Source organism: Somniosus microcephalus, chromosome 15 (genome assembly GCF_052327205.1).
Source record: "Somniosus microcephalus isolate GS21.2 chromosome 15, FLI_Smic_1.0, whole genome shotgun sequence".
NCBI lineage: Eukaryota > Metazoa > Chordata > Chondrichthyes > Squaliformes > Somniosidae > Somniosus > Somniosus microcephalus.
In genome coordinates, this window is record NC_141001.1 from 58,030,992 (window position 1) to 58,602,438 (window position 571,447).

The 571,447-nt window shown below is 46.8% G+C and overlaps 3 protein-coding genes, 194 non-coding genes and 1 pseudogene across 201 annotated transcripts; 197 read left to right on the plus strand and 1 right to left on the minus strand.

Annotated features, from left to right (window-relative positions):
• The first annotated feature begins 20,227 nt into the window (after window positions 1–20,227).
• Window positions 20,228–164,759, plus strand: pik3c2a (phosphatidylinositol-4-phosphate 3-kinase, catalytic subunit type 2 alpha). Of its 4 annotated transcripts, XR_015080987.1 has the most exons (34): window positions 20,228–20,622; window positions 58,472–59,692; window positions 66,922–67,022; window positions 67,764–67,921; window positions 88,700–88,820; window positions 89,919–90,030; window positions 91,716–91,795; window positions 91,878–91,941; window positions 93,180–93,326; window positions 101,806–101,851; window positions 111,118–111,340; window positions 114,936–115,058; window positions 117,285–117,452; window positions 117,608–117,719; window positions 123,232–123,371; window positions 126,139–126,327; window positions 127,396–127,489; window positions 129,380–129,474; window positions 136,275–136,455; window positions 137,218–137,319; window positions 138,947–139,039; window positions 139,553–139,682; window positions 140,576–140,712; window positions 141,566–141,735; window positions 142,571–142,727; window positions 143,720–143,829; window positions 145,930–146,137; window positions 152,892–153,016; window positions 153,108–153,225; window positions 156,195–156,276; window positions 158,487–158,596; window positions 159,333–159,458; window positions 160,077–160,232; window positions 161,362–161,448. XR_015080987.1 is itself a non-coding variant. In XM_086007855.1 (33 exons), the coding sequence occupies exons 2-33, from the start codon at window positions 58,556–58,558 to the stop codon at window positions 161,542–161,544; spliced, it is 5,142 nt and encodes a 1,713-aa protein (XP_085863981.1). In that variant the 5' UTR covers window positions 20,230–20,622; window positions 58,472–58,555; the 3' UTR covers window positions 161,545–164,759. The 4 variants fall into 4 exon arrangements, 3 of the variants coding, with proteins under 3 accessions (XP_085863981.1, XP_085863983.1, XP_085863982.1); XM_086007855.1 differs by lacking the exon at window positions 160,077–160,232 and having other exon boundaries at window positions 20,230–20,622; window positions 161,362–164,759; XM_086007857.1 differs by lacking the exons at window positions 20,228–20,622; window positions 160,077–160,232 and adding an exon at window positions 39,438–39,606 and having other exon boundaries at window positions 161,362–164,759.
• Window positions 164,760–166,005: 1,246 nt separating this feature from the next.
• On the plus strand, window positions 166,006–166,303 carry LOC147106766 (signal recognition particle RNA). Its single transcript, XR_015081211.1, has one exon.
• Window positions 166,304–167,441: 1,138 nt separating this feature from the next.
• LOC147106767 (signal recognition particle RNA) lies at window positions 167,442–167,739 on the plus strand. Its single transcript, XR_015081222.1, has one exon.
• Window positions 167,740–168,877: 1,138 nt separating this feature from the next.
• LOC147106768 (signal recognition particle RNA) lies at window positions 168,878–169,175 on the plus strand. The gene has a single exon (XR_015081233.1).
• Window positions 169,176–170,313: 1,138 nt separating this feature from the next.
• On the plus strand, window positions 170,314–170,617 carry LOC147106769 (signal recognition particle RNA). Its single transcript, XR_015081223.1, has one exon.
• A 1,139-nt stretch (window positions 170,618–171,756) lies between these two features.
• Window positions 171,757–172,054, plus strand: LOC147106770 (signal recognition particle RNA). The gene has a single exon (XR_015081243.1).
• Window positions 172,055–173,192: 1,138 nt separating this feature from the next.
• Window positions 173,193–173,490, plus strand: LOC147106771 (signal recognition particle RNA). The gene has a single exon (XR_015081247.1).
• A 1,138-nt stretch (window positions 173,491–174,628) lies between these two features.
• Window positions 174,629–174,926, plus strand: LOC147106772 (signal recognition particle RNA). Its single transcript, XR_015081248.1, has one exon.
• A 1,138-nt stretch (window positions 174,927–176,064) lies between these two features.
• LOC147106773 (signal recognition particle RNA) lies at window positions 176,065–176,362 on the plus strand. Its single transcript, XR_015081117.1, has one exon.
• Window positions 176,363–177,500: 1,138 nt separating this feature from the next.
• Window positions 177,501–177,798, plus strand: LOC147106774 (signal recognition particle RNA). Its single transcript, XR_015081249.1, has one exon.
• Window positions 177,799–178,936: 1,138 nt separating this feature from the next.
• LOC147106775 (signal recognition particle RNA) lies at window positions 178,937–179,235 on the plus strand. The gene has a single exon (XR_015081202.1).
• Window positions 179,236–180,373: 1,138 nt separating this feature from the next.
• LOC147106776 (signal recognition particle RNA) lies at window positions 180,374–180,671 on the plus strand. The gene has a single exon (XR_015081250.1).
• Window positions 180,672–181,809: 1,138 nt separating this feature from the next.
• On the plus strand, window positions 181,810–182,113 carry LOC147106777 (signal recognition particle RNA). The gene has a single exon (XR_015081224.1).
• A 1,139-nt stretch (window positions 182,114–183,252) lies between these two features.
• Window positions 183,253–183,556, plus strand: LOC147106778 (signal recognition particle RNA). The gene has a single exon (XR_015081225.1).
• Window positions 183,557–184,695: 1,139 nt separating this feature from the next.
• On the plus strand, window positions 184,696–184,993 carry LOC147106779 (signal recognition particle RNA). The gene has a single exon (XR_015081252.1).
• A 1,138-nt stretch (window positions 184,994–186,131) lies between these two features.
• Window positions 186,132–186,429, plus strand: LOC147106780 (signal recognition particle RNA). Its single transcript, XR_015081253.1, has one exon.
• Window positions 186,430–187,567: 1,138 nt separating this feature from the next.
• LOC147106781 (signal recognition particle RNA) lies at window positions 187,568–187,865 on the plus strand. The gene has a single exon (XR_015081254.1).
• A 1,138-nt stretch (window positions 187,866–189,003) lies between these two features.
• On the plus strand, window positions 189,004–189,301 carry LOC147106782 (signal recognition particle RNA). Its single transcript, XR_015081255.1, has one exon.
• Window positions 189,302–190,439: 1,138 nt separating this feature from the next.
• On the plus strand, window positions 190,440–190,737 carry LOC147106783 (signal recognition particle RNA). The gene has a single exon (XR_015081256.1).
• Window positions 190,738–191,875: 1,138 nt separating this feature from the next.
• Window positions 191,876–192,173, plus strand: LOC147106784 (signal recognition particle RNA). The gene has a single exon (XR_015081257.1).
• A 1,138-nt stretch (window positions 192,174–193,311) lies between these two features.
• Window positions 193,312–193,609, plus strand: LOC147106785 (signal recognition particle RNA). The gene has a single exon (XR_015081258.1).
• Window positions 193,610–194,747: 1,138 nt separating this feature from the next.
• On the plus strand, window positions 194,748–195,045 carry LOC147106786 (signal recognition particle RNA). The gene has a single exon (XR_015081259.1).
• A 1,138-nt stretch (window positions 195,046–196,183) lies between these two features.
• On the plus strand, window positions 196,184–196,481 carry LOC147106787 (signal recognition particle RNA). The gene has a single exon (XR_015081260.1).
• Window positions 196,482–197,619: 1,138 nt separating this feature from the next.
• LOC147106788 (signal recognition particle RNA) lies at window positions 197,620–197,917 on the plus strand. The gene has a single exon (XR_015081261.1).
• Window positions 197,918–199,055: 1,138 nt separating this feature from the next.
• LOC147106789 (signal recognition particle RNA) lies at window positions 199,056–199,353 on the plus strand. The gene has a single exon (XR_015081263.1).
• Window positions 199,354–200,491: 1,138 nt separating this feature from the next.
• LOC147106790 (signal recognition particle RNA) lies at window positions 200,492–200,789 on the plus strand. The gene has a single exon (XR_015081143.1).
• A 1,138-nt stretch (window positions 200,790–201,927) lies between these two features.
• LOC147106791 (signal recognition particle RNA) lies at window positions 201,928–202,226 on the plus strand. The gene has a single exon (XR_015081190.1).
• A 1,138-nt stretch (window positions 202,227–203,364) lies between these two features.
• Window positions 203,365–203,663, plus strand: LOC147106792 (signal recognition particle RNA). Its single transcript, XR_015081191.1, has one exon.
• A 1,138-nt stretch (window positions 203,664–204,801) lies between these two features.
• Window positions 204,802–205,099, plus strand: LOC147106793 (signal recognition particle RNA). Its single transcript, XR_015081264.1, has one exon.
• Window positions 205,100–206,237: 1,138 nt separating this feature from the next.
• On the plus strand, window positions 206,238–206,535 carry LOC147106794 (signal recognition particle RNA). Its single transcript, XR_015081265.1, has one exon.
• A 1,138-nt stretch (window positions 206,536–207,673) lies between these two features.
• On the plus strand, window positions 207,674–207,972 carry LOC147106795 (signal recognition particle RNA). Its single transcript, XR_015081196.1, has one exon.
• A 1,138-nt stretch (window positions 207,973–209,110) lies between these two features.
• LOC147106796 (signal recognition particle RNA) lies at window positions 209,111–209,408 on the plus strand. Its single transcript, XR_015081146.1, has one exon.
• A 1,138-nt stretch (window positions 209,409–210,546) lies between these two features.
• Window positions 210,547–210,844, plus strand: LOC147106797 (signal recognition particle RNA). The gene has a single exon (XR_015081147.1).
• A 1,138-nt stretch (window positions 210,845–211,982) lies between these two features.
• Window positions 211,983–212,280, plus strand: LOC147106798 (signal recognition particle RNA). Its single transcript, XR_015081267.1, has one exon.
• Window positions 212,281–213,418: 1,138 nt separating this feature from the next.
• On the plus strand, window positions 213,419–213,716 carry LOC147106799 (signal recognition particle RNA). Its single transcript, XR_015081268.1, has one exon.
• A 1,138-nt stretch (window positions 213,717–214,854) lies between these two features.
• LOC147106800 (signal recognition particle RNA) lies at window positions 214,855–215,152 on the plus strand. The gene has a single exon (XR_015081148.1).
• Window positions 215,153–216,290: 1,138 nt separating this feature from the next.
• LOC147106801 (signal recognition particle RNA) lies at window positions 216,291–216,588 on the plus strand. Its single transcript, XR_015081149.1, has one exon.
• A 1,138-nt stretch (window positions 216,589–217,726) lies between these two features.
• On the plus strand, window positions 217,727–218,024 carry LOC147106802 (signal recognition particle RNA). Its single transcript, XR_015081272.1, has one exon.
• A 1,138-nt stretch (window positions 218,025–219,162) lies between these two features.
• Window positions 219,163–219,460, plus strand: LOC147106803 (signal recognition particle RNA). The gene has a single exon (XR_015081282.1).
• A 1,138-nt stretch (window positions 219,461–220,598) lies between these two features.
• LOC147106804 (signal recognition particle RNA) lies at window positions 220,599–220,896 on the plus strand. The gene has a single exon (XR_015081284.1).
• Window positions 220,897–222,034: 1,138 nt separating this feature from the next.
• LOC147106805 (signal recognition particle RNA) lies at window positions 222,035–222,333 on the plus strand. The gene has a single exon (XR_015081170.1).
• Window positions 222,334–223,481: 1,148 nt separating this feature from the next.
• Window positions 223,482–223,779, plus strand: LOC147106806 (signal recognition particle RNA). The gene has a single exon (XR_015081285.1).
• Window positions 223,780–224,917: 1,138 nt separating this feature from the next.
• On the plus strand, window positions 224,918–225,215 carry LOC147106807 (signal recognition particle RNA). Its single transcript, XR_015081286.1, has one exon.
• Window positions 225,216–226,353: 1,138 nt separating this feature from the next.
• Window positions 226,354–226,651, plus strand: LOC147106808 (signal recognition particle RNA). Its single transcript, XR_015081145.1, has one exon.
• A 1,138-nt stretch (window positions 226,652–227,789) lies between these two features.
• Window positions 227,790–228,087, plus strand: LOC147106809 (signal recognition particle RNA). The gene has a single exon (XR_015081288.1).
• Window positions 228,088–229,225: 1,138 nt separating this feature from the next.
• Window positions 229,226–229,523, plus strand: LOC147106810 (signal recognition particle RNA). Its single transcript, XR_015081290.1, has one exon.
• Window positions 229,524–230,661: 1,138 nt separating this feature from the next.
• On the plus strand, window positions 230,662–230,959 carry LOC147106811 (signal recognition particle RNA). The gene has a single exon (XR_015081291.1).
• A 1,138-nt stretch (window positions 230,960–232,097) lies between these two features.
• On the plus strand, window positions 232,098–232,395 carry LOC147106812 (signal recognition particle RNA). The gene has a single exon (XR_015081292.1).
• Window positions 232,396–233,533: 1,138 nt separating this feature from the next.
• Window positions 233,534–233,831, plus strand: LOC147106813 (signal recognition particle RNA). The gene has a single exon (XR_015081293.1).
• A 1,138-nt stretch (window positions 233,832–234,969) lies between these two features.
• On the plus strand, window positions 234,970–235,267 carry LOC147106814 (signal recognition particle RNA). Its single transcript, XR_015081084.1, has one exon.
• Window positions 235,268–236,405: 1,138 nt separating this feature from the next.
• Window positions 236,406–236,703, plus strand: LOC147106815 (signal recognition particle RNA). The gene has a single exon (XR_015081085.1).
• A 1,138-nt stretch (window positions 236,704–237,841) lies between these two features.
• Window positions 237,842–238,145, plus strand: LOC147106816 (signal recognition particle RNA). The gene has a single exon (XR_015081231.1).
• Window positions 238,146–239,283: 1,138 nt separating this feature from the next.
• Window positions 239,284–239,583, plus strand: LOC147106817 (signal recognition particle RNA). The gene has a single exon (XR_015081229.1).
• Window positions 239,584–240,721: 1,138 nt separating this feature from the next.
• On the plus strand, window positions 240,722–241,019 carry LOC147106818 (signal recognition particle RNA). The gene has a single exon (XR_015081086.1).
• Window positions 241,020–242,157: 1,138 nt separating this feature from the next.
• Window positions 242,158–242,455, plus strand: LOC147106819 (signal recognition particle RNA). Its single transcript, XR_015081087.1, has one exon.
• A 1,138-nt stretch (window positions 242,456–243,593) lies between these two features.
• LOC147106820 (signal recognition particle RNA) lies at window positions 243,594–243,891 on the plus strand. Its single transcript, XR_015081088.1, has one exon.
• Window positions 243,892–245,029: 1,138 nt separating this feature from the next.
• Window positions 245,030–245,333, plus strand: LOC147106821 (signal recognition particle RNA). Its single transcript, XR_015081232.1, has one exon.
• Window positions 245,334–246,471: 1,138 nt separating this feature from the next.
• On the plus strand, window positions 246,472–246,770 carry LOC147106822 (signal recognition particle RNA). Its single transcript, XR_015081228.1, has one exon.
• Window positions 246,771–247,908: 1,138 nt separating this feature from the next.
• LOC147106823 (signal recognition particle RNA) lies at window positions 247,909–248,206 on the plus strand. The gene has a single exon (XR_015081089.1).
• Window positions 248,207–249,336: 1,130 nt separating this feature from the next.
• On the plus strand, window positions 249,337–249,634 carry LOC147106824 (signal recognition particle RNA). The gene has a single exon (XR_015081090.1).
• Window positions 249,635–250,764: 1,130 nt separating this feature from the next.
• LOC147106825 (signal recognition particle RNA) lies at window positions 250,765–251,062 on the plus strand. The gene has a single exon (XR_015081091.1).
• A 1,138-nt stretch (window positions 251,063–252,200) lies between these two features.
• Window positions 252,201–252,498, plus strand: LOC147106826 (signal recognition particle RNA). Its single transcript, XR_015081092.1, has one exon.
• A 1,138-nt stretch (window positions 252,499–253,636) lies between these two features.
• On the plus strand, window positions 253,637–253,934 carry LOC147106827 (signal recognition particle RNA). The gene has a single exon (XR_015081093.1).
• Window positions 253,935–255,072: 1,138 nt separating this feature from the next.
• LOC147106828 (signal recognition particle RNA) lies at window positions 255,073–255,370 on the plus strand. Its single transcript, XR_015081118.1, has one exon.
• A 1,138-nt stretch (window positions 255,371–256,508) lies between these two features.
• Window positions 256,509–256,806, plus strand: LOC147106829 (signal recognition particle RNA). Its single transcript, XR_015081094.1, has one exon.
• A 1,138-nt stretch (window positions 256,807–257,944) lies between these two features.
• LOC147106830 (signal recognition particle RNA) lies at window positions 257,945–258,242 on the plus strand. Its single transcript, XR_015081095.1, has one exon.
• A 1,130-nt stretch (window positions 258,243–259,372) lies between these two features.
• LOC147106831 (signal recognition particle RNA) lies at window positions 259,373–259,670 on the plus strand. Its single transcript, XR_015081096.1, has one exon.
• Window positions 259,671–260,808: 1,138 nt separating this feature from the next.
• Window positions 260,809–261,106, plus strand: LOC147106832 (signal recognition particle RNA). The gene has a single exon (XR_015081097.1).
• Window positions 261,107–262,244: 1,138 nt separating this feature from the next.
• Window positions 262,245–262,542, plus strand: LOC147106833 (signal recognition particle RNA). Its single transcript, XR_015081098.1, has one exon.
• A 1,138-nt stretch (window positions 262,543–263,680) lies between these two features.
• Window positions 263,681–263,978, plus strand: LOC147106834 (signal recognition particle RNA). Its single transcript, XR_015081119.1, has one exon.
• A 1,138-nt stretch (window positions 263,979–265,116) lies between these two features.
• On the plus strand, window positions 265,117–265,414 carry LOC147106835 (signal recognition particle RNA). Its single transcript, XR_015081099.1, has one exon.
• A 1,138-nt stretch (window positions 265,415–266,552) lies between these two features.
• On the plus strand, window positions 266,553–266,851 carry LOC147106836 (signal recognition particle RNA). The gene has a single exon (XR_015081207.1).
• A 1,138-nt stretch (window positions 266,852–267,989) lies between these two features.
• On the plus strand, window positions 267,990–268,287 carry LOC147106837 (signal recognition particle RNA). The gene has a single exon (XR_015081100.1).
• A 1,138-nt stretch (window positions 268,288–269,425) lies between these two features.
• LOC147106838 (signal recognition particle RNA) lies at window positions 269,426–269,723 on the plus strand. Its single transcript, XR_015081120.1, has one exon.
• A 1,138-nt stretch (window positions 269,724–270,861) lies between these two features.
• LOC147106839 (signal recognition particle RNA) lies at window positions 270,862–271,159 on the plus strand. Its single transcript, XR_015081101.1, has one exon.
• A 1,138-nt stretch (window positions 271,160–272,297) lies between these two features.
• LOC147106840 (signal recognition particle RNA) lies at window positions 272,298–272,596 on the plus strand. Its single transcript, XR_015081193.1, has one exon.
• Window positions 272,597–273,734: 1,138 nt separating this feature from the next.
• On the plus strand, window positions 273,735–274,033 carry LOC147106841 (signal recognition particle RNA). Its single transcript, XR_015081194.1, has one exon.
• A 1,138-nt stretch (window positions 274,034–275,171) lies between these two features.
• LOC147106842 (signal recognition particle RNA) lies at window positions 275,172–275,469 on the plus strand. Its single transcript, XR_015081164.1, has one exon.
• Window positions 275,470–276,607: 1,138 nt separating this feature from the next.
• On the plus strand, window positions 276,608–276,906 carry LOC147106843 (signal recognition particle RNA). Its single transcript, XR_015081195.1, has one exon.
• Window positions 276,907–278,044: 1,138 nt separating this feature from the next.
• Window positions 278,045–278,342, plus strand: LOC147106844 (signal recognition particle RNA). Its single transcript, XR_015081121.1, has one exon.
• Window positions 278,343–279,480: 1,138 nt separating this feature from the next.
• On the plus strand, window positions 279,481–279,779 carry LOC147106845 (signal recognition particle RNA). The gene has a single exon (XR_015081192.1).
• A 1,138-nt stretch (window positions 279,780–280,917) lies between these two features.
• LOC147106846 (signal recognition particle RNA) lies at window positions 280,918–281,216 on the plus strand. Its single transcript, XR_015081183.1, has one exon.
• Window positions 281,217–282,340: 1,124 nt separating this feature from the next.
• LOC147106847 (signal recognition particle RNA) lies at window positions 282,341–282,638 on the plus strand. Its single transcript, XR_015081122.1, has one exon.
• Window positions 282,639–283,776: 1,138 nt separating this feature from the next.
• LOC147106848 (signal recognition particle RNA) lies at window positions 283,777–284,075 on the plus strand. Its single transcript, XR_015081152.1, has one exon.
• Window positions 284,076–285,192: 1,117 nt separating this feature from the next.
• LOC147106849 (signal recognition particle RNA) lies at window positions 285,193–285,490 on the plus strand. The gene has a single exon (XR_015081102.1).
• Window positions 285,491–286,628: 1,138 nt separating this feature from the next.
• Window positions 286,629–286,926, plus strand: LOC147106850 (signal recognition particle RNA). Its single transcript, XR_015081103.1, has one exon.
• Window positions 286,927–288,056: 1,130 nt separating this feature from the next.
• LOC147106851 (signal recognition particle RNA) lies at window positions 288,057–288,354 on the plus strand. Its single transcript, XR_015081104.1, has one exon.
• A 1,130-nt stretch (window positions 288,355–289,484) lies between these two features.
• On the plus strand, window positions 289,485–289,782 carry LOC147106852 (signal recognition particle RNA). Its single transcript, XR_015081123.1, has one exon.
• Window positions 289,783–290,920: 1,138 nt separating this feature from the next.
• On the plus strand, window positions 290,921–291,218 carry LOC147106853 (signal recognition particle RNA). The gene has a single exon (XR_015081144.1).
• Window positions 291,219–292,356: 1,138 nt separating this feature from the next.
• Window positions 292,357–292,654, plus strand: LOC147106854 (signal recognition particle RNA). Its single transcript, XR_015081124.1, has one exon.
• Window positions 292,655–293,792: 1,138 nt separating this feature from the next.
• On the plus strand, window positions 293,793–294,091 carry LOC147106855 (signal recognition particle RNA). The gene has a single exon (XR_015081187.1).
• Window positions 294,092–295,229: 1,138 nt separating this feature from the next.
• LOC147106856 (signal recognition particle RNA) lies at window positions 295,230–295,527 on the plus strand. The gene has a single exon (XR_015081125.1).
• Window positions 295,528–296,665: 1,138 nt separating this feature from the next.
• Window positions 296,666–296,964, plus strand: LOC147106857 (signal recognition particle RNA). Its single transcript, XR_015081169.1, has one exon.
• Window positions 296,965–298,102: 1,138 nt separating this feature from the next.
• LOC147106858 (signal recognition particle RNA) lies at window positions 298,103–298,400 on the plus strand. The gene has a single exon (XR_015081105.1).
• Window positions 298,401–299,538: 1,138 nt separating this feature from the next.
• LOC147106859 (signal recognition particle RNA) lies at window positions 299,539–299,836 on the plus strand. Its single transcript, XR_015081126.1, has one exon.
• A 1,138-nt stretch (window positions 299,837–300,974) lies between these two features.
• Window positions 300,975–301,273, plus strand: LOC147106860 (signal recognition particle RNA). The gene has a single exon (XR_015081173.1).
• Window positions 301,274–302,411: 1,138 nt separating this feature from the next.
• Window positions 302,412–302,709, plus strand: LOC147106861 (signal recognition particle RNA). The gene has a single exon (XR_015081114.1).
• A 1,138-nt stretch (window positions 302,710–303,847) lies between these two features.
• On the plus strand, window positions 303,848–304,145 carry LOC147106862 (signal recognition particle RNA). Its single transcript, XR_015081127.1, has one exon.
• A 1,138-nt stretch (window positions 304,146–305,283) lies between these two features.
• On the plus strand, window positions 305,284–305,581 carry LOC147106863 (signal recognition particle RNA). Its single transcript, XR_015081174.1, has one exon.
• Window positions 305,582–306,718: 1,137 nt separating this feature from the next.
• On the plus strand, window positions 306,719–307,000 carry LOC147106864 (signal recognition particle RNA; annotated as a pseudogene).
• Window positions 307,001–308,138: 1,138 nt separating this feature from the next.
• On the plus strand, window positions 308,139–308,436 carry LOC147106865 (signal recognition particle RNA). Its single transcript, XR_015081128.1, has one exon.
• A 1,138-nt stretch (window positions 308,437–309,574) lies between these two features.
• LOC147106866 (signal recognition particle RNA) lies at window positions 309,575–309,873 on the plus strand. Its single transcript, XR_015081218.1, has one exon.
• Window positions 309,874–311,003: 1,130 nt separating this feature from the next.
• On the plus strand, window positions 311,004–311,301 carry LOC147106867 (signal recognition particle RNA). The gene has a single exon (XR_015081151.1).
• Window positions 311,302–312,431: 1,130 nt separating this feature from the next.
• Window positions 312,432–312,729, plus strand: LOC147106868 (signal recognition particle RNA). The gene has a single exon (XR_015081106.1).
• Window positions 312,730–313,859: 1,130 nt separating this feature from the next.
• Window positions 313,860–314,157, plus strand: LOC147106869 (signal recognition particle RNA). The gene has a single exon (XR_015081107.1).
• A 1,138-nt stretch (window positions 314,158–315,295) lies between these two features.
• Window positions 315,296–315,593, plus strand: LOC147106870 (signal recognition particle RNA). The gene has a single exon (XR_015081108.1).
• Window positions 315,594–316,731: 1,138 nt separating this feature from the next.
• On the plus strand, window positions 316,732–317,029 carry LOC147106871 (signal recognition particle RNA). Its single transcript, XR_015081150.1, has one exon.
• A 1,138-nt stretch (window positions 317,030–318,167) lies between these two features.
• LOC147106872 (signal recognition particle RNA) lies at window positions 318,168–318,466 on the plus strand. Its single transcript, XR_015081186.1, has one exon.
• Window positions 318,467–319,604: 1,138 nt separating this feature from the next.
• On the plus strand, window positions 319,605–319,902 carry LOC147106873 (signal recognition particle RNA). Its single transcript, XR_015081109.1, has one exon.
• Window positions 319,903–321,040: 1,138 nt separating this feature from the next.
• On the plus strand, window positions 321,041–321,338 carry LOC147106874 (signal recognition particle RNA). The gene has a single exon (XR_015081110.1).
• A 1,138-nt stretch (window positions 321,339–322,476) lies between these two features.
• On the plus strand, window positions 322,477–322,774 carry LOC147106875 (signal recognition particle RNA). The gene has a single exon (XR_015081201.1).
• A 1,138-nt stretch (window positions 322,775–323,912) lies between these two features.
• LOC147106876 (signal recognition particle RNA) lies at window positions 323,913–324,210 on the plus strand. The gene has a single exon (XR_015081111.1).
• A 1,138-nt stretch (window positions 324,211–325,348) lies between these two features.
• On the plus strand, window positions 325,349–325,647 carry LOC147106877 (signal recognition particle RNA). Its single transcript, XR_015081171.1, has one exon.
• A 1,130-nt stretch (window positions 325,648–326,777) lies between these two features.
• On the plus strand, window positions 326,778–327,075 carry LOC147106878 (signal recognition particle RNA). The gene has a single exon (XR_015081129.1).
• A 1,138-nt stretch (window positions 327,076–328,213) lies between these two features.
• On the plus strand, window positions 328,214–328,511 carry LOC147106879 (signal recognition particle RNA). Its single transcript, XR_015081175.1, has one exon.
• A 1,138-nt stretch (window positions 328,512–329,649) lies between these two features.
• LOC147106880 (signal recognition particle RNA) lies at window positions 329,650–329,947 on the plus strand. The gene has a single exon (XR_015081176.1).
• A 1,138-nt stretch (window positions 329,948–331,085) lies between these two features.
• Window positions 331,086–331,384, plus strand: LOC147106881 (signal recognition particle RNA). The gene has a single exon (XR_015081172.1).
• Window positions 331,385–332,522: 1,138 nt separating this feature from the next.
• On the plus strand, window positions 332,523–332,820 carry LOC147106882 (signal recognition particle RNA). The gene has a single exon (XR_015081130.1).
• A 1,134-nt stretch (window positions 332,821–333,954) lies between these two features.
• Window positions 333,955–334,253, plus strand: LOC147106883 (signal recognition particle RNA). The gene has a single exon (XR_015081212.1).
• A 1,138-nt stretch (window positions 334,254–335,391) lies between these two features.
• On the plus strand, window positions 335,392–335,689 carry LOC147106884 (signal recognition particle RNA). The gene has a single exon (XR_015081163.1).
• Window positions 335,690–336,827: 1,138 nt separating this feature from the next.
• Window positions 336,828–337,125, plus strand: LOC147106885 (signal recognition particle RNA). Its single transcript, XR_015081208.1, has one exon.
• Window positions 337,126–338,263: 1,138 nt separating this feature from the next.
• Window positions 338,264–338,562, plus strand: LOC147106886 (signal recognition particle RNA). Its single transcript, XR_015081214.1, has one exon.
• A 1,138-nt stretch (window positions 338,563–339,700) lies between these two features.
• Window positions 339,701–339,998, plus strand: LOC147106887 (signal recognition particle RNA). Its single transcript, XR_015081162.1, has one exon.
• A 1,138-nt stretch (window positions 339,999–341,136) lies between these two features.
• LOC147106888 (signal recognition particle RNA) lies at window positions 341,137–341,436 on the plus strand. The gene has a single exon (XR_015081244.1).
• A 1,138-nt stretch (window positions 341,437–342,574) lies between these two features.
• Window positions 342,575–342,872, plus strand: LOC147106889 (signal recognition particle RNA). Its single transcript, XR_015081203.1, has one exon.
• A 1,130-nt stretch (window positions 342,873–344,002) lies between these two features.
• On the plus strand, window positions 344,003–344,300 carry LOC147106890 (signal recognition particle RNA). The gene has a single exon (XR_015081237.1).
• A 1,138-nt stretch (window positions 344,301–345,438) lies between these two features.
• LOC147106891 (signal recognition particle RNA) lies at window positions 345,439–345,737 on the plus strand. The gene has a single exon (XR_015081160.1).
• Window positions 345,738–346,865: 1,128 nt separating this feature from the next.
• Window positions 346,866–347,163, plus strand: LOC147106892 (signal recognition particle RNA). The gene has a single exon (XR_015081112.1).
• A 1,138-nt stretch (window positions 347,164–348,301) lies between these two features.
• Window positions 348,302–348,599, plus strand: LOC147106893 (signal recognition particle RNA). Its single transcript, XR_015081154.1, has one exon.
• Window positions 348,600–349,737: 1,138 nt separating this feature from the next.
• Window positions 349,738–350,035, plus strand: LOC147106894 (signal recognition particle RNA). Its single transcript, XR_015081156.1, has one exon.
• A 1,132-nt stretch (window positions 350,036–351,167) lies between these two features.
• LOC147106895 (signal recognition particle RNA) lies at window positions 351,168–351,465 on the plus strand. Its single transcript, XR_015081157.1, has one exon.
• A 1,138-nt stretch (window positions 351,466–352,603) lies between these two features.
• Window positions 352,604–352,902, plus strand: LOC147106896 (signal recognition particle RNA). The gene has a single exon (XR_015081188.1).
• Window positions 352,903–354,032: 1,130 nt separating this feature from the next.
• Window positions 354,033–354,330, plus strand: LOC147106897 (signal recognition particle RNA). The gene has a single exon (XR_015081167.1).
• A 1,130-nt stretch (window positions 354,331–355,460) lies between these two features.
• LOC147106898 (signal recognition particle RNA) lies at window positions 355,461–355,758 on the plus strand. Its single transcript, XR_015081115.1, has one exon.
• Window positions 355,759–356,888: 1,130 nt separating this feature from the next.
• On the plus strand, window positions 356,889–357,187 carry LOC147106899 (signal recognition particle RNA). Its single transcript, XR_015081241.1, has one exon.
• A 1,120-nt stretch (window positions 357,188–358,307) lies between these two features.
• Window positions 358,308–358,597, plus strand: LOC147106900 (signal recognition particle RNA). The gene has a single exon (XR_015081239.1).
• A 1,128-nt stretch (window positions 358,598–359,725) lies between these two features.
• On the plus strand, window positions 359,726–360,024 carry LOC147106901 (signal recognition particle RNA). The gene has a single exon (XR_015081197.1).
• A 1,138-nt stretch (window positions 360,025–361,162) lies between these two features.
• On the plus strand, window positions 361,163–361,460 carry LOC147106902 (signal recognition particle RNA). The gene has a single exon (XR_015081234.1).
• A 1,160-nt stretch (window positions 361,461–362,620) lies between these two features.
• On the plus strand, window positions 362,621–362,918 carry LOC147106903 (signal recognition particle RNA). The gene has a single exon (XR_015081131.1).
• Window positions 362,919–364,057: 1,139 nt separating this feature from the next.
• Window positions 364,058–364,347, plus strand: LOC147106904 (signal recognition particle RNA). Its single transcript, XR_015081236.1, has one exon.
• A 1,138-nt stretch (window positions 364,348–365,485) lies between these two features.
• Window positions 365,486–365,783, plus strand: LOC147106905 (signal recognition particle RNA). The gene has a single exon (XR_015081204.1).
• A 1,130-nt stretch (window positions 365,784–366,913) lies between these two features.
• LOC147106906 (signal recognition particle RNA) lies at window positions 366,914–367,211 on the plus strand. Its single transcript, XR_015081238.1, has one exon.
• Window positions 367,212–368,349: 1,138 nt separating this feature from the next.
• LOC147106907 (signal recognition particle RNA) lies at window positions 368,350–368,648 on the plus strand. Its single transcript, XR_015081161.1, has one exon.
• A 1,128-nt stretch (window positions 368,649–369,776) lies between these two features.
• LOC147106908 (signal recognition particle RNA) lies at window positions 369,777–370,074 on the plus strand. Its single transcript, XR_015081113.1, has one exon.
• Window positions 370,075–371,212: 1,138 nt separating this feature from the next.
• LOC147106909 (signal recognition particle RNA) lies at window positions 371,213–371,510 on the plus strand. The gene has a single exon (XR_015081155.1).
• A 1,138-nt stretch (window positions 371,511–372,648) lies between these two features.
• LOC147106910 (signal recognition particle RNA) lies at window positions 372,649–372,946 on the plus strand. The gene has a single exon (XR_015081158.1).
• Window positions 372,947–374,078: 1,132 nt separating this feature from the next.
• On the plus strand, window positions 374,079–374,376 carry LOC147106911 (signal recognition particle RNA). Its single transcript, XR_015081159.1, has one exon.
• A 1,138-nt stretch (window positions 374,377–375,514) lies between these two features.
• Window positions 375,515–375,813, plus strand: LOC147106912 (signal recognition particle RNA). Its single transcript, XR_015081189.1, has one exon.
• Window positions 375,814–376,943: 1,130 nt separating this feature from the next.
• Window positions 376,944–377,241, plus strand: LOC147106913 (signal recognition particle RNA). Its single transcript, XR_015081168.1, has one exon.
• A 1,130-nt stretch (window positions 377,242–378,371) lies between these two features.
• Window positions 378,372–378,669, plus strand: LOC147106914 (signal recognition particle RNA). The gene has a single exon (XR_015081116.1).
• A 1,130-nt stretch (window positions 378,670–379,799) lies between these two features.
• Window positions 379,800–380,098, plus strand: LOC147106915 (signal recognition particle RNA). The gene has a single exon (XR_015081242.1).
• A 1,120-nt stretch (window positions 380,099–381,218) lies between these two features.
• On the plus strand, window positions 381,219–381,508 carry LOC147106916 (signal recognition particle RNA). The gene has a single exon (XR_015081240.1).
• Window positions 381,509–382,636: 1,128 nt separating this feature from the next.
• Window positions 382,637–382,935, plus strand: LOC147106917 (signal recognition particle RNA). Its single transcript, XR_015081198.1, has one exon.
• A 1,138-nt stretch (window positions 382,936–384,073) lies between these two features.
• LOC147106918 (signal recognition particle RNA) lies at window positions 384,074–384,371 on the plus strand. The gene has a single exon (XR_015081235.1).
• Window positions 384,372–385,531: 1,160 nt separating this feature from the next.
• On the plus strand, window positions 385,532–385,829 carry LOC147106919 (signal recognition particle RNA). The gene has a single exon (XR_015081132.1).
• Window positions 385,830–386,968: 1,139 nt separating this feature from the next.
• Window positions 386,969–387,258, plus strand: LOC147106920 (signal recognition particle RNA). The gene has a single exon (XR_015081227.1).
• A 1,138-nt stretch (window positions 387,259–388,396) lies between these two features.
• On the plus strand, window positions 388,397–388,695 carry LOC147106921 (signal recognition particle RNA). The gene has a single exon (XR_015081205.1).
• A 1,138-nt stretch (window positions 388,696–389,833) lies between these two features.
• Window positions 389,834–390,132, plus strand: LOC147106922 (signal recognition particle RNA). Its single transcript, XR_015081206.1, has one exon.
• A 1,138-nt stretch (window positions 390,133–391,270) lies between these two features.
• On the plus strand, window positions 391,271–391,568 carry LOC147106923 (signal recognition particle RNA). The gene has a single exon (XR_015081133.1).
• Window positions 391,569–392,686: 1,118 nt separating this feature from the next.
• LOC147106924 (signal recognition particle RNA) lies at window positions 392,687–392,985 on the plus strand. The gene has a single exon (XR_015081217.1).
• A 1,138-nt stretch (window positions 392,986–394,123) lies between these two features.
• On the plus strand, window positions 394,124–394,421 carry LOC147106925 (signal recognition particle RNA). Its single transcript, XR_015081220.1, has one exon.
• Window positions 394,422–395,581: 1,160 nt separating this feature from the next.
• On the plus strand, window positions 395,582–395,879 carry LOC147106926 (signal recognition particle RNA). Its single transcript, XR_015081134.1, has one exon.
• Window positions 395,880–397,017: 1,138 nt separating this feature from the next.
• LOC147106927 (signal recognition particle RNA) lies at window positions 397,018–397,316 on the plus strand. The gene has a single exon (XR_015081219.1).
• A 1,138-nt stretch (window positions 397,317–398,454) lies between these two features.
• LOC147106928 (signal recognition particle RNA) lies at window positions 398,455–398,752 on the plus strand. The gene has a single exon (XR_015081135.1).
• A 1,128-nt stretch (window positions 398,753–399,880) lies between these two features.
• LOC147106929 (signal recognition particle RNA) lies at window positions 399,881–400,179 on the plus strand. The gene has a single exon (XR_015081199.1).
• A 1,138-nt stretch (window positions 400,180–401,317) lies between these two features.
• LOC147106930 (signal recognition particle RNA) lies at window positions 401,318–401,615 on the plus strand. The gene has a single exon (XR_015081221.1).
• A 1,160-nt stretch (window positions 401,616–402,775) lies between these two features.
• On the plus strand, window positions 402,776–403,073 carry LOC147106931 (signal recognition particle RNA). Its single transcript, XR_015081136.1, has one exon.
• Window positions 403,074–404,212: 1,139 nt separating this feature from the next.
• LOC147106932 (signal recognition particle RNA) lies at window positions 404,213–404,510 on the plus strand. Its single transcript, XR_015081153.1, has one exon.
• Window positions 404,511–405,648: 1,138 nt separating this feature from the next.
• On the plus strand, window positions 405,649–405,946 carry LOC147106933 (signal recognition particle RNA). Its single transcript, XR_015081137.1, has one exon.
• Window positions 405,947–407,084: 1,138 nt separating this feature from the next.
• LOC147106934 (signal recognition particle RNA) lies at window positions 407,085–407,382 on the plus strand. The gene has a single exon (XR_015081180.1).
• A 1,128-nt stretch (window positions 407,383–408,510) lies between these two features.
• LOC147106935 (signal recognition particle RNA) lies at window positions 408,511–408,809 on the plus strand. Its single transcript, XR_015081226.1, has one exon.
• Window positions 408,810–409,947: 1,138 nt separating this feature from the next.
• On the plus strand, window positions 409,948–410,245 carry LOC147106936 (signal recognition particle RNA). Its single transcript, XR_015081230.1, has one exon.
• A 1,138-nt stretch (window positions 410,246–411,383) lies between these two features.
• LOC147106937 (signal recognition particle RNA) lies at window positions 411,384–411,681 on the plus strand. The gene has a single exon (XR_015081165.1).
• A 1,136-nt stretch (window positions 411,682–412,817) lies between these two features.
• Window positions 412,818–413,116, plus strand: LOC147106938 (signal recognition particle RNA). Its single transcript, XR_015081215.1, has one exon.
• Window positions 413,117–414,246: 1,130 nt separating this feature from the next.
• Window positions 414,247–414,551, plus strand: LOC147106939 (signal recognition particle RNA). Its single transcript, XR_015081216.1, has one exon.
• Window positions 414,552–415,681: 1,130 nt separating this feature from the next.
• Window positions 415,682–415,979, plus strand: LOC147106940 (signal recognition particle RNA). The gene has a single exon (XR_015081177.1).
• Window positions 415,980–417,109: 1,130 nt separating this feature from the next.
• LOC147106941 (signal recognition particle RNA) lies at window positions 417,110–417,408 on the plus strand. Its single transcript, XR_015081178.1, has one exon.
• A 1,138-nt stretch (window positions 417,409–418,546) lies between these two features.
• LOC147106942 (signal recognition particle RNA) lies at window positions 418,547–418,850 on the plus strand. Its single transcript, XR_015081209.1, has one exon.
• Window positions 418,851–419,988: 1,138 nt separating this feature from the next.
• Window positions 419,989–420,287, plus strand: LOC147106943 (signal recognition particle RNA). Its single transcript, XR_015081181.1, has one exon.
• A 1,138-nt stretch (window positions 420,288–421,425) lies between these two features.
• On the plus strand, window positions 421,426–421,724 carry LOC147106944 (signal recognition particle RNA). Its single transcript, XR_015081179.1, has one exon.
• A 1,138-nt stretch (window positions 421,725–422,862) lies between these two features.
• LOC147106945 (signal recognition particle RNA) lies at window positions 422,863–423,166 on the plus strand. Its single transcript, XR_015081210.1, has one exon.
• A 1,138-nt stretch (window positions 423,167–424,304) lies between these two features.
• LOC147106946 (signal recognition particle RNA) lies at window positions 424,305–424,603 on the plus strand. Its single transcript, XR_015081182.1, has one exon.
• A 1,138-nt stretch (window positions 424,604–425,741) lies between these two features.
• Window positions 425,742–426,039, plus strand: LOC147106947 (signal recognition particle RNA). The gene has a single exon (XR_015081138.1).
• Window positions 426,040–427,177: 1,138 nt separating this feature from the next.
• LOC147106948 (signal recognition particle RNA) lies at window positions 427,178–427,475 on the plus strand. The gene has a single exon (XR_015081166.1).
• A 1,138-nt stretch (window positions 427,476–428,613) lies between these two features.
• Window positions 428,614–428,912, plus strand: LOC147106949 (signal recognition particle RNA). The gene has a single exon (XR_015081185.1).
• Window positions 428,913–430,050: 1,138 nt separating this feature from the next.
• Window positions 430,051–430,349, plus strand: LOC147106950 (signal recognition particle RNA). Its single transcript, XR_015081213.1, has one exon.
• Window positions 430,350–431,487: 1,138 nt separating this feature from the next.
• Window positions 431,488–431,785, plus strand: LOC147106951 (signal recognition particle RNA). Its single transcript, XR_015081139.1, has one exon.
• Window positions 431,786–432,923: 1,138 nt separating this feature from the next.
• Window positions 432,924–433,221, plus strand: LOC147106952 (signal recognition particle RNA). The gene has a single exon (XR_015081140.1).
• A 1,138-nt stretch (window positions 433,222–434,359) lies between these two features.
• LOC147106953 (signal recognition particle RNA) lies at window positions 434,360–434,657 on the plus strand. The gene has a single exon (XR_015081141.1).
• Window positions 434,658–435,795: 1,138 nt separating this feature from the next.
• On the plus strand, window positions 435,796–436,093 carry LOC147106954 (signal recognition particle RNA). Its single transcript, XR_015081142.1, has one exon.
• A 1,132-nt stretch (window positions 436,094–437,225) lies between these two features.
• LOC147106955 (signal recognition particle RNA) lies at window positions 437,226–437,527 on the plus strand. Its single transcript, XR_015081245.1, has one exon.
• Window positions 437,528–443,424: 5,897 nt separating this feature from the next.
• Window positions 443,425–443,725, plus strand: LOC147106956 (signal recognition particle RNA). The gene has a single exon (XR_015081246.1).
• A 66,234-nt stretch (window positions 443,726–509,959) lies between these two features.
• Window positions 509,960–510,257, minus strand: LOC147106957 (signal recognition particle RNA). The gene has a single exon (XR_015081200.1).
• A 135-nt stretch (window positions 510,258–510,392) lies between these two features.
• rps13 (ribosomal protein S13) lies at window positions 510,393–518,827 on the plus strand. Its single transcript, XM_086007859.1, has 6 exons — window positions 510,393–510,459; window positions 511,075–511,123; window positions 513,091–513,169; window positions 515,967–516,136; window positions 517,838–517,938; window positions 518,734–518,827. The coding sequence occupies exons 1-6, from the start codon at window positions 510,437–510,439 to the stop codon at window positions 518,765–518,767; spliced, it is 456 nt and encodes a 151-aa protein (XP_085863985.1). The 5' UTR covers window positions 510,393–510,436; the 3' UTR covers window positions 518,768–518,827.
• LOC147106959 (small nucleolar RNA SNORD14) lies at window positions 515,709–515,801 on the plus strand. Its single transcript, XR_015081251.1, has one exon. It is a non-coding gene; the product is annotated as a small nucleolar RNA SNORD14 (small nucleolar RNA).
• Window positions 517,613–517,708, plus strand: LOC147106960 (small nucleolar RNA SNORD14). Its single transcript, XR_015081083.1, has one exon. It is a non-coding gene; the product is annotated as a small nucleolar RNA SNORD14 (small nucleolar RNA).
• LOC147106961 (small nucleolar RNA SNORD14) lies at window positions 518,057–518,152 on the plus strand. The gene has a single exon (XR_015081184.1). It is a non-coding gene; the product is annotated as a small nucleolar RNA SNORD14 (small nucleolar RNA).
• Window positions 518,828–524,046: 5,219 nt separating the features above from the next.
• LOC147106962 (uncharacterized) lies at window positions 524,047–543,287 on the plus strand. Of its 2 annotated transcripts, none has more exons than XM_086007861.1 (3): window positions 524,047–524,212; window positions 529,165–530,054; window positions 540,623–543,287. In XM_086007861.1, the coding sequence occupies exons 1-3, from the start codon at window positions 524,176–524,178 to the stop codon at window positions 540,833–540,835; spliced, it is 1,140 nt and encodes a 379-aa protein (XP_085863987.1). In that variant the 5' UTR covers window positions 524,047–524,175; the 3' UTR covers window positions 540,836–543,287. The 2 variants fall into 2 exon arrangements, with proteins under 2 accessions (XP_085863987.1, XP_085863986.1); XM_086007860.1 differs by lacking the exon at window positions 524,047–524,212 and adding an exon at window positions 524,219–524,817.
• Window positions 543,288–571,447: the final 28,160 nt, after the last annotated feature.

The following is a 571,447-nucleotide window of genomic DNA, read 5'->3' on the forward strand; positions in this document are numbered from 1 at the left end:
AGTCTCAGATTGTTGGGATTGTCTCACTGTTCAGCTGGCTGTGAGACTATAAGGTGTACAAGGCCCTTCCCCACTGCGGGCCAAGAATGGAGAGGTACTCATCAAGGACAGGGAAGCAGTCAGTGCCCGCTGGAAGGAGCACTTCGAAGATCTCCTTAACCACGACTCTGTTTTCGACACGAGTGTCCTCGACTCCATCCCACAGCATGCTACCCGCCACCATCTCCGCAGAACCCCAGCCCAGCATGAGGTTGAAAAGGCCATCCGACAACTGAAGAATAACAAGGCCTCCGGAGCAGATGGAATCCCCACCGAGGCACTAAAGCATGGCGGAGAAGCACTACTGGCGCGAATTCATGAACTCATTTCTCCTCTCTGGAAGGAGGAGAGCATACCAGGGGATCTCAGAGATGCCGTAATTGTGACCATCTTCAAGAAAGGTGACAAGTCCGACTGCGGTAATTACAGAGGAGTTTCCCTGCTATCTGCCACAGGGAAAGTCATCACAAGAATCCTCCTCAATTGCCTTCTCCCAGTGGCCGAAGAGTTCCTCCCAGAGTCTCAATGCAGATTCCGCCCACTAAGGGGCACAATGGACATGATCTTCACTGCACGTCAATTAAAAGAGAAATGCAGGGAACAGCACCAACCACTGTACATGGCCTTCTTTGATCTCACAAAGGCCTTCGACACCGTCAACCATGAGGGATTATGGAGGGTCCTCCTCAAATTCGGCTGCCCTCAAATGTTTGTCACTATCCTCCGCCTCCTACACGACGACATGCAAGCCGTGATCCTGACCGGTTCCACCACAGACCCAATTCACGTACGAACCGGGGTCAAGCAAGGCTGTGTCATCACATCAACGCTCTTCTCGATCTTCCTTGCTGCAATGCTCCATCTCACCCTCCGTAAGCTCCCCACTGGAGTGGAGCTAATTTACAGAACAAATGGGAAACTGTTCAACCTCCGTCGCCTCCAGTCCAGATCCAAGGTCGTCCCATCCTCTGTCATCAAATTACAGTATTGTAAGGGTTCGCAAAAAATCCCCTCAGCCCCGAAGATACTGGAGATATTAATCTACATTGTGGATGGAGACTATGCGTGACTTTAAATTGCCTCTGGGTTGGACAATGTTTTAAAACGTGCCCAGAACCGCAAAAGGCTGCGTTGCAGCACGTGGACAACACCGGAATCGAGGAACTTCGTGGAAAAATTCATACACTTTTTAAGTACATTTTATTAATAAAATTGTTCCCTGGAGTTTGGTAAATTACAAAGGGGTTTAAAAATGGCCGTCAGAAAAGCATAGCCGAGACAATGGGGCTTGGAAAAGCAGCTAGTAGCTCGTAGATGTCTGAAAGTGGGAGGATCAAGCAGTGGCAGTCAGATTCTGTCAATCAAAACGGGAGTTTCCCTTCCCTGCCGACAATCGATGTTTATTTATAAGAAACTGCAGGATATTGACATACCACTTGAGACTGACCACAGGAAAAAGGGCTTCTGTTTAGCTAGTAATCCAACCCATTCAAAGCCCCTTACACACAATAAGACACATCGAAACTCCAGAAAAGGACGTTTGAAAGAGAACAGTTTGGAATGAATGGGTTTTGAATCACCCATTATTCAGGTGTGTCCACTTTGGTTAGCCCAGAAACTCCGGATGTAGGCGGGAACACTTTGGCCCCAGAATGTAGACACATTCAAACCACTCCAAGCTTTATTTGAATCAGCCAATCATGGCCTTTCTTTTGTGTATTCGAACCTTTTCGGCGCGAATTTTGCACACAGACCCTTTCAGCGCCAAACAGCAGGAGCTCGCAGGATATAAAGATGGCTCCTGAGAAGCTAGCTCTCTCTCTTATTTCCTTGGACCACAGGTGAGCAGGTTTCTGACTCCTCAGCAAGGCAATCTAGTAAGGAGTTAAAGGGGGAGTGGTAATTTAAGGGAAATTGCTAAGATTGTTTAATTAACATTGTAGCCATTTATCCCTCATTTTGCCGTCTGTCTTCCCCCATTTAAGCAATTGTACAGTGATTACTAAAATCGTGTGGTGTAGTTTTCTTTAGTTTAAAAAAGTTTGATTTTTCTCACATCCAGACCAGTTGTCCGTTTTAATATATATCATTAATTATAAGTCCTCCAGTCAGAACTGGAAGGGTGGGTTCAGCGATTCGAAACCACTGTTTGGGATTGGTCAGAGTGTAGTAGCAAAAGGCTGCCTGACCAGGTGAATTACTGTAAACCAGGTAAAGGAAGGTAAATTACCATAAACCACAGAAAAGATGCCCCCTACAAATTAACGACTGCGGCAGGACTGGAGGCAGTTCTTGATATGATAAGTGGTCTGGATCTGGAGAAAGCATCAGCTATTGCTTTTCTTGCTTTCAGTCTGTGGGTAGTCCTGCAGATGTTAGCGGCAGCGTGTAAGCTGACCTATTATAGCATAGGTGGCTGGGTTAAGAAGGGTGAGATGAGGAAGCAGGAGCAGGTGACAGAGGCCAAGAATCAGGAGTCCGAGTTGGAAAAATGCCAGGCAGAGATAGAGTGCCTTGTGCAGGAAGCCACTGAGGCCAGAGATAGCGAGATGAGACTGTGGGAAGAGAATGTCCGCCTCATCTCAGTTACAGCAGCTTATAAGCTGGCCTGCGACCAAAGGTTTAGTGAAGCAGATCATGGACCCTGTAGGGCAGAGATAGAAAGCCTTAACATGGCTTTAAAAGGAGCAAGGGGGATGATTTGCCTGATCGGCCCGAAGGCAGGTCAGCCGGATTTTACCAGCAGCCCAAATCAAACCGCCCCACAGGTAACACCCAGGGAAAGGCTGGCTAGGGAATTAGAGATCCCAAGACAGCAGCCCACAGCTCTGGGTTTTGAGGAGCTCTGGCAGCAAGAAGGGGTGGACAATGGGGTGGTAGGAGAACGCCAGCAGGTCCCGCTAGGCAGGCGGAGACCAGGACCAGTGTACCCCCTCCGACAACGGAGGTACGGTCCGCCCGTGAGCGATAATAACCCAGGGGCTGTTCAGCATACTTATCTGGTACCCTATGATACCCAACAGCTCAGAGGCCTGATGAAACATATTCCCATGCTCTCTGAAAAGGGAGACCCCTCAATGCACTTCCAACAAGTAGAACAGGCAGCCGGTGTTAACGGCTGTGATGATGAAGAGAAAGCCAAAATGTTGCTTTTCTCTGGATAGCAAGCTCTATAAGACCCTTTCAGATGAGGCTAAGAGAGGGCAGAAGGGTTTTGAGGACCTAAAGGAGGAAATACTGGAAGCCATGGGTGTGAACAACGGCAATCCGTTCGATCGCATAGGGAAAACCCTGCAGATGGAAGGGGAGACCCCACAGGCATTTGCAGACAGGCTGTGGCCAGTCTACAACAGGGCATGTACAGGGGATAAAATAGGGCACACCTGAACGAGAGGCAGTGGACCCAATGGCTTTGTTGCCTGGTGTCCAATTGCCTACCCCAGATATAAGTAAAAGCTGATACTTGGTTTGACCACCAAGACCCCCTAGTAACCGAAGAGACTAATCCGGCAGCTCACGGTAGCATATAGGAATAGGAGGAAGAGTGAGACCCCCCAGCAAAACGGTAAAGTCCGCGAGGTTAAACCTGGGGCTCAATATAAGAAAGAGTGGCGCCAGGAGGGGAGCCGTCCCTCCCAGAACAAGGTCACTTGTTACAAGTGCGGGGAGGATGGCCACTGGCACAGGGAGTGTAAAAAGCCTGGGAGAGACGATAAAGCCAGGACCCCGCAGCCCCAACTCGGAAGGCAGAGACAGAAACTCCTCCCGATACAGTCGAGTCCATCCTGGAGTCGATAAAATCTTTCCTCCGGGCCCATCAGGGAAAGGTAGCAGCCATCAGTGGTGCTGCAGCCCCCTCGCCCACCTCTGCCTCCCCACAATGACTGGCCAGTATGCTGGCCAAGGAGGGTGCACGCACAGGCACTTTCTGGGACCCATGAGTCCGGGCCAGTGGCAGTGATTACAGGCAGGGATGGGACACAGGGAAAATCAGGTAAATTGTATAAATCTGACAACACAAGTTCAAGTTCACAGCCTGTAAAGACAGGCGCTGTGGCTTGTTTCCAGGGAAAAGTTGTCCAGCCCACAAATTGGGACACTTCCCTGCCCCAGTGGGACCTAAGTTTTGGCCAAAGTTTAAATTTGAACAAGTTATGTGGTACAGAAACAGAGAAACAGCAACCTGAGATTAGAAATCTGCAGGCTGCTGCAAATCCATTCACCGAGACTGCTCGCGCAGGCGCGGTTCCCCAGCCTGTGACCGAAGCGGCTCCTTTTTCAGTTTTCCCACGCAGGCACAGTCATGCGCCTGAGGGGAGAGGTTTCCCAACGCCGGATTTGCGCAGGCGCAGACTCGGAACCCCCAGCGACTCCCTTTCTCTGTCAGGCCGAGTGCGCAGGCGCAATCGGCTGTTTAAAGGTCCCCGCTTCCCAATCTACATGCGCAGGCACAGTAACCTGCTTGGAAGACCCAGCGGTTCTTCCTACCCTTTTCAGCCAAATCGAACGCGCAGGCGCAGTTGCCTGCAGGACACCAGCGGCTCCTCTTCGGTTTTCCCGCGCAGGCGCAGTCGCCTGTTTGAAGACAGAGGCTTCACAGCCTCTGCCGCGGGACTCCGGGGAGGAGATTTGCGCAGGCGCAGTTGCCTGCGGGACAACAGTGGCTCTTTCTCAGTTTTCCCGCGCAGGCGCAATCGCCTGTTTGAAGCCAGAGGCTTCACAGCCTCTGCCGAGGGACTCTGGGGAGGAAGTTTGCGCAGGCGCAGTCGCCTGTTTAAAGGGACAAGCTTCCCAGCCCGCTTCTAGAGTGATTCCCCCTATGGTGTGGGACTCTGGGCAGGGAGGGATAGCAATCCTTCTTGCAGGGGACATAGGGAAGGAGCTAGTACCAGGTTTTGGACCTGGAGAGGAAGTTTTTCAGCCATCAGCAGTGGGTGGTGAGGCAATACCTGTCCCCAGCAGAGGAGTGGGTACGGAAAGGGAGACAAACCCAGAATACTGGCAGGCTGCCAGGTATATTATACAGTCCGGGCTGTTTGCACCAGGGGGAGAAGGTTCCCAGCCAGCTAGGGCTGTGACCCAGGCTCCTGGTCCGCCAGCCAAAGTTTCCCCCACAGAGACACCCCTCAGAAGGTCTCAGTGGATCCACAAGCCCAAGAAAAGATGGTCACCAGAGTACCTGCCACAGAGAGCAATCTCCCGAGCCCAGGAGGAAACCGAACACGGGTGCCCAATCAGCAGCCATAAGCTGCAAGGGACCAGAAGCAGAAGGCAGTCCAGCTTCACTGCAGGCAGCAGTAATCTGCGACAGTGCCAGAGATTAGCCTGGCCATCCGGAGACGGGCGGCATTTGTATTATAGCTTTGGTTTGATTATCATTTTGAATATAGCATGCTTTTAAGGTGAATTTTAAGTTTAGAATTAACATTTTGTAGTTTTGAGTTTAAATTTAAAGTTTAAGTTTACAAGTGTGCCAAATGCTTTTATTTTGGTCCGAGGTCGAGGGATCCGACCATGTCTCCACCTAAGGCAGCAGGTCAGTGAGAGACCAGGCTGCATGTCCTTTTAAGTTTTTACAGGAGAATGGACCAAGGAGCAGCCCTGTTCGCCCAGCCCGAGCTGGACATCGAATGAAGATATGGATACAGAATGTTGGGGAGCACCTTGCCACTGGACGAATCCAGGAGGAGACCCCGCAGCGACCTTCGGGAGAAACCGGACAGGGTCCGGAGGAACTTACCTACTCCTCCTACGCGGAAGAGATGGCCCTAGCTGGGTGGGGCATGGTCCCCAACCCAGCACTATCCTGACCGACTCTCACTTGCGGGAGACCTCGCTATTGAGGAGTCATGGAGGGGAAGCGTGGGCGCCTTGTCAGATAGGGACGCATTCCCCGGAAGTGGGAGGTGATGGCCCGGGAAAGATTGTAAAGGGGAGGGGGAAATCCAAGAGTCGCATGGGTGCGTTCGGGGAAGGGAGGAACTCACCCGGGGCCCACGGGAAAAGTTAGAGTGTAAGTGTGGCTGGGGAGGATGAGTGGGTGGCCGGATCTGGGATCCAAGTTTGAGTGTGGGGCCAGGGAGAGCCGCCACACAGGCACCCATCATTCTCTCCAGCCAGTCAAGGGAAGACGGGAGGGGGAGGGACTGGGAGTCGCGATCACATATTTTCCGGTCTCAGTCTATGAAACAGGAGGGGTACCCCGCCTCCACAAAGGGACAAGGGAACGGCTCGGGGCTGGTGGAGCAGACTGTTCTGTAAAATCCATTCTTCTGTTTTTAAAGGGTTTAAGACCATTCAAGGGGGGGTGGAAGGAACATTTACTGCCTGGGTGGGAGGAGCAATACCCACTTGAATTTCGCGACCCATCATTGGCACGTGATGGTCAGGGTTTATTCAAGCATGTTGTTCAACAAGATTTTTTTTGTATTTTGTTACAGCTCCAAGCTGAGTAGAGACATAGGACCCTCTCCGTGCTTGGGATCATTTTGTGACAACTCCAAGCTGAGCAGAGGCGTAGGACCCTCTCCGTGCTTGGGATCATTGTGATTACTTTGTATAACCAAGATTGCAACATTTTGTAATATGTTATAATGTAACGAGGGATGCAGGGGTATGAGGTCGCTTCGTGTAAATTGATGTATCTGTAGATGCCTACCGTACCATGGTTTTTTCTCAAATTTGAGGGGAATAGACGGGTCGGGGGATCAGTGGTAGGTAGCTATTAGGTAAATACAGGGGATGGTTGTTTGCCGGGGGTCAGAAAATTTTGCTCACTTCTTTGAGTGGATACTGCAAGCAAGTTGGAAGTATCCAAAGGGAGGAATGTAGGGGTTTGCAAAAAATCCCCTCCGGCCCCGAAGATACTGGAGGTATTAATCTACATCGTGAACGGAGACTGTGCGTGACCTTAAATTGCATCTGGGTTGAACAATGTTTTAAAACGTGCCTGGAACCACAAAAGGCTGCGTTGCAGCACGTGGACAACACCGGAATCGAGGAACTTCGTGGAAAAATTTGCACACTTTAAGTACATTTTATTAATAAAATTGTTCCCTGGAGTTTGGTAAATTACAAAGGGGCTTAAAAATGGCCGTCAAAAAAGCATGGCCGAGACAATGGGGCTTGGAAAAGCAGCTAGTAGCTCGTAGATCTCTGTGAAAGTGGAATGATCAAGCAGTGGCAGTCAGATTCTGTCAATCAAAATGGGAGTTTCCCTTCCCTGCTGACAATCGATGTTTATTTACAAGAAACTGCAGGATATTGACATAAGGGATTAAACCACTTGAGACTGACCACAGGACAAAGGGCTTCTGTTTACCTAGTAATCCAACCCATTCAAAGCCCCTTACACACAATAAGACACATCGAAACTCCAGAAAAGGACTATTGAAAGAGAACAGTTTGGAATGAATGGGTTTTGAATCACCCATTATTCAGGTGTGTCCACTTTGGTTAGCCCAGAAACTCCGGATGTAGGTGGGAACACTTTGGCCCCAGAATGTAGACACATTCAAACCACTCCAAGCTTTATTTGAATCAGCCAATCATGGCCTTTCTTTTGTGAATTCGAACCTTTTTTGTGTGAATTTTGCACATAGACCTTTACAGACCCTTTCAGCACCAAACAGCAGGAGCTCGCAGGATATAAAGATAGCTCCTGAGAAGCTATCTCTCTCTCTTATTTCCTTGGACCACAGGTGAGCAGGTTTCTGACTCCTCAGCAAGGCAATCTAGTAAGGAGTTAAAGGGGGGAGTGGTAATTTAAGGGAAATTGCTAAGATTGTTTAATTAACATTGTAGCCATTTATCCCTCATTTTGCCGTCTGTCTTCCCCCATTTAAGCAATTGTACAGTGATTACTAAAATCGTGTGGTGTAGTTTTCTTTAGTTTAATAAAGTTTGATTTTCTCACATCCAGACCAGTTGTCCGTTTTAATATATATTAATTATAAGTCCTCCAGTCAGAACTGGAAGGGTGGGTTTAGCGATTCGAAACTGCTGTTTGGGATTGGTCAGAGTGTAGTAGCAAAAGGCTGCCTGACCAGGTGAATTACCGTAAACCAGGTAAAGGAAGGTAAATTACCGTAAACCACAGAAAAGACACCCACTACAAATCTCCTGCCCTGTTTACTCACAGAATCTCCCGCTCTCTTGGGCTCAAGAGGTTTGGAATATTTTCATTTAAACAGCGAGTGCTGATTTAATAATCAAGGAACTGGTTTTGAAGAATTACTGAGTGGGACAGTGTGTGGAAACTGAATCAACATCAGTAGTATTATAATCATCTACTTAAAGCATTCCAGCAGTCATGTAATTTTAGTTGTGTAATAAGAAAGATAGAACTTGCATTTGTATAGCACCTTTCATGACCAAATACTGCCCACCCAATTATCAAAATTCACGACGAGGCCTTGGACAACGTGAACCACTTTCCATACCTTGGAAGCCTACTGTCAACAAGGGCAGGCATCGATGGCGAAGTCCAACACCGCCTTCAGTGTGCCAGTGCAGCCTTCGGTCGCCTTTGGAAGCGAGTGTTTGAAGACCAGGACCTCAAACCTGGCACCAAGCTAATGGTCTACAGAGCAGTAGTGATACCCGCCCTCCTGTATGCCTCAGAGACATGGACCATGTACAGCAGGCACCTCAATGCACTGGAGAGGTACCACCAACGCTGCCTCCGCAAGATCCTGCAAATCCATCGGCAGGATAGGCGCACCAACGACGGTGTTCTCACTCAGACCAACGTCGGTGTTCTCGCTCAGGCCAACATCCCCAGCATCGAAGCTTTGACCACGCTCGATCAGCTCCGATGGATGGGTCACATTGTCCGCATGCCCGATACTAGACTCCCAAAACAAGCGCTCTACTCTGAGCTCCGACACAGCAAGGGAGCCCAAGGTGGGCAGAGGAAACCCTTCAAGGGCACCCTCAAAACCTCCTTGGAAAAAGTGCAACATCCCCACCGACACCTGGGAATCCCTGGCCCAAGACTGCACAAAGTGGAGGAGAAGCATCCGGGAAGGCGCCAAACACCTCGAGTCTCTTCGCCGGGAGCAAGCGGAAGCCAAGCGCAAGGAGTGCATGTCAACCCAAGCACCCCACCCACCCGCCCCTTCAACCACCGTCTGCCCCATCTGTGACAGAGATTGTAGGTCCCGCATTGAATTCATCAGTCACCTGAGAACTCATTTTTAATGTGGAAGCAAGTCATCCTCAGTGCTGGGGGACTGCCTGAGAAGAGAACTTTCATTTGTATAGCACCTTTCATGACCAAATGATGTCCCAAAACACTTCACAGCCAATTAAATACTTGGAAGTGTAATCACTGTTGTACTGTAAGCAAACCTGGCCACTAATTTACACACAGCAAGGTCCCACAAATAGCAATGAAACATGACTAGATAATCTGATTGAGTGATGTTGGTTGAGGGATAAATATTAGTCAGTGTACTCTTTTGATTTGGTGCACTAAAACAAATAAACTGTAACTAATAAAACTTTAAATAAACCGTAACAACTTAATTTAAAATTGTGTTGGCCGGGGTGATGATGCACTCCAGTCCCCGCGGCGCCCACCGGTCGCGGAAGACCTTGAGTGTGCCAGCGGACACCACGTGCTCCATCTCCTGGGCGCAAACATGGCCACGGAAGAGAGGCAGGCAGTCGGGCCAAATGAACCCCTCGACCGCCCGCTGCCTGGACCAATTGATGGCTTTTTTAGCCAGGCCCAGCAGCAGTCCCACGAGGAGGTCCTCTCCCCTCCACACCGGGTGACCATAGATCAAGAGCGTGGGACTGAAGTGCAGCCAAAAATCGAGGAGCAGCCCCTTCAAGTAGTGAAAGAGGGGCTGCAACCTCTCACACTCGGTATAAATGTGAAACACGGACTCCTCCAGGCCGCATAAAAGACAGGCGGCCTGGGAGTCCGTGAACCTATTTAAAACCATATTGCATGGGACTGCTCCGTGCAACACCCTCCAGGCCAAGTCCCCGATCACGGAAGGAGCCCCGGGAGGGGCGGCTGGTGAGCAGGCCCGGGCGTTGGGCTGAAGATTGTCGGACAGGAGGAATGGTGGAAATGGAATGGCGGCGCACACAGACGCAACGGCTTTGCTTCTCCCAGGACGGTGCTATTTACGTTTAATGTTAATGTTATTTGTACTGGACTCATGGGAGCTTGCAAGATCACATTTCGTTGTTCATGTACTTGTGCATTGTACAATGACAATAAAGTTGAATTATTAAAAAAAAAACTTTTTAAAAAAAACGGGAGGACTCCCGCATAGAGAGCCCTCCATTGGGGACCTCCGGCAGATGGCAAGATGGTATGCCAAGCCGTGTATTAGTCAGTGTACTCTTTTGGTTGGGTGCACTAAAACAAATAAACTGTAACTAATAAAGCTTTTCAGTGTACTCTTTTGATAGGACCAAAAACAAATTGACTGTAAATTGACTGTAAATTAACAAAAGTTCAAATAAAACTTAACAAATCAACTTAAAATTTGGTTGTCCGGGTTGATAACGCACTCCAGCCCCCGTGGCGCCCACCGGCGGACACCGCGTGCTCCATCTCCAGGGCCACCCGGGCACGAACATGGCTGCGGAAGAGAGGCAGGCAATCAGGCTGAACGACCCCCTCGACTGCCCGCTGCCTGGACCAATTAAAGGCTTTTTTGGCCAGGCCAAGGAGCAGTCCTATGAGAAGGTCCTCCAACCTGCCCGCTCCCCTCCGCACCGGGTGACCGTAGATCAAGAGCGTGGGACTGAAGTGCAGCCAAAAATCGAGGAGCAGCCCCTTCAAGTAGTGAAAGAGGGGCTGCAACCTCTCACACTCGGTATAAATGTGAAACACGGACTCCTCCAGGCCGCAAAAAAGACAGGCGGCCTGGGAGTCCGTGAACCTATTTAAAACCATATTGCACGGGACTGCTCCGTGCAACACCCTCCAGGCCAAGTCCCCGATAGAACAAGGGAGGACTCCCGCATAGAGAGCCCTCCATTGGGGACCTCCGGCGGATGGCAAGATGGTACGCCAAGCCGTGTATTAGTCAGTGTACTCTTTTGTTGGGCACTTTAAACAAATTTAACTGTAAATTAAACAAACTTCAAATGAAACTTAAACAAATTAAATTAGAATTTGATTGTCCGGGTTGAAGATGCACTCCAGTCCCCGCGGCGCCCACCGGTCGCGGAAATACTTAAGCGTGTCGGCGGACACCGTGTGCTCCATCTCCAGGGCCACCTGGGCGCAAACATGGCCGCGGAAGAGAGGCAGGCAATTAGGCTGAACGACCCCCTCGACCGCCCGCTGCCTGGACCAATTGATGGCTTTTTTAGCTAGATCCAGGAGCAGGCCCACAAGGAGGTCCTCCAACCTGCCTGCTCCCCTCCGCACCGGGTGACCATAGATCAAGAGCGTGGGACTGAAGTGCAACCAAAAATCGAGGAGCAGCCCCTTCAAGTAGTGAAAGAGGGGCTGCAACCTCTCACACTCCATATATACGTGGAACACGGACTCCTCCAGGCCGCAGAAAATACAGGCGGCCTGGGAGTCCGTGAACCTATTTAAAACCATATTGCACGGGACTGCTCCGTGCAACACCCTCCAGGCCAAGCCCCCGATAGAACAAGGGAGGACTCCCACATAGAGAGCCCTCCATTGGGGACGTCCGGCGGATGGCAAGATGGTACGCCAAGCCGTGTATTAGTCAGTGTACTCTTCTGGTTGGTGCTTAAACAAATTGACTGTAAATTAAACAAACTTCAAATGAAACTTAAACAAATCAAATTAAAATTCTGTTGGCCGGGTTGATGATGCACTCCAGTCCCCGTGGCACCCACCGGTCACGGAAATACTCAAGCGTGCCGGCAGACACCGCGTGCTCCATCTCCAGGGCCACCCAGGCGCGAACATGGCCGCGGAAGAGAGGCAGGCAATTGGGCTGGACGACCCCCTCGACCGCCCGCTGCCTGGACCAATTGATGACTTTCTTGGCCAGGCCCAGGAGCAGTCCTACGAGGAGGTCCTCCAACCTGCCCGTTCCTCTCCGCACCGGGTGACCGTAGATCAAGAGCGTGGGACTGAAGTGCAACCAAAAATCGAGGAGCAGCCCCTTCAAGTAGTGAAAGAGGGGCTGCAACCTCTCACACTCGACATAAATGTGAAACACGGACTCCTCCAGGCCGCAAAAAATGCAGGCGGCCTGGGAGTCTGTGAACCTATTTAAAACCATATTGCACGGGACCGCTCCATGCAACACCCTCCAGGCCAAGTCCCCGATGGAACAAGGGAGGACTCCCGCATAGAGAGCCCTCCATTGGGGACCTCCGGCGGATGGCAAGATGGTACGCCAAGCCGTGTATTAGTCAGTGTACTCTTTTGGTGGGTACTTTAAACAAATTTGACTGTAACTAATAAAACTTTAAATGAAACTAAAACAAATCAAATTAAAATTGTGTTGGCCGGGTTGATGATGCACTCCAGTCCCCGCGGCGCCCACCGGTCATGGTAATACTCAAGCGTGCCGGCGGACACCGCGTGCTCCATCTCCAGGGCCACCCGGGCGCGAACATGGCCGCGGAAGAGAGGCAGGCAATCGGGCTGGACGACCCCCTCGACCGCCCGCTGCCTGGACCAATTGATGGCTTTCTTGGCCAGGCCCAGGAGCAGTCCTACGAGGAGGTCCTCCAACCTGCCCGCTCCCCTCCGCACCGGGTGACCGTAGATCAAGAGCGTGGGACTGAAGTGCAACCAAAAATCGAGGAGCAGCCCCTTCAAATAATGAAAGAGGGGCTGCAACCTCTCACACTCCATATATACGTGGAACACGGACTCCTCCAGGCCGCAGAAAATACAGGCGGCCTGGGAGTCCGTGAACCTATTTAAAACCATATTGCACGGGACCGCTCCATGCAACACCCTCCAGGCCAAGTCCCCGATGGAACAAGGGAGGACTCCCGCGTAGAGAGCCCTCCATTGGGGACCTCCGGCGGATGGCAAGATGGTACGCCAAGCCGTGTATTAGTCAGTGTACTCTTTTGGTGGGTACTTTAAACAAATTTGACTGTAACTAATAAAACTTTAAATGAAACTAAAACAAATCAAATTAAAATTGTGTTGGCCGGGTTGATGATGCACTCCAGTCCCCGCGGCGCCCACCAGTCGTGGTAATACTCAAGCGTGCCGGCGGACACCGCATGCTCCATCTCCAGGGCCACCCGGGCGCGAACATGGCCGTGGAAGAGAGGCAAGCATCTGGCTGGACGACCCCCTCGACCGCCCGCTGCCTGGACCAATTGATGGCTTTTTTAGCCAGGCCCAGGAGCAGGCCCACAAGGAGGTCCTCCAACCTGCCCACTCCCCTCCGCACCGGGTGACCGTAGATCAAGAGCGTGGGACTGAAGTGCAACCAAAAATCGAGGAGCAGCCCCTTCAAATAATGAAAGAGGGGCTGCAACCTCTCACACTCCATATATACGTGGAACACGGACTCCTCCAGGCCGCAGAAAATACAGGCGGCCTGGGAGTCCGTGAACCTATTTAAAACCATATTGCACGGGACCGCTCCATGCAACACCCTCCAGGCCAAGTCCCCGATGGAACAAGGGAGGACTCCCGCATAGAGAGCCCTCCATTGGGGACCTCCGGCGGATGGCAAGATGGTACGCCAAGCCGTGTATTAGTCAGTGTAATGTTAACCCAGTTCCTTAACACTGTTAGGCTCAGTGGCTGCTCTCTGGCAGTTCCCTGCTTATTTTATCACAACTCACGATTAAAGCAAACTGATTAAACTGGGACAGCAGCAGAGACACTAAAAATTAGTCTTGGTAGCCCTGAGTTAGGGAAGAGAATATTCAGCCTGAAACTCTACTCTGAACCATTATCCAGTGGTGTAAATTATACTTGTACATGTGTGAAAACAGGAATGGGTACCTTCATGTTCAGATAGCCTACCCACATGCACTGTTCAGGCTCACACATGAAGAATAGTCACCTGGGCAAGGTACCAGATGTACTCCAGCAATTCAGTGTCTTTAGGAAAGAGGAGAAAATTTAAAAATATGAAAAAAAAGTTCAAAAGCATGGTCAAAAACAGAACGAAGTTGACTTGCTTATGCAATTGGCATAATTTCCAGCATGGAAACAAGGTTCAAGATATCCACTTTCATCCAATGAGGAACAGTGGGATGAACCCTTTGCAATGCATCAATGTACCTAATAACTTGAAAGAATGAGCAGCTTGTCATTACTTAAGGAAAATAATAGATTTAATGCAGAATCGTTTTGTCACTTCATGGTGTTGTGTATGTACCTTTAAGAGAAGAACTGATTCTATACTGCAGTACCGGCAGTGACCACCCCTGTATATAAAGCCATAGCAGGCTTCTGTACTTCAGTCTTGAATTACTCTCTGTTCAGTAAATACCTGTTTTATTCTTCTCCTGCAGTCTGAGTATTATTGATCCTCGGACACTACACTGGCAACGGGCAGGTTTGAACTCACCTGCAGTACTGCATCACCTCACGGGGATCTTTTCCCTTAAGAGAAGCTTCTTGGAGTTCGAAGTCAGAACAGCGGGCGTCGACCGCGGGCAACCGCCCAGGGATCCATCGGAGAGTTGCAGGGGAGGCTGTGGAGAGCTGGGCCTGGCTCCCCAGTCGAGGTGTTCCAGCAAGTCGTGCTGGTAGCAGGTAGTGCGCTGACCCTTCCGGACTGCGGCGGGCTCGGGCTCGATCGAGCGGCTCTGCAAAGGGGCCATGCAGTGTCGTCGGGAGGAAGAGAGAGAGAGAGGGTGGAGCGCACAGGGCGCGGTCGGTGCTCAAGAACAGGGCAGCGTGGAGAGGATAGAACGCGGGGAAGGAAAAGTGAGACACGCCGAAGCCGCGGGTCGCCGCCATTACCCTGTAGAACGCTAGGAGCAGCGTGGCAGCAAGGGGAAGAAGGAAAAGCGTGGGAGGCGCCATTTTATTCCATTGGGGAAGAAGGAAAAGCGCGGGAGGCGCCATTTTATTACATTGGGGAAGAAGAAAAAGCGCGGGAGGCGCCATTTTAAATCACCCAAGATGCCGAAGAGTGGCAGTATCACTGCTTTCAACAACGAGGTAGAAGACTGGACCACGTATGTGGAAAGAATTGAAGTGTACTGCAATGCCAATGAGGTGGCCAATGGAAAAAAGGCGTCGGTATTATTAAATTTGATGGGCGCGAGAACGTACGGCCTATTGCGGAATTTAATTATCCCAGCTAAACCAATGGAGAAAAGTTTTGAAGAGATTGTTAATATCTTACAGGAACATCTAAACCCTACACCACTGCTGATAGCAGAAAGATTCAAGTTCCATAAAAGAAACCAGCACAAAGATGAGAACTCGGTGCAGGCTCGATGGGCCGAAATGGCCTCTATCTGCACTGTGGGGTTTCTGTGATTCTGTGAATGCTGACTATCTTACGGAACTACGCAAGTTATCGAAGCACTGCCAGTTCGGAGCAGGACTGGCAGACACCTTACGGGATAAGTTTGTCTGCGGGCTCCAGCGTAAAGGAACCCAGAAATGACTACTTTCGGAAAAGGACCTGACGCTAGAACAGGCTTTCAGCGTGGCAGTATCCTACGAAGCAGCAGCACGGGGAGCTGCGGAAATACAACAGAAACCACAAGAATATAGCGCTAACGAAATGGCGTATGGAGCAGAAAAGTGCTATCGCTGCGGCAGAACAACCCATGATCAGAAGGACTGCTGGTTTAAGGACAAAGTATGCAGGCAATGCGGGAAAATGGGACATATAGCAAGAGTCTGCAGGTCGGGAAAGAAAACCAACACTACAAGAACTACTAAGGAAAAGTACAAGAAAGTAAAAAAAATGACAGACAGTAGTTCGGAAGATCAGGAGAGTGATAATGACTCCGGGAGCAGGAGACTAAGTTGTCTAAAGTTACACAACATGATTGCAAAGGAGGATCACCAAACCATTTGGGTCACCCTCATGATAGCAGGGTCCCAAGTAAAGATGGAATTGGATACAGGATCAGCCCTAACTGTCATGAATTGACAAGACTATGAGCGGCTATTCTCACACATACCCTTGAAGGACACGTCCATTGTATTGAAGACATACACGGGGCAAAAAGTCTACCCCAGAGGAAAAATAAGGGTGCCAGTTGAATACAACGGCAAGGAAACACAGAAACTGTATCTATACATACTACCGGATAGAGGACCACCACTATTGGGATGTGAATAGATCCGAAAAATACAATTGGATTGGCATTCCATTCAGGCGCTAACTGTGACTGATAAAAAGGATGATGACGTCACACCTGGACGACTGTCAAAAATTCTAACTGACGCGAAAGAGGTGTTCCAACAAGGACTTGGGACTCTAAAAGGAGTAAAGGCAACGATAAAAATCGATGATAACGCAAACCCAAAATTTTTTAAGGCGCGATCCACCCAGCCGTTGAAGCAGAGCTGGAGAGTCTGGAGCATTCAGGTGTGCTGTCCAAGGTGGACTGGAGCGAGTGGGCCACACCCATCATTCCTGTAATGAAGAAATCATTGAGCAGCACGCCTGGGGAACCGAAGAAGGTTCGCATCTGTGGGGACTTCAAGGTAACTGTGAACCCAGTCCTGCACACAGTACAATATCCACTTCCACGGATAGAAGATATTTTCGCCTCACTATCTGGAGGGAAACGCTTTACAAAGATTGATCTGGCCCAAGCGTATCGACAAATGGAGGTGGAAGAAGCATCTAGGAAATACTTCACGATAAACACTCACAAAGGCCTTTACCAGTACAATCGACTGGTATTCGGGGTAGCATCAGCCCCGGCTATTTGGCAGAGGGCGATGGAACAAGTCCTGCAAGGGATCCCGGGGACCCAGTGTTATTTGGACGACATCCTGGTTACGGGCGAAAATGACAGTGAACACCTTGCCAACCTGGAGCAGGTGCTCATGAGATTACAGGAATATGGGCTACGAGCCAACCGCCCCAAATGCGAGTTCTTCAGGAGACAAATCTCGTATTGTGGCCACATGATTGATGAGGAAGGGTTGCATAAGTTGCCGGACAAGATTGAGGCTGTAGTCAAGGCTCCAGCACCGGAAAATGTGTCGCAACTGAGGTCGTTCCTCGGGTTGGTGAACTACTACCATAAGTTCTTGCTGAATTTATCTACAATTCTGCACCCACTGAACGCCCTACTGCAAACTGGAGTAACATGGAAATGGAGTGATGAATGTAAGCGTGCCTTTCAGAAATGTAAATGCCTAATCACTTCAAAAGAAGTATTGGCCCACTACAATCCAACACTACCGATTCGGTTAGCATGTGATGCGTCTCCCTACGGCATCGGAGCGGTGCTGTCACACAAATTCCTTGATGGTTCAGAGAGGCCAATAGCCTTTGCGTCGCGCTCGTTAACCTCAGCTGAGCGTAACTACGCCCAGATTGACAGGGAGGCCCTCAGCCTGGTGTGGGGGGTGAAGAAGTTCAATCACTATCTGCACGGGCAGAAATTCACCCTACTGACTGATCATCAGCCCCTGGTCTCCATTTTTAACCCAAAGAAGGGCGTTCCAGTGATGACGGCGCAACGGCTGCAAAGATGGTCACTTTTTCTAGGGGCACATCAGTACGACATAGAGTACAAGGGTACGAAACAGCATGGAAACGCTGATGGGCTGTCGCGCCTACCGTTGCCTACAGTAGAGGAAGCACCTGCAGTGGACCCTGTTGAGATATTCCATGCGACCATAGTTGAATGTCTACCTGTTACAAACTCAAGTATAGAGAAGGAAACCCGAAATGACCCGACACTCTCTCGGGTCTATGATTTGACGGTGAAGGGATGGCCAGCACATGGCGACTCACTGTTGCCAGCATTCTCGCCAAGGAGAGAACAGCTGTCAGTGTGCCGGGGGACCTTGATGTGTGGATCCCGAGTGGTAATTCCACCCAAGTTGAGAGATAGAGTGCTCAATGAACTTCATGAGGGTCATCTGGGAGGGGTAAAAATGAAGAGCCTAGCCAGGGCGTTTGTGTGGTGGCCGGGAATCGATAAAGAAATCGAGGATATGACCAAGAGATGCACAGGATGCCAGAAGGTCCAAAACACTTCACCACAGGCCCCTCTACATCCATGGGAGTGGCCCTCATCTCCATGGCAACGGGTACACATTGATTTTGCTGGTCCATTTATGGACTCAATGTTCCTAATCGCTGTGGACGCCCATTCGAAATGGCCAGAGGTCATCAAAATATCCTCCACCACCAGAGAAAACTATTGCAGTCCTACGGACCATCTTCGCCAGGAATGGCTTGCCAGAACAGATTTGCTCCGACAATGGGCCACAGTTTGTGTCCGACGATTTCCGGAGGTTTCTGAGGAATAATGGGGTGAAACATTACACATCTGCCCCATATCATCCAACCAAAAATGGATTGGCTGAGAGGTTTGTTCAGACCTTTAAAAAGGCAATAAAGGCAATGCACAATGACGACATACCACTACAACACAAGGTGGATAATTTCTTGTTTGCTTACCGGAATGCGACACATGCAGTCACCAACCAAACTCCAGCCATAATTTTCTTCAACCGAAGGCTAAGATGTCGCCTGGATTTGCTCAAACCAAACATAAGACGAGATGTTGAGGATAAGCAATTCCAGCACATAAATGAGAAGCCAACCAAGAGCTTCAAGATAGGGCAACCAGTCTTGGCCCGCGACTGCCAAACAGAAAAATGGCAGCCAGGAACGATATGCACACAGCAGGGGCCACTAATGTACACAGTGGACGTTGGAGCGAGCATCGTGAGACGCCATGTTGACCAGATTCTAGAGTCACAGGAACAAGCCAAACCCATACCACGAGCAGGTGCACCTGGTAATCAACCCGAAGTACAGATTGCGTCTACCTCAGAAGCAGTGGTATTGGAAGCTGACGAACCAACCAATGACAATGAGCCAGAATCAACACCGCCGCAAGAACAGGATACTCGAGAAAGGCGTTATCCAGTCAGGATCAGGAAGCCTCCTCAAAGACTGAACTTATAAATGATTATTTCAGTTGATGTATATAGTACAGAGAAAATTGTAATTGTAATTAGTTATTATTTAGTTGTTAAATGAATGTTATGTACAGTTTATCTAAAAGGGGAGGAATTGTTGTGTATGTACCTTTAAGAGAAGAACTGATTCTATACTGCAGTACCGGCAGTGACCACCCCTGTATATAAAGCCATAGCAGGCTTCTGTACTTCAGTCTTGAATTACTCTCTGTTCAGTAAATACCTGTTTTATTGTTCTCCTGCAGTCTGAGTATTATTGATCCTCGGACACTACACATGGAATTGGCAATATCCTTTAAAAAGCAGTAAAGTTGCCTTTTTAAATTGGTTATTTTTTTAACCAATTGGGACAATAACATCAAAGGCAAATAACAGTCAGAATCATTGATCAACATAGAAAATTACAATCTTTCTCAGAGGATACAGGTATAGGTGAGGAGAACCGATGTCAATTCGACATTTATAATGATTCTTACCACGTGATTCTAGTTTCACCAGCTTATTGTAATATTTGTTTCAGTCTAGTTAAAATCAATGTTCCTTTTCTTTCCCCTGTGGCCCGCACGCACATTGAGTAACTTCAAATAACATACATACCGAGACTCTTTTATCATTTGATGTCACAGTTTGTGGGTTATACCAAACATACCCCAGATGTCACCGAATACAATGAAATCCATAAATTATGCACTACTCATGTGATCTTATTTATCACTTTATGTATTTACCCTTATTAATTCATGATGAAATGTAGAAATGTCCCTGAAAATATCATTTATGATAAGTGTTAACACTTCCAAAACACATTTCTGGGATTTGAAGTGTGGCCCAATGCTTCAACTGCATAATCTAATTAAAATTCCTTTCTTGGACTATTTGAGGCAATCCTTTGATTTATTTTTTTCAGTTATATTGTCTGGACAGCGCGAAATGACAAACGTGATATACCCAATTTCGAAACCGGTAATGTTGTGACCAGTGATTTTTGTGTTGCACGATCGTAGCCTGAGGTGTGCGGGTATCACCGTAACAATTAGAAACGGTTACGTTGCTGGGCAGATTGCTGCGTTGCGAGCGGAATTCCTCCCATTGTTCAGGCAGGACGCTGCATTACGTTCGGCTCGGCAAAGAATTCCTCCCCTAACTACAGGGGCAGAACTGTGCGTGACCGCGGCATTCGATCGGAATCCTCTCGGCGTTCCCGACAGAACGCCGCGTTCCTCGGGGCTCGATCGGAAAATTCCTTCCATTGTTCTTCGCCGAACGCTGCGCGACGCAGAGATTCGATCTCTGGCCCCCCGCCCCTTTTGGCCTGGGGAACCCACCTGAACTCGGTCGCCCGAACACGGCTCCCCTTGGGGCCCGACGGTGATTTAAAGGCCCCCCCACCTCTTATTCCGCACCCCGCGCCTCGACTTGATTCCCGGAAGTGACGGCCCCCTTGGTGGATACCGGAGACCGCTGGAAGATGGCGGCTCGGCGCTCCGCTGGACTCTGAGGTGAGGGAGGGGGGCAGTCAACAGCTTCGATTTTTAATGTTTTCAAGCCAGTGTCTCTGACAGTACAAGTCCGCCAGCCACGATTACTGCACAGAGGGGTGTGGGCATCCGTGTTGTGGATGGGCATTAACTTTTAAGTGTTTTTTTTTAAATCTATGGAATAATGTAAAGTTCTGGGGCACAGCGACTCTAGGACCGGGTCAGGGCTCGGATTTCTGAGAGCCTTTTAATAAAATAGAAGCAGTTAAAAAGTAATTTGTTCACCACAATTAGGAAGTGTCCTGGGGAATTTAAAGCGCTGGCGCGGCTCTTGTGTTGTGATCCTTGGTGTCTGTATCTTCGTAACGGTTTAGCTCTCGTTGGCATTGATTCTGTGCAGGGGAGCTTTTTTTTTTGTTTCTGAAGTCAGTTTTTTTTTTAATTGTCCAGTTTGATTTAATCTTTCATTTTTTTTAATTCATGACTTAAGCCGAGTAGCTGTATTTGTCATTGTTTTCTTCTCTCTCATGGATTCTAAAGCGGTCTCGACGTTGCACTTATTTTGCTGCTGTCAAGATTATAAAGTCTGAGTTAAATTAGTTTCTCCGCCCCCCCCCTTCCCCAAACGTCAAAGAAGAGGAAATATTTCAGGAATTAGCCCGGATTTTTGTCTGCGCTTTGAATGTTTTGTAGCGTTCCAACTGAAATGTTTCACGAAATTTAGACGGGATGTTTTGAAAAGCTGGAATGTGTCACCAACTTTAACATTTTTTAATTGTAGTTTACCGACGAGCAGGATTACTTGTTGGGGCTTTTTACTGTCTGTTGCCTTAAGGTCGAGGAACCTGATGGAAAGAATTCTGCAAATTGTTTTAGTCGAATATAGTTTTGCTGATAGTTAGGGGGGGATTTACTATTTAAAAATGTTTGTGTAAATACTAAATTGGGACATAGTTACTAGTTAATAATATTTTACACCCTATTATAAACATACTTTTGAAATTGAACTATTTTGGAATCTGGTCTGATGGGTACAGTGGAGAGGTTTCCTGTAATGGGTTATGTAACTGCGAGGGGGTCTACCTCTGAGCTATTGGGTGAGTTTAGTGCAAGGCCCTCTTCTAAAAGCTGAGAGATTTTCAACTCCTGTTTTCTTCATTTACTGAGACTATTGGTGGATTAAACCTTTTATCACCAATACCATGGGAAAAGATCTATAGGGGAGATGAGGAGAATTTTTTCCACTCAGTTGTCGGGATCTGGTATGCTCTACCTGAAAAGGTGGTGGAAGCAGATTCCATAAATAATTTTAAAAGGGAGTTGGACAGGTACTCGAGGAGGAGCTTTCAGGGTTACATGGACAAAAAGCAGGGATGTGGGATTAAGCATGACTGGCTGAATGGTCGCCTTCTGTGCTGTAAGTTTCTGTGATTGCTGAATAAGGGTACTTGGTTTTAGTGAGTTTTTGTTTTTGTTTCTGATTTCTGTGAGAATGTTAATGGTGTAAAAAAAGTGCAAGGTTGGTTCCTCTTCCCATGTATTTTACAACCAAAAACCGTGCATTATTTGTGCTGCTGCTCCTCTTGCATTCCTTTTTATTTGTTCTGATCCTCAAAAAAAAAAAAAAAAAAAAAAAAAAAAAAAAAAAAAAAAAAAATTGTAGCACTTGGGAGTGTTGCAATGTGTCAGCTCTTCTAACTCCTTGCATTTCATGAGGTTCTGCTTTATGGTATCCTTGAAATGCCTGCATTGTCCTTCACAGAACAGTTTCCCTTCCCTCAGTTGAGAATCCTGTAACATCCACAGGAACAACAGCTGTATGCCATAGGTTTTATGAACTTGAACAAATTTGAAATGCATTTGATATTTTGCAAGGTCAGCAGTTTTTTTTGATAACGAGGCAGGCTAAGCAGAAATTTGCAATACTTGAAGAATCTTTTTCCGATTGGCCAAATTTCTAAAACTTGACTTAATTGTTTTGATTTATTTTTCTTTTGCTTTTCTCTTTTTAAATTCCTACCACCCCAGGCCATGCAGCAAGTAAGGTGTTGGGATTTATTTTTAAGGGAAAACTGAAATGTTGGCCATGTGAAATAAAAAAAGAAATAGTTGTTAATACATAGCAGGTATGTCAGCATCTGGAACGAGAGAAGACACGGTAATGCCCCTCCCTATCTCTGTAATCTCCTCCAGCCCCACAACACGCCCCCTCCCCCTGAGATATCTGCGCTCCTCTAATTCTGCCCTCCTTGAGCATCCCTGATTATAATCGCTCAACCATTAATGGCCGTGCGTTCTGTTGCCAAGGCCCGAAGCTATGGAATTCCCTCCCTAAACCTCTCTGCCTCTCTACCTCTTTCCTCCTTTTAAGATGCTCCTTAAAATCTACCTCTTTGACCAAGCTTTTGGTCATCTGCCCTAATTTCTCCTTTATATGACTTGGTGTCAATTTTTTGTCTTATAATATTCCTGTGAAGCACGTTGGGACATTTTACTACATTCAAGGCACTATATAAATACTTGTTGCTACTGCTGCTGGCACCACCTAAAAGGTTCTTGCAGTGTTTTACACATTTTTTTCTCTTTTCAGATGCTGATCATAGAATGTTGCAGCACAGAAATGGGCCATTTGGCTCATGAAGTCTGCTTGTGTTTTGCTCCACATAAACCACCTAGTCTAATCCCACACTCCTGCTCTTCCCATACTCATTAATATTTCTCATCCTCCAACAACTATCCCACAACTCTTTGAACGTGCTTCAACAGTGGACTGACAGACAATTGTGCATTCCAACCATCCTCTGTAAAGAGACTTCTTTCAACCTCTCCTTTCAATTCTCTTTGTGATCATTTCAAATTTGAGCTCTCTTGATGCACCTGCTACATATTTCCAGTATATTTGAATAAAACAGTAGGTCTGGTTCAATAAGCAGCAACAGCACTTCTCCATGACCTTGTGCTGTTGACCATTCTTTCTCATTTGTATTGTGTAACACCAATGCTAATGGCACACACTACCCAACATGCAGATCTCTCGCAGCCACCTGCGATCCAAAAGTAAACTGACTGGAAAGACCTGGTAAAAATGGGTTTTGCTAGCATGGGCCTTGGTGAATTCCAATAAGTTTATTGTTGGATTGCAACTAGCTGCATGAGATCTGTGCATTTGGCGCACAGGTCTTGTCATATGAAAGTGTTTGAGTGTTGGCAGATGCAGGCAACATCAGAGCCTAATCCATTCCATATCCGGCATCCACCAATGTATATATTCTGCACTTTTTGTAAATTGTTGGGCAATTAATATTTTAGATTTTGCCAAGATTTTTTTAAATTTTCAATTACAGTGCACTGCCACTTGATTCCTATGATCTGAATACTATCTCTTTTTATTGTATGTTGTGTTTTCACCCTCTTGCTTTCATTTTTATGAACATGTAATCTTGATTTTTGAGACTCCCAGGAAGTTACCAGTGTACACACAAGAAATATTTGGACTCCAGGGAGCCTGGCTACAGGATAAGCCTTTTCCAAGATGTTGTCTGTTTTTTCTCCCCTGGCCATCCTTGATTGATATCCGTGAATAAGAAGTTTAGTTGATTGCAAAGATCTAGCATTTCTCATTTATACCTTTGCTAATTATTAGCTTCTCTTGCTCTGTGGGAGTGGGTTTCAAATTTAGTGAGGAATCTGACCTGAGGGGGTGGTAGTGGAAGGAATATTCAGTCTGTCCCAGGTGGAGTAAATGCACATCACCTGTAATGCACTTTGGGGCGGGGGTTGACATTCTTTTGTATGCATGTTTTTCAAATTCTGTACGTCGTTACAGTGGAAATAGATAGCATACTATTTAGACGGTGCAGTAAATGTTTTGGTGCAGTTTGTGCAAGATAAACTTAAGGCTAATGAAAATTTGACTAACATTCAGTTCTGTAGTCTGCTGCCTGATATAGGGATTGCTTAATAAAACAGTGGGTAAGGCAGGAGTGAGCAAAGACTCCGGAGCGAGTTATAAAGGTCTTTCTACAAGAATTTCTGTATTCTATATTTGCTGTTGACTATACCTTATATATCTTGCATAATCCAATTGAATTATGAAATTGGTGTACAAATGAAGGAATATGAAACTCTTGGCAATTTGCAGTGGAGTCTACTCACCTGCATGCATTTATAAAAAAAAAAAAAAAAAATCAAAATCCATATGAGTATAGAATTAAATCTAGCTCAAGATGAGTTCTAATGTACTGTAGGCACCATGACTGGAAAAACTTATCTTGTATAAATTTATGGTTTCTCTCTTTAAAAACAACATGCAGTGTTTGAAATGGCAATTTGTATAAGGTACTACATTTTTTGATAGTTTAAAAATGCATTGTTTTAAGATGCATACAATTTATTTTGTTCAGCTGTGCTGACATTTCTGCATTTGCAATATTATTTCCTTATTGAGATTTTAAATTGAATAGTTATTTATGTTTCAAGGAAGAAAACATCTTGGAATTCAGTGCAACAGAAACCAGTAACTTGTTAATTGCTCTGAAGTAATATACTAACAGCCTGCACCTCAATAGCAGGAAGTTTTATTTCATAGATCTACAGTGACAAGGTCCACATTTCAATCCTCTGACTGTTCCTGTTCAGTAGATATACAGAGCACAGTGATAGTTAACATTGGCACTCCCAGTTACTGCTGAGGAAAAAAATGGCTTCATAAAGAGAATTCCAGAAAGCAGGGGTATAGTTCCTGAAAGACTAACCTACGATAGTGGAGAGGAGGGAGGGAGTGAGTGGTTGGTGCAGGTTTCCAGTAGGAGGGGAGGGAGATCTTTGAAATCCACTTACTTTGGTACAAGAAACCAGTGGACATGAGAGATACTAGGTGTGCGGGATCGCAGAGTTCCGGGTTAACTAACTAACAATGACGTGCTGTAGGAATGATTGTGCCTAATGTATGATTTCATATTCAGCTTGATCAAGTTGGCCTACATTAAACCAACCTGAATAATATGAATTAAAAAATTCTGCCAGCGGCCTGAGTAAAGTGCAGCGTTGATTTGAAAACTATTGAACTCTTGGCTTACCAGGTATTTTGAGACATAATAGTGTAAGAATTGTATCTTCTAATGTTGTTTATTCAGTACTCTGAGCACACAAAGACAACCTGATTGTCACAACTATTATAATTTGTTTTGTGTGTCTGGTAAAATGACATAACTAACAGTGGTATAGCCTTAGCTGGGTTCAAATTAACTTAATATTACTGTTTGGTATTTCACACAACTGAGTGGGCGAGAACATGGCAGATGGAATATAATGTGGATAAATGTGAAGTTATCCACTTTGGTAGAAAAAACAGAAAGGCAGAGTATTTCCTAAATGGTGAAAGATTGGGGAATACAGATGCTCAAAGGGACCTGGGTGTCCTTGTACATGAGTCACTAAAAGTGAATGTGCAGGTGCAGCAAGCCATTAGGAAGGCAAATGGTATGCTGGTCTTCATTACAAGAGGATTTGAGTACAGGAGTAAAGAAGTCTTATCCAATTATATAGAGCCTTGGTGATACCACACCAGGAGTACTGTGTACAATTTTGGTCTCCATACCTAAGGAAGGATATACTTGCCATAGAGGGAGTGCAACAAAGGTTCACGAGATTGATTCCTGGGAAGGCGGGACTGTCGTATAAGAAGAGATTGAGTAAACTAGGCCTGTATTCTCTTGAATTCAGAAGAATGAGAGGGGATCTCATTGAAGCATACAAAATTATTACAGGGCTTGATGCTGGGAGAATGTTTCCCTTGGCTGGGGAGCCTAGAACCAGGGGCCACAGCCTCAAGATAAAGGGTAGGCCATTCAGGAATGAGATTAGAAGAAATTTCTTCACACACAGGGTGGTGAATCTCTGGAATTCTCTACCCCAGAGGGCTGTAGAGGCTGTCATTGGGTATATTCAAAACAGAAGTCAATAGATTTCTGACTAGTAAGGGCATCAAGGGATATGGCAATAGGGCTGGTGAATGGAGTTGAGGCAGAAGATCAGCCATGATCTCAGTGAATGGCAGAGTAGGGCCGAATGGCTTACTCCTGCTCCTATTTCTTATGTTCTCAGTTCAGCATTTGGTTTTTTAGAGCACTCCAGTTTGTAAAGCAGCATACCAGATACCATACTGAATTCAAGAGGAGTTGTAATGTATTGTAGGCATCATGGCTGGAAAAATGAATCTCTTAATCTCTTTCCTCCAGAGGTAACTGCATGAACAAAGTTGAATCTTCCTCTATGGTTAGTTATTCCTGTCTCCCTCTGATGTGTTGGTTACATCTCTCTCTGCAACATTAATTATGGCATCAAGTTTATACATTCTGTGAATACTTTGCAACTGTCCTGCATTCCTGATCATCAGGTGTCAGCTTCTGTTTCTCTTTAACTCTTGCTGCGATAGCTAAACTTCTGCCTGAACTGAACTAAATTTGAGTCCTCCAAGTAAACTGCAATCCATTCCTCTGGTTGTCTTTTATAAAAATAAAAAAAAATATAAACTCCGGTAAAACAACCGTCCTCGTATCCTTTTTAAAATTTAAATAAACCTTCAGGCAATTTGACATGTTGATCATTCCTTAAACTTAGAAATCCAATTCCAGTAATAGAAAACCTTTTAATTATCTATTGCAAAACAGATGGATGCCATTAATGGGAGTCAGAGTTTGGCCCTTACTGACAATAGAGTCCATTTTTAAGCTGTTTTTACAAATTGGGCCTCCTTATTTACTGTCAACTGTTCTAAAGTAGACTAGAGGAGAGTGTTTGCTTCAGCCTCTTACCACCTATACTTTATTGGGAATTATAGCAATTTAACAAATCAAGGTTGAATGGTCAGAAGGTTTATTCTTTGACCCTAGGCCAACCTGGCTCCTAGTATTGGAACTTTTAAACATAAACAGGCTTGTGTTTAATCTCTAAATGTTTATTTATAAAGAAAATAGTGGAGTTTTAATCCTGTTTTGCCCTGTCCTATGGGTTTCACTCCTAATTCTTCTTGTAGTGTTCAGTATGTTTTAAGACTTTTGATAAAGCTTTTGGTTGTCATTGTTTTAATTGGAAGATGAGTAGTGCTTTATGCTCCTTCCTTCAGACTGAGTGCTGTATAAGTTGTGTAACAGCAGGAGAGTGAGGTTTTTTTATTGATGCTAAGGTTGTGTAACAGCAGGAGAGTGAGGTTTTTTATTGATGCTAATGGAATGCAAGTGTTGTTGTGGAATTCCTCCTGTGTCTAGTTGGTGGTTTTAAATATTTAAAATGTTGCGGGCAAGTGTCTAATCAATTAGTGGTGACAGTAATTGGATTATGAGGTGGGATTACATTAGTTAGGCAAGATCTGGTTTGTTTGTTTTGGTCTCATTTGTTTCCACTGGTCAGCGAGACAGTAACATAAGGGTACACATTTAAGATAATCGTGAAGAATTAAAGGGCGACTAGAATATGGAATTGTCTGCCGCAGAATCCATAAATTAATTTTTAAGGGAATTGGTTACAGTCTGTTCCTAATTTTAATTTGCATTTTTTTTCCCAAGCAAAACACCCAGCTCCCATGCTGAAATAGCTTAACTTGAAATACTGGATAACTTTTTAAAGCAAAAAACAACTTCAAATTAATAGGAGTAGACTGTGTGGTTGCTCAAGAAAAGAGTGTGCAAGGAGTGAACAACAATGTCGGGTTGGACTGGGTAGCTCGTGGAGGAAAAACTGTTGATGGGCCAAATGGCCTGTTTCTGCATTGTTACTGATTCTGTGCTATGATTTGCAAGTCAGAAGTTCCTTGGTAGCAATTTGATGCAGTATTCCTTTGTTCACATGTATTTTGTTACGCATTTTATGGTAACTTTTTCTATCTCCTGCTTGGTGCCTTCGACCAACACAACAGTTGAAAATGGAAAGCTTGGGAGCGAGTTTGTGTCTTACTGCTCAAACCACCACACACCTTATACTCTTAAATACACAATATATACACGGGAGTACTGCCCCACTTTCTTAAAACCATCCCCAAATCTGAACTTGGGAAGTGATTCCAGCTTCCAAGAGGTAGTCATGAAGTGTTGGCTAGATTTGTCAGTTGTAGAGAAACACTCTCCGCAGCATCCCAGAACTGATTTCAAACTCTGCTTCTGATCATGTTGTCGAGCTTTTTTTCCCCTTCTTTCTGTGATGGTTAGAAGGAGCAATTACAGTGAAGGATGGCATCATTGTTTCTTTTTATTTGTTATCGAGATGTGGGCAACACTGGCCAGGCTGCATTTATTTCCCACTAGATACCCTGAGAAGGTGAGGCTCTTTTCCTTGGGCTGCAGTTCTTGTACTCCCACAACTGTGTTGGAGAGGAAAATCCAGGACCCAGTGACATGGCCAAGGATGATGTGTGACTTGGAGATGATGGTGATCCCATGTTGCATAGAATCTACAGCACAGAAACAGGCCATTCGGTCCAACTGATCTATGCCAGTGTTTCAACTCCACATGAGCCTTCTCCCTAGCCCCCATATGCCTCTGTTCCCTTCTCCCTCATGTATGTATCAAGCTGCTGCTTAAATGCATGAATGCTGTCTGCATCAACCACTCCATACAGCCATTCACTGTGTAGTTATTGTTTCTCTTGTCCTTCTCGATTTGTAAAGGTATGTATGCACCAAATATGAATAGTGCTTTGCAAGACACCACATAACACATTTGTGACTGGCCAGGGTGACTGGTGTGAGTCTTGTGCACTGGTTTCACAAGCTGGGTTTGAAACTGGATGAACCCAGTTGTAAGTGAATAATATTGGCCCAGAAATTCCGATCGCAGGCCTCCTGTGGGCAGAGGGCTATGATCTGGAAAAATCTGCGCCAAGACCGGAGGGCTCCCGGGAGGCGCAGAGTTCCGCTGCTGGGCCTCTCCAAACTGCCGGTGTGCAGGGCCCACGTATCCCAGAGGCGCAGGCGGTTCACAGCATCCCTGGGATCACATGGGCCATGGGGAGCCAATCGGAAGGGAATCTCCCTTCATCTTCTCTTCTTAGGCAGCCCCTCAGAATCGAGGATGATTTGCTTCCACATTAAAAATGAGTTCGCAGGTGACTGAGTCCAATGCGGGACCTACAGTCTCTGTCATAGGTGGGGCAGACGGTGGTTGAACGGGTGGGTGGGGTGCTTGGGTTGACATGCGCTCCTTGCGCTGCCTGCGCTTGGCTTCTGCTTGCTCCCGGTGAAGAAACTCTGTTCGGCGCCTTCCCGGATGCTTTTCCGATCTGTCAAGATCGGAAATGCCGGTTTCCAGCGCATGCGCAGTGCATGCCTGAAACCGGCATTTCCGATGTCCCTATGGGTGAGTACACACCCGTAGGGATTGCAATTTCTGCACCAATGTTAACTTTATCCTCTGCAGCTTGATCAAGCCTTCCAGGCTTATCAGGGGATGGGGACAGTTGGGGAAGAGGCAAAGGGCTTTAGTTGCATCCTATTTTACAAACTGTCCTTCTGCAGGACACTGGTGTTTTCATTAGCTACATTTTAGCAGTGTATTACAGAAGAAAAATCGTACTTGAGCCAATAAGTTTCAATGTTTGCATTTTTTTTCCCCACCACCACCACCACTGACTGACCTTGTGTTCTATAGCTGAAAATACTTGCTTAAGCCAGGGTCCATGTTTAGAAGTACAAGATCTTTAATTCAATTGTTGGCTGTTTTCACAGTTCAGAGGACAGTTTTTTAAATTGAAGTTGTAGTCTCACCCCCACCCAACTGTTAAATTTAACAGAAATCCTTGCGCTAACACTCTGGAAAATTTGGCAGTGTGTAGTATAGGTTTTCCATAGAAGTACCGTTTTTTTTTTAAAAAAAACAACTTGGCTTGGGAGGTTAAATGGAGACCCACTTTTCAACACTAGTGAGCAAATTCAGGCATGAGTATGTGTGTCAGTAAAATGGATGTAGTCCTTACAAATATCTAAAGGATGATTGGGCTTGACCCTGAAATATTTATTTTGGGCACAAGAGGCAGATAAGCAATAAGTTACTTGATTGTAGATTGCTTTGTTCGTCACTTCGGGAGAATGCTGAGGCTTTTTCTGCACAATGGAGCCTTTTATTTGTTTCTGCTCACCAGCTAAAGATTCAATGAGCAAAAGTTGAGGACTTTGCTGCTGGAGCGATCGAAGGAGCTGGCTCGGATTGGTGTGAGGCAATTGAATTCAGATGACCCCCTAGGGGAAAGCTCAGACAGTATTTTCTTGATTCCTGAGAAACCACAACCTATGGTGTGAAAGCAAAATACTGCAGATGCTGGAAATCCGAAATAACAACAGAAAAACTCAGTGTGATCCGATCAGCATGTGTACTATATATGTTTGCTCACCTGGGTGTTACAATTTGTGTCTGCTGCTGGTATCTACTCTGGTTCAGTGGTGTCAGCCATTCTCTTGAGTGGTCTGGTTGCCTTTTTACAGCAGTTGACTCCCACTCCCCTTTTATCTGGTCAGGCAGTAGTGGGATGGGGAAGTGTACCAATGAAAATCTCTTGTGATCGGGACTGGATCTCTGCCACTGTTTGGGATCTGTGTGAAACAACTGCCCATCCCACATTCAAATTGCCTCTCGCCTGCTTAACATGGAGCAGGCTGGGTAAACCACTTCCTTTCAGTAAAGCTTCTACCCAAAACTTACATTCAAATCAAATATGTTCAAAACTCGTTCATGGAAAAATGCCCAAAGTATTCTGAATTGTGATGCTGGGTTGGGAGGAAGTATATCCCTCCTTTCTCTCCCCATTCCACTGTGACTGCAACATTGTGGAAGTTTTAATTACATGGCTGACTTGTGAGCTTCCAACTTGTACAGGGTGTAGATGTGTAGACTGCGTACCCAAGAGCCACTGAGATTTAAAATGTCAAGAGGATTGCTTTTTGCTTTGACTACAAGGTTAACTAAGTTGGACACCCTTGCTGTTGGCTTATTGCTGTTGGCAATTCCATGTCGTCCAAAATGATGGTTCGTGGAAGATTTAAAAATGTTGTGCAATGCAATGATGGGCAACAAACTTGACCAGACAAGAAAATGCTGAATTGGGATTTTCTGTAGTAGTATTTGGAATTCTGGAATGTACGTGCTTGTGAGTTCAGGTCTGCCTCCTGTACAAAGCACTAGAGCAGGAGCAGCAACCTGTAGTTCTAGGGCCATCTGGCTGTTGAAACCCAGGCAACATCATCCTATTTGCACTTGTGTATTTGCTTGCTGATTTGTCCTGTTTGAATTCTGTGGGCCCAGAGCTATGAAAAGTACTGTTTTAGCATACTTACCGTCTAAATCAAAACACATGTCTATCAGCAACTTCAGAGATAATGGAAATGAATGACAACATCGACGTGAACTTTATCTGTTGCCCCGAGGCTCTATAGTACAGACTTGTATGACGCAAAGATAAAAGGTTTAGCCACGCGGTCAATAGAGAGCTGAAATTTACAGTCGTGGGTGGGGGAAATTTATGTTGTAATGTCTGTGCAGATAATACCTGTTGCTTATTGATGGGACTGAGGTTGTCATAGGGCTGAGTACAGGGAAGTGATTACAGGGAAGTTTTGAGTGAGAAATACTGCAAACTTTGAACACTGACGTTTCAAGGGGAAAAATTTGTGTTGTTTTATGTGGCTTCTTAAACTGGTACTTGGTGGTTTTCGTGTTAATTCTGTTCCAGAATATGAGGAAGTGCTTATGATAAAACCATGTCTTGTGGTTCCTGTCCCCGCCCCCCCCCCCCACCCCATTTACTGTTAATCATTTTTGTTTTCCTCCTGCTTTCCCATTTGGTTCACACCCAAACCGGAAGTTTTAACGAGGGGAGCTGTCGTGGAGGAATTGGTGCTAGACTTCTGAGACCCACTTAATGATTTAGCCTGATGAGTAAATAGGAAACATACGAAAAGAAATGATCTCATTTGGGCTGCAGCAGTTAATGAGATGGATCTGCGAGGGTGCTGAATTCACCTCTTTCACCGTGTGTGCTAATTGAGCTGCTTCACCCCATTGGGCACAGTAACTCCCATCAGATAATTCCCCAGTTCCTAACAATACTTTTTTTTTAAACTCCAAGCTGTTTTCAATTTATATTTTCAACACTTGTTATCCTGCTGACTATAAAGGGGCATTCATAATGCAGTTCAAAGAAAAAGCATGTGTAGAAACTTGACATACTCAAGATGAAGAACAGATGATACCATGGTGATATTGGAGGTTGCAGATGTCGCTTGTTGGTATTCTTGTTGCCTGGATGTGCCAGAGGATGAAAACCTGCTTTGGATCCCAGTTTTATATTTGCAGCTTACTGCTGTAAAGTGCCCACAGTGAATGCTTTGTTAGAGTTCAGCACACCAGAATAGAGCCTCTCTTCAGTCTTGCAGCAGCGACTTGAGAATTTTATTTAGCCTTGCATCTTATCAAGTAGCTCAGTGCCAGTGCAGTGCCAGTTCCTGATGCTGAATTCACAGATGGGGCTAGTGATGGCATCACCTGCAGAATTGTGAACGGTGGCTTGTGTATTCAGTACTCTAGTAGGTGTGTTGTAAAACTAATCCTACATGCCAACCTACCACACTTAGAAAAGCTGAGTAATAGCTTCAAAACCGCAAACACTTGGAACAATGGCGTGAGGGCGAGAAGCCCTCAATCAAAGGCCTAAGACAAAGGTCACGACCTCCGAGTTAAATTCCTCTTTATTACATTAGGCTTTCAGGATTTTCATTGTTATTTTTCAGTGAAAACTGAAACCCATTAGCTCCAAGTCAAAAGTCAAAAGAAAATGCAATTGCTGGAAGTCAAACAAAAGTAGGAAATGCTGGGAACACTCAGGAGACCAGTCAACTGTGGAGAGCACAGGCTCTTCAGCACTGCAGACGGGTCTGTACCTGAAATGTAACTACTTTCCACAGATGCTGACTGACCTGTGCGTTTCCAGTATTTTCTGTTTTGTCCCAGTTGCCTCATGTATGATGTACAAAAAGTAATCACAATGACAACACAGTAGCCCATGTACTTTTCATGGAATGTTAGGTGTAGTCGCAGCTTTATTCATCAGTTATATAAAGGGGCTGGTGGAAACTAAAGTGCACAAAATGTAATTTAATTCTTCCTAAAGAGAATTTTTGCAAATAAATCCAAATAGTTTATTCAATCTACTGTAATCAGTATTAGTAGCTCAGTAATGCAACTATAATGGGTAGCAACTGTACAGCAAAACAAACACTTTTTACTTAATGAACCAATGCCCTTGCCATTCTCGGTATGTTGGACGCAACATTCACTTTGGAGCGGTACTTGTGTGTAGCTTTAAAACTCATTCTGCTTCTCCGATGTGCTGCGGGTAGCCCAGGGCAATGTGCAGCAGGATGGTGGTCATGCTCAGTGATCTGGCTGCCAGCATTGTTCTCTTGTCCTTTTGACAGTGGTTCGGGAAGTGGGGGAGGGGTGCGGGGGAGCTGCTGACTTGGTTTATTTTTAGGTTGGAACTACCATGGCAAAGTAGAAGAGAGGAAATAGAGCTCAACATCCATGGATATCTCGTTGGGAACAATGGTGTGACTATTTTGGTGTATCCTTAGAATGTATTTGTATAAGAGTTACTGGAAGTTTATACAGGCAACTTGCATTTCCACAAGTACACTGCTGACACCCTGGTATACTTCTCCACCCCTCCACTGCCTCTGTATTGTTGGACTGCTTTCTGACATTCAGTCTTGGATAAGCTGCAATTTTCTCTGACTAAACATGTGGAGGACCAAAGCTTATTGTCTTTGGCCCCCGCCACAAACTCTGTACCCTTACCACTATCTTGGGTGGAACCAGACTTTTCACAACCTCTGCATCCTATTCGACCCCAAGCTGAGTTTCCAACCCTATATCCTGTCCATTACAAAGACCGCCTAGTTCCACCCATATAATATCACCTGCCTCCACCCCTACCTCAGCCAATCTGCTGCTGAAACCATCATGTATGCCTTTGTTAGCTCCATACTTGACTGTTCTAATGCTCCCCTGGTCATCCTCCCATCCTGTATCCTCCATAAACTTCAGATTATCCAAAACGCAGCCTGTATCCTGTCTTGCTCAGCCCGTCCTCACTGATCTATGTTGGCTCCCAGTCCTCTAATGTTTCAAATTTGAAATTCTAATTGTGTTTAAATCCCTTCGTGGCCTCACTTCCTCAACTCTTCCCATCTCTGTAACCTCTATCATCCCATCTCCCCAGTTCCTCTGACTGGCCTTTTGTGCATCTTCCCCTCCCTTTGCCTGACCATTGTCTGCTGTGCCTTCAGCCACCTAGGCTCACACTTTGGAATTCCTTCCCTAAACCCCTTTGCCTCTCCACCTCCCTCTCCTCCTGCAAGACCTGCCTTAAAACCCACCTCTCCTACCAAACTTGAATTCACCAATCCTAATATCTCCTCCTTTGGCTCAGCATCTATACTTGGATTATGAAGCGCTGTGGGATGTTTTTTCTAAAAGGTGCTGTATAAATGTATTTTTTTAAAATTTCCCCCAGCCACAAAGAATGAACTTGCATTTATATAGTGCCTTTCATGACCTCCTGGATATCCATGGCACTTTACAAACAATTAAGTACTTTAAAATGTTGTCACTTTTTTATATATCAGACATTCTGCTTCAGTGATGTTGGTTGAGGGATAAATGTTGGCCAGGATAGGACAGAACCCCTGTTCTTTGAATCCATTGAGGGCACATGGGAATTCGGTTTAACACCTCATCCAAAAGACGGCACCTCCAACAGTGCAGCACCCCCTCAGCACTGTAGTGAAGTGACAGCCTAGGTTATGTGCTCATGCCTCTGGAGTGGGCCTTGAACCCACGACCTTCTGACTCTTGACACGAGCACTGAGTCAAGACTGATGTCTTTCATACATGCACGTGGCATATCAATGAGAGAATTTCACAGATTTTGCATTGCAATTCATTGTAGTACAAGTTTTATAAGATTTTATAAGGTATTGTGGGCAATTTGAAGTCCTAAAGATCTAGAACATTTAAATAGCCATGCAAGTTGCACGACTGGCCACTGATAGCTGACTGCAAATATGAGCAATTGACAACTATATGTAATGGAGTTGGTACAGAAAATAGGTGCTTTTCTCTCACATTAGAATTGGCATCAGACGTCTCAATTGTTCAGCTAAACTTGTTTCCTTGCATTTAACAAGCACCTATTGTCTTTCTATTCTGGATTTTTCACACCGCACAGGAGTGCCAGCCAAGGTTGATTTTATCTCCCTTTTCAATTAGTGCCATGGGGCTTTTAACGTCCAACTGAAGAAGACCAGGGAATTTTCCTGGTGCCCTGTCCAACGTTTCCCCTCTTAACCAACATAAAACACAAGATTCGAAAAAGCAATAGAAAATGCTGGAAAAACTCAGCAGGCCAGGCAACATCCGTGGAGAGAAAATAGTCAACGTTTCTGGTCAAACTTTTTTTTGCTATTGTAAAACACAGATTCAATGGTTGCTCATCTCATTGTTTGTGTTGCTGTCACAGAATTGCTACTGCATTTGCCTTTGCAACCGTCACAGCACTCCCAACATTAATTCATTGTTTGAACCGCATTTCCCCAATTCTGCTGTGGTTGCAGAATTTAGGCTTTGCGCTGAAACTGAAAGCTGATTTAAGGCAAGAAATGCTTCGGTGAAAGTACCTCACTGAGTACGAGCAGGGTCTTGTCCACTGTTGCTTCCCAGTGTATGGAAGAAAATTTAAATTGAGCAAAAAAAAATCCCAGAATGTTTGTTTTTCCTTTTTTCACTCGAGTTCCTGGAAAATATGCAAAGGAATAGGCTTGTGTTAAATTTTCCTCTCCCTCTGTTTGAATACATTCTCCTGTCATGGTATTATTGAGACATTCCCCTCCCACTGAGTGCACAGAAAGTAAGAGATCCCACACACACAATGTGGTAGAATATTTCCACACAGTGTGAAGTGTTTTGTCTCTGTCACCTCGGGCACTACTGTTGCCTATAGTCGAAGTAGAGATTTCATTTAAGAGGCCAGTAATTCCTCTTTTAGCAATACATAAGTGAAATGGGTGTTACTTTCCACAATATAGTTTGTGTGCCTGTATTGTAGAAGTGAACTTTATTTTCCCATTCCTGCTTTGACGAGCAGCTGATCTTCAAACACTTGAATATTCATACTAGATTTATTTATAGTAATTTTGTTGGCCTATATTGGTAGCTGTATGAGCTATATGAAAAATCACTCAACATTCATTCTGTCCCTTGCATACCTCTGCAGCAGCTTGCAATAACTGTATGTGTGATGGACTGGTGATGTGTGCCAATGGAGCTTTATATCATCCTCTTCACTATGTACATCTTTTGATTACACCTGTCAGAATTGCACAGATTTACCGAAAATAGGCCATCATCTGAAGCCACAACCTCAATTAGTTAGGAGCTGAAGAAAGCTGATCTTTTAGCGATTTGGATGGTGTCAAATTTGATGGAGAAACTGGTACAGGTACACTATCCCTTATCCGAAAGCCTTGGGACCAGCTGAGTTTCGGTTTTCGGAATTTTTCAGATTTCAGAAGGTATTATAAGACTGGAAAATTTGTATTTAATATAAATTTTAAAAGTTCAGGCTACCTCTTGCGACTGTTCCATGTCTCATTCCCCTTCCTGCTTCTCTGGAAAGCCAGATATCGGCTGACTCCTACTAAGCTGGCCTGCAAATCAGGTCGGGTGGGGGGGAGAAAAGAATATTGGACGGGCCACGGGTCGGGTGTGGGGGGGGGGGCGGAGAAAAGAATATCGGACGGGCCGCTGCAGCTATCGGACAGGCCGCTGTATTGTTGGGTTCACTCTCCCGGTACCTCCTTCACACTGTCCTGCTTGGCCTGCAATCTCCTACCCAGGAGGGAACTCTGTGACCCTCTGCCCTGCTCAGCGTAAGTCGTGCACCACTCTGGTCATGTGCGCACGACTTCCGCTGAACAAAAAAACTTTCGGTTTTTAGAGGTTTTCGGTTTTTGGAAGTTCGGATAAAGGATAGTTTACCTGTACTGGATTGCACAGTTTTGTGCATAACTCGATGCCTGATTCCTTTGAAGCTGTACAATGGAACTGTCATGTTCTTCATGCTGGGACTGTGCTTCTTGCACAGTCAGAGTTGATCATGGCTTAAAGGTGTGGGTTATAGTTGATTAAAAAAAATTAAGGTTTATTTTAAGTATTGGACCATGACACGCACAAGGGAGATTTATGTGACTAAATGCTGTTATACAAGCTGCAAAGCAGGAGCATTTTACAGGGCTTTAGTTTAGCTGATGGTGAGTTATGGGATTGTAATTAAATCGCAGGGTTCTTGTGGGTGCCTTAAACCACAGCAATAAAGATGGATTTATGACCGAATGCAAACTTGATTTACAGCCTTAAACTTTTTGCCAGCTAACTCTTTAGCATGGTATACCAAACAATATTTTGGATTCTGGCTATTAGTGTGCATGAGTGCCATTTGGAGTTGGGAGATTGTGTGATGGATGTGAAAAGGTAAAACAGCAGTTTGATATTTGTCCGGAAGAGATGTGATGTTACGTGGTGGGTCCTGCTGTGTTTAAATATTAAAAATAAGTAAAGCTCCGTACATACTTTCTTGTTTTCTCTTGTGGGTTATTGGTTTAAACAATACTTTTAAAAACTATTGTAACACACTATTGGATGTGCTCGTCTCTTGAAGTGGATGGTTAACCCACAGCTTTTTGTCCCTGGGCAGCCACTTCCAGGGCATGTTACATTACTGGTGTCCGGACGGCATATGCTTAACCAAGGGTTGATTTACGAAGCATGTCTTTGATCCTGGCAACAGACTGTTGTACCACACTCTGGATAGCAGTGTGGACCAGATTGTAAGCCTGTGTGTTGATTCATGGAAACACTGTACCTGGATCGATACATCAGCAATAATAGGTCTGTGGCATGTTGACTGACGTGCTTAGCTCTGAATTTGATTTCAAACTGAATTCAAACTGAGGTCAAACTTGGGGTACCTATTTAGTTTGATTTGCAACTCTAGTAGATCAGTTGTTTCTCTTGTAGAGTAATTTAAACCTTTGTTCCACCCCCCCCCCCCCCCCCACTAACCTGTTGAAGTAACCTGTAAGAGGAGTATTCAGTTTGTATCATGAAGTATTAACCAAAGGCTATACAAATTATTTTTGTTGGCCAGCCTCCCACACCTCTCTAATTTAAAAAAAAAATAAAGCACAAAAGAATGAGTAGTGGAGCCGAGTAAAAATGGTGCAAATCAGGCCAATGATGTGTTTGCTGTGCTGTTGGGTTTACAGGAACTGTTACTGGCACTGCACGTCCTCAGGAATTGGGGAATCTGTAATCTCTTGCCAGATAACACAATTGTCTCTATTTAACCTTTAACCGTGTAGAATAAATGAGGGGCCCATATGGTTGGCACAAAAGCCAAACATTCCTCAAGAATTTCCCAACTTTTATGTCAATTTTCCTTATATTCAGTAACCTGTTCTGATTGTGCTTTGTAATAGTTAATGCTCTTGACTTAATTTTTTTTAAAGCTTAAGCAGAATTAGAGACTTTTTAAAGATGGCTTTAGATCAGTGATGGGTACTGGCATTCAACAAACAATACATTATAACCTGATGGCAATCTGCTTACATTGCTTGTGAATGAATGTAGAGATAATTGATTTAATAGATGTTTATTGGAGGGGAAAGAAGAGAAGAAGCTAAGAATTAACTTCGTCTCATGTTGAGGGAAACTGGCTTTCCGAAGAAAGTATCTTGTGTTCATTCCACTCTGCTATTATGTTGCAGCCCTTGTATGCGATTGCAAAATTACTTTAGCTTGGATTTGAGACGACTGGCCTGATTTGTTCAAGTCAGGTCTTTGAGCCGTGTACAACCTTGGAGAAGGCTGCAGCATTGCAACATTATAACCCACAAGTCTAGAATGGTATGTGATTTTTGTTGAAATGTTTATAGCAAGCTACGCTTCTTACTAAGTGATCTTATTTTTCATCCATAAATCCAGCCTTGGGTTTATTTTTGTAGATTATAGAATGTTGAGGCAGTCATTGCTTCATAGGATTTTGTACCTTTTTGGTTTTGGTAGTCTGGAATTGCAGTCCAATCTTGGGTTGCTATTGGCATATTGAAATTTCTATTTTTCAGATGTAATTACTATTATTGAGCCTTTTTAAAAAAAAAAAAAGTGTGCATTTGTATTCTATCTTAGGCAGTCCCTCGGAACTGAGGATGACTTGCTTTCACATTATAAATGAGTTCTCGAGTGACTAATAAGTCCAATGCGGGACCTACAGTCTCTGTCACAGGTGGGGCAGACAGTGGTTGAAGGGGCGGGTGGGTGGGGTGCTTGGGTTGACTTGCGCTTGACTTCGCCGGCGCTTGCTCCCGGCGAAGAGACTCGGTGTTTGGCGCCTTCCCAGATGCTTTTCCTCCACTTTGTGCGGTCTTGTGCCAGGGATTCCCAGGAGTCAGTGGGGATGTTGCACTTTTTCAAGGAGGCTTTGAGGGTGTCCTTGAAGCATTTCCTCTGCCCACCTGGGGCTCTCTTGCCACGTCCGAGCTCCGAGTAGAGCGCTTCTTTTGGGAGTCCCTTATCGGGCATGTGGACAGTGTGACCCGTCCATCGGAGTTGATCGAGCGTGGTCAAAGCTTGGCTGTTGGCCTGAGCAAGAACACTGACGTTGGTGCGCCTATCCTGCCAATGGATTTGCAGGATCTTGCGGAGGCAGCATTGGTGGTACTTCTCCAGTGCTTTGAGATGCCTGCTGTAGTTGGCCTATGTCTGAGTCATACAGGAGGGCGGGTACCACTACTGCTCTGTAGACCATGAGCTTGGTGCTGGGTTTGAAGTCCTGGTCTTCAAACACACTCTTCCTCAGGCGACCGAAGGCTGCACTGGCACACTGGAGGCGGTGTTGGACCATACCTATTTGTTAAATATAAAGTTTGAGATTTCCTACATTACAACAGTGATGACACTTGATGTACTTCACTGCTGTAAAGCACTTTGGGACGTCCTGAGGTTATGGAAGGCGATGTATAAATGCAAGTCTTTTATCTCTTCGCCATTATAGTGACATGTCTGGGAGGGTTGTTTACTGCACTGAAGGACTTGTCCACAGTCTTAAGAACCTATTGCCGTAGGTTATTTTTCATGGCTTGTCAAGATTACTCGGCCCATAGAACAATGTCAGTATTTTTGCAATGGATCAACGTGTAGCCAGCCTCCAGGGGCAATGTACACCTGGCATCACTAACCTACCCAACATTCTGCTGTCACAGTCCAGAAAGCTGCCCATGCAACCTTCTTGCAAACTGCCTGTGACCGGGACTTGTAATATGTACTTGCCTTTTAAACACGCATCATGGTTTTTTTTTTTTTTTTGCTGCCTTTAGTTGGGCACTGTTAGTTCTTTATGCAGGCACATGTGAACTACAATTTTCCTGGAGTATGGAGAGCAAGGTATAAATTAGAGCATTGATTTCTCTTCAGCATTGGAGATATGTAAAGTTATAAATAATTTATTTAAGTAGATGATATTCTGTACCACGCTGTGGGTGCACAAGAGCTGGCTTTTGATTTTCTCTTGGTAAATTCTTATAGCCAGCAAGATAGACATTTCTGTGGCCGCAGACATGACTCCAGGATGGTATGTTGCCTCCCTGGTGCCAGGGTCAAGGATATCACTGAGCGGCTGCAGGACATTCTGAAGGGAGAGGGTGAACAGCCAGAGGTAGTGGTCCATATCGGTACCAATGACATAGGTAGAAAGAATGCAAGCAGAATATAGGGAGCTAGCAAAATTAAAAAGCAGGACCTCCAAGGTAGTAATCTCAGGATTAATCCCAGTGCCACGTGCTAGCAAGAGCAGAAATAGGAGAATAGACCAGATGAATGCATGGCTGGAGAGATGGTGTAGGAGGGAGGGATTTAAATTCCTGAGGCATTGGGACCAATTCTGGGGAAGGTGGGACCTGTACAAGCTGGACGGGTTACACCTTGGCAGAACTGGGACCAATATCCTCGCAGGGGGGTTTGCTAGTGCTGTTGGGAAGGATTTAAACTAGTTTCAGGGGGCTGGGAACCTACGTGTGGGCCCAGAACAAAGAGAAACAAAGCTGGAAGTGCAAGTTAGAAAAGTAGTCAGCAAAACTAGTAGGGAGCAGAAACTAAGGCCAGCAGTAAAGAGGGTCAAAGTGCAGAAAAATATTAAACGGGCAAAGTTGAAGGCACTTTATCTAAATGCACGTAGCATTCGCAAAAAGGTGGATGAATTAATGGCACAAATAGAAGTAAATGGGTATGATGTAATTGCCATTACAGAGACATGGTTGCAAGGTAACCAAAGCTGGGAACTGAATGTTCCAGGGTACTCAATATTTAGGAAGAACAGGAAAAGAAGGTGGCGTAGTACTGTTAATAAGGGATGAGATCGGTACAGTAGACATAAGATCTTGACTCGGCAGATCGTGATGTAGAACTAGAATCAGTTTGGGTGGAGCTAAGAAACAGCAAAAGGCGGAAAACATTGGTGGGAGTAGTGGTAATGTAGGGCTTAATCAATTAAGAGATTAGAAGTGCATGTAACAAGGGCAATACGGTAATCATGGACTTTAATCTACATATTGACTGGGCAAATCAAATTACCAATAAGGGTGTGGAGGACGAATTCTTGGAATGCATGCGAGATGGTTTCCTGGATCAGTATGTGGAGGAACCAACCAGGAAACAGGTTATTCTGGATCTGGTACTGTGTAATGAGAAAGGGCTAATCAATAATCTTGTGGTAAATGGGCCTTTAGGGACAAGTGACCATAATATGATTGAATTTTATGTTAAGTTTGAGAGTGATGTAGTCCAATCTGAAATTTAAGGTCTTCAATCTAAACAGAGGAAACTACAAGGGTATGAGGGACAAGTAGATTGGGAGACTACACTAAAAGGTATGCAGGTGGACATACAATGGCTAACATTCAAGGAAATAATGCATAACTTGCAACAAACATATATTTCTCGAGGGCATAAAAACCTAAAAGGAAAAGTGATCCAACCATGGCTAACAAAAGAAATTAAAGCTAGTATTAAGTCAAAGGAGGAAGCTTATAAAGTTGCCAGAAAAAGCAGTCAGCCTGAGGATTGGGATCTTTTCAGAAATCAGCAAAGGGGGACCAAGAAATTGATAAAGAAAAGGAGAATGGAATATGAGCACAAACTAGCGAAAAATATAAAAACAGATTGTAAAAGCTTCTATAGGTATATGAAAAGGAAAAGACTGGCGAAGGTAAATATAGGTCCTTTACAGTCAGACAGGAGAATTTATAATGGGGAATGAGAAAATGGCAGAGAAATTAAATAAATACTTTGTTTCTGTCTTCACGGAGGAAGATACAAAACAACTCCCAGAAATACGAGCAAACCAAAGGTGTGGTGAGAATGAGGAACTTAGATTATTATTAGTAAAAAAACAGTACTAGCAAAATTAATGGGACTAAAAGTCGATAAATCCCAAGGACCGGATGACCGACATCCTAGGGTTTTGAAAGAGGTGGCCATTAGGATAGTGGACGCATTGGTTGTCATCTTCCAAAATTCTATAGATTCTGGAATGGTTCTTGCAGATTGGAGGATAGAAAATGTAACCCTGCTATTTAAGAAAGGAGGGAGAGAGAAAACGGGGAACTACAGACTTGTTAGATTCCAGCATTTTCCCAACTACTGATGTGAGGCTATTATAAAGGATGCAATAACTGGGCACTTAGAAACTAATAGTAAGATTGGGCAGAGTCAACTTGGACTTATGAAAGGGAAATCCTGTTTGACAAACCCATTGGAGTTCTTTGAGGATGTAACTAGTGGAGTAGACAAAGGGGAACCAGTAGATGTGGTGTACCTGGATTTTCAGAAGGCCTTCGATAAGGTCCCACACAAGAGGTTGGTCAACAAAATTAGGGCACATGTAATTGGGGGTTATGTACTCGCATGGATTGAGAATTGGTTAACACAGAAAATAAAGAGTAGGGAAAAAGCGGGTCTTTTTCAGGATGGTAGGCTGTGACTAGTGGGGTACCGCAAGGACCGGTGCTTGGGCCCCAGCTATTCGCAATCTATATCCATGATTTAGATGAGGGGACTAAATGTAACATTTCCAAATTTGCTGCTGATACAAAGCTAGGTGGCAGTGTCAGTTGTGAAGAGGCTTCAAGGGGATCTCGACAGGCTCAGTGAATGGGCGAGAACATGGCAGATCGAATATAATGTGGATAAATGTGAAGTTAGCCACTTTGGTAGAAAAACAAAGGCAGAGTATTTCCTAAATGGTGAAAGATTGCGGAAATGCAGATGCTCCAAGGGACTTTGGTGTCCTTGTACATGAGTCACTGAAAGTGAATGTGCAGGTGCAGCAAGCCATTAGGAAGGTTGGTCTTCATTACAAGAGGATTTGAGTACAGGAGTAAAGAAGTCTTACTCCAATTATATAGGGCCTTGGTGAGGCCACACCTGGAGTACTGTGTACAATTTTGGTCTCCTTACCTAAGGAAGGATATACTTGCCATAGAGGGAGTGCAACAAAGGTTCACAAGATTGATTCCTGGGAAGGCCGGACTATCGTATGAGAAGAGATTGAGTAAACTAGGCCTGTATTCTCTTGAATTCAGAAGAATGCGAGGGGATCTCATTGAAGCATACAAAATTATTAAAGGGCTTGATGCTGGGAGAATGTTTCCCTTGGCTGGGGAGTCCAGAACCAGGGTCCACAGCCTCAAGATAAAGGATAGGCCATTCAGGACTGAGATGAGAAGAAATTTCTTCACACAGAGGGTGGTGAATCTTTGGAATTCTCTACCCCCAGAGGGCTGTGGAGGCTCAGTCATTGGGTATATTCAAAGCAGAAGTCGATTGCTTTCTGACTAGTAAAGGCATCAAGGGATATGGCGATAGGGCCGGTGAATGGAGTTGAGGCAGAAGATCAGCCATGATCTCATTGAATGACGGAGCAGGCTCGAAGGGCCGAATGGCCTACTCCTGCTCCTATTTCTTATGTTCAAGAGAGTTCATCCAATCAAACTGAGCTGACTTTTAATCCCATCTCGGGTGACAAGTATCACCTGTACTATGCAGTCTCCTTTCCTCTCTTGTCTCCTTACAATTTCAATGCATTTTTAATTTGCAGGAGCTAGTCTTAATTAATTCATTGTAAGGGCTCCCAAGAAATACTTGAATGTACAATAAATGTATTTCTAAGGTTTCAGTTGATCTCGCCAAATTGATCTAGCCATGACTTTGTTTTCATCAGTTCTAGATGGGTACTCTGTGTTTAAATGTTGTGACAGTCAAGGAAACTGTGCTATTGTCATGTTCTGAAGGAAGCACAGTATAACTTTGAAGGTTCCTATTTGTTCTTTGGGCACCCAGCCAGTCATTTCTTCACAAATTCACAAATGTTCTTTCATCTCCCTCCAAAGCATTTTGTTTTCTCTGTGTAAACATGGACCTTGTGATACAGCAAGTTTCCTGTTGCTGTTTAAAGTTGTACTTGAACGTCCACAAATGTTAGGCTATAGTATTGCTGTCTTTGGGTGTTGGAAATTAATTATTTATTCGGAGGAAAAGAGAGCATTTGGTTACTGGAGAATATTAATGAATACAAACATGCAGGTTATTGCAACACAAATGGCAAATATTTTTTCAGTCAGGCAGGGCTTGATAAATACATTGCAGGAAATGGATTTGTGGCTAAGCTACTGGTACAGCAGGTTGGATTATCAAATCATAGCGTGCTAAGGCAAGGTTGAATCTGGGTTCTATCTTGTAATTCCACATGATTAGGTTATGAGGGTGGAGGGGAGAGATTGTCTTTGTTTCAACTGAATCATTTGATGAAGGCATCAAATGAAAATGTATCTTTTTGTTTATTTCCCCTCATCCCTTCCTCTAACACTAAAGGGCCAAGGGTATGATGCTGCGACTCTTACACATTTGTCCTGTTGGCACTGGATTAGACACCATGTGAGGTGGCCAACTCCTAATTTCTTCATGTCTTTGCCACTTTCATTGATTTCTGGTATGTGTTTTGTACCTTTTACAGGTTTATAGTGGAGGACATGCTTCAAACACATAGGCTTTTGCCAATTCAGTGCATAAGTTTGCATGCAGAGCATGATGAATAACTTGTTAATTATATTTCCATTCTTCTGATTGGGGTCCTGTGTCTGCTGCTAGGAATATAAGCGGGCTTTTACATGGGGAAAAGATAGCGTCTGAAACCCAGCTGTGTTGTATGTGGAAGATATTTAAAAATCGAATGCAAATTCTAGATTTTTCTCACAAACGAACTTGTAGTAATGACATTGGCCCGTATTTTCCGATGCCTACGGGTGTGTACGGGCTGTGCATGCCCGTAGGGACATCGGAAATTCCGCTTTCAGGCATGTGAAGCGCAAGTGCTGAAAACCGGCATTTCCGATCTGTCAAGAATCCTCTTGACAGATCAGACCCCTGCCCTGGAGAAGGGCCTCGGCGGGGGGGGGGGGGGCGGAGTTCCGCTTTCTGTCGAACCTCTGCTGAAAGCCTCCTTTTACCAGCATAAGATTTGGGAAAAAGTTTTTTTTAAAATTCAACTCGTTTGTAATTTTTAAATACTTTTTAAAAAAAGGTAAGTTTATTTTTAGCCCCGTTAAATTTAATTTTTAGAAAAAAATTGAAGTTTTTTTTGTTTAAAATATTTAATTTAATGTAATTTTAACTAATTTTAAAAATGTGATTTAAATTTTTTTTTAATTTCATGTTTCTGTCTTTTTGGGGTGATCTCCATTTGTCTATTTGACAGGTCTATCTGTCAAATGTATGAAGGAGGAGTCCCTTCTCCTATTGGCTGGCCTGGTCCACGTGATCCCAGGGACACTTGCGAACTGCCTGCGCCCCTGGGATACATGGGCCCTGCGCATTTCGACTGTGGAGAGGTCCAGGAGCGGAAGTGTCCGGACCTCGGGAGCTTTCGGGTAAGAGCGTAGATTTTTTTTTTTTTTCCCCGATAGGAGGCATCTGCACGCAGGAAGCCTTCTATTGGAAATTCAGGCTATTGGAAAGAAAGAAAGATTTACATTTATATAGCGCCTTTCACAACCACCGGATGTCTCAAATTGGCTGTAAAGCGCTTAAGTACTTTTGGAGTGTAGTCACTGTTGTAATGTTGAAAGTAACCTCCATGCCATTTTAGGCCCGCCAGTAATTCTGTGTCTCAAGCTAAAAATAATAGCTTCTCCTGGAAGGGTGATCTACAAGTGTAAAAAATAAAAAGGGTTATTCTAGTGTAATAGTTATGTGACTGGACGAGTAACCCAGAGGCCTGGACTAATAATCCAGAGAATATAAGTTCAAATCCCACCATGGCAGTTTGAGAATTTAAGGGTTCATTTAATAAAAAATAAAAAAAATCTGGAAATAAAAAGCTAGCATCAGTAAAAATGACACGCTGTTGAATTGTTCTAAAAACCCAACTGGTTCATTAATGTAAAGGGTGTTGAGATACCGCAGCAAACTTGGGAGTCGAGACCAGAGTTGATGGAACACAACTGCTTTAATTTACATCATGGCAAAGAGAGAGCTTGAAAAGCTCGCGCAACCACTTAAATACTCCCCAGACAGGAAGTGCTCCCGGCAGCCTGTCCCTGCGGGAAACAAGTTGCCGGAGGAAAGGGCCCCAGGCTGGGGGCGGCTGCTGCCGGCAGTGCGCCTGCGTAAACTGTCCCTGCCGCCGTGAGCAGATTATGTCCAATAGTGGCGTGTCGCCACAGAGCTCCCCCCAGAATCCGCTTAGGAGGAGTGGACGAGTCGTGACGGTGGTGTAATGGTTCTGCCGGAGCGGCTGAGTGGCCGCCGGTCTAGTTGGTGGGGCGGGGCGGTTTGCCGCCGGCTTGCTGGCGGGACGGCCTCTAGTTGGAGGTCGGGCCACGGGGACCTGTTCCCCTGGTTCTGTGTGTGCTGGTTTGAGTCGGTCGATGGAGACTGTTTCGACCCTGTCGCCGAGTCGCAGCTTGAAGACCTTGTCCCCGGTTTGTAGTACCTCGTATGGTCCGTTGTACGGGGGTCGCAGGGGTCCGCGGTGCGCGTCGTGTTGCATGAAGACGAAGCGTGCCTGCTGTAAGTTTGGCGGGACGTGAGGTGCGAGTTCGCCGTGTCGGTTGACCGGAAGTGGGGCGAACTGTTGAGCGGAAGAGAAAGAGTTGAGCCGCTGCTGTTCGGCCGACCAAGGCGTGGTAGCCTCCGGGAGGAATTCGCCTGGTACGCGCAGCGGTTGTCCGTAGACTAACTCCACTGCTGAGGACTGGAGGTCTTCCTTGACCGCGGTGCGTAGGCCTAGTAGCACCCATGGTAGGCGGTCAGTCCAGGTACTGTCCTGCAGGCTGGCGTGGAGTGAGGCCTTGAGTGACCTGTGGAAGCGTTCACACAGCCCGTTGGCCTGCGGGTGGTACGCCGTGGTTCGGTGGAGCGTCACCCCGAGGTTGCGTGCTGTGGAGCGTCACCCCGCAGTTGCGTGCTGTGGCCGTCCAGAGTTCGGAGGTGGTTATGTCGGCCAGTACACCGAACCTCGCGACCCAGGTGTTAACGAACGCCCTGGCGATGTCGGCTGTGGTGGTGGAGGTCAGCGGCACTGCCTCAGGCCAGCGTGTGTAGCGGTCGACCATCGTGAGGAGATAAGTTTGGCCTTGCGATGGCGGCAGAGGACCGACGATGTCGACGTGTACATGGTCGAAGCGGCGGCTGGGTACCTCGAAGTCTCCCAGGGGTGCTTTTGTGTGCAGCTGTACCTTAGCCCGTTGGCAGGCGAGGCAGGAGGTGGCCCAAGTCCGAACATCTTTGCTGAGGCCGTGCCAGACGAAGCACTGGGAGAGGAGTTTGACGGATGCGCGGGAACCCGGATGGGAGAGCCCGTGGAGCGCGTCGAAGATGTGGCGGCACCAGGTTGCAGGGACGACCGGCCTGGGTTGGCCGAGTGAGACGTCGCAAGTGACTGCCGTGGCTTCGGGCCCGTGCGCGACCTTGCCTAGGCGTATCCCTGGCAGGCTGGTAGCCGCCGAGAGGAGGTCTGGGTCCGTGAGCTGGGCCGCTGCTAGTTGCGCGTAGTCGACCACTAGGTGATTTGCGCAGATGGCGGGACGGGAAAGGCAGTTGGCGACAGCGTTGTCTCTACCGGAGACGTGCTAGATGTCCGTGGTAAACTCGGACACGGCCGCGAGCTGGCGTTGCTGCCTAGCGGACCAGGGTTCGGTGTTCTTGGCCATCGCGTATGTGAGCGGCTTGTGGTCCATGTACGTGGTAAAGGGGCGGCCCTCCAGGAGGAACCTGAAATGGCGGACCGACAGGTGGTGCACGAGGAGCTCGCGGTCGAAAGTGGAGTATTTGACCTCCGGGGGGCGCAGTTGGCGGCTGTAGAAGGCAAGTGGTTGCCACGCGCCATTGACCCACTGCTAGAACACAGCTCCGACCGCATGGTCGGAGGCGTCGGTGGTGAGCGCGACCCGGGCATCGGCCCTCCGGTGCGCGAGCAGGGTGGCGTCGGCGAGCGCGTTTTTGGTGGCGTCTAAGGCGGCTGACATGTCAGCGGTCCAGGCTACGGCTATCTTGCTGGATTTACCTCGGAGGGAGTCATATAGGGGCTTCATGAGGGCTGCAGCTCTGGGGATGAACCTGTTGTAGAAGTTCACCATCCCGAGGAACTCCTGGAGGCCCTTGATGGTTTTGGGGCGGGGGAATTGCTGGACGGCCTGCACCTTGTTGGGCAGGGGGATGGCCCCAGCAGGGGTGATGTGGTGGCCGAGAAAATCGATCTCGGTTAGGTCGAATTGGCACTTCGCCGGGCTGAGGATGAGCCCGTGTTGGGCTAGGCGCCTGAACAGGATGCGAAGGTGTTCCTGTTTGGAGGAGCTGGCCACGAGAATGTCGTCCAGATAGACGAATAGGAAGTTCAGGTCCCGGAGGACTGAGTCCATAAGGCGCTGGAAAGCCTGGGCTGCATTCTTGAGGCCGAAGGGCATCTTCAGGAACTCGAACAGGCCGAATGGGGTGATGACGGCCGTTTTGGGGATGTCCGCAGGGTGTACGGGGACTTGGTGGTAACCGCGCACCAGGTCGACCTTGGAGAAGACGGTTCGTCGGGCCGAGAAGTCCTGGATGTGCGGTATCGGTCGGGGGTGGTGGCGTCGTTGAGGTGGCAGTAGTACCCGCAGGGGCGCCAGCCTCCGCCGGGCTTGGGGGCGATTGTGGAGGGGCGAGGCCCAAGGGCTGCTGGAGCGGCGGATGATGCCGCGTTGCTCCATGGCGGTGAGCTCGGCCCGCGCGATTTCCAGCTTGGCCGGGTTGAGTCTGCGGGCGTGGGCAGAGACCGGGGGGCCGGTGGTGGGGATATAGTGCTCCACACAGTGTTTGGCGGCTTTGGCTGAAAAGGTCGGGTTAGTGAGGGCGGGTAACTCGGCTAGTCGGGCCGAGTAGCCGTCCGTGGCTCTGGCGAGGCAGTAGGTCGTCAGGCCGGCCGAATGGGCCGGGGTGAATGCGCCAGGGATGGGGGCCATAGTGTCGATGCCGACGAGGCGGTGCTTTGGAATGTCGACAAGGAGGCCGTGGGCGCGGAGGAAGTCGGCGCCGATGAGTGGGCAGAGGACCTTGGCTGTGAGGAACTCCCAGCGGTAGCGGCGGCCTGCGAAGTCGAGCGTGACCATGCGGGTGCCGTATGTGCGGATGTCCGAGCCATTGGCTGTGGCCAGCGTGATACGCCGTGCGCCGCGTTGGATTTCGTGGGCGGGGGTGATGCTGTGCTGGGCTCCTGTGTCGCACCGGAATCGGCGGTTGGTGCTGTCGTCGGTGACGTACAGTAGGGGCCCTTTTTGCCCCGCGGCCATCGTGGGGGCCGGTGCGGGGAGGGTTTGAAAGTGCACGGTGGCGTCCCTGCAGGAAACAAGTTGCCGGAGGAAAGGGCCCCCGGCTGGGGGCGGCTGCTGCCGGCAGTGCGCCTGCGTAAACTGCCCCTGCCGCCGTGAGCGGATTATGTCCAATGGTGGCGTGTCGCCACAAGGGATTGCATAGACTAGGCTTGTATTGCCTTGAATATAGAAGATGATAAATTGAGGTGTTTAAGATCATCATTCAAGGATTTGATGGGGTAGATCAAGAGAAACTATTTCCTCTGGTGGAGGAGTCTAGAACAAGGAGGCACAACCTTAAAATTAGAGCTGGGCCGTTCAGGGGTGATGTCAGGAAGCACTTCTTCACACAAAGGGTCGTGGAAATCTGGAACACTCTCTCCCAAAAAGCTATTGAGGCTAGTATCAGTTGTAACAAACCGCTCCAAACATTGAAGAAGGTGGCCCACCACCACATTCTCTGAGCATCTCAGGATGGGCAATGAATGCTGCCCTTAACACACAGCTCATTGTCTATATTTTTGTTTGCAGGGACTCCAATACATAATTTACAGGGTCCCATTGCTTTCATTGAGATTCCAAGCCCAGGTGAATGTTAATTTGTGAATTGAAACCGTTTACAGCATGCACCTACAATAATCTCAGCTGGCAGTGTATTCTAGACTCACGAAAGACAGTCTTGCTCACATCTGCTTCTGAGTCCAGAGACTAACCGTAAGAACAAAAAGTTATAACTATTTATTTAAAATGTTATTTCTATGTAGCTTCAAGAAGGCCGAGAGTGAATTGATAATCAAATAAACCCTTAAACGGTCTGTGCCAGCTGCATACCCCAGCAAGCAAGAAAATACTTTTTTTTAACAAGAAAGCTGCATTTTTTTTTAGCTGCTTTATTTAGTTGCAGATCACTTTGGAGATAAACACTATAGACATTCCTGTAATTTTCGACTCCAGTAACTGTTAAACGTTTCTGCCTCTGGTTCATGTGTAAACAAAAATGGAGAAAGCAAGGTCTGTTTCCTGGTACTCTAGTCCTGCCTTTCAGTTGATTTGGTTGGTTGATGCTGAGAACCATTGATCCTGGTGGGTGGGGGGGGGGGGGGGGGAAAAGTGAATTTTTTAAAATCCTTGTGACATCTGGGTTGAAACATCCACTTTCCACTTAAATCCCTGATGTTTCAGCAATTGAGTGTGTTCAAGTAGACGCAATATGAACCGACCGACCCAACATTGCACGTTACTGAAATCCTACAGACCATGCTGACTCATCGATGACCAATCCCTTTTGATAGGAAACTGGGTCACTTTTATTAATTCTGCTCTCAAGTTGTGAATGGCTATTAATGGAATCCCACAGGAATTCTGATTTTGATCTTTTTTAAATGTCTGAATTCTGGTATTAAACTAATGTTCCCCCTGCCTTGCAACTCCATTGATTTATATTTAATTTGAAATAATTTTGGAATAAAAATTAGCTATTTTAAAAGTTGTATGAAGGTAAGAGTTGAGGTTCCTGTCTCGGCAAATATCAAAATTAGGAGGACATAAAATTAAGGAGCCTCTTCTGCATTTTCCTAAAAATTGCCTGCTGAAACAGTGAATTAGTTTGAGATTTTTGTGACTACTTGATGAATAATACCTGCAACTTTTTATTTGTTCTTTGGATGTGGGGGATGCTGGCAAGACCACATTTATTACCCATCCCTATAATTGATGGCGATCAGTGTTTGCTACAGTTTAGAAATTTAATGTTGTGCAGGTGAAAATGTTTTATGTTGCCAACTTTATTCATAGTGCACATAAGCAGATTTTTATATTTTTTACAAAGGCGATCATGTGTCTACAGCTCCTTTTTTTTATTTGGGGTGTTTCAGTTGGCATCTAATTGCTCAGCTCCATGATGTCTCCATCAGTGCTTTTCTTCAAATGAATATTCAGCCATTTTTTTAATGGACAAAACCAAACTGATTTTTAATCTTGATTAATTTGTAAGTAGTTGAGGTTTTGATGTGGAGACATCTTGATCATATATTAATGCAATGGAAGGATACAGCTTCCCTTTTCTTTCTCCCTTTTTCCCTCTTCTCTCCCTCCCCCAAGTTGCCCCTTGAAGCCCTGGCTGAGGTTCATTAAGTAAATATACACAAAGGGATAGAGTTTCCGCTTTGGGGGCAATCTGAGCACAAATTGCGCGAGTTGTTAGGGTTCAAGTTTCCGCTCAAACTCACTTGTATAATAACAAACGTAAAATCTTCCATGAACCAGCGCAATCGGCAGCGTTTTGGAACGTAACATTCTTTTCCCATTGCATTAAAAAATATTCCTTGATATATTGTAAGAGCGATAACCTGGTGCAGGTTTATTAATATAACTGAAATTGGGTTTATCACAAAAAATAAGTACTTTTTAATAAGGATACCCAGTCCGCTACCTGTGAGTGACCTGATTTTAAATATCTGAAAATGACTCACAAAACCAAACAGAACCATTTACTAGTTTCATTGGTGTACACTAGTCAGTTTCTTAATTTAAATATTAAAAAATATTTAATTTACTTTGGAAAAAATGCCAACTTGTGCCTAAAGCAAAAAAGCTTCATTTGAAGAGCCTCCTCGAAGGACTGCAAACGGGCGCAATTAATGGAAACGCGCTATACTCATTAATTCAATCTGGGAGCATAGCCAGTTTTGTGGGCGGGGCTGACTTTCAGTGCAATGTTTTTTAAACTAGCGCAGAAGATCGCGGTAACATGATTTCCGCTGGGCGTAACTTGCGCTTTAAATTCCTCAATCTTTTATGCTGGTTTGGCCGATTTCAGGCGAATTGCACAGAAAAAAAATGCAACCTTGCAAAAACTCTACCCCACTGTACCTGTGGCCAATGCACAATATGGTTCCAGTACAATCGTTGGAATTGTGTGAAAACTGTTACTTTTTTTAAAGTAACTTTATTGATTTGTGCCAGTAGATTAAAAACTTTTTTTTATTCATTCACGAATGTGGGCATCCCTGCCAAGGCCTTGGGGGGGCCCATCCCTAATTGCCCTTGAAAAGGTGAATCGCCGCCTTGAACAGCTGCAGTCCGTGTGGTGAAGGTACTCCCACAGTGCTGTTATGAGGGAGTGCCAAGATTTTGGCCCAGCGACGATGAAGAAACCGATATATTTCCAGGCCAGAATGATGTCACTTGGAGGTGGTGGTGTATTCATGCACCTGCTGTCCTTGTCCTTCTAGGTGGTAGAGGTTGTGAGTTTGGGAGATGCTGTCTAAGAAGCCTTGGCGAGTTGCTGCAATGCATCTTATAGATGGTACACACTGCAGCTATGGTGCACTGATGGTGGAAGGAGTGACTGTTTAAGAAGGTGGTGGATGGGGTGCCAAACAAGCAGGCTCCTTTGTCCTGGATCATGTCAAGCTTCTTGTGGTGTTGGAGCTGCATTCATCCAGGCAAGTGGAGAGTATTCCACCACACTCCTGACTTGTGCCTTGTAGATGGCTTTGGGGAGTCGGGAGGTGAGCCACTCGCTGCAGAATACCCAACCTCTGACCTCTTTTGGTCACAGTATTTATGTAGCTGGCCCAGTTAAGTTTCTGGTTAGTGGTGACCCCGAGATGTTAATGGTGGGGTCACCAGTCAATTAGTGGAAACAATCTGTTTCTATCAACTGTCCAATTCCTTCATAATTTTAAACAACACTACCAATTTATATCTTGATCGCCTCTGTTCTAATGAAAACTGATGCAGTTATCTATATAACCTACTCTTGAGTTTCGTCAAGGAATGCTGAAAGAACCTTGGGACGACCTAAAGTTTTATTAAACCTTGTTGCGGGTGGTTGGCATGCTGGATAAGAACTGCATTGGAGTGTCAATCTAGATTTGGCCTGAAGTGGGCCTTGAGCCCCGAACCCTCTAACTCAGGTGAGAGTGCTACCAACTGAGCCCAGCTAACATTAGTATGTTCAGGGTTTGCAAAAGCCTCATTTAAACTAAAGTAGTAGTTTTGAGGCTACCTCTGCAAAAAACCTCTGCAATATCAAATGGTGCTTTTAGGACCTAGTGGAAACTCTCAACTGTGTTCCCCATGCCTCCTTTATCACTTTTTGTGTGTTGTGCCATGAGAAATAATGTGCAGTTGCAGATTAGTTTGGGTACATCAGAATGGCAGTCTTCTGTACCCACTTAGTAATTCTAGATATTTGTTTTAACTTCATCTCTACAGACTGTTTGTTTTCTTTTCAGTGTAATTAAATTTTTCTTTAGCTATTTGATTCCAAGCCAGAATACTAGTTAATGACCAGAATGCTGCATTTAACACAACTTCAAAAAGGCTATGAATTAGCTGCATTCTACTAGGAATGATTACAAATATAGCAGGGCCAAAAATGCTGATGGCCCTCAGTTCATACATAGTAAATGCCATTGAGGCGTTGACCACTAACTCTTGATGGGTAAAAATACTGTGTGAATGGTGGTATTTACAAATTTGTTCACTTTATGAAATGACTTGGAAGTTCTTAAATGTGGAAGTTTGTACCTCAGAAATGTCATTATTGAGAACATCCAATTGAAAGAAGGGTCTTGACTTTGAAACATTTCTGAGAGAACCGTATAATGCCTCCTATATATAACTTTGTAATTTGAAGTGCAGTAACTGTTGTATAGCCAAATTACAGCAGCCATTTTGCACACAGCAAAATCCCACATGCAACAATCAGATAAATGGTCAGTTAATCGTTTTTTGGTTTAGGAGCAATGTTTGGGTGTCTTGGTTGGGCTGTCTGTGTAGAGTACCTAAGCCATACTGAGATTACAGTTCTTGGTCTTAAAAATCAATGCTGTTGATGAGGTGTACATCCCATGTCTGAACTATCATCAATGTATGCCAGGGTGTCTTGGTTAGCTTCTGGTGGAACAGAATCAACCTGCCACTGAAACATGACATGCATTCTTCATCCCAACAGGTGTGACAGTGAACATGTAAAGCCTGACAATGCAGGAAACTCAATGTGACCAAGCCATGGCAGTACCTGCCAAAGGCCTTTTTCCAAGTCTAGAGTCATTGGATATTTGGTATGGTCAGCCTCTTGAGGATGGCCTCCACGTGAGGAATAGGGTAGGCATGAGCATTTGTCAGGTCATAGATTATTCACAGAATCACAGAAACCCCACAGTGCAGATAGAGGCCATTTCGGCCCATCGAGCCTGCACTAACACATATCCCACCCGATTCCCCGTAACCCCTACACCAACACATGTCCCACCTTATCCCTGTAACCCCACGTATTTAATCCCCCTAACACTAAGGGTCAATTTATCATAGCCAATCAACCTAACCCGCACATCTTGGACTGTGGGAGGAAACCGGAGAACCCGGAGAAAACCCACGCAAACACGGGGAGAATGTGCAAACTTATTCTTCTAATCTATGCAGAATAATTTATTCAGTATCCAAGATCTCCTGGACTTTGCTGGATATGTATTCCATTATAGTATGGCATAGCGTATGTGCATTGGTGCACTGGATTGGAGTTACCCATGTTTACTCCATGGACAAACTACTTGTAATCTGGCTTGCTTGAGAACAATGACTGAAATCTTAGCAACATCTTCCTAGTTTACGGTTTCTGTGTGGGACATAACTTGAGTTAATAGAATAATCAAATCTGATAAGGGACCTGTTTTTCCCTCAGATTAAAGATCTATAATCTCTTTGCCCTCCTCTGGGGGCAACCATGATGCATAGGTCCATTTTCCTCACCGTTGATTAAGTATATTTGGACAACAGACCTGGTGCTTACATGGTGATTTGGGTACCTCAGCTATATAATGTACCATATTCTGCCTTTCCGACACCATATACAGACTGGCCTTATTACTTGGTTCTACTGCAGACGAGCCTTTTGCTCCCTTCGGGACTGGAGTGTAAATTTAGGTTTCCAATATCTGTGTCATTTATAACGAGCCCCAATGTTGAACAAACTCCTGGTGACTTTATTTCGGCTTCCTAGTTATTGTGGTAGAATAAATGCTTTACCAGATTATGGCTTAGTTAATAGATCATGAAGCAGATTTATTAAATATTAGATGGGTAAATGAACAGAAGCAATAACTTTGTAGATTTACAACAGTTACAGGCTTAACTAACCGCTTTCAGAAACTAGTTAAACCTGATGCGATAAATTGCAGTGTGAAATGAACTGGTAAGCTCCCTTAACTTTAACCTTGCTGATGCAGAGTCTTGCTGACACATTTATTTCTCTCTGGCTTCACATGGACTACTCAATTGGAACAAGACAGATTGAAGTATACTTCAAAGTTTTAAATAAGGTGAAGGAAGTTTAAATTGAAAACGTGCTGTCAATTAATTGTGTATGCAAACAAAGACCACAGATGCATGTATTGAACTGATTGGCTTTGCCCCTTCCTCTAATGTCTGCACAACTTTTCTATTTTGGTGTTTTTTTTTTAAAAAGAAAGAGCTGGGCCATTTTCTGTAAGCAAATCCCTTTCTTTATCCCTGTATAAGAACATAAGAAATAGGAGCAGGAGTAGGCCATATGGTCCCTCAAGCCTGCTCCGCCATTCCAAAAGATTGTGGTTGATCTTCTAACTCAACTCTACTTTCCCACCCTATCCCCATATCCCTTGATTCCGTTAGAGTCCAAAAATCTATCGCCCTGAGTCTTGAATATAATTAACGACTGAGCATCCATAGCCCTTTGGGATAGAGAATTGCAAAGATTCAGAACCCTCTGAGTGAAGAAATTTCTCCTCATCTCAGACCTACATGGCTGACCCCTTATCCTGAGACTATGACCCTTTGCTCTAGACTCTCCAGCCAGAGGAAACGACCTCTCAGCATCTACGATATCAAGCCCGCGTAAGAATTTTGTATGTTTCAATGAGATCACCTCTCATTCTTCTAAACTCCAGAGAATATAGGCCCATTCTGCTTCATCTCTCCTCATAGGACAGCCCTCTTAGCCCAGAAATCAATCTATTGAACCTTTGTTGCATCGCCTCTAAGGCATGTACATCCTTCCTTGGGTAAGGAGATCAAAACTGTACACAGTACTCTAAGCGTGGTCTCACCAAAGCCTTTAAATAATTGCAGCAAGACTTCCTTACTCTTGTACTCCAACCCCTTTGCAATAAAGGCTAATGTGCTATTTGCCTTCCTAATTGCTTGCTGTACCTGCATGTTAACTTTTTGTGAAAGTATGTACTGTGAAAGAAACCAATATCGTGATGCATCTTGAACAAAAAAGTTTTGCTATTGTCACAACCACACACGTGCAGAGGGGTGGGTGCACGCATGCGTCAACTAGTGGGATTGTATATTCTTTCCCAGAAAGCGGTGTCCAAAAACTTTTTTTAAATTGACATGGTTGGCATAACTTTTTGGAATTTATTATCTGAAATGAGGCTGATCTGAGTGTCCTAATCAGCACATCCCTTTTTGAATGCGAATAATGCATGAAATAGGGAGACCTAATGGAAGGTTGGAAGTAAATTTAATGTGGCCCTGATTGCTGGTGAAGAAGGAAGACGGGAAGTTTTTGGGATGAGAGGCTGCTGCAAATGGCTACATTGGTAGCTAATAACAAGAGATTGTTAAATCGGACTGTCTGCCAGAGCTGGACTCTATCTTGATACTCCGGTATGCAACAAGCATTTGAGAAAACAAATTTTATCTCTGTTTTTATTGAAATCTCTGACCCTTGTGCTGCAAAATTGCTTGAAAGAAGTAGTGAAACTAATATGGTATGAAAGTGGTTATTAAATTGGGTAGCTCTAATTGTAGTGTAGGTTAGCTAACTGGTTGTATGGATGGATAGTATTTCTAATTGTTTTCTTTATAATTCCCTTTAGGGCTCTAGCTTCTGATTCCTGGGGATTTCCCAGCTAAGAACCCTTGGATCTGCTCTGATAAATGGGAATCTACCAGTTGACGCCATGGCCCAGATATCCAGTAGAAATGGGTTCAAGCAGTCTGCCCCTGCGACAGTGGGGCACTCTGAGAAGCGAGCTGTTGGCAAAGAAGAAGCCCTGCAAATGGAGGCTGAAGCCTTGGCTAAGTTACAGAAGGAGCGAAGCCAGAGCCTAAAAGAAGATCATCCAGTGAAGCCTGCTAGTGGTGCATGTCCGAAAGCTCCAAGTACCATACAGGAGTACGATCTCATTCACTTCCCAGAGGCAGAGAGTTCAAAGAAACCAGCTGCTGAGGCTCTGTCCGACCTGGATATAGAAAAACTGACTTCAGCTGAACTGGAAAAATTGCTGTTGGACAAAAACTTTGGCCCTAAAAAAATAACCCGACCACACACGTTACCAAATACTCTCGTAAGCCCATCATTCTCTAGCCAGTTTTACAATCGGCCATCTTTCTCTGGGGGACAGTGGACAGGTGGATTACAGAGGTCTATAGTCCAAACGACTGGTTACCATGCAACACCTGTGACATACCCTAAACAGCCTGACCCATTTCAGAATGGCTTTGGTCCTGGACAGTCTTCATACCGACCTTCAGAGCCTGTTTATGTTGGCCTTCGTGCACATCAGTACATGTCCTTCCCACTCCAGCCTGCTGCACCTGTACACCCTGCAGGTGTTCTACCTGTTTATTCAACTGTGTCACCTGAGCTTGCAAAACTATATGATAAAATAGCCAGCACATCTGAATACTTGAAAAATAGTAAGTCGAGCAATGATTTGGAATCAGCCAGCACGATGGTTCCTAAGCTGCCAGTATGTGAAAACTCGAATGACGTTAGCAAATTTGACTGGTTGGATCTTGACCCACTCAGCAAAGTAAGGATCGAAAACCTGGAGCTCTCGCACAGTGCAACAGAGACTGAGCAAAAAGTGTATGCAGGTGCTGCAGCTGGGGATCCTTGGGAGCAAGTGCTGCAAAAGCAGACTCGGTCAGAAAGCAGCCAACCTGATGTGAAGAGTGAGGGGGCATCGTTGAAGCAGCCAAATGGGAAATCTGCATCTGGAGCTTCGGTTACACGGAGTCTATCTCTTAACTTACGGTCCACAAGTTCACAGCTTTCTCGCAGAGTGCAAGGACCGAACACCAAGACTTCACAGGTACGAGGGTTTTATCCTTTCTGATGAAAACTTGCACTGTACCTTGCGTAGTGATCCATCTTTTTGTCCAGTAACTGATGGGCAAACTTGGCTGTTCACTGGACTGTATATTGGAATACATTTTTCAGAGTGCTGTAAGGTACAGGAGCATTCAAACACTGAATTGTGGTGTATCTTGGGTTGGCAGGTTTACAAAAAAATTACTTCTTTTATTTCGCTTCTATTCTGTATGAATTGCAGCATTATGCCTACAGTAGATGCACAGAACCAATTCCTGATGGTGCAGTGTTTGTAACTGCATACCTTGTATTTTGGGACCTGAATAAGTTGTACTTAAACCAGCTTATGGGGGAGGGGAGCGGTTATTTCAAGATGCTGCATATCGTGTGCTCTTGCCTCTTTTTTTTATTCCGCATTCAAGATGCCCAATATTGCACTGTTTTGTGGCTGTTTTCATAGTTGAAACCACTTGATAAACCCCAGAGCGGTTTCAACTTCTGGCATAAAATTGGAGAAACCATTGGTGTGTTTTATTTCCATTTTCAATTTTTTTGACGCCACCCTGTGCCATGCATGGCAGCAATCCCTAGCCTAGAAAATAGACCAGCAATCTACTCCCAGGTCCCTCTAAATGCTGTGGTTGAACTTGTTGCCAGATGCGGCTTGGGATAACTTTTTAAACATGCATTTACTTTCTGTTTGTGTGCGAGAGGTTTGCTTTCTGTGGCAGTATGGGCAAGAAGGTGTGCTTGGAAAGAGCAGATTGTTGTCATAAACATGTGTCTGTGTGTCTCACTCATGAGCTGGCTTTCTTCCATTTCCATTCTTTTGTCTGTGAACCAGCTGACATGCAAACCTGTCATTTTATATTCAGACTCTGCTCTAAAATAACTGAGAGGCCGTGCATGCCTTCACAGCAGGAAATGCCAGCTTGGAAGGTGATTTTGGCTTGCAGCCATTACAGGTCGGCAGTGCAGTAAATAACAGGTTGTTGGCCTGTAAGGGCTTATCCCAATCTGGGGAGGTTCGCAGCGCAGTTGCTGTAAAGTTGTTTCTGGCTTGAGCATGCACAGTTGTCGTGTTTCTAGATTTACCCCATAGTGTAAACGGGGGTGGGGGTGGTGAACCTGGCACAGAAACAGTTCTGCAGTATAAATGGGGTTTACGTTGCTTGGTAGAACTGTGCTTAGGTTGGATTGAAAGGAATATGTTTTACATTCTTTAAGTGTGACCTCTTGCATTTTCTTATGTGACCCCGCCAGAGATGGAATTGAGAAACAGCTCCAGCATTTCCTGACTAATGATACACACATTGTAGTCGACAAACATTCCTTTCAACAAATGTGAGCTCTTGTTCAGCAAGAACATTTCCTGTTTTGTTAAAGTTGCCGGAGTTAACCTCCGAGTGCTCAGGAAAACAGAACAAAAAATGTACTTTTGAAAACCGTTCCAAGCAACTGAATTGTTTTTTTATATTTGTCTTTTTCCACAGTTGATCCAAAGTGTCTAATTTCCTCTCATTAGCATTGATGGCATTCCAGAGCAGCAGCCAGCTGTTTTATTTTTCCCTCTTTGGGTGACGCTGAAGTAGACACCATCAAAACAATGTACGGTTCAATGAAGATCTCTTATTTAACATCTCGAGCCACTAGGGAATATGTTGTGAATTGTCCACCGTGCTGCTTGCAAAGCTGTTCGTTACAAATTTTAAGTTGTTTTACTCCACGCATTTTCCAACTTTATAAATTTGTCCTTAAGGTAACTATTGCTGCTGGGAAACGGAACCCTTTCATTTGTGCATTCTAGTGTCAAAATCAGCCACTACCAGGTTAGTAGGCATAGTGTAGACAGCTGTAGAGTCAAGATATACTCCATTCTACCTCCATCTCAAAGAAATATCTCTCGCATCTGCCTTTCTTGTGTTCTTTCTGACTACTTTACCTGCTAGGTTGTATTCAAACCCAGATCCCAGAGTTAAAAAGGCAATATTATTGTTCACATTGACTCACACCTCTTCAAACAATCTTGAATTGGGAACCTGAGGAACACATGTCAGAATCTTGTACAATTTTCATCCTAGCCTCATTCTGTCTTTATCTAATTTCTATTTTGCACTCTTGCCTTTGTTGGTTTTATCACATTTATAAGTATTGTAAAATCTCCATATAAAGCCCACTGGTAATTAGGGGCATGATATGTTCTGGGTCTACTCAAGTGACCTTGATTTTATAAGGCCCCTGTTTGTCACCTATTTGTTTTGGTGAGTAATGCTTTACCTTGACATAACATCCCATGCTATTTAACTGGATCAAAACCAGGTAAATGTTGTCGAATGTGGCACTGAACAAGTGGTTAAACTATTCACACAGCTTACACCTTGAAGTTCAACTTTTTTGTAAATGAAATGAGTTGACGGCTGATGCCTCCATCAGATAGAACATTCTTCCAGGTATGATCTCGGGGTTATCCTCTTCTGACCAAAAAATCTCCTTCAGCCAAATCTCCAACTCATTTTGTATGACTAAGGGGAAGAAAAGGAAGCCTTATTTGCAATGAACAGAACCTAGAAAAAGGCCCAGCATCTGGCACTGCTTTAAAGACTGTTCATGTGAACATTGAGAATGAGAGAATATCTAACTGAAACACAGTCAGTAAATGTGTTTTCTAAAGCTAATGGTTCTCTGCTTACAATTAATCTGATCTGCTTTTCAAATACCATGTAATGAATAACGTACCATTCTGATGCAACTGTGTTTAACCTGACCTTCCTCTTTAAGGCCAGAAAGCCTCTTAATTTCTATAAATAGGTAAAACTGATGTAATTGCAGTTGTTGGGTGAAATTGGCAGATTTAAATTTCCTGTTCCAGGTCATAAATGAAAACTTTATTTGAAAAAAAAAAAAATTATTTTGACACTCTGAAGTTACACATGCTCCTAGTTTTATATCTAAATAGAAAAGGCTCTCACTTAATCCTTGCCAGCAGTTTCACTACTGATCTTCATCTCTTAACCCCCTAATCACTGTACTTGAAGGATTGGGCAGAAATTCAGTGTGACACTCTCTTCATCTGTTACTACTTGTAAGAATAAATGTGCTCCTCAGACTCCCAATTCCAAGATTGTTAAGAGGTGGGATTGGGTGTCGATGTAAAAGTTGGATGGACTGGTGAGACGTAGTTTCATTCACAAATGGGAATGATGTTGGGATTTGCCAATGTGTGCACTTGTGTTCCTTTTATATAAATACGTACAATATACACATACTGAACTGTGCCATACTAGGAGACCAGATCATGTTTTACCATGTCAGTTTATTCTACTGAGCAGTGATCAGGTACATCTTTCACACCCCTCCTTCCCCAGCCCCAAACACCTGTAATTAGGAAAGCAGAAGAACAGTTAGAACATAACATAAGAAATAGGAGCAGGAATAGGTCACTTGGCCCCTCGAGCCTGCTCTGCCATTCAATAAGATCATGGCTGATCTTGGGCTCAAAGCCACTTCCCTGCCCGCTCCCCATAACCCTTCACTCCCTTATCTTGCAAAAATCTGTCTATCTCCACCTTAAATGTATTTAATGACCCAGCCTCCACAGCTCTCTGGGGCAGAGAATTCCACAGATTTACGACCCTCTGAGAGAAGAAATTCCTCCTCCATCTCTGTTCTAAAAGGGCGACCCTTTATTCTGAAACTATGCCCCGGAGTTCCAGATTTCCCCACTGGAGGAAACATCCTCTCTGCATCGACCTTGTTGAGCCCCCTCAGTATCTTATGTTTCAATAAAATCACACCTCATCCTTCTAAATTCCAATGAGTATAGGCCCAACCTGCTCAACCTTTCCTCCATAAGTCAACCCCCTCATCTCTGGAATTAACCTAGTGAATCATCTCTGAACTGCTTCCAATGCAAGTATATCCTTCCTTAAATAAGGAGACCAAAACTGTATGCAGTACTCAAGGTGCGGTCTCACCAATACCCTGTACAGTTGTAGCAGGTCTTCCCTGCTTTTATATTCCATCCCCCTTGCAATAAAGGCCAACATTCCATTTGCCTTTTTGATTACTTGCTGTACCTGCATGCTAACTTTTTGTGTTTCATGCACAAGGACCCCCAGGTCCTTCTGAACTGTAGCATTTTGTAATCTCTCTCCATTTAAATAATTTGCTTTTTTATTTTTCCTGCCAAAGTGGATAACCTCGCACTTTCCCACATTATACTCCATCTGCCAAATGTTTGCCCCCTCACTTAGCCTGTCTATATCCCTTTGCAGATTATTTGAGTCCTCTGCACAACTTGCTTTCCCACCCATCTTTGTATCATCTGCAAACTTGGCTACATTACACTCGGTCCCTTCATCCAAGTAATTAATTTGGATTGTAAATAGTTGAGGCCCCAGCACCGATCCCTGTGGCACCCCACTAGTTATTGTTTGCCAACTGGAAAATGACCCATTTATCCCAACTCTCTGCTTTCTGTTAGTTAGCCAATTCTCTCTCCATGCTAATATATTACCCACAACTCCGTGAGCTCTTCTCTTATGCAGTAACCTTTTATGTGGCACCTTATCGAATGCCTTCTGGAAATCCAAATACACCACATCCACTGGCTCACCTTTGTCCACCCTGCTTGTTACATCCTCAAAGAACTCCAGCAAATTTGTTAAACATGATTTCCCTTTCATAAAACCATGCTGACTCTGCTTGACTGCATTATGATTTTCCAAATGCCCTGCTACTGCTTCCTTAATGAAGGACTCCAGCATTTTCCCAACGACAGATGTTAGGCTAACTGGTCTATAGTTTCCTGCTTTCTGTCTCCCTCCTTTCTTAAATAGGGGTGTTACATTTGTGGTTTTCCAATCCGCTGGGACCTCGAGAGTCCAGGGAATTTTGGTATATTGCAACCAATGCACCCACTATCTCTGCAGCCACTTCTTTTAAGACCCTGGAATGCAGGCCATCTGGTCCAGGGGACTTGTCGTCTTTTAGTCCCATTATTTTACCAAGTACTATTTCCTTAGTGATAGTGATTGTCTTTAGTTCCCCCCTCCCTGTGGCCCCTTGATTATCCATTATTGGGATGTGTTCTGGGCTGTGATTTTTGTTACTCCCAGTGGTATTTGTTCAGTGTTGTAGAGGCCTGGGGGCATGGTGTGTTTCCTGAAGGGTCCGAAGGGAAGGAAGAAACTCACAAGAAGTGGGATTGTTAGATGCACCAATCACGTGTTGGTCAGCGGCCACTCCTCGGGTAAGGCTTCACCGTATTTGAAGGTAATCTGCGGCGTTTTAAGATTAAAAATTTTTTTTTTTATTGTGGCGTTGCTGTGAATAGTTCAAAGTTGACCTGTCTTATCCCAAACAGTTGCTTGGAATGTTGCTTTATGTTCTGAGGTGCTTTATAACTTAATGTTATAGAGACACGATTCTGTTGTATCCTGCAGTTCTTGAGTTGTGCTGAGCACAGGAAATTTTGCAGCTTAAGTAGGAAACTGAGCACAAATTGTCAACCAAGGCCAGTTTCCTTTTGTGAAAAGTGAATTGTGCTGCAAGTATTGGGTGTGCTAACTGGAATGATAACTGTATAGTTTCATTATAACTGCTGTATATCATGGAAGTCAGATTCTCATTACAGTATTCGAGTTTACCATGGGGGCACCTGAAATTTGACCAATTGTTGGTCTGTGTCTCTAATCTGAACTTTTTTAATAAACAACCCTGGCTGCACTTAACCTCTCCGAGGAAGAGCCAGGATGCTTTTGGACCCGCGCCGACACCACACTGTGTTTTGGAGCAGTCTTGTTCCCTGTTGCTCGTTGTGTAAATGGACTATAAATCCCATGTCCTTTTCTGCCAGTTCAGAAAATTGGACAGTAAAGCTGGCAAGGAGAAGAAAAATTGGCTGCTCTGACCACTTCAACCCTCCATATTCTATTTGCATGTCAGCAGAGGGAGGTTTAGCGTGTGTAACTGAGGCCATTCCTGACTTGAGAGACTTTTGATGTTGACACGTGTGGTAATAGTTGGAAAATATTCTTCTTTTCCCAGCACAAAATAACTGCAATTTCAAACCGGTTATTAATTTGATTTTTCCATTAGAAATATTCATTGTTTTCTTTTCATAATGATTGTGCCATTTACTGAAGTCTCGCTACCTTCTGACATTCAGTGATCACTGGTGGTGGCGGTGGTGCTATTACTTTTTGGAGGGGGAAAAGGTGGTGAAAAGAATGGCTTGCACAGTGAGTCAATAATGTATATCAACAATTTTAATGTTGAGGTTGCTGCTCTGAAATGGGTTTGGTATAATGGAAGCACCATACAGTTGAATAATCTTGAAGCAGAGAAACCCATAACATAACACTGCTATACTGTAAAAGCCATACAATATAACTGAGAATTGTTCTACATTTCAAGTTATTTTAATTGGATTACCACTTCAATTCAGTAGCACATGCAACTAAAATGCATTTTGAAGACTAAACCACAGTGGCATTCTATTGCAATAGCTTTAAGGTTTTGAGAAGTCATTTTAAATAGTAAACTGACCTACTTGGCTTATTCTATTTGTATAACTTTTTTCCATGGGGAAAATCAAATAATGTTTTGGTTCCTCTGTGTATATGATGTCATTTTCCACTTAGAAATCTGCTATGAGTGTACGCTCAGAATATTCTGCAAATGTTGACTAATGCAAATTGAGTGAGTAATAATTAGACCTCCTTGTTTTGCTCCCTCACTTAAAGTACTCTGCATTATTACAGTGTGCTTCAGCATTGCTGTCTGAATTATATTCTTTGCAATGCTTGATTCTTTTATACCAGTCAGTGAGATGCTGCAGAAGTCATTTTTAAAGAAGAAAAGTTAATTTTTAAACCTTTATTGACCTTTTTAAGAAATGTGCATAAACCTTGAGTCATTGTATTGGAGTAAGTTACGGTGTAATTGGATCATTACAAGATTGCAGAAGCACCCGCTGTATAATTCGTATCAAAGTTGTAACTTTTTACTGCAAACTGAAAAAGCACCATGGTTAGTAACTGTGAAAGAACTTTTGTAGTTTTTCCTGTTTTCAGCAGAGCCTGTATACAAAACGTGTTGCTTTTTACATGTGTATGCCCCCAGCCATGTGTTTTGTGTGTGGCTAGGCAACATCCTGCTATGCACTATGCTTGATGTGTTTAATGCATTGAAAATCACTTTTGGTTTAAAACTGTGGTTTTATTACAGGGTGAAAATGGGACCAGTAATGATCTTACAGGAGAAAAACTTCTGGAACAAATCGATTCACAAAATGGGGAGGTGGCAGCTTTTTGGCAAGAAATTATTAAGTAAGACTGGCCAACTGTTTTTGCTACCTCCATCAATTTAATAAATACAAGTATTTTGAATTGGTATTTGAATGCTGTGTATCATCTCAGAAGTGAAAGATTTAAATGGCGATTGGAGAATTGCCCATAAAGTGCCTTTTTAGAAAGGAACCAGAATAAGGTTCCTGTTTCAGGGCAGTCCACACTTGTGAAGAGGTCATTAGCTCTTCCAGTTTATTCCACATGTATAAAACTCCATGAGAAATGTAAACCATGGTGTGCAAGAATGTGAGATTGTAGGAGATACCTACATCAGTTGTAGAGTGCTGAGCAAGATTAGTTGACCTCTTAATACTCAGTTAGCATTGAGATACTATGGGGTAAGGATAGTTGAAATAGCTTTTGTATTGCAGAAATGATACTGCAGACCTTGCAAATGCAACTGTGAAATACGAATGATCTTGGTAGAGATGGCTTGTTGATAAACTTCAACAGATGATTGCTTTTTAGAACAACTTGAAGCATCATTAAGTTTGTAAGTGGAAGTTGAATAAATCTGATGTGTTGAGTTAAATGTAAATGCTCTGGTGCTGTGCTGGATAATCGTGCTTCATATTGCTGTCCGTGCTGTGTTTGATGGCCAAATTTAATATTGGAAACCATGCCAAGAAATTACTGTAGAATATTGGACTTTCCAAATGAATGTCAAGGGAATTTGGAGTTAAATACTTGACTAAACTTCAATGATTTCTGCATTTTTAGGTTACGATCCACATTTCCATACAGTGACCACTCCACAAATCCGGGTTATGTTTTGAGTCCTGTTATGCTTCACCGTGACATGAATGGAGAAAGTGCTAGTGTGAAGGTCTCCATAGAAATTGAAGAGTTTCAACAGCCAGTCACATTCACCTGTGATGGTGAGATATACCATCTACCACTTTTTTCAGTAAACAATGTGAAGTGCACATTGTCCAAAGTATTACATTATAAAATGTGCATTAATTGCATGGCACTTAAAAAGGAATTTTGTGCATAGATGCTGCATTACCCATCGATGTTTGTTTGAAATTAAATATTGGCAAATTGCTTGAATCAGACTGGAGGGGAAGTCGAGGAGCTTTTTGGGTTTGAGTGTAAATAGTCTACAAAGTTTTTGACAAAATACTCTTAATGTTTGTGCAATCAGATAATTAACTTCATACCATTTTAGAATGAAAGATATGGTTTAAACTGCAGTGGCCCAACTCAAACATGTGCAACATTCTGCATTATACAAAATACAAGTCTTGTGGAACATGAATTTATGAAATTGAAAACCACAATAACTCGATCATTTTATCAAATGTGCAAAGCATTTCCAAATGTCCAGACTTTTCTCAGTTGGATGACTAAAGTATGACAATCAAAATAAATCCTGGGAAATGATTTGTGCAGAATGAAACCCATAAAAGAACCAATTTCACAGGCAAATGACCAGCACAAACAAGTGATTATAAATGTGTGGTACTCTGCTGCCTTAATCTTAGCTCTGTTCTAGCCAGAGAACATTAAGTGTCTGCTCATGTAACTTCAAAGCATCGATTGAAAGTGCTTCTGTGCTGCATGTTTTCACGTATTTTTGTTTATGCATGTTAAATTAAAAATGCACATTATAATGTGCATAAATAAAGGCATATAAAATTTATGCTTTGGCCAATAGAAATTATGAATGTGTAAAACTTAACCACACAAGGTGTCTCCACTATCCTGTTTTTGAGTCACTGATCAGGATGGAGTTCAATACAATTTATTAAATCCTGGTTTGGTATAAAGGTCTAGTGTATATGTTTGTGTTTGTCTAACTACTCTGACAGTGTAATAATTAAGGATATAATAAAGAACAAACTTGCGTTTAAAAAACATTTTTCACAATCTCTGGACGTCCCCAAAGTGCTTCACAGCCAATGAAGTACTTTTGCAGTGCAGTCGCTGTTATAATGTAGGTAAATATACGTTTGAATGTGTTTTGTGTAGTACCTTTTACCTTTGGAGAAGAAAAAAAGAGGTGTAGCCGTTAATACTAAAACAGTCTGACAATGTCTCTGCTTAACTTGTGCATTAATAGCAGCTAGGCTGGAGTTACTATGGCAAATTAACTTAAATTCAAAATTTATCCTTTTCAAAAGTGTCGGCTAGCTAGGTAGAAGTATGTGCTGGCTGGTGTGATGGGAGATATTCATAAATAAAGCAGCAATAAAGGATGATTATTTAACATCTGCCAAAATTATCTAGTACAAGTATCTCGTCCAATTTTATTAAATGAGCATCCTTTTTTCCTTCTGAAACTTTAATCAGAATTAAGGAAACCTGATAAGATGAAGTCTTCAACAATTTACAGAAGGGAGAGGTGAACCTGTGAGCGTTCATTTGTCCAGCTATCGACAGATATTGGAAATACTGATGGATAGGAATGGTTTTGAGGATTTAGCATTTATAGAATTTGTTGAACAGGAACATTTGTATAGGTTAATTTGCATAGCTTTCTCATCTACAATATGTTGCTACATGATCATTTTAAATGGCGTATTCAGGTATCGGCATTTAAGCAAAGAAAGGATCTGCACTTTGGGTAAAATGATGGCACACATGTTTCTGTGCAATATCAAAGCTTGCTGGTTTTTAGAGTACATTGATGGCAATAGGATCTGCGTATAGCATAAAATTCTACCCTGTCCTGGTTTCTCGGTTCTTCTCTTTCTCCTCCCTACCCCACCGCTGACTCATTCTGGGCTGCATTTCTTCAAGTGCTGATGGCAGAGTAACTTGTCCAAGCAGCTGTTCTGCGCAGGAGCCTTGATAGACAATGACCGTATGCTATTGAATTGTGGGGCATGAAAGCTGAACATATTCCTGTGCACAAACTGGCACTTGTAGTCTGAGTCACTGGATACCAATCAGAAATTGATGCCAATTGTAATGCTCCTCTGTTGTAGCTGAAATCATCTGACTCGGCACAGATCTTCAGTTAAACCTGGGACCCTTCTGGTCTCTGGCTCAAGTAACACCTAGTGGTGCATTTATCTTTGGGGCCCAACTGTAGTATTATATAAGCATGATGATGATTAAATCTCTAATACACAAAGGGCTAAACTAATATTTTCAACTGAATACAAATGCAAACTTTGTGGTAAAGCGCTTTGCACTTCGGCTTTTTAAAAAAAAAAAAAAACCAAACCATTGTCTGGATTTCTGGTTTATTTTGAGTAGGTAGCATCGGTGTTAAATCAAAGCAGTATTTATTTATTGAACAATTGAGCTGAAAAGACTAGTGTTTAGTGTGTAGCTTTTGATTCCAGATGGGTATTTATTTTAATGCTGCTTTTTTGTAAGAAGTCTGGCATTTTTCTTTTGGTCCATGTTCTATACTTTAATACTTGAAAGTGCTAGCTTAATTTGTATACTGTAAACATTTAACCGACTATATGCACTTCCATAGCAAGACCTGTGTCTGATAATGTACTTACTACAATGCTTGCTTCACGGAACTATAGACAATGGCAGTTCAAGCACTTGATAATCTTAAAGTCAAGCGGGGATTTTTTTTCTATCCTGAAGTTCTGGCTTGCTGTGGGGAAATGATACTTTGGAGCATATTTTCTTTCTTCCCTCCTTCCTAGCTCCCTCTGCATACTTATAATTTCCACTTTTTTATCTTCTCTGAATCTGTGCTGTTCTACTGGCCATTCTGCGGAAGCAACAATAAAACCTATAACCAACTTGTATCCCAACCCTACATGAAGAGAGATCAAAAGCAAAATACTGTGGATGCTGAAAATCTGAAATAAAAACAGAAAATGCTGGAACTACTCAGCAGGTCAGGCAGCATCTGTGGAGAGAGAAGCCGAGTTAACATTTCCGGTCGATGACCTTTCGTCAGAACTGGAAAAGTTAGAGATATAACCAGGTTTTAAGCAAGTGCAAAGGCAGGGAAAGGAGGGAGGGGAAGAAAGAACAAAAGTTAAAGTCTGTGATGGGGTGGAAGGCAGGAGAGATTAAATGACAAATGGTTCGTGTGCACCTGCTGCCTTTTTGTACTTCTAGGTGTTGGAGGTCGTGGGTTTGGGAGGTGCTGTCAAAGAAGCCTTGGTGAGTTGCTGCTTTGCATCCTGTAGATAGTGCACACTGCAGCCATGGTGTGCCGGTGGATGGTGGGTAATAATACTCATGTGGCGAGGGCTTTATCTTCAAAGGTTAAATTGCTGGCGTGATGGACTGCACTGGGGGGAAAAGAATGGCTTAATTTCTATGAAGAAGATTGGGCTGTTTCACTGACATTAGATTCCACTGGTACATGTGGGAAGAGAATGGTACCTGTGTTTAGAATTTGGTACAGCATGTTGTTTTCCATTAATGTAGAATGAAGTTTGGGTACTTTCATCTTTAAAGTAAAAATCCTCTTTTTACCATCTCCTAGGGTGGCTTGCTCCTTGACTTTTGCCAGTGCTGTCATGGAATCCGCTCCATGAAGGGGTTAGTCCCCCAACTCATTGCTTCCTTACTGCAATGTAGTTAAATTCAAGAGTTCAACAGTAAGAGCAAAGATGAACTCAAAGCCCATTGTGGTGCATATCTGATAGCTAATCAAAATTTTTTTAAGTTTATAAAACATTTGACTTGCAGTACCAATCTTCTTAAATATCCATAATAATTTAAATTACAATTATTTGAGGCAGTAATTGGGGTGCTACAATTGATCTGTACCCTTGGGCTAGGAAGAGGAAGAATTAGCAAGAGTTCTTGCTCCTGATTGTGATTCAATGATTCCTGTTGAAATGCCTAAATTTGAATGTTTGGCAAGGTCAAAATTGGGTACTTGTGGAACTGTACCCCAGCAAGAATCAGCCCCTTGGAAGAAAATGGGGAGGCTATTATTGAGCACAGTTTGCATAGTACATCAATGCATTGGAGCAGCAACTTCAATGGAATTGTGGAACTTGGTTGATATAGTTCCGATCTTGGCTAGGCGAGAGGCAGTTAGAAGTGAGAAGGTGCTCTATACAATAAGGAGGAAAATTGATTGGGTTAAACAGCTACTGGAAGGTATATAGGAGAGTGACACTGGCAAATATCAAAGAGTCTGTTGTTCAGGATCAGTCAATTATTGGGATCCCCAAACCATGAGTGGGGGACATTTGTGGAGCTCTATTTTCCCTGTAAAATCATGAACTGGAACTGTCCTTCTAACTACCTTAAGTTGAAAGATTTTTCCATCTCCGTTTTGGAAGTTTAAAAAAAAAAAAATCTGATCAAAATTGTACTCTGGCTAAGAGGTGAACTATTTGCACTTTTTTTTTTGAGGGTAACCTTGCAGCCTATTAAGAATTGATTTTTTTACTGTAAAGCCTGCTTTTTCATTTTAATTAGGATACTTTTTATTCAGTGGTTGATCAGATGTATTGAAGTATATGATCATTGTATAGGATAGCTGCCACTAACCACAAATTTACAAGCTTAATAGCCAGAAATGTGTATAGGCATTCATCCGAGCAGTCCAATCAAAGCTTGAGGCCAGTAACCTAATGGTTATGGGGCTGGTATAGCAACCCAGATGTTGAGAGTTCAAATCCCACTCTGGCAAGTTGTGAAATTTAATTCAATAAATCTGGAAAAATGATTGTCATAAAAGCCCAGCTAAAGAAAAATGAGCTTCTGGTTCATTAATTCTCTTAAAGGAAGGGAACCTGCCACCCCTCCCCAGCCTGGCCTACAGGGGCTCCAGTCCCACAGTAGATGATTGACTCCATGCACTCAAGTAACCAGAGATGGGCGGTAAGTACTGTCTTGCTAGTGTTGCCCACATCCCAAGGAAATTTTTTTTTTTTTTTAAATATCTGCCCTCTTTTCTGTAGTGTGCTAACCTTTTTGTTGTATCCTGTTCGATGTAGCAAAGTGTCATTGTTGGGAACTGATTGAAAGTAGTTCAGAAACATTTTCAATAACTGGTCAGTACAGTATTGTAGTTTTATGCCATTACTTTAGGATCCTGATGTGAAAGACTGCAATCATCCCCCTCCCCCTGCTGCAGTTACAATGGATGTTTTGAGTTTGATATTTGATGTGCAAACGAAGGAGGCACTTTTTTCTTCGCTGTTTGTAATTATTAAGTCACATTGTTACAGCACACGTAGGTCGTTTGGTTCATCAAGTCTGTTCGAGTGTTTTTCTTGTGAGCCATTGAGTCTAATTCCAATCTCCTGCTGAGGAGGGCTGCTGGGTCCTACCCATTCATCTGTTGAATTAACTCACTTGTTATATAATTGAAGTTTTTTTTTCTTCTTTGGTCAGTGCATTGGAATATTGAATTTCTCATTACCAAGGTTCCTGTGTTTGCAGTTAGTACCATTTTTTAAAATCTTAACTCTAGCTCACAACTAACAGTTGAATTTGGAAAAATGGGCTGAAAATAGTTGACCCTTTGACTCCTGGAATGGATCCAGTGGTAACATAACTGGAGTTAATCAGAACTGGCAAATCTTTAACTTGCCAGTGTTCATTGCAGTGCAGAATCCTTCTTGACTCTAGCCTACATCACCCTGGCTTAATATCCATCTCCACAGATCAGTTTAAAAGGACTAGGGATGTTTTGAAGAAGTTCATGAGATTGCAGATCACATTGGAGAATGACTGACTTCATACGCTTGGTCAGTTAACATTGTTGACTTCATGGAGAAGACATTAAGTGAAGATGATATTTCCCCCCCCCCCCCCCCCCACAGGGCAGGAAACTTTTGGAAGGTGAGTCATCATCTGACATTCTCGCTCACCATCTATTGGCTTCTTTGAGCACCATTTCTGGAGCTTGAGATCTTGGAATTGTTTTTTTATCATGTGGAATATTTTTCCTAAAATTTCAAAATTAAACTGAAAAGACTGATCATGTGTTTTTTTTTCAACTTGCGTGTAACTTTCAAAGTACACCGGCTTCAATGGTATAATTTCTACAGAACTAAGAGTCTGAGGCCGCGATTTCACCGACCGGGGTTAGTAGCGCGGTCCCAGCCCGCTGCCTGCTCCATCCCACTCTATTGAAGTGATTTTAATGATGAATGGGCTTGTTAAGCCTGCCCAGTGAGGTTCCCAGCCAATTAAAAGGAAGCAGGTCTGATTTCATTTGATGATGCGTCATCAGACGGTTTCCTTAAAGGGGCCATGTCCAAATTTACTTTGACAGTTGTGCTGTCGGTGTTCTACAGCATTGAGGTGCTGCAAACACTGACGAGCACTGCACAAAGGTGCACGGCTGCACCCAGGCTCTCCCATGACTGTCACAGCACACAGAGGTTCTCTTCCCTTCTAATGGGCGGAAGAGACCTCCCCAGGAGACCAACGCAGCCTGGTTGTGCATTGCACAGGAGGACACAAGCATGGATGTAGTCAGAAGGACTAGGCTGCAGTGGCACAAACCTTTTAATAATCTCAGTAGATCATGAAATGTTACTGCAAAACCACACTCAACCTTATCCTGCTGAGCCACTCATCACATCCCCATCACTCTGCCTTCCCTATCCTTCTCCTGCACATCCTTACTCACACACCAACTTACCTTGCACCTCCACCCATCCCTCTCTATATTATCACTTCCCCATCTCACTAGCCACCCCTCCCACTCATCCTCATCCTAGTCCAATCATACCAACTAACAACACACAAGGGTAGGCACTTGGGTGTTTTAGCCAATGTCCATGTAGAGTTTCTGTTAATGCGTTGTCAAACATTGAAATCTTTATTTTCAACGCTTTTTTTGTGTTTTTGGACAGATTTGTGTGGCTTAGTGAGTTGCAGTGAATGGTGATACATAAGGGTACCCGCCCCCCCCCCCCCCCCCCCCGCCCCGCAATGGTGATGTGTAAAAGGAATGGCTTGGGCATTGTAGGGATGCTTTATGGTGTTGGTGTGGGGTGGGGCCAACCTGGCACATCATGTTGCACACCTAGCTACCACATCAAGTGAAGTAAATGTGGCAGGAATGATGTACGAAGAGGGATTGGGTTGATTGGGCTTGTATTCGCTAGAGTTTAGAAGAATGAGAGGGGATCTCATTGAAACTTCTAAAATTCTAACACAACTAGGCAGGCTTGATGCAGGAAGGATGTTCCCGATGGTGGGGCAGTCCAGAACCAGGGGTCACAGTCTAAGGATAAGGGGTAAGTCATTTAGGACTGAGATGAGGAATTTCTTCACCCAGAGAGTGGTGAACCTGTGGAATTCTCTACCACAGAAGGCAGTTGAGGCCAATTAATTAAATATATTCAAGAAGGAGTTAGATAGATTTCTTAAGGCTAAAGAGATCAAGGGATATCGGGAGAAAGCGGGGACAGGGTACTGAATTTGGATGATCAGCCATGATCTCATTAAATGGCGGAACAGGCTCGAGGGGCCGAATGGCTTACTCCTGCTCCTATCTTCTATGTTTCTATGGCCACGGTGAAGCCATCCCTGGCGTCCTGGGCTGCAATGTGGTCGGGTGCTGATGCCCTGTGTCCTGTGCAGCATCAGTTGATTGCGGAGAAGGTTGGTGTTGGTGCTGCTGGTGTTGGGGCTGATCGTGGTGGGATTCTGAGAGCCAAGGTGTGAGAGTTTCAAGGGCACCGTTGCTGAAGGAATAGCTGGCAGGTGAGGTTGAGATGACAGAATGATCTGTCAATGGTGAAAGAGGTTCGATGAGGTGTGACTGGATAGAGTTTACTCCGAACACTTGCAGCCTGCGTAAAACTCAATCTGTCTTCCAAATGCAGTAAGCAACAGCTATGAAATGGGAGCTTTTATAGACTATTTGCAGCTGCAAGTTCGTAAATCATCCCATGCTGACACAACACCTGACCTCCTTACTTGACGTGATCCCTGAGCAGCGGGGAAGCCGTTGGCGAACTCTCAACCTAAAGGTGAGCTTAAAATAATTTAAGTGCCTGTTAACAAGCTCTTAATAATCTAAGTTGCCTCCCTAGCCAATTGGTGTCGGGTCTGTTCAGCGCTGACGGACCCAATACCTGGGAGACTAGCGTGGAGGTGGCTTGACAGTGGGTTCCCTACCCTGAATCATTTCAAATTTCACAGCTGACCCGTCTCCCATCCTGTCCTCTCCGCGCCGGTAAAATTCTGGCCTGAATGTTAAAGGAATGTATGGAATGAGAATTTGATCTTTGAATTAAACCAGAAATGACGGGGCCCTCAAATGGAAATGCATCATTTGGAAGGAGTTTGAGGCACAGAAAAACCTGAGAATTTTTAAGGCATCTGTTTTGACAGCTCAACATCTTTTAGCATAAATGTGTGTGAGCTAGAATTCAAATACATTTAAAAAAAATAAAGAACGTGCATCTTTTAGACAGTCATTCAAGCTATATAAAATATCAGTATTTGGCTTCCCAATGACTTGGCTAGTTAAGACAGTGAACAGCTGAGCTATTCAGACCAGGAAGGTCCCAGGTATGATCCTTAGTCTCTGCTAAGTTGGCTGATTTCCACTGGGTTGCTACAGTTGGCCTTAGGAACCTTTTAGTTAGGGAGAGGAAATCAACTGGGGTTCTCATCCTGATCATTCCACCATTAGAGTGGCAATAGAACCTGGCACCTCTTGGTCTGTCCAGTGGTATTCTGGCCTCCATCCTCCATGCAAACATTAGCTCATCCAGAACTCTGCTATGCTATCCAAATCCTATAGCACGATGAGTGCCCCAATGCATCAAATATAAAATTCTCGTCCTCTTGTTTAAATTTGTATATGACTTTGCACCTCCCTATCTCTGTAATCTCCTCCAGGCCTGCAACATCAGTTTCTCCAATCCTCCCATACATTCCTGCCCCACCATTGGCCTTCAACTGTCTAGGCCTCGTGCTCCAATATTCCTTCTGCCTCTCCACCTTCTTGTAAGACCTTCCTTAAACCAACCTATACCCCTGCATTGGCTCCGTATTCATATTTCTTTTGCTAGCCCCTCTGTAGCACATTACATAGGATTACATACATAGGATATACAGCAAAGAAACAGGATATTCAGCCCAACCAGTCCATGCCAGCGTTTATGCTCCACTCAAGCCTCCTCCCGTCTTTCCTTACTCAAATCTATCAGTGTAACCCTCTATTCCCATCTCCCTCATATGCTTGTCTAGCCTCCCCTTAAATGCATCTATACTATTCGCTTCAACCACTCCCTGTGGTAGCGAGTTCCACATTCGCGCCACTCTTTGGGTAAAGAAGTTTCTTCTGAATTCCCTGATGGATTTCTTGGTGACTATCTTATATTGATGGCCTCTAGTTATGCGCTTCCCCACAATGGAAACATTCTCTCTGTATCCACACCTTTCATAATTTTAAAGACCTCTATTAGGTCACCCCTCAGCCTTTTTTCAAGAGAAAAGAGACCTAGCCTGTTCATCTTTTCCTGACATGTATAACCTCGCATTTCTGGTTGTAAATCTTCTCTGCACCCTCTCCAGTGCCTCTATATCCTTTTTATAATATAGCGACCAGAACTGCACGCAATACTCCAAGTGTGGTCTAACCAAGGTTCGATACAGGTTTAGCATAACTTCCCTACTTTTCAAATCTATCCCTCTAGAAATAAACCCTAGTGCTTGGTTTGCTTTTTTTTATGGCCTTGCTAACCTGTGGTCCAACGTTTAGTGATTTGTGTATTTGTACTCCTGAGATCCCTTTGTTCCTCTACCCCACCTAGACTCGCATCCTCCAAGTGATGTGACCTCCCTATTCTTCCTACCAAAATGTAATACCTCACATTTATGTGTTGAACTTCATTTGCCAATTATTTGCCCATTCTGCAAGTTTATTAATCTCCTGTAATTTGTTGCAGTCCTCCTTCAGTATTGACTATTCTTCCCCCCCCCCACCCCCCCCCCCCCACCCCTAATTTGGTAGCATCCGCAAATTTAGAAATTGTGTTTTTGATTCTAAAGTCTAAATCGTTAATGTAAATTGTGAACAGCAGTGGTCCCAGCACTGATCCTTGTGGAACACCACTACCCACCTTCTGCCACTGTGAATAGCTACCCTTTACTCCCACTCTCTGCTTTCTGTCTTGAAGCCAGCTAGCAATCCATTCTGCTACTTATCCCCTGACTCCACATTCTCTGACCTTATTCATTAGTCTATTATGGGGCACCTTATCGAAGGCCTTTTTAAAATCTAGATAAATTAAACCTACAGCATTACCATTGTCCACTCTCTCTGTTACCTCTTCAAAAAATTCAATAAGGTTGGTCAAGCAAGATTTTCCCTTTTGAAATCCATGCTGACTATTCATTATTATACTTTTCATTTCTAGATATTCTTCTATTCGCTCCTTTTGTAGGGATTCCATTATTTTTTCCTACCACCGATGTTAAGCTGACTGGTCTATAATTCCCTGGACATGTTCTATCACCCTATAGGTATTACGTTAGCTATCCGCCAGTCCTCTGGCACTGCACTTTTTTCTAAATAATTATTAAATGTGTAGTAATGCCTCTGCTATCTCTTCCCTAGATTCTTTTAAAATGCGTGGATGCAATCCATCCAGACCAGGGGTTTTATCCTGAGTTTGATTAGTTTATTTAATATATCCCCTTTTTAAAAATTTTAAATGCACTTATCTCATGACTAATCTCATCAGGCAATGTCATGTCCACCTGTTATATCTCCCTGATGAATACCGAAGTGAAATAATGATATTTCTGCCTTCTCCCTATCGTTACCTGTGGTATTGTCCTGTCTATCCCTTAATTGCCCTATTCCCATCCTACCACATTGGGATGTTTTTATTTGTTACACAGACGCACGCACGCACACAATTAGTACCTGAATCTGAAGACGTGTGTTGCCTGTAAATGAACTCCTAGTGGGTTATTCTGCATGCATTCTACAGAAATAATTAGTTTCACAAAAATAGGTTACAATTGAATTTGAAAATTCCCTAATCATGTGTACCTGTTTTAATTTCTCTGGTATATTGCAAGGAAATTTCATACTTTGTATCACTTTACTTCATAATACAAACCTACTTGAAAGTGTAGTTGTTTTCAATCTATGACTATTCCTATGTGAGTGTGAAGTGGAAATGCAAGTGTTCTGATGAAACAAGACTGACTTTAAAAAAAAACACAACCCCACAAAGGCTAAGTTGTGTTCTTTTTTTTCAAGCTGAAATCAGTTAGATAATTGCTCCTTGTTCTGCCTTGCAGCTGACTGGCTAAAGTGTGGTATCACTGTGGGTTGGAGTGGCTTGCTCTTTCCCAACCCTTCACCTTTTTCCTTTCACCACCCTGCCACCCCACTGTAGGAAGCATCTGTCCTCTGCTGTGAGCCTCCCTCTGATCTAGAAGTGGTTTCCTCTTTGTGGTTAAGGCTATACACATGCACGCACGCATACCCCTACACCTTTTAGCTTGGGCCAGTTACATCTGTGCCATGATCTTTTCTGTGACTGCAATGATGTGAATGTTTCAAACAGCAATCTTTTAATGTGGACATTGGCTTTCTCCCAACTCTTGTCTTGTTTGCAGCACAAAAACCAATTTCCATGAGCAGACCTGAAACATGCACGCTTATATATATTGTCTTGAGATAGTGCAGCCTTCGATTAACCATTTTTAATGTAATTTCAGCCACTAAAAATTTCTTGTCCAACATGTACTCCTTTCAAAAGGTGGAAAATGCCACACTTGTCATCCCAATGCTTATAGGCTAAAACTAATTATTTATAAATAGAAGCACTATGACACAAAGTTACTGAAAATCAGTTTAAAATATAAAATCAGTCCATAATGGGTTAAAATATCCTTTTCAGAACACACTCCTTGCATGTCGTGATACAGTTTTTCACAGACCTTCACAATGGAAAGTTATATATGGAGGAAGTGCATTTCCAATCCACAAGGTTATGATCCTTGGCAGAAGGGTCAAATAATAGCTGTAATTTTATACCATGGCTTTGAAGTCCATAGGCAGCCTAAACCGTGCAATCCTCAACTTGCAAGGAAAGAGATTTAGTCAGGTTATTACTGTCTTGCAAGCCGGCGGTGGGGTGGGGACGTCGGGGGGGTTGTCTCTCCCTAACATCTGTCTGAGGCTGATCCAAACTGTTCGCCACCTTGGTGTCATATTTGACCCTGAAATGAGCTTCCGACTACATATCCGTGGCATAACTAAGACCGCCTATTTCCACCTCCGTAACATTACCCATCTCCGCCCTTGCCTCAGCTCATCCGCTGCTGAAACCCTCTTGACTTCCAACGCCCTCCTGGCTGGCCTCCCACATTCTACCCTACATAAACTTGCGGTCATCCATAACTTGGCTGCCAGTGTCCTAACTCATGCCAAGTCCCATTCAACCATCACCCCTGTGCTCGCTGACCTACATTGGCTCCCGGTTAAGCAACGCCTCGATTTCAAAATTCTCATCCTTGTTTTCAAAACCTCCATGGCCTCGCCCCTTTAACCTCCTCGAGCCCCACAAGCCCCTCCCCCTGAGATATCTGTGCTTCTCTAATTCTGCCCTCTTGAGCATCCCTGATTATAATCGCTCAACCATTGGTGGCCGTGCCTTCTGTTGCCTAGGCCCTAAGCTCTGGAATTCCCTGCCTAAACCTCTCCGCCTCGCTACCTCTCTTTCCTCCTTTTTAAGATGCTCCTTAAAACCTACCTCTTTGACCAAGCTTTTGGTCACCTGCCCTAATTTATCCATATGTGGCTCAGTGTCAAATTCTTTTGTCTCGTAATAATCCTGTGAAGCGCCTTGAGACGTTTTACTACGTTAAAGGTGCTATATAAATACAAGCTGTTTTGTTTAATTGTAGAAGGGGAATTCCAAATCTTTATGGTTAAGAAAATTACTTGGATGGGATGGGGAAGTGAGAATGGAATTCATATTTCAATATTGGGTACTCCTCATATTTCTTCTTCCCACACCTTACCAGTTGCACTCCTTCACTTCAGATCTCCACAAGTAGGAGCTACACTGCTGAAGTCATTCATAACCCATGGACCAGCAGCTCCACTGGGATACCCACAGACCAACTCCTGTTCCTGCTCACGATGCGGTCTCCTCTACATTGGGGAGACCAAACACAGATTGGGTGACCGCTTTGCGGAACACCTCCGTTCAGTCCGTAAGGGTGACCCCGAGCTTCCGGTCGCCTGTCGTTTTAATTCACCGCTCCATTCCCACTCTGACCTCGCCGTCCTTGGCCTCTTGTATTGTTCCACGGAAGCTCAACGTAAACTCGAGGAACAGCACCTCACCTTCCGATTAGGCACTTTGCAGCCTTCCGGACTCGATATCGAGTTCAACAATTTCAGATCATAACCTCGGCCCCTATTACTTTTTTACTTATTATTTTTTCCACCCCTTTGTTTTGGGTCTTCCTTTCTCCCCCCCCCCCCCTTTCCTTTTGTTTCTCTCGCCCACCTGGCAGCTGTCTCTTACCTGCCAATACACTTCACACCTAATCTCAGCTGCCTTTTGTCTCCACCGGCCTATTACCATCTCGTCTGGTTTCAAATACCTTTTATTGTCTCTTTTTTACTTTTTGTTTGATCGCAGCCCTATTTTATTTTCTTTCCAGTTTTGAAAAAGGGTTTCGACCCGAAACGTCAACTCAAATTTCTCCATGGATGTTGCCTGACCTGAGTTTTTCCAGCATTTTCTGTTGTTATTTCAGATTTCCAGCATCTGCAGTATTTTGCTATCGTCCTGTTCCTAGATGCTGGTTTGGAGGCACAGCAATAATATGTAATATTGTACTTGCATACTTGACTTGGTTTAATTTGACCGCTTTCCCCACCTCCTCAATAGTGCTTGGTCTTTAATGTTTATTCCCCACTTGTGTTTGTCCACAGTGTGGTCTATTTTCAGGTAGTTCATCAAAGCAGTGCTGGTTTTCATAAATGAATGCAAAACTTGTCAGCTTATGGTGGTGCTTTATTTATGGACATTATTTTTAAAAGGTCAGAATTTAAAATCTCATTTTCAGTGATGTAGCTTATATATACAGCTCCTGAGGGGCTATGTTTCCACTGTTTCATTTGTTTTCACAATACGTATCACAGTAGAGCTGTTACAGATTTATTTTAATTAGTGCTGAATATCCATAATGAGGTGCACTGAAAATAATTTCATAGAATAAAGTTCATTGTGTGAGTATATGTAATTTTCACCACTCTCAACCTAATCTTCAATGACAAGTAGGTCACATATTTTCTTTTAATCACTTGGTGTCTTCCATAACTTGCTTCAAAGTGCACTGAACAATGAACCATTGTGCTTAGGAGTTTTTGCTTCTGTAAGAGATTCCAAAATGGGATGTTTTGATACTCAAAACTTTGTAACCCTTTCCATTCATACAGTATTGATGTTAAAGGTTGATAATTTTGCAGTCGGCTGCTTCACTGTATAACTGTGTAATAGGTGCAGTGTGGCGGTCCCAACGGTTGTCTTTTACATTGAGATATATACATAATTCCCTTTAACTTAACTTATTTATGTATGTATATGTATGTATAACTTACCTAACTGTATGTACCTAATTTACTTAATTGTATAACTTACCAGTTAGGGCTGTTGCCTCTTTAACTTACCTGTTGGGCCGTTGCCCCTTTAAGAGGCGACCTAACGCGCTGACGTCACGTATCACGTGACGCATGCGCGTCGGCCGCCGACCTAACGCGCTGACGTCATACGATGCATGCGCACTGGCTGCCGGCCCGATTCAGGCTTCCAAGACGGCCGCCGACATAGCCCGGCCTATCGAGACTTCGGCTGCATCAGCCGGCAAGCGGGAGCGAAGGGATTCTCCGCTCCCGCGGCAAGTACTGGCACAGCCCTGCCTAGTAACCTCAGCCTTAAAGGCCAGCCTCCGTAATGGGGAGATGCACTGACAACGGCGCAGGTCACGTGACCGCCTAAGTGCACGTGAACGTGCTGACGTTATGACGCGGTCACGTGACGTCGGGAATATAGAGCCGAGTGTGAGGAGGTCATGAGGCTCCCCACGGGACTGGGAACGCAGTCCTTGTGGAGTCCCCGCTGGGACAAGGTCTACAACATGGTGCTCCTGCAGTCAGCCATCTTACCTGCTATCTTACTTACCGTAAGACCTACAACATGGAGTTCCTGCAGTCAGCCACCTTACCTGTTACCTTACCTGCTGTAATTATCCTGTGATCTACAATATGGTGCTCTTGCAGTCAGCCATCTTATCTGCTACCTTACCTGCTGTATTATCCTGTTCTGGTAAATAAACAACTTATTTATAGTTCGTTGAAGCTAAACTCTTTTATATAGTGGCGATTTACACGAACCACTGCAGCAGTATGTTTCTTTTGCATGCGAATCTCATTTTGGGAAACCTACTAGAATTAACTAAGAATTCCTTCTGGATCTGGGTTCATGAGATTGTTACAACTGATCTTCAGTAAGATGCTTAATTTTTTTTTAAAGCAAATCTGTTGTTTTTATGGATTTGAGACGCAAATTATTACTGTCTTGGGCATCATGGACTAATTTATCTGAGTGATCTAGTTGAAGTACTGAAGATAATTTACGGCCGCTTGATGTCTTTATTTCAAAATTAATTAATTAATTTGGAGGGCTATAAATAAAAAAAAATAGATGTAGAATTCAGCAAAAGTACCTGGCATGCAATTTACTTGTGTTCATATAATGACAGTAAGTTGGCAGAGTGTCATGTCACTGTGTTTGGATTCAAGCATATACAGCCTGCCAATTTAAACCATGCGAATACCTCACTTATTATGTCACTAGCCAACTGTAGGAAAGGGAGACTAAAGTTTGGACAAAAATGTGCAGGCCTCAAAATGATGTAATTCACCGCACCCAAAATAGGATAGATTTTTAAGAGCTACCCTGTAGATTTTTCAGAAGCAGTTATGGCGTGCATATGTAGAGCTGGCCATAGTCTCCATGTGAATAGAAAGAAAGAACTTGCATTAATATTACACTGTTCAAGACTTCAGGATGTCGGTAAGCGCTTTATAGCCAATTAAATACTTTTTCAAGTGTAGTCATTTTGAAGAAGGCAGCCTGTATTGCTGCAACAACATTACACGTGATTGGCAAAACACAATGGCCCAAAATTTACGGGAGGATGCCTCCAACCTGCAAAAAAAATCTACGAATTTACCTGGTGGTCCGGGAGGTTCGTAGATTCGCGCTCCTGGGCTTCGGGTACCCGCGGGTAGAGGCCCACATATCCCAGCGGCGCACGCGGTTCGCAAGCGCACCTGGGACCACATAGGCCGGCCCAACCAATGAAAGAAGGGGGAATCCCCATGCATAATTTATGTACGGAACTCTCAAGTATGAATGGGGGCCACTTTTTAAAAAAAAAAAAAAAAAAAAAAATATATATAATATATATATACCAACACATGAAATTAAAATTAATCAAAATGCCATTTAATTAAATTTTTTAAACAAATTTAATTTTGAGAATTTTGTTTTAACGGGGCTAAAAAGAAACTTACCTTATTGGACAGTGTTTTCAATGTCTACGCCTGCTTTTACCAGGCGTAAGAATTTCAAGTGCATTCGCTGGGTAGAAGTTGGGCAAATATTGCAACTCTCTGACCGCGGAGGCCCTTTTCCTGGGGTTGCGGATGATCTGTCAAGAGAATTCTTGACCGATCGCAAGTTCCGGGTTTTCGCGCATGCACTTTGTATGCCTAAACACGGAACTTGCGCGGCCCTTACGCAAATTATGGCCCAATGTATTAATCCTTTTGACTGTAACCATGGTGGGCTATCCCTTCTCGCCCTCTGCAGCTTTCAACACAGTTGACAACTTCATTCTCGATTGTCTCTTCCTTGGTCCACTTCTGTGGCTCAGCCCTCACTTGGTTAGGAACAGGAGGAGGCCATTCAGCCCCTCGAGCCTGTTCTGCCATTCAATGTGCTCATGGCTGATCTGTGACCTAACTCCATATACCCACTTTTGGCCCATATCCCTTAATAGCTTTGGTTAACAAAAAGCTATCAATCTCAGATTTAAAATTAACAATTGATCTAACATCAATTGCTGTTTGCGGAAGAGAGTTCCAAACTTCTACCAGCCTTTGTGTGTAGAAGTGTTTCCTAATTTCACTCCTGAAATGTCTGGCTCTAATTTTTAGACTATGCTCCCTAGTCCTATAATCCCCAACCAGCGGAAATAGTTTATCTCTCTCTACCCTATCTGTTCCCCTTAATATCTTAACCTTCGATTAGATCACCCTTAACCTTCTAAATTCTAGAGAATACAACCCTAATTTGTGTAATCTCTCCTCGTAACTTAACCCTTGAAGCCCGGGTATCATTCTGGTAAACCTAAGCTGCACTTCCTCCAAGGCCAAAATATCATTCCTAAGGTGTGGTGCCCAGAACTGCTTGCAGTACTCCAGGTATGGCCTAACCTGCCATTTTGTATAGCTGCAGCATAACTTCTACCCCCTTGTACTCTAGTCCTCTAGATATAAAGGCTAGCATTCCATTAGCCTTTTTGATTATTTTGTGTACCTGTTCATGACATTTTAATGATCTATGTACAGGAAACTCTTTGGTATCCGGCACCGACAGGACCTGGATGGTGCCGGTTAATGATAAAAATTCTGGATAACGGAGAGGTATATCTACCGAGGCTATTTTTAACAAACAAAAATTTAAAAAAATCAAGAAATGTGCAGTATAATTGGGTACTCACCTACAGAATGTTGTTAAATGGATGGTGGAAGATGCTTGATTAAGTACAGTAATGCCAGTTGAGGGTAATCCATAACTCTTTAATTACTTAACAGTAAAACAAAACTTAAACGACTGGTATACTGTAGTTTTTGGAGTGAAAATTGTGCCGGCTAAACGAGAGTTTCCTGTACCTGGACCCCAATTCTCTTTGGACATCCACTGTTTTTAGCTTTTCACCATTTTCCACAGTTTTGCCCATTCACTTAATCTATCAACATCCCTTTGTAATTTTATGCTTTCATCTACACTGCCGACAATGCTGCCTATCTTTGTGTCATCATCAAATTTGGATACATGACTTTTTCTATGTCGTCATCTAAGTCATTAATAAATATTGTGAATAGTTGAGGCCCCAACACCGATCCCTATGGGACACCACTGGTCACATCCTGCTGATTTTGAGTACTTACCCATTATCCCTACTCTCTGTCTCCTGTCGCACAGCCAGTTTCCTAACCAGGTCAATAATTTGCTCTCAATTCCATGAGCTTCTGCCTTGGTTAACAGACTCTTATGTGGGACTTTATCAAATGCCTTCTGGAAGTCCATATAAATAACATCCATAGACATTCCCCTGTCCAATACTTTAGTCAACTCCTCAAAAAGTTGTCAGGTTTGTCAGGCATAACCTACCTTTCACAAATCCATGCTGGCTCTCTGATCAACTGAAAAATTGAGGTGTTCAGTCACCCTATCCTTAATTATAGACTCTAGCAATTTCCCGACACCAGATTTAAGGCTAACTGGTCTATAATTCCCTGGTTTCCCCCTCTCGCCATTCTTAAATAGCGGAGTGACATGTGCAATTTTCCAATCTAAAGGAACGGTTCCTGAATCTAGAGAACTTTGCAGATGCCCCAATGTGCTCATCTACTTCCTTTTTAAAACCCTGGGATGGAAACCATCTGGTCCTGGGGATTTGTCACTCTTTAGTGCCATTATTTTCTTCATTAGTGTTATTTTACTTAAGTTAATTTTATTGAGTCCCTGTCCCCAATCCAATATTAGTTTCTTGGGATTCTCAGCATGCTATCCTCGTCTTCTACTGTAAATACTGACACAAAGTAATTATTCAACATGTCTGCCATTTCCTTATCATTGACAATATCGCCGCTTTCAGTTTTTAAGGGGCCAACATTGCTCCGGACTACCCTCTTTTTCCTAATGTAATTGTAAAATTTCTTCGTATTGATTTTGATATCCATTGCAAGTTTCTTTTCATACTCCCTTTTTGTAGTGCTTACTATCTGTTTTGTGACCCATTGCTGTTCTTTATCTTTCCCATTTGCCAGGATCTGTGCTATTTTTTGCCTCTTTGTATGCTTTTTCTTTTAGTTTTATGTTGTCCCTTACCTCTAGTCATCCATGGCTGCTTTTTTTTTGGCAAGTAGAGCTCTTGACTCTCTGGTATAAACTGGTTCTGTATCACATTAAATTATTTTTGAACATCTCCCACTGATCTTCTGTTGTTTTACCCATTCACAGATTTGCCCAGTTTACTGTGGGCAGTCTCTGCCTCATCCCATTGAAGTCGGCCTTACCTAAATCTAGAATCTCAGCAGCTGTTTTACATTTCTCCCTTTCAAATGCTACGTTGAGCTCTATCATGTTATGATCGCTATTGAATAAATGTTCGCACACAGTTAGGCTGTATGTCTCATTACTAAATCTATTATGGTTTGCCTCTAGGACATATTGTTGTAGATTGCCTCTTCCTTGGTCCACTTCTGTGATTCAACCCTCACCTGGTTCTACTCTTGCCTATCACAGTGCAACCAGCACAGTTACTGCACAAGCTTTTCCTCCTCCCCCATCACTGGTCTCCAGCATTGGTCTCTTTCTCTTAATTTACAAGCCATCTCTTGGTGATATTATTCACCGGTATTGGGTTAGCTTCCATAATGTACAAATTCATTTCCCCTCCTGTTCTACCTCTCCTCTTCCACCCTGGACACCATGAGTATGACCGTGTTATCTGACTGATTATTTGACATCAAGTTGTGCATGATCCTCCTTCAGCTGAACACTGGCAAGACTGAAAGCATCCTTTTTGGCTTCCACCAAAAACTCTGCTCCAAGCCATTGATCCTAGTCCCTTCCCTGGATGCTTACTGTGATCATTAGACATTGGACGCCTTTGCATTCTTGTATAAATGAGAACAGTATCAAGTCCACTTCAATGTCAAGAACCTTCAGCTGGCTTGGCCCCACACTCTGGAGCACCTTTCTAAATGGCCTCTGCCTTGCTCCCTCACTTCCCTTCAGAAGTTTCCTTGAAGCCCATTTCCCTGTTCATGCATTCAGTCACCTTCTCTAACTCTTCTCCCAAAATTGCTTAGTGTTTGGTTTCACCTCTAAGTGCTTTTCGGACACTTTTTATTATGTTAAAGATGTGAAATAAGTGCAGGCTCATCTTGTTTTAAACTCGTTTGATGGAATTTGCAGCATTTGACCCCCTCCATCACATTGCAGTTGAATATAGTTTTGTGCGCTCTGGCAAGGGTGCACGTGCAATTTTTCCTCCAAGATCTACTCAACTTTAAGTGACATTGGTCTTTATTTTTGTAGGTTCTTTAACAAAGTTCTTAACCACAGAATGTTTCAGTAGCTATAAATTTTTGGGCGAAGTTGCACGACTTGATGGAGGCTACACTAGTTGAAATAGATGTTACTGGTTATTCCCATCACCATTAAAATTAAAAGGGAGAAGCAACTTATAATTTTTTTTTCTCTCAAAATGTTGAGACTCAGTTTAAAATCACCATGGAGATTGTACTGCAAGCCAGGAACTAAATTCTGAACTGATTTTGAGCTATTTATTCTGTCTAGTATAAAATTACTAATGCGAATTAAGGTGCAAGTGATTCTTGTACTTCCTCCTTATTGTTTTACACTAATCTTTTAACCTCTTGCTGTTTTTTACAGTGAGCTCCCACGTAGAGCTTATTATAATGCAGGCACTGTGCTGGGCTCATGATGACCTAAATAAGGTCGACATCGGCAGCTACATACTGAAAGTCTGTGGACAGGAGGAAGTCTTGCAGAAGTAAGAAGCTCAAACACTCATTCATACTTCTCCATATTACCATAATTGTGTTACTTTTCATTAGAAATTGAGTATTTACATCAAAATGAAAATATTTTTGTCAGTAAAACACGCTTGTCTGAGTTGCTTTATTTAATCATTTGACTTGGTTAAATTTCTTGGTGTCTGAGTGGTTTTTTGAATGGGTGCAACATTGAGCTGTCATTTTCCAGTATTTGACGTGGGTGTGTTAATTAATTTCAGCAGCTGACCTCCGCTTTTGGCCTCTTTGACTTTAACTAAGAGCTATGAATGTGGTAGGGGACTGGGTGGTAGGTGCTGGAATGGAGTGCTGAAATATGTTGCACGAGCCTCGGAAATGATGCAGCTATTCTTGATTAGGGGCCAGGTTCCGCATGTGAAGATGCAAGTAATTAACTTGTATGTTTTTCTTCAATGAAACTGTAGGCTTGAGAATTATGCACAAGTGCTGGAGAATAAGGGCACAGGATTGCCTTATTCTAGAACAAAATTTTCTTCCATCTATCTGTAGTAGATTAAAATGTTATGCTTAAAATATTGTAGGAAAATTAAGCTAAGTCCCCAAATGAGATAATGATGTGTTTATCTCTATTAAAACTACCGAGATACTTTAAGTTAACATTGGAAAACTTGTGCTCTGCTTAAAAGAATAGCCTAGAATTTGTAGTTGTTCATATAACTACTTATGGCCCTGTCTTTTTGGAAAATTCTGTGATGAAATCCAAGGCTACAATACTGTTTGCAATGGTTTTAAAGGCAATGGACTGCATCGGAGTTCAAAATGGAAAACTGTGTGGAACAAATTAAACTCCAGTATTTAATTTATTATTAATATAGTGAAAAGCTAAGCTGCTCTGGCCCGAAACAACATTCTTTAGATCTCAATTTAACTGCTAAATACTGAGGTCAACTTGCAGACAAAGTGTGGGTACAGCCTGCATTTTAATGTTATGATTGCATGTGCAGCTGTTCTGAAGTAATTATCTTAAGGATGTATCTATTCGCATCTCCAGTATGTTTAAAAAAAAACTGATATATAATTTTAAATGTCTTGACATTTCTTCATGTATCTTTCAGTAAACACTGCTTAGGAAGCCACGAATATATTCAGAATTGCCGTAAATGTGACACTGAGATCAAGCTACAGCTATTAAGCCACAGTACAATATGCAGACTTCTGGCCCGTACGGTGAGCACAATTTATCAGTCCACATTTTTCATTGGACAGTGCATTATGATTTGGAAGTAATGCAGACTCTGAACTCCAACTAGCTTAAACTTTTTTTAGTGTTGCCTCCTGTCCTGACACACACATGCTTGAATATAATGAATTGTCAGTCTCGATCCAGTTTTTTAATGGTCAGTGGATTTCAGCACCAAAAAGCCAATGTACTTGGCCTGTAACAGTGGCTGATTGGGAAATGGAAATGTCACTGATAAGGCACTGAGTCTGTTCTGAATTTGGAACTGAGGAATCTTCTTGGGGGAGAATAGTGCGAGCTTCACTATGCATAAGGCTACGCTACATCTGACCACCTAGTTCCTGATGTTGACCGTGGGTCTTCAAAGTGCAAAAATGTTCTATTGTCCTGTGTTGGTGCATTTCACTTGAGCACAAATTTCACCAAAAAGTGAGGGAAAACTTTGCAAAACTCAAAAGCTTTTCTCTACAGTTGCAAAAAGATAAATCTTTCAAGGTTTTTTTTAAAAAAGCCTATACTTTAGATTAAGTGTTTTAAATTAAGCCTAAACACTCTCCTCCTGCATTGTTTTTTCTTTTTGTACAAATGTCTTTGATTTGATCCAAACATTCTGGGTTTCTAGGCTTTTGTTTAATCTCTACTTGCAGTCAGAGCACCAATAAACTTATGAATTACACAGCAGCAAGAGGCTTTCAAGTCTCAGACTTGCAATTTATTTTTTATTCATTCGTGGGATGTGGACATCACCGGCAAGGCCAGCATTTGTTGCCCATCCCTAATTGCCCTTGAACCGCTACAGCCTGTGTGTGAAGGTACTCCCAGAGTGAGTGTACTTCTTTGTAGTGGTTTGGTACAACTGAGTGGCTTGCCAGGCCATTTCATTGCTGTGGCTTTGGAGTCGCACATGGGCCAGACTGGGTAAGGGCGGCAAATTTCCTTCCCTGAAGTACATTAGTGAACCAGATGGGTTTTTACGACAATTCTGTATTTTTCATGGTCGCCATTACTGATATTAGCTTTTTTTATTCCAGATGTATTTAATTAACTGTATTTAAATTCCTCAGCTGCTATAGTGGGATTTGAAATCATTTCTCCGGATCATTAGTCCGGCTCTCTGGATTACTAGTCCAGTAACATAACCGCTATGCTACCGTACCCGATAGTATTGCTAGTTTGAGTGAAAAGTCCTAACTTGCAGTGCATAGCACTATATTTTCAACTTCATGGTTTGATGTAACATTTGCCACTTGTGGTACATGACTCAGTCACCCCTTTGAATGCTGTTGGACGTTTTGTTCACTTTCCTTAAATTTGCCACATTTTGTTTTTTTGGGGGGCGAGGGGCTGGATCACGCAAATTGATCTTGTTGAAGTCCACTTTTTAACCTTATTTGGCCATTTGATCTATTTAAAAATAGTGTCCAAATTGGCAAATAGATCCCAGTGAGGGTACATGTTTTACTGCCTTGGCTATTCAACTAGTCGACAACAGAGTATTGGAATTTAGCATAAATACCCAGTTATAAACCTAAATGCAAAATTAATTGTAAACTTAATAGAGAGAATATTATGTAAATATTGTTTTTTCATTCTTGAGGATAGGATGAAGCCAACAATTAGCAGTCTTACTGGAAATTAACAATGTATTTACATAAATTTATACCATGAACAGGCAGATGATGATGAGACACCTACAGATCTCCAGAAGTATGTCTGCCAGGTGGAAAAGCCCTTCAAAGAAATTATTACAAGGTAAAATATCCATTCACTTACCTAAATATCATTCGCCATTTTCCTGAATGTCCATTTAAAAATGTATATATTTTTTGCCTAGGCAATGTCTTGCTGAGCTTCTGGAAGTTTATCATAACCGGGAAAAGGCATGCCTTCAGAAAGAAGTAAGTATTAATTTGGTATGCAGAAGGGCTATCTTTTGGCATTTAAAAATATTAGTATACAAGAGATGAACAATGGTGCAGATAGATGACCAAATAAAGTTCAGGATATCAGATCTACATATGTCTTAAGCTAGTTGAATAACAAGGAAATGGAGTGATGTGTCCACCTAATTTTGAGTGTGCACTTTAATGTGGTTATGTAGAAGGCATCCATGGTTTGGAGGTCTGGGAGTGTTTCTATCAATATTTATGGAAGGGAAGGAGTTTGGAATAAAGGCTATTTTCTAATCCAGTTACCTAATGGGAGTAGTCATGGGTTTGCTACCTTCATTATGAAGGGGTAAAAAAAGCAGCCTTGAGGCCTGCTATCACTGACGGCCATTCCAGAACATGTGAAGATTTTCTTGCGTCAAGGATGCTCTGATCTTGACGACAATTTGTAATGCTCCAGATAGGGAGTCCGTATCTGAAGAAATTCTCAAATTAGCTCGAGTATGTAATTCGCTTGGATTGGGCTATTTTCCAAATTATCTGGATCTAGACAGATGATCAAGGCAATGATATCCAGCACTACAATGCTGAGAACTGCAGAGCCATGCACAGAAGGTGGTTTGTTGGCTGAACAGTGTATGATGATGATGTGGAGGTTTCCCAGTAGGCGTCTGATCATAGGTGACTTCCCAGTAGTGGACTTGAACCTAGTAATGAAGGATTCATTATGGTTATACTCAGTGCTTGTCTAAACGATGTGAGAGATTGTCAACTTCGCACTCGGGTCGGGTACTGGGGATTCCAAGATGAAGGAAAACAGGCAAGAATTTATTTCCAGTCACTGCTATTAACAACGTGCTCTGTTCGTATCGGCCATAGTGATGCAAAAGTGTGAGTGTCTATTCGAAGCGAAGGATTTTTTCTTGGATATCATTAAAATTTCTTGTCTTATATTTAAAAGAAAAGCTGACTGTCAGGAGTGCATCAGCCGACTTTAGCTGCATGGTTTATTTCGTATTAACACTTGTGCACGAGGGACATTTCAATGCAGCTGATTTTGTGTGCCATTCGTCTATAGAAAGTAGACCAGCACCTTGGTTATACCTTCACATTGTATTGAAATTAAAATGTGAACATGGCATTCCTAACATTTTCTTGAATTAAACTTTTATCTTTTGCATTTGTGCAGTGTAATATTAGCTTAATCCAAGCATGTACATGTTCCTGTCCTGTTTAATTTTAACCAGGGGAAACAGTACAAAATGGTGGAACATCTTATCCAATCTGTAAAGGACATTTGCAATGCATTGGATGGTGCAGAGACCAAGGCTGTCAGTGATGCTGTAAAGAAACTAAAACGTGCTGTTAATCTACCAAAAAGTAAAACCATTGAGGTAAGCTCATTGCTTTCTGCATGCATTTCTGATTTAATCTACAAATAACACTTCTCCCACAATAAGTTTGCTTTAGTAGCAGATTGGGTATTTTCCCACTGGTTGAAATGTTTATAGTAATGTTTCCTGCAAGTGTTTCATTATTGAATTGGCCAGATTTGTTATCTTTTTTCTTTCCGAGGAATAAAGTTGTGTGGCTATTTCTGTAGGGATTCTAGAGTTCAGCTGAGTGCAGTGTTTGAACAGTGTAGCTTGCATATGGCATTGGGTGGCATTAAAAGGGAAATTAGAGAAGCGTGCAAAAAGGGCACAGCAGTCATCATGGGTGACTTTAATCTACATATAGATTGGGCTAACCAAATTAGTAACAATAATGTGGAGGAGGAATTCCCGGAGTGTTTACGGGATGGTTTCCTGGACCAATATGTCGAGGAACCAACCAGAGATCAGGCCATCTTAGACTGGGTATTATGTAACGAGAGAGGATTAATTAGCAATCTTGTTGTACGAGGCCCCTTGGGTCGGAGCGATCATAATATGATCGAATTCTTCATTAAGATGGAGAATGAAGTATTTGACTCAGAGACTAGGGTCCTGAATTTAAATAAAGGAAACTACGATGGTTTGAGGCGCGAATTGGGTAGGATTGACTGGGGAACGTCACTCAAAGGGTTAACGGTGGATAGGCAATGGCAAACATTCAAAGACCGCATGGATGAACTACAGAATTTGTTTATCCCAGTTTGGCATAAAAATAAAACCAAAAAGGTGACTCAACCGTGGCTAACGAGGGAAATTAGGGATAGCATCAGATCCAAGGAGAGGACATATAAATTGGCCAGAAAAAGCAATAATCCAGAGGATTGGGAGCAGTTTAGGATTCAACAAAGGAGGACAAAGGGATTAATTAAGAAAGGGAAAATAGAATATGAGTAAGTTTTCAGGGAACATAAAAATTGACTGTAAAAGCTTTTATAGATATGTGAAGAGAAAAAGATTGGTGAAGTCAAGCGTAAGACCCTTGCAGTCAGAATCAGGGGAATTTATAATGGGGAACAAAGAAATGGCAGACCCATTAAATACATATTTTTGGTTCTGTCTTCACCAAAGGAGGACACACATAACCTCCCAGAAATGTCAGGGAACATAGGGTCTGATGAAAGGGAGGAACTGAAAGAAATCATTATTTGTAGGGAAATGGTGTTAGAGAAATTGATGGGATTGAAGGCCGATAAATCCCCAGGGCCTGATAATCTACATCCTAGGGTACTTAAGGAAGTGGCCCTAGAAATAGTAGATGCATTGCTGATCATCTTCCAACATTCGATGTAATCTGGAACAGCACCCATGGATTGCAGGGTAGCTAATGTTACCCCACTATTCAAAAAAGGTGGTAGAGAGAAAAACGGGGACTTACAGACTGGTAAGCCTGACATCAGTAGTGGGGAAAATGCTAGAGTCCATTATAAAAGATGTAATAGCAGAGCACTTGGAAAACAGTAACTGGATCGGACAAAGTCAACATGGATTTACAAAAGGTAAATCGTGCTTGACTAATCTACTGGAATTTTTTGAGGATGTAACTAGTGAAATAGATAAGGGAGAACCAGTGGATGTGGTGTATTTGGACTTTCAGAAGGCTTTCGATAAGGTCCCGCATAAGAGATTAGCGTGTAAAGTTAAGGCACATGGGATTGGGGGCAAGGTGTTGGCAGATAGAAAGCAAAGAGTTGGAATAAACGGGTCTTTTTCAGAGTGGCAGGCAGGGATCAATCCTTGGACCCCAGCTATTCACAATATATATTAATGATCCAGACAAGGGAACTAGATGTAACATCTCCAAATTTGCAGACGACACAAAGCTGGGTGGGCGTGTGTGCTGTGAGGAGGATGCCGTGAAACTACAGGATGATTTGGACAGGTTGGGTGATTGGGCAGAAGCATGGCAGATGCAATATAATGTGGATAAATGTGAGGTTATCCACTTTGGTGGCAAAAACAGGAAGGCAGATTATTATCTGAATGGCAATAGATTGGGAGAAGGGGAAGTGCAACGAGACCTGGGTGTCCTTGTGCACCAGTCGCTGAAGGTAAGCATGCAGGTGCAGCAGGCGGTTAAGAAGGCAAATGGTATGTTGGCCTTCATAGCAAGAGGGTTTGAGTACAGGAACAAGGATGTCTTGCTGCAGTTGTACAGGGCCTTGGTGAGACCACATCTTGAGTATTGTGTGCAGTTTTGGTCGCCTTATCTGAGGAAGGATATTCTTGCCATGGAAGGAGTTCAGAGAAGATTCACCAGGCTGATACCTGGGATGGCAGGAATGACGTATGAGGAGGGATTGGGTCGATTGGGCTTGTACTCGCTGGAGTTTAGAAGAATGAGAGGGGATCTCATTGAAACTTATAAAATTCTGGCAGGACTGGACAGACTAGATGCAGGGAGGATGTTCCCGATGGTCGGGGAATCCAGAACCAGGGGTCACAGTCTAAGGATAAGGGGTAGGCCTTTTAGGAGAGAAATGAGGAGGAATTTCTTTACCGAGAGTAGTGAACCTGTGGAATTCTCTACCACAGAAGGCAGTAGAGGCAATTCATTAAATATATTCAAGAAGGAGTTGTATATATTTCTCAAGGCTAAAGGGATCAAGGGGTATGGGGAGAAAGCAGGGACCGGGTACTGAACTTGGATGATCAGCCATGATCGCATTGAATGGCGGAGCAGGCTCGAGGGGCCGAATGGCCTACTCCTCCTATATTCTATCTTTCTATATGTACACATCTGCCTACTGAAAGAGGGCGGGCAGGTAATGGTTCCAAGGACAAAGCAATTCAGGTGGTAGAGCACAACTGCAGTTTTTTTTCTGTTAGCATAATGCTTTGTCTAATCAGGTAAGGTGGCAAATGTTTTTCTATAGTCAGGTGATCATAGTCTGCTTTTTTTTAAAGCACCAATATCATTGATTTTAGCCTTTAATCTTGGGCACACAGTGTTGATTCACAATGGCCTCCCATTATCACTCCTTTAATCACTGAAGTTTTACTCCGTACTTCAACTGAACCTACTTTTCTTCAGGGACGGGACTGCTGTGTGACTCCGGGTGGAGTGTTACATTTTTAACCTTTAGCCTTTTCTGTCCAAAAGAATTATTGGTAGGTAATCCCCATCCTGGTACAATGGTTGTTGATTAGTCATAGCAATCAACCTCTATCATTTGAAGTGAAGCAGTTCCTCTGCAGTATCAGTCTTGTGCAATCAGCAACTGAGACCTTAAAGTTGAAGTGCCACGGCACACAGAATAGTGGTAAGAATTGCGTTGATGGGCTGGCATCACCTGATCACAGTAGCATCACTTGATGTCTGAAGATTGCAGCATTGTTGAGGCAGATGGGATTGCCTTACTGTTTGGACTGTATTGTGAGCACAGTTGAGTTTTTTTTCTCGCAACTTCCCATCGTTCCATCGATATAATTATTAAAAGCATTTCACAGAACAGTAAAGTGCTTTCAGTTCATGTAAAATGTAAATCATGTGGCAAAACAATCCATCCCTATTGAACATGATGGAGGACATCTATTAATCTTCCACTCTAATTTATTACCAGTCAAAGGGAATCCCCCTCTGCTGCTAATTTGAGAAGGGAAAGATTTATGTTAAAAGGAAACCAATCTTGGTTCATTCTATAAATACCAAGCACCCTTGAAATCGATTTCTAATCTAATTAGTAACAGAAGGTTGTGAATCCTCTCTTTCCCTTAATGTAGTTAATAACATATTATTCCCTAAAGCTGACCTCTTTAATTTTAGCTTAGCTATCTAAAGGGATGTTCTAAAGTTTTAGAAACAATAACCAAGGAAAAAATTAACAGGCACTTTGAGAGGTTTAAGCTAATTAAGGAGAGCCAACACGGATTTGTGAAAGGCAGATTGTGTTTGACTAATCTAATTGAAATTTTTGATGAAGTAATAGAGGATTGACTAAGGGAATGCAATGGATGTTGTCTACATGGATTTTTGGAAGGCGTTTGACAAAGTACCACATAGAAGGCTGGTTAACAAAATTGAGGCTCGGAATAGGTGGGTCGGTGGCAGCTTGGATAAGGAATTGGCTTAAGGACAAAAAACAGCGAGTTGTGGTAAATAGCTGTTTTTCCAGACTGGAGGATGGTAGACAGTGGTGTTCCCCAAGGGTCAGTGTTGGAGCCACTGCTTTTTCTGATATATATAAATGATTTGGATATTGGAATACAGTGTAGAATTTCTAAATTTGCCAATGACGCCAAACTTGGGGGTGTGGCAAACAGTGAAGATGCTACCAATCGACTGCAACAGGAAATGGATAGGCTAGCAGAATGGGCAGACAAGTGGCAGATGGAATTTAATATGGAGAAGTGTGAGGTGATGCATTTTGGCAGAAGGAACAGGGAGAGGCAATATACAGTTAATGGCACAGTTTTAAAGAGTGTGCAGGGACAGAGGGACCTGGGAGTTAATGTGCATAGGTCCCTGAAGGTGACCAGACATATTGAGAGAGTGGTTAACGAAGTATATGGGATCTTAGGATTCATAAATAGAGGTATTGAGTACAAAAGTAGAGAAGTTATGCTGAACCTTTATAAAGCGCTGGTTAGGCCACAACTGGAGTATTGCATCCAGTTCTGGTCACCACACTTTAGGAAGGATGTGAAGGCCCTGGAGAGGGTGCAGAGGAGATTTACCTGAATAGTTCTGGGGATGGGAGATCTTAGCTAAAAGGACAGGTTGGAGAAGCTGCATTTGTTTTCATTAGAGCAAAGGAGGTTGAGGGGTGATTTGATAGAGGTGTACAAGATTATGATCGGTTTGGATAGGCTAGACCGAGAAAGGCTGTTCCCACTAGTTGATGGTACAAGGACTAGGGGGACACAGATTTAAGGTTTTGGGCAAGAGATACGGGGGGGGGATGTGAGGAAAAACTTTTTTATGCAGCGAGTGGTGAGGACCTGGAAAAAACTGTTGACTGAAGTGGTGGAAGCGGAGACAATCCATGTTTTCAAGGGGAGACTGGATAGGCACTTGAGGGAAATAAACTTGCAGGGCTACGGAGATAGAGCGGGGGAGTGGGACTGACTGGATTGCTCTGCAGTGAGCTGGTGTGGACTTGATGGGCCGAATGGCCTCCTTCTGGGTCACTATGACTATGACTCTGTTCCTACATCAAAAGATCAGTAGGTTGAGGGACATCTCGGAATTTTAAAGCATGATAGCATTTTGCAGCCCAACAAATTGTTCTCCGTAAGTCTGAATTCAAATACCGGATGACATGAGTTTAAAAATCAAGAAGTTATGAATGAGAAATGAAGTCAGCTAGAACAACTACCAAAAAGTAAGAGTTGGAGAATAAATTACCAGAGGTGACCATTGAAACAAATGGTATAAATGGGTTCAAAAACAGTTGTATATGTTTCTGTAAGAAATATTGAGGGATATAGTGTGGGTTTCTATGGACTGTTTGCAATTTCAGCGTCCTATGTGGCCTCGAGCTGTGTTTCTAACCCCCATATCCTCAGCAGCACAAAGACTGCCTACTTTCACCTCATAACATCACCCGCCCTCTGCTTATCTGCAGCTGAAACCTTTATTCATTCCTTCGTCACTTTCAGACCATTACAGTGCTTTCTTAGCGAGCCTCCATCCTCCATAAACTTCAGCTCATCCAAAGCTCTGCTGCCCATATGCTACCTTGCACCAAATCTTGCATGCTCATGACCTCTGTCCTTGCAGACATATTGAGGCTCCCAGTCCCACAATATCTCGAATTTTGAAATTAATCCTTGTGTTTTTAATTCCGCCAAGGCCTCCCTATCCCTGTGATCATCTCCATCAATGTACTCGAGAACTCTTTCTGTAATGTTGGTCTTTTGCTCACCTGCTTTCTTCTTTATTCTCTTGCACCCACCAAAGCCTCACCACCATTGGTGGGCATGCCTTCAGATGCCTAGACTTCACACTTTGGAATTCCTTCCTTAAATTCCTCTGCCCCTCCACTTCCCTCTTTAAGAGCTTCTGTGGAACCAACTCCCTCCTAATATCTCCTTTGGCGTGGTGAGTGAGTGGCAACATCTTGCAGCCTTTCTCGTCAATTGACTTAATTGTAGAAAAATTCCCCGTACAAATGCTCCCATTTGGGTTATAGTAACCAGAGAATTACCTGCAATGGCTTCTCTTCCTGCTCCCGCAGCGTTACCTCTGATGTTCCCCAAGAATCTATTCTTGGCCCCCCTCCTATTTCTCATCTACATGTTGCCCCTTGGTGACATCATCCGAAAACACAGCGTTTGTTTCCACATGTACGCTGACGACACCCAGCTCTACCTCAATACCTCTTCTCTCAACTCCTCCATGGTGTCTAAATTGTCAGACTGCTTGTCTGACATGAACAAAAATGTTCTCCAATTAAATATTGGGAAGATCGAAGCCATTGTTTTTGGTCCCCGCCAGAAACTCCGTTCCCTAGCCACTGACTCCATGCCTCTCCCTAACATCTGTCTGAGGCTAAACCACACTGTTTGCAACCTTGGTGTCAGACTTGACCCTGAAATGAGCTTCTGACCACATATCCACAGCTTAACAAAGACTGCCTACGTCCACCTCTAACATCGCCCGTTTCTGCCCTTGCCTCACCTCATCCGCTGCTGAAACCCTCATCCATGCCTTTGTTACCTCTAGACTTGACTATTCCAACGCACTCCTGGCTGGCCTCCCACATTCCACCCTACATAAACTTGAGGTCATCCAAAACTCGGCTGCCTGTGTCCTAACTCGCACCAAGTCCCGCTCACCCATCACCCCTGTGCTCGCTGACCTACATTGGCTCCCAGTTAAGCAGCGCCTCTATTTCAAAATTCTCATCCTTGTTTTCAAATCCCTCCATGGCCTCGCCCCTTCCTATCTCTGTAATCTCCTTCAGCCCCGCAACCCCCCCGAGATATCTGCGCTCCTCTCATTCGGCCCTCTTGAGCATCCCTGATTATAATCACTCAATCTTTGGTGGTCGTGCCTTCTGTTGCCTAGGCCCGAAGCTCTGGAATTCCCTCCCTAAACCCCTCTACCACTCTTTCCTCCTTTTAAGACGCACCTTAAAACCTACCTCTTTGACCAAGCTTTTGGTCACCTGCCCTAATTTATCCTTATGTGGATCAGTGTGAAATTTTTTGTCTTTAAAATTCTCCTGTGCAGCACCTTGGGATGTTTTACTACGTTAAAGGCGCTATATAAATACAAGAAGTTGTTGTTGTTTCTCATCAACTGACTTAATTGTAAAAAAATTCCCAGTACAAGTGCTCCCATTTGAGTTATAGTAACCAGAGTACAGTTTTGCTGAATCGTGTTGCAGTCAAGTTGTTTCCTACCTGGAATCTGCTTGCTCTCACCAAAGAAATCTGGCAAAAAGTTCAGAAGGCACATGATTGTTGTCTTTCTTGTTGAAGCCAAATGCAATGCTGCTGGCTGGGTTGCTGCACGTTTAAATCCAAATGATAAGCGATTGATTGTGAATAAACTTACTGAAATATTACCCCTTTTGTCATGGGATTAATTTCTCTTTTTGCTTTGACTGTTTATGCTTTGTGAAGCTGGTGTCCATAATACTGGCTTCATTTTCAGTATTCATTCTACATTTCATGGAATTAAATCCATATTGGATTCAATTCAGAACACAATAGTTGGGTATATGAGCTTAATTGTTGCAATCATTAAATTGGTCATGCCCCATGGGGACTATCAAAGAGCAGTATTTCTGAAATCATTCTAAACATATTAGACAAGAGCAATAGGCAACTGAAGGAAAGTAAAAGGATATTGCCATTTAAAATGAGTTAACTCAAAAAAGAAATGCTGGGTTTTTGCTGTTTTTGGGAATTCTTTGCAAATCTTGGCATTCTGATAAGGATTACAGAATTGAGCTTTTGAGTGGCCTACTGGATAAAGGTATTGTCCAGCATAGCAATGTCATTAAAAGCAGAAGGCCTGGGTTTAATTACCTGTTCTGTGCTGTTAATTCCTCACTCTACCATCAGTGGCAGTGTCTTCAGCCATAAAGGCCACCTCCCCTGAAACTGTCAACCTTTCTGCAGCTCTTTCCCCCCTCCCAGCTTCTAAAGCTGTCTTAAAACTTGCACCTTCGGCCATTTTCCCTATCCACGCTTCTCTGGTCTGATCCTCAATTGTGAAGTCCTTTGGGATTTTTTTTTGCCCTGTTGAAGATATATAAATGCAAGTTGTATCAACTTAAAATGGTTAGTACATGTCAAACAAAGTAATTTACAGGTTGAGATGGATATGATCTTAGGTGACTAATCTGGGTGATTTTTGAAGTGGGGAGAATTTGTCATGCTTTAAATTGTGCAATGATCCCTCCTCTGCTTTTCATTTCACATGTAATAAAAGGACCTATCTCATCCTAACTTTTGAAACCAATTATAATTTGTTCTTTATCTGCAGGTCAAATCAAACGATAGTGGTGATTCATCGAATGATGCAAAGAATGGTACGTCATCTGCCAGGCAAAATTTCCCAATTGTCTGAATTGATTGTTGTGACTGTAAAATATTAAACAATGTTGTGATTTGCTTTGAGTGTCATAGCTGCTGAATTGTTGGAAAGACTATTATGACAGATTTTCTGTCAGCCCTCCCCCTTTCCAAAAAACTGCATTTTTGGTGTATTTTTTGGGCCTTTCTTCACATTATGCTAAACTGTAACACTTCAATATAATGACCAGGAAGTTATACTAAACCTTCATAAATCACTGGTTATAGGCCTCAGCTGGAGTATTGTGTTCAATCCTGGACACCACACTTTAGGAAGGATGTCAAGGCCTTGGAGAGGGTGCAGAGGGGATGTACTAGAATGGTACCAGGGATGAGGGACTAGAGAAGCTAAGATTGGTCTCCTTAGAGCAGAGGTTATGGGGCGATATAATGGAGGTATTCAAGATTGAGGGCCTTTTTTAAAATTCGTTCCAGGGATGTGGGTGTTGCTGGCAAGGCCAGCCTTTATTGCTCTTGAGAAGGTGGTGGTGAATCGCTGCAGTCCCTGTGGTGAAGGTACTCCCAGAGGGCAGTTAGGGAGAGTTTTCCAGGATTTTAACCCAGCAATGATGAAGGAACGGCAACATATTTCCAAGTCAGGATAGTGTGTGATTTGGAGGTGATGGTGTTCCCACGTACCTGCTGCCCTTGTCCTTCTATGTGGTAGAGGTCGCGGGTTTGGGAGGTGCTGTCGAAGAAGCCTTGGCGAGTTGCTGCAGTGCATCTTGCAGGTGGTGCACACTGCAGCCACAGTGCGCTGGTGGTGGAGGGAGTTAATGTTCAAGGTGATGGATGGGGTGCCAATCAAATGGGCTGCTTTGTTCTGGATGGTATCAAGCCTCTTGAGTGTTGTTGGAGCTGCACTCATCCAGGCAGGTGGAGAGTATTCCATCACACTCCTGACTTGTTCTTTGTAGATGGTGGAAAGGCTTTGGGAAGTCGGGAGGCGAGTCACTCGTGCAGAATACCCAACTTCTGACCTTATGATTGAGTAGATAGGGATAACTGTCAGGAGGGTCTGTAACCAGAGGACACAGACTTAAGATAATTGTCAAATTAACCTGGGGAGAAATGAAGACAAAATGTTTAATGCAGCGAGTTATGATCTGCAGTGCACTGCCTGTAAGGGTAGAGGAAGCAGATTCAACAGTAACTTTCAAAAGGGAATTGGATATATACTTGAAAAGGAAAAGTTTGCAGGGCTATGGGGAAAGAGTAGGGGAGTGGGACTAATTCAATAGCTCTTTTTCAAAGAGCCAACATAGGCACGATGGGCTGAATGACCTCCTCTGTGCTATATGATTCTATGAATTGAGTGAGTTACTAATATTCCATTTGGAAAAAAAAGTTATATCTGTACTGACGCCAATGCAATGGAAATTTGGCTTCCAAGGCCAGAGGGTAGAATTTCCGTGCGGTTGCACTTTTTTTGGCTCAATTCGCTCGAAATTATGGAATTCTAAGAGCAAATTATGTTCAGCGCAAATAGAGTTGTCACGATTTTTGCGCTAGCTTAAAAAACTTTGCGCAGTTTTGTTCTTTGAGTTAGAGTTTTAAAACTATTCGTATTACTGACCACTTTTCCACTTATGTGGTGCTAAATTGGTTATCTAAAATTAATTTTGTCCATTATGATTTGTCAAAGTAGCTTGGCACAGAACATCGAGACTGCACTGAAGTTCTAAAGATTAATCATGCACTTCTAGGAGGATGTGAATGTGCAAGTGTTGTAGCTGTACCTGCAGTAGTTGCTGCCTTGCTCCTTTCATGGAATTTGTTCTAATCTGATGCTGTACTGACTGACCAAAGCTAAATTACAACATCAAACATTCATCGCATCACCATTCTTTTAAAAAAATAAATTGTAAAATGCAATAAATGAGGATAAGGTTGCATACGTGTTATAATGGGGTTGGATATTAGCAATTTGTAAATTTATCTTCCTTGGACATTAAATATTAGAATTATTTTCCAGATTCTAGCTAGCCAGATTCAGATGAGAGCACATTTTCAGTCAGCAGAGCTGATATTTGCATGAATTGGAATAAGCTATAAAATTCTGACCCCATAATGGAAAGCATGATTAAAATTCAAATGTTAACATGAGCAAATAAAGGAACTAATCTGGTGCTGACGGGTGGCTTCAGTACCGGAGAACGTAAGTGGGAGGAGCTCCACAATTCCAAGGACATTATGCAGTCCTTCAGGTATGAGCTTGGCTGCTTCAGTGGGTTTAAATCCTGACCTGGATGGGCTGTTTGAACATCCTGACCCAGGGTGTCTTCAGAGAGTCTTTCAAAAGCAAGATTTTTGTTTCTATAATTTTCTGGTTTGCGTGCCACTTTCATTCCAAGCTAATTGCACATCGAGTGCGGTTATTCTAAAGCATATCCATGAAAATAAGCTTGCAATTCAGGCTTTCTGAAGATCAAGGACTCTACTTTGCGATGGTAGTGAGCAGTGATCACAATTCTAGCCATCGTAGACTAAAGGCTCTTCTTGGGATTCCAATCCTCACAGGATAATTTGCATGTTTACACATAAATACATGTTCCTGACATGACTTCCTGTGAATTGCCTTATTGCAATTTGTGAAGACACGTGCAGCTTTAATGTCTATTTTTTGGGGGTATTGATATCTGCTACACTATTTTCACCAACTGCTTGGGATACTGTATTTAGATGTCTGTTTTTCAATTATTGGCTGAGTTGAGTTGTTTTGTAAATTACCTGACCCAAAATAACTATCTTTTTGCTGGGTTAATTGTAAACTACAGATTGAGTTTGGAAGGTTGTTGCATGTACTAACTATCCCTTTGAGAATTGTCCCTGCATAGTTTACCGAACTGAACTGCTTTAAGTGAATTTCATGTTGAAGCAATTCGTAGAGTTTACTGACTGGATTTCTAGACGCAGGCTAATGTATCCCAATAAGTATATAAATTATTACTGAAGTTGTCTTGCCAGTACTGCTGCACCATATCTGTGTTATCAGTTCATCTAATATTTGGCATGGAACACCAGACATTTGCTAGAGCAAATCTGACTTAATTGAAAGCTGATTTTTATGTCTGTTATTTTCCAAGTATTTTATGACTTGCTAAAACTGTGGACCAATTTCCTATTTGAAAGTGGTGAATGGTGAACTATCCCAGAAAATGGTTGCTCACAAGTGAGTTTTAAATGTGCTTACCAAAAGCACACAAAGTAAATGTTGTGTCTTCTAGCGCTCGTAGTGCTTTGTAAAGACGCCTCTGGACTCGGTAGTTTGTAATTATAAACTACAGTTTTATTTGAGTTGTAATGGCTGCCTGCCGCATGGTGCGGGGTGATATTTCCAAGTGCCCTGTGCGGCGCCTGCGCACTACTTTCCCAGCATTGTAGTGCTGCTACACTTGATTTGAGTGTTAGTACACTTGTACAATGTAGTCCCAACATAACTATGTAACATCCCTCTTTCCCAACAAAACTGATTACATCAATTTTTCTATTTTACAATGTTTCCAGTTGAATAACGTTAACAAAATACAGAACGTGAGCTTTCTTTGCTCAATTTATATACAGATATTTGTCCATGTTGTTTTACTGTTCTGTGCGAATTATAATTGTCTTTATAATTATTCGCGATACCGCTCAGGTGGTTGTATGTTACTCCTCCATCTTGTGGACTTAGCTGTAACTATTCCTTTCTGCGGTGTTTTGGTGTGTTCATGTTGCCGGTGCTGTCATGTTTGGCTCTGGAGAGTGCATGTTTGCAGTTGTTTCTGGCGTTATATTGTTTTCCGTGTCTGGTACCCTAACTGCTGTTAATGTTGTCCGCTGTTTGACAGCTTCAGGTGAGGGTCTGATATGGATCCTGTTTCGCCTGTATTGGTTTCCAGGTTCTGTCTCTACCAAGTAAGATCTTGGAGTATCAGCTTTTCCAATAACCTTGGCTGGACTCCATGTTCTCAACAACGGATCTTGTATATGCACTGATTGCCCATTTAGCAGCTCCGGTAGTGGTTTTGCATGCTTGTTATAGTGTGTGCTCCCCGTAGCTTGTGTTTCCATCAGCTTCTGCCGAACTCCCTCTTGGTCCTGGGGAGGATATATCTTTGCTGGTAGAGTTGTTTTGTATTTTCTACCGTTTAGTAGTTCTGCTGGTGATTTCGAGTCTGCTCTCAAAGGTGTCGATCTGATTGCCAGAAGGGCGAGGTCTTGGTCTTCTCCCATCTCCTTGCTTTTAATGAGAGCTCTTTTGACTGTTTGGATCTGTCTTTCAATAAATCCGTGTCCCCTTGGGTAATGTGGGGATGAGGTAATTATTTTAAATCCGTATTTTCCAGCCAGTGCTCTGAATTCGCTGGAGGTGAATTGTGTCCCATTGTCGCAGATGACCTTCTCTGGGATGCCCTGTTCTGCGAATAAGTTTTTCACAATTTTTGTGATTGTTGTGGCTCTCATGTCGTTTATCCTTCTGACAAAAGGAAATTTTGAGTAGTAGTCTGCTACTATGATGTACCACTCCTGGTTGCACAAGAACAGATCTGTTCCGACCGTGTGCCATGGTCTCGGGGGTACTTCCATTTGAATCATCTTCTGCTGTGTTTCGGTATTTCTGGCATATGCAGCATGTGGAGACCATTTGTTCTATGCTTTTGTACATGCCTATCCAGTACACAGCTGATCTGGCTCTTAGTTTACATTTCTCCATCCCCCAAATGGCCTTGGTGTATTAAGCGGAGAAGTTCCGTTTGCATCGTTTTTGGTATTATGATTCTTGAGCCAGCAAGGAGAACACCGTCCTCCACCGAGATGTCGTCTCTGATTGTCCAGCACTGTCGGATTTGGTTTTGGACCTGCTGGATCTTCTCCGGCCACCCCTGTATTACCTGTTGCATGAGTAGTAGCAACTCTTCTTTACCAGTCTCCTCTTGAATTTGGCTAAGCTTTGTGGGAGTAACATTTACGATGTGGTGTATTTTTACTGTCAGGCCCTTCATCTCGTGTTTTTCGTGTGGTGACAATCGAGACAATGCATCTGCCAGTGCCATTTCTTTTCCTGGCCGGTATTTTAATTCGAAGTCGTAACTTTGGAGTCTTAACAGTAACCTTTGCAGTCTTGCTGGGGCCTTGCTTAGGTTTCTCTTGTAAATTTGTTCGAGTGGATGATGGTCACTCTCTACCTCGAATTTTCTTCCGTATAAGTAGGTGTGGAACTTTTCGCATCCGTATACTACTGCCAATAGCTCTCTTTCGATGTTTGCGTATCTTGTCTCTGTTGATGTCAATGCCTTCGATGCGAAAGCTATTGGTTTTTCTTCCTGCACGAGGGCTGCCCCTAGCTCCCTGGTAGAGGCATCTACTTGTAGGGTGACAGTTTTTTTTCTATCGTAATAAGACAGGCTGGTTTCTTTACATAATATTCCTTTTAGGTGTTTGAAGTTCCTCTCATGGGATTCTGACCATTGGTATTCGGTGTCTTCTTTTAGTAATTCTCTTAGGTTCGCTGTGTAGTCTGACATGTTCGGGATGAAAGAGCTCATATATGCTGGACCAAGCCGAGGTAGCTTCTCGGCTCCTCCTTGTCGTTTGGAGGATTCACCTCTGCTATCGCCTCGACCTTTTCGGGATTAGGCTTGACGCCCTCCGGTGTGCAGATCATGCCAAAAAATTTGCATTTCGTACTTTTAATGATGCACTTCTCGGCATTCAGCTTGATGCCAGCCGTTCTGGTGCGTTCCATGGCCTCGTGCAAGTGCACGTCGTGGTCTCTTTCATTTGATCCATAAACTTGGATGTCATCAGCGATTCCAATGGCTCCTTCACAGCCTTTGTATGTTTCATCGATCTTTTGTTGGAAGATGTCTTGGCTGACTTTCAACCCGAATGGCAGCCGCAGGAATTTATAACACCCCAATGGTGTATTAAAAGTCGTCAGGTTAGTTGATTCTTCGTCCAGTTTTACGTTCCAGTAGCCGTTTCTGGCATCCAGTTTGGAGAAGACTTTGGCTCCTGCCAGTGCTGGTGTGATTTCTTCTAATGTTGGTGTGGGGTAGTGGTCCCGCTTTATTGCCTGGTTTAAGTCTTTGGGGTCCAGACAGATTCTGAGCTGCCCGTTCGGCTTTTCCCGTACCACAATCGAGTTTACCCAGTCTGTGGGTTCAGTGACCTTTGCGATTATTTCTTTCTCTTCCATTTCTTTTAGTTCGGTGTATAATTTTTCTTTTAGCTCGATGGGTATTTTTCTTGGAGCGTGGATGACGGGTTTTACCTCTGGATCTATTGTTATATGGTACTTGAACTCCCCGAAGCATCCTACAGTGTCGTCAAAACACTCTGGATACATGTCCATCAAATGTTTCATGTCCATGATTTGTGGACGATTTTCCAGTGGGGTGTTGCTGTTGACTGTGATGTTTTTGTTAGTTCGTGGTTTACCGAGATTAACACCAGCTTCTCGCAGCTGTTTAATCCCAGGATCGCACGTCAGCCGTATGAGTATTCAGCGTTTTCATCTGTTGTTTTGAGGCTTTGTGAGCCCTCGTATCTATGGCTTCTGATATTCCGAGCTTTTCTTTTCCTATTAGTTCTTTTTGCACTTCTGTATGTGCTGATCCCCATATTAGTTGGTCTACCAGCCTTTCTTCTAGTTCCATAAACTTGCATTTGCTGGCTTCGTTTTTTAATCTCGTCAGGAAATTGTCAGCCGCTTCACCAGGTTCCTGTCTTAAGCTTTGGAATTTATACCTGTGTATGCGGTGGTTTGATTTAGGCTCGAGATGGTCACTGAACTTTTCATAAATCTCCGTAGGGTTTGTTTTATCCTCTTCGGATAAACTCCAGCTGTTATAGAGATCTAAGCCTTTTTCTCCCGCCCACAGTAGAATGTAGCTGACTTTTTCCTCATCAGAGGAGCCTTTCAGGAAACTTTTAAATGTAAGCTCGCATTTTTGCTTAAATTTCTGGAAAGCTTCCACGATATCGTCGGCTTCCCAGTTCATGATGGGGAGCATATTCGCAGTCAGTGCATTGGACGCTGCCATGTTAGCTGCCCGTACGATTCGCGGTTAAAATGCTGCAGAGTTTACTTTTAAATTTCTTTCTTCAATCTGATATCGTTTTTATTTGCGTAAGTTTTACTCACTTATACTGCTGCCACCATGTTATGTCTTCTAGCGCTCGTAGTGCTTTGTAAAGATGCCTCTGGACTCGGTAGTTTGCAATTATAAACTACAGTTTTATTTGAGTTGTAATGGCTGCCTGCCGCATGGTGCGGGGTGATATTTCCAAGTGCCCTGTGCAGCGCCTGCGCACTACTTTCCCAGCATCGTAGTGCTGCTACACTTGATTTGAGTGTTAGTACACTTGTACAATGTAGTCCCAACATAACTATGTAACAGTAAACAATAACCTTGCAGTTTAGTTTTCTAATCGGTTCGATTTCCATCTGGTTTTTAACAGGAACTTTGTAAACACTAAATTACAATTGACCTTTAGCTCACCCACTTACTGTAGTGTTTTATGCTATTTATCGCTATTGAACAAACAATAAATACTGGAGGAAATCAAGTTCTTGAGTGCTTGATATACTTTGTTTGGCAATAAACATGATCACACCTGCTTCACTTTACTGTGGGTGAGGCCGTGTTGTGGCAGGATATCTGCAGTCAGTTTGGATCCTGTTTTAACTGAAACAATAATTGGTGTACACCTTGTAGTCGACTTATCTACTTTTGCAGGTTTACAATTCAGTAATAAAGTACATTGCACCCATTGGTATTATCTGCAAGAGACTAGATACCATGGTCCTCACAATTTAAAAAAAAAAAAAAAATTATTTGCCCACCAGGACAGAAGCAGGTTCCTTCAGATTGGTAATATTTTTAAACTTATGTTGTTTTTACCTCCTGGGGAAGGGGTGTGATGAAGGTGACTAGTTTTTGTATTGGGGAATGGAACTTCTTCCAATTTTGTCACTAGTCAGCATTTGAGATCTCCTGGATCAGGCACAACTCTGGTTAGATGCAGAGTAAAGCTCCCTTTATATTTCTGGCCTACTAGTCAATCTCCTAATGTTGCTCACAGAGTAAGACTAAGTGTAGCCTTAAATTGAAGTGAGTTTGGAGGATGGGGTTGTACCAGGCTGTTCATAACCTTGTCACCTGTTGGATCCTGAGCTGAGTTTAGAACCCTGTATCTTCTCCATTGCAAAGACTGCCTACCTCCACTCCTACGTCAGCCCACCTACCACTAAAACTCTCATCCATGCCTTTATCACCTCTAATTCTGTTCTGGCCGGTCTCCCATCTTCTTAACTTCAACTTGTAAAAAATTCTGTTGTCCATATAATATTACACAAGTCTCACCCTTCCATCATCCCTGTCTGTACTGGCTCCCTACCTCACACTGCATTATTTAAAATTCTCATCCTTGTGTTTTAATCCTTCTGTGACATGCCCCTCCCTATCTCTCCAACCTCCTTCAGTCCTACAATCCACCCCCTCCAAGAACACTCAATTCCTCTTGTGCATTCCTCTCCTTTGTTCTACCATTGATGGCCATGCCTTTAGCCACCCAGGTCCTACACTCTAGAATTCCCTTCATAAACCCCTCAGCCTTGCCTTCTTTAAGAACCTGTGTTAAAATTCACCCCTGATCAAGCTTTTGGTCAATCCTCTGAACCCTCCTTAACCTTTTCTCCTTTGGTTCTCCATTTATTTTTCATAGACCTCTGAACCACCTTGGCACATTTGAGTACATTGAAGGTGCTATATAAATGCAGGCTGTTGGTAATTTAGGCAAATTGTGTGTATACCAGAAAAATTATGACATGTTTCAAGTGTGTAGTGATGATAAACCTCAAGAGAATGGGCACTGTTTTGTACTTGAACAGCAAACATTGACTTGCTTACTGGTCCTGGAGGGCAGATGCTCTTTTCTGCTCATAATATAGACTTTAATGATTCTTGTTTATTAATATAATTCAAGCTACCCAGGGATTTATTTCCTTGTTTAGCAAATGATGAGCACAATCAATCGCAAAGGGACAAAAGGATATTGGACTTTTATAAAAAATAAAAAAAAATCCAGATTCATGCAGTATAATTAATATAGTTTATCTGCAAAGTTGTAACGTTTTTTCTTTTTTCAACTTTTTTCCTCCCAAAGCAAAAAATTTTGTAAAATGTTTCTGCACTGCACAAGTTTAAAAAAAAACCCTTTGTACTTCTGATTGCAGGATCTTCACTCGCAGTAAATCCTGTGAAGGCAAGCATCCATGGTCTAACGTTGGCTGTCTATGATCTGCTACATCTGTACCTGACTTCCTTTAGCAGCACCCCAGGTGCTACTGGGAATCTGCCGCAGAGTACAAAGTGTACAAAGGAAGCGCGGACCACCACAGAACACCTGCAGTTTACACTGTTTGCAGCACATAGGATTCCAGGAGCATGGGTCAGCAGGTGGGCATTGAGGGAAGTTTGTAGTACTAACTGTGTCGGCCTTTCAGAAAGTAATTGGCTCTGGCTGTAAAGCAAATGCCAAAAAACAATTAAATGAATGAGTTAAAATAGCAGAAATGCTTCCTTTTAAAAGTGAAAGTGAGACGCAATTAGGTTACCTGCGATGTTGTTCAATTATGTGTACTCTATTTTAATAGAGGAATTTTGACCTAGATTTTGAAATCTCTTCTGTATAATCCCTGCCAAAAAAAACCCAGTCTGTTCAAATCTGGAACAGAAATTTGTCGTAAGAGCCCTGGGTATAGTGCTGGAATTCAGTCTGTTTAAAGTGGGACCTGGTAGAGCTCTGAAATAATTCATGCTATCTTCACAGCTTATGTTTGGTTTCTTCTCGTAGCCTGTTGTGTATTTAAAACTCTAATAACAAATGAAATTAATTTAACCCATCACCGGAAGCGCCATACAGCCTCTACAGTAACTATCAAAACTACAAATGATGAGCATTACAACATTTTAAAGTAGGTTTGCCTTAATATTGTTGTACTAAATATTCTCTCACACTTAAGTGATCTTTTTTGCTTTTATAAATGAGTCTTTCCAGTAATTAAATTTTCTTCCCTCTCCCCATAATCTTATCTCTTTTTTTTTTCCACCTAGCCCAGGAGTTCTACAGGCAGGATAGTGAGTGCAGTACATGTTTCCAGGCCACTTCCAATCAATTCACCCTGTTGTGAGCTGGCCGAGACCAGCCAAGTATGACTCCCATCCAATTTTTGTTCCGAGATATTGGGAGTCGCTATAGCCTTCACTTAGCGCTTCGCCACTTGACAATGCTCACTTTTCAGATCAGAGACTCTGTGAAGCAGGATTTGAACATGGAACTGAGCATTAATGTACCAGCCATGGCCATTTTCTTGTTCAGTTTTACACTTAATGAAGTTCGTTCCCCAATTCGATTTCTAAATGTCTTTTGTAAATGTAAATCAGGTCTTGTAAAAAAAAAAAGACAATTTGCATTTTCATAGTTCTTCATGTTTGGCTGCTTAATTCTCTTCCTCGCTTCCCCTCCTTGGTAAAGGGCTGATCCATGATCAGGGCTCACTGTATTTGTGTGCAGCATTGTTAATGTTTGTCTCCAGTGAAATGCCGTGGGACATTTTACTACGATAAAGGCGCTATATAAATACAAGTTGATTTCTCTTGCTAGGCGTATCAAATGTACAAAATGTAAAATGTTCAATAATTTGAAAAGCTTTTTTTACTGATTCAACAGTTGTGCTACATCTCCATTTTTTGTTAAGCTAACTATGTATTTTTATCACTGTTCTTTCTTTAAAATAAAATCAAGTGCCATTATACCATTGCTGTTTCATAGGTGTTGGGTACAGTAACCTTTGAACAACCAGCACCAAGTTCTGCTATCCTGCTTACCTGCTTTCTGTACACTAGTGTCTTTCTCTTGAGCTTTACAAAATTAAATTCTCCAAAAAATGTGTCTGTTCCAGCGCTGCTAGTATAAAATGATACAAAAAACCATCTGGAGGAGTTGATCTCCCCTGATGCTGTACTGACCTCAATTTGACTGCAGCTGTGATCATCTGTGTTGCTATGAAGCAGAAACTACTGGGTAATATTGCAAGATGTGCAGTGTTACAGTTATAAGTGGGTCTTCTCTGTTTAATATGATTTTCAGTGTTTTATTTTATTCATTTTGCTGCACTAAATCTGTGCCTTCTGTGTTTTCCATTTAAAATAACAAAATCTGCTGCAAAGAAACAATGTAGAGCATTTCTCATTCCTGTTTAGGCAGGTTGTGTTTGACAAAATAAACAATTTCTCTGTGCTGCTTTGAGATGAGGAAAATAACATTTATCTTTAGAGCAGCAAAGATGGAGCTGGGAATTATAAAAAAAAAAAAAAAAATCAATTTCCATTGTTTTATTTGTGACATAAAGCCTGACTTCAACATTTTCCTTTCACATAGTGTCCAGTTTTGCCACCATTAAACAAAAACTGGGAGTCCTAGAATATATAGTGGCTGAAGGGTGTTGAATTTTGGTACTGTGTAAAGAACTGTAGTATCTCAGTATTGAACACCATAGTATTTGGCTCCAGAGTTTATACTTTACTGAATTCAAACACAAGGTGACATTTCCTCAGTGGTGTCCTATAACTTCACCATAAACTTGAAGTGGTCAGACGAATGTTACAAGACACTTCAGCCTTACAGTATTCATGAAACTAACATGTTCAACAACCAATTTTTTGAAGTCCATTCCAAATTATTGGTAGTTGGCTCCTGGCTGCGACCATCACTGTCTTCAAAGCTGTTGTGGAAGTACGATGCTGCCTCCCTTCACCTGAGCTCCCAGCAACTACATCTCTGCTAAAAGCAGTGAGCGGTAAAGGGCTGGGAGCTGTGGAACTAAACTGGTTCGTCATGGCTTTTGTGCCCAAAAGTCAATGTTTCGCCAATGTCTGCATTACTTGGGAGGGGGGGCCTGCGTTCATGGGATGATTTTTGAGGGAAAAAAGTGTGCTCAGAACAGTAGATCTGGCTGTGTCCACTTTGGAAAAAATTGCATCAGATTTCCATTTATCAGTTGCTGCAGTGTACAGGGGTGTGAGATAAAATGCTGCAACAGTTTAGCCCTGAATTTCTCCTGTTTTGTTATAGCACTGCTTTATATTAAACTGCAAAATTGTACCTGAACGATCACCTTGAAGTACAGATTTAGATCTTGTTCCCCCACACCCCTTGCCAAGATGGTATGGGGCTCACCATTCATAAAGCTCCGAAATGCAGAAATTCAACATGTTTGTGGGAAATATTTTTGCAAACTCCTCATTTCAGCTGCACAGTTGGCTGCATTTTCATGATTTGTGTTGGTCAAACCACATTCTGACAGCGCAGTGGAAGAAAAACAGTTTGCTCAAGTATTTCACCGTAACATAAATTCAGACTGGGGCCAGCACTACTTGTACTTCATCCAATTTACACACAAGTGGTTTTCCTATTTAAAATTGCTATCCATGGGAAAGTACATTGGTGTAGACTGTTCGGATCAAAATGTATTTCAGTAATAAATTGCACAATTGCAACAAAAGATGGGGACTAAATACTTTGGGGGTGTGGATGCAGGGCAGGAAAAATGTGATGGAGGTTTCCCACCCCCCCCGCTACCTTTATATATCTCCATGCTACTCGATGCAGAGATCTGGGAGTGGGTCACTTGCCTGTCCTCCAGTCTAGGGAATTGTACCCGTAATGTGTTAATGAGGGGATGGGTGTCAAGTCATGAGAACTTGAAATTAGATTTTTTTTTTTAAAGACTTGCAATGTATCCCATACTAGCTGTTCATACTTGAACAATAGTCAAATGTTTTATGTACTGACCATACCTATAATAAGTTTCTTATTTATGTTGCACTGAAATTGGTGTATTCTTGCATGCACTACATTGAATGCAATACTGTCTAGTTTTTATTTATAATCCTACTGAAAATTTTTGTTTTTCCCTAAAGCTATAACTATCAGAAATGTGCTTCACTTAAATGTAGTTCTGCTGATGATTGGTGCTTGTTTTTTCCTCAGTTTTGAGAAATACTTTCTGATGTGTTCGTTGACGCACAATGGGAAGGATCTTTTTAAACCAGTGCAATCTAAGAAAGTTGGGACGTATCGCAGCTTTTTCTACCGCATCAAATGGGATGAACTGTGAGTATATTCTCTGCTTTTATGTGAACTAAATGGGGTCCTGAAAGTAATTCACCTTGGAATCAAAAGTTAGTAAGAACTTGCTATTTTAGTCAGTTTGTTTACAGGTGCACGCCTGTTGAGTGTTTTGATAAGACTTCTGGAATTGCTTGCAACTTTATGTTTAACTGCTGAAATCTCACAGGATTCCCCTGATAGTCTGGTAGGTAAAAACATTGGCTGGTGTACTGCCAAACTACAAAGAATAGAAAGTTGCAGGTTCAGTTGCTATGTGCTGAGGTGTCTTATTTCAATTAGGGTGCTACAGGTGGCATCTGTGCCCTTGCAGTTTGGGAAGAAGAAATTCGCAATGCTTCCTGTTCATGTTCACTCTCCACCAGCCTCTTGCTAGAAAGTGCATGTTTGTGTGTGTTGGGTGAGTACTGGTTTGGGCTCAGCTGTAACACTGCCTGTGGTTGAATCGTCTGCTGTTGCTGACCGTGCAGGCTCACGCATGAAGAATGACCAGTTGGGTAAGGCACCAGAAGCTCAGGAGCAACATGGTTCCATGGGTGCAACTTATGAGTCAGCACCTCCAGGATAGGTGGGGAGATGGACAGAAAAAAAACAAAAGAAAAAATTATTCCAATTTAGTTCTGTTGATGGCTTGGTGGGTAAGAGGTGACTTGGAACACAAAGGTATCTTCAGAGGTTTAGATAAATCCTGAATATTGTTTACGACAATTTGAAATGCTACTTTAACAGCAACTTTAGTTTTGCTTTGGTCTAAAGGCTCAAATGGTTGCAGGCTGGTGTTGTCGGTATCAAAGCTGCAATAGTATATTCTTTACTATCCATTTTAGGCTTCAACTTGCTACCAATATTCCAAACAGGTATTCATTATTTACTGACCGCTTCCACATTTGCTCAAAAATGTAATAGAACTCTTGAATTGCGAACATGCCTGCAAAGGAGACTATTATTTTACTATTTGTGTAGTTTTAACTCCTAATATCAGGTTTATGTTTTTAAAAATTAGTATGTTTAAATGAGATTTTCTAACGCTTTCATCAAATCATTATGAAATGTCAGTGCAGCTTGATTTCTGATGTCTGCTTTTGGGCGATAAAAGGAGGTGGGAAAGGAAGGCAAGCGAACAGCTTATTGGAAGTGATAACTTTGAAAGGAAAATGAGTGAAGACCGATTCCCTGTGACATAGAAATTAGTTCACTCAAGTTTGGTGCAGACCTAGTGCATTACAATGCTGTCATTGGGATCCATTCAAATTGTTCACTTATGAGTTAATAGAGGATATTTTCTAGTCCCTTTGCGATATTTTGACCTGCTACCCATGGCTTTCTACTTTTTTGTGTTGAAATAATGTCCAGATTTTGAACAGACGAAAGGTTAGAAAGAGCTGCAAATGGAGTTGTTTGTGGGTTTTCTTTTGATCTCTGTGTTACTGGTAGTGTGAGTTTCCACCCACTTCTTCAGTGAGTAACAGTTCAGCTGTTTCCTTTTGAATTGACTGGTCATCTTGCGGGTTTCATCTCCCTGCAGGTCAGGGCAACTTGCAGGGAGGTGCAGCCATGACTGAGTTCAGTGACGCAGGAGTTACTACCATTCATGCTTCGGAAAGAATGCAGAGTTGTGCTCCATGATCGTTAATTTTAATGTTGAAGAGAAGGGCAGAAGTGCTATTTCTCTCAACAATAAAGAGGCAAAAGTACATTTATAACATTCCTGAAAGGCCTGGTAGTTTCCCTAAAAAAAACAAAAAAGAACACATGCTTTGGCACCAGGCTGAAGTGAGACTGCACCTGACGAAAAGTCCAAGCAGTGTGAGACTATTGACTAGAAAGGGTTTGTAGTCTTTACTGCACTTGAGTCGGATCAACTTTCATGTTGATGCTTCTGAAACTTCTTCACATCAACACTCAAATGGTCATATAACAGTAGCTTAAGTCTCCCTATGAAACTGGTCTGTGCCTCATTTTCTTAGGGGATGGAACAAAAATCTTATCTTCCGATCAAGTATTTTTAAGTTAACTGATGTTTAAAATACTTTCCTGATGGAATTAATCAGTAGAGACAATACTGAAAACCTTATGAGATAATTATCATTGTAAGTTTATCTCCAGCTTCCAACTTGACCAATCCAATAGGTTTGCAATGTTTAAATAAGTATTGTCTGCAGTGTTTGTAGTGCAGTACCAACCTTTTTTATTTTTGTTTTCATCTTCCAGAATCAGCTTCCCTGTTCAGATTGCACAATTGCCCCTTGAGTCAATACTAAGTCTTAGTTTGTATGGAGTTCTGAATCCCTCAGCAGCTGGATCACCAGATTCTAACAAGCAACGGAAGGGACCAGAGTACCTTGGTCGAGTTGCTATGCCTCTCTTTGACTTTAATCGGTAAGAACTTTTCTCTTAGTCTCTCTTAAGGAAGTGTTATGCTAAGTTGTGGTCCAGTGTGTGACAATTTGGGGAAGTACCCCATTTCTCTAGGCGTATATTTGACACTCCAGCATTTTCCCTCCCATGTCTTTTTTTTCCTTTTGTCTTACTAGTGTGTTGACAAGTGAAACAAAACTGCTTAGTCTCTGGACATCTATCCTTGTGAATCCAAGTGGTGGGACCATCAACAAAAAAGGGAGCTCGATGGAGAGAATTGTGTTGCAAGTGAGTTTAGTTCTCTGGTCAGTTAATTCCTATTAGAAGGTTCATTCTGCAAGAGATTTAACCTAAAGCTGTTTTTTGTCACATTTTCTGCTCAAAATAGGACTTTTCTATGTAATTCTGTTTCTACTTGCAAATTCAAATTGAGTGATAACTGGAAAAGTTAATTGTACGTTATCACAGGGAGCAAGATATGTTCAGAGACGAGTTTAACTGTTTAAAAGAATGAATTATTGTAACTAAGCCTAGTTTTCTGACTATAGAATGACCAAAACTGGATATGGATGAGACCAATTATGAGGACAAATATCTCCGCTGACCCTAGTCATTGCTGAAAGACTGAGAAATTGTGCTAGGCACCAATCAGCAAGTCACAGATTTCCCATTGCAATAAATGATGGTTCTCACTGCATTCATGGGATAGCATATTTAAACAAAAGTTGGTCAACTTGGCCCAGGCTTTTTTTGCTCAAAACAGCTTTTTTACTGTTGAGTGCTTTTACTGTTGAAACTGAAAACAAAAATCTAATTTGTTTTCTTTTTCTGAATTTACCTAATGAATTGATTTTTATTATATGTGCCTTTTGTATGTTTTCCTTGGACAGGATGACTTTGTGAACCACTAGATTCAGCTGGTGAACCAATATAGATTCAGCTGCAATAACCTACTGGGTGCAGCTTCATTATTCAATAAAAGGGTGCATTGAAAAATGATTGCAATGGGTGAATTTAATTGATTTTTTTTAAATAGTGATGGCTTAAATGTTTATAATGATCAGACATTAGATACATAAATCATTTAAAGAGCAGAAAAGGTCATGAGGCAAATGGTATTCTGGGTTTTACACATGGGTATCTATAAGCGCAAGAAAGTGATCCTCAATTTGTATGAGACATTGGTTAAGCCATATCTGGACTATTGTGTGTAGTTCTGGGCGTCCCATTACTGCAAGGGTATTTTGCTTTGGAAAGGATATTGTGACTATTCACTCTAATAATGCCAGGAATGAGGAATTTATAGTTAGCAAGGAAGGCTCAAAAATGGGGCTTTTCTTCATGAGAGGAGACCTGGGAGGGGAAGGTCTAATAGAGATTTTCAAAATTGAAGTGTTTTGAGAGAGTAAATAGTGAAAGATTGTTTCCACTCGTTCACAAATCGGTAACGAGGAGACACATATTGAGGATTATTGCTGGAAGGGCAAAGGGGATGTTCCTTTTATTGCACCCCCCCCCCCCCCCAAAAAAAAAAAAATAGAGGGGTATTAGAACATGGAATGCTTTACCACAAGTGGCTATTGAGGCAAAGATCTTGGGGAACTGGATAAATATTTGAAAAAGGAAGAATATGAAAAGGATTCTGGGAATTGTAGATGGCTCTAGTTGAACAGCTAGCACCTGCAGATGCCTAAAAAGCTTCTTTCTATGCTTTAAATACTATGATTCTATTATTCAGTACATGATGCTTAGTATTTAAGAGTGGGAATATTTAACATCTATCATCCAAATTAGGGATGTGCAGCTTGCATTTATATAGTGCCTCTAACATAGGAAAACGCCCCAAGGCACTTCACAGGAACGTAATCGGATCAAAATTGTCACCAAGCCAAAGGAGGAGATATTGGGGAGGGGTGGCTAAAAGATTAGTCAAAGAGAGACGTTTTAAGAAGGGATTTGAAGGAAGAGAGTTTTAAGGAGGGAATTCCAGAGCTTGGGGCCTAGACGGTTGATGGCACAGCAGCCATTGGCGGGGTGAGGGACTGGGGTTGTGCAAGAGGCCAGTGTTGAGAAGAAAAGGGTGTAAAAGAAAAGACAGCCATCCGTGGCTAAGTAAAGAAATTTAAGGATAGTATTCGACTAAAAACAAGGGCATATAAGGTAGCCAAATCTAGTGGGAGGATAGAGGATTGGGAAAACTTTAAAAGACAGCAAAAAATAACAAAAAGATTGATTAAGGGAAGATAGATTATGAAAGTAAATTAGCAAAAAATATAAAAACAGATAGTAAGAGTTTTTATAGTTGTATAAAAAGAAAAAGGGTGGCTAAAGTAAATGTTGGTCCCTTAGAGGATGAGACCGGGAAATTAATGGTGGGAAATATGGAGATGGCAAAAACACTGAATATTTTACATCAGTCTTTACAGTAGAAGACACTAAGAATATCCCAACACTGGACAAACAGGGGGCTAAAGGGGGGGGAGGAGCTAAACACGATCAAAATCACTAAGGAAGTGGTACTTGGTAAAATAATGGGACTCGAGGCGGATAAATCACCTGGACCTGATGGCTTACATCCTAGGGTCTTGAGGGAAGTGGCGGTAGAGATTGTGGATGCATTGGTAATAATTTTCCAAAACTCCCTGGACTCGGCAAAGGTCCCGGCAGACTGGAAAACTGCTAATGTAACACCCTTGTTTAAAAAGGGCAGTAGACAGAAGGCTGGAAACTATAGCCTAACATCTGTGGTAGGTAAAATTTTGGAGTCCATTATTAAGGAGACAGTAACAGGACATTTGGATAATCATAATTTAATAGGGCAAAGTCAGCATGGTTTTATGAAGGGGAAGTCATGTTTGACAAATTTGCTGGAGTTCTTTGAGGAAGTAACGTATAGGGTAGATAAAGGGGAACCAGTGGACGTAGTGTATTTAGACTTCCAAAAGGCATTTGACAAGGTGCCACACAAAAGATTACTGCTTAAGATAAAAAATCACGGGATTGGGGGTAATATTCTGGCATGGATAGAGGATTGGCTATCTAACAGAAGGCAGAGAGTTGGGATAAATGGTTCATTCTCAGACTGGCAATCAGTAACTAGTGTTCCGCAGGGGTCAGTGCTGGGTCCCCAACTCTTTACAATCTATATTAATGATTTGGAGGAGGGGACCGAGTGTAACATATCAAAGTTTGCAGATGATACTAAGATGGGAGGGAAAGTAGTGAGTGAGGAGGACATAAAAAACCTGCAAGGGGACATCGACAGGCTAAGTAAGTGGGCAGAGATTTGGCAGGTGGAGTACAATATTGGAAAGTGTAAGGTTATGCACTTTGGCAGGAAAAATCGTAGAGCAAGTTATTATCTTAATGGCAAGAAACTGGAAAGTATTGAAGTACAAAGGGATCTGGGGGTCCTGGTGCACGAAACTCAAAAGGTTAGTATGCAGGTGCAGCAAGTGATTAAGAAGGCCAATGGAATGTTGGCTTTCATTGCTAGGGGGATAGAATATAAAAATAGGGAGGTATTGCTTCAGTTGTACAAGGTATTGGTGAGACCGCACCTGGAATACTGCGTACAGATTTGGTGTCCATACTTAAGAAAGGACATACTTGCTCTCGAGTCAGTACAAAGAAGGTTCACTCGGTTAATCCCGGGGATGAGGGGATGGACATATGAGGAGAGGTTGAGTAGATTGGGACTCTACTCATTGGAGTTCAGAAGAATGAGAGGCGATCTTATTGAAACATATAAGATTGTGAAGGGGTTGGATCGGGTGGATGCGGGGAGGATGTTCCCGATGATGGGTGAAACTAGAACTAGGGGGCATAGTCTTAGAATAAGGGGCTGCTCTTTCAAAACTGAGATGAGGAGGAACTACTTCACTCAGGGTGGTAGGTCCATGGAATATGCTGCCCCAAAAAGCTGTAGAAGCTACATCATTACAATATTTAAAACAGAAATAGACAGTTTCCTAGAAGTAAAGGGAATTAAGGGTTACGGGGAGCGGGCAGGAATTTGGACATGAGTCTAGGTTTGGATTGGTCATGGCCCTGTGGGTAGCGAAGCGGGCCCAGGGGCTGTGTAGCCTGATCCTGCTCCTATTTCGTGTGTCTAATTCTGTTAGATTCAGGAGATGGTTCTGTGATAGTGGATTGGCGGTTAGGATCAGATCAGCCATGATCTTATTGAATGGCGGAGCAGGCTCGAGGGGCCGATTGGCCTACTCCTGCTCATGTTCTTATGTTGGAGCAATGCAAAGAGCATTGGAATAGTTGAGTCTGGAGGTAACAGAAGCATAGATGAGGGTTTCGGCAGTAGATGGATTGCGGTAGGGGCGGAGATGGCGATATTACGGAGATGGAAGTAGGCAGCCTTGATGATGTAGAGGATATGGGGTTGGAAGCTCAGCTCAGGGTCTAAAGGGATACATGGGATGTCATGTTGCAAACAGTCTAATTCAGGGGGCTGGGGAGGGGGATGGACTCCGGCGAAGGAACTGAATTTTGTGGCAGGGCCCGACGATAGTGGCTTAGTTCTTGGAGGAAATTGCAGCTCATCCAGGAATGGATGTTGAAAAAGCCAGAAGCAGTGGAGGGGGAGTTGTGGTGTGAGAGGGCTGTGTACATGTGGAACCTGAAATCATGCCTTCTGATGCTGCCCCTCAGTGATATCAAGTAGATGGGAAATAGAAGAGGACCAAGCATAGATCCTTGAAGCACTCTAGAGGTAACACTGGAGGTGGGAAGAGAAGCCATTGCAGGAGATTCTCTGGCTATGAATGGATAGGCAGGAGTGGGACCAGGTGAGGGAAGTCCCCCTCAGTTGGACAATGGAGGAAAGGTGTTGGAGGTGGATAACATGGTCGCCCGTGTCAAAGGCTGCACGGTGGCATAGTGGTTAGCACTGTTGCCTCACAGCGCCAGGGACCCGGGTTCGAATCCGGCCTCGGGTGACTGTGTGGAGTTTGCACATTCTCCCCGTGTTTGCGTGGGTTTCCTCCGGGTGCTCTGGTTTCCTCCCACAGTCCAAAAGATGTGCGGGTTAGGTTGATTGGCTGTGATAAATTGACCCTTAGTGTTAGGGGGATTAAATACGTGGGGTTACGGGGATCGGGTGGGATATGTGTTGGTGTAGGGGTTACAGGGATCGGGTGGGATATGTCGGTGCAGGCTCGATGGGCCGAAATGGCCTCTATCTGCACTGGGGTTTCTGTGATGAGGAAGACGAGTGCACCATGGTCACAATCACAGCTAGATTAGATTTTTGTCATGATAACTGCATTAAACCAGATGACCGCACTGTAGCCGGGGTCAAATTTTAACTTGAGATGGTTGCCCTAGATTTTGGTAATTGACCTTTTTAAATTGCAACATAGAGTTTCAGAAAGTTGCTTGTATATTTTGCATTATTGTGCACATGTAGCAAGGTTTTGCATTTGGCCTTTTGCGCGCAGTGTTATCTTTCAGACCTTCATACAACTCGGCACAGAATATAGTGGTAGCTGCCTGAGTTGCCTTGGTCGTTAATTTTAAGAGAACTCGCCTAATTAAAGCATCTTTTCATGTTTAATTATACTTTGGGCAAATGTGTTGAAGAGCATGCACTGTCTTCATTTGATGGTTTTCATGGTGGGCCTCTGTAGAAATCCTGGGCAAGATGCATTTTAGGTATTGAATCCCTAACTTTGGACCAGCTAAACATCCACAACTGTTTTTTAATATGCTACTGTTTGTCTGTTTCATGTACAACAGGTAACCCTAGGAAGCAGATTCTAACATTTTTGCTTAATTTTTAATTTAGGTGGACTTTCCATCCTTCACCTTTGATATTGTCTACTGTCCTCCGCAGTCCAGCCGAATGGTCGAGCTTGGGTTTGAATCACTAGATCAAGGTTTCCAGAAACAGCTTCTTGACGTGTTTGCCAAAGATTTGACATTTGAGTAGGTTCTTCCTGTGGACATGTTTCATTTTGATTTTGTTACCATATGTAGGCCCCCATTCAAGGCAACACGTTTAGAAGTTCAGTTTACAAAGGTCGTGTTAATTTAGATATGCAATCTCGTGTTTTGAATAAATGAAGTGCTACAAATAAGTGATCTTCATCTGGTATATCACTTAAGCTGGAAGCTATCAGTTGATTAAATGGAGGTGAAATGGTATCCAGATGTAGTGGCTCAAGTTTCCAAAATGAATTCTTTCATAGTTTTACTTGGCTGATGGTCTCCAGTTCACTTAATGAGGGAAAGGGCAACTTTTTTTTTTACCCTGACCCTGAAAAGATTAATGCAAAGGCCTGCGGATGCTGGAAATCTGAAATAAAAACCGAAAATGCTGGAAATACTCAGCAGGTCAAGCAGCGTTTGTGGAGAGAGAGAAAGAGTTAACGTTTCAGGTCGATGACCCTTCGTCAGAAACGTTAACTCTGTTTCTCTCTCCACCGATGCTGCCTGACCTGAGTATTTCCAGCATTTTCTGTTTTTTATTCCTGAAAAGATTAATCCTGCTTGTAAAAGGCAGAATGTGTGTTAAACTGGCATTCCTCAAAGACCGAGAAAAGTGGGTCGCTCCCCAGAAGGCTGTTGGTAAAAGCGACGTATCACGAAACCATACAGTCCAGAATGTCCCGAGATCAATTCTGCTGAGTTAGCTGCTCCAAACTGGATTGGTTGTAGAACACAAACCAACTCCTGAGCAAGAGGGAGGAAAAGTAGGTGGAGCCGGGGATAAATTCAGTGGATCATTTTCCATTGCGGAGGCCAGATGCTTGTAGCAGAGCTACTGCATATCTATTTCCTTCCTTCCTGCATCTTTGCCAGTAGCTGCCATCGTGTGTGGATGTTGGTAGATTTTTCTAATCAAAATGGTGCCAATGATTGGGCATCATGCCTGTTCTTTACCACCACCATATATGGAAATTCTAATGTGAAGGACTGATTTGGAAATGTACATGGTTATTTAAACTGGCTTAAAATCTGCACAGGTTCCTGCATGCTTAACTATTGACTTTGGTTAGGATTTCTGCTCTGCATTGTATTGATTTAATGCTCCATCTTGCAGTCAGCGACTACAGGTTGAGATAAAAGCTTGATAGAAGACAAAAGAAGATTTTAACGATTTATTTTAAATTTAAATACGAGTTAGATGCTTGCAATGTAGCTCCAAATAATATGTTGCCTAAATTTCTGTTGTGCCAGCAGAATAGTTGCTTAGCCTGGGGTGCCAGCAGCCCTCCAGTAACTTTCTTGAGTAGCAATTCTTCATGCATGTGCCTAGATTAAGTGTGTATGTGTCTATTTGACCATGGGGCAATATCACAGCTGAACCTCACCATGTCCCCTCTCACTTATGTAAGACCGTAGCTCCTCAACTCTGGCTGTGTAATAAGCTAATTCTATGCCAGCCAAGAATCAAACCTGCATCATTTGGTCCATATGACTTAGTGCTGCATCAAACAGTGCCCTTTCCCACCAGGCCATTTAACCAGCACCCAGACAGTAGAGCTGAAGTATACATTGGCAGAGGAGTTGCTGGTACACTTACATTAGACACTTCATGCAGTACAGGGTACTTGGTTACATCCACTTACTGAATTGCAAAATAGTCAGTGTAATGCTTCTATGAAATGTACCAGTAGTCGTCAAATGCCAATGTATGAAATAATTTGTATATTTGACAACAATATTTAAACATTTATAAAACTTTATCAATGGCAAGGCGTCACTTAAGACTCTAGTCTCTTAGAGATATGCATTATGCATTAACCTTTGAGTGCTAGATATGATTACTTGCAATTTGGTCCTTTAACTGCAAGTCCTTGGTGTACTTGTTTAACTGACTCCAGTTTTGACGTGTAACAGGTGGTTCAAGAGCATTTGCTTTCTTGTGAAATTAGCAATACTTTTGGGAATGATCATCTGAACAGAAATGCAAAACATATTTGCAAAGAACAGTGTGAAATTAATTGCTTTTATCTTCTTTCCCTCAACCCTTCAATCAGTGGTGTGGAGATGCCGGAGTTGGACTGGGGTGGACAAATGTAAAAAGTCACACAACACCAGGTTATAGTCCAACAGCTTTATTTGAAATAAAGCTGTTGGACTATAACCTGGTGTTGTGTGACTTTTTACATTTGTCCTTCAATCAGTTACAGCAGCAAACAAGTGTGTACATTCCATTATATTTTACCTGCAATGGGATATTTGGTGCATTTCTGCTGATGCAAATTGAAAGTGTATGAGAAACTTCTTAATCACTGTGTCTGGAATAAATCATGTCTTTGTTTTGAAGCTGAAGTGTTTTTTGGAGTCAGATTTCCCGAGTTATAAATGCCAAGGCTTTCCAGCTGGGCTCGGGTGAGAATCTCAAGCTTGATATAATCTTGCTCCTAAATGTTATGTAGAGACCCCTGCTGGAAAGTGCATGTGTGTGGACATTAATTGAGGACAGGAACAGGGTGGGTTGTGATGGCCTCCACGATCCAGTAGCCTCCTGATAGTTGCTGTCTTAACTCTTGTATGGATAAAGGCCACCTCTGAGAGATACCAGAGAGTGTCTAGTGACTGAGGGATGTAATGCAGCATGCTGACACCTGTGAGTAAATAGGATAACATTTGGAGGGGGATATTGTTTGTATTAGTATCAAGCTAAAATAAGAGAATAGTGCAAGTAATAATGCTAACAAACTCACTTTTTTTTTAAAATCTGCAGACTTTCCAAGGTAGATAAAGAACTTTTGTGGGATAAGAGACGTTACTGTTTTTCCCATAATAACAGCCTTCCTAAGATACTTGCTAGTGTGCCAAGTTGGGACTGGGATACTCTACCAGAGGTCTACTCTCTGCTCCATCAATGGACACCACTCGCTCCTGTCTCTGCCTTGGAACTACTGGATTCTAAGTAAGCTTTCTGACTAATGACTGAATTGAAGTTTTTTTTTTTTTAAACACAACTGCAGTGTAGCCTAGGTTTTTCCTCTGGCCTGCTGCTGGTGAGCAACAGCCAGAGGCCCTGCTTCTGGTGGCTGTGCAGTGCTTCCCAGTCAGAAGTGTGCAACTGAAATACACTATCCGAGATCTTTTCTCTGTTTAATCAGTGTGGACATTGGCTGAGAATATGACTGGGCTCCGTTGTGAAGCCCTCGCTGGTCAAGTCCTCTGCCGGCAATGGCTGCTACTCTAGTGTGAGCCTAGACAATGTGGTCAAGGTACTAAAGGTTCCCCATAGAACTCTATCCCAAAATGACCCAATATATATTATCATATGCCTACTGTCAAAGTGATCCTTTCCCCTTCTCAAATTGTGTCTCTTCCGCAAGATAAGAGAACTTCCTTCATCACTCGGCAAGTTTTCACTGAGTGACGGAACAATACAGACCAAGAAGGTCCCAGGTTTGATCCGTGCTCTGTGTGCCGAGTTAACTGATCTCAGCTGGTGCAGCAGTAGAAGTGCTACAGTTTGTATCCACGCCTTTGTCGAGGACAGGCCAGGACAGCTATTCCTGAATGCTATTCACAACCCATGGTTGGACATGTGAGCATTTAGTGAGGACAGAATCTGGCTCACCTGTGATGACCTTTTAATGGTTCGCCCATGAGCAATGTGCACTTGTGCAAGATACTGGATGGTGACTGTTCTGCATGGAACAGTACCATTCAAAGGAGTGGACATCCTTAATAGAAGGGGAAAAGAAAACTGGCAGGGGAGGAAAAAGAAAAGGCACATGAAATGCACTTTTGTAGCATTTAATTCATGGGATTAAAGTGCTCGAGTCCCATCTAGTGACTTCCTAAACTTATAATCACAGTTGTTTATAGTTGGTTCTATGTATTATCTGCAAGTTTCAATGGTACTGGAAGTTTGAAGAATATAAATTGAATTGGAATTGTAAATGAAAGATGTTGCGAAGTCTCTACTGTATTTTAAAACAGCACGTTTAGAGCTTTTAACCATGGTGGTTCTTTGTAGGTTTGCAGATCAGGAAGTACGAAGTACGGCAGTGAACTGGATTGAAATAATGACTGACGATGAACTGGTTGATTATCTGCCTCAATTTGTAGAGGTATGTTGGTTTGTTTGTAATCTGAAACATTTGGACTCTCCACAATGCAAAATATTATGTATTGAACAACCTTCTGTTTCCTAATGCACATCCTGTTGTATGCAGGTTAATCTGAAAGAAAGAAAGACTTGCATTTATATAGCGCTTTTCACGACCACCGGACGTCTCAAAGTGCTTTACTGTCAATTAAGTACTTTTGGAGTGTAGTCACTGTTGTAATGTGGGAAACGTGGCAGCCAATTTGCGCACAGCAAGCTCCCACAAACAGCAATGTGGTAATGACCAGATAATCTGTTTTTTGTTGTGTTGTGTTGTTTGAGGGATAAATATTGGCCAGGACACCGGGGATAACTCCTTCACTTCTTCAAAATAGTGCCATGGGATCTTTTACGTCCACCTGAGAGCAGACGGGGCCTCGGTTTAACGTCTCATCTGAAAGGCGGCACCTCCGACCGTGCAGCACTCACTCAGCACTGCACTGGAGTGTCAGCCTAGATTTATGCACGCAAGTCCCTGGAGTGGGACTTGAACTTACAACCTTCTGACTCGGAGGCGAGTGTGCTACCCATTGAGCCACAGCTGATACTCGAGGCTTTTTGTGGAGCTTTACAAAACTTCAGAGGAGATGGCACCAACTTGCAATTAACCTGAATTAAAACACAATTCTCAGCAGTGATAATGTTGTGATCCCCTGGCTGGCATAACTTAAATTTGCTCACTACTCTGAGGAACGGGATTACTTGTAGAGCTCCTTGAAAGAATCTTGGACTGACTTATTTAAAATTAACTGTTAGAAGTACTTGCTTTGAATTAGTTTCTCCCCCCCGCCCCCCCCCACATTTTTCTTTTTCCCTTGGTCTCTGTTGAAAGGCATTGGCCTTAGTGTATGGTTCCACAGGTGACACCAGCACTCACTCAGCACTGCACTGGAGTGTCAGCCTAGATTTATGTGCGCAAGTCCCTGGAGTGGCAATTCCTAATACCTAGTCCAAGTGGCAATTCTTGTGTGTGAACCTAAGTAACAAAAATAGACCAGGGATCAAACTTGGCTTCTCCTATTAGGCAGTGAATTTTTCAGCATTTATAAAAAAAAAAAATGAATGTTCATATGTATTTAATTTTCCAAACAGATTTTTTAAACAGACAGCAACACATTGAATTTATTTAGCTTTAAGTATTAAGTCCAATTAAATGGATCTATTGTTCTCAAACACATATATATATATATGAAGAAAATGCACTTTACAATTTTTCCTGTAAGAATTGCTATATTGGAATTCATCATATTTTTCATAATGCATTGAAATCCATAAAGTATTGGGCAAAGAGCACAGATGTCACTCTTGTGCACATTTGTGAGCAAGAACAATTTTGTGTATACAAGGGGATTTGACAAACCATAGTTTAATCTAGTTTTTAAACACTTAAATAATTAAAGGTTCATTTATCTGTGTGTCTATTCTTTGAACCACAGCAAAAGGCAGAACTTGGGTTAATTGATCTGTGTATGTGGTGATGCTGTCCAGTTACTGGTCAAAGTAGATCTGAACTCTGGGTCTATTCTGCTGCTACCAATTATCTAATCTTTTGCTTTTCTTGATTTGATGTACAGTACCTTAGAATTTGAATGTAACAATATTAAAAGCCTGTCAGCTCAAAAAATGTTATCTTGTATTTATTTCTCATTTAAAGTAGAATAGGGCAAAACACCTCACACAAATGACACCCCATTTGTAGAATAATTTATTTTTAAATGATGGACATTTTTGAATTACGGAAATCCTGCCGCTCTCAGTAGGGCTCATGCTGTTTATTTTTTTTATAGAGGTTAGGAATTTGTGTTTGTGAATACAGTGGGATTTACATTGTTGCTACCTGTTTTATTTATAGGCTGTGAAGCACGAGTGTTACCTAGACAATGCCTTAGTGAAATTCCTTTTGTCTCGAGCTCTGGGAAATGTTTGTGTGGCACACCACTTGTACTGGTAAGAAGATAACTTTCAACTATCGACTTTATGCATGTAGTAAATGTTACTTTCTTGGCAGGCTGACTTGGGATAAGTGCATGTTAGAGCTCTGGTACTGGGGTACTTTACTTTCCATTTTCCACCAGTGATTTTTCTCCAGCTGTAGCTAAATAAATAGCGAAGCAATGTACTGACATCAACCTGTTAAATTAATTCTAATGTGTTGAGTATTAATTGGAAATACAAAAATATATTTTTTAATTGAAATGACTAGCTTCTCTGAAGGGCTATTAATGCCACCAAGATCAGTTAGCATCTACTAAAGCAGGAATGACTTGCAAAACACAGCAGGAATGAAAAGATATCAAGGCCAGCATCTAAAAACAAATACCTCTCCACATAGGGATGCAGATGCATAATGGAAAAATCTTGCACCCATTTTGCTTTTGCCTTGGCATGCATGCACAATTCTCGATGTGTGTGGTGTGACTTTAAATTATATGATTTCATGCACATAGTTTTGTAAGTGTTGGTGTTATACTAGGTCAAATGCTGTCTTGATGTTGAGGATAGTTACTCCCAAATCTGTGCCCATTTCCCCCTCAATTCCAATGGTTGAACCTCTCCAATCAGGCTTTAGTCCCTGCTGCAGCACTTAAATGGCCCTAATCAAAGTCACAAATGACATCCTTTGTCACCGGCCATCCTTCTCTACCTCTCTGCAGCCTTTGACACAGTCAACCAAGGAATCCTGCTCTAACACCTCTGTTGTCCAGCTGAGTGGGACTGCCCTGCGCAGTTATCTCAAATCCCCGAAAGATTGATCCTTGGCCCCCTCCTTTTTGATCAAGCTTTTAATCACCCCTCTTAATATCACCTCCTTTGGCTTGATGTCAGGTTTGATAGCTTTACTGGTTAAAGAAGGGATTAACACAATTGTAAGGAAGGATATTAGCTCTGATGATGTGGAATCTATATGGGTAGAATTGAGAAATACCAAGGGGCAGAAAACGTTAATGGGAGTGGTATATAGACCTCCAAACAGTAAGGCGGACGTTGGGGATGGCATTAAAAGGGAAATTAAAGAAGCGTGCAATAAGGGCACAGCAGTCATCATGGGTGACTTTAATCTGCATATAGATTGGGCTAACCAAATTAGTAACAATACTGTGGAGGAGGAATTCCTGGAATGTATACGGGATGGTTTCCTGGACTAATATGTTGAGGAACCAACCAGAGATCAGGCCATCTTAGACTGGGTATTATGTAATGAGAGAGGATTAATTAGCAATCTTGTTGTACGAGGCCCCTTGGGTCGGAGCGATCATAATATGATCGAATTCTTCATTACGATGGAGAATGAAGTAGTTGACTCAGAGACTAGGGTCCTAAATTTAAATAAAGGAAACTACGATGGTCTGAGGTGCGAGTTGGGTAGGATTGATTGGGGAATGTCACTCAAAGGGTTGACGGTGGATAGGCAATGGCAAACATTCAAAGACCACATGGATGAACTACAGAATTTGTTCATCCCAGTTTGGCATAAAAATAAAACAAAAAGGTGACTCAACCGTGGCTAACGAGGGAAATTAGGGATAGCATCACATCCAAGGAGAGGACATATAAATTGGCCAGAAAAAGCAATAATCCTGAGGACTGGGAGCAGTTTAGGATTCAACAAAGGAGGACAAAGGGATTAATTAAGAAGGGGAAAATAGAATACGAGAGTAAGCTTTCAGGGAACATAAAAACTGACTGTAAAAGCTTTTATAGATATGTGAAGAGAAAAAGATTGGTGAAGTCAAGCGTAGGTCCCTTGCAGTCAGAATCGGGGAATTTATAATGGGGAACAAAGAAATGGCAGACCAACTAAATACATATTTTTGGTTCTGTCTTCACAAAGGAGGACACAAATAACCTCCCAGAGATGCTGGGGAACATAAGGTCTGATGAAAGAAATCAGTATTTGTAGGGAAATGGTGTTGGGGAAATTGATGGGACTGAAGGCCGATAAATCCCCAGGCCTGATAATCTACATCCTAGGGTACTTAAGGAAGTGGCCCTAGAAATAGTAGATGCATTGCTGATCATCTTCCAACATTCGATGGAATCTAGAACAGTACCCATGGATTGGAAGATAGCTAATGTTACCCCACTATTCAAAAAAGGTGGTAGAGAGAAAACGGGGAATTACAGACCGGTAAGCCAGACATCGGTAGTGGGGGAAAATGCTAGAGTCCATTATAAAAGATGTAATAGCAGAGCACTTGGAAAACAGTGACCGGTTCGGACAAAGTCAACACGGATTCACAAAAGGTAAATCGTGCTTGACTAATCTACTGGAATTTTTTGATGATGTAACTGGTAAAATAGATAAGGGAGAACCAGTGGATGTGGTGTATCTGGACTTTCAGAAGGCCTTTGATAAGGTCCTGCATAAGAGATTAGCATGTAAAATTAAGGCACATGGGATTGGGGGGCAAGGTATTGACTTGGATAGAGAACTGGTTGGCAGACAGAAAGCAGAGAGTTGGAATAAACGGGTCTTTTTCCAAATGGCAGGCAGTGACTAGTGGGGTACCGTAGGGATCGGTCCTTGGACCCCAGCTATTCACAATATATATAAATGATCTGGACAAGGGAACTAGATGTAATATCTCCAAATTTGCAGACGACACAAAGCTGGGTGGGCGTGTGTGCTGTGAGGAGGATGTCGAGAAACTCCAGGATGATTTGGACGTGATTGGGCAGAAACATGGCAGATGCAATATAACATGGATAAATGTGAGGTTATCCACTTTGGTGGCAAAAACAGGAAGGCAGGTTATTATCTAAATGGCAATAGATTGGGAGAAGGGGAAGTGCAACGAGACCTGGGTGTCCTTGTGCACCAGTCGCTGAAGGTAAGCATGCAGGTGCTGCAAGCAGTTAAGAAGGCAAATGGTATGTTGGCCTTCGTAGCGAGAGGGTTTGAGTACAGGAACAAGAATGTCTTGCTGCAGTTGTACAGGGCCTTGGTGAGACCACATCTTGAGTATTGTGTGCAGTTTTGGTCGCCTTATCTGAGGAAGGATGTTCTTGCCATGGAAGGAGATCAGCAAAGATTCACCAGGCTGATACCTGGGATGGCAGGAATGACGTATGAGGAGAGTTTGGGTCGATTGGGCTTATACTCGCTGGAGTTTAGAAGAATGAAAGGGGATCTCATTGAAACTTATAAAATTCTAACAGGACTGGACAGACTAGATGCAGGAAGGATGTTCCCGATGGTCGAGGAGTCCAGAACCAGGAGACACAGTCTAAGGATAAAGGGTAGGCCATTTAGGACAGAAATGAGGAATTTCTTCACCCAGAGAGTGGTGAACCTGTGGAACTCTCTACCACAGAAGGCGGTGGAGGCCAGTTCATTAAATATATTCAAGAAGGAGTTGGATATATTTCTTAAGGCTAAAGGGATGAAGGGATATGGGGAGAAAGCAGGGACCGGGTACTGAATTTGGATTTTCAGCCATGATCGCATTGAATGGCGGAGCAGGCTCGAAGGGCCTACTCCTGCTCCTATCTTCTATGTTTCTATGTTGATCTGGCGCAGTCACAATGAGTCAAATGGCCTCCTTCTGTGCCATAAACTTCTGATTCTATGGTCCAATTACACTCCTGTGAAGTTCCTTGGAATATTTTACAATGTTCAACAACTTGCATTTATATAGTTTTTTTATTATTTGAAGCTTTGGTTTACCTTAACTGCCCCTTTTAAATAACTTGGAACCATGCAACACTCAAGCTTCCATGGCTGTAGAGCTAAACCTGGTATTGAGTGGAGTGGCTTCTGGTCAGCTTCCTGAAATTAATCTCCTCCTGTTGGTACACATTGCTCCAGACTTGAATTCATACCATCGTCACTCATCACTTAAGTGTGAGCAATTGTCTTTCCAGATGAATTCCAATTATGGGCCAGCAATAAACATACTGCGGCGCTTTCAGAAACTGGCCCAAAGCCAGAAAAGCTGTAAACTGCACAAGGAGATCTGTTGCTGATTGAGCACCAACATAACCAATTGAGTTGCTTTCATGGGCAATAGCCAAAATTGTCTACTGGCCTGATATCAAAGAGCTACAGTTGAATTTGGTTGTCATAATCCATACTTCTAGTGATGATTTGTTTGTAATAATTGATTCATCCTTACTAAACCCCATATGTAGCTGTATGTTCACTCCAGTTGCTTTTATACTGAGCTTGGAGCTCACTGTCAGTGTTGCCAGTTCCTGACAAGTGGGTTTTGCACATTCATTGGCAACTTCAAAGTAATCTTGTGGGATTTGCTAAATCTGGCCACTGCGAAGATATGTTTTTTAATTTTTAACCGGTTCTTCCCAGTGACCCATTAAGTGGATCTGTAAAGTTGAATTTGAGGTTGCTACAATCTGCGCAAAACTCATGCATCAGGACTGGCAGCACCAAAACCTGCTAAGCTCAATATTAAAACTGCTTTAATGATCAGTGGGGCTTGCATGTGTTGATTTGGATTAAGTGCGCTGTACCTTGAATCATAGTCTGTTGTTTCACCATGAGACTGAGCTATGAAATTCTCTTGTGCCGAAACAAAATAAGAGTCACAGAACCAATAATCTGTAGCATATAAATAGGTTTAATTTCACAATTGCAGAGTCCGCAAAGCAAAGACTGTTATTTTCCAACAGTGTATATCTGCTTTTATACTGGCGCTATTGTTTTGGATTCTTGAAGTCGTGAATCCAGTAGCCAGCGCCTGTTGTTTACACTGCTAAATCCAGCTTCCTTATCCCAGTGGCAGACTTGTAACCTCACAAAAGCCAAGACTTCTACCAGAATAAGGAAGCTGGAATAAGTAGTATAAAAGCCAGGAACTGGCTCGTGGATACCAGGCTCCTGGAATCCTAATTAAGATAGCTGCAGTATAAAAGGAGCTTAACTGACGCTTGATAGTGTTGGCCATTTGTCAAATCTGAAAATTCTCAGAAGGAAAAGAAAATACTGTAAGAGCAATTTAAAGCCCATCTGAGACCCAATGTTGCTGGCACTCCCCACCAACTTGATTCCTGATGTGCTGCTCCTCCCCACCTGTTGGTGGTTGCAGCGATCAATAGGAAGAGAAGAAAAGGTTGTGAAAATAAGAAAGTTCAGATAGCGGCAAAATTTACTATGGTAACTAAGGGCCTTTAACGTAGTTATCAATGCAGTGGCACTCCTCTGAACTTTTTCCAGTGTCTCATTCACCCACCGTGCAAGGGGACCAAAGCAAGACACAAAATCCTAGATGAGACCTAATCAAGGTCTTGTACAAGGACAGTTTAGTCTTTTTTTTGTATTGGATTGTCCTAGCAATACATCCAAATACTCTCTTACTAGAGCCTCATTGAGTGGTTGTGAACTTTAAGAGATTCATGTTGAAACGCTGCCATTAATAACAACCTACTGTAAGACTAGGCCCTTTACGGTATCTCGGTCTGACAGTTACTTAGAGTTCGGACCCAAACCAGAATGAAAACAACGAGACAAAGATTGCAGGGTAACTACTTCTTTACTTAAAATCAGTCAAGTTTACAAGCAAGTATAAAATCAAGTTTACATGCAATCATAAGCTTCAACGAGCAAGCATAAGCATACATACATACCAACACCAGTGAGTGACTAGTAGGCCCTTCTTTCTGTGCGACCGGTCAAGGTGCCTGACTCATTGCTGCAGTCCCAAGCATTCCCGAACTGTTTCCTTTATACCCAAAACTTGGCAGGCCTCCCAATGCGTACACGTCCCAGACCACATTGACGATTGTTCAATCATGAGTTTCTCTTAGTTGTAGTCAATGGGCCTCACGGCTGCTTGCGCCATGTCCGAAGGAGTTGCAGAAGTTCCTCATTGTTCAATCAGATTAAAGGTTTGTTTTGCAGAACTCTCGAGGTCCTGTCTGATGAGGTTGCAGAAGTTAACTAAATCTGTAGCCAATGGGCCGCTTATGCCATGTCTAAACGGGTTACAGAAGTTAACTAAATCTGTTTAAAGGTTTGTTTGCAGAACTCTCGAAGCATGCTGGTGCATTAAGTTCAGCCAAGTCACAACGAACAGCAAATTATATCTTGCACTACTGCCTATGCGAATAGAAACATAGAAGATAGGAGCAGGAGTAGGCCATTCCTTATGCCCTCCAGGAACTCCCTGTCAATCCCACAAGATTCTTAGCTAATTCAATAACCTACTGTGTGACATTTGTCGAGCCATTTCAAAAATCCAGGTACATGATGTCAACTGGGCTAGCTACATCCACCACCCTAGCAACTTTGTTAGGTTGATCAGACATGACCTTTTACTGAAGTTATTTTGAGAGTCTCTAATAACCCCATCTGTCAAGATGGCTGTACAGTGCACCTCTAATTCCTTCTAACAACTTGCCTATAACTGACATCAAGCTAATGGGCCTGTAATTTCCTACTTCTGGCTTGTTGCCCTTTTTGAATATTGTCACTCTCCAGTCCATGGGAACAATCCTAGCTGCTAGCAAGCTGTTAAATGCAATTACAAAGAACATATATTTATCATTTGTAAAATTTGAAATACAATACTGAACAGGTGATCATTTTTGAGGTCAGTGATTAGCCTGTTGGCTTTGCAAGTTTATTCAGCAAGTAGCTGAGCAATACCGACTCTCTGCTGTAACTTAGCAGATCAACCGTGCCAACGAGCTGCTTGGGGTTTGCAGTAACATTACCTTCTTGGAGGCTTTGCATTATTGTATCTCAAAAGGCCCTTATTTGATTATTTGATTCCACTCTAATTTTATAGGCTATTGAAAGATGCACTTCATGACCCATATTTTGGGATGCGCTATGAACTCCTTTTGGGTGCCCTGCTGTGTGTATGTGGGAAAGGCTTGCGACAGGAGTTTGAAAAGCAGACCAGACTAGTACGGAAGCTGGGAGTGGTAGCAGAAAAAGTGCGCCAAGCCAGTGGATCAGCAAGGCAGGTATGGCATCAATATCAACAGATCATCAAAATACTGTCTCTGCAGGTGTATTGTGTTGGGTTCACCAGCAGCCCAGGTTATTGCAAAGGTGAGCTGTCGGGCTGCTTTTGCAAATTACAGGCCAATATTTTTTCCTTAAGCCTTATGTTAGACTGTTTGATCATATGCTACAAGTTCACAACCCTGATTTGAGCCAATAAGTGCTGTGCTGCAGGAGAAACAGTTGGCTTTTATGCATTGTTATACTGTATGAGCTGGCCCTTTCAATGAGGAAAAACACTTTCCCTCACCCAAAGCTCTTTAGCTCTTACTTACATTTGGGCTGTAAAAGTGTATCCTTCCTGCACTTGGAAACCTCCCTTTTTTTTCTTTTTGCTGCTAATCCACGTCTTGACCATCTGTACCCTCCCTCCAGGCCCCAGAGACTGTTGGAGTTGTGTTAAATTTGACTGATATTCAGCAACACTGATTTGTTTACAAAAATGCACGACTACTGATGTGTGTACGAAATGGGGAAATCTGCTTTACGCTCGTGCCTTTTGTGAGCAAATGGAGGAAAACATATAGCTGTCTTGGAACGAATGAACTACGCATTATTCATTCTTTTCTAGCCTATGCTCCTGCAACAACAAAATGCACAAAGCCAGTGATGGCATTACATTCATTCAGTGCTCTGCAGCAATATTAATCCCTGCAAACAGCAAAGGGTGATGTAACTGCACATCATTACTAAAATACCAATGGTTTTTGTTTCTTTTTAAGGTTGTCCTTCAGGAGGGCATGGATCGTGTCCAGTCATTCTTCAAAAATAAGTGTCGCCTGCCCCTCAATCCGAGCCTGGTGGCAAAAGAATTGAATGTTAAGGTATGCAGACATCCAAAAACTCCTCAAAACTTCCTTATAATGCAATTTAAACAATGTTTTATGTCCTCCTTATGGACTATTTGTGATGATTCTGGTAGCTGCACAGAAATACTTGCCTGGAATTTGAAGTTTATTTTTAGTCTCAATTACATTCTCTGGCACTTAGTCGTTCAATTGCTATAAGTTTGCTTTTGATCTGTGATCTTATCAGAGTTGGAAGCTACTGAATTGCTTTCAACTTTTTAATTGTGGTCAGGTATTGGCATTTTGATTTACTGTTAAATTTTAAAGCAGAATTTTTAAGACTGTATGAAATAAAAATTCTAAATTTGTCATACAGGAAACTTCCGTTTAACCGGAGGTTATAAGTCCGGAAAGCTCTATCTACCGGCAAATTTCAGGAGCCGTTTCCTATAAGTTTTTTTACTTCTTGTTGCTTTTTCTTTTCCCCAGTCAGGCTCTGCAAGGTCTACCTGAAGCTGTTGCTTAGCTACAGAGACGCTTTTAAGCTGCAGCTGACTGTTTTGAAGCTGTTGCTAAGTGAAATAAAGAATAGATTTGCCTTTCTAATCTAGGCTTTATTAACTTAAAAATCCTGTAGCACATCTTTCAACACCCAGTCCCAACTAAAGGCTGGAAAGAACTGAATTTAAGATGGCCACCACAAATCACATGACATCAACTACCAATGAGATTACAGCATATATCCCAAGGCAGGAAACAAACAACCAATCACAATACTTCTTACTAAACATAAAGAATAATCACCACACTAAGCAACAGGGTTTGTTGATTCACACGGAGCTGAAAAGCTCCGTATGTTTTAACATTAGTGCTGGTTTATACGGCAGTTTTGATGGGACGGCACCAACTCAGTCCTGTCAGTGCCGGATACCAGAAAGTTTCCTGTATTTGGAAAAATTAAGTTTTATTTTAATTCAATGGTACTGTGGGAATCAACTGCTCCTTAAGCGATATCTTACCAGTCAACCACAGTTAAAATCCTACATTCAAACTACACCTTGACATGGATCCCACTGATCTGCACATGCATAACATGATGCGCACTCGTGTGCTGTTTTGTAGGCATTTGGTACAAGTCTTCTGCAACTAATGCATAGGCTTTTACAGTAGATGTTTAACTTGTAGTTACACATTGTGCACTGCAATGTACAAAACCAAACTTGAATGCAGCTCGCCATCTTTTAAAATTTGCAGCATTTAGTGCTGGTTCTCAACACTGTATGCTGCAACACAGTTTGTGTCTGTTCCGTAACTTTCCACCTACCTGTCCACAAGATCATTTTTCCCATTTGTCTTTTAACTAATCTACACCACATGCCATTCCTCAACCTGAAGAGGACCTGTTGCATCTAGCTGCTTGGCTCAGTTGGTAGCAATCTCATCTTGAGTCCATAAGTTGTGGGTTCAAGCCACAATCTCTGCTCTTGCTTCACTCCAGTACTGATCGGGTCCTGCCTTGTTCAAGATGCTGCCTTTCAGATGAGTCCTTTAATTCATGTGGCATTAGCTTTGTGTTCTGCAAAGTCAGAGTCTTGCCTCTAAAGCTTTTGGTTATTAATATGAATTCCTCTTTTCTGATTGTGTGCCTCCTTTTTGTTTATAGGCTTGTTCCTTCTTCAGTTCCAATGCAGTTCCACTGAAGGTAACACTGGTGAATGCTGACCCCCTGGGGGATGAAATCAATGTCATGTTTAAGGTATGTTGATGTTTACAATGGGACATTCTTAATGGAAGGAAAAAGGAAGTTGAGAGATATTGTGGTTGTGGTTTGGATAGCAAGTCCGCTGAAACCAGTGCACCAACAAGATTGCTGCTGTTCCACCCTTCACTAACCAAGGTCATTAATTGCAGTTCCCAACTGTTTTTAAATTATTCTTGCTTCCATATTTTAAGTGCCATGGTACTAGAAGCTCGTTTCTTGTTGGTGTACCTCCATAACCTTCCAATCTCTATCCCATTTACACAAATATTTTTGTGGCCTTTGTATGAAAGCATTATAAAGCTGTATCTCTGCTCCATTTTTATTTCAGTCAGTGCTCATTATCATGTTTTATATGCTATGGCTTCAATACCAGCTTTCTGCTTAATCCAACACACATCTATAAATATCAGTCATCCAGTAATTGAATAATGCTGATCTATAGGCTTGCAATTTTCCTCTGTAAATGAAGAATGCATTGACCCAATGTTTTCCTTTTCTTGCACACAGATTGGGGAAGATTTGCGACAGGACATGCTGGCACTACAAATGATAAAGATTATGGACAAAATCTGGCTTCAGGAAGGGTTGGACTTGCGCATGGTCATCTTCAAATGCATCTCCACAGGGAAGGACAGAGGTATGTCGTATTTGTATGTGCAGTTAACATTGATGTGCAAGCAGGTTGCTTATTTCTTGTGTCAAATTGTATAAAACTGCAACTCACTATTTCTTTACACCTAATTATAGTTGAGATTCTGTGACCAAACCTTTCCCCTAGCCCAGTTGTAGAAGGAAATGAAACTTGGACAAACTTAAATCCTAGTAAAACATAGGAGATTAGAAAAATATAGTGCAGATTTTGCATGTAAATTCTATATCATGCTGTCACTGTTCACTTCAGACAGTTGATGTGTGACGCTGTATCAAATGCACGCCAATCTGCTTGTAGAATTGCGCATTCTTTGGTTGGGTGCAGATTTAGCAGACTAGATTAAACGCTGGACTTTCCTGGTCTGTATAGTTCAGCCACTCACTGGATAAACTCCCTGTAACATTGTGGAGGCCTCATTGAAATTAAAACAAAATTGCGCTTTTTTTATTAATGAAGACTTTGTCCCTTTTAAAGCATTGTCTGAGTGGCTTACTTAATCTGAACCTGAGACTTGCACAACTTCCTCATTTTGTAGATTAGAGAAGCTTAAGCTTCCCCATTTTATATGGAAGGATGGTTAAGTGGGGCCTTGCTGAAGTATGTAAAATACTTAAAAGTTGGCCAGACATTGCAATTAGAGGATGTAAATGGACAGTCGCAAAAAGTAAATTCCAAACAGATATTGGAGGAAAAACTTCTTTGGTTGATCAATTATTCCCAACATTTATAACTAATGAAGTACAGATACAAATTGAGGTTTTTCATGTTTCTATTAAATGGCAAGATAGAGTTAATGAGAGGGATAAGATGTGATGGACTGAGGGACCGTTTCTCATCCTGACTTTTACCTTCTGTTCATTTCCTTTTGTTCTCTGTAGGTATGGTTGAACTTGTACCAGCTTCAGAAACACTTAGAAAAATCCAAGTTGAGTATGGAGTGACTGGCTCGTTCAAGGACAAACCACTAGCTGAATGGCTCAGGAAGTACAATTCCACTGAAGAAGAATATGAGAAGGTGAAGTGCTGCTTTTAGTAGAGAGCTGCCTATTTCCACCTGGCGTTATTTTTTCATTTTTGTGTAGTGCTCAACATATCTCTCGGAAATGTTGTTTCATATACAATTAATTACTTCCAAACCTAGTGATTTATGTAGGTGTAGGCAAAGGCAGCAGCCATTTTGTATCATGGCAAATTCCCCAAGCAGCAATGAGGTGAATAACCTGTTAATCTGTCTCTGATGGTGTTGGTTGAAGGAAAACTTCTGCTATTGTTTGGATAGTGCCATGAGATCTTTGACAGATGATACCTCTGTTTAGCCTCTGATCTGCAGCACAGCACTTCTGTCAATGCAGCGCTCAGTTATGGAGCAATGTTTAGCCTTCTTTTGACTTCAGTTGAACACACCCAAGTTGGGTAGAGTTATCTGCCAGATGGCAGAGTGGCGTTCTTTCTATTCTGTCCCAGCAATGTGCCTTAATTCTTCTACTGTACCATTATTGCCCCAAGCAGAAATTGTGAGTGGCTGCTGAGTGAGATGGCATGTCTGTGCTGACTTATGATCACTTTATATTGTGTTTCCAAAACCACGAGGAGCAGGCTTGAGACTGCTGCAAGCATTTCATGTAAAACCCTGATAACTGGCAGGGAATAAAACGTTCACAGTGTGGGCAAGAGTGGAATGAGTTCTGGCCTTGCCTCGCAACACCACCCAGATCTGTAAGCATTGTTACCATGATGATGTGTGCCTCACTGCATAGTCAGCTATTGTGTTGTGAAGACCTGAACTACAATTTAAAATTTGTGAATTATTCAGTACATGTGCTTGCATAATTCTACAAATTAACTTTCTTAAACCAATGACTCTACAGGCATCTGAAAACTTCATCTATTCATGTGCGGGATGCTGTGTAGCTACCTACGTGCTGGGGATATGTGATCGTCACAATGACAACATCATGCTCAGATCAACTGGCCACATGTTCCATATAGATTTTGGGAAGTTTCTTGGACATGCACAGATGTTTGGAAGTTTTAAAAGGTGAATTTTTTTCAAAATTTTAATCTTAAAAATATATTTTCCAGCTCAGACTTTTGTTAGTTGTTTTACAAAGACCATGAGTATCTGTGAAGGGATTAAAAACTAAAATGAGACTTGAGCAGAAGCCATTGCGCCACAGAATGCATTTACTCTTTAAAGAAGCTTTGCTATCCTCAGTTTTTAGTTTATTCTGAAAATGTAATCTGTTTCTAGCAATCCCCATTGTAACTATATTTCCACTAAAATCTTTTGCATAGTGAGAAAAACCAATGAATAAGCACAAGTTGCAGTTTGTAAGATTGGATTAAGTTTTGCACCCTCTGGAGGTCAAATAAATAAAGTACAGGCCCTTTTGTTGAAGGTTTAGTATTGGTTATTTTCTCTTTTTTAACAGTAAGGGATGTTGGGGATGAAGAATTTATCTATTTCAGGCACCCAGTGCCACCATCAAGCACTACTTGGTCTGGTATCAAGCTGCAGTTGTGGCTCATTGAGAGTGCACATTGTGATGCAGATGAGTAAGGTCTGTGGCTCAATCTGTGGTTTGGGCTGAGTTAGCTAAAGTCAGCTGGGACACTGGATAGAGTTGGTACAATTCATTTTGTTGACATCTGATAGAGGGCGGGCGGGGGGGGTGGGAGAACAAATCAGCCCGGGTTCCCACTCCTGATCAACAGCCAGTGATTATTGCTAGAGTGCACTTGTGTGAATATTTAAGGTAAGATCTGGCTTGGCGATTTTCGCTGTCGGTATATTCAGTGGGACAGTGTTGCACAAAAATACAAAGTTGTAATATTTTGAGAGTGGGGACACATTCTTCTCTTCTTTCCTTCAGAGATCGAGCTCCATTTGTGCTGACCTCCGACATGGCTTATGTGATTAACGGTGGGGAGAAGCCAACCAGCCGCTTTCAGTTGTTTGTAGACTTGTGCTGTCAGTCGTACAATCTCATCCGCAAGCATGCCAACCACTTCCTGAATCTCCTGTCACTGGTAACGCATACTTTGAATGGTTGTCCTTCATTAACTCTGCAAGTGCTGCCCAAGAAATTAGTGAAATAGAGCAGCTAGCTTAAGTTCAGCAATTAAAACAAAATACTGGAGAAGCACAGCAGATCTGTCCGTGTCTGAAAAGAGAACAGACTGGTTCTTGTTTTGGGTGTAGGCTCTACATCAAAACAAAGATAAGCTGGCTCCTTAATGGGATTGAAGAATAAATGAGATGGTTAAAACAATGAGTACGTTGCCTTTTTGACATCTATGGAACCTACAGCCTTGTGGCTCTTAATGCACCTTCTTTTAAAGATCGGTTATCTGAATTCTGTGTTGAGACTTTACTGTAGTACCAGGAAATACTATTACTTCTTGGGCAGTCCCTCAGAACTGAGGATGACTTGCTTCCACACTAAAAATGAGTTCTCCGGTGACTGATGAGTCCAATGCAGAACCTACAGTCTCTGTCACAGGTGGGGCAGACGGTGGTTGAAGGAACGGGTGGGTGGGGTGCTTGGGTTGACGTGCGCTCCTTACGCTGTTTGCGCTTGGCTTCGGCTTGCTCCCGGCTAAGAGACTCTAGGTGTTCAGCGCCTTCCCGGATGCTTCTCCTCCACTTTGTGCGGTCTTGGGCCAGGGATTCCCAGGTGTCGGTGGGAATGTTGCACTTTTTCAAGGAGGCTTTGAGGGTGTCCTTGAAGCGTTTCAAGTGACACCAGGAAATTATACAGTTGAAGGAAAAATGTTTTAAAACTTAAAAACCTGAAAAAATCTACACCTTTTTACCTTTCTGTATTGATCTATAACTACAGTAATTTCTTTTCCTGGTAGTTTGTGTAAGGTTTTGATATGCCTCTATGGTTTCATACCTTTTGCAGACCAACTTCCATGTTGATGTCCTGGTGATTTGTGTTGTGTTCTTTTTACTTTAGTGATAAAGTAGTCAGCATTCCCATTACTGTTTATCATATGTTACTTCTGACCTTTTTCAGATGCTGTCTTCCGGATTACCAGAGCTCACTAATGTGCAGGATCTGAAATATGTCCAAGATGCTCTGCAGCCCCAGACGACTGATGCTGAAGCCACCATCTTTTTCACCAGGTAAAGTCAACTGAAAACGAACTCTCCAAATTAAAGCACAATGAAGCATAACTGACTATATATAAGGAGTTACACACATTGTTGAATACTGAATTCATAAAAGATGGACAGAAATTCAAGCTCCAACTTTTTAAAAACCCAAACAAATCTGCACCTCTTTTTACCTTTATGTAACTATGGTCACTTCTTTTCCTGGTAGTTTGTTTTGTGAGCCCCCGTTGCAATTGGATATGCCTCTGTGGTTTCATACCTTCATTAGACCAGCTTCTGTGTTGATGATCTGGCTGTTTCTCTCTCCACAGATGTTGTCTGACCTGAGAGTTTCCAGCATTTTCTGTTTATATTCCATAACCTCAGTTTGGTCATTAGTGGTCTGGTGTTTTTACAGTCTACTCCTGATAATTCAAAGTCAATTTTTTAACTGCTTAAAAACTTCCAATTTATGCAGTAATTTGAACTAAGTAATGTTATTAACAGCAGTGTGAGAATTTTGATGCTTTTCTATAAAAAAATATAAAGGGGGGAAAACAAGTAAATGATATAATTTGAATGAAGCAACTTCCCATTAAGGAAAACAAAAGCAAAATACTGTGGATGCTGGAAATCTGTAATAATAACTGAAAATGTTGGAAAGCCTCAGCAGGTCAGGCAGCACATGTGGAGAGAGAAACAGTTAATATTTCAGGTTGTTGACCTTTCATCAGAACTGGAAAAAGTTAGAGATGTAACAGGTATTTAAGCAAATACAGAGACAGGGAAAGTGGGGAGGGGAGGAAAGAACAAAAGGGAAGGTCTGTGATAGGTTGGAAGGCAGGAGAGATTAAATGACGAAAGGGATGATGGTGCAAGGCAAAAGGGGATTGGTAATGGGACAAGTAAAGAAACAAAAGATGGGTCTAGAGGAGGTGTAAATGGCAATAGTAGAATTACCAGCAGCTGCTGCCCGAAAAAATGGGGGCAGTAGTTTTGATCTGAAATTATTGAACTCAGTGTTGAGTCCAGAAGGCTGTAAAGTGCCTAATCAAAAGATGAGATGCTGTTCTTCGAGATTCTGTTGAGCTTCATTAGAACAGTCTTCAGAATTCTCATTCCACCTGGACCCCTCCCTCTGGCCTCTTTCCTTCTGGCCTCTTACCCTCTGAGCTGGGGCAGTATGGGTTAATTCTCCCCGTTTAATCACGAGGTTTGGATTTCCATGCAATATCCAAAAAAAACCTCATTTTTGAATAAGAATGAAACTGAAACTTCTGTGTTGAATATGCATCAAATCTGTTTGTCAAAAATAAATTTAAATGGGCTATTTAAGTGTTGTCTGTCCTGCCTTGTAATTGTATATGGCACGTGCGCTCCATTGAGTGGGCCTCAGAGAATCCTGCATTTCCTTCCCCCAATCTCATCACCTGTTCCACTATTGTTGGTGTATGTATCAGCATGTTTCTCTAGCCATGCACGGACTGCTACCATTTGTACTGTGTTTTGTGAGCCCCCGTTGCAATTGGATGGGCCAGTTGTGGGACAGTAAACAGCAGTGAAGTTTAGGGTCAGTGCAATTTTCAATTGATGGGTAGAACTCCTGGAATTGCCCCAGTTTAGACCAGTTGATGCGCAGTTGTATCGACCAAGAAGTGGATTGGATGGGCATTATTTTTTTGAATTAGGGTTGCTATTTGGAGGAGCTCTTGAGGACTTTTTAAGTAATTACAGGCTGCTCTGTTGAGAAGAATGTTGGGAATGGGGTTACTTTTTTTGGAGTTGGTATTGTTACAAATGGAGTTGCAGTCGCCCGGCACCATGGAAGGTGTGGTTGTGGAAAGCTGTCTGGAGTTTGGAGTGGACTTTTTTTGCACGATGTATGTCGATATGATTCCTGCGCCCTGCTCCAATCTTCTTGTGGACGTGGCCGAGAGTAGCAACAATAGTTTGGTCTTGCAAGAGCAACTGGTCTTGGTGCTGCTGCTACCACTACTTTATGTTGGTAGGGGTGAGTTGTGGCGCTCAGCACAAAGTGAATACCTCTGGAATGTAGTAAGCGCTACAGATGTGACCAGCTGTCTCGACTTGAATGCAATATGATAGTTTTTTTTATCTTTTCTACTCCAGGTTGATCGAATCCAGCTTAGGCAGTATGGCTACTAAGTTTAACTTTCTCATTCACAACTTGGCACAGCTACGGTTTTCAGGGTTACCATCTAATGAACAAGCTATCCTTTCATTCTCCCCTAAAACCTATTCTCTAAAACAAGATGGGCGAATCAAAGAAGTGACTGTTTACACATACCAGAAGCGATACAACCCTGACAAATACTATGTAAGTATAAGACGGCTTCTGTAGTGCAATAGATGACCCATAGCTTTCACTTGCCAGTACACCCAGGTGTCCGGTCCAAGCAGTGGGAAACAGCATGCGTGCAGTGAGAGTGTCTAACACACTTAATGTTGTGCTGGTCAAAGTCGCAGTCGTTCCATCTTGGACATTCAGGTGCCGCACGGTTTTTCATTTCTGTGAAACATATAATTTTGTAATCTTGTATCTTAAGGGCAGGTCTAGACTTGAGAGATAGAAGCAAGTTTTGTCATTGGAATTTCCGCACATAGTTTAGAGCATCTGATGTTACACTGCAGGGAGACAGCAGGCGAAGGGAAAGCATTCCTCAGGGAGACAATGGATTGCTCTGGGTTCCACACATCCAAGGCCATTTTAAAGAATGGTTTTTGTAGAGTGTAGTAACAGGTTATTTGTCTGCCATATTGGTCAAGGACCACAGAAGGGAAAACACTTGCGTGTTTATGCATTCAAATGTGCAGCTTAAAAACTGTTGAAACCAAGTGCACTAATACAAGCTGTCAGGCAGGGGAGTAGGGAGACACTGGCAAAAGTACCTGGATACATATAATTGGTTCAGAGGACCAGAGCACTACAGCAAGCTTTCCAGGAAATAGTACTTGTATTCTTTCTCCTGAATTATGTATTGGAACCAACACAAAAGCAGTTGAAAAGTAATTCCTGTTGTTGAAATGATTTGTATCGCTTGAAAAGTCTATATAGGGTGAATAAGAATCTTGAAGTTAATAGTTTTTTTTATTGAAGTTTTTTTCACAGAATAATCCCAATTGACCTAAAGCTGATGCTCATCAAGGTGGTTACTGATGAAGTATTTCTTTGCTTGCTCCCTTTTAGGTTCAGTTCAGAATATTTAAAGGGATATATACTCCAGGATAAAACCCCACATTGACCTTGCCTTCAACTTTGGCAAGAAAATACATCCCATAACTAATTTTGATGAGAAGTTCAAAACATTTCTAAAAACTCAACTCTGAAGTGTCCAGCCTGATCAGGATCCCTACATTTTCCACTTTCGAAGTTGGACATTTAGCCTCTGTTTTCAACATTTCCCCCCCCCCCCCCCCGCCACCCCAACTGCTTGTTTTCATTGAAATAGTGGGGGTGATTGGAGCCATTAAGAAATGTCACCATGTTTCTAAATGTAGTCTCAAGATTATGGTCCTGATGTGGGGGTTGAGCGGGAGCAGGGAGTTTAACTTACGAGTTTAATTTGCAGTGCTGCATTGGCCTATTGATGGATGGGGCCCTACTCTGGAGTATTCCTTCAGCAGTGAACCAGTAAAGACATGCTGTGTATATAATCTCATCAGGTGATAGATTATTTGTATTTTACTGTATTAAAAAGTTTTTTTTAAAACAAACACTGCTACAGATTAAATTATTTACAGAATGCTGCAGATGTTATGTCCTGTAGTTTTAACTGAAAGTGGCTCAAGGAGCTCATGATGTTTTTTTTTAAGTAAATGCATCATGTGGTGTTGTGTTGAGCCACACAAAACAGAAAAGGCTCTGTTTCAACTCTTGATGTGTGCTGACCTGCTAGAGAGGCAGTGAGGGTACTACGACTGAACAGCTAAAGTTTCTCCAGTCTAAGGAATGGAAAGGTTGACATGGACTCTGTAGTGTCCGTGTGTAGATAAAGACACTGAAGACAGGAGTTGGTTCATAGGTATTTACTAAGCGGGGGTGGGGGGGTTCTAAAGGATATACACAATACACAGGCTTATATAGCCCAAGTGGCAATTACCGGCATTACGCACACCTGGGGCTCTTAAAGGCACATACACCACAATTGCTCTTAAAGGCACATACACCACAATTTCTCCCCTTCTAGCTAACTAGTACATCATATTTTAAGTAATTATTAATTACATGTTATATGCAAAATAATATACATTGCTGTATTAATTAATTATAAGTTAGTCTCTCAGGAGGCTTCCTGACTCGGTCCGGATAACGCCTCGGGGGTGTAGTAGTTTCTGGTGGTGTAGGTTCTTCTGGCAAGGCTGATTCGGCTTGAAGGCCAGTATCGGGTTCCAGTATCACCGGATCGGAGGTAGATATGGGTATCTCTACTTCATCGTTAGATGTATAGCGTGGTGGTGTAGGTTGTCCCTTTTCGGATGACTTGATGATTTGGTCAGCATGGTGCCTTATTATGCTTTCTCCGATGTCCACGGTATACATCAGTGGTCCTAGTCGTGTGCAGATAGTTCCAGGCTGCCATTTCTCGGTACGGTAGTCCCGGGCCAAAACCGGTTGGCCTATCTGAAAGGCCCTAGTTGGCCTTTCATTCATGCCCTGAAACTGCCAGTTCTCCACGTCCCTTCGGATGTTGGGCTTGACCAAATCCAGCCGGCATCTTAGGTTTCTATTGTAGAACATCATGGCGGGAGTTTGGTTTGTAACCATACGTGTTGCATTCCTATATGCAAATAAGAAGTTATCCACCTTGTGCTGAAGTTTTATGTCTTCATTACCCATGGCCTTTATGGCCTTCTTAAAGGTCTGGACAAACCTTTCAGCCAATCCATTGGTGGCGGGATGGTATGGGGCGGACGTGTAGTGCTTTACCCCATTGTTCTTTAAGAACTTTCTGAATTCTTCGGACACAAATTGCGGTCCATTATCAGAACATCTCTGTTCTGGCAGCCCATTCCTGGCAAATATGGTCCTTAATACTGTGATGGTTTTTTCCGTGGTGGTGGAGGACATCTTTATTACCTCCGGCCACTTGGAGTGTGCATCAACTGCGATTAAGAACATTGAGTCCATAAATGGACCAGCAAAGTCGATGTGCACCCTTTGCCAGGGAGATGAGGGCCACTCCCATGGATGTAGAGGGGCCTGTGGCGGAGCATTTTGGACCTTCTGGCATCCTAGGCAGCTCTTGGTCATGTCTTCGATGTCTCCATCGATACCTGGCCACCATACAAACGCCCTAGCTAGGTTCTTCATTTTCACTCCACCCAGATGCCCCTCGTGAAGCTCCTTTAGCACTTTATCCTGGAGTTTGGGTGGAATCACCACTCTGGATCCACACATCAAGGTTCCTCGGCACACTGATAGCTGTTCTCTTCTTTGCGAGAATGCTGGCAACAGTGGTTCGCCATGTGCTGGCCATCCCTTCATTGTTAAATCGTAGACCCGTGAGAGAGTAGGGTCATTTCTGGTCTCCCTTTCAATGGCAGAATTTGTCACCGGTAGACATTCTACTATGGTAGAGTGGAATATCTCTACTGGGTCTACTGTAGGTGCCTCTTCTATCGTTGGCAACGGCAGGCGCGATAAACCATCAGCATTCCCATGCTGTTTTGACCCTTTGTATTCAATGTTGTATTGGTGTGCCCCTAGATAAAGGGACCACCTCTGTAGTCTTTGTGCCGTCATAATGGGGACACCTTTCTTAGGGTTGAATATGGAGATGAGGGGTTGATGGTCAGTCAGCAAGGTAAATTTTTGTCCGTGTAGGTAATGGTTGAATTTCTTCACTCCCCATACCAGGCTGAATGCTTCCCTGTCTATCTGGGAATAGTTACGCTCAGCTGAGTTCAATGAGCGTGACGCAAAAGCTATCGGCCGTTCCGAGCCATCAGGGAATCTATGGGACAATACCGCTCCGATGCCGTAAGGGGATGCATCGCACGCCAGTCTGATTGGTAGTGATGGGTTGTAATGAGCCAAAACTTTCTCGGATGTGATTAAGTCTTTACATTTATGGAAGGCACGTTTACAGTCTTCGTTCCATTTCCAAATCACTCCTGTGTGTAGAAGATCATTAAGAGGGTGTAGAATAGTTGATAAGTTCGGTAAAAATTTATGATAGTAATTTATTAATCCCAGGAATGACCTCAATTGTGAAACATTTTCAGGTGCTGGGGCTTTTATAACTGCTTCAATTTTTTCAGGTGACTTATGCAACCCTTCCTTATTAATTATGTGGCCACAATATGATATCTGATTTTGGAAAAATTCGCACTTGGGGCGATTTGCTCGTAGGCCCCGTTCTTTCAGCCTAGTGAGCACCTGCTCCAAATTGGCAAGGTGCTCGTTGTCGTTTTCTCCTGTTATAAGGATGTCGTCTAGGTAGCATTGAGTCCCCGGAATCCCTTGCAGGACTTGCTCCATAGCTCTTTGCCAGATAGCTGGAGCTGATGCTACTCCAAAAACCAGTCGATTGTACTGGTACAGGCCTTTGTGTGTGTTTATTGTGAGATACTTTTAAGAGGTCTCCTCAACCTCCATCTGTAGATATGCCTGTGCCAAGTCAATTTTTGTGAAACGTTTTCCTCCGGATAGTGAGGCGAAAATATCTTCTATCCTCGGAAGAGGATACTGTACCATGTGAAGGACCGGGTTTACAGTCACCTTAAAGTCCCCACAGATGCGAATTTTTCTCTGTTCCTCAGAGTTATTTTTCAATGCTTTTTTCATGACTGGAACGATGGGTGTTGCCCATTCGCTCCAATCTATTTTGGATAATACGCCTGCCTTTTCCAAATTCTCCAGCTCTGCCTCGACTGCCGGACGTATTGCGTATGGCACCGGTCTTGCCTTAAAAAATTTTGGAATTGCTGCATCTTCCACTTTTATTGAGGCGGTGATGCCTTTCAAGGTTCCTAGTTTCTCTTGAAACACTTCTTTGGCGTTGGCCAAGATGTCTTTTAATCGTTCAGGTATGATGTCATCATTGTTTTTTTCCTTACTGGTCACCGTCAGTGCCTGAATGGAGTGCCAGTCTAAACGTATCTTCCTTATCCATTCACGTCCCAACAACGGTGGACCACCATCTTGTAGAATGTATAAATACAACTTTTGTATTTCTTTGCCGTTGTATACCACAGGCACCTTTATTTTTCCTTTGGGGTATACTTTCTGCCCCGTATATGTTTTTAAGATAATGGATGTGTCTTTTAGAGGTATATGCGAAAATAGCCTCTCGTAATCTCGTCGATTTATTACGGTTAGAGCTGATCCTGTATCTAGCTCCATTTTAACTGGAGAGCCTGCTATTATGAGGGTAACCCAAATGGTCTGGTAATCTTCATTGGCAATTACATTATGTAATTTGAGAGAGCTTAGTCTCTTGTTCCCGGAGCCGCTATCGCTCTTCTGGTCTTTGGAGCTACTGTCCGTCATCATTTGTACCTTTCTGTGCTTTTCCTTATTGATTCTTTTCCTGTTAGTGGATTTTTTATTTTCAGATCGGCATACACGTGGAATGTGTCCCATCTTTCCGCATCGCCTGCATGCTTTTTCTTTGAACCAGCAATCCCTCTGGTCATGGTTGGATCTGCCGCAGCGATAACATCTCTCGAAACCCCGTGTCATTTCATGGGTGCCGAAGTCCTGTGGCCTTTGCTGTATCTTTGCCGCTCCTATTGCACTGAAAGCCTTGTCCAGTGTTAAATCCTTTCCAGAAGATACCTTTTTTTGTGTTTCTACACTTAGGGGATCGCAGATGAATTTGTCTTGCAGAGAATCTGCCAGTCCTGCCTCGAATTGGCAGTGTAGGGTATCAACAATCTCCTCAAAATTCTTGTCCATCGGTTCGGCTGGAGTGATTAAGTTGCGTAACAGCTTGTATGTTTCTGCGCCCATTAGATCCAGAAGCACTGAAGCTTTTTTTTCATCTTCTATTCCATTTGCGGTGCAAAACACCTCCACTCTTTCTACATATGTGGTCCAATCCTCTATCTTGTTATCAAAAACATCAATATTGCCAAAGTTAGGCTCTGTTTCGTTAGCAAAAGCATCAATATTGCCAGACTTAGGCATTTCAAAAAAAAAAAATATGCGCTTCCCGCACTTTTTTTTCCCTCTCTGTAGCAACGATATGGCGCTTCCTGCGCTTTCCCGCCGCTGCTACCGATAACAACGCTGTTTTACTGTGGTTTCCGTTTATTCACTGTTGGAGACTCGTTCCCGACGGAGGTCTAAATGCTGACCTGCTTGCCGCGCCGGCCGTCTCCCGAGTGCACCCTCCCAGTCCGTTATTGCTTGCCTCCGATTTCGCTGCCTGCCTCAGCTGTAGAGCCCACCGTTGGAGCCCCAGCCTGACGCCCAGGAAGGATTAGCGCAGTACCTGCCACCAGCTTGGCCAGCTGGTGAAACCACAGTTTCTATTACTTCCTTGAGTCTTCTGGACGCTGGAGGAATCGATGTCCTTGAGGTGCTGCCGAATTGCAGGTAAGTCCGTTTCCACTTCGTCGCCACTGTAGTGTCCGTGTGTAGATAAAGACACTGAAGACAGGAGTTGGTTCATAGGTATTTACTAAGCAAGTCTGGGGGGGGGGGGGGGGGGGGGTTCTAAAGGATACACACAATACACAGGCTTATATAGCCCAAGTGGCAATTACCGGCATTACGCACACCTGGGGCTCTTAAAGGCACATACACCACAATTGCTCTTATAGGCACATACACCACAGACTCGAGGTGCTCTTTGCTTTCTAGTGACTTGCCTGTGGAAGTGCAGTTGTGTGGATGTTGGGCTAAGAGACGATCAGATTTGATTCTGGTGCTGGGTCCTTTTCATGGTTTTATATTATCTCGGTGCACACACAAGGATTGCTATTTGGCTGAGTGCATGTTTACAATCCTAGGAGCTGTATCCAGTATATGTCACTACCTTTAGGAGATGATGGACCAGACAAGAAATTGTGTTGCATAGGTGTTGACCCTGTGAAATCTTTAATGGCTGCCATTTCAACTACAGATATATGTGGTGAGGGTATTACGGGAAGGACAGATCGCTCCAACATTTATCTTCAGAACATTTGATGAATTCCAGGAGCTGCACAACAAACTGGGCATCCTCTTCCCCCTGTGGAAACTTCCAGGGTAGGTTCTTTTAAGAAAGAAATGCTCTTTTTAGTTTATGAAAAACTACTTTTTGTTTATGGTGATTTAGACAATAAGCCTTTTTTTCCAGCTTCCCCAACAAAGTGGTCCTTGGACGAACGCACATTAAGGATGTGGCCTCCAAGCGCAAGGTGGAGCTCAACAATTACGTGCAGTGTCTGATGAATGGCTCAACTGAAGTAGCTGAGGTAAAAATTGCGTGGACTTGGGAACAAAATTAAGACTATTAAGCTCGCAAAGCTTGTCCTGCGTTTGGGCCTGTATACAATAGGCACTCGAACTGTTTTCTTTATCGAACTCAGTTATATACTCAGTTGGTGCGAAGAAATGGTAGGATGTGGGTTCCATCCCACAATTTTGTGCATGACATTGCTGAACCATCTCTGAAATAAGTCAGTCCTGCTGTTCTTGTGTATTTACTGATAGTTGGATGGCTGAGGATGGTGCAATAAACGCAAGATAAACACCCAACATATCGGGGAAGGGGTGGTTAGAAAGAGAAAATCATAACTCTATCCACAATTTAAATTAAACAACTGCATTATTGTAAAATGCTGTCTGTCTGTGTCTGTCTGTCTGTCTCGCGCGCGCCCCCCCTCGTGCGCGCGCGCCCCCCCTCGCGCGCGCGCGCCCCCTCTCTCTCTCTCTCGCGCGCGCGCTCCCTCTCTGCCTCTCTTAATATTCAATTCAAATGCTTTATTGGCATGAAAGTTTACAGGGAACCATATTGCCAAAGCTTACATAACAAAAAGTACAGTTTTCCAACATTCTGTAGGTGTCAAACAATTTTGACCTTCGTTGGGTACATACAATATTAATTTAAACAGTCGTTTAACATCGTTGGGTACATTCAGTATTAATTTTAAACAGTCCTCAGGTTGTGACATGTTGTTACATATTTGGCACCAAGGTATGGTCTGTCTCCTTCTCCCAGGACTAATCTTAATTTTGACAGGTCATCCAATTCTTTGAAATCTGGGGTTGTTTGGCTGAGCTTGTCAAATAATATGTTTCTTGTTTTGTTGAATTTTTCGCATTTTAGGAGGAAGTGCATCTCTGTCTCAACCTCGCCGGCCAGACATTGATCACATATTCTATTCTCTCTAGGCTGCCAGGATTTCTTGTATCTTCCTTTTTCAATTGCCAGTTGGTGGTCGCTTAGTCTGTACCCGGTGAGGGTCTGTCTCTGTTTTGTGTCTCTGATGGTCGAGAGATAGTCTGCCAGTTTATATTCTCTTTTTAGGGCCCGGTAACATTCTAATCTGCTTTGGCTTTTGGTTATTTTGTTCCAATGTTCCAGGTAGGTTTCTTTGCATTGTTTAATGATTTGGTTCACTCGGATTGGTGTTTGGACTGGGACTGGTCAGGGTCCGGCTGAGTAGGAGTACTTAGTTTCAGTAGCAGCTGACTCAGGGGACTCTTTTCTGGGTTTAGCTCTTGGGTCTGGAAGGCTTTAAAATGAAGGGTGTCTGGGGAGATAGATTTGAGGTGATTTAGGAAGTTTAGTGCTCGTTTTTGGATGTTTATTATCAGTGGGTATCTGCCTAGTTCGGCTCTGCATGCATTTGTTGGTGTTTTCCTTTGGGTGCGAAGAATGCTTCGGCAAAATTCTGCATGTAGGGCTTCTATTGTGTGTTTTTCCCATTTAGTGTAACTATGGTGATTGAGCGGGCCCCATGCTTCACTACCGTACAGCGCAATGGGCAGGATTATGCTGTCAAATATTTTGAGCCAGATTTTGATTGGGATTTGGATGTTGTAGAATTTTCTTTTTATTGCATTTTGGGCTTTTGCTTTTAGTGCAGTCACTGCTATGCTGAAGCTCCCTGATGCTGTAATGGTTAGACCAAGGTAAGTGTAGCTCATAGTGTGTCCTATGATGGTATCACTGAGAGTAAACTGGTATTTGTTTTCCTGACACCTGGGCCTTTTTTGAAAAATCATGATGTTGGTTTTCTTTAGATTTACTGTTAGGGCCCAATTTTGGCAGTATTTGTCGAGTAGGTCTAATTGTTGCTGTAATCCCTGTTCTGTGGGAGACAGCAGAACCAGGTCGTCCGCATAGAACAGGGATTTCACTTCTCCATCCAGGAGACAGAGACCCGGTGACTCGCTTTGCTCCAGCATGTCTGCTAATTCATTTATGTATATGTTGAACAGGGTCGGGCTCAAATTGCAGCCCTGCCGGACGCCTCTTCTCTGGGTGAAGAAACCGGTGCGTTTGTCTCCAATTTTGACACCGCATTTATTTTTCAGATACATCGATTTAATAAGGTCATAGACTTTGCCCCCTATTCCACACTGAAGAAGTTTATAATAGAGCCCTTCGTGCCAGATAGAGTCAAAGGCTTTCTTGAAGTCAATGAAACAAGCGAATATTTTCCCATTTTTTGTTTGGTGTATATGTTTTTCAATGAGAGTGTGAAGGGTATAGATATGGTCGGTGGTGCGGTGTTTTGGAAGAAAGCCTATTTGATTTTTTCTAAGGATATTATGTTTGTTAAGAAAATCCAGTAATCTACTATTTAGAATACTGCAGAATAACTTCCCTAGACAACTGTTGACACAGATGCCGCGGTAGTTATTTGGGTCTGATTTGTTTCCACTTTTATATATGGGAGAGATGAGTCCTTGGCACCAGATATCGGGAAAACAGCCTGAACGTAATATGATGTTGAATAACTTGAGTACAGCACCCTGCATCTCAATATTGCTGAACTTGAGCATTTCATTTTTGATGTTGTCTGGACCACAGGCTTTCTTTACGTGGAGAGATTTTGTTTTTGTGGCCAGTTCTTTCCATGTGATTGGGGAGTCTAGAGGGTTTTGGTTGTCTTTAATTGTTGCTTCTAATGTGTGGAGTTTTTCTGTGACATGATGTTGACTTGGGTTTGTTTCGTTTATTGGCCTCTCTCTGCCCCTCTCGCTCTCGCTCCGCCCCGCGCGCGCTCTCGCTCCGCCCCGCGCGTGCTCTCGCTCCGCCCCGCGCGCGCGCTCGCTCCGCCCCGCGCGCGCTCTCGCTCCGCCGCGCTCCGCCCCGCGCACGCGCTCGCTCCGCCCCGCCCCTCTCGCTCGCCCTCTTTCTCTCTCTCTGGAGCTGTGCACTATAAAGTTTTTAGCTGAAATGTAAAAACGGACTTTTCTTTACTGTCCTCAGTGTGATCTCATCTACACCTTTTTCCGCCCACTGGGCCGGGATGAGAAGGCTGAAGGAATTGATGGAATAGTCAAACCCACAGGTAATGCAAAAGTAGGTTTAATTTGCTGACAGGACAAGTGTTTCTTGTTGTTTCTGTTCACTTGTGGTTGTGCCACCTATCAAGATTTGGCAATGCAATGTTTAACAAGTCATAACATCATAACTTGCCTCAACATGCAAATTTGCTGCATTTAAAAAAAAAAAGGGTTGCATACAAATTGCCATCATGTCCCCTAATGTGTTACAACCTGTTAAAACAGTTTCTGATGTATTTAGAAATACCACTTGATATCTTACAGGGCCATGAAAGAATGCAAGTTTGCAAGATTCCCATAACTGAAGCATGACAAAAACACTGTTAAATCGTTGCCGTCCTGGGTAACTCATTAAGGTTGCTGATCAGGCATCATGTGCTGTGGTTTTCTAACCTTATTCTGTACACATCTAGAAATTGCTTCAGGCAGCAGTGTTCTTAGTAACGTGACTGCTTCATAATGGCTTCAGTTCTGAAATTTATGGGCAGCATTATCCGATCTCTTAATACTTTTGCACTAGAGAAGTATCCTCGGAAGTGTCGTTCTTCTGCTGTTGAGCTGCCTTCCCAAGTACAAAAAAATTGGACTTCCAAGGAACCCGCAGCGTGATGGACCTACAAAAATGTAGGTCAATAATTCTGCAGTTGGATTAAGGCCTACTCTTGCATGCAAGATTAAATTGCAAAGTTGGTCTTGGGCATTAACATTCCTGTAACCTTTTGATCCAGATGATTGGTTGATGACAGCATTTTAGACTCTGTTCCACAGAATTTCTGTGAGAATCTCTCATCACTAGGTGCGTGAGCAGCCTGCAAAGGAATCTTGGAATTGACTCTAAATCTCCTGCATTACTCAGTTCATGAACCATCTCCCAGGGCGATTTGTCATCTCTGTTTTTAGGTCTTTGTATGTTGTCAGAAACCTGCAAGTCAATGGAGACTGGGTTGCTCGAAGTAAAGGGGGAGATTGGGGCACAAAGCCCTTATTCTCTAGAGATGGGAACAAAATTGTTCAGGGAAAGTTGTTTTTCTTTTAAACTTAAGGGAGCTATTTAACCTTTGACTTGTTTCTATCTTATTTCAAGGGAAATTCTGGCTGCTTTTCTGTTGTACAACCTAAGAAAGGGAGGCAAAATGGTGGATCCTGAACAGTGGCGATTGCTTCGATAACCTAGGGTTGCCCTAATTGCTCTCATAGCCCAGCGTGGTTTTAAGTCGGCGTCTGAAATCCTGACCCTACTTCTCATTCCCCCTCCTCCCCACTGCACATTCAGGCACTCTTATTTGCAGTGCTCAAGTGGAAAGCATGCTGGCTGTGTGAAGTACTGTACCTGGAAGGCTCCCATCACCCCCGGGAGATTTTCTGCTGTTCAGAAAAGGATAGGGAGGAAGAGGAGGAGAATTGGGAATGAGAGAAAGTATCATGAGGTTTATCCAGGTTTTTTTTTTTAGTTTTTGGGACTTTATCTATTCACTTTTTTTCATAACCTAGATCTTGATTTCCATGCTGAATGAAGGATTGATTTTTAACTTTCAGTACTTCAGCCTAGTCACACTTCACTGCAGCATATACCATTTTTTGAGCAATATTCACCACTTGCTCCTACAGGCAATAGCCCAAGCCTGGGGTGCATTTCACTGAGCACTAATGGTCCTCCAGCACGTCACTGAACTGGCAAAACTCTAAGCCCAAACAGTGAGTGTTAACAACCTATTCGACCTGAGCAGCATTGCTACCCAGTCCTATCCTTGTCCAATAGCGACACAAGCACAATCCAGGACAGGTTACTCGAGTGATCAGGAGCAAGATCCATAGCTGACTTTTTTTCTTTCCTCCTCATACTACTTTTTTCTCTTTTTCTCCCTTCACTTACGCAGGATGCAGACACCATATTTGGCTCTCCTGCCTCCCTAGCTGAGATCAGGTAGCTGAGCACAGGTTAGGGATATAACTTGGAGCTTTCCAAGTCTCTCTGTGGCTCAGCTCGAGTCATTGAGAAAAGCCCCATTAAAATATCTAAGTCAAAGGAGAATTTTGTTCTGAATCAAAACAGAAAATGATCTTTTATTGACAAAAACTTGACCAGCAGATGCTTTTGTTATGCGTCGCCAATCCTGTTTGAAGATGGTCGTGATTCATTGCTTTGATATGTATGTACAGTGGGGTGCCTTTCCCATGTGTAATTTCCATTTCTTTAAAATTTATATCTCCATAGAAATTGTTCCACCAAGTCTCAGCACAGGTCAAGTGGGGGGAGAAGTTAAGCTGTCTATTTCATACAGAAACAGTACACTATTCATCATGGTAATGCACATCAGAGATCTGGTAAGTGACAGTCATGCTCAGAGCTGTGCCCTAGCCTCCCAGCAAGGGCCCCCTCACCTGTTCCCTTGGTACATGTGTTATCCCCGGTGTCCTAGCCAATATTTCTCCCTGAACCAACATAACAAAAACAGATTATCTGGTCATTTTCACATTGCTGTTTCTGGGCGCTTGCTGTGCTCAAATTGGCTGCTGCGTTTCTCACATTACAACAGTGACTCCACTTCAAAAGTACTTCATTGGCTGTAAAGCGCTTTGAGATGTCTGGTGGTCGTGAAAGGCGCTATATAAATGCAAGTCTTTCTTTCACTTTCTGGTGCTCACCCACGCCCTTTCTACTCCTCATGCGTTTCTTTCCTCATACAAACACTCGTGCGCCCTCTCTCCGTTCACTCAACTTGCGTGCACATTGGCGCTCCCTCTTTCATTCTCTTGCCCCCTCATTTGTTTTCTCTCCTTTCTTTCTTTAGCTCTCTTTATTCCCTCCTCCCTCCATTGGACACAAAATGGTTCTTGGTTTTTCTGTATTCCTGCCTTTTAAAATATTTTTGAAATGAAAACCTTGGTCACTTAACATGCATTTTTTTCCAACAGCAAAGTAGCTTATCAGGAATGCACTGTGTAATGTCATTGTAAGCATTCTGCATGCAGTTTTATACAAGCGTTTAACTGATGAAACATTTGGTATTTTGCTTGGTGCCTTTTTTTTGGTTAGTATATTTTATATTTTTGACTATAGGTAACTGAGGATGGAGCAGATTCAAACCCCTATGTAAAAACCTATTTGCTTCCTGATCCACATAAAGTAACCAAGCACAAAACCAAGGTATCAAGGAAAACTCAAAACCCAACCTACAATGAAATGGTGAGCATCAACATTTTGTATACTGGTATTCCTGTTGTTTCAATTCTGAACTTCTAAACTCGAGTCCCTTAAAAGTTTGCTTTTTGACCTCTGTTTGAACAAATGAGTGGGTAAAGCCTGCAGGTTCTGAACGATAGTAATTATAATGCTATTTCTAAGAGTGCCAAGTTCAGAATCTTCGATCTATCTGTGCAAGGACCTGAGAATTTCATGTAATCCAGGCAAGTGACTTGGTGTGAGGTGACCCCTTGTGGATAACTGCACTTACTGCAAGTAGTGTGATTTGCTGTCTGAGGTCAGCAGTTTTGAATATGATGTCTGCTGGGGGTGAAAATGCTGGCTTCTCAGCAACTGGAAATCCTTTGCCGGAACAGATCACTTCCCTAAAAATTACATTTGCTGGCTGGTTTCCCACTCCCTTGCATATTAAACAAGGCTTCTCTCTGCAGCTAGTGTGCTGTTTGTTGCCTTTTATGCCTTTGTTTAATTTAATGGAGCATTCTGTTCAGTCTTAGTCCATCTGCAGTTCCATTCTTGGTTTGAACTTATTGATTTTGTACCAGCTTGTTCTACAGATTTTCAAAAACTATTTTTTCTTTTTCCTTCTCGGTATTTGAGTATTGCAAGAAGACTGGCATTTATTCCCCAACTTTAGTTGCCCTTTGAGAAGGTGGTGGGATTTTGATATAACTGAGTGACTTCCTCGGCCATGTCAGAGGGCAGTTAAGAGTGAACCATATTGGTGTGGGACTGGAGTGCCATAGACCAGACTGGGTAAGGGTGGCAGCTTTCCTTCCATTAATGGCATTAGTGAACCAATTGGGTTTTTACAATCACAGTTTCATGGTCACTTTTACTGGTACCAGTTATTTCTAGATTTTTTTTTTAATACCAATTGTTGAAGTGGTTAAAATAATTCACTTGCAAATAAATGATTTAGCATGACAGAATCTTCATAAACTCTTTCAGCCCTTAAGAAATCTTGGCAGCTCTCCGCTCCAGTGACGCCTTGGATATGTCCCCGACCTTAACAGAAGTAAGCTGATCAATCCCAGAGGGGATTCATGACATACTGTCAGTTACAGCTCTCATTGCAACTGAAGATCCATTAGCGCTCCTATTTCTTGAGCCCAGAAAGGGCCTCTGGTGTGGCGAGGTGTGTTGTTGGGTGGGGGGAGGTGAGATGTTTGCAAGTGGAAGACGGCAGGCACCTCTGCAGCTTTACAGACATGGGCCATCCACCTGAACATGCTAATTACTTTGTCCCCACAATTTGAGACAGGGTCCATTCGCTTCTGTTTGGCCAGCCGTGGGTTCCACTCAGTCACTCTTGTATCAGAGTTTGGGCTTGAGCTTTTATGTCTATTCCTCCCCCTCACTTGTAGAATGCCTTGAGATACTTTTTACACTAAGGGCATTATGTAAATGAAATTGTTGTCCCATTCTAAATAAACTTTTTGAAAAATGTACCTAAAATAATGGTCTCTGTCCTGTGAACTCTATTTGATTGCTCAACATTGATCAGGCCCAGCACTGGTCAGTTGCAACAAAACTAATAGACTGTGATTGGTGTGTCTAGCTATGGGCTGGACTCCCTTAATAATAGCCTCTGCAAACTAACGTTACACCTTGCATACATATCAGCCTACAGGTGTACCGGGGTCATTTGAATGAGCTATCCTAATAAATGTCTTGCATAGGAAAGAGCTGCACACATTATGAAAGTTCCTCAGGACATCTTGCAACATATTCCCTTTTGAGAAACATTTTTCAGTTCACTTGTAAGGTTCCCAAACAGCAAATCTGGAGCTAGCTGATGGGCATGGAAGATAGATACATTAAGGAGTACAGTACTTGAAATGTGCAATTCTAGTTTTATAAATATTTTTTCTTCCCATTTTAGTTGGTATACAGTGGATACAGTAAAGAATCACTCAAACAGAGGGAGTTGCAGCTGAGTGTGTTAAGCGCAGAGTCGTTACGAGAAAACGTTTACCTGGGTGGCGTTACGTTAACTCTGAAAGAGTTTGACTTGAGCAAGGAAACCGTTAACTGGTACAAACTGACTGCTGCATCCAATGCGTAACCCCCCACGCCTCGCAAAAAGGGTGGGAAGTGGAACAAGTTGCAAAGAAAAGCCTAACCTGGACTCCTGCAAATTTTTTTTTTTTTTACTTGAAAGAAGAAATTAACTGTGGACAAACAGCAAATTCCAGCTGATGCACATCACCAGTGGACCAATCCATTTGATGAAATCACAAAACAAAATTGGTTGCATGCACTTAGTGTCACCTTCATTTTATATCTATTTTTGAGTATCTCCGATTAAAGGATGGTGGGAAATCGTGTGTGCCAAAAGAAAATACTGAAGCACTTCACTGCTTGTAAGCTCAAAATGGTGCCTTTCTCTGTTGCGGCTGCAAGCTCTCAATTAAATTAAAGGTGCTAAGTTCACTGACTTGCTCAGAGGCACAACATTTCCTGGGGAACAGCACAAATCAGATTAGCCACTAGGGTATTAATTGCCGTAATTGCACGTTACTGGGCTGCTTTTAAGTGGAACTGAATGGAAAAGGGTGAAAGTGCCCCTTGGTTTTTTTGTATAGTACACGTGTAGAATGAAGGTTCAAATTTTGAAAATACTATTTCCGTAAACACTAACTCTGTACTTCAAATTCTGATCCAGAAGTTACAATAATTTTATTTTCCCAATTGAAGCTACAGTTTTGTACGCAGCCACGCTGCTGTTTGCTGCGATCTGTGAAGGAGACTGTTCATTTGTGGTAGTGCAGTCTCTGGGGTTACTGTGGTTAATGCCATTGGAGAAGATCCAGAACTAATGACCACTGCTGGCAGACATAATTCCATACAAGTGCAGGCAAACCTACAAAATGAGTGCATAGAAAGGCTTGCACAACCGCTCAACATTTCACATGTGGGTCATTAAATCACAATTCTGTGTGATAGATGATGCTGCCTGTATGTAGATGGTGAATGGCAAAGTGTTGGGGTGAAATTATGAATTCAATTGCAACTCCTGTACTTTTTAATAAAGGTCCAAAATCTGAGCTGAGGGATACTGACTTTGCAGTCACATATTTAAGTATTACTGCTAGCAAAATTTTAAAGGTTTCGGTTATTTGAAATGTGAATTTCACGTTTTTTTTCAAAGTTGCTTTCAGCCATTTCTATGTTACAGTAAAGGCACTGTCTCGCGTGTAGAAAAGTAAAATGTAAGTAATTAAAATTAAGTATTCAAAGGTTTTAAATATAAAGGCAAACCATTATAATTGAAAAGGCACATCAAAGATTAATTTAATTGGGTCTCACCTGGTGGGTATGCTATATTTTTTGCTGAAATTCTTCATTTGCGAAGAAGCACCGAGTGATTAGCAATTTCATAGTGGAAAAAGGAATCTGGTTTTCTAAGATTTACACATCGCAGTTGGTTGAATTCCGCACCCGCCCCCCCCCAAAAAAATTGCAGAACAATTAGCCAGCTACAGAAGTGCAATTGAAATACTCGGTATTATGAGTTTTAACTGATGGGTATGCGTGCGTTTGTTTCCATGAGTCAGTAAAGATGTCTTTTCTGCTGCACTTGAATGGTTAGTTGTACCTTATTGTCTTTAAAATCTGCCCTTCTGCTACAGCCCTGCACAAGATGCTCAGTTCACAAAGGTGGGCAGTAATCCTTGGCAACATTTACACTTGCTGCTGCTTCATGTGCAAGACTTGCAGCTCACTGTGGAAATGCAGAATTGTTCACAATAGAAAACTGGAAGGGCTTTGTATTTATTCATATCAACATGTCTTCCTCTGCAGCAGAGTTCAAATGTTATATAATACTAGCAGGTGGGGGCCTTCACTCCAACCTGTCAATTATTCTGCAATAGCATAGTTGCTGCAAGCTTGCAGTTGCCCTGTGTAACCATGGGTACCTCCGAACAAGACCAATTTGCACAGACTGACCATGTAGTGTTTTGTTTCTTAAAATGTCTCCCTTAGCTAGGGTTGACCTAATCGACAGCAAAACAATTTATATAAAATGCCTCTTCAACTGTGCTGATGTTAGAAGTCTACTGCTCTTATGCTGCTTTTTCCCCTCTATCTAAATATTGAGATGTTGCATATATTGCAGCTTAATCAGCATTATGAAAACACCATGTGTCAGTTGTCATTTATTTAAATAGATTTCTCTATCTGTGAGGTTCTTCAGGCTGTGGTCTCTAACCATCCAAATTCAGATCTACATTTGTGGTACATTTGTCTCCGATGTGTTTAAAATCAGTTTAAGTTTCCTAACTTTTTTTGAAAAAAAAAAATTGCTTACGTTCCATTGGAAGTACACTACCTTGAACTTTTAAGAAGACTGAGCTGAAAAAATGTAGGTTTAATTTGACCAGATGAAGGTTAGATTCAAGCAAAAGCATTTTCCTTCAATAGAAGAAATGGTGCACCATTTTTACAAGTCCCACCTGTTCTTAAAAAAAAAAAAAAAAAAATCATGTGCCTTGCTCAACCTTTCCAACTGAATCCATGTACAAGTAATTCTTGATTACACTTCACTTTTGTATGGCAAAAATGAAATGTTGCTGCTCTTGTCTTTAATGTAAATACTTAATATTTTGTCCTTGTATTTTAAAATTCTAAATCTTCACTCTTATTTGAGGCTGAGAAAATAACCTCCAATACAATTAATAGTTGACTGTTTCAAGGTGTCTCCCAGGTGACAAAAGTTTCAAATGGGATGGTTTCAGCAGAACCCCCTTCAGCAGAGCTGAACGGTGAAATTGAAGACTATTTTCACTACAACAGGTTGAATTTAGGGCTCGGAGAAACTAAATTTTAGCCTTAAACTGTATAACAAACTGCCTTTCTGTATTAATCATGCTATCATTGAAAATTAATATTTGCAAAGATTGTCTGATAAAAATCTTTGCAAATTAGTTTTTAAGTGTGGGACAGTGACGTTGCAAATAACTTGTGTAGGGGAGGGGCGGTCACACTTGTGGTAATTTTGTGATGTTTTATGTTGTCACTACTTGATGCTGTGACTGTATTAAGTGTGAATGTTAGCAGACCAAGAAGCACACTGGGGAGCAAAATGTTGCCTTGACTGATCGACATTGCCTTTAGCTCTAAGAACCAAATGTATGTCCAGATCATGTTTATCTTTTTACTTAGTGAAGATGTACAGTATTTCTATCCAAATCCTGTCCACATCCTAACGGACTAAATGTGACTCCATAACTGTTAAATATGTAACTTGTTTTTAATAAAGTCAGTTTCAAAATCAAATGTTCATGTATATCTTATTTGGGTTGTGGGGTTATAAAGTCCAGTGGATATGGGGCAGATACGTGGAAGTTCGTTCCATTTAAAGATTAATTTTAAATTGATTTATCCAGCAAATGTAAGGGGTGGGGAGGGAGAAGGGAAAAGAGTAAAATCCTTTCAAAGAAATGTCTCCTTTAATTTTTAACTCTGAACATTTCCTTTGTTGCATAAGAAAAAGATAACAGCTAGCACCTAGGTACAAAAAGAATTCAAAATGGTTAATGGAATGTTTGCTTTTATCTCAATGGGGTTGGAATATCAAGTAAGAAGTTATGCTTCAGTTCGACAGAGCATTGCTCAGACCCCATCTCAAATATTGTATTCAGCTTTAGGGACTGGACTTAAGGAAGGATATGTTAGCCATAAAGGGGGAACAGTACAGATTTATCCAAATGACAACAGGCAAAAAAATTCAATTATGAGGAGAGGTTGCATAAACGGGGCTTGTATTCCCTTCATTTTAGACCATTATAGGGTGATTAAATTGAGGTTTCTTCTGTTGGCATACATTTAGTTTGGCAATCACTCACATTCAATCTAATTCTTTGCTCGTTTCCTACCCTTTCACTCAGTCAGTTATGCAATTCACTGTTTTTCCAACATTGGCAGCTCTCGACGCTGCGGGCTGCATTTTACTCACTGCAAATGCAACCGAGCGAGACACAGCAAAAGTTTCCTTATAATTTACACTGACTCAACTTATCTCCAAGCCCCATTGTGAGATCGCCGAAAGCCCACTGTTCAACGTCGTCGCTACTTAATGTAACCCGAAGGAGAAGGCCAGGGCAGAAGATAGGGGCCGAGGAAACAAACAATGCTCACTGATTGTGACTTGACCGCTTCACTTAGTAAGAACTGTGCGTCAGTGAGATATTTTACATCAGAAATGACTCTGCTCCTCCGTGCTGCAATCCTCGCAGCAAACGCGAATCTGAACGACAGCCAACCGACACGCCGCCTGTCACATTTTGCAAGGCACTGATACTTGCGCTGAAGGCTAGTATAGCCGAATAGAATCGGAATGCTGTCCTTGCCCAGAAATGTGCAATCACTGAAATTGTCTTGATGTTCTTACTTAGTCGTCACCGGAGCATGCAATGACACCAGATGAGTAAAGGAAGCACAGCATCATACCTGCATTAACTCAGTGCAGGCGAGCAGCTGCTGCCATTTTGAACTGAAGGCAGCTGAAACAAGAGCAAAAGCTGCCGGGTGCGGTGGCGCGCACCTGTGATCCCGCTGCTGGGAGGCTGAGGCTGTAGGATTGCTTGAGGTCAGGAGTTCTGGGCTGCCGTCTTCTGTGCCGATCGGGTGTCCGCACTAAGAGCAGTATCCACATGGTGGTCCTAGGAGAACCTGGGCTCACCAGGTCGGATAAAGCGGGGTGAACCGGCCCAGGTCGGAAACGGAGCAGGTCAAAGCCCCCGTGCTGCTCGGTAGTCGGGTCGCACTTGTGAATAGAGGCTGCAGTGCAGCCTGGCCAATACAGTGAGACGCATCCTTTTCCCACTCTCTGCTTTACAACAAACAAACAAACAAAAAACCTCCACACGTGTCCATCGCCAACACTGCAAACAAACTCGCTGCCTTTTCTCCCCACATTCAGTCACACCACACTAATCTTGCGACCCGCAATGATTTCCCCTCTCACATCCAATATCATCGCCACAACAAAGCCTCACACTTTACAACATCTTAATCTTCACCAGCCCCCCACGCACATGCACACACACTCTCCCCATCATTATCATCACGGCATTTTACTACCACATTCCCCACTTTGTCTCCGTCACATTCAACTCACGCTTACTGCTCCCTGCTGCTCACTGCAGCCACTGCACTTACAAAATCTCCACTTTACACAATTATGCTCGCCGCGGCCACGAGAGAGCGCAAATCTCATTTCATTCTCCTCCACACTTGACCCACTACTAAATGGCATACATTTAGTTTGGCAATCACTCACATTCAATCTAATTCTTTGCTCGTTTCCTACCCTTTCACTCATTCAGTTATGCAATTCACTGTTTTTCCAACATTAGCAGCTCTCGACGCTGCGGGCTGCATTTTACTCACTGCAAATGCAACCGAGCGAGACACAGCAAAAGTTTCCTTATAATTTACACTGACTCAACTTATCTCCAAGCCCCATTGTGAGATCGCCGAAAGCCCACTGCTCAACGTCGTCGCTACTTAATGTAACCCGAAGGAGAAGGCCAGGGCAGAAGATAGGGGCCGAGGAAACAAACAATGCTCACTGATTGTGACTTGACCGCTTCACTTAGTAAGAACTGTGCGTCAGTGAGATATTTTACATCAGAAATGACTCTGCTCCTCCGTGCTGCAATCCTCGCAGCAAACGCGAATCTGAACGACAGCCAACCGACACGCCGCCTGTCACATTTTGCAAGGCACTGATACTTGCGCTGAAGGCTAGTATAGCCGAATAGAATCGGAATGCTGTCCTTGCCCAGAAATGTGCAATCACTGAAATTGTCTTGATGTTCTTACTTAGTCGTCACCGGAGCATGCAATGACACCAGATGAGTAAAGGAAGCACAGCATCATACCTGCATTAACTCAGTGCAGGCGAGCAGCTGCTGCCATTTTGAACTGAAGGCAGCTGAAACAAGAGCAAAAGCTGCCGGGTGCGGTGGCGCGCACCTGTGATCCCGCTGCTGGGAGGCTGAGGCTGTAGGATTGCTTGAGGTCAGGAGTTCTGGGCTGCCGTCTTCTGTGCCGATCGGGTGTCCGCACTAAGAGCAGTATCCACATGGTGGTCCTAGGAGAACCTGGGCTCACCAGGTCGGATAAAGCGGGGTGAACCGGCCCAGGTCGGAAACGGAGCAGGTCAAAGCCCCCGTGCTGCTCGGTAGTCGGGTCGCACTTGTGAATAGAGGCTGCAGTGCAGCCTGGCCAATACAGTGAGACGCATCCTTTTCCCACTCTCTGCTTTACAACAAACAAACAAACAAAAAACCTCCACACGTGTCCATCGCCAACACTGCAAACAAACTCGCTGCCTTTTCTCCCCACATTCAGTCACACCACACTAATCTTGCGACCCGCAATGATTTCCCCTCTCACATCCAATATCATCGCCACAACAAAGCCTCACACTTTACAACATCTTAATCTTCACCAGCCCCCCACGCACATGCACACACACTCTCCCCATCATTATCATCACGGCATTTTACTACCACATTCCCCACTTTGTCTCCGTCACATTCAACTCACGCTTACTGCTCCCTGCTGCTCACTGCAGCCACTGCACTTACAAAATCTCCACTTTACACAATTATGCTCGCCGCGGCCACGAGAGAGCGCAAATCTCATTTCATTCTCCTCCACACTTGACCCACTACTAAATGGCATACATTTAGTTTGGCAATCACTCACATTCAATCTAATTCTTTGCTCGTTTCCTACCCTTTCACTCATTCAGTTATGCAATTCACTGTTTTTCCAACATTAGCAGCTCTCGACGCTGCGGGCTGCATTTTACTCACTGCAAATGCAACCGAGCGAGACACAGCAAAAGTTTCCTTATAATTTACACTGACTCAACTTATCTCCAAGCCCCATTGTGAGATCGCCGAAAGCCCACTGCTCAACGTCGTCGCTACTTAATGTAACCCGAAGGAGAAGGCCAGGGCAGAAGATAGGGGCCGAGGAAACAAACAATGCTCACTGATTGTGACTTGACCGCTTCACTTAGTAAGAACTGTGCGTCAGTGAGATATTTTACATCAGAAATGACTCTGCTCCTCCGTGCTGCAATCCTCGCAGCAAACGCGAATCTGAACGACAGCCAACCGACACGCCGCCTGTCACATTTTGCAAGGCACTGATACTTGCGCTGAAGGCTAGTATAGCCGAATAGAATCGGAATGCTGTCCTTGCCCAGAAATGTGCAATCACTGAAATTGTCTTGATGTTCTTACTTAGTCGTCACCGGAGCATGCAATGACACCAGATGAGTAAAGGAAGCACAGCATCATACCTGCATTAACTCAGTGCAGGCGAGCAGCTGCTGCCATTTTGAACTGAAGGCAGCTGAAACAAGAGCAAAAGCTGCCGGGTGCGGTGGCGCGCACCTGTGATCCCGCTGCTGGGAGGCTGAGGCTGTAGGATTGCTTGAGGTCAGGAGTTCTGGGCTGCCGTCTTCTGTGCCGATCGGGTGTCCGCACTAAGAGCAGTATCCACATGGTGGTCCTAGGAGAACCTGGGCTCACCAGGTCGGATAAAGCGGGGTGAACCGGCCCAGGTCGGAAACGGAGCAGGTCAAAGCCCCCGTGCTGCTCGGTAGTCGGGTCGCACTTGTGAATAGAGGCTGCAGTGCAGCCTGGCCAATACAGTGAGACGCATCCTTTTCCCACTCTCTGCTTTACAACAAACAAACAAACAAAAAACCTCCACACGTGTCCATCGCCAACACTGCAAACAAACTCGCTGCCTTTTCTCCCCACATTCAGTCACACCACACTAATCTTGCGACCCGCAATGATTTCCCCTCTCACATCCAATATCATCGCCACAACAAAGCCTCACACTTTACAACATCTTAATCTTCACCAGCCCCCCACGCACATGCACACACACTCTCCCCATCATTATCATCACGGCATTTTACTACCACATTCCCCACTTTGTCTCCGTCACATTCAACTCACGCTTACTGCTCCCTGCTGCTCACTGCAGCCACTGCACTTACAAAATCTCCACTTTACACAATTATGCTCGCCGCGGCCACGAGAGAGCGCAAATCTCATTTCATTCTCCTCCACACTTGACCCACTACTAAATGGCATACATTTAGTTTGGCAATCACTCACATTCAATCTAATTCTTTGCTCGTTTCCTACCCTTTCACTCATTCAGTTATGCAATTCACTGTTTTTCCAACATTAGCAGCTCTCGACGCTGCGGGCTGCATTTTACTCACTGCAAATGCAACCGAGCGAGACACAGCAAAAGTTTCCTTATAATTTACACTGACTCAACTTATCTCCAAGCCCCATTGTGAGATCGCCGAAAGCCCACTGCTCAACGTCGTCGCTACTTAATGTAACCCGAAGGAGAAGGCCAGGGCAGAAGATAGGGGCCGAGGAAACAAACAATGCTCACTGATTGTGACTTGACCGCTTCACTTAGTAAGAACTGTGCGTCAGTGAGATATTTTACATCAGAAATGACTCTGCTCCTCCGTGCTGCAATCCTCGCAGCAAACGCGAATCTGAACGACAGCCAACCGACACGCCGCCTGTCACATTTTGCAAGGCACTGATACTTGCGCTGAAGGCTAGTATAGCCGAATAGAATCGGAATGCTGTCCTTGCCCAGAAATGTGCAATCACTGAAATTGTCTTGATGTTCTTACTTAGTCGTCACCGGAGCATGCAATGACACCAGATGAGTAAAGGAAGCACAGCATCATACCTGCATTAACTCAGTGCAGGCGAGCAGCTGCTGCCATTTTGAACTGAAGGCAGCTGAAACAAGAGCAAAAGCTGCCGGGTGCGGTGGCGCGCACCTGTGATCCCGCTGCTGGGAGGCTGAGGCTGTAGCTGTAGGATTGCTTGAGGTCAGGAGTTCTGGGCTGCCGTCTTCTGTGCCGATCGGGTGTCCGCACTAAGAGCAGTATCCACATGGTGGTCCTAGGAGAACCTGGGCTCACCAGGTCGGATAAAGCGGGGTGAACCGGCCCAGGTCGGAAACGGAGCAGGTCAAAGCCCCCGTGCTGCTCGGTAGTCGGGTCGCACTTGTGAATAGAGGCTGCAGTGCAGCCTGGCCAATACAGTGAGACGCATCCTTTTCCCACTCTCTGCTTTACAACAAACAAACAAACAAAAAACCTCCACACGTGTCCATCGCCAACACTGCAAACAAACTCGCTGCCTTTTCTCCCCACATTCAGTCACACCACACTAATCTTGCGACCCGCAATGATTTCCCCTCTCACATCCAATATCATCGCCACAACAAAGCCTCACACTTTACAACATCTTAATCTTCACCAGCCCCCCACGCACATGCACACACACTCTCCCCATCATTATCATCCACGGCATTTTACTACCACATTCCCCACTTTGTCTCCGTCACATTCAACTCACGCTTACTGCTCCCTGCTGCTCACTGCAGCCACTGCACTTACAAAATCTCCACTTTACACAATTATGCTCGCCGCGGCCACGAGAGAGCGCAAATCTCATTTCATTCTCCTCCACACTTGACCCACTACTAAATGGCATACATTTAGTTTGGCAATCACTCACATTCAATCTAATTCTTTGCTCGTTTCCTACCCTTTCACTCATTCAGTTATGCAATTCACTGTTTTTCCAACATTAGCAGCTCTCGACGCTGCGGGCTGCATTTTACTCACTGCAAATGCAACCGAGCGAGACACAGCAAAAGTTTCCTTATAATTTACACTGACTCAACTTATCTCCAAGCCCCATTGTGAGATCGCCGAAAGCCCACTGCTCAACGTCGTCGCTACTTAATGTAACCCGAAGGAGAAGGCCAGGGCAGAAGATAGGGGCCGAGGAAACAAACAATGCTCACTGATTGTGACTTGACCGCTTCACTTAGTAAGAACTGTGCGTCAGTGAGATATTTTACATCAGAAATGACTCTGCTCCTCCGTGCTGCAATCCTCGCAGCAAACGCGAATCTGAACGACAGCCAACCGACACGCCGCCTGTCACATTTTGCAAGGCACTGATACTTGCGCTGAAGGCTAGTATAGCCGAATAGAATCGGAATGCTGTCCTTGCCCAGAAATGTGCAATCACTGAAATTGTCTTGATGTTCTTACTTAGTCGTCACCGGAGCATGCAATGACACCAGATGAGTAAAGGAAGCACAGCATCATACCTGCATTAACTCAGTGCAGGCGAGCAGCTGCTGCCATTTTGAACTGAAGGCAGCTGAAACAAGAGCAAAAGCTGCCGGGTGCGGTGGCGCGCACCTGTGATCCCGCTGCTGGGAGGCTGAGGCTGTAGGATTGCTTGAGGTCAGGAGTTCTGGGCTGCCGTCTTCTGTGCCGATCGGGTGTCCGCACTAAGAGCAGTATCCACATGGTGGTCCTAGGAGAACCTGGGCTCACCAGGTCGGATAAAGCGGGGTGAACCGGCCCAGGTCGGAAACGGAGCAGGTCAAAGCCCCCGTGCTGCTCGGTAGTCGGGTCGCACTTGTGAATAGAGGCTGCAGTGCAGCCTGGCCAATACAGTGAGACGCATCCTTTTCCCACTCTCTGCTTTACAACAAACAAACAAACAAAAAACCTCCACACGTGTCCATCGCCAACACTGCAAACAAACTCGCTGCCTTTTCTCCCCACATTCAGTCACACCACACTAATCTTGCGACCCGCAATGATTTCCCCTCTCACATCCAATATCATCGCCACAACAAAGCCTCACACTTTACAACATCTTAATCTTCACCAGCCCCCCACGCACATGCACACACACTCTCCCCATCATTATCATCACGGCATTTTACTACCACATTCCCCACTTTGTCTCCGTCACATTCAACTCACGCTTACTGCTCCCTGCTGCTCACTGCAGCCACTGCACTTACAAAATCTCCACTTTACACAATTATGCTCGCCGCGGCCACGAGAGAGCGCAAATCTCATTTCATTCTCCTCCACACTTGACCCACTACTAAATGGCATACATTTAGTTTGGCAATCACTCACATTCAATCTAATTCTTTGCTCGTTTCCTACCCTTTCACTCATTCAGTTATGCAATTCACTGTTTTTCCAACATTAGCAGCTCTCGACGCTGCGGGCTGCATTTTACTCACTGCAAATGCAACCGAGCGAGACACAGCAAAAGTTTCCTTATAATTTACACTGACTCAACTTATCTCCAAGCCCCATTGTGAGATCGCCGAAAGCCCACTGCTCAACGTCGTCGCTACTTAATGTAACCCGAAGGAGAAGGCCAGGGCAGAAGATAGGGGCCGAGGAAACAAACAATGCTCACTGATTGTGACTTGACCGCTTCACTTAGTAAGAACTGTGCGTCAGTGAGATATTTTACATCAGAAATGACTCTGCTCCTCCGTGCTGCAATCCTCGCAGCAAACGCGAATCTGAACGACAGCCAACCGACACGCCGCCTGTCACATTTTGCAAGGCACTGATACTTGCGCTGAAGGCTAGTATAGCCGAATAGAATCGGAATGCTGTCCTTGCCCAGAAATGTGCAATCACTGAAATTGTCTTGATGTTCTTACTTAGTCGTCACCGGAGCATGCAATGACACCAGATGAGTAAAGGAAGCACAGCATCATACCTGCATTAACTCAGTGCAGGCGAGCAGCTGCTGCCATTTTGAACTGAAGGCAGCTGAAACAAGAGCAAAAGCTGCCGGGTGCGGTGGCGCGCACCTGTGATCCCGCTGCTGGGAGGCTGAGGCTGTAGGATTGCTTGAGGTCAGGAGTTCTGGGCTGCCGTCTTCTGTGCCGATCGGGTGTCCGCACTAAGAGCAGTATCCACATGGTGGTCCTAGGAGAACCTGGGCTCACCAGGTCGGATAAAGCGGGGTGAACCGGCCCAGGTCGGAAACGGAGCAGGTCAAAGCCCCCGTGCTGCTCGGTAGTCGGGTCGCACTTGTGAATAGAGGCTGCAGTGCAGCCTGGCCAATACAGTGAGACGCATCCTTTTCCCACTCTCTGCTTTACAACAAACAAACAAACAAAAAACCTCCACACGTGTCCATCGCCAACACTGCAAACAAACTCGCTGCCTTTTCTCCCCACATTCAGTCACACCACACTAATCTTGCGACCCGCAATGATTTCCCCTCTCACATCCAATATCATCGCCACAACAAAGCCTCACACTTTACAACATCTTAATCTTCACCAGCCCCCCACGCACATGCACACACACTCTCCCCATCATTATCATCACGGCATTTTACTACCACATTCCCCACTTTGTCTCCGTCACATTCAACTCACGCTTACTGCTCCCTGCTGCTCACTGCAGCCACTGCACTTACAAAATCTCCACTTTACACAATTATGCTCGCCGCGGCCACGAGAGAGCGCAAATCTCATTTCATTCTCCTCCACACTTGACCCACTACTAAATGGCATACATTTAGTTTGGCAATCACTCACATTCAATCTAATTCTTTGCTCGTTTCCTACCCTTTCACTCATTCAGTTATGCAATTCACTGTTTTTCCAACATTAGCAGCTCTCGACGCTGCGGGCTGCATTTTACTCACTGCAAATGCAACCGAGCGAGACACAGCAAAAGTTTCCTTATAATTTACACTGACTCAACTTATCTCCAAGCCCCATTGTGAGATCGCCGAAAGCCCACTGCTCAACGTCGTCGCTACTTAATGTAACCCGAAGGAGAAGGCCAGGGCAGAAGATAGGGGCCGAGGAAACAAACAATGCTCACTGATTGTGACTTGACCGCTTCACTTAGTAAGAACTGTGCGTCAGTGAGATATTTTACATCAGAAATGACTCTGCTCCTCCGTGCTGCAATCCTCGCAGCAAACGCGAATCTGAACGACAGCCAACCGACACGCCGCCTGTCACATTTTGCAAGGCACTGATACTTGCGCTGAAGGCTAGTATAGCCGAATAGAATCGGAATGCTGTCCTTGCCCAGAAATGTGCAATCACTGAAATTGTCTTGATGTTCTTACTTAGTCGTCACCGGAGCATGCAATGACACCAGATGAGTAAAGGAAGCACAGCATCATACCTGCATTAACTCAGTGCAGGCGAGCAGCTGCTGCCATTTTGAACTGAAGGCAGCTGAAACAAGAGCAAAAGCTGCCGGGTGCGGTGGCGCGCACCTGTGATCCCGCTGCTGGGAGGCTGAGGCTGTAGGATTGCTTGAGGTCAGGAGTTCTGGGCTGCCGTCTTCTGTGCCGATCGGGTGTCCGCACTAAGAGCAGTATCCACATGGTGGTCCTAGGAGAACCTGGGCTCACCAGGTCGGATAAAGCGGGGTGAACCGGCCCAGGTCGGAAACGGAGCAGGTCAAAGCCCCCGTGCTGCTCGGTAGTCGGGTCGCACTTGTGAATAGAGGCTGCAGTGCAGCCTGGCCAATACAGTGAGACGCATCCTTTTCCCACTCTCTGCTTTACAACAAACAAACAAACAAAAAACCTCCACACGTGTCCATCGCCAACACTGCAAACAAACTCGCTGCCTTTTCTCCCCACATTCAGTCACACCACACTAATCTTGCGACCCGCAATGATTTCCCCTCTCACATCCAATATCATCGCCACAACAAAGCCTCACACTTTACAACATCTTAATCTTCACCAGCCCCCCACGCACATGCACACACACTCTCCCCATCATTATCATCACGGCATTTTACTACCACATTCCCCACTTTGTCTCCGTCACATTCAACTCACGCTTACTGCTCCCTGCTGCTCACTGCAGCCACTGCACTTACAAAATCTCCACTTTACACAATTATGCTCGCCGCGGCCACGAGAGAGCGCAAATCTCATTTCATTCTCCTCCACACTTGACCCACTACTAAATGGCATACATTTAGTTTGGCAATCACTCACATTCAATCTAATTCTTTGCTCGTTTCCTACCCTTTCACTCATTCAGTTATGCAATTCACTGTTTTTCCAACATTAGCAGCTCTCGACGCTGCGGGCTGCATTTTACTCACTGCAAATGCAACCGAGCGAGACACAGCAAAAGTTTCCTTATAATTTACACTGACTCAACTTATCTCCAAGCCCCATTGTGAGATCGCCGAAAGCCCACTGCTCAACGTCGTCGCTACTTAATGTAACCCGAAGGAGAAGGCCAGGGCAGAAGATAGGGGCCGAGGAAACAAACAATGCTCACTGATTGTGACTTGACCGCTTCACTTAGTAAGAACTGTGCGTCAGTGAGATATTTTACATCAGAAATGACTCTGCTCCTCCGTGCTGCAATCCTCGCAGCAAACGCGAATCTGAACGACAGCCAACCGACACGCCGCCTGTCACATTTTGCAAGGCACTGATACTTGCGCTGAAGGCTAGTATAGCCGAATAGAATCGGAATGCTGTCCTTGCCCAGAAATGTGCAATCACTGAAATTGTCTTGATGTTCTTACTTAGTCGTCACCGGAGCATGCAATGACACCAGATGAGTAAAGGAAGCACAGCATCATACCTGCATTAACTCAGTGCAGGCGAGCAGCTGCTGCCATTTTGAACTGAAGGCAGCTGAAACAAGAGCAAAAGCTGCCGGGTGCGGTGGCGCGCACCTGTGATCCCGCTGCTGGGAGGCTGAGGCTGTAGGATTGCTTGAGGTCAGGAGTTCTGGGCTGCCGTCTTCTGTGCCGATCGGGTGTCCGCACTAAGAGCAGTATCCACATGGTGGTCCTAGGATAACCTGGGCTCACCAGGTCGGATAAAGCGGGGTGAACCGGCCCAGGTCGGAAACGGAGCAGGTCAAAGCCCCCGTGCTGCTCGGTAGTCGGGTCGCACTTGTGAATAGAGGCTGCAGTGCAGCCTGGCCAATACAGTGAGACGCATCCTTTTCCCACTCTCTGCTTTACAACAAACAAACAAACAAAAAACCTCCACACGTGTCCATCGCCAACACTGCAAACAAACTCGCTGCCTTTTCTCCCCACATTCAGTCACACCACACTAATCTTGCGACCCGCAATGATTTCCCCTCTCACATCCAATATCATCGCCACAACAAAGCCTCACACTTTACAACATCTTAATCTTCACCAGCCCCCCACGCACATGCACACACACTCTCCCCATCATTATCATCACGGCATTTTACTACCACATTCCCCACTTTGTCTCCGTCACATTCAACTCACGCTTACTGCTCCCTGCTGCTCACTGCAGCCACTGCACTTACAAAATCTCCACTTTACACAATTATGCTCGCCGCGGCCACGAGAGAGCGCAAATCTCATTTCATTCTCCTCCACACTTGACCCACTACTAAATGGCATACATTTAGTTTGGCAATCACTCACATTCAATCTAATTCTTTGCTCGTTTCCTACCCTTTCACTCATTCAGTTATGCAATTCACTGTTTTTCCAACATTAGCAGCTCTCGACGCTGCGGGCTGCATTTTACTCACTGCAAATGCAACCGAGCGAGACACAGCAAAAGTTTCCTTATAATTTACACTGACTCAACTTATCTCCAAGCCCCATTGTGAGATCGCCGAAAGCCCACTGCTCAACGTCGTCGCTACTTAATGTAACCCGAAGGAGAAGGCCAGGGCAGAAGATAGGGGCCGAGGAAACAAACAATGCTCACTGATTGTGACTTGACCGCTTCACTTAGTAAGAACTGTGCGTCAGTGAGATATTTTACATCAGAAATGACTCTGCTCCTCCGTGCTGCAATCCTCGCAGCAAACGCGAATCTGAACGACAGCCAACCGACACGCCGCCTGTCACATTTTGCAAGGCACTGATACTTGCGCTGAAGGCTAGTATAGCCGAATAGAATCGGAATGCTGTCCTTGCCCAGAAATGTGCAATCACTGAAATTGTCTTGATGTTCTTACTTAGTCGTCACCGGAGCATGCAATGACACCAGATGAGTAAAGGAAGCACAGCATCATACCTGCATTAACTCAGTGCAGGCGAGCAGCTGCTGCCATTTTGAACTGAAGGCAGCTGAAACAAGAGCAAAAGCTGCCGGGTGCGGTGGCGCGCACCTGTGATCCCGCTGCTGGGAGGCTGAGGCTGTAGGATTGCTTGAGGTCAGGAGTTCTGGGCTGCCGTCTTCTGTGCCGATCGGGTGTCCGCACTAAGAGCAGTATCCACATGGTGGTCCTAGGAGAACCTGGGCTCACCAGGTCGGATAAAGCGGGGTGAACCGGCCCAGGTCGGAAACGGAGCAGGTCAAAGCCCCCGTGCTGCTCGGTAGTCGGGTCGCACTTGTGAATAGAGGCTGCAGTGCAGCCTGGCCAATACAGTGAGACGCATCCTTTTCCCACTCTCTGCTTTACAACAAACAAACAAACAAAAAACCTCCACACGTGTCCATCGCCAACACTGCAAACAAACTCGCTGCCTTTTCTCCCCACATTCAGTCACACCACACTAATCTTGCGACCCGCAATGATTTCCCCTCTCACATCCAATATCATCGCCACAACAAAGCCTCACACTTTACAACATCTTAATCTTCACCAGCCCCCCACGCACATGCACACACACTCTCCCCATCATTATCATCACGGCATTTTACTACCACATTCCCCACTTTGTCTCCGTCACATTCAACTCACGCTTACTGCTCCCTGCTGCTCACTGCAGCCACTGCACTTACAAAATCTCCACTTTACACAATTATGCTCGCCGCGGCCACGAGAGAGCGCAAATCTCATTTCATTCTCCTCCACACTTGACCCACTACTAAATGGCATACATTTAGTTTGGCAATCACTCACATTCAATCTAATTCTTTGCTCGTTTCCTACCCTTTCACTCATTCAGTTATGCAATTCACTGTTTTTCCAACATTAGCAGCTCTCGACGCTGCGGGCTGCATTTTACTCACTGCAAATGCAACCGAGCGAGACACAGCAAAAGTTTCCTTATAATTTACACTGACTCAACTTATCTCCAAGCCCCATTGTGAGATCGCCGAAAGCCCACTGCTCAACGTCGTCGCTACTTAATGTAACCCGAAGGAGAAGGCCAGGGCAGAAGATAGGGGCCGAGGAAACAAACAATGCTCACTGATTGTGACTTGACCGCTTCACTTAGTAAGAACTGTGCGTCAGTGAGATATTTTACATCAGAAATGACTCTGCTCCTCCGTGCTGCAATCCTCGCAGCAAACGCGAATCTGAACGACAGCCAACCGACACGCCGCCTGTCACATTTTGCAAGGCACTGATACTTGCGCTGAAGGCTAGTATAGCCGAATAGAATCGGAATGCTGTCCTTGCCCAGAAATGTGCAATCACTGAAATTGTCTTGATGTTCTTACTTAGTCGTCACCGGAGCATGCAATGACACCAGATGAGTAAAGGAAGCACAGCATCATACCTGCATTAACTCAGTGCAGGCGAGCAGCTGCTGCCATTTTGAACTGAAGGCAGCTGAAACAAGAGCAAAAGCTGCCGGGTGCGGTGGCGCGCACCTGTGATCCCGCTGCTGGGAGGCTGAGGCTGTAGGATTGCTTGAGGTCAGGAGTTCTGGGCTGCCGTCTTCTGTGCCGATCGGGTGTCCGCATCTAAGAGCAGTATCCACATGGTGGTCCTAGGATAACCTGGGCTCACCAGGTCGGATAAAGCGGGGTGAACCGGCCCAGGTCGGAAACGGAGCAGGTCAAAGCCCCCGTGCTGCTCGGTAGTCGGGTCGCACTTGTGAATAGAGGCTGCAGTGCAGCCTGGCCAATACAGTGAGACGCATCCTTTTCCCACTCTCTGCTTTACAACAAACAAACAAACAAAAAACCTCCACACGTGTCCATCGCCAACACTGCAAACAAACTCGCTGCCTTTTCTCCCCACATTCAGTCACACCACACTAATCTTGCGACCCGCAATGATTTCCCCTCTCACATCCAATATCATCGCCACAACAAAGCCTCACACTTTACAACATCTTAATCTTCACCAGCCCCCCACGCACATGCACACACACTCTCCCCATCATTATCATCACGGCATTTTACTACCACATTCCCCACTTTGTCTCCGTCACATTCAACTCACGCTTACTGCTCCCTGCTGCTCACTGCAGCCACTGCACTTACAAAATCTCCACTTTACACAATTATGCTCGCCGCGGCCACGAGAGAGCGCAAATCTCATTTCATTCTCCTCCACACTTGACCCACTACTAAATGGCATACATTTAGTTTGGCAATCACTCACATTCAATCTAATTCTTTGCTCGTTTCCTACCCTTTCACTCATTCAGTTATGCAATTCACTGTTTTTCCAACATTAGCAGCTCTCGACGCTGCGGGCTGCATTTTACTCACTGCAAATGCAACCGAGCGAGACACAGCAAAAGTTTCCTTATAATTTACACTGACTCAACTTATCTCCAAGCCCCATTGTGAGATCGCCGAAAGCCCACTGCTCAACGTCGTCGCTACTTAATGTAACCCGAAGGAGAAGGCCAGGGCAGAAGATAGGGGCCGAGGAAACAAACAATGCTCACTGATTGTGACTTGACCGCTTCACTTAGTAAGAACTGTGCGTCAGTGAGATATTTTACATCAGAAATGACTCTGCTCCTCCGTGCTGCAATCCTCGCAGCAAACGCGAATCTGAACGACAGCCAACCGACACGCCGCCTGTCACATTTTGCAAGGCACTGATACTTGCGCTGAAGGCTAGTATAGCCGAATAGAATCGGAATGCTGTCCTTGCCCAGAAATGTGCAATCACTGAAATTGTCTTGATGTTCTTACTTAGTCGTCACCGGAGCATGCAATGACACCAGATGAGTAAAGGAAGCACAGCATCATACCTGCATTAACTCAGTGCAGGCGAGCAGCTGCTGCCATTTTGAACTGAAGGCAGCTGAAACAAGAGCAAAAGCTGCCGGGTGCGGTGGCGCGCACCTGTGATCCCGCTGCTGGGAGGCTGAGGCTGTAGGATTGCTTGAGGTCAGGAGTTCTGGGCTGCCGTCTTCTGTGCCGATCGGGTGTCCGCACTAAGAGCAGTATCCACATGGTGGTCCTAGGAGAACCTGGGCTCACCAGGTCGGATAAAGCGGGGTGAACCGGCCCAGGTCGGAAACGGAGCAGGTCAAAGCCCCCGTGCTGCTCGGTAGTCGGGTCGCACTTGTGAATAGAGGCTGCAGTGCAGCCTGGCCAATACAGTGAGACGCATCCTTTTCCCACTCTCTGCTTTACAACAAACAAACAAACAAAAAACCTCCACACGTGTCCATCGCCAACACTGCAAACAAACTCGCTGCCTTTTCTCCCCACATTCAGTCACACCACACTAATCTTGCGACCCGCAATGATTTCCCCTCTCACATCCAATATCATCGCCACAACAAAGCCTCACACTTTACAACATCTTAATCTTCACCAGCCCCCCACGCACATGCACACACACTCTCCCCATCATTATCATCACGGCATTTTACTACCACATTCCCCACTTTGTCTCCGTCACATTCAACTCACGCTTACTGCTCCCTGCTGCTCACTGCAGCCACTGCACTTACAAAATCTCCACTTTACACAATTATGCTCGCCGCGGCCACGAGAGAGCGCAAATCTCATTTCATTCTCCTCCACACTTGACCCACTACTAAATGGCATACATTTAGTTTGGCAATCACTCACATTCAATCTAATTCTTTGCTCGTTTCCTACCCTTTCACTCATTCAGTTATGCAATTCACTGTTTTTCCAACATTAGCAGCTCTCGACGCTGCGGGCTGCATTTTACTCACTGCAAATGCAACCGAGCGAGACACAGCAAAAGTTTCCTTATAATTTACACTGACTCAACTTATCTCCAAGCCCCATTGTGAGATCGCCGAAAGCCCACTGCTCAACGTCGTCGCTACTTAATGTAACCCGAAGGAGAAGGCCAGGGCAGAAGATAGGGGCCGAGGAAACAAACAATGCTCACTGATTGTGACTTGACCGCTTCACTTAGTAAGAACTGTGCGTCAGTGAGATATTTTACATCAGAAATGACTCTGCTCCTCCGTGCTGCAATCCTCGCAGCAAACGCGAATCTGAACGACAGCCAACCGACACGCCGCCTGTCACATTTTGCAAGGCACTGATACTTGCGCTGAAGGCTAGTATAGCCGAATAGAATCGGAATGCTGTCCTTGCCCAGAAATGTGCAATCACTGAAATTGTCTTGATGTTCTTACTTAGTCGTCACCGGAGCATGCAATGACACCAGATGAGTAAAGGAAGCACAGCATCATACCTGCATTAACTCAGTGCAGGCGAGCAGCTGCTGCCATTTTGAACTGAAGGCAGCTGAAACAAGAGCAAAAGCTGCCGGGTGCGGTGGCGCGCACCTGTGATCCCGCTGCTGGGAGGCTGAGGCTGTAGCTGTAGGATTGCTTGAGGTCAGGAGTTCTGGGCTGCCGTCTTCTGTGCCGATCGGGTGTCCGCACTAAGAGCAGTATCCACATGGTGGTCCTAGGAGAACCTGGGCTCACCAGGTCGGATAAAGCGGGGTGAACCGGCCCAGGTCGGAAACGGAGCAGGTCAAAGCCCCCGTGCTGCTCGGTAGTCGGGTCGCACTTGTGAATAGAGGCTGCAGTGCAGCCTGGCCAATACAGTGAGACGCATCCTTTTCCCACTCTCTGCTTTACAACAAACAAACAAACAAAAAACCTCCACACGTGTCCATCGCCAACACTGCAAACAAACTCGCTGCCTTTTCTCCCCACATTCAGTCACACCACACTAATCTTGCGACCCGCAATGATTTCCCCTCTCACATCCAATATCATCGCCACAACAAAGCCTCACACTTTACAACATCTTAATCTTCACCAGCCCCCCACGCACATGCACACACACTCTCCCCATCATTATCATCCACGGCATTTTACTACCACATTCCCCACTTTGTCTCCGTCACATTCAACTCACGCTTACTGCTCCCTGCTGCTCACTGCAGCCACTGCACTTACAAAATCTCCACTTTACACAATTATGCTCGCCGCGGCCACGAGAGAGCGCAAATCTCATTTCATTCTCCTCCACACTTGACCCACTACTAAATGGCATACATTTAGTTTGGCAATCACTCACATTCAATCTAATTCTTTGCTCGTTTCCTACCCTTTCACTCATTCAGTTATGCAATTCACTGTTTTTCCAACATTAGCAGCTCTCGACGCTGCGGGCTGCATTTTACTCACTGCAAATGCAACCGAGCGAGACACAGCAAAAGTTTCCTTATAATTTACACTGACTCAACTTATCTCCAAGCCCCATTGTGAGATCGCCGAAAGCCCACTGCTCAACGTCGTCGCTACTTAATGTAACCCGAAGGAGAAGGCCAGGGCAGAAGATAGGGGCCGAGGAAACAAACAATGCTCACTGATTGTGACTTGACCGCTTCACTTAGTAAGAACTGTGCGTCAGTGAGATATTTTACATCAGAAATGACTCTGCTCCTCCGTGCTGCAATCCTCGCAGCAAACGCGAATCTGAACGACAGCCAACCGACACGCCGCCTGTCACATTTTGCAAGGCACTGATACTTGCGCTGAAGGCTAGTATAGCCGAATAGAATCGGAATGCTGTCCTTGCCCAGAAATGTGCAATCACTGAAATTGTCTTGATGTTCTTACTTAGTCGTCACCGGAGCATGCAATGACACCAGATGAGTAAAGGAAGCACAGCATCATACCTGCATTAACTCAGTGCAGGCGAGCAGCTGCTGCCATTTTGAACTGAAGGCAGCTGAAACAAGAGCAAAAGCTGCCGGGTGCGGTGGCGCGCACCTGTGATCCCGCTGCTGGGAGGCTGAGGCTGTAGCTGTAGGATTGCTTGAGGTCAGGAGTTCTGGGCTGCCGTCTTCTGTGCCGATCGGGTGTCCGCACTAAGAGCAGTATCCACATGGTGGTCCTAGGAGAACCTGGGCTCACCAGGTCGGATAAAGCGGGGTGAACCGGCCCAGGTCGGAAACGGAGCAGGTCAAAGCCCCCGTGCTGCTCGGTAGTCGGGTCGCACTTGTGAATAGAGGCTGCAGTGCAGCCTGGCCAATACAGTGAGACGCATCCTTTTCCCACTCTCTGCTTTACAACAAACAAACAAACAAAAAACCTCCACACGTGTCCATCGCCAACACTGCAAACAAACTCGCTGCCTTTTCTCCCCACATTCAGTCACACCACACTAATCTTGCGACCCGCAATGATTTCCCCTCTCACATCCAATATCATCGCCACAACAAAGCCTCACACTTTACAACATCTTAATCTTCACCAGCCCCCCACGCACATGCACACACACTCTCCCCATCATTATCATCCACGGCATTTTACTACCACATTCCCCACTTTGTCTCCGTCACATTCAACTCACGCTTACTGCTCCCTGCTGCTCACTGCAGCCACTGCACTTACAAAATCTCCACTTTACACAATTATGCTCGCCGCGGCCACGAGAGAGCGCAAATCTCATTTCATTCTCCTCCACACTTGACCCACTACTAAATGGCATACATTTAGTTTGGCAATCACTCACATTCAATCTAATTCTTTGCTCGTTTCCTACCCTTTCACTCATTCAGTTATGCAATTCACTGTTTTTCCAACATTAGCAGCTCTCGACGCTGCGGGCTGCATTTTACTCACTGCAAATGCAACCGAGCGAGACACAGCAAAAGTTTCCTTATAATTTACACTGACTCAACTTATCTCCAAGCCCCATTGTGAGATCGCCGAAAGCCCACTGCTCAACGTCGTCGCTACTTAATGTAACCCGAAGGAGAAGGCCAGGGCAGAAGATAGGGGCCGAGGAAACAAACAATGCTCACTGATTGTGACTTGACCGCTTCACTTAGTAAGAACTGTGCGTCAGTGAGATATTTTACATCAGAAATGACTCTGCTCCTCCGTGCTGCAATCCTCGCAGCAAACGCGAATCTGAACGACAGCCAACCGACACGCCGCCTGTCACATTTTGCAAGGCACTGATACTTGCGCTGAAGGCTAGTATAGCCGAATAGAATCGGAATGCTGTCCTTGCCCAGAAATGTGCAATCACTGAAATTGTCTTGATGTTCTTACTTAGTCGTCACCGGAGCATGCAATGACACCAGATGAGTAAAGGAAGCACAGCATCATACCTGCATTAACTCAGTGCAGGCGAGCAGCTGCTGCCATTTTGAACTGAAGGCAGCTGAAACAAGAGCAAAAGCTGCCGGGTGCGGTGGCGCGCACCTGTGATCCCGCTGCTGGGAGGCTGAGGCTGTAGGATTGCTTGAGGTCAGGAGTTCTGGGCTGCCGTCTTCTGTGCCGATCGGGTGTCCGCACTAAGAGCAGTATCCACATGGTGGTCCTAGGAGAACCTGGGCTCACCAGGTCGGATAAAGCGGGGTGAACCGGCCCAGGTCGGAAACGGAGCAGGTCAAAGCCCCCGTGCTGCTCGGTAGTCGGGTCGCACTTGTGAATAGAGGCTGCAGTGCAGCCTGGCCAATACAGTGAGACGCATCCTTTTCCCACTCTCTGCTTTACAACAAACAAACAAACAAAAAACCTCCACACGTGTCCATCGCCAACACTGCAAACAAACTCGCTGCCTTTTCTCCCCACATTCAGTCACACCACACTAATCTTGCGACCCGCAATGATTTCCCCTCTCACATCCAATATCATCGCCACAACAAAGCCTCACACTTTACAACATCTTAATCTTCACCAGCCCCCCACGCACATGCACACACACTCTCCCCATCATTATCATCACGGCATTTTACTACCACATTCCCCACTTTGTCTCCGTCACATTCAACTCACGCTTACTGCTCCCTGCTGCTCACTGCAGCCACTGCACTTACAAAATCTCCACTTTACACAATTATGCTCGCCGCGGCCACGAGAGAGCGCAAATCTCATTTCATTCTCCTCCACACTTGACCCACTACTAAATGGCATACATTTAGTTTGGCAATCACTCACATTCAATCTAATTCTTTGCTCGTTTCCTACCCTTTCACTCATTCAGTTATGCAATTCACTGTTTTTCCAACATTAGCAGCTCTCGACGCTGCGGGCTGCATTTTACTCACTGCAAATGCAACCGAGCGAGACACAGCAAAAGTTTCCTTATAATTTACACTGACTCAACTTATCTCCAAGCCCCATTGTGAGATCGCCGAAAGCCCACTGCTCAACGTCGTCGCTACTTAATGTAACCCGAAGGAGAAGGCCAGGGCAGAAGATAGGGGCCGAGGAAACAAACAATGCTCACTGATTGTGACTTGACCGCTTCACTTAGTAAGAACTGTGCGTCAGTGAGATATTTTACATCAGAAATGACTCTGCTCCTCCGTGCTGCAATCCTCGCAGCAAACGCGAATCTGAACGACAGCCAACCGACACGCCGCCTGTCACATTTTGCAAGGCACTGATACTTGCGCTGAAGGCTAGTATAGCCGAATAGAATCGGAATGCTGTCCTTGCCCAGAAATGTGCAATCACTGAAATTGTCTTGATGTTCTTACTTAGTCGTCACCGGAGCATGCAATGACACCAGATGAGTAAAGGAAGCACAGCATCATACCTGCATTAACTCAGTGCAGGCGAGCAGCTGCTGCCATTTTGAACTGAAGGCAGCTGAAACAAGAGCAAAAGCTGCCGGGTGCGGTGGCGCGCACCTGTGATCCCGCTGCTGGGAGGCTGAGGCTGTAGGATTGCTTGAGGTCAGGAGTTCTGGGCTGCCGTCTTCTGTGCCGATCGGGTGTCCGCACTAAGAGCAGTATCCACATGGTGGTCCTAGGAGAACCTGGGCTCACCAGGTCGGATAAAGCGGGGTGAACCGGCCCAGGTCGGAAACGGAGCAGGTCAAAGCCCCCGTGCTGCTCGGTAGTCGGGTCGCACTTGTGAATAGAGGCTGCAGTGCAGCCTGGCCAATACAGTGAGACGCATCCTTTTCCCACTCTCTGCTTTACAACAAACAAACAAACAAAAAACCTCCACACGTGTCCATCGCCAACACTGCAAACAAACTCGCTGCCTTTTCTCCCCACATTCAGTCACACCACACTAATCTTGCGACCCGCAATGATTTCCCCTCTCACATCCAATATCATCGCCACAACAAAGCCTCACACTTTACAACATCTTAATCTTCACCAGCCCCCCACGCACATGCACACACACTCTCCCCATCATTATCATCACGGCATTTTACTACCACATTCCCCACTTTGTCTCCGTCACATTCAACTCACGCTTACTGCTCCCTGCTGCTCACTGCAGCCACTGCACTTACAAAATCTCCACTTTACACAATTATGCTCGCCGCGGCCACGAGAGAGCGCAAATCTCATTTCATTCTCCTCCACACTTGACCCACTACTAAATGGCATACATTTAGTTTGGCAATCACTCACATTCAATCTAATTCTTTGCTCGTTTCCTACCCTTTCACTCATTCAGTTATGCAATTCACTGTTTTTCCAACATTAGCAGCTCTCGACGCTGCGGGCTGCATTTTACTCACTGCAAATGCAACCGAGCGAGACACAGCAAAAGTTTCCTTATAATTTACACTGACTCAACTTATCTCCAAGCCCCATTGTGAGATCGCCGAAAGCCCACTGCTCAACGTCGTCGCTACTTAATGTAACCCGAAGGAGAAGGCCAGGGCAGAAGATAGGGGCCGAGGAAACAAACAATGCTCACTGATTGTGACTTGACCGCTTCACTTAGTAAGAACTGTGCGTCAGTGAGATATTTTACATCAGAAATGACTCTGCTCCTCCGTGCTGCAATCCTCGCAGCAAACGCGAATCTGAACGACAGCCAACCGACACGCCGCCTGTCACATTTTGCAAGGCACTGATACTTGCGCTGAAGGCTAGTATAGCCGAATAGAATCGGAATGCTGTCCTTGCCCAGAAATGTGCAATCACTGAAATTGTCTTGATGTTCTTACTTAGTCGTCACCGGAGCATGCAATGACACCAGATGAGTAAAGGAAGCACAGCATCATACCTGCATTAACTCAGTGCAGGCGAGCAGCTGCTGCCATTTTGAACTGAAGGCAGCTGAAACAAGAGCAAAAGCTGCCGGGTGCGGTGGCGCGCACCTGTGATCCCGCTGCTGGGAGGCTGAGGCTGTAGGATTGCTTGAGGTCAGGAGTTCTGGGCTGCCGTCTTCTGTGCCGATCGGGTGTCCGCACTAAGAGCAGTATCCACATGGTGGTCCTAGGAGAACCTGGGCTCACCAGGTCGGATAAAGCGGGGTGAACCGGCCCAGGTCGGAAACGGAGCAGGTCAAAGCCCCCGTGCTGCTCGGTAGTCGGGTCGCACTTGTGAATAGAGGCTGCAGTGCAGCCTGGCCAATACAGTGAGACGCATCCTTTTCCCACTCTCTGCTTTACAACAAACAAACAAACAAAAAACCTCCACACGTGTCCATCGCCAACACTGCAAACAAACTCGCTGCCTTTTCTCCCCACATTCAGTCACACCACACTAATCTTGCGACCCGCAATGATTTCCCCTCTCACATCCAATATCATCGCCACAACAAAGCCTCACACTTTACAACATCTTAATCTTCACCAGCCCCCCACGCACATGCACACACACTCTCCCCATCATTATCATCACGGCATTTTACTACCACATTCCCCACTTTGTCTCCGTCACATTCAACTCACGCTTACTGCTCCCTGCTGCTCACTGCAGCCACTGCACTTACAAAATCTCCACTTTACACAATTATGCTCGCCGCGGCCACGAGAGAGCGCAAATCTCATTTCATTCTCCTCCACACTTGACCCACTACTAAATGGCATACATTTAGTTTGGCAATCACTCACATTCAATCTAATTCTTTGCTCGTTTCCTACCCTTTCACTCATTCAGTTATGCAATTCACTGTTTTTCCAACATTAGCAGCTCTCGACGCTGCGGGCTGCATTTTACTCACTGCAAATGCAACCGAGCGAGACACAGCAAAAGTTTCCTTATAATTTACACTGACTCAACTTATCTCCAAGCCCCATTGTGAGATCGCCGAAAGCCCACTGCTCAACGTCGTCGCTACTTAATGTAACCCGAAGGAGAAGGCCAGGGCAGAAGATAGGGGCCGAGGAAACAAACAATGCTCACTGATTGTGACTTGACCGCTTCACTTAGTAAGAACTGTGCGTCAGTGAGATATTTTACATCAGAAATGACTCTGCTCCTCCGTGCTGCAATCCTCGCAGCAAACGCGAATCTGAACGACAGCCAACCGACACGCCGCCTGTCACATTTTGCAAGGCACTGATACTTGCGCTGAAGGCTAGTATAGCCGAATAGAATCGGAATGCTGTCCTTGCCCAGAAATGTGCAATCACTGAAATTGTCTTGATGTTCTTACTTAGTCGTCACCGGAGCATGCAATGACACCAGATGAGTAAAGGAAGCACAGCATCATACCTGCATTAACTCAGTGCAGGCGAGCAGCTGCTGCCATTTTGAACTGAAGGCAGCTGAAACAAGAGCAAAAGCTGCCGGGTGCGGTGGCGCGCACCTGTGATCCCGCTGCTGGGAGGCTGAGGCTGTAGGATTGCTTGAGGTCAGGAGTTCTGGGCTGCCGTCTTCTGTGCCGATCGGGTGTCCGCACTAAGAGCAGTATCCACATGGTGGTCCTAGGAGAACCTGGGCTCACCAGGTCGGATAAAGCGGGGTGAACCGGCCCAGGTCGGAAACGGAGCAGGTCAAAGCCCCCGTGCTGCTCGGTAGTCGGGTCGCACTTGTGAATAGAGGCTGCAGTGCAGCCTGGCCAATACAGTGAGACGCATCCTTTTCCCACTCTCTGCTTTACAACAAACAAACAAACAAAAAACCTCCACACGTGTCCATCGCCAACACTGCAAACAAACTCGCTGCCTTTTCTCCCCACATTCAGTCACACCACACTAATCTTGCGACCCGCAATGATTTCCCCTCTCACATCCAATATCATCGCCACAACAAAGCCTCACACTTTACAACATCTTAATCTTCACCAGCCCCCCACGCACATGCACACACACTCTCCCCATCATTATCATCACGGCATTTTACTACCACATTCCCCACTTTGTCTCCGTCACATTCAACTCACGCTTACTGCTCCCTGCTGCTCACTGCAGCCACTGCACTTACAAAATCTCCACTTTACACAATTATGCTCGCCGCGGCCACGAGAGAGCGCAAATCTCATTTCATTCTCCTCCACACTTGACCCACTACTAAATGGCATACATTTAGTTTGGCAATCACTCACATTCAATCTAATTCTTTGCTCGTTTCCTACCCTTTCACTCATTCAGTTATGCAATTCACTGTTTTTCCAACATTAGCAGCTCTCGACGCTGCGGGCTGCATTTTACTCACTGCAAATGCAACCGAGCGAGACACAGCAAAAGTTTCCTTATAATTTACACTGACTCAACTTATCTCCAAGCCCCATTGTGAGATCGCCGAAAGCCCACTGCTCAACGTCGTCGCTACTTAATGTAACCCGAAGGAGAAGGCCAGGGCAGAAGATAGGGGCCGAGGAAACAAACAATGCTCACTGATTGTGACTTGACCGCTTCACTTAGTAAGAACTGTGCGTCAGTGAGATATTTTACATCAGAAATGACTCTGCTCCTCCGTGCTGCAATCCTCGCAGCAAACGCGAATCTGAACGACAGCCAACCGACACGCCGCCTGTCACATTTTGCAAGGCACTGATACTTGCGCTGAAGGCTAGTATAGCCGAATAGAATCGGAATGCTGTCCTTGCCCAGAAATGTGCAATCACTGAAATTGTCTTGATGTTCTTACTTAGTCGTCACCGGAGCATGCAATGACACCAGATGAGTAAAGGAAGCACAGCATCATACCTGCATTAACTCAGTGCAGGCGAGCAGCTGCTGCCATTTTGAACTGAAGGCAGCTGAAACAAGAGCAAAAGCTGCCGGGTGCGGTGGCGCGCACCTGTGATCCCGCTGCTGGGAGGCTGAGGCTGTAGGATTGCTTGAGGTCAGGAGTTCTGGGCTGCCGTCTTCTGTGCCGATCGGGTGTCCGCACTAAGAGCAGTATCCACATGGTGGTCCTAGGAGAACCTGGGCTCACCAGGTCGGATAAAGCGGGGTGAACCGGCCCAGGTCGGAAACGGAGCAGGTCAAAGCCCCCGTGCTGCTCGGTAGTCGGGTCGCACTTGTGAATAGAGGCTGCAGTGCAGCCTGGCCAATACAGTGAGACGCATCCTTTTCCCACTCTCTGCTTTACAACAAACAAACAAACAAAAAACCTCCACACGTGTCCATCGCCAACACTGCAAACAAACTCGCTGCCTTTTCTCCCCACATTCAGTCACACCACACTAATCTTGCGACCCGCAATGATTTCCCCTCTCACATCCAATATCATCGCCACAACAAAGCCTCACACTTTACAACATCTTAATCTTCACCAGCCCCCCACGCACATGCACACACACTCTCCCCATCATTATCATCACGGCATTTTACTACCACATTCCCCACTTTGTCTCCGTCACATTCAACTCACGCTTACTGCTCCCTGCTGCTCACTGCAGCCACTGCACTTACAAAATCTCCACTTTACACAATTATGCTCGCCGCGGCCACGAGAGAGCGCAAATCTCATTTCATTCTCCTCCACACTTGACCCACTACTAAATGGCATACATTTAGTTTGGCAATCACTCACATTCAATCTAATTCTTTGCTCGTTTCCTACCCTTTCACTCATTCAGTTATGCAATTCACTGTTTTTCCAACATTAGCAGCTCTCGACGCTGCGGGCTGCATTTTACTCACTGCAAATGCAACCGAGCGAGACACAGCAAAAGTTTCCTTATAATTTACACTGACTCAACTTATCTCCAAGCCCCATTGTGAGATCGCCGAAAGCCCACTGCTCAACGTCGTCGCTACTTAATGTAACCCGAAGGAGAAGGCCAGGGCAGAAGATAGGGGCCGAGGAAACAAACAATGCTCACTGATTGTGACTTGACCGCTTCACTTAGTAAGAACTGTGCGTCAGTGAGATATTTTACATCAGAAATGACTCTGCTCCTCCGTGCTGCAATCCTCGCAGCAAACGCGAATCTGAACGACAGCCAACCGACACGCCGCCTGTCACATTTTGCAAGGCACTGATACTTGCGCTGAAGGCTAGTATAGCCGAATAGAATCGGAATGCTGTCCTTGCCCAGAAATGTGCAATCACTGAAATTGTCTTGATGTTCTTACTTAGTCGTCACCGGAGCATGCAATGACACCAGATGAGTAAAGGAAGCACAGCATCATACCTGCATTAACTCAGTGCAGGCGAGCAGCTGCTGCCATTTTGAACTGAAGGCAGCTGAAACAAGAGCAAAAGCTGCCGGGTGCGGTGGCGCGCACCTGTGATCCCGCTGCTGGGAGGCTGAGGCTGTAGGATTGCTTGAGGTCAGGAGTTCTGGGCTGCCGTCTTCTGTGCCGATCGGGTGTCCGCACTAAGAGCAGTATCCACATGGTGGTCCTAGGAGAACCTGGGCTCACCAGGTCGGATAAAGCGGGGTGAACCGGCCCAGGTCGGAAACGGAGCAGGTCAAAGCCCCCGTGCTGCTCGGTAGTCGGGTCGCACTTGTGAATAGAGGCTGCAGTGCAGCCTGGCCAATACAGTGAGACGCATCCTTTTCCCACTCTCTGCTTTACAACAAACAAACAAACAAAAAACCTCCACACGTGTCCATCGCCAACACTGCAAACAAACTCGCTGCCTTTTCTCCCCACATTCAGTCACACCACACTAATCTTGCGACCCGCAATGATTTCCCCTCTCACATCCAATATCATCGCCACAACAAAGCCTCACACTTTACAACATCTTAATCTTCACCAGCCCCCCACGCACATGCACACACACTCTCCCCATCATTATCATCACGGCATTTTACTACCACATTCCCCACTTTGTCTCCGTCACATTCAACTCACGCTTACTGCTCCCTGCTGCTCACTGCAGCCACTGCACTTACAAAATCTCCACTTTACACAATTATGCTCGCCGCGGCCACGAGAGAGCGCAAATCTCATTTCATTCTCCTCCACACTTGACCCACTACTAAATGGCATACATTTAGTTTGGCAATCACTCACATTCAATCTAATTCTTTGCTCGTTTCCTACCCTTTCACTCATTCAGTTATGCAATTCACTGTTTTTCCAACATTAGCAGCTCTCGACGCTGCGGGCTGCATTTTACTCACTGCAAATGCAACCGAGCGAGACACAGCAAAAGTTTCCTTATAATTTACACTGACTCAACTTATCTCCAAGCCCCATTGTGAGATCGCCGAAAGCCCACTGCTCAACGTCGTCGCTACTTAATGTAACCCGAAGGAGAAGGCCAGGGCAGAAGATAGGGGCCGAGGAAACAAACAATGCTCACTGATTGTGACTTGACCGCTTCACTTAGTAAGAACTGTGCGTCAGTGAGATATTTTACATCAGAAATGACTCTGCTCCTCCGTGCTGCAATCCTCGCAGCAAACGCGAATCTGAACGACAGCCAACCGACACGCCGCCTGTCACATTTTGCAAGGCACTGATACTTGCGCTGAAGGCTAGTATAGCCGAATAGAATCGGAATGCTGTCCTTGCCCAGAAATGTGCAATCACTGAAATTGTCTTGATGTTCTTACTTAGTCGTCACCGGAGCATGCAATGACACCAGATGAGTAAAGGAAGCACAGCATCATACCTGCATTAACTCAGTGCAGGCGAGCAGCTGCTGCCATTTTGAACTGAAGGCAGCTGAAACAAGAGCAAAAGCTGCCGGGTGCGGTGGCGCGCACCTGTGATCCCGCTGCTGGGAGGCTGAGGCTGTAGGATTGCTTGAGGTCAGGAGTTCTGGGCTGCCGTCTTCTGTGCCGATCGGGTGTCCGCACTAAGAGCAGTATCCACATGGTGGTCCTAGGAGAACCTGGGCTCACCAGGTCGGATAAAGCGGGGTGAACCGGCCCAGGTCGGAAACGGAGCAGGTCAAAGCCCCCGTGCTGCTCGGTAGTCGGGTCGCACTTGTGAATAGAGGCTGCAGTGCAGCCTGGCCAATACAGTGAGACGCATCCTTTTCCCACTCTCTGCTTTACAACAAACAAACAAACAAAAAACCTCCACACGTGTCCATCGCCAACACTGCAAACAAACTCGCTGCCTTTTCTCCCCACATTCAGTCACACCACACTAATCTTGCGACCCGCAATGATTTCCCCTCTCACATCCAATATCATCGCCACAACAAAGCCTCACACTTTACAACATCTTAATCTTCACCAGCCCCCCACGCACATGCACACACACTCTCCCCATCATTATCATCACGGCATTTTACTACCACATTCCCCACTTTGTCTCCGTCACATTCAACTCACGCTTACTGCTCCCTGCTGCTCACTGCAGCCACTGCACTTACAAAATCTCCACTTTACACAATTATGCTCGCCGCGGCCACGAGAGAGCGCAAATCTCATTTCATTCTCCTCCACACTTGACCCACTACTAAATGGCATACATTTAGTTTGGCAATCACTCACATTCAATCTAATTCTTTGCTCGTTTCCTACCCTTTCACTCATTCAGTTATGCAATTCACTGTTTTTCCAACATTAGCAGCTCTCGACGCTGCGGGCTGCATTTTACTCACTGCAAATGCAACCGAGCGAGACACAGCAAAAGTTTCCTTATAATTTACACTGACTCAACTTATCTCCAAGCCCCATTGTGAGATCGCCGAAAGCCCACTGCTCAACGTCGTCGCTACTTAATGTAACCCGAAGGAGAAGGCCAGGGCAGAAGATAGGGGCCGAGGAAACAAACAATGCTCACTGATTGTGACTTGACCGCTTCACTTAGTAAGAACTGTGCGTCAGTGAGATATTTTACATCAGAAATGACTCTGCTCCTCCGTGCTGCAATCCTCGCAGCAAACGCGAATCTGAACGACAGCCAACCGACACGCCGCCTGTCACATTTTGCAAGGCACTGATACTTGCGCTGAAGGCTAGTATAGCCGAATAGAATCGGAATGCTGTCCTTGCCCAGAAATGTGCAATCACTGAAATTGTCTTGATGTTCTTACTTAGTCGTCACCGGAGCATGCAATGACACCAGATGAGTAAAGGAAGCACAGCATCATACCTGCATTAACTCAGTGCAGGCGAGCAGCTGCTGCCATTTTGAACTGAAGGCAGCTGAAACAAGAGCAAAAGCTGCCGGGTGCGGTGGCGCGCACCTGTGATCCCGCTGCTGGGAGGCTGAGGCTGTAGGATTGCTTGAGGTCAGGAGTTCTGGGCTGCCGTCTTCTGTGCCGATCGGGTGTCCGCACTAAGAGCAGTATCCACATGGTGGTCCTAGGAGAACCTGGGCTCACCAGGTCGGATAAAGCGGGGTGAACCGGCCCAGGTCGGAAACGGAGCAGGTCAAAGCCCCCGTGCTGCTCGGTAGTCGGGTCGCACTTGTGAATAGAGGCTGCAGTGCAGCCTGGCCAATACAGTGAGACGCATCCTTTTCCCACTCTCTGCTTTACAACAAACAAACAAACAAAAAACCTCCACACGTGTCCATCGCCAACACTGCAAACAAACTCGCTGCCTTTTCTCCCCACATTCAGTCACACCACACTAATCTTGCGACCCGCAATGATTTCCCCTCTCACATCCAATATCATCGCCACAACAAAGCCTCACACTTTACAACATCTTAATCTTCACCAGCCCCCCACGCACATGCACACACACTCTCCCCATCATTATCATCACGGCATTTTACTACCACATTCCCCACTTTGTCTCCGTCACATTCAACTCACGCTTACTGCTCCCTGCTGCTCACTGCAGCCACTGCACTTACAAAATCTCCACTTTACACAATTATGCTCGCCGCGGCCACGAGAGAGCGCAAATCTCATTTCATTCTCCTCCACACTTGACCCACTACTAAATGGCATACATTTAGTTTGGCAATCACTCACATTCAATCTAATTCTTTGCTCGTTTCCTACCCTTTCACTCATTCAGTTATGCAATTCACTGTTTTTCCAACATTAGCAGCTCTCGACGCTGCGGGCTGCATTTTACTCACTGCAAATGCAACCGAGCGAGACACAGCAAAAGTTTCCTTATAATTTACACTGACTCAACTTATCTCCAAGCCCCATTGTGAGATCGCCGAAAGCCCACTGCTCAACGTCGTCGCTACTTAATGTAACCCGAAGGAGAAGGCCAGGGCAGAAGATAGGGGCCGAGGAAACAAACAATGCTCACTGATTGTGACTTGACCGCTTCACTTAGTAAGAACTGTGCGTCAGTGAGATATTTTACATCAGAAATGACTCTGCTCCTCCGTGCTGCAATCCTCGCAGCAAACGCGAATCTGAACGACAGCCAACCGACACGCCGCCTGTCACATTTTGCAAGGCACTGATACTTGCGCTGAAGGCTAGTATAGCCGAATAGAATCGGAATGCTGTCCTTGCCCAGAAATGTGCAATCACTGAAATTGTCTTGATGTTCTTACTTAGTCGTCACCGGAGCATGCAATGACACCAGATGAGTAAAGGAAGCACAGCATCATACCTGCATTAACTCAGTGCAGGCGAGCAGCTGCTGCCATTTTGAACTGAAGGCAGCTGAAACAAGAGCAAAAGCTGCCGGGTGCGGTGGCGCGCACCTGTGATCCCGCTGCTGGGAGGCTGAGGCTGTAGGATTGCTTGAGGTCAGGAGTTCTGGGCTGCCGTCTTCTGTGCCGATCGGGTGTCCGCACTAAGAGCAGTATCCACATGGTGGTCCTAGGAGAACCTGGGCTCACCAGGTCGGATAAAGCGGGGTGAACCGGCCCAGGTCGGAAACGGAGCAGGTCAAAGCCCCCGTGCTGCTCGGTAGTCGGGTCGCACTTGTGAATAGAGGCTGCAGTGCAGCCTGGCCAATACAGTGAGACGCATCCTTTTCCCACTCTCTGCTTTACAACAAACAAACAAACAAAAAACCTCCACACGTGTCCATCGCCAACACTGCAAACAAACTCGCTGCCTTTTCTCCCCACATTCAGTCACACCACACTAATCTTGCGACCCGCAATGATTTCCCCTCTCACATCCAATATCATCGCCACAACAAAGCCTCACACTTTACAACATCTTAATCTTCACCAGCCCCCCACGCACATGCACACACACTCTCCCCATCATTATCATCACGGCATTTTACTACCACATTCCCCACTTTGTCTCCGTCACATTCAACTCACGCTTACTGCTCCCTGCTGCTCACTGCAGCCACTGCACTTACAAAATCTCCACTTTACACAATTATGCTCGCCGCGGCCACGAGAGAGCGCAAATCTCATTTCATTCTCCTCCACACTTGACCCACTACTAAATGGCATACATTTAGTTTGGCAATCACTCACATTCAATCTAATTCTTTGCTCGTTTCCTACCCTTTCACTCATTCAGTTATGCAATTCACTGTTTTTCCAACATTAGCAGCTCTCGACGCTGCGGGCTGCATTTTACTCACTGCAAATGCAACCGAGCGAGACACAGCAAAAGTTTCCTTATAATTTACACTGACTCAACTTATCTCCAAGCCCCATTGTGAGATCGCCGAAAGCCCACTGCTCAACGTCGTCGCTACTTAATGTAACCCGAAGGAGAAGGCCAGGGCAGAAGATAGGGGCCGAGGAAACAAACAATGCTCACTGATTGTGACTTGACCGCTTCACTTAGTAAGAACTGTGCGTCAGTGAGATATTTTACATCAGAAATGACTCTGCTCCTCCGTGCTGCAATCCTCGCAGCAAACGCGAATCTGAACGACAGCCAACCGACACGCCGCCTGTCACATTTTGCAAGGCACTGATACTTGCGCTGAAGGCTAGTATAGCCGAATAGAATCGGAATGCTGTCCTTGCCCAGAAATGTGCAATCACTGAAATTGTCTTGATGTTCTTACTTAGTCGTCACCGGAGCATGCAATGACACCAGATGAGTAAAGGAAGCACAGCATCATACCTGCATTAACTCAGTGCAGGCGAGCAGCTGCTGCCATTTTGAACTGAAGGCAGCTGAAACAAGAGCAAAAGCTGCCGGGTGCGGTGGCGCGCACCTGTGATCCCGCTGCTGGGAGGCTGAGGCTGTAGGATTGCTTGAGGTCAGGAGTTCTGGGCTGCCGTCTTCTGTGCCGATCGGGTGTCCGCACTAAGAGCAGTATCCACATGGTGGTCCTAGGAGAACCTGGGCTCACCAGGTCGGATAAAGCGGGGTGAACCGGCCCAGGTCGGAAACGGAGCAGGTCAAAGCCCCCGTGCTGCTCGGTAGTCGGGTCGCACTTGTGAATAGAGGCTGCAGTGCAGCCTGGCCAATACAGTGAGACGCATCCTTTTCCCACTCTCTGCTTTACAACAAACAAACAAACAAAAAACCTCCACACGTGTCCATCGCCAACACTGCAAACAAACTCGCTGCCTTTTCTCCCCACATTCAGTCACACCACACTAATCTTGCGACCCGCAATGATTTCCCCTCTCACATCCAATATCATCGCCACAACAAAGCCTCACACTTTACAACATCTTAATCTTCACCAGCCCCCCACGCACATGCACACACACTCTCCCCATCATTATCATCACGGCATTTTACTACCACATTCCCCACTTTGTCTCCGTCACATTCAACTCACGCTTACTGCTCCCTGCTGCTCACTGCAGCCACTGCACTTACAAAATCTCCACTTTACACAATTATGCTCGCCGCGGCCACGAGAGAGCGCAAATCTCATTTCATTCTCCTCCACACTTGACCCACTACTAAATGGCATACATTTAGTTTGGCAATCACTCACATTCAATCTAATTCTTTGCTCGTTTCCTACCCTTTCACTCATTCAGTTATGCAATTCACTGTTTTTCCAACATTAGCAGCTCTCGACGCTGCGGGCTGCATTTTACTCACTGCAAATGCAACCGAGCGAGACACAGCAAAAGTTTCCTTATAATTTACACTGACTCAACTTATCTCCAAGCCCCATTGTGAGATCACCGAAAGCCCACTGCTCAACGTCGTCGCTACTTAATGTAACCCGAAGGAGAAGGCCAGGGCAGAAGATAGGGGCCGAGGAAACAAACAATGCTCACTGATTGTGACTTGACCGCTTCACTTAGTAAGAACTGTGCGTCAGTGAGATATTTTACATCAGAAATGACTCTGCTCCTCCGTGCTGCAATCCTCGCAGCAAACGCGAATCTGAACGACAGCCAACCGACACGCCGCCTGTCACATTTTGCAAGGCACTGATACTTGCGCTGAAGGCTAGTATAGCCGAATAGAATCGGAATGCTGTCCTTGCCCAGAAATGTGCAATCACTGAAATTGTCTTGATGTTCTTACTTAGTCGTCACCGGAGCATGCAATGACACCAGATGAGTAAAGGAAGCACAGCATCATACCTGCATTAACTCAGTGCAGGCGAGCAGCTGCTGCCATTTTGAACTGAAGGCAGCTGAAACAAGAGCAAAAGCTGCCGGGTGCGGTGGCGCGCACCTGTGATCCCGCTGCTGGGAGGCTGAGGCTGTAGGATTGCTTGAGGTCAGGAGTTCTGGGCTGCCGTCTTCTGTGCCGATCGGGTGTCCGCACTAAGAGCAGTATCCACATGGTGGTCCTAGGAGAACCTGGGCTCACCAGGTCGGATAAAGCGGGGTGAACCGGCCCAGGTCGGAAACGGAGCAGGTCAAAGCCCCCGTGCTGCTCGGTAGTCGGGTCGCACTTGTGAATAGAGGCTGCAGTGCAGCCTGGCCAATACAGTGAGACGCATCCTTTTCCCACTCTCTGCTTTACAACAAACAAACAAACAAAAAACCTCCACACGTGTCCATCGCCAACACTGCAAACAAACTCGCTGCCTTTTCTCCCCACATTCAGTCACACCACACTAATCTTGCGACCCGCAATGATTTCCCCTCTCACATCCAATATCATCGCCACAACAAAGCCTCACACTTTACAACATCTTAATCTTCACCAGCCCCCCACGCACATGCACACACACTCTCCCCATCATTATCATCACGGCATTTTACTACCACATTCCCCACTTTGTCTCCGTCACATTCAACTCACGCTTACTGCTCCCTGCTGCTCACTGCAGCCACTGCACTTACAAAATCTCCACTTTACACAATTATGCTCGCCGCGGCCACGAGAGAGCGCAAATCTCATTTCATTCTCCTCCACACTTGACCCACTACTAAATGGCATACATTTAGTTTGGCAATCACTCACATTCAATCTAATTCTTTGCTCGTTTCCTACCCTTTCACTCATTCAGTTATGCAATTCACTGTTTTTCCAACATTAGCAGCTCTCGACGCTGCGGGCTGCATTTTACTCACTGCAAATGCAACCGAGCGAGACACAGCAAAAGTTTCCTTATAATTTACACTGACTCAACTTATCTCCAAGCCCCATTGTGAGATCACCGAAAGCCCACTGCTCAACGTCGTCGCTACTTAATGTAACCCGAAGGAGAAGGCCAGGGCAGAAGATAGGGGCCGAGGAAACAAACAATGCTCACTGATTGTGACTTGACCGCTTCACTTAGTAAGAACTGTGCGTCAGTGAGATATTTTACATCAGAAATGACTCTGCTCCTCCGTGCTGCAATCCTCGCAGCAAACGCGAATCTGAACGACAGCCAACCGACACGCCGCCTGTCACATTTTGCAAGGCACTGATACTTGCGCTGAAGGCTAGTATAGCCGAATAGAATCGGAATGCTGTCCTTGCCCAGAAATGTGCAATCACTGAAATTGTCTTGATGTTCTTACTTAGTCGTCACCGGAGCATGCAATGACACCAGATGAGTAAAGGAAGCACAGCATCATACCTGCATTAACTCAGTGCAGGCGAGCAGCTGCTGCCATTTTGAACTGAAGGCAGCTGAAACAAGAGCAAAAGCTGCCGGGTGCGGTGGCGCGCACCTGTGATCCCGCTGCTGGGAGGCTGAGGCTGTAGGATTGCTTGAGGTCAGGAGTTCTGGGCTGCCGTCTTCTGTGCCGATCGGGTGTCCGCACTAAGAGCAGTATCCACATGGTGGTCCTAGGAGAACCTGGGCTCACCAGGTCGGATAAAGCGGGGTGAACCGGCCCAGGTCGGAAACGGAGCAGGTCAAAGCCCCCGTGCTGCTCGGTAGTCGGGTCGCACTTGTGAATAGAAGCTGCAGTGCAGCCTGGCCAATACAGTGAGACGCATCCTTTTCCCACTCTCTGCTTTACAACAAACAAACAAACAAAAAACCTCCACACGTGTCCATCGCCAACACTGCAAACAAACTCGCTGCCTTTTCTCCCCACATTCAGTCACACCACACTAATCTTGCGACCCGCAATGATTTCCCCTCTCACATCCAATATCATCGCCACAACAAAGCCTCACACTTTACAACATCTTAATCTTCACCAGCCCCCCACGCACATGCACACACACTCTCCCCATCATTATCATCACGGCATTTTACTACCACATTCCCCACTTTGTCTCCGTCACATTCAACTCACGCTTACTGCTCCCTGCTGCTCACTGCAGCCACTGCACTTACAAAATCTCCACTTTACACAATTATGCTCGCCGCGGCCACGAGAGAGCGCAAATCTCATTTCATTCTCCTCCACACTTGACCCACTACTAAATGGCATACATTTAGTTTGGCAATCACTCACATTCAATCTAATTCTTTGCTCGTTTCCTACCCTTTCACTCATTCAGTTATGCAATTCACTGTTTTTCCAACATTAGCAGCTCTCGACGCTGCGGGCTGCATTTTACTCACTGCAAATGCAACCGAGCGAGACACAGCAAAAGTTTCCTTATAATTTACACTGACTCAACTTATCTCCAAGCCCCATTGTGAGATCACCGAAAGCCCACTGCTCAACGTCGTCGCTACTTAATGTAACCCGAAGGAGAAGGCCAGGGCAGAAGATAGGGGCCGAGGAAACAAACAATGCTCACTGATTGTGACTTGACCGCTTCACTTAGTAAGAACTGTGCGTCAGTGAGATATTTTACATCAGAAATGACTCTGCTCCTCCGTGCTGCAATCCTCGCAGCAAACGCGAATCTGAACGACAGCCAACCGACACGCCGCCTGTCACATTTTGCAAGGCACTGATACTTGCGCTGAAGGCTAGTATAGCCGAATAGAATCGGAATGCTGTCCTTGCCCAGAAATGTGCAATCACTGAAATTGTCTTGATGTTCTTACTTAGTCGTCACCGGAGCATGCAATGACACCAGATGAGTAAAGGAAGCACAGCATCATACCTGCATTAACTCAGTGCAGGCGAGCAGCTGCTGCCATTTTGAACTGAAGGCAGCTGAAACAAGAGCAAAAGCTGCCGGGTGCGGTGGCGCGCACCTGTGATCCCGCTGCTGGGAGGCTGAGGCTGTAGGATTGCTTGAGGTCAGGAGTTCTGGGCTGCCGTCTTCTGTGCCGATCGGGTGTCCGCACTAAGAGCAGTATCCACATGGTGGTCCTAGGAGAACCTGGGCTCACCAGGTCGGATAAAGCGGGGTGAACCGGCCCAGGTCGGAAACGGAGCAGGTCAAAGCCCCCGTGCTGCTCGGTAGTCGGGTCGCACTTAGTGAATAGAGGCTGCAGTGCAGCCTGGCCAATACAGTGAGACGCATCCTTTTCCCACTCTCTGCTTTACAACAAACAAACAAACAAAAAACCTCCACACGTGTCCATCGCCAACACTGCAAACAAACTCGCTGCCTTTTCTCCCCACATTCAGTCACACCACACTAATCTTGCGACCCGCAATGATTTCCCCTCTCACATCCAATATCATCGCCACAACAAAGCCTCACACTTTACAACATCTTAATCTTCACCAGCCCCCCACGCACATGCACACACACTCTCCCCATCATTATCATCACGGCATTTTACTACCACATTCCCCACTTTGTCTCCGTCACATTCAACTCACGCTTACTGCTCCCTGCTGCTCACTGCAGCCACTGCACTTACAAAATCTCCACTTTACACAATTATGCTCGCCGCGGCCACGAGAGAGCGCAAATCTCATTTCATTCTCCTCCACACTTGACCCACTACTAAATGGCATACATTTAGTTTGGCAATCACTCACATTCAATCTAATTCTTTGCTCGTTTCCTACCCTTTCACTCATTCAGTTATGCAATTCACTGTTTTTCCAACATTAGCAGCTCTCGACGCTGCGGGCTGCATTTTACTCACTGCAAATGCAACCGAGCGAGACACAGCAAAAGTTTCCTTATAATTTACACTGACTCAACTTATCTCCAAGCCCCATTGTGAGATCACCGAAAGCCCACTGCTCAACGTCGTCGCTACTTAATGTAACCCGAAGGAGAAGGCCAGGGCAGAAGATAGGGGCCGAGGAAACAAACAATGCTCACTGATTGTGACTTGACCGCTTCACTTAGTAAGAACTGTGCGTCAGTGAGATATTTTACATCAGAAATGACTCTGCTCCTCCGTGCTGCAATCCTCGCAGCAAACGCGAATCTGAACGACAGCCAACCGACACGCCGCCTGTCACATTTTGCAAGGCACTGATACTTGCGCTGAAGGCTAGTATAGCCGAATAGAATCGGAATGCTGTCCTTGCCCAGAAATGTGCAATCACTGAAATTGTCTTGATGTTCTTACTTAGTCGTCACCGGAGCATGCAATGACACCAGATGAGTAAAGGAAGCACAGCATCATACCTGCATTAACTCAGTGCAGGCGAGCAGCTGCTGCCATTTTGAACTGAAGGCAGCTGAAACAAGAGCAAAAGCTGCCGGGTGCGGTGGCGCGCACCTGTGATCCCGCTGCTGGGAGGCTGAGGCTGTAGGATTGCTTGAGGTCAGGAGTTCTGGGCTGCCGTCTTCTGTGCCGATCGGGTGTCCGCACTAAGAGCAGTATCCACATGGTGGTCCTAGGAGAACCTGGGCTCACCAGGTCGGATAAAGCGGGGTGAACCGGCCCAGGTCGGAAACGGAGCAGGTCAAAGCCCCCGTGCTGCTCGGTAGTCGGGTCGCACTTAGTGAATAGAGGCTGCAGTGCAGCCTGGCCAATACAGTGAGACGCATCCTTTTCCCACTCTCTGCTTTACAACAAACAAACAAACAAAAAACCTCCACACGTGTCCATCGCCAACACTGCAAACAAACTCGCTGCCTTTTCTCCCCACATTCAGTCACACCACACTAATCTTGCGACCCGCAATGATTTCCCCTCTCACATCCAATATCATCGCCACAACAAAGCCTCACACTTTACAACATCTTAATCTTCACCAGCCCCCCACGCACATGCACACACACTCTCCCCATCATTATCATCACGGCATTTTACTACCACATTCCCCACTTTGTCTCCGTCACATTCAACTCACGCTTACTGCTCCCTGCTGCTCACTGCAGCCACTGCACTTACAAAATCTCCACTTTACACAATTATGCTCGCCGCGGCCACGAGAGAGCGCAAATCTCATTTCATTCTCCTCCACACTTGACCCACTACTAAATGGCATACATTTAGTTTGGCAATCACTCACATTCAATCTAATTCTTTGCTCGTTTCCTACCCTTTCACTCATTCAGTTATGCAATTCACTGTTTTTCCAACATTAGCAGCTCTCGACGCTGCGGGCTGCATTTTACTCACTGCAAATGCAACCGAGCGAGACACAGCAAAAGTTTCCTTATAATTTACACTGACTCAACTTATCTCCAAGCCCCATTGTGAGATCACCGAAAGCCCACTGCTCAACGTCGTCGCTACTTAATGTAACCCGAAGGAGAAGGCCAGGGCAGAAGATAGGGGCCGAGGAAACAAACAATGCTCACTGATTGTGACTTGACCGCTTCACTTAGTAAGAACTGTGCGTCAGTGAGATATTTTACATCAGAAATGACTCTGCTCCTCCGTGCTGCAATCCTCGCAGCAAACGCGAATCTGAACGACAGCCAACCGACACGCCGCCTGTCACATTTTGCAAGGCACTGATACTTGCGCTGAAGGCTAGTATAGCCGAATAGAATCGGAATGCTGTCCTTGCCCAGAAATGTGCAATCACTGAAATTGTCTTGATGTTCTTACTTAGTCGTCACCGGAGCATGCAATGACACCAGATGAGTAAAGGAAGCACAGCATCATACCTGCATTAACTCAGTGCAGGCGAGCAGCTGCTGCCATTTTGAACTGAAGGCAGCTGAAACAAGAGCAAAAGCTGCCGGGTGCGGTGGCGCGCACCTGTGATCCCGCTGCTGGGAGGCTGAGGCTGTAGGATTGCTTGAGGTCAGGAGTTCTGGGCTGCCGTCTTCTGTGCCGATCGGGTGTCCGCACTAAGAGCAGTATCCACATGGTGGTCCTAGGAGAACCTGGGCTCACCAGGTCGGATAAAGCGGGGTGAACCGGCCCAGGTCGGAAACGGAGCAGGTCAAAGCCCCCGTGCTGCTCGGTAGTCGGGTCGCACTTGTGAATAGAGGCTGCAGTGCAGCCTGGCCAATACAGTGAGACGCATCCTTTTCCCACTCTCTGCTTTACAACAAACAAACAAACAAAAAACCTCCACACGTGTCCATCGCCAACACTGCAAACAAACTCGCTGCCTTTTCTCCCCACATTCAGTCACACCACACTAATCTTGCGACCCGCAATGATTTCCCCTCTCACATCCAATATCATCGCCACAACAAAGCCTCACACTTTACAACATCTTAATCTTCACCAGCCCCCCACGCACATGCACACACACTCTCCCCATCATTATCATCACGGCATTTTACTACCACATTCCCCACTTTGTCTCCGTCACATTCAACTCACGCTTACTGCTCCCTGCTGCTCACTGCAGCCACTGCACTTACAAAATCTCCACTTTACACAATTATGCTCGCCGCGGCCACGAGAGAGCGCAAATCTCATTTCATTCTCCTCCACACTTGACCCACTACTAAATGGCATACATTTAGTTTGGCAATCACTCACATTCAATCTAATTCTTTGCTCGTTTCCTACCCTTTCACTCATTCAGTTATGCAATTCACTGTTTTTCCAACATTAGCAGCTCTCGACGCTGCGGGCTGCATTTTACTCACTGCAAATGCAACCGAGCGAGACACAGCAAAAGTTTCCTTATAATTTACACTGACTCAACTTATCTCCAAGCCCCATTGTGAGATCGCCGAAAGCCCACTGCTCAACGTCGTCGCTACTTAATGTAACCCGAAGGAGAAGGCCAGGGCAGAAGATAGGGGCCGAGGAAACAAACAATGCTCACTGATTGTGACTTGACCGCTTCACTTAGTAAGAACTGTGCGTCAGTGAGATATTTTACATCAGAAATGACTCTGCTCCTCCGTGCTGCAATCCTCGCAGCAAACGCGAATCTGAACGACAGCCAACCGACACGCCGCCTGTCACATTTTGCAAGGCACTGATACTTGCGCTGAAGGCTAGTATAGCCGAATAGAATCGGAATGCTGTCCTTGCCCAGAAATGTGCAATCACTGAAATTGTCTTGATGTTCTTACTTAGTCGTCACCGGAGCATGCAATGACACCAGATGAGTAAAGGAAGCACAGCATCATACCTGCATTAACTCAGTGCAGGCGAGCAGCTGCTGCCATTTTGAACTGAAGGCAGCTGAAACAAGAGCAAAAGCTGCCGGGTGCGGTGGCGCGCACCTGTGATCCCGCTGCTGGGAGGCTGAGGCTGTAGGATTGCTTGAGGTCAGGAGTTCTGGGCTGCCGTCTTCTGTGCCGATCGGGTGTCCGCACTAAGAGCAGTATCCACATGGTGGTCCTAGGAGAACCTGGGCTCACCAGGTCGGATAAAGCGGGGTGAACCGGCCCAGGTCGGAAACGGAGCAGGTCAAAGCCCCCGTGCTGCTCGGTAGTCGGGTCGCACTTGTGAATAGAGGCTGCAGTGCAGCCTGGCCAATACAGTGAGACGCATCCTTTTCCCACTCTCTGCTTTACAACAAACAAACAAACAAAAAACCTCCACACGTGTCCATCGCCAACACTGCAAACAAACTCGCTGCCTTTTCTCCCCACATTCAGTCACACCACACTAATCTTGCGACCCGCAATGATTTCCCCTCTCACATCCAATATCATCGCCACAACAAAGCCTCACACTTTACAACATCTTAATCTTCACCAGCCCCCCACGCACATGCACACACACTCTCCCCATCATTATCATCACGGCATTTTACTACCACATTCCCCACTTTGTCTCCGTCACATTCAACTCACGCTTACTGCTCCCTGCTGCTCACTGCAGCCACTGCACTTACAAAATCTCCACTTTACACAATTATGCTCGCCGCGGCCACGAGAGAGCGCAAATCTCATTTCATTCTCCTCCACACTTGACCCACTACTAAATGGCATACATTTAGTTTGGCAATCACTCACATTCAATCTAATTCTTTGCTCGTTTCCTACCCTTTCACTCATTCAGTTATGCAATTCACTGTTTTTCCAACATTAGCAGCTCTCGACGCTGCGGGCTGCATTTTACTCACTGCAAATGCAACCGAGCGAGACACAGCAAAAGTTTCCTTATAATTTACACTGACTCAACTTATCTCCAAGCCCCATTGTGAGATCACCGAAAGCCCACTGCTCAACGTCGTCGCTACTTAATGTAACCCGAAGGAGAAGGCCAGGGCAGAAGATAGGGGCCGAGGAAACAAACAATGCTCACTGATTGTGACTTGACCGCTTCACTTAGTAAGAACTGTGCGTCAGTGAGATATTTTACATCAGAAATGACTCTGCTCCTCCGTGCTGCAATCCTCGCAGCAAACGCGAATCTGAACGACAGCCAACCGACACGCCGCCTGTCACATTTTGCAAGGCACTGATACTTGCGCTGAAGGCTAGTATAGCCGAATAGAATCGGAATGCTGTCCTTGCCCAGAAATGTGCAATCACTGAAATTGTCTTGATGTTCTTACTTAGTCGTCACCGGAGCATGCAATGACACCAGATGAGTAAAGGAAGCACAGCATCATACCTGCATTAACTCAGTGCAGGCGAGCAGCTGCTGCCATTTTGAACTGAAGGCAGCTGAAACAAGAGCAAAAGCTGCCGGGTGCGGTGGCGCGCACCTGTGATCCCGCTGCTGGGAGGCTGAGGCTGTAGTGATTACTTGAGGTCAGGAGTTCTGGGCTGCCGTCTTCTGTGCCGATCGGGTGTCCGCACTAAGAGCAGTATCCACATGGTGGTCCTAGGAGAACCTGGGCTCACCAGGTCGGATAAAGCGGGGTGAACCGGCCCAGGTCGGAAACGGAGTAGGTCAAAGCCCCCGTGCTGCTCGGTAGTCGGGTCGCACTTGTGAATAGAGGCTGCAGTGCAGCCTGGCCAATACAGTGAGACGCATCCTTTTCCCACTCTCTGCTTTACAACAAACAAACAAACAAAAAACCTCCACACGTGTCCATCGCCAACACTGCAAACAAACTCGCTGCCTTTTCTCCCCACATTCAGTCACACCACACTAATCTTGCGACCCGCAATGATTTCCCCTCTCACATCCAATATCATCGCCACAACAAAGCCTCACACTTTACAACATCTTAATCTTCACCAGCCCCCCACGCACATGCACACACACTCTCCCCATCATTATCATCACGGCATTTTACTACCACATTCCCCACTTTGTCTCCGTCACATTCAACTCACGCTTACTGCTCCCTGCTGCTCACTGCAGCCACTGCACTTACAAAATCTCCACTTTACACAATTATGCTCGCCGCGGCCACGAGAGAGCGCAAATCTCATTTCATTCTCCTCCACACTTGACCCACTACTAAATGGCATACATTTAGTTTGGCAATCACTCACATTCAATCTAATTCTTTGCTCGTTTCCTACCCTTTCACTCATTCAGTTATGCAATTCACTGTTTTTCCAACATTAGCAGCTCTCGACGCTGCGGGCTGCATTTTACTCACTGCAAATGCAACCGAGCGAGACACAGCAAAAGTTTCCTTATAATTTACACTGACTCAACTTATCTCCAAGCCCCATTGTGAGATCACCGAAAGCCCACTGCTCAACGTCGTCGCTACTTAATGTAACCCGAAGGAGAAGGCCAGGGCAGAAGATAGGGGCCGAGGAAACAAACAATGCTCACTGATTGTGACTTGACCGCTTCACTTAGTAAGAACTGTGCGTCAGTGAGATATTTTACATCAGAAATGACTCTGCTCCTCCGTGCTGCAATCCTCGCAGCAAACGCGAATCTGAACGACAGCCAACCGACACGCCGCCTGTCACATTTTGCAAGGCACTGATACTTGCGCTGAAGGCTAGTATAGCCGAATAGAATCGGAATGCTGTCCTTGCCCAGAAATGTGCAATCACTGAAATTGTCTTGATGTTCTTACTTAGTCGTCACCGGAGCATGCAATGACACCAGATGAGTAAAGGAAGCACAGCATCATACCTGCATTAACTCAGTGCAGGCGAGCAGCTGCTGCCATTTTGAACTGAAGGCAGCTGAAACAAAAGCAAAAGCTGCCGGGTGCGGTGGCGCGCACCTGTGATCCCGCTGCTGGGAGGCTGAGGCTGTAGGATTGCTTGAGGTCAGGAGTTCTGGGCTGCCGTCTTCTGTGCCGATCGGGTGTCCGCACTAAGAGCAGTATCCACATGGTGGTCCTAGGAGAACCTGGGCTCACCAGGTCGGATAAAGCGGGGTGAACCGGCCCAGGTCGGAGACGGAGCAGGTCAAAGCCCCCGTGCTGCTCGGTAGTCGGGTCGCACTTGTGAATAGAGGCTGCAGTGCAGCCTGGCCAATACAGTGAGACGCATCCTTTTCCCACTCTCTGCTTTACAACAAACAAACAAACAAAAAACCTCCACACGTGTCCATCGCCAACACTGCAAACAAACTCGCTGCCTTTTCTCCCCACATTCAGTCACACCACACTAATCTTGCGACCCGCAATGATTTCCCCTCTCACATCCAATATCATCGCCACAACAAAGCCTCACACTTTACAACATCTTAATCTTCACCAGCCCCCCACGCACATGCACACACACTCTCCCCATCATTATCATCACGGCATTTTACTACCACATTCCCCACTTTGTCTCCGTCACATTCAACTCACGCTTACTGCTCCCTGCTGCTCACTGCAGCCACTGCACTTACAAAATCTCCACTTTACACAATTATGCTCGCCGCGGCCACGAGAGAGCGCAAATCTCATTTCATTCTCCTCCACACTTGACCCACTACTAAATGGCATACATTTAGTTTGGCAATCACTCACATTCAATCTAATTCTTTGCTCGTTTCCTACCCTTTCACTCATTCAGTTATGCAATTCACTGTTTTTCCAACATTAGCAGCTCTCGACGCTGCGGGCTGCATTTTACTCACTGCAAATGCAACCGAGCGAGACACAGCAAAAGTTTCCTTATAATTTACACTGACTCAACTTATCTCCAAGCCCCATTGTGAGATCACCGAAAGCCCACTGCTCAACGTCGTCGCTACTTAATGTAACCCGAAGGAGAAGGCCAGGGCAGAAGATAGGGGCCGAGGAAACAAACAATGCTCACTGATTGTGACTTGACCGCTTCACTTAGTAAGAACTGTGCGTCAGTGAGATATTTTACATCAGAAATGACTCTGCTCCTCCGTGCTGCAATCCTCGCAGCAAACGCGAATCTGAACGACAGCCAACCGACACGCCGCCTGTCACATTTTGCAAGGCACTGATACTTGCGCTGAAGGCTAGTATAGCCGAATAGAATCGGAATGCTGTCCTTGCCCAGAAATGTGCAATCACTGAAATTGTCTTGATGTTCTTACTTAGTCGTCACCGGAGCATGCAATGACACCAGATGAGTAAAGGAAGCACAGCATCATACCTGCATTAACTCAGTGCAGGCGAGCAGCTGCTGCCATTTTGAACTGAAGGCAGCTGAAACAAGAGCAAAAGCTGCCGGGTGCGGTGGCGCGCACCTGTGATCCCGCTGCTGGGAGGCTGAGGCTGTAGGATTGCTTGAGGTCAGGAGTTCTGGGCTGCCGTCTTCTGTGCCGATCGGGTGTCCGCACTAAGAGCAGTATCCACATGGTGGTCCTAGGAGAACCTGGGCTCACCAGGTCGGATAAAGCGGGGTGAACCGGCCCAGGTCGGAGACGGAGCAGGTCAAAGCCCCCGTGCTGCTCGGTAGTCGGGTCGCACTTGTGAATAGAGGCTGCAGTGCAGCCTGGCCAATACAGTGAGACGCATCCTTTTCCCACTCTCTGCTTTACAACAAACAAACAAACAAAAAACCTCCACACGTGTCCATCGCCAACACTGCAAACAAACTCGCTGCCTTTTCTCCCCACATTCAGTCACACCACACTAATCTTGCGACCCGCAATGATTTCCCCTCTCACATCCAATATCATCGCCACAACAAAGCCTCACACTTTACAACATCTTAATCTTCACCAGCCCCCCACGCACATGCACACACACTCTCCCCATCATTATCATCACGGCATTTTACTACCACATTCCCCACTTTGTCTCCGTCACATTCAACTCACGCTTACTGCTCCCTGCTGCTCACTGCAGCCACTGCACTTACAAAATCTCCACTTTACACAATTATGCTCGCCGCGGCCACGAGAGAGCGCAAATCTCATTTCATTCTCCTCCACACTTGACCCACTACTAAATGGCATACATTTAGTTTGGCAATCACTCACATTCAATCTAATTCTTTGCTCGTTTCCTACCCTTTCACTCATTCAGTTATGCAATTCACTGTTTTTCCAACATTAGCAGCTCTCGACGCTGCGGGCTGCATTTTACTCACTGCAAATGCAACCGAGCGAGACACAGCAAAAGTTTCCTTATAATTTACACTGACTCAACTTATCTCCAAGCCCCATTGTGAGATCACCGAAAGCCCACTGCTCAACGTCGTCGCTACTTAATGTAACCCGAAGGAGAAGGCCAGGGCAGAAGATAGGGGCCGAGGAAACAAACAATGCTCACTGATTGTGACTTGACCGCTTCACTTAGTAAGAACTGTGCGTCAGTGAGATATTTTACATCAGAAATGACTCTGCTCCTCCGTGCTGCAATCCTCGCAGCAAACGCGAATCTGAACGACAGCCAACCGACACGCCGCCTGTCACATTTTGCAAGGCACTGATACTTGCGCTGAAGGCTAGTATAGCCGAATAGAATCGGAATGCTGTCCTTGCCCAGAAATGTGCAATCACTGAAATTGTCTTGATGTTCTTACTTAGTCGTCACCGGAGCATGCAATGACACCAGATGAGTAAAGGAAGCACAGCATCATACCTGCATTAACTCAGTGCAGGCGAGCAGCTGCTGCCATTTTGAACTGAAGGCAGCTGAAACAAGAGCAAAAGCTGCCGGGTGCGGTGGCGCGCACCTGTGATCCCGCTGCTGGGAGGCTGAGGCTGTAGGATTGCTTGAGGTCAGGAGTTCTGGGCTGCCGTCTTCTGTGCCGATCGGGTGTCCGCACTAAGAGCAGTATCCACATGGTGGTCCTAGGAGAACCTGGGCTCACCAGGTCGGATAAAGCGGGGTGAACCGGCCCAGGTCGGAAACGGAGCAGGTCAAAGCCCCCGTGCTGCTCGGTAGTCGGGTCGCACTTGTGAATAGAGGCTGCAGTGCAGCCTGGCCAATACAGTGAGACGCATCCTTTTCCCACTCTCTGCTTTACAACAAACAAACAAACAAAAAACCTCCACACGTGTCCATCGCCAACACTGCAAACAAACTCGCTGCCTTTTCTCCCCACATTCAGTCACACCACACTAATCTTGCGACCCGCAATGATTTCCCCTCTCACATCCAATATCATCGCCACAACAAAGCCTCACACTTTACAACATCTTAATCTTCACCAGCCCCCCACGCACATGCACACACACTCTCCCCATCATTATCATCACGGCATTTTACTACCACATTCCCCACTTTGTCTCCGTCACATTCAACTCACGCTTACTGCTCCCTGCTGCTCACTGCAGCCACTGCACTTACAAAATCTCCACTTTACACAATTATGCTCGCCGCGGCCACGAGAGAGCGCAAATCTCATTTCATTCTCCTCCACACTTGACCCACTACTAAATGGCATACATTTAGTTTGGCAATCACTCACATTCAATCTAATTCTTTGCTCGTTTCCTACCCTTTCACTCATTCAGTTATGCAATTCACTGTTTTTCCAACATTAGCAGCTCTCGACGCTGCGGGCTGCATTTTACTCACTGCAAATGCAACCGAGCGAGACACAGCAAAAGTTTCCTTATAATTTACACTGACTCAACTTATCTCCAAGCCCCATTGTGAGATCGCCGAAAGCCCACTGCTCAACGTCGTCGCTACTTAATGTAACCCGAAGGAGAAGGCCAGGGCAGAAGATAGGGGCCGAGGAAACAAACAATGCTCACTGATTGTGACTTGACCGCTTCACTTAGTAAGAACTGTGCGTCAGTGAGATATTTTACATCAGAAATGACTCTGCTCCTCCGTGCTGCAATCCTCGCAGCAAACGCGAATCTGAACGACAGCCAACCGACACGCCGCCTGTCACATTTTGCAAGGCACTGATACTTGCGCTGAAGGCTAGTATAGCCGAATAGAATCGGAATGCTGTCCTTGCCCAGAAATGTGCAATCACTGAAATTGTCTTGATGTTCTTACTTAGTCGTCACCGGAGCATGCAATGACACCAGATGAGTAAAGGAAGCACAGCATCATACCTGCATTAACTCAGTGCAGGCGAGCAGCTGCTGCCATTTTGAACTGAAGGCAGCTGAAACAAGAGCAAAAGCTGCCGGGTGCGGTGGCGCGCACCTGTGATCCCGCTGCTGGGAGGCTGAGGCTGTAGGATTGCTTGAGGTCAGGAGTTCTGGGCTGCCGTCTTCTGTGCCGATCGGGTGTCCGCACTAAGAGCAGTATCCACATGGTGGTCCTAGGAGAACCTGGGCTCACCAGGTCGGATAAAGCGGGGTGAACCGGCCCAGGTCGGAAACGGAGCAGGTCAAAGCCCCCGTGCTGCTCGGTAGTCGGGTCGCACTTGTGAATAGAGGCTGCAGTGCAGCCTGGCCAATACAGTGAGACGCATCCTTTTCCCACTCTCTGCTTTACAACAAACAAACAAACAAAAAACCTCCACACGTGTCCATCGCCAACACTGCAAACAAACTCGCTGCCTTTTCTCCCCACATTCAGTCACACCACACTAATCTTGCGACCCGCAATGATTTCCCCTCTCACATCCAATATCATCGCCACAACAAAGCCTCACACTTTACAACATCTTAATCTTCACCAGCCCCCCACGCACATGCACACACACTCTCCCCATCATTATCATCACGGCATTTTACTACCACATTCCCCACTTTGTCTCCGTCACATTCAACTCACGCTTACTGCTCCCTGCTGCTCACTGCAGCCACTGCACTTACAAAATCTCCACTTTACACAATTATGCTCGCCGCGGCCACGAGAGAGCGCAAATCTCATTTCATTCTCCTCCACACTTGACCCACTACTAAATGGCATACATTTAGTTTGGCAATCACTCACATTCAATCTAATTCTTTGCTCGTTTCCTACCCTTTCACTCATTCAGTTATGCAATTCACTGTTTTTCCAACATTAGCAGCTCTCGACGCTGCGGGCTGCATTTTACTCACTGCAAATGCAACCGAGCGAGACACAGCAAAAGTTTCCTTATAATTTACACTGACTCAACTTATCTCCAAGCCCCATTGTGAGATCACCGAAAGCCCACTGCTCAACGTCGTCGCTACTTAATGTAACCCGAAGGAGAAGGCCAGGGCAGAAGATAGGGGCCGAGGAAACAAACAATGCTCACTGATTGTGACTTGACCGCTTCACTTAGTAAGAACTGTGCGTCAGTGAGATATTTTACATCAGAAATGACTCTGCTCCTCCGTGCTGCAATCCTCGCAGCAAACGCGAATCTGAACGACAGCCAACCGACACGCCGCCTGTCACATTTTGCAAGGCACTGATACTTGCGCTGAAGGCTAGTATAGCCGAATAGAATCGGAATGCTGTCCTTGCCCAGAAATGTGCAATCACTGAAATTGTCTTGATGTTCTTACTTAGTCGTCAGCGGAGCATGCAATGACACCAGATGAGTAAAGGAAGCACAGCATCATACCTGCATTAACTCAGTGCAGGCGAGCAGCTGCTGCCATTTTGAACTGAAGGCAGCTGAAACAAAAGCAAAAGCTGCCGGGTGCGGTGGCGCGCACCTGTGATCCCGCTGCTGGGAGGCTGAGGCTGTAGGATTGCTTGAGGTCAGGAGTTCTGGGCTGCCGTCTTCTGTGCCGATCGGGTGTCCGCACTAAGAGCAGTATCCACATGGTGGTCCTAGGAGAACCTGGGCTCACCAGGTCGGATAAAGCGGGGTGAACCGGCCCAGGTCGGAGACGGAGCAGGTCAAAGCCCCCGTGCTGCTCGGTAGTCGGGTCGCACTTGTGAATAGAGGCTGCAGTGCAGCCTGGCCAATACAGTGAGACGCATCCTTTTCCCACTCTCTGCTTTACAACAAACAAACAAACAAAAAACCTCCACACGTGTCCATCGCCAACACTGCAAACAAACTCGCTGCCTTTTCTCCCCACATTCAGTCACACCACACTAATCTTGCGACCCGCAATGATTTCCCCTCTCACATCCAATATCATCGCCACAACAAAGCCTCACACTTTACAACATCTTAATCTTCACCAGCCCCCCACGCACATGCACACACACTCTCCCCATCATTATCATCACGGCATTTTACTACCACATTCCCCACTTTGTCTCCGTCACATTCAACTCACGCTTACTGCTCCCTGCTGCTCACTGCAGCCACTGCACTTACAAAATCTCCACTTTACACAATTATGCTCGCCGCGGCCACGAGAGAGCGCAAATCTCATTTCATTCTCCTCCACACTTGACCCACTACTAAATGGCATACATTTAGTTTGGCAATCACTCACATTCAATCTAATTCTTTGCTCGTTTCCTACCCTTTCACTCATTCAGTTATGCAATTCACTGTTTTTCCAACATTAGCAGCTCTCGACGCTGCGGGCTGCATTTTACTCACTGCAAATGCAACCGAGCGAGACACAGCAAAAGTTTCCTTATAATTTACACTGACTCAACTTATCTCCAAGCCCCATTGTGAGATCACCGAAAGCCCACTGCTCAACGTCGTCGCTACTTAATGTAACCCGAAGGAGAAGGCCAGGGCAGAAGATAGGGGCCGAGGAAACAAACAATGCTCACTGATTGTGACTTGACCGCTTCACTTAGTAAGAACTGTGCGTCAGTGAGATATTTTACATCAGAAATGACTCTGCTCCTCCGTGCTGCAATCCTCGCAGCAAACGCGAATCTGAACGACAGCCAACCGACACGCCGCCTGTCACATTTTGCAAGGCACTGATACTTGCGCTGAAGGCTAGTATAGCCGAATAGAATCGGAATGCTGTCCTTGCCCAGAAATGTGCAATCACTGAAATTGTCTTGATGTTCTTACTTAGTCGTCACCGGAGCATGCAATGACACCAGATGAGTAAAGGAAGCACAGCATCATACCTGCATTAACTCAGTGCAGGCGAGCAGCTGCTGCCATTTTGAACTGAAGGCAGCTGAAACAAGAGCAAAAGCTGCCGGGTGCGGTGGCGCGCACCTGTGATCCCGCTGCTGGGAGGCTGAGGCTGTAGGATTGCTTGAGGTCAGGAGTTCTGGGCTGCCGTCTTCTGTGCCGATCGGGTGTCCGCACTAAGAGCAGTATCCACATGGTGGTCCTAGGAGAACCTGGGCTCACCAGGTCGGATAAAGCGGGGTGAACCGGCCCAGGTCGGAGACGGAGCAGGTCAAAGCCCCCGTGCTGCTCGGTAGTCGGGTCGCACTTGTGAATAGAGGCTGCAGTGCAGCCTGGCCAATACAGTGAGACGCATCCTTTTCCCACTCTCTGCTTTACAACAAACAAACAAACAAAAAACCTCCACACGTGTCCATCGCCAACACTGCAAACAAACTCGCTGCCTTTTCTCCCCACATTCAGTCACACCACACTAATCTTGCGACCCGCAATGATTTCCCCTCTCACATCCAATATCATCGCCACAACAAAGCCTCACACTTTACAACATCTTAATCTTCACCAGCCCCCCACGCACATGCACACACACTCTCCCCATCATTATCATCACGGCATTTTACTACCACATTCCCCACTTTGTCTCCGTCACATTCAACTCACGCTTACTGCTCCCTGCTGCTCACTGCAGCCACTGCACTTACAAAATCTCCACTTTACACAATTATGCTCGCCGCGGCCACGAGAGAGCGCAAATCTCATTTCATTCTCCTCCACACTTGACCCACTACTAAATGGCATACATTTAGTTTGGCAATCACTCACATTCAATCTAATTCTTTGCTCGTTTCCTACCCTTTCACTCATTCAGTTATGCAATTCACTGTTTTTCCAACATTAGCAGCTCTCGACGCTGCGGGCTGCATTTTACTCACTGCAAATGCAACCGAGCGAGACACAGCAAAAGTTTCCTTATAATTTACACTGACTCAACTTATCTCCAAGCCCCATTGTGAGATCACCGAAAGCCCACTGCTCAACGTCGTCGCTACTTAATGTAACCCGAAGGAGAAGGCCAGGGCAGAAGATAGGGGCCGAGGAAACAAACAATGCTCACTGATTGTGACTTGACCGCTTCACTTAGTAAGAACTGTGCGTCAGTGAGATATTTTACATCAGAAATGACTCTGCTCCTCCGTGCTGCAATCCTCGCAGCAAACGCGAATCTGAACGACAGCCAACCGACACGCCGCCTGTCACATTTTGCAAGGCACTGATACTTGCGCTGAAGGCTAGTATAGCCGAATAGAATCGGAATGCTGTCCTTGCCCAGAAATGTGCAATCACTGAAATTGTCTTGATGTTCTTACTTAGTCGTCACCGGAGCATGCAATGACACCAGATGAGTAAAGGAAGCACAGCATCATACCTGCATTAACTCAGTGCAGGCGAGCAGCTGCTGCCATTTTGAACTGAAGGCAGCTGAAACAAGAGCAAAAGCTGCCGGGTGCGGTGGCGCGCACCTGTGATCCCGCTGCTGGGAGGCTGAGGCTGTAGGATTGCTTGAGGTCAGGAGTTCTGGGCTGCCGTCTTCTGTGCCGATCGGGTGTCCGCACTAAGAGCAGTATCCACATGGTGGTCCTAGGAGAACCTGGGCTCACCAGGTCGGATAAAGCGGGGTGAACCGGCCCAGGTCGGAAACGGAGCAGGTCAAAGCCCCCGTGCTGCTCGGTAGTCGGGTCGCACTTGTGAATAGAGGCTGCAGTGCAGCCTGGCCAATACAGTGAGACGCATCCTTTTCCCACTCTCTGCTTTACAACAAACAAACAAACAAAAAACCTCCACACGTGTCCATCGCCAACACTGCAAACAAACTCGCTGCCTTTTCTCCCCACATTCAGTCACACCACACTAATCTTGCGACCCGCAATGATTTCCCCTCTCACATCCAATATCATCGCCACAACAAAGCCTCACACTTTACAACATCTTAATCTTCACCAGCCCCCCACGCACATGCACACACACTCTCCCCATCATTATCATCACGGCATTTTACTACCACATTCCCCACTTTGTCTCCGTCACATTCAACTCACGCTTACTGCTCCCTGCTGCTCACTGCAGCCACTGCACTTACAAAATCTCCACTTTACACAATTATGCTCGCCGCGGCCACGAGAGAGCGCAAATCTCATTTCATTCTCCTCCACACTTGACCCACTACTAAATGGCATACATTTAGTTTGGCAATCACTCACATTCAATCTAATTCTTTGCTCGTTTCCTACCCTTTCACTCATTCAGTTATGCAATTCACTGTTTTTCCAACATTAGCAGCTCTCGACGCTGCGGGCTGCATTTTACTCACTGCAAATGCAACCGAGCGAGACACAGCAAAAGTTTCCTTATAATTTACACTGACTCAACTTATCTCCAAGCCCCATTGTGAGATCGCCGAAAGCCCACTGCTCAACGTCGTCGCTACTTAATGTAACCCGAAGGAGAAGGCCAGGGCAGAAGATAGGGGCCGAGGAAACAAACAATGCTCACTGATTGTGACTTGACCGCTTCACTTAGTAAGAACTGTGCGTCAGTGAGATATTTTACATCAGAAATGACTCTGCTCCTCCGTGCTGCAATCCTCGCAGCAAACGCGAATCTGAACGACAGCCAACCGACACGCCGCCTGTCACATTTTGCAAGGCACTGATACTTGCGCTGAAGGCTAGTATAGCCGAATAGAATCGGAATGCTGTCCTTGCCCAGAAATGTGCAATCACTGAAATTGTCTTGATGTTCTTACTTAGTCGTCACCGGAGCATGCAATGACACCAGATGAGTAAAGGAAGCACAGCATCATACCTGCATTAACTCAGTGCAGGCGAGCAGCTGCTGCCATTTTGAACTGAAGGCAGCTGAAACAAGAGCAAAAGCTGCCGGGTGCGGTGGCGCGCACCTGTGATCCCGCTGCTGGGAGGCTGAGGCTGTAGGATTGCTTGAGGTCAGGAGTTCTGGGCTGCCGTCTTCTGTGCCGATCGGGTGTCCGCACTAAGAGCAGTATCCACATGGTGGTCCTAGGAGAACCTGGGCTCACCAGGTCGGATAAAGCGGGGTGAACCGGCCCAGGTCGGAAACGGAGCAGGTCAAAGCCCCCGTGCTGCTCGGTAGTCGGGTCGCACTTGTGAATAGAGGCTGCAGTGCAGCCTGGCCAATACAGTGAGACGCATCCTTTTCCCACTCTCTGCTTTACAACAAACAAACAAACAAAAAACCTCCACACGTGTCCATCGCCAACACTGCAAACAAACTCGCTGCCTTTTCTCCCCACATTCAGTCACACCACACTAATCTTGCGACCCGCAATGATTTCCCCTCTCACATCCAATATCATCGCCACAACAAAGCCTCACACTTTACAACATCTTAATCTTCACCAGCCCCCCACGCACATGCACACACACTCTCCCCATCATTATCATCACGGCATTTTACTACCACATTCCCCACTTTGTCTCCGTCACATTCAACTCACGCTTACTGCTCCCTGCTGCTCACTGCAGCCACTGCACTTACAAAATCTCCACTTTACACAATTATGCTCGCCGCGGCCACGAGAGAGCGCAAATCTCATTTCATTCTCCTCCACACTTGACCCACTACTAAATGGCATACATTTAGTTTGGCAATCACTCACATTCAATCTAATTCTTTGCTCGTTTCCTACCCTTTCACTCATTCAGTTATGCAATTCACTGTTTTTCCAACATTAGCAGCTCTCGACGCTGCGGGCTGCATTTTACTCACTGCAAATGCAACCGAGCGAGACACAGCAAAAGTTTCCTTATAATTTACACTGACTCAACTTATCTCCAAGCCCCATTGTGAGATCACCGAAAGCCCACTGCTCAACGTCGTCGCTACTTAATGTAACCCGAAGGAGAAGGCCAGGGCAGAAGATAGGGGCCGAGGAAACAAACAATGCTCACTGATTGTGACTTGACCGCTTCACTTAGTAAGAACTGTGCGTCAGTGAGATATTTTACATCAGAAATGACTCTGCTCCTCCGTGCTGCAATCCTCGCAGCAAACGCGAATCTGAACGACAGCCAACCGACACGCCGCCTGTCACATTTTGCAAGGCACTGATACTTGCGCTGAAGGCTAGTATAGCCGAATAGAATCGGAATGCTGTCCTTGCCCAGAAATGTGCAATCACTGAAATTGTCTTGATGTTCTTACTTAGTCGTCACCGGAGCATGCAATGACACCAGATGAGTAAAGGAAGCACAGCATCATACCTGCATTAACTCAGTGCAGGCGAGCAGCTGCTGCCATTTTGAACTGAAGGCAGCTGAAACAAGAGCAAAAGCTGCCGGGTGCGGTGGCGCGCACCTGTGATCCCGCTGCTGGGAGGCTGAGGCTGTAGGATTGCTTGAGGTCAGGAGTTCTGGGCTGCCGTCTTCTGTGCCGATCGGGTGTCCGCACTAAGAGCAGTATCCACATGGTGGTCCTAGGAGAACCTGGGCTCACCAGGTCGGATAAAGCGGGGTGAACCGGCCCAGGTCGGAAACGGAGCAGGTCAAAGCCCCCGTGCTGCTCGGTAGTCGGGTCGCACTTGTGAATAGAGGCTGCAGTGCAGCCTGGCCAATACAGTGAGACGCATCCTTTTCCCACTCTCTGCTTTACAACAAACAAACAAACAAAAAACCTCCACACGTGTCCATCGCCAACACTGCAAACAAACTCGCTGCCTTTTCTCCCCACATTCAGTCACACCACACTAATCTTGCGACCCGCAATGATTTCCCCTCTCACATCCAATATCATCGCCACAACAAAGCCTCACACTTTACAACATCTTAATCTTCACCAGCCCCCCACGCACATGCACACACACTCTCCCCATCATTATCATCACGGCATTTTACTACCACATTCCCCACTTTGTCTCCGTCACATTCAACTCACGCTTACTGCTCCCTGCTGCTCACTGCAGCCACTGCACTTACAAAATCTCCACTTTACACAATTATGCTCGCCGCGGCCACGAGAGAGCGCAAATCTCATTTCATTCTCCTCCACACTTGACCCACTACTAAATGGCATACATTTAGTTTGGCAATCACTCACATTCAATCTAATTCTTTGCTCGTTTCCTACCCTTTCACTCATTCAGTTATGCAATTCACTGTTTTTCCAACATTAGCAGCTCTCGACGCTGCGGGCTGCATTTTACTCACTGCAAATGCAACCGAGCGAGACACAGCAAAAGTTTCCTTATAATTTACACTGACTCAACTTATCTCCAAGCCCCATTGTGAGATCACCGAAAGCCCACTGCTCAACGTCGTCGCTACTTAATGTAACCCGAAGGAGAAGGCCAGGGCAGAAGATAGGGGCCGAGGAAACAAACAATGCTCACTGATTGTGACTTGACCGCTTCACTTAGTAAGAACTGTGCGTCAGTGAGATATTTTACATCAGAAATGACTCTGCTCCTCCGTGCTGCAATCCTCGCAGCAAACGCGAATCTGAACGACAGCCAACCGACACGCCGCCTGTCACATTTTGCAAGGCACTGATACTTGCGCTGAAGGCTAGTATAGCCGAATAGAATCGGAATGCTGTCCTTGCCCAGAAATGTGCAATCACTGAAATTGTCTTGATGTTCTTACTTAGTCGTCACCGGAGCATGCAATGACACCAGATGAGTAAAGGAAGCACAGCATCATACCTGCATTAACTCAGTGCAGGCGAGCAGCTGCTGCCATTTTGAACTGAAGGCAGCTGAAACAAGAGCAAAAGCTGCCGGGTGCGGTGGCGCGCACCTGTGATCCCGCTGCTGGGAGGCTGAGGCTGTAGGTATTGCTTGAGGTCAGGAGTTCTGGGCTGCCGTCTTCTGTGCCGATCGGGTGTCCGCACTAAGAGCAGTATCCACATGGTGGTCCTAGGAGAACCTGGGCTCACCAGGTCGGATAAAGCGGGGTGAACCGGCCCAGGTCGGAAACGGAGCAGGTCAAAGCCCCCGTGCTGCTCGGTAGTCGGGTCGCACTTGTGAATAGAGGCTGCAGTGCAGCCTGGCCAATACAGTGAGACGCATCCTTTTCCCACTCTCTGCTTTACAACAAACAAACAAACAAAAAACCTCCACACGTGTCCATCGCCAACACTGCAAACAAACTCGCTGCCTTTTCTCCCCACATTCAGTCACACCACACTAATCTTGCGACCCGCAATGATTTCCCCTCTCACATCCAATATCATCGCCACAACAAAGCCTCACACTTTACAACATCTTAATCTTCACCAGCCCCCCACGCACATGCACGCACATGCACACACACTCTCCCCATCATTATCATCACGGCATTTTACTACCACATTCCCCACTTTGTCTCCGTCACATTCAACTCACGCTTACTGCTCCCTGCTGCTCACTGCAGCCACTGCACTTACAAAATCTCCACTTTACACAATTATGCTCGCCGCGGCCACGAGAGAGCGCAAATCTCATTTCATTCTCCTCCACACTTGACCCACTACTAAATGGCATACATTTAGTTTGGCAATCACTCACATTCAATCTAATTCTTTGCTCGTTTCCTACCCTTTCACTCATTCAGTTATGCAATTCACTGTTTTTCCAACATTAGCAGCTCTCGACGCTGCGGGCTGCATTTTACTCACTGCAAATGCAACCGAGCGAGACACAGCAAAAGTTTCCTTATAATTTACACTGACTCAACTTATCTCCAAGCCCCATTGTGAGATCACCGAAAGCCCACTGCTCAACGTCGTCGCTACTTAATGTAACCCGAAGGAGAAGGCCAGGGCAGAAGATAGGGGCCGAGGAAACAAACAATGCTCACTGATTGTGACTTGACCGCTTCACTTAGTAAGAACTGTGCGTCAGTGAGATATTTTACATCAGAAATGACTCTGCTCCTCCGTGCTGCAATCCTCGCAGCAAACGCGAATCTGAACGACAGCCAACCGACACGCCGCCTGTCACATTTTGCAAGGCACTGATACTTGCGCTGAAGGCTAGTATAGCCGAATAGAATCGGAATGCTGTCCTTGCCCAGAAATGTGCAATCACTGAAATTGTCTTGATGTTCTTACTTAGTCGTCACCGGAGCATGCAATGACACCAGATGAGTAAAGGAAGCACAGCATCATACCTGCATTAACTCAGTGCAGGCGAGCAGCTGCTGCCATTTTGAACTGAAGGCAGCTGAAACAAGAGCAAAAGCTGCCGGGTGCGGTGGCGCGCACCTGTGATCCCGCTGCTGGGAGGCTGAGGCTGTAGGATTGCTTGAGGTCAGGAGTTCTGGGCTGCCGTCTTCTGTGCCGATCGGGTGTCCGCACTAAGAGCAGTATCCACATGGTGGTCCTAGGAGAACCTGGGCTCACCAGGTCGGATAAAGCGGGGTGAACCGGCCCAGGTCGGAAACGGAGCAGGTCAAAGCCCCCGTGCTGCTCGGTAGTCGGGTCGCACTTGTGAATAGAGGCTGCAGTGCAGCCTGGCCAATACAGTGAGACGCATCCTTTTCCCACTCTCTGCTTTACAACAAACAAACAAACAAAAAACCTCCACACGTGTCCATCGCCAACACTGCAAACAAACTCGCTGCCTTTTCTCCCCACATTCAGTCACACCACACTAATCTTGCGACCCGCAATGATTTCCCCTCTCACATCCAATATCATCGCCACAACAAAGCCTCACACTTTACAACATCTTAATCTTCACCAGCCCCCCACGCACATGCACACACACTCTCCCCATCATTATCATCACGGCATTTTACTACCACATTCCCCACTTTGTCTCCGTCACATTCAACTCACGCTTACTGCTCCCTGCTGCTCACTGCAGCCACTGCACTTACAAAATCTCCACTTTACACAATTATGCTCGCCGCGGCCACGAGAGAGCGCAAATCTCATTTCATTCTCCTCCACACTTGACCCACTACTAAATGGCATACATTTAGTTTGGCAATCACTCACATTCAATCTAATTCTTTGCTCGTTTCCTACCCTTTCACTCATTCAGTTATGCAATTCACTGTTTTTCCAACATTAGCAGCTCTCGACGCTGCGGGCTGCATTTTACTCACTGCAAATGCAACCGAGCGAGACACAGCAAAAGTTTCCTTATAATTTACACTGACTCAACTTATCTCCAAGCCCCATTGTGAGATCACCGAAAGCCCACTGCTCAACGTCGTCGCTACTTAATGTAACCCGAAGGAGAAGGCCAGGGCAGAAGATAGGGGCCGAGGAAACAAACAATGCTCACTGATTGTGACTTGACCGCTTCACTTAGTAAGAACTGTGCGTCAGTGAGATATTTTACATCAGAAATGACTCTGCTCCTCCGTGCTGCAATCCTCGCAGCAAACGCGAATCTGAACGACAGCCAACCGACACGCCGCCTGTCACATTTTGCAAGGCACTGATACTTGCGCTGAAGGCTAGTATAGCCGAATAGAATCGGAATGCTGTCCTTGCCCAGAAATGTGCAATCACTGAAATTGTCTTGATGTTCTTACTTAGTCGTCACCGGAGCATGCAATGACACCAGATGAGTAAAGGAAGCACAGCATCATACCTGCATTAACTCAGTGCAGGCGAGCAGCTGCTGCCATTTTGAACTGAAGGCAGCTGAAACAAGAGCAAAAGCTGCCGGGTGCGGTGGCGCGCACCTGTGATCCCGCTGCTGGGAGGCTGAGGCTGTAGGATTGCTTGAGGTCAGGAGTTCTGGGCTGCCGTCTTCTGTGCCGATCGGGTGTCCGCACTAAGAGCAGTATCCACATGGTGGTCCTAGGAGAACCTGGGCTCACCAGGTCGGATAAAGCGGGGTGAACCGGCCCAGGTCGGAAACGGAGCAGGTCAAAGCCCCCGTGCTGCTCGGTAGTCGGGTCGCACTTGTGAATAGAGGCTGCAGTGCAGCCTGGCCAATACAGTGAGACGCATCCTTTTCCCACTCTCTGCTTTACAACAAACAAACAAACAAAAAACCTCCACACGTGTCCATCGCCAACACTGCAAACAAACTCGCTGCCTTTTCTCCCCACATTCAGTCACACCACACTAATCTTGCGACCCGCAATGATTTCCCCTCTCACATCCAATATCATCGCCACAACAAAGCCTCACACTTTACAACATCTTAATCTTCACCAGCCCCCCACGCACATGCACACACACTCTCCCCATCATTATCATCACGGCATTTTACTACCACATTCCCCACTTTGTCTCCGTCACATTCAACTCACGCTTACTGCTCCCTGCTGCTCACTGCAGCCACTGCACTTACAAAATCTCCACTTTACACAATTATGCTCGCCGCGGCCACGAGAGAGCGCAAATCTCATTTCATTCTCCTCCACACTTGACCCACTACTAAATGGCATACATTTAGTTTGGCAATCACTCACATTCAATCTAATTCTTTGCTCGTTTCCTACCCTTTCACTCATTCAGTTATGCAATTCACTGTTTTTCCAACATTAGCAGCTCTCGACGCTGCGGGCTGCATTTTACTCACTGCAAATGCAACCGAGCGAGACACAGCAAAAGTTTCCTTATAATTTACACTGACTCAACTTATCTCCAAGCCCCATTGTGAGATCACCGAAAGCCCACTGCTCAACGTCGTCGCTACTTAATGTAACCCGAAGGAGAAGGCCAGGGCAGAAGATAGGGGCCGAGGAAACAAACAATGCTCACTGATTGTGACTTGACCGCTTCACTTAGTAAGAACTGTGCGTCAGTGAGATATTTTACATCAGAAATGACTCTGCTCCTCCGTGCTGCAATCCTCGCAGCAAACGCGAATCTGAACGACAGCCAACCGACACGCCGCCTGTCACATTTTGCAAGGCACTGATACTTGCGCTGAAGGCTAGTATAGCCGAATAGAATCGGAATGCTGTCCTTGCCCAGAAATGTGCAATCACTGAAATTGTCTTGATGTTCTTACTTAGTCGTCACCGGAGCATGCAATGACACCAGATGAGTAAAGGAAGCACAGCATCATACCTGCATTAACTCAGTGCAGGCGAGCAGCTGCTGCCATTTTGAACTGAAGGCAGCTGAAACAAGAGCAAAAGCTGCCGGGTGCGGTGGCGCGCACCTGTGCTCCCGCTGCTGGGAGGCTGAGGCTGTAGGATTGCTTGAGGTCAGGAGTTCTGGGCTGCCGTCTTCTGTGCCGATCGGGTGTCCGCACTAAGAGCAGTATCCACATGGTGGTCCTAGGAGAACCTGGGCTCACCAGGTCGGATAAAGCGGGGTGAACCGGCCCAGGTCGGAAACGGAGCAGGTCAAAGCCCCCGTGCTGCTCGGTAGTCGGGTCGCACTTGTGAATAGAGGCTGCAGTGCAGCCTGGCCAATACAGTGAGACGCATCCTTTTCCCACTCTCTGCTTTACAACAAACAAACAAACAAAAAACCTCCACACGTGTCCATCGCCAACACTGCAAACAAACTCGCTGCCTTTTCTCCCCACATTCAGTCACACCACACTAATCTTGCGACCCGCAATGATTTCCCCTCTCACATCCAATATCATCGCCACAACAAAGCCTCACACTTTACAACATCTTAATCTTCACCAGCCCCCCACGCACATGCACACACACTCTCCCCATCATTATCATCACGGCATTTTACTACCACATTCCCCACTTTGTCTCCGTCACATTCAACTCACGCTTACTGCTCCCTGCTGCTCACTGCAGCCACTGCACTTACAAAATCTCCACTTTACACAATTATGCTCGCCGCGGCCACGAGAGAGCGCAAATCTCATTTCATTCTCCTCCACACTTGACCCACTACTAAATGGCATACATTTAGTTTGGCAATCACTCACATTCAATCTAATTCTTTGCTCGTTTCCTACCCTTTCACTCATTCAGTTATGCAATTCACTGTTTTTCCAACATTAGCAGCTCTCGACGCTGCGGGCTGCATTTTACTCACTGCAAATGCAACCGAGCGAGACACAGCAAAAGTTTCCTTATAATTTACACTGACTCAACTTATCTCCAAGCCCCATTGTGAGATCACCGAAAGCCCACTGCTCAACGTCGTCGCTACTTAATGTAACCCGAAGGAGAAGGCCAGGGCAGAAGATAGGGGCCGAGGAAACAAACAATGCTCACTGATTGTGACTTGACCGCTTCACTTAGTAAGAACTGTGCGTCAGTGAGATATTTTACATCAGAAATGACTCTGCTCCTCCGTGCTGCAATCCTCGCAGCAAACGCGAATCTGAACGACAGCCAACCGACACGCCGCCTGTCACATTTTGCAAGGCACTGATACTTGCGCTGAAGGCTAGTATAGCCGAATAGAATCGGAATGCTGTCCTTGCCCAGAAATGTGCAATCACTGAAATTGTCTTGATGTTCTTACTTAGTCGTCACCGGAGCATGCAATGACACCAGATGAGTAAAGGAAGCACAGCATCATACCTGCATTAACTCAGTGCAGGCGAGCAGCTGCTGCCATTTTGAACTGAAGGCAGCTGAAACAAGAGCAAAAGCTGCCGGGTGCGGTGGCGCGCACCTGTGATCCCGCTGCTGGGAGGCTGAGGCTGTAGGATTGCTTGAGGTCAGGAGTTCTGGGCTGCCGTCTTCTGTGCCGATCGGGTGTCCGCACTAAGAGCAGTATCCACATGGTGGTCCTAGGAGAACCTGGGCTCACCAGGTCGGATAAAGCGGGGTGAACCGGCCCAGGTCGGAAACGGAGCAGGTCAAAGCCCCCGTGCTGCTCGGTAGTCGGGTCGCACTTGTGAATAGAGGCTGCAGTGCAGCCTGGCCAATACAGTGAGACGCATCCTTTTCCCACTCTCTGCTTTACAACAAACAAACAAACAAAAAACCTCCACACGTGTCCATCGCCAACACTGCAAACAAACTCGCTGCCTTTTCTCCCCACATTCAGTCACACCACACTAATCTTGCGACCCGCAATGATTTCCCCTCTCACATCCAATATCATCGCCACAACAAAGCCTCACACTTTACAACATCTTAATCTTCACCAGCCCCCCACGCACATGCACACACACTCTCCCCATCATTATCATCACGGCATTTTACTACCACATTCCCCACTTTGTCTCCGTCACATTCAACTCACGCTTACTGCTCCCTGCTGCTCACTGCAGCCACTGCACTTACAAAATCTCCACTTTACACAATTATGCTCGCCGCGGCCACGAGAGAGCGCAAATCTCATTTCATTCTCCTCCACACTTGACCCACTACTAAATGGCATACATTTAGTTTGGCAATCACTCACATTCAATCTAATTCTTTGCTCGTTTCCTACCCTTTCACTCATTCAGTTATGCAATTCACTGTTTTTCCAACATTAGCAGCTCTCGACGCTGCGGGCTGCATTTTACTCACTGCAAATGCAACCGAGCGAGACACAGCAAAAGTTTCCTTATAATTTACACTGACTCAACTTATCTCCAAGCCCCATTGTGAGATCACCGAAAGCCCACTGCTCAACGTCGTCGCTACTTAATGTAACCCGAAGGAGAAGGCCAGGGCAGAAGATAGGGGCCGAGGAAACAAACAATGCTCACTGATTGTGACTTGACCGCTTCACTTAGTAAGAACTGTGCGTCAGTGAGATATTTTACATCAGAAATGACTCTGCTCCTCCGTGCTGCAATCCTCGCAGCAAACGCGAATCTGAACGACAGCCAACCGACACGCCGCCTGTCACATTTTGCAAGGCACTGATACTTGCGCTGAAGGCTAGTATAGCCGAATAGAATCGGAATGCTGTCCTTGCCCAGAAATGTGCAATCACTGAAATTGTCTTGATGTTCTTACTTAGTCGTCACCGGAGCATGCAATGACACCAGATGAGTAAAGGAAGCACAGCATCATACCTGCATTAACTCAGTGCAGGCGAGCAGCTGCTGCCATTTTGAACTGAAGGCAGCTGAAACAAGAGCAAAAGCTGCCGGGTGCGGTGGCGCGCACCTGTGATCCCGCTGCTGGGAGGCTGAGGCTGTAGGATTGCTTGAGGTCAGGAGTTCTGGGCTGCCGTCTTCTGTGCCGATCGGGTGTCCGCACTAAGAGCAGTATCCACATGGTGGTCCTAGGAGAACCTGGGCTCACCAGGTCGGATAAAGCGGGGTGAACCGGCCCAGGTCGGAAACGGAGCAGGTCAAAGCCCCCGTGCTGCTCGGTAGTCGGGTCGCACTTGTGAATAGAGGCTGCAGTGCAGCCTGGCCAATACAGTGAGACGCATCCTTTTCCCACTCTCTGCTTTACAACAAACAAACAAACAAAAAACCTCCACACGTGTCCATCGCCAACACTGCAAACAAACTCGCTGCCTTTTCTCCCCACATTCAGTCACACCACACTAATCTTGCGACCCGCAATGATTTCCCCTCTCACATCCAATATCATCGCCACAACAAAGCCTCACACTTTACAACATCTTAATCTTCACCAGCCCCCCACGCACATGCACACACACTCTCCCCATCATTATCATCACGGCATTTTACTACCACATTCCCCACTTTGTCTCCGTCACATTCAACTCACGCTTACTGCTCCCTGCTGCTCACTGCAGCCACTGCACTTACAAAATCTCCACTTTACACAATTATGCTCGCCGCGGCCACGAGAGAGCGCAAATCTCATTTCATTCTCCTCCACACTTGACCCACTACTAAATGGCATACATTTAGTTTGGCAATCACTCACATTCAATCTAATTCTTTGCTCGTTTCCTACCCTTTCACTCATTCAGTTATGCAATTCACTGTTTTTCCAACATTAGCAGCTCTCGACGCTGCGGGCTGCATTTTACTCACTGCAAATGCAACCGAGCGAGACACAGCAAAAGTTTCCTTATAATTTACACTGACTCAACTTATCTCCAAGCCCCATTGTGAGATCACCGAAAGCCCACTGCTCAACGTCGTCGCTACTTAATGTAACCCGAAGGAGAAGGCCAGGGCAGAAGATAGGGGCCGAGGAAACAAACAATGCTCACTGATTGTGACTTGACCGCTTCACTTAGTAAGAACTGTGCGTCAGTGAGATATTTTACATCAGAAATGACTCTGCTCCTCCGTGCTGCAATCCTCGCAGCAAACGCGAATCTGAACGACAGCCAACCGACACGCCGCCTGTCACATTTTGCAAGGCACTGATACTTGCGCTGAAGGCTAGTATAGCCGAATAGAATCGGAATGCTGTCCTTGCCCAGAAATGTGCAATCACTGAAATTGTCTTGATGTTCTTACTTAGTCGTCACCGGAGCATGCAATGACACCAGATGAGTAAAGGAAGCACAGCATCATACCTGCATTAACTCAGTGCAGGCGAGCAGCTGCTGCCATTTTGAACTGAAGGCAGCTGAAACAAGAGCAAAAGCTGCCGGGTGCGGTGGCGCGCACCTGTGATCCCGCTGCTGGGAGGCTGAGGCTGTAGGATTGCTTGAGGTCAGGAGTTCTGGGCTGCCGTCTTCTGTGCCGATCGGGTGTCCGCACTAAGAGCAGTATCCACATGGTGGTCCTAGGAGAACCTGGGCTCACCAGGTCGGATAAAGCGGGGTGAACCGGCCCAGGTCGGAAACGGAGCAGGTCAAAGCCCCCGTGCTGCTCGGTAGTCGGGTCGCACTTGTGAATAGAGGCTGCAGTGCAGCCTGGCCAATACAGTGAGACGCATCCTTTTCCCACTCTCTGCTTTACAACAAACAAACAAACAAAAAACCTCCACACGTGTCCATCGCCAACACTGCAAACAAACTCGCTGCCTTTTCTCCCCACATTCAGTCACACCACACTAATCTTGCGACCCGCAATGATTTCCCCTCTCACATCCAATATCATCGCCACAACAAAGCCTCACACTTTACAACATCTTAATCTTCACCAGCCCCCCACGCACATGCACACACACTCTCCCCATCATTATCATCACGGCATTTTACTACCACATTCCCCACTTTGTCTCCGTCACATTCAACTCACGCTTACTGCTCCCTGCTGCTCACTGCAGCCACTGCACTTACAAAATCTCCACTTTACACAATTATGCTCGCCGCGGCCACGAGAGAGCGCAAATCTCATTTCATTCTCCTCCACACTTGACCCACTACTAAATGGCATACATTTAGTTTGGCAATCACTCACATTCAATCTAATTCTTTGCTCGTTTCCTACCCTTTCACTCATTCAGTTATGCAATTCACTGTTTTTCCAACATTAGCAGCTCTCGACGCTGCGGGCTGCATTTTACTCACTGCAAATGCAACCGAGCGAGACACAGCAAAAGTTTCCTTATAATTTACACTGACTCAACTTATCTCCAAGCCCCATTGTGAGATCACCGAAAGCCCACTGCTCAACGTCGTCGCTACTTAATGTAACCCGAAGGAGAAGGCCAGGGCAGAAGATAGGGGCCGAGGAAACAAACAATGCTCACTGATTGTGACTTGACCGCTTCACTTAGTAAGAACTGTGCGTCAGTGAGATATTTTACATCAGAAATGACTCTGCTCCTCCGTGCTGCAATCCTCGCAGCAAACGCGAATCTGAACGACAGCCAACCGACACGCCGCCTGTCACATTTTGCAAGGCACTGATACTTGCGCTGAAGGCTAGTATAGCCGAATAGAATCGGAATGCTGTCCTTGCCCAGAAATGTGCAATCACTGAAATTGTCTTGATGTTCTTACTTAGTCGTCACCGGAGCATGCAATGACACCAGATGAGTAAAGGAAGCACAGCATCATATCTGCATTAACTCAGTGCAGGCGAGCAGCTGCTGCCATTTTGAACTGAAGGCAGCTGAAACAAGAGCAAAAGCTGCCGGGTGCGGTGGCGCGCACCTGTGATCCCGCTGCTGGGAGGCTGAGGCTGTAGGATTGCTTGAGGTCAGGAGTTCTGGGCTGCCGTCTTCTGTGCCGATCGGGTGTCCGCACTAAGAGCAGTATCCACATGGTGGTCCTAGGAGAACCTGGGCTCACCAGGTCGGATAAAGCGGGGTGAACCGGCCCAGGTCGGAAACGGAGCAGGTCAAAGCCCCCGTGCTGCTCGGTAGTCGGGTCGCACTTGTGAATAGAGGCTGCAGTGCAGCCTGGCCAATACAGTGAGACGCATCCTTTTCCCACTCTCTGCTTTACAACAAACAAACAAACAAAAAACCTCCACACGTGTCCATCGCCAACACTGCAAACAAACTCGCTGCCTTTTCTCCCCACATTCAGTCACACCACACTAATCTTGCGACCCGCAATGATTTCCCCTCTCACATCCAATATCATCGCCACAACAAAGCCTCACACTTTACAACATCTTAATCTTCACCAGCCCCCCACGCACATGCACACACACTCTCCCCATCATTATCATCACGGCATTTTACTACCACATTCCCCACTTTGTCTCCGTCACATTCAACTCACGCTTACTGCTCCCTGCTGCTCACTGCAGCCACTGCACTTACAAAATCTCCACTTTACACAATTATGCTCGCCGCGGCCACGAGAGAGCGCAAATCTCATTTCATTCTCCTCCACACTTGACCCACTACTAAATGGCATACATTTAGTTTGGCAATCACTCACATTCAATCTAATTCTTTGCTCGTTTCCTACCCTTTCACTCATTCAGTTATGCAATTCACTGTTTTTCCAACATTAGCAGCTCTCGACGCTGCGGGCTGCATTTTACTCACTGCAAATGCAACCGAGCGAGACACAGCAAAAGTTTCCTTATAATTTACACTGACTCAACTTATCTCCAAGCCCCATTGTGAGATCGCCGAAAGCCCACTGTTCAACGTCGTCGCTACTTAATGTAACCCGAAGGAGAAGGCCAGGGCAGAAGATAGGGGCCGAGGAAACAAACAATGCTCACTGATTGTGACTTGACCGCTTCACTTAGTAAGAACTGTGCGTCAGTGAGATATTTTACATCAGAAATGACTCTGCTCCTCCGTGCTGCAATCCTCGCAGCAAACGCGAATCTGAACGACAGCCAACCGACACGCCGCCTGTCACATTTTGCAAGGCACTGATACTTGCGCTGAAGGCTAGTATAGCCGAATAGAATCGGAATGCTGTCCTTGCCCAGAAATGTGCAATCACTGAAATTGTCTTGATGTTCTTACTTAGTCGTCACCGGAGCATGCAATGACACCAGATGAGTAAAGGAAGCACAGCATCATACCTGCATTAACTCAGTGCAGGCGAGCAGCTGCTGCCATTTTGAACTGAAGGCAGCTGAAACAAGAGCAAAAGCTGCCGGGTGCGGTGGCGCGCACCTGTGATCCCGCTGCTGGGAGGCTGAGGCTGTAGGATTGCTTGAGGTCAGGAGTTCTGGGCTGCCGTCTTCTGTGCCGATCGGGTGTCCGCACTAAGAGCAGTATCCACATGGTGGTCCTAGGAGAACCTGGGCTCACCAGGTCGGATAAAGCGGGGTGAACCGGCCCAGGTCGGAAACGGAGCAGGTCAAAGCCCCCGTGCTGCTCGGTAGTCGGGTCGCACTTGTGAATAGAGGCTGCAGTGCAGCCTGGCCAATACAGTGAGACGCATCCTTTTCCCACTCTCTGCTTTACAACAAACAAACAAACAAAAAACCTCCACACGTGTCCATCGCCAACACTGCAAACAAACTCGCTGCCTTTTCTCCCCACATTCAGTCACACCACACTAATCTTGCGACCCGCAATGATTTCCCCTCTCACATCCAATATCATCGCCACAACAAAGCCTCACACTTTACAACATCTTAATCTTCACCAGCCCCCCACGCACATGCACACACACTCTCCCCATCATTATCATCACGGCATTTTACTACCACATTCCCCACTTTGTCTCAGTCACATTCAACTCACGCTTACTGCTCCCTGCTGCTCACTGCAGCCACTGCACTTACAAAATCTCCACTTTACACAATTATGCTCGCCGCGGCCACGAGAGAGCGCAAATCTCATTTCATTCTCCTCCACACTTGACCCACTACTAAATGGCATACATTTAGTTTGGCAATCACTCACATTCAATCTAATTCTTTGCTCGTTTCCTACCCTTTCACTCATTCAGTTATGCAATTCACTGTTTTTCCAACATTAGCAGCTCTCGACGCTGCGGGCTGCATTTTACTCACTGCAAATGCAACCGAGCGAGACACAGCAAAAGTTTCCTTATAATTTACACTGACTCAACTTATCTCCAAGCCCCATTGTGAGATCACCGAAAGCCCACTGCTCAACGTCGTCGCTACTTAATGTAACCCGAAGGAGAAGGCCAGGGCAGAAGATAGGGGCCGAGGAAACAAACAATGCTCACTGATTGTGACTTGACCGCTTCACTTAGTAAGAACTGTGCGTCAGTGAGATATTTTACATCAGAAATGACTCTGCTCCTCCGTGCTGCAATCCTCGCAGCAAACGCGAATCTGAACGACAGCCAACCGACACGCCGCCTGTCACATTTTGCAAGGCACTGATACTTGCGCTGAAGGCTAGTATAGCCGAATAGAATCGGAATGCTGTCCTTGCCCAGAAATGTGCAATCACTGAAATTGTCTTGATGTTCTTACTTAGTCGTCACCGGAGCATGCAATGACACCAGATGAGTAAAGGAAGCACAGCATCATACCTGCATTAACTCAGTGCAGGCGAGCAGCTGCTGCCATTTTGAACTGAAGGCAGCTGAAACAAGAGCAAAAGCTGCCGGGTGCGGTGGCGCGCACCTGTGATCCCGCTGCTGGGAGGCTGAGGCTGTAGGATTGCTTGAGGTCAGGAGTTCTGGGCTGCCGTCTTCTGTGCCGATCGGGTGTCCGCACTAAGAGCAGTATCCACATGGTGGTCCTAGGAGAACCTGGGCTCACCAGGTCGGATAAAGCGGGGTGAACCGGCCCAGGTCGGAAACGGAGCAGGTCAAAGCCCCCGTGCTGCTCGGTAGTCGGGTCGCACTTGTGAATAGAGGCTGCAGTGCAGCCTGGCCAATACAGTGAGACGCATCCTTTTCCCACTCTCTGCTTTACAACAAACAAACAAACAAAAAACCTCCACACGTGTCCATCGCCAACACTGCAAACAAACTCGCTGCCTTTTCTCCCCACATTCAGTCACACCACACTAATCTTGCGACCCGCAATGATTTCCCCTCTCACATCCAATATCATCGCCACAACAAAGCCTCACACTTTACAACATCTTAATCTTCACCAGCCCCCCACGCACATGCACACACACTCTCCCCATCATTATCATCACGGCATTTTACTACCACATTCCCCACTTTGTCTCCGTCACATTCAACTCACGCTTACTGCTCCCTGCTGCTCACTGCAGCCACTGCACTTACAAAATCTCCACTTTACACAATTATGCTCGCCGCGGCCACGAGAGAGCGCAAATCTCATTTCATTCTCCTCCACACTTGACCCACTACTAAATGGCATACATTTAGTTTGGCAATCACTCACATTCAATCTAATTCTTTGCTCGTTTCCTACCCTTTCACTCATTCAGTTATGCAATTCACTGTTTTTCCAACATTAGCAGCTCTCGACGCTGCGGGCTGCATTTTACTCACTGCAAATGCAACCGAGCGAGACACAGCAAAAGTTTCCTTATAATTTACACTGACTCAACTTATCTCCAAGCCCCATTGTGAGATCGCCGAAAGCCCACTGCTCAACGTCGTCGCTACTTAATGTAACCCGAAGGAGAAGGCCAGGGCAGAAGATAGGGGCCGAGGAAACAAACAATGCTCACTGATTGTGACTTGACCGCTTCACTTAGTAAGAACTGTGCGTCAGTGAGATATTTTACATCAGAAATGACTCTGCTCCTCCGTGCTGCAATCCTCGCAGCAAACGCGAATCTGAACGACAGCCAACCGACACGCCGCCTGTCACATTTTGCAAGGCACTGATACTTGCGCTGAAGGCTAGTATAGCCGAATAGAATCGGAATGCTGTCCTTGCCCAGAAATGTGCAATCACTGAAATTGTCTTGATGTTCTTACTTAGTCGTCACCGGAGCATGCAATGACACCAGATGAGTAAAGGAAGCACAGCATCATACCTGCATTAACTCAGTGCAGGCGAGCAGCTGCTGCCATTTTGAACTGAAGGCAGCTGAAACAAGAGCAAAAGCTGCCGGGTGCGGTGGCGCGCACCTGTGATCCCGCTGCTGGGAGGCTGAGGCTGTAGGATTGCTTGAGGTCAGGAGTTCTGGGCTGCCGTCTTCTGTGCCGATCGGGTGTCCGCACTAAGAGCAGTATCCACATGGTGGTCCTAGGAGAACCTGGGCTCACCAGGTCGGATAAAGCGGGGTGAACCGGCCCAGGTCGGAAACGGAGCAGGTCAAAGCCCCCGTGCTGCTCGGTAGTCGGGTCGCACTTGTGAATAGAGGCTGCAGTGCAGCCTGGCCAATACAGTGAGACGCATCCTTTTCCCACTCTCTGCTTTACAACAAACAAACAAACAAAAAACCTCCACACGTGTCCATCGCCAACACTGCAAACAAACTCGCTGCCTTTTCTCCCCACATTCAGTCACACCACACTAATCTTGCGACCCGCAATGATTTCCCCTCTCACATCCAATATCATCGCCACAACAAAGCCTCACACTTTACAACATCTTAATCTTCACCAGCCCCCCACGCACATGCACACACACTCTCCCCATCATTATCATCACGGCATTTTACTACCACATTCCCCACTTTGTCTCCGTCACATTCAACTCACGCTTACTGCTCCCTGCTGCTCACTGCAGCCACTGCACTTACAAAATCTCCACTTTACACAATTATGCTCGCCGCGGCCACGAGAGAGCGCAAATCTCATTTCATTCTCCTCCACACTTGACCCACTACTAAATGGCATACATTTAGTTTGGCAATCACTCACATTCAATCTAATTCTTTGCTCGTTTCCTACCCTTTCACTCATTCAGTTATGCAATTCACTGTTTTTCCAACATTAGCAGCTCTCGACGCTGCGGGATGCATTTTACTCACTGCAAATGCAACCGAGCGAGACACAGCAAAAGTTTCCTTATAATTTACACTGACTCAACTTATCTCCAAGCCCCATTGTGAGATCGCCGAAAGCCCACTGTTCAACGTCGTCGCTACTTAATGTAACCCGAAGGAGAAGGCCAGGGCAGAAGATAGGGGCCGAGGAAACAAACAATGCTCACTGATTGTGACTTGACCGCTTCACTTAGTAAGAACTGTGCGTCAGTGAGATATTTTACATCAGAAATGACTCTGCTCCTCCGTGCTGCAATCCTCGCAGCAAACGCGAATCTGAACGACAGCCAACCGACACGCCGCCTGTCACATTTTGCAAGGCACTGATACTTGCGCTGAAGGCTAGTATAGCCGAATAGAATCGGAATGCTGTCCTTGCCCAGAAATGTGCAATCACTGAAATTGTCTTGATGTTCTTACTTAGTCGTCACCGGAGCATGCAATGACACCAGATGAGTAAAGGAAGCACAGCATCATACCTGCATTAACTCAGTGCAGGCGAGCAGCTGCTGCCATTTTGAACTGAAGGCAGCTGAAACAAGAGCAAAAGCTGCCGGGTGCGGTGGCGCGCACCTGTGATCCCGCTGCTGGGAGGCTGAGGCTGAGGCTGTAGGATTGCTTGAGGTCAGGAGTTCTCGGCTGCCGTCTTCTGTGCCGATCGGGTGTCCGCACTAAGAGCAGTATCCACATGGTGGTCCTAGGAGAATCTGGGCTCACCAGGTCGGATAAAGCGGGGTGAACCGGCCCAGGTCGGAAACGGAGCAGGTCAAAGCCCCCGTGCTGCTCGGTAGTCGGGTCGCACTTGTGAATAGAGGCTGCAGTGCAGCCTGGCCAATACAGTGAGACGCATCCTTTTCCCACTCTCTGCTTTACAACAAACAAACAAACAAAAAACCTCCACACGTGTCCATCGCCAACACTGCAAACAAACTCGCTGCCTTTTCTCCCCACATTCAGTCACACCACACTAATCTTGCGACCCGCAATGATTTCCCCTCTCACATCCAATATCATCGCCACAACAAAGCCTCACACTTTACAACATCTTAATCTTCACCAGCCCCCCACGCACATGCACACACACTCTCCCCATCATTATCATCACGGCATTTTACTACCACATTCCCCACTTTGTCTCCGTCACATTCAACTCACGCTTACTGCTCCCTGCTGCTCACTGCAGCCACTGCACTTACAAAATCTCCACTTTACACAATTATGCTCGCCGCGGCCACGAGAGAGCGCAAATCTCATTTCATTCTCCTCCACACTTGACCCACTACTAAATGGCATACATTTAGTTTGGCAATCACTCACATTCAATCTAATTCTTTGCTCGTTTCCTACCCTTTCACTCATTCAGTTATGCAATTCACTGTTTTTCCAACATTAGCAGCTCTCGACGCTGCGGGCTGCATTTTACTCACTGCAAATGCAACCGAGCGAGACACAGCAAAAGTTTCCTTATAATTTACACTGACTCAACTTATCTCCAAGCCCCATTGTGAGATCACCGAAAGCCCACTGCTCAACGTCGTCGCTACTTAATGTAACCCGAAGGAGAAGGCCAGGGCAGAAGATAGGGGCCGAGGAAACAAACAATGCTCACTGATTGTGACTTGACCGCTTCACTTAGTAAGAACTGTGCGTCAGTGAGATATTTTACATCAGAAATGACTCTGCTCCTCCGTGCTGCAATCCTCGCAGCAAACGCGAATCTGAACGACAGCCAACCGACACGCCGCCTGTCACATTTTGCAAGGCACTGATACTTGCGCTGAAGGCTAGTATAGCCGAATAGAATCGGAATGCTGTCCTTGCCCAGAAATGTGCAATCACTGAAATTGTCTTGATGTTCTTACTTAGTCGTCACCGGAGCATGCAATGACACCAGATGAGTAAAGGAAGCACAGCATCATACCTGCATTAACTCAGTGCAGGCGAGCAGCTGCTGCCATTTTGAACTGAAGGCAGCTGAAACAAGAGCAAAAGCTGCCGGGTGCGGTGGCGCGCACCTGTGATCCCGCTGCTGGGAGGCTGAGGCTGTAGTGATTGCTTGAGGTCAGGAGTTCTGGGTTGCCGTCTTCTGTGCCGATCGGGTGTCCGCACTTAGAGCAGTATCCACATGGTGGTCCTAAGGAGAACCTGGGCTCACCAGGTCGGATAAAGCGGGGTGAACCGGCCCAGGTCGGAAACGGAGCAGGTCAAAGCCCCCGTGCTGCTCGGTAGTCGGGTCGCACTTGTGAATAGAGGCTGCAGTGCAGCCTGGCCAATACAGTGAGACGCATCCTTTTCCCACTCTCTGCTTTACAACAAACAAACAAACAAAAAACCTCCACACGTGTCCATCGCCAACACTGCAAACAAACTCGCTGCCTTTTCTCCCCACATTCAGTCACACCACACTAATCTTGCGACCCGCAATGATTTCCCCTCTCACATCCAATATCATCGCCACAACAAAGCCTCACACTTTACAACATCTTAATCTTCACCAGCCCCCCACGCACATGCACACACACTCTCCCCATCATTATCATCACGGCATTTTACTACCACATTCCCCACTTTGTCTCCGTCACATTCAACTCACGCTTACTGCTCCCTGCTGCTCACTGCAGCCACTGCACTTACAAAATCTCCACTTTACACAATTATGCTCGCCGCGGCCACGAGAGAGCGCAAATCTCATTTCATTCTCCTCCACACTTGACCCACTACTAAATGGCATACATTTAGTTTGGCAATCACTCACATTCAATCTAATTCTTTGCTCGTTTCCTACCCTTTCACTCATTCAGTTATGCAATTCACTGTTTTTCCAACATTAGCAGCTCTCGACGCTGCGGGCTGCATTTTACTCACTGCAAATGCAACCGAGCGAGACACAGCAAAAGTTTCCTTATAATTTACACTGACTCAACTTATCTCCAAGCCCCATTGTGAGATCGCCGAAAGCCCACTGTTCAACGTCGTCGCTACTTAATGTAACCCGAAGGAGAAGGCCAGGGCAGAAGATAGGGGCCGAGGAAACAAACAATGCTCACTGATTGTGACTTGACCGCTTCACTTAGTAAGAACTGTGCGTCAGTGAGATATTTTACATCAGAAATGACTCTGCTCCTCCGTGCTGCAATCCTCGCAGCAAACGCGAATCTGAACGACAGCCAACCGACACGCCGCCTGTCACATTTTGCAAGGCACTGATACTTGCGCTGAAGGCTAGTATAGCCGAATAGAATCGGAATGCTGTCCTTGCCCAGAAATGTGCAATCACTGAAATTGTCTTGATGTTCTTACTTAGTCGTCACCGGAGCATGCAATGACACCAGATGAGTAAAGGAAGCACAGCATCATACCTGCATTAACTCAGTGCAGGCGAGCAGCTGCTGCCATTTTGAACTGAAGGCAGCTGAAACAAGAGCAAAAGCTGCCGGGTGCGGTGGCGCGCACCTGTGATCCCGCTGCTGGGAGGCTGAGGCTGTAGGATTGCTTGAGGTCAGGAGTTCTGGGCTGCCGTCTTCTGTGCCGATCGGGTGTCCGCACTAAGAGCAGTATCCACATGGTGGTCCTAGGAGAACCTGGGCTCACCAGGTCGGATAAAGCGGGGTGAACCGGCCCAGGTCGGAAACGGAGCAGGTCAAAGCCCCCGTGCTGCTCGGTAGTCGGGTCGCACTTGTGAATAGAGGCTGCAGTGCAGCCTGGCCAATACAGTGAGACGCATCCTTTTCCCACTCTCTGCTTTACAACAAACAAACAAACAAAAAACCTCCACACGTGTCCATCGCCAACACTGCAAACAAACTCGCTGCCTTTTCTCCCCACATTCAGTCACACCACACTAATCTTGCGACCCGCAATGATTTCCCCTCTCACATCCAATATCATCGCCACAACAAAGCCTCACACTTTACAACATCTTAATCTTCACCAGCCCCCCACGCACATGCACACACACTCTCCCCATCATTATCATCACGGCATTTTACTACCACATTCCCCACTTTGTCTCAGTCACATTCAACTCACGCTTACTGCTCCCTGCTGCTCACTGCAGCCACTGCACTTACAAAATCTCCACTTTACACAATTATGCTCGCCGCGGCCACGAGAGAGCGCAAATCTCATTTCATTCTCCTCCACACTTGACCCACTACTAAATGGCATACATTTAGTTTGGCAATCACTCACATTCAATCTAATTCTTTGCTCGTTTCCTACCCTTTCACTCATTCAGTTATGCAATTCACTGTTTTTCCAACATTAGCAGCTCTCGACGCTGCGGGCTGCATTTTACTCACTGCAAATGCAACCGAGCGAGACACAGCAAAAGTTTCCTTATAATTTACACTGACTCAACTTATCTCCAAGCCCCATTGTGAGATCACCGAAAGCCCACTGCTCAACGTCGTCGCTACTTAATGTAACCCGAAGGAGAAGGCCAGGGCAGAAGATAGGGGCCGAGGAAACAAACAATGCTCACTGATTGTGACTTGACCGCTTCACTTAGTAAGAACTGTGCGTCAGTGAGATATTTTACATCAGAAATGACTCTGCTCCTCCGTGCTGCAATCCTCGCAGCAAACGCGAATCTGAACGACAGCCAACCGACACGCCGCCTGTCACATTTTGCAAGGCACTGATACTTGCGCTGAAGGCTAGTATAGCCGAATAGAATCGGAATGCTGTCCTTGCCCAGAAATGTGCAATCACTGAAATTGTCTTGATGTTCTTACTTAGTCGTCACCGGAGCATGCAATGACACCAGATGAGTAAAGGAAGCACAGCATCATACCTGCATTAACTCAGTGCAGGCGAGCAGCTGCTGCCATTTTGAACTGAAGGCAGCTGAAACAAGAGCAAAAGCTGCCGGGTGCGGTGGCGCGCACCTGTGATCCCGCTGCTGGGAGGCTGAGGCTGTAGGATTGCTTGAGGTCAGGAGTTCTGGGCTGCCGTCTTCTGTGCCGATCGGGTGTCCGCACTAAGAGCAGTATCCACATGGTGGTCCTAGGAGAACCTGGGCTCACCAGGTCGGATAAAGCGGGGTGAACCGGCCCAGGTCGGAAACGGAGCAGGTCAAAGCCCCCGTGCTGCTCGGTAGTCGGGTCGCACTTGTGAATAGAGGCTGCAGTGCAGCCTGGCCAATACAGTGAGACGCATCCTTTTCCCACTCTCTGCTTTACAACAAACAAACAAACAAAAAACCTCCACACGTGTCCATCGCCAACACTGCAAACAAACTCGCTGCCTTTTCTCCCCACATTCAGTCACACCACACTAATCTTGCGACCCGCAATGATTTCCCCTCTCACATCCAATATCATCGCCACAACAAAGCCTCACACTTTACAACATCTTAATCTTCACCAGCCCCCCACGCACATGCACACACACTCTCCCCATCATTATCATCACGGCATTTTACTACCACATTCCCCACTTTGTCTCCGTCACATTCAACTCACGCTTACTGCTCCCTGCTGCTCACTGCAGCCACTGCACTTACAAAATCTCCACTTTACACAATTATGCTCGCCGCGGCCACGAGAGAGCGCAAATCTCATTTCATTCTCCTCCACACTTGACCCACTACTAAATGGCATACATTTAGTTTGGCAATCACTCACATTCAATCTAATTCTTTGCTCGTTTCCTACCCTTTCACTCATTCAGTTATGCAATTCACTGTTTTTCCAACATTAGCAGCTCTCGACGCTGCGGGCTGCATTTTACTCACTGCAAATGCAACCGAGCGAGACACAGCAAAAGTTTCCTTATAATTTACACTGACTCAACTTATCTCCAAGCCCCATTGTGAGATCGCCGAAAGCCCACTGCTCAACGTCGTCGCTACTTAATGTAACCCGAAGGAGAAGGCCAGGGCAGAAGATAGGGGCCGAGGAAACAAACAATGCTCACTGATTGTGACTTGACCGCTTCACTTAGTAAGAACTGTGCGTCAGTGAGATATTTTACATCAGAAATGACTCTGCTCCTCCGTGCTGCAATCCTCGCAGCAAACGCGAATCTGAACGACAGCCAACCGACACGCCGCCTGTCACATTTTGCAAGGCACTGATACTTGCGCTGAAGGCTAGTATAGCCGAATAGAATCGGAATGCTGTCCTTGCCCAGAAATGTGCAATCACTGAAATTGTCTTGATGTTCTTACTTAGTCGTCACCGGAGCATGCAATGACACCAGATGAGTAAAGGAAGCACAGCATCATACCTGCATTAACTCAGTGCAGGCGAGCAGCTGCTGCCATTTTGAACTGAAGGCAGCTGAAACAAGAGCAAAAGCTGCCGGGTGCGGTGGCGCGCACCTGTGATCCCGCTGCTGGGAGGCTGAGGCTGTAGGATTGCTTGAGGTCAGGAGTTCTGGGCTGCCGTCTTCTGTGCCGATCGGGTGTCCGCACTAAGAGCAGTATCCACATGGTGGTCCTAGGAGAACCTGGGCTCACCAGGTCGGATAAAGCGGGGTGAACCGGCCCAGGTCGGAAACGGAGCAGGTCAAAGCCCCCGTGCTGCTCGGTAGTCGGGTCGCACTTGTGAATAGAGGCTGCAGTGCAGCCTGGCCAATACAGTGAGACGCATCCTTTTCCCACTCTCTGCTTTACAACAAACAAACAAACAAAAAACCTCCACACGTGTCCATCGCCAACACTGCAAACAAACTCGCTGCCTTTTCTCCCCACATTCAGTCACACCACACTAATCTTGCGACCCGCAATGATTTCCCCTCTCACATCCAATATCATCGCCACAACAAAGCCTCACACTTTACAACATCTTAATCTTCACCAGCCCCCCACGCACATGCACACACATTCTCCCCATCATTATCATCACGGCATTTTACTACCACATTCCCCACTTTGTCTCCGTCACATTCAACTCACGCTTACTGCTCCCTGCTGCTCACTGCAGCCACTGCACTTACAAAATCTCCACTTTACACAATTATGCTCGCCGCGGCCACGAGAGAGCGCAAATCTCATTTCATTCTCCTCCACACTTGACCCACTACTAAATGGCATACATTTAGTTTGGCAATCACTCACATTCAATCTAATTCTTTGCTCGTTTCCTACCCTTTCACTCATTCAGTTATGCAATTCACTGTTTTTCCAACATTAGCAGCTCTCGACGCTGCGGGATGCATTTTACTCACTGCAAATGCAACCGAGCGAGACACAGCAAAAGTTTCCTTATAATTTACACTGACTCAACTTATCTCCAAGCCCCATTGTGAGATCGCCGAAAGCCCACTGTTCAACGTCGTCGCTACTTAATGTAACCCGAAGGAGAAGGCCAGGGCAGAAGATAGGGGCCGAGGAAACAAACAATGCTCACTGATTGTGACTTGACCGCTTCACTTAGTAAGAACTGTGCGTCAGTGAGATATTTTACATCAGAAATGACTCTGCTCCTCCGTGCTGCAATCCTCGCAGCAAACGCGAATCTGAACGACAGCCAACCGACACGCCGCCTGTCACATTTTGCAAGGCACTGATACTTGCGCTGAAGGCTAGTATAGCCGAATAGAATCGGAATGCTGTCCTTGCCCAGAAATGTGCAATCACTGAAATTGTCTTGATGTTCTTACTTAGTCGTCACCGGAGCATGCAATGACACCAGATGAGTAAAGGAAGCACAGCATCATACCTGCATTAACTCAGTGCAGGCGAGCAGCTGCTGCCATTTTGAACTGAAGGCAGCTGAAACAAGAGCAAAAGCTGCCGGGTGCGGTGGCGCGCACCTGTGATCCCGCTGCTGGGAGGCTGAGGCTGAGGCTGTAGGATTGCTTGAGGTCAGGAGTTCTCGGCTGCCGTCTTCTGTGCCGATCGGGTGTCCGCACTAAGAGCAGTATCCACATGGTGGTCCTAGGAGAATCTGGGCTCACCAGGTCGGATAAAGCGGGGTGAACCGGCCCAGGTCGGAAACGGAGCAGGTCAAAGCCCCCGTGCTGCTCGGTAGTCGGGTCGCACTTGTGAATAGAGGCTGCAGTGCAGCCTGGCCAATACAGTGAGACGCATCCTTTTCCCACTCTCTGCTTTACAACAAACAAACAAACAAAAAACCTCCACACGTGTCCATCGCCAACACTGCAAACAAACTCGCTGCCTTTTCTCCCCACATTCAGTCACACCACACTAATCTTGCGACCCGCAATGATTTCCCCTCTCACATCCAATATCATCGCCACAACAAAGCCTCACACTTTACAACATCTTAATCTTCACCAGCCCCCCACGCACATGCACACACACTCTCCCCATCATTATCATCACGGCATTTTACTACCACATTCCCCACTTTGTCTCCGTCACATTCAACTCACGCTTACTGCTCCCTGCTGCTCACTGCAGCCACTGCACTTACAAAATCTCCACTTTACACAATTATGCTCGCCGCGGCCACGAGAGAGCGCAAATCTCATTTCATTCTCCTCCACACTTGACCCACTACTAAATGGCATACATTTAGTTTGGCAATCACTCACATTCAATCTAATTCTTTGCTCGTTTCCTACCCTTTCACTCATTCAGTTATGCAATTCACTGTTTTTCCAACATTAGCAGCTCTCGACGCTGCGGGCTGCATTTTACTCACTGCAAATGCAACCGAGCGAGACACAGCAAAAGTTTCCTTATAATTTACACTGACTCAACTTATCTCCAAGCCCCATTGTGAGATCACCGAAAGCCCACTGCTCAACGTCGTCGCTACTTAATGTAACCCGAAGGAGAAGGCCAGGGCAGAAGATAGGGGCCGAGGAAACAAACAATGCTCACTGATTGTGACTTGACCGCTTCACTTAGTAAGAACTGTGCGTCAGTGAGATATTTTACATCAGAAATGACTCTGCTCCTCCGTGCTGCAATCCTCGCAGCAAACGCGAATCTGAACGACAGCCAACCGACACGCCGCCTGTCACATTTTGCAAGGCACTGATACTTGCGCTGAAGGCTAGTATAGCCGAATAGAATCGGAATGCTGTCCTTGCCCAGAAATGTGCAATCACTGAAATTGTCTTGATGTTCTTACTTAGTCGTCACCGGAGCATGCAATGACACCAGATGAGTAAAGGAAGCACAGCATCATACCTGCATTAACTCAGTGCAGGCGAGCAGCTGCTGCCATTTTGAACTGAAGGCAGCTGAAACAAGAGCAAAAGCTGCCGGGTGCGGTGGCGCGCACCTGTGATCCCGCTGCTGGGAGGCTGAGGCTGTAGTGATTGCTTGAGGTCAGGAGTTCTGGGTTGCCGTCTTCTGTGCCGATCGGGTGTCCGCACTTAGAGCAGTATCCACATGGTGGTCCTAGGAGAACCTGGGCTCACCAGTTCGGATAAAGCGGGGTGAACCGGCCCAGGTCGGAAACGGAGCAGGTCAAAGCCCCCGTGCTGCTCGGTAGTCGGGTCGCACTTGTGAATAGAGGCTGCAGTGCAGCCTGGCCAATACAGTGAGACGCATCCTTTTCCCACTCTCTGCTTTACAACAAACAAACAAACAAAAAACCTCCACACGTGTCCATCGCCAACACTGCAAACAAACTCGCTGCCTTTTCTCCCCACATTCAGTCACACCACACTAATCTTGCGACCCGCAATGATTTCCCCTCTCACATCCAATATCATCGCCACAACAAAGCCTCACACTTTACAACATCTTAATCTTCACCAGCCCCCCACGCACATGCACACACACTCTCCCCATCATTATCATCACGGCATTTTACTACCACATTCCCCACTTTGTCTCCGTCACATTCAACTCACGCTTACTGCTCCCTGCTGCTCACTGCAGCCACTGCACTTACAAAATCTCCACTTTACACAATTATGCTCGCCGCGGCCACGAGAGAGCGCAAATCTCATTTCATTCTCCTCCACACTTGACCCACTACTAAATGGCATACATTTAGTTTGGCAATCACTCACATTCAATCTAATTCTTTGCTCGTTTCCTACCCTTTCACTCATTCAGTTATGCAATTCACTGTTTTTCCAACATTAGCAGCTCTCGACGCTGCGGGCTGCATTTTACTCACTGCAAATGCAACCGAGCGAGACACAGCAAAAGTTTCCTTATAATTTACACTGACTCAACTTATCTCCAAGCCCCATTGTGAGATCACCGAAAGCCCACTGCTCAACGTCGTCGCTACTTAATGTAACCCGAAGGAGAAGGCCAGGGCAGAAGATAGGGGCCGAGGAAACAAACAATGCTCACTGATTGTGACTTGACCGCTTCACTTAGTAAGAACTGTGCGTCAGTGAGATATTTTACATCAGAAATGACTCTGCTCCTCCGTGCTGCAATCCTCGCAGCAAACGCGAATCTGAACGACAGCCAACCGACACGCCGCCTGTCACATTTTGCAAGGCACTGATACTTGCGCTGAAGGCTAGTATAGCCGAATAGAATCGGAATGCTGTCCTTGCCCAGAAATGTGCAATCACTGAAATTGTCTTGATGTTCTTACTTAGTCGTCACCGGAGCATGCAATGACACCAGATGAGTAAAGGAAGCACAGCATCATACCTGCATTAACTCAGTGCAGGCGAGCAGCTGCTGCCATTTTGAACTGAAGGCAGCTGAAACAAGAGCAAAAGCTGCCGGGTGCGGTGGCGCGCACCTGTGATCCCGCTGCTGGGAGGCTGAGGCTGTAGGATTGCTTGAGGTCAGGAGTTCTGGGCTGCCGTCTTCTGTGCCGATCGGGTGTCCGCACTAAGAGCAGTATCCACATGGTGGTCCTAGGAGAACCTGGGCTCACCAGGTCGGATAAAGCGGGGTGAACCGGCCCAGGTCGGAAACGGAGCAGGTCAAAGCCCCCGTGCTGCTCGGTAGTCGGGTCGCACTTGTGAATAGAGGCTGCAGTGCAGCCTGGCCAATACAGTGAGACGCATCCTTTTCCCACTCTCTGCTTTACAACAAACAAAAAACCTCCACACGTGTCCATCGCCAACACTGCAAACAAACTCGCTGCCTTTTCTCCCCACATTCAGTCACACCACACTAATCTTGCGACCCGCAATGATTTCCCCTCTCACATCCAATATCATCGCCACAACAAAGCCTCACACTTTACAACATCTTAATCTTCACCAGCCCCCCACGCACATGCACACACACTCTCCCCATCATTATCATCACGGCATTTTACTACCACATTCCCCACTTTGTCTCCGTCACATTCAACTCACGCTTACTGCTCCCTGCTGCTCACTGCAGCCACTGCACTTACAAAATCTCCACTTTACACAATTATGCTCGCCGCGGCCACGAGAGAGCGCAAATCTCATTTCATTCTCCTCCACACTTGACCCACTACTAAATGGCATACATTTAGTTTGGCAATCACTCACATTCAATCTAATTCTTTGCTCGTTTCCTACCCTTTCACTCATTCAGTTATGCAATTCACTGTTTTTCCAACATTAGCAGCTCTCGACGCTGCGGGCTGCATTTTACTCACTGCAAATGCAACCGAGCGAGACACAGCAAAAGTTTCCTTATAATTTACACTGACTCAACTTATCTCCAAGCCCCATTGTGAGATCACCGAAAGCCCACTGCTCAACGTCGTCGCTACTTAATGTAACCCGAAGGAGAAGGCCAGGGCAGAAGATAGGGGCCGAGGAAACAAACAATGCTCACTGATTGTGACTTGACCGCTTCACTTAGTAAGAACTGTGCGTCAGTGAGATATTTTACATCAGAAATGACTCTGCTCCTCCGTGCTGCAATCCTCGCAGCAAACGCGAATCTGAACGACAGCCAACCGACACGCCGCCTGTCACATTTTGCAAGGCACTGATACTTGCGCTGAAGGCTAGTATAGCCGAATAGAATCGGAATGCTGTCCTTGCCCAGAAATGTGCAATCACTGAAATTGTCTTGATGTTCTTACTTAGTCGTCACCGGAGCATGCAATGACACCAGATGAGTAAAGGAAGCACAGCATCATACCTGCATTAACTCAGTGCAGGCGAGCAGCTGCTGCCATTTTGAACTGAAGGCAGCTGAAACAAGAGCAAAAGCTGCCGGGTGCGGTGGCGCGCACCTGTGATCCCGCTGCTGGGAGGCTGAGGCTGTAGGATTGCTTGAGGTCAGGAGTTCTGGGCTGCCGTCTTCTGTGCCGATCGGGTGTCCGCACTAAGAGCAGTATCCACATGGTGGTCCTAGGAGAACCTGGGCTCACCAGGTCGGATAAAGCGGGGTGAACCGGCCCAGGTCGGAAACGGAGCAGGTCAAAGCCCCCGTGCTGCTCGGTAGTCGGGTCGCACTTGTGAATAGAGGCTGCAGTGCAGCCTGGCCAATACAGTGAGACGCATCCTTTTCCCACTCTCTGCTTTACAACAAACAAAAAACCTCCACACGTGTCCATCGCCAACACTGCAAACAAACTCGCTGCCTTTTCTCCCCACATTCAGTCACACCACACTAATCTTGCGACCCGCAATGATTTCCCCTCTCACATCCAATATCATCGCCACAACAAAGCCTCACACTTTACAACATCTTAATCTTCACCAGCCCCCCACGCACATGCACACACACTCTCCCCATCATTATCATCACGGCATTTTACTACCACATTCCCCACTTTGTCTCCGTCACATTCAACTCACGCTTACTGCTCCCTGCTGCTCACTGCAGCCACTGCACTTACAAAATCTCCACTTTACACAATTATGCTCGCCGCGGCCACGAGAGAGCGCAAATCTCATTTCATTCTCCTCCACACTTGACCCACTACTAAATGGCATACATTTAGTTTGGCAATCACTCACATTCAATCTAATTCTTTGCTCGTTTCCTACCCTTTCACTCATTCAGTTATGCAATTCACTGTTTTTCCAACATTAGCAGCTCTCGACGCTGCGGGCTGCATTTTACTCACTGCAAATGCAACCGAGCGAGACACAGCAAAAGTTTCCTTATAATTTACACTGACTCAACTTATCTCCAAGCCCCATTGTGAGATCACCGAAAGCCCACTGCTCAACGTCGTCGCTACTTAATGTAACCCGAAGGAGAAGGCCAGGGCAGAAGATAGGGGCCGAGGAAACAAACAATGCTCACTGATTGTGACTTGACCGCTTCACTTAGTAAGAACTGTGCGTCAGTGAGATATTTTACATCAGAAATGACTCTGCTCCTCCGTGCTGCAATCCTCGCAGCAAACGCGAATCTGAACGACAGCCAACCGACACGCCGCCTGTCACATTTTGCAAGGCACTGATACTTGCGCTGAAGGCTAGTATAGCCGAATAGAATCGGAATGCTGTCCTTGCCCAGAAATGTGCAATCACTGAAATTGTCTTGATGTTCTTACTTAGTCGTCACCGGAGCATGCAATGACACCAGATGAGTAAAGGAAGCACAGCATCATACCTGCATTAACTCAGTGCAGGCGAGCAGCTGCTGCCATTTTGAACTGAAGGCAGCTGAAACAAGAGCAAAAGCTGCCGGGTGCGGTGGCGCGCACCTGTGATCCCGCTGCTGGGAGGCTGAGGCTGTAGGATTGCTTGAGGTCAGGAGTTCTGGGCTGCCGTCTTCTGTGCCGATCGGGTGTCCGCACTAAGAGCAGTATCCACATGGTGGTCCTAGGAGAACCTGGGCTCACCAGGTCGGATAAAGCGGGGTGAACCGGCCCAGGTCGGAAACGGAGCAGGTCAAAGCCCCCGTGCTGCTCGGTAGTCGGGTCGCACTTGTGAATAGAGGCTGCAGTGCAGCCTGGCCAATACAGTGAGACGCATCCTTTTCCCACTCTCTGCTTTACAACAAACAAACAAACAAAAAACCTCCACACGTGTCCATCGCCAACACTGCAAACAAACTCGCTGCCTTTTCTCCCCACATTCAGTCACACCACACTAATCTTGCGACCCGCAATGATTTCCCCTCTCACATCCAATATCATCGCCACAACAAAGCCTCACACTTTACAACATCTTAATCTTCACCAGCCCCCCACGCACATGCACACACACTCTCCCCATCATTATCATCACGGCATTTTACTACCACATTCCCCACTTTGTCTCCGTCACATTCAACTCACGCTTACTGCTCCCTGCTGCTCACTGCAGCCACTGCACTTACAAAATCTCCACTTTACACAATTATGCTCGCCGCGGCCACGAGAGAGCGCAAATCTCATTTCATTCTCCTCCACACTTGACCCACTACTAAATGGCATACATTTAGTTTGGCAATCACTCACATTCAATCTAATTCTTTGCTCGTTTCCTACCCTTTCACTCATTCAGTTATGCAATTCACTGTTTTTCCAACATTAGCAGCTCTCGACGCTGCGGGCTGCATTTTACTCACTGCAAATGCAACCGAGCGAGACACAGCAAAAGTTTCCTTATAATTTACACTGACTCAACTTATCTCCAAGCCCCATTGTGAGATCACCGAAAGCCCACTGCTCAACGTCGTCGCTACTTAATGTAACCCGAAGGAGAAGGCCAGGGCAGAAGATAGGGGCCGAGGAAACAAACAATGCTCACTGATTGTGACTTGACCGCTTCACTTAGTAAGAACTGTGCGTCAGTGAGATATTTTACATCAGAAATGACTCTGCTCCTCCGTGCTGCAATCCTCGCAGCAAACGCGAATCTGAACGACAGCCAACCGACACGCCGCCTGTCACATTTTGCAAGGCACTGATACTTGCGCTGAAGGCTAGTATAGCCGAATAGAATCGGAATGCTGTCCTTGCCCAGAAATGTGCAATCACTGAAATTGTCTTGATGTTCTTACTTAGTCGTCACCGGAGCATGCAATGACACCAGATGAGTAAAGGAAGCACAGCATCATACCTGCATTAACTCAGTGCAGGCGAGCAGCTGCTGCCATTTTGAACTGAAGGCAGCTGAAACAAGAGCAAAAGCTGCCGGGTGCGGTGGCGCGCACCTGTGATCCCGCTGCTGGGAGGCTGAGGCTGTAGGATTGCTTGAGGTCAGGAGTTCTGGGCTGCCGTCTTCTGTGCCGATCGGGTGTCCGCACTAAGAGCAGTATCCACATGGTGGTCCTAGGAGAACCTGGGCTCACCAGGTCGGATAAAGCGGGGTGAACCGGCCCAGGTCGGAAACGGAGCAGGTCAAAGCCCCCGTGCTGCTCGGTAGTCGGGTCGCACTTGTGAATAGAGGCTGCAGTGCAGCCTGGCCAATACAGTGAGACGCATCCTTTTCCCACTCTCTGCTTTACAACAAACAAACAAACAAAAAACCTCCACACGTGTCCATCGCCAACACTGCAAACAAACTCGCTGCCTTTTCTCCCCACATTCAGTCACACCACACTAATCTTGCGACCCGCAATGATTTCCCCTCTCACATCCAATATCATCGCCACAACAAAGCCTCACACTTTACAACATCTTAATCTTCACCAGCCCCCCACGCACATGCACACACACTCTCCCCATCATTATCATCACGGCATTTTACTACCACATTCCCCACTTTGTCTCCGTCACATTCAACTCACGCTTACTGCTCCCTGCTGCTCACTGCAGCCACTGCACTTACAAAATCTCCACTTTACACAATTATGCTCGCCGCGGCCACGAGAGAGCGCAAATCTCATTTCATTCTCCTCCACACTTGACCCACTACTAAATGGCATACATTTAGTTTGGCAATCACTCACATTCAATCTAATTCTTTGCTCGTTTCCTACCCTTTCACTCATTCAGTTATGCAATTCACTGTTTTTCCAACATTAGCAGCTCTCGACGCTGCGGGCTGCATTTTACTCACTGCAAATGCAACCGAGCGAGACACAGCAAAAGTTTCCTTATAATTTACACTGACTCAACTTATCTCCAAGCCCCATTGTGAGATCGCCGAAAGCCCACTGTTCAACGTCGTCGCTACTTAATGTAACCCGAAGGAGAAGGCCAGGGCAGAAGATAGGGGCCGAGGAAACAAACAATGCTCACTGATTGTGACTTGACCGCTTCACTTAGTAAGAACTGTGCGTCAGTGAGATATTTTACATCAGAAATGACTCTGCTCCTCCGTGCTGCAATCCTCGCAGCAAACGCGAATCTGAACGACAGCCAACCGACACGCCGCCTGTCACATTTTGCAAGGCACTGATACTTGCGCTGAAGGCTAGTATAGCCGAATAGAATCGGAATGCTGTCCTTGCCCAGAAATGTGCAATCACTGAAATTGTCTTGATGTTCTTACTTAGTCGTCACCGGAGCATGCAATGACACCAGATGAGTAAAGGAAGCACAGCATCATACCTGCATTAACTCAGTGCAGGCGAGCAGCTGCTGCCATTTTGAACTGAAGGCAGCTGAAACAAGAGCAAAAGCTGCCGGGTGCGGTGGCGCGCACCTGTGATCCCGCTGCTGGGAGGCTGAGGCTGTAGGATTGCTTGAGGTCAGGAGTTCTGGGCTGCCGTCTTCTGTGCCGATCGGGTGTCCGCACTAAGAGCAGTATCCACATGGTGGTCCTAGGAGAACCTGGGCTCACCAGGTCGGATAAAGCGGGGTGAACCGGCCCAGGTCGGAAACGGAGCAGGTCAAAGCCCCCGTGCTGCTCGGTAGTCGGGTCGCACTTGTGAATAGAGGCTGCAGTGCAGCCTGGCCAATACAGTGAGACGCATCCTTTTCCCACTCTCTGCTTTACAACAAACAAACAAACAAAAAACCTCCACACGTGTCCATCGCCAACACTGCAAACAAACTCGCTGCCTTTTCTCCCCACATTCAGTCACACCACACTAATCTTGCGACCCGCAATGATTTCCCCTCTCACATCCAATATCATCGCCACAACAAAGCCTCACACTTTACAACATCTTAATCTTCACCAGCCCCCCACGCACATGCACACACACTCTCCCCATCATTATCATCACGGCATTTTACTACCACATTCCCCACTTTGTCTCCGTCACATTCAACTCACGCTTACTGCTCCCTGCTGCTCACTGCAGCCACTGCACTTACAAAATCTCCACTTTACACAATTATGCTCGCCGCGGCCACGAGAGAGCGCAAATCTCATTTCATTCTCCTCCACACTTGACCCACTACTAAATGGCATACATTTAGTTTGGCAATCACTCACATTCAATCTAATTCTTTGCTCGTTTCCTACCCTTTCACTCATTCAGTTATGCAATTCACTGTTTTTCCAACATTAGCAGCTCTCGACGCTGCGGGCTGCATTTTACTCACTGCAAATGCAACCGAGCGAGACACAGCAAAAGTTTCCTTATAATTTACACTGACTCAACTTATCTCCAAGCCCCATTGTGAGATCGCCGAAAGCCCACTGCTCAACGTCGTCGCTACTTAATGTAACCCGAAGGAGAAGGCCAGGGCAGAAGATAGGGGCCGAGGAAACAAACAATGCTCACTGATTGTGACTTGACCGCTTCACTTAGTAAGAACTGTGCGTCAGTGAGATATTTTACATCAGAAATGACTCTGCTCCTCCGTGCTGCAATCCTCGCAGCAAACGCGAATCTGAACGACAGCCAACCGACACGCCGCCTGTCACATTTTGCAAGGCACTGATACTTGCGCTGAAGGCTAGTATAGCCGAATAGAATCGGAATGCTGTCCTTGCCCAGAAATGTGCAATCACTGAAATTGTCTTGATGTTCTTACTTAGTCGTCACCGGAGCATGCAATGACACCAGATGAGTAAAGGAAGCACAGCATCATACCTGCATTAACTCAGTGCAGGCGAGCAGCTGCTGCCATTTTGAACTGAAGGCAGCTGAAACAAGAGCAAAAGCTGCCGGGTGCGGTGGCGCGCACCTGTGATCCCGCTGCTGGGAGGCTGAGGCTGTAGGATTGCTTGAGGTCAGGAGTTCTGGGCTGCCGTCTTCTGTGCCGATCGGGTGTCCGCACTAAGAGCAGTATCCACATGGTGGTCCTAGGATAACCTGGGCTCACCAGGTCGGATAAAGCGGGGTGAACCGGCCCAGGTCGGAAACGGAGCAGGTCAAAGCCCCCGTGCTGCTCGGTAGTCGGGTCGCACTTGTGAATAGAGGCTGCAGTGCAGCCTGGCCAATACAGTGAGACGCATCCTTTTCCCACTCTCTGCTTTACAACAAACAAACAAACAAAAAACCTCCACACGTGTCCATCGCCAACACTGCAAACAAACTCGCTGCCTTTTCTCCCCACATTCAGTCACACCACACTAATCTTGCGACCCGCAATGATTTCCCCTCTCACATCCAATATCATCGCCACAACAAAGCCTCACACTTTACAACATCTTAATCTTCACCAGCCCCCCACGCACATGCACACACACTCTCCCCATCATTATCATCACGGCATTTTACTACCACATTCCCCACTTTGTCTCCGTCACATTCAACTCACGCTTACTGCTCCCTGCTGCTCACTGCAGCCACTGCACTTACAAAATCTCCACTTTACACAATTATGCTCGCCGCGGCCACGAGAGAGCGCAAATCTCATTTCATTCTCCTCCACACTTGACCCACTACTAAATGGCATACATTTAGTTTGGCAATCACTCACATTCAATCTAATTCTTTGCTCGTTTCCTACCCTTTCACTCATTCAGTTATGCAATTCACTGTTTTTCCAACATTAGCAGCTCTCGACGCTGCGGGCTGCATTTTACTCACTGCAAATGCAACCGAGCGAGACACAGCAAAAGTTTCCTTATAATTTACACTGACTCAACTTATCTCCAAGCCCCATTGTGAGATCGCCGAAAGCCCACTGTTCAACGTCGTCGCTACTTAATGTAACCCGAAGGAGAAGGCCAGGGCAGAAGATAGGGGCCGAGGAAACAAACAATGCTCACTGATTGTGACTTGACCGCTTCACTTAGTAAGAACTGTGCGTCAGTGAGATATTTTACATCAGAAATGACTCTGCTCCTCCGTGCTGCAATCCTCGCAGCAAACGCGAATCTGAACGACAGCCAACCGACACGCCGCCTGTCACATTTTGCAAGGCACTGATACTTGCGCTGAAGGCTAGTATAGCCGAATAGAATCGGAATGCTGTCCTTGCCCAGAAATGTGCAATCACTGAAATTGTCTTGATGTTCTTACTTAGTCGTCACCGGAGCATGCAATGACACCAGATGAGTAAAGGAAGCACAGCATCATACCTGCATTAACTCAGTGCAGGCGAGCAGCTGCTGCCATTTTGAACTGAAGGCAGCTGAAACAAGAGCAAAAGCTGCCGGGTGCGGTGGCGCGCACCTGTGATCCCGCTGCTGGGAGGCTGAGGCTGTAGGATTGCTTGAGGTCAGGAGTTCTGGGCTGCCGTCTTCTGTGCCGATCGGGTGTCCGCACTAAGAGCAGTATCCACATGGTGGTCCTAGGAGAACCTGGGCTCACCAGGTCGGATAAAGCGGGGTGAACCGGCCCAGGTCGGAAACGGAGCAGGTCAAAGCCCCCGTGCTGCTCGGTAGTCGGGTCGCACTTGTGAATAGAGGCTGCAGTGCAGCCTGGCCAATACAGTGAGACGCATCCTTTTCCCACTCTCTGCTTTACAACAAACAAACAAACAAAAAACCTCCACACGTGTCCATCGCCAACACTGCAAACAAACTCGCTGCCTTTTCTCCCCACATTCAGTCACACCACACTAATCTTGCGACCCGCAATGATTTCCCCTCTCACATCCAATATCATCGCCACAACAAAGCCTCACACTTTACAACATCTTAATCTTCACCAGCCCCCCACGCACATGCACACACACTCTCCCCATCATTATCATCACGGCATTTTACTACCACATTCCCCACTTTGTCTCCGTCACATTCAACTCACGCTTACTGCTCCCTGCTGCTCACTGCAGCCACTGCACTTACAAAATCTCCACTTTACACAATTATGCTCGCCGCGGCCACGAGAGAGCGCAAATCTCATTTCATTCTCCTCCACACTTGACCCACTACTAAATGGCATACATTTAGTTTGGCAATCACTCACATTCAATCTAATTCTTTGCTCGTTTCCTACCCTTTCACTCATTCAGTTATGCAATTCACTGTTTTTCCAACATTAGCAGCTCTCGACGCTGCGGGCTGCATTTTACTCACTGCAAATGCAACCGAGCGAGACACAGCAAAAGTTTCCTTATAATTTACACTGACTCAACTTATCTCCAAGCCCCATTGTGAGATCACCGAAAGCCCACTGCTCAACGTCGTCGCTACTTAATGTAACCCGAAGGAGAAGGCCAGGGCAGAAGATAGGGGCCGAGGAAACAAACAATGCTCACTGATTGTGACTTGACCGCTTCACTTAGTAAGAACTGTGCGTCAGTGAGATATTTTACATCAGAAATGACTCTGCTCCTCCGTGCTGCAATCCTCGCAGCAAACGCGAATCTGAACGACAGCCAACCGACACGCCGCCTGTCACATTTTGCAAGGCACTGATACTTGCGCTGAAGGCTAGTATAGCCGAATAGAATCGGAATGCTGTCCTTGCCCAGAAATGTGCAATCACTGAAATTGTCTTGATGTTCTTACTTAGTCGTCACCGGAGCATGCAATGACACCAGATGAGTAAAGGAAGCACAGCATCATACCTGCATTAACTCAGTGCAGGCGAGCAGCTGCTGCCATTTTGAACTGAAGGCAGCTGAAACAAGAGCAAAAGCTGCCGGGTGCGGTGGCGCGCACCTGTGATCCCGCTGCTGGGAGGCTGAGGCTGTAGGATTGCTTGAGGTCAGGAGTTCTGGGCTGCCGTCTTCTGTGCCGATCGGGTGTCCGCACTAAGAGCAGTATCCACATGGTGGTCCTAGGAGAACCTGGGCTCACCAGGTCGGATAAAGCGGGGTGAACCGGCCCAGGTCGGAAACGGAGCAGGTCAAAGCCCCCGTGCTGCTCGGTAGTCGGGTCGCACTTGTGAATAGAGGCTGCAGTGCAGCCTGGCCAATACAGTGAGACGCATCCTTTTCCCACTCTCTGCTTTACAACAAACAAAAAACCTCCACACGTGTCCATCGCCAACACTGCAAACAAACTCGCTGCCTTTTCTCCCCACATTCAGTCACACCACACTAATCTTGCGACCCGCAATGATTTCCCCTCTCACATCCAATATCATCGCCACAACAAAGCCTCACACTTTACAACATCTTAATCTTCACCAGCCCCCCACGCACATGCACACACACTCTCCCCATCATTATCATCACGGCATTTTACTACCACATTCCCCACTTTGTCTCCGTCACATTCAACTCACGCTTACTGCTCCCTGCTGCTCACTGCAGCCACTGCACTTACAAAATCTCCACTTTACACAATTATGCTCGCCGCGGCCACGAGAGAGCGCAAATCTCATTTCATTCTCCTCCACACTTGACCCACTACTAAATGGCATACATTTAGTTTGGCAATCACTCACATTCAATCTAATTCTTTGCTCGTTTCCTACCCTTTCACTCATTCAGTTATGCAATTCACTGTTTTTCCAACATTAGCAGCTCTCGACGCTGCGGGCTGCATTTTACTCACTGCAAATGCAACCGAGCGAGACACAGCAAAAGTTTCCTTATAATTTACACTGACTCAACTTATCTCCAAGCCCCATTGTGAGATCACCGAAAGCCCACTGCTCAACGTCGTCGCTACTTAATGTAACCCGAAGGAGAAGGCCAGGGCAGAAGATAGGGGCCGAGGAAACAAACAATGCTCACTGATTGTGACTTGACCGCTTCACTTAGTAAGAACTGTGCGTCAGTGAGATATTTTACATCAGAAATGACTCTGCTCCTCCGTGCTGCAATCCTCGCAGCAAACGCGAATCTGAACGACAGCCAACCGACACGCCGCCTGTCACATTTTGCAAGGCACTGATACTTGCGCTGAAGGCTAGTATAGCCGAATAGAATCGGAATGCTGTCCTTGCCCAGAAATGTGCAATCACTGAAATTGTCTTGATGTTCTTACTTAGTCGTCACCGGAGCATGCAATGACACCAGATGAGTAAAGGAAGCACAGCATCATACCTGCATTAACTCAGTGCAGGCGAGCAGCTGCTGCCATTTTGAACTGAAGGCAGCTGAAACAAGAGCAAAAGCTGCCGGGTGCGGTGGCGCGCACCTGTGATCCCGCTGCTGGGAGGCTGAGGCTGTAGGATTGCTTGAGGTCAGGAGTTCTGGGCTGCCGTCTTCTGTGCCGATCGGGTGTCCGCACTAAGAGCAGTATCCACATGGTGGTCCTAGGAGAACCTGGGCTCACCAGGTCGGATAAAGCGGGGTGAACCGGCCCAGGTCGGAAACGGAGCAGGTCAAAGCCCCCGTGCTGCTCGGTAGTCGGGTCGCACTTGTGAATAGAGGCTGCAGTGCAGCCTGGCCAATACAGTGAGACGCATCCTTTTCCCACTCTCTGCTTTACAACAAACAAACAAACAAAAAACCTCCACACGTGTCCATCGCCAACACTGCAAACAAACTCGCTGCCTTTTCTCCCCACATTCAGTCACACCACACTAATCTTGCGACCCGCAATGATTTCCCCTCTCACATCCAATATCATCGCCACAACAAAGCCTCACACTTTACAACATCTTAATCTTCACCAGCCCCCCACGCACATGCACACACACTCTCCCCATCATTATCATCACGGCATTTTACTACCACATTCCCCACTTTGTCTCCGTCACATTCAACTCACGCTTACTGCTCCCTGCTGCTCACTGCAGCCACTGCACTTACAAAATCTCCACTTTACACAATTATGCTCGCCGCGGCCACGAGAGAGCGCAAATCTCATTTCATTCTCCTCCACACTTGACCCACTACTAAATGGCATACATTTAGTTTGGCAATCACTCACATTCAATCTAATTCTTTGCTCGTTTCCTACCCTTTCACTCATTCAGTTATGCAATTCACTGTTTTTCCAACATTAGCAGCTCTCGACGCTGCGGGCTGCATTTTACTCACTGCAAATGCAACCGAGCGAGACACAGCAAAAGTTTCCTTATAATTTACACTGACTCAACTTATCTCCAAGCCCCATTGTGAGATCACCGAAAGCCCACTGCTCAACGTCGTCGCTACTTAATGTAACCCGAAGGAGAAGGCCAGGGCAGAAGATAGGGGCCGAGGAAACAAACAATGCTCACTGATTGTGACTTGACCGCTTCACTTAGTAAGAACTGTGCGTCAGTGAGATATTTTACATCAGAAATGACTCTGCTCCTCCGTGCTGCAATCCTCGCAGCAAACGCGAATCTGAACGACAGCCAACCGACACGCCGCCTGTCACATTTTGCAAGGCACTGATACTTGCGCTGAAGGCTAGTATAGCCGAATAGAATCGGAATGCTGTCCTTGCCCAGAAATGTGCAATCACTGAAATTGTCTTGATGTTCTTACTTAGTCGTCACCGGAGCATGCAATGACACCAGATGAGTAAAGGAAGCACAGCATCATACCTGCATTAACTCAGTGCAGGCGAGCAGCTGCTGCCATTTTGAACTGAAGGCAGCTGAAACAAGAGCAAAAGCTGCCGGGTGCGGTGGCGCGCACCTGTGATCCCGCTGCTGGGAGGCTGAGGCTGTAGGATTGCTTGAGGTCAGGAGTTCTGGGCTGCCGTCTTCTGTGCCGATCGGGTGTCCGCACTAAGAGCAGTATCCACATGGTGGTCCTAGGAGAACCTGGGCTCACCAGGTCGGATAAAGCGGGGTGAACCGGCCCAGGTCGGAAACGGAGCAGGTCAAAGCCCCCGTGCTGCTCGGTAGTCGGGTCGCACTTGTGAATAGAGGCTGCAGTGCAGCCTGGCCAATACAGTGAGACGCATCCTTTTCCCACTCTCTGCTTTACAACAAACAAACAAACAAAAAACCTCCACACGTGTCCATCGCCAACACTGCAAACAAACTCGCTGCCTTTTCTCCCCACATTCAGTCACACCACACTAATCTTGCGACCCGCAATGATTTCCCCTCTCACATCCAATATCATCGCCACAACAAAGCCTCACACTTTACAACATCTTAATCTTCACCAGCCCCCCACGCACATGCACACACACTCTCCCCATCATTATCATCACGGCATTTTACTACCACATTCCCCACTTTGTCTCCGTCACATTCAACTCACGCTTACTGCTCCCTGCTGCTCACTGCAGCCACTGCACTTACAAAATCTCCACTTTACACAATTATGCTCGCCGCGGCCACGAGAGAGCGCAAATCTCATTTCATTCTCCTCCACACTTGACCCACTACTAAATGGCATACATTTAGTTTGGCAATCACTCACATTCAATCTAATTCTTTGCTCGTTTCCTACCCTTTCACTCATTCAGTTATGCAATTCACTGTTTTTCCAACATTAGCAGCTCTCGACGCTGCGGGCTGCATTTTACTCACTGCAAATGCAACCGAGCGAGACACAGCAAAAGTTTCCTTATAATTTACACTGACTCAACTTATCTCCAAGCCCCATTGTGAGATCGCCGAAAGCCCACTGTTCAACGTCGTCGCTACTTAATGTAACCCGAAGGAGAAGGCCAGGGCAGAAGATAGGGGCCGAGGAAACAAACAATGCTCACTGATTGTGACTTGACCGCTTCACTTAGTAAGAACTGTGCGTCAGTGAGATATTTTACATCAGAAATGACTCTGCTCCTCCGTGCTGCAATCCTCGCAGCAAACGCGAATCTGAACGACAGCCAACCGACACGCCGCCTGTCACATTTTGCAAGGCACTGATACTTGCGCTGAAGGCTAGTATAGCCGAATAGAATCGGAATGCTGTCCTTGCCCAGAAATGTGCAATCACTGAAATTGTCTTGATGTTCTTACTTAGTCGTCACCGGAGCATGCAATGACACCAGATGAGTAAAGGAAGCACAGCATCATACCTGCATTAACTCAGTGCAGGCGAGCAGCTGCTGCCATTTTGAACTGAAGGCAGCTGAAACAAGAGCAAAAGCTGCCGGGTGCGGTGGCGCGCACCTGTGATCCCGCTGCTGGGAGGCTGAGGCTGTAGGATTGCTTGAGGTCAGGAGTTCTGGGCTGCCGTCTTCTGTGCCGATCGGGTGTCCGCACTAAGAGCAGTATCCACATGGTGGTCCTAGGAGAACCTGGGCTCACCAGGTCGGATAAAGCGGGGTGAACCGGCCCAGGTCGGAAACGGAGCAGGTCAAAGCCCCCGTGCTGCTCGGTAGTCGGGTCGCACTTGTGAATAGAGGCTGCAGTGCAGCCTGGCCAATACAGTGAGACGCATCCTTTTCCCACTCTCTGCTTTACAACAAACAAACAAACAAAAAACCTCCACACGTGTCCATCGCCAACACTGCAAACAAACTCGCTGCCTTTTCTCCCCACATTCAGTCACACCACACTAATCTTGCGACCCGCAATGATTTCCCCTCTCACATCCAATATCATCGCCACAACAAAGCCTCACACTTTACAACATCTTAATCTTCACCAGCCCCCCACGCACATGCACACACACTCTCCCCATCATTATCATCACGGCATTTTACTACCACATTCCCCACTTTGTCTCCGTCACATTCAACTCACGCTTACTGCTCCCTGCTGCTCACTGCAGCCACTGCACTTACAAAATCTCCACTTTACACAATTATGCTCGCCGCGGCCACGAGAGAGCGCAAATCTCATTTCATTCTCCTCCACACTTGACCCACTACTAAATGGCATACATTTAGTTTGGCAATCACTCACATTCAATCTAATTCTTTGCTCGTTTCCTACCCTTTCACTCATTCAGTTATGCAATTCACTGTTTTTCCAACATTAGCAGCTCTCGACGCTGCGGGCTGCATTTTACTCACTGCAAATGCAACCGAGCGAGACACAGCAAAAGTTTCCTTATAATTTACACTGACTCAACTTATCTCCAAGCCCCATTGTGAGATCGCCGAAAGCCCACTGCTCAACGTCGTCGCTACTTAATGTAACCCGAAGGAGAAGGCCAGGGCAGAAGATAGGGGCCGAGGAAACAAACAATGCTCACTGATTGTGACTTGACCGCTTCACTTAGTAAGAACTGTGCGTCAGTGAGATATTTTACATCAGAAATGACTCTGCTCCTCCGTGCTGCAATCCTCGCAGCAAACGCGAATCTGAACGACAGCCAACCGACACGCCGCCTGTCACATTTTGCAAGGCACTGATACTTGCGCTGAAGGCTAGTATAGCCGAATAGAATCGGAATGCTGTCCTTGCCCAGAAATGTGCAATCACTGAAATTGTCTTGATGTTCTTACTTAGTCGTCACCGGAGCATGCAATGACACCAGATGAGTAAAGGAAGCACAGCATCATACCTGCATTAACTCAGTGCAGGCGAGCAGCTGCTGCCATTTTGAACTGAAGGCAGCTGAAACAAGAGCAAAAGCTGCCGGGTGCGGTGGCGCGCACCTGTGATCCCGCTGCTGGGAGGCTGAGGCTGTAGGATTGCTTGAGGTCAGGAGTTCTGGGCTGCCGTCTTCTGTGCCGATCGGGTGTCCGCACTAAGAGCAGTATCCACATGGTGGTCCTAGGATAACCTGGGCTCACCAGGTCGGATAAAGCGGGGTGAACCGGCCCAGGTCGGAAACGGAGCAGGTCAAAGCCCCCGTGCTGCTCGGTAGTCGGGTCGCACTTGTGAATAGAGGCTGCAGTGCAGCCTGGCCAATACAGTGAGACGCATCCTTTTCCCACTCTCTGCTTTACAACAAACAAACAAACAAAAAACCTCCACACGTGTCCATCGCCAACACTGCAAACAAACTCGCTGCCTTTTCTCCCCACATTCAGTCACACCACACTAATCTTGCGACCCGCAATGATTTCCCCTCTCACATCCAATATCATCGCCACAACAAAGCCTCACACTTTACAACATCTTAATCTTCACCAGCCCCCCACGCACATGCACACACACTCTCCCCATCATTATCATCACGGCATTTTACTACCACATTCCCCACTTTGTCTCCGTCACATTCAACTCACGCTTACTGCTCCCTGCTGCTCACTGCAGCCACTGCACTTACAAAATCTCCACTTTACACAATTATGCTCGCCGCGGCCACGAGAGAGCGCAAATCTCATTTCATTCTCCTCCACACTTGACCCACTACTAAATGGCATACATTTAGTTTGGCAATCACTCACATTCAATCTAATTCTTTGCTCGTTTCCTACCCTTTCACTCATTCAGTTATGCAATTCACTGTTTTTCCAACATTAGCAGCTCTCGACGCTGCGGGCTGCATTTTACTCACTGCAAATGCAACCGAGCGAGACACAGCAAAAGTTTCCTTATAATTTACACTGACTCAACTTATCTCCAAGCCCCATTGTGAGATCGCCGAAAGCCCACTGTTCAACGTCGTCGCTACTTAATGTAACCCGAAGGAGAAGGCCAGGGCAGAAGATAGGGGCCGAGGAAACAAACAATGCTCACTGATTGTGACTTGACCGCTTCACTTAGTAAGAACTGTGCGTCAGTGAGATATTTTACATCAGAAATGACTCTGCTCCTCCGTGCTGCAATCCTCGCAGCAAACGCGAATCTGAACGACAGCCAACCGACACGCCGCCTGTCACATTTTGCAAGGCACTGATACTTGCGCTGAAGGCTAGTATAGCCGAATAGAATCGGAATGCTGTCCTTGCCCAGAAATGTGCAATCACTGAAATTGTCTTGATGTTCTTACTTAGTCGTCACCGGAGCATGCAATGACACCAGATGAGTAAAGGAAGCACAGCATCATACCTGCATTAACTCAGTGCAGGCGAGCAGCTGCTGCCATTTTGAACTGAAGGCAGCTGAAACAAGAGCAAAAGCTGCCGGGTGCGGTGGCGCGCACCTGTGATCCCGCTGCTGGGAGGCTGAGGCTGTAGGATTGCTTGAGGTCAGGAGTTCTGGGCTGCCGTCTTCTGTGCCGATCGGGTGTCCGCACTAAGAGCAGTATCCACATGGTGGTCCTAGGAGAACCTGGGCTCACCAGGTCGGATAAAGCGGGGTGAACCGGCCCAGGTCGGAAACGGAGCAGGTCAAAGCCCCCGTGCTGCTCGGTAGTCGGGTCGCACTTGTGAATAGAGGCTGCAGTGCAGCCTGGCCAATACAGTGAGACGCATCCTTTTCCCACTCTCTGCTTTACAACAAACAAACAAACAAAAAACCTCCACACGTGTCCATCGCCAACACTGCAAACAAACTCGCTGCCTTTTCTCCCCACATTCAGTCACACCACACTAATCTTGCGACCCGCAATGATTTCCCCTCTCACATCCAATATCATCGCCACAACAAAGCCTCACACTTTACAACATCTTAATCTTCACCAGCCCCCCACGCACATGCACACACACTCTCCCCATCATTATCATCACGGCATTTTACTACCACATTCCCCACTTTGTCTCCGTCACATTCAACTCACGCTTACTGCTCCCTGCTGCTCACTGCAGCCACTGCACTTACAAAATCTCCACTTTACACAATTATGCTCGCCGCGGCCACGAGAGAGCGCAAATCTCATTTCATTCTCCTCCACACTTGACCCACTACTAAATGGCATACATTTAGTTTGGCAATCACTCACATTCAATCTAATTCTTTGCTCGTTTCCTACCCTTTCACTCATTCAGTTATGCAATTCACTGTTTTTCCAACATTAGCAGCTCTCGACGCTGCGGGCTGCATTTTACTCACTGCAAATGCAACCGAGCGAGACACAGCAAAAGTTTCCTTATAATTTACACTGACTCAACTTATCTCCAAGCCCCATTGTGAGATCACCGAAAGCCCACTGCTCAACGTCGTCGCTACTTAATGTAACCCGAAGGAGAAGGCCAGGGCAGAAGATAGGGGCCGAGGAAACAAACAATGCTCACTGATTGTGACTTGACCGCTTCACTTAGTAAGAACTGTGCGTCAGTGAGATATTTTACATCAGAAATGACTCTGCTCCTCCGTGCTGCAATCCTCGCAGCAAACGCGAATCTGAACGACAGCCAACCGACACGCCGCCTGTCACATTTTGCAAGGCACTGATACTTGCGCTGAAGGCTAGTATAGCCGAATAGAATCGGAATGCTGTCCTTGCCCAGAAATGTGCAATCACTGAAATTGTCTTGATGTTCTTACTTAGTCGTCACCGGAGCATGCAATGACACCAGATGAGTAAAGGAAGCACAGCATCATACCTGCATTAACTCAGTGCAGGCGAGCAGCTGCTGCCATTTTGAACTGAAGGCAGCTGAAACAAGAGCAAAAGCTGCCGGGTGCGGTGGCGCGCACCTGTGATCCCGCTGCTGGGAGGCTGAGGCTGTAGTGATTGCTTGAGGTCAGGAGTTCTGGGCTGCCGTCTTCTGTGCCGATCGGGTGTCCGCACTTAGAGCAGTATCCACATGGTGGTCCTAGGAGAACCTGGGCTCACCAGGTCGGATAAAGCGGGGTGAACCGGCCCAGGTCGGAAACGGAGCAGGTCAAAGCCCCCGTGCTGCTCGGTAGTCGGGTCGCACTTGTGAATAGAGGCTGCAGTGCAGCCTGGCCAATACAGTGAGACGCATCCTTTTCCCACTCTCTGCTTTACAACAAACAAACAAACAAAAAACCTCCACACGTGTCCATCGCCAACACTGCAAACAAACTCGCTGCCTTTTCTCCCCACATTCAGTCACACCACACTAATCTTGCGACCCGCAATGATTTCCCCTCTCACATCCAATATCATCGCCACAACAAAGCCTCACACTTTACAACATCTTAATCTTCACCAGCCCCCCACGCACATGCACACACACTCTCCCCATCATTATCATCACGGCATTTTACTACCACATTCCCCACTTTGTCTCCGTCACATTCAACTCACGCTTACTGCTCCCTGCTGCTCACTGCAGCCACTGCACTTACAAAATCTCCACTTTACACAATTATGCTCGCCGCGGCCACGAGAGAGCGCAAATCTCATTTCATTCTCCTCCACACTTGACCCACTACTAAATGGCATACATTTAGTTTGGCAATCACTCACATTCAATCTAATTCTTTGCTCGTTTCCTACCCTTTCACTCATTCAGTTATGCAATTCACTGTTTTTCCAACATTAGCAGCTCTCGACGCTGCGGGCTGCATTTTACTCACTGCAAATGCAACCGAGCGAGACACAGCAAAAGTTTCCTTATAATTTACACTGACTCAACTTATCTCCAAGCCCCATTGTGAGATCACCGAAAGCCCACTGCTCAACGTCGTCGCTACTTAATGTAACCCGAAGGAGAAGGCCAGGGCAGAAGATAGGGGCCGAGGAAACAAACAATGCTCACTGATTGTGACTTGACCGCTTCACTTAGTAAGAACTGTGCGTCAGTGAGATATTTTACATCAGAAATGACTCTGCTCCTCCGTGCTGCAATCCTCGCAGCAAACGCGAATCTGAACGACAGCCAACCGACACGCCGCCTGTCACATTTTGCAAGGCACTGATACTTGCGCTGAAGGCTAGTATAGCCGAATAGAATCGGAATGCTGTCCTTGCCCAGAAATGTGCAATCACTGAAATTGTCTTGATGTTCTTACTTAGTCGTCACCGGAGCATGCAATGACACCAGATGAGTAAAGGAAGCACAGCATCATACCTGCATTAACTCAGTGCAGGCGAGCAGCTGCTGCCATTTTGAACTGAAGGCAGCTGAAACAAGAGCAAAAGCTGCCGGGTGCGGTGGCGCGCACCTGTGATCCCGCTGCTGGGAGGCTGAGGCTGTAGGATTGCTTGAGGTCAGGAGTTCTGGGCTGCCGTCTTCTGTGCCGATCGGGTGTCCGCACTAAGAGCAGTATCCACATGGTGGTCCTAGGAGAACCTGGGCTCACCAGGTCGGATAAAGCGGGGTGAACCGGCCCAGGTCGGAAACGGAGCAGGTCAAAGCCCCCGTGCTGCTCGGTAGTCGGGTCGCACTTGTGAATAGAGGCTGCAGTGCAGCCTGGCCAATACAGTGAGACGCATCCTTTTCCCACTCTCTGCTTTACAACAAACAAACAAACAAAAAACCTCCACACGTGTCCATCGCCAACACTGCAAACAAACTCGCTGCCTTTTCTCCCCACATTCAGTCACACCACACTAATCTTGCGACCCGCAATGATTTCCCCTCTCACATCCAATATCATCGCCACAACAAAGCCTCACACTTTACAACATCTTAATCTTCACCAGCCCCCCACGCACATGCACACACACTCTCCCCATCATTATCATCACGGCATTTTACTACCACATTCCCCACTTTGTCTCCGTCACATTCAACTCACGCTTACTGCTCCCTGCTGCTCACTGCAGCCACTGCACTTACAAAATCTCCACTTTACACAATTATGCTCGCCGCGGCCACGAGAGAGCGCAAATCTCATTTCATTCTCCTCCACACTTGACCCACTACTAAATGGCATACATTTAGTTTGGCAATCACTCACATTCAATCTAATTCTTTGCTCGTTTCCTACCCTTTCACTCATTCAGTTATGCAATTCACTGTTTTTCCAACATTAGCAGCTCTCGACGCTGCGGGCTGCATTTTACTCACTGCAAATGCAACCGAGCGAGACACAGCAAAAGTTTCCTTATAATTTACACTGACTCAACTTATCTCCAAGCCCCATTGTGAGATCACCGAAAGCCCACTGTTCAACGTCGTCGCTACTTAATGTAACCCGAAGGAGAAGGCCAGGGCAGAAGATAGGGGCCGAGGAAACAAACAATGCTCACTGATTGTGACTTGACCGCTTCACTTAGTAAGAACTGTGCGTCAGTGAGATATTTTACATCAGAAATGACTCTGCTCCTCCGTGCTGCAATCCTCGCAGCAAACGCGAATCTGAACGACAGCCAACCGACACGCCGCCTGTCACATTTTGCAAGGCACTGATACTTGCGCTGAAGGCTAGTATAGCCGAATAGAATCGGAATGCTGTCCTTGCCCAGAAATGTGCAATCACTGAAATTGTCTTGATGTTCTTACTTAGTCGTCACCGGAGCATGCAATGACACCAGATGAGTAAAGGAAGCACAGCATCATACCTGCATTAACTCAGTGCAGGCGAGCAGCTGCTGCCATTTTGAACTGAAGGCAGCTGAAACAAGAGCAAAAGCTGCCGGGTGCGGTGGCGCGCACCTGTGATCCCGCTGCTGGGAGGCTGAGGCTGTAGGATTGCTTGAGGTCAGGAGTTCTGGGCTGCCGTCTTCTGTGCCGATCGGGTGTCCGCACTAAGAGCAGTATCCACATGGTGGTCCTAGGATAACCTGGGCTCACCAGGTCGGATAAAGCGGGGTGAACCGGCCCAGGTCGGAAACGGAGCAGGTCAAAGCCCCCGTGCTGCTCGGTAGTCGGGTCGCACTTGTGAATAGAGGCTGCAGTGCAGCCTGGCCAATACAGTGAGACGCATCCTTTTCCCACTCTCTGCTTTACAACAAACAAACAAACAAAAAACCTCCACACGTGTCCATCGCCAACACTGCAAACAAACTCGCTGCCTTTTCTCCCCACATTCAGTCACACCACACTAATCTTGCGACCCGCAATGATTTCCCCTCTCACATCCAATATCATCGCCACAACAAAGCCTCACACTTTACAACATCTTAATCTTCACCAGCCCCCCACGCACATGCACACACACTCTCCCCATCATTATCATCACGGCATTTTACTACCACATTCCCCACTTTGTCTCCGTCACATTCAACTCACGCTTACTGCTCCCTGCTGCTCACTGCAGCCACTGCACTTACAAAATCTCCACTTTACACAATTATGCTCGCCGCGGCCACGAGAGAGCGCAAATCTCATTTCATTCTCCTCCACACTTGACCCACTACTAAATGGCATACATTTAGTTTGGCAATCACTCACATTCAATCTAATTCTTTGCTCGTTTCCTACCCTTTCACTCATTCAGTTATGCAATTCACTGTTTTTCCAACATTAGCAGCTCTCGACGCTGCGGGCTGCATTTTACTCACTGCAAATGCAACCGAGCGAGACACAGCAAAAGTTTCCTTATAATTTACACTGACTCAACTTATCTCCAAGCCCCATTGTGAGATCACCGAAAGCCCACTGCTCAACGTCGTCGCTACTTAATGTAACCCGAAGGAGAAGGCCTGGGCAGAAGATAGGGGCCGAGGAAACAAACAATGCTCACTGATTGTGACTTGACCGCTTCACTTAGTAAGAACTGTGCGTCAGTGAGATATTTTACATCAGAAATGACTCTGCTCCTCCGTGCTGCAATCCTCGCAGCAAACGCGAATCTGAACGACAGCCAACCGACACGCCGCCTGTCACATTTTGCAAGGCACTGATACTTGCGCTGAAGGCTAGTATAGCCGAATAGAATCGGAATGCTGTCCTTGCCCAGAAATGTGCAATCACTGAAATTGTCTTGATGTTCTTACTTAGTCGTCACCGGAGCATGCAATGACACCAGATGAGTAAAGGAAGCACAGCATCATACCTGCATTAACTCAGTGCAGGCGAGCAGCTGCTGCCATTTTGAACTGAAGGCAGCTGAAACAAGAGCAAAAGCTGCCGGGTGCGGTGGCGCGCACCTGTGATCCCGCTGCTGGGAGGCTGAGGCTGTAGGATTGCTTGAGGTCAGGAGTTCTGGGCTGCCGTCTTCTGTGCCGATCGGGTGTCCGCACTAAGAGCAGTATCCACATGGTGGTCCTAGGAGAACCTGGGCTCACCAGGTCGGATAAAGCGGGGTGAACCGGCCCAGGTCGGAAACGGAGCAGGTCAAAGCCCCCGTGCTGCTCGGTAGTCGGGTCGCACTTGTGAATAGAGGCTGCAGTGCAGCCTGGCCAATACAGTGAGACGCATCCTTTTCCCACTCTCTGCTTTACAACAAACAAACAAACAAAAAACCTCCACACGTGTCCATCGCCAACACTGCAAACAAACTCGCTGCCTTTTCTCCCCACATTCAGTCACACCACACTAATCTTGCGACCCGCAATGATTTCCCCTCTCACATCCAATATCATCGCCACAACAAAGCCTCACACTTTACAACATCTTAATCTTCACCAGCCCCCCACGCACATGCACACACACTCTCCCCATCATTATCATCACGGCATTTTACTACCACATTCCCCACTTTGTCTCCGTCACATTCAACTCACGCTTACTGCTCCCTGCTGCTCACTGCAGCCACTGCACTTACAAAATCTCCACTTTACACAATTATGCTCGCCGCGGCCACGAGAGAGCGCAAATCTCATTTCATTCTCCTCCACACTTGACCCACTACTAAATGGCATACATTTAGTTTGGCAATCACTCACATTCAATCTAATTCTTTGCTCGTTTCCTACCCTTTCACTCATTCAGTTATGCAATTCACTGTTTTTCCAACATTAGCAGCTCTCGACGCTGCGGGCTGCATTTTACTCACTGCAAATGCAACCGAGCGAGACACAGCAAAAGTTTCCTTATAATCTACACTGACTCAACTTATCTCCAAGCCCCATTGTGAGATCACCGAAAGCCCACTGCTCAACGTCGTCGCTACTTAATGTAACCCGAAGGAGAAGGCCAGGGCAGAAGATAGGGGCCGAGGAAACAAACAATGCTCACTGATTGTGACTTGACCGCTTCACTTAGTAAGAACTGTGCGTCAGTGAGATATTTTACATCAGAAATGACTCTGCTCCTCCGTGCTGCAATCCTCGCAGCAAACGCGAATCTGAACGACAGCCAACCGACACGCCGCCTGTCACATTTTGCAAGGCACTGATACTTGCGCTGAAGGCTAGTATAGCCGAATAGAATCGGAATGCTGTCCTTGCCCAGAAATGTGCAATCACTGAAATTGTCTTGATGTTCTTACTTAGTCGTCACCGGAGCATGCAATGACACCAGATGAGTAAAGGAAGCACAGCATCATACCTGCATTAACTCAGTGCAGGCGAGCAGCTGCTGCCATTTTGAACTGAAGGCAGCTGAAACAAGAGCAAAAGCTGCCGGGTGCGGTGGCGCGCACCTGTGATCCCGCTGCTGGGAGGCTGAGGCTGTAGGCATTGCTTGAGGTCAGGAGTTCTGGGCTGCCGTCGTCTGTGCCGATCGGGTGTCCGCACTAAGAGCAGTATCCACATGGTGGTCCTAGGATAACCTGGGCTCACCAGGTCGGATAAAGCGGGGTGAACCGGCCCAGGTCGGAAACGGAGCAGGTCAAAGCCCCCGTGCTGCTCGGTAGTCGGGTCGCACTTGTGAATAGAGGCTGCAGTGCAGCCTGGCCAATACAGTGAGACGCATCCTTTTCCCACTCTCTGCTTTACAACAAACAAACAAACAAAAAACCTCCACACGTGTCCATCGCCAACACTGCAAACAAACTCGCTGCCTTTTCTCCCCACATTCAGTCACACCACACTAATCTTGCGACCCGCAATGATTTCCCCTCTCACATCCAATATCATCGCCACAACAAAGCCTCACACTTTACAACATCTTAATCTTCACCAGCCCCCCACGCACATGCACACACACTCTCCCCATCATTATCATCACGGCATTTTACTACCACATTCCCCACTTTGTCTCCGTCACATTCAACTCACGCTTACTGCTCCCTGCTGCTCACTGCAGCCACTGCACTTACAAAATCTCCACTTTACACAATTATGCTCGCCGCGGCCACGAGAGAGCGCAAATCTCATTTCATTCTCCTCCACACTTGACCCACTACTAAATGGCATACATTTAGTTTGGCAATCACTCACATTCAATCTAATTCTTTGCTCGTTTCCTACCCTTTCACTCATTCAGTTATGCAATTCACTGTTTTTCCAACATTAGCAGCTCTCGACGCTGCGGGCTGCATTTTACTCACTGCAAATGCAACCGAGCGAGACACAGCAAAAGTTTCCTTATAATTTACACTGACTCAACTTATCTCCAAGCCCCATTGTGAGATCACCGAAAGCCCACTGCTCAACGTCGTCGCTACTTAATGTAACCCGAAGGAGAAGGCCAGGGCAGAAGATAGGGGCCGAGGAAACAAACAATGCTCACTGATTGTGACTTGACCGCTTCACTTAGTAAGAACTGTGCGTCAGTGAGATATTTTACATCAGAAATGACTCTGCTCCTCCGTGCTGCAATCCTCGCAGCAAACGCGAATCTGAACGACAGCCAACCGACACGCCGCCTGTCACATTTTGCAAGGCACTGATACTTGCGCTGAAGGCTAGTATAGCCGAATAGAATCGGAATGCTGTCCTTGCCCAGAAATGTGCAATCACTGAAATTGTCTTGATGTTCTTACTTAGTCGTCACCGGAGCATGCAATGACACCAGATGAGTAAAGGAAGCACAGCATCATACCTGCATTAACTCAGTGCAGGCGAGCAGCTGCTGCCATTTTGAACTGAAGGCAGCTGAAACAAGAGCAAAAGCTGCCGGGTGCGGTGGCGCGCACCTGTGATCCCGCTGCTGGGAGGCTGAGGCTGTAGGCATTGCTTGAGGTCAGGAGTTCTGGGCTGCCGTCGTCTGTGCCGATCGGGTGTCCGCACTAAGAGCAGTATCCACATGGTGGTCCTAGGATAACCTGGGCTCACCAGGTCGGATAAAGCGGGGTGAACCGGCCCAGGTCGGAAACGGAGCAGGTCAAAGCCCCCGTGCTGCTCGGTAGTCGGGTCGCACTTGTGAATAGAGGCTGCAGTGCAGCCTGGCCAATACAGTGAGACGCATCCTTTTCCCACTCTCTGCTTTACAACAAACAAACAAACAAAAAACCTCCACACGTGTCCATCGCCAACACTGCAAACAAACTCGCTGCCTTTTCTCCCCACATTCAGTCACACCACACTAATCTTGCGACCCGCAATGATTTCCCCTCTCACATCCAATATCATCGCCACAACAAAGCCTCACACTTTACAACATCTTAATCTTCACCAGCCCCCCACGCACATGCACACACACTCTCCCCATCATTATCATCACGGCATTTTACTACCACATTCCCCACTTTGTCTCCGTCACATTCAACTCACGCTTACTGCTCCCTGCTGCTCACTGCAGCCACTGCACTTACAAAATCTCCACTTTACACAATTATGCTCGCCGCGGCCACGAGAGAGCGCAAATCTCATTTCATTCTCCTCCACACTTGACCCACTACTAAATGGCATACATTTAGTTTGGCAATCACTCACATTCAATCTAATTCTTTGCTCGTTTCCTACCCTTTCACTCATTCAGTTATGCAATTCACTGTTTTTCCAACATTAGCAGCTCTCGACGCTGCGGGCTGCATTTTACTCACTGCAAATGCAACCGAGCGAGACACAGCAAAAGTTTCCTTATAATTTACACTGACTCAACCTATCTCCAAGCCCCATTGTGAGATCACCGAAAGCCCACTGCTCAACGTCGTCGCTACTTAATGTAACCCGAAGGAGAAGGCCAGGGCAGAAGATAGGGGCCGAGGAAACAAACAATGCTCACTGATTGTGACTTGACCGCTTCACTTAGTAAGAACTGTGCGTCAGTGAGATATTTTACATCAGAAATGACTCTGCTCCTCCGTGCTGCAATCCTCGCAGCAAACGCGAATCTGAACGACAGCCAACCGACACGCCGCCTGTCACATTTTGCAAGGCACTGATACTTGCGCTGAAGGCTAGTATAGCCGAATAGAATCGGAATGCTGTCCTTGCCCAGAAATGTGCAATCACTGAAATTGTCTTGATGTTCTTACTTAGTCGTCACCGGAGCATGCAATGACACCAGATGAGTAAAGGAAGCACAGCATCATACCTGCATTAACTCAGTGCAGGCGAGCAGCTGCTGCCATTTTGAACTGAAGGCAGCTGAAACAAGAGCAAAAGCTGCCGGGTGCGGTGGCGCGCACCTGTGATCCCGCTGCTGGGCGGCTGAGGCTGTAGGATTGCTTGAGGTCAGGAGTTCTGGGCTGCCGTCTTCTGTGCCGATCGGGTGTCCGCACTAAGAGCAGTATCCACATGGTGGTCCTAGGAGAACCTGGGCTCACCAGGTCGGATAAAGCGGGGTGAACCGGCCCAGGTCGGAAACGGAGCAGGTCAAAGCCCCCGTGCTGCTCGGTAGTCGGGTCGCACTTGTGAATAGAGGCTGCAGTGCAGCCTGGCCAATACAGTGAGACGCATCCTTTTCCCACTCTCTGCTTTACAACAAACAAACAAACAAAAAACCTCCACACGTGTCCATCGCCAACACTGCAAACAAACTCGCTGCCTTTTCTCCCCACATTCAGTCACACCACACTAATCTTGCGACCCGCAATGATTTCCCCTCTCACATCCAATATCATCGCCACAACAAAGCCTCACACTTTACAACATCTTAATCTTCACCAGCCCCCCACGCACATGCACACACACTCTCCCCATCATTATCATCACGGCATTTTACTACCACATTCCCCACTTTGTCTCCGTCACATTCAACTCACGCTTACTGCTCCCTGCTGCTCACTGCAGCCACTGCACTTACAAAATCTCCACTTTACACAATTATGCTCGCCGCGGCCACGAGAGAGCGCAAATCTCATTTCATTCTCCTCCACACTTGACCCACTACTAAATGGCATACATTTAGTTTGGCAATCACTCACATTCAATCTAATTCTTTGCTCGTTTCCTACCCTTTCACTCATTCAGTTATGCAATTCACTGTTTTTCCAACATTAGCAGCTCTCGACGCTGCGGGCTGCATTTTACTCACTGCAAATGCAACCGAGCGAGACACAGCAAAAGTTTCCTTATAATTTACACTGACTCAACTTATCTCCAAGCCCCATTGTGAGATCACCGAAAGCCCACTGCTCAACGTCGTCGCTACTTAATGTAACCCGAAGGAGAAGGCCAGGGCAGAAGATAGGGGCCGAGGAAACAAACAATGCTCACTGATTGTGACTTGACCGCTTCACTTAGTAAGAACTGTGCGTCAGTGAGATATTTTACATCAGAAATGACTCTGCTCCTCCGTGCTGCAATCCTCGCAGCAAACGCGAATCTGAACGACAGCCAACCGACACGCCGCCTGTCACATTTTGCAAGGCACTGATACTTGCGCTGAAGGCTAGTATAGCCGAATAGAATCGGAATGCTGTCCTTGCCCAGAAATGTGCAATCACTGAAATTGTCTTGATGTTCTTACTTAGTCGTCACCGGAGCATGCAATGACACCAGATGAGTAAAGGAAGCACAGCATCATACCTGCATTAACTCAGTGCAGGCGAGCAGCTGCTGCCATTTTGAACTGAAGGCAGCTGAAACAAGAGCAAAAGCTGCCGGGTGCGGTGGCGCGCACCTGTGATCCCGCTGCTGGGAGGCTGAGGCTGTAGGCATTGCTTGAGGTCAGGAGTTCTGGGCTGCCGTCGTCTGTGCCGATCGGGTGTCCGCACTAAGAGCAGTATCCACATGGTGGTCCTAGGATAACCTGGGCTCACCAGGTCGGATAAAGCGGGGTGAACCGGCCCAGGTCGGAAACGGAGCAGGTCAAAGCCCCCGTGCTGCTCGGTAGTCGGGTCGCACTTGTGAATAGAGGCTGCAGTGCAGCCTGGCCAATACAGTGAGACGCATCCTTTTCCCACTCTCTGCTTTACAACAAACAAACAAACAAAAAACCTCCACACGTGTCCATCGCCAACACTGCAAACAAACTCGCTGCCTTTTCTCCCCACATTCAGTCACACCACACTAATCTTGCGACCCGCAATGATTTCCCCTCTCACATCCAATATCATCGCCACAACAAAGCCTCACACTTTACAACATCTTAATCTTCACCAGCCCCCCACGCACATGCACACACACTCTCCCCATCATTATCATCACGGCATTTTACTACCACATTCCCCACTTTGTCTCCGTCACATTCAACTCACGCTTACTGCTCCCTGCTGCTCACTGCAGCCACTGCACTTACAAAATCTCCACTTTACACAATTATGCTCGCCGCGGCCACGAGAGAGCGCAAATCTCATTTCATTCTCCTCCACACTTGACCCACTACTAAATGGCATACATTTAGTTTGGCAATCACTCACATTCAATCTAATTCTTTGCTCGTTTCCTACCCTTTCACTCATTCAGTTATGCAATTCACTGTTTTTCCAACATTAGCAGCTCTCGACGCTGCGGGCTGCATTTTACTCACTGCAAATGCAACCGAGCGAGACACAGCAAAAGTTTCCTTATAATTTACACTGACTCAACTTATCTCCAAGCCCCATTGTGAGATCACCGAAAGCCCACTGCTCAACGTCGTCGCTACTTAATGTAACCCGAAGGAGAAGGCCAGGGCAGAAGATAGGGGCCGAGGAAACAAACAATGCTCACTGATTGTGACTTGACCGCTTCACTTAGTAAGAACTGTGCGTCAGTGAGATATTTTACATCAGAAATGACTCTGCTCCTCCGTGCTGCAATCCTCGCAGCAAACGCGAATCTGAACGACAGCCAACCGACACGCCGCCTGTCACATTTTGCAAGGCACTGATACTTGCGCTGAAGGCTAGTATAGCCGAATAGAATCGGAATGCTGTCCTTGCCCAGAAATGTGCAATCACTGAAATTGTCTTGATGTTCTTACTTAGTCGTCACCGGAGCATGCAATGACACCAGATGAGTAAAGGAAGCACAGCATCATACCTGCATTAACTCAGTGCAGGCGAGCAGCTGCTGCCATTTTGAACTGAAGGCAGCTGAAACAAGAGCAAAAGCTGCCGGGTGCGGTGGCGCGCACCTGTGATCCCGCTGCTGGGAGGCTGAGGCTGTAGGATTGCTTGAGGTCAGGAGTTCTGGGCTGCCGTCTTCTGTGCCGATCGGGTGTCCGCACTAAGAGCAGTATCCACATGGTGGTCCTAGGATAACCTGGGCTCACCAGGTCGGATAAAGCGGGGTGAACCGGCCCAGGTCGGAAACGGAGCAGGTCAAAGCCCCCGTGCTGCTCGGTAGTCGGGTCGCACTTGTGAATAGAGGCTGCAGTGCAGCCTGGCCAATACAGTGAGACGCATCCTTTTCCCACTCTCTGCTTTACAACAAACAAACAAACAAAAAACCTCCACACGTGTCCATCGCCAACACTGCAAACAAACTCGCTGCCTTTTCTCCCCACATTTAGTCAAACCACACTAATCTTGCGACCCGCAATGATTTCCCCTCTCACATCCAATATCATCGCCACAACAAAGCCTCACACTTTACAACATCTTAATCTTCACCAGCCCCCCACGCACATGCACACACACTCTCCCCATCATTATCATCACGGCATTTTACTACCACATTCCCCACTTTGTCTCCGTCACATTCAACTCACGCTTACTGCTCCCTGCTGCTCACTGCAGCCACTGCACTTACAAAATCTCCACTTTACACAATTATGCTCGCCGCGGCCACGAGAGAGCGCAAATCTCATTTCATTCTCCTCCACACTTGACCCACTACTAAATGGCATACATTTAGTTTGGCAATCACTCACATTCAATCTAATTCTTTGCTCGTTTCCTACCCTTTCACTCATTCAGTTATGCAATTCACTGTTTTTCCAACATTAGCAGCTCTCGACGCTGCGGGCTGCATTTTACTCACTGCAAATGCAACCGAGCGAGACACAGCAAAAGTTTCCTTATAATTTACACTGACTCAACTTATCTCCAAGCCCCATTGTGAGATCACCGAAAGCCCACTGCTCAACGTCGTCGCTACTTAATGTAACCCGAAGGAGAAGGCCAGGGCAGAAGATAGGGGCCGAGGAAACAAACAATGCTCACTGATTGTGACTTGACCGCTTCACTTAGTAAGAACTGTGCGTCAGTGAGATATTTTACATCAGAAATGACTCTGCTCCTCCGTGCTGCAATCCTCGCAGCAAACGCGAATCTGAACGACAGCCAACCGACACGCCGCCTGTCACATTTTGCAAGGCACTGATACTTGCGCTGAAGGCTAGTATAGCCGAATAGAATCGGAATGCTGTCCTTGCCCAGAAATGTGCAATCACTGAAATTGTCTTGATGTTCTTACTTAGTCGTCACCGGAGCATGCAATGACACCAGATGAGTAAAGGAAGCACAGCATCATACCTGCATTAACTCAGTGCAGGCGAGCAGCTGCTGCCATTTTGAACTGAAGGCAGCTGAAACAAGAGCAAAAGCTGCCGGGTGCGGTGGCGCGCACCTGTGATCCCGCTGCTGGGAGGCTGAGGCTGTAGGATTGCTTGAGGTCAGGAGTTCTGGGCTGCCGTCTTCTGTGCCGATCGGGTGTCCGCACTAAGAGCAGTATCCACATGGTGGTCCTAGGATAACCTGGGCTCACCAGGTCGGATAAAGCGGGGTGAACCGGCCCAGGTCGGGAAACGGAGCAGGTCAAAGCCCCCGTGCTGCTCGGTAGTCGGGTCGCACTTGTGAATAGAGGCTGCAGTGCAGCCTGGCCAATACAGTGAGACGCATCCTTTTCCCACTCTCTGCTTTACAACAAACAAACAAACAAAAAACCTCCACACGTGTCCATCGCCAACACTGCAAACAAACTCGCTGCCTTTTCTCCCCACATTCAGTCAAACCACACTAATCTTGCGACCCGCAATGATTTCCCCTCTCACATCCAATATCATCGCCACAACAAAGCCTCACACTTTACAACATCTTAATCTTCACCAGCCCCCCACGCACATGCACACACACTCTCCCCATCATTATCATCACGGCATTTTACTACCACATTCCCCACTTTGTCTCCGTCACATTCAACTCACGCTTACTGCTCCCTGCTGCTCACTGCAGCCACTGCACTTACAAAATCTCCACTTTACACAATTATGCTCGCCGCGGCCACGAGAGAGCGCAAATCTCATTTCATTCTCCTCCACACTTGACCCACTACTAAATGGCATACATTTAGTTTGGCAATCACTCACATTCAATCTAATTCTTTGCTCGTTTCCTACCCTTTCACTCATTCAGTTATGCAATTCACTGTTTTTCCAACATTAGCAGCTCTCGACGCTGCGGGCTGCATTTTACTCACTGCAAATGCAACCGAGCGAGACACAGCAAAAGTTTCCTTATAATTTACACTGACTCAACTTATCTCCAAGCCCCATTGTGAGATCACCGAAAGCCCACTGCTCAACGTCGTCGCTACTTAATGTAACCCGAAGGAGAAGGCCAGGGCAGAAGATAGGGGCCGAGGAAACAAACAATGCTCACTGATTGTGACTTGACCGCTTCACTTAGTAAGAACTGTGCGTCAGTGAGATATTTTACATCAGAAATGACTCTGCTCCTCCGTGCTGCAATCCTCGCAGCAAACGCGAATCTGAACGACAGCCAACCGACACGCCGCCTGTCACATTTTGCAAGGCACTGATACTTGCGCTGAAGGCTAGTATAGCCGAGTAGAATCGGAATGCTGTCCTTGCCCAGAAATGTGCAATCACTGAAATTGTCTTGATGTTCTTACTTAGTCGTCACCGGAGCATGCAATGACACCAGATGAGTAAAGGAAGCACAGCATCATACCTGCATTAACTCAGTGCAGGCGAGCAGCTGCTGCCATTTTGAACTGAAGGCAGCTGAAACAAGAGCAAAAGCTGCCGGGTGCGGTGGCGCGCACCTGTGATCCCGCTGCTGGGAGGCTGAGGCTGTAGGTATTGCTTGAGGTCAGGAGTTCTGGGCTGCCGTCTTCTGTGCCGATCGGGTGTCCGCACTAAGAGCAGTATCCACATGGTGGTCCTAGGATAACCTGGGCTCACCAGGTCGGATAAAGCGGGGTGAACCGGCCCAGGTCGGAAACGGAGCAGGTCAAAGCCCCCGTGCTGCTCGGTAGTCGGGTCGCACTTGTGAATAGAGGCTGCAGTGCAGCCTGGCCAATACAGTGAGACGCATCCTTTTCCCACTCTCTGCTTTACAACAAACAAACAAACAAAAAACCTCCACACGTGTCCATCGCCAACACTGCAAACAAACTCGCTGCCTTTTCTCCCCACATTCAGTCACACCACACTAATCTTGCGACCCGCAATGATTTCCCCTCTCACATCCAATATCATCGCCACAACAAAGCCTCACACTTTACAACATCTTAATCTTCACCAGCCCCCCACGCACATGCACACACACTCTCCCCATCATTATCATCACGGCATTTTACTACCACATTCCCCACTTTGTCTCCGTCACATTCAACTCACGCTTACTGCTCCCTGCTGCTCACTTACAAAATCTCCACTTTACACAATTATGCTCGCCGCGGCCACGAGAGAGCGCAAATCTCATTTCATTCTCCTCCACACTTGACCCACTACTAAATGGCATACATTTAGTTTGGCAATCACTCACATTCAATCTAATTCTTTGCTCGTTTCCTACCCTTTCACTCATTCAGTTATGCAATTCACTGTTTTTCCAACATTAGCAGCTCTCGACGCTGCGGGCTGCATTTTACTCACTGCAAATGCAACCGAGCGAGACACAGCAAAAGTTTCCTTATAATTTACACTGACTCAACTTATCTCCAAGCCCCATTGTGAGATCACCGAAAGCCCACTGTTCAACGTCGTCGCTACTTAATGTAACCCGAAGGAGAAGGCCAGGGCAGAAGATAGGGGCCGAGGAAACAAACAATGCTCACTGATTGTGACTTGACCGCTTCACTTAGTAAGAACTGTGCGTCAGTGAGATATTTTACATCAGAAATGACTCTGCTCCTCCGTGCTGCAATCCTCGCAGCAAACGCGAATCTGAACGACAGCCAACCGACACGCCGCCTGTCACATTTTGCAAGGCACTGATACTTGCGCTGAAGGCTAGTATAGCCGAATAGAATCGGAATGCTGTCCTTGCCCAGAAATGTGCAATCACTGAAATTGTCTTGATGTTCTTACTTAGTCGTCACCGGAGCATGCAATGACACCAGATGAGTAAAGGAAGCACAGCATCATACCTGCATTAACTCAGTGCAGGCGAGCAGCTGCTGCCATTTTGAACTGAAGGCAGCTGAAACAAGAGCAAAAGCTGCCGGGTGCGGTGGCGCGCACCTGTGATCCCGCTGCTGGGAGGCTGAGGCTGTAGGATTGCTTGAGGTCAGGAGTTCTGGGCTGCCGTCTTCTGTGCCGATCGGGTGTCCGCACTAAGAGCAGTATCCACATGGTGGTCCTAGGATAACCTGGGCTCACCAGGTCGGATAAAGCGGGGTGAACCGGCCCAGGTCGGAAACGGAGCAGGTCAAAGCCCCCGTGCTGCTCGGTAGTCGGGTCGCACTTGTGAATAGAGGCTGCAGTGCAGCCTGGCCAATACAGTGAGACGCATCCTTTTCCCACTCTCTGCTTTACAACAAACAAACAAACAAAAAACCTCCACACGTGTCCATCGCCAACACTGCAAACAAACTCGCTGCCTTTTCTCCCCACATTCAGTCACACCACACTAATCTTGCGACCCGCAATGATTTCCCCTCTCACATCCAATATCATCGCCACAACAAAGCCTCACACTTTACAACATCTTAATCTTCACCAGCCCCCCACGCACATGCACACACACTCTCCCCATCATTATCATCACGGCATTTTACTACCACATTCCCCACTTTGTCTCCGTCACATTCAACTCACGCTTACTGCTCCCTGCTGCTCACTGCAGCCACTGCACTTACAAAATCTCCACTTTACACAATTATGCTCGCCGCGGCCACGAGAGAGCGCAAATCTCATTTCATTCTCCTCCACACTTGACCCACTACTAAATGGCATACATTTAGTTTGGCAATCACTCACATTCAATCTAATTCTTTGCTCGTTTCCTACCCTTTCACTCATTCAGTTATGCAATTCACTGTTTTTCCAACATTAGCAGCTCTCGACGCTGCGGGCTGCATTTTACTCACTGCAAATGCAACCGAGCGAGACACAGCAAAAGTTTCCTTATAATTTACACTGACTCAACTTATCTCCAAGCCCCATTGTGAGATCACCGAAAGCCCACTGTTCAACGTCGTCGCTACTTAATGTAACCCGAAGGAGAAGGCCAGGGCAGAAGATAGGGGCCGAGGAAACAAACAATGCTCACTGATTGTGACTTGACCGCTTCACTTAGTAAGAACTGTGCGTCAGTGAGATATTTTACATCAGAAATGACTCTGCTCCTCCGTGCTGCAATCCTCGCAGCAAACGCGAATCTGAACGACAGCCAACCGACACGCCGCCTGTCACATTTTGCAAGGCACTGATACTTGCGCTGAAGGCTAGTATAGCCGAATAGAATCGGAATGCTGTCCTTGCCCAGAAATGTGCAATCACTGAAATTGTCTTGATGTTCTTACTTAGTCGTCACCGGAGCATGCAATGACACCAGATGAGTAAAGGAAGCACAGCATCATACCTGCATTAACTCAGTGCAGGCGAGCAGCTGCTGCCATTTTGAACTGAAGGCAGCTGAAACAAGAGCAAAAGCTGCCGGGTGCGGTGGCGCGCACCTGTGATCCCGCTGCTGGGAGGCTGAGGCTGTAGGATTGCTTGAGGTCAGGTAGTTCTGGGCTGCCGTCTTCTGTGCCGATCGGGTGTCCGCACTAAGAGCAGTATCCACATGGTGGTCCTAGGAGAACCTGGGCTCACCAGGTCGGATAAAGCGGGGTGAACCGGCCCAGGTCGGAAACGGAGCAGGTCAAAGCCCCCGTGCTGCTCGGTAGTCGGGTCGCACTTGTGAATAGAGGCTGCAGTGCAGCCTGGCCAATACAGTGAGACGCATCCTTTTCCCACTCTCTGCTTTACAACAAACAAAAAACCTCCACACGTGTCCATCGCCAACACTGCAAACAAACTCGCTGCCTTTTCTCCCCACATTCAGTCACACCACACTAATCTTGCGACCCGCAATGATTTCCCCTCTCACATCCAATATCATCGCCACAACAAAGCCTCACACTTTACAACATCTTAATCTTCACCAGCCCCCCACGCACATGCACACACACTCTCCCCATCATTATCATCACGGCATTTTACTACCACATTCCCCACTTTGTCTCCGTCACATTCAACTCACGCTTACTGCTCCCTGCTGCTCACTGCAGCCACTGCACTTACAAAATCTCCACTTTACACAATTATGCTCGCCGCGGCCACGAGAGAGCGCAAATCTCATTTCATTCTCCTCCACACTTGACCCACTACTAAATGGCATACATTTAGTTTGGCAATCACTCACATTCAATCTAATTCTTTGCTCGTTTCCTACCCTTTCACTCATTCAGTTATGCAATTCACTGTTTTTCCAACATTAGCAGCTCTCGACGCTGCGGGCTGCATTTTACTCACTGCAAATGCAACCGAGCGAGACACAGCAAAAGTTTCCTTATAATTTACACTGACTCAACTTATCTCCAAGCCCCATTGTGAGATCACCGAAAGCCCACTGTTCAACGTCGTCGCTACTTAATGTAACCCGAAGGAGAAGGCCAGGGCAGAAGATAGGGGCCGAGGAAACTGATTGTGACTTGACCGCTTCACTTAGTAAGAACTGTGCGTCAGTGAGATATTTTACATCAGAAATGACTCTGCTCCTCCGTGCTGCAATCCTCGCAGCAAACGCGAATCTGAACGACAGCCAACCGACACGCCGCCTGTCACATTTTGCAAGGCACTGATACTTGCGCTGAAGGCTAGTATAGCCGAATAGAATCGGAATGCTGTCCTTGCCCAGAAATGTGCAATCACTGAAATTGTCTTGATGTTCTTACTTAGTCGTCACCGGAGCATGCAATGACACCAGATGAGTAAAGGAAGCACAGCATCATACCTGCATTAACTCAGTGCAGGCGAGCAGCTGCTGCCATTTTGAACTGAAGGCAGCTGAAACAAGAGCAAAAGCTGCCGGGTGCGGTGGCGCGCACCTGTGATCCCGCTGCTGGGAGGCTGAGGCTGTAGGATTGCTTGAGGTCAGGAGTTCTGGGCTGCCGTCTTCTGTGCCGATCGGGTGTCCGCACTAAGAGCAGTATCCACATGGTGGTCCTAGGAGAACCTGGGCTCACCAGGTCGGATAAAGCGGGGTGAACCGGCCCAGGTCGGAAACGGAGCAGGTCAAAGCCCCCGTGCTGCTCGGTAGTCGGGTCGCACTTGTGAATAGAGGCTGCAGTGCAGCCTGGCCAATACAGTGAGACGCATCCTTTTCCCACTCTCTGCTTTACAACAAACAAACAAACAAAAAACCTCCACACGTGTCCATCGCCAACACTGCAAACAAACTCGCTGCCTTTTCTCCCCACATTCAGTCACACCACACTAATCTTGCGACCCGCAATGATTTCCCCTCTCACATCCAATATCATCGCCACAACAAAGCCTCACACTTTACAACATCTTAATCTTCAACAGCCCCCCACGCACATGCACACACACTCTCCCCATCATTATCATCACGGCATTTTACTACCACATTCCCCACTTTGTCTCCGTCACATTCAACTCACGCTTACTGCTCCCTGCTGCTCACTGCAGCCACTGCACTTACAAAATCTCCACTTTACACAATTATGCTCGCCGCGGCCACGAGAGAGCGCAAATCTCATTTCATTCTCCTCCACACTTGACCCACTACTAAATGGCATACATTTAGTTTGGCAATCACTCACATTCAATCTAATTCTTTGCTCGTTTCCTACCCTTTCACTCATTCAGTTATGCAATTCACTGTTTTTCCAACATTAGCAGCTCTCGACGCTGCGGGCTGCATTTTACTCACTGCAAATGCAACCGAGCGAGACACAGCAAAAGTTTCCTTATAATTTACACTGACTCAACTTATCTCCAAGCCCCATTGTGAGATCACCGAAAGCCCACTGTTCAACGTCGTCGCTACTTAATGTAACCCGAAGGAGAAGGCCAGGGCAGAAGATAGGGGCCGAGGAAACAAACAATGCTCACTGATTGTGACTTGACCGCTTCACTTAGTAAGAACTGTGCGTCAGTGAGATATTTTACATCAGAAATGACTCTGCTCCTCCGTGCTGCAATCCTCGCAGCAAACGCGAATCTGAACGACAGCCAACCGACACGCCGCCTGTCACATTTTGCAAGGCACTGATACTTGCGCTGAAGGCTAGTATAGCCGAATAGAATCGGAATGCTGTCCTTGCCCAGAAATGTGCAATCACTGAAATTGTCTTGATGTTCTTACTTAGTCGTCACCGGAGCATGCAATGACACCAGATGAGTAAAGGAAGCACAGCATCATACCTGCATTAACTCAGTGCAGGCGAGCAGCTGCTGCCATTTTGAACTGAAGGCAGCTGAAACAAGAGCAAAAGCTGCCGGGTGCGGTGGCGCGCACCTGTGATCCCGCTGCTGGGAGGCTGAGGCTGTAGGATTGCTTGAGGTCAGGAGTTCTGGGCTGCCGTCTTCTGTGCCGATCGGGTGTCCGCACTAAGAGCAGTATCCACATGGTGGTCCTAGGAGAACCTGGGCTCACCAGGTCGGATAAAGCGGGGTGAACCGGCCCAGGTCGGAAACGGAGCAGGTCAAAGCCCCCGTGCTGCTCGGTAGTCGGGTCGCACTTGTGAATAGAGGCTGCAGTGCAGCCTGGCCAATACAGTGAGACGCATCCTTTTCCCACTCTCTGCTTTACAACAAACAAAAAACCTCCACACGTGTCCATCGCCAACACTGCAAACAAACTCGCTGCCTTTTCTCCCCACATTCAGTCACACCACACTAATCTTGCGACCCGCAATGATTTCCCCTCTCACATCCAATATCATCGCCACAACAAAGCCTCACACTTTACAACATCTTAATCTTCACCAGCCCCCCACGCACATGCACACACACTCTCCCCATCATTATCATCACGGCATTTTACTACCACATTCCCCACTTTGTCTCCGTCACATTCAACTCACGCTTACTGCTCCCTGCTGCTCACTGCAGCCACTGCACTTACAAAATCTCCACTTTACACAATTATGCTCGCCGCGGCCACGAGAGAGCGCAAATCTCATTTCATTCTCCTCCACACTTGACCCACTACTAAATGGCATACATTTAGTTTGGCAATCACTCACATTCAATCTAATTCTTTGCTCGTTTCCTACCCTTTCACTCATTCAGTTATGCAATTCACTGTTTTTCCAACATTAGCAGCTCTCGACGCTGCGGGCTGCATTTTACTCACTGCAAATGCAACCGAGCGAGACACAGCAAAAGTTTCCTTATAATTTACACTGACTCAACTTATCTCCAAGCCCCATTGTGAGATCACCGAAAGCCCACTGTTCAACGTCGTCGCTACTTAATGTAACCCGAAGGAGAAGGCCAGGGCAGAAGATAGGGGCCGAGGAAACAAACAATGCTCACTGATTGTGACTTGACCGCTTCACTTAGTAAGAACTGTGCGTCAGTGAGATATTTTACATCAGAAATGACTCTGCTCCTCCGTGCTGCAATCCTCGCAGCAAACGCGAATCTGAACGACAGCCAACCGACACGCCGCCTGTCACATTTTGCAAGGCACTGATACTTGCGCTGAAGGCTAGTATAGCCGAATAGAATCGGAATGCTGTCCTTGCCCAGAAATGTGCAATCACTGAAATTGTCTTGATGTTCTTACTTAGTCGTCACCGGAGCATGCAATGACACCAGATGAGTAAAGGAAGCACAGCATCATACCTGCATTAACTCAGTGCAGGCGAGCAGCTGCTGCCATTTTGAACTGAAGGCAGCTGAAACAAGAGCAAAAGCTGCCGGGTGCGGTGGCGCGCACCTGTGATCCCGCTGCTGGGAGGCTGAGGCTGTAGGATTGCTTGAGGTCAGGAGTTCTGGGCTGCCGTCTTCTGTGCCGATCGGGTGTCCGCACTAAGAGCAGTATCCACATGGTGGTCCTAGGAGAACCTGGGCTCACCAGGTCGGATAAAGCGGGGTGAACCGGCCCAGGTCGGAAACGGAGCAGGTCAAAGCCCCCGTGCTGCTCGGTAGTCGGGTCGCACTTGTGAATAGAGGCTGCAGTGCAGCCTGGCCAATACAGTGAGACGCATCCTTTTCCCACTCTCTGCTTTACAACAAACAAAAAACCTCCACACGTGTCCATCGCCAACACTGCAAACAAACTCGCTGCCTTTTCTCCCCACATTCAGTCACACCACACTAATCTTGCGACCCGCAATGATTTCCCCTCTCACATCCAATATCATCGCCACAACAAAGCCTCACACTTTACAACATCTTAATCTTCAACAGCCCCCCACGCACATGCACACACACTCTCCCCATCATTATCATCACGGCATTTTACTACCACATTCCCCACTTTGTCTCCGTCACATTCAACTCACGCTTACTGCTCCCTGCTGCTCACTGCAGCCACTGCACTTACAAAATCTCCACTTTACACAATTATGCTCGCCGCGGCCACGAGAGAGCGCAAATCTCATTTCATTCTCCTCCACACTTGACCCACTACTAAATGGCATACATTTAGTTTGGCAATCACTCACATTCAATCTAATTCTTTGCTCGTTTCCTACCCTTTCACTCATTCAGTTATGCAATTCACTGTTTTTCCAACATTAGCAGCTCTCGACGCTGCGGGCTGCATTTTACTCACTGCAAATGCAACCGAGCGAGACACAGCAAAAGTTTCCTTATAATTTACACTGACTCAACTTATCTCCAAGCCCCATTGTGAGATCACCGAAAGCCCACTGTTCAACGTCGTCGCTACTTAATGTAACCCGAAGGAGAAGGCCAGGGCAGAAGATAGGGGCCGAGGAAACAAACAATGCTCACTGATTGTGACTTGACCGCTTCACTTAGTAAGAACTGTGCGTCAGTGAGATATTTTACATCAGAAATGACTCTGCTCCTCCGTGCTGCAATCCTCGCAGCAAACGCGAATCTGAACGACAGCCAACCGACACGCCGCCTGTCACATTTTGCAAGGCACTGATACTTGCGCTGAAGGCTAGTATAGCCGAATAGAATCGGAATGCTGTCCTTGCCCAGAAATGTGCAATCACTGAAATTGTCTTGATGTTCTTACTTAGTCGTCACCGGAGCATGCAATGACACCAGATGAGTAAAGGAAGCACAGCATCATACCTGCATTAACTCAGTGCAGGCGAGCAGCTGCTGCCATTTTGAACTGAAGGCAGCTGAAACAAGAGCAAAAGCTGCCGGGTGCGGTGGCGCGCACCTGTGATCCCGCTGCTGGGAGGCTGAGGCTGTAGGATTGCTTGAGGTCAGGAGTTCTGGGCTGCCGTCTTCTGTGCCGATCGGGTGTCCGCACTAAGAGCAGTATCCACATGGTGGTCCTAGGATAACCTGGGCTCACCAGGTCGGATAAAGCGGGGTGAACCGGCCCAGGTCGGAAACGGAGCAGGTCAAAGCCCCCGTGCTGCTCGGTAGTCGGGTCGCACTTGTGAATAGAGGCTGCAGTGCAGCCTGGCCAATACAGTGAGACGCATCCTTTTCCCACTCTCTGCTTTACAACAAACAAACAAACAAAAAACCTCCACACGTGTCCATCGCCAACACTGCAAACAAACTCGCTGCCTTTTCTCCCCACATTCAGTCACACCACACTAATCTTGCGACCCGCAATGATTTCCCCTCTCACATCCAATATCATCGCCACAACAAAGCCTCACACTTTACAACATCTTAATCTTCACCAGCCCCCCACGCACATGCACACACACTCTCCCCATCATTATCATCACGGCATTTTACTACCACATTCCCCACTTTGTCTCCGTCACATTCAACTCACGCTTACTGCTCCCTGCTGCTCACTGCAGCCACTGCACTTACAAAATCTCCACTTTACACAATTATGCTCGCCGCGGCCACGAGAGAGCGCAAATCTCATTTCATTCTCCTCCACACTTGACCCACTACTAAATGGCATACATTTAGTTTGGCAATCACTCACATTCAATCTAATTCTTTGCTCGTTTCCTACCCTTTCACTCATTCAGTTATGCAATTCACTGTTTTTCCAACATTAGCAGCTCTCGACGCTGCGGGCTGCATTTTACTCACTGCAAATGCAACCGAGCGAGACACAGCAAAAGTTTCCTTATAATTTACACTGACTCAACTTATCTCCAAGCCCCATTGTGAGATCACCGAAAGCCCACTGCTCAACGTCGTCGCTACTTAATGTAACCCGAAGGAGAAGGCCAGGGCAGAAGATAGGGGCCGAGGAAACAAACAATGCTCACTGATTGTGACTTGACCGCTTCACTTAGTAAGAACTGTGCGTCAGTGAGATATTTTACATCAGAAATGACTCTGCTCCTCCGTGCTGCAATCCTCGCAGCAAACGCGAATCTGAACGACAGCCAACCGACACGCCGCCTGTCACATTTTGCAAGGCACTGATACTTGCGCTGAAGGCTAGTATAGCCGAATAGAATCGGAATGCTGTCCTTGCCCAGAAATGTGCAATCACTGAAATTGTCTTGATGTTCTTACTTAGTCGTCACCGGAGCATGCAATGACACCAGATGAGTAAAGGAAGCACAGCATCATACCTGCATTAACTCAGTGCAGGCGAGCAGCTGCTGCCATTTTGAACTGAAGGCAGCTGAAACAAGAGCAAAAGCTGCCGGGTGCGGTGGCGCGCACCTGTGATCCCGCTGCTGGGAGGCTGAGGCTGTAGGATTGCTTGAGGTCAGGAGTTTTGGGCTGCCGTCTTCTGTGCCGATCGGGTGTCCGCACTAAGAGCAGTATCCACATGGTGGTCCTAGGAGAACCTGGGCTCACCAGGTCGGATAAAGCGGGGTGAACCGGCCCAGGTCGGAAACGGAGCAGGTCAAAGCCCCCGTGCTGCTCGGTAGTCGGGTCGCACTTGTGAATAGAGGCTGCAGTGCAGCCTGGCCAATACAGTGAGACGCATCCTTTTCCCACTCTCTGCTTTACAACAAACAAACAAACAAAAAACCTCCACACGTGTCCATCGCCAACACTGCAAACAAACTCGCTGCCTTTTCTCCCCACATTCAGTCACACCACACTAATCTTGCGACCCGCAATGATTTCCCCTCTCACATCCAATATCATCGCCACAACAAAGTCTCACACTTTACAACATCTTAATCTTCACCAGCCCCCCACGCACATGCACACACACTCTCCCCATCATTATCATCACGGCATTTTACTACCACATTCCCCACTTTGTCTCCGTCACATTCAACTCACGCTTACTGCTCCCTGCTGCTCACTGCAGCCACTGCACTTACAAAATCTCCACTTTACACAATTATGCTCGCCGCGGCCACGAGAGAGCGCAAATCTCATTTCATTCTCCTCCACACTTGACCCACTACTAAATGGCATACATTTAGTTTGGCAATCACTCACATTCAATCTAATTCTTTGCTCGTTTCCTACCCTTTCACTCATTCAGTTATGCAATTCACTGTTTTTCCAACATTAGCAGCTCTCGACGCTGCGGGCTGCATTTTACTCACTGCAAATGCAACCGAGCGAGACACAGCAAAAGTTTCCTTATAATTTACACTGACTCAACTTATCTCCAAGCCCCATTGTGAGATCACCGAAAGCCCACTGCTCAACGTCGTCGCTACTTAATGTAACCCGAAGGAGAAGGCCAGGGCAGAAGATAGGGGCCGAGGAAACAAACAATGCTCACTGATTGTGACTTGACCGCTTCACTTAGTAAGAACTGTGCGTCAGTGAGATATTTTACATCAGAAATGACTCTGCTCCTCCGTGCTGCAATCCTCGCAGCAAACGCGAATCTGAACGACAGCCAACCGACACGCCGCCTGTCACATTTTGCAAGGCACTGATACTTGCGCTGAAGGCTAGTATAGCCGAATAGAATCGGAATGCTGTCCTTGCCCAGAAATGTGCAATCACTGAAATTGTCTTGATGTTCTTACTTAGTCGTCACCGGAGCATGCAATGACACCAGATGAGTAAAGGAAGCACAGCATCATACCTGCATTAACTCAGTGCAGGCGAGCAGCTGCTGCCATTTTGAACTGAAGGCAGCTGAAACAAGAGCAAAAGCTGCCGGGTGCGGTGGCGCGCACCTGTGATCCCGCTGCTGGGAGGCTGAGGCTGTAGGATTGCTTGAGGTCAGGAGTTCTGGGCTGCCGTCTTCTGTGCCGATCGGGTGTCCGCACTAAGAGCAGTATCCACATGGTGGTCCTAGGATAACCTGGGCTCACCAGGTCGGATAAAGCGGGGTGAACCGGCCCAGGTCGGAAACGGAGCAGGTCAAAGCCCCCGTGCTGCTCGGTAGTCGGGTCGCACTTGTGAATAGAGGCTGCAGTGCAGCCTGGCCAATACAGTGAGACGCATCCTTTTCCCACTCTCTGCTTTACAACAAACAAACAAACAAAAAACCTCCACACGTGTCCATCGCCAACACTGCAAACAAACTCGCTGCCTTTTCTCCCCACATTCAGTCACACCACACTAATCTTGCGACCCGCAATGATTTCCCCTCTCACATCCAATATCATCGCCACAACAAAGCCTCACACTTTACAACATCTTAATCTTCACCAGCCCCCCACGCACATGCACACACACTCTCCCCATCATTATCATCACGGCATTTTACTACCACATTCCCCACTTTGTCTCCGTCACATTCAACTCACGCTTACTGCTCCCTGCTGCTCACTGCAGCCACTGCACTTACAAAATCTCCACTTTACACAATTATGCTCGCCGCGGCCACGAGAGAGCGCAAATCTCATTTCATTCTCCTCCACACTTGACCCACTACTAAATGGCATACATTTAGTTTGGCAATCACTCACATTCAATCTAATTCTTTGCTCGTTTCCTACCCTTTCACTCATTCAGTTATGCAATTCACTGTTTTTCCAACATTAGCAGCTCTCGACGCTGCGGGCTGCATTTTACTCACTGCAAATGCAACCGAGCGAGACACAGCAAAAGTTTCCTTATAATTTACACTGACTCAACTTATCTCCAAGCCCCATTGTGAGATCACCGAAAGCCCACTGCTCAACGTCGTCGCTACTTAATGTAACCCGAAGGAGAAGGCCAGGGCAGAAGATAGGGGCCGAGGAAACAAACAATGCTCACTGATTGTGACTTGACCGCTTCACTTAGTAAGAACTGTGCGTCAGTGAGATATTTTACATCAGAAATGACTCTGCTCCTCCGTGCTGCAATCCTCGCAGCAAACGCGAATCTGAACGACAGCCAACCGACACGCCGCCTGTCACATTTTGCAAGGCACTGATACTTGCGCTGAAGGCTAGTATAGCCGAATAGAATCGGAATGCTGTCCTTGCCCAGAAATGTGCAATCACTGAAATTGTCTTGATGTTCTTACTTAGTCGTCACCGGAGCATGCAATGACACCAGATGAGTAAAGGAAGCACAGCATCATACCTGCATTAACTCAGTGCAGGCGAGCAGCTGCTGCCATTTTGAACTGAAGGCAGCTGAAACAAGAGCAAAAGCTGCCGGGTGCGGTGGCGCGCACCTGTGATCCCGCTGCTGGGAGGCTGAGGCTGTAGTGATTGCTTGAGGTCAGGAGTTCTGGGCTGCCGTCTTCTGTGCCGATCGGGTGTCCGCACTAAGAGCAGTATCCACATGGTGGTCCTAGGATAACCTGGGCTCACCAGGTCGGATAAAGCGGGGTGAACCGGCCCAGGTCGGAAACGGAGCAGGTCAAAGCCCCCGTGCTGCTCGGTAGTCGGGTCGCACTTGTGAATAGAGGCTGCAGTGCAGCCTGGCCAATACAGTGAGACGCATCCTTTTCCCACTCTCTGCTTTACAACAAACAAACAAACAAAAAACCTCCACACGTGTCCATCGCCAACACTGCAAACAAACTCGCTGCCTTTTCTCCCCACATTCAGTCACACCACACTAATCTTGCGACCCGCAATGATTTCCCCTCTCACATCCAATATCATCGCCACAACAAAGCCTCACACTTTACAACATCTTAATCTTCACCAGCCCCCCACGCACATGCACACACACTCTCCCCATCATTATCATCACGGCATTTTACTACCACATTCCCCACTTTGTCTCCGTCACATTCAACTCACGCTTACTGCTCCCTGCTGCTCACTGCAGCCACTGCACTTACAAAATCTCCACTTTACACAATTATGCTCGCCGCGGCCACGAGAGAGCGCAAATCTCATTTCATTCTCCTCCACACTTGACCCACTACTAAATGGCATACATTTAGTTTGGCAATCACTCACATTCAATCTAATTCTTTGCTCGTTTCCTACCCTTTCACTCATTCAGTTATGCAATTCACTGTTTTTCCAACATTAGCAGCTCTCGACGCTGCGGGCTGCATTTTACTCACTGCAAATGCAACCGAGCGAGACACAGCAAAAGTTTCCTTATAATTTACACTGACTCAACTTATCTCCAAGCCCCATTGTGAGATCACCGAAAGCCCACTGCTCAACGTCGTCGCTACTTAATGTAACCCGAAGGAGAAGGCCAGGGCAGAAGATAGGGGCCGAGGAAACAAACAATGCTCACTGATTGTGACTTGACCGCTTCACTTAGTAAGAACTGTGCGTCAGTGAGATATTTTACATCAGAAATGACTCTGCTCCTCCGTGCTGCAATCCTCGCAGCAAACGCGAATCTGAACGACAGCCAACCGACACGCCGCCTGTCACATTTTGCAAGGCACTGATACTTGCGCTGAAGGCTAGTATAGCCGAATAGAATCGGAATGCTGTCCTTGCCCAGAAATGTGCAATCACTGAAATTGTCTTGATGTTCTTACTTAGTCGTCACCGGAGCATGCAATGACACCAGATGAGTAAAGGAAGCACAGCATCATACCTGCATTAACTCAGTGCAGGCGAGCAGCTGCTGCCATTTTGAACTGAAGGCAGCTGAAACAAGAGCAAAAGCTGCCGGGTGCGGTGGCGCGCACCTGTGATCCCGCTGCTGGGAGGCTGAGGCTGTAGGATTGCTTGAGGTCAGGAGTTCTGGGCTGCCGTCTTCTGTGCCGATCGGGTGTCCGCACTAAGAGCAGTATCCACATGGTGGTCCTAGGATAACCTGGGCTCACCAGGTCGGATAAAGCGGGGTGAACCGGCCCAGGTCGGAAACGGAGCAGGTCAAAGCCCCCGTGCTGCTCGGTAGTCGGGTCGCACTTGTGAATAGAGGCTGCAGTGCAGCCTGGCCAATACAGTGAGACGCATCCTTTTCCCACTCTCTGCTTTACAACAAACAAACAAACAAAAAACCTCCACACGTGTCCATCGCCAACACTGCAAACAAACTCGCTGCCTTTTCTCCCCACATTCAGTCACACCACACTAATCTTGCGACCCGCAATGATTTCCCCTCTCACATCCAATATCATCGCCACAACAAAGCCTCACACTTTACAACATCTTAATCTTCTCCAGCCCCCCACGCACATGCACACACACTCTCCCCATCATTATCATCACGGCATTTTACTACCACATTCCCCACTTTGTCTCCGTCACATTCAACTCACGCTTACTGCTCCCTGCTGCTCACTGCAGCCACTGCACTTACAAAATCTCCACTTTACACAATTATGCTCGCCGCGGCCACGAGAGAGCGCAAATCTCATTTCATTCTCCTCCACACTTGACCCACTACTAAATGGCATACATTTAGTTTGGCAATCACTCACATTCAATCTAATTCTTTGCTCGTTTCCTACCCTTTCACTCATTCAGTTATGCAATTCACTGTTTTTCCAACATTAGCAGCTCTCGACGCTGCGGGCTGCATTTTACTCACTGCAAATGCAACCGAGCGAGACACAGCAAAAGTTTCCTTATAATTTACACTGACTCAACTTATCTCCAAGCCCCATTGTGAGATCACCGAAAGCCCACTGCTCAACGTCGTCGCTACTTAATGTAACCCGAAGGAGAAGGCCAGGGCAGAAGATAGGGGCCGAGGAAACAAACAATGCTCACTGATTGTGACTTGACCGCTTCACTTAGTAAGAACTGTGCGTCAGTGAGATATTTTACATCAGAAATGACTCTGCTCCTCCGTGCTGCAATCCTCGCAGCAAACGCGAATCTGAACGACAGCCAACCGACACGCCGCCTGTCACATTTTGCAAGGCACTGATACTTGCGCTGAAGGCTAGTATAGCCGAATAGAATCGGAATGCTGTCCTTGCCCAGAAATGTGCAATCACTGAAATTGTCTTGATGTTCTTACTTAGTCGTCACCGGAGCATGCAATGACACCAGATGAGTAAAGGAAGCACAGCATCATACCTGCATTAACTCAGTGCAGGCGAGCAGCTGCTGCCATTTTGAACTGAAGGCAGCTGAAACAAGAGCAAAAGCTGCCGGGTGCGGTGGCGCGCACCTGTGATCCCGCTGCTGGGAGGCTGAGGCTGTAGGATTTGCTTGAGGTCAGGAGTTCTGGGCTGCCGTCTTCTGTGCCGATCGGGTGTCCGCACTAAGAGCAGTATCCATATGGTGGTCCTAGGAGAACCTGGGCTCACCAGGTCGGATAAAGCGGGGTGAACCGGCCCAGGTCGGAAACGGAGCAGGTCAAAGCCCCCGTGCTGCTCGGTAGTCGGGTCGCACTTGTGAATAGAGGCTGCAGTGCAGCCTGGCCAATACAGTGAGACGCATCCTTTTCCCACTCTCTGCTTTACAACAAACAAACAAACAAAAAACCTCCACACGTGTCCATCGCCAACACTGCAAACAAACTCGCTGCCTTTTCTCCCCACATTCAGTCACACCACACTAATCTTGCGACCCGCAATGATTTCCCCTCTCACATCCAATATCATCGCCACAACAAAGCCTCACACTTTACAACATCTTAATCTTCACCAGCCCCCCACGCACATGCACACACACTCTCCCCATCATTATCATCACGGCATTTTACTACCACATTCCCCACTTTGTCTCCGTCACATTCAACTCACGCTTACTGCTCCCTGCTGCTCACTGCAGCCACTGCACTTACAAAATCTCCACTTTACACAATTATGCTCGCCGCGGCCACGAGAGAGCGCAAATCTCATTTCATTCTCCTCCACACTTGACCCACTACTAAATGGCATACATTTAGTTTGGCAATCACTCACATTCAATCTAATTCTTTGCTCGTTTCCTACCCTTTCACTCATTCAGTTATGCAATTCACTGTTTTTCCAACATTAGCAGCTCTCGACGCCGCGGGCTGCATTTTACTCACTGCAAATGCAACCGAGCGAGACACAGCAAAAGTTTCCTTATAATTTACACTGACTCAACTTATCTCCAAGCCCCATTGTGAGATCACCGAAAGCCCACTGCTCAACGTCGTCGCTACTTAATGTAACCCGAAGGAGAAGGCCAGGGCAGAAGATAGGGGCCGAGGAAACAAACAATGCTCACTGATTGTGACTTGACCGCTTCACTTAGTAAGAACTGTGCGTCAGTGAGATATTTTACATCAGAAATGACTCTGCTCCTCCGTGCTGCAATCCTCGCAGCAAACGCGAATCTGAACGACAGCCAACCGACACGCCGCCTGTCACATTTTGCAAGGCACTGATACTTGCGCTGAAGGCTAGTATAGCCGAATAGAATCGGAATGCTGTCCTTGCCCAGAAATGTGCAATCACTGAAATTGTCTTGATGTTCTTACTTAGTCGTCACCGGAGCATGCAATGACACCAGATGAGTAAAGGAAGCACAGCATCATACCTGCATTAACTCAGTGCAGGCGAGCAGCTGCTGCCATTTTGAACTGAAGGCAGCTGAAACAAGAGCAAAAGCTGCCGGGTGCGGTGGCGCGCACCTGTGATCCCGCTGCTGGGAGGCTGAGGCTGTAGGATTGCTTGAGGTCAGGAGTTCTGGGCTGCCGTCTTCTGTGCCGATCGGGTGTCCGCACTAAGAGCAGTATCCACATGGTGGTCCTAGGAGAACCTGGGCTCACCAGGTCGGATAAAGCGGGGTGAACCGGCCCAGGTCGGAAACGGAGCAGGTCAAAGCCCCCGTGCTGCTCGGTAGTCGGGTCGCACTTGTGAATAGAGGCTGCAGTGCAGCCTGGCCAATACAGTGAGACGCATCCTTTTCCCACTCTCTGCTTTACAACAAACAAACAAACAAAAAACCTCCACACGTGTCCATCGCCAACACTGCAAACAAACTCGCTGCCTTTTCTCCCCACATTCAGTCACACCACACTAATCTTGCGACCCGCAATGATTTCCCCTCTCACATCCAATATCATCGCCACAACAAAGCCTCACACTTTACAACATCTTAATCTTCACCAGCCCCCCACGCACATGCACACACACTCTCCCCATCATTATCATCACGGCATTTTACTACCACATTCCCCACTTTGTCTCCGTCACATTCAACTCACGCTTACTGCTCCCTGCTGCTCACTGCAGCCACTGCACTTACAAAATCTCCACTTTACACAATTATGCTCGCCGCGGCCACGAGAGAGCGCAAATCTCATTTCATTCTCCTCCACACTTGACCCACTACTAAATGGCATACATTTAGTTTGGCAATCACTCACATTCAATCTAATTCTTTGCTCGTTTCCTACCCTTTCACTCATTCAGTTATGCAATTCACTGTTTTTCCAACATTAGCAGCTCTCGACGCTGCGGGCTGCATTTTACTCACTGCAAATGCAACCGAGCGAGACACAGCAAAAGTTTCCTTATAATTTACACTGACTCAACTTATCTCCAAGCCCCATTGTGAGATCGCCGAAAGCCCACTGCTCAACGTCGTCGCTACTTAATGTAACCCGAAGGAGAAGGCCAGGGCAGAAGATAGGGGCCGAGGAAACAAACAATGCTCACTGATTGTGACTTGACCGCTTCACTTAGTAAGAACTGTGCGTCAGTGAGATATTTTACATCAGAAATGACTCTGCTCCTCCGTGCTGCAATCCTCGCAGCAAACGCGAATCTGAACGACAGCCAACCGACACGCCGCCTGTCACATTTTGCAAGGCACTGATACTTGCGCTGAAGGCTAGTATAGCCGAATAGAATCGGAATGCTGTCCTTGCCCAGAAATGTGCAATCACTGAAATTGTCTTGATGTTCTTACTTAGTCGTCACCGGAGCATGCAATGACACCAGATGAGTAAAGGAAGCACAGCATCATACCTGCATTAACTCAGTGCAGGCGAGCAGCTGCTGCCATTTTGAACTGAAGGCAGCTGAAACAAGAGCAAAAGCTGCCGGGTGCGGTGGCGCGCACCTGTGATCCCGCTGCTGGGAGGCTGAGGCTGTAGGATTGCTTGAGGTCAGGAGTTCTGGGCTGCCGTCTTCTGTGCCGATCGGGTGTCCGCACTAAGAGCAGTATCCACATGGTGGTCCTAGGATAACCTGGGCTCACCAGGTCGGATAAAGCGGGGTGAACCGGCCCAGGTCGGAAACGGAGCAGGTCAAAGCCCCCGTGCTGCTCGGTAGTCGGGTCGCACTTGTGAATAGAGGCTGCAGTGCAGCCTGGCCAATACAGTGAGACGCATCCTTTTCCCACTCTCTGCTTTACAACAAACAAACAAACAAAAAACCTCCACACGTGTCCATCGCCAACACTGCAAACAAACTCGCTGCCTTTTCTCCCCACATTCAGTCACACCACACTAATCTTGCGACCCGCAATGATTTCCCCTCTCACATCCAATATCATCGCCACAACAAAGCCTCACACTTTACAACATCTTAATCTTCACCAGCCCCCCACGCACATGCACACACACTCTCCCCATCATTATCATCACGGCATTTTACTACCACATTCCCCACTTTGTCTCCGTCACATTCAACTCACGCTTACTGCTCCCTGCTGCTCACTGCAGCCACTGCACTTACAAAATCTCCACTTTACACAATTATGCTCGCCGCGGCCACGAGAGAGCGCAAATCTCATTTCATTCTCCTCCACACTTGACCCACTACTAAATGGCATACATTTAGTTTGGCAATCACTCACATTCAATCTAATTCTTTGCTCGTTTCCTACCCTTTCACTCATTCAGTTATGCAATTCACTGTTTTTCCAACATTAGCAGCTCTCGACGCTGCGGGCTGCATTTTACTCACTGCAAATGCAACCGAGCGAGACACAGCAAAAGTTTCCTTATAATTTACACTGACTCAACTTATCTCCAAGCCCCATTGTGAGATCACCGAAAGCCCACTGCTCAACGTCGTCGCTACTTAATGTAACCCGAAGGAGAAGGCCAGGGCAGAAGATAGGGGCCGAGGAAACAAACAATGCTCACTGATTGTGACTTGACCGCTTCACTTAGTAAGAACTGTGCGTCAGTGAGATATTTTACATCAGAAATGACTCTGCTCCTCCGTGCTGCAATCCTCGCAGCAAACGCGAATCTGAACGACAGCCAACCGACACGCCGCCTGTCACATTTTGCAAGGCACTGATACTTGCGCTGAAGGCTAGTATAGCCGAATAGAATCGGAATGCTGTCCTTGCCCAGAAATGTGCAATCACTGAAATTGTCTTGATGTTCTTACTTAGTCGTCACCGGAGCATGCAATGACACCAGATGAGTAAAGGAAGCACAGCATCATACCTGCATTAACTCAGTGCAGGCGAGCAGCTGCTGCCATTTTGAACTGAAGGCAGCTGAAACAAGAGCAAAAGCTGCCGGGTGCGGTGGCGCGCACCTGTGATCCCGCTGCTGGGAGGCTGAGGCTGTAGGCATTGCTTGAGGTCAGGAGTTCTGGGCTGCCGTCTTCTGTGCCGATCGGGTGTCCGCACTAAGAGCAGTATCCACATGGTGGTCCTAGGAGAACCTGGGCTCACCAGGTCGGATAAAGCGGGGTGAACCGGCCCAGGTCGGAAACGGAGCAGGTCAAAGCCCCCGTGCTGCTCGGTAGTCGGGTCGCACTTGTGAATAGAGGCTGCAGTGCAGCCTGGCCAATACAGTGAGACGCATCCTTTTCCCACTCTCTGCTTTACAACAAACAAACAAACAAAAAACCTCCACACGTGTCCATCGCCAACACTGCAAACAAACTCGCTGCCTTTTCTCCCCACATTCAGTCACACCACACTAATCTTGCGACCCGCAATGATTTCCCCTCTCACATCCAATATCATCGCCACAACAAAGCCTCACACTTTACAACATCTTAATCTTCACCAGCCCCCCACGCACATGCACACACACTCTCCCCATCATTATCATCACGGCATTTTACTACCACATTCCCCACTTTGTCTCCGTCACATTCAACTCACGCTTACTGCTCCCTGCTGCTCACTGCAGCCACTGCACTTACAAAATCTCCACTTTACACAATTATGCTCGCCGCGGCCACGAGAGAGCGCAAATCTCATTTCATTCTCCTCCACACTTGACCCACTACTAAATGGCATACATTTAGTTTGGCAATCACTCACATTCAATCTAATTCTTTGCTCGTTTCCTACCCTTTCACTCATTCAGTTATGCAATTCACTGTTTTTCCAACATTAGCAGCTCTCGACGCTGCGGGCTGCATTTTACTCACTGCAAATGCAACCGAGCGAGACACAGCAAAAGTTTCCTTATAATTTACACTGACTCAACTTATCTCCAAGCCCCATTGTGAGATCACCGAAAGCCCACTGCTCAACGTCGTCGCTACTTAATGTAACCCGAAGGAGAAGGCCAGGGCAGAAGATAGGGGCCGAGGAAACAAACAATGCTCACTGATTGTGACTTGACCGCTTCACTTAGTAAGAACTGTGCGTCAGTGAGATATTTTACATCAGAAATGACTCTGCTCCTCCGTGCTGCAATCCTCGCAGCAAACGCGAATCTGAACGACAGCCAACCGACACGCCGCCTGTCACATTTTGCAAGGCACTGATACTTGCGCTGAAGGCTAGTATAGCCGAATAGAATCGGAATGCTGTCCTTGCCCAGAAATGTGCAATCATTGAAATTGTCTTGATGTTCTTACTTAGTCGTCACCGGAGCATGCAATGACACCAGATGAGTAAAGGAAGCACAGCATCATACCTGCATTAACTCAGTGCAGGCGAGCAGCTGCTGCCATTTTGAACTGAAGGCAGCTGAAACAAGAGCAAAAGCTGCCGGGTGCGGTGGCGCGCACCTGTGATCCCGCTGCTGGGAGGCTGAGGCTGTAGGATTGCTTGAGGTCAGGAGTTCTGGGCTGCCGTCTTCTGTGCCGATCGGGTGTCCGCACTAAGAGCAGTATCCACATGGTGGTCCTAGGATAACCTGGGCTCACCAGGTCGGATAAAGCGGGGTGAACCGGCCCAGGTCGGAAACGGAGCAGGTCAAAGCCCCCGTGCTGCTCGGTAGTCGGGTCGCACTTGTGAATAGAGGCTGCAGTGCAGCCTGGCCAATATAGTGAGACGCATCCTTTTCCCACTCTCTGCTTTACAACAAACAAACAAACAAAAAACCTCCACACGTGTCCATCGCCAACACTGCAAACAAACTCGCTGCCTTTTCTCCCCACATTCAGTCACACCACACTAATCTTGCGACCCGCAATGATTTCCCCTCTCACATCCAATATCATCGCCACAACAAAGCCTCACACTTTACAACATCTTAATCTTCACCAGCCCCCCACGCACATGCACACACACTCTCCCCATCATTATCATCACGGCATTTTACTACCACATTCCCCACTTTGTCTCCGTCACATTCAACTCACGCTTACTGCTCCCTGCTGCTCACTGCAGCCACTGCACTTACAAAATCTCCACTTTACACAATTATGCTCGCCGCGGCCACGAGAGAGCGCAAATCTCATTTCATTCTCCTCCACACTTGACCCACTACTAAATGGCATACATTTAGTTTGGCAATCACTCACATTCAATCTAATTCTTTGCTCGTTTCCTACCCTTTCACTCATTCAGTTATGCAATTCACTGTTTTTCCAACATTAGCAGCTCTCGACGCTGCGGGCTGCATTTTACTCACTGCAAATGCAACCGAGCGAGACACAGCAAAAGTTTCCTTATAATTTACACTGACTCAACTTATCTCCAAGCCCCATTGTGAGATCACCGAAAGCCCACTGCTCAACGTCGTCGCTACTTAATGTAACCCGAAGGAGAAGGCCAGGGCAGAAGATAGGGGCCGAGGAAACAAACAATGCTCACTGATTGTGACTTGACCGCTTCACTTAGTAAGAACTGTGCGTCAGTGAGATATTTTACATCAGAAATGACTCTGCTCCTCCGTGCTGCAATCCTCGCAGCAAACGCGAATCTGAACGACAGCCAACCGACACGCCGCCTGTCACATTTTGCAAGGCACTGATACTTGCGCTGAAGGCTAGTATAGCCGAATAGAATCGGAATGCTGTCCTTGCCCAGAAATGTGCAATCACTGAAATTGTCTTGATGTTCTTACTTAGTCGTCACCGGAGCATGCAATGACACCAGATGAGTAAAGGAAGCACAGCATCATACCTGCATTAACTCAGTGCAGGCGAGCAGCTGCTGCCATTTTGAACTGAAGGCAGCTGAAACAAGAGCAAAAGCTGCCGGGTGCGGTGGCGCGCACCTGTGATCCCGCTGCTGGGAGGCTGAGGCTGTAGGATTGCTTGAGGTCAGGAGTTCTGGGCTGCCGTCTTCTGTGCCGATCGGGTGTCCGCACTAAGAGCAGTATCCACATGGTGGTCCTAGGATAACCTGGGCTCACCAGGTCGGATAAAGCGGGGTGAACCGGCCCAGGTCGGAAACGGAGCAGGTCAAAGCCCCCGTGCTGCTCGGTAGTCGGGTCGCACTTGTGAATAGAGGCTGCAGTGCAGCCTGGCCAATACAGTGAGACGCATCCTTTTCCCACTCTCTGCTTTACAACAAACAAACAAACAAAAAACCTCCACACGTGTCCATCGCCAACACTGCAAACAAACTCGCTGCCTTTTCTCCCCACATTCAGTCACACCACACTAATCTTGCGACCCGCAATGATTTCCCCTCTCACATCCAATATCATCGCCACAACAAAGCCTCACACTTTACAACATCTTAATCTTCACCAGCCCCCCACGCACATGCACACACACTCTCCCCATCATTATCATCACGGCATTTTACTACCACATTCCCCACTTTGTCTCCGTCACATTCAACTCACGCTTACTGCTCCCTGCTGCTCACTGCAGCCACTGCACTTACAAAATCTCCACTTTACACAATTATGCTCGCCGCGGCCACGAGAGAGCGCAAATCTCATTTCATTCTCCTCCACACTTGACCCACTACTAAATGGCATACATTTAGTTTGGCAATCACTCACATTCAATCTAATTCTTTGCTCGTTTCCTACCCTTTCACTCATTCAGTTATGCAATTCACTGTTTTTCCAACATTAGCAGCTCTCGACGCTGCGGGCTGCATTTTACTCACTGCAAATGCAACCGAGCGAGACACAGCAAAAGTTTCCTTATAATTTACACTGACTCAACTTATCTCCAAGCCCCATTGTGAGATCACCGAAAGCCCACTGTTCAACGTCGTCGCTACTTAATGTAACCCGAAGGAGAAGGCCAGGGCAGAAGATAGGGGCCGAGGAAACAAACAATGCTCACTGATTGTGACTTGACCGCTTCACTTAGTAAGAACTGTGCGTCAGTGAGATATTTTACATCAGAAATGACTCTGCTCCTCCGTGCTGCAATCCTCGCAGCAAACGCGAATCTGAACGACAGCCAACCGACACGCCGCCTGTCACATTTTGCAAGGCACTGATACTTGCGCTGAAGGCTAGTATAGCCGAATAGAATCGGAATGCTGTCCTTGCCCAGAAATGTGCAATCACTGAAATTGTCTTGATGTTCTTACTTAGTCGTCACCGGAGCATGCAATGACACCAGATGAGTAAAGGAAGCACAGCATCATACCTGCATTAACTCAGTGCAGGCGAGCAGCTGCTGCCATTTTGAACTGAAGGCAGCTGAAACAAGAGCAAAAGCTGCCGGGTGCGGTGGCGCGCACCTGTGATCCCGCTGCTGGGAGGCTGAGGCTGTAGGATTGCTTGAGGTCAGGAGTTCTGGGCTGCCGTCTTCTGTGCCGATCGGGTGTCCGCACTAAGAGCAGTATCCACATGGTGGTCCTAGGAGAACCTGGGCTCACCAGGTCGGATAAAGCGGGGTGAACCGGCCCAGGTCGGAAACGGAGCAGGTCAAAGCCCCCGTGCTGCTCGGTAGTCGTGTCGCACTTGTGAATAGAGGCTGCAGTGCAGCCTGGCCAATACAGTGAGACGCATCCTTTTCCCACTCTCTGCTTTACAACAAACAAACAAACAAAAAACCTCCACACGTGTCCATCGCCAACACTGCAAACAAACTCGCTGCCTTTTCTCCCCACATTCAGTCACACCACACTAATCTTGCGACCCGCAATGATTTCCCCTCTCACATCCAATATCATCGCCACAACAAAGCCTCACACTTTACAACATCTTAATCTTCACCAGCCCCCCACGCACATGCACACACACTCTCCCCATCATTATCATCACGGCATTTTACTACCACATTCCCCACTTTGTCTCCGTCACATTCAACTCACGCTTACTGCTCCCTGCTGCTCACTGCAGCCACTGCACTTACAAAATCTCCACTTTACACAATTATGCTCGCCGCGGCCACGAGAGAGCGCAAATCTCATTTCATTCTCCTCCACACTTGACCCACTACTAAATGGCATACATTTAGTTTGGCAATCACTCACATTCAATCTAATTCTTTGCTCGTTTCCTACCCTTTCACTCATTCAGCTATGCAATTCACTGTTTTTCCAACATTAGCAGCTCTCGACGCTGCGGGCTGCATTTTACTCACTGCAAATGCAACCGAGCGAGACACAGCAAAAGTTTCCTTATAATTTACACTGACTCAACTTATCTCCAAGCCCCATTGTGAGATCACCGAAAGCCCACTGTTCAACGTCGTCGCTACTTAATGTAACCCGAAGGAGAAGGCCAGGGCAGAAGATAGGGGCCGAGGAAACAAACAATGCTCACTGATTGTGACTTGACCGCTTCACTTAGTAAGAACTGTGCGTCAGTGAGATATTTACATCAGAAATGACTCTGCTCCTCCGTGCTGCAATCCTCGCAGCAAACGCGAATCTGAACGACAGCCAACCGACACGCCGCCTGTCACATTTTGCAAGGCACTGATACTTGCGCTGAAGGCTAGTATAGCCGAATAGAATCGGAATGCTGTCCTTGCCCAGAAATGTGCAATCACTGAAATTGTCTTGATGTTCTTACTTAGTCGTCACCGGAGCATGCAATGACACCAGATGAGTAAAGGAAGCACAGCATCATACCTGCATTAACTCAGTGCAGGCGAGCAGCTGCTGCCATTTTGAACTGAAGGCAGCTGAAACAAGAGCAAAAGCTGCCGGGTGCGGTGGCGCGCACCTGTGATCCCGCTGCTGGGAGGCTGAGGCTGTAGGATTGCTTGAGGTCAGGAGTTCTGGGCTGCCGTCTTCTGTGCCGATCGGGTGTCCGCACTAAGAGCAGTATCCACATGGTGGTCCTAGGAGAACCTGGGCTCACCAGGTCGGATAAAGCGGGGTGAAACGGAGCAGGTCAAAGCCCCCGTGCTGCTCGGTAGTCGGGTCGCACTTGTGAATAGAGGCTGCAGTGCAGCCTGGCCAATACAGTGAGACGCATCCTTTTCCCACTCTCTGCTTTACAACAAACAAACAAACAAAAAACCTCCACACGTGTCCATCGCCAACACTGCAAACAAACTCGCTGCCTTTTCTCCCCACATTCAGTCACACCACACTAATCTTGCGACCCGCAATGATTTCCCCTCTCACATCCAATATCATCGCCACAACAAAGCCTCACACTTTACAACATCTTAATCTTCACCAGCCCCCCACGCACATGCACACACACTCTCCCCATCATTATCATCACGGCATTTTACTACCACATTCCCCACTTTGTCTCCGTCACATTCAACTCACGCTTACTGCTCCCTGCTGCTCACTGCAGCCACTGCACTTACAAAATCTCCACTTTACACAATTATGCTCGCCGCGGCCACGAGAGAGCGCAAATCTCATTTCATTCTCCTCCACACTTGACCCACTACTAAATGGCATACATTTAGTTTGGCAATCACTCACATTCAATCTAATTCTTTGCTCGTTTCCTACCCTTTCACTCATTCAGTTATGCAATTCACTGTTTTTCCAACATTAGCAGCTCTCGACGCTGCGGGCTGCATTTTACTCACTGCAAATGCAACCGAGCGAGACACAGCAAAAGTTTCCTTATAATTTACACTGACTCAACTTATCTCCAAGCCCCATTGTGGGATCACCGAAAGCCCACTGCTCAACGTCGTCGCTACTTAATGTAACCCGAAGGAGAAGGCCAGGGCAGAAGATAGGGGCCGAGGAAACAAACAATGCTCACTGATTGTGACTTGACCGCTTCACTTAGTAAGAACTGTGCGTCAGTGAGATATTTTACATCAGAAATGACTCTGCTCCTCCGTGCTGCAATCCTCGCAGCAAACGCGAATCTGAACGACAGCCAACCGACACGCCGCCTGTCACATTTTGCAAGGCACTGATACTTGCGCTGAAGGCTAGTATAGCCGAATAGAATCGGAATGCTGTCCTTGCCCAGAAATGTGCAATCACTGAAATTGTCTTGATGTTCTTACTTAGTCGTCACCGGAGCATGCAATGACACCAGATGAGTAAAGGAAGCACAGCATCATACCTGCATTAACTCAGTGCAGGCGAGCAGCTGCTGCCATTTTGAACTGAAGGCAGCTGAAACAAGAGCAAAAGCTGCCGGGTGCGGTGGCGCGCACCTGTGATCCCGCTGCTGGGAGGCTGAGGCTGTAGGATTGCTTGAGGTCAGGAGTTCTGGGCTGCCGTCTTCTGTGCCGATCGGGTGTCCGCACTAAGAGCAGTATCCACATGGTGGTCCTAGGATAACCTGGGCTCACCAGGTCGGATAAAGCGGGGTGAACCGGCCCAGGTCGGAAACGGAGCAGGTCAAAGCCCCCGTGCTGCTCGGTAGTCGGGTCGCACTTGTGAATAGAGGCTGCAGTGCAGCCTGGCCAATACAGTGAGACGCATCCTTTTCCCACTCTCTGCTTTACAACAAACAAACAAACAAAAAACCTCCACACGTGTCCATTGCCAACACTGCAAACAAACTCGCTGCCTTTTCTCCCCACATTCAGTCACACCACACTAATCTTGCGACCCGCAATGATTTCCCCTCTCACATCCAATATCATCGCCACAACAAAGCCTCACACTTTACAACATCTTAATCTTCACCAGCCCCCCACGCACATGCACACACACTCTCCCCATCATTATCATCACGGCATTTTACTACCACATTCCCCACTTTGTCTCCGTCACATTCAACTCACGCTTACTGCTCCCTGCTGCTCACTGCAGCCACTGCACTTACAAAATCTCCACTTTACACAATTATGCTCGCCGCGGCCACGAGAGAGCGCAAATCTCATTTCATTCTCCTCCACACTTGACCCACTACTAAATGGCATACATTTAGTTTGGCAATCACTCACATTCAATCTAATTCTTTGCTCGTTTCCTACCCTTTCACTCATTCAGTTATGCAATTCACTGTTTTTCCAACATTAGCAGCTCTCGACGCTGCGGGCTGCATTTTACTCACTGCAAATGCAACCGAGCGAGACACAGCAAAAGTTTCCTTATAATTTACACTGACTCAACTTATCTCCAAGCCCCATTGTGAGATCACCGAAAGCCCACTGTTCAACGTCGTCGCTACTTAATGTAACCCGAAGGAGAAGGCCAGGGCAGAAGATAGGGGCCGAGGAAACAAACAATGCTCACTGATTGTGACTTGACCGCTTCACTTAGTAAGAACTGTGCGTCAGTGAGATATTTTACATCAGAAATGACTCTGCTCCTCCGTGCTGCAATCCTCGCAGCAAACGCGAATCTGAACGACAGCCAACCGACACGCCGCCTGTCACATTTTGCAAGGCACTGATACTTGCGCTGAAGGCTAGTATAGCCGAATAGAATCGGAATGCTGTCCTTGCCCAGAAATGTGCAATCACTGAAATTGTCTTGATGTTCTTACTTAGTCGTCACCGGAGCATGCAATGACACCAGATGAGTAAAGGAAGCACAGCATCATACCTGCATTAACTCAGTGCAGGCGAGCAGCTGCTGCCATTTTGAACTGAAGGCAGCTGAAACAAGAGCAAAAGCTGCCGGGTGCGGTGGCGCGCACCTGTGATCCCGCTGCTGGGAGGCTGAGGCTGTAGGATTGCTTGAGTGTCAGGAGTTCTGGGCTGCCGTCTTCTGTGCCGATCGGGTGTCCGCACTAAGAGCAGTATCCACATGGTGGTCCTAGGAGAACCTGGGCTCACCAGGTCGGATAAAGCAGGGTGAACCGGCCCAGGTCGGAAACGGAGCAGGTCAAAGCCCCCGTGCTGCTCGGTAGTCGGGTCGCACTTGTGAATAGAGGCTGCAGTGCAGCCTGGCCAATACAGTGAGACGCATCCTTTTCCCACTCTCTGCTTTACAACAAACAAAAAACCTCCACACGTGTCCATCGCCAACACTGCAAACAAACTCGCTGCCTTTTCTCCCCACATTCAGTCACACCACACTAATCTTGCGACCCGCAATGATTTCCCCTCTCACATCCAATATCATCGCCACAACAAAGCCTCACACTTTACAACATCTTAATCTTCAACAGCCCCCCACGCACATGCACACACACTCTCCCCATCATTATCATCACGGCATTTTACTACCACATTCCCCACTTTGTCTCCGTCACATTCAACTCACGCTTACTGCTCCCTGCTGCTCACTGCAGCCACTGCACTTACAAAATCTCCACTTTACACAATTATGCTCGCCGCGGCCACGAGAGAGCGCAAATCTCATTTCATTCTCCTCCACACTTGACCCACTACTAAATGGCATACATTTAGTTTGGCAATCACTCACATTCAATCTAATTCTTTGCTCGTTTCCTACCCTTTCACTCATTCAGTTATGCAATTCACTGTTTTTCCAACATTAGCAGCTCTCGACGCTGCGGGCTGCATTTTACTCACTGCAAATGCAACCGAGCGAGACACAGCAAAAGTTTCCTTATAATTTACACTGACTCAACTTATCTCCAAGCCCCATTGTGAGATCACCGAAAGCCCACTGTTCAACGTCGTCGCTACTTAATGTAACCCGAAGGAGAAGGCCAGGGCAGAAGATAGGGGCCGAGGAAACAAACAATGCTCACTGATTGTGACTTGACCGCTTCACTTAGTAAGAACTGTGCGTCAGTGAGATATTTTACATCAGAAATGACTCTGCTCCTCCGTGCTGCAATCCTCGCAGCAAACGCGAATCTGAACGACAGCCAACCGACACGCCGCCTGTCACATTTTGCAAGGCACTGATACTTGCGCTGAAGGCTAGTATAGCCGAATAGAATCGGAATGCTGTCCTTGCCCAGAAATGTGCAATCACTGAAATTGTCTTGATGTTCTTACTTAGTCGTCACCGGAGCATGCAATGACACCAGATGAGTAAAGGAAGCACAGCATCATACCTGCATTAACTCAGTGCAGGCGAGCAGCTGCTGCCATTTTGAACTGAAGGCAGCTGAAACAAGAGCAAAAGCTGCCGGGTGCGGTGGCGCGCACCTGTGATCCCGCTGCTGGGAGGCTGAGGCTGTAGGATTGCTTGAGGTCAGGAGTTCTGGGCTGTCGTCTTCTGTGCCGATCGGGTGTCCGCACTAAGAGCAGTATCCACATGGTGGTCCTAGGAGAACCTCGGCTCACCAGGTCGGATAAAGCGGGGTGAACCGGCCCAGGTCGGAAACGGAGCAGGTCAAAGCCCCCGTGCTGCTCGGTAGTCGGGTCGCACTTGTGAATAGAGGCTGCAGTGCAGCCTGGCCAATACAGTGAGACGCATCCTTTTCCCACTCTCTGCTTTACAACAAACAAAAAACCTCCACACGTGTCCATCGCCAACACTGCAAACAAACTCGCTGCCTTTTCTCCCCACATTCAGTCACACCACACTAATCTTGCGACCCGCAATGATTTCCCCTCTCACATCCAATATCATCGCCACAACAAAGCCTCACACTTTACAACATCTTAATCTTCAACAGCCCCCCACGCACATGCACACACACTCTCCCCATCATTATCATCACGGCATTTTACTACCACATTCCCCACTTTGTCTCCGTCACATTCAACTCACGCTTACTGCTCCCTGCTGCTCACTGCAGCCACTGCACTTACAAAATCTCCACTTTACACAATTATGCTCGCCGCGGCCACGAGAGAGCGCAAATCTCATTTCATTCTCCTCCACACTTGACCCACTACTAAATGGCATACATTTAGTTTGGCAATCACTCACATTCAATCTAATTCTTTGCTCGTTTCCTACCCTTTCACTCATTCAGTTATGCAATTCACTGTTTTTCCAACATTAGCAGCTCTCGACGCTGCGGGCTGCATTTTACTCACTGCAAATGCAACCGAGCGAGACACAGCAAAAGTTTCCTTATAATTTACACTGACTCAACTTATCTCCAAGCCCCATTGTGAGATCACCGAAAGCCCACTGTTCAACGTCGTCGCTACTTAATGTAACCCGAAGGAGAAGGCCAGGGCAGAAGATAGGGGCCGAGGAAACAAACAATGCTCACTGATTGTGACTTGACCGCTTCACTTAGTAAGAACTGTGCGTCAGTGAGATATTTTACATCAGAAATGACTCTGCTCCTCCGTGCTGCAATCCTCGCAGCAAACGCGAATCTGAACGACAGCCAACCGACACGCCGCCTGTCACATTTTGCAAGGCACTGATACTTGCGCTGAAGGCTAGTATAGCCGAATAGAATCGGAATGCTGTCCTTGCCCAGAAATGTGCAATCACTGAAATTGTCTTGATGTTCTTACTTAGTCGTCACCGGAGCATGCAATGACACCAGATGAGTAAAGGAAGCACAGCATCATACCTGCATGAACTCAGTGCAGGCGAGCAACTGCTGCCATTTTGAACTGAAGGCAGCTGAAACAAGAGCAAAAGCTGCCGGGTGCGGTGGCGCGCACCTGTGATCCCGCTGCTGGGAGGCTGAGGCTGTAGGATTGCTTGAGGTCAGGAGTTCTGGGCTGCCGTCTTCTGTGCCGATCGGGTGTCCGCACTAAGAGCAGTATCCACATGGTGGTCCTAGGAGAACCTGGGCTCACCAGGTCGGATAAAGCGGGGTGAACCGGCCCAGGTCGGAAACGGAGCAGGTCAAAGCCCCCGTGCTGCTCGGTAGTCGGGTCGCACTTGTGAATAGAGGCTGCAGTGCAGCCTGGCCAATACAGTGAGACGCATCCTTTTCCCACTCTCTGCTTTACAACAAACAAAAAACCTCCACACGTGTCCATCGCCAACACTGCAAACAAACTCGCTGCCTTTTCTCCCCACATTCAGTCACACCACACTAATCTTGCGACCCGCAATGATTTCCCCTCTCACATCCAATATCATCGCCACAACAAAGCCTCACACTTTACAACATCTTAATCTTCAACAGCCCCCCACGCACATGCACACACACTCTCCCCATCATTATCATCACGGCATTTTACTACCACATTCCCCACTTTGTCTCCGTCACATTCAACTCACGCTTACTGCTCCCTGCTGCTCACTGCAGCCACTGCACTTACAAAATCTCCACTTTACACAATTATGCTCGCCGCGGCCACGAGAGAGCGCAAATCTCATTTCATTCTCCTCCACACTTGACCCACTACTAAATGGCATACATTTAGTTTGGCAATCACTCACATTCAATCTAATTCTTTGCTCGTTTCCTACCCTTTCACTCATTCAGTTATGCAATTCACTGTTTTTCCAACATTAGCAGCTCTCGACGCTGCGGGCTGCATTTTACTCACTGCAAATGCAACCGAGCGAGACACAGCAAAAGTTTCCTTATAATTTACACTGACTCAACTTATCTCCAAGCCCCATTGTGAGATCACCGAAAGCCCACTGTTCAACGTCGTCGCTACTTAATGTAACCCGAAGGAGAAGGCCAGGGCAGAAGATAGGGGCCGAGGAAACAAACAATGCTCACTGATTGTGACTTGACCGCTTCACTTAGTAAGAACTGTGCGTCAGTGAGATATTTTACATCAGAAATGACTCTGCTCCTCCGTGCTGCAATCCTCGCAGCAAACGCGAATCTGAACGACAGCCAACCGACACGCCGCCTGTCACATTTTGCAAGGCACTGATACTTGCGCTGAAGGCTAGTATAGCCGAATAGAATCGGAATGCTGTCCTTGCCCAGAAATGTGCAATCACTGAAATTGTCTTGATGTTCTTACTTAGTCGTCACCGGAGCATGCAATGACACCAGATGAGTAAAGGAAGCACAGCATCATACCTGCATGAACTCAGTGCAGGCGAGCAACTGCTGCCATTTTGAACTGAAGGCAGCTGAAACAAGAGCAAAAGCTGCCGGGTGCGGTGGCGCGCACCTGTGATCCCGCTGCTGGGAGGCTGAGGCTGTAGGATTGCTTGAGGTCAGGAGTTCTGGGCTGCCGTCTTCTGTGCCGATCGGGTGTCCGCACTAAGAGCAGTATCCACATGGTGGTCCTAGGAGAACCTGGGCTCACCAGGTCGGATAAAGCGGGGTGAACCGGCCCAGGTCGGAAACGGAGCAGGTCAAAGCCCCCGTGCTGCTCGGTAGTCGGGTCGCACTTGTGAATAGAGGCTGCAGTGCAGCCTGGCCAATACAGTGAGACGCATCCTTTTCCCACTCTCTGCTTTACAACAAACAAACAAACAAAAAACCTCCACACGTGTCCATCGCCAACACTGCAAACAAACTCGCTGCCTTTTCTCCCCACATTCAGTCACACCACACTAATCTTGCGACCCGCAATGATTTCCCCTCTCACATCCAATATCATCGCCACAACAAAGCCTCACACTTTACAACATCTTAATCTTCACCAGCCCCCCACGCACATGCACACACACTCTCCCCATCATTATCATCACGGCATTTTACTACCACATTCCCCACTTTGTCTCCGTCACATTCAACTCACGCTTACTGCTCCCTGCTGCTCACTGCAGCCACTGCACTTACAAAATCTCCACTTTACACAATTATGCTCGCCGCGGCCACGAGAGAGCGCAAATCTCATTTCATTCTCCTCCACACTTGACCCACTACTAAATGGCATACATTTAGTTTGGCAATCACTCACATTCAATCTAATTCTTTGCTCGTTTCCTACCCTTTCACTCATTCAGTTATGCAATTCACTGTTTTTCCAACATTAGCAGCTCTCGACGCTGCGGGCTGCATTTTACTCACTGCAAATGCAACCGAGCGAGACACAGCAAAAGTTTCCTTATAATTTACACTGACTCAACTTATCTCCAAGCCCCATTGTGAGATCACCGAAAGCCCACTGCTCAACGTCGTCGCTACTTAATGTAACCCGAAGGAGAAGGCCAGGGCAGAAGATAGGGGCCGAGGAAACAAACAATGCTCACTGATTGTGACTTGACCGCTTCACTTAGTAAGAACTGTGCGTCAGTGAGATATTTTACATCAGAAATGACTCTGCTCCTCCGTGCTGCAATCCTCGCAGCAAACGCGAATCTGAACGACAGCCAACCGACACGCCGCCTGTCACATTTTGCAAGGCACTGATACTTGCGCTGAAGGCTAGTATAGCCGAATAGAATCGGAATGCTGTCCTTGCCCAGAAATGTGCAATCACTGAAATTGTCTTGATGTTCTTACTTAGTCGTCACCGGAGCATGCAATGACACCAGATGAGTAAAGGAAGCACAGCATCATACCTGCATTAACTCAGTGCAGGCGAGCAGCTGCTGCCATTTTGAACTGAAGGCAGCTGAAACAAGAGCAAAAGCTGCCGGGTGCGGTGGCGCGCACCTGTGATCCCGCTGCTGGGAGGCTGAGGCTGTAGGATTGCTTGAGGTCAGGAGTTCTGGGCTGCCGTCTTCTGTGCCGATCGGGTGTCCGCACTAAGAGCAGTATCCACATGGTGGTCCTAGGAGAACCTGGGCTCACCAGGTCGGATAAAGCGGGGTGAACCGGCCCAGGTCGGAAACGGAGCAGGTCAAAGCCCCCGTGCTGCTCGGTAGTCGGGTCGCACTTGTGAATAGAGGCTGCAGTGCAGCCTGGCCAATACAGTGAGACGCATCCTTTTCCCACTCTCTGCTTTACAACAAACAAACAAACAAAAAACCTCCACACGTGTCCATCGCCAACACTGCAAACAAACTCGCTGCCTTTTCTCCCCACATTCAGTCACACCACACTAATCTTGCGACCCGCAATGATTTCCCCTCTCACATCCAATATCATCGCCACAACAAAGCCTCACACTTTACAACATCTTAATCTTCACCAGCCCCCCACGCACATGCACACACACTCTCCCCATCATTATCATCACGGCATTTTACTACCACATTCCCCACTTTGTCTCCGTCACATTCAACTCACGCTTACTGCTCCCTGCTGCTCACTGCAGCCACTGCACTTACAAAATCTCCACTTTACACAATTATGCTCGCCGCGGCCACGAGAGAGCGCAAATCTCATTTCATTCTCCTCCACACTTGACCCACTACTAAATGGCATACATTTAGTTTGGCAATCACTCACATTCAATCTAATTCTTTGCTCGTTTCCTACCCTTTCACTCATTCAGTTATGCAATTCACTGTTTTTCCAACATTAGCAGCTCTCGACGCTGCGGGCTGCATTTTACTCACTGCAAATGCAACCGAGCGAGACACAGCAAAAGTTTCCTTATAATTTACACTGACTCAACTTATCTCCAAGCCCCATTGTGAGATCACCGAAAGCCCACTGTTCAACGTCGTCGCTACTTAATGTAACCCGAAGGAGAAGGCCAGGGCAGAAGATAGGGGCCGAGGAAACAAACAATGCTCACTGATTGTGACTTGACCGCTTCACTTAGTAAGAACTGTGCGTCAGTGAGATATTTTACATCAGAAATGACTCTGCTCCTCCGTGCTGCAATCCTCGCAGCAAACGCGAATCTGAACGACAGCCAACCGACACGCCGCCTGTCACATTTTGCAAGGCACTGATACTTGCGCTGAAGGCTAGTATAGCCGAATAGAATCGGAATGCTGTCCTTGCCCAGAAATGTGCAATCACTGAAATTGTCTTGATGTTCTTACTTAGTCGTCACCGGAGCATGCAATGACACCAGATGAGTAAAGGAAGCACAGCATCATACCTGCATTAACTCAGTGCAGGCGAGCAGCTGCTGCCATTTTGAACTGAAGGCAGCTGAAACAAGAGCAAAAGCTGCCGGGTGCGGTGGCGCGCACCTGTGATCCCGCTGCTGGGAGGCTGAGGCTGTAGGATTGTTTGAGGTCAGGAGTTCTGGGCTGCCGTCTTCTGTGCCGATCGGGTGTCCGCACTAAGAGCAGTATCCACATGGTGGTCCTAGGATAACCTGGGCTCACCAGGTCGGATAAAGCGGGGTGAACCGGCCCAGGTCGGAAACGGAGCAGGTCAAAGCCCCCGTGCTGCTCGGTAGTCGGGTCGCACTTGTGAATAGAGGCTGCAGTGCAGCCTGGCCAATACAGTGAGACGCATCCTTTTCCCACTCTCTGCTTTACAACAAACAAACAAACAAAAAACCTCCACACGTGTCCATCGCCAACACTGCAAACAAACTCGCTGCCTTTTCTCCCCACATTCAGTCACACCACACTAATCTTGCGACCCGCAATGATTTCCCCTCTCACATCCAATATCATCGCCACAACAAAGCCTCACACTTTACAACATCTTAATCTTCACCAGCCCCCCACGCACATGCACACACACTCTCCCCATCATTATCATCACGGCATTTTACTACCACATTCCCCACTTTGTCTCCGTCACATTCAACTCACGCTTACTGCTCCCTGCTGCTCACTGCAGCCACTGCACTTACAAAATCTCCACTTTACACAATTATGCTCGCCGCGGCCACGAGAGAGCGCAAATCTCATTTCATTCTCCTCCACACTTGACCCACTACTAAATGGCATACATTTAGTTTGGCAATCACTCACATTCAATCTAATTCTTTGCTCGTTTCCTACCCTTTCACTCATTCAGTTATGCAATTCACTGTTTTTCCAACATTAGCAGCTCTCGACGCTGCGGGCTGCATTTTACTCACTGCAAATGCAACCGAGCGAGACACAGCAAAAGTTTCCTTATAATTTACACTGACTCAACTTATCTCCAAGCCCCATTGTGAGATCACCGAAAGCCCACTGTTCAACGTCGTCGCTACTTAATGTAACCCGAAGGAGAAGGCCAGGGCAGAAGATAGGGGCCGAGGAAACAAACAATGCTCACTGATTGTGACTTGACCGCTTCACTTAGTAAGAACTGTGCGTCAGTGAGATATTTTACATCAGAAATGACTCTGCTCCTCCGTGCTGCAATCCTCGCAGCAAACGCGAATCTGAACGACAGCCAACCGACACGCCGCCTGTCACATTTTGCAAGGCACTGATACTTGCGCTGAAGGCTAGTATAGCCGAATAGAATCGGAATGCTGTCCTTGCCCAGAAATGTGCAATCACTGAAATTGTCTTGATGTTCTTACTTAGTCGTCACCGGAGCATGCAATGACACCAGATGAGTAAAGGAAGCACAGCATCATACCTGCATTAACTCAGTGCAGGCGAGCAGCTGCTGCCATTTTGAACTGAAGGCAGCTGAAACAAGAGCAAAAGCTGCCGGGTGCGGTGGCGCGCACCTGTGATCCCGCTGCTGGGAGGCTGAGGCTGTAGGATTGCTTGAGGTCAGGAGTTCTGGGCTGCCGTCTTCTGTGCCGATCGGGTGTCCGCACTAAGAGCAGTATCCACATGGTGGTCCTAGGAGAACCTGGGCTCACCAGGTCGGATAAAGCGGGGTGAACCGGCCCAGGTCGGAAACGGAGCTAGGTCAAAGCCCCCGTGCTGCTCGGTAGTCGGGTCGCACTTGTGAATAGAGGCTGCAGTGCAGCCTGGCCAATACAGTGAGACGCATCCTTTTCCCACTCTCTGCTTTACAACAAACAAACAAACAAAAAACCTCCACACGTGTCCATCGCCAACACTGCAAACAAACTCGCTGCCTTTTCTCCCCACATTCAGTCACACCACACTAATCTTGCGACCCGCAATGATTTCCCCTCTCACATCCAATATCATCGCCACAACAAAGCCTCACACTTTACAACATCTTAATCTTCACCAGCCCCCCACGCACATGCACACACACTCTCCCCATCATTATCATCACGGCATTTTACTACCACATTCCCCACTTTGTCTCCGTCACATTCAACTCACGCTTACTGCTCCCTGCTGCTCACTGCAGCCACTGCACTTACAAAATCTCCACTTTACACAATTATGCTCGCCGCGGCCACGAGAGAGCGCAAATCTCATTTCATTCTCCTCCACACTTGACCCACTACTAAATGGCATACATTTAGTTTGGCAATCACTCACATTCAATCTAATTCTTTGCTCGTTTCCTACCCTTTCACTCATTCAGTTATGCAATTCACTGTTTTTCCAACATTAGCAGCTCTCGACGCTGCGGGCTGCATTTTACTCACTGCAAATGCAACCGAGCGAGACACAGCAAAAGTTTCCTTATAATTTACACTGACTCAACTTATCTCCAAGCCCCATTGTGAGATCACCGAAAGCCCACTGCTCAACGTCGTCGCTACTTAATGTAACCCGAAGGAGAAGGCCAGGGCAGAAGATAGGGGCCGAGGAAACAAACAATGCTCACTGATTGTGACTTGACCGCTTCACTTAGTAAGAACTGTGCGTCAGTGAGATATTTTACATCAGAAATGACTCTGCTCCTCCGTGCTGCAATCCTCGCAGCAAACGCGAATCTGAACGACAGCCAACCGACACGCCGCCTGTCACATTTTGCAAGGCACTGATACTTGCGCTGAAGGCTAGTATAGCCGAATAGAATCGGAATGCTGTCCTTGCCCAGAAATGTGCAATCACTGAAATTGTCTTGATGTTCTTACTTAGTCGTCACCGGAGCATGCAATGACACCAGATGAGTAAAGGAAGCACAGCATCATACCTGCATTAACTCAGTGCAGGCGAGCAGCTGCTGCCATTTTGAACTGAAGGCAGCTGAAACAAGAGCAAAAGCTGCCGGGTGCGGTGGCGCGCACCTGTGATCCCGCTGCTGGGAGGCTGAGGCTGTAGGATTGCTTGAGGTCAGGAGTTCTGGGCTGCCGTCTTCTGTGCCGATCGGGTGTCCGCACTAAGAGCAGTATCCACATGGTGGTCCTAGGAGAACCTGGGCTCACCAGGTCGGATAAAGCGGGGTGAACCGGCCCAGGTCGGAAACGGAGCAGGTCAAAGCCCCCGTGCTGCTCGGTAGTCGGGTCGCACTTGTGAATAGAGGCTGCAGTGCAGCCTGGCCAATACAGTGAGACGCATCCTTTTCCCACTCTCTGCTTTACAACAAACAAACAAACAAAAAACCTCCACACGTGTCCATCGCCAACACTGCAAACAAACTCGCTGCCTTTTCTCCCCACATTCAGTCACACCACACTAATCTTGCGACCCGCAATGATTTCCCCTCTCACATCCAATATCATCGCCACAACAAAGCCTCACACTTTACAACATCTTAATCTTCACCAGCCCCCCACGCACATGCACACACACTCTCCCCATCATTATCATCACGGCATTTTACTACCACATTCCCCACTTTGTCTCCGTCACATTCAACTCACGCTTACTGCTCCCTGCTGCTCACTGCAGCCACTGCACTTACAAAATCTCCACTTTACACAATTATGCTCGCCGCGGCCACGAGAGAGCGCAAATCTCATTTCATTCTCCTCCACACTTGACCCACTACTAAATGGCATACATTTAGTTTGGCAATCACTCACATTCAATCTAATTCTTTGCTCGTTTCCTACCCTTTCACTCATTCAGTTATGCAATTCACTGTTTTTCCAACATTAGCAGCTCTCGACGCTGCGGGCTGCATTTTACTCACTGCAAATGCAACCGAGCGAGACACAGCAAAAGTTTCCTTATAATTTACACTGACTCAACTTATCTCCAAGCCCCATTGTGAGATCACCGAAAGCCCACTGCTCAACGTCGTCGCTACTTAATGTAACCCGAAGGAGAAGGCCAGGGCAGAAGATAGGGGCCGAGGAAACAAACAATGCTCACTGATTGTGACTTGACCGCTTCACTTAGTAAGAACTGTGCGTCAGTGAGATATTTTACATCAGAAATGACTCTGCTCCTCCGTGCTGCAATCCTCGCAGCAAACGCGAATCTGAACGACAGCCAACCGACACGCCGCCTGTCACATTTTGCAAGGCACTGATACTTGCGCTGAAGGCTAGTATAGCCGAATAGAATCGGAATGCTGTCCTTGCCCAGAAATGTGCAATCACTGAAATTGTCTTGATGTTCTTACTTAGTCGTCACCGGAGCATGCAATGACACCAGATGAGTAAAGGAAGCACAGCATCATACCTGCATTAACTCAGTGCAGGCGAGCAGCTGCTGCCATTTTGAACTGAAGGCAGCTGAAACAAGAGCAAAAGCTGCCGGGTGCGGTGGCGCGCACCTGTGATCCCGCTGCTGGGAGGCTGAGGCTGTAGGATTGCTTGAGGTCAGGAGTTCTGGGCTGCCGTCTTCTGTGCCGATCGGGTGTCCGCACTAAGAGCAGTATCCACATGGTGGTCCTAGGAGAACCTGGGCTCACCAGGTCGGATAAAGCGGGGTGAACCGGCCCAGGTCGGAAACGGAGCAGGTCAAAGCCCCCGTGCTGCTCGGTAGTCGGGTCGCACTTGTGAATAGAGGCTGCAGTGCAGCCTGGCCAATACAGTGAGACGCATCCTTTTCCCACTCTCTGCTTTACAACAAACAAACAAACAAAAAACCTCCACACGTGTCCATCGCCAACACTGCAAACAAACTCGCTGCCTTTTCTCCCCACATTCAGTCACACCACACTAATCTTGCGACCCGCAATGATTTCCCCTCTCACATCCAATATCATCGCCACAACAAAGCCTCACACTTTACAACATCTTAATCTTCACCAGCCCCCCACGCACATGCACACACACTCTCCCCATCATTATCATCACGGCATTTTACTACCACATTCCCCACTTTGTCTCCGTCACATTCAACTCACGCTTACTGCTCCCTGCTGCTCACTGCAGCCACTGCACTTACAAAATCTCCACTTTACACAATTATGCTCGCCGCGGCCACGAGAGAGCGCAAATCTCATTTCATTCTCCTCCACACTTGACCCACTACTAAATGGCATACATTTAGTTTGGCAATCACTCACATTCAATCTAATTCTTTGCTCGTTTCCTACCCTTTCACTCATTCAGTTATGCAATTCACTGTTTTTCCAACATTAGCAGCTCTCGACGCTGCGGGCTGCATTTTACTCACTGCAAATGCAACCGAGCGAGACACAGCAAAAGTTTCCTTATAATTTACACTGACTCAACTTATCTCCAAGCCCCATTGTGAGATCACCGAAAGCCCACTGCTCAACGTCGTCGCTACTTAATGTAACCCGAAGGAGAAGGCCAGGGCAGAAGATAGGGGCCGAGGAAACAAACAATGCTCACTGATTGTGACTTGACCGCTTCACTTAGTAAGAACTGTGCGTCAGTGAGATATTTTACATCAGAAATGACTCTGCTCCTCCGTGCTGCAATCCTCGCAGCAAACGCGAATCTGAACGACAGCCAACCGACACGCCGCCTGTCACATTTTGCAAGGCACTGATACTTGCGCTGAAGGCTAGTATAGCCGAATAGAATCGGAATGCTGTCCTTGCCCAGAAATGTGCAATCACTGAAATTGTCTTGATGTTCTTACTTAGTCGTCACCGGAGCATGCAATGACACCAGATGAGTAAAGGAAGCACAGCATCATACCTGCATTAACTCAGTGCAGGCGAGCAGCTGCTGCCATTTTGAACTGAAGGCAGCTGAAACAAGAGCAAAAGCTGTCGGGTGCGGTGGCGCGCACCTGTGATCCCGCTGCCGGGCGGCTGAGGCTGTAGGATTGCTTGAGGTCAGGAGTTCTGGGCTGCCGTCTTCTGTGCCGATCGGGTGTCCGCACTAAGAGCAGTATCCACATGGTGGTCCTAGGAGAACCTGGGCTCACCAGGTCGGATAAAGCGGGGTGAACCGGCCCAGGTCGGAAACGGAGCAGGTCAAAGCCCCCGTGCTGCTCGGTAGTCGGGTCGCACTTGTGAATAGAGGCTGCAGTGCAGCCTGGCCAATACAGTGAGACGCATCCTTTTCCCACTCTCTGCTTTACAACAAACAAACAAACAAAAAACCTCCACACGTGTCCATCGCCAACACTGCAAACAAACTCGCTGCCTTTTCTCCCCACATTCAGTCACACCACACTAATCTTGCGACCCGCAATGATTTCCCCTCTCACATCCAATATCATCGCCACAACAAAGCCTCACACTTTACAACATCTTAATCTTCACCAGCCCCCCACGCACATGCACACACACTCTCCCCATCATTATCATCACGGCATTTTACTACCACATTCCCCACTTTGTCTCCGTCACATTCAACTCACGCTTACTGCTCCCTGCTGCTCACTGCAGCCACTGCACTTACAAAATCTCCACTTTACACAATTATGCTCGCCGCGGCCACGAGAGAGCGCAAATCTCATTTCATTCTCCTCCACACTTGACCCACTACTAAATGGCATACATTTAGTTTGGCAATCACTCACATTCAATCTAATTCTTTGCTCGTTTCCTACCCTTTCACTCATTCAGTTATGCAATTCACTGTTTTTCCAACATTAGCAGCTCTCGACGCTGCGGGCTGCATTTTACTCACTGCAAATGCAACCGAGCGAGACACAGCAAAAGTTTCCTTATAATTTACACTGACTCAACTTATCTCCAAGCCCCATTGTGAGATCACCGAAAGCCCACTGCTCAACGTCGTCGCTACTTAATGTAACCCGAAGGAGAAGGCCAGGGCAGAAGATAGGGGCCGAGGAAACAAACAATGCTCACTGATTGTGACTTGACCGCTTCACTTAGTAAGAACTGTGCGTCAGTGAGATATTTTACATCAGAAATGACTCTGCTCCTCCGTGCTGCAATCCTCGCAGCAAACGCGAATCTGAACGACAGCCAACCGACACGCCGCCTGTCACATTTTGCAAGGCACTGATACTTGCGCTGAAGGCTAGTATAGCCGAATAGAATCGGAATGCTGTCCTTGCCCAGAAATGTGCAATCACTGAAATTGTCTTGATGTTCTTACTTAGTCGTCACCGGAGCATGCAATGACACCAGATGAGTAAAGGAAGCACAGCATCATACCTGCATTAACTCAGTGCAGGCGAGCAGCTGCTGCCATTTTGAACTGAAGGCAGCTGAAACAAGAGCAAAAGCTGCCGGGTGCGGTGGCGCGCACCTGTGATCCCGCTGCTGGGAGGCTGAGGCTGTAGGATTGCTTGAGGTCAGGAGTTCTGGGCTGCCGTCTTCTGTGCCGATCGGGTGTCCGCACTAAGAGCAGTATCCACATGGTGGTCCTAGGAGAACCTGGGCTCACCAGGTCGGATAAAGCGGGGTGAACCGGCCCAGGTCGGAAACGGAGCAGGTCAAAGCCCCCGTGCTGCTCGGTAGTCGGGTCGCACTTGTGAATAGAGGCTGCAGTGCAGCCTGGCCAATACAGTGAGACGCATCCTTTTCCCACTCTCTGCTTTACAACAAACAAACAAACAAAAAACCTCCACACGTGTCCATCGCCAACACTGCAAACAAACTCGCTGCCTTTTCTCCCCACATTCAGTCACACCACACTAATCTTGCGACCCGCAATGATTTCCCCTCTCACATCCAATATCATCGCCACAACAAAGCCTCACACTTTACAACATCTTAATCTTCACCAGCCCCCCACGCACATGCACACACACTCTCCCCATCATTATCATCACGGCATTTTACTACCACATTCCCCACTTTGTCTCCGTCACATTCAACTCACGCTTACTGCTCCCTGCTGCTCACTGCAGCCACTGCACTTACAAAATCTCCACTTTACACAATTATGCTCGCCGCGGCCACGAGAGAGCGCAAATCTCATTTCATTCTCCTCCACACTTGACCCACTACTAAATGGCATACATTTAGTTTGGCAATCACTCACATTCAATCTAATTCTTTGCTCGTTTCCTACCCTTTCACTCATTCAGTTATGCAATTCACTGTTTTTCCAACATTAGCAGCTCTCGACGCTGCGGGCTGCATTTTACTCACTGCAAATGCAACCGAGCGAGACACAGCAAAAGTTTCCTTATAATTTACACTGACTCAACTTATCTCCAAGCCCCATTGTGAGATCACCGAAAGCCCACTGCTCAACGTCGTCGCTACTTAATGTAACCCGAAGGAGAAGGCCAGGGCAGAAGATAGGGGCCGAGGAAACAAACAATGCTCACTGATTGTGACTTGACCGCTTCACTTAGTAAGAACTGTGCGTCAGTGAGATATTTTACATCAGAAATGACTCTGCTCCTCCGTGCTGCAATCCTCGCAGCAAACGCGAATCTGAACGACAGCCAACCGACACGCCGCCTGTCACATTTTGCAAGGCACTGATACTTGCGCTGAAGGCTAGTATAGCCGAATAGAATCGGAATGCTGTCCTTGCCCAGAAATGTGCAATCACTGAAATTGTCTTGATGTTCTTACTTAGTCGTCACCGGAGCATGCAATGACACCAGATGAGTAAAGGAAGCACAGCATCATACCTGCATTAACTCAGTGCAGGCGAGCAGCTGCTGCCATTTTGAACTGAAGGCAGCTGAAACAAGAGCAAAAGCTGCCGGGTGCGGTGGCGCGCACCTGTGATCCCGCTGCTGGGAGGCTGAGGCTGTAGGTATTGCTTGAGGTCAGGAGTTCTGGGCTGCCGTCTTCTGTGCCGATCGGGTGTCCGCACTAAGAGCAGTATCCACATGGTGGTCCTAGGAGAACCTGGGCTCACCAGGTCGGATAAAGCGGGGTGAACCGGCCCAGGTCGGAAACGGAGCAGGTCAAAGCCCCCGTGCTGCTCGGTAGTCGGGTCGCACTTGTGAATAGAGGCTGCAGTGCAGCCTGGCCAATACAGTGAGACGCATCCTTTTCCCACTCTCTGCTTTACAACAAACAAAAAACCTCCACACGTGTCCATCGCCAACACTGCAAACAAACTCGCTGCCTTTTCTCCCCACATTCAGTCACACCACACTAATCTTGCGACCCGCAATGATTTCCCCTCTCACATCCAATATCATCGCCACAACAAAGCCTCACACTTTACAACATCTTAATCTTCACCAGCCCCCCACGCACATGCACACACACTCTCCCCATCATTATCATCACGGCATTTTACTACCACATTCCCCACTTTGTCTCCGTCACATTCAACTCACGCTTACTGCTCCCTGCTGCTCACTGCAGCCACTGCACTTACAAAATCTCCACTTTACACAATTATGCTCGCCGCGGCCACGAGAGAGCGCAAATCTCATTTCATTCTCCTCCACACTTGACCCACTACTAAATGGCATACATTTAGTTTGGCAATCACTCACATTCAATCTAATTCTTTGCTCGTTTCCTACCCTTTCACTCATTCAGTTATGCAATTCACTGTTTTTCCAACATTAGCAGCTCTCGACGCTGCGGGCTGCATTTTACTCACTGCAAATGCAACCGAGCGAGACACAGCAAAAGTTTCCTTATAATTTACACTGACTCAACTTATCTCCAAGCCCCATTGTGAGATCACCGAAAGCCCACTGTTCAACGTCGTCGCTACTTAATGTAACCCGAAGGAGAAGGCCAGGGCAGAAGATAGGGGCCGAGGAAACAAACAATGCTCACTGATTGTGACTTGACCGCTTCACTTAGTAAGAACTGTGCGTCAGTGAGATATTTTACATCAGAAATGACTCTGCTCCTCCGTGCTGCAATCCTCGCAGCAAACGCGAATCTGAACGACAGCCAACCGACACGCCGCCTGTCACATTTTGCAAGGCACTGATACTTGCGCTGAAGGCTAGTATAGCCGAATAGAATCGGAATGCTGTCCTTGCCCAGAAATGTGCAATCACTGAAATTGTCTTGATGTTCTTACTTAGTCGTCACCGGAGCATGCAATGACACCAGATGAGTAAAGGAAGCACAGCATCATACCTGCATTAACTCAGTGCAGGCGAGCAGCTGCTGCCATTTTGAACTGAAGGCAGCTGAAACAAGAGCAAAAGCTGCCGGGTGCGGTGGCGCGCACCTGTGATCCCGCTGCTGGGAGGCTGAGGCTGTAGGATTGCTTGAGGTCAGGAGTTCTGGGCTGCCGTCTTCTGTGCCGATCGGGTGTCCGCACTAAGAGCAGTATCCACATGGTGGTCCTAGGATAACCTGGGCTCACCAGGTCGGATAAAGCGGGGTGAACCGGCCCAGGTCGGAAACGGAGCAGGTCAAAGCCCCCGTGCTGCTCGGTAGTCGGGTCGCACTTGTGAATAGAGGCTGCAGTGCAGCCTGGCCAATACAGTGAGACGCATCCTTTTCCCACTCTCTGCTTTACAACAAACAAACAAACAAAAAACCTCCACACGTGTCCATCGCCAACACTGCAAACAAACTCGCTGCCTTTTCTCCCCACATTCAGTCACACCACACTAATCTTGCGACCCGCAATGATTTCCCCTCTCACATCCAATATCATCGCCACAACAAAGCCTCACACTTTACAACATCTTAATCTTCAACAGCCCCCCACGCACATGCACACACACTCTCCCCATCATTATCATCACGGCATTTTACTACCACATTCCCCACTTTGTCTCCGTCACATTCAACTCACGCTTACTGCTCCCTGCTGCTCACTGCAGCCACTGCACTTACAAAATCTCCACTTTACACAATTATGCTCGCCGCGGCCACGAGAGAGCGCAAATCTCATTTCATTCTCCTCCACACTTGACCCACTACTAAATGGCATACATTTAGTTTGGCAATCACTCACATTCAATCTAATTCTTTGCTCGTTTCCTACCCTTTCACTCATTCAGTTATGCAATTCACTGTTTTTCCAACATTAGCAGCTCTCGACGCTGCGGGCTGCATTTTACTCACTGCAAATGCAACCGAGCGAGACACAGCAAAAGTTTCCTTATAATTTACACTGACTCAACTTATCTCCAAGCCCCATTGTGAGATCACCGAAAGCCCACTGTTCAACGTCGTCACTACTTAATGTAACCCGAAGGAGAAGGCCAGGGCAGAAGATAGGGGCCGAGGAAACAAACAATGCTCACTGATTGTGACTTGACCGCTTCACTTAGTAAGAACTGTGCGTCAGTGAGATATTTTACATCAGAAATGACTCTGCTCCTCCGTGCTGCAATCCTCGCAGCAAACGCGAATCTGAACGACAGCCAACCGACACGCCGCCTGTCACATTTTGCAAGGCACTGATACTTGCGCTGAAGGCTAGTATAGCCGAATAGAATCGGAATGCTGTCCTTGCCCAGAAATGTGCAATCACTGAAATTGTCTTGATGTTCTTACTTAGTCGTCACCGGAGCATGCAATGACACCAGATGAGTAAAGGAAGCACAGCATCATACCTGCATTAACTCAGTGCAGGCGAGCAGCTGCTGCCATTTTGAACTGAAGGCAGCTGAAACAAGAGCAAAAGCTGCCGGGTGCGGTGGCGCGCACCTGTGATCCCGCTGCTGGGAGGCTGAGGCTGTAGGATTGCTTGAGGTCAGGAGTTCTGGGCTGCCGTCTTCTGTGCCGATCGGGTGTCCGCACTAAGAGCAGTATCCACATGGTGGTCCTAGGATAACCTGGGCTCACCAGGTCGGATAAAGCGGGGTGAACCGGCCCAGGTCGGAAACGGAGCAGGTCAAAGCCCCCGTGCTGCTCGGTAGTCGGGTCGCACTTGTGAATCGAGGCTGCAGTGCAGCCTGGCCAATACAGTGAGACGCATCCTTTTCCCACTCTCTGCTTTACAACAAACAAACAAACAAAAAACCTCCACACGTGTCCATCGCCAACACTGCAAACAAACTCGCTGCCTTTTCTCCCCACATTCAGTCACACCACACTAATCTTGCGACCCGCAATGATTTCCCCTCTCACATCCAATATCATCGCCACAACAAAGCCTCACACTTTACAACATTTTAATCTTCACCAGCCCCCCACGCACATGCACACACACTCTCCCCATCATTATCATCACGGCATTTTACTACCACATTCCCCACTTTGTCTCCGTCACATTCAACTCACGCTTACTGCTCCCTGCTGCTCACTGCAGCCACTGCACTTACAAAATCTCCACTTTACACAATTATGCTCGCCGCGGCCACGAGAGAGCGCAAATCTCATTTCATTCTCCTCCACACTTGACCCACTACTAAATGGCATACATTTAGTTTGGCAATCACTCACATTCAATCTAATTCTTTGCTCGTTTCCTACCCTTTCACTCATTCAGTTATGCAATTCACTGTTTTTCCAACATTGGCAGCTCTCGACGCTGCGGGCTGCATTTTACTCACTGCAAATGCAACCGAGCGAGACACAGCAAAAGTTTCCTTATAATTTACACTGACTCAACTTATCTCCAAGCCCCATTGTGAGATCACCGAAAGCCCACTGTTCAACGTCGTCGCTACTTAATGTAACCCGAAGGAGAAGGCCAGGGCAGAAGATAGGGGCCGAGGAAACAAACAATGCTCACTGATTGTGACTTGACCGCTTCACTTAGTAAGAACTGTGCGTCAGTGAGATATTTTACATCAGAAATGACTCTGCTCCTCCGTGCTGCAATCCTCGCAGCAAACGCGAATCTGAACGACAGCCAACCGACACGCCGCCTGTCACATTTTGCAAGGCACTGATACTTGCGCTGAAGGCTAGTATAGCCGAATAGAATCGGAATGCTGTCCTTGCCCAGAAATGTGCAATCACTGAAATTGTCTTGATGTTCTTACTTAGTCGTCACCGGAGCATGCAATGACACCAGATGAGTAAAGGAAGCACAGCATCATACCTGCATTAACTCAGTGCAGGCGAGCAGCTGCTGCCATTTTGAACTGAAGGCAGCTGAAACAAGAGCAAAAGCTGCCGGGTGCGGTGGCGCGCACCTGTGATCCCGCTGCTGGGAGGCTGAGGCTGTAGGATTGCTTGAGGTCAGGAGTTCTGGGCTGCCGTCTTCTGTGCCGATCGGGTGTCCGCACTAAGAGCAGTATCCACATGGTGGTCCTAGGATAACCTGGGCTCACCAGGTCGGATAAAGCGGGGTGAACCGGCCCAGGTCGGAAACGGAGCAGGTCAAAGCCCCCGTGCTGCTCGGTAGTCGGGTCGCACTTGTGAATCGAGGCTGCAGTGCAGCCTGGCCAATACAGTGAGACGCATCCTTTTCCCACTCTCTGCTTTACAACAAACAAACAAACAAAAAACCTCCACACGTGTCCATCGCCAACACTGCAAACAAACTCGCTGCCTTTTCTCCCCACATTCAGTCACACCACACTAATCTTGCGACCCGCAATGATTTCCCCTCTCACATCCAATATCATCGCCACAACAAAGCCTCACACTTTACAACATTTTAATCTTCACCAGCCCCCCACGCACATGCACACACACTCTCCCCATCATTATCATCACGGCATTTTACTACCACATTCCCCACTTTGTCTCCGTCACATTCAACTCACGCTTACTGCTCCCTGCTGCTCACTGCAGCCACTGCACTTACAAAATCTCCACTTTACACAATTATGCTCGCCGCGGCCACGAGAGAGCGCAAATCTCATTTCATTCTCCTCCACACTTGACCCACTACTAAATGGCATACATTTAGTTTGGCAATCACTCACATTCAATCTAATTCTTTGCTCGTTTCCTACCCTTTCACTCATTCAGTTATGCAATTCACTGTTTTTCCAACATTGGCAGCTCTCGACGCTGCGGGCTGCATTTTACTCACTGCAAATGCAACCGAGCGAGACACAGCAAAAGTTTCCTTATAATTTACACTGACTCAACTTATCTCCAAGCCCCATTGTGAGATCACCGAAAGCCCACTGTTCAACGTCGTCGCTACTTAATGTAACCCGAAGGAGAAGGCCAGGGCAGAAGATAGGGGCCGAGGAAACAAACAATGCTCACTGATTGTGACTTGACCGCTTCACTTAGTAAGAACTGTGCGTCAGTGAGATATTTTACATCAGAAATGACTCTGCTCCTCCGTGCTGCAATCCTCGCAGCAAACGCGAATCTGAACGACAGCCAACCGACACGCCGCCTGTCACATTTTGCAAGGCACTGATACTTGCGCTGAAGGCTAGTATAGCCGAATAGAATCGGAATGCTGTCCTTGCCCAGAAATGTGCAATCACTGAAATTGTCTTGATGTTCTTACTTAGTCGTCACCGGAGCATGCAATGACACCAGATGAGTAAAGGAAGCACAGCATCATACCTGCATTAACTCAGTGCAGGCGAGCAGCTGCTGCCATTTTGAACTGAAGGCAGCTGAAACAAGAGCAAAAGCTGCCGGGTGCGGTGGCGCGCACCTGTGATCCCGCTGCTGGGAGGCTGAGGCTGTAGTGATTGCTTGAGGTCAGGAGTTCTGGGCTGCCGTCTTCTGTGCCGATCGGGTGTCCGCACTAAGAGCAGTATCCACATGGTGGTCCTAGGAGAACCTGGGCTCACCAGGTCGGATAAAGCGGGGTGAACCGGCCCAGGTCGGAAACGGAGCAGGTCAAAGCCCCCGTGCTGCTCGGTAGTCGGGTCGCACTTGTGAATAGAGGCTGCAGTGCAGCCTGGCCAATACAGTGAGACGCATCCTTTTCCCACTCTCTGCTTTACAACAAACAAACAAACAAAAAACCTCCACACGTGTCCATCGCCAACACTGCAAACAAACTCGCTGCCTTTTCTCCCCACATTCAGTCACACCACACTAATCTTGCGACCCGCAATGATTTCCCCTCTCACATCCAATATCATCGCCACAACAAAGCCTCACACTTTACAACATCTTAATCTTCACCAGCCCCCCACGCACATGCACACACACTCTCCCCATCATTATCATCACGGCATTTTACTACCACATTCCCCACTTTGTCTCCGTCACATTCAACTCACGCTTACTGCTCCCTGCTGCTCACTGCAGCCACTGCACTTACAAAATCTCCACTTTACACAATTATGCTCGCCGCGGCCACGAGAGAGCGCAAATCTCATTTCATTCTCCTCCACACTTGACCCACTACTAAATGGCATACATTTAGTTTGGCAATCACTCACATTCAATCTAATTCTTTGCTCGTTTCCTACCCTTTCACTCATTCAGTTATGCAATTCACTGTTTTTCCAACATTGGCAGCTCTCGACGCTGCGGGCTGCATTTTACTCACTGCAAATGCAACCGAGCGAGACACAGCAAAAGTTTCCTTATAATTTACACTGACTCAACTTATCTCCAAGCCCCATTGTGAGATCACCGAAAGCCCACTGTTCAACGTCGTCGCTACTTAATGTAACCCGAAGGAGAAGGCCGGGGCAGAAGATAGGGGCCGAGGAAACAAACAATGCTCACTGATTGTGACTTGACCGCTTCACTTAGTAAGAACTGTGCGTCAGTGAGATATTTTACGTCAGAAATGACTCTGCTCCTCCGTGCTGCAATCCTCGCAGCAAACGCGAATCTGAACGACAGCCAACCGACACGCCGCCTGTCACATTTTGCAAGGCACTGATACTTGCGCTGAAGGCTAGTATAGCCGAATAGAATCGGAATGCTGTCCTTGCCCAGAAATGTGCAATCACTGAAATTGTCTTGATGTTCTTACTTAGTCGTCACCGGAGCATGCAATGACACCAGATGAGTAAAGGAAGCACAGCATCATACCTGCATTAACTCAGCGCAGGCGAGCAGCTGCTGCCATTTTGAACTGAAGGCAGCTGAAACAAGAGCAAAAGCTGCCGGGTGCGGTGGCGCGCACCTGTGATCCCGCTGCTGGGAGGCTGAGGCTGTAGGATTGCTTGAGGTCAGGAGTTCTGGGCTGCCGTCTTCTGTGCCGATCGGGTGTCCGCACTAAGAGCAGTATCCACATGGTGGTCCTAGGATAACCTGGGCTCACCAGGTCGGATAAAGCGGGGTGAACCGGCCCAGGTCGGAAACGGAGCAGGTCAAAGCCCCCGTGCTGCTCGGTAGTCGGGTCGCACTTGTGAATAGAGGCTGCAGTGCAGCCTGGCCAATACAGTGAGACGCATCCTTTTCCCACTCTCTGCTTTACAACAAACAAACAAAAAACCTCCACACGTGTCCATCGCCAACACTGCAAACAAACTCGCTGCCTTTTCTCCCCACATTCAGTCACACCACACTAATCTTGCGACCCGCAATGATTTCCCCTCTCACATCCAATATCATCGCCACAACAAAGCCTCACACTTTACAACATCTTAATCTTCAACAGCCCCCCACGCACATGCACACACACTCTCCCCATCATTATCATCACGGCATTTTACTACCACATTCCCCACTTTGTCTCCGTCACATTCAACTCACGCTTACTGCTCCCTGCTGCTCACTGCAGCCACTGCACTTACAAAATCTCCACTTTACACAATTATGCTCGCCGCGGCCACGAGAGAGCGCAAATCTCATTTCATTCTCCTCCACACTTGACCCACTACTAAATGGCATACATTTAGTTTGGCAATCACTCACATTCAATCTAATTCTTTGCTCGTTTCCTACCCTTTCACTCATTCAGTTATGCAATTCACTGTTTTTCCAACATTGGCAGCTCTCGACGCTGCGGGCTGCATTTTACTCACTGCAAATGCAACCGAGCGAGACACAGCAAAAGTTTCCTTATAATTTACACTGACTCAACTTATCTCCAAGCCCCATTGTGAGATCACCGAAAGCCCACTGTTCAACGTCGTCGCTACTTAATGTAACCCGAAGGAGAAGGCCAGGGCAGAAGATAGGGGCCGAGGAAACAAACAATGCTCACTGATTGTGACTTGACCGCTTCACTTAGTAAGAACTGTGCGTCAGTGAGATATTTTACATCAGAAATGACTCTGCTCCTCCGTGCTGCAATCCTCGCAGCAAACGCGAATCTGAACGACAGCCAACCGACACGCCGCCTGTCACATTTTGCAAGGCACTGATACTTGCGCTGAAGGCTAGTATAGCCGAATAGAATCGGAATGCTGTCCTTGCCCAGAAATGTGCAATCACTGAAATTGTCTTGATGTTCTTACTTAGTCGTCACCGGAGCATGCAATGACACCAGATGAGTAAAGGAAGCACAGCATCATACCTGCATTAACTCAGTGCAGGCGAGCAGCTGCTGCCATTTTGAACTGAAGGCAGCTGAAACAAGAGCAAAAGCTGCCGGGTGCGGTGGCGCGCACCTGTGATCCCGCTGCTGGGAGGCTAAGGCTGTAGGTATTGCTTGAGGTCAGGAGTTCTGGGCTGCCGTCTTCTGTGCCGATCGGGTGTCCGCACTAAGAGCAGTATCCACATGGTGGTCCTAGAATAACCTGGGCTCACCAGGTCGGATAAAGCGGGGTGAACCGGCCCAGGTCGGAAACGGAGCAGGTCAAAGCCCCCGTGCTGCTCGGTAGTCGGGTCGCACTTGTGAATAGAGGCTGCAGTGCAGCCTGGCCAATACAGTGAGACGCATCCTTTTCCCACTCTCTGCTTTACAACAAACAAACAAACAAAAAACCTCCACACGTGTCCATCGCCAACACTGCAAACAAACTCGCTGCCTTTTCTCCCCACATTCAGTCACACCACACTAATCTTGCGACCCGCAATGATTTCCCCTCTCACATCCAATATCATCGCCACAACAAAGCCTCACACTTTACAACATCTTAATCTTCAACAGCCCCCCACGCACATGCACACACACTCTCCCCATCATTATCATCACGGCATTTTACTACCACATTCCCCACTTTGTCTCCGTCACATTCAACTCACGCTTACTGCTCCCTGCTGCTCACTGCAGCCACTGCACTTACAAAATCTCCACTTTACACAATTATGCTCGCCGCGGCCACGAGAGAGCGCAAATCTCATTTCATTCTCCTCCACACTTGACCCACTACTAAATGGCATACATTTAGTTTGGCAATCACTCACATTCAATCTAATTCTTTGCTCGTTTCCTACCCTTTCACTCATTCAGTTATGCAATTCACTGTTTTTCCAACATTGGCAGCTCTCGACGCTGCGGGCTGCATTTTACTCACTGCAAATGCAACCGAGCGAGACACAGCAAAAGTTTCCTTATAATTTACACTGACTCAACTTATCTCCAAGCCCCATTGTGAGATCACCGAAAGCCCACTGTTCAACGTCGTCGCTACTTAATGTAACCCGAAGGAGAAGGCCAGGGCAGAAGATAGGGGCCGAGGAAACAAACAATGCTCACTGATTGTGACTTGACCGCTTCACTTAGTAAGAACTGTGCGTCAGTGAGATATTTTACATCAGAAATGACTCTGCTCCTCCGTGCTGCAATCCTCGCAGCAAACGCGAATCTGAACGACAGCCAACCGACACGCCGCCTGTCACATTTTGCAAGGCACTGATACTTGCGCTGAAGGCTAGTATAGCCGAATAGAATCGGAATGCTGTCCTTGCCCAGAAATGTGCAATCACTGAAATTGTCTTGATGTTCTTACTTAGTCGTCACCGGAGCATGCAATGACACCAGATGAGTAAAGGAAGCACAGCATCATACCTGCATTAACTCAGTGCAGGCGAGCAGCTGCTGCCATTTTGAACTGAAGGCAGCTGAAACAAGAGCAAAAGCTGCCGGGTGCGGTGGCGCGCACCTGTGATCCCGCTGCTGGGAGGCTAAGGCTGTAGGATTGCTTGAGGTCAGGAGTTCTGGGCTGCCGTCTTCTGTGCCGATCGGGTGTCCGCACTAAGAGCAGTATCCACATGGTGGTCCTAGAATAACCTGGGCTCACCAGGTCGGATAAAGCGGGGTGAACCGGCCCAGGTCGGAAACGGAGCAGGTCAAAGCCCCCGTGCTGCTCGGTAGTCGGGTCGCACTTGTGAATAGAGGCTGCAGTGCAGCCTGGCCAATACAGTGAGACGCATCCTTTTCCCACTCTCTGCTTTACAACAAACAAACAAACAAAAAACCTCCACACGTGTCCATCGCCAACACTGCAAACAAACTCGCTGCCTTTTCTCCCCACATTCAGTCACACCACACTAATCTTGCGACCCGCAATGATTTCCCCTCTCACATCCAATATCATCGCCACAACAAAGCCTCACACTTTACAACATCTTAATCTTCAACAGCCCCCCACGCACATGCACACACACTCTCCCCATCATTATCATCACGGCATTTTACTACCACATTCCCCACTTTGTCTCCGTCACATTCAACTCACGCTTACTGCTCCCTGCTGCTCACTGCAGCCACTGCACTTACAAAATCTCCACTTTACACAATTATGCTCGCCGCGGCCACGAGAGAGCGCAAATCTCATTTCATTCTCCTCCACACTTGACCCACTACTAAATGGCATACATTTAGTTTGGCAATCACTCACATTCAATCTAATTCTTTGCTCGTTTCCTACCCTTTCACTCATTCAGTTATGCAATTCACTGTTTTTCCAACATTAGCAGCTCTCGACGCTGCGGGCTGCATTTTACTCACTGCAAATGCAACCGAGCGAGACACAGCAAAAGTTTCCTTATAATTTACACTGACTCAACTTATCTCCAAGCCCCATTGTGAGATCACCGAAAGCCCACTGTTCAACGTCGTCACTACTTAATGTAACCCGAAGGAGAAGGCCAGGGCAGAAGATAGGGGCCGAGGAAACAAACAATGCTCACTGATTGTGACTTGACCGCTTCACTTAGTAAGAACTGTGCGTCAGTGAGATATTTTACATCAGAAATGACTCTGCTCCTCCGTGCTGCAATCCTCGCAGCAAACGCGAATCTGAACGACAGCCAACCGACACGCCGCCTGTCACATTTTGCAAGGCACTGATACTTGCGCTGAAGGCTAGTATAGCCGAATAGAATCGGAATGCTGTCCTTGCCCAGAAATGTGCAATCACTGAAATTGTCTTGATGTTCTTACTTAGTCGTCACCGGAGCATGCAATGACACCAGATGAGTAAAGGAAGCACAGCATCATACCTGCATTAACTCAGTGCAGGCGAGCAGCTGCTGCCATTTTGAACTGAAGGCAGCTGAAACAAGAGCAAAAGCTGCCGGGTGCGGTGGCGCGCACCTCTGATCCCGCTGCTGGGAGGCTGAGGCTGTAGGATTGCTTGAGGTCAGGAGTTCTGGGCTGCCGTCTTCTGTGCCGATCGGGTGTCCGCACTAAGAGCAGTATCCACATGGTGGTCCTAGGATAACCTGGGCTCACCAGGTCGGATAAAGCGGGGTGAACCGGCCCAGGTCGGAAACGGAGCAGGTCAAAGCCCCCGTGCTGCTCGGTAGTCGGGTCGCACTTGTGAATCGAGGCTGCAGTGCAGCCTGGCCAATACAGTGAGACGCATCCTTTTCCCACTCTCTGCTTTACAACAAACAAACAAACAAAAAACCTCCACACGTGTCCATCGCCAACACTGCAAACAAACTCGCTGCCTTTTCTCCCCACATTCAGTCACACCACACTAATCTTGCGACCCGCAATGATTTCCCCTCTCACATCCAATATCATCGCCACAACAAAGCCTCACACTTTACAACATCTTAATCTTCACCAGCCCCCCACGCACATGCACACACACTCTCCCCATCATTATCATCACGGCATTTTACTACCACATTCCCCACTTTGTCTCCGTCACATTCAACTCACGCTTACTGCTCCCTGCTGCTCACTGCAGCCACTGCACTTACAAAATCTCCACTTTACACAATTATGCTCGCCGCGGCCACGAGAGAGCGCAAATCTCATTTCATTCTCCTCCACACTTGACCCACTACTAAATGGCATACATTTAGTTTGGCAATCACTCACATTCAATCTAATTCTTTGCTCGTTTCCTACCCTTTCACTCATTCAGTTATGCAATTCACTGTTTTTCCAACATTGGCAGTTCTCGACGCTGCGGGCTGCATTTTACTCACTGCAAATGCAACCGAGCGAGACACAGCAAAAGTTTCCTTATAATTTACACTGACTCAACTTATCTCCAAGCCCCATTGTGAGATCACCGAAAGCCCACTGTTCAACGTCGTCGCTACTTAATGTAACCCGAAGGAGAAGGCCAGGGCAGAAGATAGGGGCCGAGGAAACAAACAATGCTCACTGATTGTGACTTGACCGCTTCACTTAGTAAGAACTGTGCGTCAGTGAGATATTTTACATCAGAAATGACTCTGCTCCTCCGTGCTGCAATCCTCGCAGCAAACGCGAATCTGAACGACAGCCAACCGACACGCCGCCTGTCACATTTTGCAAGGCAATGATACTTGCGCTGAAGGCTAGTATAGCCGAATAGAATCGGAATGCTGTCCTTGCCCAGAAATGTGCAATCACTGAAATTGTCTTGATGTTCTTACTTAGTCGTCACCGGAGCATGCAATGACACCAGATGAGTAAAGGAAGCACAGCATCATACCTGCATTAACTCAGTGCAGGCGAGCAGCTGCTGCCATTTTGAACTGAAGGCAGCTGAAACAAGAGCAAAAGCTGCCGGGTGCGGTGGCGCGCACCTGTGATCCCGCTGCTGGGAGGCTGAGGCTGTAGTGATTGCTTGAGGTCAGGAGTTCTGGGCTGCCGTCTTCTGTGCCGATCGGGTGTCCGCACTAAGAGCAGTATCCACATGGTGGTCCTTGGAGAACCTGGGCTCACCAGGTCGGATAAAGCGGGGTGAACCGGCCCAGGTCGGAAATGGAGCAGGTCAAAGCCCCCGTGCTGCTCGGTAGTCGGGTCGCACTTGTGAATAGAGGCTGCAGTGCAGCCTGGCCAATACAGTGAGACGCATCCTTTTCCCACTCTCTGCTTTACAACAAACAAACAAACAAAAAACCTCCACACGTGTCCATCGCCAACACTGCAAACAAACTCGCTGCCTTTTCTCCCCACATTCAGTCACACCACACTAATCTTGCGACCCGCAATGATTTCCCCTCTCACATCCAATATCATCGCCACAACAAAGCCTCACACTTTACAACATCTTAATCTTCACCAGCCCCCCACGCACATGCACACACACTCTCCCCATCATTATCATCACGGCATTTTACTACCACATTCCCCACTTTGTCTCCGTCACATTCAACTCACGCTTACTGCTCCCTGCTGCTCACTGCAGCCACTGCACTTACAAAATCTCCACTTTACACAATTATGCTCGCCGCGGCCACGAGAGAGCGCAAATCTCATTTCATTCTCCTCCACACTTGACCCACTAGTAAATGGCATACATTTAGTTTGGCAATCACTCACATTCAATCTAATTCTTTGCTCGTTTCCTACCCTTTCACTCATTCAGTTATGCAATTCACTGTTTTTCCAACATTGGCAGCTCTCGACGCTGCGGGCTGCATTTTACTCACTGCAAATGCAACCGAGCGAGACACAGCAAAAGTTTCCTTATAATTTACACTGACTCAACTTATCTCCAAGCCCCATTGTGAGATCACCGAAAGCCCACTGTTCAACGTCGTCGCTACTTAATGTAACCCGAAGGAGAAGGCCAGGGCAGAAGATAGGGGCCGAGGAAACAAACAATGCTCACTGATTGTGACTTGACCGCTTCACTTAGTAAGAACTGTGCGTCAGTGAGATATTTTACATCAGAAATGACTCTGCTCCTCCGTGCTGCAATCCTCGCAGCAAACGCGAATCTGAACGACAGCCAACCGACACGCCGCCTGTCACATTTTGCAAGGCACTGATACTTGCGCTGAAGGCTAGTATAGCCGAATAGAATCGGAATGCTGTCCTTGCCCAGAAATGTGCAATCACTGAAATTGTCTTGATGTTCTTACTTAGTCGTCACCGGAGCATGCAATGACACCAGATGAGTAAAGGAAGCACAGCATCATACCTGCATTAACTCAGTGCAGGCGAGCAGCTGCTGCCATTTTGAACTGAAGGCAGCTGAAACAAGAGCAAAAGCTGCCGGGTGCGGTGGCGCGCACCTGTGATCCCGCTGCTGGGAGGCTAAGGCTGTAGGATTGCTTGAGGTCAGGAGTTCTGGGCTGCCGTCTTCTGTGCCGATCGGGTGTCCGCACTAAGAGCAGTATCCACATGGTGGTCCTAGGATAACCTGGGCTCACCAGGTCGGATAAAGCGGGGTGAACCGGCCCAGGTCCGAAACGGAGCAGGTCAAAGCCCCCGTGCTGCTCGGTAGTCGGGTCGCACTTGTGAATAGAGACTGCAGTGCAGCCTGGCCAATACAGTGAGACGCATCCTTTTCCCACTCTCTGCTTTACAACAAACAAACAAACAAAAAACCTCCACACGTGTCCATCGCCAACACTGCAAACAAACTCGCTGCCTTTTCTCCCCACATTCAGTCGCACCACACTAATCTTGCGACCCGCAATGATTTCCCCTCTCACATCCAATATCATCGCCACAACAAAGCCTCACACTTTACAGCATCTTAATCTTCACCAGCCCCCCACGCACATGCACACACACTCTCCCCATCATTATCATCACGGCATTTTACTACCACATTCCCCACTTTGTCTCCGTCACATTCAACTCACGCTTACTGCTCCCTGCTGCTCACTGCAGCCACTGCACTTACAAAATCTCCACTTTACACAATTATGCTCGCCGCGGCCACGAGAGAGCGCAAATCTCATTTCATTCTCCTCCACACTTGACCCACTACTAAATGGCATACATTTAGTTTGGCAATCACTCACATTCAATCTAATTCTTTGCTCGTTTCCTACCCTTTCACTCATTCAGTTATGCAATTCACTGTTTTTCCAACATTAGCAGCTCTCGACGCTGCGGGCTGCATTTTACTCACTGCAAATGCAACCGAGCGAGACACAGCAAAAGTTTCCTTATAATTTACACTGACTCAACTTATCTCCAAGCCCCATTGTGAGATCACCGAAAGCCCACTGTTCAACGTCGTCGCTACTTAATGTAACCCGAAGGAGAAGGCCAGGGCAGAAGATAGGGGCCGAGGAAACAAACAATGCTCACTGATTGTGACTTGACCGCTTCACTTAGTAAGAACTGTGCGTCAGTGAGATATTTTACATCAGAAATGACTCTGCTCCTCCTTGCTGCAATCCTCGCAGCAAACGCGAATCTGAACGACAGCCAACCGACACGCCGCCTGTCACATTTTGCAAGGCACTGATACTTGCGCTGAAGGCTAGTATAGCCGAATAGAATCGGAATGCTGTCCTTGCCCAGAAATGTGCAATCACTGAAATTGTCTTGATGTTCTTACTTAGTCGTCACCGGAGCATGCAATGACACCAGATGAGTAAAGGAAGCACAGCATCATACCTGCATTAACTCAGTGCAGGCGAGCAGCTGCTGCCATTTTGAACTGAAGGCAGCTGAAACAAGAGCAAAAGCTGCCGGGTGCGGTGGCGCGCACCTATGATCCCGCTGCTGGGAGACTGAGGCTGTAGGTATTGCTTGAGGTCAAGAGTTCTGGGCTGCCGTCTTCTGTGCCGATCGGGTGTTCGCACTAAGAGCTGTATCCACATGGTGCTTCTAGGTATAACCTGGCCTCACCAGGTCGGATAAAGCGGGGTGAACCGGCCCAGGTCGGAAACGGAGCAGGTCAAAGCCCCCGTGCTGCTCGGTAGTCGGGTCGCACTTGTGAATAGAGGCTGCAGTGCAGCCTGGCCAATACAGTGAGACGCATCCTTTTCCCACTCTCTGCTTTACAACAAACAAACAAACAAAAAACCTCCACACGTGTCCATCGCCAACACTGCAAACAAACTCGCTGCCTTTTCTCCCCACATTCAGTCACACCACACTAATCTTGCGACCCGCAATGATTTCCCCTCTCACATCCAATATCATCGCCACAACAAAGCCTCACACTTTACAACATCTTAATCTTCACCAGCCCCCCACGCACATGCACACACACTCTCCCCATCATTATCATCACGGCATTTTACTACCACATTCCCCACTTTGTCTCCGTCACATTCAACTCACGCTTACTGCTCCCTGCTGCTCACTGCAGCCACTGCACTTACAAAATCTCCACTTTACACAATTATGCTCGCCGCAGCCACGAGAGAGCGCAAATCTCATTTCATTCTCCTCCACACTTGACCCACTACTAAATGGCATACATTTAGTTTGGCAATCACTCACATTCAATCTAATTCTTTGCTCGTTTCCTACCCTTTCACTCATTCAGTTATGCAATTCACTGTTTTTCCAACATTAGCAGCTCTCGACGCTGCGGGCTGCATTTTACTCACTGCAAATGCAACCGAGCGAGACACAGCAAAAGTTTCCTTATAATTTACACTGACTCAACTTATCTCCAAGCCCCATTGTGAGATCACCGAAAGCCCACTGTTCAACGTCGTCGCTACTTAATGTAACCCGAAGGAGAAGGCCAGGGCAGAAGATAGGGGCCGAGGAAACAAACAATGCTCACTGATTGTGACTTGACCGCTTCACTTAGTAAGAACTGTGCGTCAGTGAGATATTTTACATCAGAAATGACTCTGCTCCTCCGTGCTGCAATCCTCGCAGCAAACGCGAATCTGAACGACAGCCAACCGACACGCCGCCTGTCACATTTTGCAAGGCACTGATACTTGCGCTGAAGGCTAGTATAGCCGAATAGAATCGGAATGCTGTCCTTGCCCAGAAATGTGCAATCACTGAAATTGTCTTGATGTTCTTACTTAGTCGTCACCGGAGCATGCAATGACACCAGATGAGTAAAGGAAGCACAGCATCATACCTGCATTAACTCAGTGCAGGCGAGCAGCTGCTGCCATTTTGAACTGAAGGCAGCTGAAACAAGAGCAAAAGCTGCCGGGTGCGGTGGCGCGCACCTGTGATCCCGCTGCTGGGAGGCTGAGGCTGTAGGATTGCTTGAGGTCAGGAGTTCTGGGCTGCCGTCTTCTGTGCCGATCGGGTGTCCGCACTAAGAGCAGTATCCACATGGTAGTCCTAGGATAACCTGGGCTCACCAGGTCGGATAAAGCGCGGTGAACCGGCCCAGGTCGGAAACGGAGCAGGTCAAAGCCCCCGTGCTGCTCGGTAGTCGGGTCGCACTTGTGAATAGAGGCTGCAGTGCAGCCTGGCCAATACAGTGAGACGCATCCTTTTCCCACTCTCTGCTTTACAACAAACAAAAAACCTCCACACGTGTCCATCGCCAACACTGCAAACAAACTCGCTGCCTTTTCTCCCCACATTCAGTCACACCACACTAATCTTGCGACCCGCAATGATTTCCCCTCTCACATCCAATATCATCGCCACAACAAAGCCTCACACTTTACAACATCTTAATCTTCACCAGCCCCCCACGCACATGCACACACACTCTCCCCATCATTATCATCACGGCATTTTACTACCACATTCCCCACTTTGTCTCCGTCACATTCAACTCACGCTTACTGCTCCCTGCTGCTCACTGCAGCCACTGCACTTACAAAATCTCCACTTTACACAATTATGCTCGCCGCGGCCACGAGAGAGCGCAAATCTCATTTCATTCTCCTCCACACTTGACCCACTACTAAATGGCATACATTTAGTTTGGCAATCACTCACATTCAATCTAATTCTTTGCTCGTTTCCTACCCTTTCACTCATTCAGTTATGCAATTCACTGTTTTTCCAACATTAGCAGCTCTCGACGCTGCGGGCTGCATTTTACTCACTGCAAATGCAACCGAGCGAGACACAGCAAAAGTTTCCTTATAATTTACACTGACTCAACTTATCTCCAAGCCCCATTGTGAGTTCACCGAAAGCCCACTGTTCAACGTCGTCGCTACTTAATGTAACCCGAAGGAGAAGGCCAGGGCAGAAGATAGGGGCCGAGGAAACAAACAATGCTCACTGATTGTGACTTGACCGCTTCACTTAGTAAGAACTGTGCGTCAGTGAGATATTTTACATCAGAAATGACTCTGCTCCTCCGTGCTGCAATCCTCGCAGCAAACGCGAATCTGAACGACAGCCAACCGACACGCCGCCTGTCACATTTTGCAAGGCACTGATACTTGCGCTGAAGGCTAGTATAGCCGAATAGAATCGGAATGCTGTCCTTGCCCAGAAATGTGCAATCACTGAAATTGTCTTGATGTTCTTACTTAGTCGTCACCGGAGCATGCAATGACACCAGATGAGTAAAGGAAGCACAGCATCATACCTGCATTAACTCAGTGCAGGCGAGCAGCTGCTGCCATTTTGAACTGAAGGCAGCTGAAACAAGAGCAAAAGCTGCCGGGTGCGGTGGCGCGCACCTCTGATCCCGCTGCTGGGAGGCTGAGGCTGTAGGATTGCTTGAGGTCAGGAGTTCTGGGCTGCCGTCTTCTGTGCCGATCGGGTGTCCGCACTAAGAGCAGTATCCACATGATAGTCCTAGGATAACCTGGGCTCACCAGGTCGGATAAAGCGCGGTGAACCGGCCCAGGTCGGAAACGGAGCAGGTCAAAGCCCCCGTGCTGCTCGGTAGTCGGGTCGCCCTTGTGAATAGAGGCTGCAGTGCAGCCTGGCCAATACAGTGAGACGCATCCTTTTCCCACTCTCTGCTTTACAACAAACAAACAAACAAAAAACCTCCACACGTGTCCATCGCCAACACTGCAAACAAACTCGCTGCCTTTTCTCCCCACATTCAGTCACACCACACTAATCTTGCGACCCGCAATGATTTCCCCTCTCACATCCAATATCATCGCCACAACAAAGCCTCACACTTTACAACATCTTAATCTTCACCAGCCCCCCACGCACATGCACACACACTCTCCCCATCATTATCATCACGGCATTTTACTACCACATTCCCCACTTTGTCTCCGTCACATTCAACTCACGCTTACTGCTCCCTGCTGCTCACTGCAGCCACTGCACTTACAAAATCTCCACTTTACACAATTATGCTCGCCGCGGCCACGAGAGAGCGCAAATCTCATTTCATTCTCCTCCACACTTGACCCACTACTAAATGGCATACATTTAGTTTGGCAATCACTCACATTCAATCTAATTCTTTGCTCGTTTCCTACCCTTTCACTCATTCAGTTATGCAATTCACTGTTTTTCCAACATTAGCAGCTCTCGACGCTGCGGGCTGCATTTTACTCACTGCAAATGCAACCGAGCGAGACACAGCAAAAGTTTCCTTATAATTTACACTGACTCAACTTATCTCCAAGCCCCATTGTGAGATCACCGAAAGCCCACTGTTCAACGTCGTCGCTACTTAATGTAACCCGAAGGAGAAGGCCAGGGCAGAAGATAGGGGCCGAGGAAACAAACAATGCTCACTGATTGTGACTTGACCGCTTCACTTAGTAAGAACTGTGCGTCAGTGAGATATTTTACATCAGAAATGACTCTGCTCCTCCGTGCTGCAATCCTCGCAGCAAACGCGAATCTCAACGACAGCCAACCGACACGCCGCCTGTCACATTTTGCAAGGCACTGATACTTGCGCTGAAGGCTAGTATAGCCGAATAGAATCGGAATGCTGTCCTTGCCCAGAAATGTGCAATCACTGAAATTGTCTTGATGTTCTTACTTAGTCGTCACCGGAGCATGCAATGACACCAGATGAGTAAAGGAAGCACAGCATCATACCTGCATTAACTCAGTGCAGGCGAGCAGCTGCTGCCATTTTGAACTGAAGGCAGCTGAAACAAGAGCAAAAGCTGCCGGGTGCGGTGGCGCGCACCTGTGATCCCGCTGCTGAGGAGGCTGAGGCTGTAGGATTGCTTGAGGTCAGGAGTTCTGGGCTGCCGTCTTCTGTGCCGATCGGGTGTCCGCACTAAGAGCAGTATCCACATGGTGGTCCTAGGAGAACCTGGGCTCACCAGGTCGGATAAAGCGGGGTGAACCGGCCCAGGTCGGAAACGGAGCAGGTCAAAGCCCCCGTGCTGCTCGGTAGTCGGGTCGCACTTGTGAATAGAGGCTGCAGTGCAGCCTGGCCAATACAGTGAGACGCATCCTTTTCCCACTCTCTGCTTTACAACAAACAAACAAACAAAAAACCTCCACACGTGTCCATCGCCAACACTGCAAACAAACTCGCTGCCTTTTCTCCCCACATTCAGTCACACCACACTAATCTTGCGACCCGCAATGATTTCCCCTCTCACATCCAATATCATCGCCACAACAAAGCCTCACACTTTACAACATCTTAATCTTCACCAGCCCCCCACGCACATGCACACACACTCTCCCCATCATTATCATCACGGCATTTTACTACCACATTCCCCACTTTGTCTCCGTCACATTCAACTCACGCTTACTGCTCACTGCAGCCACTGCACTTACAAAATCTCCACTTTACACAATTATGCTCGCCGCGGCCACGAGAGAGCGCAAATCTCATTTCATTCTCCTCCACACTTGACCCACTACTAAATGGCATACATTTAGTTTGGCAATCACTCACATTCAATCTAATTCTTTGCTCGTTTCCTACCCTTTCACTCATTCAGTTATGCAATTCACTGTTTTTCCAACATTAGCAGCTCTCGACGCTGCGGGCTGCATTTTACTCACTGCAAATGCAACCGAGCGAGACACAGCAAAAGTTTCCTTATAATTTACACTGACTCAACTTATCTCCAAGCCCCATTGTGAGATCACCGAAAGCCCACTGTTCAACGTCGTCGCTACTTAATGTAACCCGAAGGAGAAGGCCAGGGCAGAAGATAGGGGCCGAGGAAACAAACAATGCTCACTGATTGTGACTTGACCGCTTCACTTAGTAAGAACTGTGCGTCAGTGAGATATTTTACATCAGAAATGACTCTGCTCCTCCGTGCTGCAATCCTCGCAGCAAACGCGAATCTGAACGACAGCCAACCGACACGCCGCCTGTCACATTTTGCAAGGCACTGATACTTGCGCTGAAGGCTAGTATAGCCGAATAGAATCGGAATGCTGTCCTTGCCCAGAAATGTGCAATCACTGAAATTGTCTTGATGTTCTTACTTAGTCGTCACCGGAGCATGCAATGACACCAGATGAGTAAAGGAAGCACAGCATCATACCTGCATTAACTCAGTGCAGGCGAGCAGCTGCTGCCATTTTGAACTGAAGGCAGCTGAAACAAGAGCAAAAGCTGCCGGGTGCGGTGGCGCGCACCTGTGATCCCGCTGCTGGGAGGCTGAGGCTGTAGGATTGCTTGAGGTCAGGAGTTCTGGGCTGCCGTCTTCTGTGCCGATCGGGTGTCCGCACTAAGAGCAGTATCCACATGGTGGTCCTAGGAGAACCTGGGCTCACCAGGTCGGATAAAGCGGGGTGAACCGGCCCAGGTCGGAAACGGAGCAGGTCAAAGCCCCCGTGCTGCTCGGTAGTCGGGTCGCACTTGTGAATAGAGGCTGCAGTGCAGCCTGGCCAATACAGTGAGACGCATCCTTTTCCCACTCTCTGCTTTACAACAAACAAACAAACAAAAAACCTCCACACGTGTCCATCGCCAACACTGCAAACAAACTCGCTGCCTTTTCTCCCCACATTCAGTCACACCACACTAATCTTGCGACCCGCAATGATTTCCCCTCTCACATCCAATATCATCGCCACAACAAAGCCTCACACTTTACAACATCTTAATCTTCAACAGCCCCCCACGCACATGCACACACACTCTCCCCATCATTATCATCACGGCATTTTACTACCACATTCCCCACTTTGTCTCCGTCACATTCAACTCACGCTTACTGCTCCCTGCTGCTCACTGCAGCCACTGCACTTACAAAATCTCCACTTTACACAATTATGCTCGCCGCGGCCACGAGAGAGCGCAAATCTCATTTCATTCTCCTCCACACTTGACCCACTACTAAATGGCATACATTTAGTTTGGCAATCACTCACATTCAATCTAATTCTTTGCTCGTTTCCTACCCTTTCACTCATTCAGTTATGCAATTCACTGTTTTTCCAACATTAGCAGCTCTCGACGCTGCGGGCTGCATTTTACTCACTGCAAATGCAACCGAGCGAGACACAGCAAAAGTTTCCTTATAATTTACACTGACTCAACTTATCTCCAAGCCCCATTGTGAGATCACCGAAAGCCCACTGTTCAACGTCGTCGCTACTTAATGTAACCCGAAGGAGAAGGCCAGGGCAGAAGATAGGGGCCGAGGAAACAAACAATGCTCACTGATTGTGACTTGACCGCTTCACTTAGTAAGAACTGTGCGTCAGTGAGATATTTTACATCAGAAATGACTCTGCTCCTCCGTGCTGCAATCCTCGCAGCAAACGCGAATCTGAACGACAGCCAACCGACACGCCGCCTGTCACATTTTGCAAGGCACTGATACTTGCGCTGAAGGCTAGTATAGCCGAATAGAATCGGAATGCTGTCCTTGCCCAGAAATGTGCAATCACTGAAATTGTCTTGATGTTCTTACTTAGTCGTCACCGGAGCATGCAATGACACCAGATGAGTAAAGGAAGCACAGCATCATACCTGCATTAACTCAGTGCAGGCGAGCAGCTGCTGCCATTTTGAACTGAAGGCAGCTGAAACAAGAGCAAAAGCTGCCGGGTGTGGTGGCGCGCACCTCTGATCCCGCTGCTGGGAGGCTGAGGCTGTAGGATTGCTTGAGGCCAGGAGTTCTGGGCTGCCGTCGTCTGTGCCGATCGGGTGTCCGCACTAAGAGCAGTATCCACATGGTGGTCCTAGGAGAACCTGGGCTCACCAGGTCGGATAAAGCGGGGTGAACCGGCCCAGGTCGGAAACGGAGCAGGTCAAAGCCCCCGTGCTGCTCGGTAGTCGGGTCGCACTTGTGAATAGAGGCTGCAGTGCAGCCTGGCCAATACAGTGAGACGCATCCTTTTCCCACTCTCTGCTTTACAACAAACAAACAAACAAAAAACCTCCACACGTGTCCATCGCCAACACTGCAAACAAACTCGCTGCCTTTTCTCCCCACATTCAGTCACACCACACTAATCTTGCGACCCGCAATGATTTCCCCTCTCACATCCAATATCATCGCCACAACAAAGCCTCACACTTTACAACATCTTAATCTTCAACAGCCCCCCACGCACATGCACACACACTCTCCCCATCATTATCATCACGGCATTTTACTACCACATTCCCCACTTTGTCTCCGTCACATTCAACTCACGCTTACTGCTCCCTGCTGCTCACTGCAGCCACTGCACTTACAAAATCTCCACTTTACACAATTATGCTCGCCGCGGCCACGAGAGAGCGCAAATCTCATTTCATTCTCCTCCACACTTGACCCACTACTAAATGGCATACATTTAGTTTGGCAATCACTCACATTCAATCTAATTCTTTGCTCGTTTCCTACCCTTTCACTCATTCAGTTATGCAATTCACTGTTTTTCCAACATTAGCAGCTCTCGACGCTGCGGGCTGCATTTTACTCACTGCAAATGCAACCGAGCGAGACACAGCAAAAGTTTCCTTATAATTTACACTGACTCAACTTATCTCCAAGCCCCATTGTGAGATCACCGAAAGCCCACTGTTCAACGTCGTCGCTACTTAATGTAACCCGAAGGAGAAGGCCAGGGCAGAAGATAGGGGCCGAGGAAACAAACAATGCTCACTGATTGTGACTTGACCGCTTCACTTAGTAAGAACTGTGCGTCAGTGAGATATTTTACATCAGAAATGACTCTGCTCCTCCGTGCTGCAATCCTCGCAGCAAACGCGAATCTGAACGACAGCCAACCGACACGCCGCCTGTCACATTTTGCAAGGCACTGATACTTGCGCTGAAGGCTAGTATAGCCGAATAGAATCGGAATGCTGTCCTTGCCCAGAAATGTGCAATCACTGAAATTGTCTTGATGTTCTTACTTAGTCGTCACCGGAGCATGCAATGACACCAGATGAGTAAAGGAAGCACAGCATCATACCTGCATTAACTCAGTGCAGGCGAGCAGCTGCTGTCATTTTGAACTGAAGGCAGCTGAAACAAGAGCAAAAGCTGCTGGGTGCGGTGGCGCGCACCTGTGATCCCGCTGCTGGGAGGCTGAGGCTGTAGGATTGCTTGAGGTCAGGAGTGCTGGGCTGCCGTCTTCTGTGCCGATCGGGTGTCCGCACTAAGAGCAGTATCCACATGGTGGTCCTAGGATAACCTGGGCTCACCAGGTCGGATAAAGCGGGGTGAACCGGCCCAGGTCGGAAACGGAGCAGGTCAAAGCCCCCGTGCTGCTCGGTAGTCGGGTCGCACTTGTGAATAGAGGCTGCAGTGCAGCCTGGCCAATACAGTGAGACGCATCCTTTTCCCACTCTCTGCTTTACAACAAACAAACAAACAAAAAACCTCCACACGTGTCCATCGCCAACACTGCAAACAAACTCGCTGCCTTTTCTCCCCACATTCAGTCACACCACACTAATCTTGCGACCCGCAATGATTTCCCCTCTCACATCCAATATCATCGCCACAACAAAGCCTCACACTTTACAACATCTTAATCTTCACCAGCCGCACATGCACACACACTCTCCCCATCATTATCATCACGGCATTTTACTACCACATTCCCCACTTTGTCTCCGTCACATTCAACTCACGCTTACTGCTCCCTGCTGCTCACTGCAGCCACTGCACTTACAAAATCTCCACTTTACACAATTATGCTCGCCGCGGCCACGAGAGAGCGCAAATCTCATTTCATTCTCCTCCACACTTGACCCACTACTAAATGGCATACATTTAGTTTGGCAATCACTCACATTCAATCTAATTCTTTGCTCGTTTCCTACCCTTTCACTCATTCAGTTATGCAATTCACTGTTTTTCCAACATTAGCAGCTCTCGACGCTGCGGGCTGCATTTTACTCACTGCAAATGCAACCGAGCGAGACACAGCAAAAGTTTCCTTATAATTTACACTGACTCAACGTATCTCCAAGCCCCATTGTGAGATCACCGAAAGCCCACTGTTCAACGTCGTCGCTACTTAATGTAACCCGAAGGAGAAGGCCAGGGCAGAAGATAGGGGCCGAGGAAACAAACAATGCTCACTGATTGTGACTTGACCGCTTCACTTAGTAAGAACTGTGCGTCAGTGAGATATTTTACATCAGAAATGACTCTGCTCCTCCGTGCTGCAATCCTCGCAGCAAACGCGAATCTGAACGACAGCCAACCGACACGCCGCCTGTCACATTTTGCAAGGCACTGATACTTGCGCTGAAGGCTAGTATAGCCGAATAGAATCGGAATGCTGTCCTTGCCCAGAAATGTGCAATCACTGAAATTGTCTTGATGTTCTTACTTAGTCGTCACCGGAGCATGCAATGACACCAGATGAGTAAAGGAAGCACAGCATCATACCTGCATTAACTCAGTGCAGGCGAGCAGCTGCTGTCATTTTGAACTGAAGGCAGCTGAAACAAGAGCAAAAGCTGCTGGGTGCGGTGGCGCGCACCTGTGATCCCGCTGCTGGGAGGCTGAGGCTGTAGGATTGCTTGAGGTCAGGAGTGCTGGGCTGCCGTCTTCTGTGCCGATCGGGTGTCCGCACTAAGAGCAGTATCCACATGGTGGTCCTAGGATAACCTGGGCTCACCAGGTCGGATAAAGCGGGGTGAACCGGCCCAGGTCGGAAACGGAGCAGGTCAAAGCCCCCGTGCTGCTCGGTAGTCGGGTCGCACTTGTGAATAGAGGCTGCAGTGCAGCCTGGCCAATACAGTGAGACGCATCCTTTTCCCACTCTCTGCTTTACAACAAACAAACAAACAAAAAACCTCCACACGTGTCCATCGCCAACACTGCAAATAAACTCGCTGCCTTTTCTCCCCACATTCAGTCACACCACACTAATCTTGCGACCCGCAATGATTTCCCCTCTCACATCCAATATCATCGCCACAACAAAGCCTCACACTTTACAACATCTTAATCTTCACCAGCCCCCCACGCACATGCACACACACTCTCCCCATCATTATCATCACGGCATTTTACTACCACATTCCCCACTTTGTCTCCGTCACATTCAACTCACGCTTACTGCTCCCTGCTGCTCACTGCAGCCACTGCACTTACAAAATCTCCACTTTACACAATTATGCTCGCCGCGGCCACGAGAGAGCGCAAATCTCATTTCATTCTCCTCCACACTTGACCCACTACTAAATGGCATACATTTAGTTTGGCAATCACTCACATTCAATCTAATTCTTTGCTCGTTTCCTACCCTTTCACTCATTCAGTTATGCAATTCACTGTTTTTCCAACATTAGCAGCTCTCGACGCTGCGGGCTGCATTTTACTCACTGCAAATGCAACCGAGCGAGACGCAGCAAAAGTTTCCTTATAATTTACACTGACTCAACTTATCTCCAAGCCCCATTGTGAGATCACCGAAAGCCCACTGTTCAACGTCGTCGCTACTTAATGTAACCCGAAGGAGAAGGCCAGGGCAGAAGATAGGGGCCGAGGAAACAAACAATGCTCACTGATTGTGACTTGACCGCTTCACTTAGTAAGAACTGTGCGTCAGTGAGATATTTTACATCAGAAATGACTCTGCTCCTCCGTGCTGCAATCCTCGCAGCAAACGCGAATCTGAACGACAGCCAACCGACACGCCGCCTGTCACATTTTGCAAGGCACTGATACTTGCGCTGAAGGCTAGTATAGCCGAATAGAATCGGAATGCTGTCCTTGCCCAGAAATGTGCAATCACTGAAATTGTCTTGATGTTCTTACTTAGTCGTCACCGGAGCATGCAATGACACCAGATGAGTAAAGGAAGCACAGCATCATACCTGCATTAACTCAGTGCAGGCGAGCAGCTGCTGCCATTTTGAACTGAAGGCAGCTGAAACAAGAGCAAAAGCTGCCGGGTGCGGTGGCGCGCACCTGTGATCCCGCTGCTGGGAGGCTGAGGCTGTAGTGATTGCTTGAGGTCAGGAGTTCTGGGCTGCCGTCTTCTGTGCCGATCGGGTGTCCGCACTAAGAGCAGTATCCACATGGTGGTCCTAGGATAACCTGGGCTCACCAGGTCGGATAAAGCGGGGTGAACCGGCCCAGGTCGGAAACGGAGCAGGTCAAAGCCCCCGTGCTGCTCGGTAGTCGGGTCGCACTTGTGAATAGAGGCTGCAGTGCAGCCTGGCCAATACAGTGAGACGCATCCTTTTCCCACTCTCTGCTTTACAACAAACAAAAAACCTCCACACGTGTCCATCGCCAACACTGCAAACAAACTCGCTGCCTTTTCTCCCCACATTCAGTCACACCACACTAATCTTGCGACCCGCAATGATTTCCCCTCTCACATCCAATATCATCGCCACAACAAAGCCTCACACTTTACAACATCTTAATCTTCACCAGCCCCCCACGCACATGCACACACACTCTCCCCATCATTATCATCACGGCATTTTACTACCACATTCCCCACTTTGTCTCCGTCACATTCAACTCACGCTTACTGCTCCCTGCTGCTCACTGCAGCCACTGCACTTACAAAATCTCCACTTTACACAATTATGCTCGCCGCGGCCACGAGAGAGCGCAAATCTCATTTCATTCTCATCCACACTTGACCCACTACTAAATGGCATACATTTAGTTTGGCAATCACTCACATTCAATCTAATTCTTTGCTCGTTTCCTACCCTTTCACTCATTCAGTTATGCAATTCACTGTTTTTCCAACATTGGCAGCTCTCGACGCTGCGGGCTGCATTTTACTCACTGCAAATGCAACCGAGCGAGACACAGCAAAAGTTTCCTTATAATTTACACTGACTCAACTTATCTCCAAGCCCCATTGTGAGATCACCGAAAGCCCACTGTTCAACGTCGTCGCTACTTAATGTAACCCGAAGGAGAAGGCCAGGGCAGAAGATAGGGGCCGAGGAAACAAACAATGCTCACTGATTGTGACTTGACCGCTTCACTTAGTAAGAACTGTGCGTCAGTGAGATATTTTACATCAGAAATGACTCTGCTCCTCCGTGCTGCAATCCTCGCAACAAACGCGAATCTGAACGACAGCCAACCGACACGCCGCCTGTCACATTTTGCAAGGCACTGATACTTGCGCTGAAGGCTAGTATAGCCGAATAGAATCGGAATGCTGTCCTTGCCCAGAAATGTGCAATCACTGAAATTGTCTTGATGTTCTTACTTAGTCGTCACCGGAGCATGCAATGACACCAGATGAGTAAAGGAAGCACAGCATCATACCTGCATTAACTCAGTGCAGGCGAGCAGCTGCTGCCATTTTGAACTGAAGGCAGCTGAAACAAGAGCAAAAGCTGCCGGGTGCGGTGGCGCGCACCTGTGATCCCGCTGCTGGGAGGCTGAGGCTGTGGAATTGCTTGAGGTCAGGAGTTCTAGGCTGCCGTCTTCTGTGCCGATCGGGTGTCCGCACTAAGAGCAGTATCCACATGGTGGTCCTAGGATAACCTGGGCTCACCAGGTCGGATAAAGCGGGGTGAACCGGCCCAGGTCGGAAACGGAGCAGGTCAAAGCCCCCGTGCTGCTCGGTAGTCGGGTCGCACTTGTGAATAGAGGCTGCAGTGCAGCCTGGCCAATACAGTGAGACGCATCCTTTTCCCACTCTCTGCTTTACAACAAACAAAAAACCTCCACACGTGTCCATCGCCAACACTGCAAACAAACTCGCTGCCTTTTCTCCCCACATTCAGTCACACCACACTAATCTTGCGACCCGCAATGATTTCCCCTCTCACATCCAATATCATCGCCACAACAAAGCCTCACACTTTACAACATCTTAATCTTCACCAGCCCCCCACGCACATGCACACACACTCTCCCCATCATTATCATCACGGCATTTTACTACCACATTCCCCACTTTGCCTCCGTCACATTCAACTCACGCTTACTGCTCCCTGCTGCTCACTGCAGCCACTGCACTTACAAAATCTCCACTTTACACAATTATGCTCGCCGCGGCCACGAGAGAGCGCAAATCTCATTTCATTCTCCTCCACACTTGACCCACTACTAAATGGCATACATTTAGTTTGGCAATCACTCACATTCAATCTAATTCTTTGCTCGTTTCCTACCCTTTCACTCATTCAGTTATGCAATTCACTGTTCTTCCAACATTAGCAGCTCTCGACGCTGCGGGCTGCATTTTACTCACTGCAAATGCAACCGAGCGAGACACAGCAAAAGTTTCCTTATAATTTACACTGACTCAGCTTATCTCCAAGCCCCATTGTGAGATCACCGAAAGCCCACTGTTCAACGTCGTCGCTACTTAATGTAACCCGAAGGAGAAGGCCAGGGCAGAAGATAGGGGCCGAGGAAACAAACAATGCTCACTGATTGTGACTTGACCGCTTCACTTAGTAAGAACTGTGCGTCAGTGAGATATTTTACATCAGAAATGACTCTGCTCCTCCGTGCTGCAATCCTCGCAGCAAACGCGAATCTGAACGACAGCCAACCGACACGCCGCCTGTCACATTTTGCAAGGCACTGATACTTGCGCTGAAGGCTAGTATAGCCGAATAGAATCGGAATGCTGTCCTTGCCCAGAAATGTGCAATCACTGAAATTGTCTTGATGTTCTTACTTAGTCGTCACCGGAGCATGCAATGACACCAGATGAGTAAAGGAAGCACAGCATCATACCTGCATTAACTCAGTGCAGGCGAGCAGCTGCTGCCATTTTGAACTGAAGGCAGCTGAAAGAAGAGCAAAAGCTGCCGGGTGCGGTGGCGCGCACCTGTGATCCCGCTGCTGGGAGGCTGAGGCTGTAGGATTGCTTGAGGTCAGGAGTTCTGGACTGCCGTCTTCTGTGCCGATCGGGTGTCCGCACTAAGAGCAGTATCCACATGGTGGTCCTAGGATAACCTGGGCTCACCAGGTCGGATAAAGCGGGGTGAACCGGCCCAGGTCGGAAACGGAGCAGGTCAAAGCCCCCGTGCTGCTCGGTAGTCGGGTCGCACTTGTGAATAGAGGCTGCAGTGCAGCCTGGCCAATACAGTGAGACGCATCCTTTTCCCACTCTCTGCTTTACAACAAACAAAAAACGTCCACACGTGTCCATCGCCAACACTGCAAACAAACTCGCTGCCTTTTCTCCCCACATTCAGTCACACCACACTAATCTTGCGACCCGCAATGATTTCCCCTCTCACATCCAATATCATCGCCACAACAAAGCCTCACACTTTACAACATCTTAATCTTCACCAGCCCCCCACGCACATGCACACACACTCTCCCCATCATTATCATCACGGCATTTTACTACCACATTCCCCACTTTGTCTCCGTCACATTCAACTCACGCTTACTGCTCCCTGCTGCTCACTGCAGCCACTGCACTTACAAAATCTCCACTTTACACAATTATGCTCGCCGCGGCCACGAGAGAGCGCAAATCTCATTTCATTCTCCTCCACACTTGACCCACTACTAAATGGCATACATTTAGTTTGGCAATCACTCACATTCAATCTAATTCTTTGCTCGTTTCCTACCCTTTCACTCATTCAGTTATGCAATTCACTGTTTTTCCAACATTAGCAGCTCTCGACGCTGCGGGCTGCATTTTACTCACTGCAAATGCAACCGAGCGAGACACAGCAAAAGTTTCCTTATAATTTACACTGACTCAACTTATCTCCAAGCCCCATTGTGAGATCACCGAAAGCCCACTGTTCAACGTCGTCGCTACTTAATGTAACCCGAAGGAGAAGGCCAGGGCAGAAGATAGGGGCCGAGGAAACAAACAATGCTCACTGATTGTGACTTGACCGCTTCACTTAGTAAGAACTGTGCGTCAGTGAGATATTTTACATCAGAAATGACTCTGCTCCTCCGTGCTGCAATCCTCGCAGCAAACGCGAATCTGAACGACAGCCAACCGACACGCCGCCTGTCACATTTTGCAAGGCACTGATACTTGCGCTGAAGGCTAGTATAGCCGAATAGAATCGGAATGCTGTCCTTGCCCAGAAATGTGCAATCACTGAAATTGTCTTGATGTTCTTACTTAGTCGTCACCGGAGCATGCAATGACACCAGATGAGTAAAGGAAGCACAGCATCATACCTGCATTAACTCAGTGCAGGCGAGCAGCTGCTGCCATTTTGAACTGAAGGCAGCTGAAACAAGAGCAAAAGCTGCCGGGTGCGGTGGCGCGCACCTGTGATCCCGCTGCTGGGAGGCTGAGGCTGTAGATATTGCTTGAGGTCAGGAGTTCCAGACTGCCGTCTTCTGTGCCGATCGGGTGTCCGCACTAAGAGCAGTATCCACATGGTGGTCCTAGAATAACCTGGGCTCACCAGGTCGGATAAAGCGGGGTGAACCGGCCCAGGTCGGAAACGGAGCAGGTCAAAGCCCCCGTGCTGCTCGGTAGTCGGGTCGCACTTGTGAATAGAGGCTGCAGTGCAGACTGGCCAATACAGTGAGACGCATCCTTTTCCCACTCTCTGCTTTACAACAAACAAAAAACCTCCACACGTGTCCATCGCCAACACTGCAAACAAACTCGCTGCCTTTTCTCCCCACATTCAGTCACACCACACTAATCTTGCGACCCGCAATGATTTCCCCTCTCACATCCAATATCATCGCCACAACAAAGCCTCACACTTTACAACATCTTAATCTTCACCAGCCCCCCACGCACATGCACACACACTCTCCCCATCATTATCATCACGGCATTTTACTACCACATTCCCCACTTTGCCTCCGTCACATTCAACTCACGCTTACTGCTCACTGCAGCCACTGCACTTACAAAATCTCCACTTTACACAATTATGCTCGCCGCGGCCACGAGAGAGCGCAAATCTCATTTCATTCTCCTCCACACTTGACCCACTACTAAATGGCATACATTTAGTTTGGCAATCACTCACATTCAATCTAATTCTTTGCTCGTTTCCTACCCTTTCACTCATTCAGTTATGCAATTCACTGTTTTTCCAACATTAGCAGCTCTCGACGCTGCGGGCTGCATTTTACTCACTGCAAATGCAACCGAGCGAGACACAGCAAAAGTTTCCTTATAATTTACACTGACTCAACTTATCTCCAAGCCCCATTGTGAGATCACCGAAAGCCCACTGTTCAACGTCGTCGCTACTTAATGTAACCCGAAGGAGAAGGCCTGGGCAGAAGATAGGGGCCGAGGAAACAAACAATGCTCACTGATTGTGACTTGACCGCTTCACTTAGTAAGAACTGTGCGTCAGTGAGATATTTTACATCAGAAATGACTCTGCTCCTCCGTGCTGCAATCCTCGCAGCAAACGCGAATCTGAACGACAGCCAACCGACACGCCGCCTGTCACATTTTGCAAGGCACTGATACTTGCGCTGAAGGCTAGTATAGCCGAATAGAATCGGAATGCTGTCCTTGCCCAGAAATGTGCAATCACTGAAATTGTCTTGATGTTCTTACTTAGTCGTCACCGGAGCATGCAATGACACCAGATGAGTAAAGGAAGCACAGCATCATACCTGCATTAACTCAGTGCAGGCGAGCAGCTGCTGCCATTTTGAACTGAAGGCAGCTGAAACAAGAGCAAAAGCTGCCGGGTGCGGTGGCGCGCACCTGTGATTCCGCGGCTGAGGCTGTAGAATTGCTTGAGGTCACGAGTTCTGGGCTGCCGTCTTCTGTGCCGATCGGGTGTCTGCACTAAGAGCAGTATCCACATGGTGGTCCTAGGATAACCTGGGCTCACCAGGTCGGATAAAGCGGGGTGAACCGGCCCAGGTCGGAAACGGAGCAGGTCAAAGCCCCCGTGCTGCTCGGTAGTCGGGTCGCACTTGTGAATAGAGGCTGCAGTGCAGCCTGGCCAATACAGTGAGACGCATCCTTTTCCCACTCTCTGCTTTACAACAAACAAACAAACAAAAAACCTCCACACGTGTCCATCGCCAACACTGCAAACAAACTCGCTGCCTTTTCTCCCCACATTCAGTCACACCACACTAATCTTGCGACCCGCAATGATTTCCCCTCTCACATCCAATATCATCGCCACAACAAAGCCTCACACTTTACAACATCTTAATCTTCACCAGCCCCCCACGCACATGCACACACACTCTCCCCATCATTATCATCACGGCATTTTACTACCACATTCCCCACTTTGTCTCCGTCACATTCAACTCACGCTTACTGCTCCCTGCTGCTCACTGCAGCCACTGCACTTACAAAATCTCCACTTTACACAATTATGCTCGCCGCGGCCACGAGAGAGCGCAAATCTCATTTCATTCTCCTCCACACTTGACCCACTACTAAATGGCATACATTTAGTTTGGCAATCACTCACATTCAATCTAATTCTTTGCTCGTTTCCTACCCTTTCACTCATTCAGTTATGCAATTCACTGTTTTTCCAACATTAGCCGCTCTCGACGCTGCGGGCTGCATTTTACTCACTGCAAATGCAACCGAGCGAGACACAGCAAAAGTTTCCTTATAATTTACACTGACTCAACTTATCTCCAAGCCCCATTGTGAGATCACCGAAAGCCCACTGTTCAACGTCGTCGCTACTTAATGTAACCCGAAGGAGAAGGCCAGGGCAGAAGATAGGGGCCGAGGAAACAAACAATGCTCACTGATTGTGACTTGACCGCTTCACTTAGTAAGAACTGTGCGTCAGTGAGATATTTTACATCAGAAATGACTCTGCTCCTCCGTGCTGCAATCCTCGCAGCAAACGCGAATCTGAACGACAGCCAACCGACACGCCGCCTGTCACATTTTGCAAGGCACTGATACTTGCGCTGAAGGCTAGTATAGCCGAATAGAATCGGAATGCTGTCCTTGCCCAGAAATGTGCAATCACTGAAATTGTCTTGATGTTCTTACTTAGTCGTCACCGGAGCATGCAATGACACCAGATGAGTAAAGGAAGCACAGCATCATACCTGCATTAACTCAGTGCAGGCGAGCATTTTGAACTGAAGGCAGCTGAAACAAGAGCAAAAGCTGCCGGGTGCGGTGGCGCGCACCTGTGATCCCGCTGCTGGGAGGCTGAGGCTGTAGAGATTGCTTGAGGTCAGGAGTTCTGGGCTGCCGTCTTCTGTGCCGATCGGGTGTCCGCACTAAGAGCAGTATCCACATGGTGGTCCTAGGATAACCTGGGCTCACCAGGTCGGATAAAGCGGGGTGAACTGGCCCAGGTCGGAAACGGAGCAGGTCAAAGCCCCCGTGCTGCTCGGTAGTCGGGTCGCACTTGTGAATAGAGGCTGCAGTGCAGCCTGGCCAATACAGTGAGACGCATCCTTTTCCCACTCTCTGCTTTACAACAAACAAACAAACAAAAAACCTCCACACGTGTCCATCGCCAACACTGCAAACAAACTCGCTGCCTTTTCTCCCCACATTCAGTCACACCACACTAATCTTGCGACCCGCAATGATTTCCCCTCTCACATCCAATATCATCGCCACAACAAAGCCTCACACTTTACAACATCTTAATCTTCAACAGCCCCCCACGCACATGCACACACACTCTCCCCATCATTATCATCACGGCATTTTACTACCACATTCCCCACTTTGTCTCCGTCACATTCAACTCACGCTTACTGCTCCCTGCTGCTCACTGCAGCCACTGCACTTACAAAATCTCCACTTTACACAATTATGCTCGCCGCGGCCACGAGAGAGCGCAAATCTAATTTCATTCTCCTCCACACTTGACCCACTACTAAATGGCATACATTTAGTTTGGCAATCACTCACATTCAATCTAATTCTTTGCTCGTTTCCTACCCTTTCACTCATTCAGTTATGCAATTCACTGTTTTTCCAACATTAGCAGCTCTCGACGCTGCGGGCTGCATTTTACTCACTGCAAATGCAACCGAGCGAGACACAGCAAAAGTTTCCTTATAATTTGCACTGACTCAACTTATCTCCAAGCCCCATTGTGAGATCACCGAAAGCCCACTGTTCAACGTCGTCGCTACTTAATGTAACCCGAAGGAGAAGGCCAGGGCAGAAGATAGGGGCCGAGGAAACAAACAATGCTCACTGATTGTGACTTGACCGCTTCACTTAGTAAGAACTGTGCGTCAGTGAGATATTTTACATCAGAAATGACTCTGCTCCTCCGTGCTGCAATCCTCGCAGCAAACGCGAATCTGAACGACAGCCAACCGACACGCCGCCTGTCACATTTTGCAAGGCACTGATACTTGCGCTGAAGGCTAGTATAGCCGAATAGAATCGGAATGCTGTCCTTGCCCAGAAATGTGCAATCACTGAAATTGTCTTGATGTTCTTACTTAGTCGTCACCGGAGCATGCAATGACACCAGATGAGTAAAGGAAGCACAGCATCATACCTGCATTAACTCAGTGCAGGCGAGCAGCTGCTGCCATTTTGAACTGAAGGCAGCTGAAACAAGAGCAAAAGCTGCCGGGTGCGGTGGCGCGCACCTGTGATCCCGCTGCTGGGAGGCTGAGGCTGTAGGATTGCTTGAGGTCAGGAGTTCTGGGCTGCCGTCTTCTGTGCCGATCGGGTGTCCGCACTAAGAGCAGTATCCACATGGTAGTCCTAGGATAACCTGGGCTCACCAGGTCGGATAAAGCGCGGTGAACCGGCCCAGGTCGGAAACGGAACAGGTCAAAGCCCCCGTGCTGCTCGGTAGTCGGGTCGCCCTTGTGAATAGAGGCTGCAGTGCAGCCTGGCCAATACAGTGAGACGCATCCTTTTCCCACTCTCTGCTTTACAACAAACAAACAAACAAAAAACCTCCACACGTGTCCATCGCCAACACTGCAAACAAACTCGCTGCCTTTTCTCCCCACATTCAGTCACACCACACTAATCTTGCGACCCGCAATGATTTCCCCTCTCACATCCAATATCATCGCCACAACAAAGCCTCACACTTTACAACATCTTAATCTTCACCAGCCCCCCACGCACATGCACACACACTCTCCCCATCATTATCATCACGGCATTTTACTACCACATTCCCCACTTTGTCTCCGTCACATTCAACTCACGCTTACTGCTCCCTGCTGCTCACTGCAGCCACTGCACTTACAAAATCTCCACTTTACACAATTATGCTCGCCGCGGCCACGAGAGAGCGCAAATCTCATTTCATTCTCCTCCACACTTGACCCACTCCTAAATGGCATACATTTAGTTTGGCAATCACTCACATTTAGTTTGGCAATCACTCACATTCAATCTAATTCTTTGCTCGTTTCCTACCCTTTCACTCATTCAGTTATGCAATTCACTGTTTTTCCAACATTAGCAGCTCTCGACGCTGCGGGCTGCATTTTACTCACTGCAAATGCAACCGAGCGAGACACAGCAAAAGTTTCCTTATAATTTACACTGACTCAACTTATCTCCAAGCCCCATTGTGAGATCACCGAAAGCCCACTGTTCAACGTCGTCGCTACTTAATGTAACCCGAAGGAGAAGGCCAGGGCAGAAGATAGGGGCCGAGGAAACAAACAATGCTCACTGATTGTGACTTGACCGCTTCACTTAGTAAGAACTGTGCGTCAGTGAGATATTTTACATCAGAAATGACTCTGCTCCTCCGTGCTGCAATCCTCGCAGCAAACGCGAATCTGAACGACAGCCAACCGACACGCCGCCTGTCACATTTTGCAAGGCACTGATACTTGCGCTGAAGGCTAGTATAGCCGAATAGAATCGGAATGCTGTCCTTGCCCAGAAATGTGCAATCACTGAAATTGTCTTGATGTTCTTACTTAGTCGTCACCGGAGCATGCAATGACACCAGATGAGTAAAGGAAGCACAGCATCATACCTGCATTAACTCAGTGCAGGCGAGCAGCTGCTGCCATTTTGAACTGAAGGCAGCTGAAACAAGAGCAAAAGCTGCCGGGTGCGGTGGCGCGCACCTGTGATCCCGCTGCTGGGAGGCTGAGGCTGTAGGATTGCTTGAGGTCAGGAGTTCTGGGCTGCCGTCTTCTGTGCCGATCGGGTGTCCGCACTAAGAGCAGTATCCACATGGTGGTCCTAGGATAACCTGGGCTCACCAGGTCGGATAAAGCGGGGTGAACCGGCCCAGGTCGGAAACGGAGCAGGTCAAAGCCCCCGTGCTGCTCGGTAGTCGGGTCGCACTTGTGAATAGAGGCTGCAGTGCAGCCTGGCCAATACAGTGAGACGCATCCTTTTCCCACTCTCTGCTTTACAACAAACAAACAAACAAAAAACCTCCACACGTGTCCATCAGCCAACACTGCAAACAAACTCGCTGCCTTTTCTCCCCACATTCAGTCACACCACACTAATCTTGCGACCCGCAATGATTTCCCCTCTCACATCCAATATCATCGCCACAACAAAGCCTCACACTTTACAACATCTTAATCTTCACCAGCCCCCCACGCACATGCACACACACTCTCCCCATCATTATCATCACGGCATTTTACTACCACATTCCCCACTTTGTCTCCGTCACATTCAACTCACGCTTACTGCTCCCTGCTGCTCACTGCAGCCACTGCACTTACAAAATCTCCACTTTACACAATTATGCTCGCCGCGGCCACGAGAGAGCGCAAATCTCATTTCATTCTCCTCCACACTTGACCCACTACTAAATGGCATACATTTAGTTTGGCAATCACTCACATTCAATCTAATTCTTTGCTCGTTTCCTACCCTTTCACTCATTCAGTTATGCAATTCACTGTTTTTCCAACATTAGCAGCTCTCGACGCTGCGGGCTGCATTTTACTCACTGCAAATGCAACCGAGCGAGACACAGCAAAAGTTTCCTTATAATTTACACTGACTCAACTTATCTCCAAGCCCCATTGTGAGATCACCGAAAGCCCACTGTTCAACGTCGTCGCTACTTAATGTAACCCGAAGGAGAAGGCCTGGGCAGAAGATAGGGGCCGAGGAAACAAACAATGCTCACTGATTGTGACTTGACCGCTTCACTTAGTAAGAACTGTGCGTCAGTGAGATATTTTACATCAGAAATGACTCTGCTCCTCCGTGCTGCAATCCTCGCAGCAAACGCGAATCTGAACGACAGCCAACCGACACGCCGCCTGTCACATTTTGCAAGGCACTGATACTTGCGCTGAAGGCTAGTATAGCCGAATAGAATCGGAATGCTGTCCTTGCCCAGAAATGTGCAATCACTGAAATTGTCTTGATGTTCTTACTTAGTCGTCACCGGAGCATGCAATGACACCAGATGAGTAAAGGAAGCACAGCATCATACCTGCATTAACTCAGTGCAGGCGAGCAGCTGCTGCCATTTTGAACTGAAGGCAGCTGAAACAAGAGCAAAAGCTGCCGGGTGCGGTGGCGCGCACCTGTGATTCCGCGGCTGAGGCTGTAGAATTGCTTGAGGTCAGGAGTTCTGGGCTGCCGTCTTCTGTGCCGATCGGATGTCCGCACTAAGAGCAGTATCCACATGGTGGTCCTAGGAGAACCTGGGCTCACCAGGTCGGATAAAGCGGGGTGAACCGGCCCAGGTCGGAAACGGAGCAGGTCAAAGCCCCCGTGCTGCTCGGTAGTCGGGTCGCACTTGTGAATAGAGGCTGCAGTGCAGCCTGGCCAATACAGTGAGACGCATCCTTTTCCCACTCTCTGCTTTACAACAAACAAACAAACAAAAAACCTCCACACGTGTCCATCGCCAACACTGCAAACAAACTCGCTGCCTTTTCTCCCCACATTCAGTCACACCACACTAATCTTGCGACCCGCAATGATTTCCCCTCTCACATCCAATATCATCGCCACAACAAAGCCTCACACTTTACAACATCTTAATCTTCAACAGCCCCCCACGCACATGCACACACACTCTCCCCATCATTATCATCACGGCATTTTACTACCACATTCCCCACTTTGTCTCCGTCACATTCAACTCACGCTTACTGCTCCCTGCTGCTCACTGCAGCCACTGCACTTACAAAATCTCCACTTTACACAATTATGCTCGCCGCGGCCACGAGAGAGCGCAAATCTAATTTCATTCTCCTCCACACTTGACCCACTACTAAATGGCATACATTTAGTTTGGCAATCACTCACATTCAATCTAATTCTTTGCTCGTTTCCTACCCTTTCACTCATTCAGTTATGCAATTCACTGTTTTTCCAACATTAGCAGCTCTCGACGCTGCGGGCTGCATTTTACTCACTGCAAATGCAACCGAGCGAGACACAGCAAAAGTTTCCTTATAATTTACACTGACTCAACTTATCTCCAAGCCCCATTGTGAGATCACCGAAAGCCCACTGTTCAACGTCGTCGCTACTTAATGTAACCCGAAGGAGAAGGCCAGGGCAGAAGATAGGGGCCGAGGAAACAAACAATGCTCACTGATTGTGACTTGACCGCTTCACTTAGTAAGAACTGTGCGTCAGTGAGATATTTTACATCAGAAATGACTCTGCTCCTCCGTGCTGCAATCCTCGCAGCAAACGCGAATCTGAACGACAGCCAACCGACACGCCGCCTGTCACATTTTGCAAGGCACTGATACTTGCGCTGAAGGCTAGTATAGCCGAATAGAATCGGAATGCTGTCCTTGCCCAGAAATGTGCAATCACTGAAATTGTCTTGATGTTCTTACTTAGTCGTCACCGGAGCATGCAATGACACCAGATGAGTAAAGGAAGCACAGCATCATACCTGCATTAACTCAGTGCAGGCGAGCAGCTGCTGCCATTTTGAACTGAAGGCAGCTGAAACAAGAGCAAAAGCTGCCGGGTGCGGTGGCGCGCACCTGTGATCCCGCTGCTGGGAGGCTGAGGCTGTAGGATTGCTTGAGGTCAGGAGTTCTGGGCTGCCGTCTTCTGTGCCGATCGGGTGTCCGCACTAAGAGCAGTATCCACATGGTAGTCCTAGGATAACCTGGGCTCACCAGGTCGGATAAAGCGCGGTGAACCGGCCCAGGTCGGAAACGGAGCAGGTCAAAGCCCCCGTGCTGCTCGGTAGTCGGGTCGCACTTGTGAATAGAGGCTGCAGTGCAGCCTGGCCAATACAGTGAGACGCATCCTTTTCCCACTCTCTGCTTTACAACAAACAAAAAACCTCCACACGTGTCCATCGCCAACACTGCAAACAAACTCGCTGCCTTTTCTCCCCACATTCAGTCACACCACACTAATCTTGCGACCCGCAATGATTTCCCCTCTCACATCCAATATCATCGCCACAACAAAGCCTCACACTTTACAACATCTTAATCTTCACCAGCCCCCCACGCACATGCACACACACTCTCCCCATCATTATCATCACGGCATTTTACTACCACATTCCCCACTTTGTCTCCGTCACATTCAACTCACGCTTACTGCTCCCTGCTGCTCACTGCAGCCACTGCACTTACAAAATCTCCACTTTACACAATTATGCTCGCCGCGGCCACGAGAGAGCGCAAATCTCATTTCATTCTCCTCCACACTTGACCCACTACTAAATGGCATACATTTAGTTTGGCAATCACTCACATTCAATCTAATTCTTTGCTCGTTTCCTACCCTTTCACTCATTCAGTTATGCAATTCACTGTTTTTCCAACATTAGCAGCTCTCGACGCTGCGGGCTGCATTTTACTCACTGCAAATGCAACCGAGCGAGACACAGCAAAAGTTTCCTTATAATTTACACTGACTCAACTTATCTCCAAGCCCCATTGTGAGTTCACCGAAAGCCCACTGTTCAACGTCGTCGCTACTTAATGTAACCCGAAGGAGAAGGCCAGGGCAGAAGATAGGGGCCGAGGAAACAAACAATGCTCACTGATTGTGACTTGACCGCTTCACTTAGTAAGAACTGTGCGTCAGTGAGATATTTTACATCAGAAATGACTCTGCTCCTCCGTGCTGCAATCCTCGCAGCAAACGCGAATCTGAACGACAGCCAACCGACACGCCGCCTGTCACATTTTGCAAGGCACTGATACTTGCGCTGAAGGCTAGTATAGCCGAATAGAATCGGAATGCTGTCCTTGCCCAGAAATGTGCAATCACTGAAATTGTCTTGATGTTCTTACTTAGTCGTCACCGGAGCATGCAATGACACCAGATGAGTAAAGGAAGCACAGCATCATACCTGCATTAACTCAGTGCAGGCGAGCAGCTGCTGCCATTTTGAACTGAAGGCAGCTGAAACAAGAGCAAAAGCTGCCGGGTGCGGTGGCGCGCACCTCTGATCCCGCTGCTGGGAGGCTGAGGCTGTAGGATTGCTTGAGGTCAGGAGTTCTGGGCTGCCGTCTTCTGTGCCGATCGGGTGTCCGCACTAAGAGCAGTATCCACATGATAGTCCTAGGATAACCTGGGCTCACCAGGTCGGATAAAGCGCGGTGAACCGGCCCAGGTCGGAAACGGAGCAGGTCAAAGCCCCCGTGCTGCTCGGTAGTCGGGTCGCCCTTGTGAATAGAGGCTGCAGTGCAGCCTGGCCAATACAGTGAGACGCATCCTTTTCCCACTCTCTGCTTTACAACAAACAAACAAACAAAAAACCTCCACACGTGTCCATCGCCAACACTGCAAACAAACTCGCTGCCTTTTCTCCCCACATTCAGTCACACCACACTAATCTTGCGACCCGCAATGATTTCCCCTCTCACATCCAATATCATCGCCACAACAAAGCCTCACACTTTACAACATCTTAATCTTCACCAGCCCCCCACGCACATGCACACACACTCTCCCCATCATTATCATCACGGCATTTTACTACCACATTCCCCACTTTGTCTCCGTCACATTCAACTCACGCTTACTGCTCCCTGCTGCTCACTGCAGCCACTGCACTTACAAAATCTCCACTTTACACAATTATGCTCGCCGCGGCCACGAGAGAGCGCAAATCTCATTTCATTCTCCTCCACACTTGACCCACTACTAAATGGCATACATTTAGTTTGGCAATCACTCACATTCAATCTAATTCTTTGCTCGTTTCCTACCCTTTCACTCATTCAGTTATGCAATTCACTGTTTTTCCAACATTAGCAGCTCTCGACGCTGCGGGCTGCATTTTACTCACTGCAAATGCAACCGAGCGAGACACAGCAAAAGTTTCCTTATAATTTACACTGACTCAACTTATCTCCAAGCCCCATTGTGAGATCACCGAAAGCCCACTGTTCAACGTCGTCGCTACTTAATGTAACCCGAAGGAGAAGGCCAGGGCAGAAGATAGGGGCCGAGGAAACAAACAATGCTCACTGATTGTGACTTGACCGCTTCACTTAGTAAGAACTGTGCGTCAGTGAGATATTTTACATCAGAAATGACTCTGCTCCTCCGTGCTGCAATCCTCGCAGCAAACGCGAATCTCAACGACAGCCAACCGACACGCCGCCTGTCACATTTTGCAAGGCACTGATACTTGCGCTGAAGGCTAGTATAGCCGAATAGAATCGGAATGCTGTCCTTGCCCAGAAATGTGCAATCACTGAAATTGTCTTGATGTTCTTACTTAGTCGTCACCGGAGCATGCAATGACACCAGATGAGTAAAGGAAGCACAGCATCATACCTGCATTAACTCAGTGCAGGCGAGCAGCTGCTGCCATTTTGAACTGAAGGCAGCTGAAACAAGAGCAAAAGCTGCCGGGTGCGGTGGCGCGCACCTGTGATCCCGCTGCTGAGGAGGCTGAGGCTGTAGGATTGCTTGAGGTCAGGAGTTCTGGGCTGCCGTCTTCTGTGCCGATCGGGTGTCCGCACTAAGAGCAGTATCCACATGGTGGTCCTAGGAGAACCTGGGCTCACCAGGTCGGATAAAGCGGGGTGAACCGGCCCAGGTCGGAAACGGAGCAGGTCAAAGCCCCCGTGCTGCTCGGTAGTCGGGTCGCACTTGTGAATAGAGGCTGCAGTGCAGCCTGGCCAATACAGTGAGACGCATCCTTTTCCCACTCTCTGCTTTACAACAAACAAACAAACAAAAAACCTCCACACGTGTCCATCGCCAACACTGCAAACAAACTCGCTGCCTTTTCTCCCCACATTCAGTCACACCACACTAATCTTGCGACCCGCAATGATTTCCCCTCTCACATCCAATATCATCGCCACAACAAAGCCTCACACTTTACAACATCTTAATCTTCACCAGCCCCCCACGCACATGCACACACACTCTCCCCATCATTATCATCACGGCATTTTACTACCACATTCCCCACTTTGTCTCCGTCACATTCAACTCACGCTTACTGCTCACTGCAGCCACTGCACTTACAAAATCTCCACTTTACACAATTATGCTCGCCGCGGCCACGAGAGAGCGCAAATCTCATTTCATTCTCCTCCACACTTGACCCACTACTAAATGGCATACATTTAGTTTGGCAATCACTCACATTCAATCTAATTCTTTGCTCGTTTCCTACCCTTTCACTCATTCAGTTATGCAATTCACTGTTTTTCCAACATTAGCAGCTCTCGACGCTGCGGGCTGCATTTTACTCACTGCAAATGCAACCGAGCGAGACACAGCAAAAGTTTCCTTATAATTTACACTGACTCAACTTATCTCCAAGCCCCATTGTGAGATCACCGAAAGCCCACTGTTCAACGTCGTCGCTACTTAATGTAACCCGAAGGAGAAGGCCAGGGCAGAAGATAGGGGCCGAGGAAACAAACAATGCTCACTGATTGTGACTTGACCGCTTCACTTAGTAAGAACTGTGCGTCAGTGAGATATTTTACATCAGAAATGACTCTGCTCCTCCGTGCTGCAATCCTCGCAGCAAACGCGAATCTGAACGACAGCCAACCGACACGCCGCCTGTCACATTTTGCAAGGCACTGATACTTGCGCTGAAGGCTAGTATAGCCGAATAGAATCGGAATGCTGTCCTTGCCCAGAAATGTGCAATCACTGAAATTGTCTTGATGTTCTTACTTAGTCGTCACCGGAGCATGCAATGACACCAGATGAGTAAAGGAAGCACAGCATCATACCTGCATTAACTCAGTGCAGGCGAGCAGCTGCTGCCATTTTGAACTGAAGGCAGCTGAAACAAGAGCAAAAGCTGCCGGGTGCGGTGGCGCGCACCTGTGATCCCGCTGCTGGGAGGCTGAGGCTGTAGGATTGCTTGAGGTCAGGAGTTCTGGGCTGCCGTCTTCTGTGCCGATCGGGTGTCCGCACTAAGAGCAGTATCCACATGGTGGTCCTAGGAGAACCTGGGCTCACCAGGTCGGATAAAGCGGGGTGAACCGGCCCAGGTCGGAAACGGAGCAGGTCAAAGCCCCCGTGCTGCTCGGTAGTCGGGTCGCACTTGTGAATAGAGGCTGCAGTGCAGCCTGGCCAATACAGTGAGACGCATCCTTTTCCCACTCTCTGCTTTACAACAAACAAACAAACAAAAAACCTCCACACGTGTCCATCGCCAACACTGCAAACAAACTCGCTGCCTTTTCTCCCCACATTCAGTCACACCACACTAATCTTGCGACCCGCAATGATTTCCCCTCTCACATCCAATATCATCGCCACAACAAAGCCTCACACTTTACAACATCTTAATCTTCAACAGCCCCCCACGCACATGCACACACACTCTCCCCATCATTATCATCACGGCATTTTACTACCACATTCCCCACTTTGTCTCCGTCACATTCAACTCACGCTTACTGCTCCCTGCTGCTCACTGCAGCCACTGCACTTACAAAATCTCCACTTTACACAATTATGCTCGCCGCGGCCACGAGAGAGCGCAAATCTCATTTCATTCTCCTCCACACTTGACCCACTACTAAATGGCATACATTTAGTTTGGCAATCACTCACATTCAATCTAATTCTTTGCTCGTTTCCTACCCTTTCACTCATTCAGTTATGCAATTCACTGTTTTTCCAACATTAGCAGCTCTCGACGCTGCGGGCTGCATTTTACTCACTGCAAATGCAACCGAGCGAGACACAGCAAAAGTTTCCTTATAATTTACACTGACTCAACTTATCTCCAAGCCCCATTGTGAGATCACCGAAAGCCCACTGTTCAACGTCGTCGCTACTTAATGTAACCCGAAGGAGAAGGCCAGGGCAGAAGATAGGGGCCGAGGAAACAAACAATGCTCACTGATTGTGACTTGACCGCTTCACTTAGTAAGAACTGTGCGTCAGTGAGATATTTTACATCAGAAATGACTCTGCTCCTCCGTGCTGCAATCCTCGCAGCAAACGCGAATCTGAACGACAGCCAACCGACACGCCGCCTGTCACATTTTGCAAGGCACTGATACTTGCGCTGAAGGCTAGTATAGCCGAATAGAATCGGAATGCTGTCCTTGCCCAGAAATGTGCAATCACTGAAATTGTCTTGATGTTCTTACTTAGTCGTCACCGGAGCATGCAATGACACCAGATGAGTAAAGGAAGCACAGCATCATACCTGCATTAACTCAGTGCAGGCGAGCAGCTGCTGCCATTTTGAACTGAAGGCAGCTGAAACAAGAGCAAAAGCTGCCGGGTGTGGTGGCGCGCACCTCTGATCCCGCTGCTGGGAGGCTGAGGCTGTAGGATTGCTTGAGGCCAGGAGTTCTGGGCTGCCGTCGTCTGTGCCGATCGGGTGTCCGCACTAAGAGCAGTATCCACATGGTGGTCCTAGGAGAACCTGGGCTCACCAGGTCGGATAAAGCGGGGTGAACCGGCCCAGGTCGGAAACGGAGCAGGTCAAAGCCCCCGTGCTGCTCGGTAGTCGGGTCGCACTTGTGAATAGAGGCTGCAGTGCAGCCTGGCCAATACAGTGAGACGCATCCTTTTCCCACTCTCTGCTTTACAACAAACAAACAAACAAAAAACCTCCACACGTGTCCATCGCCAACACTGCAAACAAACTCGCTGCCTTTTCTCCCCACATTCAGTCACACCACACTAATCTTGCGACCCGCAATGATTTCCCCTCTCACATCCAATATCATCGCCACAACAAAGCCTCACACTTTACAACATCTTAATCTTCAACAGCCCCCCACGCACATGCACACACACTCTCCCCATCATTATCATCACGGCATTTTACTACCACATTCCCCACTTTGTCTCCGTCACATTCAACTCACGCTTACTGCTCCCTGCTGCTCACTGCAGCCACTGCACTTACAAAATCTCCACTTTACACAATTATGCTCGCCGCGGCCACGAGAGAGCGCAAATCTCATTTCATTCTCCTCCACACTTGACCCACTACTAAATGGCATACATTTAGTTTGGCAATCACTCACATTCAATCTAATTCTTTGCTCGTTTCCTACCCTTTCACTCATTCAGTTATGCAATTCACTGTTTTTCCAACATTAGCAGCTCTCGACGCTGCGGGCTGCATTTTACTCACTGCAAATGCAACCGAGCGAGACACAGCAAAAGTTTCCTTATAATTTACACTGACTCAACTTATCTCCAAGCCCCATTGTGAGATCACCGAAAGCCCACTGTTCAACGTCGTCGCTACTTAATGTAACCCGAAGGAGAAGGCCAGGGCAGAAGATAGGGGCCGAGGAAACAAACAATGCTCACTGATTGTGACTTGACCGCTTCACTTAGTAAGAACTGTGCGTCAGTGAGATATTTTACATCAGAAATGACTCTGCTCCTCCGTGCTGCAATCCTCGCAGCAAACGCGAATCTGAACGACAGCCAACCGACACGCCGCCTGTCACATTTTGCAAGGCACTGATACTTGCGCTGAAGGCTAGTATAGCCGAATAGAATCGGAATGCTGTCCTTGCCCAGAAATGTGCAATCACTGAAATTGTCTTGATGTTCTTACTTAGTCGTCACCGGAGCATGCAATGACACCAGATGAGTAAAGGAAGCACAGCATCATACCTGCATTAACTCAGTGCAGGCGAGCAGCTGCTGTCATTTTGAACTGAAGGCAGCTGAAACAAGAGCAAAAGCTGCTGGGTGCGGTGGCGCGCACCTGTGATCCCGCTGCTGGGAGGCTGAGGCTGTAGGATTGCTTGAGGTCAGGAGTGCTGGGCTGCCGTCTTCTGTGCCGATCGGGTGTCCGCACTAAGAGCAGTATCCACATGGTGGTCCTAGGATAACCTGGGCTCACCAGGTCGGATAAAGCGGGGTGAACCGGCCCAGGTCGGAAACGGAGCAGGTCAAAGCCCCCGTGCTGCTCGGTAGTCGGGTCGCACTTGTGAATAGAGGCTGCAGTGCAGCCTGGCCAATACAGTGAGACGCATCCTTTTCCCACTCTCTGCTTTACAACAAACAAACAAACAAAAAACCTCCACACGTGTCCATCGCCAACACTGCAAACAAACTCGCTGCCTTTTCTCCCCACATTCAGTCACACCACACTAATCTTGCGACCCGCAATGATTTCCCCTCTCACATCCAATATCATCGCCACAACAAAGCCTCACACTTTACAACATCTTAATCTTCACCAGCCGCACATGCACACACACTCTCCCCATCATTATCATCACGGCATTTTACTACCACATTCCCCACTTTGTCTCCGTCACATTCAACTCACGCTTACTGCTCCCTGCTGCTCACTGCAGCCACTGCACTTACAAAATCTCCACTTTACACAATTATGCTCGCCGCGGCCACGAGAGAGCGCAAATCTCATTTCATTCTCCTCCACACTTGACCCACTACTAAATGGCATACATTTAGTTTGGCAATCACTCACATTCAATCTAATTCTTTGCTCGTTTCCTACCCTTTCACTCATTCAGTTATGCAATTCACTGTTTTTCCAACATTAGCAGCTCTCGACGCTGCGGGCTGCATTTTACTCACTGCAAATGCAACCGAGCGAGACACAGCAAAAGTTTCCTTATAATTTACACTGACTCAACGTATCTCCAAGCCCCATTGTGAGATCACCGAAAGCCCACTGTTCAACGTCGTCGCTACTTAATGTAACCCGAAGGAGAAGGCCAGGGCAGAAGATAGGGGCCGAGGAAACAAACAATGCTCACTGATTGTGACTTGACCGCTTCACTTAGTAAGAACTGTGCGTCAGTGAGATATTTTACATCAGAAATGACTCTGCTCCTCCGTGCTGCAATCCTCGCAGCAAACGCGAATCTGAACGACAGCCAACCGACACGCCGCCTGTCACATTTTGCAAGGCACTGATACTTGCGCTGAAGGCTAGTATAGCCGAATAGAATCGGAATGCTGTCCTTGCCCAGAAATGTGCAATCACTGAAATTGTCTTGATGTTCTTACTTAGTCGTCACCGGAGCATGCAATGACACCAGATGAGTAAAGGAAGCACAGCATCATACCTGCATTAACTCAGTGCAGGCGAGCAGCTGCTGTCATTTTGAACTGAAGGCAGCTGAAACAAGAGCAAAAGCTGCTGGGTGCGGTGGCGCGCACCTGTGATCCCGCTGCTGGGAGGCTGAGGCTGTAGGATTGCTTGAGGTCAGGAGTGCTGGGCTGCCGTCTTCTGTGCCGATCGGGTGTCCGCACTAAGAGCAGTATCCACATGGTGGTCCTAGGATAACCTGGGCTCACCAGGTCGGATAAAGCGGGGTGAACCGGCCCAGGTCGGAAACGGAGCAGGTCAAAGCCCCCGTGCTGCTCGGTAGTCGGGTCGCACTTGTGAATAGAGGCTGCAGTGCAGCCTGGCCAATACAGTGAGACGCATCCTTTTCCCACTCTCTGCTTTACAACAAACAAACAAACAAAAAACCTCCACACGTGTCCATCGCCAACACTGCAAATAAACTCGCTGCCTTTTCTCCCCACATTCAGTCACACCACACTAATCTTGCGACCCGCAATGATTTCCCCTCTCACATCCAATATCATCGCCACAACAAAGCCTCACACTTTACAACATCTTAATCTTCACCAGCCCCCCACGCACATGCACACACACTCTCCCCATCATTATCATCACGGCATTTTACTACCACATTCCCCACTTTGTCTCCGTCACATTCAACTCACGCTTACTGCTCCCTGCTGCTCACTGCAGCCACTGCACTTACAAAATCTCCACTTTACACAATTATGCTCGCCGCGGCCACGAGAGAGCGCAAATCTCATTTCATTCTCCTCCACACTTGACCCACTACTAAATGGCATACATTTAGTTTGGCAATCACTCACATTCAATCTAATTCTTTGCTCGTTTCCTACCCTTTCACTCATTCAGTTATGCAATTCACTGTTTTTCCAACATTAGCAGCTCTCGACGCTGCGGGCTGCATTTTACTCACTGCAAATGCAACCGAGCGAGACGCAGCAAAAGTTTCCTTATAATTTACACTGACTCAACTTATCTCCAAGCCCCATTGTGAGATCACCGAAAGCCCACTGTTCAACGTCGTCGCTACTTAATGTAACCCGAAGGAGAAGGCCAGGGCAGAAGATAGGGGCCGAGGAAACAAACAATGCTCACTGATTGTGACTTGACCGCTTCACTTAGTAAGAACTGTGCGTCAGTGAGATATTTTACATCAGAAATGACTCTGCTCCTCCGTGCTGCAATCCTCGCAGCAAACGCGAATCTGAACGACAGCCAACCGACACGCCGCCTGTCACATTTTGCAAGGCACTGATACTTGCGCTGAAGGCTAGTATAGCCGAATAGAATCGGAATGCTGTCCTTGCCCAGAAATGTGCAATCACTGAAATTGTCTTGATGTTCTTACTTAGTCGTCACCGGAGCATGCAATGACACCAGATGAGTAAAGGAAGCACAGCATCATACCTGCATTAACTCAGTGCAGGCGAGCAGCTGCTGCCATTTTGAACTGAAGGCAGCTGAAACAAGAGCAAAAGCTGCCGGGTGCGGTGGCGCGCACCTGTGATCCCGCTGCTGGGAGGCTGAGGCTGTAGTGATTGCTTGAGGTCAGGAGTTCTGGGCTGCCGTCTTCTGTGCCGATCGGGTGTCCGCACTAAGAGCAGTATCCACATGGTGGTCCTAGGATAACCTGGGCTCACCAGGTCGGATAAAGCGGGGTGAACCGGCCCAGGTCGGAAACGGAGCAGGTCAAAGCCCCCGTGCTGCTCGGTAGTCGGGTCGCACTTGTGAATAGAGGCTGCAGTGCAGCCTGGCCAATACAGTGAGACGCATCCTTTTCCCACTCTCTGCTTTACAACAAACAAAAAACCTCCACACGTGTCCATCGCCAACACTGCAAACAAACTCGCTGCCTTTTCTCCCCACATTCAGTCACACCACACTAATCTTGCGACCCGCAATGATTTCCCCTCTCACATCCAATATCATCGCCACAACAAAGCCTCACACTTTACAACATCTTAATCTTCACCAGCCCCCCACGCACATGCACACACACTCTCCCCATCATTATCATCACGGCATTTTACTACCACATTCCCCACTTTGTCTCCGTCACATTCAACTCACGCTTACTGCTCCCTGCTGCTCACTGCAGCCACTGCACTTACAAAATCTCCACTTTACACAATTATGCTCGCCGCGGCCACGAGAGAGCGCAAATCTCATTTCATTCTCATCCACACTTGACCCACTACTAAATGGCATACATTTAGTTTGGCAATCACTCACATTCAATCTAATTCTTTGCTCGTTTCCTACCCTTTCACTCATTCAGTTATGCAATTCACTGTTTTTCCAACATTGGCAGCTCTCGACGCTGCGGGCTGCATTTTACTCACTGCAAATGCAACCGAGCGAGACACAGCAAAAGTTTCCTTATAATTTACACTGACTCAACTTATCTCCAAGCCCCATTGTGAGATCACCGAAAGCCCACTGTTCAACGTCGTCGCTACTTAATGTAACCCGAAGGAGAAGGCCAGGGCAGAAGATAGGGGCCGAGGAAACAAACAATGCTCACTGATTGTGACTTGACCGCTTCACTTAGTAAGAACTGTGCGTCAGTGAGATATTTTACATCAGAAATGACTCTGCTCCTCCGTGCTGCAATCCTCGCAACAAACGCGAATCTGAACGACAGCCAACCGACACGCCGCCTGTCACATTTTGCAAGGCACTGATACTTGCGCTGAAGGCTAGTATAGCCGAATAGAATCGGAATGCTGTCCTTGCCCAGAAATGTGCAATCACTGAAATTGTCTTGATGTTCTTACTTAGTCGTCACCGGAGCATGCAATGACACCAGATGAGTAAAGGAAGCACAGCATCATACCTGCATTAACTCAGTGCAGGCGAGCAGCTGCTGCCATTTTGAACTGAAGGCAGCTGAAACAAGAGCAAAAGCTGCCGGGTGCGGTGGCGCGCACCTGTGATCCCGCTGCTGGGAGGCTGAGGCTGTGGAATTGCTTGAGGTCAGGAGTTCTAGGCTGCCGTCTTCTGTGCCGATCGGGTGTCCGCACTAAGAGCAGTATCCACATGGTGGTCCTAGGATAACCTGGGCTCACCAGGTCGGATAAAGCGGGGTGAACCGGCCCAGGTCGGAAACGGAGCAGGTCAAAGCCCCCGTGCTGCTCGGTAGTCGGGTCGCACTTGTGAATAGAGGCTGCAGTGCAGCCTGGCCAATACAGTGAGACGCATCCTTTTCCCACTCTCTGCTTTACAACAAACAAAAAACCTCCACACGTGTCCATCGCCAACACTGCAAACAAACTCGCTGCCTTTTCTCCCCACATTCAGTCACACCACACTAATCTTGCGACCCGCAATGATTTCCCCTCTCACATCCAATATCATCGCCACAACAAAGCCTCACACTTTACAACATCTTAATCTTCACCAGCCCCCCACGCACATGCACACACACTCTCCCCATCATTATCATCACGGCATTTTACTACCACATTCCCCACTTTGCCTCCGTCACATTCAACTCACGCTTACTGCTCCCTGCTGCTCACTGCAGCCACTGCACTTACAAAATCTCCACTTTACACAATTATGCTCGCCGCGGCCACGAGAGAGCGCAAATCTCATTTCATTCTCCTCCACACTTGACCCACTACTAAATGGCATACATTTAGTTTGGCAATCACTCACATTCAATCTAATTCTTTGCTCGTTTCCTACCCTTTCACTCATTCAGTTATGCAATTCACTGTTCTTCCAACATTAGCAGCTCTCGACGCTGCGGGCTGCATTTTACTCACTGCAAATGCAACCGAGCGAGACACAGCAAAAGTTTCCTTATAATTTACACTGACTCAGCTTATCTCCAAGCCCCATTGTGAGATCACCGAAAGCCCACTGTTCAACGTCGTCGCTACTTAATGTAACCCGAAGGAGAAGGCCAGGGCAGAAGATAGGGGCCGAGGAAACAAACAATGCTCACTGATTGTGACTTGACCGCTTCACTTAGTAAGAACTGTGCGTCAGTGAGATATTTTACATCAGAAATGACTCTGCTCCTCCGTGCTGCAATCCTCGCAGCAAACGCGAATCTGAACGACAGCCAACCGACACGCCGCCTGTCACATTTTGCAAGGCACTGATACTTGCGCTGAAGGCTAGTATAGCCGAATAGAATCGGAATGCTGTCCTTGCCCAGAAATGTGCAATCACTGAAATTGTCTTGATGTTCTTACTTAGTCGTCACCGGAGCATGCAATGACACCAGATGAGTAAAGGAAGCACAGCATCATACCTGCATTAACTCAGTGCAGGCGAGCAGCTGCTGCCATTTTGAACTGAAGGCAGCTGAAAGAAGAGCAAAAGCTGCCGGGTGCGGTGGCGCGCACCTGTGATCCCGCTGCTGGGAGGCTGAGGCTGTAGGATTGCTTGAGGTCAGGAGTTCTGGACTGCCGTCTTCTGTGCCGATCGGGTGTCCGCACTAAGAGCAGTATCCACATGGTGGTCCTAGGATAACCTGGGCTCACCAGGTCGGATAAAGCGGGGTGAACCGGCCCAGGTCGGAAACGGAGCAGGTCAAAGCCCCCGTGCTGCTCGGTAGTCGGGTCGCACTTGTGAATAGAGGCTGCAGTGCAGCCTGGCCAATACAGTGAGACGCATCCTTTTCCCACTCTCTGCTTTACAACAAACAAAAAACGTCCACACGTGTCCATCGCCAACACTGCAAACAAACTCGCTGCCTTTTCTCCCCACATTCAGTCACACCACACTAATCTTGCGACCCGCAATGATTTCCCCTCTCACATCCAATATCATCGCCACAACAAAGCCTCACACTTTACAACATCTTAATCTTCACCAGCCCCCCACGCACATGCACACACACTCTCCCCATCATTATCATCACGGCATTTTACTACCACATTCCCCACTTTGTCTCCGTCACATTCAACTCACGCTTACTGCTCCCTGCTGCTCACTGCAGCCACTGCACTTACAAAATCTCCACTTTACACAATTATGCTCGCCGCGGCCACGAGAGAGCGCAAATCTCATTTCATTCTCCTCCACACTTGACCCACTACTAAATGGCATACATTTAGTTTGGCAATCACTCACATTCAATCTAATTCTTTGCTCGTTTCCTACCCTTTCACTCATTCAGTTATGCAATTCACTGTTTTTCCAACATTAGCAGCTCTCGACGCTGCGGGCTGCATTTTACTCACTGCAAATGCAACCGAGCGAGACACAGCAAAAGTTTCCTTATAATTTACACTGACTCAACTTATCTCCAAGCCCCATTGTGAGATCACCGAAAGCCCACTGTTCAACGTCGTCGCTACTTAATGTAACCCGAAGGAGAAGGCCAGGGCAGAAGATAGGGGCCGAGGAAACAAACAATGCTCACTGATTGTGACTTGACCGCTTCACTTAGTAAGAACTGTGCGTCAGTGAGATATTTTACATCAGAAATGACTCTGCTCCTCCGTGCTGCAATCCTCGCAGCAAACGCGAATCTGAACGACAGCCAACCGACACGCCGCCTGTCACATTTTGCAAGGCACTGATACTTGCGCTGAAGGCTAGTATAGCCGAATAGAATCGGAATGCTGTCCTTGCCCAGAAATGTGCAATCACTGAAATTGTCTTGATGTTCTTACTTAGTCGTCACCGGAGCATGCAATGACACCAGATGAGTAAAGGAAGCACAGCATCATACCTGCATTAACTCAGTGCAGGCGAGCAGCTGCTGCCATTTTGAACTGAAGGCAGCTGAAACAAGAGCAAAAGCTGCCGGGTGCGGTGGCGCGCACCTGTGATCCCGCTGCTGGGAGGCTGAGGCTGTAGATATTGCTTGAGGTCAGGAGTTCCAGACTGCCGTCTTCTGTGCCGATCGGGTGTCCGCACTAAGAGCAGTATCCACATGGTGGTCCTAGAATAACCTGGGCTCACCAGGTCGGATAAAGCGGGGTGAACCGGCCCAGGTCGGAAACGGAGCAGGTCAAAGCCCCCGTGCTGCTCGGTAGTCGGGTCGCACTTGTGAATAGAGGCTGCAGTGCAGACTGGCCAATACAGTGAGACGCATCCTTTTCCCACTCTCTGCTTTACAACAAACAAAAAACCTCCACACGTGTCCATCGCCAACACTGCAAACAAACTCGCTGCCTTTTCTCCCCACATTCAGTCACACCACACTAATCTTGCGACCCGCAATGATTTCCCCTCTCACATCCAATATCATCGCCACAACAAAGCCTCACACTTTACAACATCTTAATCTTCACCAGCCCCCCACGCACATGCACACACACTCTCCCCATCATTATCATCACGGCATTTTACTACCACATTCCCCACTTTGCCTCCGTCACATTCAACTCACGCTTACTGCTCACTGCAGCCACTGCACTTACAAAATCTCCACTTTACACAATTATGCTCGCCGCGGCCACGAGAGAGCGCAAATCTCATTTCATTCTCCTCCACACTTGACCCACTACTAAATGGCATACATTTAGTTTGGCAATCACTCACATTCAATCTAATTCTTTGCTCGTTTCCTACCCTTTCACTCATTCAGTTATGCAATTCACTGTTTTTCCAACATTAGCAGCTCTCGACGCTGCGGGCTGCATTTTACTCACTGCAAATGCAACCGAGCGAGACACAGCAAAAGTTTCCTTATAATTTACACTGACTCAACTTATCTCCAAGCCCCATTGTGAGATCACCGAAAGCCCACTGTTCAACGTCGTCGCTACTTAATGTAACCCGAAGGAGAAGGCCTGGGCAGAAGATAGGGGCCGAGGAAACAAACAATGCTCACTGATTGTGACTTGACCGCTTCACTTAGTAAGAACTGTGCGTCAGTGAGATATTTTACATCAGAAATGACTCTGCTCCTCCGTGCTGCAATCCTCGCAGCAAACGCGAATCTGAACGACAGCCAACCGACACGCCGCCTGTCACATTTTGCAAGGCACTGATACTTGCGCTGAAGGCTAGTATAGCCGAATAGAATCGGAATGCTGTCCTTGCCCAGAAATGTGCAATCACTGAAATTGTCTTGATGTTCTTACTTAGTCGTCACCGGAGCATGCAATGACACCAGATGAGTAAAGGAAGCACAGCATCATACCTGCATTAACTCAGTGCAGGCGAGCAGCTGCTGCCATTTTGAACTGAAGGCAGCTGAAACAAGAGCAAAAGCTGCCGGGTGCGGTGGCGCGCACCTGTGATTCCGCGGCTGAGGCTGTAGAATTGCTTGAGGTCACGAGTTCTGGGCTGCCGTCTTCTGTGCCGATCGGGTGTCTGCACTAAGAGCAGTATCCACATGGTGGTCCTAGGATAACCTGGGCTCACCAGGTCGGATAAAGCGGGGTGAACCGGCCCAGGTCGGAAACGGAGCAGGTCAAAGCCCCCGTGCTGCTCGGTAGTCGGGTCGCACTTGTGAATAGAGGCTGCAGTGCAGCCTGGCCAATACAGTGAGACGCATCCTTTTCCCACTCTCTGCTTTACAACAAACAAACAAACAAAAAACCTCCACACGTGTCCATCGCCAACACTGCAAACAAACTCGCTGCCTTTTCTCCCCACATTCAGTCACACCACACTAATCTTGCGACCCGCAATGATTTCCCCTCTCACATCCAATATCATCGCCACAACAAAGCCTCACACTTTACAACATCTTAATCTTCACCAGCCCCCCACGCACATGCACACACACTCTCCCCATCATTATCATCACGGCATTTTACTACCACATTCCCCACTTTGTCTCCGTCACATTCAACTCACGCTTACTGCTCCCTGCTGCTCACTGCAGCCACTGCACTTACAAAATCTCCACTTTACACAATTATGCTCGCCGCGGCCACGAGAGAGCGCAAATCTCATTTCATTCTCCTCCACACTTGACCCACTACTAAATGGCATACATTTAGTTTGGCAATCACTCACATTCAATCTAATTCTTTGCTCGTTTCCTACCCTTTCACTCATTCAGTTATGCAATTCACTGTTTTTCCAACATTAGCCGCTCTCGACGCTGCGGGCTGCATTTTACTCACTGCAAATGCAACCGAGCGAGACACAGCAAAAGTTTCCTTATAATTTACACTGACTCAACTTATCTCCAAGCCCCATTGTGAGATCACCGAAAGCCCACTGTTCAACGTCGTCGCTACTTAATGTAACCCGAAGGAGAAGGCCAGGGCAGAAGATAGGGGCCGAGGAAACAAACAATGCTCACTGATTGTGACTTGACCGCTTCACTTAGTAAGAACTGTGCGTCAGTGAGATATTTTACATCAGAAATGACTCTGCTCCTCCGTGCTGCAATCCTCGCAGCAAACGCGAATCTGAACGACAGCCAACCGACACGCCGCCTGTCACATTTTGCAAGGCACTGATACTTGCGCTGAAGGCTAGTATAGCCGAATAGAATCGGAATGCTGTCCTTGCCCAGAAATGTGCAATCACTGAAATTGTCTTGATGTTCTTACTTAGTCGTCACCGGAGCATGCAATGACACCAGATGAGTAAAGGAAGCACAGCATCATACCTGCATTAACTCAGTGCAGGCGAGCATTTTGAACTGAAGGCAGCTGAAACAAGAGCAAAAGCTGCCGGGTGCGGTGGCGCGCACCTGTGATCCCGCTGCTGGGAGGCTGAGGCTGTAGAGATTGCTTGAGGTCAGGAGTTCTGGGCTGCCGTCTTCTGTGCCGATCGGGTGTCCGCACTAAGAGCAGTATCCACATGGTGGTCCTAGGATAACCTGGGCTCACCAGGTCGGATAAAGCGGGGTGAACTGGCCCAGGTCGGAAACGGAGCAGGTCAAAGCCCCCGTGCTGCTCGGTAGTCGGGTCGCACTTGTGAATAGAGGCTGCAGTGCAGCCTGGCCAATACAGTGAGACGCATCCTTTTCCCACTCTCTGCTTTACAACAAACAAACAAACAAAAAACCTCCACACGTGTCCATCGCCAACACTGCAAACAAACTCGCTGCCTTTTCTCCCCACATTCAGTCACACCACACTAATCTTGCGACCCGCAATGATTTCCCCTCTCACATCCAATATCATCGCCACAACAAAGCCTCACACTTTACAACATCTTAATCTTCAACAGCCCCCCACGCACATGCACACACACTCTCCCCATCATTATCATCACGGCATTTTACTACCACATTCCCCACTTTGTCTCCGTCACATTCAACTCACGCTTACTGCTCCCTGCTGCTCACTGCAGCCACTGCACTTACAAAATCTCCACTTTACACAATTATGCTCGCCGCGGCCACGAGAGAGCGCAAATCTAATTTCATTCTCCTCCACACTTGACCCACTACTAAATGGCATACATTTAGTTTGGCAATCACTCACATTCAATCTAATTCTTTGCTCGTTTCCTACCCTTTCACTCATTCAGTTATGCAATTCACTGTTTTTCCAACATTAGCAGCTCTCGACGCTGCGGGCTGCATTTTACTCACTGCAAATGCAACCGAGCGAGACACAGCAAAAGTTTCCTTATAATTTGCACTGACTCAACTTATCTCCAAGCCCCATTGTGAGATCACCGAAAGCCCACTGTTCAACGTCGTCGCTACTTAATGTAACCCGAAGGAGAAGGCCAGGGCAGAAGATAGGGGCCGAGGAAACAAACAATGCTCACTGATTGTGACTTGACCGCTTCACTTAGTAAGAACTGTGCGTCAGTGAGATATTTTACATCAGAAATGACTCTGCTCCTCCGTGCTGCAATCCTCGCAGCAAACGCGAATCTGAACGACAGCCAACCGACACGCCGCCTGTCACATTTTGCAAGGCACTGATACTTGCGCTGAAGGCTAGTATAGCCGAATAGAATCGGAATGCTGTCCTTGCCCAGAAATGTGCAATCACTGAAATTGTCTTGATGTTCTTACTTAGTCGTCACCGGAGCATGCAATGACACCAGATGAGTAAAGGAAGCACAGCATCATACCTGCATTAACTCAGTGCAGGCGAGCAGCTGCTGCCATTTTGAACTGAAGGCAGCTGAAACAAGAGCAAAAGCTGCCGGGTGCGGTGGCGCGCACCTGTGATCCCGCTGCTGGGAGGCTGAGGCTGTAGGATTGCTTGAGGTCAGGAGTTCTGGGCTGCCGTCTTCTGTGCCGATCGGGTGTCCGCACTAAGAGCAGTATCCACATGGTAGTCCTAGGATAACCTGGGCTCACCAGGTCGGATAAAGCGCGGTGAACCGGCCCAGGTCGGAAACGGAACAGGTCAAAGCCCCCGTGCTGCTCGGTAGTCGGGTCGCCCTTGTGAATAGAGGCTGCAGTGCAGCCTGGCCAATACAGTGAGACGCATCCTTTTCCCACTCTCTGCTTTACAACAAACAAACAAACAAAAAACCTCCACACGTGTCCATCGCCAACACTGCAAACAAACTCGCTGCCTTTTCTCCCCACATTCAGTCACACCACACTAATCTTGCGACCCGCAATGATTTCCCCTCTCACATCCAATATCATCGCCACAACAAAGCCTCACACTTTACAACATCTTAATCTTCACCAGCCCCCCACGCACATGCACACACACTCTCCCCATCATTATCATCACGGCATTTTACTACCACATTCCCCACTTTGTCTCCGTCACATTCAACTCACGCTTACTGCTCCCTGCTGCTCACTGCAGCCACTGCACTTACAAAATCTCCACTTTACACAATTATGCTCGCCGCGGCCACGAGAGAGCGCAAATCTCATTTCATTCTCCTCCACACTTGACCCACTCCTAAATGGCATACATTTAGTTTGGCAATCACTCACATTTAGTTTGGCAATCACTCACATTCAATCTAATTCTTTGCTCGTTTCCTACCCTTTCACTCATTCAGTTATGCAATTCACTGTTTTTCCAACATTAGCAGCTCTCGACGCTGCGGGCTGCATTTTACTCACTGCAAATGCAACCGAGCGAGACACAGCAAAAGTTTCCTTATAATTTACACTGACTCAACTTATCTCCAAGCCCCATTGTGAGATCACCGAAAGCCCACTGTTCAACGTCGTCGCTACTTAATGTAACCCGAAGGAGAAGGCCAGGGCAGAAGATAGGGGCCGAGGAAACAAACAATGCTCACTGATTGTGACTTGACCGCTTCACTTAGTAAGAACTGTGCGTCAGTGAGATATTTTACATCAGAAATGACTCTGCTCCTCCGTGCTGCAATCCTCGCAGCAAACGCGAATCTGAACGACAGCCAACCGACACGCCGCCTGTCACATTTTGCAAGGCACTGATACTTGCGCTGAAGGCTAGTATAGCCGAATAGAATCGGAATGCTGTCCTTGCCCAGAAATGTGCAATCACTGAAATTGTCTTGATGTTCTTACTTAGTCGTCACCGGAGCATGCAATGACACCAGATGAGTAAAGGAAGCACAGCATCATACCTGCATTAACTCAGTGCAGGCGAGCAGCTGCTGCCATTTTGAACTGAAGGCAGCTGAAACAAGAGCAAAAGCTGCCGGGTGCGGTGGCGCGCACCTGTGATCCCGCTGCTGGGAGGCTGAGGCTGTAGGATTGCTTGAGGTCAGGAGTTCTGGGCTGCCGTCTTCTGTGCCGATCGGGTGTCCGCACTAAGAGCAGTATCCACATGGTGGTCCTAGGATAACCTGGGCTCACCAGGTCGGATAAAGCGGGGTGAACCGGCCCAGGTCGGAAACGGAGCAGGTCAAAGCCCCCGTGCTGCTCGGTAGTCGGGTCGCACTTGTGAATAGAGGCTGCAGTGCAGCCTGGCCAATACAGTGAGACGCATCCTTTTCCCACTCTCTGCTTTACAACAAACAAACAAACAAAAAACCTCCACACGTGTCCATCAGCCAACACTGCAAACAAACTCGCTGCCTTTTCTCCCCACATTCAGTCACACCACACTAATCTTGCGACCCGCAATGATTTCCCCTCTCACATCCAATATCATCGCCACAACAAAGCCTCACACTTTACAACATCTTAATCTTCACCAGCCCCCCACGCACATGCACACACACTCTCCCCATCATTATCATCACGGCATTTTACTACCACATTCCCCACTTTGTCTCCGTCACATTCAACTCACGCTTACTGCTCCCTGCTGCTCACTGCAGCCACTGCACTTACAAAATCTCCACTTTACACAATTATGCTCGCCGCGGCCACGAGAGAGCGCAAATCTCATTTCATTCTCCTCCACACTTGACCCACTACTAAATGGCATACATTTAGTTTGGCAATCACTCACATTCAATCTAATTCTTTGCTCGTTTCCTACCCTTTCACTCATTCAGTTATGCAATTCACTGTTTTTCCAACATTAGCAGCTCTCGACGCTGCGGGCTGCATTTTACTCACTGCAAATGCAACCGAGCGAGACACAGCAAAAGTTTCCTTATAATTTACACTGACTCAACTTATCTCCAAGCCCCATTGTGAGATCACCGAAAGCCCACTGTTCAACGTCGTCGCTACTTAATGTAACCCGAAGGAGAAGGCCTGGGCAGAAGATAGGGGCCGAGGAAACAAACAATGCTCACTGATTGTGACTTGACCGCTTCACTTAGTAAGAACTGTGCGTCAGTGAGATATTTTACATCAGAAATGACTCTGCTCCTCCGTGCTGCAATCCTCGCAGCAAACGCGAATCTGAACGACAGCCAACCGACACGCCGCCTGTCACATTTTGCAAGGCACTGATACTTGCGCTGAAGGCTAGTATAGCCGAATAGAATCGGAATGCTGTCCTTGCCCAGAAATGTGCAATCACTGAAATTGTCTTGATGTTCTTACTTAGTCGTCACCGGAGCATGCAATGACACCAGATGAGTAAAGGAAGCACAGCATCATACCTGCATTAACTCAGTGCAGGCGAGCAGCTGCTGCCATTTTGAACTGAAGGCAGCTGAAACAAGAGCAAAAGCTGCCGGGTGCGGTGGCGCGCACCTGTGATTCCGCGGCTGAGGCTGTAGAATTGCTTGAGGTCAGGAGTTCTGGGCTGCCGTCTTCTGTGCCGATCGGGTGTCCGCACTAAGAGCAGTATCCACATGGTGGTCCTAGGAGAACCTGGGCTCACCAGGTCGGATAAAGCGGGGTGAACCGGCCCAGGTCGGAAACGGAGCAGGTCAAAGCCCCCGTGCTGCTCGGTAGTCGGGTCGCACTTGTGAATAGAGGCTGCAGTGCAGCCTGGCCAATACAGTGAGACGCATCCTTTTCCCACTCTCTGCTTTACTACAAACAAACAAACAAAAAACCTCCACACGTGTCCATCGCCAACACTGCAAACAAACTCGCTGCCTTTTCTCCCCACATTCAGTCACACCACACTAATCTTGCGACCCGCAATGATTTCCCCTCTCACATCCAATATCATCGCCACAACAAAGCCTCACACTTTACAACATCTTAATCTTCAACAGCCCCCCACGCACATGCACACACACTCTCCCCATCATTATCATCACGGCATTTTACTACCACATTCCCCACTTTGTCTCCGTCACATTCAACTCACGCTTACTGCTCCCTGCTGCTCACTGCAGCCACTGCACTTACAAAATCTCCACTTTACACAATTATGCTCGCCGCGGCCACGAGAGAGCGCAAATCTAATTTCATTCTCCTCCACACTTGACCCACTACTAAATGGCATACATTTAGTTTGGCAATCACTCACATTCAATCTAATTCTTTGCTCGTTTCCTACCCTTTCACTCATTCAGTTATGCAATTCACTGTTTTTCCAACATTAGCAGCTCTCGACGCTGCGGGCTGCATTTTACTCACTGCAAATGCAACCGAGCGAGACACAGCAAAAGTTTCCTTATAATTTACACTGACTCAACTTATCTCCAAGCCCCATTGTGAGATCACCGAAAGCCCACTGTTCAACGTCGTCGCTACTTAATGTAACCCGAAGGAGAAGGCCAGGGCAGAAGATAGGGGCCGAGGAAACAAACAATGCTCACTGATTGTGACTTGACCGCTTCACTTAGTAAGAACTGTGCGTCAGTGAGATATTTTACATCAGAAATGACTCTGCTCCTCCGTGCTGCAATCCTCGCAGCAAACGCGAATCTGAACGACAGCCAACCGACACGCCGCCTGTCACATTTTGCAAGGCACTGATACTTGCGCTGAAGGCTAGTATAGCCGAATAGAATCGGAATGCTGTCCTTGCCCAGAAATGTGCAATCACTGAAATTGTCTTGATGTTCTTACTTAGTCGTCACCGGAGCATGCAATGACACCAGATGAGTAAAGGAAGCACAGCATCATACCTGCATTAACTCAGTGCAGGCGAGCAGCTGCTGCCATTTTGAACTGAAGGCAGCTGAAACAAGAGCAAAAGCTGCCGGGTGCGGTGGCGCGCACCTGTGATCCCGCTGCTGGGAGGCTGAGGCTGTAGAGATTGCTTGAGGTCAGGAGTTCTGGGCTGCCGTCTTCTGTGCCAATCGGGTGTCCGCACTAAGAGCAGTATCCACATGGTGGTCCTAGGATAACCTGGGCTCACCAGGTCGGATAAAGCGGGGTGAACCGGCCCAGGTCGGAAACGGAGCAGGTCAAAGCCCCCGTGCTGCTCGGTAGTCGGGTCGCACTTGTGAATAGAGGCTGCAGTGCAGCCTGGCCAATACAGTGAGACGCATCCTTTTCCCACTCTCTGCTTTACAACAAACAAACAAACAAAAAACCTCCACACGTGTCCATCGCCAACACTGCAAACAAACTCGCTGCCTTTTCTCCCCACATTCAGTCACACCACACTAATCTTGCGACCCGCAATGATTTCCCCTCTCACATCCAATATCATCGCCACAACAAAGCCTCACACTTTACAACATCTTAATCTTCACCAGCCCCCCACGCACATGCACACACACTCTCCCCATCATTATCATCACGGCATTTTACTACCACATTCCCCACTTTGTCTCCGTCACATTCAACTCACGCTTACTGCTCCCTGCTGCTCACTGCAGCCACTGCACTTACAAAATCTCCACTTTACACAATTATGCTCGCCGCGGCCACGAGAGAGCGCAAATCTCATTTCATTCTCCTCCACACTTGACCCACTACTAAATGGCATACATTTAGTTTGGCAATCACTCACATTCAATCTAATTCTTTGCTCGTTTCCTACCCTTTCACTCATTCAGTTATGCAATTCACTGTTTTTCCAACATTAGCAGCTCTCGACGCTGCGGGCTGCATTTTACTCACTGCAAATGCAACCGAGCGAGACACAGCAAAAGTTTCCTTATAATTTACACTGACTCAACTTATCTCCAAGCCCCATTGTGAGATCACCGAAAGCCCACTGTTCAACGTCGTCGCTACTTAATGTAACCCGAAGGAGAAGGCCAGGGCAGAAGATAGGGGCCGAGGAAACAAACAATGCTCACTGATTGTGACTTGACCGCTTCACTTAGTAAGAACTGTGCGTCAGTGAGATATTTTACATCAGAAATGACTCTGCTCCTCCGTGCTGCAATCCTCGCAGCAAACGCGAATCTGAACGACAGCCAACCGACACGCCGCCTGTCACATTTTGCAAGGCACTGATACTTGCGCTGAAGGCTAGTATAGCCGAATAGAATCGGAATGCTGTCCTTGCCCAGAAATGTGCAATCACTGAAATTGTCTTGATGTTCTTACTTAGTCGTCACCGGAGCATGCAATGACACCAGATGAGTAAAGGAAGCACAGCATCATACCTGCATTAACTCAGTGCAGGCGAGCAGCTGCTGCCATTTTGAACTGAAGGCAGCTGAAACAAGAGCAAAAGCTGCCGGGTGCGGTGGCGCGCACCTGTGATCCCGCTGCTGGGAGGCTGAGGCTGTAGAGATTGCTTGAGGTCAGGAGTTCTGGGCTGCCGTCTTCTGTGCCAATCGGGTGTCCGCACTAAGAGCAGTATCCACATGGTGGTCCTAGGATAACCTGGGCTCACCAGGTCGGATAAAGCGGGGTGAACCGGCCCAGGTCGGAAACGGAGCAGGTCAAAGCCCCCGTGCTGCTCGGTAGTCGGGTCGCACTTGTGAATAGAGGCTGCAGTGCAGCCTGGCCAATACAGTGAGACGCATCCTTTTCCCACTCTCTGCTTTACAACAAACAAACAAACAAAAAACCTCCACACGTGTCCATCGCCAACACTGCAAACAAACTCGCTGCCTTTTCTCCCCACATTCAGTCACACCACACTAATCTTGCGACCCGCAATGATTTCCCCTCTCACATCCAATATCATCGCCACAACAAAGCCTCACACTTTACAACATCTTAATCTTCACCAGCCCCCCACGCACATGCACACACACTCTCCCCATCATTATCATCACGGCATTTTACTACCACATTCCCCACTTTGTCTCCGTCACATTCAACTCACGCTTACTGCTCCCTGCTGCTCACTGCAGCCACTGCACTTACAAAATCTCCACTTTACACAATTATGCTCGCCGCGGCCACGAGAGAGCGCAAATCTCATTTCATTCTCCTCCACACTTGACCCACTACTAAATGGCATACATTTAGTTTGGCAATCACTCACATTCAATCTAATTCTTTGCTCGTTTCCTACCCTTTCACTCATTCAGTTATGCAATTCACTGTTTTTCCAACATTAGCAGCTCTCGACGCTGCGGGCTGCATTTTACTCACTGCAAATGCAACCGAGCGAGACACAGCAAAAGTTTCCTTATAATTTACACTGACTCAACTTATCTCCAAGCCCCATTGTGAGATCACCGAAAGCCCACTGTTCAACGTCGTCGCTACTTAATGTAACCCGAAGGAGAAGGCCAGGGCAGAAGATAGGGGCCGAGGAAACAAACAATGCTCACTGATTGTGACTTGACCGCTTCACTTAGTAAGAACTGTGCGTCAGTGAGATATTTTACATCAGAAATGACTCTGCTCCTCCGTGCTGCAATCCTCGCAGCAAACGCGAATCTGAACGACAGCCAACCGACACGCCGCCTGTCACATTTTGCAAGGCACTGATACTTGCGCTGAAGGCTAGTATAGCCGAATAGAATCGGAATGCTGTCCTTGCCCAGAAATGTGCAATCACTGAAATTGTCTTGATGTTCTTACTTAGTCGTCACCGGAGCATGCAATGACACCAGATGAGTAAAGGAAGCACAGCATCATACCTGCATTAACTCAGTGCAGGCGAGCAGCTGCTGCCATTTTGAACTGAAGGCAGCTGAAACAAGAGCAAAAGCTGCCGGGTGCGGTGGCGCGCACCTGTGATCCCGCTGCTGGGAGGCTGAGGCTGTAGGATTGCTTGAGGTCAGGAGTTCTGGGCTGCCGTCTTCTGTGCCGATCGGGTGTCCGCACTAAGAGCAGTATCCACATGGTGGTCCTAGGATAACCTGGGCTCACCAGGTCGGATAAAGCGGGGTGAACCGGCCCAGGTCGGAAACGGAGCAGGTCAAAGCCCCCGTGCTGCTCGGTAGTCGGGTCGCACTTGTGAATAGAGGCTGCAGTGCAGCCTGGCCAATACAGTGAGACGCATCCTTTTCCCACTCTCTGCTTTACAACAAACAAACAAACAAAAAACCTCCACACGTGTCCATCGCCAACACTGCAAACAAACTCGCTGCCTTTTCTCCCCACATTCAGTCGCACCACACTAATCTTGCGAGCCGCAATGATTTCCCCTCTCACATCCAATATCATCGCCACAACAAAGCCTCACACTTTACAACATCTTAATCTTCACCAGCCCCCCACGCACATGCACACACACTCTCCCCATCATTATCATCACGGCATTTTACTACCACATTCCCCACTTTGTCTCCGTCACATTCAACTCACGCTTACTGCTCACTGCAGCCACTGCACTTACAAAATCTCCACTTTACACAATTATGCTCGCCGCGGCCACGAGAGAGCGCAAATCTCATTTCATTCTCCTCCACACTTGACCCACTACTAAATGGCATACATTTAGTTTGGCAATCACTCACATTCAATCTAATTCTTTGCTCGTTTCCTACCCTTTCACTCATTCAGTTATGCAATTCACTGTTTTTCCAACATTAGCAGCTCTCGACGCTGCGGGCTGCATTTTACTCACTGCAAATGCAACCGAGCGAGACACAGCAAAAGTTTCCTTATAATTTACACTGACTCAACTTATCTCCAAGCCCCATTGTGAGATCACCGAAAGCCCACTGTTCAACGTCGTCGCTACTTAATGTAACCCGAAGGAGAAGGCCAGGGCAGAAGATAGGGGCCGAGGAAACAAACAATGCTCACTGATTGTGACTTGACCGCTTCACTTAGTAAGAACTGTGCGTCAGTGAGATATTTTACATCAGAAATGACTCTGCTCCTCCGTGCTGCAATCCTCGCAGCAAACGCGAATCTGAACGACAGCCAACCGACACGCCGCCTGTCACATTTTGCAAGGCACTGATACTTGCGCTGAAGGCTAGTATAGCCGAATAGAATCGGAATGCTGTCCTTGCCCAGAAATGTGCAATCACTGAAATTGTCTTGATGTTCTTACTTAGTCGTCACCGGAGCATGCAATGACACCAGATGAGTAAAGGAAGCACAGCATCATACCTGCATTAACTCAGTGCAGGCGAGCATTTTGAACTGAAGGCAGCTGAAACAAGAGCAAAAGCTGCCGGATGCGGTGGCGCGCACCTGTGATCCCGCTGCTGGGAGGCTGAGGCTGTAGAGATTGCTTGAGGTCAGGAGTTCTGGGCTGCCGTCTTCTGTGCCGATCGGGTGTCCGCACTAAGAGCAGTATCCACATGGTGGTCCTAGGATAACCTGGGCTCACCAGGTCGGATAAAGCGGGGTGAACTGGCCCAGGTCGGAAACGGAGCAGGTCAAAGCCCCCGTGCTGCTCGGTAGTCGGGTCGCACTTGTGAATAGAGGCTGCAGTGCAGCCTGGCCAATACAGTGAGACGCATCCTTTTCCCACTCTCTGCTTTACAACAAACAAACAAACAAAAAACCTCCACACGTGTCCATCGCCAACACTGCAAACAAACTCGCTGCCTTTTCTCCCCACATTCAGTCACACCACACTAATCTTGCGACCCGCAATGATTTCCCCTCTCACATCCAATATCATCGCCACAACAAAGCCTCACACTTTACAACATCTTAATCTTCACCAGCCCCCCACGCACATGCACACACACTCTCCCCATCATTATCATCACGGCATTTTACTACCACATTCCCCACTTTGTCTCCGTCACATTCAACTCACGCTTACTGCTCCCTGCTGCTCACTGCAGCCACTGCACTTACAAAATCTCCACTTTACACAATTATGCTCGCCGCGGCCACGAGAGAGCGCAAATCTCATTTCATTCTCCTCCACACTTGACCCACTACTAAATGGCATACATTTAGTTTGGCAATCACTCACATTCAATCTAATTCTTTGCTCGTTTCCTACCCTTTCACTCATTCAGTTATGCAATTCACTGTTTTTCCAACATTAGCAGCTCTCGACGCTGCGGGCTGCATTTTACTCACTGCAAATGCAACCGAGCGAGACACAGCAAAAGTTTCCTTATAATTTGCACTGACTCAACTTATCTCCAAGCCCCATTGTGAGATCACCGAAAGCCCACTGTTCAACGTCGTCGCTACTTAATGTAACCCGAAGGAGAAGGCCAGGGCAGAAGATAGGGGCCGAGGAAACAAACAATGCTCACTGATTGTGACTTGACCGCTTCACTTAGTAAGAACTGTGCGTCAGTGAGATATTTTACATCAGAAATGACTCTGCTCCTCCGTGCTGCAATCCTCGCAGCAAACGCGAATCTGAACGACAGCCAACCGACACGCCGCCTGTCACATTTTGCAAGGCACTGATACTTGCGCTGAAGGCTAGTATAGCCGAATAGAATCGGAATGCTGTCCTTGCCCAGAAATGTGCAATCACTGAAATTGTCTTGATGTTCTTACTTAGTCGTCACCGGAGCATGCAATGACACCAGATGAGTAAAGGAAGCACAGCATCATACCTGCATTAACTCAGTGCAGGCGAGCAGCTGCTGCCATTTTGAACTGAAGGCAGCTGAAACAAGAGCAAAAGCTGCCGGGTGCGGTGGCGCGCACCTGTGATCCCGCTGCTGGGAGGCTGAGGCTGTAGGATTGCTTGAGGTCAGGAGTTCTGGGCTGCCGTCTTCTGTGCCGATCGGGTGTCCGCACTAAGAGCAGTATCCACATGGTAGTCCTAGGATAACCTGGGCTCACCAGGTCGGATAAAGCGCGGTGAACCGGCCCAGGTCGGAAACGGAGCAGGTCAAAGCCCCCGTGCTGCTCGGTAGTCGGGTCGCCCTTGTGAATAGAGGCTGCAGTGCAGCCTGGCCAATACAGTGAGACGCATCCTTTTCCCACTCTCTGCTTTACAACAAACAAACAAACAAAAAACCTCCACACGTGTCCATCGCCAACACTGCAAACAAACTCGCTGCCTTTTCTCCCCACATTCAGTCACACCACACTAATCTTGCGACCCGCAATGATTTCCCCTCTCACATCCAATATCATCGCCACAACAAAGCCTCACACTTTACAACATCTTAATCTTCACCAGCCCCCCACGCACATGCACACACACTCTCCCCATCATTATCATCACGGCATTTTACTACCACATTCCCCACTTTGTCTCCGTCACATTCAACTCACGCTTACTGCTCCCTGCTGCTCACTGCAGCCACTGCACTTACAAAATCTCCACTTTACACAATTATGCTCGCCGCGGCCACGAGAGAGCGCAAATCTCATTTCATTCTCCTCCACACTTGACCCACTCCTAAATGGCATACATTTAGTTTGGCAATCACTCACATTTAGTTTGGCAATCACTCACATTCAATCTAATTCTTTGCTCGTTTCCTACCCTTTCACTCATTCAGTTATGCAATTCACTGTTTTTCCAACATTAGCAGCTCTCGACGCTGCGGGCTGCATTTTACTCACTGCAAATGCAACCGAGCGAGACACAGCAAAAGTTTCCTTATAATTTACACTGACTCAACTTATCTCCAAGCCCCATTGTGAGATCACCGAAAGCCCACTGTTCAACGTCGTCGCTACTTAATGTAACCCGAAGGAGAAGGCCAGGGCAGAAGATAGGGGCCGAGGAAACAAACAATGCTCACTGATTGTGACTTGACCGCTTCACTTAGTAAGAACTGTGCGTCAGTGAGATATTTTACATCAGAAATGACTCTGCTCCTCCGTGCTGCAATCCTCGCAGCAAACGCGAATCTGAACGACAGCCAACCGACACGCCGCCTGTCACATTTTGCAAGGCACTGATACTTGCGCTGAAGGCTAGTATAGCCGAATAGAATCGGAATGCTGTCCTTGCCCAGAAATGTGCAATCACTGAAATTGTCTTGATGTTCTTACTTAGTCGTCACCGGAGCATGCAATGACACCAGATGAGTAAAGGAAGCACAGCATCATACCTGCATTAACTCAGTGCAGGCGAGCAGCTGCTGCCATTTTGAACTGAAGGCAGCTGAAACAAGAGCAAAAGCTGCCGGGTGCGGTGGCGCGCACCTGTGATCCCGCTGCTGGGAGGCTGAGGCTGTAGGATTGCTTGAGGTCAGGAGTTCTGGGCTGCCGTCTTCTGTGCCGATCGGGTGTCCGCACTAAGAGCAGTATCCACATGGTGGTCCTAGGATAACCTGGGCTCACCAGGTCGGATAAAGCGGGGTGAACCGGCCCAGGTCGGAAACGGAGCAGGTCAAAGCCCCCGTGCTGCTCGGTAGTCGGGTCGCACTTGTGAATAGAGGCTGCAGTGCAGCCTGGCCAATACAGTGAGACGCATCCTTTTCCCACTCTCTGCTTTACAACAAACAAACAAACAAAAAACCTCCACACGTGTCCATCGCCAACACTGCAAACAAACTCGCTGCCTTTTCTCCCCACATTCAGTCACACCACACTAATCTTGCGACCCGCAATGATTTCCCCTCTCACATCCAATATCATCGCCACAACAAAGCCTCACACTTTACAACATCTTAATCTTCACCAGCCCCCCACGCACATGCACACACACTCTCCCCATCATTATCATCACGGCATTTTACTACCACATTCCCCACTTTGTCTCCGTCACATTCAACTCACGCTTACTGCTCCCTGCTGCTCACTGCAGCCACTGCACTTACAAAATCTCCACTTTACACAATTATGCTCGCCGCGGCCACGAGAGAGCGCAAATCTCATTTCATTCTCCTCCACACTTGACCCACTCCTAAATGGCATACATTTAGTTTGGCAATCACTCACATTCAATCTAATTCTTTGCTCGTTTCCTACCCTTTCACTCATTCAGTTATGCAATTCACTGTTTTTCCAACATTAGCCGCTCTCGACGCTGCGGGCTGCATTTTACTCACTGCAAATGCAACCGAGCGAGACACAGCAAAAGTTTCCTTATAATTTACACTGACTCAACTTATCTCCAAGCCCCATTGTGAGATCACCGAAAGCCCACTGTTCAACGTCGTCGCTACTTAATGTAACCCGAAGGAGAAAGCCAGGGCAGAAGATAGGGGCCGAGGAAACAAACAATGCTCACTGATTGTGACTTGACCGCTTCACTTAGTAAGAACTGTGCGTCAGTGAGATATTTTACATCAGAAATGACTCTGCTCCTCCGTGCTGCAATCCTCGCAGCAAACGCGAATCTGAACGACAGCCAACCGACACGCCGCCTGTCACATTTTGCAAGGCACTGATACTTGCGCTGAAGGCTAGTATAGCCGAATAGAATCGGAATGCTGTCCTTGCCCAGAAATGTGCAATCACTGAAATTGTCTTGATGTTCTTACTTAGTCGTCACCGGAGCATGCAATGACACCAGATGAGTAAAGGAAGCACAGCATCATACCTGCATTAACTCAGTGCAGGCGAGCAGCTGCTGCCATTTTGAACTGAAGGCAGCTGAAACAAGAGCAAAAGCTGCCGGGTGCGGTGGCGCGCACCTGTGATCCCGCTGCTGGGAGGCTGAGGCTGTAGGTATTGCTTGAGGTCACGAGTTCTGGGCTGCCGTCTTCTGTGCCGATCGGGTGTCCGCACTAAGAGCAGTATCCACATGGTGGTCCTAGGATAACCTGGGCTCACCAGGTCGGATAAAGCGGGGTGAACCGGCCCAGGTCGGAAACGGAGCAGGTCAAAGCCCCCGTGCTGCTCGGTAGTCGGGTCGCACTTGTGAATAGAGGCTGCAGTGCAGCCTGGCCAATACAGTGAGACGCATCCTTTTCCCACTCTCTGCTTTACAACAAACAAACAAACAAAAAACCTCCACACGTGTCCATCGCCAACACTGCAAACAAACTCGCTGCCTTTTCTCCCCACATTCAGTCGCACCACACTAATCTTGCGAGCCGCAATGATTTCCCCTCTCACATCCAATATCATCGCCACAACAAAGCCTCACACTTTACAACATCTTAATCTTCACCAGCCCCCCACGCACATGCACACACACTCTCCCCATCATTATCATCACGGCATTTTACTACCACATTCCCCACTTTGTCTCCGTCACATTCAACTCACGCTTACTGCTCCCTGCTGCTCACTGCAGCCACTGCACTTACAAAATCTCCACTTTACACAATTATGCTCGCCGCGGCCACGAGAGAGCGCAAATCTCATTTCATTCTCCTCCACACTTGACCCACTACTAAATGGCATACATTTAGTTTGGCAATCACTCACATTCAATCTAATTCTTTGCTCGTTTCCTACCCTTTCACTCATTCAGTTATGCAATTCACTGTTTTTCCAACATTAGCAGCTCTCGACGCTGCGGGCTGCATTTTACTCACTGCAAATGCAACCGAGCGAGACACAGCAAAAGTTTCCTTATAATTTACACTGACTCAACTTATCTCCAAGCCCCATTGTGAGATCACCGAAAGCCCACTGTTCAACGTCGTCGCTACTTAATGTAACCCGAAGGAGAAGGCCAGGGCAGAAGATAGGGGCCGAGGAAACAAACAATGCTCACTGATTGTGACTTGACCGCTTCACTTAGTAAGAACTGTGCGTCAGTGAGATATTTTACATCAGAAATGACTCTGCTCCTCCGTGCTGCAATCCTCGCAGCAAACGCGAATCTGAACGACAGCCAACCGACACGCCGCCTGTCACATTTTGCAAGGCACTGATACTTGCGCTGAAGGCTAGTATAGCCGAATAGAATCGGAATGCTGTCCTTGCCCAGAAATGTGCAATCACTGAAATTGTCTTGATGTTCTTACTTAGTCGTCACCGGAGCATGCAATGACACCAGATGAGTAAAGGAAGCACAGCATCATACCTGCATTAACTCAGTGCAGGCGAGCAGCTGCTGCCATTTTGAACTGAAGGCAGCTGAAACAAGAGCAAAAGCTGCCGGGTGCGGTGGCGCGCACCTGTGATCCCGCTGCTGGGAGGCTGAGGCTGTAGGATTGCTTGAGGTCAGGAGTTCTGGGCTGCCGTCTTCTGTGCCGATCGGGTGTCCGCACTAAGAGCAGTATCCACATGGTGGTCCTAGGATAACCTGGGCTCACCAGGTCGGATAAAGCGGGGTGAACCGGCCCAGGTCGGAAACGGAGCAGGTCAAAGCCCCCGTGCTGCTCGGTAGTCGGGTCGCACTTGTGAATAGAGGCTGCAGTGCAGCCTGGCCAATACAGTGAGACGCATCCTTTTCCCACTCTCTGCTTTACAACAAACAAACAAACAAAAAACCTCCACACGTGTCCATCGCCAACACTGCAAACAAACTCGCTGCCTTTTCTCCCCACATTCAGTCGCACCACACTAATCTTGCGAGCCGCAATGATTTCCCCTCTCACATCCAATATCATCGCCACAACAAAGCCTCACACTTTACAACATCTTAATCTTCACCAGCCCCCCACGCACATGCACACACACTCTCCCCATCATTATCATCACGGCATTTTACTACCACATTCCCCACTTTGTCTCCGTCACATTCAACTCACGCTTACTGCTCCCTGCTGCTCACTGCAGCCACTGCACTTACAAAATCTCCACTTTACACAATTATGCTCGCCGCGGCCACGAGAGAGCGCAAATCTCATTTCATTCTCCTCCACACTTGACCCACTACTAAATGGCATACATTTAGTTTGGCAATCACTCACATTCAATCTAATTCTTTGCTCGTTTCCTACCCTTTCACTCATTCAGTTATGCAATTCACTGTTTTTCCAACATTAGCAGCTCTCGACGCTGCGGGCTGCATTTTACTCACTGCAAATGCAACCGAGCGAGACACAGCAAAAGTTTCCTTATAATTTACACTGACTCAACTTATCTCCAAGCCCCATTGTGAGATCACCGAAAGCCCACTGTTCAACGTCGTCGCTACTTAATGTAACCCGAAGGAGAAGGCCAGGGCAGAAGATAGGGGCCGAGGAAACAAACAATGCTCACTGATTGTGACTTGACCGCTTCACTTAGTAAGAACTGTGCGTCAGTGAGATATTTTACATCAGAAATGACTCTGCTCCTCCGTGCTGCAATCCTCGCAGCAAACGCGAATCTGAACGACAGCCAACCGACACGCCGCCTGTCACATTTTGCAAGGCACTGATACTTGCGCTGAAGGCTAGTATAGCCGAATAGAATCGGAATGCTGTCCTTGCCCAGAAATGTGCAATCACTGAAATTGTCTTGATGTTCTTACTTAGTCGTCACCGGAGCATGCAATGACACCAGATGAGTAAAGGAAGCACAGCATCATACCTGCATTAACTCAGTGCAGGCGAGCATTTTGAACTGAAGGCAGCTGAAACAAGAGCAAAAGCTGCCGGGTGCGGTGGCGCGCACCTGTGATCCCGCTGCTGGGAGGCTGAGGCTGTAGAGATTGCTTGAGGTCAGGAGTTCTGGGCTGCCGTCTTCTGTGCCGATCGGGTGTCCGCACTAAGAGCAGTATCCACATGGTGGTCCTAGGATAACCTGGGCTCACCAGGTCGGATAAAGCGGGGTGAACTGGCCCAGGTCGGAAACGGAGCAGGTCAAAGCCCCCGTGCTGCTCGGTAGTCGGGTCGCACTTGTGAATAGAGGCTGCAGTGCAGCCTGGCCAATACAGTGAGACGCATCCTTTTCCCACTCTCTGCTTTACAACAAACAAACAAACAAAAAACCTCCACACGTGTCCATCGCCAACACTGCAAACAAACTCGCTGCCTTTTCTCCCCACATTCAGTCACACCACACTAATCTTGCGACCCGCAATGATTTCCCCTCTCACATCCAATATCATCGCCACAACAAAGCCTCACACTTTACAACATCTTAATCTTCACCAGCCCCCCACGCACATGCACACACACTCTCCCCATCATTATCATCACGGCATTTTACTACCACATTCCCCACTTTGTCTCCGTCACATTCAACTCACGCTTACTGCTCCCTGCTGCTCACTGCAGCCACTGCACTTACAAAATCTCCACTTTACACAATTATGCTCGCCGCGGCCACGAGAGAGCGCAAATCTCATTTCATTCTCCTCCACACTTGACCCACTACTAAATGGCATACATTTAGTTTGGCAATCACTCACATTCAATCTAATTCTTTGCTCGTTTCCTACCCTTTCACTCATTCAGTTATGCAATTCACTGTTTTTCCAACATTAGCAGCTCTCGACGCTGCGGGCTGCATTTTACTCACTGCAAATGCAACCGAGCGAGACACAGCAAAAGTTTCCTTATAATTTGCACTGACTCAACTTATCTCCAAGCCCCATTGTGAGATCACCGAAAGCCCACTGTTCAACGTCGTCGCTACTTAATGTAACCCGAAGGAGAAGGCCAGGGCAGAAGATAGGGGCCGAGGAAACAAACAATGCTCACTGATTGTGACTTGACCGCTTCACTTAGTAAGAACTGTGCGTCAGTGAGATATTTTACATCAGAAATGACTCTGCTCCTCCGTGCTGCAATCCTCGCAGCAAACGCGAATCTGAACGACAGCCAACCGACACGCCGCCTGTCACATTTTGCAAGGCACTGATACTTGCGCTGAAGGCTAGTATAGCCGAATAGAATCGGAATGCTGTCCTTGCCCAGAAATGTGCAATCACTGAAATTGTCTTGATGTTCTTACTTAGTCGTCACCGGAGCATGCAATGACACCAGATGAGTAAAGGAAGCACAGCATCATACCTGCATTAACTCAGTGCAGGCGAGCAGCTGCTGCCATTTTGAACTGAAGGCAGCTGAAACAAGAGCAAAAGCTGCCGGGTGCGGTGGCGCGCACCTGTGATCCCGCTGCTGGGAGGCTGAGGCTGTAGGATTGCTTGAGGTCAGGAGTTCTGGGCTGCCGTCTTCTGTGCCGATCGGGTGTCCGCACTAAGAGCAGTATCCACATGGTAGTCCTAGGATAACCTGGGCTCACCAGGTCGGATAAAGCGCGGTGAACCGGCCCAGGTCGGAAACGGAGCAGGTCAAAGCCCCCGTGCTGCTCGGTAGTCGGGTCGCCCTTGTGAATAGAGGCTGCAGTGCAGCCTGGCCAATACAGTGAGACGCATCCTTTTCCCACTCTCTGCTTTACAACAAACAAACAAACAAAAAACCTCCACACGTGTCCATCGCCAACACTGCAAACAAACTCGCTGCCTTTTCTCCCCACATTCAGTCACACCACACTAATCTTGCGACCCGCAATGATTTCCCCTCTCACATCCAATATCATCGCCACAACAAAGCCTCACACTTTACAACATCTTAATCTTCACCAGCCCCCCACGCACATGCACACACACTCTCCCCATCATTATCATCACGGCATTTTACTACCACATTCCCCACTTTGTCTCCGTCACATTCAACTCACGCTTACTGCTCCCTGCTGCTCACTGCAGCCACTGCACTTACAAAATCTCCACTTTACACAATTATGCTCGCCGCGGCCACGAGAGAGCGCAAATCTCATTTCATTCTCCTCCACACTTGACCCACTCCTAAATGGCATACATTTAGTTTGGCAATCACTCACATTTAGTTTGGCAATCACTCACATTCAATCTAATTCTTTGCTCGTTTCCTACCCTTTCACTCATTCAGTTATGCAATTCACTGTTTTTCCAACATTAGCAGCTCTCGACGCTGCGGGCTGCATTTTACTCACTGCAAATGCAACCGAGCGAGACACAGCAAAAGTTTCCTTATAATTTACACTGACTCAACTTATCTCCAAGCCCCATTGTGAGATCACCGAAAGCCCACTGTTCAACGTCGTCGCTACTTAATGTAACCCGAAGGAGAAGGCCAGGGCAGAAGATAGGGGCCGAGGAAACAAACAATGCTCACTGATTGTGACTTGACCGCTTCACTTAGTAAGAACTGTGCGTCAGTGAGATATTTTACATCAGAAATGACTCTGCTCCTCCGTGCTGCAATCCTCGCAGCAAACGCGAATCTGAACGACAGCCAACCGACACGCCGCCTGTCACATTTTGCAAGGCACTGATACTTGCGCTGAAGGCTAGTATAGCCGAATAGAATCGGAATGCTGTCCTTGCCCAGAAATGTGCAATCACTGAAATTGTCTTGATGTTCTTACTTAGTCGTCACCGGAGCATGCAATGACACCAGATGAGTAAAGGAAGCACAGCATCATACCTGCATTAACTCAGTGCAGGCGAGCAGCTGCTGCCATTTTGAACTGAAGGCAGCTGAAACAAGAGCAAAAGCTGCCGGGTGCGGTGGCGCGCACCTGTGATCCCGCTGCTGGGAGGCTGAGGCTGTAGGATTGCTTGAGGTCAGGAGTTCTGGGCTGCCGTCTTCTGTGCCGATCGGGTGTCCGCACTAAGAGCAGTATCCACATGGTGGTCCTAGGATAACCTGGGCTCACCAGGTCGGATAAAGCGGGGTGAACCGGCCCAGGTCGGAAACGGAGCAGGTCAAAGCCCCCGTGCTGCTCGGTAGTCGGGTCGCACTTGTGAATAGAGGCTGCAGTGCAGCCTGGCCAATACAGTGAGACGCATCCTTTTCCCACTCTCTGCTTTACAACAAACAAACAAACAAAAAACCTCCACACGTGTCCATCAGCCAACACTGCAAACAAACTCGCTGCCTTTTCTCCCCACATTCAGTCACACCACACTAATCTTGCGACCCGCAATGATTTCCCCTCTCACATCCAATATCATCGCCACAACAAAGCCTCACACTTTACAACATCTTAATCTTCACCAGCCCCCCACGCACATGCACACACACTCTCCCCATCATTATCATCACGGCATTTTACTACCACATTCCCCACTTTGTCTCCGTCACATTCAACTCACGCTTACTGCTCCCTGCTGCTCACTGCAGCCACTGCACTTACAAAATCTCCACTTTACACAATTATGCTCGCCGCGGCCACGAGAGAGCGCAAATCTCATTTCATTCTCCTCCACACTTGACCCACTACTAAATGGCATACATTTAGTTTGGCAATCACTCACATTCAATCTAATTCTTTGCTCGTTTCCTACCCTTTCACTCATTCAGTTATGCAATTCACTGTTTTTCCAACATTAGCAGCTCTCGACGCTGCGGGCTGCATTTTACTCACTGCAAATGCAACCGAGCGAGACACAGCAAAAGTTTCCTTATAATTTACACTGACTCAACTTATCTCCAAGCCCCATTGTGAGATCACCGAAAGCCCACTGTTCAACGTCGTCGCTACTTAATGTAACCCGAAGGAGAAGGCCAGGGCAGAAGATAGGGGCCGAGGAAACAAACAATGCTCACTGATTGTGACTTGACCGCTTCACTTAGTAAGAACTGTGCGTCAGTGAGATATTTTACATCAGAAATGACTCTGCTCCTCCGTGCTGCAATCCTCGCAGCAAACGCGAATCTGAACGACAGCCAACCGACACGCCGCCTGTCACATTTTGCAAGGCACTGATACTTGCGCTGAAGGCTAGTATAGCCGAATAGAATCGGAATGCTGTCCTTGCCCAGAAATGTGCAATCACTGAAATTGTCTTGATGTTCTTACTTAGTCGTCACCGGAGCATGCAATGACACCAGATGAGTAAAGGAAGCACAGCATCATACCTGCATTAACTCAGTGCAGGCGAGCAGCTGCTGCCATTTTGAACTGAAGGCAGCTGAAACAAGAGCAAAAGCTGCCGGGTGCGGTGGCGCGCACCTGTGATCCCGCTGCTGGGAGGCTGAGGCTGTAGGATTGCTTGAAGTCAGGAGTTCTGGGCTGCCGTCTTCTGTGCCGATCGGGTGTCCGCACTAAGAGCAGTATCCACATGGTGGTCCTAGGAGAACCTGGGCTCACCAGGTCGGATAAAGCGGGGTGAACCGGCCCAGGTCGGAAACGGAGCAGGTCAAAGCCCCCGTGCTGCTCGGTAGTCGGGTCGCACTTGTGAATAGAGGCTGCAGTGCAGCCTGGCCAATACAGTGAGACGCATCCTTTTCCCACTCTCTGCTTTACAACAAACAAACAAACAAAAAACCTCCACACGTGTCCATCGCCAACACTGCAAACAAACTCGCTGCCTTTTCTCCCCACATTCAGTCACACCACACTAATCTTGCGACCCGCAATGATTTCCCCTCTCACATCCAATATCATCGCCACAACAAAGCCTCACACTTTACAACATCTTAATCTTCACCAGCCCCCCACGTACATGCACACACACTCTCCCCATCATTATCATCACGGCATTTTACTACCACATTCCCCACTTTGTCTCCGTCACATTCAACTCACGCTTACTGCTCCCTGCTGCTCACTGCAGCCACTGCACTTACAAAATCTCCACTTTACACAATTATGCTCGCCGCGGCCACGAGAGAGCGCAAATCTCATTTCATTCTCCTCCACACTTGACCCACTACTAAATGGCATACATTTAGTTTGGCAATCACTCACATTCAATCTAATTCTTTGCTCGTTTCCTACCCTTTCACTCATTCAGTTATGCAATTCACTGTTTTTCCAACATTAGCAGCTCTCGACGCTGCGGGCTGCATTTTACTCACTGCAAATGCAACCGAGCGAGACACAGCAAAAGTTTCCTTATAATTTACACTGACTCAACTTATCTCCAAGCCCCATTGTGAGTTCACCGAAAGCCCACTGTTCAACGTCGTCGCTACTTAATGTAACCCGAAGGAGAAGGCCAGGGCAGAAGATAGGGGCCGAGGAAACAAACAATGCTCACTGATTGTGACTTGACCGCTTCACTTAGTAAGAACTGTGCGTCAGTGAGATATTTTACATCAGAAATGACTCTGCTCCTCCGTGCTGCAATCCTCGCAGCAAACGCGAATCTGAACGACAGCCAACCGACACGCCGCCTGTCACATTTTGCAAGGCACTGATACTTGCGCTGAAGGCTAGTATAGCCGAATAGAATCGGAATGCTGTCCTTGCCCAGAAATGTGCAATCACTGAAATTGTCTTGATGTTCTTACTTAGTCGTCACCGGAGCATGCAATGACACCAGATGAGTAAAGGAAGCACAGCATCATACCTGCATTAACTCAGTGCAGGCGAGCAGCTGCTGCCATTTTGAACTGAAGGCAGCTGAAACAAGAGCAAAAGCTGCCGGGTGCGGTGGCGCGCACCTGTGATCCCGCTGCTGGGAGGCTGAGGCTGTAGGATTGCTTGAGGTCAGGAGTTCTGGGCTGCCGTCTTCTGTGCCGATCGGGTGTCCGCACTAAGAGCAGTATCCACATGGTGGTCCTAGGATAACCTGGGCTCACCAGGTCGGATAAAGCGGGGTGAACCGGCCCAGGTCGGAAACGGAGCAGGTCAAAGCCCCCGTGCTGCTCGGTAGTCGGGTCGCACTTGTGAATAGAGGCTGCAGTGCAGCCTGGCCAATACAGTGAGACGCATCCTTTTCCCACTCTCTGCTTTACAACAAACAAACAAACAAAAAACCTCCACACGTGTCCATCGCCAACACTGCAAACAAACTCGCTGCCTTTTCTCCCCACATTCAGTCGCACCACACTAATCTTGCGACCCGCAATGATTTCCCCTCTCACATCCAATATCATCGCCACAACAAAGCCTCACACTTTACAACATCTTAATCTTCACCAGCCCCCCACGCACATGCACACACACTCTCCCCATCATTATCATCACGGCATTTTACTACCACATTCCCCACTTTGTCTCCGTCACATTCAACTCACGCTTACTGCTCCCTGCTGCTCACTGCAGCCACTGCACTTACAAAATCTCCACTTTACACAATTATGCTCGCCGCGGCCACGAGAGAGCGCAAATCTCATTTCATTCTCCTCCACACTTGACCCACTACTAAATGGCATACATTTAGTTTGGCAATCACTCACATTCAATCTAATTCTTTGCTCGTTTCCTACCCTTTCACTCATTCAGTTATGCAATTCACTGTTTTTCCAACATTAGCAGCTCTCGACGCTGCGGGCTGCATTTTACTCACTGCAAATGCAACCGAGCGAGACACAGCAAAAGTTTCCTTATAATTTACACTGACTCAACTTATCTCCAAGCCCCATTGTGAGTTCACCGAAAGCCCACTGTTCAACGTCGTCGCTACTTAATGTAACCCGAAGGAGAAGGCCAGGGCAGAAGATAGGGGCCGAGGAAACAAACAATGCTCACTGATTGTGACTTGACCGCTTCACTTAGTAAGAACTGTGCGTCAGTGAGATATTTTACATCAGAAATGACTCTGCTCCTCCGTGCTGCAATCCTCGCAGCAAACGCGAATCTGAACGACAGCCAACCGACACGCCGCCTGTCACATTTTGCAAGGCACTGATACTTGCGCTGAAGGCTAGTATAGCCGAATAGAATCGGAATGCTGTCCTTGCCCAGAAATGTGCAATCACTGAAATTGTCTTGATGTTCTTACTTAGTCGTCACCGGAGCATGCAATGACACCAGATGAGTAAAGGAAGCACAGCATCATACCTGCATTAACTCAGTGCAGGCGAGCAGCTGCTGCCATTTTGAACTGAAGGCAGCTGAAACAAGAGCAAAAGCTGCCGGGTGCGGTGGCGCGCACCTGTGATCCCACTGCTGGGAGGCTGAGGCTGTAGGATTGCTTGAGGTCAGGAGTTCTGGGCTGCCGTCTTCTGTGCCGATCGGGTGTCCGCACTAAGAGCAGTATCCACATGGTGGTCCTAGGATAACCTGGGCTCACCAGGTCGGATAAAGCGGGGTGAACCGGCCCAGGTCGGAAACGGAGCAGGTCAAAGCCCCCGTGCTGCTCGGTAGTCGGGTCGCCCTTGTGAATAGAGGCTGCAGTGCAGCCTGGCCAATACAGTGAGACGCATCCTTTTCCCACTCTCTGCTTTACAACAAACAAACAAACAAAAAACCTCCACACGTGTCCATCGCCAACACTGCAAACAAACTCGCTGCCTTTTCTCCCCACATTCAGTCGCACCACACTAATCTTGCGACCCGCAATGATTTCCCCTCTCACATCCAATATCATCGCCACAACAAAGCCTCACACTTTACAACATCTTAATCTTCACCAGCCCCCCACGCACATGCACACACACTCTCCCCATCATTATCATCACGGCATTTTACTACCACATTCCCCACTTTGTCTCCGTCACATTCAACTCACGCTTACTGCTCCCTGCTGCTCACTGCAGCCACTGCACTTACAAAATCTCCACTTTACACAATTATGCTCGCCGCGGCCACGAGAGAGCGCAAATCTCATTTCATTCTCCTCCACACTTGACCCACTACTAAATGGCATACATTTAGTTTGGCAATCACTCACATTCAATCTAATTCTTTGCTCGTTTCCTACCCTTTCACTCATTCAGTTATGCAATTCACTGTTTTTCCAACATTAGCAGCTCTCGACGCTGCGGGCTGCATTTTACTCACTGCAAATGCAACCGAGCGAGACACAGCAAAAGTTTCCTTATAATTTACACTGACTCAACTTATCTCCAAGCCCCATTGTGAGATCACCGAAAGCCCACTGTTCAACGTCGTCGCTACTTAATGTAACCCGAAGGAGAAGGCCAGGGCAGAAGATAGGGGCCGAGGAAACAAACAATGCTCACTGATTGTGACTTGACCGCTTCACTTAGTAAGAACTGTGCGTCAGTGAGATATTTTACATCAGAAATGACTCTGCTCCTCCGTGCTGCAATCCTCGCAGCAAACGCGAATCTGAACGACAGCCAACCGACACGCCGCCTGTCACATTTTGCAAGGCACTGATACTTGCGCTGAAGGCTAGTATAGCCGAATAGAATCGGAATGCTGTCCTTGCCCAGAAATGTGCAATCACTGAAATTGTCTTGATGTTCTTACTTAGTCGTCACCGGAGCATGCAATGACACCAGATGAGTAAAGGAAGCACAGCATCATACCTGCATTAACTCAGTGCAGGCGAGCATTTTGAACTGAAGGCAGCTGAAACAAGAGCAAAAGCTGCCGGGTGCGGTGGCGCGCACCTGTGATCCCGCTGCTGGGAGGCTGAGGCTGTAGGTATTGCTTGAGGTCAGAAGTTCTGGGCTGCCGTCTTCTGTGCCGATCGGGTGTCCGCACTAAGAGCAGTATCCACATGGTGGTCCTAGGATAACCTGGGCTCACCAGGTCGGATAAAGCGGGGTGAACTGGCCCAGGTCGGAAATGGAGCAGGTCAAAGCCCCCGTGCTGCTCGGTAGTCGGGTCGCACTTGTGAATAGAGGCTGCAGTGCAGCCTGGCCAATACAGTGAGACGCATCCTTTTCCCACTCTCTGCTTTACAACAAACAAACAAACAAAAAACCTCCACACGTGTCCATCGCCAACACTGCAAACAAACTCGCTGCCTTTTCTCCCCACATTCAGTCACACCACACTAATCTTGCGACCCGCAATGATTTCCCCTCTCACATCCAATATCATCGCCACAACAAAGCCTCACACTTTACAACATCTTAATCTTCACCAGCCCCCCACGCACATGCACACACACTCTCCCCATCATTATCATCACGGCATTTTACTACCACATTCCCCACTTTGTCTCCGTCACATTCAACTCACGCTTACTGCTCCCTGCTGCTCACTGCAGCCACTGCACTTACAAAATCTCCACTTTACACAATTATGCTCGCCGCGGCCACGAGAGAGCGCAAATCTCATTTCATTCTCCTCCACACTTGACCCACTATTAAATGGCATACATTTAGTTTGGCAATCACTCACATTCAATCTAATTCTTTGCTCGTTTCCTACCCTTTCACTCATTCAGTTATGCAATTCACTGTTTTTCCAACATTAGCAGCTCTCGACGCTGCGGGCTGCATTTTACTCACTGCAAATGCAACCGAGCGAGACACAGCAAAAGTTTCCTTATAATTTACACTGACTCAACTTATCTCCAAGCCCCATTGTGAGATCACCGAAAGCCCACTGTTCAACGTCGTCGCTACTTAATGTAACCCGAAGGAGAAGGCCAGGGCAGAAGATAGGGGCCGAGGAAACAAACAATGCTCACTGATTGTGACTTGACCGCTTCACTTAGTAAGAACTGTGCGTCAGTGAGATATTTTACATCAGAAATGACTCTGCTCCTCCGTGCTGCAATCCTCGCAGCAAACGCGAATCTGAACGACAGCCAACCGACACGCCGCCTGTCACATTTTGCAAGGCACTGATACTTGCGCTGAAGGCTAGTATAGCCGAATAGAATCGGAATGCTGTCCTTGCCCAGAAATGTGCAATCACTGAAATTGTCTTGATGTTCTTACTTAGTCGTCACCGGAGCATGCAATGACACCAGATGAGTAAAGGAAGCACAGCATCATACCTGCATTAACTCAGTGCAGGCGAGCAGCTGCTGCCATTTTGAACTGAAGGCAGCTGAAACAAGAGCAAAAGCTGCCGGGTGCGGTGGCGCGCACCTGTGATCCCGCTGCTGGGAGGCTGAGGCTGTAGGATTGCTTGAGGTCAGGAGTTCTGGGCTGCCGTCTTCTGTGCCGATCGGGTGTCCGCACTAAAAGCAGTATCCACATGGTAGTCCTAGGATAACCTGGGCTCACCAGGTCGGATAAAGCGCGGTGAACCGGCCCAGGTCGGAAACGGAGCAGGTCAAAGCCCCCGTGCTGCTCGGTAGTCGGGTCGCACTTGTGAATAGAGGCTGCAGTGCAGCCTGCCCAATACAGTGAGACGCATCCTTTTCCCACTCTCTGCTTTACAACAAACAAACAAACAAAAAACCTCCACACGTGTCCATCGCCAACACTGCAAACAAACTCGCTGCCTTTTCTCCCCACATTCAGTCACACCACACTAATCTTGCGACCCGCAATGATTTCCCCTCTCACATCCAATATCATCGCCACAACAAAGCCTCACACTTTACAACATCTTAATCTTCACCAGCCCCCCACGCACATGCACACACACTCTCCCCATCATTATCATCACGGCATTTTACTACCACATTCCCCACTTTGTCTCCGTCACATTCAACTCACGCTTACTGCTCCCTGCTGCTCACTGCAGCCACTGCACTTACAAAATCTCCACTTTACACAATTATGCTCGCCGCGGCCACGAGAGAGCGCAAATCTCATTTCATTCTCCTCCACACTTGACCCACTACTAAATGGCATACATTTAGTTTGGCAATCACTCACATTCAATCTAATTCTTTGCTCGTTTCCTACCCTTTCACTCATTCAGTTATGCAATTCACTGTTTTTCCAACATTAGCAGCTCTCGACGCTGCGGGCTGCATTTTACTCACTGCAAATGCAACCGAGCGAGACACAGCAAAAGTTTCCTTATAATTTACACTGACTCAACTTATCTCCAAGCCCCATTGTGAGATCACCGAAAGCCCACTGTTCAACGTCGTCGCTACTTAATGTAACCCGAAGGAGAAGGCCAGGGCAGAAGATAGGGGCCGAGGAAACAAACAATGCTCACTGATTATGACTTGACCGCTTCACTTAGTAAGAACTGTGCGTCAGTGAGATATTTTACATCAGAAATGACTCTGCTCCTCCGTGCTGCAATCCTCGCAGCAAACGCGAATCTGAACGACAGCCAACCGACACGCCGCCTGTCACATTTTGCAAGGCACTGATACTTGCGCTGAAGGCTAGTATAGCCGAATAGAATCGGAATGCTGTCCTTGCCCAGAAATGTGCAATCACTGAAATTGTCTTGATGTTCTTACTTAGTCGTCACCGGAGCATGCAATGACACCAGATGAGTAAAGGAAGCACAGCATCATAACTGCATTAACTCAGTGCAGGCGAGCAGCTGCTGCCATTTTGAACTGAAGGCAGCTGAAACAAGAGCAAAAGCTGCCGGGTGCGGTGGCGCGCACCTGTGATCCCGCTGCTGGGAGGCTGAGGCTGTAGGATTGCTTGAGGTCAGGAGTTCTGGGCTGCCGTCTTCTGTGCCGATCGGGTGTCCGCACTAAGAGCAGTATCCACATGGTAGTCCTAGGATAACCTGGGCTCACCAGGTCGGATAAAGCGGGGTGAACCGGCCCAGGTCGGAAACGGAGCAGGTCAAAGCCCCCGTGCTGCTCGGTAGTCGGGTCGCACTTGTGAATAGAGGCTGCAGTGCAGCCTGGCCAATACAGTGAGACGCATCCTTTTCCCACTCTCTGCTTTACAACAAACAAACAAACAAAAAACCTCCACACGTGTCCATCGCCAACACTGCAAACAAACTCGCTGCCTTTTCTCCCCACATTCAGTCACACCACACTAATCTTGCGACCCGCAATGATTTCCCCTCTCACATCCAATATCATCGCCACAACAAAGCCTCACACTTTACAACATCTTAATCTTCACCAGCCCCCCACGCACATGCACACACACTCTCCCCATCATTATCATCACGGCATTTTACTACCACATTCCCCACTTTGTCTCCGTCACATTCAACTCACGCTTACTGCTCCCTGCTGCTCACTGCAGCCACTGCACTTACAAAATCTCCACTTTACACAATTATGCTCGCCGCGGCCACGAGAGAGCGCAAATCTCATTTCATTCTCCTCCACACTTGACCCACTCCTAAATGGCATACATTTAGTTTGGCAATCACTCACATTCAATCTAATTCTTTGCTCGTTTCCTACCCTTTCACTCATTCAGTTATGCAATTCACTGTTTTTCCAACATTAGCAGCTCTCGACGCTGCGGGCTGCATTTTACTCACTGCAAATGCAACCGAGCGAGACACAGCAAAAGTTTCCTTATAATTTACACTGACAACTTATCTCCAAGCCCCATTGTGAGATCACCGAAAGCCCACTGTTCAACGTCGTCGCTACTTAATGTAACCCGAAGGAGAAGGCCAGGGCAGAAGATAGGGGCCGAGGAAACAAACAATGCTCACTGATTGTGACTTGACCGCTTCACTTAGTAAGAACTGTGCGTCAGTGAGATATTTTACATCAGAAATGACTCTGCTCCTCCGTGCTGCAATCCTCGCAGCAAACGCGAATCTGAACGACAGCCAACCGACACGCCGCCTGTCACATTTTGCAAGGCACTGATACTTGCGCTGAAGGCTAGTATAGCCGAATAGAATCGGAATGCTGTCCTTGCCCAGAAATGTGCAATCACTGAAATTGTCTTGATGTTCTTACTTAGTCGTCACCGGAGCATGCAATGACACCAGATGAGTAAAGGAAGCACAGCATCATACCTGCATTAACTCAGTGCAGGCGAGCAGCTGCTGCCATTTTGAACTGAAGGCAGCTGAAACAAGAGCAAAAGCTGCCGGGTGCGGTGGCGCGCACCTGTGATCCCGCTGCTGGGAGGCTGAGGCTGTAGTGATTGCTTGAGGTCAGGAGTTCTGGGCTGCCGTCTTCTGTGCCGATCGGGTGTCCGCACTAAGAGCAGTATCCACATGGTGGTCCTAGGATAACCTGGGCTCACCAGATCGGATAAAGCGGGGTGAACCGGCCCAGGTCGGAAACGGAGCAGGTCAAAGCCCCCGTGCTGCTCGGTAGTCGGGTCGCACTTGTGAATAGAGGCTGCAGTGCAGCCTGGCCAATACAGTGAGACGCATCCTTTTCCCACTCTCTGCTTTACAACAAACAAAAAACCTCCACACGTGTCCATCGCCAACACTGCAAACAAACTCGCTGCCTTTTCTCCCCACATTCAGTCACACCACACTAATCTTGCGACCCGCAATGATTTCCCCTCTCACATCCAATATCATCGCCACAACAAAGCCTCACACTTTACAACATCTTAATCTTCACCAGCCCCCCACGCACATGCACACACACTCTCCCCATCATTATCATCACGGCATTTTACTACCACATTCCCCACTTTGTCTCCGTCACATTCAACTCACGCTTACTGCTCCCTGCTGCTCACTGCAGCCACTGCACTTACAAAATCTCCACTTTACACAATTATGCTCGCCGCGGCCACGAGAGAGCGCAAATCTCATTTCATTCTCCTCCACACTTGACCCACTACTAAATGGCATACATTTAGTTTGGCAATCACTCACATTCAATCTAATTCTTTGCTCGTTTCCTACCCTTTCACTCATTCAGTTATGCAATTCACTGTTTTTCCAACATTAGCAGCTCTCGACGCTGCGGGCTGCATTTTACTCACTGCAAATGCAACCGAGCGAGACACAGCAAAAGTTTCCTTATAATTTACACTGACTCAACTTATCTCCAAGCCCCATTGTGAGATCACCGAAAGCCCACTGTTCAACGTCGTCGCTACTTAATGTAACCCGAAGGAGAAGGCCAGGGCAGAAGATAGGGGCCGAGGAAACAAACAATGCTCACTGATTGTGACTTGACCGCTTCACTTAGTAAGAACTGTGCGTCAGTGAGATATTTTACATCAGAAATGACTCTGCTCCTCCGTGCTGCAATCCTCGCAGCAAACGCGAATCTGAACGACAGCCAACCGACACGCCGCCTGTCACATTTTGCAAGGCACTGATACTTGCGCTGAAGGCTAGTATAGCCGAATAGAATCGGAATGCTGTCCTTGCCCAGAAATGTGCAATCACTGAAATTGTCTTGATGTTCTTACTTAGTCGTCACCGGAGCATGCAATGACACCAGATGAGTAAAGGAAGCACAGCATCATACCTGCATTAACTCAGTGCAGGCGAGCAGCTGCTGCCATTTTGAACTGAAGGCAGCTGAAACAAGAGCAAAAGCTGCCGGGTGCGGTGGCGCGCACCTGTGATCCCGCTGCTGGGAGGCTGAGGCTGAGGCTGTAGGATTGCTTGAGGTCAGGAGTTCTGGGCTGCCGTCTTCTGTGCCGATCGGGTGTCCGCACTAAGAGCAGTATCCACATGGTGGTCCTAGGATAACCTGGGCTCACCAGGTCGGATTAAAGCGGGGTGAACCGGCCCAGGTCGGAAACGGAGCAGGTCAAAGCCCCCGTGCTGCTCGGTAGTCGGGTCGCACTTGTGAATAGAGGCTGCAGTGCAGCCTGGCCAATACAGTGAGACGCATCCTTTTCCCACTCTCTGCTTTACAACAAACAAAAAACCTCCACACGTGTCCATCGCCAACACTGCAAACAAACTCGCTGCCTTTTCTCCCCACATTCAGTCACACCACACTAATCTTGCGACCCGCAATGATTTCCCCTCTCACATCCAATATCATCGCCACAACAAAGCCTCACACTTTACAACATCTTAATCTTCACCAGCCCCCCACGCACATGCACACACACTCTCCCCATCATTATCATCACGGCATTTTACTACCACATTCCCCACTTTGTCTCCGTCACATTCAACTCACGCTTACTGCTCCCTGCTGCTCACTGCAGCCACTGCACTTACAAAATCTCCACTTTACACAATTATGCTCGCCGCGGCCACGAGAGAGCGCAAATCTCATTTCATTCTCCTCCACACTTGACCCACTACTAAATGGCATACATTTAGTTTGGCAATCACTCACATTCAATCTAATTCTTTGCTCGTTTCCTACCCTTTCACTCATTCAGTTATGCAATTCACTGTTTTTCCAACATTAGCAGCTCTCGACGCTGCGGGCTGCATTTTACTCACTGCAAATGCAACCGAGCGAGACACAGCAAAAGTTTCCTTATAATTTACACTGACTCAACTTATCTCCAAGCCCCATTGTGAGATCACCGAAAGCCCACTGTTCAACGTCGTCGCTACTTAATGTAACCCGAAGGAGAAGGCCAGGGCAGAAGATAGGGGCCGAGGAAACAAACAATGCTCACTGATTGTGACTTGACCGCTTCACTTAGTAAGAACTGTGCGTCAGTGAGATATTTTACATCAGAAATGACTCTGCTCCTCCGTGCTGCAATCCTCGCAGCAAACGCGAATCTGAACGACAGCCAACCGACACGCCGCCTGTCACATTTTGCAAGGCACTGATACTTGCGCTGAAGGCTAGTATAGCCGAATAGAATCGGAATGCTGTCCTTGCCCAGAAATGTGCAATCACTGAAATTGTCTTGATGTTCTTACTTAGTCGTCACCGGAGCATGCAATGACACCAGATGAGTAAAGGAAGCACAGCATCATACCTGCATTAACTCAGTGCAGGCGAGCAGCTGCTGCCATTTTGAACTGAAGGCAGCTGAAACAATAGCAAAAGCTGCCGGGTGCGGTGGCGCGCACCTGTGATCCCGCTGCTGGGAGGCTGAGGCTGTAGGATTGCTTGAAGTCAGGAGTTCTGGGCTGCCGTCTTCTGTGCCGATCGGGTGTCCGCACTAAGAGCAGTATCCACATGGTGGTCCTAGGATAACCTGGGCTCACCAGGTCGGATAAAGCGGGGTGAACCGGCCCAGGTCGGAAACGGAGCAGGTCAAAGCCCCCGTGCTGCTCGGTAGTCGGGTCGCACTTGTGAATAGAGGCTGCAGTGCAGCCTGGCCAATACAGTGAGACGCATCCTTTTCCCACTCTCTGCTTTACAACAAACAAAAATCCTCCACACGTGTCCATCGCCAACACTGCAAACAAACTCGCTGCCTTTTCTCCCCACATTCAGTCACACCACACTAATCTTGCGACCCGCAATGATTTCCCCTCTCACATCCAATATCATCGCCACAACAAAGCCTCACACTTTACAACATCTTAATCTTCAACAGCCCCCCACGCACATGCACACACACTCTCCCCATCATTATCATCACGGCATTTTACTACCACATTCCCCACTTTGTCTCCGTCACATTCAACTCACGCTTACTGCTCCCTGCTGCTCACTGCAGCCACTGCACTTACAAAATCTCCACTTTACACAATTATGCTCGCCGCGGCCACGAGAGAGCGCAAATCTCATTTCATTCTCCTCCACACTTGACCCACTACTAAATGGCATACATTTAGTTTGGCAATCACTCACATTCAATCTAATTCTTTGCTCGTTTCCTACCCTTTCACTCATTCAGTTATGCAATTCACTGTTTTTCCAACATTAGCAGCTCTCGACGCTGCGGGCTGCATTTTACTCACTGCAAATGCAACCGAGCGAGACACAGCAAAAGTTTCCTTATAATTTACACTGACTCAACTTATCTCCAAGCCCCATTGTGAGATCACCGAAAGCCCACTGTTCAACGTCGTCGCTACTTAATGTAACCCGAAGGAGAAGGCCAGGGCAGAAGATAGGGGCCGAGGAAACAAACAATGCTCACTGATTGTGACTTGACCGCTTCACTTAGTAAGAACTGTGCGTCAGTGAGATATTTTACATCAGAAATGACTCTGCTCCTCCGTGCTGCAATCCTCGCAGCAAACGCGAATCTGAACGACAGCCAACCGACACGCCGCCTGTCACATTTTGCAAGGCACTGATACTTGCGCTGAAGGCTAGTATAGCCGAATAGAATCGGAATGCTGTCCTTGCCCAGAAATGTGCAATCACTGAAATTGTCTTGATGTTCTTACTTAGTCGTCACCGGAGCATGCAATGACACCAGATGAGTAAAGGAAGCACAGCATCATACCTGCATTAACTCAGTGCAGGCGAGCAGCTGCTGCCATTTTGAACTGAAGGCAGCTGAAACAAGAGCAAAAGCTGCCGGGTGCGGTGGCGCGCACCTGTGATCCCGCTGCTGAGGAGGCTGAGGCTGTAGGATTGCTTGAGGTCAGGAGTTCTGGGCTGCCGTCTTCTGTGCCGATCGGGTGTCCGCACTAAGAGCAGTATCCACATGGTGGTCCTAGGATAACCTGGGCTCACCAGGTCGGATAAAGCGGGGTGAACCGGCCCAGGTCGGAAACGGAGCAGGTCAAAGCCCCCGTGCTGCTCGGTAGTCGGGTCGCACTTGTGAATAGAGGCTGCAGTGCAGCCTGGCCAATACAGTGAGACGCATCCTTTTCCCACTCTCTGCTTTACAACAAACAAACAAACAAAAATCCTCCACACGTGTCCATCGCCAACACTGCAAACAAACTCGCTGCCTTTTCTCCCCACATTCAGTCACACCACACTAATCTTGCGACCCGCAATGATTTCCCCTCTCACATCCAATATCATCGCCACAACAAAGCCTCACACTTTACAACATCTTAATCTTCACCAGCCCCCCACGCACATGCACACACACTCTCCCCATCATTATCATCACGGCATTTTACTACCACATTCCCCACTTTGTCTCCGTCACATTCAACTCACGCTTACTGCTCCCTGCTGCTCACTGCAGCCACTGCACTTACAAAATCTCCACTTTACACAATTATGCTCGCCGCGGCCACGAGAGAGCGCAAATCTCATTTCATTCTCCTCCACACTTGACCCACTACTAAATGGCATACATTTAGTTTGGCAATCACTCACATTCAATCTAATTCTTTGCTCGTTTCCTACCCTTTCATTCATTCAGTTATGCAATTCACTGTTTTTCCAACATTAGCAGCTCTCGACGCTGCGGGCTGCATTTTACTCACTGCAAATGCAACCGAGCGAGACACAGCAAAAGTTTCCTTATAATTTACACTGACTCAACTTATCTCCAAGCCCCATTGTGAGATCACCGAAAGCCCACTGTTCAACGTCGTCGCTACTTAATGTAACCCGAAGGAGAAGGCCAGGGCAGAAGATAGGGGCCGAGGAAACAAACAATGCTCACTGATTGTGACTTGACCGCTTCACTTAGTAAGAACTGTGCGTCAGTGAGATATTTTACATCAGAAATGACTCTGCTCCTCCGTGCTGCAATCCTCGCAGCAAACGCGAATCTGAACGACAGCCAACCGACACGCCGCCTGTCACATTTTGCAAGGCACTGATACTTGCGCTGAAGGCTAGTATAGCCGAATAGAATCGGAATGCTGTCCTTGCCCAGAAATGAGCAATCACTGAAATTGTCTTGATGTTCTTACTTAGTCGTCACCGGAGCATGCAATGACACCAGATGAGTAAAGGAAGCACAGCATCATACCTGCATTAACTCAGTGCAGGCGAGCAGCTGCTGCCATTTTGAACTGAAGGCAGCTGAAACAAGAGCAAAAGCTGCCGGGTGCGGTGGCGCGCACCTGTGATCCCGCTGCTGGGAGGCTGAGGCTGAGGCTGTAGGATTGCTTGAGGTCAGGAGTTCTGGGCTGCCGTCTTCTGTGCCGATCGGGTGTCCGCACTAAGAGCAGTATCCACATGGTGGTCCTAGGATAACCTGGGCTCACCAGGTCGGATAAAGCGGGGTGAACCGGCCCAGGTCGGAAACGGAGCAGGTCAAAGCCCCCGTGCTGCTCGGTAGTCGGGTCGCACTTGTGAATAGAGGCTGCAGTGCAGCCTGGCCAATACAGTGAGACGCATCCTTTTCCCACTCTCTGCTTTACAACAAACAAACAAACAAAAATCCTCCACACGTGTCCATCGCCAACACTGCAAACAAACTCGCTGCCTTTTCTCCCCACATTCAGTCACACCACACTAATCTTGCGACCCGCAATGATTTCCCCTCTCACATCCAATATCATCGCCACAACAAAGCCTCACACTTTACAACATCTTAATCTTCACCAGCCCCCCACGCACATGCACACACACTCTCCCCATCATTATCATCACGGCATTTTACTACCACATTCCCCACTTTGTCTCCGTCACATTCAACTCACGCTTACTGCTCCCTGCTGCTCACTGCAGCCACTGCACTTACAAAATCTCCACTTTACACAATTATGCTCGCCGCGGCCACGAGAGAGCGCAAATCTCATTTCATTCTCCTCCACACTTGACCCACTACTAAATGGCATACATTTAGTTTGGCAATCACTCACATTCAATCTAATTCTTTGCTCGTTTCCTACCCTTTCACTCATTCAGTTATGCAATTCACTGTTTTTCCAACATTAGCAGCTCTCGACGCTGCGGGCTGCATTTTACTCACTGCAAATGCAACCGAGCGAGACACAGCAAAAGTTTCCTTATAATTTACACTGACTCAACTTATCTCCAAGCCCCATTGTGAGATCACCGAAAGCCCACTGTTCAACGTCGTCGCTACTTAATGTAACCCGAAGGAGAAGGCCAGGGCAGAAGATAGGGGCCGAGGAAACAAACAATGCTCACTGATTGTGACTTGACCGCTTCACTTAGTAAGAACTGTGCGTCAGTGAGATATTTTACATCAGAAATGACTCTGCTCCTCCGTGCTGCAATCCTCGCAGCAAACGCGAATCTGAACGACAGCCAACCGACACGCCGCCTGTCACATTTTGCAAGGCACTGATACTTGCGCTGAAGGCTAGTATAGCCGAATAGAATCGGAATGCTGTCCTTGCCCAGAAATGTGCAATCACTGAAATTGTCTTGATGTTCTTACTTAGTCGTCACCGGAGCATGCAATGACACCAGATGAGTAAAGGAAGCACAGCATCATACCTGCATTAACTCAGTGCAGGCGAGCAGCTGCTGCCATTTTGAACTGAAGGCAGCTGAAACAAGAGCAAAAGCTGCCGGGTGCGGTGGCGCGCACCTGTGATCCCGCTGCTGGGAGGCTGAGGCTGTAGGATTGCTTGAGGTCAGGAGTTCTGGGCTGCCGTCTTCTGTGCCGATCGGGTGTCCGCACTAAGAGCAGTATCCACATGGTGGTTCCTAGGATAACCTGGGCTCACCAGGTCGGATAAAGCGGGGTGAACCGGCCCAGGTCGGAAACGGAGCAGGTCAAAGCCCCCGTGCTGCTCGGTAGTCGGGTCGCACTTGTGAATAGAGGCTGCAGTGCAGCCTGGCCAATACAGTGAGACGCATCCTTTTCCCACTCTCTGCTTTACAACAAACAAACAAACAAAAATCCTCCACACGTGTCCATCGCCAACACTGCAAACAAACTCGCTGCCTTTTCTCCCCACATTCAGTCACACCACACTAATCTTGCGACCCGCAATGATTTCCCCTCTCACATCCAATATCATCGCCACAACAAAGCCTCACACTTTACAACATCTTAATCTTCACCAGCCCCCCACGCACATGCACACACACTCTCCCCATCATTATCATCACGGCATTTTACTACCACATTCCCCACTTTGTCTCCGTCACATTCAACTCACGCTTACTGCTCCCTGCTGCTCACTGCAGCCACTGCACTTACAAAATCTCCACTTTACACAATTATGCTCGCCGCGGCCACGAGAGAGCGCAAATCTCATTTCATTCTCCTCCACACTTGACCCACTACTAAATGGCATACATTTAGTTTGGCAATCACTCACATTCAATCTAATTCTTTGCTCGTTTCCTACCCTTTCACTCATTCAGTTATGCAATTCACTGTTTTTCCAACATTAGCAGCTCTCGACGCTGCGGGCTGCATTTTACTCACTGCAAATGCAACCGAGCGAGACACAGCAAAAGTTTCCTTATAATTTACACTGACTCAACTTATCTCCAAGCCCCATTGTGAGATCACCGAAAGCCCACTGTTCAACGTCGTCGCTACTTAATGTAACCCGAAGGAGAAGGCCAGGGCAGAAGATAGGGGCCGAGGAAACAAACAATGCTCACTGATTGTGACTTGACCGCTTCACTTAGTAAGAACTGTGCGTCAGTGAGATATTTTACATCAGAAATGACTCTGCTCCTCCGTGCTGCAATCCTCGCAGCAAACGCGAATCTGAACGACAGCCAACCGACACGCCGCCTGTCACATTTTGCAAGGCACTGATACTTGCGCTGAAGGCTAGTATAGCCGAATAGAATCGGAATGCTGTCCTTGCCCAGAAATGTGCAATCACTGAAATTGTCTTGATGTTCTTACTTAGTCGTCACCGGAGCATGCAATGACACCAGATGAGTAAAGGAAGCACAGCATCATACCTGCATTAACTCAGTGCAGGCGAGCAGCTGCTGCCATTTTGAACTGAAGGCAGCTGAAACAAGAGCAAAAGCTGCCGGGTGCGGTGGCGCGCACCTGTGATCCCGCTGCTGAGGAGGCTGAGGCTGTAGGATTGCTTGAGGTCAGGAGTTCTGGGCTGCCGTCTTCTGTGCCGATCGGGTGTCCGCACTAAGAGCAGTATCCACATGGTGGTCCTAGGATAACCTGGGCTCACCAGGTCGGATAAAGCGGGGTGAACCGGCCCAGGTCGGAAACGGAGCAGGTCAAAGCCCCCGTGCTGCTCGGTAGTCGGGTCGCACTTGTGAATAGAGGCTGCAGTGCAGCCTGGCCAATACAGTGAGACGCATCCTTTTCCCACTCTCTGCTTTACAACAAACAAACAAACAAAAATCCTCCACACGTGTCCATCGCCAACACTGCAAACAAACTCGCTGCCTTTTCTCCCCACATTCAGTCACACCACACTAATCTTGCGACCCGCAATGATTTCCCCTCTCACATCCAATATCATCGCCACAACAAAGCCTCACACTTTACAACATCTTAATCTTCACCAGCCCCCCACGCACATGCACACACACTCTCCCCATCATTATCATCACGGCATTTTACTACCACATTCCCCACTTTGTCTCCGTCACATTCAACTCACGCTTACTGCTCCCTGCTGCTCACTGCAGCCACTGCACTTACAAAATCTCCACTTTACACAATTATGCTCGCCGCGGCCACGAGAGAGCGCAAATCTCATTTCATTCTCCTCCACACTTGACCCACTACTAAATGGCATACATTTAGTTTGGCAATCACTCACATTCAATCTAATTCTTTGCTCGTTTCCTACCCTTTCATTCATTCAGTTATGCAATTCACTGTTTTTCCAACATTAGCAGCTCTCGACGCTGCGGGCTGCATTTTACTCACTGCAAATGCAACCGAGCGAGACACAGCAAAAGTTTCCTTATAATTTACACTGACTCAACTTATCTCCAAGCCCCATTGTGAGATCACCGAAAGCCCACTGTTCAACGTCGTCGCTACTTAATGTAACCCGAAGGAGAAGGCCAGGGCAGAAGATAGGGGCCGAGGAAACAAACAATGCTCACTGATTGTGACTTGACCGCTTCACTTAGTAAGAACTGTGCGTCAGTGAGATATTTTACATCAGAAATGACTCTGCTCCTCCGTGCTGCAATCCTCGCAGCAAACGCGAATCTGAACGACAGCCAACCGACACGCCGCCTGTCACATTTTGCAAGGCACTGATACTTGCGCTGAAGGCTAGTATAGCCGAATAGAATCGGAATGCTGTCCTTGCCCAGAAATGAGCAATCACTGAAATTGTCTTGATGTTCTTACTTAGTCGTCACCGGAGCATGCAATGACACCAGATGAGTAAAGGAAGCACAGCATCATACCTGCATTAACTCAGTGCAGGCGAGCAGCTGCTGCCATTTTGAACTGAAGGCAGCTGAAACAAGAGCAAAAGCTGCCGGGTGCGGTGGCGCGCACCTGTGATCCCGCTGCTGGGAGGCTGAGGCTGAGGCTGTAGGATTGCTTGAGGTCAGGAGTTCTGGGCTGCCGTCTTCTGTGCCGATCGGGTGTCCGCACTAAGAGCAGTATCCACATGGTGGTCCTAGGATAACCTGGGCTCACCAGGTCGGATAAAGCGGGGTGAACCGGCCCAGGTCGGAAACGGAGCAGGTCAAAGCCCCCGTGCTGCTCGGTAGTCGGGTCGCACTTGTGAATAGAGGCTGCAGTGCAGCCTGGCCAATACAGTGAGACGCATCCTTTTCCCACTCTCTGCTTTACAACAAACAAACAAACAAAAATCCTCCACACGTGTCCATCGCCAACACTGCAAACAAACTCGCTGCCTTTTCTCCCCACATTCAGTCACACCACACTAATCTTGCGACCCGCAATGATTTCCCCTCTCACATCCAATATCATCGCCACAACAAAGCCTCACACTTTACAACATCTTAATCTTCACCAGCCCCCCACGCACATGCACACACACTCTCCCCATCATTATCATCACGGCATTTTACTACCACATTCCCCACTTTGTCTCCGTCACATTCAACTCACGCTTACTGCTCCCTGCTGCTCACTGCAGCCACTGCACTTACAAAATCTCCACTTTACACAATTATGCTCGCCGCGGCCACGAGAGAGCGCAAATCTCATTTCATTCTCCTCCACACTTGACCCACTACTAAATGGCATACATTTAGTTTGGCAATCACTCACATTCAATCTAATTCTTTGCTCGTTTCCTACCCTTTCACTCATTCAGTTATGCAATTCACTGTTTTTCCAACATTAGCAGCTCTCGACGCTGCGGGCTGCATTTTACTCACTGCAAATGCAACCGAGCGAGACACAGCAAAAGTTTCCTTATAATTTACACTGACTCAACTTATCTCCAAGCCCCATTGTGAGATCACCGAAAGCCCACTGTTCAACGTCGTCGCTACTTAATGTAACCCGAAGGAGAAGGCCAGGGCAGAAGATAGGGGCCGAGGAAACAAACAATGCTCACTGATTGTGACTTGACCGCTTCACTTAGTAAGAACTGTGCGTCAGTGAGATATTTTACATCAGAAATGACTCTGCTCCTCCGTGCTGCAATCCTCGCAGCAAACGCGAATCTGAACGACAGCCAACCGACACGCCGCCTGTCACATTTTGCAAGGCACTGATACTTGCGCTGAAGGCTAGTATAGCCGAATAGAATCGGAATGCTGTCCTTGCCCAGAAATGTGCAATCACTGAAATTGTCTTGATGTTCTTACTTAGTCGTCACCGGAGCATGCAATGACACCAGATGAGTAAAGGAAGCACAGCATCATACCTGCATTAACTCAGTGCAGGCGAGCAGCTGCTGCCATTTTGAACTGAAGGCAGCTGAAACAAGAGCAAAAGCTGCCGGGTGCGGTGGCGCGCACCTGTGATCCCGCTGCTGGGAGGCTGAGGCTGTAGGATTGCTTGAGGTCAGGAGTTCTGGGCTGCCGTCTTCTGTGCCGATCGGGTGTCCGCACTAAGAGCAGTATCCACATGGTGGTTCCTAGGATAACCTGGGCTCACCAGGTCGGATAAAGCGGGGTGAACCGGCCCAGGTCGGAAACGGAGCAGGTCAAAGCCCCCGTGCTGCTCGGTAGTCGGGTCGCACTTGTGAATAGAGGCTGCAGTGCAGCCTGGCCAATACAGTGAGACGCATCCTTTTCCCACTCTCTGCTTTACAACAAACAAACAAACAAAAATCCTCCACACGTGTCCATCGCCAACACTGCAAACAAACTCGCTGCCTTTTCTCCCCACATTCAGTCACACCACACTAATCTTGCGACCCGCAATGATTTCCCCTCTCACATCCAATATCATCGCCACAACAAAGCCTCACACTTTACAACATCTTAATCTTCACCAGCCCCCCACGCACATGCACACACACTCTCCCCATCATTATCATCACGGCATTTTACTACCACATTCCCCACTTTGTCTCCGTCACATTCAACTCACGCTTACTGCTCCCTGCTGCTCACTGCAGCCACTGCACTTACAAAATCTCCACTTTACACAATTATGCTCGCCGCGGCCACGAGAGAGCGCAAATCTCATTTCATTCTCCTCCACACTTGACCCACTACTAAATGGCATACATTTAGTTTGGCAATCACTCACATTCAATCTAATTCTTTGCTCGTTTCCTACCCTTTCACTCATTCAGTTATGCAATTCACTGTTTTTCCAACATTAGCAGCTCTCGACGCTGCGGGCTGCATTTTACTCACTGCAAATGCAACCGAGCGAGACACAGCAAAAGTTTCCTTATAATTTACACTGACTCAACTTATCTCCAAGCCCCATTGTGAGATCACCGAAAGCCCACTGTTCAACGTCGTCGCTACTTAATGTAACCCGAAGGAGAAGGCCAGGGCAGAAGATAGGGGCCGAGGAAACAAACAATGCTCACTGATTGTGACTTGACCGCTTCACTTAGTAAGAACTGTGCGTCAGTGAGATATTTTACATCAGAAATGACTCTGCTCCTCCGTGCTGCAATCCTCGCAGCAAACGCGAATCTGAACGACAGCCAACCGACACGCCGCCTGTCACATTTTGCAAGGCACTGATACTTGCGCTGAAGGCTAGTATAGCCGAATAGAATCGGAATGCTGTCCTTGCCCAGAAATGTGCAATCACTGAAATTGTCTTGATGTTCTTACTTAGTCGTCACCGGAGCATGCAATGACACCAGATGAGTAAAGGAAGCACAGCATCATACCTGCATTAACTCAGTGCAGGCGAGCAGCTGCTGCCATTTTGAACTGAAGGCAGCTGAAACAAGAGCAAAAGCTGCCGGGTGCGGTGGCGCGCACCTGTGATCCCGCTGCTGGGAGGCTGAGGCTGTAGGATTGCTTGAGGTCAGGAGTTCTGGGCTGCCGTCTTCTGTGCCGATCGGGTGTCCGCACTAAGAGCAGTATCCACATGGTGGTCCTAGGATAACCTGGGCTCACCAGGTCGGATAAAGCGGGGTGAACCGGCCCAGGTCGGAAACGGAGCAGGTCAAAGCCCCCGTGCTGCTCGGTAGTCGGGTCGCACTTGTGAATAGAGGCTGCAGTGCAGCCTGGCCAATACAGTGAGACGCATCCTTTTCCCACTCTCTGCTTTACAACAAACAAACAAACAAAAATCCTCCACACGTGTCCATCGCCAACACTGCAAACAAACTCGCTGCCTTTTCTCCCCACATTCAGTCACACCACACTAATCTTGCGACCCGCAATGATTTCCCCTCTCACATCCAATATCATCGCCACAACAAAGCCTCACACTTTACAACATCTTAATCTTCACCAGCCCCCCACGCACATGCACACACACTCTCCCCATCATTATCATCACGGCATTTTACTACCACATTCCCCACTTTGTCTCCGTCACATTCAACTCACGCTTACTGCTCCCTGCTGCTCACTGCAGCCACTGCACTTACAAAATCTCCACTTTACACAATTATGCTCGCCGCGGCCACGAGAGAGCGCAAATCTCATTTCATTCTCCTCCACACTTGACCCACTACTAAATGGCATACATTTAGTTTGGCAATCACTCACATTCAATCTAATTCTTTGCTCGTTTCCTACCCTTTCACTCATTCAGTTATGCAATTCACTGTTTTTCCAACATTAGCAGCTCTCGACGCTGCGGGCTGCATTTTACTCACTGCAAATGCAACCGAGCGAGACACAGCAAAAGTTTCCTTATAATTTACACTGACTCAACTTATCTCCAAGCCCCATTGTGAGATCACCGAAAGCCCACTGTTCAACGTCGTCGCTACTTAATGTAACCCGAAGGAGAAGGCCAGGGCAGAAGATAGGGGCCGAGGAAACAAACAATGCTCACTGATTGTGACTTGACCGCTTCACTTAGTAAGAACTGTGCGTCAGTGAGATATTTTACATCAGAAATGACTCTGCTCCTCCGTGCTGCAATCCTCGCAGCAAACGCGAATCTGAACGACAGCCAACCGACACGCCGCCTGTCACATTTTGCAAGGCACTGATACTTGCGCTGAAGGCTAGTATAGCCGAATAGAATCGGAATGCTGTCCTTGCCCAGAAATGTGCAATCACTGAAATTGTCTTGATGTTCTTACTTAGTCGTCACCGGAGCATGCAATGACACCAGATGAGTAAAGGAAGCACAGCATCATACCTGCATTAACTCAGTGCAGGCGAGCAGCTGCTGCCATTTTGAACTGAAGGCAGCTGAAACAAGAGCAAAAGCTGCCGGGTGCGGTGGCGCGCACCTGTGATCCCGCTGCTGGGAGGCTGAGGCTGTAGGATTGCTTGAGGTCAGGAGTTCTGGGCTGCCGTCTTCTGTGCCGATCGGGTGTCCGCACTAAGAGCAGTATCCACATGGTGGTCCTAGGATAACCTGGGCTCACCAGGTCGGATAAAGCGGGGTGAACCGGCCCAGGTCGGAAACGGAGCAGGTCAAAGCCCCCGTGCTGCTCGGTAGTCGGGTCGCACTTGTGAATAAAGGCTGCAGTGCAGCCTGGCCAATACAGTGAGACGCATCCTTTTCCCACTCTCTGCTTTACAACAAACAAACAAACAAAAATCCTCCACACGTGTCCATCGCCAACACTGCAAACAAACTCGCTGCCTTTTCTCCCCACATTCAGTCACACCACACTAATCTTGCGACCCGCAATGATTTCCCCTCTCACATCCAATATCATCGCCACAACAAAGCCTCACACTTTACAACATCTTAATCTTCACCAGCCCCCCACGCACATGCACACACACTCTCCCCATCATTATCATCACGGCATTTTACTACCACATTCCCCACTTTGTCTCCGTCACATTCAACTCACGCTTACTGCTCCCTGCTGCTCACTGCAGCCACTGCACTTACAAAATCTCCACTTTACACAATTATGCTCGCCGCGGCCACGAGAGAGCGCAAATCTCATTTCATTCTCCTCCACACTTGACCCACTACTAAATGGCATACATTTAGTTTGGCAATCACTCACATTCAATCTAATTCTTTGCTCGTTTCCTACCCTTTCATTCATTCAGTTATGCAATTCACTGTTTTTCCAACATTAGCAGCTCTCGACGCTGCGGGCTGCATTTTACTCACTGCAAATGCAACCGAGCGAGACACAGCAAAAGTTTCCTTATAATTTACACTGACTCAACTTATCTCCAAGCCCCATTGTGAGATCACCGAAAGCCCACTGTTCAACGTCGTCGCTACTTAATGTAACCCGAAGGAGAAGGCCAGGGCAGAAGATAGGGGCCGAGGAAACAAACAATGCTCACTGATTGTGACTTGACCGCTTCACTTAGTAAGAACTGTGCGTCAGTGAGATATTTTACATCAGAAATGACTCTGCTCCTCCGTGCTGCAATCCTCGCAGCAAACGCGAATCTGAACGACAGCCAACCGACACGCCGCCTGTCACATTTTGCAAGGCACTGATACTTGCGCTGAAGGCTAGTATAGCCGAATAGAATCGGAATGCTGTCCTTGCCCAGAAATGAGCAATCACTGAAATTGTCTTGATGTTCTTACTTAGTCGTCACCGGAGCATGCAATGACACCAGATGAGTAAAGGAAGCACAGCATCATACCTGCATTAACTCAGTGCAGGCGAGCAGCTGCTGCCATTTTGAACTGAAGGCAGCTGAAACAAGAGCAAAAGCTGCCGGGTGCGGTGGCGCGCACCTGTGATCCCGCTGCTGGGAGGCTGAGGCTGTAGGTATTGCTTGAGGTCAGGAGTTCTGGGCTGCCGTCTTCTGTGCCGATCGGGTGTCCGCACTAAGAGCAGTATCCACATGGTGGTCCTAGGATAACCTGGGCTCACCAGGTCGGATAAAGCGGGGTGAACCGGCCCAGGTCGGAAACGGAGCAGGTCAAAGCCCCCGTGCTGCTCGGTAGTCGGGTCGCACTTGTGAATAGAGGCTGCAGTGCAGCCTGGCCAATACAGTGAGACGCATCCTTTTCCCACTCTCTGCTTTACAACAAACAAACAAACAAAAATCCTCCACACGTGTCCATCGCCAACACTGCAAACAAACTCGCTGCCTTTTCTCCCCACATTCAGTCACACCACACTAATCTTGCGACCCGCAATGATTTCCCCTCTCACATCCAATATCATCGCCACAACAAAGCCTCACACTTTACAACATCTTAATCTTCACCAGCCCCCCACGCACATGCACACACACTCTCCCCATCATTATCATCACGGCATTTTACTACCACATTCCCCACTTTGTCTCCGTCACATTCAACTCACGCTTACTGCTCCCTGCTGCTCACTGCAGCCACTGCACTTACAAAATCTCCACTTTACACAATTATGCTCGCCGCGGCCACGAGAGAGCGCAAATCTCATTTCATTCTCCTCCACACTTGACCCACTACTAAATGGCATACATTTAGTTTGGCAATCACTCACATTCAATCTAATTCTTTGCTCGTTTCCTACCCTTTCACTCATTCAGTTATGCAATTCACTGTTTTTCCAACATTAGCAGCTCTCGACGCTGCGGGCTGCATTTTACTCACTGCAAATGCAACCGAGCGAGACACAGCAAAAGTTTCCTTATAATTTACACTGACTCAACTCATCTCCAAGCCCCATTGTGAGATCACCGAAAGCCCACTGTTCAACGTCGTCGCTACTTAATGTAACCCGAAGGAGAAGGCCAGGGCAGAAGATAGGGGCCGAGGAAACAAACAATGCTCACTGATTGTGACTTGACCGCTTCACTTAGTAAGAACTGTGCGTCAGTGAGATATTTTACATCAGAAATGACTCTGCTCCTCCGTGCTGCAATCCTCGCAGCAAACGCGAATCTGAACGACAGCCAACCGACACGCCGCCTGTCACATTTTGCAAGGCACTGATACTTGCGCTGAAGGCTAGTATAGCCGAATAGAATCGGAATGCTGTCCTTGCCCAGAAATGTGCAATCACTGAAATTGTCTTGATGTTCTTACTTAGTCGTCACCGGAGCATGCAATGACACCAGATGAGTAAAGGAAGCACAGCATCATACCTGCATTAACTCAGTGCAGGCGAGCAGCTGCTGCCATTTTGAACTGAAGGCAGCTGAAACAAGAGCAAAAGCTGCCGGGTGCGGTGGCGCGCACCTGTGATCCCGCTGCTGGGAGGCTGAGGCTAGTAGGATTGTTTGAGGTCAGGAGTTCTGGGCTGCCGTCTTCTGTGCCGATCGGGTGTCCGCACTAAGAGCAGTATCCACATGGTGGTCCTAGGATAACCTGGGCTCACCAGGTCGGATAAAGCGGGGTGAACCGGCCCAGGTCGGAAACGGAGCAGGTCAAAGCCCCCGTGCTGCTCGGTAGTCGGGTCGCACTTGTGAATAGAGGCTGCAGTGCAGCCTGGCCAATACAGTGAGACGCATCCTTTTCCCACTCTCTGCTTTGCAACAAACAAACAAACAAAAATCCTCCACACGTGTCCATCGCCAACACTGCAAACAAACTCGCTGCCTTTTCTCCCCACATTCAGTCACACCACACTAATCTTGCGACCCGCAATGATTTCCCCTCTCACATCCAATATCATCGCCACAACAAAGCCTCACACTTTACAACATCTTAATCTTCACCAGCCCCCCACGCACATGCACACACACTCTCCCCATCATTATCATCACGGCATTTTACTACCACATTCCCCACTTTGTCTCCGTCACATTCAACTCACGCTTACTGCTCCCTGCTGCTCACTGCAGCCACTGCACTTACAAAATCTCCACTTTACACAATTATGCTCGCCGCGGCCACGAGAGAGCGCAAATCTCATTTCATTCTCCTCCACACTTGACCCACTACTAAATGGCATACATTTAGTTTGGCAATCACTCACATTCAATCTAATTCTTTGCTCGTTTCCTACCCTTTCACTCATTCAGTTATGCAATTCACTGTTTTTCCAACATTAGCAGCTCTCGACGCTGCGGGCTGCATTTTACTCACTGCAAATGCAACCGAGCGAGACACAGCAAAAGTTTCCTTATAATTTACACTGACTCAACTCATCTCCAAGCCCCATTGTGAGATCACCGAAAGCCCACTGTTCAACGTCGTCGCTACTTAATGTAACCCGAAGGAGAAGGCCAGGGCAGAAGATAGGGGCCGAGGAAACAAACAATGCTCACTGATTGTGACTTGACCGCTTCACTTAGTAAGAACTGTGCGTCAGTGAGATATTTTACATCAGAAATGACTCTGCTCCTCCGTGCTGCAATCCTCGCAGCAAACGCGAATCTGAACGACAGCCAACCGACACGCCGCCTGTCACATTTTGCAAGGCACTGATACTTGCGCTGAAGGCTAGTATAGCCGAATAGAATCGGAATGCTGTCCTTGCCCAGAAATGTGCAATCACTGAAATTGTCTTGATGTTCTTACTTAGTCGTCACCGGAGCATGCAATGACACCAGATGAGTAAAGGAAGCACAGCATCATACCTGCATTAACTCAGTGCAGGCGAGCAGCTGCTGCCATTTTGAACTGAAGGCAGCTGAAACAAGAGCAAAAGCTGCCGGGTGCGGTGGCGCGCACCTGTGATCCCGCTGCTGGGAGGCTGAGGCTGTAGGATTGCTTGAGGTCAGGAGTTCTGGGCTGCCGTCTTCTGTGCCGATCGGGTGTCCGCACTAAGAGCAGTATCCACATGGTGGTCCTAGGATAACCTGGGCTCACCAGGTCGGATAAAGCGGGGTGAACCGGCCCAGGTCGGAAACGGAGCAGGTCAAAGCCCCCGTGCTGCTCGGTAGTCGGGTCGCACTTGTGAATAGAGGCTGCAGTGCAGCCTGGCCAATACAGTGAGACGCATCCTTTTCCCACTCTCTGCTTTACAACAAACAAACAAACAAAAATCCTCCACACGTGTCCATCGCCAACACTGCAAACAAACTCGCTGCCTTTTCTCCCCACATTCAGTCACACCACACTAATCTTGCGACCCGCAATGATTTCCCCTCTCACATCCAATATCATCGCCACAACAAAGCCTCACACTTTACAACATCTTAATCTTCACCAGCCCCCCACGCACATGCACACACACTCTCCCCATCATTATCATCACGGCATTTTACTACCACATTCCCCACTTTGTCTCCGTCACATTCAACTCACGCTTACTGCTCCCTGCTGCTCACTGCAGCCACTGCACTTACAAAATCTCCACTTTACACAATTATGCTCGCCGCGGGCACGAGAGAGCGCAAATCTCATTTCATTCTCCTCCACACTTGACCCACTACTAAATGGCATACATTTAGTTTGGCAATCACTCACATTCAATCTAATTCTTTGCTCGTTTCCTACCCTTTCATTCATTCAGTTATGCAATTCACTGTTTTTCCAACATTAGCAGCTCTCGACGCTGCGGGCTGCATTTTACTCACTGCAAATGCAACCGAGCGAGACACAGCAAAAGTTTCCTTATAATTTACACTGACTCAACTTATCTCCAAGCCCCATTGTGAGATCACCGAAAGCCCACTGTTCAACGTCGTCGCTACTTAATGTAACCCGAAGGAGAAGGCCAGGGCAGAAGATAGGGGCCGAGGAAACAAACAATGCTCACTGATTGTGACTTGACCGCTTCACTTAGTAAGAACTGTGCGTCAGTGAGATATTTTACATCAGAAATGACTCTGCTCCTCCGTGCTGCAATCCTCGCAGCAAACGCGAATCTGAACGACAGCCAACCGACACGCCGCCTGTCACATTTTGCAAGGCACTGATACTTGCGCTGAAGGCTAGTATAGCCGAATAGAATCGGAATGCTGTCCTTGCCCAGAAATGAGCAATCACTGAAATTGTCTTGATGTTCTTACTTAGTCGTCACCGGAGCATGCAATGACACCAGATGAGTAAAGGAAGCACAGCATCATACCTGCATTAACTCAGTGCAGGCGAGCAGCTGCTGCCATTTTGAACTGAAGGCAGCTGAAACAAGAGCAAAAGCTGCCGGGTGCGGTGGCGCGCACCTGTGATCCCGCTGCTGGGAGGCTGAGGCTGTAGGATTGCTTGAGGTCAGGAGTTCTGGGCTGCCGTCTTCTGTGCCGATCGGGTGTCCGCACTAAGAGCAGTATCCACATGGTGGTCCTAGGATAACCTGGGCTCACCAGGTCGGATAAAGCGGGGTGAACCGGCCCAGGTCGGAAACGGAGCAGGTCAAAGCCCCCGTGCTGCTCGGTAGTCGGGTCGCACTTGTGAATAGAGGCTGCAGTGCAGCCTGGCCAATACAGTGAGACGCATCCTTTTCCCACTCTCTGCTTTACAACAAACAAACAAACAAAAATCCTCCACACGTGTCCATCGCCAACACTGCAAACAAACTCGCTGCCTTTTCTCCCCACATTCAGTCACACCACACTAATCTTGCGACCCGCAATGATTTCCCCTCTCACATCCAATATCATCGCCACAACAAAGCCTCACACTTTACAACATCTTAATCTTCACCAGGCCCCCACGCACATGCACACACACTCTCCCCATCATTATCATCACGGCATTTTACTACCACATTCCCCACTTTGTCTCCGTCACATTCAACTCACGCTTACTGCTCCCTGCTGCTCACTGCAGCCACTGCACTTACAAAATCTCCACTTTACACAATTATGCTCGCCGCGGCCACGAGAGAGCGCAAATCTCATTTCATTCTCCTCCACACTTGACCCACTACTAAATGGCATACATTTAGTTTGGCAATCACTCACATTCAATCTAATTCTTTGCTCGTTTCCTACCCTTTCACTCATTCAGTTATGCAATTCACTGTTTTTCCAACATTAGCAGCTCTCGACGCTGCGGGCTGCATTTTACTCACTGCAAATGCAACCGAGCGAGACACAGCAAAAGTTTCCTTATAATTTACACTGACTCAACTTATCTCCAAGCCCCATTGTGAGATCACCGAAAGCCCACTGTTCAACGTCGTCGCTACTTAATGTAACCCGAAGGAGAAGGCCAGGGCAGAAGATAGGGGCCGAGGAAACAAACAATGCTCACTGATTGTGACTTGACCGCTTCACTTAGTAAGAACTGTGCGTCAGTGAGATATTTTACATCAGAAATGACTCTGCTCCTCCGTGCTGCAATCCTCGCAGCAAACGCGAATCTGAACGACAGCCAACCGACACGCCGCCTGTCACATTTTGCAAGGCACTGATACTTGCGCTGAAGGCTAGTATAGCCGAATAGAATCGGAATGCTGTCCTTGCCCAGAAATGTGCAATCACTGAAATTGTCTTGATGTTCTTACTTAGTCGTCACCGGAGCATGCAATGACACCAGATGAGTAAAGGAAGCACAGCATCATACCTGCATTAACTCAGTGCAGGCGAGCAGCTGCTGCCATTTTGAACTGAAGGCAGCTGAAACAAGAGCAAAAGCTGCCGGGTGCGGTGGCGCGCACCTGTGATCCCGCTGCTGGGAGGCTGAGGCTGTAGGATTGCTTGAGGTCAGGAGTTCTGGGCTGCCGTCTTCTGTGCCGATCGGGTGTCCGCACTAAGAGCAGTATCCACATGGTGGTCCTAGGATAACCTGGGCTCACCAGGTCGGATAAAGCGGGGTGAACCGGCCCAGGTCGGAAACGGAGCAGGTCAAAGCCCCCGTGCTGCTCGGTAGTCGGGTCGCACTTGTGAATAGAGGCTGCAGTGCAGCCTGGCCAATACAGTGAGACGCATCCTTTTCCCACTCTCTGCTTTACAACAAACAAACAAACAAAAATCCTCCACACGTGTCCATCGCCAACACTGCAAACAAACTCGCTGCCTTTTCTCCCCACATTCAGTCACACCACACTAATCTTGCGACCCGCAATGATTTCCCCTCTCACATCCAATATCATCGCCACAACAAAGCCTCACACTTTACAACATCTTAATCTTCACCAGCCCCCCACGCACATGCACACACACTCTCCCCATCATTATCATCACGGCATTTTACTACCACATTCCCCACTTTGTCTCCGTCACATTCAACTCACGCTTACTGCTCCCTGCTGCTCACTGCAGCCACTGCACTTACAAAATCTCCACTTTACACAATTATGCTCGCCGCGGGCACGAGAGAGCGCAAATCTCATTTCATTCTCCTCCACACTTGACCCACTACTAAATGGCATACATTTAGTTTGGCAATCACTCACATTCAATCTAATTCTTTGCTCGTTTCCTACCCTTTCATTCATTCAGTTATGCAATTCACTGTTTTTCCAACATTAGCAGCTCTCGACGCTGCGGGCTGCATTTTACTCACTGCAAATGCAACCGAGCGAGACACAGCAAAAGTTTCCTTATAATTTACACTGACTCAACTTATCTCCAAGCCCCATTGTGAGATCACCGAAAGCCCACTGTTCAACGTCGTCGCTACTTAATGTAACCCGAAGGAGAAGGCCAGGGCAGAAGATAGGGGCCGAGGAAACAAACAATGCTCACTGATTGTGACTTGACCGCTTCACTTAGTAAGAACTGTGCGTCAGTGAGATATTTTACATCAGAAATGACTCTGCTCCTCCGTGCTGCAATCCTCGCAGCAAACGCGAATCTGAACGACAGCCAACCGACACGCCGCCTGTCACATTTTGCAAGGCACTGATACTTGCGCTGAAGGCTAGTATAGCCGAATAGAATCGGAATGCTGTCCTTGCCCAGAAATGAGCAATCACTGAAATTGTCTTGATGTTCTTACTTAGTCGTCACCGGAGCATGCAATGACACCAGATGAGTAAAGGAAGCACAGCATCATACCTGCATTAACTCAGTGCAGGCGAGCAGCTGCTGCCATTTTGAACTGAAGGCAGCTGAAACAAGAGCAAAAGCTGCCGGGTGCGGTGGCGCGCACCTGTGATCCCGCTGCTGGGAGGCTGAGGCTGTAGGATTGCTTGAGGTCAGGAGTTCTGGGCTGCCGTCTTCTGTGCCGATCGGGTGTCCGCACTAAGAGCAGTATCCACATGGTGGTCCTAGGATAACCTGGGCTCACCAGGTCGGATAAAGCGGGGTGAACCGGCCCAGGTCGGAAACGGAGCAGGTCAAAGCCCCCGTGCTGCTCGGTAGTCGGGTCGCACTTGTGAATAGAGGCTGCAGTGCAGCCTGGCCAATACAGTGAGACGCATCCTTTTCCCACTCTCTGCTTTACAACAAACAAACAAACAAAAATCCTCCACACGTGTCCATCGCCAACACTGCAAACAAACTCGCTGCCTTTTCTCCCCACATTCAGTCACACCACACTAATCTTGCGACCCGCAATGATTTCCCCTCTCACATCCAATATCATCGCCACAACAAAGCCTCACACTTTACAACATCTTAATCTTCACCAGCCGCACATGCACACACACTCTCCCCATCATTATCATCACGGCATTTTACTACCACATTCCCCACTTTGTCTCCGTCACATTCAACTCACGCTTACTGCTCCCTGCTGCTCACTGCAGCCACTGCACTTACAAAATCTCCACTTTACACAATTATGCTCGCCGCGGCCACGAGAGAGCGCAAATCTCATTTCATTCTCCTCCACACTTGACCCACTACTAAATGGCATACATTTAGTTTGGCAATCACTCACATTCAATCTAATTCTTTGCTCGTTTCCTACCCTTTCACTCATTCAGTTATGCAATTCACTGTTTTTCCAACATTAGCAGCTCTCGACGCTGCGGGCTGCATTTTACTCACTGCAAATGCAACCGAGCGAGACACAGCAAAAGTTTCCTTATAATTTACACTGACTCAACTTATCTCCAAGCCCCATTGTGAGATCACCGAAAGCCCACTGTTCAACGTCGTCGCTACTTAATGTAACCCGAAGGAGAAGGCCAGGGCAGAAGATAGGGGCCGAGGAAACAAACAATGCTCACTGATTGTGACTTGACCGCTTCACTTAGTAAGAACTGTGCGTCAGTGAGATATTTTACATCAGAAATGACTCTGCTCCTCCGTGCTGCAATCCTCGCAGCAAACGCGAATCTGAACGACAGCCAACCGACACGCCGCCTGTCACATTTTGCAAGGCACTGATACTTGCGCTGAAGGCTAGTATAGCCGAATAGAATCGGAATGCTGTCCTTGCCCAGAAATGTGCAATCACTGAAATTGTCTTGATGTTCTTACTTAGTCGTCACCGGAGCATGCAATGACACCAGATGAGTAAAGGAAGCACAGCATCATACCTGCATTAACTCAGTGCAGGCGAGCAGCTGCTGCCATTTTGAACTGAAGGCAGCTGAAACAAGAGCAAAACCTGCCGGGTGCGGTGGCGCGCACCTGTGATCCCGCTGCTGGGAGGCTGGAGGCTGTAGTTTGATTGTTTGAGGTCAGGAGTTCTGGGCTGCCGTCTTCTGTGGCGATCGGGTGTCCGCACGAAAAGCAGTATCCACATGGTGGTCCTAGGATAACCTGGGCTCACCAGGTCGGATAAAGCGGGGTGAACCGGCCCAGGTCGGAAATGGAGCAGGTCAAAGCCCCCGTGCTGCTCGGTAGTCGGGTCGCACTTGTGAATAGAGGCTACAGTGTAGCTTGGCCAATACAGTGAGACGCATCCTTTTCCCACTCTTTGCTTTACAACAAACAAACAAAAAACCTCCACACATGTCCATCGTCAACACTGCAAACTGTTGTAACCGTGTGTTAATAGAGACACTGAAGGCAGGTGTTTACTGAACAAAATCTGGAGGTCAACTAACTGATACAACACAATATACAGGCTTAAATAGCCTGAATGGCCATTACCGGCATTACAGTACACAGGGGGCTCTTAAAGGCACATACACTACAATTCCTCCCCTTTTAGCCAACCAGTACATAATATTTTAAGTAATCATTAAATACATGTTACAAGAACAGTAATATACACATTGCTGTAGTTAATTAATTATAAGTCAGTCTCTCTGGAGGCTTCCTGACTCGGTCCGGATAATGCCTCGGTGGTGTTGTAGTTTCTGGTTGTGTAGTAGGTTCTTTTGGCAAGGCTGAGTCGGCTTGAATGCCAGTGTCGGGTTCATCTGGATCCAGTATCACCGGATCGGAGGTAGATACTATGGGTATCTCTACTTCATCATTAGGCGTATAGAGTTGTGGTGCAGGTTGTCCCTTTTCGGATGACTCTATGATCTGGTCAGCATGGCGCCTTATTATGCTTTCTCCAATGTCCACGGTATACATCAGTGGTCCTAGTCATGTGCAAATAGTTCCAGGCTACCATTTCTCGGTACGGTAGTCCCGGGCCAAAACTTGTTGACTTATCTGGAAGGTTCTAGTTGGCCTTTCATTCATGCCTTGAAATTGCCGGTTCTCCACATCCCTTCTGATGTTTGGCTTGATCAAATCCAGCTGGCATCTTAGTCTTCTATTGAAGAACATCATGGCGGGAGTTTGGTTTGTAACCATATGTGTTGCATTCCTGTATGCAAACAGGAAGTTATCTACCTTATGCTGAAGTTTTATGTCTTCATTACCCATGGCCTTTATGGCCTTCTTGAAGGTCTGGACAAACCTTTCAGCCAATCCATTGGTGGTGGGATGGTATGGGGCGGACGTGTAGTGCTTAACCCCATTGTTTTTTAAGAACTTCCTGAATTCTTCGGACACAAATTGCGGTCCATTATCAGAACAGATCTGTTCAGTCAGCCCATTCCTGGCGAATATGGTCCTTAATACTGTGATTGTTTTTTCCATGGTGGTGGAGGACATCTTTATTACCTCCAGCCACTTGGAGTGTGCATCAACCGCGATTAAGAACATTGAGTTCATAAATGGACCAGCAAAGTCGATGTGTACCCTTTGCCATGGAGATGAGGGCCACTCCCATGGATGTAGAGGGGCTTGTGGTGGAGCATTTTGGACCTTCTGGCATCCTAGGCAGCTCTTGGTCATTTCTTCGATGTCTCCATCGATACCTGGCCACCATACAAACGCCCTGGCTAGGTTCTTCATTTTCACTCCACCCAGATGCCCCTCGTGAAGCTCCTTTAGCACTTTATCCTGGAGTTTGGGTGGAATCACCATTCTGGATCCACACATCAAGGTTTCTCAGCACACTGACAGCTGTTCTCTTCTTTGCGAGAATGCTGGCAACAGTGGTTCGCCATGTGCTGGCCATCCCTTCACTGTTAAATCGTAGACTCGAGAGAGAGAGAGTCGGGTCATTTCTCGTTTCCTTTTCAATGGCAGAATTTGTTACTGGTAGACATTCCACTATGGTAGAGTGGAACATCTCCACTGGGTCTGCTGTAGGTGCCTCTTCTACCATTGGCAACAGTAGGCGCGATAAACTGTCAGCATTCCCATGCTGTTTTGATCCTTTGTATTCTATGTCATATTGGTGTGCCCCTAGAAAAAGGGACCACCTCTGTAGCCTTTGCGCTGTCATAATGGGAACACCCTTTTTAGGGTTGAATATGGAGACGAGGGGTTGATGGTCAGTCAACAAGGTAAATTTTTGTCCGTGTAGGTAATGGTTGAATTTCTTCACTCCCCATACCAGGCTGAGTGCTTCCCTGTCGATCTGGGCATAGTTACGCTCAGCTGAGTTCAATGAGCGTGATGCAAAAGCTGTCGGCCGCTCAGAGCCATCAGGGAATCTATGCAATAATACCGCTCCTACGCCATAAGGGGATGCATTGCACGCCAGTCTGATTGGCAGTGATGGGTTGTAATGAGCCAAAACTTCCTTGGCTGTGATTAAGTCTTTGCATTTATGGAAGGCACGTTTACAGTCTTTGCTCCATTTCCAAATTACTCCTGTTTGTAGCAGTTCATTAAGAGGGTGCAGAAGAGTTGATAAGTTCGGTAAAAATTTATGATAGTAATTTATCAATCCCAGGAACGACCTTAATTGTGAGACATTTTCAGGTGCTGGGGCTTTTATGACCGCTTCAATTTTTTCAGGTGATTTATGCAACCCTTCCTTGTTAATTATGTGGCCACAATATGATATTTGTTTCTGGAAAAATTCGCACTTGGGGCGATTTGCTCGTAGGCCCCGTTCTCTCAGCCTAGTGAGCACCTGCTCCAAATTGGCAAGCTGCTCGTTGTTGTTTTCTCCTGTTACAAGGATGTCGTCTAGGTAGCATTGAGTCCCCGGAATCCCTTGGAGGACTTGCTCCATAGCTCTTTGCCAGATAGCTGGAGCTGATGCTACTCCGAAAACCAGTCGATTGTACTGGTACAGGCCTTTGTGTGTATTTATCGTGAGATACTTTTTAGAGGCCTCTTCAACCTCCATCTGTAGATATGCCTGTGCTAAGTCAATTTTGGTGAAACATTTCCCTCCGGTTAGTGAGGCGAAAATATCTTCTATCCTCGGAAGAGGATACTGTACCATGTGAAGGACCGGGTTTACAGTCACCTTGAAGTCTCCACAGATGCAAAATTTTCTCTGTTCTTCAGATTTATCATTATTCAACGTTTTCTCATGACCGGGATGATGGGTGTTGCCCATTCGCTCCAATCTATCTTGGATAATACGCCTGCCTTCTCCAAATTCTCCAGCTCTGCCTCGACTGCTGGACGAATTGCGTATGGCACCGGCCTTGCCTTAAAAAACTTGGGAATTGCCGCATCTTCCACTTTTATTGAGGCGGTGATGCCTTTCAAGGTTCCTAGTTTCTCTTGAAACACTTCCTTGGTGTTGGCCAAGATGTCTTTTAATCGTTCAGGTATGACATCATCATCATTTTTTTTCTTACTGGTCACCGTCAGTGCCTGAATGGAGTGCCAGTCTAAACGTATCTTCCTGATCCATTCACGTCCCAACAGCGGTTTTCAAGATAATGGCTGTGTCTTTTAAAGGTATATGCAGAAATAGCCGCTCATAATCCCATCGATTTATGATGGTCAGAGCTGATCCTGTATCTAGCTCCATTTGAACTGGGGACCCCGCTATCGTGAGGGTAACCCAAATGGTCTGGTAATCTTCTTTGGCAATTACATTATGCAATTTGAGACAGCTTAGTCTCTTGTTTCCGGAGTCGCTATCGCCCTTCTGGTCTTCAGAGCTACTGTCCGTCATCATTTGTACTTTTCTGTACTGTTCCTTATTGATTTTTTCCTGTCCGTGGATTTTTTTTGTCCAGATCGGCATACACGTGCAATGTGTCCAATCTTTCTGCATTGCCTGCATGCTTTGTCCTTGAACCAGCAGTCCTTCTGGTCATGGGTTGTTCTGCCGCAGCGATAACATCTTTCAAATCCCCATGTCATTTCATGGGTTCTGTATTCCTGTGGCTTTTGCTGTATCTCTGCAGCTCCTCTTGTGGCTGCTTCGTATGATACAGCCATACTGAAAGCCTTGTCCAGTGTCAAATCTTTCTCAGGAAGCAGCCTTTTCTGTGCTCCTTCACTTAGGAGACCGCAGACGAATTTGTCTCAAAGAGAATCTGCCAGTCCTGCCCCGAATTGGCAGTGCTTTGATAGCTTTCTTAATTCGGTGAGGTAATCAGCGCTACTTTCATTCTTGTGCTGATTCCTCTTGAAGAATTTGAATCATTCTGCTATCAGCAGTGGTGTTGGGTTTAAGTGCTCCTGTAGGGTATCAACAATCTCTTTAAAAATCTTGTCCTTTGGTTTGGCTGGAGTGATTAAGTTTCGTAACAGCCCGTATGTCTTTGCGCCCATTAGATTTAGAAGTACTGACGCCATTTTATCTTCCATTTGCTGTGCAATATACCTCCACTCTTTCCACATATGTGGTCCAATCCTCTATATCGTTATCGAAAGCATCAATATTGCTAGCCTTAGGCATCATGGAAAAAATGGCGCTTCCCACGCTTTCCTTTCTTCCCTGCAGGAAAAAATGGTGCTTCCCGCGCTTTCCTGCCACTGCTGCTGCTGACAACGCTGTTTTCCGCGGGTTTTTCTTTACAGCTGGAGACTCATTCCCGCCGGACTGTCTGGGACTTTTCCCCCCCTCTGCTTGGTCCGAACGCTGACCTGCTTTGCAGCGCCGGCCGTCTCCCGAGTGCTCCCCCCCTCTGTTTCTGTTTGCCTCCGCCTTCGCTGCTCGGCCTCAGAGCCAGCCGATGGAGCCCCAGCCCGCTCCCAGGAAGGATTATTGCAGTACCTGCCACCAGCTCAGCTAGCTGGTGAAACCACAGTTTTCTTTTTCTTGCTTTTCTTCGACTTTGGATGTCTGAGGAATCGATGTCCTTGAGGTGCTGCCAAATTGCAGGTAAGTCCATTTCCAATTCGTCGCCACTGTTGTATCCGTGTGTTAATAGAGACACTGAAGGCAGGAGTTGGTTTCACAGGTGTTTACTGAACAAAGTCTGGAGGTCAACTAACTGATACAACACAATATACAGGCTTATATAGCCCGAGTGGCCATTACCGGCATTACAGTACACAGGGGGCTCTTAAAGGCACATACACTACACAAACAAACTCGCTGCCTTTTCTCCCCACATTCAGTCACACCATACTAATCTTGCGACCCGCAATGATTTCCCCTCTCACATCCAATATCATCGCCACAACAAAGCCTCATACTTTACAACATCTTAATCTTCACCAGCCCTCCACGCACATGCACACACACTCTCCCCATCATCATCATCACGGCATTTTACTGCCACATTCCCCACTTTGTCTCCGTCACATTCAACTCACGCTTACTGCTCCCTGCTGCTCACTGCAGCCACTGCACTTAAAAAATCTCCACTTTACACAATTATGCTCGCCGCGGCCACGAGAGAGCGCAAACCTGATTTCATTCTCCTCCACACTTGACCCACTACTAAATGGCATACATTTAGTTTGGCAATCACTCACATTCAATCTAATTCTTTGCTCGTTTCCTACCCGTTCATTCATTCAGTTATGCAATTCACTGTTTTGCCAACATTAGCAGCTCTGGACGCTCCGGACTGCATTTTACTCACTGCAAATGCAACTGAGCGAGACACAGCAAAAGTCTCCTTATAATTTACACAGACTCAACTTATCTCCAAGCCCCATTGTGAGATCACCGAAAGCCCATTGTTCAACGTCGTCGCTACTTAATGTAACCTGAAGGAGAAGGCCAGGCAGAAGATAGGGGCCGAGGAAACAAACAATGCTCACTGATTGTGACTTGACCGCTTTACTTAGTAAGAACTGTGCGTCAGTGAGATATTTTACATCAGAAATGACTCTGCATTTCCGTGCTGCAATCCTCGCAGCAAACGCGAATCTGAACGACAGCCAACCGACACGCTGCCTGTCACATTTTGCAAGGCACTGATACTTGCGCTGAAGGCTAGTATAGCCGAATAGAATCGGAAGGCTGTCCTTGCCCAGAAATATGCAATCACTGAAATTGTCTTGATGTTCTTACTTAGTCATCACCGGAGCATGCAATGACACCAGATGAGTAAATGAAGCACAGCATCATACCTGCGTTAACTCAGTGCAGGCGAGCAGCTGCTGCCATTTTGAACTGAAGGCTGCTGAAACAAGAACCCAACCTGCCGGGTGCGGTGGCGCGCACCTGTGATCCGCTGCTGGGAAGCGGAGGTTTGTAGTTGTATTGCTTGAGGTCAGTTAGTTCTGGACTGTTGCCTTCTATGCCGATCGGGTGTCCGCACTAAGAGCAGTATCCACATGGTGGTTCGAGGATAACCTGGGCTCACCAGGTCGGATAAAGCGGGGTGAACCGGCCCAGGTCGGAAACGGAGCAGGTCAAAGCCCCCGTGCTGCTCGGTAGTCGGGTCGCACTTGTGAATAGCGGCTGCAGTGCAGCCTGGCCAATACAGTGAGACGCATCCTTTTCCCACTCTTTGCTTTACAACAAACAAACAAAAAACCTCCACACGTGTCCATCGCCAACACTGCAAACAAACTCGCTGCCTTTTCTCCCCACATTCAGTCACACCACACTAATCTTGCGACCCGCAATGATTTCCCTTCTCACATCCAATATCATCGCCACAACAAAGCCTCACACTTTACAACTTCTTAATCTTCACCAGCCCTCCACGCACATGCACACACACTCTCCCCATCATTATCATCACGGCATTTTACTACCAAATTCCCCACTTTGTCTCCGTCACATTCAACTCACGCTTACTGCTCCCTGCTGCTCACTGCAGCCACTGCACTTACAAAATCTCCACTTTACACAATTATGCTCGCCGCGGCCACGAGAGAGCGCAAACCTCATTTCATTCTCCTCCACACTTGACCCACTACTAAATGGCATACATTTGGCATTCAATCTGACTCTGCTCTTTGGTTCCCTTTCATTCATTCACTTAAGCTATTCACTGTACTTCTAATTTTAGCAACTCTGGAAGCTCCGGAATCTGTTATACCCACTGCAAACACAACTGAACGTGACACAGCAAAAGTTTCAATTTAATTTCCATTTCTACAAGTTATCTCCAAGCCACATCATGAGGTCACCGAAAGCCCATTGTTTAACGTCGTCGCTACTTAACGTAACCTGAAGGAGAAGGCCAGGGCAGTAGATAGGGGCCGAGGAAACAAGCAATGCTCACTGATTGTGCTTCACTTTGTAAGAACTGTTCTTCCAACATTAGCAACTCCAGAACCTTCTCATTCCCTTATTCTGCAACAACAAACAACAATAACTTGCCTTTATATAGCGACTTTAACATAGTAGAAGGCACTTCACAGGAACCTTACAAAACACAATTTGACACGGAGACACATAAGGTGGTTTTAGAGCAGATGACCAATAGCTTGGTTAAAGAGGTACATTTTAAGGAGGGTCATAAAGGAGTAAAGAGATGTAGAGAGGTGGAGATTTTTATGGAGGGAATGCCAACGTTCAGGGCCTTGGCAGCTGAAGGCACGGATGATGGAGCGATTGAAATCAGGGTGCTCAACAGGCCAGAGTTAGAGGAGCGCAGATATCTAGGAGGGTTGTAGGGCTGGAGGACATTACAGAGATAGGGAGGAACGAGGCCATGGGGGGATTTGAAGACAAAAATGAGAATTTCACAATGAAGGCATTGCTTAGCCAGTGGCGAATGTAGGTCAACAAGCACATGATTGGTAAACAGGTTCAAATTTGACACCAAGGTTGTGAACAATCTGGTTCAGCCTCAGATAGTTGCCAGGGAGAGGAATGGGGTCAGTGGCTAGGGAATGGAGTTTCTGGTCGGGACCGAAGACAATAGCTTCAGTCATGTCAATATTTAGTTGGAGAACATTTCTGTTCATCCAGTACGGAATGTCGGACAAGTAGTCTGACAATTTAGATACAGCAGAGGGGTCGAGAGAAGTGGTGGTGAGGCAGAGCTGGGTATCATCAGCTCACATTTGGAAACTGACTCTGTGTTTTGGGATGATGTCGCTGAGGGGCAGCATGTAGATGAGAAATAGAAGGGGGCCAAAATTAATTTGAACCTGAGATGAGCTTCTGACCACATATCACTAAGACTGCCTATTTCCACCTCCAGAACATCACCGACTCCATCCCTGCCTCAGCTCATCTGCTGGTGAAACACTCATCCATATTTTTGTTACCCCTAGACTTGACTATTCCAATGCACTCCTGGCCGGCCTCCCACCTTCTACCCACCGTAAGCTTGAGGTCATCTAAAACTCTGCTGCCTGTGACCTAACTCATACCAAGTCCAGTTACCAGTTGTAATGGTGCGGTCGCGGGAAGAGAAGAGATTGCAGGTGATGCTTTGGCTATGATTAGATAAGAATGGAACCAACGAGTGCAGTCCCACCCATCTGGATGATGGTGGAGAGGCATTGAAGAAGGATGGTGTGGTCAACTGTGTCAAAGGCTGCAGACAGGTCGAGAAGGATGAGAGATAGTTTACATTTGTCACAGTCACATAGGATGTCATTTGTAAATTTGATACAAGCCATTTCGGTACTGTGGCAGGGACAGAAACCTGATTGGAAGGATTCAAATATAGAGTTCCGAGAAAGATGAGTACAGATTGGGAGGTGACAACATGTTCAAGGACTTTGAAGAGGAAAGGGAGGTTGGAGATTGGGTCAAAATCCTGGAACTCCCTCCCTAACACCACTGTGGGAGTGCCTTCAGCTCACAGTCTGCAGTGGTTCAAGAAAGCAGCTCATCACCACCTTCTCAAGGGCACTTTGGGATGGGCAATAAATGCTGGTCTTGCCAGCAACGCCCACATCCCATGAATGAATTTTTAAAAATGGGACATTAGTTTGCAAGGATGGTGGGTTCAAGGGTTGTTTTTGTCAGGAGAGGGGTGATGATGGCAGATTTGAAGGAAGGGGGACAGTACCTGATCAGAGAGAACCATTAACAATATCAGCTAACATGGGAGCCAGGTGGGTAAGCAGTTTAGTGGGAATAGAGTTGAGGGAGCAGAAAATGGGTCTCATGGACAAGATGAGCTCGGAGAGGGCATGAGAGGAGATAGGAGAGAAACTAGAGAAAGATGCAAGTTCAGGGCTAGGGCAGTGGGAAACCTTCGAGCAAGTTTGGCCCAGTGGGCTCGGGGAAGGGAGGGAAGTGACAGAGCCAGCTGATTGGATGGTCTCAATCTTCGTGACAAAAAAGTCGATGAGCTCCCTTCACATTCACTCACCACACTGTGTCGATATCTCTTTAATAATAGTAGGTGTAGCCGTGATTTGTTATAAAGAATATCAACATTTTATTTAGGTATATAAAATAACCAGCAAACTCACAGTAACTTCAGGAGCTGCAAAAGGCTGCTTCTTTATGAGACAACCTACAGAGAAGGGAGAGAGCAGAATGGAATCACCTGTTGAGTCACCTGACTAATCCCATGCTGAAGATTCAGATGCATACGTACTTATATCTAACGTGCATCTCGTGTCGCATCTTTTCCCTCAAAATAAAAGAATATACTAACTATTTCAGAATTAAAAAATACCCATATAAAGGAATTTTGAGATTTAACAAAAGCAAAACACGCAATAACAAGCAGGCCCTATAAAAACAAATAGTCCTTCCATTGAGATGCAGGCTGACGTTATCTTCCAGAACCGCGATCGGTGATTGGTGTTTGACTACCGGGCATTTTAGGTGTTGTAGTTGTTGCTTCTTTCTTTGGAGACTGTGACCAGTTCAGAGGACCGGTGGGGACCTGCATTTCAGGGAAGTCCTCAATCACAGGTGCTTTGCTTACAGCATAAGTCAACTGACACCTATTCCTGTTGTATGATGTGTTTCCGACTTTCACATCATAACTTCTCAGACCCATCACCCGTGTGCATGTCCCAGCACCCCAAGTGCTCTGACCAGGGAGTTTCTTCCGCACTGTATCACCGGGGTTTAATTCTTGACTGCTCCGAGGCCCTGTCTGCTCTCTCAGGTGGACGTAAAAGATTCCATGGCACTACTTCAAAGAGTTATCTCTGGTGTCCCGGCCAATATTTATCCCTCAATCAACATAACAAAAAAACAGATTATCTGGTCACTGTCACACTGCCGTTTGTGTGTGGAAGCTTGCTGTGCTACACTCCAAAAGTACTTCCTTGGCTGCAAAGCGCTTTGAGATGTCCGGTGGTTGTGAAAGGCGCTATATAAATGTAAGTCTTTCTTTCTTCTTTCTTGAAGTGGCTTAGCATTCTTGTCATAATAATTATGCTGACATTGTTTCATGCCAACAAGCGCACAAGTGTCTTCCTCAGTTGAATATCTAGGCTATAGCAGTCTTCCCGCTATAGGAAGTAATGTCTTGCACCTATGACCCAGAGTCTCTTTCTAAACCTTCACTCGGCGTGTTGTGCCAATGTAATAGAGCTAGAAACTCAGATTGACCGGACTCCTTGCACTTCGTGAAGAGTTGTTTCATGGTCTTGACGGCATTCTCAGCTTTGCCATTGCACTGCTGGTAATGAGGTGATGATGTCACGTGTCTCAATCCCTATCTCTTGGCAAACACTGCAAATTCTGCTGATGCAAATTGTGGACCATTATCCATAACAAGGATGTCTGGTAGCCCAAATCTTGCAAACATTGCTTGAAGTTCTTTCAGAACACTGTGAGTATTAACTGAAATGAGGCTTTGATGAAGTTACTGAAATAGTCACACACAATGAGGAGGGTAAGGCTATGTAACTCACAAAGGTCAGTCCCAACCTTCGACCAAAGCCTAGCCACACTCTTGTGCTGTAATAATGGTTTCTTACTTGGAGAACTCCTATGAGCAAAACAGATTTCACAACTGGCAATATATTGTTTAAGCTCTGTTGACATTCTGGCCCAATAGAGGCTGTCAAGGACTCTACAGATACAACTCTTTCTGCAATACAGCTGGTACTGTGAGATGCTGTCCCTTGAATATCAAATCTCCTTGGACAGTTAGTTCATCTCGAAAGTCAAAGTAAGGGCGGAGGCATTCAGGCACCTCTGATTTGATCCCAAATCAGCCTTGCTGAATAATAACCTGCAGCTGCTTCTGAATCAGGTCATCCACTGCAGCATGTTTAAGTTGTTGCCAACGTGAGTCACTAACTGCAAGTGATTCGCAATGATCAAATTTTCCCGCTCAAGTGTAAATCACAGGTGTTAACTTCTGGCAGGTCTGCTATTCTCGGTGTATCTGCTAGGACCATCGTTTCCCCTTATTAGATACTTCCAGGCAATATTTTTAGAGTCTTAACAGCATTCTTTGAAGTCTCTTAGGCACGCTGTTTAGTAGCTTGAGAACTATTGATTCTAACCGATGGTGATCCTTTTCAATATTCACAATGTTCCGGCCATAGATGTAGACTTCAAATTTATCAAAGGCGAACACAATCGCGAGAAGTTCTTTCTCAATCTGTGTGTATTTTGTCTCTGCTGCTGTCAATGCCCTTGATGCATACATGACCAATTGTCCTTTCTGCATCATTGCTGCTCCAAGTTCAAATTGAGATGCATCGCATTGTAAAGTAATTTCTTTTTTGGGATAATAATACTGAAGGACTGCCGTCCTGGTGACCGCTACTTTAAGTCGTTGCAGCCCCAATTCTTGCGATTCTCCCTGGAATCACTCTGCGTCCTTCTGTGTTAAATCTCTGAGCAATTTTGTTATGCCTGGCAGATGCGGAAGAAACTTACTCAGATATTGAGCAAGTCCAAGCAGTCGGTAGATCCCTGCTACATCAATCGGTGTCGGCATCTCCAAAACCACTTGAACTTTGGCTGGATCCACACATAGTCCTCTTTCCGTAGCAACATATCCAATAAAAAGAACTTCTTGCATACAAAGTTTCATTTTATCTTTGTTTAACACCACTCCATGATCATTGCATCACTGTAGGAAAGCTTCTAGGTGTTTTTCATGGTCTTGAATGCTACTTCAAGCGTTTCTCCAAAACAAAACATCACAAAATCCTCTGTAATGACCTCTATCCATTTCAGTCCTTCCACCAGCTCATGCGTTTTTCGTTGGAAAACTTCTGGCGCTGAGCTGATCCCAAATGCCATATGCTTTCGGCGGTATTGTCCAAAAGGTGTGTGGAATGTAGTAAGATATGATGACTGTTCATTGAGACTCACATGTCAAAACCCACTTTGGACATTGAGAATCATGAAAACTTTATCACTGTGTAGGTGTGTAGCTACATCTTGTTGTTGGTAGAGGATAATGTTCTCGCTTGATAGCCTTGTTTAAGTCTTTAGAATCTAAGCAGATGCGTAGTATGCCATTCTTCTTAGGTACGACTACCATTGAACTGATCCATGAAGTCGCGTTGTTACAAGCGCAATGATGTAAGGAATATTAGGCAGAAAGAGGGATGAGGTCCTGCAGGCAGACTATAGAGAACTAGGAAAGAGATTAAAAAGCAAGACCTCAAAGGTAGTAATCTCCGGATTACTCTCGGTGCCACGTGCTAGTGAGTACAGGAATAGGAGAATAGAACAGATGAATGCGTGGGTGGAGAGATGGTGCAGGAGGGAGGGCTTTAGATTCCTGAGGCATTGGAACCATTTCTGGGGAAGGTGGGACCTCTACAAGCCAGATGGGTTACACCTCAACAGAGCCAGGACCAATATTCTCGTGGCAGGTTTTGGAAGTAGTACCATATTAGATAGGAGCAGGCTAAGAAAGACTATGAAAAATTCAAAAATGGGTTTAGATTGCATGTACGTAAATGCACAAAGTGTGATGAATAAGGTTGGTGAGCTACAATTAGCTGTGTGGCAATATGATGTTGTGGCTTAAAAAATGGTGAGGACTGAGCACTTAATATTCAAGGGTACAAGGTGCTCAGAAAAGATAGGGAAGGAAAAAAGGGAGGTGGTGTGGCAGTGCTGATAAAGGAAGACATTGTAGTGTTGGAAAGGGAGGATGTTCTTGAGGGGACAATGATAGAATCCATTTGGTTAGAGTAGAGGAGCAAAAAGTGTATGATCACGCTATTGGGGGTATTCTATAGGGCTCCAAATAGTGAGAGGAAGGAAGAGGGGCAAATCTGCAGGGAAATCGCAGAGATATGCAAGAGCTATAGAGTGGTGATATTGGGGGATGTTAATTACCCAAATATGGATTGGGATAATGCTAGGGTAAAGGGAAAGGAGAGGGAGGAATCTCTGGAATGTGTTCAGGAAAATTTTGTATGTTCTTGGCCCAACTAGGAAGGAGGCATTGCTGGATCTGGTGTTGGGGAATGAGGTGGGCCAGGTTGACCAAATGTCTGTGAGAGAACACTTGGGTACGGGCAATGGAGAGGAGCAAGGAACAATCTAGTGTGGAACTTCTAAACTGGAATAGGACTAACTTCAATGAGATGCAAAAGAATCTAGCCAGAGTAAAATGGAACCAAAGACTGACAGGAAAAACTGTAACAGAACAATGGGTGATCTTCAAGGAGGAGATGTTCCGAGTACAGGCTAGGTACATTCCAACAAGGGGGAAAGGTAAGAGAATGAAAGCAAGGGTTCCTTGGATGATGAGGGAGATAGATATGATGATGAAACAAAAAAGAGGGTGTATGATGCATGTCAGGTGAATTCTTCAAGGGAGAACCAGATCAAATACAATAAGTTGAGAGGGGAAGTGAAGATGAAAATAAGATTGGCAAAGAGAGAATATGAGAGTAGAATGGCAATTAACATAAAAGGGAACCCAAAAATCTTCTACCGGCATGTAAACAGTAAGCGGGTAGTAAGAGGTGGGGTGGGGCCTATTAGGGACAAAGAAGGAGATATATGCATAGAGGTGCAGGGCAAGACTAGAATACTCAATGAGTACTTTGTATCAGTGTTTACTAAGGAGGTGGTTGCTGACAAAATATCAGTAGAAGTGGAAAATGTAGAAGCAATGGAAGGGGTAAAAACTGATAGACAGGATGTACTAGAAAGGCTGGGTATGCTTAGAGTGGATAAGTCGCCTGGTCCAGATGGCTTGCATCTCAGGTTGCTAAGGGAATTGGGGGAGGAGATAGTGGAAGTGCTTGGATAATTTTCAAATCTTCCCTAGATGCGGGGGAGGTGCCTGAGGATTGGAAAGTGGCAAATGTGATACCGTTGTTCAAGAAAGGGTGTAAGGACAATCCTCGTAACTACAGTCCAGTCAGTTTAACATCAGTGGTGGGTAAAGTTTTAGAAACAATAATCAAGGAAAAAATTAACAGGCACTTGGAGAGGTTTGAGCTAATTAAGGAGAGTCAACATGGATTTGTAAAAGGCAGATCGTGATTGACTAATCTAATTGAATTTTTCGATGAAGTAACAGGGAGAATTGATGAAGGGAATGCAATTAATGTTGTCTATATGGATTTTAGGAAGGCGTTTGACAAAGTATCACATAGGAGGCTGGTTAACAAAATTGAAGCTCATGGATTAGGTGTGTCAGTGGCAGCTTAGATAAGGAATTGGCTTAAGGACAGAAAACAGCGAGTTGTGGTAAATGGCTGTTTTTCCAACTGGAGGATGGTAGGCAGTGGTGTTCCCCAAGGGTCAGTGCTGGGGCCACTGCTTTTTTGAGATATACAAATGACCTGGATATTGGAATACAGAGTAGAATTTCTAAATTTGCCGATGACACCAAACTTGGGGCCATGGCAAACAGTGAAGATGATACCAATCGACTGCAACAGGACATAGAAAGGCTAGCAGAATGGGCAGACAAGTGGCAGATGGAATTTAATACAGAGAAGTGTGAGGTGATGCATTTTGGCAGAAGGAACAAGGAGAGGCAATATACACTTAATGGCACAGTTTTAAAGAGTGTGCAGGGACAGATGGACCTGGGAGTTAATGTACATAGGTCCCTGAAGGTGGCAGGACATATTGAGAGAGTGGTTAACAAAGCATATGGGATCTTGGGCTTCATCAATAGAGGTATTGAATACAAAAGTAGAGAAGTTATGCTGAACCTTTATAAAGTGCTGGTTAGGCCAGAACTGGAGTATTGCGTCCAGTTCTGGTCACCACACTTTAGGAAGGATGTGAAGGCCCTTGAGTGGGTGCAGAAGAGATTTACCAGAATGGTTCTGGGGATGGGGGAATCTTAGCTACAAGGACAGTTTGGAGAAGCTGGATTTGTTTTCATTAGAGCAAAGGAGGTTGAGGGGTGATTTGATAGAGGTGTACAAGATTATGTGGGGTTTGGATAGGCTAGATGAGTAAAGGCTGTTCCCACTAGTTGATGGTACAAGGACGAGGGGACAGAGATTAAAGGAAGGGATGTGAGGAAAAGCTTTTTTAGGCAGTGATTGGCGAGGACCTGGAACTCACTGTTGACGGAAGTGGTGGAAACGGAGACACTCAATGTTTTCAAGGGGAGACTGGATAGGTACTTGAGGGAAATAAACTTGCAGGGTTACAGGGATTGTAGGATAGGGTGTATTAGTATGATTTAGTAAAACATTTTTGTATAACTATAATATGTGAAATTGTATGTTAAAAGCCTAAAGCCTGTATACAATGGCGAATGGCTGAGAGAAAAGTAGGATGGGAAATGATGCCAACCTGACTGAAACTCGCTCTGTTTTCAATTACTGAAGTAATGGAATGTAATGCTAAGTTTATGGGGACTATCAGGAACGTGGTATTCAGTAATGTGATAGAAAAGAGATAAGAGTTGGAGAAGAGAGAGAGAGAGAAATGGAAGGCACCCCTCAGTGATACAACTATAAAATGGATAGATTGTTTAGACAACATCTTGGGAAATGGCCTTTGGAAAGAGAATATCTCAAGATAAAAGGCACTTTGATATGCACAAAGCGAGTCCGAGTGGGGTCAACAAGGTCATAAAACACGTACTAGGTGTCAGATAGCTGTTTGCAGTCACGTAGGCAAAGGAAGAAAAAGTGTATAAAGATACAGATTTTGAACACTGAAGGCAGCGCGAACCAGAGTTGAAGGAGCCTCAGTCGACAGAACACAGCAAGAAACCAGAGAAGCGAGCTTCAGTCAACACAAAACAGCAAGAGGCTAAAGAGACCGCACCACAGTCGCTCGGAAGGAACGCCGAGGCTCAAATGAACAAGACTGTGACTATCTCCTTGTTAAGTGTAGGAAAGTCTCGTTTAAACGGCACCTAAATATCCGGAATTCTCTAATAACCGGCAAAATTCATACTCCGAAAACATCACATTATTAACCAGAAATGTGGCCGAGTCCGAGTCTCCCGTAGTGGCCGAGTTAGTCAGTGGGGGTAGTTCTCCAAACTGCTACTACTCGGCTTCTTGGCACTGTCGGAAGTCTCTTCCGATCCGAACACCTCAATAACCGGAAATGTTGCAGAGTCCGAGTCCATTTAACACAACATTCTGTAGGTGAGTGCCCAATTATACTGCACATTTCTTGATTTTTTTATTTTTGTTTGTTAAAAATAACCTCGGTAGATATACCTCGCTGTTATCCATCATTTTTAATCAACCGGCACCATCCCGGTCCCATCGGTGCTGGATACGAAAGAGTTTCCTGTATTACTTCTTTGTAACAATATACCTGTACCCAGAGTGGTTTGTGTAGTCACAGACAAATTATTATAAGAGCTTTTGGAAGCTACAATTTGGCACCCAACGTGGGGCTCGACTATTAACTGAAACCAGGTCTATTGTGCATAAAGCAGGCGTTTGGATTTTCGCTTAGATTTTCGTCTGATCAACGAGGATCCTCGTGGAAAGTTAGGTTCCCCAACAGATAGTGTCTCTTTAACATACAAAAGAATGTCGAGTGAGAATTTTCTTGTAAATTATGAAGTTAATGAAGAAGTGCGATGAGGCACAGTAACAGATGTTAGAAGAATGCCTAACAAAGGATGCAAAGGTATTTTTCGATGACGTTGTGGCGTTCATTGAAAGACAAGTTGAGTAAAAGAAATGCAAGCGGGATAGGGCAGCGCAGCTAATGGCCTATGCCGCAGTGAATTGTGTAGAACAAGATAAAGAAACCTTCCTAGAGATGGAAAATGAACAGGATAAATTAGAAAAAGACAAACTACCGCTTATAGAAGAGAATCTAACGTTACAGGGTGAAAAGCCAAAATTAGAATGGCTTATAGAAGAGAATCTAATGTTACAGGTTGAGAAATTAAAATGGGAAAAAGAAGCTGTAGAATTAAACAATAAACAAGAAATCCTTCAAGGACAAATCGGTGCTGCAACAGCAATAATACAACAGCAGAGTATTAATGCAGTTCATGCCGGCGCTGCAATACAGAATCTTGAGGAGGCTAAAAGCCAAATAGCCTTCTTAACAAAAGATAATGACCATCTGATCAGCCAATGAAATGACTCTTCAGCGCCCCCACAGGGAGTTAGACGACAAGCAATGTCAGAATACTATACAACAGTTGGGTAAACAACGGGCTGTAATAGCGGCAGTCATGGGAGTAGACCCCCCACGAGTTTTGATAAACAATGCGAGGGATTAAGCGAGGAGCTATATTCTCCCTTGATATTTCCTTCCCGTGAGGTCCCCGTCTCATATGCCACCATCGACCTGGCTGAAAGACCACCAGCCTATGTTAATAAAGTTATAATCGATACCTCAGCGGACGAACTTGCACCCGTTAGAGCTCTGGTTAATGTCCTGACTCATACCCAAGTGATTCCTAACGCGCCACCAGCTGCTGTGGGGGACCAGCCACCAGTAGGAGCACAACCAGTGGCACCTCCAGGGATACTGTGGGCAGATACTTATGAAAGGTCCCAGCCTCTAAACTATGCAGAACTACAGGCATGTGTCCAACAATTCAGACCAGTTAACCCACAAACATGCCCTATAGAGCTAAGGCAACGTATAGTGGCATTCCGAAATTACCATCCTAATTTTGAGGACAATGACATGAAGAATGTTGTACTGTCTGCTCTGGCTCCGGACATACGGACTAGTCTCCCCTTTTTGGCCTTTAATGTGGGGAACATCCTGAATGTCTTAATCACATATATACAAACAGCTTTAGGCTTGGATACTATTGATTTGGTCCAGAAAATAAACCAAACCCAACAAGGGCCTCATGAGACCCCTGCTGCTTTTGGAGATCGGTTGTACACTATTTATGAAATGTCGCAAGCACGCCATTATAAATCTCATCATTATAAAGAAACTACTCATGAAATAACACTGGGCGGCCAGCTGGCGGCGCCGTCCAAGGAGTATAAATACTCGGGTGTGGGCCCAGCTTGCCCAGGGACAATTTGTAAGACAGGAACTAGTGAAGTACAACTAGACCTCCATGTTCTGAAACAAGTTGATTAAAGCCTTGCTTTATATGCAAACCAAGTGCGTAGTGCATTTAATTACGTCAATTTAATCACCTTCATATTGACTCCACGCTTTGGGTGATTTCAGGAACAGCCAGCTACGACTTGAACTGTAGAAGGGAACTCAGACAAGTAATCGATCCATCTTGGAGAAACTACTCAGACCCGCCCGTCTGGACCTGGACCCGAATTCACTTACAGCTGCTAAGGTATGGAAACACTGGTATCATACCTTTAGCAACTTCCTTGAGGAGTGTGTTGAGAATGTTCCTAATAAGTTACGAATGCTTGCTAATTATGTATCCCCTCATGTGTTTGATTATATCGAAGACTATGTAGACTATGACACCGCTATCCAAATACTACAGCAGCTATATGTCAAGTCCCCAAACAAAATTTTTGCTCGGCATCTACTGGCCACAACTCGACAACAACCCAGGGAATCACTTGACAAATTCCTTCAGAAACATCACAGGCTCAGCAAGGATTGTAATCTTAAAGCTGTTACAGCTGAGCAGTACCAGGAGGAGTTAATTCGTGATTCCTTTATTAATGGGATTGCGTCTCCCTTCATACGTCAGCGTCTGTTGGAGAATAAAACCCTCAAGTTACAGGCTGCCTATGGCCAGGCATGTTCTCTGGACTTAGCAAAGAGGAATGCAGATAACTATCTTTCACCACGTGCACGGGCTGCTGCTATCACTTTTAGTGACTCCTTCGATAGGCCTCGGGCGGAAGCCCTCACGGATGACGACTCCAAACTGGCTGATGACAACCCTACCCTAGAAACCTTCACTGATGATGACCCCACCCTAGCGGCATCTTGGCAATCTGGAAGGAAGTGTTTCTTCTGTGGAGGTGCGTTCCATTACAGGAAATTTTGTCCTGCTCGTAACGCAACCTGCAATCATTGCAGCAAGAAAGGTCACTTTTCTAAGGTATGCCAGTCAAGAGCCGCTGTTAGTAAGAAAGGCCATTTTTCTGAGGTATACTGGTTGAGAGCTCCTGTTAGTTTTGCAGCTACTATCTATAAAACTGCTCCTCCCCCAAGAGCCACTACTAAGGTTACAGCTGCTATCTATGAAACTGCTCCTCCCCCAAGAACCACTACTAAGGTTACAGCTGTCAAGGGTAAAACTGCTTCTCCTCTCATCACAGCTGTTTTTCCCCAAAATCTGTCCCATGCAGCCACGAAGCTTTCGGTAAATGGACACATTTTGAGCGCACTAATTGACTCATGCAGCACTGACAGCTTCATTAGTGAGTGGCTGTCAGTAAGTTAAAACTGAGTATTTACCCCTCGGACAGAGAAATTGCAATGGCTCTGACGACACTGACCACCAACTCTTCCGGCTTTTGTCTTGTCGACAATATTCTCAATGGCCACTCTTGTTTCTCCACCCGGCTTGGGGTGCTCAAAAACCTATGCAGTGATGTGCTCCTGGGACAGGATTTCCAGAAACAACACAAAAGACTCACTTTTGAGTTTGGAGTGTCAAAGCCATAGCTTACTATTTCCAAAGTACCGTTTTGTGCGCTTTCGGCGGCTTCGCTCGATGAGCCCGCCTTGTATGCTACTCTTTCCCCCCGATGTAAGCCCATAGTCACTAAATCATGACATTTCAGCCAAGATGATCGATCCTTTATCGAGGCAGAAATCTCTCACCTTCTAGCTGATGGTATCATTGAGCCATGTTCATCTTCCTGGCGGGCTCAAGTCGTCGTTAAAAATCCTCTGAAGCAACACAAGAAACGTCTTTGCATCCATTACTCACAAACTATTAACCAGTATACCAACCTGGATGCCTACCCACTACCACGCATCGATGATATGGTCAATAACCTTGCCAACTACAAGGTATTTTCGACTTTTGATTTAAAGAGCGCATATAGTCAAGTACCGTTAAAGGACTCTGACAAAAAGTATACGGCCTTTGATGCCAATGGTTGGCTTTACCAGTTTCGTCGCCTTCCATTTGGGGTCACCAATGGGGTGGCCGTCTTTCAATGGGCAATGGATAGCCTAGTCAAACAGGAGAACTTAACGGACACTTTTCCATATCTGGATAATATCACCATTGCTGGTCATGACCAGAAGGAGCATGATGCCAATCTCCAGAAATTTTTTGACGTTCTCCGTCGTCACAACTTAACCTTAAATGAGTCCAAATCTGTGAAATCAGTACCATCAGTCAACATCCTTGGCTACTGGGTGGGCAACAGTGTCATCAAAACTGGATCCAGAGCGACTTTGTCCGCTTCAGGAGCTCCCTCCCCCTACAAATCTCGGCTCTCTTTGTCGGGCACTCGGTATGTTCGCCTATTATGTGAAATGGATACCCCACTTCTCTGACAAGATCCAGCTCCTGCTTCACACAAAGTCATTTCCATTGGGGGCAACAGCTATTTCAGCTTTCAACCTCCTCAAGCGACAACTGGAAAAAGCCACGCTTCGTTCCATTGATGAAAATCTTCCTTTCGTGGTCGAGTGCGATGCATCAGATGTGGCGATCTCTGCTACCTTGGTCGACCAAGGTGGTCGACCCGTTGCATTTCTGTCCAGAACTTTGCAGGATAGCGAGCTCCATTATCCTCCTGTCGAGAAGGAGGCTATGGCCATCATCGAAGCTGTACGTAAATGGAGTCATCTTCTCGCTCGTCACCATTTCACACATAACCGATCAGTGCTCCATGGCCTTTATGCTGGATAACCGAAAATGCACTAAGATGAAGAATAACAAAATACAACTCTGGAGGATGGAATTGGCTGCCTTTGGATACACCATACATTATCGACCCGGCAAAGAGAATGTGGCCCCGGATACTCTCACGTGGGCATTCTGCTCTTCTCTGTCAACTTCGACTCTTGCGGATCTTCATACGGACTTATGCCATCCTGGCATTACCCGTATGCTGCACTTTGTGCGACCTAAAAATCTCCCATTTTCTACGGATGTGAAAAGAACACGCTCCTCCTGTAGAATTTGTGCGGAATTAAAACCGCAATTCTTCCGTCCATCGGATGGCTCACTCATACATGCTATGCAGCCTATGCAGTGACTCAGCATTGACTTTAATGGGCCATTGCCTTCCTCAATGCGAAACACCTACTTACTTACTATGGTGGATGAATATTCACGCTTTCCCTTTGCTTTCCCCTGTCCCAATACGCTTACTTCCACAGTGATCAAATGCCTTGATCAAGTCTTTTCCCTTTGCGGTACGGCCAATTTCATCCACTCTGATCGGGGTCCCTCCTTCATGTCAAGCGAACTCAAAAGTTATCTTTCCCAACGGGGAATCGCCACAAGTAAAACGACACCATACCATCCCATCGGTAATGGACAGGTTGAGAGATACAACGCTATCATTTGGAACGCTGTTCGTCTTGCACTATGGTCACGCAACCTACCGGACCAGCAGTGAGAAACTATGCTCCCTGATGTGTTGCATTCCATCAGGTCTCTTCTTTCTACGTCCACCAATGTCACGCCTCACGAGCGATTCTTCAAGTTCCAGCATCGCTCCACTCATGGGACGCCCCTACCGTCATGGTTGGCAGCTCCCGGCCCCGTGCTGCTCCGAAGATTCATCCGATCTTCTAAAAACGATCCCCTCATCGACGAGGTAGAACTCATGGAGGTTAATCCCACATACGCGCAAGTGCAGTACCCTGATGGCCGAGAGTCCACCGTTTCACTCCAGGACCTGGCTCCCTGTTCAGCCGGTTCCACGGACCCAACCGATAGAGGGACCCACGGGGATGATGCCGACACTCTGCGCTCCCCCTAAGATGACGCCCTACCTGGGACATCGAGAGATCTGCTGGCTGCCCCACCGGATCCACTCGGGGAGCTGAGCGCTCCCCGTGGGATGGCCACCTGAGGCCAGGACGCCGGTCAATCACCGGCTATCAAACAGGATGAAGCCAGCTCTGCGCCTGTGGGAACCCGCACCCGGAGTCACGATCTCCCCAGCCTCCCTCGGGTCGATCAGGGCAACACGCGCCCTGTAGATCCACCAGTATGGATCAAGCAGCCCAGGGACCAAGACACGGTCCGGGGAGATGTGCCTTCCAGCCATAAACAAAGATCTAAAAGACTGCAGCTATTCATGGTCCACCTAATCCATTAGGAGGAAGTCGTCGGACTTCCAAATCTTTTAGGCAGGAAGAATGTTATAAATCTCATCATTATAAAGAAACTACTCATGAAATAACACTGGACGGCCAGCTGGTGGTGCCGTCCAAGGAGTATAAATACTCGGGCATGGGCCCAGCTTGCCCAGGGACATTTTGTAAGACAGGAACTAATGAAGTACAACTAGACCTCCATGTTCTGAAACAAGTTGATTAAAGCCTTGCTTTATACTCGAAACAAGTGCATAATGAGTTTTATTATGCCACACACCCCAATGCTGATGCATTGAACAGGAAGGATGAAGTGGCATTTAAGAAAATAAAGTTAAAGATTATTCAGACCTCACTGCGAGCAACTTTAGGGCACACGGTCAGCCATAACTTGCAATGGACAGCCTTTTTAAGAGACGCTACTTCTGCATGGGCCTATGCTAAAATTCAGGTCCAGGCATCATCAACAGAAATGCCAGTAAGTGTAGTTGAGGGACCCCAGGCTTCTCTAGTATCAAACCCCCGTAGACAATCGTTCATGTGTTACAACTGCGGCAAGATGGGACACTTTGCGATAGATTGCCGAAGTCCTAGACAAACAGGCTCGGGAGGTTGGAGGAATAACAATAATTACCCGAGATATGGTCCGTCCCTTTCACCTCATCCAGTGGAGGATGCCTTGGACTCATGTATTGAAAGAATGTCATGTATGATGCAGACACTTACAGGAACCCAGATATCAGGGAGTCCTGTGGCCCCAGCAATGAGTTTGAATCCGACTCCCCCTATGAGCTCATTATTCCTGCCCCCACCACTGCAACAACCCAATGGCCCACAATGACGGGATCTGGCCCCACTGGCCTGGTCTGAAGTGGGGTTCAGATGAGACAGCCATGGTCGACCAGTTGTCTCAGCTTTGCTCCCTGGAGACCGACAGCAGACTATGCTAATAGACACTGGGTCATGTGGAAATTGACATTATACTTAGCATGCTGGGTAGAATAAAATGGCCAAGTAAAAGAACAAACTTGCTTAGGTTGTAGCTAAAGCAAGAAAAAGTAAATATGTCACAACATGTCCAGGACCAAGAGATCTTTCATAATGCCCACCCACATTGAGGATGTGATAACAGCTATAATTGACTCACTAGCACAAGGGAGGCATAAGGCTATAGAATAGATAAACTATTAATGATTGTCGCTAGACAAAGAAGCAAAACTATTGAGTAAGCTAATCATCTTGGTAACAAGATGATCAGACATGAGTAAGTAAATCATCTTGGTAACAAGATTCAGACAGAACCTCCTGACAGAATATATGATTAACTAACCTTGTCTGGAGATATTTCTGTCCTGCTGACCTTTTGATTGTCCTTGTGCAAAACTCTTAATGTGTTTAAAATGATACAATACCATTACATGTGATTTATGGAACGCTTGCTTGTTTGAGTGTATAAATATGCTGCATTCGCTGATGTCCTTTAGAGATGTTGGCCTAGCCTTTGTCCAGGCAGCTCTCTCCTTGTGCAAGTAAAAATTAAACTAACAATCTGATGGTACTGCTTATGTTTTAGAGTCTTACTCGGAGTCGAGATTTCAACAGTAAAACTTGGAGGTTCCACCGAGATCGCTTACTACCTACCGGTGAGTAAACGGACAAAAACATGATGACTCTCTAAGAACGGACCCTAACTGGCCAGTTATCAGTGGCGCTTAGTCACCAAAGGGGTTCCTCCTTGGACAAGTACAGTAGTGTAGTCTGTTTGTCTCGGTGGGAGTACTGCGATCTGTTAAGACTCATTTCAGGGTTGAGTTGGAAATTTTTGTTATCACTTCCTCTTTCAGCTTGACAGAAAAGGGAGACAGATTTCGAAAACCTGAACCCTGAAAACAGGCCGGGCAGATTGTTGAAAGGAAGGTAAGAAGAGACGTCTGTAGAGGTCCCTGTTTCTTGAAGGAAAGAAACGATTACCCTTGAAAGAAAGGGAGAGATATCCTTGAAATAGAGGAAAAGTAAAAAGGGACGCTTGTCCTTGAAAGACAGGATTTTAAAGTAATAAGTTTCTGTAATATTTTTTAGCGTCTGTAGAGGTCCCTGTTTCTTGAAGGAAAGAAATGATTACCCTTGAAAGAAAGGGAGAGGTATCTTTGAAATAGAGGAAAAGTAAAAAAAGGGACGCTCGTCCTTGAAAGATAGGACTTATCCTTGAAAGACAGGATTTTAAAGTAATAAGTTTTACTGTTAAGGACTTGGTCTGTAGTGGCGTACAACGCAGACCGAGAATTGGCTATTTGTTTAGTTAGAGTATCAGAATTTTGATCTGTATACCCCTCTGGGTTTTTGCAATTTTTGTCATCTTTGTAATATTTTTTAGCTTTGTATTTTTGTGCTACTATTGTCTGTGAGCTCTTTGAAAAACATAACAGGGGATTCAACAGGGGAGGTTGAGTCTTAGAAACACTTAAATTGGTAAAGAGTAAAAAGTGATCAGGGGCTCGCAACCAATAAAAATGGGAGCCAGAGCAAGTAAAACACCAGAAAAAGGCACACCTGCCTGTTACATGCTCCAGAATTGTGGTCAGACATCAATAGGTGACTTACCCAAATGGGTAAAATGGACCAAAAAGGGGAAAAGGCCATTCCCACCGGATGGTACATTTAATCTAGACCGAATAATGTGTCTCGAGGGGTGTCTCTTAGAAAGGGACCCAGGGAGAAGTGGTAGAAAGAAAGTTAAAACTGGCAATTACAACAAAATGGGGGACAAGGTAATGAATTTACCCAGGGAAACGGTTCTACCCAAGCGCAGGCTCACACCCACCCTCAAACGAATTTTTCAGTCCACAACCAGTGGGGAGCACAAAATGCTACCCAGAATCAAAGTGGACAAAGTTTAAATTTACCCTATTCAACATGACGCCTGGGACCTGACCCACAGATTGCCCAAAAGCAATTACCCCTAGTACGATTGCCTGCAGTTTCAACCAATATGACAGAAGAGCCCACCTTAATAATAAATATGGAGGGAAAAGAATTCCTTTTCTGGTAGATACGGGAGCCACCAATTCAGTGTTGACAAAACAATATGCAGAAGGAATTCCGTGTACAGCCAGTACTGCCAGTTGCGTAGGATTATCAGGAGTTACTCAGACCATGACTTGGTCAGAACCCCTCAATGTGCAAGTAGATAATTACAGGAATCAACATACCTTTTTACTGTCTCAAGAAGTACCAGTGAATTTATTAGGAAGAGACTTATTATGCAAAATGAAGGCAACGATTGTTTGTTCTGAAAAAGGACTTGAAGTCCATGTTCCCGTAGACAGATGTGGTATGCACCCACTACAGATCAAATTGTCCCCGGTCCTATACGCATGGCAGATTTGTGGAGATGGTCTTAACAAAACATTATCAACTATTATAGGCTCCCTCCAATTTGTCCTTAGATCGGTGTCCGAATACCAGAAAGAATTGCATTTGGGCCATTGGCATACAGAGCCCCACTGCACAGCCTTTTATGATGAGACAGGAATGGACAAATACCACAAAAGATATTATAAGCCCGTTCTGCAACACAGATATTTGCTGAAAATTCGGAAAATTTTAATTGGTCCCGAAGGCTTTTACCCATGGAAGCATGGGACCTGTTTGAAGAAAAAGACAGTAAATCACATTGCACCCTAGTGGTGGCACAAGGACATGCACCAAGGGACTTGGGACCAATGGTTAAAAGAATGGGAGGACTAGGAATAGAAAAAGAGTGGCAAGTGCCTCAGGGTACCTTGGTCCAGTATGAAGAAAAGCAGGGATACGGGGTGGAATTGCAGACAAGCCTGCTGTTCAAAGGCAAATTTGAGGCAAGGGTGTTGGACATCCATAACTTCCCGCTCCTACCAGAAGTAGAGAAACTTCTGAGTCAAATCCCCAAGCAAGTATGGTCTAGCCACTCCAATGAGGTCGGAAAGATGTTAACTGCACAACCCTACAAGGTTACCCTCAATCCTGCAGTCCCACTCCCAAGAAAGGCACAATATCCTCTCTCCCAAGCAGCAGAACAAGGCATTGAACCAGTAATCAAGTCCTTACTTGACCAGGGCATTATAATACCAACAAGAAGTTGGTCTGCCGGGATGCCTGCCCGCACTCGCCGCCGCTTACTATGCTGTACAACAAGCACAAACTGTGACTCTAAATCATCATACAGTACTACATGTCCCACACTCTGTCGAGGTGCTGTTAACCAAATACGCCACTCAACACCTAACATCAGCACGTACCATTAAGTAAGAGGTAGAATTACTGTCCAATTCAAACTTGACCATAAAGCAATGCGCAACCCTAAATCCAGCTATGCTCCTCCCGACCATTGAGGATGGCACACCCCACTGCTGTGAGATGGTAACCCAGCTGGTCACCAAACCCCGAGTGGACTTAAGTGAAACACAGCTAGAAAATCCAGATTTAATATATTTCGTCGACGGCTCAGCCCTCCGAGATGACAAAGGTACTTCCCGCACTGGCTACGCCATCACGACGGACAATTCAACTGTAGAGGCAATGTCGTTACCAAACTCCTTTTCAGCACAACAAGCAGAACTATTCGCACTCACAAGAGCATGTATCTTGGCCACAGACAAAACTGTTAATATTTATACAGATTCAAGGTATGCCTTTGGAGTTGCCCATGATTATGGACAGATCTGGAAATTTAGGGGTTACTTGACCTCCGCAGGCTCAACGATCAAGAATGCAGAACAAGTTGACAATCTTTTACGTGCTGTCCAGTGTCCACGTAAAATTATTAATATTAAATGTCAAGCACACACAGGCAATCAGGACCAAATTGCATTGGGCAATGACAGGGCTGACAGGGCTGCAAAAGGTGCTGCTTTGTCAGATACAGGTTCCCAGGTGTCAGCCTATGTTCTTAAAAACACAAAACCTGTTGATTTGCCGCCCACATTGGATGATGTATTGGCCTTTCAGTCACAGGCCAGTACTGAGGAGGTGTTAGCCTGGGCACAAGATCAATGTGATAAAACACCGAAGGGAGTGTGGGTTCACCATGATGGCCGCGTGGTGGCACCCAGATCTTTGCTCCCATGGATTGCCCACTGTGTTCATACTTTCACACATGCGGGCAAAGGGGGGATGGCAGACTATATCGCACAGACATGGTACGCACCTGGTATTTCGGCAATTGCAAAACAAATTAGTGAAAAGTGTACTACCTGTCAGACGATGAATCCAGGAAATACGGAGAAGGTAGTCTGCCTCCCACCCAAATCCAACAGGACCTTTTGTGAATTTGCAAATGGATTTTATTGAATTACCCGCATGTATGGGTTTTAAGTATGTATTAGTTATTATAGATGTGTTTTCTAAATGGGTTGAAGCTTTTCCATGTAAAAAGAATGACGCTGTTACCATCGCTAAACATTTGTTAAAGGAAATTGTACCACGATTTGGTATACCTGTACAACTCTCGAGTGACAATGGGTCACATTTTACTGGGACAATTATGCGAGAGATGTGTAAGGCTTTGCAAATCAATCAGCATTTTCACTGCAGCTATCATCCACAGTCAGCTGGGCTGGTGGAGCGATATAATGGAACATTGAAAAATAAGTTAGCTAAGCTATGTGATGAGACTGGACTCAAATGGGTCGAACTGTTACCCCTAGCATTGATGGTAATGTGGTCAGCAACAAACAGAGCAACACGATTATCACCACATGAAATCATCATGGGGCGTCCCCAACGATTGCCTTTTTCCGCACCGTTTACTTACTTCACCAAATGGAAGAAAATATGCTAAACTATTGCATTGCTCTAACAAAATGTATTTCTAGTTTCCATTTGCAGGTAAAAGAAGCCCAAGTTGACACTGCCGAAGGAAGATACCATAGCTTGGAGCCCGGCGAGTTCGTCTACGTAAAGGTGTTCAAGAGAAAGAGTAGCCTTCACCCAAGATTTGAGGGTCTGTTCCAGATCCTGTTAACCACCAACACTGCTGTAAAGGTGAAAGAGAGACCAACATGGATCCACGCCTCGCACTGCAAATGAGCCCCAGAACCCGAGGAAGAGGAATCGCCAACCCCATCAGTAAATGAAAATGGACATTAGGACTATGTTTCCTTGTGACACTTATAATACCTGTAATGCCCGAATTGCATGTAAACACCTTTTGTATATGTCTTACACTTATGCTAGGGGAACTAATGCCTCCAGTTGTTGGGTATGCACACAGGTGCCCATCCGTACGAAGGGAGGAATTCCATTAAGACCTATCCCCTTTAATTCCAATAAAATGGCATATTGGCTGTTTCAACAAAATTCAGAAAAGGCAGAAGCCATGGAGCTGGAAAGGCTCTGAAGAATCCAGATCTGATTAGATTATTGCCCTAGTTAGGACAAAAGGGGGGAATGTGGAAATTGACATTATACTTAGCATGCTGGGTAGAATAAAATGGCCAAGTAAAAGAACAAACTTGCTTAGGTTGTAGCTAAAGCAAGAAAAAGTAAATATGTCACAACGTGTCCAGGACCAAGAGATCTTTCATAATACCCACCCACATTGAGGATGTGATAACAGCTATAATTGACTCACTAGCACAAGGGAGGCATAAGGCTATAGGATAGATAAACTACAGGTAGACTATCCTTTATCCGAAAACCTTGGGACCAGCCGTGTTTCGGATTTCGGAAAATTTCGGATTTCAGAAGGTATTACGGGGCAGCACCCCGTAAGCCACCACATTAATATTTCTGCAGCGAACCTTATGAATACCTGTATTCACACTGAGTGGGATAAATAAAGACTATAAATACTGTAGTATTACAGGGATAAATACTCTAGTACAGTTTATTTGTAAGGAAAGCATTCAGTAAAACTTCAAACATATACAGATACAAACTAAGCTAAATACCTGTACATATACATGCAGTAAAGGTACATTACATCTGGCTTGAGGATCTTGGAGAAGAGGGTACATCAGTGTTGTCATCATTGTCATCAGGTTGGAGTCGGACATCTGAAGATGGGCCAGGAACAGGATTCTCAAGTGATGAAGCAGCACTACGACAGATGGCCTTTTTAAAGATTTCTTCCCATGTCATCTGTCTCATTAACATTGGTTTCTGTCTAAGCAGTCGCTCTTTAATTGAGTAAACTTGCATAATCTCTTGCTCACTGATAAATGCACGTTGTTCAAGGCCAGCAATTAACTGATCACACATTGTCACCATATCGTCTATGGGGATTTTTTCACCTGTGTTCACAATGTCATCATCATCATCATCAGTACTATCCTCATGCTTGTCTTTATTTAACACCATTTCAGCAATTTCCCCATCACTCAACGAATGCACAACAGGTGCATCATTGTCAATGTTCAGCACTTCTTCAATGTCAGCTTCCTCTAACTTATTTACACTTTCGGATGATAAACCTTTGGCGTAAGTAAGGAGGTTTGATATCATCATCTTCTCCTGACTGACAGGAAATCCTTCAAAATCTTCATCTGCAGGTCCATCTTCATGAAACATCATTGAAGGTCAAAGTCTGTGCCAAGCATTTATTAATGTTGGTTTGTCAACATCGTTCCAAGCATTAGCAACTGCGTAAATGGCATTCTTAACATTGAACTCTTTCAGGAAGCTTTGGATTCCTATGCCTCTGTTGATTGCATCAAGCATAGAGTTCAAAAAAACGTCTTTATACTTGCTCTTCATGGAGCATAAAATTCCTTGGTCACAAGGCTGTATTAAAGATGTCACATTAGGGGGAAAGTTAATGCCGAAAACATAACTTTTCACAAGAAGTTCAGGAGGGGGATGTGCGGAGCAGTTGTCCAGGAACAATAAAATGTTGCAGTTTTCTTCCAGTCCAACTTGCCTGCAATGAGCTCATGTCGCTGGTACGAAGTGGTTATTGAACCAGTGAGAAAATATTCCTCTGGTTACCCATGCTTTCTTGCTCACATAATAATGCACAGGTAAATTGCATACACCTTTCAAACATCTCGGATGTTGGCTTTTTCCAATCACTACCAACTTTAACTTGTGTGTGCCTGCAGCATTGGCACATCCAAGAACAGTCAACCTGTCCTTAGTGTCCTTAAAACCTGCTGGTGCACTCTCATCAGCCGTTGTTAATGTTTTTCTAGGAACGTAGCACCAGAACAGAGCTGTTTCATCAGCATTGTAAATTTGTTTAGGACCGAGGTTTTCATCAGATATTATTTTGGCAAATTCGTCTATGTAATTTTCAGCTGCTTCATGATCAGCAGAAGCTTTTTCACCACAGATTTTCAGATATTTTATACCATGACGCTTCTTAAATTTATGCAGCCAACCTTCTGAATATTCACACTCAACTTCAATGTTCAGTTCTTCATGGTATATTCTAGCTTGTTTCATGACCATCAAACCAGTCAGTGGCACACGTTCACCTCTTCGTTGTCGAATCCACTCAATCAGCACACGGTCAAGATCTTCATTTTTTGCCCTATGCAATGTTTTCCTACTTTTCATTAGTTTATGATCATCACTGTCAGTGTAAAACTTCAACAACTTGTCTTTCTGTTTCTTTAAGTCATATATGGTGGTAGTTCCCACACCATATTCTTCAGTAAGACGCCTCACAGACACACCACGATCAAGCTTCTGCAATAACTCCACTTTCTGCGATATTGATAATGAGATGGTAACAAGATGATCAGACATGAGTAAGTAAATCATCTTGGTAACAAGATTCAGACAGAACCTCCTGACAGAATATATGATTAACTAACCTTGTCTGGAGATATTTCTGTCCTGCTGACCTTTTGATTGTCCTTGTGCAAAACTCTTAATGTGTTTAAAATGATACAATACCATTACACGTGATTTATGGAATGCTTGCTTGTTTGAGTGTATAAATATGCTGCATTCGCTGATGTCCTTTAGAGATGTTGGCCTAGCCTTTGTCCAGGCAGCTCTCTCCTTGTGCAAGTAAAAATTAAACTAACAATCTGACGGTACTGCTTGTGTTTTAGAGTCTTACTCGGAGTCGAGATTTCGACAGTCATCTGTTACAATCCAGCATTCCCCAGACCCAGAACACCAACTGGATATAGGCAAAAGTAGCTTTGTCATAACAGGAGTAACCAGGGTACAAGCACCCTTATATCCAGGGGAGGAACTTAATATTTCCCTCGAGGAATTCCCCGTAAAAATTACCGATCCATTGTACATGTGTATAACAAACAGAATGGGGATACTTGGGAATGATACCCTAAGGGGAATGACAGCCATTATAGATAACAATCAGAATTGTTTATGGGTTGAGTCTAAACCGGGAGATTTAGTGCAAATCTCAGATGCTCACTCGGTGTTTGCTATAAAGAAGCCTGAGCAGATAGCACTGCCAACACATTCTCTGCCTGCTGTTAACTCCTTAGTGACTAAACATGCAGCAGCCTTTGCTAAATCTAAAGACGACTGCGGGAAGATGGAAAGGGAGACGCGAATTGATGGGCCACCCCATTGTGCATGTAAACAATATCCGATTCCCCGAGAAAGTATTCCGTATTTGCGAAAAATCATTGCCTCATTGGAAGAACAGGGAGTACTGCGCAAGGGTTCTTTTACTACCAATTCCCCTGCATGGCCAGTTAGGAAGCCGGATGAATCTTGGAGGCTTACTATTGATTACCGTGCCTTAAATAAAGCTTCCCCACATCAAATCCCAACTGTTAGTCAAGCCCCTTCACTACTGACATCCATACCCCGCAAGACCACTGTCTTCTCCACCTTAGACATAGCGAATGGCTTTTGGAGTATTCCAGTTACTCAGGGGGACCAGTACAAATTTGCTTTCACGTTTGAAGGGTAGGGCTACACATTTACATGTCTACCGCAAGGGTTTCATAACTCGCCATCGATCTTTCATCAGTATATGGCACGAGCAGTTAAAGACTTTTCTAAACCTTCAGCTCTTCTACAGTATGTTGACGATCTACTTTTCGCTACTGAAACAATGAAAGAACACCCCGAACTCCTAGGTGAGCCGATAGGACTAGTACTAAAGGCAGGGCTGAAAATAAATCCAAAAAAGGTTCAGCTGGCAAAAGGTGAGGTTACCTTTCTGGGAGTAAAAATTTCAGCGACTGGCCTTAGTCCGGACCACAAGAAGATAGAGACTATTAAGCGACTCCCATTACCAGTTTCAAAGACTGCATTGCGGTCCTTTTTAGGTTTGGTCAGATACCCGTGAAATTTTATTCTGAACTTTGCAGACTTGGCTAAACCTTTGTATGATCTTTTAAAGGGAGATACGGAAGAGATACAACCCATATCGGGAGACCACCATACTGCTGTGGTTAGTGCTTTGAAACAAGCCACGATACAGGCAACTGCTCTCATCTCCCTGGATCATGGTCAGCCCTTTGACCTTGAAGTAGGCTCTATCCCTACCAGCCTAACTGCCGTTTTGAGTCAGAAATAGGCAATCAGCGAGACACTACGCCCTATCGCGTATGCCTCTCGTATAATATGAGGGATGGAAAGTACATTCTCAGCATGTGAATGTCATCTGTTGGCCACATTTTGGGCAGTCAATCATTTCACCTACATTACCGGACTACAGAAGGTCATTTTGCATTCACCACACATGCCCCTTAATCTGCTGTTAAAACCAAGTGAGATCAAGGTATCCTCTTAGCAAATAAGTAAATGGACACTCGAATTGTAACAGCGTGACCTGGACATTACGCCTAAATGAACTACGCTGTTACCCCTTGACATAAATCATGCAATTCATGTAGAAATGACTTATGAAATATACTGGGCGGCCTGCTGGTGGCGTTGTCCAGGGAGAGTATAAATACTCGGGCCCAGCTTGCTCAGGGACATTTTGTAAACAGGAACTAGTGAAGGATAACTAGACTTCCGTGTTGTGAAACAGTCGATTAAAGCCTTGTTTAATACTCTGACCAAGTGCCTAGTAGTTTTCTTACGTCAATTTAATCGACTGCTTGCTGCTCCACGCTCTGAGTGGTTTTGGGAACAGATGGCTATGACTCAAACGTTAGAAGGGAACCAGAGGTAGTAGTCAATCCATCATGGAGAAACTACTCCAACCTGCCCATCTTGGCCTGGACCCGAATTCACATGCAACGGCTAAGGTATGGAAACACTGGTATCGTACCTTCAGCAACTTCCTCAGGGTGTGTGGTGAGAATGTTCCTGAGAAGTTAGAGATACTTGCCAATTATGTATCCCCTCATGTTTTTGACTATATCGAAGACTGTGTAGACTATGACTCTGCTATCCAAATACTACAGCAACTATATGTTAAGGCCCCAAACGAAATTTTTGCTCGGCATCTACTGGCCAGAACTCAACAACAAACTGGGGTATCACTTGACAAATTCCTTCAAAAGCTTCACAGGCTCAGCAAGGATTGTAATCTCAAAGCTGCCTCAACTGAGCAGTACCAGGAGGAGTTAATTCGTGGTTCCTTTATTAATGGAACTAGCTGAAGTGCCCGGTGGTGCCGAGGCTTTTTTGAGGGAATGTTGTTGTTGGAAGAGAGAGAGAGAGCGACTGGGGGGAAGAGAGAGCGACTGGGGGGAAGAGAGAGAGCGACTGGGGGGAAGAGAGAGAGCGACTGGGGGGAAGAGAGGGAGGGGAGGGGTGGGGGGAAGAGAGGGAGGGGAGGGAGGGGAGGGGAGGGGGGAGGGAGGGGAAGGGAGGGCGGGGGAGGGGGGAGGGGGAGGGGGGAGGGGGAGGGCGGGGAAGGGGGGGAGGGCGGGGAAGGGAGGGCGGGGGGAGGGGAGGGGGGAAGGAAGGGAGGGAGGGGGGAAGGGAGGGAGGGGGGAAGGGAGGGCAGGGGAGGGGAAGGGAGGGAGGGGGGAAGGGAGGGCAGGGGAGGGGAAGGGAGGGCGGGGGGGAGGGGAGGGAGGGGAAGGGAAGGCGGGAGGGGGGGAGGGAGGGCGGGGGAGGGGAGGGGGGATGGAGGGCGGAGGGGAGGGAGGGCGGCGGGCGCCCCCCCCGAGGGTCGCGCGCCCCCCCCGCCGGAGGTGAAGACCGCCGATTGCGCGCGCAGCAGGAGCAGAGACACGGCGTCTCTCTCGGCCGGCGGGCCCAGTTGCCAGGGCAACCGTGACGCTGACCAAGCCAGAGAGAGAGACGCCGCGTCTCAGCTGCTCCTGCTGCGCGCGCGGCCCCCCCCCCCGAGGGTCGCGGCCGCCCCCCCTCCCCCCGAGATGAAGACCGCCGATTGCGCCCGTTGCCAGGGTAACGCTGGATGCTCAGCAAGCCCCGGCAGAGAGAGCCGTCTCAGCTCCTGCTGCGCGCGCACCCTAGCGGCGCTGGGCTGAGGCTCGGCCCTCCAGCCTTCGAGTGGGGCCGGGAGGTGCCTAGCTCGGGCGTGGGTGCGGAGGAGACGCCGAGGCTTCTAGGCCTACCTGGAAAAACGGGGAAAGGTAGGAAAATTAATGAGATTAGATAAGTTAATTACTTTCTAAATCATATTTTTTTAAAACAATATGTGTTTTAAAAGCAACGTTTTTTTTTAAGACGCAGAAAGCGGGAAAAAGGAAAAGTTTGGAATCAAGATGGCGGCGACTCACCTCGGTTCAGAACGATAAAGCCCGGCCACACGCGCACCGATTGGCCCGGCGGCACACGCCAGCAACCCAGCGTACGATTGGTCGAGCTCGAGGTCACTCTGTCGCTAATGAGCGGATAATGAGATGCTAATGAGCGGAATGTTGAAGGTTTTTGGGATACCGCGGGCGCAATTTTAGCCCGGCCGAAATGTAAATACGCTTAAAACCGTCTCGGAAGCGTAAGCTTTCTTTGGAGGTAACGCGCGCATAGGTACGCCCTGTAACTTTCGAGTGCATACCCGCAACGCACACGCGATGACAGACAGATAGACAGATAGACAGATAGACAGATAGACAGACAGACAGATAGACAGATAGAAAGACAGAATGACAGAAGTACCGATTTATATATATAGATTGCATCTCCTTTCATACGCCAGCATCTGTTGGAGAATAAAACCCTCAAGTTACAAGCTGTCTATGGCCAGGCATGTTCTCTGGACTTAGCAAAAAAATGCAGCTACCTATGACCAGGCATGTTCTCTGGACTTACCAAAAAAAATGAAGATGCCTATCTTTTGCCGCATGCACGGACTGCTGCTATCACTTTTGGTGACTCCTCCAATGGGCCTTGGGCGGAAGCCCTCACTGATGACTGCTCTATCTTAGCCGATGACAACTCTACCTTAGAAGCACTCACTGATGATGACCCTGCCCTAGCGGCATCTTGGCAATCTGGAAGGAAGTGTTTCTTCTGTGGAGGTGCATTCCACTATAGGAAATTTTGTCCTGCTCATAACGCAACCTGCAGTCATTGCAGTAAGAAAGGTCACTTTTCTAAGGTATGCCAGTCAAGAGCCTCTGTTAGTAAGAAAGGTCACTTTTCTAAGGTATACCGGTCAAGAGCCCCTGTTACTTTTGCAGCTGCTATCTATAAAACTGCTCCTCCCCCAAGAACCACTACTAAGGTTACAACTGTCAAGGGTAAAACTTCTCCTCCTCCCATCACAGCTGTTTTTTCCCAAAGCCTGTCCCATGCAGCCACGAAGGTTTCGGTAAATGGAAACATTTTGAGTGCAATAATCGACTCATGCAGCTCTGACAGCTTCATCAGTGAGCAGGCTGTCAGTAAGTTAAAACTGCATATTTACCCTCGGACAGGGAAATTGCAATGGCTCTGATGACACTGACCCCCAACTCTTCCGGCTTTTGTCTTGTCGACCTTATTCTCAATGGCCGCACTTATTCCTCCACCCGGCTCGGGGTGCTCAAAAACCTATGCAGTGATGTGCTCTTGGGGCAGGATTTCAAGAAACAACACAAAAGACTCACTTTTAAGTTTGGAGGGTCAAAACCGGAGCTTACTATTTCCAAAGTACCGTTTTGTGTGCTTTCGGCGGCTTCGCTCGACGAGCCCTCCTGGTTTGTCAATCTTTCCCCCTGATGTAAGTCCATAGTCACTAAATCACGATGTTTCAGCCAAGATGATCTATCCTTTATCGAGGCAGCGATCTCTCGCCTTCTAAATGATGGTATTATTGAGCCATGTTCATCTTCCTGGCGGGCTCAAGTCGTCGTTGTTAAAAATCCTCTGAAGCAACAAAAGAAACGTCTTTGCATCGATTACTCGCAAACTATTAACCAGTATACTGACCTGGATGCCTACCTACTACCACGCATCGATGACATGGTCAATAACCTTGCCAACTACAAGGTATTTTCAACTTTTGACTTAAAGTGCGCATACCATCAAGTACCGTTAAAGGACTCTGACAAAAAGTATACGGCGTTTGAGGCCAATGGTCAGCTTTACCAGTTTCATCGCCTTCCATTTGGGGTCACCAATGGGATGGCCGTCTTTCAATGGGTAATGGATAGCCTAGTCAAACAGGAGAACTTAACGGACACTTTTGCATATCTGGATAATATCACCATTGCTGGTCATGACCAGAAGGAGCATGATGCCAAACTCCAGAAATTTCTTGACATTCACCGTCGTCGTAACTTAACCTTAAATGAGTCCAAATCTGTGAAATCAGTACCATCAGTCTGCATCCTTTGCTACTGGGTGGGCAATGGTGTCATCAAACCGGATCTGGAGTGACTTTGTCCGCTTCAGGAGCTCCCTCCTCCTACGAATCTCGGCTCTCTTCGTCGGGCCCTCAGCATGTTCGCCTATTATGCGAAGTAGATACCCCACTTTTCTGACAAGATCCAGCCCCTGCTTCATGTGAAGTCATTTCCGTTGAATGCAACGGTTATTTCAGCTTTCAGCCTCCTCAAGCAACAACTGGTAAAAGCCACGCTTCGTTCCATCGATGAAAATCTCCCTTTCTTGATCGAGTGCGATGCATCAGATGTGGCGATCTCGGCTACCTTGAATCAAGGTGGTCGACCCGTTGCATTTCTGTCCAGAACTTTGCAGGGTAGCGAGCTCCATTATCCTCCTGTCGAGAAGGAGGCTATGGCTATCATCAAAGCAGTACGTAAATGGAGTCATTTTCTCACTCTACGCCATTTCACGCTTATAACCGATCAACGCTCCGTGGCCTTTATGCTGGATAACCAGAAACGCACTAAGATCAAGAACAACAAAATACAGCTCTGGAGGATGGAATTGGCCACCTTTGGCTACACCATACATTATCGACCCAGCAAAGAGAATGTGGCCCCGGATACCCTCACGCGTGCATTCTGCTCTTCCATGTCAACTTCAACTCTTGCGGATCTTCATACTGACTTATGCCATCCTGGCGTTACCCGTATGTTACACTTTGTGTGATCTAAAAATCTCCCATTTTCTACGGAAGACGTGAGAAGAACATGCTCCATTTGTAGAATTTGCGCTGAATTAAAACCACAATTCTTCCATCCGTCGGATGGCTCGCTCATACATGCTACACAGCCTATGCAGCAACTCAACATTGGCGTTAAGGGGCCACTGCCCTCCTCAACGCGAAACACCTACTTGCTTACTATGGTGGATGAATATTCATGCTTTTCCTTTGCTTTCCCCTGTCCCAATATGCTTACTTCCACAGTGATCAAATGCCTCGATCAAGTCTTTTCCCTTTGCCCTACGGCCAATTTCATCCACTCTGATCGGGGTCCCTCCTTCATGTCAAGCGAACTCAAAAGTTATCTTTCCCAACGGGGAATCACCACAAGTAGAACAACACCATATCATCCTATTGGAAATGGACAGGTTGAGAGATACAACGCTATCATTTGGAATGCTGTTCGTCTTGCACTGAGGTCACACAACCTATCAGACCAGCAGTGGGGAACTATGCTCCCTGTCGCATTGCATTCCATCAGGTCTCTTATTTCTACATCCACCAACGCTACTCCTCACGAACGATTCTTCGGGTTCCAGCGTCGCTCCACTCATGGGACGTCCCTACCATCATGGTTGGCAGCTCCTGGCCCCGTGCTGCTCTGAAGATTCATCCGATCCTCTAACAGTGAACCCCTCGTCGACGAAGTGGAACTGACAGCTGTCAATCACACGTCCGCATAAGTGCGGTACCCTGATGGCCAGGAATCTGCAGTGTCACTTCGGGATCTGGCTCCCTGCCCAACCGGTCCCACGGACCCAATCGATGGTGGGACCCGTATCAATGACGCCGATACCCTGCGCTTCTCTGGAGATGACGCCCTACCTAGGACGTCAAGTGATCTGCCAGCTATTCCGCCAGATCAACCCGGGTAACAGAGCGCTCCCCGCGGGATGGCCACCCGAAGCCAGGACGCTGGTCAGTCACCGACTACTGGGCAGGGTGAAGCCAGCTCTGCGCCTGTGGGGGCCCGCACCCGGAGAAACGATCTCCCCAGTCCCCCTCAGGTCGATCAAAGCGACACGGACTCAGCCAGCCCGCCGGTACGAACTAAGCGACCCAGGGACCAAAACACGGTCCGAGGAGACGTGCCTTCCGGCCACCAACAGATATCCAAATGCACCTGGAACCATGATCTCCCCAGTCCCCCTCAGGTCGATCAAAGCGACATGGACTCTGCCAGCCCGCTGGTACGAACTAAGCGGCCCAGGGACCAAAACATGGTCCGAGAAGACGTGCCTTCCGGCCACCAACAGATATCCAAACGCACGTGGAACCATGATCTCCCCAGTCCCCCTCAGGTCGATCAAAGCGACACAGACTCTGCCAGCCTGCTGGTACGAACTAAGCGACCCAGGGACCAAAACATGGTCTGAGGAGACGTGCATTCCGGCCACCGACAGAGATCCAAACGACTGCGTCTATTCTTAGTCCGACTAATTCGGTAGAAAGAAGCCGCCGGACTTCCAATCTTTCAGGCGGGAAGAATGACATAAATTGTGCCATTCATGTAGAAATGACTTATGAAATACTGGGCGGCCTGCTGGTGGCACTGTCCAGGGAGAGTATAAATACTCGGGCACGGGCCCAGCTTGCTCAGGGACATTTTGTAAACAGGAACTAGTGAAGGATAACTAGACTTCCATGTTGTGAAACAGTTGATTAAAGCCTTGTTTAATACTCTGACCAAGTGCCTAGTAGTTTTTTTACATCACCCCTTATGCTCGCCTATGAGGGAAGCTCACTCCAGTGTCCATTACCAGTGCTAGATATGGAACCAAATCTAATAAAGACTAACGCCATAACCAGAGCTCAAAATGTGTACGTTGACGGGTCATCATACTATGTAGACGGCCATCCTAGAACTGGATGTGCCCTTATTGATATCGACGCTCACAATTGGTCAGAGGGATTTCAAGTTCCCGTCCACTCCTCACAACAGGCAGAACTGGTTGCTGTAATTCTAGCTGTATATTACACGACTATGGATGAAACAAATATCTGGTCTGACAGCAGTTATGTTTGTAACACAGTTATGGCTCTTCCCCTCTATAATACAAATGAGTTTTGCTCATCAGATGGTAAATCTTTATTACATTCTGGTCTCCTCCGTAAGCTATGGAAAGTGCTCCAGGAATGAGTCACCCCTTGTCACGTGGGTAAGGTAGCAGCCCATCAGAAAGATTCATCCCCCCATTCCCGAGGTAACCAAATGGCCGATCGCTTTGCTAAGGAGGCGGCTGAGAACGGAATGTTATTATCTTGGTGGGTGATGAATGATACTCAGACACCTGTAGTGGGTTCGGTGACTAAGACTAAAACCATTGATCTTTTGGCCCTACAGGATTCATATGTTCCTTATGCACAGGTAAGAGCCTGGCATCAACAGGGGTGCCTGCTACCAGCACCCACCCTATGGGCAGACTCCACTGTAATGCAACAAGGTGTAGATAAAAACCCTCCCCTACCAATGATCAGGAATAAAGAGGGAGACCTAGTAGTTTGTATTCCTCCTCAGTTAAAGGAAGAAATTCTAGTTCTCTTTCATTCTCACCCGACGGGACATTACTCAGCGGCCTCTACACTACAAAAGTTATTACCTGTTTGCTGGTGACCTGGAATGGAACAGTATGTGGAACAATATGTTAATCACTGCCTGCCATGCCTACAGACAAACCCCACTTCATGTTCAAATTGCGCTTTGCTTAGGTCATAGCCCCCTCCTGAGGGACCATGGACACACTTGCAGATTGACTTTATTGGTCCATTAACAAAATCCAAGGGAAACTATGAGTACGCAGTTGTGATAATCGATCAGTTCACTAAATGGATAGAGGCTTTTCCCATGAGAAATAACACAGCACGCACCGCAGCTCGGATTCTCCTGAGTGAGGTGTTCTGTAGGTGGGGATTGCCATTACAAGTGGATAGCGATCAGGGTTCACACTTTACGGGGGCAGTTTTCACAACTCTGTAAGAAATGTTCCAGATAAAACATAAATTGCACATTGCGCACCATCCACAATCATCAGGGATTGTGGAGAGGGGGAATTAAACTTTAAAGACAATGTTGCAGAAGTTGTGTACAGAACACCCCACTCAGTGGACTGACATGTTGCCTTTATGTCTAATGGCAATACGCTCTACCCCACACGGGACTACGAGGGTAAGTCCATATGAGGCGATGACTGGGAGACAAATGCGATACCAGGACATGTAACATTGGGAAATAACACACCATTAAAACTACAACCATGTAGCCAAAAATGGTTACAAATCTTGATAGATCATATGGGCAAGGTGAACAAGCTGGTGGCCATTAACATAGGCAAATCATGTGAACAAATCAAGCGATATTATGATAAGAGGGTAAAACCATTTGAGTATGATGTTGGAGACCGAGTAATGTTACAAAATTTCTCTCCAAAACAACACTCATTCGAGATAAAATGGTCGGGCCCTCATACCATAGTAGATGAATTAAATCCAGCTGTGTATCTACTGAATGTCTCGTAAGGTCCGAAGGGAGAACCTAAACTGAAATGGTTCCATATCAATCAGATGAAAACTGTTAAGAATTAAGATGTTTCATTTTGGTTTACCCACAGGTTAAAGATGTGGCTCTGTATGCTGACACTGATAATTGGATGTACAGTGAGCTCTCCGGAGGTAACAAAAACTTTTGACATTACCATTAACATCTGTACACTGGACGGAGGAGGCGAATGCGCCCTACTCTCCATCTATGGAACAGAACCTCGAATTGCTGGCGGACATAAACAATCAAAGAACTATAACGCATCATCCGAGATGTATGAGAAGGATGTTCCAGTTTGGATCAGAAATAGTGCAAAAGATAATATAACAACACCATACGTAACGGGTTGTGGTACATTACAAGGAAAGGTGTATAGTTGGGAAATAAAAGAAGGATATGGTGTGTGTATCAGGTGTGGGATAAGGAACAGGAAAGGCCAAAATGTGTGGAAATTCCTGAAGAAAAAGAATGGAATCTGGGAACAGGTATAAGAATCAAATCAGGGACCAGTAGCTTCGGAAAATAAGGGATATATACAATTACAACAGAAAATGCTGGAAATACTCAGCAGATTTCCAGCATCCACAGTATTTTGCTATTATAGATATATACAATTATGCTGGCCCCAGTGGTAGAGGAAACATACCGGCCAGTATTCTTGTATTGGGCCGAATATTATCATGGGCTTTAAAAATCAGGATGATGATTGGCCTCCTATTCCCGAATATGATGTAAAGATCACCTCAGCAGGATATGAGATCCCCTGAGACGATATAGAGATCACCACGGCAGAACATAAACCCTTTATGATGACTTTTAAACATTGGGGAAATTATAGGGATTTTGGGAATAAAGATAACAGCATAATAGAATTCAAAAATGCAATACAGGGATCCCTCCCCAACCGTGGGGAATACGTCCCTGAAAACCCCTGTGGTTAGTAAAACTGCGGTTGGCAAATTCAGTATAAAAACAATAAAAAAGAATACAAAAAGCATATAAAAAGCATAAAAATAATGCTATTTACCTTATTCCTAAATTAAAAACCGCGGATACGCCAATTTCACTGCTGCGGTTGACAAAAATTGTCGCAGAGTGGAAACCGTGTATACGTGAAATCCGTGTATGGCAAAACCGCAGTTGGGGCGGGATTCCTGTAACTGGATGTGTAAGGGACGATGGGTATGTCTATAGTGTTAAGCTTACACCCTATGAGAAAGCAAGTCATTCAGAACCATGAGAGGCTGTACCCGAGGAACAATGTCCCCAACAAACACCAGGACCTGGGAGCGGTCTTGTAATTATAACTCTGTGGCAGAGCCACTAAGGGACTCCAATCAATTGTATATAATTCCCTTTAATAATATGTTGGCTACAGCCTGAGTCTGTATCTTTGTTTTCACTGTTTACATGTACAGAGCACGATCACTTTAATAGCGCGGGTAAATGCGATGACGTCACGCCGTTCATCACGTGATCCCCCACCGGCGAGAAAAACGTGATGACGTCATGACGTCAGCCACGGGACCGCCCAAGCAGTCCTCGTGGAGCCTCCGAACTGACTAGACCTATATTCGATGTTCTCCTGTAGTTATCCGTTAAACTCTGTTAGTTTTCATTAAACCTCGTTTATTTGATCGCCTGAGTGGACCTCAGTCTTTTGGATAGGAACTAGACATTCCTACATTGGTGACCCCGACTTTTGCGAACGGTTTTCGCAGAAGTTACTGAACATGGAATCGAACGCCGTTGCTTTGAAGCTACCACAGTTCTGGGAGCAACAGCCAGCCGCGTGGTTCATCCAGGCTGAAGCCCAGTTCGCAATCAGGAACATCGTTGCGGATCAGACCCGTTACTATTACGTGGTCTCCGCCCTCGACAGCGCCACAGCCTCGCGGATCATCACCCTGCTTGGTAATCCACCAGAAGATCGCAAGTATGATATGATAAAGGCGCAGTTGATACAGGTCTTCGGGCTCACGAAGTCGGAGTGCGCCCACCGGCTGCTCAATATGCCCGGCCTCGGTGACACCAAGCCGTCCGAGCTCATGAGCCAAATGCTCACGCTCCTGGGCTCCGAACCGGAATGCTTCCTCTTCAAGGAGCTATTCCTCAGCCAGCTACCGGAGCAAGTTCAGGCTGCCCTAGCCAGGTCGGAAGTCACTGACTGCGCAGAGCTGGCTGCCGAAGTGGGCAAGATCTTCGCGGTGACACAGCAGTACTGCGCTGCCACGAGGCGCCCATCCCCCACAGACGCCGCTCCAGCCCCTCAACCTGCAGGGTTGTGCTTCTACCACGCCCGTTTTGGCACGTAAGCAAGATGCTGCCGCCCTCCCTGCAGCTTTACACTCAAAAAAAAACAGCAGCCACCCTGTCGAAAGAGGACCGATTATAACGAGCACCCCGCGGCTGCGATGGCAATCGGTAATTCGAGAAAACTCCTCTTCATCAACGACTCCCTATCTGGTTGACGTTTCCTCTGTGACACTGGGACACAGTGTAGCATCCTACCCGCATCAAATCTTGATCTACAAGCCGGGGGGGCATGGCCCCTCCCTCCAGGCGGCTAATGGCGGGGCCATTCGGACCTTCGGAAGCCAGCAGGTCCAGGTGTGCTTCGGCGGTCAGCGGTTTCACTGGGATTTCATCATGGCCAAAGTCGCTCAAGCCATCCTCGGGGTGGATTTTTTGTGCGCCAACGGCCTCCTGGTGGATGTACGGCACCGCCGGTTGATTAATGCGGCCACTTTTCACTCCATCCCGTGCCACCGCGGTAACACCGTGGCGCGCACTGTCTCCTGCGCGTCCCCACCTCCGGATGACTTCACTCGCCTCCTCGGAGATTTCCTAGACCTGACCAGACCCACTTTCTCTTCCACGGCCACGAAACATGGTGTCGAACATCACATCACCACTACTGGCTCCCCGGTCTATGCATGGGCCCGGCGCCTCGAACCTGGCAAGCTCGCGGCTGCGAAAGCGGAGTTCGACATGATGGAGCTGCTAGGGATTATTCGCCGGTCGAATAGTCCCTGGTCTTCACCTCTCCACATTGTTCCGAAACCTGGCGGCGGATGGCGGCCTTGCGGTGACTAACGACACCTGAACGATGCCACTACTCCTGATCGGTACCCGATCCCTCATATTCAGGATTTCTCTGCACATTTGGTGGGAAATACCATTTTTTCAAAAGTCGACCTTGTCCGTGGTTACCACCAGGTCCCCGTACGCCCGCAAGACGTCCCGAAAACTGCAGTCATCACCCCATTCGGCCTGTTTGAATTTCTGCGGATGCCGTTTGGATTGAAGAATGCTGCACAGGCTTTCCAGCGCTTGATGGACTCCGTGCTTTGGGACCTCAAGTTTCTATTCATCTACCTCGACGACATCCTCATTGCCAGCCCTAATAAAGAGGAGCACATCTGCCATTTGCGCACCCTGTTTAGACGCCTCAGTCAACACGGCTTGATCATCAACCTGTCCAAGTGCCAGTTCGGCCTGCAGCAGATTGATTTTTTAGGCCATCGCATCACATCGGACGGCGCAATTCCCCTGCAAACGAAGGTGGAGGCAGTTACTTCGTTCCCACGCCCGCAGACCGTCAAGGCCCTGCAGGAGTTCCTTGGGATGGTTAATTTTTATCACCGGTTCGTCCCTAATGCAACTCTGCTCATGCAGCCCCTGTACGAGACCCTCAAGGGCAAGTCCGGCAAGGGTCCGATTAGCTGGACGGTCAACATGGACCGGGCGTTCGTCGACACAAAAAGCGCTTCAGCCAACGCAACCATGCTGGCACACCCGCTGCCAGGTGCCACCATCGCCCTTACCACCGACGCATCAGACTACGCCATCGGCGCAGTGCAGGAACAGTGGGTGCATGGGACGTGGCAACCGCTGGCGTTTTTCAGCCGTCAACTATGGTGAAACGAATGAAAGTACAGCACATTCGACCGGGAGTTGCTGGCCCTTTCTCTGGCCATCCGCCATTTCCGGTTCTTGCTAGAGGGGCGTCCGTTCACGGCTTTTGTAGACCATAAGCCACTAACGTTCGCTATGGCCAAGACCGCCGAACCGTGGTCAGCTCGGCAACAATGTCAGTTGACGTTTATCTCAGAATTCACCACTGACATTCAGCATGTGTCCGGTAAGGACAACCTGGTGGCAGATTGCCTCTCCCACGCGACCGTTGATGCAGTCCAGCTCGGCATCGACTATGCCCTCATGGCTGCGGATCAAGCCTCGGATCTGGAGGTCCAATCTTACAGAACCAACCCCTCTAGCCTCCAAGCGGCCGACATCAAATTCCTTGCCGCGGGCACTGCGCTACTCTGCGACGTCTCCGTGGGAGATCCTCGCCCTATCGTCCCGGTCGCCTGGCACCGAAAAGTTTTTGACGCCATACACGGGTTGTCACACCCTGGCATGAAGACCTCGCAATGGTTGATGTCGTCCAAATTCGTGTGGCGGGGCATGCACATGGAAGTTCGCGACTGGGCCAACACCTGCGTGGTCTGCCAAAAGGCCAAGGTGCAGCGTCACGTCAAGGCTCCATTTGCCACTTTCGCCATTCCGGAACGTAGGTTTGATCATGTGCATGTGGATCTGGTGGGGCCTCTTCCGCCTTCGCACGGGTTTACTCATCTTCTTATAATGGTGGACCGCACCATTCAATGGCCGGAGGCAGTTCCTCTGTCATCCACCACTTCCGCAGACGTCGCCAGGGCATTCATCTCCTCTTGGGTCGTCCGCTTTGGGGTACCAGCGGACATCTCGTCCGATCGTGGGCCACAGTTTTCTTTGGAGCTCTGGAACGCTGTGGCTCAGGGGCTCGGCGTCAAACTACATCGCAACACTACCTACCATCCACAGGCGAACGGCCTGTGTGAACGATTCCACAGGTCGCTCAAAGCCGCACTGCGAGCCAGCCTTCAAGGTGTGGGCTGGGAGGACAGGCTTCCATGGGTCCTTTTGGGTCTTCGTACGGCACCTAAAGAAGATCTTCAATCGTCCTCGGCGGAGCTCGTATATGGCCAGCCACTACGCGTACCAGGGGATTTCCTTCCGACTCCAACAGAGCCATGGTCCGCGTCCCAGCAGCTCATCAGCCACCAGGAGGCAGCTAGAAGTTTCGCTCCAGTGCCTATGTCGCATCACGGCTTGCAGAGCTTCCACGTCCCAGCTGAGCTGAAGAACGCCGACTATGTGTTTATCCGCCACGACGCTCATCGGGACCCGCTCAAACCCCCTTACACTGGTCCTTTCCGTGTGATAGAGCCGGGAGACAAATCTTTTTCAGTCGATGTCGGGGGTAAACCGGACCATATTTCGGTTGACCGGTTGAAGCCGGCTCACTTGGACCTTGACCGCCCAGTCGAGATGGCACAACTGCCGAAACATGGCCGACCGCCTACAGTCACCGTACCAGATCAAACGCAATCGCCTGCCAGCTCGCCCGCCGTCCATCAGCTTCCACTTCAAGGCTACAGAAGTCGATCTGACAGGCTTGTCAGGCCTCCTCGCCGTTTTACTTTTGCTTTTAAAGATAATTCTGGGGGGGGCGCATGTGGTGGAGCCACTAAGGGACTCCAATCAATTGTATATAATTCCCTTTAATAATATATTGGCTACAGCCTGAGTCTGTATCTTTGTTTTCACTGTTTACATGTACAGAGCGCGATCACTTTAATAGCACGGGTAAACGCGATGACGTCACGCTGTTCATCACGTGATACCCCACCAGCGGGAAAAATGTGATGACGTCATGACGTCAGCCACGGGATCGCCCAAGCAGTCCTCGTGGAGCCTCCGAACTGACTAGACCTATGTTCGATGTTCTCCTGTAGTTATTCATTGAACTCTCTTAGTTTTCATTGAACCTTGTTTATTTGATTGCCTGAGTGGACCTCAGTCTTTTGGATAGGAACTAGACAATCCTACAATTCACCAATAAAGCAGTGTATCATCAAGTAATACCGGAAGTGGCCCCTATTATCCTAAATTTAACAGAACTAATACTACCAAAGTGGTGCCCCACTATTCAAAAAAGGTGGTAGAGAGAAAACGGGGAATTACAGACTGATATCGGTAGTGGGGAAAATGCTAGAGTCCATTATAAAAGATGTAATAGCAGAGCACTTGGAAAACAGTGAGAGGATCGGACAAAGTCAACATGGATTTACAAAAGGTAAATCGTGCTTGACTAATCTACTGGAATTTTTTGAGGATGTAACTGGTAAAATAGATAAGGGAGAACCAGTGGATGTGGTGTATTTGGACATTCAGAAGGCTTTCCATAAGGTCCCGCTGTGAAGAAATATTCCATTCATCACTCATCAGTATTTCTCTGCCTGTGACTGTGGTTGGTTTCAGTTTCATTTCCATTGTATTGTACTGTGTGTAGGGCTCCGCCCATACCTGGCTCCTATGTAAGCTGGCCCAGCCTGCAGCACGTCCAGTACGGCAGACCTCTGGATGGAAGATACATTCTCCTCTGTGTGTTACCTTCTAAGTCAATAAAAGCCTTGTTTTGTTTCGCTAACATCGAGTCTCGGATTTATTGAGGCACATCAATTTTATTGACTTAATTTTCAACACAATGGATCAACTCTTGAAACCCGAACGTTTGGATTTGGACCAGCATGCTTCGGACGCATCGGCATGCTTCGGACACTGGTTTATGTGTATGGAATTCTTCCTGGACAATTCCGCAGCCGTCAAAGACGCTACGGACGCTGCGAGTATGAAACTCGGAATTCTGCGGAATTGGGTAAGCCACCGGGTTTACCCCCTCATCCAAGACGCCGACACGTACCCGGCCGCCTGCGACATCTTAAAGGCGCATTACCAGCAGCCTACGAATGAGGTGTATGCTAGGCATCTGCTCGCTACTCGCGCACAGCGACCTGGGGAATCGGTGGAGGAGTTCCTAGGCACCCTGAAAACGCTTGGCAAAGACTGCAAGTGCCAAGATGTAAAAGCCGCAGTGTACACTGACGAGCTTGTTCGTGATGCCTTTATCACAGGCCTCAGCTCCACTTACATCCGGCAGAGACTGCTGGAAAAAACGGGATTGGACCTGAAACAGGCTGCGGACACAGCACGATCCCTGGATGTGGCCCAGAGAAACTCGGACGCCTACTCTTCAGCCCGCGCCGTCCACGCCGCCACGTGTGCACCAAGGGCGCCGCCATCTTGGAAGGCATCTTCCCCGCCCGGCAGCCCGACACCGTCGGGGCCCCGCTCTCCCCCCAGAAGCCCTACGACAGCCGCGATGCGTCGGGGACCCAACTGCTACTTCTGCGGGCAGCCGAAGCACACCAGAAACCTGTGCCCGGTGAAAGGCACCACCTGCTTTAAGTGCGGTAAGAAGGGGCACTTCGGGAAGGTGTGCAGAGGGAACCCCGCCGGAAAACCCGCCACCGCCGCGTGTGCGCCGTGGGAGCGGCCATCTTGGACGCCATCTTGCCCGACCTCGTGGGGTCCGCCATCTTGTGAGCAGACAGCGTGGACACCATCTTGTCTCGATCAGGGCCCTACAGTGGCATCGGTCACAGTGGACCAGACCAGGCCGCACCCGCTATCCAAATCAATGGTGGACATCGAGGTAAACGGGTGCAAGGTTAAATGTTTAATTGACAGTGGAAGCACGGAGAGTTTTATCCACCCTGAACTGGTACAACAACTCTCCCTAAAGGTGGTCCCTACTCGGGGTACCATCTCTATGGCTGATAAAACCCAGACATCGACCATTATGCGTTACTGCACGGTACAATTGTCCATTAACGGAACTGTATACGATAATTTTAAAGTATTAATCATGAAGAATCTATGTGCGAGCGTGATCTTGGGCCTGGATTTCCAGTGCTACCACCAAAGCATCACGCTCAATTACGGTGGGTCCCAGCCGCCCCTCACAGTGTGAGGTCTGGCTACCCTGAAGGCAAAGCCGCCTTCGCTATTCGCGAACCTTACCCCTAACTGCCGGCCAATAGCGACCAAAAGCAGGAGGTACAGCTGGGAGGACAGGCGGTTTATCGCGACCGAGGTAGACAGGCTCCTGAAAGAGCGCATTATTGAACGCAGCAATAGCCCGTGGCGCGCCCAAGTGGTGGTGGTAAGGGGTAGCGAGAAGAAACGGATGGTGATCGACTATAGCCAAACGATCAACAGGTACACCCAACTAGACGCCTACCCGCTACCCCGCATATCAGAAATGGTGAACCAAATCGCCCAATACCGGGTGTTCTCCACCGTCGACCTCAACTCAGCGTACCACCAGCTCCCTATCAGACCAGAGGACCGCCCGTACACCGCCTTCGAGGCGAACGGACGCCTCTACCAATTACTCAGAGTCCCCTTTGGGGTGACGAATGGGGTCTCGGTCTTCCAGAGGGAGATGGACCACATGGTCGATGACCACCACTTGCAGGCAACCTTCCCCTACCTCGACAACATCACCATCTGCGGTCACAACCAGCAGGATCACGACTCGAACCTCGAGAGGTTCCTGAAAACCGCACAAAAACTCAACCTCACCTACAACGAGGACAAGTGCGTTTACAACACCACGCACCTCTGCATACTAGGCAGCGTGGTGGAGAATGGGGAAATCAGACCAGACCCCGACCGATTGCGCCCCCTACGGGAGCTGCCCCTGCCCAACACTCCCAAAGCCCTGAAAAGGTGCCTGGGGTTACTTTCTTATTATTCCCAATGGGTCCCCAACTACTCCGACAAAGCCCGCCCCCTCTTGAAAGCATCCTCTTTTCCGCTCTCTGCTGAGGCCCATGCCGCCTTCAAAAGCATTAAGCAGGATATTGAGTGGGCCACGCTACAGGCAGTGGACGAGAACACCCCCTTTCAAGTGGAAAGTGATGCGTCTGACTTTGCCTTGGCGGCCACCCTCAACCAGGCGGGGCGGCCCGTAGCTTTCTTCTCGAGGACCCTCCAAGGGCCCGAGATCAGACACTCCTCCATAGAAAAGGAGGCCCAAGCCATCGTGGAGGCAGTGCGCCACTGGCGCCACTACCTAGCCGGCAAACGCTTCACCCTACTTACCGACCAGCGGTCGGTAGCATTTATGTTCAATAATAAACAGAGGGGGAAGATTAAAAGTGATAGATTCTTAGGTGGCGGATCGAGCTCTCCAGCTTCGATTATGACATCATTTACCGGCCAGGGGCCCTTAACGAATCCCCCGACACCCTCTCACGAGGGATGTGTGCCAGCGCCACCGGGGATCGGCTACAGACCCTCCACAATGACCTCTGCCACCCAGGGGTCACGCGGCTGTTCCACTTCATAAAGTCCCGCAACTTACCCTACTCGATTGAGGAAGTTCGGTCCCTGACCAGGAACTGTCGCACTTGCGCTGAGTGCAAGCCTCGGTTCTACCGCCCAGATAGAGCCCACTTAATCAAAGCTACATGGCCCTTTGAGCGGCTCAGCTTAGATTTCAAGGGTCCCCTCCCGTCCGTCGACCGCAATGTTTACTTCCTGAACATTGTGGACGAATACTCTTGTTTCCCATTCGCCTTCCCCTGCCCAGACATGACCAGCGCCACGGTCATTAAATGCCTCAACAGCCTGTTCTGCCTGTTCGGTATGCTGAGCTACATCCATACGGATAGGGGGGCGTCCTTCATGAGTGAAGAGCTACGCCAGTACATGCTGTCCAGGGGGATCGCCACGAGCCGTATCACCAGCTACAACCCCCGGGGTAACGGTCAAGTGGAGCGAGAGAACGGGACAGTATGGAAAGCAGTCACTCTAGCTCTAAGGACCAAAGGCCTCCCTATCTCCCGCTGGCAGGAAGTCCTCCCAGATGTACTCCATTCGATACGGTCGCTATTGTGTACTGCCACTAATGCCACGCCTCACGAGCGAATGTTTGTCTTTCCCCGGAAATCCACCTCAGGCGTATCCATGCCATCATGGCTCTCCACCCCAGGTCCGGTATTCGCGCGAAGGCATGTGAGGGGCCACAAGACGGACCCTCTCGTGGAGTCAGTGCACCTACTCCACGCCAACCCCCAATACGCGTATGTCCGGCATGCCGACAGAAGGGAGGACACCGTGTCCATAAAAGACGTCGCCCCAGCCGGTAACGACAACAACCACGACAACAGCAGCAACAACGACCACAGCAACTCTTACCCACCCACTACTCTTTCATCACCCCCGGAAGAACATCGACCAACGGTACCCCCACCAACTACCCCTTCAACAACCCTGGCGGCACCCCCGGCAGAGACCCAGGAGGCCACCGGGGACACCCAGCCGACACCCGCGGCACCACAACAGCCACGTCGGTTGCAGAGGACTATCAAACCCCCGAACAGACTAAATCTATAGAAGGGGTGAATGTGATGAAATATTCCATTCATCACTCATCAGTATTTCTCTGCCTGTGACTGTGGTTGGTTTCAGTTTCATTTCCATTGTATTGTACTGTGTGTAGGGCTCCGCCCATACCTGGCTCCTATGTAAGCTGGCCCAGCCTGCAGCACATCCAGTACGGCAGACCTCTGGATGGAAGATACATTCTCCTCTGTGTGTTACCTTCTAAGTCAATAAAAGCCTTGTTTTGTTTCACTAACATCGAGTCTCGGACTTACTGAGGCACATCACCCGCATAAGAGATTAGCGTGTAAAGTTAAGGCACATGGGATTGGGAGCAAGGTATTGACTTGGATAAAGAACTGGTTGGCAGACAGAAAGCAAAGAGTTGGAATAAATGGGTCTTTTTCCGAGTGGCAAGCAGTGACTAGTGGGGTACCGCAGGGATCGGTCCTTGGGCCCCAGCTATTCACCATATATATTAATGATCTAGACAAGGGAACTAGATGTAATATCTCCAAATTTGCAGATGACACAAAGCTGGGTGGGCGTGTGTGCTGTGAGGAGGATGCCGAGAAACTCCAGGATGATTTGGACAGGTTGGGTGATTGGGCAAAAGCATGGCAGATGCAATATAACGTGGATAAATGCGAGGTTATCCACTTTGGTGGCAAAAACAGGAAGGCAGATTATTATCTGAATGGCAATAGATTGGGAGAAGGGGAAGTGCAACGAGACCTGGGTGTCCTTGTGCACCAGTCGCTGAAGGTAAGCATGTAGGTGCAGCAGGCGGTTAAGAAGGCAAATGGCATGTTGGCCTTCATAGCGAGAAGGTTTGAGTACAGGAACAAGGATGTCTTGCTGCAGTTGTACAGGGCCTTGGTGAGACCACAGCTTGAGTATTGTGTGCAGTTTTGGTCACCTTATCTGAGGAAGGATGTTCTTGCCATGGAAGGAGTTCAGCGAAGATTCACCAGGCTGATACCTGGGATGGCAGGAATGACGTATGAGGAGAGATTGGGTCGATTGGGCTTGTACTCGCTGGAGTTTAGAAGAATGAGAGGGGATCTCATTGAAACTTATAAAATTCTGACAGGACTGGACAGACTAGATGCAGGATGGATGTTCCCGATGATCGGGGAGTCCAGAACCAGGGGTCACAGTCTAAGGATAAGGGGTAGGCCATTTAGGACAGAAATGAGGAGGAATTTCTTCACCCAGAGAGTGGTGAACCTGTGGAATTCTCTACCACAGAAGGCAGTAGAGGCCAATACATTAAATATATTCAAGAAGAAGTTGGATATATTTCTTAAGGCTAAAGGGATCAAGGGGTATGGGGAGAAAGCAGGGACCGGGTACTGAATTTGGATGATCAGCCATGATCGCATTGAATGGCGGAGCAGGCTCGAGGGGCCGAATGGCCTACTCCTGCTCCTATCTTCTATGTTTCTATGTTTCTATGTGCCCTGATAAAACAGCACAACTAACTCAGAGAATGCTGCAGCAGGTTTTTAATCAGTACTGGGGAAAGGCGACCTTAGTTATAAGTATATAAAGAAAACAGGAGGGACCTTCCGTCACAAGTTTAGTACCACTAAAGAGAGCAGCCAGGGAAAGAATAGACAGAAAAGAGGATTGATAAACAATGGACTCACAGGTTTCAACACTTTAACATTGGTAATTAACTCAATGGACTCCGCAGATTTACAAAAACAATTACAAACGGGAAGGGAAACGTTGAAGGAGATACTTAGTAGGGAAAAACAACATAGTAAGCAAGGAGCTAAGGGAGGATCAGGTAATGACCATACACCTGCAGGACATAATACATGAAATAGAGGATCATGCCAAAAGAATTAATGATCTGATTAGAGAAAACAGAAATGTCTCTGATCAAGCAGCCCATAATGATGTATGCGTTATGTACGGGAATTGGCTGGTTGAACAAACTAGGGAAAACCTTCAGACCATCATTCAGGGACATCTTCCCACTTGGGTCACTAATAAAAACTTATCAGGGCTATCCAGCTACAGTATTACGATGTTGCAGAACTATGTAAGATCAGGAGTTGATTAGGATCCACCCTGTCAAACACGAATGCCACGAGGTAGGGAGTCAAAGGTTGATGGGACTAATACGACAAATTCCTAGTCTAATGAATCGAACTAGGCCCAACCCCTTATTTAGGATAGGAAATATAGGAGTAGTACAAGGGAATACTATTACCCAATTTCTCACGGCACCACAATGGTTAGTACAATTAGGAAAACTAACATGGATTGAACCAAACCTCCAGGGATGCAATACAAATGAGGATGCCTTTGTCTGTCCATACAGTTTATATGAACATTCAAAGGATACCTGTGGATATGGTTGGAATGAGGAAAAGTTAAACTGTACTATGGAAGTGACAGGCCCCTCAGATGTAAGAACTAGAACAGCCTACATAAGAGAAGGGAGGTATTGTTTTACCACTTTAGAAAACTCCTATAGTCATGGAACACTTGAATGTTCAATAACCCCAGGGATCTACTGTATTACCCCTACAAAGACTACAGTAATAGGAAGAAGAATTCTCCTTGTAATAGCCTCACAGGCCAAAAAGTACTACAAGTAGAAAATGATATAAAAATAAATCTAGAAGATTATGTCACAAGATTTGGGTATGACATCCCTGAATTACCTGAAGCATTAACCGAGCTAATAAGTCAAGTGAGCACCTCTCAACACCATTATTATACATTAGTGCAAGGAAATAAAGGCATAGCCGAGGAAATTCCAGACATCGAGATTCAGACCCACTGGTGGGGTATAGGAACAAATATGGAAATTTCTCCTTGGAATAGAATAATTTCCCATGTACTGGTCATAGGCCAACTCATAGTACTAATATGCTTACTACTATACACCTGCTACCTGAAACACCAGGGCCTAGAAATTCAGTGGCCTGCGCCACCAGTTTGCGCCCAAAGAGGGCTTTTGCGCCACTGTGCAAACCTACCGCGATATTTAGCGGGGCGCTAATGGCGGCGTTAGCCAGTAGCGCTGTGCCACCACCGATGATGTCATCGGTGTGCGCAGCGCCCCGCTGGCCATATTTGGTCGCTGCTGCCTCCCCTGCGACGGCCGCAAACAGCGACCGGTACACGGGGCCTACCTGTGCCGGTAGTGGGGCGAGTTAAGGTGGAGGTGCGGCCGGCGGCTTTTTCGGCGGCCGCCTGCCCGCACCTCCATCCCCGGCCTCCTACACCACCCCCCCCCCCGCGGCATTGCCGGCTGTTTCCAGAAAGCCCGGCACTTCTCCTTGGTGCCGGGCTCATTTGCCGGCACTCGCGAGCGGGGATCGCGCTGTTGCAGGCACCTCCCCCTTAAGAGTGAGAGGAAGGCCTGCAGTACCGCAGGCTGCTGTGCCACAGCGGGTGGCGCTGCGGCACTTTGCACGCCGATATTCAGTTTCAGCGCCCCAAGCGGGGCGCCGAAACCCTTGTTTAGCGGCCGGCTTCCACTTGGGGCACTGAAACTGAATATCCCGCTGGCGCAAGTGGCTCCGCGCGCAGCGGTAATTCCGGCGCCCAGGCGAGCTGGGCGCCCCTAACTGAATTTCTGGGCCCTGATGTTTAATACCGTTTAAATATGATCACAACCCAAAATACCTTAGAGTTACACAAACGAAAGAGAACTAATCCATATGTAAGAGTTTAATTTTGAGGGGTTGGCAAATGCCTCGCCCTCAAGATAGGGATTTGTAGGATAGGCTGTGATGGGCCTTCAATAACCACAAAACTAGAAGTTATAGACTTAAACAAGTTGGCTTTTAATCACTAAGATCAGAGCTAACATCTCAACACGCCGACTGGTTCACAGGAATGAGTCATACAGATCCTGGGATCTTTATGTAAGAGAAGTCAGGGGCGGAGCCAAGAGCCAAGACCTGGAACCTCCCAGGTTAGTCGGGAAAGAGGAAGTGAAACTATACACAGTGGGGGAGGGTAATATACATGAGTGCAAAACAAATACAGGACCAAGACAAACAGATTTCATTACATTCACCCCTTCTATAGATTTAGTCCATCGGGGTGATGTTTCTTAAAAGTTGGTATAAGTGAGTCTGTCAGGAGGTTTTGCAGTTCTCAGTGATCGGCGCAAAGCCGGTTGGGGTGCCTCTAGGGGAGTGGATTCTGGTTCCTCCGCTGTCCGGGCCTCCGCAGTGTCTTCCAGGTTATCTGCAGTGTCCTCCGGGTTAAAGTTGGGTATTGATACCTCTGGGCGTCCTGTCTCTTTGTAGTGTAGGTCTTCATCGGGTAGTCTCCCATCGTTCTCTCCACTCCCCGAGGGAGCGAGGTCTTTTATGGAAACAGTGTCCTCTCGCCTGTCAGAGTATTCGATATAGGCGTACTGAGGGTTTGCATGGAGGAGCTGTACCTTTTCCACAAGGGGGTCCGTTTTATGGCCTCTCACGTGCTTCCGCAATAGTACTGTCCCCGGAGACGTCAGCCACGCAGGTAGAGATATGCCCGAGGTGGATTTCCGGGGGAAAACAAACATCTTTTCGTGAGGGGTAGCGTTAGTGGCAGTACATAACAGAGACGTTATGGAGTGGAGCACGTCTGGGAGGACTTCCTGCCAGCGGGAGGTCGGAAGGCCTTTTGACTTTAAGGCTAACGTGACAGCCTTCCAAACAGTAGCATTCTCCCTTTCCACTTGCCCATTACCCCGGGGGTTGTAGCTAGTGGTTCTGCTAGTGGCTATCCCCTTCAAGAGCAAGAACTGGCGCAGCTCGTCACTCGTGAATGACGTCCCCCTATCGCTGTGTATGTAGTTTGGCATGCCAAACATGCAGAATAGATTACAGAGACACTTGATGACTGTGGCACTGGTCATGTCTGGGCAGGGAATGGCGAAGGGGAAGCGGGAATATTCATCAATGATATTGAGGAAGTATACGTTACGGTCGGCAGAGGGAAGGGGTCCCTTGAAGTCCAGACTTAGGCGCTCGAATGGCCGTGTGGCTTTGATAATGTGTGCACGGTCAGGCCTGTAGAAACGAGGCTTGCATTCCACACAGATGCGGCAGGCTCTGGTCATTGCCCTGACCTCCTCGATGGAGTGGGGCAGATTGCGGGACTTTATAAAATGGTATAGTCGGGTGACCCCTGGGTGACAGAGGTCGTTGTGGAGGCCCTGTAATTTGTCCGTATGAATGCTGGCACACATTCCCCGCGATAGGGCGTCTGGGGGTTCATTAAGGGTTCCCGGCCTGTACATAATATCATAGTCGAACGTGGATAGTTCGATCCTCCACCTGAGTATTTTGTCATTCTTGATTTTCCCCCTTTGTTTGTTATTAAACATGAAAGCCACCGACCGCTGGTCGGTGAGCAGGGTGAAACGTTTGCCGGCTAGGTAGTGTCTCCAGTGCCGCACTGCCTCCACTATAGCCTGTGCCTCCTTCTCGACAGAAGAGTGCCTGATTTCAGGTCCCTGAAGGGTTCGGGAGAAGAAGGCCACAGGTCTCCCAGCCTGATTGAGGGTCGCAGCTAAGGCAAAGTCTGACGCATCGCTTTCGACTTGAAAGGGAATGCATTCGTCCACTGCACACACTGCAGCCCTTTCAATGTCCTGTTTAATACTGGTGAAAGCCTCCCGAGCTTCAGCTGATAGTGGGAAGGACGTCGATTTAATGGGGGGTCAGGCCTTATCAGAGTAATTGGGCACCCATTGGGCATAATATGAAAAAAATCCCAGGCACCTTTTTAAAGCTTTGGGATTGTGTGGCAGGGGCAGTTCCTTTAGGGGGCGTAATCGGTCAGGGTCCGGTCCAATTACCCCATCTTCCACCACACAGCCGAGGATACAGAGACGGGTTGTGTTGAAGACACATTTGTCTTCGTTGAAGGTTAGATTCAGCTTTAGGGCAGTTTTTAAAAATCTCGCAAGATTTAGATCGTGGTCTTGCTGGTTGTGCCCGCAGATAGTGACATTGTCCAGATAGGGGTAGGTAGCTTGTAGTTTATTCTCGTCAACCATGCGGTCCATCTCACGTTGGAAGACCGAGACCCCATTTGTTACCCCGAAGGGCACTCTGAGAAAATGGTAGAGGCGCCCGTTCGCCTCGAAGGCGGTGTATGGGCAGTCCTCCGTTCTAATGGGGAGCTGGTGATACGCGGATTTGAGGTCGATAGTCAAGAAGACTTGGTATTGCGCAATCTGGTTGACCATTTCTGATATGCGGGGTAAAGGGTAGGCGTCCAGCTGGGTATAAATATTAACAGTCTGGCTGTAGTCAATTACCATCCGTTTCTTTTCGCTATTTTTAACTATGACTACTTGGGCACGCCACAGGCTGGTACTGCATTCAATAATGCCTTCCCGCAGGAGTCTGTCCACTTCCGCCTTGATAAAGTGTCTGTCTTCCAGACTGTACCGTCTACTTTTGGTCGCTATGGGCCTACAGTTCGGAGCGAGATTAGCGAATAAAGAGGGCGGGCTGATTTTTAAGGTTGATAGGCCACAGACTGTGAGTGGCGGCTGGGACCCGCCATATGCTAGCGTGACACTTTCGTGGTGGCACTGGAAGTCCAGGCCCAAGATTACATTAACACAGAGTTCTGGCATCACGAGGAGTTTAAAATCCTTGTAGTCCGTGCCTTTTACAGTCAGTGTTACCACACAGTAGCCCAAAATGTCCGAAGTGTGGGGCTTAGCAGCCATAGCAATTCTGCTCCGTGTTGGGGTTACCGTTAATGAGTGCCGCCGTACCAGGCTAGGGTGGATAAAACTCTCGGTACTCCCACAGTCAATTAAACATTTTGTTAAATTCCCGTTTACCTGTATCTCCATCATGGATTTTGTCAATGGGTGTGGCCTGGATTGATCCACCGTGATCGAAGCCACTGTTGGGCCCTGGGCGGCCGTTGAGTCGGGAAAAGATGGCGGATCCCAAGAGGCTAAAGAGACCGCGTCACAGTTGCTCGGAAGGAACGCCAAGGCTCAAACGAACAAGACTGTGACTATCTCCCTGTTAAGTATTACTTCTTTGTACTGGATGTTTAATGATTAATAACCCTGTTTTACTGATACACAATATACCTGTACCCAGAGTGGTTTGTGTAGTCATGGACAAATTATTATAAGAGCTTTTGGAAGCTACAGGATAGAGCAGGGGAATTGGACGGACTGGATTGCTCCACAGAGAGCTGGCACGGACTCGATGAGCCGAATGGCCTCCTTCTGTGCCGTTATGACTCTATGACTCAATGGCCTAGAAATTCAGTGGGCCTTGCGCCCACTTAGCGCCTAAAGAGGTCTTCTGCGCCGGCGGGGTTGGTAGCGTGGAAATTGAGTGCAGCGTTAATGGCAGCGGTAGCCGGTAGCGCTGCGCCGGCACCGATGACGTCATTGGTGTGCGCAGCGCCCCGGTTCCGCCCCGATGCCGGCCCGACGCCCATATTCAGTTGCAGCCGCCTCTTCCGCAGCAGCCGCAAACAACGTTCGTGAAACACGGCCTTCATGCAGCGTTAGTGGGGCGCATAAAGGTGGAGGTGCGGCCGGCCGCGCCTGCCCGCACCTCCCTCCCCGGCCTCCTACACCACCCCCCCCCGTGGCATTGGTGGCTGATTCCCGCGAGCCCGGCACTTCTCCGTGGTGCCGGGCTCATTAGCCGGCAGAATCCAGCGGCGATCTCACGGCTGCAGGCAGCTCCTCCTTAAGAGAAGGGGGGGGCCTGCAGTACCCCAGCCTGCCGCACCGCATCGGGTGGTGCAGCGGCAGCTGGAGCGCTGAAATTCACTTTCAGCGCCCCAAGCGGAGGCGGGCACACCCTGGAACAGCGCCCGGTTCCGACTTGGGGCGCTAAAAGTGAATTTCTGGCGGGCGCAACGGGCTCCGGGCGCTGCGCAAACTTTTGGGCGCAACTGAGCTGGCGGGGCCATACCTAATTTCTAGGCCTATGTCCTTTCTGACCAGATCATCCATGATTTCGTACACCAAATCCACTGGTTACCCCTTATCTATTCTGCTAGTTACAACCTCAAAAATCTCCAACAGATTTGTCAAACATGATTTCCCTTTCATAAATCCGTGTTGACTCTGCCCAATCCTATTATTATTTTCTAAGTGCCCCGTTACCACGTCCGTAATAATAGATTCTAGCATTTTTCCTACTGCTGATGTCAGGCTAACTGGTCCGTAGTTCCCCGTTTTCTCTCTCCCTCCTTTCTTAAATAGTGGGGTTACATTTGCTACCTTCCAATCTGCAGGAACCGTTCCAAAATCTATGGAACTTTGGAAAACAACCAATGCATCCACTATCTCTATAGCCACCTCTCTCAAAACCCTATGATGTAGGCCATCAGGTGATGGGGATTTATCAGCTTTCAGTCCCATTAATTTCTCCTATTTTTTACTATTTTTTTTACTAATATTAATTTCTTTCAGCTCCTCATTCTCGCTAGAGCCTTGGTTCTCCACTATTTCTGGGAAGTTTTTTGCATCTTCTTCCATCGATAAGGTGCCACACAAGAGGTTATTAAACAAAATTAGGGCTCATGAGATTGAGGGTAATACACTAGCATGGATTGAGGATTGGTTAACGGACAGAAAACAGAGAGTAGGAATAAACGGGTCATTTTCTGGTTGGCAGGCTGTAAGTAGTGGGGTACCGCAAAGATCAGTGCTTGGGCCTCAGCTATTCACAATCTACATCAATGATTTGGATGAGGGGACCAAATGTAACATATCCAAGTTTGCTGATGATACAAAGCTGGGTGGGAATGTAAGTTGTGAGGAGGATGCAAGGAGTCGTCAAGGGGATATAGACAGGCTAAGTGAATGGGTAAGAACATGGCAAATGGAATATAATGTGGAGAAATGTGAAGTTATCCACTTTGGTAGGAAAAATAGAAAAGCAGAGTACTTTTTAAATGGTGAGAGATTGGGAAATGTTGGTGTTCAGAGGGACCTGGGTGTCCTTGTACATGAATCACTGAAAGTTAACATGCAGGTACAGCAAGCAATTAGGAAAGCAAATGGTATGTTGGCCTTTATTACAAGAGGATTTGAGTATAAGAGTAAAGGGCCTAGAAATTCAGTATAGCCACTTTTGGGGCGGTAAAGTCGGGCGGCCGCTAAAGTTTGCGCCCGGCGCAAAGTCGAGCCCCCTTCACCGATATTCAGTTGCATCGCCCTAAGAGGTTGCTGCTGCGCTAAAACAGGCGATGCACGACTATCATTAGGCGCTAAGCCGGCAGCCCGGGGCGCTAACACCGGAAGTTGGGTGCAGGGCAGGTGCGGCGAGCTGCTGATTGCCGGCAGACACTCTGGCTCCGGTGATTAAAGGGGGGAGGGTGGATTTGTTTTTTTTGAAAGGCCGAGACCACCACCTCCACCTCCTCCTCCTCCTCCTCCTCCTCCTCCTCCCAAAGAAGGACTGTTGCAAAACGGCTGCCTTTTCTACTGCAGGAGTGCCCTTTAATTTGCGCTCCCCGCGGCCCGCATCGGCTGAGCACCGTTCGACTCAACAGTCGCTAGGGCCGCCAGGCGCACAATGGGGCGGTGCGAGTGAAGTTCCGGGCGCACAAAGGGCGTTGCACAACGAAATGACGTCATGATCTGCGCGCGCTGACTTTGCGCCGGCGCTAAATGTCTACTGAAGTTGGGGCGAGGCGCAGATCACGCTGCGCCCGGGCGCTAAGCGCCTAGCGCTCAAGATCTACTCCTCCTAAGGCGCTAACGGCTGGCACAGCCAACTGAATTTCTAGGCCAAGATGTCTTACTGTAATTATATAGGGCACTGGTGAGACAAAACCTGGAGTATTGTGTACAGTTTTGGTCTCCTTACCTAAGGAAGGATATGCTTGCCATAGACGAAGTGCAATTAAGGTTCAACAGACTGGTTCCTGGGATGGGGGGATTGTCCTATGAGAGATTGAGTAGACTAGGCCTGAATTCTCTAGAGTTTAGAAGAATGAGAGGTGATAGAAACATAGAAGATAGGAGCAGGAGTAGGCCATTCGGACCCTCGAGCCTGCTCCGCCATTCAATGCGATCATGGCTGATCATCCAAGTTCAGTACCCAGTCCCTGCTTTCTCCCCATACCCCTTGATACCTTTAGCCTTAAGAAATATATCCAACTCCTTCTTGAATATATTTAATGAATTGGCCTCTACTGCCTTCTGTGGTAGAGAATTCCATAGGTTCACCACTCTCTGGGTGAAGAAATTCCTCCTCATTTCTGTCCTAAAAGGCCTACCCCATATCCTTAGACTGTGACCCCTGGTTCTGGATTCCCCGACCATCGGGAACATCTTCCCTGCATCTAGTCTGTCCAGTCCTGCCAGTATTTTATAAGTTTCAATGAGATCCCCTCTCATTCTTCTAAACTCCAGCGAGTACAAGCCCAATCGACCCAATCTCTCCTCATACGTCATTCCTGCCATCCCAGGTATCAGCCTGGTGAATCTTCTCTGCACTCCTTCCATGGCAAAAATATCCTTCCTCAGATAAGGCGACCAAAACTGCACACAATACTCAAGATGTGGTCTCACCAAGGCCCTGTACAACTGCAGCAAGACATCCTTGTTCCTGTACTCAAACCCTCTCGCTATGAAGGCCAACATACCATTTGCCTTCTTAACCGCCTGCTGCACCTGCATGCTTGCCTTCAGCGACTGGTGCACAAGGACACCCAGGTCTCGTTGCACTTCCCCTTCTCCCAATCTATTGCCATTCAGATAATAATCTGTCTTCCTGTTTTTGCCACCAAAGTGGATAACCTCACATTTATCTATGTTATATTGCATCTGCCATGCTTCTGCCCAATCACCCAACCTGTCCAAATCATCCTGTAGTTTCTCGGCATCCTCCTCACAGCGTACACACCCACCCAGCTTTGTGTCATCTGCAAATTTGGAGATGTTACATCTAGTTCCCTTGTCTAGATCATTAATATATATTGTGAATAGCTGGGGTCCAAGGACCGATCCCTGCGGTACCCCACTAGTCACTGCCTGCCACTCGGAAAAAGACCTGTTTATTCCAACACTTTGCTTTCTGTCTGCCAACCAGTTCTCTATCCAAGTCAATACCTTGCCCCCAATCCCATGTGCCTTAACTTTACATGTTAATCTCTTATGCGGGACCTTATAGAAAGCCTTCTGAAAGTCCAAATACACCACATCCACTGGTTCTCCCTTATCTATTTTACCAGTTACATCCTCAAAAAATTCCAGTAGATTAGTCAAGCACGATTTACCTTTTGTAAATCCATGTTGACTTTGTCCGATCCTGCCACTGTTTTCCAAGTGCTCTGCTATTACAACTTTTATAATGGGCTCTAGCATTTTCCCCACTACCGATGTAATTCCCCGTTTTCTCTCTACCACCTTTTTTGAATAGTGGGGTAACATTAGCTACCCTCCAATCCATGGTTACTGTTCCAGATTCCATCGAATGTTGGAAGATGATCAGCAATGCATCTACTATTTCTAGGGTCACTTCCTTAAGTGCCCTAGGATGTAGATTATCAGGCCTTGGGGATTTATCGGCCTTCAATCCCATCAATTTCCCTAACACCATTCCCCTACAAATACTGATTTCTTTCAGTTCCTCCCTTTCATCAGACCCTATGTTCTCCGACATCTCTGGGAGGTTATTTGTGTCCTCCTTTGTGAAGACAGAAGCAAAATATGTATTTAATTGGTCTGCCATTTCTTTGTTCCCCATTATAAATTCCCCTGATTCTGACTTCAAGGGACCTACATTTGACTTCACCAATCTTTTTCTCTTCACATATCTATAAAAGCTTTTACAGTCAGTTTTTATGTTCCCTGCAAGCTTACTCTCATATTCTATTGTTCCTTTATTAATTAATCCCTTTGTCCTCCTTTGTTGAATCCTAAACTGCTCCCAATCCTCAGGTTTACTGCTTTTTCTGGCCAATTGATATGTCCTCTCCTTGGATCTTATGCCATCCCTAATTTCCCTTGTTAGCCACGGTTGAGTCACCTTTTTTGTTTTATTTTTATGCCAAACTGGGATGAACAAATTTTGTAGTTCATCCATGCGGTCTTTGAATGTTTGCCATTGCCTATCCACCGTCAACCCTTTGAGTGACATTCCCCAATCAATCCTACCCAACTCGCGCCTCAGGCCATCGTAGTTTCCTTTATTTAAATTCAGGACCCTAGTCTCTGAGTCAACTACTTCATTCTCCGTCTTAATGAAGAATTTGATCATATTATGATCGCTCTGACCCAAGGGGCCTCATACAACAAGATTGCTGATTAATCCTTTCTCATTACATAATACCCAGTCTAAGATGGCCTGATCTCTAGTTGGTTCCTCGACATATTGGTCCAAGAAACCATCCCGTAAACACTCCAGGAATTCCTCCTCCACAGTATTGTTACTAATTTGGTTAGCCCAATCTATATGTAGATTGAAGTCACCCATGATGACTGCTGTGCCCTTATTGCACACTTCTCTAATTTCCCCTTTAATGCCATCCCCAACCTCCGCATTACTGTTTGCAGGTCTATATACCACTCCCACTAACGTTTTCTGCCCCTTGTTATTTCTCAGTTCTACCCATACAGATTCCACATCATCAGAGCTAATATCCTTCTTTACAATTGTGTTAATCCCTTCTTTAACCAGCAATGCTACCCCACCTCCCTTTCCTTTTTGCCTATCTTTCCTGAATATTGAATACCCCTGGATGTTGAGTTCCCAGCCTTGGCCACCCTGGAGCCATGTTTCCGTAATCCCAATCAAATCATATTCATTTACCTCTATTTGCACAGCTAATTCATCCACCTTATTATGAATGCTCCTTGCATTAAGACACAAAGCCTTCAGGCTTGTTTTTTTAATGCTCTTAGACCTATTAGAATTATTATTTACTGTGGCCATGTTTGATTTAAACTGTTGATTTCTCTGACTGCCACTTATGTTTTTCTCCTTCCTATCTTTTGCTTTTATCCTTGTTTCCCTTTCCTCTGTCCCCCTACTCAGGTTCCCAACCCCCTGCCATTTTAGTTTAAACCCTCCCTCACAGCACTAGCAAACACTCCCCCTAGGACATCAGTCCTGGCCCTGCCCAGGTGCAAACCGTCCGGTTTGAACTGGTCCCACCTACCCCAGAACCGGTTCCAATGTCCCAGGAATTTGAATCCCTCCCATTCGCAGCATTCCTCTAGCCACGTATTCATCTGAAATATCCTTCTATTTCTACTCTGACTAGCACGTGGCACTGCTAGCAATCCTGAGATTACTACCTTTGAGGTCCTATTATTTAATTTACCTCCTAACTCCCTATATTCAGCTTTTAGGACCTCATCCCGTTTTTTACCTATATCGTTGGTACCTATATGCACCACGACAACTGGCTGTTCACCATCCCCTTCCAAGATGTTCTGCAGCCGCTCTGAGACATCCTTGACCCTTGCACCAGGGAGGCAACACACCATCCTGGAGTCTCGTTTGTGGCCGCAGAAACGCCTATCTATTCCCCTTACAATAGAATCCCCTATTACTATAGCTCTACCCCACTTTTTCCTCCCGTCCTGTGCAGCAGAGCCACCCCTGGTGCCAGGAAGTTGGTTGCTGCTGCCTTCCTCTGATAAGCCATCCCCCCCAACAGTACGCAAAGTGGTGTATCTGTTTGAGAGGGGGATGTCCACAGGGGACCCCTGCACTACCTGCCTGTGCCTAGTACTCTGTCTGTTGGTCACCCGTTCCCTTTCTGCATGTCCAACCTTTGCCTGTGGTGTGACCAACTGATCAAACATGATATCCACGACGTCCTCAGCCTCGCGAATGGTCCAGTATGTATCCAATCGCAGCTCCAGCGCCGCAATGCGGTCTGCCAGTAGCTGCAGCTGGACACATTTCCTGCACACATAGTTGTCAGGGACAGTGGAAGTGTCCCTGAGTTCCCACATAGCGCAGGAGGAGCATACCATGGCACCGGACTGTCCTGCCATGACTCACCCTTTAATTAATTGCAATTAAATTAAATCAAATCAATCCCACCAATTACACTACAGTTAAATGGTATATTTAAGGGCCCTGGTTTACAAACAGTCCCCGCTACACCACAGAGACTTTAGAAAGTATAAACCACAGAGTTAAAGTTTATAAAGAGTGAAATACTCACCAACCAATCACTTACCTGCTTTCTGGTGACATCACACTTTGATTGCTTTTTACTTCTCTCCCTCTCTCTGAGACTGGTACGCTCTGAGGCCTACCTGGTCTCCGCTGCTCTTTAAAGCCTCGCCGCTCCGAATATCCCTCCGCCGCTCTCGCTGCTCTGAGGCCTACCTGGTCTCCGCTGCTCTTTAAAGCCTCGCCGTTCCGAATATCCCTCCGCCGCTCTCGCCGCTCTGAGGCCTACCTGGTCTCCACCGCTCTTTAAAGCCTCACTGCTCTGAGATTCCCTCCACTGCTCTGAGGCCTACCTGGTCTCCGCCGCTCTTTAAAGCCTCGCCGCTCCGAGATTCCTGCCGCTGCTCTCGCCGCTCTGAGGCCTACCTGGTCTCCGCCGCTCTTTAAAGCCTCGCCGCTCCGAGATTCCCGCCGCCGCTCTCACCTCTCTGAGGCCTACCTGGTCTCCGCCGCTCTTTAAAAAAGACATGGCTCAAACAAGGCCAGGAATGGGTTCTTAATATTTCTGGTTCCCAAGTATTCAGGAATGATAGAGAAGGCAAAAGAGATGGGGGCATGGCATATTGTTTAAGGATGATGTTACAGTTCTAAAGAGAAAGGATTTACTATATAATTCTAGGACTGAATCTATTTGGCTTGAGTTGAGGGACAGAGTGTAAGCTGTTACATTTTTTGGAGTTTTTTTATAGCGCTCCAAACAGTGAGAAAGAGTTAGATGAGCAAATTTGTCAGCAAATTGCAAAGGCGTGTAACAAACATAGAATAGTAATGTGAGGAGACGTTAATTACCCTAATATGGACTGAGAAAAACATAATGTAAGGAAGGAGAAGAATTTCTGATATATGCACAGGAGAACTTTCTTGATCAATATGTCTCCAGTCCAACAAGGAAGGAAACAGTGTTGGATCTGGTTCTGGGAAATGAAGTAGGACAAGTGGAGTGTGTTACCGTTGGAGATCATCTAGCTAACAGTAACCACAACATAATTTGGTTTAAAATGATTATGGAAAGAGACCAGACATCATCGAAGGTAAAAATGCTAAACTGGGGAATAGCTAATTTCAGTGATTTAAGAAGGTAGATTGGAAAAGGCGATTGCAAGTTAAAGCAGTTATGGAGCAATGGAGGTCATTCAGGGAAGAGAGCGCTCAGGTACAATCTATGCATATTCCTTTGAAGGGAAAAGGTAGAGCATCCAAAGCTACTGCGCTCTAGATGACAAAAGAAAAAGAAGTTAAAATAAAACAGAAAAAGGAGGCTTATGACAAATGCCAGGAGCAAGATTCAGTTAATAACCAGGAAGATTATGGAAAGTACAGGAGGAGGGAATTGAAAAAGTTAATATGGAAGGCAAAGAGAGGTTACGAGAAAAGATTAGCAAGCAGCATTAAATTGAACCCTAAATTTTTTTATAAACATATAAAGTGCAAACGGTTAGCTTGGGGAAAAGTTGGGCCTATTAAGGACCCAAAGGGAGATCTTCATGTAGAGGCAGAGGACATGGCTAAAATATTAAATGAGTACTTTGCATCTGTCTTGACAAAGGAAGCGGATGATGTGAAGGTGACACTGAAATAGGAGAGGGAAGTTATAGGCAGGATTAATAATAGATAGAGAAAATGTACTAAAACGATTAACATTACTGAAAGTTGGTAAGTCACATAGCCCAGATAGAATGCATCCTAGGTTGCGAAAGAAGCAAAGGTAGAAATAGCAGAAGCATTGGACACAATCTTTCAAACCTCTTTGGATACAGGAGTACTGCCAGAGGACTGGATGATTGCTAATGTTACACCACTATTCAAGAAAGAGGAGAGGGATAAACCAGGGAACTACAGGCGAGTCAGCCTAACATTGGTGGTGGGGAAGTTATTGGAAACCATTATCAGAGACAAAATAAAATTTCATTTAGAAAGGCCAGCATGGATTTGTTAAATGTAAATTATGTCTGACGAACTTGATTGAATTCTTTGATGAGGTAACAGAGAAGGTTGATCAAGGTAGTGCAGTAGATGTTGTATATATGGACTTTCGGAAGGCATTCGACAAAGTGCCATACAGGAGACTTATTGAAAAGAAGGAAGCCCATGGAATTAAGGAGAAAGTGGTGGCATTGATGCAAAATTGACTCAGTGGCAGGAAGCAAAGGATGGTGGTGGATGGATGTTTTTCACACTGGGAAGTGGTTTGTAGTGGTGTTCCTCAAGGATCATTTTTGGGTCCATTACTCTTTGCAATTTTTATAACCAACCGAGACTTGGGTGTAAAGAGCAGCGTTATAAAGTTTGCAGGTGATGCAAAGCTTGGCAAAGTTGTAGTTCATGATGAGGATAGTTAAAGGCTTCAGGCTGGCATAGACAGGATGGTTAAAATGGGCAGAAGCATGACAGACAGAGTTTGACACAGAGAAGTGTGAATTGTTGCACTTTGGGCGGACTAATATGGAAAGACGGTATATTATAAATAGCACATTTTGAAATGTGTATCTGAGCAGAGAGACCTTGGTGTCCATATACATAAATCCTTAATGGTGGCAGGGCAATTTGATAAGGTGGTCAAAAAAGCATATGGGTTAACATAGGAACAGGAGTAGGCCATTTAGACCCTCGAGCCTATCCCGCCAGTCAATGAGATCATGTCTGATAGAAACATAGAAAAATAGGAGCAGGAGTAGGCCATTCTGCCCTTCGAGCCTGCTCCACCATTCAATATGATTGTGGCTGATCCTCTATCTCAATACCATATTCCCGCTCTCTCCCCATACCCCTTGATGCCTTTTGTGTCTAGAAATCTATCTATCTCCTTCTTAAATGTATTCAGTGACTTGGCCTCCACAGCCTTCTGTGGTAGAGAATTCCACAGGTTCACCACCCTCTGAGTGAAGAAATTTCTCCTTGTCTCAGTCCTAAATGTCCTACCCTGTATCCTGAGACTGTGACCCCTCGTTCTAGACCCCCCAGCTAGGGGAAACATCCTCCCTGCATCCAGTCTGTCTAGCCCTGTCAGAATTTTATACATTTCAATGAGATCCCCTCTCATTCTTCTAAACTCTAGTGAATACAGGCCTAGTCGACCCAATCTCTCCTCAAATGACAGTCCTGCCATCCCAGGAATCAGTCTGGTGAACCTGCGCTGCACTCCCTTTATGGCAAGTATATCCTTTCTTAGGTAAGGAGATCAAAACTGCACACAGTACTCCAGATGTGGTCTCACCAAGGCCCTGTATAACTGTAGCAAGACATCCTTGCTCCTGTACTCAAATCCTCTTGCAATGAAGGCCAACATACCATTTGCCTTTCTAATTGCCTGCTGCACCTGCATGTTTGCTTTCAGTGACTGTTGTACAAGGACACCCAGGTCCCTTTGTACATCAACATTTCCCAATCTATCACCATTTAAATAATACTCTGCCTTTCTGTTTTTCCTACCGAAGTGGATAACTTCACATTTATCCACGTTATACTGCATCTGCTCACTCACTCAACTTGTCTAAATCGCCTTGAAGCCTCCTTACAACTCACAGTCCCACCTAGTTTCATGTCATCAGCAAACTTGGAAATATTACATTTGGTTCCCTCATCCAAATCATTGATATATATTGTGAATAGCTGGGGCCCAAGCACTGATCCCTGCGGTATCCCGCTAGTCACCGCCTGCCATCCTGAAAAAGACCCATTTATTCCTACTCTCTGTTTCCTGTCTGTTAACCAATTTTCAATCCCTGCCAGTATATTACCCCCAATCCTATGTGCTTTAATTTTGCACACTAACCTCTTATGTGAGACTTCATCAAAGGCCTTCTGAAAATCCAAATACATCACATCCATTGGTTCTCCCTTATCTATTCTACCAGTTACATCCTCAAAAAACTCCAGGAGGTTTGTCAAACACGATTTCCCCTTCATAAATCCATGTTGACTTTGTCTAATCCCGTTAATATTTTCTAAGTGTCCTGTTATCACATCCTTTATGTGACTCTAGCATTTTCCCTACTACTGATGTTAGGCTAACTGGTCTGTAGTTCCCTGTTTCCTTTTTTAAATAGTGGGGTTACATTTGCCACCCTCCAATCTGCAGGAACTGTTCCATAATCTAGAGAATTTTGGAAGATGACAACCAATGCTACTTCTTTTAGTACACTGGGATGCAGATTATCAGGCCCTGGGGCTTTATCAGCTTTCAGTCCCATTAATTTCTCCAGCACTATTTTTTTTACTAATACTAATTTCCTTTCATTCCTCCTCCTCACTAGACCCTTGGTTCCCTAGCATTTCTAACGATCTGCAAGCTAACTTCATTTACCAGCCTTTAGCCCATAACCCTTAATACCTACGGTTAACAAAAATCTATCAATCTCAGATTTAAAATTAACAGTTGATCTAGCATCAATTGGCATTTGCGGAAGAGATTTCCAAACTTCTACCACCATTTGTGTGTAGAAGTGCTTCCTAAATGCACTCCTGAAAGGCCTGGCTCTAATTTTTGGACAATGCCCCCTCGTCCTAGACTCCCCAACTAGCAAAAATATTTTCTCTCTATCTACCGCATCAGTTCCGCTTAATATCTTGAAAACTTCAATTAAATCACCCCTTAACCTTCTAATTTGTGTAATCGCTCCTCGTAATTTAACCCTTGGAGTCTGGGTATCATTCTGGTAAACCTACACTGCACTCCCTCCAAGGCCGATATATCCTTCATAAGGTGTGGTGCTCAGAACTGCCCACAGTACTCCAAGTGTGGTCTAACCAGGGCTTTGTATAGCTGCAGCATAATTTCTACCCCTTTGTAGTCTAGTCCTCCCGATATAAAGGCCAGCATTCCATTAGCCTTTTTGATTATTTTCTGTACCTGTTCATAATATTTTAATGATCTCTGTACCTGGACCCCCAAGTCTCTTTGGACCTCCAATGTTTTTAGCTTTTCACCATTTAGAAAGTATCCTGTACTATCCTTTTTCAGTCCAAAGTGGATGCCTACATTGAAATCCATTTGCCACAGTTTTGCCCATTCACTTAATTTATTAAAATCTCTCTGTAATTTTATGCTTCCATCTACACTGCCTACAATACCACCTATCTTTGTGTCATTGGCAAATTTGGATATGTGGCTTTCTATGCCATCATCTAAGTTGTTATTTTGTTTTATAAATAGGGGGATAGAATATAAAAGCAAAGAGATGCATGCTAGAACTTTATAAATCCCTGCTTAGGTCTCAGCTGAAGTATTGTGGACAATTCTGGGCAGCACATTTCAGGAAAGAAGAAATGGCATTAGAAAGGGTACAGAGGAGGTTTACCAGGATGTTACCAGGGATGAGGGACTTCAGTTATGAGGAGAGGATGGAAAAGTTAGGACTGTTTCTCCTTGGAACAGAGAATGTTAAGAGGTGACCTCATAGAAGTTTTCAAGATGATGAGAGGTTTTGATAGAATAAACAGGGGGAAAATATTCCCTCTGGCGAGTGGGTCGATAACTAGAGATCATAGCTTAAAAATCATTGGGAAAAAGGTCTAGAGGGGAGATGAGGAGAAATTCTTCACTGAGAGTTGTCGGGATCTGGAACGCTCTACCTGAAAAGGCAGTGGAAGCTGATTCCAGAAATAATTTAAAACATTGTTGGATAGGTACTTGAGGATAAGCAATTTATAGGGTTATGGATAAAAACCATGCATGTGGGACTAAGCTCTTTCAAGACCCAGCACAGGCACGACGGGCCGAATGGCCTCCTTCTGTGCTGTATCTATGAATATTTGAAAACTAGAAACAAAGCCTCACATTTCACAACAGGTAAATCTTCACCAGCCCTCCACGCGCGCACACACACGCACTCTTAATAATCATTATAACGCCATTCAACTACCACATTCCACAAAGCCTATTCTTTGTCTCCGCCACATTCAACTCACGCTTACTGCTCCCTGCTGCTTACTGCAGCCATTGCACTTACAAAATCGCCACTTTACACAATTATGCTCGCCGCGGCCACGAGAGAGCGCAAACCTCAAGGCGGGCGACAATGTGAAAAGAAAGCGGCAAAAAATTCAATGCTGGTTGCAGCCATTCAAAATGATTTTCCCAATCACTGGAGATGCGAGGAAAGAAACTCATTCAGCTTAAAAGTATTCTCCCTAGCGGTTGCCCTACGGACAGATTAAGCATAAAGTAAAGAGCAATTAACCAGCTGCACTGTTTTTATAATCAAGAAAAATTTCGAAATCAGAAAATAAATATAACTTCATTTTTATTTAACAAATATTGCTAACTTTTATCACTTTCTAGATCAATTACACAATAATAGGACTACATATTTTTCTTTAAAAATCGTATTTTGAGTATGAATTCATCGGTAAAGTGAATACAATTTTGTTGCAAGGACAGGAGGGAATTTCAAGTGAAGTTAGCTCTCCCCTGTGGCGATAACAGGTATAAATTTCAAAGGAGCAAAATTCCAAATAAAATGTCAAGCAGTGGGCAGCAGAGAGCAGTAGCAGTGAGCTAACCGAAAAGGCAAAAACAGCGTTAGTCTTTGGAAATGTTTTATTAGTCTCACATATAACTGCATGGAAAGTGAACATTTAACTTGCAAGTACAGTGTTGAGAAAGTGACTGAGCAATTATTACAGCTGCAGTTGATAAGAGTATGGTGAAAAATTAGGTAAGTTAAACTAATTTAAGGCTGCGAAATGCATCAACATTTAACTGGTTCAATAGCAATTAAATGCAAAATGGTAAAAAATTGGAATTTTGTTTTTTTAAAAAGACTGCGTCCCACTGTATTAGCCAGGCTGCACTGCAGCGTCTATTCACAGGCACGATCCCACTACAGATCAGCACGGGGGCTTTGACCTGCTCCGTTTCCGACCTGGGCCGGTTCACCCCTCTTTATCCGACCTGGTGGTCCTAGGTTCCCCTTGGAGCACCATATAGATACTGAACTTAATGCGGATGCCTGATCGGCATAGTCCGCTGCAGCCCAGAACTCCTGACCTCAAGCAATCCTACAGCCTCAGCCTCCGAGCAGCCGGATTACAGGCGCGCGCCACCGCGCCCGGCGAGAAAAGAGCTCGCGAAAGCTATATTCATTCTGTTCAGCCAGTGACATCACAATGGGACGCTGTGCGCCCAGAACGCTCGGGGCGGCGCTTCGTGCTACGCGCTGACGTGTTTCCGGGCCAGTGGCCTAAACTGGCGCAGGCGCAGCTAGCTCGTTCTTTTTCCTTTCTGCCGCCGCCATGGGTCGCATGCACGCTCCTGGGTAAGGGGCCGGGAAGCGGCCGGCTCGGCGCGCAGCGGCGGTCTCATCACCCCGGACTAGCACCGTCATGTAGCCGAGCAGCGGGTGGGCTCATTCGCAGTAACCGGCATGCGGCGCTCCCTGACATCGCCCGCCCCGCGCTTTAATCGGGGCGGTCGAGCTGGCGCGATAATGGCGGACACCCGGCTCCTAGGCCCCGCGCTGTAGTTTCCAGAGCGGGCCGAACACCGCAGCCTGCAGCAGGCCGGACTTTACAGCCACCTTTGGCGCCAGGTCTCGGGCCTGGGCCCCGCCTGCTCTGGGTCTGGGCGGCGGGCGGGGTCGCGGCCTATGCCGTGTTCACACCAGGCCCCACCGCTCGGGGTGGCGGGAGTTGCTGCAGTCCTTCCCCGTGTTGCAGCATCTGTTTCCTGGCGTGGCTGGTGCCCCACCGGTGGGAGGAGCGCTTTCACTGGGCAATTTTAGGCGAGATCTCCGCTTTTCAGTTTTTACTTCAGTTTGATGCCTCTGCTCCGTTAATGTAGGAGAGCGTTCGTTTATTAAAAGAGCAAAACATAGTGCTCGTCAATAATGAATCGATTCAAGTAGTAATTACGTTAAACTTTTTTTTTACAGCAAGGGCTTGTCCCAGTCAGCACTACCTTACAGACGCAGTGTGCCCACAGTAAGTGAATAGATTTTCTTATTTAGTAACAGGAGCTGGTACACGTTACTTACGAAGGATGACTGACTTGTGTAGTCCTTCTGGCCAATCAATTGATCCAATGTCATGAACCCGAACCGTTAACTGTTTCTCTCTCCACAGTCGCTGCCTGATAATGATTAATTCCAGCATTTTCTGTTTTTATTCTACACAAGTGTGATGTCGTGCGCATCACAATATATAGATTCCACACCCCACCTGAAACTGATCTCATGGGAGAGGCGAAAAGGTAGATCAAAATCCAGGCCAGTTTGGTGGGGTGTGGTGGTGAGAGATTCCTCTCCAACCTCCTTAGGTGATCAAAACGATCGACCCTTAAAACAGTCGACTCCCTTCATCATATAAACTTCGATGGAATCACCCCAGTCTATGCTTCTCTAAGGTCTAGAGGCCCAGTTATTTTAGCCTGTCTTGATCATTTAGGATGCATCAAACTGGGAGTTAATCTGGAGGCCTCCTCTGCACCCTTTCCAACTTCAAAGCCTGCCATGTAAGATCATCAAAACTGGACATAGTATTTGAATAGGCCTGACCAAGGTCTTATACAGGACAAAGTAAATAGTAAAATATCCTCATCTGTGTGCTATAGGATTTTTTTAGATTCTCTGTGTAGGTATATGGAATAGATCTGGTTAAATATTAAAATAATAAATGCTAGTTGAATCAAAAACAACCTGCATTTATTTAGCACCAGAGTAGAAAACATGTTTCAAGGTTCTTCACTGGACTCTATTCATACAAAAACCAACAATCAAACTAGGAAATATTACTGGTGACTGATAGCTTGTTTAAAGGTGGGTTTTAAGGGGCTTCAAGGAAGAGAGACAGAGAAATTTAGGGAAGAATCCCCTGGGCTTGGAGCCCAGCAGGCTGAATACAAGTCTGCTAATGGTAGGGTGTGCAGGAGGCACACAGTCAGAGTTGGAGGAATTCATTGGGTTGTGGACCTGGCGAAGGTTATAAATATAAATGGAATTAGGAAGTCTTTGCTGAAAAGGGTATCTGGTTTTAATCAAAAATAGGAGGTAGAGGTTGCTACTAGTTTATTTCAACCCGGGGCAGGGTTAGTGTGGGCCAAAGACAATGACTTTAGTCGCCCCAATGTGTCTGGTTGCAAAAGTAAGATTGGATCTAAGTGAGGGCAGTTCCACTGAGCTGCACACTAGAGGAGAGGTGTTTGAGGAGGGTAGTGTGGTTGACTGTGTCAAAGGCTGCAGAGGTGTCTGGAAGGATGACGGGGATAGTGCATCACAGTCAAGATGTCATTTGTGACTGGGTAGGGTCGTTTCAGTACTTTTTTATTTGTTTGCGGGCTGTGGGTGTTGCTGGCAAGGCCAGCATTTATTGCCCATCCCTAATTACCCTCGAGAAGGTGGTGGTGAGTCGCCATCTTCAATCACTGTAGTCCTTGTAAAGGTACTATTAACAGGATGGAAACTTGTTTGGGAAGATTCAAATATCAAGTTTGGGGAAGACGGGCATGGATTTGGGAAGAGACAGCATTTTCAATGACCTGAGGTGATAAGGTGATGGCACTACCCGAGGAGAGGGAACTAATTACAATTGCAGTCAGGATATAGTGGATGGTTGTGGAGTGTTGTGATAAAGGACCTACACCTGGAACATTGACAAATCTGTTCTCTGCCTACTGACTGACCTTGGTGTTCACAACTTTTTTGTTTGAGATTTCCAACCTCTGCAACTTGTCAAACACTGGGTGTTTTCAGTATTTTAATCATGCCTCTTTGTTATGATTGAAGTGTTAAAAGTGCATTTGCTCTTTTTCCAAAAGGGTTTGGTGTAGTTGAGATCACAATTCTTGCACTTTGAGGTGATTTGTGTTTTCAGTGTTCTGTGTAAAGCGAAATGTACAGGAAGATCAGTTACTTTATTTCTACATTTGATGTATCTGCTTTTTTCCCTCCTAGTGGCTCAAACTCACATCTGATGATGTAAAAGAACAGATTTACAAGCTGGCAAAGAAGGGCTTGACCCCATCACAGATTGGTAAGTGCACAATTTTAGAAAGTTGCACAGAAACCAACCGTTCACCCCAACTATATCGATGTTTATGCTCCACACAAGTACCTTACTTCATCTCACCCTATCAATATACCCTTCTCTTTCTTCCTCCCTCAAAGTATTAGATGATTGCTGGATCTAAGTGTTTAAATACTGATTACTGTGGGAACCAGATACATGTAAGAACCAATGAGTTTGATATGGTTACACAGTCGGTTTTCTCCCTCCTTTGCCCCCATCCTTCCCGAAGCCTGGTTGTTTTGCATTCCTCGTTCTTGATTTCCTGTACTGCCACCACCTTTCCTAGTTTGTTCATTCTTGCTGTTAGTGCTCCTCTATTCTCTGCCCTTTTTACATCATATTTTCTTGGAGTAGTCTGGATGGAGCTAATAAAACAGCATCTGGACTAGAAGAGTGAGCTTTGGCTGTTTAAAATTGGAGGACTGGTTATGCCTCTGTTCTGGATGTTAGGCCAATGGTTAGTGCTGACAAAAACATGCATGTTCTTTTAAAACCAGTGGAATTTCCAGACACAGGCATTTGATACAATACCACATAATAGACTTGTTAGCAAAGCTGAAGCCCATGGGATTAAAGGGACATTGGCAGCGTGGATGTGAAATTGGTACTGATTGGTTGTTTTTCAGACGGTGGGGGAGAATACAGTGGTATCAGTATTAGAAGCACTGCTCTTGGGCTTGGATATGACACAAAAGTCAAATGTAGTGAACAATGAGGCAGATAGTAACAGACTTCAGGAGGACATGTGACTGGTGAAATAGGCAGACACGTAGATAACATTTAATGCAGAGAAATAGGAAGTGATGCAATTTGGAAGACAGGATGCGGAGAGGTGATGCAGACTAAATGGTACAATTTTAAAGGGGTGCAGGAACAGAGACACCTGGGGGATTATGTATGCAAATCTTTGAAGGTGACCGGACAAGCTAATATGGCTGTTATAAAAGCATAAGGGATCCTTGACTTTATAAATAGAAGCAGAGTACAAAAGCAAGGAAGTTATGCTGAATCTTTATAAATCACCGGCTAGGCCTTAGCTGGAGTAGTGTGTACAATTCAATGCACCACTCTTTAAGGATGTCCAGACCTTGGAGAGGGTGCAGAGGAGTTTTACTGGAATGGTACCAGGGATGAAAGACTTGAGGTACAGGTAGAGACTAGAGCAGAGATGGTTAAGGTAAGACTTAATAGAGGTGTACAAAATGAAGCAGGATTTTGTTCAGAGTTTCCACTGGGTTGGCGGGGGGGGGGGTCAATAACTAGAGGACACAGATTTAAGGTAATTGACCAAAGAATCAGGTTCGGTAAGAATTTCTTTACTCAGCGAGTTATGATCTGGAATGCACTGCCTGAAGGGTTAGTGGAAGCAGGTTTAATAGCAATTTTCAAAAGGGAATTGGATAAATACTTGAAAAGGGGGGGAAAAATTGCAGGGTTATGGGGAAAGATGGGAGTGGCACTAACTGGGCAGCTCTGAGCTGGCACAGGCATGATGGGCCCAATGGCCTCCTTTGCTGTATGATTCTATGATTTCCATATTTTTATTCCGAGCGTGCATGTCAGTGTTGCTTGCTTCGTGTAAATTTGAATACATTCACAGCTGGGTTTACCCTCCTTCCATGTCCAGAAGGCATTGGCATGATTAGTTGCCGTACCACAAGCATAAACAGCCTTCGCCGCACCCAAATGGCCAGCTACTGCCATCAGGCTGTTTGACTTGCCACATTGTAACTTCATGTCCCTTAAACAAGCAATTTCAGGCAGTGGATAGTTACCAGCTGGAATGCTGATTGTGCTGTCTTTTACCTTTTCCAAACAAGGGAAGTAGGATTACTTATAATGCCGTTACCTGACTGGGAAATGAGCTTCAGGCCGCCTTGTTCTGAATGCCTGTGCATCTGGTGCACTAAACCTTTCAATTCCTGGCTTCCTACTGTGTCAATTCTGCCAAAATGGGTAATTTTCAAATTATTTAAATTTACTATTTGAATTAAGTTATCCTATTTTGTTTTGGTAGTGCTCTCAATACAGTATGTCAGCTGTGATCTTTGTTAAAGGTTTAAACTGACATGTCTTAACCTTTTTTGCCAGTTTTCTCACCAACTCCTTTGGAGGTGTTGATTCCTAGCTGGGATCTTGGTTTCACAGGTTTCCTCTGATGGCTAGCCCACTGAGCTTGTAGTGTTGGCAGGGTATTTAGAGCAGGTTGTTGTATCAGCTCATCTGCCAATATTAATTTTTACCAGATGATTTTCAGGTCATTGATTAGAGAACTGGAAGTTGCATCACTTAAAACCTGATTAGTAATTTTAACTTTCAGAATTAGAATAGCAAACTTAAATTTCTATATCCCAATCATCATGTATATAAATGCCTTCTATACACCATAAATTGGCTTCACTGAGCATTGTGGTAACCTTTTACGTTAAAACTTAAGTGATGGGAACAGTGCTTTATTTGGCTGTGACCTAGTGGGATAATTGTCATTAGGCTAAGTGATTGCTCACTGTGATGACTGTTTTTCCACCCATTCGCAGTTTCCCCCAGAAAGGACTGGTCCACGTGTTGGTTCAACCTTCCTTGGATGTCTGAGTGAGCATTTCAAAGTAACTGGTCACACTTTGGTGTAGGCAATCTAATTGTATATTCTACATTTTTAGAATTGATGCCGAGTTGGGAAGGATTGATTATTTCAACTTGGGATCCGTTGAATTTATAAGGAAGAATACATTAAGGAAGAATTGTAAAAACTGTCTTTCAGGTGTGATCCTAAGGGATTCCCATGGTGTTGCCCAGGTGCGTTTTGTTACTGGGAACAAGATCCTGCGGATACTGAAGTCCAAGGGGCTGGCTCCAGACCTTCCAGAGGATTTGTACCATTTGATCAAGACTGCTGTGGCTGTCCGCAAGCATTTGGAGAGGAACAGGAAGGTAACCGTTTTAATGTGTTTGATTTTCTTTTTCCTTATTTAAAGGTACTGGTTGCGTGGTATAGATCTGTGGGTGGCAGCAGTTGTTTGCCTATGTTTGATTTGTTCTGTCTAGTGTTTTTGAAGGTGCAGCTGACTTCCCCTCCCTCAAACCATGGACAATTAAAGCCAATTGTAGAGTCCTGCTGTTGATCTTATAGCTGAGATCAACCGGCCTGGTGTATTTTTTTTTTTATTCGTTCATGTGATGTGGGCGTCACTGGCAAGGCTGGCATTTATTGCCCATCCCTAATTGCCCTTGAGATGGTGTTGTGGAGCTGCCTTCTTGAACCTCAGAGGGCAGTTAAGAGTCAACCACATTGCTGTGGGTCTGGAGTCACAGGCCAGACTGGGTAAGGGTGGCAGATTTCCTTCCCTAAAGGACCTAAGTGAACCAGATGAGTTTTTACATGGCTGAAGCCTGGGATTGTCTGTATAACTTCACCATAACATGTATTTGTCCCTTTTTTTAACACAAATGGTTTGGCTGTGTAAGAAAAATAATTTTGACAAGTGTGTGGCAGGCTGCTAAATTATAATAGGCAGTTACACAAGTACATCTGTGAAGTTATGCCAGTCTCTTGTTGGTGCAGCGAGCAGCCACTTTATGCAATAATTTACAGTGCACATCTTTTAAGTGTGAAAGAAAGGACTTGCATTTCTATAGCACCATTAACTGCCTCAGCATGTCCCAAAACACATTATAGTCAATGAACCACTTTTGCAATGTAGTCACTGTTGTAATGTAGGAAACGCAGCAGCCAATTTGCGCACAGCAAGCTCCCACAAACAGCAGTGACCAGATCGCTTGTTTTTAGGTGATGCTGATTGAGGGATAAATATTGGCCCAGGACACCAGGGGGAAAAAACTCCCCTGTATTTAATGTAGGCAGTTATGTTTTTTGTGGCCCCTGTGAGAAAGTAACTGGGAAACTGGATGTGAACTTCAAGTCTTATTGTGCAGTTAAATTTGGGACAGATATAGCAGTTTGAGAGCAGCTGGGCTGGGGCTTTATTGGGTGCATCGGAGAGTAAGAGAATGGGGTGGTTCAGCTTGATCTTGCACAGGTTCAAATTTCAAGTTTGTAGTCCAAAACATCATTGAAGTTCTAATATTTAAATTTTGCATTTGTTTTAATTCTAATGCATTGATAAAGTTTAATTATATGTATATTTGTGCTCTAGTTGCAGACAAAAGTAGCTTTACCTTTAGTGTACACCGCAGTATGACATGCTCGGATTTAAACTGAAGCGTAGAAATGTGTTGAAAGTAGCTGTTTACCAAGCTCTGTGAGCCTGCTTGATAAGTTGAACTTTTTGTTGCCTCCCTGCCTCTCCAATGACTAGTGTTCAATCATGCATAAGTATATTAAATCTAATTTTGGTAATAAAGATCAGCTTTAATTTTCTTAAGATAGTTGATTTGTGTGTATTTAGCTCACAATGATGATTGTTTTATCCACCATTCGCAGTTTCCTCCAGAAAGGGGGTTTCTCCCTGATGTTGGTAAATCCTTCCTTGGATGTCTGAGTGAGCTATACGGTTATTTCTAACTTGTCAGTTTTGGGTACTTATGGTAACTGAAGCAACCAATAATAGATGGTTAAACAGCACATGCAGATACTTAGCACTTGGTCTGAACAGTGTGATATTTTCATTGCAGGATAAAGATGCCAAGTTCCGTTTGATTCTTATTGAGAGCAGAATCCACAGGCTGGCTCGTTATTACAAGTCCAAGAGGGTACTTCCACCCAACTGGAAGTAGTGAGTATTTAATGCATACTGTACTCTGATGGAATTTTACTAACCAAATCCGCTTTCAGTACATTAAAATAGCCCAGCTTGCAATGTAGACTAAAACATGTTCTTGTGTGTGTTTAGCTCACAATGATGATTGTTTTATCCAACCATTCGCAGTTTCCTCCAGAAAGGGGTTTTCTCTTCATGTTGGCAAACCCTTCCTTGGATGTCTGAGTGAGCTAATGCTATTTAATAGTGTGATTTCAAATGTCCAACTGCTTGAGTTATAGGAGGATGTGGAATATTTTGTATTTGGTCTAACACTGACACTAGTGGAGTAGTAATTGTACCTATTGTAGTTTTGAAGGTTGACCACTAAAATTGATGTGTTTATGGCAAATTATGTTCTTGTGTAAGTTTTAGCTAACTGTACATCCTGAGAATATAACTTCAATGGGCACAAGAATAATTTGTGTCCAGTTAGCAAATGAACTAAAATTGGAGAATGTAGTAGTTCAATTTAGGATGTTCATTCTGAAGGTTGGGTATCGGGTATCAGATATCAGCAAGTGGCAATCCTTTGTGCAGGTCTGGACATTTGACCATTAGTCCAATCCTATCCCCAGCTCTGGCCTGGATTTTCTCTTCGCCCAACTCTTATTGTGGTGGGGCTCCCCATGTTTAAATAGTCTGCCACTACTTCCTCTCCAAGCTCACGAGTAAAGTAATTAACGAAAGAACTTTGCATCCCTTGGTTGAGTTTTGTTAGTTTGCTTTTGAAGCAGTGGGCTAATTTTTTCTTTTTTTTTCTCTTCACAGTGAATCCTCCACAGCTTCAGCACTTGTAGCCTAAGAAGTTTCTTCATTGGTTTATTGGATCTAAAAAATAAAATGCTTACACCTTGTTAAACAATTTCAGTCTGTCTGATTTTTATGATTAATTGAGACTTGAGTGTTTTGAGATTACAACATTAATGTGTGGAATCACTTCAGGACTGTGCTTATAAATACAAAGCAGATATGGTTAGTAATTGCACTACAGCTAGAGTTTAGATTGGTGTATCGTTGGTTTGATATGCCTCAGATCACAGATAAAGAAACCTGAAATTGTACTGTTTTGCTCATGTGCATTAAAGGAAGTACATTCCAAATAGTAAAAATCCTCAACATATTGGAGGGGCGGTTGCAGCTATATGGATTTTTCAGTGTGAGCGCAAGTAGAAGAGTTCATAAGTAAATGGGGTTTTGTATGTATAGTGACCTGAAGTGTGTATAAAAGCAAGGCAGTGATGTTGCCCTTATTGAAGCCTTGCCAGTTGACTACACATGCCATCATTTGCCTATGCCAAACGTCTGTTGCTCATCACCTTTTTCCACACACATTTGAGCACCTTGCCCTCCACCATCTCAATTATCATATGCTCTACTGCGACCTATGGCAATTTTGTTCCAAAATTACTGTCTTATGTTGTACATATTTGTATCACATGCAGTTTGCTTGACAATTGTTGAAAATTGACCTAAGCAATGTCCAGGATTTGTTAGATTCCTACTTTTGAGGGGAGGAAGGTTGCTTGATATTTCCCAAAATGACTTGTACTTCTACATGAAGAAAGCAAGGTGCAAGGGAGGTTGGAGTCAATATTTCATGCCTTTATTTAAAAAAATTGCATGTTTTTAAGTATTAAGGATTAGCATCCTGGGAGGCTTGTTCCAATTTGGTTGGGTTTGAATTGAACAAACCAGTTCTGTGTGCTAAGGATGGTAAGCCTGATGCTGAGATGCATTATCATTTAGCCTCTGATTTTGACGTGTTAATTAATATAATTATTATTGCTTAAGGAGAAGTTCAAAATTTTCCTATTATTGGCCCTATAGCCCTTGAGGGCTATATGGAAAAGGAAAGATTCCAAATTTGAGAGTTTTAAGAACTAGAAAATATAGGTGAACGAGTATGAAAGACACACCAGGTACTTTACATGCTGAAATACAGGTAGACTACCTTTTATCCGAACTTCCGAAAACTAAAAACCGAAGGTTTTTTCGTTCAGCGTAAGTCGTGCGCACGACCCCGACCCCTGCCGGCGGACCCCGACTCCCGCCGACCCACCCCTGACAAATTTCCCAGTCTTATAAAATAGCTTCGGAAATTTTCCGAAAACCGAAACACGGCTGGTCCCGAGGTTTTCGGATAAAGGATAGTCTACCTGTATACTGAAAGCATATTTAACATTGCATAGTACTTCTCCTTTTATTGATTCATTGCCTGTACAGTAAAACTATTATACCAAAATGGACATGAGTAGCTTGTGTACATTTATCATGGGATCTTGCAGCACAGAAGGCCATTCGGCCCATCACATGTCAGCTCTTTGAAAAAGCTATCCTGTTTCCCCCATAGTGATGCAAATTTTTCCTATTTTAGAGATGAGTTTTGATAAATTGTTCCTTGTGTGCACGTAAGGAGTTAATGCCAGCTGGTGAGTGGAGCCCTTGTTTTAGTCTTCACCACTTACACTGGCCCCAGTTTGTTTGTAATTACATTTGATAACGATTCTGGCACGTGAACCCAGATTATTGAACTTTTAATGACTGATTTGATCTTGGTGAAATCATCCCCATGTAACACTTCCTCTTGCTCTTGAGTTCGACTTTTATTGGTGTCAAAAGGGAAGCCCTTCAATAATATTACGATCATTGGCATTTCAGAATTGTGAAACCTTTTTGCCGCATCTTAAGCACAACAAAGTTATTTTACCTACAATGCACTTTGATAACCAGTTTATACAATTTGGGCACCGGTTGGTCCATTGTGCCTGTGCCGGTTCTTTGGTAGCGCTATCCAATTAATCAGTCCCTGCTGTTTCGCTGTAACCCTGTAATTTTTTCCCCTTCAAGTATTTATCCAATTCTCTTTTGAATGTTGCTATTGAATTTGTTTCCATCACCCTTTCAGGCAGTGCATTCCAGATCATCATAACTTGCTATGTAACAAAAGCAAAATGAAGCAAATGTTGGAAATCTGAAATAAAAATGCTGTGTTACAAGTTGGAGTAAAAGTAGTGAGACTGCCTACAATGGACCACTGCCTGACTCTTACTTTGGAGAATCACCTCCATGAGAAAGAGGGGGGTGTGGAGATCTGAGCTCAAATCCCAGAGCTGACCGTGCTTAAAAGAACTTGCATTTCTGCAGTGCCTTTCAGGATCTCCGGGCATCACAAAGTGCTTTACAGCCAATGAAGTACTTGGTTGTAAAAAGAAATAAAAGTTAAGTTTTAATTTCTGAAGTTGTCAATTCTACTTGAAATGATTGAACCTGATACTGGCAACTGCATATAGCAGGCACATCACGTTTGCACACATACCCCACTATAAACTGGCAGATGTTTTGTTTGTTGAGCATAGAAAAGTAAGTGGATGCCATTCTTATTTTCAGGGAGGGGAGGGAAGATCGGAGGAAGATAATTTCCATTCCCAGTGTACATCACCGTGGAGCACTGATCTGCATATAACAGGGAAGATGCTTATCCAGGCTCTCTCAGCTTTGTTTTATTTGAGTCATTGGTGCTTTCTGCTAACCAAATTAAACTATTAACTTGACAAAAGGCCATAGACCTGAAACATTAACATTCTCTCCACAGATGCTGCCTGACCTGCTGAGTATTTACTGTTATTAAAAAAGCGCAATACTATGGAAATCTGATATAAAAGCCTTTTTATTTCAGATTTCCAGCATCCCCGCAGTTTTTTTTTAATACTCAGCAGGTCGGGCAGCAGTGGTGGAGAGTGAGAAAGTTAATGGTTCAGGTCAATGACCTTTCAACAGAACTGGAAGTTGAACAACTTTTAAGCAAGTAGAGAGCCAGGGAAAAGGGGGCAGACAAAGAATAAAAGTGTGATCTGTGAAAGGGTGGAGGGCAGGAATAATTAATGACAAGTCATGATCCAAACAACTGTAATGTTGAATTGGTACAGGATAGGAGTTCATTGGCTGACTTGTTTTGGAATAATTTTTAATGAAAGCCAGCATATGACATGTTTTTGTAAAATGGAAACTTGCATAGAAATTACAACAGGGAAATCACCCAGACTGTTCTGCCCAACCAGTATGTTGATTATCCTTCACACAGGAAATGGGTAGTTCAAACATTTGTTTAAAAATTGCATTTGGTTCAGTAAAAATCCTTAATTTTCCCTCCAATAACACAATCTGCAATCATGTCTGTGCCAATTGCTAAGGCTTTTTTTTTTTAAAGTTCTTCCTTTTCAGACTATTTTCTGGTCCCCACTTTCATGGAAATGTTGACATTTTGCAGGGGAAGAGTTCTGTTGTATGTCAAACAATATTACCATTCTCAGTTTAGGCAGTGAATATTGTTGGGTTATTTTCAGGAAGGGGAAATATCTCGCCCAAGACTGCATGTACTTTTATATGTGCCTCCAACAGGGGTCATTGGATAATGAGTAGTGACTGCTTTTTCTTCCTCCACCCCCACCCCCCTTCCTAACTGGGATATTGAGGCCAATTGTGGTTCCCCTTCAACAATAACTACTTGCATTTACATGGCGCTTTTAATGTTGTAAAATGACTCGGTGTGTCACAGGAGCCTTATCAGACAAAATTTGACACTGAGCCCACATAAAGAGATATTGGGACAGGTGACCAAAATCTTGGTTAGAGGTAGGTTTTAAGGAGCGACTGAAAGGGTAGAGAGGCTGAAAGGTTTAGGGAGGAAATGTGAGAGCTTAGGGCCTAGACAGCTGAAGACACTACCGATGGTGGCGTGAAGGAAATTGGGAATGTGCAAGAGGCTAGAATTGGAGTGCAGAGATGTTTGAGGGTTGTTGGGCTGGTGGAGGTTACAGAGATAGGATTGGGTGAGGCCATGGAGAGATTTGAACTCCAGGATGAGAATTTTAAAGTCTGTGTTGCTGGACTGGGGGCCAATGTAAGTCAGTGAACACAGGGATGCTGGGTGAGCAGGACTTAGTGCAAGTTAGGATATGGGCATCAATTTTGTATGAGCTCAAGTTAATGGAGGCTGGTAGGTGGGAGACCTGCCCAGAGAGCATTGTTTGGCTGTTAAGCGAAATCAGCACAGACGAGGGATTAAAACTTCCACGACTCTCTGGTAGCGGCTTAAGGTTTAACCAGTTGAGTCCTGTGGGGTGGAGGAGAATTTTTTTTTTGTCAGACCACTCCTTTCCAAAGAACGTGCCATAGATCACATCATAGAACACAGAAACATTGATGTGCTTCTAGAACTAGTCAGTCCCACAATTTAACCAGTGAAAATCGAGTGGGCTTCTAAATGTTCGTCTGGATATTGCAGTGAATGGGAGCAAAATTATTGATATGACTCGTGACACACAACCTTATGCACGTCCTGGGTCAGGGTTTTTGTCCCATAAGGCTGTATTTTTCTCTTTGTTTGCTTCATTTGAATTGTTATTTTTCAATTTCAATTTTTATTTGTCGCATAACCAAATACAACAAGTGAAATCCAGTCAGTGAAATGCTTTTTTCTTAAGGAGCCGAGCGCACCAAGCAGCAAAGGACACTTTGCTGCCTGGTACGCACGGAGCCCACAAGGATGGCAGCCATCTTCATCAGCGCCATCACAATAGGGTCCGTTCTCGCCTCGCTCCGCCTTTCCCGCACTCCTGCCCGACAATCTTCAGCCGCTGTGGTACCGACATCCCGGGGGCTGCTTCTCCCTGGCTCTCCTTCCACCCGGTCTGACCTCCGAGCCTCCCGCGGTGTCTGACCTTCCAGGGTTAGTGGAAGTCATAGTGTTTCTATTTCAATCTGATTGTGAAATTACAATTTGAAAAATAAACTTTTTGAAGTAGTTTTGATTGGTCTGGCAAACTCATAACCAAGCACCACGGGAAATAAATCCTACTTAGGCGACTTTAATCGCGGATTAAACGTCATCCTCCACAACTGAATTTCCTCTCACAAAAGCAAAATACTGTGGATGCTGGAAATCTGAAATAAAAATAGAAAATGATGGAAATACTCAGCAGGTCAGGCAGCATCTGTGGAGAAAGAAATAGTGTTAACGTTTCAGGTTTGCCGAACCAATGAAAATCGAGTAATTGGGCGTGGGCTCCTAAATGTTCACCTGGATATTGCAATGAATGGGTGCAAAATTATTGCTAGACTCGTGACACACAACCTCATGCACGTCCTGGGTCAAGGTTTTTGTCCCATAAGGCTGTATGTTTCTTTGTTTGCTTCATTTGAATTAAGTTAATGGAAGTCATCGATCTTAATCTCTATTGTTGGACGTGTAAGTTTATATTATATGCAGCTGGGAGCAGGGACATCAGTGTTTGTGACTCATTTAATGTGACTGCATAGCCGGAGTTTCCTATGTGACGTTACGGAAACTCGACTCAGTGCCGGGAAACTACGGTGTTTGAGTAACATTTCGTCTGGTGGATGTTTAAACATGTTTCTCTAAGAGGGGAGGGACTTTCTGATTACAGCAGAACATTGCAATCTAGTTTCGCCGCCCACTATCAGCATTTCTGGTTTTGAAAACCAGTCAGTGAGGACAGAATATAGTTGGGAAGTAACAGACAGAGAAGGGGTTAAATAGGATACGACATTAACCGACTGAATGAATGAAAATCCTTCTTCTGGGTAACTATTTTTTGTGTAAGGAGAGAGCTCCAGACTACTTTCCGGTTGTTTTTTGTTTAACGATAACGTCGCTAGGCTGCTGCCCTGAGGTGTTGCCTGACATGGTTCTCGTAAAGCCCCTTTACACTGAAGATTCGACCGCCTTCATGGCCAGCGTTACCGACACACTCTCCGTGCTGTGGCACCTCGGCGTTACTCTGATGGCACAGTTCAGGGACTTCCTTGGACTGCTGATCAAGTTCCACACGGGTAAGTGAGAAACAGGCATAGGTCAGCGAATACGGTGTTCAAACATTAAAAGTGTGTGGTCCCCGTTCAAAGTCTTGGGACTAGTCCTGGGTGGTAATCCATTGTAATGTAACTTAATTTCTGTTTTCCCAAAACACGGTCGGGTGGTGAAACTTTCTGCTCAATGGGAACTGATATACGGACTGTAAGTGCTTTCCAACTTGCTCCTTGGTGTTAACTGCTGCTCGACCTCAGTGTGCAGCACACCCACTCCTGGTGAGGGGAGCACAGTGAGGTTACATCCTACGAGTGTTGTGGTCTCCCCTATGTCCACATACGACTGCAATCCCCATCACTGATGCGCTCTAATGTACCTTTTTTAATCATTTATTTGAATTTTGACGACTCGTTTCTGCCGCCCCCGGAAAGGGAACGGTTGCCTGCAGTAAGCCCCAAGCAGGCCACTTCCAGCGTGGGTCTGGGTCCACGTGGTCCGGCATTCTGTCTGGGAATCTACGTCAGCTTTGTTTAAAAAAAAATATAGAAAACCTGCGCTGAGATTCCACATGAGGGCAGACTAGCTGGCTATAGAATTGGGTATATGAAATATTACCTGTATCATACAGCATTGTCACTAGCAGTTTCTTGAGACACCTATAACCAGCAGATGAAACATAGAAGATAGGAGGAGTAGGCCATTCGGCCCTTCGAGCCTGCTCCGCCATTCAATGAGATCATGGCTGATCATCCCTGCCTTCTCCCCGTACCCCTTGATCCCTTTAGCCTCAAGAAATATATCCAACTCTTTCTTGAATATATTTAATGAACTGGTCTCCACTGCCCTCTGTGGCAGAGAATTCCACAGGTTCACCACTCTCTGGGTGAAGAAATTCCTCCTCATTTCAGTCCTAAATGGCTTACCCCTTATCCTTAGACTATGACCCCTGGTTCTGGACTCCCTGGCCATCAGAAACATCCTTCCTGCATCTAGTCTGTCCAGACCTGACAGAATTTTATAGGTTTCGATGAGATCCCCCCTCAATCTTCTAAACTCCAGTGAGTATAAGCCCAATCGACACAATCTCTCCTCATACGTCATTCCTGCCATCCCAGGTATCAGCCTGGTGAATCTTCGCTGCACTCCCTCCATGGCAAGAACGTCCTTCCTCAGGTAAGGTGACCAAAACTGCACACAATACTCAAGGTGCGGTCTCACCAAGGCCCTGTACAACTGTAGCAAGACATCCTTGTTCCTGTACTCGAACCCTCTTGCTACGAAGGCCAACATACCATTTGCCTTCTTAACCGCCTGCTGCACCTGCATGCTTACCTTCAGCGACTGGTGCACAATAACACCCAGGTCTCTTTGCACTTCCCCTTCTCTCAATCTACTGCCATTCAAATAATAATCTGCCTTCCTGTTTTTGCCACCAAAGTGGATAACCTCACATTTATCCACATTATAGTGCATTTGCCATGTTTCTGCCCAGTCACCCAACCTGTCCAAATCGTACTGGAGTTTCACGACATCCTCCTCACAGCTTACCCTCCCACCCACCAGTTTTTTTTTTCCTGGCACTCGCCTCGTAAATGTAAGTTGCATTGCTGCCTTGGTGGTGCTGGCAGCCACATGTGTGTATATATAAGTAGTTAAGTTGCTCGAAGAGACCTCCCGAGCCATCGGAAATGAAATTGCAAGTATCTAACATCAGCAGTACTGCTCATAGTGCACATCCCGTGAGTGCTGTGGAGTCCCTCAGAGTAAACAAAACCGACAGTACCGGGAATCGAGGTTAAGCACCGCACTTAACCTAAATATCTTTGTACAATTCCAGAGAGCAGTTGGATTTAGTGTGAACAAACTTACAAGCTGATGGTTTGTTCACAATTCAGTGGTCATTAACTGTAACTCCACTCGCCAATAGTGGCGATTGTGCGGTACTAAACCATATACACCAGAAGGTCACCTCGCTGACAGCTGCTCACTTTTTTTGCGGGCTTTTGAGCTGTCATCGGGCATCTGATCCAACGCGGCCCCCTTTACAGGGGATCTGTGGCGTCTGTGAGCAAGTAATGCAACAACGAGGGAAATACAGATGAGATTAACAAGAGTGAGATAAAAGAGATAGGAAAATGTTTTTAAAAAAATATTCTTTAAAATATATCCAACACTAATCTTCTGAAGGAATGAGACGCCACACTTATAAAATTAAATGTTCAGGGCCAGAGAGGTTGTTTGGGAGTAATTATCCCCTATCAGGACATTTAAAAACTCACTTGCCCCGAATGCACCAACCCTAACCTTTCCTGCCATTTTTAGTACGGAACTAATGGGCAAGTTCACGCCGTTGCATTCATTGCAATGCAAGGCTGTTGGCGAGGACTGCACCCTGTGCAGGAGCGGGGTATCTCTGACAGCAACCTCCAGATTTCCGCATTTAACTGCGCATGTGCGGACACCAGAAGTTGCTGCCCAATTTACCCCGTTATAACGGTGAGTGTTAGCCTCAGTTATTCTTAAACCAAATTCCGGCCCAATAAGTGTTGGCGATTTTAAAAACATTTTATATAACTTTTTAAAAACTTTTTCTGTCTCATTTATCTCAATCGCATCAGTATTTCCCAATCTTTATTTTTCCTCCTCCTGTATTTCAACTAAATTACCATTCTGCCCTTGTGTGAGCCTAGACAGTCAGTATTGGCAGGCTATCCAAATTGATTGAAATCAATGCAATGGTGTGAAGTTGATGTACCCCACTGGTTACCCACTAAAGACACCAGAAAAAGTTAGGGCTGGTGCATTCAGGAGTAAGTGAATTTTTAACGGTGTGCTAAGTGATAATTACTGCCAAACAACACCTCTGGCCCTGAAAATGTAATTTTACAGACGTCGCCATTCACTTCGCTGACAGCTGCCCACAAAGTTTTTGAGGTCTTTAGATTGCAGACTTGCTCTAATCATGTACAGAAATCTAATTTCTGTACATGATCTAAATCTAATTTGTATTTCCTGCTTTATACTTCCTGATCTAGAATCTGCATGTCTCAGTGAGGAATCTTCAATCTGATTGATTGAAGAGCCTCACTCTTTTTCTGCTCATGGATGCCCTGTAGAGGGAGCCACGCTGGATCAGACACCAGATTAGAGCAAGTCTGCGCTCTAAAGCTCACAAAAACTTTGTGGGCAGCTGTCGGCGAAGTGAATGGCAAGCGGCTGTAAAATTACATTTTTAGGGTCAGAGATTATTTGGCAGTAATTATCACTTAGCACACTGTTAAAAATTCACTTTCCCCTGAATGCACCACCCCTAACTTTTTCTGGTGTCTTTAGTAGGTAACTAGTGGGCAAGACTTCATGCCATTGCATCGATATCGATCAATTTGGATAGCCTGCCAATACTGACTGTCTAGGCTCGCACACATGCAGAATGGTCACTTAGTTGAAGTACAGTAGGAGGACTGGAATATATGGATGCACACCACCACAAATTGATGCCTTAAGGAAATGAGTGTGAAAATTGGAAGGGTGGTGGGGGAACTGAATGGGTGTATGCTGCAACCCCAATTGTCCCAGGCATGCAGAGAGAATACTAATAATGGCCCAGAAATTCGGGTCCCCATGCGTGAGTACGCGCTGGGTACTCGCGCATAGGCCCAACGAAAGTGCCAGTTTCATGCATGCATGCACTGCGCATGCGTGGGAAACCGGAACTTCCATTCCCCTGAAAGAAGGAGTTGGACTGGTGGATCGTGTGCGCCGGAGAGGCAGCGCGTGCGCATCGAACTTACGTTTTTTTTGCAGGTTTCTCCGGGAGGGTATGTCTCCAGCAGTTACGCTTTTTTAAAAAGCAGGCACAAGGCCTGCTTTTAACAAGGTAAGTGGTGAATTAAACCTGTGGAAAAAATGTTTTAATTTTAATTATTATTTTTAAATACTTTAAAGAAGGGTAAATTTATTTTTAGCCCTGTTAGAAAATGTAATTTTTGTCAATTTTAAATTATTTAAAATAGTTATTTCATGTAATTTAGTTATTTTTAAAATGTGATTTAAAAAAAAAAAAAAAAAAAAGAATTATTTGAAGTTTTAGTTATGTTTTGGGGCTTATAGTATTTTTAGGTTTGACAGCTCTTCCTGTTAAATTTATGAATGAAGCATTCCCTGCTACCATTGGTTCTCCATGGCCCACGTGATCCCAGGGGATGCTTCAAACTAACTAGGTAAGTGCAGGTCGGAGGCTTGCACCCGCGGGAAGCCTCCAACCTGAATTTCTGGGCATATATAAATCAACACTTAAAGTGTGCCTTATTTTTGATAAACAGAAGGTATGCCATCCTAATCAATTTGATCTTGAATTTGTTACTTTGCAGTTCTTCAGCTGTGCAGAGCAATGCATTTCAAGTTTACAGAAAGGGCACCATCAAGTAGTGGGCAGGTTGATGAAGTCAAAAAAAGTGACAAAGAATATCTGATCTACCCCTGGTTTGGAAGAGTGGGCAGTGCTATTGCTAAAAGTGATCTACATTGTGGGTCTATGCAGCAAGCAAACCTAATTAATTCACAGTTGAACTTAACCAAATGCAATTTAAACAGCAACAAAGGAACATCCAAGCCCCCGTTTACATCAGAAGATAATACTCAACTAAGTCCTGAGGGGAACTGCGGTCAACATTATCTGAACAAGAAGTCCAACCAAGATCATTTGACGGATGACAAGACCTGTATTATTACCGATCGTGAATGTGTAGCTGTCAATCACTTAAGCAGTCATTGCACAATTCCAAAAAATTCAATATGTTCAACAGAATGGAACAACAAGGAAGACTACAACTCTATTGATAGTGATGAATGGGATGACTCCGAGGAAGATTCTGATGTTCTAAACAGCAGTGATGATTCATTTAGTGACGAGAGTGATCAGGAAGAGGATGAAATGCCCTGGAAATCTTTCTTCACTGCAGACCCTTACCATCCTCTGAACTTCACAGCTTGTCTTACCAGCTCTTCTACAAAAAGAAAAGTGTCTGTGGATTTGAATGAACAGGGTTTGGGAGAACACGGTCTTGGAAGAAACATCGTGGCCAAAGTAAAATCATCATCATCATCATCACAGAAACCGACATTACCACCGAGACATTTCAGACACTTCTGCAAACCCGGCACTGGAGGAAATGTCAGATTTTATACATGGAGGAAGTCAGCAAAATGCATAAAATCTGAAGGAGAGAACAAGGAAGTGGAGAAAGCAGCTGTTAAAAAGGTATGCCCATGTCTTTCCCACCCTCTGCTATTTAGCTGCAACCATTTTCACCTTCTCTGGACTCCTCTTGTTTCTATACAAAGGCAAAACACAAACAGAAAATGCTGGAAATACTCAGCAAGTCGGGCAGCTTGATTTAACGTTTCAGGTCGGTGACCTTTCATCAGAACTGTTTTGTTTCTATATTTGTTTCATTATCACCTCATTTTGCCTTGCATCAGCATCACTTTTGTCATTTAATCACTCCTGCCTCCCACCCTATCACAAACTCTAATTTAAAAAAAAATTCTTCCCCCCCACCCCCCCTTTGTCTGGCTCTGTACTTGCTTAAAAGGTGATCATCAACATAAGAAACAGGAACAGGAGTAGGCCAGTTGGCCCCTCGAGCCTGCCCCGCCATTCAATAAGATCATGGTTGTTCCAATCTTGGCCTCAACACCACTTTCCCGCTCTCTCCCCATACCCCTTGACTCCCTTGTAGTTCAAATGTCTGTCAGTCTCCGCCTTGAATATATTCAATGACTCCGCCTCCACAGCTCTCTGGGGTGGGGAATTCCAAAGATTCACGACCCTCAGAGAAGAAATTCCTCATCTCCGTCTTAAATGGGCGACCCCTTATTCTGAAACTATACCCCCTAGTTCTAGATACCCCACTAGGGGAAACATCCTCTCCGCATCCACCCTGTCAATCCCCCTCAGAATCTTATAAGATCGCCTCTCATTCTTCTAAACTCCAATGCGTATAGGCCCAACCTTTCGTCATACGTCAACCCCTTCATCCCAGGAATCAACCTAGTGAACCTTCTCTGCACTGCCTCCAATGCAAGTATATCCTTTCTTAAATATGGAGACCAAAACTGTACGCAGTACTCGAGGTGCGGTCTCACCGGTGCCCTGTAAAGTTGCATCAAAACTTCCCTACTTTTATACTCCATACCCCTTGCAATAAAGGCCAACATTCCAAAAAGAAAAAAAGTGGCTAAAGTGAAAGTTGGTCCCTTAGAGGACGAGACCGGGAAATTAGTAGTGGGGATCATGGAGATGGCAAATACGCTGAACAAATATTTTGTATCAGTCTTTACAGTAGAGGACACTAAAAATATCCCAACACTGGACAAACAGGGGGCTATAGGGGAGGGGGAGGAGCTAAACACGATTAAAATCACTAAGGAGATGGTACTCGGTAAGATAATGGGACTTAAGGCGGATAAATCCCCCAGACCTGATGGCTTACATCCTAGGGTCTTGAGAGAAGTAGGGATTGCGGATGCATTGGTGGTAATTTTCCAAAACTCCCTGGATTCAGCAAAGGTCCCAGCAGATTGGAAAACTGCTAATGTAACGCCCTTATTTAAAAAGGGAGGTAGACAAAAGGCTGGAAACTATAGACCAGTTAGCCTAACATCTGTGGTTGGTAAAATGTTGAGTCCATTATTAAGGAAGCAGTAACAGGACATTTGGATAAGCATAATTTAATCGGACAGAGTCAGCATGGTTTTATGAAGGGGAAATCATGCTTGACAAATTTGCTCGAATTCTTTGAGGACGTAACAAACAGGGTGGATAAAGGGGAAACCAGTGGATGTGATGTATTTGGACTTCCGAAAGGCATTTGACAAGGTGCCACACAAAAGATTACTGCACATGATAAAAAAATCATGGGATTGGGGTTGATATACTGGCATGGGTGGAAGATTGGCTATCTAACAGAAAGTTGGGATAAATGGTTCATTCTCGGGTTGGCAATCAGTAACTAGTGGTGTTCCGCAGGGGTCAGTGCTGGGACCCCAACTCTTTACAATCTATATTAACGATTTGGAGGAGGGGACCAAGTGCAACGTATCCAAGTTTGCCGACAATGCAAAGATGGGAGGGAAAGCAGTGAGTGAGGAGGACATTAAAAACCTGCAAAAGGACATAAACAGGTTAAGTGAGTGGGCAGAAATTTGGCAGATGCAATATAATGTTGGAAAGTGTGAGGTTATGCACTTTGGCAGAACAAATCAAAGAGCAAGTTATTATCTAAATGGAGAGAAACTGCAAAGTGCTACAGTACAAAGGGATCTGGGGGTCCTGGTGCATGAAACACAGAAGGTTAGTATGCAGGTACAGCAGGTGATCAGGAAGGCCAATGGAATCTTGGCTTTTATTGCAAGGGGGTGGAGTATAAAAGCAGGGAAGTCTTGCTTCAGTTATACAGGGTACTGGTGAGGCCACACCTGGAATACTGCGTGCAGTTTTGGTTTCCCTATTTAAGAAAAGATATACTTGCTCTCGAGGCAGTTCAGAAAAGGTTCACTCGGTTGATTCCGGAGATGAGGGGGTTGACTTATGAGGAAAGGTTGAGTAGGTTGGGCCTCTACTCATTAGAATTCAGAAGAATGAGAGGCGATCTTATCGAAACATATAAGATTGTGAGGGGGCTTGATCGGGTAGATGCGGGGAGGATGTTTCCACTGATGGGTGAGACTAGAACTAGGGGGCATAATCTTAGAATAAGGGGCTGCCGTTTCAAAACTGAGATGAGGAGACACTTCTTCACTCAGAGGGTAGTAAATCTATGGAATTTGCTACCTCAGAGTTGTGGAAGCTGCGACATTAAATAAATTTAAAACGGAGATAGACAGTTTCCTAGCTGATAAGGGAATTAAGGGTTACGGGAAGCGGGCAGGGAAGTGGACGTGAGTCTAGGTTCGGATCAGCCATGATCCTATTGAATGGCGGAGCAGGCCCGAGGGGCCGTATGGCCTACTCCTGCTCCTACTTATGTTCTTATTAGCTTTCCTAATTACTTGCTGTACTTGCATGCTAACTTTTTGTGTTTCATGTACAAGGACCCCCCGATCCCTTTGGACCGCAGCATTTTGTAGTCTCACTCCATTTAAATAATCATTTGCTTTTTCATTCTTCCTTCCAAATACCTTCCCGTTCTAATGAAAGGCCATTGACCTGAAACATTAACAGATAACCTGCTGAATGTTTCCAGCATTTTCTGTTTTGATTTCAGATTTCCAGTATCTGCAGTATTTTGCTTTTGTCCTACAGTAAATTCTAAATCAGTCTTTTTAAAAAAAAAAAAAAAAAAAATTCTCCACCCATCCTGCTCTGAAGGTACTCACACCAGTGGCCACTCTTCATCTGTGAGGATGGAGGGGGTATTAGAGGGAGCATTATACCGAAGTCTAATTCTATTCTCGATTTGAGTTCTAAAGACTTTGTTTACTGGATAGTGATTAGCTAACTTGGCACAGACAAGATTTAACCTGGGACCTTCTTGGTCTGTTATGGTTCATGACCATACCACAATGCATTTAATCACTGAGTCATGTTGCAAATGAAAATACTAAAATAATTTTGTACCTGTCTGTATCCCTTTTCTGTATATTGTAGTTTACTCAATGTCACTTTGTTTTCCTTCTCTTGCATCTATTTGACAATAAGAAAGTTTGTATATGGCATTCTCTAAAGAGCTGGGGAGTTTCCACAGTGATTTGACCAACAGATTAACAGCTCATTTGCACCTTGCTGTTAATGGTTGCTGCACAGCCTTCATAATAAGGGACAGCTTTAATTGTGTGTGAAGTGCTTTGAGACATTTCATTGTGGTGATAAGTTGCTGCAATTCTATGGAGTGATTTTTTTGCAGTGTGTTTTTGACACTCTGCTCATGCGCGCCTGTTTAATACTGCGCATGCACACTTGATCCAATCGTGTGTATGCACTCAAATCCGGGAGGGTGAGCCCTGTCTGTTCTCTGAAAGCAGTAGTGTTAGCACTCTGAGCTCTGGAGCCTGGCTGTCACAATTAATGGATCAAATCATAATCATCAACTTTATTGTCATTGTTAGTGCACAAGTGCAGTACAACGAAATGAAGGCTTGCGGCTCCTGAGAGTGTACATTTAGATTAAGACATTTAAACATTCAACATTCATTTGGCTTGTAATACATTAACATAAACATAATAAAGTGCATTGGCAGATGTGCAGGCTTTAGAGTTTATTTGCGGAGTTCAGTAGGATGACAGCCCTGGGAAAGAAGCTGTTCCTAAATCTGGTCGTTCGGGTGCGAATGCATCTGTATCGTCTCCCAGATGGCAGGGGGGCGAACAGACTGTGGCTGGGGTGGGTAGGGTCTTTGATGATGGTCCGTGACCTCCGTAAACAGCGTTTCTGGTATATGTGCTCTATGGTCGGTAGCCGGGTGCCGGTAATGCGTTGGGCAGTTTTGACTACCTGCTGCAGGGCTTTCCGGTCATAGTAGCTACAGCTGCCATACCATACTGTGATACAGTTCATAAGAACATAAGAAATAGGAGCAGGAGTAGGCCAATCGGCCCCTCGAGCCTGCTCTGCCATTCAATAAGATCATGGCTGATCTGATCCTAACTGCCAATCTACTATCACAGAACCATCTCCTGAATCTAACAGAATTAGACACATGAAATAGGAGCAGGATCAGGCTACACGGCCCCTGGGCCCGCTCCGCTACCCACAGGGCCATGACCGATCCGAACCTAGACTCATGTCCAAATTAAACAAACAAATGTTTAAATGTACACTCTCGGGAGCCGCAAGCCTACATTTCGTTGTACTGCACTTGTGCACTAACAATGACAATAAAAGTTGATTTGATTTGATAACCCTTTATTCCCTTTACTTCTAGGAAACTGTCTATTTCTGTTTTAAATTTATGTAATGATGTAGCTTCTACAGCTTTTTGGGGCAGCATATTCCATGGACCTACCACCCTCTGAGTGAAGTAGTTCCTCCTCATCTCAGTTTTGAAAGAGCAGCCCCTTATTCTAAGACTATGCCCCCTAGTTCTAGTTTCACCCATCATCGGGAACATCCTCCCCGCATCCACCCGATCCAACCCCTTCACAATCTTACATGTTTCAATAAGATCGCCTCTCATTCTTCTGAACTCCAATGAGTAGAGTCCCAATCTACTCGACCTCTCCTCATATGTCCATCCCCTCATCCCCGGGATTAACCGAGTGAACCTTCTTTGGACTGACTCGAGAGCAAGTATGTCTTTTCTTAGGTATGGACACCAAAACTGTATGCAGTATTCCAGGTGTGGCCTCACCAATACCTTGTACAACTGAAGCAATACCTCCCTATTTTTATATTCTATCCCCCTAGCAATGAAAGCCAACATTCCATTGGCCGCCTTAATCACTTGCTGCACCTGCATACTAACCTTTTGAGTTTCGTGCACCAGGACCCCCAGATCCCTTTGTACTACAGTACTTTCCAGTTTCTTGCCATTAAGATAATAACTTGCTCTACAATTTTTCCTGCCAAAGTGCATAACCTCACACTTTCCAGTATTGTATTCCATCTGCCAAATCTCTGCCCACTTACTTAGCCTGTCTATGTCCCCTTGCAGGTTTTTTATGTCCTCCTCACTCACTACTTTCCCTCCCATCTTAGTATCATCTGCAAACTTTGATATGTTACACTCGGTCCCCTCCTCCAAATCGTTAATATAGATTGTAAAGAGTTGGGGACCCAGCACTGACCCCTGTGGAACACCACTAGTTACTGATTGCCAGTCCGAGAATGAACCATTTATCCCAACTCTCTGCCTTCTGTTAGATAGCCAATCCTCTATCCATGCCAGAATATTACCCCCAATTCCGTGATTTTTTATCTTAAGCAATAATCTTTTGTGTGGCACCTTGTCAAATGCCTTTTGGAAGTCTAAATACACTGGTTCCCCTTTATCCACCCTATAAGTTACTTCCTCAAAGAACTCCAGCAAATTTGTCAAACATGACTTCCCCTTCATAAAACCATGCTGACTTTGTCCTATTAAATTATGATTATCCAAATGTCCTGTTACTGTCTCCTTAATAATGGACTCCAATATTTTACCTACCACAGATGTTAGGCTAACCGGTCTATAGTTTCCAGCCTTCTGTCTACTGCCCTTTTTAAATAAGGGCGTTACATTAGCAGTTTTCCAGTCTGCCGGGACCTTTGCTGAGTCCAGGGAGTTTTGGAAAATTATTACCAATGCATCCACAATCCCTACCACCACTTCCCTCAAGACCCTAGGATGTAAGCCATCAGGTCCAGGTGATTTAGCTGCCTTGAGTCCCATTATTTTACCGAGTACCACTTCCTTAGTGATTTTGATCGTGTTTAGCTCCTTCCCCCCCCCCATAGCCCCCTGTTTGCCCAGTGTTGGGATATTCGTCAGGATGCTCTCTATTGTGCAGCGGTAAAAGTTAGAGGAGATCAGGGGTGACAGGTTACATCCCTTCAGCCTCCTTAGGAAAAGATCTTGATTGCTCTAGCAGGTAGCATCAAATTACACATTCCAGACAAACTGTTGGGTGTGTCTTGCCCTCCAACAAGGGGACCAATCAGAAATTTGGTGTTCCAAATAGACACAACTGCAATTTTATTATGCTATGAATGTGATGCTCAGACTATGGCCCAGAAATTCGGGTCCCAATGCGTGAGTAAGCACGGCGTACTCGCGTGTGGACCCGATGGAAGTGCCGGTTTCTTGCATGCATGGGAAACCGGCACTTCCGATCCTCTGAACGAAGGGGTTCAGAGGTCGAACGCGTGCGTGCGGTAGTCTGCGCGTGCGCGTTGAACTCTCTTTTACAGGTTTTTCCGTGCGGGTAAGTCTCTACATTTTAGAAATTTAAAAACCAGGCGTAGGGACTTCGTTTTAAAAGGTAAGTGGTCAATTAATTCAAATTAAAACATTTTTTCCACAAGTTTATTATTTTTAAATACTTTAAAGTAAGGTAAGTGTATTTTTAGCCCTTTTTTTATAAAATTATTTTTTTCAAAAATTTAAATTATTGTTTAATAGTTATTTAATGTTATTTATAGTTTATTTAAAAAGTGTGATTTTAAAAAAAAAAAAAAAAAAAAAAAAATTATTTGAAGGTTAACTATTGTTTTGGGGGCCAGAGTATTCATAAGTTTGACAAGTCTTTGTCAATCTTATGAATGGGCTTTTCCCTCCTCTGATTGGTTGCCCATGGCTCACGTGATCCCAGCGGACGCATCGCACTAACTACACCGCTGGATCACGCAAGCACAGCGCGCTGGGAGCTGGACCAGGCCACAGAGAGGAAATCCACGCCCAGGCCTCAACTGCTGGCGCGCTAGGTAAGTGTAGGTCGGGGGCCTGCACCCGCGGGAAGCCCCCGACCCGAATTTCTGAGCCAATATATTTGCTACTTATTTATTGGGGCACATTTACCTGCCTTTCAGCTCTGCAGTAAATTAGGGATTTATTTTTTTCTGGGCCAAAACAGCAAAGGGTTATCGCTCTCAAATCAAAATCACAATCACAAAGTCTAATTTTCATAACACCATAGATCATTAAATGGTATAAACTTTGCTTTTCCGAAGCTTTTGCAAATAGGATTGCATAGGATTACATAGGATATATGGCACAGAAACAGGCCATTCGGCCCAACCAGTCTATGCCAGCGTTTATGCTCCACATGAGCCTCCTCCCGTCTTTCCTCATCTAAATCTATTAGCAAAATCCTCTATTCCCTTTTCCTTCATATGCTTATCTAGCCTCCCCTTAAATACATCTATACTATTTGCTTCAACCTCTCCGTGGTAGTGAGTTCCACATTCTCGCCACTCTTTGGGTAAAGAAGTTTCTTCTGAATTGCCGATTGGATTTCTTGGTGACTATCTTATATTGATGGCCTCTAGTTATGCTCTTCCCCACAAGTGGAAACATTCTCTCTGTATCCACTCTTAAAATTTTTAATAATTTTAAAGACCTCTTTTAGGTCATCTTTTTTCAAGAGAAGAGACCCAGCCTGTTCATCCTTTCCTGATATATGTAACCTCGCATTCCTTGTAAATCTTTTCTGCCCCTCTCCAGTGCCTCTTTATTCTTTTTATAATATGGCGACCAGAACTGCACGCAGTAAGTGTGGCCTAACCAAGGTTCGATACAGGTTTAGCATAACTTCCCTACTTTTCAATTCTATCCCTCTAGAAGAAATAAACCCTAGTGCTTGGTTTGCTTTTTTTATGGCCTTGCTAACCCTGTGTCGCAACTTTGTGATTTGTGTATTTGTACTCCTAGATCCCTTTGTTCCTCTACCCACCTAGACTCGCACCCTCCAAGTGATAAGTGACCCCCCTATTCTTCCTACCAAAATGTAATATCTCTCGTTTATCTGTGTTGAACTTCATTCTGCAAGTTTGTTAATGTCCTCTTGTAACTTGTTGCAGTCCTCCTGCAGTCCAAAGATGTGCGGGTTAGGTTGATTGGCTATGATAAATTGACCCTTAGTGTTAGGGGGATTAAATACGTGGGGTTACAGGGATAGGGTGGGCTATGTGTTGGTGTAGGGGTTACGGGGATCGGGTGGGATATGTGTCGGTGCAGGCTCGATGGGCTGAAATGGCCTCTATCTGCACTGTGGGGTTTCTGTGATTCCTCAGTATTGACTATCCCCTCTTTCTCTTTTTCCCCCCCCCCCCCCCAAATTTGGTGTCATCTGCAAATTTAGAAATTGTTTTTGATTCCCAAGTCTAAATCATTAATGTAAATGTATTGTGAACAGCAGTGGTCCCAGCACTGATCCTTGTGGAACACCACTACCCACCTTGTGCTGCTGTGAATAGCTACCCTTTACTCCTACTCTGTTTTCTGTCCTGAAGCCAGCCAGCAATCCATTCTGCTACTTGTCCCCTGACTCCGCATTCTCTGACCTTGTTCATCAGTCTATTATGGGATACCTTATTGAAGGCCTTTTGAAAACCAGATAAATTACATCTACTGCATTACCATTGTCCACCCTCTCTGTTACCTCTTCAAAAAATCCAATAAGGTTGGTCAAGCATGATTTTCCCTTTTGAAATCCATGTTGACTATTCATTATTTTTTGGTTTCTAGATGTTCTATTTTCTCCCTTAGTAGGGATTCCATTATTTTTCCTACTGCCGATGTTAAGCTGACTGGTCTATAATTCCCTGGACATGTTTTATCCCCCTTCTCAAATATCGGTACTATGTTAGCTATCTGCCAGTCCTCTGGCACTATACCTTTTTCTAACGAATTAATAAATATGCGTAGTAATACCTCTGCTATCTCTTCCCTAGATTCTTTTTAAAAATGCGTGGATGCAATCCATCCGGACCAGGGGTTTCACCCTCTGAGTTTGGTTAATTTATTTAAAATATCCCCTTTTTTTAAATTTTAAATGCACTTATCTCATTACTAATCTCATCATCCAAAGTCATGTCCACCTGTTCTATCTCCCTGGTACATACTGAAGCAGAATAATTATTTAATATTTCTGCCATCTCTCTATCGTTACCTGTGGTATTGTCCTGACTATCCCTTAATGGCCCTAGTCCCATCCCAGCCTTTTTTATTAATGTGCCTATAAAATATTTTACTATTTTGTTTTATGTTCCTTGATAATTTAATTTCATAGTTCCTCTTTGCCTCCCTAATTTTTTTTTCACTTCTCTCCTAATTTTTTCGTAATCTCTCATCATGCACTCCTCTGCTGTCTGTACTTAATGTATGCCTCTTTCCTTACCCTCAATTGTTCCCTTATGGCTTTATTCATCCATGGAGTCTGATTATTGTTTAGTTTGTTCTTTCCTTTTAGTGGAATATATTTTTCCTACACTCTGTTGAACACCATTTTAAATGTTTCCCAATCTACATTGTCATTATAGGCACATATCTCTTAAGTCCACTTATTCCAGCACCCAACCCCCACCCCCATTTCTACTGATAATATAGTTGGGATTGAACTGTCTGAATTTGCATGCTGCCATTTTGAGAACAAGTACCCTGCACCAACCATTCATGTAAATTTAGTTTCAATGTCATTTTCACAATTGCGAAACCCTTTTCTTAAATCCTTCCACTAAGTCACACAAGTGACCATTCTTCACGTGAGCCTATTGTAGAGTGCTGCAGGTTATTCATCCATGGGGGTCAGCTTAGCCGAGCTCAGTCCTGTCCTTACTCAACATCCAGCAACAAGTACTTTCCAGCAGGACTTACTGGATCGTGACCAGGGCCATGGCTCCTGCTTGATTTGATTTTTTTTTTGTTTAGTCTCCCATCCTAGTATTCGGTGTTGAGGTCAATCTATAACATTGCACTAGTGCAGCATCTTTTTAATCTCCAAGTTTTGCTTTCTGTGAATTACAACGATTGGGGAAAAAAGCTACTTTTTCTACAGTGAAAATCTGGAACTCTTCCCCCCCAAGAAGCTGTTGAAGCTGGGGGGATCAACTGAAAATTTCAAAACTGAGATTGATAGATTTTTGTTACACAAGGGTATTAAAAGATACAGAACCAAGGTGGGTAGACAGTTAAGATACAGATCAGCCACTATCAAATTGAATGATGGGACAAACTCGAGGGGCTGAATGGCCTACTCCTGTTCCTATGTTCCTACGCTGTTTACGGCTGGACTACATTCTGCAAGTACCACAATGGGCAGTGCAATTGCCTCATAAGCCACTAAGAGGAGCTAGTTTGTGAAATTTACTTCATTAATGATTTTACATTTATTTTGATCATTTTCTTTTCCAGCTCGGATTTTCTCCTCTTGTTGAAGTTCACAAAATGGTAACGTGGGCCTTCGCATCACGGGAAGCTCGCAGGGGCCAGTGGGTGCAGATGGCTCACGACAGGGCCAGATTTCTGCACAGGATTCGGAACACGGAGCAGGCAATTGGTTACTGTCTACAGAGACTTCACAGGCAGAAAATATGGGACAAAAATTCACGGGCAAACCAGAATTGAGGAACATGTGCCCCAACTCCTGCTCAGTACAGGAAATACTTCATGAAAAACCGCGAGTGATGGCCAAGCACACATACTTTGCTGGTCTGCAGTTATGCACAGGATTGGTTAGGACAATTCAGTACAGTATGAGTGAGATTTGCATAGATCTCTGTATTTCCAGGTAACTTGAGATTTTTTGTGTCATACAGACCATGATATTAATCAAGTATTTGTCCAGGGCCACAATCCTCAGCAGTGTCTTTGTCAAGGGTCCACTCTTGGTCCAACACACTACACCATTGAGTCATGGAAGGTCGGTTTCTGCACTTGATTTCAAATGTCAGTTCGGGCAGGTATTTCCCTGCAAGAAGTGGCGTGGGGGGATGGGGAGGTAATGACCACTAGTTCTATAAAATTACAAGTCCTGTAGTTTAATAGAACCATTTAATTTGCTGTATGGAAGATGGGACAGTCCCACCCCTGACAACATTGCCTTACTTTCTCTCGTTGAATAGTAAGGGGCAGAAGGGATATCAGTAAGTCTTAGATCAACCTACAACAGTGAGCGGAGGAGTACAAAGGAGAAGGTCTGCCCAGCACCACAGGTCAAGTGGCCTTGGACCACATGATTAGCACAGATTCAAAATGGCAGCCTGCGTAATCTACTGAAGTTTTAAAAACAAGCAATTTATGCCATTGAGAATATTGGTGAGTGAGTCACAGTCATTGACGAGAAAAAAAGCAGAATCAACAAACTTACTAACCTCTTTAAAAACCTGTAAATGAGGCTGAAACAAATTGCTTGAGGAGGAACAAATCAGGTATCCGTGGCACTTGCTGAATCCTCACTGTTCCAGAACCACCACCCTTGTGATGTATTTGCATAACAGCTTGTGCCAATGATAGTGTACGCCCTGCCCCCGCCTCGAGTTATAGTAGTAAGTTGCTACAGCAATTCAAGCATTGCCTCTGGCAGCTGGCCTCCACACCTCTTTCCTCACTGGCCAGCCAGAGATCGTGCTTGATTTGCTGCTGCAAATTGCTGAGTGAAGGCACTTGATTCAGCGTGTGCAGGCCAGCTATCATTGGCCTCTACAGATCTTTCTCAGCCATTGAGGATGCTTCAGCAATCAGGAAATTATGCTTTTCAAATTTCTGTATGCAGGTACTTGCACAGTTGTTTCTGTTGCTGCAATGTAAATAAGGCAGTTTCCACAGCACCAGGAGTTAAAGCTAATGCAGAACTGCTTCTGGGTGAAAGTTTTGTGTCTCAAATGTAGCATTGGAATCTTTTGATCAAAATAGCCCATGGAGCGATATTAATTCTTAATCAATTCTGAGCCAGAAATAGCTTATTCTCAATGGCACTGAAAGTTTAATGATTACATTTCAAATGTGTAAATTGCAGCAAAATATTGTTGTTTTGTATAATTTAATCTAGAATTATTTTCATTTGTGTATCAAATTTTAATTGGTTTATTTTCTACTTTTGTGATCAGCAATTTTGTTGTAAATTTGCAAAGACAAATACATGTTTTGAATACACTACGCAATGTAATGTACTACTCTACTTTCATTTTTTTTTAAATTAAGGATTGCGGGCCAGGTGGTATGTTTTGCTCTGGGTACTGATGTTAACAAAAAATGGATGTGAGTTAAGTGAGGAACCGATTCTTCTGTTGTTACCACTAATATGATCTTTGCTTGCAGCCTAAGATTGTTACAACAGAGTAAGAAAAAAAAATCTGAAGAATGTTACTAACAAATCTTTGTTAAAGGGAAATGTTATGGTTTTGGGTTTTCCTGCTAGATATTTCCTTGGATTTATCATCCATGGCCACACCTGTAAGAGAACTGCACCCCTGCCCCCCCCCCCCCCTTCCCCCTTACAAATTGGAGTTAACCTTAACCAGCTCATTTATATAAGTAAAAATGTAGCAAGACCCTAGGGTTGCATGAGAACCCTTATCACTACACTCCAGATTACTGGAATATATCTCCTTGCTTTTGAGAGACACAAGCATCTGCACTCTATCACACTATGGTTCATACAATAAATTAGCAGATCAATTTATTGATAAATGAGTAGTATTCAATTCCAAATATTTACAGTAATTGCAAACTTTTCTAAACTCCTATCATCCCAACTCTCAGCATTAAACTGTGCTTTGAAACACAGCTCCTTTACTTCCTGCATGGCTATTTGTTACCTTCGATTCCTTGACTCGCTCTGTATCTCTTCTGGCCTCAGACTGACTGGTCTTTGTGCAATGTTGTTGAAAATATAGCTCTGAATTTCTTAGTAAAGGATATTAAAACTGGTTTCTTGTGGTCAGATGTTCACAGGATTTACCCACACAAAAATAGCTACCAAACAAAAGTGTACTCTAAGCAGCCCCACATGCTGTTTGTAATTAAATAGAATATCTTGACTCTTTCCTGGAAAACAAATAAACCTGGTCCAAACTGTTTGAATGATGCACAAAATAGGTTTCAATGCAAGGACAATGGCCATCTCATAGGTAGAGGAGCATTCCAATTAATGTCTATTATTCCACAGCAAGCACATCAGTTACTTCGACATGCCAGATGGTAATATATATTTTCTATAGCTTACTGAAACAATTAGAAGTGACCAGTTTTAATCCTGTATGTAGCAAGAAAGAATGTTCCACCATAGACAAAAATGCTTAATTTTTGTCATAGCTTGTGTCAAAATATGCATATGAAAATTATGTCTTTAACTTTCCTTCAGAATGGGAGTTAATCATACAAAGGAAGTGCAAGATTTTGATGCTTCAGCACAGTATTATCAGAAGTGGATTATACAGAGGACTTCGCCCCAGTGTTGGTTGTATCATATTTAAGTTGCAGTAGAACTTCACCTGGAACCCCCCAAGGAACAGATCTATTACATTACAGGATCACTGACATTGACTTTACTCAAGACCAGTGCATGAGGCTCAGGTTTAGCAAGGATACTGTGACCAAGGTGTGGGGCCTGGTGTATAAAGAAGAGTAGGCAGCCACTCATCTTCACTGTACTATTGGTGACATTACTCTCAACTCTTGTGCAATAGGATCCTTTTAGGCAACCAGAGGGGGCATTGCAGGCATTTCTATGCTTTCCATTGCTACATTAGGTAGGAAATTGTTATCTGCATGTACCTTAGCAGCAGCAAGTTTTTCAACACTCGTTCTATATCTCTTCTGGCCTTCTCAAGTTACAGGGCATCATTCATTGTACACAACAGTTGAATGGCTTATTTGAACTGAGACTTATTATTCCTTTACCTTATAAATCATATACAACCACTACAACCTTTTCTATTCCTTTCTTTTCCTATCTATTGTGCAGAATGCACAATGTGAGAAATGTACTGGGTGGTGTATGAGTAGCAGAGATCTCCAACTTAAGGGATATATTGAGGGATTTAAGTAATGGCTACCCTGTAGTATGAGCATGAGTGTTGGAACGCCCTCAATGCAATGTGAACAACTTGAATTTAAATAGTGCATTTAACATAATAAAATGCCCCAAGGCGCTTCACAGGAGCATTATCAAACAATATGTGATAGGTGACCAAAAGCTTGGTCAAAGAGGTAGGTTTTAAGGAGCGTCTTAAAGGAAGAGAGAGAACATAAGAAATAGGAGCAGGAGTAGGCCAATTGGCCCCTCGAGCCTGCACCACCATTCAATAAGATCATGGCTGATCTGATCCTAACCTCAAATCTTCTATCACTCTCCATCCCACCCGAACCCATGTGATCTCCTGGGAGAGGCGAAAAAACAGATAAAAAACCCAATGGCCAATTTGGGAGAAAAAATCTGGGAAATTCCTCTCCGACCCATCTAGGCAATCGAAACTCTTGCAGGAGATCACTCTGTCCCTATATTTTCTACAGTACTTACCTTCTGTAAAGGCGATCTCCACCCCAGCCAGGAACAGGAATAAAACCATCTCCTGAAATGTAACACAGAATTAGAACACGAAGTAGGAGCAGAACCAGGCTACACGGCCCCTGGGCCCGCTCCACTACCCACAGGGCCATGACCATTCTGAACCTAGACTCATGTCCAATTTCCTGCCCGCTCCCCGTAACCCTTTACTTCTAAGAAACTATCCCTGTTTTAAATTTATTTAATGATGTAGCTTCCACAGCTTTCTGGGGCAGCAAATTCCACAAACCTACCACCCTCTGAGTGAAGAAGTTTCTCCTCACCTCAGTTTTGAAAGAGCAGCCCCTTATTCTAAGATTATGCCCCCTAGTTCTAGTTTCACCCATCATTGGGAACATCCTCACCGCATCCACCCGATCAAGCCCCTTCACAATCTTACATGTTTCAATAAGATTGCTTCTCATTCTTCTGAACTCCAATGAGTAGAGTCCCAATGTACTCAACCTCTCCTCATATGACCACCCCCTCATCCCCGGGATTAACCGAGTGAACCTTCTTTGTACTGACTCGAGAGCAAGTATGTCTTTTCTTAAGTATGGACACCAAAACTGTATGCAGTATTCCAGGTGCGGTCTCACCAATACCTTGTATAACTGCAGCAATACCTCCCTGTTTTTATATTCTATCCCCCTAGCAATAAAAGCCAACATTCCATTGGCCTTCTTGATCACTTGCTGCACCTGCATACTAACCTTTTGAGTTTCGTGCACCAGGACCCCCAGATCCCTTTGTACTACAGTACTTTCCAGTTTCTTGCCGTTAAGATAATAACTTGCTCTATGATTTTTCCTGCCAAAGTGCATAACCTCACACTTTCCAGTATTGTATTCCATCTGCCAAATCTCTGCCCACTTAGCCTGTCTATGTCACTTTGCAGGTTTTTTATGTCCTCCTCACTCATTACTTTCTCTCCCATCTTTGTATCATCTGCAAACTTTGATATGTTACACTCGGTCCCCTCCTCCAAATCGTTCATATAGATTGTAAAGAGTTGGGGACCCAGCACTGACCCCTGCGGAACACCACTAGTTACTGATTGCCAGTCTGAGAATGAACCATTTATCCCAACTCTCTGCTTTCTGTTAGAGAGCCAATCCTCCACCCATGCCAGAATATTACCCCCAATCCTGTGATTTTTTATCTTGAGCAATAATCTTTTGTGTGGCACCTTGTCAAATGCCTTTTGGAAGTCTAAATACACTACGTCCACTGGCTCTCCTTTATCCACCCTGTATGTTACTTCCTCAAAGAACTCAAGCAAATTTGTCAAACATGACTTCCCATTCATGAAACCATGCTGAGTTTGTCCTATTAAATTATGTTTATCCAAATGTCCTGTTACTGTCTCCTTAATAATGGACTCTAACATTTTACCAACCACAGATGTTAGGCTAACAGGTCTATAGTTGCCAGCCTTCTGCCTACTACCCTTTTTAAATAAGGGTGTTACATTAGCAGTTTTCCAATCTGCCGGGACCTTTGCTGAGTCCAGGGAGTTTTGAAAAATTATTACCAATGCATCCACAATCCCTACCGCCACTTCCCTCAAGACCCTAGGATGTAAGCCATCAGGTCCAGGGGATTTATCCGGCTTGAGTCCCATTATTTTACCAAGTACCACTTCCTTAGTGATTTTAATCGTATTTAGCTCCTCTCCCCCTAGAGCCCCCTGTTTGCCCAGTGTTGGGATATTCTTAGTGTCCTCTACCGTAAAGACTGATACAAAATATTTGTTCAGCGTTTTTGCCATCTCCATGTTTCCCACCATTAATTTCCCGGTCTCATCCTCTAAGGGACCAACATTTACTTTAGCCACCCTTTTTCTTTTTATATAACTATAGAAACTTTTGCTATCTGTTTTTATATTTTTTGCTAATTTACTTTCATAATCTATCTTCCCTTTCTTAATCAATCTTTTAGTTATTTTTTGCTGTCTTTTAAAGACTTCCCAATCTTCTATCCTCCCACTAGATTTGGCTACCTTATATGCCCTTGTTTTTAGTCGGATACTATCCTTAATTACTTTACTTAGCCACGGATGGCTATCTTTTCTTTTACACCCTTTTTTCCTCAGTGGAATATATATTTTTTGGAAGTTGTAAAATAATTCCTTAAATGTACACCACTGATCATGTACCGTCTTACCCTTTCATCTATTTTCCCAGTCCACTCTAATCAATTCCGCTCTCATACCTTCATAGTCTCCTTTATTCAAGCTCAGCACGCTTGTTTGAGATCCAACCTTCTCACCCTCTACTTGAATATGGAATTCGACCATGTTATGGTCACTCATTCCAAGGGGATCCTTTACTAGGACATTTTTAATTAATCCTGTCTCATTACACAGGACCAAATCTAAGGTTGCTTGCCCCCTGGTCGGTTCAGTTACATACTGCTCAAGAAACCCATCCCTAATACACTCAATGAACTCATCCTCAAGGCTGCTCTGCCCAATTTGATTTGTCCAGTTAATATGATAGTTAAAATCCCCCATAATTATAGCTGTTCCCTTATTACAAGCCTCAACTATTTCCTGATTAATACTCTGTCCAACAGAGTTGCAACTGTTCGGAGGCCTATAGACTATGCCCACTAGTGTTTTTTTCCCCTTATTATTCCTTATCTCCACCCAAACTGTTTCACTATCCTGCTCCTTTGACCCAATATCATTTCTCTGTATTATAGTGATTCCTTCCTTTATTAACATAGCCACCCCACCTCCCCTCCCTTCCTGCCTGTCCTTCCTGATTGTTAAATAACCTGGTATGTTTAATTCCCAGCCATGGTCACCCTGCAGCCATGTTTCTGTAATGGCCACAAGATCATAGAGAGGAAGTGATGTTTAAGGAGGGAATTCCAGAGCTTGGGGCCTAGGCGGCTGAAGGCACAGCTGCCAATGGTGGAGCAATGAAAATTAGGAATGCGCAAGAGGCCAATATTGGAGGAGCGCAGAATTTTGGAGGGTTGTAGGTAATGTTCCATCTAAGCTGCGCGGCCATGCAGTAATGGGAAAGGTCCTGCGCAGGCTGCTCACCAGCTTCTCCATTGTAAATACTGCTCGTGTGTGGAAATTTAAAGGGATCGCGCACTAAAATAAATTGGCCATGCAGAACAAAGCACAGCTTACAGGGAATATTGGTTGTAGGGCTGGAGGAAGTTACAGAGATGGGGAGGGGCGAGACTTTGAAAACAAGGACGAGAATTTTAAAATCGAGATGGTGATTTACTGAGGAAGGCAAGTGCTGGAGCACCCATCAAGGGAGATATTGCATGGAATAAGTGATGGATCCTGCAATACAAAGGATTGGGGGAATTAAATGGTATACAAGGATGTAGCTGACTGGACATGCAAGTTGAACTGATTGGTCTGTTTTCTCATTGTTATTGTATTCACATGGGAGCAATACTGAATTATTAAACAGCTGCTAGCTGCAGCCAATATCTGAGCAAGAAAGATGCTGCTGCCCATAGCCTCAGTGGAAGTGTTAGTTTGTTTTAACAGTTCTGGCCCTATCTGGAATGTCTGGGCAACATTGAACAAAAAATGACTTGACCTAGTGGTTAAGGCAGAATTTAAAAAATAACTTTGGTGTTCTATCTAAAGTAGAGGGGATACCTCTGCCCTGCCTCCCTCCCCCCACCATACAGTAATGTTCTCCATTCAGGCAGATTTCAGTGTACAATGGCAAATTAAAAAAATTCCATAGTCTTTTAGTGAGCCACAAGGTGGTGCTGCAGTGCAGCATTAACGGTACATTTACAGGTTAGATTTTTACACAGGTGTTGCTGTGAAATTTCCTTTATTGTGAATTCTTGTCTTCACAACCTATCTTGATTCATCCATCTGGAGAGATCCTAACATCTCACCCCACCTCACCTCCCATTGTAGCATCCAATTAATTCTTAAATGATTCCTCCAGTTTTGCCTCTAGTATTCTGTCTGGAATGTTTATTCCACATGTTGATCACTCTGTGTGAGAAGAATGTCCTGATAACTGTCCTAAAAATAACCTCCTCTAGTTTGAACCTGTGCTCCCCTATTTCTATTCCCACAGTTTAATTTAAAGTAATATTCGGAGCTAACATTTTCTCTACCCTTAACAACCTTAGATACCTCTATATAAGATTCCCTTTCAGAAGCCTACTTTCCAGGTTGGAAACCCAAGTTTCTCCAGTCTTTCCCCTGACACTGGGGATTAGCTCTGTGGCTCTTCTCTGCAATCGCTCCAGTGCTTAATGTCTTTCTTCAGTGCAGTGCTGAGGAAGTGCTGAACTGTCGAAGGTGTTGTCTTTTGGATGAGACGCAAAACTGCCCTCTCAGGTAAACATTAAAGCTCTCACGGCACTATTTGAAGAAGAGCAGGGGAGTTCTCCCCGGTGTCCTGGCCAATACTTCTCAACCAATACCTGAAAAAACAGATTATCTGGTCATTATCACATTGCAGTTTGTCGGACCTTGCTGTGCGCAATTTGGCTATCGCGTTTTTTACATTACAACAGTGACTACACTTCAAAAAAAGTACTTCATTGGCTGTAAAAGTGCCGTGGGATGTTCTAAGGTTGTGAAAGGTGCTATGTAAATGCAACTCTTTTTTTCTTGTTTCTTGGCAATGAGAATTGAATGCAGTATTCAATATGCAATCTGAATAGAGCCTTATTAAGCTGATCATTATTTCCTCTGACTTATATTCTATTCTTTTGGCAATGTATTACAATATCCTATTGTCTCTGTTGATTGCTGCTCTGCATTGACTGGACCTGTTTTAGCATTGAGTCCACTCAGACTCCTGCGTCTCTTGTAGCTTCATCCTTAACTATTTCAACACCATTCATGGAATATGCACGTTGTCCATTTTTTCTACCTATGTGTAGTACTTTACACTTATTTGCATTAAATCTCATCTACTTTGTTCTGTTCACTTTGTCCAACCCATTTTGTAATTTCTGAGCTGCCTTTTCCAATTCCATTGCCCCATCTAGTTTGATATCATCTGCAAATTTTCACAATTATATTTTTGAATCCAGGTCATTGATGTAATTATTATAAACAGTAGTGGTCCCAGAATTAAAAAAAAGACATTTACAATCATACTTTTGTTTTGATAGATTCTAACCTGACTCGCTGGAATGCTACATTCTCGGAATGCACTAGAATGTTTGAAACAGCAGATTACTGCCTCCCAGTAATCGCCCACAGAAGAAATAATGCGACATTTGGTAAATCATTCTTGAGTTTAATGCTGAGTCTCAAAGAAGAGACAATTTGTTCAGTTGTTCCAATGAATTGTTCTGCATAAATCTGAATTACTTTCTCATTTCTTCTTCTTTACTGAAAAAAGGAGCTCTTTGATTTGAATACTTGACGCTCAGTGGTGCAATGTGCCAGGACTGGAATGCCTTGTACCAGGGGTTGGCGGTGGGGGAAGTTGTTGCACATTCATAGCGACGAGGTGACACTGGGCCTCTGACACAATGCAGTGTTACCTGAAGAGACAGCTCACTTTCCTGGAGGCAGCAGACATTAGCAGCTGCCACCAATCGTCCAAACTGCTGTTTGGGCTGTCTGCAGGCGGGAGTGCAGAACAGTAATTGGAGAAAATCAAGCAGACAGAAATTGAAGTCTGTTGTCTCTGGTGCTGTTTTAAATGGGGCAGGTTCCAGAGGGCCAGCAGCCTCAGCAGATCATAAAACTGCTGTGTTTCTATGATACGAAAAGGGCATAAACCTTTTCCATAGCACTGTCTGTGGGTGCTGAGTAAAAAGTATAATATGGAGAGGGTCATATATGGGACTTGTCTGTAGTTGAGGGAATTTTGAATGATGCCTGTTAGATGATAAAATCCTGCAAATGGAAACGTCTGTGGCAAATCAAGCTGCTCCATTCTTCCTGCCTTGTTCTGTTAACACAATGCACTACTCATTGATCTTGTTTGTGCCAATAAGCACATCTCCAGCTGATGGTTCACATTGGTTGATAAGAGGATTTTTTCCTTGTAATTTTTTTCCTTACTCTTTTCCCACTAATTTTTCCACTCTCCTGATGGGATTGACCATTTGCTGAAGTAAAGTTCTGAGCCAGAAGGTTGTGGATTCAATTCCCACTCCAGCGATTGGAGCACAAAATCTAGGCTGACACTCCAGTGCAGTACTGTGAGAGTGCTGCACTGTTGGAGGTGCTGTCTTTTGATGGAGATGTTAAACCTCTCAGCGGAACATAAAAGATCCCATGGCACTTTTTGAAGAAGAGCAGGGGTGTCCTGGCCAATATTTATCCCTCAACCAACATCACTAAAACAGATTATCTGGTCCTTATCATATTGCTATTTGGGGGACCTTGCTGTGCACAAATTGACTGGCGCATTTCCTACATTACAACAGTGACTCCACTTCAAAAGTACTTTTTTGGCTGTAAAGTGCTTTGGGACGTCCTGAGGTCATGAAAGACGCTATATAAATGCAAGTCTTTCTTCTTTCTGGATGGATGGATCTTCAGAGATCAACACTATCTTTTACAACCATGTGTGACTGATAGTGTACAGAGTAAGGGGAGATAGAAAATGTGGATCCACAGAAACTGATCCTATCCAACAGGCACAAGGTACGTACTACCTGTGACGATAAGGATAAAGACTGTCTGAAGGACAGAATGCTGACCATGGCACCTTGGAGCAGGAGGAGGGGAAGCGTAATGTGGTAGTTGTAATAATTAGGGGGTCAGATCCTTTGTAAAGGCATCCTTTGTAAGCAGGATCGAGAGTCCCACATGGTATGTTGCCTAACTGGTGCCAGGGTGAGGGACATCTCAAACCGGCTTGAATGGATATTGGAGAGGGAGGGGGAGGATCCAGTCATTGTGATCCATGTTGGGACCAACAACATATGAAAGAGTAGGCAAGAGGTCGTGTTTGGGGAGTACCAGGAGCTAGGAGCTAAATTAAAGAACAGGATCTCAAGAGTTATAATCTCTGGATTATTACCCAAGCCACGTGCAAATTAGCGTAGGGATAAGTAGATTAGGGAGGTGAACACGTGGCTGAAGGAGTGGTATGGGAAAGAGGGGCTCCATTTCATGGGACACTGGCACCAACACTGGTACAGGAAGGAACTGTACCGTTGGGAAGCGCTCCACCTGAATTGGCTGGGACCATGGTCCTAGCAGAAAGGATAAATAGGGCGGTCACGAGGGCTTTATACTAGTAGATGGGGGGGAGGGCTCAAGTGGAAAAGGTACTATAAATAATAGTTCTAAATCAATTTACGAAAAGCAATAATGAGGATAAAACCGGACAGACCACCTGGCATCGACCTCAGCACCGGCTTCAGACACGACAATGGCACACACAGCCCAGTCGACCCTGCAAAATCCTCCTCACTAACATCTAGGGACTTGTGCCAAAATTGGGAGAGCTGTCCCACGGACTAGTCAAGCAACAGCCTGACATAGTCATACTCACAGAATCATACCTTTCAGCCAATGTCCCAGACTCCTCCATCATCATCCCTGAGCATGTCCTGTCCCACCGGCAGGACAGACCCACCAGAGGTGGCAGCACAGTGGTATACAGTCATAAGAAAATAAGAAATAGGAGCAAGAATAGGTCACTTGGCCCCTCAAGCCTGCTCCTCCATTCAATAAGATCATGGCTGATCTTGGGCTCAAAGCCACTTCCCCGCCCGCTCCCCATAACCCTTCACTCCCTTACCTTGCAAAAATCTGTTTATCTCCACCTTAAATGTATTTAATGACCCAGCCTCCACAGCTCTCTGCGGCAGAGCATTCCACAGATTTACGACCCTCTGAGAGAAGAAATTCCTCCTCATCTCAGTTCTGAAAGGGTGAACCTTTATTCTGAAACTATGCCCCCGAGTTCTAGATTTTCCCACGAGGGGAAACATCCTCTCTGCAGCTACCTTGTCGCGCCCCCTCTGTATCTTCTATGTTTCAATAAGATCACCTCTCATTCTTCTAAATTCCAATGAGTATAGGCCCAACCTGCTCAAACTTTCCTCATAAGTCAACCCCCTCATCTCTGGAATTAACCTAGTGAATCGTCTCTGAACTGCCTCCAATGCAAGTATATCCTTCCTTAAATAAGGAGACCAAAACTGTACGCAGTACTCAAGGTGTGGTCTCACCAATACCCTATACAGTTGTAGCAGGACTTCCCTGCTTTTATACTCCAACCCCCTCGAAATAAAGGCCAACATTCCATTTGCTTTTTTGATTACTTGCTGTACCTGCATGCTAACTTTTTGTGTTTCATGCACATGGACCCCCAGGTCCCTCTGAACTGAAGCATTTTGTAATCTCCATTTAAATAATAATTTGCTTTTTTATTTTTCCTGCCAAAGTGTATAACCTCACACTTTCCCACATTATACTCTATCTGCCAAATGTTTGCCCACTCACTTAGCCTGTCTATATCCCTTTGCAGATTCTTTAAGTCCTCTGCACAACTTGCTTTCCACCCATCTTTGTATCATCCACAAACTTGGCTACATTACACTCGGTCCCTTCATCCAAGTCATTAAAGGCCCCAGCACCGATCCCTGTGGCACCCCACTAGTTACCATTTGCCAACCGGAAAATGACCCATTTATCCAGACTCTCTGCTTTCTGTTAGTTAGCCAATTCTGTATCCATGCTAATATATAACCCCCAACTCCGTGAGCTCTTATCTTATGAAGTAACCTTTTATGTGGCACCTTATCGAATGCCTTCTGGAAATCCAAATATACCACATCCACTGGCTCACCTTTGTCCACCCTGCTTGTTACATCCTCAAAGAACTCCAGCAAATTTGTTAAACATGATTTCGCTTTCCTAAAACCATGCTGACTCTGTTTGACTACAGTATGTTTTTCTAAATGCCCTGTTACTGCTTCCTTAATGAAGGACTCCAGCATTTTCCCAACGACAGATGTTAGGCTAACTGGTCTATAGTTTCAGGAGGAAGTGGCCCTGGGAGTCCTCATCATTGACTCCATACCCCATGAAGTTTCATGGTATCAGGTCAAAGATGGGCAAGGAAACCTTCTGCTGATTACCACCTGCCGCTGTCCCTCATCTGATGAATCAGTACTCCTCCATGTTGAACACGACTTGGAAGAAGCACGGAGGGTGGCAAGGGAACAGAATGTACTCTGGGTGAGGGACTTCAATGTCCATCACTAAGAGTGACTCGGTAGCACCAATCCTGACTGAGCTGGCCAAGTACTGAAGGATGTAGCTGCCAGACTGGACATGTGGCAGGTGGTGAGAGAACTAACACGAGGGAAAAACCTACTTGACCTCGTCCTCACCAATCTACCTGTTGCAGATGCATCTGTCCATGACAGTATTGGTAGCAGTGACCACCGCACAGTCATTGTGGAGACAAAGTCCCATCTTCACACCCAGGACAACCTCCATTGTGTTGTGTAGCACTACCACTGTGCTAAATAGGATAGATTCAGAACAGATCTAGCAGCTCAAAACTGGGCATCCATGAGGTGCAGTGGGCCATTAGCAGCAGCAGCAGAATTGTATTCCACTACAATCTGTAACCTCATGGCCCGGCATATCCGTCACTCTACCATTAATATCAAGCCAGCAGACCAACCCTGGTTCAATGAGGAGTGCAGAAGAGCATGCCAGGAGCAGCACCAGACGTACCTAAAAATGACATACCAACCTGGGGAAGCAACACAGGGCTACATGCATGCTGAACAGCGGAAGCAATATGCTATAGACAGAGCTAAGCGATCCCACAATCAACGGATCAGGTCAAAGCTCTGCAGTCCTGCCACATCCAGTCGTAAATGGTGGTGGACAATTAAACAACTAACGGTAGGAGGAGGCTCCATGAACAGCCCATCCTCAATGATGAGGGAGGCTCAGCATGTGAGTGCAAAAGACAAGGCTGTAGCGTTTGTAACCATCTTCAGCCAGAAGTGCCGAGTGGATGATCCATATCGGCCTACTCCTGAGGTCCCCACCATCACAGAAGCCAGTCTTCAGCCAATTCGATTCACTACGTGATATCAGGAAATGGCTGAGCACACTGGATACAGCAACGGCTATGGGCCTGACAACATCCCGGCTATCGTGCTGAAGACTTGTGCTCCAGAACTAGCCGCGCCTCTAGCCAAGCTGCTCCAGTACAGATACAACACTGGCATCTAACTGACAATGTGGGAAACTGCCCAGGTATGTCCTGTCCACAAAAAGCAGGACAAATCCAATCCAGCCAATAACCACCCCATCACTCTATTCTCAATCATCAGCAAAGTGATGGAAGGTGTCGTTGACAGTGCTGTCAAGTGGCACTTATTCACCAATAACCTGTTCACCGATGCTCAGTTTGGGTTCCACCAGGACCACTTGGCTCCAGACCTCATTACAGCCTTTGTCCAAACATGGACAAAAGAGCTGAATTCCAGAGGTGAGGTGAGAGTGACTGCCCTTGACATCAATGCAGCATTTGACCAAGCGTAGCATCAAGGAACCCTAGTAAAACTGAAGTCAATGGGAATCAGGGAAAATGCTCCACTGGTTGGTGTCATACCTAGCACAAAGGAAGATGTAGTTGTTGGAGCTCAATCATCTCAGCCCCGGGACATCACTGCAGGAGTTCCTCAGGGCAGTGTCCTAGGCCCAATCATCTTCAGCTGCTTCATCAATGACCTTCCCTCCAACATAAGGTCAGAAGTGGGGATGTTCGCTGATGATTCCACAGTGTTCAGTTCCACTCACAACTCCTCAGATATTGAAGCAGTCCATGCCCAAATATAGCAAGACCTGGATGACATTCAGGTTTGGGCTGATAAGTGGCAAGTAACATTCACGCCACACAAGTGCCAGGCAATAACTATCTCCAACAAGCAAGAGTCTAACCACTGCCCCATGACATTCAATGGCATTACCATCATTGAATCCCCCACCATCAACTTCCTGGGCGTCACCATTGACCAGAAACTTAACTGGACCAGCTACATAAAAACTTTGGCTACAAGAGCAGGTCAGAGGCTGGCTATTCTGTGGCGAGTGTCTCACCTCCTGACTCCCCAAAGCCTTTCCACCATCTACAAGGCACAACTCAGGAGTGTGATGGAATACTCTCCACTTGCCTGGATGAGTGCAGCTCCAACAACACTCAAGAAGCTCGACACCATCCAGGACAAAGCAGCCCGCTTGATTGGCACCCCATCCACCACAAACATTCACTCCCTGCACCACTGGCGCAACATGGCTGCAGCAACTCCCAAACCTGCGACCTCTACCAGCTAGAAGGACAAGGGCAGCAGGCGCATGGGAACCCCATCACCTACAAGTTCCCCTCCAAGTTACACTCCATCCTGACTTGGAAATATATTGCTTTTCCTTCATCATCGCTGGGTCAAAATCCTGGAACTCCCTCCCTAACAGCACTGTGGGAGTACCTTCACCACAAGGACTGCAGCGGTTCAAGAAGGCAGCTCACCACCACCTTCTCAAGGGCAATTAGGGATGCGCAATAAATACTGGCCTTGCCAGCGATGCCCACATCCCAGGAATGAATAATGAAAAATAAATGAAAGGGAAGAGAGTAGAGTAATAGTCAGAAATTGTGCTTTAGGCACTAGAGGTAAAGGGAAAACTAAAAGATCTAAAGTGATTAAACCAGGAGAGAGAAATAAGAAATATGTGATTAAACCATTAGAACAGGTTAGGTTGTATGGCCCAAACTTTATACAACGGATGGAGTATAAGGAAAACATTGAATGAATTGCAGGTGTAAATTCAACTTGGAGAATATGACATGGTAGCCATTATTGAGACATGGCTGCAAGATGGTCAGGACAGGGAACTAAATATACCAGGTTATAAGGCCTACAGGAAAGATAGGGAAAATGGTAGATGAGGAGGAGTAGCCTTAGCAATTAACGATGAAATCACTTCAATGATAAGAGAGGATATAACAAGAGTTAAGCAGGCTTTGGAGACTTTATGGGTAGAATTAAGAAATAGTAAAAGGACTTAAGAATATAGTAGGAGTTGTGTATAGGCCCACTGGTAGCAGCTGTGAAGTGGTAGAATACAAAAATGCAAGGATTAGACAAGCATGTAGCAAAGGTAGAGTGGTTTTAATGAGGGTTTTTAACTTTCATATAAATTGGGATAAGCAGAGTAGCTCATGTTAGAAAGCTAGTGAATTTCTTGAGTGTGTTCAGGAAAGTTTTCTGCAACAATATGTCCTATAACCAACAAGAGTGAAGGCCATATTAGATATAGTAATGAGTAATGAGCCAGATTTAGTTAATAGCCTAACGGCACATGAACATTTATCTAATAATGATCATATGATCGAGTTCAACGTAGTATTTGAAAGGGAGAAATGCGAAAGAGCTACTAAGATTCTAGATTAGGTAAGGCTGGCGTCAATGCAGTGAGACAGAGACTGTCCACAGTAAACTGGCCAAATCTTTTACTGGGTAAATCAACAGAAGTAGTGGGAGGTGTTCAAAAAAGAATTTAATGTAATACAGAACCCCTTTATACGCTTAACGAGCAAGAGGTCTACTTACCAAAAAAAAAAACAGCCATTGACGACAAAAGAGGTAAGGGACAACATAAAACTAAAAGAAAAAGCATAGAAAAATACAAAAACTAGCACAGATCCTGACAACTGGGAGAGATACGAAGAACAACAAAAGGTAACAAGACAGATAGTAAGAGGTACAAAAAGGAAGTAATGAAAAGAAACTTGCAGGGGATATCAAAATCAACACAAAACATTTTTATAATTATATTAGAAAAAAGAGGGTGGTCAGGAGCAATGGGGCCCCTTGAAAACTCAACGGTGATATTGTAAATGAAAATAAGGAAATGGCAGACATGTTGAATAATTACTTTGTGTCAGTATTTACTGTAGGGAAAGAGGATAGCATGTCAGACATCCCAAGGAAACTAATATTAAATCAGGGACAAGGACTCACCAAAATTAATGTAAACCAAATAACAGTAATGAAGAAAATAATGGCACTAAAGAGTGACAAATCCCCAGGACCAGATGGTTTCCATCCCAGGGTTTTAAAGGAAGTAGGTGAGAACATTGCAGATTCCTAACTATAATCTTCCAAAGTTCTCTCAATTCGGGAACCGTTCCTTTAGATTGGAAAATTGTGCATGGCACTCCATTATTTAAGAAAGGTGAGCGAGGGAAACTAGGGAATTATAGATCATCTGTTGTTAGGAACTTACTACTGTCTAGTTAAGGATAGAGTGACTTAACACCTTAAAAATTTTCAGCTGATCAGAGAGAGCCAGGATGGATTTTGTAAAGAACCTGATTGAATTTTTTGAAGAGGCGACGAAAGTAGTAGACAGGGGAATGTCTATGGATGTTATTTATATGGACTTCCAGAATGCATTCAATAAAGTCCTTCATAAGAGACTGTTAGCTAAAGTTGAAGCTCATGGAATTGAAGGCAAATCATTGACCTGGTTAGGAAATTGGCTGAGCGGCAGGAGACAGAGAGTAGGGATAATGGGCAGGTATTCTAATTGGCAGGATGTGACAAGTGGTGTCCCACAATGATCTGTGTTGGGGCATCAGTTATTCACCATATTTATTAACGACTTAGATGATCTGATAGAAAGCCACATATCCAAGTTTGCCAATGACACAAAGATAGGAGGCAGTGTAGATGGAAGCATAAAATTACAAAGAAATTTTAATAAATTAAGTGAATGGGCAAAACTGTGTCAAATGGATTTCAATATAAGCAAATGTTAGGTCATCTACTTTGGACCTAAAAAGGATAGAACAGGGTATTTTCTAAATGGTGAAAAGCTAAAAACAGTGGAGGGCCAAAGAGACTTGGGGGGCCCAGCTACATAGATCATTAAAATAGCATGAACAGGTACAGAAAAAATCAAAAAAGCTAATGGAATGCTTGCCTTTATATCTAGAAGACTAGAATACAAGGGGGTAGAAGTTATGCTGCAGCTATACAAAGCCCTGGTTAGACCACACCTGGAGCACTGTGAGCAGTCTGGGCACCACACCTTAGGAAGGATATATTGGCCTTGGAGAGCGTGCAGCGTGTATATACCAGAATGATACCCGGACTCCAGGAGTTAAATTACAAGGAGAGATTACACAAACTAGGGTTGTATTCCCTGGAATTTAGAAGGTTAAGGGGTGATCTGATCAAAGTTTTCAAGATATTAAGGGGAACAGATAGAATAGATAGACAGAAACTGTTTCCGCTGGTTGAGGAGTCTAGGACTAGGGGGCAAAATCTAAAAGTTAGAGCCAAACCTTTCAGGAGTGAAGTTAGGAAACACGTCTACACACAAAGGGTGGTAGAAGTTTGGAACTCACTTCGCAAATGGTAACTGATGCTAGGTCAATTGTTCGTTTTAAATCTGAGATTGATAAATTTTTGTTAACCAAAGGTATTAAGGGATATGAGAGAAAGGCTGGTATATGGAGTTACGTCACAGATCAGCCATGATCTCACTGAATGGCAGAACAGGCTCGAGGAGCTAAATCACCTACTCCTGTACCCATCTTCCTACAACCATGGCTGATGACACCTATGTGCTTCTCCCAGGATCCCAGCTGGGAGCAGTACAATGTGGCCACCAGAGTCTCCTAGATCCTATCATAGGCATGTCGAAGTTTGAGTAAGTGCCCTCAGGAGAGGTGGAAATCAAAGGGAAGTGTAGGAAAGAAAGAAAAAAAGCTGCAGTTGCTTGTGGAAAGACAAGATAAATACCTTGTAACCTTTCTCTAGTGATCTATCAACTGATCTCCTGTGGTATTACTTAAGGGTGGCCTGGGGCCTGGAGTTCTGCAGTGATGTTTAACTGCTAAAATGGAGTTGGCCAAATAATTTAAGGCTACTGCTCAGATACTTCTTTTGGAGAAGCGGTCTAAATAGGCCCATCTGAGACACATTCGAGGCTAATTGCTGATGGAAGTTTCTGCAGACTGGCAGCTACTCGTGGCACAGAGGGCCAATCAAAAAAGGGTGGAGGCAGCAGTGGTGAGAGAGGCAATAGCTGTCATGGAGTGTGCAGCAGTGCCCGGAGTAGAAGGCAGCAGGGAAGGGGCAGGCCATATTAGGTCACAGGCCTGATTTTAGTGACTCTAAGATGGGTGACACTGTGGCGTATAGCACCACCTATCTTGCCACAGCGCGGGTAGGGGGGGAGGTGTCATAGCAACAGTGCCACCTATCTTCACATCCAAGTTTGAAGGGCTCCGTCTGTGATTAGTAAAATGAATAGGTAACTTTGATTGTGACACTGAAGTGTGAAAGACAGGTGTGGAAATAGCAAGGTTGAAATAGCAATGACAGGTGGAAGTAATTAAGTATCACTTGTTGGGAATTACATGGCTATGCAAGAGTTTTAATACATTATACTATAGCTAGATGGGTACTTAATCACAAATGTTGGCACTGCAATTACAAATCAGCAAATTTAAATGTCTGAATATTTCCCAATGTAACAAACTGCCAGCAGTCTCTTGACCCAACAAAGACCCTTAGCAGGAATCAATTGCAGGAGCCTATATTAAATTTATCTTGTCAAGAATCAATTAATCAACAAACTGCAGTTTCCCCAAGCTCCACATTGATACGCGTGCTGAAATAAAACCTATCTAAACATTCATATTGATGCTCGGGTGCTTGTCTAATATACTGTTGGACAAAGGATTCTCAATGGACTGTTATTAAATTCAGCATTATGTAATTTTATGCAGGGAATGAAATACTTCAAATGCGAGTTCCAGTCGCATTTTCAGTGCCAGCAGACCATGAAACATGCAGCAACAGAGATCCCTGGGTATATATATTTAATGAAGGCAGGATGTATACCCTATTGAAACTAATGTTACTGAATTTTAAATCTACTCTGAAATGACAGGTGAGCACAGATGCTGGTAACAATCTTGCAAACAGCAGCTTCATAATTGCTGTTCATTGTGCGTTCCCAAGTGTAATGCTTATTTCAGTGCACACTACACAATATAGAAATAAGAGAATAGTTCTAGTGTTACATTGTATAATTAGCATGTCTTTAAAATGAGCATTTGATTGCTACCTTGGTGGCTTTGTAAGCAAATTCATCTTCTGTGCTGTCCTGAGCTTTAAAGACCCAAATGGTTCCAGGTTTGATCTCTAGTCTGTGCTGAGTTAGATGATCCCAGCTGAAGTATTAGTACAGGTGTTTAAATTGATTTTGGTGCCGCTGGGCTAGGGAAGGGAAAAGAATCACCTAGGATTTCTGCCTCTGATCACAATCCACTGTCCTCTACTGAAAAGCATGCATATTTGGATGTTGGATGAGGACAGAATCAAGCTCAGCTATTCTATTGCCTATCATGCATTGATTGCTGACATTCACTGTCTAGACTTGCAACTGAACAATAGCCTTTTGGTGAGATCCTAGTGGGCAGGCAGCAACAGTGGAACCACGGCCCTGGCCTTTTTTACGAAAGAGGAGACAATTGAGCAACAAAGAAATACTGGAGTGAATGGGGTGCCTTTTCTTCTGGAGAGAAATTTGAATAAAGATGTTATTTTTCACCAATTTTCTACTCTACTACTTTTCCTTCCTCTCTTTCAGGTATTCCCTCCTTGCTGAGGTATGATTCTGTGGGCAGTGGTTTCCCTCACATACCTGACTGAAGCAGTTGTTACTCATGTGTGAGCTTAGGTAGTGGATGTCCACGGGGTATCCAAGTGTGGAGGACATCACAGCTGACTCAGTCCTATCATCTACCAGCATACACACACACTTCTAGTGTAGGCTGTTATATTTTTAATGCCATGAGAAGTCTTCATTACTGCCAAACAACCTCTCTGGCACTGAAAATTACATTTTACAAGTGTGGAGTCTCATTCTTTCAGATTTTAATTATTGGACTTAGTAAGTTGTTGACATGCTTTGGTGCCAGCTCTATTAAATCCTGTAATTTCTCATGTGTTGTAAAGACTTTCCGTTTCCCCATGTCCTTCCCTTACCCCTCCCCTCATCTGCTGAAGATACTGACTTCTGCCATGATACCATCCCATGGTGCCAACAGCCCTCTGCTACCTCACCCAAGTTGCAGTTCTTAACCATCCAACACAGGTAAAGAGAATCTATCCAAGTTAAAATTAATTCTTACCTATGTTTTCATTCCTCTACTCTTTGTTCATGTACTGTTCACAGGTGCTTGTTGTCCTCTGGTATCTCTCCCAAGTAGCCATTTTTTATGCCTTTATAATAATTGTTGACAGGTTACTCAACCGCACATTTGGGGTAATTCCATGTACAATGTATACTATGAATGTAACAAAATGTTTCATTGATGTTCTAAAACCAAAGAATAATCACAATATATTTTAAAAATCCACAATAACTACATTCATTGATGGTTGCTTGATGCTCATTTTCCTTCCTTCACTTCCTTTCCTGATTATTTGCTGTGTATAGTTTCACAAACACAAGCACTGGTTACCCTCTGGTACCATGCCCTGGTAGTCATTATTCAATATTCTTAACAGTGTGTACCAGCAGGCTACTTGGTAGTGTAAATTGGGGAATCCCACAACTGGCCTGATCATGTCCTCAGCTAACATTCCTACAGACACACACTTTCCAGGAGAGGTCATAGTGGACATCGTGGCTGATTTTCTCCTCCCTATCCAGGGGTTTTGGCTGCGATCAGCTAACTCTGCACTGACAGATGATTGAGCTTGGGAAAGTCCTGCTGTGTAAGGCTCAGCTACTCACTGGATAAACTCACTGAACTGTGGGCCCCCATTGATTCGTTTATATAACATTTTCTGATGACCTCAGGATAAGAGAATGCAATTACAATGTGATTGACTATTAGTTGTGTAACATTCTGTTATATTGACTTCTTTGAGCTAGCCCCACGAAAATACTTTGGTTTCCCTTTTTCCCTCTTTGTATTCATTTTTGTTTCTCCATAAATGTAAAAATATTTATAAAAGAAACACACTTGTCTCCTGAGTGTGTTGGGCCTGGAACATTTATTATTACTTGTAAACAGTATAATATAAACACCATCAATCATGATGGTTACATGTGTAAGACATGTTGGTGTGTGTTTACTAGATGTAGTGCTTACTGGTTTTCCCAGCTCTCAGCCAATCTGCTAAGCATTTTGGGCACTGGCCAGCCTCTGTTACTTAGCTTAAGTGTCTTCATGTATAAGAACATAAGAATTAGGAGAAGGAGTAGGCCATACGGCCCTTCGAGCCTGCTCCGCAATCAATAAGATCATGGCTGATCTTCGACCTCAACTCCACTTTCTTGCCTTATCTCCATATCCCTTGATTCCCTTAGAGTCCAAAAATCTATCTATCTCAGCCTTGAATATACTCAATGATTCTGCATCCACAGCCCTTTGGGGTAGAGAATTCCAAAGATTCACAAACCTCTGAGTGAAGAAATTCCTCCTCATCTCAGTCTTAAATGGCCAACCTCTTATCCTGAGGCTATGCCCTCTAGTTCTAGACACTCCAGCCAGAGGAAACAACCTCAGATTCAGATTCAGATTAGATTTATTTGCCATATGTAACAAGTACAATGGAATGCTTGTTCCCCGTAGGGACGCGTCAGCTATACATACAGCGCCGCGTTCAGAGTCAATACAATGGCTTCCCGTGGCAGTGGGAGCACGATGTACCTCAGCCGCTCCGTCCTCCTCTTCACCGCGGCCTCCTCCTCACTGTTGCCGGCTCCATGTGTGGTGGCCTGCTTCTCCCGCTCTGGCCACCATGCCCAGCTCCCCTCCTCCCATCCGGACTGCGAGTTACCCGAAATGGAGCTGCCGGCCGACGTGCTGCAGCATGTCGTGAGTCTGCTGCTGCTGCTCGTTGCGCTGTGCTCCTCTGCCCGACTCGCCGAACACATCGTCAGGATGTGAATGCTCCAATGCGGCCTCCTCTTCACCGTCGCCGGCTCCACGCTCCACACCTCTCAGCATCTACCCTGTCAATCCCCCTCAGAATCCGATATGTTTCAATGAGATTACCTCTCATTCTTCTAAACTCCAGAGAGTATAGGTCCAATCTACTCAATCTCTCCTCATAGGACAACCCTCTCATCCCATAGATCAATCTTGTTGCACCGCCTCCAAGGCAAGTATGTCCTCCCTTAGATAAGGAGACAAAACTGTGCTCAATACTCCAGGTGGCACAGAGGCAGAGAAAGAGGCAGAGATTAACTATGAAGTACTGATTGAATAAAAATATTTTTTATACAGCTGCAGAACAAGGAATATTCAACTCGAAATGTTATGACATTTAAATAGTCCACGCCCAGTCTGTACTGTCCAGTGTAACATTGAGCTATACAAATCCAGCAGGTCCCAGATCTATGCTGGATTAACTAATCTCAGGCAGGATGACCTCAATGTCCCCATGTTAGGGAGGGGAAAGAAAGTAAACCAGGGTTCTCAATCCTGCTGATTATCCAATGAGGAGAGCACTTGGCTGTGATCCTCTCATAGAGGAATAACCTGCCAGCTCTCACTGCTGCAGCTCACACACTTAGTGCAAGTACCAGAGGCGAGCCAGGCCCCGGCAAGAGTCAGCACCTTTTATAAGAAAGGGGAAGAAAAAGATTGAAGCTCTCAAGTGATTGCTAAAATCATTACCTCAAGATTACAAATATAAGGAAGCATGGAACAAGAAAAAGCCATTCAGCCCACTCCTTCCACATAGCATGCACAATCTACCCCACTGAGGACCCTACTCCACTCGTAATTTTCTCTAAGGAATTGAGAAAATCTGCATAACATTTGTTATAAATCTCATCATCAAGAAACTACTTATGAAATAATGCTGGACAGCCAGCTGGTGGCGCCGTCCAAGGAGTATAAATACTCGGGCGTGGGCCCCAGCTTGCCAGGGACATTTTGTAAGACAAGGAGCTAGTGAAATACAACTAGACCTCCATGTTCTGAAACAAGTTGATTAAAGCCTTGTTTTATGCTCAAACCAAGTGCGTAGTGAGTTTTATTACTTCAACATTCACTATTCCCAACATCTTCATATTCAACCCTGGCTTGCTGTCCTCCATAAATAACAAATCTCCTTCCCCTATTTCCATCATCACAGGAATCAATGCTAAGTATCTCAGGTTATATTTATCGATATAACCTCCAATCATATTCCCATTAGCCTTGAAAGCATCACTTTGTAACATTTAATAATAGTAAATACTGTTTAAATTTTTGTCCCAATTTAATTTGTTTTGCTCCAAAAGTGATGTCAGAGCAGGTGCTGGCTTACAGCAAGTCATTTGGTGATTTGGGGATAAAAGATTTAGGAAGCAGTGAAAGTCTAGTGTCTGAGTGAATCGTACCAATACCAAATCACTTGCCTTGATGTGCTCTATACTTTTGATATATGAAGATGTTGGAGCAGGGTCTACAGGGAGCTGGGACACTGCTCTGGCTATTATCTCACTGGGGACTTGATTTTCTCATGAGATTTCCAGTTTTCCTTTATCAATTAGCTACATGATCTCATGAAATTAAGACAGACCTTGCCTGCTTCATTCCATCTTCTTCAGACAAGCTCCCAGACCAGTGATTTCCTGTTCAGGGCTCAGGTGCAAAAGATAGTGGCCTAGAAATTGGGTTTTGGCGCAGCGACGGCTTTAGCGCCGGAAGTTAGTGCCGGAGCTAAGTCGCGCTGGGCGGGCCAAAAATTCACTAGTTCTGCGCCCAAACGGCTGCCGGCGCTGCTGAAAGCTGTTTGCGCCTGAAAACTGGTGCTACGCGCTGAATTGCGGCGCTATTCCGGCGCTGCGGCGCCCGCTGCGGTGTGGCAGGTTCGGGAAGTGCAGGCCTCCTCCTTCCCTTAAGGAGGAGCTGCCTGCACCCGGCCGCGGCCCGCGAAAATCATTGTAAAAATGAGCCCGGCACCTCGGACAAGTGCCGGGCTTGCATCTGTCCCGGGGGGGGGGGCGGGGAGAAGTCCGGGGAGGGAGCTGCGGCCAGGCGGCCGGCGGGAAAGCGGCCGGCCGCCGCGGGGCCTTTAATGCGCCGGCGCAAAGTCCAGTAAGGCACCTCTGCCAGAACGTTGCTTGCGGCTGCCACGGGCGAGGCGGCCGCAAGTCAATTTCGGAGTTCGGGCGGGTTACCATGGCAACCGGGACGCTGCGCACACCGATGACGTCATCGGTGCCGGCGCAGCGCTAACGGCCTAACGCCGATTTAGGGATCCACTCAATTTCCAAACTGGCCATAACTCCGGCGCTAGGCCCTCTAGCGCCTCAAAAGCGGCGCTAAGCCTACCGAATTTCTAGGCCAGTATAAATAAGATTCTAAAACAAACAAAAAGGATGAGAGGAGAGTAATAGTCAGAAATTGTGTGTTAGGCCCTACATGTAAATGGAAAACTAAAATATGTAAATTAATGAAATCAGGAGAGAGAAATAAGAAATGTGTGAGAAAAATAACATTAGAGCAGAAGGACAGGTTAGGTCTTGTGGCCCAAATAAATGTTCTTTATAAAAAAACATGGTGTATAAGGAACAAATTGAATGAATTGCAGGCGCAAATTCAACTTGGAGGGTATGACATGGTAGGCATTACTGAGATATGGCTGCAAGATGGTCAGGACTGGGAACTAAATATATCATGTGATAAGCTCTACAGGAAAGATAGAGAAAATGGTAGAGGAGGAGGGGTAGCCTTACTGTTTAAGGATGAAGTCACTTCAATCATAAGAGAGGATATAACGAGAGGTAAGCAGGCTGTGGAGACTTTATGGATAGAATTAAGAAATAGAAAAGGGTTTAAGACTGTAGTGGGAGTTGTGTATAGGCTCCCTGGTAGCCACTGTGAAGTGGTAGAATGTATAAATGCAGAGATTAGACAAGTGTGTAGTAAAGGCAGTGTGGTTTTAATGGGGGATTTTAACTATCATATAGATTGGGATAAGCGGACGAGCTCATGTCAGAAAGGTTGAGAATTTATTGAGTGTGTTTAGGACAGTGTTCTGCAACAATATGTCCTAGAACCAACAAGGGGGCAGGCCATGTTAGGTTTAATAATGAATCAGATTTAGTTAACAGTCTAACGGTACATGAACATTTATCTAATAATGACCATAATATGATTGAGTTCAATGTTGTGTTTGAAAGGGAGAAAACCGAAACAGCTACTAAGATTCTAGTTTTAGGTAAGGCTGATTCAGTGAGATCAGTCAGAGACTGTCCACAGTAAACTGAACAAATCTGTTAATGGGTAATCGACAGAAGATCATTGGGATGTGTTTAAAAAAGAATTTAACATGATACAGAACCAATTTATACCCCTAAGGGACAAGAGCTCTACTTACAAAAAAAAAGCCATGGACAACAAAAGAGGTAATGGACAACATAAAACTAAAAGAACAAGCATACAAAAATGTAAAAAATAGCACAAATCCTGGTGAATGGGAGAGCTACAATGAACAGCAAAAGGTGACAAAACAGATAGGAAGAGCTACAAAAAGGGAGTATGAAAAGAATCTTGCAAGGGCTATCAAAATCAACATAACATTTTTTTACAATTATATTAGGAAAAAGAGGGTGGTCAAGTGCAATGTAGGACCCTTAAAAACTGATAATGGTGACGTTGCAAATGAAAATAAGGAAATGGCGGACATGTTAAATAATTACTTTGCATCAATATTGAAGGTAGAGGAATAGGATAATATGCTGGACACCCCAAGGAAACTCATATTGAATAAGGGATGGGGATTCACCATAATTAACATAAGCAAATTAATCGTAATGAAGAAAATAATGGCACTAAAGAGTGACAAATCCCCAGGACCAGATGGTTTCCATTCCAGAGTTTTAAAGGAAGTAGGTGAGCACATTGCAGATGCCCTAACTATAATCTTCCAAAGGTCTAAGCGGCAGACCTGCGAGAGGCACAGAGTCAGCAAGAGGAGGATAAAAAGAGCGTGGAGAGGAGGCCTGGGACCGGAGCTGAGTGGCGGACCTGTGAGAGGCACAGAGTCAGCGAAAGGAGAGAGAAGTAAAAAGTAATTGAAGTGTGACATCACCAGAAAGCAGATAAGTGATTGGTTGGTGAGTATTTCTCTATTTCTCGCTTTTTTCCAACTTAATTTTTGTGGTTTATAGTTTCTAAAGTCTCTGTTGTGTAGTGGGGAGTGCTGGTAAACAAGGGCCCTTGAGTATATCATTTAACTGTGGTGTAATTGGTGGTATTGAGTTGATTTAATTTAATTTGAATTAATTAAAGGGCAAGTCATGACAACACAGCTCGGCCCTGTGGCATGATCCTCCTGCACTATGTGGGAAATCAGGGACACTTCGGGAAGTGTATCCAGCTGCAGCTACTGACAGACAGCATTGCAGCGCTGGAGCTGCAAATGGATACATACTGGACCATTCGCGATGCTGAGCACATCGTGGATAGCACGTTTAGGGAGTTGGTCACACCACAGGTAAAGGCTGCACAGGCAGGAAGGGAATGGGTGACCACCAGGCAGAGTAGTAGGTGCAGGCAGGTAGTGCAGGGGTCCCCTGTGGCCATCCCCCTTTCAAACAGATATATCACTTTGGGTATTGTTGAGGGGGATGGCTTATCGGGGGAAGGCAGCAGCAGCCAACTTCCTGGCACCATGGGTGGTCCTGCTGCATGGGATGGGAGGAAAAAGAACAGGACAGCTATAGTGATGGGGGATTCTATTGTAAGGGGAATAGATAGGCGTTTCTGCGGCTGCAAACGAGACTCCAGGATGGTATGTTGCCTCCCTGGTGCAAGGGTCAAGGATGTCTCGGAGCGGCTGCAGGGCATTCTGGAAGGGGAGGGTGAACAGCCAGCTGTCATGGTGCATATAGGTACCAACGATATAGGTAAAAAATGGGATGATGTCCTAAAAGCTGAATATAGGGAGTTAGGAGGTAAATTAAAAAATAGGACCTCAAAGGTAGTAATCTCAGCATTGCTACCAGTGCCACGTGCTAGTCAGAGTAGAAATAGAAGGATATTTCAGATGAATACATGGCTAGAGGAATGGTGCCAGGGGGAGGAATTCAAATTCATGGGACATTGGAACCGGTTCTGGGGGAGGTGGGACCAGTACAAATTGGCCGGTTTGCACCTGGGTGGGACCAGAACCGATGTCCTAGGGGGAGTGTTTGCTAGTGCTGTGGGGGAGGGTTTAAACTAAAATGGCAAGGGGTTGGGAACCTATGCAGGGAGACAGAGGAAAGGGAAGCAAGGACAGAAACAAAAGACAGGAAGGAGAAAAGCAAAAGTGGAAGGCAGAGAAATCAAGGGTGTAACTCAAACAGGGCCACAGTAAATAATAATTCTAAAAGGGCTAAGAGTGTTAAAAAATCAAGCCTGAAGGCTTTGTGTCTTAATGCAAGGAGCATTTGTAATAAGGTGGATGAATTAGCTGCGCAAATAGATGTAAATGGATATGATATAATTGGGATTACGGAGACATGGCTCCAGGGTGACCAAGACTGGGAATTCAACATTCAGGGCTATTCAATTTTCAGGAAGGACAGGAAAAAAGGAAAAGGAGGTGGGGTAGCATTGCTGGTTAAAGAGGAGATTAACACAATAGTAAGGAAGGATATTAGCTCTGATGATGTGGAATCTGTATGGGCAGTGCTGAGAAATACCAAGGGGCAGAAAACGTTAGTGGGAGTTGTATACAGACCCCCAAACAGTAATGCTGAGGTTGGGGATGGCATTAAATGGGAAATTAGAGACGTGTGCAATAAGGGCACAGCAATTATCATGGGTGAATTTAATCTACATATAGATTGGGCTAACCAAATTAGTAATAATACTGTGGAGGAGGAATTCCTAGAGTGTATACGGGATGGTTTCCTGGACCAATATGTCGAGGAACCAACTAGAGATCAAGCCATCTTAGACTGGGTATTATGTAATGAGAAAGGATTAATTAGCAATCTTGTTGTGCAAGGCCCCTTGGGGAGGAGCGATCATAATATGATAGAATTCTTCATTAAAATGGAGAGTGAAGTAGTTGACTCACAGATTAGGGTCCTGAATTTAAATAAAGGAAACTATGATGGTATGAGGCACGAGTTGGCTAGGATGGATTGGGGAACGTTACTTAAAGGGTTGACGGTGGATAGGCAATGGCAAACATTTAAAGAACGCATGGATGAACCACAGAATTTGTTCATCCCTGTTTGGCATAACAATAAAACAAAAAAGGTGACTCAACCGTGGCTAAGAAGAGAAATTAGGGTTAGCATAAGATCCAAGGAGAGGACATATAATTTGGCTATTAAAAGCAGCAAAGCTGAGGATTGGGAGCAGTTTAGGATTCAGCAAAGGAGGACAAATGGATTAATTAAGAGGGGGAAAATAGAATATGAGAGTAAGCTTTCAGGGAACATAAAAACTGACTCTAAAAGCTTCTATAGATATGTGAAGAGAAAAAGACTGGTGAAGTCAAGCGTAGGGCCCTTGCAGTCAGAATCAGGGTAATTTATAATGGGTCTAATGAGAGGGAGGAACTGAATGAAATCAGTATTTGTACGGAAATGGTGTTAGGGAAATTGAAGTGATTGAAGGCCGATTAAATCCCCAGGGCCTGATGATCTACATCCTAGGGTACTTAAGGAAGTGGCCCTAGAAATAGTCGATGCATTGCTGGTCATCTTTCAAAATTCTACAGACTCTGGAACAGTTCCCATGGATTGGAGGGTAGCTAATGTTACCCCACTATTCAAAAAAGGTGGTAGAGAGAAAACGGGGAATTATAGACCGGTAAGCCTGACGTGGGGAAAATGCTAGAGTCTATTATAAAAGATGTAATAGCAGAGCACTTGGAAAACATTGACAGGATCGGATAAAGACAACATGGATTTACAAAAGGTAAATCATGTTTGACTAATCTACTGGAACTTTTTGAGGATGTAACTGGTAGAATAGATAAGGGAGAACCAGTGGATGTGATGTATTTGGACTTTCAGAAGGCTTTCGATAAGGTCCCGCATAAGAGATTAGCGTGTAAAGGGATTGGGAGCAAGGAACTGACTTGGATAGAGAACTGTTGGCAGACAGGAAGCAAAGAGTTGGAATAAACGGGTCTTTTTCCGAATGGCAGGCAGTGAGTAGTGGGGTACCGCAGGGATTGGTGCTAGGACCCCAGCTATTCACAATATATATTAATGATCTAGACGAGGGAACTAGATGTAATATCTCCAAGTTTGCAGACGACACAAAGCTGGGTGGGCGTGTATGCTGTGCGGAGGATGCCGAGAAATTCCAGTTTGATTTGGACAGGTTGGGTGATTATACTGCATCTGCCATGCATCTGCCCAATGTGGATAAATGCGAGGTTGTGGTGGTACCACCAGTTGTCCCTTACATAAAGACACATTATTCCCTTTAACTTACCTTACTGTATGTTTAACTCACCTTTTGGGGCCGTTGCCCTTTTAACTTACCTGTTGGGGCCATTGCCCCTTTAAGACGCGCCCTAGCGTGCTGACGTCACGTCACGTACGACGTGACGTGCATGTGGCGGCCACCGGCCCGACTTAGCCTTCTAGGACGGCCGCCGGCACAGCCCGGCCTAGCATCTTCGGCCTCAACGGCCAGCCGACGGGAGCGACGCGATCTTCCACTCCCGCAGCAAGCACCGGCACAGCCCAG

Coding starts and splice junctions, on each gene's coding strand:
- pik3c2a (XM_086007855.1), top strand. CDS start 58,556: ATGGCCCAGATATCCAGTAGAAATGGGTTCAAGCAGTCTGCCCCTGCG. Junction 91,796..91,877: donor TTCAAAGAAATTATTACAAG/GTAAAATATCCA, acceptor TTTTTTGCCTAG/GCAATGTCTTGCTGAGCTTC. Junction 117,720..123,231: donor TGGAGAGAATTGTGTTGCAA/GTGAGTTTAGTT, acceptor TTTTTAATTTAG/GTGGACTTTCCATCCTTCAC.
- rps13 (XM_086007859.1), top strand. CDS start 510,437: ATGGGTCGCATGCACGCTCCTGG. Junction 511,124..513,090: donor ACAGACGCAGTGTGCCCACA/GTAAGTGAATAG, acceptor TTTCCCTCCTAG/TGGCTCAAACTCACATCTGA. Junction 513,170..515,966: donor CTTGACCCCATCACAGATTG/GTAAGTGCACAA, acceptor ACTGTCTTTCAG/GTGTGATCCTAAGGGATTCC.
- LOC147106962 (XM_086007860.1), top strand. CDS start 524,550: ATGAAAATCCTTCTTCTGGGTAACTATTTTTTGTGTAAGGAGAGAGCT. Junction 524,818..529,164: donor GCTGATCAAGTTCCACACGG/GTAAGTGAGAAA, acceptor GTTACTTTGCAG/TTCTTCAGCTGTGCAGAGCA. Junction 530,055..540,622: donor AGAAAGCAGCTGTTAAAAAG/GTATGCCCATGT, acceptor TTTCTTTTCCAG/CTCGGATTTTCTCCTCTTGT.